The sequence below is a fragment of the Poecile atricapillus genome, chromosome 2 (assembly GCF_030490865.1).
Source record: "Poecile atricapillus isolate bPoeAtr1 chromosome 2, bPoeAtr1.hap1, whole genome shotgun sequence".
Lineage (NCBI taxonomy): Eukaryota > Metazoa > Chordata > Aves > Passeriformes > Paridae > Poecile > Poecile atricapillus.
The window spans coordinates 112801038-113377753 of record NC_081250.1 but is presented as its reverse complement, the minus strand read 5'-3'; the positions used below and the strand labels follow the sequence as shown (position 1 = coordinate 113377753).

Genomic DNA, 576716 nt, shown 5'->3' with positions numbered 1-576716 from the left:
CTCCATTTTTCATAATAGCAGATGCTGAGAGCTTCCTGACAAGTAGATGATGTAATTAAAGTTACATTTCTTCACCACTGCCTGTGATTTTGTACATAGTAGACATGCTCATTTTATACCACTGAACATTAAGTGTTATAATCTTTTCCAATGACATTTGTACTAAGCACATTAATATTAAAGGTCAATGTGCCTTTAAGTGGATCAATAAGAACCTGACAGTATAATATATAATCATAGTTTCTGATCATACAAGGTTTTGTAGGGCTTGATTATGTTGTCTTCCTCTATGTCATTCTTGTCCCATACAATAAAGAGTGCAGAAAGCAAGAGGAAGACAATTCTCAAAAGAGCAATTCAGAATTATTGTCATTGAGCTCCATGGAATGAATACATTGGACTTTCCTAGGATCTATAAGTATGTAGGCATCTGGAGCCATAGGGACAAAATAAATGCAATTCCTTTACTAAGGTATCAAAAAATGGCATTATCAGTAATAAAGGAGGAGGAAACCAGGGGAGTTCTCATTAAGTTTTACAAGTTTTTTTCTATAAATTACAATTGTTTTTCTCTAACCATGCAGATACTCAAAGTGACTGTGGAACGTCCATCATTAGAGATGCTCAAAACAGGATTCAAATAGACATTTAGGAATCTGATCTAAATTTAACATTATGTCTGACTTTGAAGTTGACCTTGGTTTGACAAGGGGATTGCTCCAGGATTTCTGCCCATCTGAATTAATCTGCAAGGCCATGATTCTAATAGCTTATATCTTGAAGACTTTTCTGTTAACAAATGCTATTGCAATGAACAGATCAAGGCCTCTTTTTCACACTCTGCTTTTTTTTCCACCATTATAATATCAAGGAAAGTATTGCCACTACCAAGTCTCACTCTATTTTGAGAATATATGAGATACAGAAGTATATTATGAGATACAAGTTATTTTGTATCTCATAACCAGAAGTTATGAGATACAAAATAACCTGAGCCTGTTGGTAAAAATAGTCTGGTTAGATTATGGCATTCTTTAACAGCTACAAGGTTTCCTTGACCACTCCTTCTCCTAGTTTGCAGTAATAGCCAAAATCAACTAAAAGTCTCTACCGGAATTTTTCTGCCACATCACATTTTGTGAATGATACCCTTCTGTCCTCTCATGTGTAGAACCATCAAATAAAGATTTGAAGGAAAACATAAGCAAAAAAAATCCTCACTTTGCAATGGCTGTATTTTGGAATTCTGTACAAACAAATTATCAAATTAACACTTTTTCACTGCCAAACTGAATAACCTTGAAATACGTTCACTGTTCCTTTGCAATTTTCCTTCTTTTCTGACTTTCAGTCCTACTTCAGTATGACTTAATTTTTAAATAAGATAGGAAGATTAAATATGCTAACCATTCCTTTGGTTTCCTTTTTTCTTTTCTGAAATACTGAATAGTCACAATATTATTTTAATCTCCTGGGCAACAGATAAAGACTTTTTTTTTTTTTTTAATCTTTAATTTAAAAGTAATTTAAAGCACCTCTGCCTTTCTAGAGGTGCCCTCTTCCCTACTTTTAAAGAAATAGGTCTTCCAACTAGTTATTAATATTTAAATGGGTTCACAAATCCAAAGTTCCCAACAACAATTTCATTTTGCAAAGATCTTCCTCTACCCCAAATCCTTTGTTTAGCACTTCTTAGTTGTAAAAACCACACAGCAGGAGTGTATCATCACTTCAATATTCCCTGATGACACCATAGTGTTTAGAGCCAGGCAGACTAGTATTAATATTGCTATTTAATTTGTATTTAGGTTCTGAAGATCTCATTTTTCTGAAGGAAAATAAAAAAAAAAGAAAGGAAAGGAAAGGAAAGGAAAGGAAAGGAAAGGAAAGGAAAGGAAAGGAAAGGAAAGGAAAGGAAAGGAAAGGAAAGGAAAGGAAAGGAAAGGAAAGGAAAGGAAAGGAAAGGAAAGGAAAGGAAAGGAAAGGAAAGGAAAGGAAAGGAAAGGAAAGGAAAGGAAAGGAAAGGAAAGGAAAGGAAAGGAAAGGAAAGGAAAGGAAAGGGAGAGAAGATATAAAACTGTTGAACCCTACTACATCAAGGCAATGAAGCAACTAGATTAGGTGATAATGGCAGGTAGAATGATAAGCAGATTACAATCAGGTAAAACCTTGGGATACTGAAACTAGCTTTGAAAGTTGTCATGTATGACTTATATGTTGCATGTATGGCATATATGTTGCAGGGTATCAAAAAGATCTGTCTGCAAGACAGTTACCATGTTGAATAATGCAATCTGCTCAAGTTCAGTTGCGTATAAATGTGGTGTTCTCAATCTGCATATAATTCAAATGACAACATTGATCATGTGTTTCATTTTGTGAAAGTCATATTCAATATATCTTATACAGAGAAGCCAGCAGCAGAAACATTTGCCCACTTATTTTTCATCCACTCTTCTGAGCTGTTATGTTGTATGACTGATAGACCTTACAGGGATCACATGGAGACATCAAGTTTAAAGTAGAAAATATCATTTTCTCAAAGCACTATCATCATTCATAGTCCATTATATGATACAGTACGAAGTAGAGCTCAACCTAGTGAAGGAAACCTACACAATCTAATTATCATTATTCCAAATGTTTCTGTCATTCTTGATAAAGAAAACCATAGAGACTTATAAAAATAATTTAATGAATTAATGATACCAGAAAATTACAAACTGAGCTAATAAAAATTGCTGTAGTGCTTTCATTCAGCTTTGTTGAAACCCTGAATGTCTGATGAACAAATTTTCAAATAAAACAGTCAGAATGAAAACTATATTCATAAATATGTATAAGAACACTGTTATATTTGCTATACTGCTAATGTCAGTTATGCAAAAATTAGAATTACTGTCAGCTTGTAACAGATAAATGCGGTTGTTAGGAACAACTATTAAATAGAAGAGAATTGTTAGAGATTATTATCCACTTGTTAAAGATGCTGTGGAAGTTTGAAGTATTCCCAAGGGTAATTTCTTCCTTTCCCTAAAAGGAGGTTTTCTCTTCTGTTTTTGTAGTCACTAAACCTAATTATTTCCATTCTAGGAATGGAAACTAGTTACACCCTAGAGCTAGTGCTATACTTAAGGCATACAATCAGTGACATTATCATTAGAGAAGATGCTCAGTTTTCCCACTGAGTTGAGTGATTCTGAAAATCCCTTCTGTTTCTGAAAAGCTGTTCTCTTTGTTGCAGTAGATACAGTAGGCACAGAGCTTCAGAACAGTTTTGAAAATTTTAGGCTGAAGTGTCAGAGGCTATAATCTTTCACACTGTATCAATGTTTCCTTCCCTTTCTGTGTTAGAAATTAATTAAATAATTAGAGATCAATCCCCATCTGAGCTCACTGAGCAACCAGAAGTGAAAAACTGTGTTTCAGTCACGGTATTTAACCTGGAATTCAGTTGCGTGGGGATACACCTGTGAAGTATGGGAGGAGAGGTAGCAGATTCACTTATGTTCATTCCATTGCTTCTCAATCAGGGCTAAGACATGCCCTAGCTATAAAAACCACAAAAAACATAGGTTTAAATCCATATTATTCATACTATACACATTTTATGCCTTTATTCAATCAACTCAAGCTTCTGATCCAGGTGTGGAAAGTAAATTGGTGTATTATAATTGGCACTGCTCTGTGACCAGGTGAAGAATACTGTGAATGAGACAATATTATTTTTCCTTGATAATCCTAATATCAGTCTGTGATGTGGCCAGTTTCAGTAGCAAAATCCTACAATGACTTGTCATTGTGGGTAAGGAGTAAATTCCTATTTCCTTTTCAAAACAAAGAGTAAACAAGAAAGTTTAGTGCCTCCTATTCTTGATTGAAATCCTTCCTGTCTTTCATTTTAGTGAGCCCTTTTGACTCCACATAACTTTTGATGTACCTGATTCCAGGTGTCATTTTTCACAGTGACTGCTAGGGAAGAGAAACACGCAGAAAGCACACTGTGGAAACATGTACAACCCACATGGCAGCAGCCTAGAAAAGGTTAATGAAAAGTTTAATTATCAATCCTTGATATGACAGAGACAATTAGAAGCAACTGCTGCAACAGGCTATAAAAGGAGAAGTCTCAGGAGGAGCTGTTGAGATTTTAAGCTATAATGAAAAAGTACTATGAGATGAAAATAGTCTGCTAAGTAAAGGAAGAAATCCATAGAATTCATGGAAGATAAGAGGCAGAAATATTCTCCTGACACTTATCTTGACAAGACACCTGAAGAAGAGTAAAGCCTTTGTTTTTAACTCCAAGAGATGTAGAAAGGATCTGGGGATAAAGACTGAAACTGACTGATAGCTATCTTGCATTTGTGAAAACCCTCACTAATTCTGTTATCTGAAAGAGAAAAGTCTGTTCCTTAGACAAATGAAAAGATCACAGATATATATCTATTGGAAAGGCTGTTATACCATACAGGAGGTGGCTGTAGCTCACTGCCATGTAAAAGCTGAGAACAGATCAAACATTAAAACTCCTATTGATAGCTGGCAAACATGTATTTACACTCAAAAACAGTAAGGTACTGACAAATATTTATTAGCTTATAATTAGACATTTTGACCAAAAGTTTTGTCCAGACAGACAAAAGTGAGTATTTATTGTTGACTGATGGGATGCTATTTTACCTGTTATCATTAAAAATATATTAAATATATTAATGTTTAATTTAATATAAATATATTAATTGCTGACTTCAAATATTGTTTAGTGGGCATGTGTAAGAATTTCAAACATTTTCTATATAGTCAAGACTAAAACCTAGTGTCCTGCACTGACTCTTATTTGGCTTGAAAGTGCATTTCTGGCACCTGGTCTTCATTTCTAATATACAGAAACTTTTCCAGTAACTTGTAAAACATTTTACAGAACTCTGATACAAAACATTTTGCAGACATTTAATAATAATGCATTATGAATGTATATATGAATGCAGGAATCTTAAAATGATTATATACAGTCTGCAAAGCTCTTAAACTTTTGTAGCCGTAAGTTACTGCAAATTTTCTAGATAAATTTTCTGAAGTGCCTGATGCTTTTATGAAGTATTTGAAATTAAACTAAAATTCAAATGAAATGTTTTAAGACACACAACCCTGAAACAGCAGACAGTGTTTTTCAACATGAAACACTGAAGTGTTTTAAATGAATCTTTAGCAGCAGGATACACGAAAATATACCTCTACTCATAGCATCTTATGCCCAGACACAATTATCCATAAATTAGATATTCACTAAGTATCATGTCCCTCTGGAAGCATGACATTAGAAAAGTTTATTTGTATTCTTATTCTGACCCTCAATGTGTTTTCAACTTCTAATTTCCTACTTTTATCCTGAAAATAGCAATAAATACAGTACCAGTAATACCAGAGTAATACCAGAACCAGACAATCCAAAATGCAACAGGGACTTTTGACCTGTTGCTTAATCTGGCAAATTTTCTGGATGATGAAGGGAAAGGGAGGATCTGTTTTTTGCCTTTTTTCCTGCAAAAGGCTACAATAGTTCTAATATATGTGTCTACTTCAATAATTGATCACTGTTAGTTATTCCCTGTATTTGGCCTTTCCTATCACCTGGACAAATCACTTTATAGTGATGTCACACAACTGTAAAGATTAAAAAACAATCAGGTAGTTCAAATATACTGAAGTGTATGGTATATAAGATGTCTTTCTTTTATAACTTAATGGGACCTATGAATACTTTTTGGTTGATATTTCATGGTAGACATTTAACATTAGTTCTGTTGTTTTTTTGGAACAAAAGTTAATCTAACTAGTCTGTGATCTCAGAAACCTTTCTAATGAATGTTACTAGACTTGTGCAGGCTTCAGCCTTCTGGCATCTCACCTGTCCTACCAAAGCTCCAAGGGAACTCCTCAAGGTTTGAAAGATTAAGCCAATTCTCAGAGCGACCTACAGAAAATTTTCTTCATCTAAACTTAAACTCATATACATTTATCGATAGTGTTACTGTCTGATACTCCAACACAGAAAGATGACTTAAGTCAAAAAACCTTACACTCACTGGCTCTCACTGTCAATTTTCAGTCCCTGCCAATAATCAGAACACTTTTCTTGGCACCTCTTTTAAGATATTTAAAAATAATATCTTCACTGTGTTTTCTCTGATTTCTATGTTGTGCTTCATGCTGAGACTCAGATTTTCGTATCATCAAACCTAAATATTTTTCTAAGTTTATGTACTCAAAAAGCATATTTTAGAAGCACATTCTGAGCATCAGTATGTTTATTATACTTATTCTCGCTTCTGCTAACTTTTGCAACCTATTTACTTATTATTTTACAACCAGAGAAAAACGAACACACACACTAATTTTGGAAGCTGTTTGTTGATGTTATTGGAAATAGAGTTATGGCTTCATCTGAAAAACATTAAAGAGTAATCTTAGAAACTTTTAAATACCTTTAATTCAGATCAAAATAATTACAAACAGTATAAAAAAATATATTTTGCCAAAACCTAATCAAAGAAGTAATAAAATTAAAATCAAATGGGATCCATTGAATAGTTTTTTATTTGACTTTAGTCGGGCCACTTGAGAAATTTATAAGTTTACCTTTGAAGCAATTACCTGATAATTCACATAGAACATTTCTTTTCTCTTCTTTGTTCTTGATTCCTCTATCTTTTGAAACATCTTTAATTAAAGCAAGTTAGCCACTGGGATCTTTATCTGAAATCACTTCTACTTATCTTATTTTGTTCAGAGATGTCACACAATTTAAGATTGTACTCAATAAATACAGCCTTGAGGCAGTAGCAGCTGTGCTTCTTTTTCACCTGTGCCTGCTTTTTGTAGAAATATCTGATTGTGTCTTTAATGTACCAAAACCTTAGTGAATCTAGGTTAAGTCCCAAGAGTCTGACAAGTATCAAGCTGCTTGCTGAATTTTGCAGTTGGTTGACTCTGTAAGAATTCAGGGTTATCAAAATAGAGAAAAGTGCATTTATGAGCACGTGGTGCTTCAAATTATCCTAAAAGGAATGTTTAAATCCTTTCTCACACTCTTCCTCTCCTTCTTGTGCTGACAAACCTGCACCTAAACATAATTATTAATGCCATCAACCACTTAGTATGTACTTACTTTGAATTACAGTTCTAAAAGATTCAAAATACAGAACCTCAGAGTTCAAATCTTGGGGCATCTGAGGATATATCATCAGACATTATAAATGTCATAAAATCTTTTTCTGATGTTAACTTTTCCACACACAGACTGGTAAAAATAACTAGATCTGGTTCATCACAGATGTCTTGGCAAGGCTGAGGCATATTAGTACACCCTCAACTTGTATTGTTCCCAGAGCTAGTGGAATTACCAGTTAACTGCCTTGCAAAAGAAAACTTTAATGATTATCACTTGCATGAGAACTATGTCACTATGTGAAACAAGTAAAGCCTCTGATGCCAAATTCTGATTTCTGTGATTTTATGCCTTACAAGATTTATACACTTGTATCATGATATCTGCTCCTTTCATAAATGCAAATGTGCATGTGAATGATGTGTGAGACACACCATCAGTCAGTTAAAGTTTACTTTTCTTTGTGCAACAGATCACTTTGCTACCAGTTACACTCTGACCTATGTGTAATACAACATTTTCTGGCCAAACACATTTCACTCAGCAAGCCACTGTCCTTGAAAAGTCAAGTATTCACTTGTTTCTTCCTCCATTAAAATAAATAAAGAATTCAAAAATGATGTAGTGTGATTCTCAAGTTAAAAACATTTAATTTGAGATGAAGTGTTCTAAAATTATTTTGAATCAAACTTCCTTTTTCCAGAAGAAAAAATAATTCTATCATAAAATCTATCTTTAGCAGAAGGTGAAGTTCTAAGGTAGAAGCAAATCTTGACTTTCTGCCAAAGAGAGGTAAAGCAATCTTTCTAAACACCTGTTTCATAAGTGTTTCACAATTTTCAACACTCTTAATAGTGCAAGAGGTGAAAACAATGTGAAATTTCATGATGCAGTAACTCAAAGGATATTTAAATTTTATTTTCTATTCTGTCTCCCTCATTAGTAATGATCCTGAATTCCAAAACCAATGCCTGCTAAACTTTAATATTCTGGAATTAAACATTCATTCATGTGATTGTTTTTTCTAAAGATGTTGCGGGGGGAGGGGGGTCCCAGGTGCTTACTGCAACTAATCAGAACAAAACAAATAAGTCAGAAACAAAACACATGGAAGAAATAAAAATTAATGGATACAGCACTGATGGTAACATTTCCCAATGTAAAAAATATTTATTATTTATAAAGAAACTGAGAATTAAAGCTAAAGAAGAATCATGAGTAAATTTCTATTTTTTGTTATCATGCATCCAGGACTTATGCATAAAAATATGTCAGAGCAGACATACACAAACAGAGATGCAACAATTAAAATATCAATAAAATAACATATACATATGTAAAAAATATATTATTTTTAATCCCTTCAAACAAATTGTAATGAAATATTTTTTTAGAAACATTAATAGGAATCTGAAACTGTTTTTCATGAAAAGAAAAATCTTGAAGACCTATTATTCCTGTCTCCTGCCTCTTCATATATCTATTGAATATATATATATGAATATATCTATATATTCATATATAATTTTATTGTGAGCTGTTATATGTGGCCAGCATGACATCTGTGCCTCAAGCATAGATTAATAACATACAGAGCATAAAAATTTTTGCATGAACATTGTCATTTTGAAATAACATTTTCAGGTGTTTGGTGGGTATTTTAGTGATTTTAATGTGGCAGTAATAGCATCTAATGACTCTACTTGCACATCCATAGTTTACTGTGAATAAAGAAGCTTAGTCCAACAGGTAAAAAGTTGTAAGCAGCAATCAGAAATGTTCAGGTGCCAGGACCTGTAAAAAAATTTTCCTTTCTTCCTCAGAAGAACTGGTATGATAGTAAGAACCCTGGCAATATACGAAGTCCTTTTCACCCCACATTGTGGTCTCACAGTCAGTACCACTCTGTAACATCCCTGAATGCAAATCTACCCTCAATGACAGGAAGTCTCCTTCACTGTCTTTTTTTACCTTTCCTTCTTCTGTTCTTACACTTGTGAAACTTTCTCAACAGCAATGAAATTGACATTGCCTCTGAGATTATCAGAATGGACTTGTAAGGATAATGAAGGCTGAACTTATCTATAGTGATGAGATCAAGGTCAGTGGAAATTGCTCTGTGGTTAGCATTCATGAAACATGGACTTTGGACCTTATATTCAAAGTACCCAACCCACTGAATTTGGCCATATTACTGACAGAATTTTTGGTGTTTCCTGTTTTTTCCTTTCCACTTCTTAAATTTTGTTTTGCTTTATTGATTGGTTTGCTTTTGATTTTTACTGGTTTTGTTTTCCTTAAGTAGTGTCCTTAGTGCTGTCTCAGTTTGATTTTCACTACCACATTAGGGAGGGAAGGAAGGGTATGAATTGTGCCAGGACAGAAGCTGATGCTGGAGATAGAACTGACAAGCTCAGTGTTATATGGGTGTTAAAAGTAGATGCCAGTCTTTGTAAAAATGTAATTAATTTTACTGAACATGTAATTAAGTCTGCATTCACTGGGATTTCTTTCCTTAATCAAAATAATGTATTGGCGGCTATTTAGCATATAAACATATTTATCCTCGTTCAATAGTCTGAACACTGTAAATTGAACATTGATGATTGCTATTTTATATGGAGAGGCACTTCTCTACACCTTTGATTTCTCAGTAAAATGTTTTGAATCATTCAGAAAGGTAGAAAGAACAATATCCCAATTACTGGATGGTAATTTACAAACAATTTTTCTGCTACAATAGAAAGTGCATTTTAAGACATTATAAACAAACATCTTGAACTTTTTCCAAGTGTACCTTGAGCAGTTAATTTTGAGTAGCAGACTTTTCTTCCAAAGAACAGAAAAATAAGTGGATGAGACAGAAAGAAGAACTATGAAGTATTATCAAACCATAGTGAAAAAAATTCCCCAAAACCCTACTTAAATTTCCTAATGAATATTAGACGTGATTGACTGGCAAGCACTAAGGGAACACTCAGTATTCCAAAGTTAACTTTATTGCCACAGTAACTTTGCAGTTGTGTCTTCTTTCTTACTGACCTTTCTTATGTATTCCTGACTAGAAATCAAATCACCTGGTGAAAGGAGGTAAACTTGGTCAAACAGGACCTGCCCTTCATAAACCCATAGTTTGGCCAGATCCCCTACTTAATAGGGGACAAAAGCCACCAAAAGAGCTGGCCTCTTCCAATCCATCCTTCATTTCAATACTGGAGAAAGCATTAAGAGACTAGATGTGAAAACTGTCTTTCTATGTACCTTTTTTCCCAGTCCATTACGTGAGACTCTAAGTTTACTTCACTAAAATATCTTTCCTAGTTCTTTATTATAAGGGATAGCTAACAACTGCCATTTCCACCATTTCCACACAGAACAGATGATGAGCAGAATGATGTCATAGGTAGAAACTGCAAGATCTCAGATATGGATGTTGATTTTTTTATAATATAATATCTCTATTATGAGAAATCCATATCAACTGCTGTGGTAGTGAACATTATAGAAAGCCATATTGGAAAACCGAACAGATCAATCCAAAGGGCTAGATTTTATTCCTTCTTTACTTAAGAGACTTCCATCTGCTGCTGCACAGTCTTGCTAAAACCTGAAAAAAAATAAAAAACCCAAGAAATTTTTTGTCAAATATGATCCAGACAGAGAAGACAAAAAAAAAGGGATAAAAGTCAACTTAATATCTTGTTTTCCTCTCTAACACTGCTGGTAAAAAAAGAACTTCCATTAAGGGCAGCCTTTAGGGATAAGTCTTGAGTATATAACCTGCATACAAAACACTTATGCATATTTATATCTGCTAATGAGAAAGTAAGTATTCTATTAAATTACATTCCTTTAAAATTTCTGAGTCTCATAGATTGCATATCTTAAAGTCGTAATTAGGATTTGTGATTAGCTGAGACATTTCAGAAGAGGTACTTGAGGAATCAGTAAAAAAGAAAAGATATATATCAAGATTCATTGAATAAAACACCTTGTTTGTATCACAGCCCGTCCACATACAGCAGTAGGGATGGGATACAAAAGGCAATAATGAAATGACTTTATAGCATTATTCCAAAAGTCTCAAAAACCAGAGCTCTCAAAGAACTGCTCTCTGTCTCTTTCTAGGGATATCTCATATTCTAAATATAAAAGGAGAATATATCATCTCCCAAGAAAGTGAGAATGGCCTGTGAGCCCTTACAGCATCTTCTGTATTTTAATGGATGATGCATCTTGGCATAAAGGTCGATGCTTTAAAGTGGAATTACTGAATTGAGAAGTCTCAAAAAAAAAACCTAATAAAGCCGATATCTATTTTTGCCTATTTGAAGTATATCAAGATAAATACATTCTATCCTTAATTAAAAGAAATCAAACTGGACTGTGTTGAACTGGAGCAGGTAATCAAACATGGTGCAAGTATTTTTAGGAATTGAGAGAAATTAATATTATATACATTCTTAGCAACAAATTAGGTTTTGTAAAATAACCATTTTAATTGCAATACTAAATTCTTAGTTTGTTGTTTTTGTTATTAGTGGGACTATATTAATCACCATTATGACCAGCACCAAAATATGGGAGTTTTATGTACAATATTAGTAAGATATGAAAAAACTTTCTTGCATGTTAGCACTGACCTAACTGAATTCGTATGCTTGATTTTGAAAATAAATAAAAATGTAGATAAGTATTAGTTGCAGAATAATCTAGCACAAATTTTGCTGTACTTTCATTTTTTCTTTGTTATTTGAAGAGATTAACATTTAAATAAATTTAGGAATCTACTTGTCATTTGACACATCATACTTATCCTATTTAATTATTTAGTAAAAGTTAATTTGGTAAAATTTAATCAAAATTTTGAGCAAATAATTGAGAGGAAAGAATGTAAACAAATTTACTTCTAAAGAAAGTGATAATTTGTGATCATTTCTGTATTGTCTTATTTGACTCAAAGTGAAAAAACACAACAGAATTTGGAAAAAGGGGAAAAATATATTTAAGATACTGAAACTGAAGATATAATCCTTCATTTTCATTAGTTTACACTGATGAGCTATGTATTTTAATTTCTTAATGTAGAGCTATTTAATCAGGATGAATAGAAATAGATATAGTAGGGACATTGCTCAGTTCCCTCAACGCAATCTATTTAATTTCTGGTTGTGTATTAACAGTGGGAAGTGTTATATTTTTTATTATTAAGTTTAAGGGTTTCTTTAATCGATAACAGGTCAGGGGTTTTTGAGGTATTTTTTAATACTTAAAACAAGTCACCTTCTTTGAAACTGGCAACATGTATAGAAAAGATCTATTGAAGTTTCTATGGAAGAAAACCCTTTTAGCAAAGTATATTAAAGAATATCCTGAGGATTTTGACTAACTTGGCTTACTGGAGAGAAAATCACTGCAAACCATTAGAAGGGATAAATGAATATTTCTAGAAAGGCAACCTTGCATCAGAACCCCAGTAAATGACTAGGCAAATTATGGTGAGCCTCAGCTCAGAAGGCAAGAGACCATCCTAATCCACCTATGCCAAAAATTGATCTATTATAAATTACTCCATAAATCATACATACACCAAAATAGAGACAACAGATGAAAATTATTTCTCCTTGGTCTAAAATAAGTTGTAAAAATTACAACTTAGATAAAGAGGTCACAGAATCTGCAGCCATTGTCTTAAATGTCCTAATAAGTTTCAATAACTTGGCAAGTTCCATGTCACACCAGGTAACCTTGTATGCCACTGGCTCCACTCCAGCTGAAGGCCACAGAAATCCTACTGGTTCATCTGGAGCTAACACAACTCTTTGCTCTTTAGAAGGTTTGGTATAATGAGGAAGGATTATTCCTGACTTTAGAGGAGGACTCTGAAACATAGAAATGTAAGTGATCCAGCTCTGATTTACACTTCTTGTGTTATTCCTTTTTAGTTCTAAGATAAGTGTCTTCTGTGAGTATTATTAATAATAATAATAACAATATTCATAATAACTTTAAAAGTTGTCTTCCACAATATTCTGCCAGGGACAAATAGAGATAATTATCCTACTGCTGCTCAAAGTTTCTTTTGTAGCTCAGAAAAGCTCTGCAACAGAGTTCTGTAAACAAAGCTGTTTTTATTCTGCCTTGGAAACACTGTTACCACTCTCTTAACATATTTCCTTTGTTCTGAATGGAATAAAGATAGTGTCACAGTTGTTCAGGAAAACAGATGGGACATGAAACTCTGAAAAGTGCTCTGGAAAGATTTTAAGCTATGTGAAATACAGCAGAGTTCAGAGAAGGAAAGTAGCAAAAAGTACCATATGCATGTTTTGGGACTGACTGTCATTCTTCCAGACTGAAATAGAAATCTCAGTAGATTGCTCCAAATATTGGTTATGTAATATAGCTTGGCTATAGGCAGCAGACTGAATTAAGACTATAGAATTTCTCTTGCCTCTTGAAATGAATAATAAAGTTAATAGAAAATGCATGTTCAAAACTGAGGTGCACATTGAACTTCACAAAGATATGAAAACTCAGACTCCAGACTTTTAAACTATGCTTCCCTTCTGGAAGCAAAAATGATAACAGGTAAATTATCCCTGTGTATCAGCTTCAAAAATGGGGATTGGCAGATCTGAGTCTGTTACACAGAATTAGGTATAAATTGCCTAAGATTACATGTTAGTTTTTTGAGAATGTGAGATGTAAATCCATTTCAGATTGACATAATAGCTCAGTGACAATTACCACTGGCTACATAGGAGCTATCATAAAATCGAGTAAAGACATCTGTTGAAGCAACCTGGTCATAAACAATCATCTGCTCTTTTCCAAAACAGGGGTGTGGAGGAGCTTTCCCTATATCTCTTTGCATATTTGCAACTAGAGTGTGTGTGGCTGAATTTCTCTTTACCTGGATATAGTTGAAGTTTTGGACTATAGCAAAGTGAATTCACATAAAGTCTATGGAAGTGTACATGCAATAATATATATAAGAATTACTAGTAATTTATAATTAATTAATTAATAGTATTTCTTTATTTATTCATTTATTCATTTATTTATTAATAGTAATTAATGGTATGCATAATGCAATGAGCTCTGTGTTCTACTATAAAAATAAAAAAATGTGAGTTTAGTTTTCTAATTTGATGCATTCTTATGCTACTGAAGCCACTCCAGGTAATAAGTGCTAGTGGGGATTTTATGAAGTTGAATATGTTAAGACCCTCTAATTAGCTCTGATTCAAAGTTCAGCAAAATAACTTTGGTAGCTACACCAAAAAACATACATACATAAAAAGAAATATTTTGTGCATTGGATGACATCTATTTCTGTGGGATACAACTGCAACAAACTATAGAGAATTTCTTAGCTCATCTTTTTTGCCTCTCACACTTAGGTATCATTGTTGAGGTTGTCCTTTCCTATTTCTGGGAGGCAGGACTGATGTCATGGGATTTGAGGAAATACAAGCATATTTGATTTTAAAAACTTTCATGAGCCCTTTACCTAATCACATAAATAAATAAAACATACAAATAAAGAACACAATAATAGTGGGTCTGTTTGGAAAATAATCTGTGGAACAAAATCTAATAGAAAAGGAAACAAAATACTAAACGTATGAAATACTCATACATTTCAGTCTAAACTCTACTTGGTTGAAAAATCTTGGAATTAAGTGAAAGGTAAAAAAGGTAAATGCTGACCACCTTTTTTTTAGCACATACCACCCCCAAACATCCACCCACACATCTATTAAAACATCTTTTCTCTTTTAAAAGTACAGAACGTGAGGGGACACATGAAATATTTTATAACTAAAGTGAAAATTATAAGAATTTTCTTTTTCATATTACTTAATTGTGGATCTTACAAACAACTTTATTTGCTTATAATAGTTTCATTTGTAAAACTCAATATTCTTTGTACAAAACTTCTAGTATTTCATTTTCAGGAAGTAAACAACATTTGAACAACTCTTACTAATGTGTATATCCAGTGGGCACTGGGACAATTTAAACTATTCCAAAATTTGTCCTAGATGAGTCATACCAGAGGAGCTCTTAGACCTGAAACTAGGCCAGAGGTCTTCTAGTAGCGGGAATTTCCGTCTGAATTTCTGTGAATTTCTGTGTGACACTTTTTACAGTACTAATTGTGGGGTATCTGAAAATATCGGTTATAATATTAGTACACAGAATTTTTCCTTGGTGCATAGAGAGTAAAATCCAGCTCATAGAAAGTTATGAGGTAGACCTGTTTTCTCAATACGTAGCTTTTCTAAGTAGAAAGACTGAGTGTGACTTTTTTAAGATAAAAAAAGAGACATTAACTAATACTTTCTCAGCACAGTTTTAGTAGACTAATCTTCTAAGGACACTTTTTGGAGAGGATCACTAGATCCATATGGAAATTATTAACTTCCCATGTATGACTCACATTAGGAACATTCAAAATTAGAAATGTTTTGTACTTATTGTATTACAAAATATTATTATATTTTTGCAATAGTTAAAGCCTGCTTTTTGACAAATGATTAGTTCACTTTGTGCACTTGCACTTAATCATCCATGTTACTGAATCAGCATGTTATTTGATTTATGGGAGGAAAATTAACCTGGATTTTAAAATTTAATTTTCCTGAATGTTGTCTTCAAGGCACTTGAGTGAAATGAGAATTTTCATTATTGTGTCTGGACAAAAAGAAGAGAAGCAGCTTTATGAGATTATTTCTTTCAGGATGCTGTCTTCATCTCTAAGTTAATTGACATTAAGTAGTGGTATTTACTACTTCTAAAGAGAGAAAAATCTGTTACACACACAGATAGACTTTAAAGGACTGCAGTGAGGATACATTTTAGGGGTAAAAGTTGAGACTAAACTTTCCTTTTGAAAAGTGCTCAAAGAATATAAGTTCAGTCAGTAATCATCCTTACAAAGACATCAAAGTCTCTGTAGGATATTTTTCTGTAATTAAGGCTAACTAATCTCTTACATATAGAGTAGTAAATGGTAAGAAGTGAAAAGGTAGCAAATGGTGATGCGTATGAATCCTGCAATTGGAGTCTTGGAGCTGGACTTGCATTTTGTACTGTTGCTTTTGAAGGATGGCCCAGTCAGTAGACTCGCCACATAATGTTTTTAGCAAAGTCCTCACTGAAACAGAAATTTTAATTTATATATTTATATATATTATTAAATTTATAATTTTTAAATTTGCTCCAATATTAATACATGCTTATTACTGCCTTATATCCACCTCAGTGAATGTTACCGTAGATTTCTCTTTTAACTGAAATGGAAATGTCTATGCCAGTGGGTAAAAAAACCTTCATGGACATGAAGCAATTTTATTTAAGTTAGGCTTAGCAAAACAGAAAATACATGAATATATTAAATCGTGTCTATCATGTGGCACCCCAGTTGTCTGAATCTGGTTCCTTTTCCACCCTAGGCTGAAGCTCCACCAGGGTATAAGCTGTATATTTTAAGAGTATAGCCCCCAATACCCTGTTAATGCTTATCAAGAGAAAAATAGCTGCTGAGAGCATGGTGGTGCTTTTTTTTTGGACTATCCAGCAGTGCCAAAACAAGTGTGACACTTGCTGCCCTGGGCTCTCAGCTCTAGCACCATCACAGTGATAATTTAAATGTAATTAGCAGATTTCCATATTGTTGTAATTTCGGCATTTATGGTTAGAAATGTCTGATAAAATATCACTAGGAAACAGAACATTAACTTGATAAACTGTACTGGCTAGTGCTACACAGTTTTAATCTAACCTGATGATCCTTTTTCTCCTTAACATTACTTGAACTTGTGAACTGAGCTTTCATAATTTCCACAGACACTTAGAAAAATAGGCTCTTTAACAAGATTATATTTCTCTTCACCAAATAAATACCTCAGGGTCCTTATTATGATCTCATTGTGAAGATAATAAAATATAAATCTGGTATAAAACCTTGTAGAATTAATTATATTTTATCCTTCTATTTAAAAGTCTAGAGTCGAGCTTTACTGAGAAGGAAAAGCTGACATAGCAAGGTACAAACTCCAGCTGATATAAAAAAAAAAGATCAAGATCCTCCCATTGGAAATTGGTCACACGCAAAAAAGTCCTAGAAGAACAATGTTTTAAGAATAATCAACAGCCTAGATAAACAGCATCTCTTTTTCTTGACATTTTCTCTTTCCATTAGCTTTTGCAACTAAATTTAACACAATTATTTATACATAAATAAATTGTTGTTTTTATATCAATAACAGATCTTCCACAAAAGGATCATATGCAACCACCATGGTGTTACTACTCGGTATTTCCCTCTGCAACCAGAACAAGCACAAGTAGATCAACTTCTGTCCAATATTTCTGGATCAGTGAATGACCTGTTGTTGTGTATTTTCCTTACAATGCTTCCATAACCTTTGCAAAGTGATATGCCATAGATCCTAAACTTGTTTGTGTATTTTGTCCCTGGTAAATAGTGACTGATAGAAAAACCGAGGATACTGAGTGAAGGAAACTTGAGATATCACATTTTCTGTTATTAAATCTATTGTTTTCTTATTTCTCATGAAGTTTTGTGGTTATTTATTACCTAGTTATCCCCTTTCATGTTATATAAGCATCATGGCATAGGCAATCTTTTCAATTCAGCTATTATGTTGCATTCAATAGTTATATGTGTTTCTTTTTAGTCATACTTTAAATTGGCTTCCACTTTGTGATGCTCTGATTAAAGTTGGTGCTTACACAGTGTTTTGATGGAAACAGTACAAACACAAATTCATAAAAAAAGGCTCTTTGAGCAGGCTGAGATCAGCAAGTAACAGCCATTAATACTTTCAGCTATCTGCGGGGTTCATTATTTTTCTCATGCAGTCTTAAGTCAAATATAGGTTAAATTATGTACTTTTGCAAAGGCATCTTTCATGCTATACGCTGAATACCCAGAAATCAACCACTTTATGGTGTTTTTATCTTGTCAAACTTCTCAGTGTGTTGTAAATAAGGGGTTTGTGACTGGTTTAATATGACATACAAATCTGTAAAATTCCAGGTGTATATATGTATCAAATGTATACAATCCATCATGTGTGTACATATATATATATATATATATATATATATATATATCTGAGGCAGAAAAAAGAAACTATCTGCAGAGCATGTCTTCTTAAATGCAAAACTGAGATCAAAAAACAAATGTAGCCCAAGTCCAAAAATTAGAGCACAAATTTTGGGGTTTATTAGATATTCTTCATCTGTGAAATGTGTTGGATGTATTGTTTCTCAATTATTCTTTAAAGAAAGAAATCACTTCACAAAACAGAAAAATTTCAAAGCTCCCAATACTGTCTAGCACACTTTCTTTCTAGCAAAGAAAGATCATAAAAAGATGGGAAAAGAAAAAGATCTTTTTATGTGCATTCTGTGATGTTGCTTGTCTGCTTGTAAATAATAAAAATAAAAATAAAAATAAAAAAAATTAAAAAAAAATTATTTTGGTCTGACAGTAATCTATACCTGCTATTATCTGCTAACATCTTTCTACCTCAGGAGAAATGTGCAGAGATTCCAGGTGGTAGAAAACTGCTCTGTCATTCTCTCAAGGTATAAAGTAGAAATGATGTTATTCAGTCCTACTTCTGGTCTACTGGAATCTCTCATTGTCCCACCAAATTTTAGTCATTACCAAGAATATAGAATACTAAAAATAATATTGGATTTGAAATCTTATGTAGTCACTCCTGATTAATATAGGAACATACTGTTCTTGCAAAAGAGGTAAAGTATTGAGAAATATAATATATTTTGTTTCAAAACAAAGGCATGCCACTACATCTCATCCAGAAAAAGGTCACTACATGACCAATTCAGCTTCTCAAACTTATGTTTTTCAGATAAGCATTTCACAAGTTTTGAGTGAGTGAAGGTCAGAATTGAGAAATCTGCAAAATGTGTAGGACCGAAACTCTGCAGATATCAGTAAAAAAAATGAGAACAAATGTTTTTCGCTCAGAGAGTGTAAATTCTATTGTTTTAATTAAAGAAATAAAAATCAATCCTTCATTGACTGTAATTAGAGTCTACCTTCAGGTTTAGAAAGGATATAAAGAAAAATAAACAATTATTTAGGCATTTTTCTACTTTAGAGCCACAACATTAATGTTAAAAAAAAAAAAAAAAAAACGAAAGGGAAAAGTTCACCTAAGGAAATATAGCTTGATCCCCATGGCAGCAGAGTCAGGAGACATACATGAAATTATAAATTTGTTTTTTGTGGGACCAAAATAAAATTAACAATAATACAAGTTATCAGTGAATCTACTTCATTTTGTGCTATCAGTCTTCTTAACTCTGTGCCATTACCCTAGAGAATGCCATCTTGTTCTTTTCTCTGTAATTTTAAGTCATTCTTACACTGTGAAGTGCTGTGACTCCTCTCTGCCCTTTTCACTTTGGGAACCCATGCTCTGCAAACCACAACTGCCTCAGTGCATGGTATGAAAGGATGAAAGGGAACTTGTGCCATTGCATCCAGGCTAGCTAAAGTGAGGCTCTGAGAGCATCAGTTGGTAGTTCCTTCATGCACCCTTTTCACTTTGTTTCATTGCCTTTCTGCAGAAATAGAAGCTAGCATTGGTGTAAAAAGAGTTTCCTTAGGAATTTCATCCTGTCTTTCAGGGAACTACTTTGCTTCAAAACCTGACTTTTACTGCAGGTCAAGGAGAGAAATCTCCAAGTGTCTACCAAGTTTATCTGAAAAGAACCTCACTTTCATCAGCAATTTCATTTCAGGTGTGTGTTTCCATGTCTTCCTAGATTTGCTTTCTTTTACATAGAAAGAATTTTGAAGAAAACAGTAAATAATAGTGTGGAGTCCAATGTCCAATGACACTTCCATAACACAAATATATTTTTTTACTTCTCTACTGGGAGCTAGATTTTAGCTGTATTTTAAGTTATTTGTTGATAATTATTACAGTCTGAGTGAGTACCCAAAAATCCAGATCAGTTTCTTCTCTTGCTTTATTAAAAATGTTAGGGGTTTAATTGCAGGTTGCATAGTTCAGAGGATCCCATTCCTTTTAAAGCTGAATCTTATTTGCAAAACCTGACAGTGCTCCAAACTTTATTGATGCTGATTCTCATCTTATTTTTCCTTTCTGAAAACTGTTAGTTTCCCTCTCCCATGTTTCTCTATGTTTCCTATGTTTCTCTGTCTTTCTTATGTTTCTCTATTTTCCTATCACAAATTTCAAGAAGAGCTTAGAGCTGCAGTTTCTGATGTACTGAAGCCTCACCAGTAAACCCAGCCCCTTCGGTAGTGACTGAATGACGGATTTAAGCATTTTAAGACCTAATACAAGTCCTCAATGTACAATTGTTTGCTTCTATGTTATTCTAGGAATTTCTAGAGGTTTCAAAGATAATTTGTTTCTGTGCCTGACCACATTTAGTAGGATTATTTATTATCCCCTCAAGAAGAAAACATCCTAATTACTTTTTCTTGTTGATTATTAAGTGGAAGGTAAATACTTGTAGACAATGTGATACTTAAAGCTGAGCTGCTGCTTAGTTCTCCCTATGCAAATGATATACTTGCAGACACTTCACCATAAAAGAAATTCATTATGATTGGAAATACCTGTTGTGAATTGTGATCAGATTGTGTTGCATCTATGAAACGTTAAGGCGCTTCTTTTACCTTGCAGTACATTTAATTTTTAATTTTGGTTGTTATACCATAAGCTTTGCCAACATTTTTTCCTTTACTAGTGGGTAACAATTTAAATCAGCCTGTTGAATAACTCACCTGTAGTTCTTAATACTTATTTTTGTCCACTCACATAATTACACTGTTATCTAGAGTTTAAGAGAACAGTGTGGCTTTTAATTAAAACTGTGTAGCATGATTACTATTTTGATTAAACCTGGTTTTGGAACCAGTCAGTTTGTCAGCATGAGCACAGCATGTGTTGTTTTCTACTAAAATCCTCATTAAGGTCACATCTGCTTTCCTCGATTCCCACATCAAAAATGACCTTGTGTTTACTTTGTTTTATGACCATAGAAATTCTCAGTGAAGAACCCTTCAAATCTGTTCACAATTCTGTCCCATGTCTCCTGAATATTTTCAAATTAGGGGCATAAAAATCACCTTAAGTCAAGATACAACTCATCCCAGAGCCTAAAGTCACTGTAGCACTGACATTATATACCACCTTTGCTTCTTGGGCCTGGCTAAAGGAAATTTCAATCAATAGTAAACTTTAAACTTTATCCTGCTTTTTGTGAGAGCATCAGGATGTAAAGAACAATGGGACAAAAACACCCTGCTGTTGTATCACATAAATCTCTTCTGTTACCCTTTAAAGGTTAGAAATTGCATAAAATGTAATATAAGTATCAGTGGTGTACTAATATACCCAAGAATGCACATTAACAGAAAACTTTTTGCTCATGCAACTCATTTATTTTTTTTTTTAATACATACCTGACTTCCATTATTCAGAAAAAATAGCTGGAAAAACCACAGACAGCAACCTTAAAGCAGCTTAAAAAACATTTTTGCACAGTTCTAATTCTCATCATGCCTTTCTAGTAGGATATATGTTTCATTAGTGGGGTCTGGGCTTTTGGGGTTTTTTTGAGCTGTTTTGGTTTGTTGGGTTTTTTTTAAATATCTATAGTCAACTAACAGACTCTCCAAGACTTTTGATTCCAAATATTATGCATTGAGCACACTCAAAGCAGGAGAAGTCTAGGAGCTGTTCAGTAGACTGGTTTGTTAATTTGCAATCAACTTTGGACTAACAAAGTAGTTATTAATTACTCCCTTAAGAGACCAGTCAAAGTCCTTTCATAGAACTTGAGTTCTGTTTGTCCAGACAACAACTTACCTTAAAATTTTTGAATAATTCTACCAGCAAGCTTGGTGACTTCCAGAAGACTAGAATTCCCCTTGTTTGGTTAATGGAAAAAATATAAAGCAAGGTCATATCAAGTGTTCCATCAAATAAAATAAATAAACATTTTTATGCTTATTATGCTACTGTACAAATATGAGAATTGAGTATGTTGAATTTTTTAACTAAAAATATGCCAGCAAAGATCACATCTAAATCTACTCTGAGTTAGATGGTATGTCAAATAACAAGTATAGTTCTATAGCACCTGGAATGCACATCCACAAAGGCTCAGACAAAAGAATGGGGTTGAACAGTACACTGATGATAAATATATTAAAGAGGATTGGGAAAGAATAAATGCTGTCATTTCAGAAAGTGTTTAAAGTACACCTTGAAGGCATACTTGCTTTAAATACATCGTAACAGTCAGTTTCTGGGGCATTTTATTCAAAAGCAGGTCTTCTGTGGCAATGAAGCCTAGGATGGAATAAAACATAAATTCCTTCAGAAAACATGAAGCTGTGCAGTAAAAGTATGCCAGAAGAGCATACCTGAAAAAAAGATCTTTGCTCCTACCCTGAGGAGTGCTGTGAATTCCGCAATAAAAATATTCAGTTGTTTGTTCACCTGTGAGCATTACACAGTCATCTCTTCCTTATGACATTGTGATCTCCTCTCAACAGTAAATTAAGGCATTTTTTGTCAAATAATACTCTACAATCTGACAGATCAGCACTGTATATCCAGCCAGGGCAGTGTAAGCAATTTGCATTTCAAAGTAACTCTCATAGTTGCTATGCTCATGGGGAATCTTCCTTATAAATCATTGTAGTAGATACCAATCATATGCAGTTTGCTACTGATATTTTAGACCAGCAATTTCAATTGTTACTGCAATTTTAAATATAAGCTTGGGGAAAATAGTAAGTACGAGGTATTTCTGCTATTTGAGAGCAGCTTTCTCTGGGGTAACACTGTCTTTATCCTTGAGAAGAATACATATTAAAATTAGCAACTAGACAGTGTAAGGAATTATTACAGTGGTGTTATTTTCAGTATATTCCCACAAAACTAGGGTTTGTTAAACAGAAACATTTTCATGAAAATATTTTGTAGTAGTACTACTGGTAGGAATATCAACTCAAGATATTTTTCAGTCTTCATTGGCAGAAGAAAAGACACCTATTCCACCGCTTCTAATCAATTCGCCAGGAACATCCAGATGATCACTAATCCAGATGAGTATTCTAATTCTCACACTATAAAGAGTATTTATCCACCTTAAATATTGGGAGTAAACAGTTATTATAGCTTAATTTTTCTCAAAAAACTCAGCTAAAAGAAAAAAACATAAAAAAACCCAAACCAACAAAGCAAACAAATACCAACCAACCAAACACAAAAAAACCCAAACCAACCAACCAACCAAAAAAAAGCCATAACCTCTAAAAGAACAAACTTACAACAAAATTTTTAAAGGAAACATTTTAAATGTGCTAAATTTAATGAAGATAGTTGATCATGATCTTTGGGATTAGATGTTTTTGTGAGTTATCCTCAAAGTCTTCTGTGCATAGTAATCTTATCTTCTCCCATGCTATCATCACTGAACCATTAGTAATATTTTCTGAGTTGATAATGAAGTAAATTCACTGGTAAAACAGGTGTAAATAAATTATTGTGTTAATATTTTTTTTGTTTATGAGTTGTACTTTTCAAGCTTATCTTTGTCAAGAGGTAATATTGTCTTGTCAAACTATGTGCTAACATGTCATAAAATACCTTTGCAATCCATTTTTCATTAAACAAATGAGGTATTTATGCAACTTTATGTGTATTTAAGTTGAGAATTTTTTATCACTTAACTTGAAGGACATTGCATCAAGTTAGGTCTGGAAGAAAGGCTTGATGAAATCATGTAAGAAGAGCTTTTATAATTTTTCATTATGGATTTCTTATTTTGTCTACACAGAATGGAGTATTTTCTGTCTTCAAGAGATCTTTGAGCAAAACTCAATGAAAAAAAAATCTAAAGATTATATTTTAAATGACAAAATTATCTAGCAGTAAACTTTTAAATTGACAGATTAACATCTTGAGACTAAAGACCTGGTCATTTCTAGATGAGACTTCATAAAGCATTGTGCTTTGAATGGATTTTACTAGAGCTGCAAAACGGTTGTTTGTCCTTTAAAAAATACTTACAAAAACTAAATGGGAAGAAATAAACATTATCAGAAGTTCAGAATAAAAAAATCATTAATTACCTCTTTTTAAGCTCCTATTTCTACTAGAAATCCCCTATCTGAAAATATAATTTATTAAAGGCATTATTAACTATGTCTTGCTTAATGACCCAAATATCATTGCTGCTGCTATGTCTATTTCTTAGCTGGAATCCAACAGAGAAAAAGAAAGAAAGCAGCAATGGCTTTAGCAAGGGCAGAGTAGAGGAGATGTTGCCAGGGAGACAGAGCAGGAAGCACTGAGGATGTTTACTTGGAAGTGCTGGAGTGAGCTATACACACGTAGACAGGTTACCTTAAGCACAGTATCCAAAACTATTCAGTAAAAGTGAACCTGCAGTTTTGTCTTTTTTGATAATTGCATGATTCCATTAAAGTCACACAAACTCAAATGTTAGCAAAGCTGAGTGCTGATATGGAAATCTGCTTTTCCATCAAACAAAATTCAGGAGGACAGAAAAATTTGCTTATTATTATACATTGTTCATGGAGTCACAGACTTGTAATAATTCAATCCCCTGTTCCATGTTAAGGGGTTATTCAGCCATAAAATGGAAAAGCATGGAAAATACATAAAGATCAATTATTGTAAAGCAATGCCTTTGTGCTGTTCAGTATTGAAATGTAAATGACTGAAGAGTTTACCAAATTTTTATTGATTTGCTTCATGAAGGAAACTTTGCAGATGAATAAGTTAGCTTTTGTGTAATGAAACTTGCCACTGACCTTCATCCAAAGAGATCTTTAGAAGATTATAACTAGATATATATTAAAGGAGCTCACCTCTCTATCTTTTGAAGTGCCATGAGAGAAAGAATGAAGAAATTGTTCTAGTGCTACATGATGCATAAATCTAATTTAATTCATAAAATGTAGTTAAGTTTACAGTGACATCATTGTAATGATTTTCAACTGAATAATAAAGTTTGAAAACCAGATTTATTTCTTACTTTACTGAAATAAATTTTGTAAACTGCATTTCAGCTGAGCAGATGGTGCACACTGAAAAATAATGTTGTACAAAATGGCAGGGTTGTTTAGCCTTGACAATTTAAAGTGAGTATGCAGTGGTTATGATTTTGACATGCTAACCAAAATCATCCATTTCAAAACTGACAACACTGAGCTGAAATGCATAGGAAATTGTAGGTCTGCTTCTGTTTTCATTTGTGCCCCATTTTAAACAGGAATAGGGTTTTACTTTTTAGAGTCGGTATTTAAATTTGATTACTTTTGGCACTTGCTGTCATGGAGGTAGCTTAATGTTGTCTGATTTGTTCACCTTCTCTGTCCACATACCATAAAACTTTCTGTTCTGTTCTCCATACCTGTCTGTATAAACCCTTTTGGTAGCACTACTGGTTCTAGTGCCTCCACCAAAATTTTTTTAATAATCCAGGGTATCAGTCTGTATTGCAGTGGTCTGATCAGACCCCAGTATGCCAATGCAAAGTCAGAATCCTCTTGGTATCCTTTACCATTTTTGAAATTCGTAATCCATCCCTTTGTTAACAAATCTTATGGATTCCTCTCACTGGTGTCTACTTATTGGATGCTGTTTTTTAATTTTGGCCTTGGGAGTGTTTGGAGGAAAAAGAAATTAAGTTTTTTGTGTTTGCATATAAGCCTATGATGGGAGTTTGGATGAGAAAGGATTTGTGTAGCTTTTCAAGATAAATTGTTGGTAGTAACCTTAGATGCAAAAGCTCTGCATGTCTGGGTTTCCCTTCTTTAAAGTTGTAAGAAAAATTTGCTTTACTATTTTAAGCAGAAGGGCCCCCTTCTTTACTAATGAAACTACAAGGCTGTAAGCAAGCTTGCCTTCCTAAAAGAATGAACGTCCCTATATTTGCAATTAGAATTCACTCATTCATATTGATTGAGATCAACTGAGATCAACAGATAAAGATGAAAGAATAATATACTAAACAAAGCAGATTTTTTCCCTCATCTACAAGGGTGTTTTTAATCATTAATAATCACACTGTATAGTAGACTAACACTTTCATGAAAGACTGAAATATGGCTAATTTGTAAAAGCAAAGAGGTTTGAGAATCTGAGGTGTCTCTTCAGATATCTATATTGAATACTTGAGCAACAGAAAAAAATCCTTTTCTTTTATCTGGCATATTAAACAATAAGATTGTAATGCATGTTCATCTTATTTCCAAGTAACAACCTGGCACTTTTGATTAAGTATTTTAATTTAAAAAAAAAAGAAAAAAAAACAGTAGAAATGTAATTAAATGAATGAGGGACATTCTGGAGATAACTAATACAGGATTTACATAATTTCCCAAACTGGTAACTTCATTTCTCTCTAAAATGAATTCTTGGGTTCAGATTTTTATTCACTAGTTCTGGGAGCTTTTACTCTGCTTCAGGTCCACACAAGTAGCACACCCAGGTAGGTACATGTTTTGAGAGGTAAAAGCATCTCCTTTGGGGCTGAGGTTTTACAGGGCTATATAGTACCATGTTGCTATCTGTGAATCTAATAAGAATACCATGTAAGGAATGTAATTTTACCTGGTTACAATAATAGTATTAGACAACTTGTCAGAGTTCATATTTTTTCATTATTTTGATGTCATAAAAGTCGTCCTTTCTTCCATCAGAGATTCCCAGCAGATGTGGATGAGGAAAAAGAGTCATCTTTCAGGTCTGTCATCACGCTACTCCCTGAGCAGATGCCAGTAAATTGGACTCTGAACACCTTAAATATCACTAGAGTTGCTTGAAAATGGGATGTAGTTTCTTGTTTTGTGGTGGTGGAATACAATAGTGTTGGTTAAAGCAAAAATGAAATGTCTTTCTTCAATGAAACTAGCATGAAAAGTATTATTTTAGGAAATTCCCATGAGTCAAATTTTGATTATCAAATTAGAACACAGTTTTCAACTCTCCTGATTTTATTGAGTATTTGATTGTGCAGAGATTTATACTTCTCTATCTGCCTCAGCTGCCAAAATTGGATTATTATCTCAGAAGGTAAGTTTTCTTCTTTGAAAAATAACTCCTGGATGACTGCTTGATTTGGGAAATAGCTTGACTAAAGTTAAATACTCAGGTCCTATGGGAAAGCAAAGAGAATCTAAGCCACTTACTCCCTATATCTAAAACCCATAAATAAATACACACTGTGTGAAAATTATTTTATTAATATTTTATAAACCTTTAACAGTGGGAGACCAGGAGGAGAAACAATGTTGCAAATTTAAAGTTGAAAACTGAATACATTTTTCTAAATCATCTCTAATTTAACTTGACTGACATGGAATAAAATACACAATAAATTAAAGAAATGTTCATGGTCTTTTTAGCAGAGGTACTACATTGGGGAATACCATTCCTAAAACTACTTTTCCTAATTCCTAAATTACTACTGTTTTAAGACACCAGTGAACTTAACATGGGTTGCTTACCTGGAGGCACATGTTTTTGTACCTTGTGCTAGATTGTATGGTTAGAAAATGCAAGAATTTCTATTAAGTGTACTTGAATTTCTGAATTCTTAGTGAATTTTAGGTCATTACTTAAACTGGTAAGGCTATATGCTGGCCTGATAAGAGTATTAAGCTTCAAAAAGAAGATTAGGGTGTGAGAAGATGGAGGAAACCAAATAAATATCCTGCCCCAGCTCCTCTCATGGCCATCACAGGAGAACCACTCAGTCTCCCCACATTCCCACCACCACTAGGCCTCTTCAGCCAAGTTTTCAGATTGAGATGTCTGACTCTTACAGGGTCACTAAAGCCATTAGGTGTGCAGACACTTGGGGATGGCATATATCTTGGGAGGGGTTGCTTAGCGAGGGAGCCAAAGGCAGGGAATCACAGAGGGAGCACAGTGTCTTGGGGACAAACAAGCATGGGAAAAGCAGGGCTTTGGTGACAAGAGGGACAGGTTACCTATAAGTGGGCTGCAGGTCAGGGTGTGATCACAGGGCGTACCAAGCTAGACTAGCCAGCAAACAGGTGGTCTGGGTGATGTCTTGAGAGGCTGACCTGGAGCAGAGGCTAGGACAGAGCTGGAGGAATAAAGTAGGCATTTATTAAAAGGCCCTCCAAGGATACACCTTGGGCAGTAGAGTCCAGCCATGGCTCTACCCAAGATGGACGATCAGTCACAAGTTTTCACACTTTTATAAGTTTTGGTCCATCTACATATTGGGGTTAACTGTCCAATTCCAGCTTCAGGTTATGAATTCCCATCCTCTCAGACTGCTCTCTTCAATTCACTGTTTATGCTTTTTGGTCCTGAAGCTGTAACGATGCCCTTGGTCGTCAGGCTGGAAAAGGATTGTTTTGTCTACCTACCCTATGAAGAGAACTTACTAACTTAATATAGAACTTAATATGAAGCCCAGAGTTAGACACTGCGGCAGCAGAGAATCTGAAAAATATGAAACTAAAACTTAAAGCATCATGGGAACCATGGGTGTTTATGGATGGGTCTCTAGGAATGCCACAACCAAAGGACCTGGCTGCTTGAGAGACCCGGAGGTGCAGGCAGTCTGCCAGTGAGACCATGGGAGCTGGGTGTCAGCTGAGAGCACTACGTGTGTGTTCATTTACAATGTGGTTCTGTACCAGCACCTGGACCTGGCTGTGACCTCGGGGGCTCATTCTTAGTTTCCAGCAGCTGGGGAGACTGAGATTCAGGTGTAACTTCTGCACAGCTTGCTGCAGTGTTTGAGGCCTGTGCTGGAGACAACTACACTTAACATGTGTGTGTTTATAGATATCCCAATAAGGGGATGTGTATGTGCAACGTGTACATAGATGTTTTTGTGTGCCTGTTCACTAGGTATAATGCTCAGCCTCACTACTCATTGGACCTGGGGACATGAAAATGCAACAGTCTCACCTCCATTAGACCACCTAACTGAAAGCTCCTAAAAGTATCCAGCTCACTTTTTACCTCTAAAAATCACCCTGTAGTTCTATTTGATTTGATCAGATTTTAATCACAGAAACAAACAGAATTTAAAGGTAGGATCAATTCCAACTTCACAAAAAATTTGGCCACTGGTGTCATCTGCATTTTACAAAGGCTCCTGAAATGTTCAATCTGATTTTCTCTGATGTATACACTTGTAACTGTTTTCAGACAAACTCCCAATGTTAAGTCAAGAAGATTTTTTTTCTATATGAAAACAAAAGTTGTATTTGATAATATTTCGGACTTTAGGAAAACCATAAAGGAGGAGAGAGATCATGGTAGTAGGATGTAGTTGCTGTTTCATTCACTTTTGCAAGCTGAGTTGCGTAATCATCTAATATAATCAGATTTTTTTCATATTTTTGTCTGTGTGTCTATCCTGAAATTAATTCAAAATATTCTAATAAAGAGGCTCAAATGAGGCACTTTACAATAATGTCATTCTCATAATAGACTCAAAATCTTTCTCAGTAATACAGCAAGACATCCATTAAACTGATTAACCTGGACTGATCTGCCCCTGAGCAGCACTGAATTGTTCCTGAGGCTTCCTGTTCTTCTGGAGGTGTTGGATCATTCAGACTCAGCAAATGTTAGTAATACACATCTGTCAAAGTAATTTTGCCAGTTTAAAATATCTTCTAGAATATACTTTTGCTATTACTGAGACAGAATGATGCCAGGTGGGTAACTGAGGGTTGAAGCAACTCCATTATAGAACTTGTAGCTGGAACAAATTCTGGGTTCTCAAATAGCAGAGATGCTAAAAGCAATATAATCTTCACTTGCAGTCCTGGTGACCATTTGGTTTGAATTCATGTACAGTGAATTGTTTGAAGCTCAGGACAAATTCCATGAGTGTCTACAAATGGTGTCTCCATATGCTTAGGTAAGATGAAGTTGCATAGACATAGATCCCTTTTATGATGTCTCAATTCATAAGTGGAATTAATCTGACATACATTTAAATATTTAATAATTACCTGAATGGAAAGTAAAAACAGCTGTAATCTATTTAAACTAGTGAATAACCACTATCACTGGTGTGTACCAGGATTAAGCATGGGGACAAAAATTTGTACTATCACATAAAACTAACAATCTAGAAATACAATATTATAAAATATTATCTGAGTGAAAGTAAATTCCTTTATACATTGGAAATTTTAGTCACATTAATTTAAAAGTGTACACCATTGGATAATAAACTTTTATCTCCCTTACTTCCTCATTCAAACAGTGTTGCACTTGATATTGAAATGGCAACAGGGTTTTGCTTCTCTATTTTCTGTCAGTGGTCCAAACATGAAGGCTGCTAACAGATTACACAGCCTTTACACTTCCTGCTCCTCAGGCTAGTGTTTCAATATTATTTAAAACTCAGAAAACAAGCCTCGCAGTGAATTGCAGAGTTAGTTCATATATCACGGTAGCAAAATTTTGGTACTGTTTCTCAGCTCATTACATGTTAAATTACTGACACTCATGGTTGTGGACTTCATGCTGGCATTTGACAACAAAAGAGGCTGGTTGCAGTCCAGGTGAGATAAGAGCTAGACAGTTGGTCCATTAATCAAGTGAACAATTTCAGCTTCACAGAATGCTAGCCTCAGATGGTCTAAATTGGCTTAGTCAGTGAAGCTCTGCTGCCTCACTCTGAGGCCATGACCCCCATTTTTTATCTGATTTGTTAGTTGAGACATCCAGTGGGTTAAGCTACGCAGGGAGAATATTTTATTTTAGTGCCAGACACCTGCAGTTGACTTCAAGTGATGACACAATTTTTTTACTTTGTTCACAAATGCCAGTATCCCTACGCTGGAAAAGCCTAATTTGTCTTGGAATGCTACATTATCTGTCCTATGTTTCTGGGATTGGGAAAAAAATCCTTTTGATTAAGGTGTGTCACCATAGGAGAGACCTGAAGGGATGGTGTTGTGACCCCTCTCTTTCCACCGCTATTGATATCTTCATTCAGATATTTACAAGTTTTTAAAAATCTAAGCTGTCTCTAGTCCAAGCCTCTATACATATAAATCAGTAGGTATTCACCCCATTTCCTACTAATAATTCTCTCTGAAACCAGTGCCTTTAAATTTAAATGTAAAGAGAATCAATAGGTAACAGAGAAATCTGTGAGAATACAGGGGCAACCACTTCATGTCCACATCCAGGAGCCTGCCTGCTCCCTGCCAGGTGGGCGATGAGCTTGGGAATCCTGCCCCAGCACACATTGCTACTCTTCCACCAGGGCAGAGCTGCCATGCCTAGGAGTGTTCAGGCACAGGAGGAGGTGCTAGCAGGGATAGAGAAGGATTTGGAAGGCTGCAAATGTCCTGCAAAGGAGGAAAAATGGCCAGCTGACCTGTGCCAAGCAGCTGCAAGGTTGGTACATTCATTTCCTGCTGATCGAGGAGAAAGTCAGCTGCCAAAACAGGCACTTGAATTTGCTGTGTGAAAAACTATGCCCATGAGGTCTCCTCCCGGACCCTCTCCACATGTCTGGAAACAGTATTAAAGCTTTTTGTTATTGTTCATTCTAAAAAGAAATATCAATATGAATTTCTTCTTTATTTAATAAAACAAACCCAAAATTATGAATGCGGTGTTTCCCATTTTTTAGTTTTTAGTGTGCCAAAAATAGCTATAATTCCCCCAGGGATGAGCATGACCAGCCATCATGTTAGACTGAGTTTTTACATCAAGTACAAAGCCTAATTTTTGTTTTTAAAATGAAAGGGTATTGTGACAGATATCGCTTTGGGGAAGCACTCTTGGGCTTTTCCTCCTAGAGTTACAACATGATATGGTGAAAAGGCATGTGATAAAGTAAAACAAGAATTTACATCAGTTTATTTTGTAAATGCTATTATTTGATATTTCATATCACATGGATAATTTTTGAATTTAGTGGAAATTAGAAGGACTAATGTAAGTTCTATCACTATAATTGAGATCCAAGGATATTAATGCAAACAAATATTCTTACCTGGGGTTTTCTATCTAAATATATTTCTCATGGTCACTGTGACAGATATCTGATCTATACTGATATATTGTGCTAATGGCCCATGAGGGGAAATATATCATTTAGAAAACTGAAATAGAGAGAGAACCAATCTGGCATCACGAACATCATAGTAACAAGGAAATAAATTGTGTCTCCAGGTTTCTACTCTGGTTTGTAATGGAGAACACAATTATTATCCAGACAGACTGCTGCAACTGTGATATCTGACAGACCAGTGAAGTACCTCAGAGAAGCCAATCTTAAATCTGAATGAGTCACATATTGCTGGTGGTAAGGACTATTTGCTGCTTTTTCACCAGTCATAATAGCAGAAATAATTGTACTGTTACCTATACAAAGCAAAAATTTTAAGATGTTGTTGTCAGCATGACAATCTTAATCCCTGAGTACAGTAATAAGCAATTACTGTTTTTATTAACTTCAGCCACGTCCAAATTTAAAACAAAATCCCAACAATAACACATTTTAGCTATGCTCTAAAACAGTTCAAAAAATTCCATTTATGTACCTTATTCTGTGCATAATGAAGTGGAGAAATACTGTTCTTTCTTGTCCAGTGCCAAACACCTGCAATCTATTAAATTGCAAGTGTATAGCTAAGCACCCTGTACACAAAGCTCTAAACAATATTCTACCTCCCATTAACCAATACAGATTGGTAAACTCTGCCATTTCTAGAGATTTGGATTAACAAATATCTGTCAACTTTCATTGTTTCAGAACTTATTCATATATATTCACATAAATTATCACTTGTTGAGAGGTAACACAACAAGAAATTCTATATTTTGTTACTCTTAACATAGTGGAGTTATGTATTTTTATTTGTATGATATGAACAGGAGTGTAACTCCATTTTTTCATACAGTATTCAATCATATAAATGATGGAATGAAAAATAAATTTTGCATATTGAACATTACTCATCAGCAGAACTTTTTAAGTATTAAATATGTGATATGGGCTATATAATCAGAGCACACAGCAGTTACATTACAAATAACCATAGCAAAAACTTTCAGAGATCTGAAAGACTATTTAATTTCAGAAGAACTACATCTTTTACTCATTATCTTACTCTGATTGTTAGGACTTTCCAGTGCATCCAGCAGTAAGAATCTGATCCTAGGACATCAGGGTAAGTTGTATACTTATAAGATACATTTTTTTAATATTCATCACTATGTGACAAATTCTGAAGCATCCTTGTTTAATTCACAAACTGATTTAATTTCTGTGTTTTCTTATAAAATGAAATCAGTTTTGAGATGTGAAAAATAATTATTTCAAATTAAGCCTAAAATGTACCTGGAGAGCTAGCAAAAGGCATATGCACATTCATGTCCTTCTGCAGTTTGATTTACGTGTGTATTCCTTAGCATAAAATGTTGGATCCATCAGCAAAAATTTCTTAAATATGGAAGTGTCTCACATATAATGATGATTTGACATATTGCTGATGCTAAGTCAATTAAATTGTCATAGATGAGTATTTTTACTGACAAATGCACTGAATTAGAAAGGTATTCACTTAATATTCTTCAGTAATTAAATCATATTAAGCATGAGGTGACTGTCCACCTGTGATAGAGGTCTTATTTATAAATATACTCAGAACCCAAAATGAAAATTTATAATTTTCACTAGTTAAATATGCATGTGTCTAACTTTAGCATCATTGTATTTTTCTTGATTATTTGCGTCACAAAGTGCATGTCTGGTGATGTTGATCAGACACTCTCTCAAGTATAATTAGAAAAAAAAGTTATTTTTACTGCTAGTTACATAGTCTTAAATAGTAATAATAATAATAATAATAATAATAATAATAATAATTTTAAATTGACCTTTGCTGATCAGAATGTCTTGTCATCTTGCTTTGTATAAACAGCATGTTCCAAATTTCAGTCACCTTTTCAGACCAAAACTCTAAAAAAACCCTGACTTTGATTAGAATCGGTAGGAGTCTCAGATAGAATGTTTTGGTCTACCAGTTTTAAAGATATGGGAAAGGTTAATACCTGTTTTCAGTGGTTACTACATAGCAGTGTGACAGAGAGCCATGAGAAGATGTAACAGAAATACCATCATAGCCAGAGGCAGTTTGTCAGGGGGACCAGGGCATAAGCCAGTTGCTCAGCTTGTTATTGAGAGAGAAAAAAATCTTCACTTTCTCAGCTTTTATGTCCTTGCTATGTCAAGTTCCTTGATAACTGAGGAATTTTCGGTGCCTTCAGGTAGGCCCTTGTATCTGTTTGGAATAACAGAGAGCAGAAGTTACTGTTGTGAATATACCTGGAGATGCTGGTTGCCAAATGCCATATTCTGATAGACTGATGGAATGCATCAGCTCACAGTGATGCACAGCTGTCACTTATATCCAAGTGTTTGGATGACAGTTTTCTTGCCTCTCATATTAGATAGATGTAGAGAGAGTGTTACCAGAAGTACTTTCATTAAGTATCCTGAGGCCTGGGTGAAAAGATGTTAATTTTATTACAAATGAACAAAACAGAAAAGTTGTCAAGAAATTATGAGCCTTTTTTGTTTTTTTCCCAAAATAGACAATCTGCAATTAAACATATAGATAGACAAACAAAAAAAGATGGCACACAGGAAGCAGCAGAACAGAGTCAATATGACTTAAGGATTACAATAGCCTTGATTTTATAAATAAATTTCCCCCAAATATAAGCTTTTGCTCAAGCCTCCTCAAACCCTTGCAGATAATATTTTAGAACCATTTCACAGTGAAGATTTGATTTTGCAGCCCTTTTGGAGCTAATATCTGAAAACACAATCCTTTCTAGAGTTTGTCTTAATTTCCTGAAGAACACGACAGTAGATGAAGCATAACCATCTGCGGTGAGCCATGAGATGGAGGGAAGATAAACTTCACAAGGTACTAACTCAGCCAGGCCTCACACATCTAAGAACCAAAATTACTATATTTACAGAAAATTTCAGAAAATGTAAAACTTTATTAAAGCATATTTCACTGTCTTTATTAAACAGCTTTCCTTTCTGTAGAATTTGAGTTTGAACTTGGCTCAGTTCTAGTTAATATTCAAGTGCAGCAGACAAATTCCTTAGGTCATGTGCAGGCTTTGTAACCTTGCTTTGGCTGACAATATATGTATATGTGTGCAAATAGCAGCCTGAACAAATGCATAGTGCATGTAGAGATAGTTACATATTTAGAAAGCCTTTGGCAAAGAGAAGAGGGAGAACAGGTCATAGTAAGGCAAAAAATTACTTTTTTGCATGCCTACTACCAGGGCAGTCTTGGACCTGCCCCTAAAGGAGACAAGAACACACCAGCTAAGTGCTTGTGTGATAAACTTGGAAAGAATAACTTACACAAACTAGTGGCTTGTGCATGCTTCTGAGAAACACTTATTCAGAACTACACTCTCAGGATTGCTAAGGATTCAAGTCTGCATCAGTGTGGGTAAGATGACTGTTTCACAATTAAAACTTTTTTTCATTTTTTATCAGAGATTAAGTTTTTCAACCTGGAACATTCCCAGGAGTGCAGTATCACATGATATGCTTCCAAAGACAAAGCTGTCCTTTCAGCAGAGCTATGCACTCCCTTCAGCAACAGTATTTTCTTATTTGAAAAGTAAATTAAAATGGTTCTATTTTTTAAACCTATATTTTTATTTAACAGCAGTTGTTTTGCTACAAAAGTCTTCTGAAAAGCTAACTAGGTTCCTTGTAAGCAGGAGAAATGTAGGCTGTGTGAACTACATATATATATGTAACTCCATTTTGTATATATAAAGTCTTCTTCAATTCTGTTAAATACCATAATATACCTCTCTATGTATGTTGGGCATCTTAAGAAAGGGAAAGCATGAGAGAAAAAATGCTAATGTCCCAGTAAAACATTTCAAACAAAGGCAAATTTCCCTTATTGCAGCAGTCTTTAGATAAATTTTATGCTCTATGTGCATTTTTTTTATTTCATATTAAAATAGAAGTATGCATATTTCATAGTCAAGTATTTATATTTTTACCAGCTGATGCTAATGCTAGCTAAGTAAAACATGCACAAATTCCTAAAAACTATTCCTAACCTGTGCAAGGTAAAATGAATGAGGCATTTTAAAACTGATGTAAGCTACTCAGACATGTTAATAGCTGGATGCAATTTACATGTAAATAAAATTCAATATCTGATATCAAATCTCAAACCATGCAGTCTTCTAACATCCAATACTAATTAAATTTATTAAAATGTAAACACAAGGGATGGAGAAGCTAGTTAGGCACTGCACTATAACTCCAACGTGCACTGCATATTTGACATTTTCCCTTCCAGACCTAAATCTTAACTGTAGTGGGTGACAAGAGCATAGTAATTAGTATTTTTTTTGTCCCACATAGAGTACAGCAATGACACTGGGAATGAGGTCTTGCCCAAGGCATATTCTTGGGATGGAAAAACCCAGAAATATTGCAGAAGAAAATAAAAACAGTATTTGAGCAGAAAAAAAATCAGGTTAGGAAAGACTTATCAATACATATTTATTATATAAAACAGCCATTTAGTTTAGAAGTTTCTCCATGGATCCATTATTATGCTCATCCAGTCGAATACATATATCTATCTATATATATGTGTATATATATGTATATGTGTATCTATGCAAACAGGTGCTTCCAAAATGCAGAAAGTAGTCATTTAGTCATTAAACTCTTCTTTCCAGTCCCAATATAAAACAGAAGCCAATTTTGCTGCACAATATCAAAATTCAGAAAGTAAATGCTCTTAAAATAACACATATATCACATTTAGTCAATCCTTGCTGTCCAAACTCAATTAATTATAGTTGCCAGCTGATACTTTTAAAATAAGTGCTAACAATGTGTTTATGAAAATGTTGTCATGTTACTTGCTCTTAATAAGTAAAGCACCACTTCTCACAGAGCTTTCACATACAGACTTTCACTGTGTGACTGCAAGAGCAAGAAAACACTGCTGCTGAGGAAATGTGTGCAAAATTTATTGAATGTTTCAGTTGTGTTAGATTTCATCAAGTGTGAAAGCAAAGCCAATGTTTTCAACCTCATCCTACACTCTTTCTTAAAACCTGTATCATTTAAATCTTTTAAAAAGTCATTAAAAAATGATTAGACAAAAATCTTTATACAGGCACCAAAATGCTCCCAAATAACTCTGCTGATATACAATTAAATCCCTTAGATAAAAGAAAGTCCACTAAATACTCTACTAGAGTTTTTTGTAAAGAAAACTTTCAAAAGTCTGCTCAAGAACCTTTCTGCAATCACAAAACAGATAAAGAACTTATTTGGTTCTTTCTCCTCTTTAAGTCATAACCTTTTGTTTATGTTACAGTCTTTCTATAACAGCTGACATGATGTCAGAATCACTACTGCAGGTAAAGCAAAATCAAACATTTGAAGAACTTCTAAGTAATTCTAGGAAAAGAAAAATATGAAAAACCCCACCACTTAAAGAGTTTTCTGGGTTTTGTGTCTGAGAAACCTTAGACTTTAGATACTTCTTGTTACAGTACAGACATTTTCAACCATGGAGAATGGATTTGCATTATCATTTGCACAGATTTGCGTATGCTTTCATTTATATTTTTGTGCACTTTTGGTGTTTACTCCAGATGGTATTTGCCTACATAATAATAACATATTTTTCAAGAATATTAAATATTGATAACTTCTGTGGCAACCAGCAGGTATTAAAACTTGCAGCTAATACATAGCAGAGAAAGCAAGAAAATCTTCTAGTTGGATGCATCTGAACCCATCAAGTAGACCTGAATTCAAAAAGGGAAACTGGTATGTAGATAAAGAAAGGTCTATAGAACTAAGCCATCATAACATTAAAATACTTTTCATTATACCATGTCTAAAAGTGTCCATTTATATGCAGATTGTATTGTGGAATTGTACACATCTAGCTGTCATAATGTTTTCTAATTTTGGTTTGGTTTTGGCCAGAAGATGGATTTTGAAGTTCTTCGATAATGTTAGTAGCTTAAAAATACTAAATGTACTTTTATTTTCTTGAAGAAATCTAACCTAAATCACATAAAAATCCTTAGTGCACTAGTTTGCATTTTAAGGATAGAAAAAGATGTTCAGACTAATATTGTGAAGTATTATCACATAGATCCAAAAGCAAAAGTCGTCTGTCCCTCCCACAGGATACAGTCCCACAAACTGCTCCAGCATGGGTACTTTCCATGTCATACAGTCCAGCAGGAAAGGTCCATCCCACAGTTTTCCACTGTGGGTCAGCTGTGGGTCACAGGTCCTTCCAGGAAACCTGTTCCTGCATGGTGTCCTCTCCTTGGCCCACAGCTCTCACTAGGATTCTGCTCCTCAGTGGGATCTCCACAGACTGCATCTTCCCTCAGGGCACATGAACCTTCTCTGGACCCGCTGCAGGCTGTGGCATGGACACCTTCTGCAATGGTCCTTCATGGGCTGCTTCAACTTACTTCATCATGACCTTCTCCACAAGCTGCAATGCCACCTGTAGCCACCTTCTCCCCTTCCTTCTTCATTGATCTTGGTGCCTGCTGAGTCATTTCTCTCACATTTTTCTCACCCCTCTCTCAAACAGCTTCTGCACAGTGCTTGTTGATAATGTTAGTAGCTTCACAATAAAAACTTTTTTTTTGCTTAAAGAGCACTAGCCTCAGTCACAGCAAACAGATTAGCATACTAACTTTTCTTGGACATATTTTCATTCTTAATTAACATACCCCTTGTTAAATATGTTACCGGAGGCATAACCAGCATCACTGATATATTGTCTTTAGACAGTGGTGGGTCTCTTTTGGAGCCAGCTGAAACTGGCTTTGTCTGGTATCTGTATTCTTGGTCTCTTCTCACAGAGGTCATGCTTGTAGCACCCTCCCTACAGAAAACTCCCCATGCTAATACACCCTCCATGGTGGTACATATGACTTTGAACCTACTGAGACAAAGGTGGGATCTGAAATAAAGTGTTTCATGCTCTGCATTCAGCCTCCAGAATGTTATGAGAAAAATTGTCACTGAGAAGCAACAGCAGCAGCTCTGCTTTGCACATGACCCTTCCAACATGCTGTAAGTTAGATATAAGAGCCTGTATCAGTCCTAGGATTTTGTGGATTTACAAGTAAGGACCTAACTAGAGGTGTTGGCTGAGCTGTACTGTGACTATGCTCTGATTTGAAAAAATAAGCTGGATTTTCCCATGCTTTGACCCTTTCCATGTCTGGAAAACAGGCATTTTAAACTGCTAGCATGTGCAGTTTTCATTCTTTCCTCTATAGTGTAACAGCAAAGAAGTGATTTTTAAGGATCTCTGCTCTTTACTGTGATGCTGAAATTCTCCTCCTTTCTTCCCTTTTGGAACTGCATCTTAGTCTGTAGGATTAGTTTATTTTTGTCTGGACTAGATCACATTGATTGTGTCCTTCAGGGAGTACATGCCAAATTTAATAATTTTCTCCAGCTTTGCTTAGGATTTGGAGATGGGAGCAATTTTTAATACTGATTCAATGTTATGCTTGGACACAAGCATATAAGTTAATCTCTTTCAAAACCTGTGAGAAAACAGTTTAAAAACTAGCAAAATGTAAAAGCAAAGACTACACATCTTACCAAATTAGAGCATGTTTCTACTCCTCTGGGAAAAAAAAAAAAAAAAAAAGAAGGAGAGAGTATTGTTTTAATTTTTGAACTAGCATTTTATTATTCTACTGGACCAAAAAAAAAAAAAAAAATCATTCAGTAAAACTCACCACTAAGAACACTGGGAAACATAAATGGAAATTAAATATTCAACCTGAAAATATTCTTCGTTTAAACATGTATAATAAAATTAATAATACTCATGAACTATTCCCTTCCCTTCCCTTCCCGCTACTCAATAAGAATAAGATATAATCAGTAAGTTCTGTGATTAATGATGCAAATAATTATGTAACAGTATCATTGATTAATTTTGTTCATGTTCAAATAATTAGTGAATATTATAAATGACGAAAAATTTTGAAATACTGAGGGAAAAATTTGAATTCGTGTATTATCCTGTACTCAATTCTTATTATACAATAAATCTAAATTATTGTACAAAAAAAAAAAAAATTTGTAAATATTTAATGATCTTAACCAGTCACTCTGAAATGAGTTTAACTTGTTCAGGCTTGCAGAGGGCATTAAAGTACAGTGGGAAAAGAGATTACACTTCTGTATTTGGGAGAAGTAATAATGCTAAGGGGCAGATTTTCCCCATACCAATCAGCTCTGGTTTATACTTCTGACACAGAACTCATACCCAGGAGCACAAGCATAGGCACAGATGAGCTACTCCGAACTTCATCTCTATTCATGGAAACCACTTCACCATTTTTTTATGAAAGAATCCTAGCAGACACACAGACCAAAGCACAGAGTGATTCCTTTCTTCTTTAGAAGGTTATAAAAGACCATAAATCTTTAATCTGACCTGCTGTAAAACACAGAGGAATAAAACTTAAGCAAGGTTCTCAGTTATAATGGCCATTGTTTATTTCTAAAAGGTTAGTTGCTATGACACACGTATTTATATAATTTAACAGAGTAAAGACTCTAACAGAAAATGTATTAATTTTAGAAAGACTTTAATTATTAGTTTTTAGGTAATTTTTAAGAGTGCCATGGAATTTCTTATGGGAGTGAAACACAGAACTCAATGACTTGGACCATGGGAGATTGAGAGCAAATGGGAGATGGTTGACATGGGACAAAGAATTGAAAAAGATACACCTTTCCCATAAAAATCTTTAATGGGTTCTAACACTAATCTGACTGAAATAGATAGATGGAGCAGCTCTTTCAAAACAACCAGATTAATGGAAATTTTTCTTATTACATATTGTCTGTGAACTTCAGAGGACTAGGTTTACTATTAATTCTATGTTGTCAGGGCATAGACTGAGAATCTTTGGAGTGTGGGTGAAGATGAACGAGTCATAAATGAAAGATTTCTCAAGCACAGAGGTTTAAAAAGACAAAATATTTTTCTTTTCCCTCACTGAAATGAATATGTTACATGTGACTCAGGTAAGTTTACCACAAAGGATATCTTCTAAGGAACATCCTGTTGCTAGTTTAATCTTGGTATAGAAATAATAGGATTCCTCATTATGGCTTTGCTTGATTAAGTTGACCACATAAAAAACACTATTTTCAAATGTTTTTTCAGCCATAGCTATTTTGTGCATCCTTAAATTCTTCAGAAATTACAATTTAGTTCCAAGGAGTCTTCTCTGTAGAATGGAGACCAAGAGTTGTTAGCATCTGTAGAATAAGCAATAGAGAACAGAGCTGGCAGACTTTTTTTATAACAATAATTAACAGCTCCCCAGGGTTCAGTCTGACAACATGTTATGTCAGTTTTTACTGACACTTGTCAGATGGCTATAATATTGCAGGAAACAAACTGGGTAAAGACCAACAAAAAACCCCATTATACTGCATGCATAACAAAATAAAATGAAGCTCTCTTATCCTGAATAAAGAAAAACTGGGTTGTCAAAGTAATGAATGCTTGATGGTAGAATCTCTAAAGTATGTTATGTCTTCTCACTTAAAGTCAATTTAGTTGTGGCACATTGTTAATACTCCTGTAGCACACCTTGCCAGCCCAATGCTTTATCTCTGCACAAAGCCAGCTGAGTGCTAAATTTTCAATAAACCCTTGTGGAGATAAACACACTTGAACAGAGACCAGCCCCAGTGTTCCAGAGTTTGCTTTGCCATTAATCTGCCACAGTGTAAATTCACTCCTAGGTAAACAGATGACCAGGAAAAATGTGTTTTTGCTGAGTGTTGAATATAGGAAATACTATTTTCTGTGAGACATTAAATGAAAAACAACTGTATAACACAAGTTATACAAATGTGTATCACGATCATAAAAAGCCCCTTAGCATTCCCTTACCTGGGTGTCATCTCCAAATTCTAATTAAACCAGTATTTTCTTTTTTTCATGGCATTTTACACACATTATCAGATATGGGAGTTGAGGTATCATTCCTATAAAATTTACTTTTTCCATCAATTTACTTTTTATATCAATTTACTTTTAACATTGATTTGAATCCAATTTACTAAATAAGTAGAATTTGGTAAAATATCCTTAACTAAGATTCAAACCACTAACCAGCTACTGCTTCATAATTTTACACCATTAAATAGGATCTAAAATATTTTCTTATCCCTATTTACAGGATTTTCTGAAGCCATTAACTTCAACTGATTGTGTTCTATACTCGTTAAAAAAAATATAATATTTCTTGCACACAAGTGAGAACCTTCTGTTTGACTAATGCTTGAATTAACCTATTTTGTCATTAAACTTTACTGTAGACATTAGAACTTGAAACTCTTTGACCTTTCTTCCAATTCATGGTGTCTATGCAAACAGGTATTTGTATGAATACTTTTCTTTTTCTATTTATCGCTGGAAGAAAATACTATTTATACATGGAATGAAAGAAATCCAAAGGAAGAAGTGAGACCATTTAAGATTCTTATTGTTACACATAAGATTAAATATCACTCTTTTCTTGCTTGTGGGAAGTTCAGTGTTAAGCAGGAAAGTGTTCTTATAATCTGACTGCTTATTTAATTACTTTTTAGATGACAAAATGAGTATCCAAAATATTGTTTAGTTACCACAACTTTATGAATTGCTCCTAAATACTTTTTCTGTAATGCTATTGATGACAAATTGTTCACAAGCAGATCTTCAATCTCTGTCTTAACCAGTTACATAATCTCTTGAAATTAAATTATTTCATTTACTATGAAGCATAAGTATGAAATGTGACTAAGAACTAAACATTAGAGATGAACACTGGAGGTTTTAAAAAGATAATTTCATTTGCTACCATTCAGCAGTAAAGAAGAAAAATAAAATCAAGTGGAAAAATAAGTCAAACTAATTTATTTCTGTATAAGACTGTCCACACCTTGGGCAATCAGTGACTCAGTATGAGAAGCTGAACATTGAGCAGGGAACTGAGTAATGAAGTGAGACAAAACAAAATGTCTCCAGGAAACTATTAGTTCGGCATATTGGCTTTGCAGTAGATAGTTACTATGTAAAATTTAAAATATGCAGTGAAGACATTTAATTTCCTCTCAAAGTTCATAAATTCTTTTTTTTTTTTTTTTTTTTAACCCCATACCAGTAACTCAGAACTCGAGGAAACCCCTCAACCTTTTGGCCAGCAGTATTCACTATCTAGTGTGTAGACACAGAGGCCTTCATCAAAATATCTGCTATAAAATTCGCTCAATAATCTCTTCTTAATTTCACTCTTGTCTTCTTGTTATTCAACAAACTTAAATCTTCCTGTTTCAAGATACTTTCTCATTCAATAATGTGATCAATTTGGAGAACAGTTTGAAAATAAGTGTTTAAAATCTTTTGTCTAAAGCGTAAGAAGTGTGATTTGAGGAGGAAGATTTCCAAACATCAACTATAAAGTCTAATATAGGGTAAGGGATTACAGTAAAAGAATAATGCCTCAGGTTAAAATCACATAATATCCTGATTCCTTCATTCCTTTTCTTCTGTAAATGGGAACTGTGTCAGGCCTTTCTCTATCACTTAACCATTTTGAAGAAAAATGAAAACAAACCCCAAATAATTCCTCTTATTCACTGAAAACTATGTGAGGTCTTCTGTTTAAGGAAGATTTTGAAATTACTTTTAGAGTGAATGAAGATGCATTAGATCCCTCCCAAAACCAACACATTGTATCATATCATATCATATCATATCATATCATATCATATCATATCATATCATATCATATCATATCATATCATATCATATCATATCATATCATGTATCATATCCCTAGTACTTAGTCATATAACATTCATTTTTTCCTAGGAGATTTCTAACTTTTGCCAATTTTTGTAGTTCTATGAGATCTTGATGCAGTCTAACACATCTGATGATCTCTGGGTCTGAAATTGCTAAGGTATTATGATTATTTGATTTTAAAAAATAATTGCCACATGAAAATCTCCTCACAGGCAGTGACAATACATGTGTAACTGAGAATGTGACACCATGACAATAGCATTTACCTATATAAATAAGGGTATAATTTTACTCTCAGTCTTCATTTCATGAAAGAACTGAACCATCTCATTTTCATTCTCTTTGCTCTTGAAAATGATAAGCTTATTTTCACCTTATGATGATTCTTTGTAGATAATTTTTAAATTATTGAAGTGGTTTAAATACATTCAATTCAGACTCAAGGACCATAAAAGAAATTAAAGAGGAGACTTTTTTTGCCATGACTTTCACATGCAATGTGAAAAGAGGTTGTGTGCTCCTGATGAGTGAAGCAATGGGCAGAGTCATTTGGTGTTAGAACCATTTCTGGCTTGTGCAAACCTCTTTTTCATAAAGAATGATTCAATTTTCGCTTTTTACCAAACACTTAAAGACTCTATCAATGTATTTTGGTTTTCATTGATAGAATATGAGGAAAAGTAACATCATATGGGAAAGGACATGAAGAACCTATATTATTAATGAGATCAACTATTTTCTGGATAGTTGGGCACATGACCTTCTTTTTTCTTCTGTTTTTTAACCACTAAAACGCCACTCTTTTGATATCTACCCTGAACACTGTAGCTGGAAACCTTATGTGGAATAATTTTCAATTCATATTTCCTGCTCTGAAGTCATTAATCATCTCAACATATCCATGTACTGAGGTACAACAGGATGCTAATTTAAAGGAATTTGAACCATACATGCTTAAAAAGCCTGGATTCAAACCTAAAAGGAATTTTGTAGGGCACTGGCCTTCACAGACTCTCAGTTGACAACGAAGTAGAATTTAAAAACCAAATGAAACATGCATTAATAGACACCTCTGTAAATGAGGCATCTTCAGGGCACCATACAGCAGATGCTATACAACTGGTAATTCCATAAAATTATGTGCAATCTTTAATTTAAAATATAAACAATCTACAATATATAATTTAAAGATTTAGGATGTTGATTATGCTTCATGATTAAATTTACTGACTTAACACACAACATTACTAACTCAAAATTTATGCCATCATAATAATAAGCAAGAAAATCTGAAGTCTTAAAAAGAGTCAGGCCTAAATAATTTTCAATAAACAATATATAACTCAATAGAAATACTTATTCTATTTTTTTTCTGCTATCATTGTAACATATTGTGTATTAAATTTCCACTAGACACAAAAAAATATTAGCAACATAGTTAGACCTTGACTTTCCTTAATTGTTGCCCGGGTTTCAACAGTATTTTGATAAATACCTTGTTTTATTTAATTATTTTTTTAGGTCAATAAATCTAATAAATTAACTTATAAAAATTCACCCATATATATTGACAAGGAAAAAAATAACATTATTCCAATACATATTTTTGTATATCTAAATTATAAATATTACAGCACTTTCTTTCTCTTTTCCTTATTTAAGTTTCCCTTAAACATGAAGTTTTATCAACTTGGATTAGAGCAATGAACATTTAATTTCCTGTCTCTGCTTGTGCAGTAGTTCAATTAACTGATAGCAGTGTGAGGTCTATTTAGATAGTAAAGAATCCAAGTTTGCATCCTGGATTGTGAGATGAAGTGCTGTGCTCCTGCAATATTTAGACACCTATGTATTAAGATCATAGCTGCACTCTAGATATGCTTAATATCTCAGATTTCCTTACCTGAGGTAGCTCAACAGTCACTTCTCAAAACTCTTCTTTCTTGAAATCAGTTTTCTGTCTCTCCAGGGATTCCACTACCCTAAAAATCAGACTTATAATGCTTTAGACCTCTTTTCAACTACATTGTGACATTTCAGTGATGTCTGAAACAAGTCCATACTGCTATTATAACAAACCCTTCCTCAAGAAAATGAAAAAAAGTATAACTTGAGTGCACTGTGCTAGTTTCTGCAGTTTTATCCTGGTCTTGTTAGCCAACAAATGGCAGAGGAATTTGACTTCAGAGGGAACTTGTGAACCAACCTACTTTTGCTACTACAAATAATAATATCATATAATGATTAAAATTAATTAGCATTTTCCAGATCTCCAGAGAATTTCTGCTCTGGCCAGTTTATAACTGCTGGTTTCCTTATCACATAAGTTCTTCATAAGTAATTCTTCCCACTTAAGAAAACCTCAGTCTTTCCCTCCAGCTATTTTTGTGAGCAGCAATAGTGTGCTCTGCCTAAAATTTTTTTGAAACTTAAACAGTAGTTCAAGTTTGATACTCTTGATACTTTACCATCATTAGTTTTCTGGCATGATGCATGTACAGCCTTCTACTCAATTCATGTTGGCTGTATTTACAGTACAACTATCAATTGTACTGTACAACTATACAGTGCAAGTATCTGTCCTGATACTTGTTTTGACTAACAGGAACCTATCTGCACAACAAAGGTACTGCATTACATAGAATCACAGAGTGATTTGGATTGGAAGGGAAAATCCCCCTGCCATGGGAAAGGAGCTCCTCACACTAGAGTATGTTGATTGGAGCCCCATCCAACGTGGCCTTGATTTTTTTTTTAATTGTTATTAGATATTATGAGTAGGATGAATTTGTTGAAGGTCTAGATTTTTTTTTTTTTTACTCCAAAAGACCTGATTCCATAAGAGGCCCAGCAACTTAATGCACAGTGTTGCTGTCTTGCTTCAGTTATTTATATGAGACTTTTCTTAGACATAATCTCCATATAATCCCCAGTATATTCCTTATGGAAAACATGAAACATAAATAATGATTGCTTCCTTTATTGTTCATTCCTGAACTGTCCAGTGTGTTCCAGCATACACAGTGCAATCAGAAAAAGAGCAAACCCCACAAAATATCTGTAAATGTAGAACTACAACCACAAACTAATGATGGAGAAACCATACCCAGCATGCTGGATTTGAGCACTCATACTCAGTGCTCAAATTCCACTCATTGCACACAGACAGAAGGTTTAATCTCCATTCATCAGGCATTCAAACTTCTGACTAGGAGGACCTTTGTATGTGTAAAGAATACAAGACAAGCAGGAGGAAACCCAAATTAAAGTACAGTGCAAGCTCTTTACTAACACTCTGGGAACATCACTGAGAAATATCAACATGTTGCCTTAGAATGGAAAACAGACTGTAACAGCAGATGGAAATGATGTAAATGGGAAAATGTAGGAAAGGAGCTGAGATTAAAAGTCATCCTATTACCATTTTTAAAAAAGAACAATTGACTTGTGTGACATTATGAAATGTCATATAACCAGCTGTGTTGAGAGTTTAGGGAAGATTACACATGAGATACTGCTTGCTTCAAACAATCTTCTTCTCCAACAGCACTGAAATCAACTAAAAATACTTATATATTTTTAGTGAAAGATTATAGACAAGTTCATATAAATGCATGCATTTATATAAAATTTTAATGAAATCCCGGTGAGCAATGTAGATCCATGGAAATCCTGTTGAATTCCTCTGCATCTGATTTCATGACATTGTTTGTAAAAATTCTTTAATATAACAAGCAGTGGCCTATTTTTGCTAAATTTTGCTTCAGGTTTTCTAATCATAATAAAATTGAAAACTCAGAGAATAATTTAAAAAAGAACACAAGTCACAATCTGGGGTCAACAAAGTCTATTGTACAGCAGCCTTTTAATAATAAATTATTAAAATAAATTTAATCAGTGGTAGTGATGAGGATATTAATGGGGAAAGAGAAATGTTGGAGCATCTTTGGAACTATTAGGTCACATCCAGTCAAATGGACAGACTTTCCTAGTTAGGAAAGCTAAAGACTCTGATCCTAACATGATTCCCATTAAAAAAAAAATAAAAATTATATGTTGTCATTTTACTTGTTGCAACCAAACTAATATAGGAATTCATTTAATTTATTTTGTTATAAACTCCCTTGGTAAATGTGGTTAAAAAAAATGAAAAAAATCTTAATTTCTCATTGATATGAATCTGAATTTTTAGGGGTTCTTTTGGGTTTTGTTTTTTGTTTTTGTTTTTGATTTTTAATTACTAACTAAGAAAATATTTTTTCTTTTATTATTTTCTCTGGGGGAAATTCAGAGTTTTGCTGTAGAAGTAAGATAGTGTAGACACAGACCACATCAGCTGTAATATTGTTATTGTTTGCGTTACCTGTCATAGAAGTCCTCTCCATGGATATTAGGGAGCACTTCTTTACTGGGAGGTTGGTTATAAAGTGGAACAGACTTCCTAGGAAGGTGATTGATGCACCAAGCCTGTCAGGGTTTAAGAGACAATAGGATAATATCCCAAATAATGTGCTTAAACTTTTGTTCAGCCCTATACGTTGGACTAGATGGTCATTGTTAAGTCTCGTATAATTTATATGTCCTCTCCTCTCCTTGAGTCTCCTTGAGTCTCCTCAAGTCTCCTCTCCTCTCTTGTTTTCTCCAACCTATGCAAATCTAAGAGCACAGACTAGACTTCTTTTTGGGCTTACACTGAATATGTCCATCTTTAAATATAAAAAAATAAATAAAAATACTATAGAATTTAAGCCATTATATAGTCAGAAAATGTTAAGTATTTGACAGAAAGTAGTTGAAATTACATAAATTAGTATCATTAAGTACACATATATAAATATGTAATATAATAAGTATACCTTTTATATCATGTAATCATTTAAATATTTGTTTCTCTTTAACTTGGAACTGATTAGCTTCCAATATTGGACAGAAAGCTCCTATTTAACTTTAAGCATTACATATGTAACCAGTACATACAAACTACCACTACTTAGCACATTCAGTTTTTGTATGTTAAATTAATCAGTTACCAAGATAAGCTAAAAGGGTCTGTAGATTTGTGGGAGATAGAATATTATAGTCAGGGAATGTTTTCCTTTGAAACAATGTAATTTTCATGGAAACCATTACATTTTAATTAAGAAAGAAGCAGAAGAACGCTGATGTTGTTCTCCTGCCCTGTGGAGTATACGACACACAGCTCAGCTCTGCAGCAATACATTTGGGACATGCAAATCTTTCCCCAGAGGGGAAAACAGAGAAGCTTGTATTCAGCTTCTAGTGTCCAGTAAATTCTGTTTTGGATTCGTGTGTTCCCTACTTTAATTTCTGAAATGATGTAAAAGAAAAATGCTATGTAATCTTCCAAGTCTAGATGTAATCATTAAATATAGTGAGCCACATGGAGTATTTATTTTTGCCCTCTTATAAAGGCATTTCTTAAATTCTACAGGCAGTGTGAGTGTAGGAAACACTGAAACTACTGAATTTTCCCTCTCTTTACTTGGAGGAGATTGTTCCAGGTGATATTAAAAGACTGAAAGACAACACAGTCATTGGTCACAGTCAGCACAGCTTTGTAAGAGGAAAGTCCTGTTTTAGCAAACCTGATTTCCTTTTATGACCAGGTAACCTACTTAGGTGATCAAAGGAAGTCTGTTGATGTAATCCTTTAGGATTTCAGTTGAGCTTTCTATACTGTCACTCACAGGTTCCTTCTGAACAAAACATCCAGCACAAAACTGGATAAACACAGCATGTGATGGGTGAGGAACTGGCTCACAGGCTGGTCACAAAGGGTTATAGGGAATGGGGTGACATCAAACTGGTGACCCGTCACTAGGGGTGTTCCACAAGGCTCCATTCTCAGCCTGTGCTCTTGAACATGCTCATCAAAGACTTGGATGCAGGACTGGAAGGGATAGTAACAAGTGCAGAGACAAAACTGGGAGGAGTTGTTGACTCTCTTAAGGGCAGGGAGACCCTGCAGAGAGATCTCAGCAAATCAAAGGACTGGGGAAACACCAATTGCATGACATTTAAAAATGGAAAAATGGAAATGTTGGATGTTGTACCTGGGATGGGGCAACCCTGGATGTATGCACAGACTGGAAAGTAAGAGTCTGGAGAGCAGCTCCACAGGAAGGGACCAGTGGCCCTGGCTGATGGCCCGTTGACCACGAGTCAGCAGTGTCCTGGCAGCCAAGAGAGCCTAGCCCCTAGTCCTGGGGGGCATCAAGCATTTGCCAGCCAGACAAGAGAGGGGATTGTCCCACCCTGCTCTGGTGTGGCCTCACCTCGAGTGCTGGGGGCAGTTTTTGGCACCACAATATAAGGATGTTATTAAACTGTTAGAGAGCGTCCAAAGGAGGGCAACAAAGATGAGGAAGGTCCTTGACAAAAAGTCATCTAAAGAGAGGTTGAGGTCATTTGGTGACCCCAAGCTCAGCCTGAAGAAGAGGAGACTGACAGAAATGCCTCATTGTAGTCTGAAACTTCTTCATGAAGAGGAGGGACAGAATCTGTTCTCTGTGGTGATCAGTGACAGGACCTGAGAAAATGGCCTGAAGATGTGTCAGGGGATGTTTAGATTGGATATTTGGAAAAGGTTCTTCACCCAATGGGTGGTTGGGCACAGAAGGAGGGTCCCCAGGGCAGTAGTCACAGCACTAAGCCTGACAGAGTTCAAGAAGCATTTGGACAACACTCTTGGGTACATGATATTATTGGAAATTGTACTGTGCAGAGCCAGGAGCCGGACTCAATGATCTTTATGGGTCCCTTCCAACTCAGTTTATTCTGTGTTTCTGTAATTCTGTGACACATTTTTATTACCACACTCATAAAGAAGTTTGTTCTTCATCAGTATTACTTGCTGCTCAGGTTTTGCTTTGATCATTTGCTGTCCAATTTGAATGTTATGTGAGGTGCAAAATTATGGCTGCTTTAGTCTGAGCTATCAATAGAGTTCCCTTAAAACACTTATTACAACTTAACAACACAAATAGATCTCACATATCTACAGTTAAACAGAGATGGGATTAAAAGCATTACCCAACATCCCAGCTCATTCGCCCCTGAGTACTGGAAGGATCTTTCTTGTGTATAATTGCATAGTTTCTTATCTCATGCTTTTATATCATGCAGCAAACAAATACTCCCTGAGGTGCCAGGAAGAGTGGTAGATGCCAAGATTCTTCGTGTTTTCAAAACATGGCATGTAAGTAGTGATATTATCAGATCCTTAGAAGTATTTGCTTATTAAACAAATCTCTGTACCTTCACAGCAGAATGTTTTGATACTTTCCTGTCAGCATAATATCAAAGATTATCATCTGACATGCCATGTCAGGTTCTTCTACCTGTCTTTCCTACTGCGCTTGAGCCAATGAGGTTTCATTTATATAAACATTTATATATTATTATAACATTTTATAAAAATATACACAGACAATTTTGCTGTGAAATTCATAGAATTAACTTCTAGGTTGCAGGTGACTATGATCAGATAAATTGCCTTGGAAAGATGCTCTGCTTCTTGTCAGTTATTGAGCTAGAATAAAAAGATAGGAAACCTGTATTCCTCCACTGTGCACATACAATTGAAGGAAATGCCTTCTTTTTAATGTCTTCCTGAGCAAAATTTTTGTTTTTCTTTTTTTTTCATTTTTCCTTTTTTTTCCTTTTTCATAAGATATAGACAGAACCCCTTAATTATTGGATGTAGATAAATTTTAATAAGAGGATATTAGGTAATTATAAAGTCACTCACCATGTCACTGAAAGAAAATAATTTTATGGATAAAATGCAGATTTAAAAGGGTGAGAAATACCCATATATTTTATATGTTAAGTTTTGCATTTTAATAAAAATAAATTATAAAGAGGGCTAAAAAGTAAAGGGGTCTTGCTATATCATCTATCAAAAGCTCAGAATTCAAGGATTTACAAAGAGATGGAAGTTCAATTTTAGTCTTTTTTTTTTAATTATTTGTTTTCATTGAAAATTCAAAGGATTATTTTGGCTTTCTCCAGTGTCAAGACAGAGAATCAGTTTTCCCTATTCCCTACATCTTGTTTCCCTTTGGAGTTGACTTTGCCTCTGAAGAAGTTGAAGGAAATCCAAAGGCTAGTTCATTACTACCACTCTATGCCAAAGTAGTTGATTCCTGAATGAGTACTTTGGCTTAGATCCCTCTCACAACACAACTGGTTTAATACTTGCACAGTATAACGCTTTATAAAGCTTCGTATAATTCCTTCACAAACTGTCGGTAAATGCACAGAAATTTTAAGCATAGGAAGTTAAAGTTTACAGAGTAAAACCAATTTTCCCCTGAAATAATTATGACATTAATTTAACTAAAATACATATTAAGAAGTTATTATTTAAGATTAGTAGAGTAATAACACAGTCAGAATAGCCAATAGAATTCCTGTTCAGTCTTACATTTTCTTTTGTGTAGAAAGTTAAGTAAATTCTTTCTCACTCCTCTACCATTTTCTTGGTTTTTACTTCTTTTCTTTTTTGGTGTGGGAAGTGTGTAAGAAAAAGGTAAATTGCTATTTGATAAAACAAACAAACAAAAGCATGAGATTTGAATATAAAAGGTCTCAGTTTTCTGAAATTCAAAGCACAACCAAAAATAATATTCTATCTGTGGTAATGCTATCAATCTAGACTGCAGTCTGTGGTAAGCTATTTTGTTTTGGTCCCTGATTTTGCTTAAATTAGTTAATCAAAAAGAAAATTCTCTGTATAGAGGTTATTTACTAAGAGCTATATTCATCCAAGAATGATTAACTTTCTACTTTTGAGTAAATAAAGAAGAATATCAGTTTGGTCTTCATTTTCAGAATTTTTTTTAATGTTGGTGTTACCAACATCATTTACATGTGTTTACACTGTGTTACTAGTAAAACAAACTGGCCTACTACATTAGTTTATTTGCCTTTCAGCAAAGTCAAATGCAGTCTGGATTTGAAAGTAACATCAAATTCAAAAGCAACATCTATAATTAACTGAAATAGTGTTTTCCCATCATTTACAAGCTACCCCAGATGTACAAAGTGAAAAATAAGGATCTTGTGTCATTTTGGAAGTAGATTTAACTTTGGTTGTGCACATATATGCATATGTAAGTCCTGTTTTTCTATTTCTCTATAGATATGGAGGGAAACGTATCTATACATATAGCCTGTATCTATCCATAAAGCCGTAAGCTTACATTTTCCCTGGAGCAGATAATATTGTTCTCAGTTCAACTGACCTAATTTTGCTTCAGCAGAGACGAGCCTCTTTGCAATTAGCACTGAGAAAAAGGTTTTTCAGAGATAAAATAGGCATCTAACTTGTTCTTTGAGTAGATGAAAAAAATGGTAGGGTACATTTTTTCTGTACTGAACTCCACTTGGGTTGATTTTCAGCATTGATCTCAGTAATTTTTTTATGAAGCCAGAAAACATGCCCTACTTTCCACTGTTTACATAGGGTAATAGCATTTCCAGCAAAAATGGTATCATGCTTCTGCACAGGGCAAATTTAACTTTGGCATAAATTGGCTGAAATCCATCAACCTTTAATATTTATGATTACCATCTCAGTGTAGCCCAGTGTTGTCAAACAGCAGATGGGGGAAATTAATTATTAAACTGAGCAATAAATAAAAACTGTAACTTTTATTAGTGTTCAAATTAACAGGAAGGATTAATCCTGCCATATGAACATTTGGATACCTGAGGGGAAAGAAGAATTTTCAATTAATATCACATTCCCTTGACATAACAATTTGAGAGAAGAAAGGGAGGAGGGATCTTCTAATTAATCAAATACAGTGGAACAGAATTATAAAGAGGGAGATTACTTTTTTTTTAATTTGTGCTTTGCTCTCCACAGTGGAGACCCTGCTTTCATACACATTGCTGTTCATGTTCCATTCTGAAGAGTTCTAGTCAATAAAATGTATTTTGTTTCTTGCAACTAACAAAAAATCTGTTATTTGCTTTGACAGAGTAAGTTAATATTCTTCTGAAAAAAAATATTTTTTATTTTCAGTCACAGAATACACCTTTGACTTCCTTCAACAGATGTCTTTGCCTCTGACATAGAAAAACCTCACCTGAGGAGGAAAGCTGAAGGTGCAGAAAGAAATTAAGACCCTTGAACCCAGAAACAGACTTCAACCCCAGCTGTGAACACTGACTGTAGCATTAGAAATGCTGTCCTGACATATTTATTGTTTTCTATCTGTCTGCAACCACGTTAAATTCAATCATTAAATATGGTTTGTGTTAACACTGGCTAACTGATATCCAAGGTGATACATTTTCTTTCCGGTTGTGAGTCAGAATGCAAAAGAACACTGGTAATAGCATAACAGAACTATTTAAAACTTTTTTTTATTATTTTTTTTTTTAATGCCAGTTAAACAACACACAACTTTGGAAAGAAAAATACCAGCTCTGTAAGTCATGAAATTATCAGTAGAGCAGAACAGACTCTCCTCCTCTTCTATTAGGTTGACACTGGATGAAATTGAAGAATTAACTAATTTCTCTGAAAAGCAGAAGGGAACAACTTTCCTTGTGCTTGACATGAATAATATAACATATGGTTAAAAATACAAAAATGGTTTCCATCATGATATTTATCAATGGTCTTTCAGCCTTATTTAGATAAAGGTATCCTACACTTACACATGCATGTATAGTAAGTTTTGAAAACATAACTTTAATAGTGAAAGAGTGCTGTTTCCATAAAGATATGTAAAGCACCTCCATTTGTCCAATATGCTAAGATACGATTATTCATATAGTGAAAATATTCCCAAAGAAACACTGTGGAGCAAAGGATCGGTAAAAAGAAAGTAAATACTTTCTTTTTCTTGACTAGAATTCAAAACTGTTTTGCCTGTCTGGTTGTTTTTTGGTTGTTTTTTTTTTTTTCTTTTTCTCTGAGATTACACACAGATTTTCATTATTTAAACACCATTTTACATTGTAAAATGGAACACTTTCCACACAGCATGGAACAGAGGAAAAGATCAAATGCTAAGTTCTTCCCACTGTGAGGCATTCTTGAAGGCTGAATTTCAACCTTCTGATCAGCTTAATGGAGGCATATGAGAGAAAGATTGAAAAGAGAGGTATTTGCGGGGCAATCTCTGAAACAAACAATTGAAAAAATTTGGGTTGCAGAAGTTAATTATTTTCGGTTTTTGCTCTATGTATGCTTACCATTTTTACTGACTTTTATTGTAAGCACAAATAATAACTCTTGCAAGCTCTAGAAGCTTGACTAGCTATAGATAAGGTTTAATTTTACTGTATTTGAAGAGTAGAAAGAATGAAATAGTGTTCAAACAAGGCCTCCCAGGAAAATATCTTTTTATTAGCAAGCTTGAGAGTGAAAGTAGAATTTAGCAAGAAGCATTATCTAAATTACTTTCAGCAGTTATTTGTACTGCACTGTTTACTACAGTACTTAGTGACTGCAGTTGATTGAGACTTAATTATGTTGCTAAAATAATTATAGCAATGACCCAAATCACAAGTATCTTGCACCTATTACTCGCTCTCATGTTCAGCACAGTCTGAAAATCAACTCCATTGTAGTTTAGCACTTCGTTATGAAAACCGGTAAGAAGGGCTAAGATCACCCTGAGAAAATGCCCAAAGATTACTGGTGATTCAAGATTTCAGGGCAATATCTTTTAATAATATATAATGGATGTAAAAAAAAAAATCTTTCTTTAAATGCATATTTGTCAAATAAATGATGTACAGAAATCTTCTTTAAACGTAAAAAATGGTAAACAGACATAAATTTAAACATCTGATGAGACTTGTTGAAAGACACTTGTCTTTCATTTTTTATTTACATTCAGAGTTTCTAGCAATAAGATTAAAAATAAACAGAAGAACAGTAACTTACTTTTACCTGCTAAAATTTGGCAAGAAACATTAATTGAGTGCATTAGGATTTTTTATTTTCTGGGACTTCTTGCCTTACCTCAGTCTGCATAGGGTGTAAAAGAGCAGACTATAACACATTTCATTCTCAAGGAGAAATAGAGTCCTTCACCATAACTGTAACTTTTTGCTTTATTTAATGAAAACAACAGCAAAAAGGATGCTGAATTTTTTTCTTTCTGACAACCTTTCTTTTCTTTGCCAAACACAAAAAATGCCATGAACTATCTGAAATGATCAGAAGCTGAATAATAGAGGCTGACTGTCTGAGTTACTCATAGATCTTCTGTTTCTTCAATAGTGATACAATAAATAAAACATACAGTGTGTCTGTGTATAACTGAAAGTCACACAGACCACTCCAAAGAAAGAGACCATCTGATTTCTTATCTTTTATAGAGAAATACCACCACTGCCATGTGCTTTTAATGGATCCCAGATTATGGCACCAGTGTTACACAGGCTCTTTAAAGCTGCACAGCCATCAAGTAGCCCATAATCAGCTGTCATTGAAAACAGTGGGAGCTCTAGGGCTCACAGGAGGATGGAGAAAGAACAGATGGACCCAGAGTGAGGGCAGCCAGTCACATAATGAACAGCTCTCTTGCCAGGCCATGTCCCAGGTTTTCAGCCATTGGACTATAATATTAATTTCTTCTATCCTCATGAGGTACACAAGTGGTCTGCCCAATAATTATGGTATGTCTCCCAGGCAAGCTGCCTCAGTACCTGCAAAAATAAAGCTTTCATGAGAAAAAGCTTCTCTTAATGTTTTGCTCCCAGCATAGAGCTGGACTCAAGGCACAAACTCTTAAATCACCTTTTTCTTGTAATTACACCGATTCCTCTTATGCCAGAGAATATGAGACCTGGACTATGGTGACTGGTTCAGTGTTCCTAGTCCCTGACAGTTTTTTATGCCATCTGCTGTTAACACACTGCACAAGAGCTGGTGAGCCACTGGCCATAGAGGTGTTTGGTGCTGAGATAAGTGGAGTTTTCCACAAGGTTTGATGCCATGGAAAATCAAGGTGGTGCCTTACAAAAATTATATTTGAGTAAGAACTCAATAAAGATAATAATAATAGTAAGGAGAAGAAGAAGAAGAAGAAGAAGAAGAAGAAGAAGAAGAAGAAGAAGAAGAAGAAGAAGAAGAAGAAGTTGTTATTTTAATGTTATTATATAATATTAGTATAATAATATAGTATTCATATTAGTATTATATAATTAGAGCAAGAGCTATAGAAAAAGAAAAGCAGCCGGGGGTCATAGAAGTTCAGATGACAAGGGTCAAATGTATATGTGTCAAACACCTATAGTTGGATAGCCATGGATTATGAACTGAGGATTGTTGGGAAGCACATGCTGGGAGAAAGAGCAGGATGTTGCTGGAGAAGGGGACCATAGGGAGGTAGGGAAGCATTTTTCTGGGACAAATGCCATTGTTCTGGCTCCTGGAGACAAGCACAACACAGCACAGTTCAAGTGCAAGAGTGAAGTCAAGAAGCAGGTATGGTCTGTTGAGCAAAGGCAAATACATTATGAGATATCAAGATGACCAAAGCCCCTAAAAGCACTCTGACCGTTTTCCAGAAATGTCTGTAAGAAGGAAGTGTGTATGATAACTAGCTTGCATAGAAAGTTGGTAATGTAGCTCAAGGGCAGAGGAAACTTGTCTATAAAAAAACCACACCCATGCAACACAGATGGCATCCTCAGGACCCTTAACTCCCTATCAGCTTGATGGACACTGGGTCTGGGAATGTGAATCCTTCTTTCTTCCTTTCTTCCTTTCTCCATCTTTTTCTAACACGTCTCTTCTCTCTCTGCTTTCACCCTATCTCTTATTCAAAACCCACTGCCATGTGCTTCTACTAGAAGGTAAGAATAGTTTATATCAATTTCATCCTTTTATACTAGGGATCTTAACTATGGCTACCAGCAAAATAACTCCTACCTGCCAGGGTGTCCCACACTAACTCACTTCACCTCCTGAAGAAATGTTGTCTGACACTTGTTCTATTTGTATTTATAATTATTCCACTGAATTTAGGAGAATAAGAGGTTCAGGGAAGGGAAGGAGAAAACTTGTGAGCCTCATGAAAGCAGAGGACAAACAAAGGTCTTAAAAGCAAACAAAAATTGATGACAAACTTCATGATAAGTAACGACATCAAAATATGTCCTCATTTAGAATATAGGACTAAATTCAGAGAAAATTAAAGTACAAATTTAATCTGTGAAATTATATATTTTGAAGGAAATTAATTTTTCACAACCTTTAATTCATGCTCTACCATTTACAGAGGCACTTCTGTGAATTTAATCTGAGGTTCTCAGATAACTGTACAGAAATTGTTACTGACAGTTACCTGTTCATTAGTGTAATGCTCAGTCTCATTCCCAAAGAGCATTTTTTTTCTAAGTGAAAAAGAAAATATTTTTCAAGGTGGCAATGTCTCCTGCATAAACAGCATTTGATTACCATTTTTTCATGATACTTAGGGAAGAAAAAAACATCCCACATAATTTTTTTCTAAACCTTTACAACTTGTTTGTATATATTCATAGATAAAAATGCTTGTCTTTAAAAAAAACGGAGCAAATACACTATTTGCACACTGTTGGTATGATCCCAGTAGTTATAGATTTAATCTATTGAGGACCAGTTTGTAACCAATCATCTGAAACAGTCTTGAGGCAGAATGAAAAGCTTGTGCTTTAATTTCCCCCAGTTTAACACAGAAGATTATCTTCCACTGCATTTACTCAGGGAATGTGGTTGTTAGATAGATACATGCTGATGCTCACAGCTCTATGAGGAAATTGAACATGAGGTTGCCAAGTTACACTTTTTCAAAATCTTGGGCTTGAACAGTGCTTGATAACTACAGGCTACTTTGTTAAAGTTTGCTTCATAAATGATACAGCAGTACAGACAGGCTGTTTCAATTTAAACTATCCCAATACCCTCGAAGAGAGTTGTTTTTCACCTATTCCAGCAACATGAGCAACTGTTGTTGATATCATAGTAACATTCAGAATATTAGGGCATTGCCTTGTATGAACAAACTGCTTGGGCAGTATGCACTACAAAATGTCAATATAAAAATAACCTTCCCCCTTTTTCTACCCAAGGTTTCACACTGAGCTAATAGTTTAATTTACACTTTTTCTTGTCCAGGGTAAATCAGAAATAAATTCATTTACGGAACATACTTTTTTGAGGAGACGTCTCACTAAAATCAGACTAAAATAGATAAAAGCTATTGATTTTCTATTTCAATTGCAAATACTGAGGTAAATATTTTTAATGCGTATATTTTTTAGCTACCAAAACTCTTCAGACAACTTTGTAAGACTATCACTGGATTAATAAATATGTGCAACCAGAATAAAAGATTATTTTTTGTGCATCTTATTGCTCATGTTTAGATGTCTATGTCCTGCAGAATACTTACAAAACCATTTTACAGAAGACTAATTGCAGACTGGATTGATAAATCCCCACAGAATAAACTGTACTTTATGACCCTACAGACTCAGGCTCTCCTTGATTATGCTAGGACTCTGGTAACATACTTATTTCGTAGTTTTTGTCCCTATTATTTTTTGATGCTTTTAAATGGAGTTTTCTGCATTGTTTAATCCACTATATGCTTAATCCTTGTTATCCTCACTTTCCTCATTAGTTCAGCAGATTAGTAGCTTTACCAACACAGCTATCTCAATAAAGTGTTAATTTTCTTCTTCAGTGTTTTTCTTCAGCCTTCTCCTCCAATAAGTAATTAAAAAAAAAATAAAAATAAAGATATGTCAAGTATTAGAGAATTGTCAAGAAATCGGTCAACTGTTGCTTGTAAAAGAAAATATTTTGTAGAAACCAATGCTCAGACACCTTGGTTGAAGCAGTTTGCAAACAGCAAATGAGAGATGCTCCTTTTTGAATGAAGTTTAAACCGAGGCAGCTGCACGGAATACAAGCCACCAGATGGCAGCAGGAATGGCAGCCTCCCCTTGGGAAAGCAGAGGATGCACTTCAGGGAGAACTACCTGGTTAGGAACTCTTGTTTACCTTCACACACCAGTAAAACAGAGCAGTTGCTTGTAGCTCTTTGTCTGGGATTGTTCCTGCATGCTCCTGCTTACAGCAGAAGGAAATCCTAATGCTTTTTATTGGAAAACATGTAATGTGAATTGCTTTTTCAAAAAGTACCAGTCCCTTGAGATTATTGCTTTTACTGTATTTATCCTTCTTCTCTGAGACAGAAGGATCCTTAATATCTTATGATGACTTGGGCAATTTTTTTCTCATCATGTAAAATTAAAAAAAAATCCAAAATTAATTACATTTTCCCCCAGAATATGATAAGAACATGCAGAGTATCCTCTATTTTTATTTTTTTTGGCCTTTATTTTACTTAGAATTGCATGCTAAATTTTTTTCATAAATAAAACAGTTTTGTGCATCAGAGCTCGAAGAACCATGCTGGCCTCAACTTGGTTGTCAATAAGATGTAAGGGATTATGAAGTGCTAAAGGAAGGTCTTCACACTTCTTATCAGTCCTAGTTCTCTGTGTGTTTTCCCAGAGTTAATTTTTAATAAATCTGTTGTCCTGGTGTTGCCAAACTTCTTTATAGGAATCAAGGATCACTCTTGAACTATTCAGTTTTATATACTAGCCCTGTGAAGAGGCCTCAGAAATTACCTGGATTGTGCTTCTTCACAGACTCTGGGCAGACAATGACACGCTATTGAGTTGTTCAGCTTTAATGACTTGCATGTTAAGTGGTTACTTTCACTAACCTTGCAAAATGGGCCTTGAGTAAAGTAAGTGTTAGTTGAAAATACGACATGCATTTTCTGTAGTGTAGAGAAGTAAATTTATTTCTCTGAAAGTACACGTAATCTTGAGAGGTACTGTGATGTTTTAGTATGCTAATTTAAATTGAGTTGCACAGATGAAACCGCTTTTAATTTTTTTTTCCTGCTAGACATATTTAATTACTTGAATTTTCTTTCTTATTTGTTTACCTAGAGTATGGTAGAAGTATTACCTAGTGTTTAAAGGACAGCTGTCATTGACACTGAAAAGAAAGTGGAAAGCTAAATTTTTTCCTCTTCTCTCTAACAATGTGATCCTTTGGCATTGTGATTTCTTGGGATATCTTCTCTTCCTCCACATTTAAAAAAAAATTAAAAGAAATATCCTAAATACAAAAACTTCATTTTTAGTGTATTCCAATGAAATCTTTACCTTAATTGCTCAAAAAATTCATAGACTGGACAAACCGTGAAAAGTGCCCACACTGCCAAAGAGACCATGAGCCATTTCAGAAGTGACACACTCAGAAGAAACTTGTACTCAAGTTTTCAGCACTCAGCTCCCTTTTGCACTTTGATTATTTACTTTAATTTGCATGGCACAGCCTGTGCTGATTGACTTAAGCACAAACAGTTGTTCTGAGACCCCATGAGCAACACAAGCCTCTGTAAGATAGGAAAGTGAGAGAGACATCATCAAAATGCATTCCCCTCACACAAAAATGGACAATTCCTGACTAATGGCACATTCTGACTCGCTTCAACTGCAATTTAGTGTATTGTGCACTGCAACAGTAAAAGCTCCCTACATTTGTTACCACTGTGCAATGGGTTTAGTAAAAAATTTTATTCCCTTCCCTTCCCTTCCCTTCCCTTCCCTTCCCTTCCCTTCCCTTCCCTTCCCTTCCCTTCCCTTCCCTTCCCTTCCCTTCCCTTCCCTTCCCTTCCCTTCCCTTCCCTTCCCTTCCCTTCCCTTCCCTTCCCTTCCCTTCCCTTCCCTTCCCTTCCCTTCCCTTCCCTTCCCTTCCCTTCCCTTCCCTTCCCTTCCCTTCCCTTCCCTTCCCTTCCCTTCCCTTCCCTTCCCTTCCCTTCCCTTCCCTTCCCTTCCCTTCCCTTCCCTTCCCTTCCCTTCCCTTCCCTTCCCTTCCCTTCCCTTCCCTTCCCTTCCCTTCCCTTCCCTAAAAAAAAACCAAAAAAACTCCACTTGCTCTGCATTCAGAAATATCTTGACTATCAAAAAAATGGTACTTGGACACAAGTAGGAAAAAATATTTTTCTCTTTTTTTTCTTAGAAATTAGGGTAGAGATTGTGGGGAAAAAAGGAAAACTGAAGGGGAAATAATGAAACTGCATGATGACTCTTGGCTCAGGACAGAGACCTGTAATTGGTGACCAAAAGTAATCATGATCGCAGACAATACAGCACGAGAGCAGATCAAGACAGATCTCTTCTTTCATTTTGTAAAGAGACCCAGCTGAATTTTGGGACATCTATTTCAGCCCTCTTGTGCTAGGAGTGCTAGGAGTTGGTGGAATACTGTCTCTATTTAATTCGTAACTCAAATAGTCTCCCCCTGCAAAATATGAGGTATTCTTTATATATATACATTTATGAAAAGTCATTTACTGACAGCTTTCCCTCCCCCTCCCCTTTCAATATTGTGCTACTCAATTTATTAAATCCTGCAGTGGAGAAACTGTCCACTTATTTTTGATGTCTTTGTTTTTGCATTTAATGAGGGTAGCTGCTAGATGTCATTCATTCTTATTTGATATTATGACACTTACTGATAGGTTTCAACAGAAATGTGTACTCTACCGAGTAGAAGGACCCAGTTACAACACACTGTTCACCTGTCATGGCTCACTGTTGCCATTTAAATAAAACTGACCTATGTATTAATGGAGCCATAACCTCTGCTTTAGTGTAAACTGTGTCTCAGACAAAAATAGAGGTGGAAAAAGGGAATATACTCTGCAGCACAAAAGGTGAAATGCTACTGTAGAAGGTAATACTTTAGCAAAATGTTTAGAGCTTGACAGAGCATCAAAGTACTTGCTGAAATTATGGTTTTATATTGAGCTGGAGATTTTCAGGACAGTGTAAGTACATATGTATAGATGCCTTAGGTCAGATTAAAGATCCATCTTTCCCAGAATCCTCCTTCTGAATGGGGTCAGCACTGCTTAAGGAAAACCTCCTTTTAACAGCAGAGAAATGAAAAATCCTTGCAATTTGCAGCTTAGGGACTGCCTCAGCCAAAAGATCTGTTTTTAATAGCAGTTTCTAGGGTAATTTTCCCGTGCATTTATCTAATCTTTTATGAACCTATTTATGTTTTGGACTGCAAATATCTTGGCAAGGACTTCAGCTGTTGACTGCTTTCTGTTTGAAAAAAAATATCTTTTATGTGTTTCCAGCATGCTGTCTGACCCTTTCATTTGCTGTGCTCTTTTATGGTTAGAAGAATAATTCTCTATTTGTTTTCATCCCACTGCGTAAACCCTCCCTAATGCCATCTTCCAGTTATTTCTTTTCTGAGATGTGGTGTCATAGTCTATTCAGTGTCTCCTAGTACTGCTGTCACCTCAGCCCCTCAACCATCATTTCTAACCCTTTTCACCATTTGAAGTAGAGGGACAGAATACAAATACTCAAGACTGGATATAATCTAAATGTATACAACAATGTAAGGATGTTTTCCCTTTTATTCGTGTATGAAGTAATTCCTACCACTCATACTCTTTTAACTGAAGCTGATTATTCATATCCAATGTTTCTCATCAAACTAGTCACAAGACTTGCAAGATATTCTTAAAGGAACAGCACCAGCTTGTTTATAGCTCATTTTTAGCATGTGTATCTACTATGTACAATTTTTTGTCTACTTTATGCAGATTTTTTTAAAAATTTGCCTTTCACTACTCTGTCATTCAGATGATCCACTGAACTGCATGACAGTAGTAGCATTTTAGTTGGAAATGTTTAAGTAAACTGAATGTATGCTTGGACATAGCTGAAAATATAATCAAGGTAGGGTTTGCATTAAGAAATATTTTTTTCATTGAGCAATTGATATATTTGGAAAAATGGAGTAATTACTGTGATGAGCAACACACTAGTTCTGACAGGCAGAGAAATAATCAAGCCAATCCAAAATCAGACTGGGAACATTAACCTGAGAATTATGTTGATCCATTATACCCTTTGTTGGTAGAAAATTATCTAGTAATAACATGGCATAATGGGATATAAGCAAGCAAAAAGATGACAATTTCAGCAGGGGTGTGGAAAAAAGCTTTGTGTTTGTCAGAGAATGAAATTTTAGCAGCATATGAGAAACTGGACTTGTGATGTCTTCAGCCTCAGCATCTTTTACATTGTATTTTAACACTTAACATGTGTTAAATGCCTTTCATTTTAAGAACAATGTTTTTAACATTTAATAGAATTTTACTCCTCATTTTATCTACTGAGGCTGCCCTGCAGATCTCCCTTAAAGATTCAGATTTTGAGGTTTGAGTTAGAAGGCATAGCTGTTGTATGAAAACCAGTGTTTAATTGTTCTTTGTGTGCTTCTGTCCTTAATAAGACGTTTTCTGGGAGAATGTGCAAGTGGCAGGATTCCCCTACTAGTTTTCATGGATCCTACATAAGCATATTATTCATTTTTAGAAATGTGAATTTGCACAAAGACACTTAACCAGTGAAATTGCTGTGTACCACAATAATTTCTTACATAAACCTGCAGAACTTAGACGTACAGTTAGTAGTAAAAAGTAATCATAAAAAATACCTCTCCATTTTTGACATCTCACCTCTGGTTGTCAAGGAGATACTAACCCCTGTCTCTGTTGTGGAGAGGCTTGATGCTTTTCTCAATTTATACACAGCTGCTTACTTGACCTGACTGTCCAGACATGTTGAAAGTTAGTGGGCCTGAAAATTGCTCACTTTTGTAACTGTACAGCTGGATCAGCTGGTTCCTTAGAAAGATGCTTATTACCACCTTGGTCTTTCTAACTGCAGTAATACTATTAAATGTTTGATTTGCCATTTGTTTGGATATTTTTCAAACACAGCATAAAAAGAATCAAAACCTAGAAATTTAAAATGGAAACCCTGAAAAAACTTCAAATGGGTAGTCCTGATATCAAAATATCATACCTTAAGTATGCTGTGTGTTTAAATGGAGTCCAAATACCAAAAAAAATTTAATCATATTAACCTTGCCTGGGAAAAAAAAAAAAAAAAAAAGAGAGAGGAGAGAGGAAGTGATAATGCCCAGTTTGCTGCTCACAGAATGACACATCTGAATATATAAAAAAATTAAAAATGAAAAAAATTTAAAAAGGAAAAAATAACGAAGACAGAGCAGGTCTATCCAAGTATTTGCTATTTAGGGGAGTGCATGATGAAGCATAATTTATTTTGAGAATGTAGAAACTGACTTTCATGTGAACACTGGTCTAAATGCTTCATCTCACCTTGTAATTTTCAATATTTCTAAACAATTAAAGACCTTGTGATATTGATTTTCTTATCATGAACTCAGCCAAGAGAACTCAACTTCCTACTTCCATGAGAATAAGCATTTAGCATACTAGCAGTGAAGTCACACTAACTCAAAAGAGTAGAATTAAGGCAAACCTATAGAAACAGTACCCACTCAGTTTTCTTAGGTGTGGAAAGTTTTTAATTCTCAACAATGCAAATGGCAGTTTAGAGAGCTTAGAACTGCACAGGAAGAAATCATGAGTTTCCTTAAAAGGTGGATGATTGTAGATTTGGAATGAGGAAATAATATAAGCTACATTAGAAGGAATGTTATTTCTATAGTTTGTAATATATTTACACTAGCAATTCAATTAAGTTAAAACTGCACTATCTTAAAGTAATATTTGATGATCTTACAGTTGCTTTCTCACAGGCTCCTACATACATTGAATCATTGTATTTCAGTTCTGAAATAGAAACAGCCCTAAAATAGAGATATTTTGCACAAAGATGGAAAAATAAAATGTGGGCAAATCGATGATATTGATTTAAATGGTTCCATCAAAACAAAACTCATGCCCTGTCTAGATACATGGAAAGAAGTTTTGTAGGAGTTGGTCCTCTGGATTCAGAGTTGGGGTGTCTTTCAGGATAAGGACAGATGGAAGGACACTGAAAATTCTTCACAGGCTGACCAGAGCATGGCATCAGGCCCATATGAATAAAGAGTTATTCACTGCTTGATTTGTTTCCATTTGTCTGTTTCATTGCTGATATTTGGATAGGTGGCATGATGTTGCCGATAGCTAAGTGTTCCCTCTCAGTGAAAGGAAAGATTAAGTGTTCCCTCTCAGCAAAAAAACAGATCTAAGGATAGTATTAAAGGATTCAAAGACATACCCACCAGCTAGAGACTCTCAGAGCTACATTTGAGATAAAATGTGTCATATACCAGCTTTTGTTCAAGATTCTGCCCTCCTTTTAAAATTAAGATGCAGAGCAGAAGGTTATTTCATTCAAGTAAGAGAAAGGTAATAAATACAGCCCCCCTGAATATAAAATACTCTTCTAAATATATAACTTTCTTTTATGTCAACTCCACACACACTGATGCAAACACTTAGTGCTAGGTTTGAGCTATATTATACTGTAAAAAAGGAACTTAAATGTATGGGTTTTTTTTTCCCTAAAGACGATTGCAATTATTGAAGGATGAATACTAAAAACAAATTGAAAATGCTAAAGTGGTGATATAAGTTTAAAAAGATGTGTGGAGATTATATATACATATATAGATGGAAAAGTTTCAGGAGACCTTTTTCTGCTATATAGTATACTATATAATAGTATACTATTAACAGTATATTACTGTTAATATGCTATATATTTATCCTATAAATAATGGCTAAAGAGAGGTCCAAAAGGTTTGAAAAACTTCCATAGTTTACTTTCATAGTTTATTGCCATGATGTAAAAAGGCAGCCATTGTTTTAGGGTGACAAAATTCAATGCTTTAATATATCCACTAAATATAGTTTAAAAACTAATTACTAACTAGGAATTTAAACAGCACAGTAAAAGCAAGCCAAATGCAGTGTGGATTTGTGGGTTTGGGTTTGCTGGTATTTTACAACTGTGTTGATAAAAGAAGCAGAAAAAAACCCCAAAACACCAAGTGATTCACTATGAGGTTTTTTGTCTGTCATTATATTTTTGACAGGTCTGTCTCATTTCTGTATACAATATTTGTAGTTCCCACCCAGTCTTCTGATTATCTGCCCAGCAATCTAGAATGTTAAACAATCCTAGGAAATAAAGTACAGCTTTTCTGCAGGGTAAGCAAAACATTTTTATTCCAAATAATGGACAATAAAATTTTATGAAAGAAAATTGTTTAAAAAGACACCTGAATGACTCCAGTTTTCAGCTGACAAAAAAGCTTTCAACATGTTTCTGATGAATTTAAAACTGTGTCAGAAAATTAAATTTCTGATGCAATGTCAATAAATGGCTTATACTAAGAGTCACACAATGCTTTTGTTAAAAATGGGTTAGTCATTAACATAATAAGCATAATGATCATTTGATATACAGTCAGTGAAAGATAATTACTAACTGTTTCAAATAATTGATCAGTTTTCAAGATCACTGAGTATCTCTGCACCTGTGGAAACTAACAAATAAATAGAAAATGTCAAAGTGTAAGATTTGTACAAGCTGGTAAGAAAGCTCAGTATTCTCTACTTGAGGAGCCTAAAAAAAAAGATTTCAAACGTGTTATCAGATTTCATCTGTGAGCAAGGAAATTAAATCAGTCATCATGCGATAATCATCAGGGCATTCCTTAACTGAAAACTGCCTGGAAAGGTAGACAAAGTTATTCTGGTCTATTTGACTGATGAAGTTGTAGAGACCTGAACAGAAAATCAATCAGCCTTCTCTTCTGGGTACAGTACAAATGATATAAATTTTGTTGAATAGCAAATCTAGGAAGAAATACTGTGAGCAGAATCCAAACTTTATTACAAACTTTGTGACTCATGAGGGCTTTGAATCTATGGGTGGAGATGGTCTGCATATGATGATGATCTTATGTAAATTTGATGATCTTATGTAAATTTTTATGATCTTATGTAAATTTAGCTGCCTGAAAAGTCATCGACATCTTCAAGTCCAAAACATGCATAGCCTCAGTCAAGGATGCTTACAAAATAAACTTGCAATTGCAAGCACTTGCTGTAGCAAATGCACTTAAATAGGGCAATCTCTCAACTGGACTCTCTTTAACATACATCATGGCTACCGAACAATCATATTAAAAGATAAATATAATTAGAACAACTTTGATGACCAAAACTGCTCAGTGATAATGTGGTAGTGTAATTCAGATGATGAAAGATGCCCTGTGAATTACTGTATGCAGGAGTCTCATGATGCAGATGAAATATCATAAAAGCTATCACAGTGTTAATCTTACAGCATATAACATAGGTCAGATCTATACTGAGGATCCAAGACCCATTCCAAACATCACAGCTCTGCTCTTTAATGCTGATAAATTCTGACGAAGCACTTGAGGTCATAAGTAACTTGAGTCCTGCACAGAGCATAAGAAAATGGGAAATCGGAACATTAAAAAGCAAGTGTTCAGTAATATGTAGTTTTACTCATGGGTTGTTCAGTATATTTTGAAATAGATGAACTCTCTAAGTAAAATAGCCAAGGGAAACAGGCAACAGTTTGCTCATTGCTTCCACTGGAATATTCTTCCAGAGTGCATAAGTGTATGCATTATCACTGAATGGCTTCTAACAAAAATCAGTTGAATGCAGTTAAAGCTTAAATCTCAATACCAGTTATAGAATGGATTCAAATCTTTGTTAGGATTGAGTCAGTTATCTCCTCAAGGAGTTTGATTAGCATAATTTTCCATTCGATTTCCAAGAATGTCAACTTCTGTACTCAAAATGCTGCATAATCTCTCTTCCTTTATTTTAACTCCATTATTGTTTCCAGAAATCTCATTCTGGATGGTTGCTGTCTCAGTGTAATGCATTTTTCTTTCTGAGACATCTTTATTTTTAAAATTTTCACATAGTCTTATCCTGGTTTACATTTCTATTTTCATTTCCTTTTGTGACAGTCACAGTCCCAATGGTCTCTGTAACCTTCCCACCTTATTGCTTTGCTCTTCTTTATTCGTGTTTCCTTCTGGCTTTTGAGAAGGTGTCTCCTTTAAACTCCTCCTTTAAACTTACTTTTTAGCAATTTTTTTGTTTGCTTTGGGGTGTGAGGATTTTTGGTTTGTTGAGATGAGGAACAAGGGATGGAACCACCTTGCTTTGAAATGATTTATTGCTCAAATAGCCAGATAAGATATCAGTCTCAAGGCATGAGGTTTAGAAGAGCAGCAATCAGCCATAGCTCAAGGAAGACAGGAGTTTCTTCTTTGCATGGCAATATATAACATTCTAGCCCAACAGGCAGCTGACATGAAGCTTATTTTCACTTATTAACCTATCACCTTTACTGAATTTTGCTGCACTGCATCTCTCTCTCTTAGCCACTAAGCTTACAGGTCACACAGCTTTATTATAGTTTCTAGGTCTCTAACCTACTCTATAAGTCACACTATTACAGTTTAAACCTCAAACTATTTTGCCCAATATAATTTCTTACCTACTCTAGGCATATTCTTACTTTATAATTATAGGGATATAAGTTTATAATTTCTCTACCCAGTGTCTGTGTACCTTCATCACTGCATAAAACCAAGTTCTTTCCAAGGCTGCAGATTGAATCCTTCAGCATGTGTGGAAGTTTCTATTTTTTGCATTCCAGCATTGGAATTGTGACATCTAGTATTATGGTTTTTTGTTTGTTTTATTGGAGGAATTGTGGGGTTTTGAGTTTTTTTGTTTGGGTTCTTCTTCATTTGGTTTTTTGAGGTTTTTTTTGTTTGTTTGGATTTTTTTGGTTTGTTGTTGCAGTTGTTGTTTTGGGGATTTTTGTAGAAGTTATTTTCATCTCTGATAATTTTACTGGGAGCATCATTGTATTACTATACTTTACTAATTCAGTAAAGTGTTGGGATGCCCACTTTCTTTGTGTAATGTCAGGTCATTACTATTTCAACCAAATAAAAGCAATAAAATGTATTTTTTAAGTACCTGAAATCAACTAATGGTCTTCTTTAATTTCATTTTATTTCTTTGATATAGATGACTGAGTTTATTAATGGTAGAGGATTGTTTTCCCTTATAACATGCTAATTTATGTTGCTATTAGAATAAATAGGCTGATGAATACTTTAGTCTGATGATACATTAGTCTGATGAATATCTAATCATCTTGTTCAGCACTTAGGTGTTGCTTTACAGCAACATAAGTCTTATCGTTTGAATCTACAGAGCAAAGCTAGACCAGCTGCCAAATTTAAGGTTGTAAGGCTACCTGGACTAGGATCTTTTAATATAACTCCACTAATTAGCTGTGGGTTCTCAAAACAAAATCACAGTGCTAAGAAATAAATATTTACTGATCTTGCTGTGTCTTACTAATGTAAAAACTGAAATTGTTGCTTGTTCAATGCTAATGCAACAATTTTCTTCTGTTTTTTCCCCCTTGAGGTGATCAGGTGGATGAAAAACAGACTTGGAAGTGGACACCTAAATAACTAGGCATGGCCAGGCATAAGAATTAACAATTCACAATGTACATCAAGCAATTTCCAGTCATTTTGATGTTACCTAGATCTAAACTGATAAAGATGAAAAGTTGTGTACTTCAGAATCATCCCTAGGCACTTACGATTCAGGCTTACACAAACAGCCTTGTAGTAGCAAATTTCAGGAATATTAAATAATTCACATTTATGTTCATGCCGTTATTCTGTTACACAACTGCAAAAACAGAGAGGTACTATTTTAAACTTTAAGTGTTTAAGGGAGTTTATATAAAGCTTTTCATACATGCAGGTAGTCCATATTTAGATGAGTTTTTCTTCATAGCCTGCTGTCATCCAGGCAGTAGAGAAAGTCAGTGCCTGTGATGTTAAGTTAAATGAACTTAGAGTGCCCTGTGTTAAATATCTGCTTGACATTAGCTGAAAAATCTAAAAAAATAGGCAAAAATAAGATTTTATTTTATGATATTTATTGGTCTATATTTTAATTTAATATTTGGACTGACGTATTTATTTTCTTTTTAGATTAATTATTGAAGAGCACTAATTTACTCCTTACTGCCAACACTACAAGATTTTTGTCTTTGTTTAATTTTCTTGGAGAAAAACTATCTTTTTAGATAAATTAAAGAGGATTTTCACTTCAGGTCTCACAGTCACTCACACATTATTATAAAGTTATGAACAGGCTTTCTAACTATAGTGCTAATATACCAACAGCCATTTCATTAGGTTTTAATAATACAATAATTTAGAAATGCAATATTTATTGTTTTACAGGAGACACACTATTAAAAATGTTTCATGTATGTACTTTCAAATTTTTGGATCAAATTGAAGCATTCTTTTAGATGTATAACTTCTCACACTGAAGTCTGAAGGAGTATTTCAAAGGATATTTTCTTTGAAAGATAATTGTGCACACACCCTCTGTTTCCTTATTTTCCCCTCTCTAAGTCAAGCTGATAAAAAGCAGAGGAATGCTACAGTTGAAGCTATATTTGAAGAAAAAATGAAAAAAGTATAGCAATTTCCCTGTTAAAAACTCCCAGAACCTCAGGAGACTTATTTTCACTCACACAGTGCAGCAATGACACTCTGCCCAAGAACACTTGGAGACATTTTCCCTACAAATTTATTCTTTTTTGTAGTTTCATTTGATGTAAAATAACAATAATCTGGCCTGTAAGTATGTGTTTCCTCAATGTGAATGGAAAACAGCAGCAGCCATTACTGCTTATTTTAGAGAAAAACTAGCATTTTATAGCCTTTTCCAGCAGATTGATCTTCTTTCTCCTTTAATTCAGCAGGAAAATTGGCTTCTGTTCCCTATGAAAAAAAATAGATACACTACTTGGGTTAGCCTAGTAATAAAAGCAAAGTGCTACTTATATTTTTGTCTTTAATGCATCTCTTTATTTAAGAAATATTAATTTTTTTAAGAACCATGTAATAAGGGGAAATAGGAATCAGTACAGTATACTGGAAGAGGAGGATATGAAGATAATTTTTGAGATATATATAGAGAGAAGAGAGAAACTGAACCCTAGAAAAATGACTAGTACAAAAATAGCAGCAGATGTCAATCATCAAAAACTAATTAGCACAAAGAGTGTTTTTCATATGCACACATATTCCTTAAAACTTCTTACATCACGTTTACTATACATGCCACACGAGCTCTGATGGCGGAAAATATCCTGTATTTATTAAAAAAAATATAATATAATCTTACAAAACCATGCTGATTTAGACCCTTTGCAAAACAAGACCCAAAATCTCTATAAATTTAATCAATCTGTCTGACCACTGCAGACATTCAACTAGTCAATAACAATTTGTTTGGTGAACACACAACAGGCAAAGTTCAATTGTAGCTATGCATTTAGTTACAACTGTTACACAGATTACGGTCTGGCTCAGTGCATGTTCACAGATCTGCCACCTTTTAATAAGAATCCATTTGTGTTATTGCTTATTGCCTTCCTTGTTTGAAAAAGAGTCTTCTAAAAATAACAAGTAGCTTGTAGAAGGCCTCCTGTGGTGTCAGTATCAGTAACTGAACTCAGCTGTAATGACAACAATATGGGATCAAAGACAAAACTATCTCAGAAATTAAGGCAACACCTACATGTCACTATTCTGTCAAGTCAAAGACTTTAAAATTCAAATACATGAGTGAAAAATAAATATTTTGAAAATTTATCACCACTTTAGAATGACAGAATGGTTGGGGTTGAAAGGGACCTCTGGAGGTCATCTAGTCTAACCTCACTGTTAAAGCAGGTTGCACAGGCTCATGTCTGGAGGGGTTTTGAGTAGCCTGTTGCAGTGCTCTGTCACACTCAAAATAAATATGTTTGTCCTCCTATTTAGAGAGAACTTCCTCTGTTTCAGTTTGTACTTGTTGTTAATTTTCCTGTCACTGGGCACCGCTTAAAAGATTCTGCTCCTATCCTATTGATTCTGTTCCCATCCTACTGACAGCTGCCTTTAACGTACTTGTAGAAATTGATATGACTGATATGATCCCCTCCCAGTCTTCTCTTCTAAAGACTAAACAGACCCAGCTCTCTCAGCGTCTCCTCAAAAGAGAGATGCTTTAGTCCCCTCATTATCCTCATAGCTCTCTGGGATCCTCTCCAATCCCTTGTCTTGGTCATTACTAGCTCATAGTAACTTCTTGTCCATCAGGACCCCCATGTCTTCCTCCAAAGAGCTGCTTTGTACCTGTTCTGGTGTGGGGGGTTGTTCTCCTCAGGTTCAGGATCCTGCACTTCGTTGAACTTCATTAGATTCCTCTGCACCCTGCTCTCCAGCCTGTCCGGGTCTTGCTGGGTGGCAGCACTGCCTCCTGGTGCATCAGCTACTCCTCCAAGTCTCCGGTCATCAGTGACCTTGTTGAGGGCACATTTTGTCATTTCATCCAGATCATTGATAGCTAATTTGAAGACAACTACACCCAGTGCAATCCCCTGAGGAGCACCACTAGCTACAGGACTCCAGCTAGACTCTGCCCTGCTGGTCACAACCCTCTGAGTTCGGCCAATCAGCTGGTTCTCAATCCACTTCACCATCCTCTCATCTAACCCATGCTTCCTGAGTTTGCCTATGAGGATATTATGGGAGACAGTGTCAAAAGCCTTGCTGGACCCGAGCCTATACTGGTCTTGTCTCATGCACTCAACCAGTTTTGCCATCATAGAGGGTTATAGAATGGTCATGCATGATTTCTCCTTGAAAATCCAGGCTGACTACTCCTGATAATCATCTTTTGCTCCACACACTTAAAGGTGGCCTCCAAAATGATCTTCCCCATCACCTTTCCAGGAATGAAGGTGAGGCTGATTGGCCTGTACTTTCCTGTGTCCTCTTCCATGTCCTTTTTTAAAACTCTCGTGACACTGGCTTTCTCTGAAATCCTCATTCTTATTGTCCTTGATACCCTTTGATAGATTTAGTTCCAAATGGACCTTATCCTTCCTTGTCACCTCCTTGCACATTCCAACAGCATTCTTGTGTTACTCCCAAGCAACCTGTTCCTTTTTCCACATGCCATACACTTCCTTCTTCTGTTTGAATTTTGCATTTATTATAAGTAATACCATTGTTTAGAAATCAGACAGATGATACTGTTGTGTTGTGTTGTGATGCTAATAGAATTAAAATCTATTTTTATAGAGCCTTTTAAATACAGAGTATACTCAAGCAGAGAGGGAAAATTATTCCTTTTATATTTCACTTTTAATATAATTTATCCCTAACTTTGCTAATCACAAAGAATTTCTATAATCTTTATATTTTTAAATAACAGATAAAGAAGCAAGATAAACCTTCTGAAAGTGATGCAAGTGATATTTTCTGTTAATTTATTGTCCCTTGACTCTTATTTTCCATTCATTATCAATGAGATAGATATAACCAAGTGCTCAAGTAATGTCTGAAAATGGTTCTAAGAAACATTTTACTAATGAAAGTTTTTAGAAACTTGACCTGCATATTTTAATCCTAAATTCTCTTAATCTCTAAGCAAATGTGTGCTAATTCTTTATAATAAAATTACATCTTTTAACGGAGAAAATTAATTTGGCCCCAAGAAATCAGGAACTTATTCCAAATATATTTCTAATAAACTTATATATGAGTTGGAGTAGATTTAAAGCTCCTTCTGGACTGGAACAAAGGTAATGGAACAAAGTTATTTTTTCTGCACATTTATTTGTAGCAATTAAAAAAAATAAATACATCCCTGGACTTTAATAATGCTTTGATTGTATGGTCCAGATAAATTGGGGTTTTAGTTCTATACAAGTAAAAGGTATTTGTTTTGGATTTTATCGAATGGGATATAGTCTTAAACATCTTTAAATATATGATAGGATTGTGCACAGTGGAATGGGGAATCTCAAAAAATAGTTTTGAATACATGTTGTGTAAGAGAGTTAAGTGCTCTCTAAAGAGCTTTAACTTTTAAAGGCAATGGAATAATACAGAAATAAGATAAAGAAAGTAATGTTTCCATCAACTACTCTCCTGACAGTTTCTCTTTTCTTTCCCCTTAACTGAGATTAATTCTGCAACGTTACTGACACAGGATCTCAGAACTCGGTTTTGTGTGTTTCTATGTAGACACATAATTAGAGAAGTGCTGTTGCAACATGAACACATCTGTGATGTGAGTAGTCCAGAAAAGGATCACAAAGGTGGTAAAGGAACTGGAGCTTCTTTCACATTCTGTTTACAGCCTGGATGACAGAAAACCCAGAGGGAGCCTTTTGTATTTATAGATCTGATGGGAGGCACTGAAGAAGAGGGAACCAGACTTCTCAATAGCACTCATTGACAGGACAAGAGGCAACAGATACAAATTAAGACACAAAACACCATCTGAACAAAAGGTATGTGAGAGAAACTAGACACTGGAAAAGATTTCCCAGGGAGGTTTACAGTCTCTGCCTCTGGAGGTATTAAATATTTCACTACACAGGGCTCTGGGCAATCTGTTCTAGCTGATTCTGCATGAGCATGGAGTGCGAGGTATCAGGGAAGATTCATGGGGAAGGCTAGATGACTTCAAAAAGTACCTTCCAACCTCAATGTTATTTTGTTATTCTGTTATTCTCTAAGAACAGTTTTCCAATATTTTTCTTTAGAGACAAAATGACTTACTTAAAATGATGTCGTGAAACTCTGTCAAGATCTCTCCTAAATTCAAGATAGATGACATCCACTGGTTATTCCCTGTGCATGGGGTGTGCTGCCCTGTCACAGAAGGAAATGAAATTGGTTTGACATATGTTGCTTTTGATAAATCCTTCTTGTCTCCTACTCATTTCCTTTCTTTCCAGTGACACACAATTAGGTTTTTTATCATTTGTAGTAGTACTGAGTGTTGGTGGGCCTATAATTCCTCCTTTTCCTGTCTTCAAATAAAGAAATAAATGTCCATCCATTTCCTCTCTTCAAATAAAGAAAAGTTCTTCCATTCTCCTGGGACCTGATCTATGTGAGATCTCAAAGATATCCCACAAGGCTTATAAGAACTCAGAAGCTATTTCTGCATATCCTGGGATGGGATTTTTACAGACGTCTTCATTTAAAAGCATCTTATCCAAGCACTCACTATGCTTATATAATCCTCTTTACTGAAGGCTGAGCTCTTCAACTTTTAATGGGGGATTTTATTCGATAACTCAATTGATCCAAACTGATAATTTTATTAAGGATCAATGAAAAAAAGATCATTAAGCTTCCTTCATATCACCATTAGAGATTATACCATTCTTACTAATTTATAAATATGAACATCTGAGCAGTTCACTTTTCCTCTATATTTCCATTATGTACATTCACATTTGACCTCTTTTCTGCCACAATTATCTTACTTCTTGAATATGTTCTTTCTCTCAAGTTAAAGAAGTCATGGTTTAGTCCAGTTCATCACCTACCCACTGCCTATTTTTCTTCTGCATTAATAGGGTGTGCACTTGTGACCTCAGTATCCTTTCTCTAAGAACCTGCCAGTTCTCTTTTCCCTTTTGAAAAGATTTTCAGCTGAGAGGCTGCCAACTTTTAAAATTTATTGAAGTTTGTCTTCCTCAAATCTATTGATTTTAATCTTTCTGGTTTTACTTCTTCTTTTCTTAAAGAATACAATATCTGATATTTCATAATCACTTTTGCTCAGGTTCCATTGTCTGGGTCTCTGTTGCTAGTTAGGGCCTACCCTGAGTATTTTACTTATCATTAACTAGGTGCTGAAATTATACATGTCTACATGTGTGTGTGCTGAGAGAGATAATCCTAATTTTATAATGAGTCAGGATGCAGTGTTGTCATAACATGACTAATTATTGAAAACATTTACATTAAAAGCATTGTCAAATGGTTTATGCAATTAATTCCTGACCTACCTCACTCTAGATAATTGTCACATGTGAGTCATATTGATTGTCAGTGCCTCACTAAAGTTTTACCATATTTCTGCTTTTGACTTCAGTATAATGTTGTGAGAGATCCTAAAGCAAAGCCTACAGTAGTCTCCTTAGCCAGAAAATAAATTGTCTAAAATTAACAATGGTTGTAAATATCCACCACCTTGTTATCTGTAAAGGATCATCCATATAGTCTCTCCAAAGCAACAATGCTATGCCATTATCCAGAAAAGTTAATGGGAAGATTTATCACATTTTATTTTATTTTATTGTTGCTTTGAAAACTGGCAATACATGGTCATTGTCTCATTAACAGACAGTAACACAGCTAAACTATTGGCAGTTTCTCCCAAAAGTATGCACACTTCCAGAAAAACAAAGTAAATCCCAAATTCTCTAGCTATCTGGCAATATTTGTGTGACCTTCTTCACTTCAGAAAAGTGACACACTGATCCAATCTATGTTTTTTGGAGATGGCAATATCCAGAAGATGGAAAAAAAATGAGCTGTTGAGCTATTGGTGTGCAACACAGGCAGATCACTGGTAAGCCTGACAAAGTTTCTGATGGAGCCAGGTGCACAGCCAGGTATTCACGATGCAAGAATTTCCTCTGACATCCATCTAGAGGGTAGGTCTAGACAGTGAAAACTGCAAAGCTGCAGGGAAAAGGAAGTAAAGATCTGTATTTCCCTCTTGAATGATGGAACTGTGTTCTCAGCAGTGATCTGTCTCTGCATATGAAGAAAATATTATTACAATTAGTGGTTATATTATTAGAAGAAAAAATATTTTGGTTCCCTTCATTCTCTTCTTCCTTGACTGACAGCACCTTATCTGAGATCAGTAAGATATCATTGCAGTTAATCACCCAGTTCAACATGCATGGAGAATCATGACTTTTATTGGAATTATTAGAATACTTACTGCCTTTTCATTTAAATACAAGGCTCTGATAATTAGAAATCCAGTACTCAGTATTTAAAAAGACCCTGAACTTCCTTGGAGGTCAATTGAACCATCTACATGGTATATCTCAAAGGGATGACTTCTAAGTATTGAAGTCCAGATAGGTTTATGCACTATACATACAAGTTGTGGAAAACAGTTTCCAGTTCTCTATAGTCACATAAGTTCAGAATAGAAGTGGGATTTTAGATGTTATGTCTTCCATATTTTCTGATTTGCTGTGACACTTTGTTAAATATATGAAGATTTCTTTATTTCTATTTAGCTCTCTATTTCTAAGAGCAAAATTCTCCCATCTAGCATACAGAAAACCTGACATTACACACAGATTTAGTAATTCCACAAGAGAATGCACAGATATTAATTCAAACAGTTGACAATCTTGAACTTGTTGGAGATAAATAACTCTTTCCAGCAATTCATTTTTAGACACTCCATTATTGTAGTAGAAAACAATAACATTCTATATGACATTCTGGGAATGTTATATTACATGCACTTGTTCCAAAGAATAATTAGCTATTTGAAATGTTCCTCATCTGGCATTTGTTTGTCTTTCATCAGGGACACTAATAAGATAAATGTCATTTAGGTGTTTGCACAATATTTGCATAAAAGATTATTGGTGTGTTTTTAAGTATTTTAGTTTTGGCTGTTACAAATAGTAAGCTCACAATTTGTTGGCCCCATGTACAACCCAAACAAGGCCTCATGGATTAAATTACTTCACCTCATAGCTTAATGATAGCTAGGACTAACTAACTGTGGACTTGCTGAGCCAAAACAAGAACTGAATGAAGAAATACATTGTTTGTATGACTTCCTGATAGCCTGGAACATTTACATGTCCAGTAAATTGTATGACCTGAATCAAAGTCCTGTGTCTGCCCAGGGACATCAGAACTTATATCCCTAATTTACTTAGTGAAGGCCTTTAAACTTTAAGATGAAAAAACTGAACATTTTGTTTCAAGGCTGATGTTGTGGTAAGCAGGAAAAATGATGTAGCCAGAGAGAAATAATAAAACCCATACAAAAAACAATATGATTACAGCTGCACTCCTAGTATTTTTACTCAAAATGAGATATGCAGCTTTCAGATGTGGTTCCAGGACTTGTTGGTTGTTTTGTAGCTGCCTCCTGTAGCATCATATGACTCACTCAGGATCCACACAAAGGAAACTGGCTTTGCTTTCTCCCATCATGCAATCACTTTTTCTTTCCTTCCTCCAGCCCTGTGATATGCCTAGATGTGACCATGCTCGAGGAACTAGGAAACTCCAAAGGGCACCTATGTCCAGAACAATGACAAGCCCACTGAAAGATAGGTACCTTGACAGTTCTTACATGTAGCTGTTAAGCACACATATTTCTGATTCTATTATTCCTTTGTTTGAGCTGAGAGGTAGAGCAGACAGGGGATGTAATTTTTTACCAGTCTTCTCAGCTCTGCTGCGCAGCAGAAGGATTTTTGCCCATTAGATATATGGAACATCATGCTCATCAGATAATTCAGTTAAAATGTTGAGATCGAATGGGTAATGCTGAAAACCATTGTTTACTTTTTTTAGTATATTTGACAATGAAAGATGCTTTGTGAATAAGGAATGTAATTACTGCTAATGTATTTCAGGGGTGTGGAAAGTACTTGTCAAAGAGAAAAAATTGTTATGATATAAGACATTTCACCGATAACTTCACTTTTGTTGTTGAAGAGCACAACAATGAAATAAACTATCGTAAAATACAATTTTCCAGGGATTTTACTTTTCTGTCTCAGCTTCACTGACTGAGAATTGCATTTCATTTTCAAAGAACGAGCAATTTCTTACATTATACAATTTTTGCCCTTGGAAACTGTCAGTTGCAATATCCAGGATAAAAAAATCTAATTTTAATACCCAGAGAGCATGCAAGAACATGTTTTTATATATGGACTAAAATGAGGATGCCACCTGGATAGCAGTGAATATATAGACTATATCAATCCTATAACATATTATCATTTGTTAGGGCTGAGAAAAGATTTTAAAAAATACTATTTCTTCTACTATAAAAATCTACAATTTCTACAAACAGGTACAGAAAGAGCTTTATGGTGTATCCTCAATTAAGTGCACTCTTCTACTCATAAATAAAATAAACTAATTGAACATAAATGATTGCTTACTTGCTAGAGTTTTTGAGAAGCATCTGAAGGGTTCTAATCCTTGTTTAATTGCTGTTAACAGCTTGCCCGTAACTTTTTGTTAAGTAAGTGCTGGAAAAAAAGATGAATTGATTTCACAAGCCTAACCCATGTATGCCACGTGTATGGAATTTTCCACATGTCAAACTGGAAATTATCAGACCAACATAAGAGGGAAGTTAAACTCTGCTTGTCCAAGTGTGAAAGCCATTTAACACACAGTCGCACTGCACAGCAGTCTATATTAGGAGAGCAACTTGACACAGCAACTAGGTTTTACCAAGACCATAATTTTATGCTAATTCAAGGAATAAAAAAATCTGCCTCTGGGGAAAATTGTCAAGAGCCTTTTATGGATCAAATTTGTTCAGAGTCCCACTTTGGTACTCATGGAGCTCACTGACAAACTTACTTAACAGGTATTTCAAGTGGATCTACCAAATGAAATGCTGTTCTTTCTGATGTTCAAAATGTACAGGGATACTGTGTGCTGCAGAAAAATATCAGGAAAAGCCAGCACTGCTGAATCACACACTTGAACCCTGCATTATTTTATTGTGTATTACCCTTTCCACGTATTTCTTCACTAACTTTCATCTGCCTAACTGTGCTGGTCATTCTGACAATTTTGGTTTCATCTACTTCATCTCCTTGGATGATAATGGATATCTGGGAGACCTAATGGCTGCTTGAAGGTCAGCAAAGTAATGTACTGGGGTGGGGGTGTGCATAGAGCAGTTCATGGGGATGGAAAGCTCAAAAGGAGACTTTTGTTCTGCCAAAAAACACAAAGAAAATTAGCAGGAACTGAGTCCTGTTCAGCAAGTCACTGGCCAAATATGAATGCCCAGAGCTTTTGCATAAAGATATCTGCTTGATGGATTAGGAATGGAATAGAAGCAACCCTATAGCATATTGCAATAGTATATCTAAATAAGTAATCTCCTTAGCTATGACTGTGCAAGTGGTTTACATGGTAGTGAACAAAACTGCAGAATACTAGGAGATACTTTGTTCTTCAAATCATGAAATTAAAAGCAGTTTGTCTAGGTCCAGTTCAGGTGAACACTCTCAATCATATTTGGTTTATAGTCCTATTGTCACAAAGACCTTTTCTTGCTCTCCTTAGTCAGGATTATCTTCTGAATATTATTCTGGGGTCATAATTATGATTTGCCTACCTTTATAAAATTGATTTCTTTGCTTGCTTCTACCATACTTGCATAACTACTACACAAACAGCTTTCTTTCCCGCTATCAAATTTACCTGATCTTTCTGCTTTCTTTTTGTTTCTACGGAAACAGAGATGATCTTTAAGGAGACAGAAAGAAATGCAATAGATAACAAAGCTGATCTTCAAGAACAGACATCTAGAGATATTCTAGTTTTGTCTAAGAATTCCCAGATTCCTATTGCCTAAGACACATATTTTCTCTACATAGTCCTGAAAGGTCTTCTTTTTGTGCCCTTCTATTCATACAGGAATTAACATGGCAACATAGAGAGTCACAACCTAATTAGGCAATGACATGCTTTCATCTGACTAAATAACAATATGAAAACTTTATGCTTCAACCTTATTCACATGTTCCTACTACATATAAAAGAAGAGCCCAGGGAACTTCAGTTAGGTGCTGAGGCAGCCAAGAGTTGAGCACCAGATTATTGATTGCTGCAACTCTGGAAGATCAGTTTGATAAAAGTGCTCTAATGCCAGAGCTTCCAAACATGAAGTTACCAACTTAATTTCTCCACACAAATTTATTTAATGCTGTTTTTTAAGTTCAATTCCTGTTCTCTTATTACTTTGAGCACGGACCTGCTAGACCTTTCTTTCTGTAACATACCTTGATTTATTTTCAGTGGAAACTAGGACATCAGGTAGGGAGAAGGTGGGAACAGATGGGGAAAGGTGATGCATCTTGACCCGTCCCATTATGGAGTCTGGATATAATTACCTACACTTGAAACCTGGTATGTTTTCCTGGAAGCTGTGAAGCCCTGCTGAGTTTTACAGCTTGAATATGGACTAAAATTTCCAGGATCCTGAGGTTTTGTGAAGAACAGGGATGTGTTTACCCTCCAAATGCTCAAACCAAAATGTTTCCTAGTAGGTCTAAATTAGACAATTTTGTGACACTAACATTCATACCCTGGAAGTACGGTTGCTCTGCCATTTTTATTATTCCAATGTGCAGAATTATCAGGATTCAAGACTGTATTTCATGAAGATATTCAAATCTGTATGTTCTTATTGTGCTCTCTAATGGCAATAAAGGATGGTACTAATTGCAGGCCCTTCTTGAATTGTTCTCTTTAGTGCCTTCTCAGTTTTCTATTTCCACACCAGATGCTCATGAAGTGGCTGCTGATAGTTTAAAAGTTAAAAAATATTAATGTTAGATTTTCTTGATAAATCAGCATATAATTTTTAGTAATTCCAAACATGTTAAAGAAATAAACACCAAAAAAAACCCAGAAAATACAAAAAAAATTATGCCCCCCCAGCAATAAATGAGACCTCTCTTATATATTGTTCTTGATAGGAATTATTTCAGGTAAATTGTTCCTAATTCAAAATTTTTTGTCAGTCAGTAAAAAATTAAAACATTGGGATAAGGCAGGAGAATGATCAAGATATGGAAAAGGCTTTTCTAATGATATACAGCTATAAGGGAAATCAAGGGAATTTGGGGATTTGTGGTCAGAACCCTTGTATATATTAGCAAAGAAGAAAGAAATGCCTTCTGGGCAGTAAAACTGCTAGCAGGGAATTTAAAAAAAAGAGAATATTCTGTTTGGAAGGGTGTTCCCTAAACAATTCTTAAGGGCTAATTTTGAATATCACAGCAGACGGCTAAGCAAAAAATGCAGAATGCAGTTAAAAAAATTAGCAAAATGAATAGGTCAGAGAATTATACAGGCAAAATTTTAACAGCTACAGGAATATATGGTAAGACTTCATATATACTTTTAGCTTTTCATACAGTTCTGCTACATTAGACAAGATTCAGAGGATACACTTTTCAGAAATGTAGTCAGAATAATTAATATCAGGGAAAACAGTGCATCTTATTAAATTATTTGTTCATCTTGTCACCCCAGGCCAATTTCTTCAATTTTCTTCGCACCTAAAGCCAATGAACTGCTGTTACCTGGCTCACTGTCACCTTCTGGTGTCCTGCCCTAAGCATGTTAGATGGATGTAAAGTCACTGAGAGTTCGTCTCTGCTTCTCTGTTTCTTTTCTGTGAAAATCTCAACCCTTAAAGCAGACAACATATGATTAAACTTTTTGGGGGAAGCCTCTCCCATGACAATTATCTGTGCTCACTTTTTTCCCCAGCACTTAGAAGGATTACCCAATAAGTTGTAGCTGGGCACATGCAGTCAAGATGTCACTTGCTGAGCAGTACTTTCTGTTAGGCTTCACCCCACGGCAGTAAAACAGTGCTGTTTAGGAAATGAAGCTGTCTGCACAGATGATGCCTCTTCTGCTGTAGCTGTGGAATGAAATGGCACATATGAGATAACCTTGCTGGCAAAGAAAGAATGGTCTTATCTTTGAAGGAAATGAATTATGAGTGAAGAACTGGTTTTTTTCTGCCTTTGATAGCTTTCTTTCAAGGCCACTGAAACCTATGCAGCCCTTTCTTGTATTAAGAGCAAGGTCTTTTTTGGGTTTCTAAAATTAGGTCAGAGTGGCTTGTTTACACATTTACTAAATGTGCGTACTTGGGACTGATGTGAGAGAGTTCTGCCCTGAGCACTTGCAGTTGTGGAAATTATTAAATTGTCCTGAAAGACTGACACCCAATGAGAGTGGACAACTTTCATTTCTAATCACCCTGTCTTCAGTCTGATGTCTGCAAATGTGCAGTTCCTAGTGGTCTTTCAGTATCTTATGAAAACAAATGGGTTATTATTTTAGCAGTATTCAGGTATTATAGTAATGGGTAACATTGGAAACCTCAGGAGATTTATTAATTCTCTCTTCAGAGTGGATTTTAAGAGCATGCAGTAAATAAGATGTGAACTAGACTTTGAATGATGAATAGAAAAGAAAATATCAAATAGCTAGCTGTTCATTAATCACTGTTCATTTTGTGCTTTGATTAAGACAGGAGACCTCTGTACAAAAGCAATGAGTGAAAATATAATTAAATAGAGTAGCATTTAAGTGTGATTAGTACTACAATATCAATACTGGTCTTTTGACGAGAGGGTTTTTTTGGAGTCTGGAAGTTTAATTTTCCTTATTTTTAAAGTATGGAAACTTGTGATTACTACCTATGAATGTAATGAGGAAGAATGAAAAAGCTGAAAATACATGTAAGTAATATGTATTAGAGAAAATAAATTGGGAGATTTTGCTCTGTCTTACACTTTATAGAGATAGGACTGATCAACAAGATCTCAATGAACCAAATCATGTCTTCTTTTAAAAGTCTGAACAATGAATAATTGCACAACAGGATGAGACAGAACATAACCACCAAGAATGTATCAAGTTTCAAAGGTAAATTGGACATTGATGTAGGTTCAGTAGTATATAATGTTTCATATTTGAGTGTTAGATCCTATCTCAAAAAGGGATTAAAAGTATACTTGTCTGATACTTGATTCATAAAGCAGCAATGTTAAGATGTCAAAATAGTTGTGCCTCCCTTTGGAAAACATGCCGTCAACAGATACTATGTGAACTTTTGGGGACAATTCCATTGTTAACTGATTTAATTTTTAATTTACATTGCAATAAATTACCTTTATCTTCATATATTTGTGAAATACATTTTCTATCTTCTTTTTTTCCTGCTCTATTATCTGTTTAATACTGACATGGTAAAGGAATGTTCTGTGAGGATTCTTCACAGGTGGTTAAGTTATTTAACTCAGTTAAAAACCTTAAAACTGAGCACCCTTTAATAAAAAATAAATGTTTTATTTGGAACATCATCTGGAGCACCAGACTTGTCCTGATTTTGTGACTTATGTTGCAGATTCTGTGACTATTTTTCAGATTCATATAAAACATGTTCCTTTATACTTATTCTGTGTTTAAAGCTTATCATTTATAAAGAGTGGTATTAACATGAGCATTCAAATTGACACAAAAATTGATGTTCAGTTGTTGCAAGTAGTCACGGAAATTTTGCAGAAGTTGAGATCTAGAGTATACACATCTTCAAACCTATCAAGAATGTAATATTTTCCATTAATAGTATCACCATAATTCCATTAAACATCTTAAACATATCAGTTAAAGTCCTCACTAATGGAGCTGCCACAGTGCTTTTCACATATGGTCTGCAGCTCAGATATTCAGGAAACTGGTAAATGTCATTGCATCCTTAAGGCTGATATAATTTTGACAACAGGAAAGTGCATCTATTCTTAATGCAGAGCATTAATTAAAGCACATTGCAGAAAAGGGGGAAAAAAATATATTTACACACTCGTGTCCACCCTTTTTTATTTCACAGCTCAAACATTTGAGATTTGCTGCCTTAGCTGCTTTGATTTAAGGTGGCATAAATGAAGAAGATGTGGTTTAGTTCCCAGGCAAAGGGGTTTAGGAATAGATGGGGGAAAGAAGCAATACAATTTATTAATTAATGAAGTATACTAATGAATAAATGTTCTCCTAGAGCAAAAGCAGACAGAACCTGCCTTTCTACCTGTCAGTCACTCTAAGTGAGCTTGGAATCTATACTAACCACACTTAACTGCTTTTCAATCTGCCTTGGAGAGGTGAGGAAAATAGATAGTGATTGGACATATTGCATTCCCATTGCTCAGTATTTATCTGCTAGTTGCAGGTAACTTCAAAAAAGGCTTTGAATTGCAGAGTGCCAGAAGATTATTTTGTCTGCTTCAACATTTTGGCATTTGTGACACTATGGCTCTGCCATGGAAAGGGAAAGTGTCCATGGGCTGCTGCTGCCAAAAGACATTCTCGTTTAGCACTCCCACTCTTGCTGCCCCTGGGGACTGGTAACAGCAGCGCCCTCCCTATAAGAGTTTATGAGAGCTCTAGCTTATTGTGGGCGCCATAAAAATTTAAAAACCATCTACTGTGTAAAAGCCTAATTTCCCTAGCCCATTAGTTTTATTTTTATTTTTTATGTCTATGTTTTTTCCACAAACCACTGTGTACCTCTCCTCCAGAAAGTAAGTAGAAATTAAGAAAAAATCCTGCATGAAAGTAGTGGAGTTCATAGCCTCTGAACAAAGCATGCAAAGTTATGTCAGAATTACTAGCACACTTTTCACTTATACATCGATTTATTTCTTAGTCGTGTTCATTTAAAGTTTCAATTATGAGAACTTTGATAATCACTTGAATAACTATTCCCATTCAAGTTTGCTTTGAACACACAAAAAACAGTCAAGTTAAGTCAATGATAGCTTGAAGCTTTTAATTTGCTCCTGAGATTTCAAGACACTTGAGATATTAATTTAGCCACAAGCCTGCTGTGATGTTAGAGCTGCTCTTAGCCATTCTCAGATGAAAATACCTGCAACACACCATAAGACAATAGCATGTGTAGGTGATTTAGGTACTGGCTCTCTTTCCACACTACACTTCCAAAAGGCATAATGGCCTTCTTTAGGTACTGGAAGGCTGCTCTAAGGTCTTCCCAGGGTCTTCGCCAGGCTCCAGCTCTCTCAATCTCTCTTCATAGGAGAGATGCTCTATCCATCTTGGTGACCCTCCTCTGGACTCAGCCCAAAAGGTAGTCTTGGGCAGCTGTTGAGCTGTTGAGCTCTTAAATTATTGCATGTTTTTAACAACTTAGCAAGAGAAGATATACAGTAGAGTTGCTAATAACATATTAATATGATTACAAATATCATAAAATCATTTTGTACTCTGAGAAAAACTAATGTGATTGAATTTTGCTTCATATTTCCAGTGAATTTACTTATCTCCCTAGATGAGTAATTAAAATACTGTGATAATCTTCCAATGGGACCAGGGGAAAAAAATTGTTTATAAAGTTTACTGTGATTGCATTATTGTTACATCATATCCCTAATCTGGTAAGATAGCACACTTATCAGAGCCATCTATGGTGTTATTTATCTTCTGTCTCAATGGGATAGAAGACTTTCCTGAAACTACTCCCAGACAGATGACATAGGCTGTTCCATCTTCCAGAAGAGTGAAACAGACCCTTCCAATTTGATATATCCAGGTGCATTTAATGTTTTGTGCCCCTTAAGCAGCAGGAGAGACAAAACTCAAACTTATATAATTCCCTATAAGAAAGGTCTGACCCAATGTTTCCATAAGAGGAGAGATACTGTGAGCCTTGACAGTAGCAGTCACATTTGAAATGCAAAACGGACAAGGCAGGCACAGGTTTACTGCAGACACATTAAAATATCAGTAGACAGGGATAAATTAAACTAATGCCTTGGTTCTAATTAAGCCTTTGATTTCTGAGGTGATTTTCTGTTAATACACAGGAAAAGGTCTCCAAGGCTACATCTATCCTACTAAATTAAACATGTGCAATATTGTCTTCTGGAATTGAGACAAGCTGGCATTGAGTACCCCTCACGCATATCACTATACTCTTTCTCTCTCCAGAACAGGATGATGACATTCTGTCTCCTTGTGGTGAATGGCCCCGATCAGTGCACACTCTGTAATCCCACCTGGAACTGCTTTGGAGGCAGCCTGGGCTAAGTGTGTTCCAAGGACCATTTTAATCAATCATTTAACAATGTAAGTAGGACATAACAATTGAGCAGTGAAAATTGTTCAGTCCCAGTGCCCAGGAATATTCACTAGCATCACTTTGCTTACATCGCCAGCATCACTTTTTACTAAGAAATTATGTCGGCTGAATACCCTGCCATCTATACTAGATACCTGCTTTATATCACCTCTTAACAAATGTCTAGAAAACCAGAGGCATTTATTCTAAGTACTGAAAACTTGAAGAGAATTTAATTCCCTTGAAGTCATAAGAAATGACATGTTCTCTTTTTACCAAGGAGATGTGACGATATATGAAGTCACATCAACTATTATGTTTGCTTATATTTTGACATAACATTTTGATATAACATTTTGATATAGCATATGTGTGCATTTTGATATAATGTGTATATCAAATGTATAATCATGAAATTCTACTGTCTAGATCTGGTGATATTTTTCTTAAAAAAATTACAAAAAGAAAGAAAGAAAAAGAGAAACAAGTAATTTTAGAGGACCGTCTTTATAAATTGGCAAACTGTCATGGAGTTACTTTACCTTTAAGAAAGTTAAAGTTGCTGGGGACTGCCGGGAGTTTTTTTCTCATGACCAATTATCGGTCATTGCTGAGAATTGACAGCAGTTTTAGCCATTGAAAAGTAAGATCAACTTGCGAACCCCACCTTAAAGAAAAAAACCAGAACTCTGTAGTTCTCTTTGTGGCTTGGCTGTAAAAAGTAGCAGACCTCCGGCTGGCCTCCGGTTCCCTGCGCAGGCCATGCGGCCTGGGTGGGGGGCCGGGCTGGGCCTGCCGTTCTCCCGGCAGGGAGATGGGGGCCTGGGGGGGCTTGCCCCGGGCTAAGCCGGGCCAGGCCGGTTCCTGGCTTAGCTGCAGGTTTTGCTGTGATAGAATTTACCAGAAAACTGCCGAGTAAAGAAGAAGAAGAGCTCTAAGCCTGCTGCAAGCAGAGACAGTGACTATGCTTTCCAGAGCAGCTATGAGGAACTTTTCTATCGCAGACAGCTCCAGCTCCTGTTCAGCAGAGATCACCGAACCATCTACAAAAGCTTGGGCAGGATTTTAACTCTTTCTTATCCAGATGAGACTTGCAGATTAATCTTTTCATCCAGAGAGAGAAAAGGAGAGTGATCAACATGAAAAGAGACTTTATAAACTACTAGTGGCAAGAAAGAAAAGAAACTTCAAGAAAGGTAGAGAATTAAGAAGATGCTTTAATTAAGCTGAAATATCTTTCTGTTAAAACTATGGGGATGGACAATGAAGTCCTGAAAAGAACTCCTTTAATTCATGATAGAGTATGGGGAGGAATAGAGTGTTCAAAGTGTAAATTTGAGTAAAAAGTAGAGTAATTGTGGTATAGTGAAGTGCTGGGAGATTTGAAGCCTTGAGAGGCAATGAGAAAACTGTTTTCTAGTGAAGCTCACAAAAACAGATGAAGAATACCTTTTTGCCTTTGACTAACTTATCCTTAAAAATGCTATCCTCAAACTCATGGCCCATAACACATTTCAAAGTGATGTGGAATGGGAGGGGTGAGCTTTGATAACAGCAGCTCTGAGCAGCTGATATCAGAGAAACGAGAAACTATAACAAAAATAGTTTTCTTGTGAAAAACTCCATAAATTAACAGAAAGGAACTTCTGTTTCTTTACAGAAACTGATGGAAAGACTGTAAAGAGAATTGAGATTATTTAAACCATCAAAATTCTAAAGTTTTTGTCTCTGTTGTCATATGAACAAAAGAATGGTAGGCAGTGAGAAATGAAAAAGTTTTTCTAAAGGTGTATTCTGGTGTTCTTATTCTTGTAGTTTGTCAATAAACTTTCTTTACTCCTTTTAAGTTTTATGCCTGGTTTGCTCTTATTTTAATCCATATCTCACAGCAAGACATAAATAATTCTTTTTTCCCCTTTTTGTTAATTACTGGTTCAAAACCACGACAAAAACTCATTTTTATTGTTATAAAAGTGGTGCTCTGGCATTTTCTGGCAATAATCAACTTACAAGTAATTTTTATTCCTATGTTACCAATATGTGATCCCATGATATACTTAGCTAGTTAAATTGATTTTCTCCCAAAACAAAATCCAATTGATTTGAGGTTTATGATCCTACATATTTTTTTCATGTTGGAGCTGAGTTCCTTAGTTTGAGAACCTGTCTTTTGGGATCAACTTTTGTAGCCTTGGTGAAGCAGACTATAGAAATTTTCTTGCTCACTTACATAGTTTGCCAAAGACCATAGTAAAACATGGCAATAGCTTTCATACCAGGTTGTTACTATATATGCTCTTCCATATATCCATATATCTAAAACCATGGTAAGATAAGAGGCTGTACTACAATAAGATTTATCAGTATTCTACAACAAGTGTTCATTAATAACGTTAGAGGTTTACTTGACAACATCCACACCACCGAGCAATAGAGGCAGAAGAGAATAACTGTTTTTTACATAATGGTAGCCTTGCATCCCCAGCTCAGGGAGCATTTATTTTTGGCGGAGAAGCAGCAGATTAATATATTACTGCAGTTTTGGTGGTTTCAAAATATACAATTATACTTTATGAGGAGAAAGGAAAGATCCAAACTCTTCTTTCAACTACTCCTCGTATTTCCCCTTATATGAGATAGCAACCCATCCTGACTGTTAAGGGAGATACTGCCACATGCTAAACAAAGTTTTAGGATCTTGTCCTATAACTGCTATCCTTGTTTGACTCTCACTGACCTCTAAAAGATTGATGAACTATTACATTTTTGAGATCACATGTAAGACTAAAATAAATCTTTACAAATAATTTTGAATTTTGGCCCCGGTTCTGATGTCTACAATGACAATTTATACAGATTGCTGAGCAGATGCAGAGAGTTATTGATTTCTGCTGGACTCATCAATGCATTGTTGCTGCTGTGGCTCACCTAGAGCTACTCTGAAATAATTGGATAATTCTGTAAACTGACCTAGTGGTTTCTATACAGATACTTTGACTTAAGTGCCTCTTGGAATTGTCTTCCCTGGGTCAAGCAGAAAATAGATGACTCATGATAGCCTGCAAAAGGGTCATTAAGAGATAATGTCAGAACTATTACATCTGATGCCTCTGGCCTCTGCCAGCTTATGGAATTGGTTTAGCCTGAGGGGGTATAAAAGTCTGCCAACAAAAACAAAACAATGAAGACGCCTTTGTGTTATTCAAAGGAACAATGTCTGCGGCTATGACTTGATATCCAGACTGTGGATGCATACAGATGCATACAGAAATTTAGTAGTGTGAGTGGAATAGTTTCTGCCTTCTCATAACCTATTGTGCCATGCAATGACCAGGGACAGTAATCTTCAATTACTGTAATTTGGAAGGTCATGAAATTAGAAAATTGTCATATAAATTTTTTTTTTTAACTTGCAGCCCCTACCTTTTATAAAGCATTTTGGTAATATCATAATAAAAACACTTTTGTTTGATAATAATGTTGGATTTGGGATGAAATTATTTGCCTTTAGATTTGCTAACATCTAGGAAATTGCCATCTTCCCACAGAGTAAGAACTTCCCTGGCTAACACGATCTCTTTGTGTTGCCTAAAATTTTCTATTTCCTATTTGCCTTCTAAGCATTTTCCTGATTAATTTATCTTCTGCTCCACTGTAAGCTACAATATCAAGGAGTCAGCTGAGCTACCTGAGAAGGGAAAAAAAGGCTGTAAGGAAAAACTATGGGAATACTTACTCCATAATGTACATCAAACCTTTTATTGTCATTATGTGGCCATACTTCTGGCATCACATATTTACAGAAATAATGTGAACATCAGCTTGGAGTACTCATGAAAAGAATGACCTGAAAAAATCTGAATTTTGGGCCCATTAGGTCATATATTTACAATGTTAGGAAACATTTGAGGCAGTGGTCAACAGTAATGTCAGACATAAAATAAGGCCAGAATTAGTTTGCACTTTAAAAAATTACTGTCATCAAATAATTAGGGACAAGGACATTAAAATTTTTTTTCTGGAGTAAGACCAAAGCTCAGTCAAGGGACCTCGGGGTCCTGGTTGGTGGCAAGCTAAATATGAGCCAGCAGTGCCCTGGCAGCCAGGAGAGCCAACCTTGTTCTGGGGGCATTAGGCACAGCATGGCCAGCTGGGCATGGGAGGGGATTGTCCTGCTCTGCTATGCACTGGGGCAGCCTCACCTCAAATGCTGGGGGTGGTTTTGGGCACCGCAATGTAAGAAAGAAATTGAACTCCTGAGAGGAAGAGGAAGGGCAGACACTGATCTCTTCTCTGTGGCAAGCAGTGACAGCACCTGAGGCAACGACCTGCAGTTGTGTTAACAAAACGTTTATTTTTAATTGTGACCATCACAGAGCTGTTTTAAAAATAAAGGGAAAAGTTGTTTTTAGTGTTTTAAAGTGAATAAAGTTTTTTATGCTATGGCTTTTGCCAGATGTTAGAAAAAAATGGTATTTAGTTTCTTTCTTCTTGAGTAATTTTCTTCATGAAAAATGCGGAGGCCATTATCTGAAACAGGTCTGGGAACTCTTTAATTCTGTTGTCTCAAAGATACTTGACAGATCAATTCTAAACATGTGAATAGTATTAAGTAGAGGATTTTAGACTATAATCCTAGGCACATTATCAACGTACTAGCTATAAAGGCTTTTTGGTTTGCAGCATGTTTCCAGTCACAATGGTTATCTGTTCCAGAATCCTTGGGTATTAAACTGTTGAAAAGAACAAGGCATTAGGAAAGAACAACAATGACACTAAAACAAACAACCCAGTGCTAAAAGAGGTTCATGCTCCAGGTAGAGTCACTGCTGAAAAATATTAACAAATGGTGTCATCAGTTTAAATAGCTGTAGGGAAATACTTTAATGAAAATATCATACCTTAAGTACTAAGGCCCAGGGGCGATTTGAGAGAGCACACACAAACCAGAGACATTGCCTGGAGAGATTCTGATAGCATGAGATTTGCAGCTTTTTTTTTTTTTTTTAAGGAACCTTAGGACCTTCATCTGGCCATTCAGTACTGGAATTAAGCAGATCATAAGAAAGCACACAGCTCTTGGATTAAAGCGTCTCAAATTTCCTTCGACAACCCACATACATTTTTCTGATTACATGTTCACACAAAATTTAATAACTGTAACAATGCAAGCATTAGAAATAAGGTGAAGAACAATAATTTTGTGGCTTCATTTGGTCTCAGGTTGTCACACATGGCCTCAGAATACTTTACCCTTAGAAAACTTCACATACAAGACAATACTTTGCAGGGTTCATTCAACATAGATAAATACATCTGTAATCTGAGGGGAAAAATTACTTAGCATATACAAAAAGTATCATAGCTCATAAAAGAAAATGCAGTCCCATTGACAATATTTTTATGTATTGTGTAAATTTTAAAAAATCAAGAATTATGATTTATAATTTTACAGAGAGCATCAATCATTTTATCTGTTTGTACTGAAACACACTCTATCTTCCCCCTTGCCACCTCCACTTCCTTTTGTAAGCACTATTCAGAATGTGTAATTAAACCAATCTAAGCTGAATGTAGCATATTTTCAAAAAAGTGAATGGAAATACTGAAACTACTGAAGCCATTTCATAAAACTTGTGGGAGAACAGAATTGGGAGCTAACAGATATATGAGGGAAAAATGTGGAAGAATCATGAAAGCAATATAATAAATAATATTATTCTAATTATAACATTGCTATATAAGAAAACACAGAATACTTTATTCAAGTCACATAGACAGGAATCACATAAAATAGTATGAATTTTAATCATATTTAAAGCTTAGCATTAAACAGCAAAGAATTTATTAAAAGATTCTCTTCTGCTCCTCTCATTCATCAATTGAATGAAGACTACTGATGTTCCTAAGCTCAGGGTTAAGCACTATCTACCATACACCTGGGGAATCATAAAAATAACTTTGTAATTAGAAAAAAAAATGGATATTATACTCTTTTATTTGTTAATCCTCTCACCTGGGGCATGGCAGTTCAGAAAAGATGTCCTCCTGAACTAGCCTGACACTGATTTCCTCTCATCTTTACTTGGTGTTGTGAGACCAGTGTTTTTTTCCCATAAAAATAATGGAAGACAGAAGCCTCCCTCACTGAGATTAGAAAGGATCAGTTTAACACAGGTTGTTTTGTGAAGGACAGAGTAACAGGCCTGCCTTCCTCTGAGCAGCTTGTACCCATGGACTACAGGCTTATCATGAGCCTGCTCATGGGCTGCAAATCCTCTCAGCAGCCAACTGGCAAGGGGTGAAAGACCACTTTAAACAGTCATCTATCTTCTTTGCAATACAGCCACCACACTGTATGTGATTTAAGTTTCGCCAAATTTATGTTTACTATGAGGCAGTCTGACATTTTATGTATCAGGAGTTGGTTTTTTTTCCCTATAGGAACAGCTTATAACTCATAGTTTAAAGGTAACACTGAATATGTATATAAACTTAAAATCTAATCCTGTTCATTAAAACAAATGGGTTTTTGCACAAGCTTTCAATAGCTTAGATAACTCCCTGACCCCTGGCTGAAGTTGATATTTGCAAATAACTTTTTTTCATTTTGTACTAATTTGCACTTCTCTTTTTAAAAGTCCTTGAAGCTGATCACAGAGAAGTCAAAATAAATGGACTCACAGTATTTAATTTATATACAGGAAAAAAAAAGGAAACTCCATTGATTCACTGAACTTCACCTTTTGTATTTAAAAAGAAAACAGAACAACAAAAAAAACCCCACCCACTGAAGATTTAAAATTCTTTATAGTGTTATTTGTGTTCCAAGAGCTCTGCTTACATAAAGTGAGAATGGGTTTGAAATATGTGATTTCTGTGGACCAAACAAAAAGAGGTATATAGAATACAGTGTTAGTTTTGTCATTGGAGTTCTGTGCCAACCAAGGCTGCTGAAATATAATTCAACTGCAGGGGTTAAAAAAAAAAACACTCAGAAATAAATTTTCTGATTGCAAAGATGGAACAAAACTTGATAAATTCTGATAAATTTTACCTCTGGAAGACCATAAAGAAAAGGTTTCCTATGAACCTTTCATTCTTTCTCCTTTGCCCTTTTCAGGGCTTTTTATTTCCTTCTATTTAGTCATGGCTGGAAGTCAAAAGATGTGGAAAGGGTAGAACTGGCATATAAATCCTCTAACCTGCCTCCAAGAAACAGAATTTGCATCCAAATATGCATCTTTACCCTGGCAGCCTTTGGAGCTGTCTCACAGAAAGCTAACTCTTAAAATGATGGCTCATTTCTAGATCCCTCCCCTTCCCCATAACATAGGGGAAAAAAAAAAGAAAAAGAAAAAGAAAAAGTCCTAGTTTATGTTCTGGGTGATAAATGGAGCTGTTCCTATACCCCATCCTCATTACTGATGAGCTGAGAGCTGATCACAAGACTGGAAGAGCAAGTAGCTTCATGATATACTAGCTTTGCACAGGATGCCTGTGAGTCACCAGTGTGATGTAGTCACAGAAATAACTCATGCTACCAGTCACAGTCCCTGCAGACAATGACAAATATTATGGCCATAGGGCAGGACATAAGGGAGACCGTATCTGGACCATGGCATAAGGTGCAGAACTAGTCACAGTCTGGGAAAATTTGGAAGGTAAAATTTGGAAGTGATTTAGAGTAAGGCTGCATCCCATTAGGATGGTATGGACACAAGCCAGGGAGCCTGATTAGCGAATGTCTGCACTGAGCAATGAAGAAGAGCAGTGCTGAAAGCCCTGAGCTGCCATGGACTTTATCTGCTCTAGAAGCAGTACATCACAGTGTGGTGCTGATGGGCTGTATTTATTATCTCAAAATGCATTAAAGTGGATGAACTGCTTCTGGCCCTGAGCTGGTGTTGCTGCAGCACAACAGGTAGACAGATCAGCTGGAGTCAGCAATAGCTCAGGACTCTGCACCAAATTTCACTGCACTGCATCGACATCTTCTGTGTGAGCTTGGCTTGTGCATTCAGGCACAAGGAAAGCTGTCAGGGCATATGATTGCTTGCTATAAATATATCAAAGAGAGGAGGGGAAATGGGGGACTGACACTAGGGCTGGGAAAAAAAAAATATTTAAACTAGAGGATAACACTGGCACGAAGTCAAATAGATAGAAACTAGTTACAAATAGGTTTAGGCTGGAAATTGGAAGACAGCTTCAAACCATCAGAGCAGTGAGATTCCAGAAGGCTTTCCAACTAGAGGAAGAGGGCCAAAAAGCCTAATTACTGTTAAAAGTAAGTTTAAACATTTGTGAAAGTGGTTATATGACATTGCTGCCTGAGGAGATTGGATAAGATTCAGTAGCTCAGGCAGTTCTTTCTAAATTCATATTCCTCTGAACACTTTCCTGCCATCTCATGAGCCCCTTGGTCCTTCTTAGAAGTCACAAGGTTGCCCTAATCTCAGACAGCTCAGATCTCTCTAATACTTCAACACTGGTGCCCTCAAACTTTCTGTCAGGGAAGAGTTGTGCATGCCCATGTGAAGCTGCTTGCGGCCACACGAACTGCCCAGACATGAGTTCTCATTGTGCTTTTCAGTTTCCATCTTAAGTACAGATGGAGCTCTTGCTTCTTGTGAAATGATGAAAGACCTCATCTTCACACTTCTTTCAAATATTTGTCTTCTGGTGTGAAGAGAACCTAAGTTATTTGTGATCTTGCCCTGACAGGAGTCTGCTGCACTTGGTGGGGCTGCAGTGCAAAGACCACTATCTTGCTTCCTTGCCTCAGTTAAGGGGTTTGACTTTTCTGTGACCTTTTGTTTCCCCTCACTGGACTCTTGAAGCAAAATAAGAAAAAGAATAGAGACATCTAGCTAAAAGGATTTTGTATCTGTTCAAAAGAGAAAGGTTAGAGTTTGGATCTGTCTGCATAAGAACTTTCCCTGTAGTTTCATCCCTCTACTTGCAGCTCATGGTACTTGATGGAACTCTTTTTTTTTCCTTAAACTTTTTTTAAAGCCTCTGTTTCTAGAGACAGATTCACATGACAATCTCAGCACCTAGTAAAAATCTTTCTCATCCTCCACCCTGCAGCAAAAAAAAAAAAAAAAACCAACAAAAAAACAAGTCTTGAAAACTTTCAGGTTGTACCTTATGTAATCCAGAAAAACAAAAACACTACTACCTTCTATGCTCACAATTCTGCAAAGCCAAACCAGGGAGCATGGAGTGGCAGTGCTCCCACACACCCTCTTCCGGCTGCTGCTGAGTCTATGCTGTGTACTTTAGGAAAAAGAATAAACCTCTGATTATAGCCTCAAGTCTTAAAGATCTCCAGACTGCTGAGGAAGCATTTTCAGGCTGGTAAAATTTTGCTCTCACAGTGTTAAGGAGTCCTGATCCAGGTCTGGTTGAAATCTGTGCTGTACATGGCTGGGAAAAAGTCCTGCTCTGTGGTGAGAAGAGTGTGCATGCAAAGTACACAAGGCACATAGCAAACAAATGCCAGTACTTGCTGTAGGGTGAAATCCTTCACTTTTCTGAACAAATACATAGCAATGACAACCATAGCACTACAGAGAATAAATTATTTTGCTTTTGTATAGAAAATTAAAAGTATATAATTTTCAGTTTATAAAGAGGATTGTGTTTGAAGAATACTTAAAAAAATACCACTACTTGATAGGTAAATGTAAGAATAACTTCTGTCAAAATCCTGAAAAATAAACACTAGACAACTACAAATTTATCTTGAAAAGACACAAATATTATAGTTTGTCAACTGCTATTGGTCAGATGCACAGATAAATATATCATAATTAATCTCAAATGTTGCAAGAATAAATTGTTGTAGGGCTTGGATTAAAAGTAAACTAGTTATACTAGTAAAAAACATGAATTTAAAGAATCTTATTCAAGGACATTATCTTAGGAAATTTTGATTACGAGAGTTTTCGTTTGAGGCCAAATCTGTGGGGAAGACATAAAAGATGTGAGATTTAAAATGTTAATTCAGAAGAAGATAGGTATTTCCAGAATAAACAAACATTTCAGTCCTATGTGAGTCCATGCTCTTAATACAGTTCATATTACATGTACATAAAATAGTTTGTAGTTAATGGGCAAAAGGAAATGGTGTCTATAAGAGAATTACTGTATATTTGTAATATACCTACTTCCAAGGTATTCCTTACTGTAATATTCTATGTTTCTCTTCACCTCTTTTTTTTAAAGACTTCACTCCTCTCATTTTTTCTGCCCTTTCACTTAAATGTGCTGTAAAAACAAACTTGAGACAAAGGAACCTAACTGATGTGGCAGAGTAGTATGTTTGCTAACCCACAGCCGCCTAATCACTTCAGGGAATGAGGGCTGAGAATTTTTTTTTACACAAAGTATTCATCACACTTAAAATTACTTCATATTTTTCCCTTCTCTTCAAGATGCTGAAAGGGCTCTGGTCACCAAAGATTTCCTTGGGTACAGAGCTGAGGAAGCCAACCCCTGCCTCAGGGCCAGGGTACTTTTGGAAGGGCTGAGACAGAAAGGTGACAGCAGCACTGTTGTAAGGGAGCTTACCTGGCTTTCCCACGCTGGGAGCACAAAAAAGACATCAAAAATGTGCATGTGATATGTGCATTGCAGACTCCCACCCTAAATTGCTGAAAAGGTACAAAGGTGCCTAAATAAAAGCAGGGACTCTCCATCTTCCAACATCTCTTCCCTCAGTCAGGGAAAAAGACAATAAAAATTAAACACATCCAAGTTGGTTTTGCTCTAGTAGTTGCAGCATTGTTTGAAAGCTGTTTGGTTTCAAAGATATACTAAAAATACCTTCAGGCACTGCAATATTGGGCCTAAGTTGATTCCAACCATCTAAGAACTTAAATGTCAATGGTAAAATAATCTGATGTCAGGGTGATAGTTGTAGGTTGAGCTTCAAAGCCAGGGGAGAGTGGGATATTTCCAAAATCATAGTCAGGCATTAAGTAGATTACAGACTTTGTAGAAATGGTCACACTAGTAAGGAATTATCATTATTTCTATTAAATAAACAGTTGTTGGGAAATAACTTTACCACCCCAGGTTCTCTAAATATTTTCTTGATTTCCCAGGGTTGCCTTTCAACAATATAAAACTCATACACTGTATGACTGAATGCAAAAGATTAGTTAAAAAAGTATTTATTTTCTATTTTTTCTGCTATGTTCCATTACAAAAAGAAGCATAACGAAAACAAAACAGAAGATAGCATTTTATTAGTGGTACATTAATGAGCTTAAACAACTAGGTGACTTATGCTTGTCACAAATACATATTACAAACAATCACAAAACCTTAACTAAAAATGAAATAAATAATTTGAATAGCTTTTCTTAATCTTTTTAATATTTATAAAATATATAGCACTTTCTATTACATTTTTTCAGTCATTTTAATCCATAACAAAGTAAAATTTATGACATAGATTGCAAATATGCTAAAGGGATAAGAATAATTAAAAAAACCCCTAAGTTCCTGGAGGTATGAAATAATAAATCTGTTAATGTTTATCAATTTATTATCATATATCCAGATTGTGCATACCCTGCAAAAATAGCCATTTCTTCAACTAATATACATATGTTTCTTTATAGTATTGTAAGTTTTTAAATATAAAGCTTCATGAATGTATGTTTCTGTTTTACAGTTGTGCCTAATATGTAACTTTCATTAATATATACTGAATATATTCCATTAGTATATACTAATATATAGACACACGCACACACCCCCCACACACACACACATATATACACACAGCATTATATATTAGTATATACTGAATAGCAAAATAATTTCTATAACAGATAGCTGGGATTCCTGCGGAAAAAGTTGGTGAAAGTGGAAGGCAGGTTTACCACAGCGTGGAAAAAACTGACAAGGAAATGTAAATGAAAGCATTTGTTTTACATTGTTCAATATATTTCAATAGATTATGCAATGTACTGTAATAATATACAGAATCTGAAAAGAAATTTCTTATCATTCTACTATTCCAATGTTTTTTTTCTTTATGATTCCAAGAGGATATGAACCACTGTCTCTGCTAAACTTCCTGAAAATTGAGCCAAGCAAATAGAAATGTGTTGACACTATAGAACTTACTCCAGAAAAAAAAAATAATTCCACTTAACAGCCCTCCAAGTCAGGAAAGCACTTAAGCACAGATATGACTTTATTTTCTATAACCTGAAAGTTAATCCCACACTCAAGCACTCTTATGCTCTTGCCAGAATGCTTAACACTGTCCCCTGGCCATGTACAAGGCTTAGAGGCTCCATTATGTAGCTAAGTACAGTTTTGCATCTCTCTGAGCAATGGGATTGAGGGAACATGGAAGTGTGCTTGGGGACCCCAGAGCCAATATTCAGGTGTGTGTTTGTGGCAGATCGGGAGAAAGATGAAGCAAGGAAGAGGGCTAACCAGCATGCAGTAGCCTGCTTGCAGCCAATACTGTCCTGGTGTGGTGAGGGGAAAAGTGATGCAGAATAACCTGCCTGGGCAGCATCAGCTGCAATTTTCAGCTTCATTCCGCCCCTTGCAGCAGCACAGCATCCCCCTTCAGGCACTAAGCTCCAGGGGGCTACACTGTGAAGCTCAGCTTTTTAACATTTTTCCAAGGTGCACAAACAGCAGCCGCCACAGCCACAGAAATGGCTGGCACCAGGACCTGGCAGTCCTGCTGATAGCATCTCAGAGGGTTCTTCCCTCTGGACTCATTTCAGCTGGGCCACATGGTCTGAAAGCCCATCAGCACCAGGAACTGGGATGTTCGCTTAGTGAAATCCTGAAAGAAACAGGTCATGTGCTTGAAGATTGCTCTGTCATAAGAAGAATTGCATGGGTGGCTGTAGGCAGGAGCCTGGCTTAAAAACCACATTACTGATAAAATAAAAACACTAAAATAGAAGCATCTCTAGTTCCTTAGAGAAACACTGAGACACATACATGCGCACCTTCAGAAATCTTAAACTATATTCCCACCTTGTGTTTCCCTTTTGAAATGCCTGAAGTGCAACCTCAGGCATTTGACACAGGTACTTAAATTTTGGGAACTTGAGTGAGTCTTTCATGTTTCCACCATACTGAACCAATCAGAGATGTGAGTCTTAAGCTCAGACTAATAATTGCCTGAGACACAGCTTTTTAAAATCAGCTTTAACCTTTTTCAGACACTAGATTTTTTCAGAGGCCAAAGCACCACATAAAGAAATAGAAAGTGAAATGCAAGTGCTTTCAATGTTAATAAAATTTCCAAAAGCTTTCTTGGAATTTATAAGAAAGAATGAAAGCTGATCTGAATTTCTATGGGCAACAGTTGTAGATTTTCAAGACCTCAAGCCTTTTTTAACATTTTGTCTGATACAAGAAACTTAAGGCATTGAATAAACCAAATCATATTTGAAGTAACAGGCTGCGGTGTTGACAACCACACATGTTTAACCATGCACTTTGAGGTGTTCTGGTAAGTCTCTGCATTTAAAATAAATAAATATAATTTTGTGGAATCAAGAACTAATTTAGAGAACAAGATTTTTCATGATTATTTTCTCAAAGCATATTGGTATTGTATATTATTGGTTTGCATTCTTAAGAATTCTAGTTTGAATAGAAAAAACTATAAATGACTGGTTTAAAAAAATAGCCCACTTACAACTAGCTCTTCTCCACAAAGTTCCTGATGCACTTAATTAATATAATAAAATGGCCAACTGCCAAAAATACTCTGATTTTTATTTCAAAGGCGCCTTTGTGCTACTGGAATGCAAAGCTCTTTTGAAAATCTGTTATTTTTAAAAAAAAAAATATGTATAAAATGAAACATACTCATTTACTGATGAAATCAAGAATACATGTATTCAAATTGGTAACACTTCCATAATAAAACTATGCTAACAATATAACCTAACATATGATTAGCTCTGTGAAGATCACATAATCCAAAATTCCCATCAAAAAGCAAACCAAATCAACCCAAATATATTTAGTTTTACTTAAGAGTAATTTTTGGTATACTACATAACATCACTTCAATAGGCATAGTACTATAAAGAATTTTCTTTATTAAACGTACTTGAAAATATCATGACATAAAGAGAACAAATTACATATTATTCTATGGACTGGTTTGTTTACTCTTGTTAAAATATTTGCCTTCACTTGCATACAGATTTTTAGCAAAAGCTGATGGCTCATTATAGTTCTGTTTTTTCACTGTTGGTGGGCTGTGTTGACTTAAAAAGCACTTGTATTCATTATATGTTATGTGTGAAATGACAGGCTGCAACATGAAGGCTGAGTTTTGACATATGCATATGGAGTTCACTATGCTTTAAATGTAGGTATTTAAAAGCAAAATGTAGCCATTTAATATGTTTGTAAATTTTATCTTGGTATTTTAAGATTTGTTATAACACAGAATTTAAAATTTTGCCTCTTTGGTTCAAGACTGAATTTCTGACCAAGTTGTTCTACAAGGGCAAGGTTGGATGCAGAGTCACCTCTCAATATTCTGTGAGGTCACTGCACAACTGCCTGCTGTATTTACAAATCAACACTGACCTGCAGTCAAAGCTATGACATCTTACATTCTTTCAATAACACTTTTTGTCTTGAAAACAAAAGTATTGATGAAGCCCCAACAGTTTACCTCCTTAGAAAAACAACAACAACAAAAAAAAAACCAAAACAATTTACAGGCTAATGTGTTTCTCAAATGTTCTGTATTTAATGAGCAGTTTCAAAAGCCTCAGTGATGAATGCAGATGTTCTACAGACAGAATTCTTGACAGAGACCTTCCAAATACGCAGGCAGAGTCCCAAAAATTCATGTCATTAATTCCATTCTGCACAATGTGAATTTTTGTTTAAATTCTTTGTGGGGGCTTTCATGTAATGGAATTCCTTCACCTACAGAAATTTGCAATGACATACTTTGTGCTGGTCTGGGTAAATGTTTTGCCACATATGTCTCTTAAGCACCCCTCAGATTCAGTGATGCAACTGCACATCTCATGAACAGTTGAAGGAAAAACATCCAACCGGCAGTTGACCATTTTCAGATTCTCCTATTGCCAGCAGAGGTGGTAGCACATGGCCACACTGTTGTGACAGCTGAGTGCCACAGCAATGCACTGAAATGGAGGAGATTATTTGGGAGCACTGAGAACTGTCATTAAAAGATACCAGGCTTCTCTTTTCAGCGCTGTCAATGCTCTGACAAAATTTGTGTTTCCAGTATATGCTTTCTAGACAAGGGCAGTGCCTGAGTTACCATTGTTAAACCTCTTAAACTGTTATAGCTTTAGATTCAAAATATCTGGTGTTTGTGTCCCAAGCTCGAGATCCTATGGACAGCCATGGTAGCTTTATCTGTGGTTCAGATGTGACTTCCTTATTTAGGGACAATTCATATAAAAAAGTTCATGATGATGTCTATGAAAATGCTGGATTTTGATGCCACTTAGACTATTTAATTGCTGGATTGGTACATCGTTCCACTGAATTTAGGATGGAAAATAAATGTGTAGCCCTTGGAGGTGTACTATTAGGAAGTATGTGTGTACCAGAAGACATTTGAAAGTGATAAAAAAGTTCCCCTCCCCCAAATATTTTCAGATTATTTGGAACTAGTATAAAATTAGATCAGCTATACTTCAAAACAATGTTACTCTCACACATGTAAATCCAAATATTTCTAACGCAAAGCAAAAAAAAAGAGACATGATTTGCTCCTACATTTCAGTCACCTTTTGTCCCTGCCTTGCATTTTGAATTGTTCCCGTTGGGATGAGCTCTCCTCTGGCTTCACTTTTGAAGTATTAGTTATCTTAACTCATAGAGAAGGATGTGATAGAATTAGTCTTTCTGCTAAACAAGGAAGATGGTGGCCCTATCTCCTAAGTTCTACTAACAACTCTAAGTGGATGGGGAAAAAAAAAGGTAGTTTTGATTTCAATACAATAAATAGAAACCCCAAAATCTACTACTGAAAATGTGTACCTTTTTTCCATCATCTTCACTGGTGTTTGTCTAAGCTCAAAAGTAAATTATATTGCAAAATTACAATTAAACAAAGTTATTCATTTTAAATTTAAAAGTCCTTTATATTTCATCATTAAATGATACTCTGAAAAGAGTACTTGATCCAGAGCGATGTAATGGTCTTAAAAAACAAAGAAATTATGCATTATATGTATATATGTATAATGTATTCTTCAGAGCTTATTCAAGTTATTCCTGTCTTTTACTATCAATATATATATATATAACTTATTAAGAAGTCAAAGGGTAAAATAATTTTTCAAGCATAATGTAAAATGTCAATTTGTTGAGAGTTTAAATGGAACACAAGTTCTACCTATGATGTGAAATCACGGTTAACCATGGAAACAGTGTTAGGTGGGTTGCCTGAAACAATTTCAAAATCTTGTGGACAAAGACTATTAGATTCACAGTATTTAATTCTTAACAAAAAAAAAAAAAAGAGGGAATAAATAGATGACACACTATTTTTTGTACTTGCACTTAATTTAAAATCAAAATTAAATTCATATGCCATTATTTTTACTTGAAGAAGAGAGACTTATCCATGAAAAAGTTTTTTTTTTTCTTTTTGTGGCTTGTTTGTTTTGTTTTGTTTTGTTTTTAAGGTATCAGACCAGTATGGCTATATGTTTGCTGTTGTTACTGTCAGGTGAAGAGAAAAAAATGGAAAAAGTAGCATGACTCCATGTACGAACACAAATATGGATTTACAACAGTGCTTAAAGTGCTTTCTTATTTGAGGAGGTACTTACACAAATGTCTTTTCATGCTTATCTCCTTTGTCACCATGTACTATATGCTTGCTCTCATTTATAATATAATGATAGGGCATTATGTTCATACTCAGAGTTTAGTATATTGTCATAAAAACATCTGAAAAGAGGAAAATGACAATTCTATTTGTGTATTATTACAGCAATTTGAAAATTTTATTAAATACTCAAGTGCTTCATTTCGCCATTTATTCCTTTGCTTCCAATGTTGCTTAAAGCACTATGTAAGTACAAATAGATAATACTAAAAGCATATCCATCCTATTCTGGGGTTTAGACTAGGATTATTTACTGATGTCTTGCAGAACCAAGATGAAATTAGGATCCCACGTGACCATTTATCTGCTGATGCTGTAAGATGTCTTGCCTCCAGGATTGTTTTCCACATACATGGTTCACCAAAGGTCTAAATCTTATGAATATTTATACATTTTTATGTCTTGTTAAGTGGCAGTGCTGTCATGGGGGATGTCAAGTAGTGTACTTTAATTTGCTAGTACCAGAAGTTGTGGGAGCAGAAGAAGCTGTGGCTTGGCTGCCTACATACAAAGGGTCCAAACAAGCCACTTTGGCTGCAAAGAATGAGTGAATACAGTGAAGGACTGCAAACAGGTTAGAAAACTCCAGCTCCTGGAAGTGGAAAAAAAAAAAAAGAAAAAAAAAAGATTAAACATGAAATAGAAGAACATCCCACAAACATATAACCAGGAATGAACCACTATTGCAGCAGCAACAATTTTAATAGCTTGATGTAATTCGGATAATTACAGATAATTGTACCTTACAATTCTTCATTATAGGGACCTAGACATAGAAAATGGAACATACTGTAAAAAATTGCTTGAAGGCTAAGAGGGACAAATTTCTGGATTAAGTTCCTCCATAGAAATATGAGATCCTACTAGCTAAAGGCAAAAGAAAGTGACACTATATTATTTTTATTTTGCCCCAGGTCAATATAAATCTGGCACTTTTGCAGGTTAATTTAGATAGAAACTTTATGGCTACACTGCAAGAGTCTGCACACCTCTGGACTACTACCATTTAACCAATGTACCCATGAAAATTAATAATGGTGAGGTCCACATTAATTACATTTGTCCATCACACCTCCTCACACTATTAATTGGCTAATAAATCACACTATTAAACAGCTATTTCCTTATGCGATTCTTTAAAATATATATTAAAAAAAGAGGACATATTTTCAAAATGTGCTACTATCACATAGTGGTAATTGAGATCTGTTATTGGGCCAAAAAAAAGGAATATATTCTATGTTTTAAATTTATTAGGAATATTATACGAATTCCTTTTTCTTCTGCTTTAATTTACATTTCTTTATAGCCCCCTCAACGTGTGATTAAACTAGCTGGGACTTTGTTAGACACCACTACAGAGGAAACAAATAAAAACTACATTTTCTTACATATATAAATGGACTCCTTTGTGTCTAATTGACTTTATCTAATCAATTTTTTTTACCTTATCTTCAGTTTTTGAAGCTGGTATTTAATCAATAAATATCTGCTGTACTTGAAAACAATTACTGAGGTACTTCAATACATATAAAAGTAATACAGAGTTTACATCTTTCTGCTTTGATTCACTCCCCATACAGATTTTTTCACTGCAATGTGAAGCCAATAATTGATATCTGTGGTATATTCTACTTGTCTTACTCTCTACTATTGATATTTTCAAGCTATGTAGTGCCAGGTTTTTGCTCTTTATCTGTTCTAGGAGAATATTGAAAATGTTGTAAATTCTACAAAACCTCCTAAACCTCTCAAAATGACATCAAACTGCAATTTTCTGCCTCTTGAGATTTCCTGGGGGACATTGCTTTGTGGAATACATGCAGACATTCACAAATCCCTCATGGGTGAGGGACACAGTGTGAAAGCAGACAGCTGGATGAGCAGAATGTGCAGTGATGTACTGAATGGGTGAAACTTTGCTCAGGTTTCCTACGGCCTCAGCAGATATCCTTCAGACATGCTCAGAAATAAACTGATAATATCCCATGAGGTTCTTTAAACTCCCCTTATGACCAATTCTCAGTAAAGAAGATAAAATTTATGCCAAATTTCACAAACCTGCCAGCTATGTCTATGTAAAAAAAAAAAAAAAAAAAAAATCCATTGACAGACATTTTCAGTTTAAACCCAAAGGGAAGGGCAATTTTATCACTATGTCAAAGTGGATTTTTTCCTCCCTCCAATTTCAAAATAAGAAAATGTATTATAAATAAGAAAACAATGAGCATTCAAAGATGAGGAAACAAAGATTTATGGAAGCTATTTCAGAATAACAACTATGAATTGGAATTAAGTTACTTAATGAAGTTAACTTAATTTCATTAATATATTTATTTACCCTTTTAATACTACAAAAAAACAGCTGAAGCCTAAGATAAGGGAATAAATATTTAGTGGAACCATGAAATATTTTTTAATACCAGTTGCATGTATTATCTGTAGAGTGACTACATTTCCCCCTATGTCTCAACAAGATAGCCATATTAAAACAAATGTTACAGTTTGAGAATTGTTCAAGTCAATTAGGTAACGCTACATTACAAAGCTGAACATTGTTACTATCATAATTACAGCTACTGGACAGTGAATTTTTACAGTGCATGAGTGTAATTATTACCAAGAGTTATCACAGGTGTTTCTGCAATAGTAACACGTCAGGAATATTCTCTGCTCAATTTAACATCAGGGGAAATGGGTGAGGCAACAGAACAGCCTCTGAAGGTCCCATTTGATAACTATTATCAACAGTAATGACAACATGAAAGCTACCTTGATTGCAAAAAAGAGCAGTAATAGGTCAGCAAACGCTTGGTTATTAGTTGCGACGAAACACTATTCCTATTTCAAGGAATGCCCTCATATGAGGACATGCATTTTTAACTGGAAATGAAAGCGATGTGAAGTGCAGTAGGCTGACTGGTATGCCTGATTAATGGCTGCAACTCAGTTCCCAGAAGCCTGATTGATGGGAATAGGATCTATCAGGAACAACACTTTTCAGGCAGGCTAGCCTAAACACAAGAAATCTTAACAAACATATATGACTTCATGTAGAGCTGCTGACAGACAAAACATCATGCCCTCACTTCTGCTGGGAACTTGCACTTTTAGGTGCTTCCAGGTTTGCACTACTTCCAGCGGACATAGGGGAGCCCACAGGCTCTTGTGCACCCCCAGCCACCCTGGTTGTTTCTCTACACACTTTGTCCTCAGCCACACTTTTGTCTGAATACACTTTCCCCTAGGCAGGGTCATGTGTATTGCACACAGTCCAGATAAAGTTTCAAGCGGACAAACAGACCAGCCCTAAGACACCTGAAAAAACATGCAGTTAAACCATTGAAGTTGATACCAGTAAGGAAAGTCACATGCTCTGAATCCGCCAAAAAGGAAAGAAATACTAATTTAAGCCACACCTACTTGCCCATGCACAAATACACAATTTACTATTATTACAATTTCCAGACTGCTGCCTGTACACCTCAGCTAAGACCCTACTCTCCCAGGAATATCAATGTACCCTCTGGTCTTCAGGTTGTCTTTCTAAGCTATCTCTTGACTAAACTTCTCTCACCCTACATTGCTGTCATTATACCAGACACTTCCAGATTATTAACCTGAACATATTCAGTTCCTGCTGAGGACAATGTAAACAGACAAAAAGGCATGTGAGAAAGATGCAACCATTGAGAAGGTCAGAAGCACATTGGAATTCTAGTAGCCTTTCACAAAGGAAGTCTGGGTTGAAAAGACAGAGAAGGAAAGAGAAAACAGTTTTCCCAAAAAAAGCCAACAAACAAACCCCGGAAATCTCTTATTGCATTGTATTATACATATATTGTACAACTACATAAATGATACAATTACAAAGTCCAGTAATTGTATGTTTTGAAGTACCCACGGTATATTTTTAAAAAGTCTTTTCTTTCATCCATATATAAACTGCTGATATGAGAAGATATTTGTTCATCAAAAGCGGAGTTACATGGTCTCTCTATACTTGCATAGAATCTGATCTAAAATATATATTTAGACAAATAATTAATATGCAAGACATGGGGAAACTATAAACTGAATCACACAAACCAACACAAGTCAGAAACCTGAACTCAACAATTCAGTAGCTGCAACTGAGCAATCATTCTATAAAAATCTTAAGGATGTATACTTATAACCCATTTAAAGATGATATTCTAAATGTGAAGAGCACTGTGATGCTCAAAGAAAAACCCTCAAGGCTAAGAGCAAGAATTAATTTAAAATTGCATTTTGGAGAACAGATGAGCAGAAATGTCAGTCTGGAAAATGATGCAAGCACCCATCAAGTCACCTTGAAACAGTAGAAAGTGGGTACTTTGTTCATAGTAATGTGATCAGTAGTCATTCAGGATATTTAGATTAGATGTTATACAAGATAATTTCAAGCAAAATTAATTGGAATTAATTAATACTAAGGTAATTAATTAATAATGAGGTTAATGTGAAATCCTTGAAGTTTTACTTCTTCCTTTGCTGATACTACATCTGTGCCTTCTTTGATTTTCCATATGCAAGTAGATGAAGACAATTGATAACCTTCATCTTGATAAACTTCTTTTTGTACCCACTTCAGTTCTGTACTGCTCAGTTTAGGAGTTCAACCAATCTGTGAACAAAAGTTCACCTGATGCAGCACAGCAGTGTGGCCTTGACTGAGTTTTCTGAGAGAACTGTTATGCTGCAAGTTGGGGGAGGTGAAAGCACAGACTGAAGTGTAGCATTTGAGTCATACGTGTTTTACCAAGGACAGAGATCCTCAGTTTCCAGTTTGGTGAAAATTCAATAATGTAATAAGATGATGATTTTTATACACATCACTTACTCCTGTGTTTGGAGACATAAGTTTATATCTAGAAACTGGAACTCTTGAAGATTTAAGGTACTCTTATTTGTCAGAAAAATCTAATACTTAGGTGAAATTGAAGATCACAGCACTCTGAGTTTATTACAGTCCCCAGACTATGTATCACCTCTGGAAGCTGCTGTGATACTATTGAGACACTCATTAATCTAGAACTAAACAAAGAGGCGAACAGAAAAGTAACTAGATAGGAAGGTCTAAGTGAATCCCTCTTGAGCCTTACATATGCAGAGAAAGCTTTGCCCTTCTGTGCTTAGTTTCTTTTTTACCCAAGCCAAACAGCTCAGTAAGAACAAATACAGGGACACATTGGCTACACATTCTGTCAAACTCACAGGTCTATTTTTTAGCTCCCACTCATAAAAGAAATTTGTCTCTCTGAGCAAACTTGTGCAATATCTCCTGCTGAGTGACAGCTGAGAAATAACCTACAGATTGGAATGTCTAAGGGGGTATCAGTGATTAATATTGCCCTTAAGTGGTTCTCTTGTCAGAAACCTCTTAGACCTTACCATAGATACCTTTTAAGTTAGGTGTTTGCTTTAAGGCACCCTGCCATAGACCCCCTGGTGCAACCTATGGTAATTATTATTCAGATTTTTAGACTGGAACTATAAGGAATAAATCCATAAGGAAACACTTCCTTTATTCTACACTATATATCTTTATAGTAACATGATTTAAGTCAGAGAGAAGCCAAACAAAAGCATAAGCACAATGTCTCTACATAAAAAAAAAAAAAAGGCAGTATTTGAAATGCATAAATACCTAAAATTATTTTAAAGCTGAAAAGAACTATACTGGGAAATAAGTTAAACAGTAATTAAATCCATAGAACACGCTGTATGTCTCAAAGCATGCCATATTGAATTTTTTAAGTCAGGCATGAAGCACACTATAAAAAAATTTGACAATATTATAGAAATATTAGTTTTCAATGTCAGTGAAGGACTTTCTTTCTCATAGGAATATAAACGCTGGTGGAAAGTGTTTTTATCAAAAACATAACAAAAAACCCAAACCAAACCAAAAACCAACAACGAACCTAACTGATGAATGTATGTAGTACTGGACTTTATCCCAAAATGTATTTTCCTTAGATTTTTCAAACATTAACACTGATATCTCTGCATATGCCACCAGAATACAGAGGAGATTCTGGGCAATTATGAAGATAGTATGCATAAAATTTATACTGCCGATGCATACCCAAGCAATGTATATCTACAATTTGGAATGCATTTCTAGAAAAATAACAAATTAATTTTTTGATCAAAATTCAATAGCTGAGCATTTTGACAGTCTTGATTCTGCAGATCATGAATAAATGTTCTAAAGGTAAAGGGTATTATCACATAGGTTCAACATGCCCTATCACATATATCTGGGAAAGCATGAGGTACACAAAATGTTCTGCATTATAAATGAAGGAAGACAGGAAGAATTTGGATTTTGGTAACTCAAATTTTTCTGTGAAGCTATTATACAGAATCATAGAATCATTTAGGTTAGAAAGGACATTTATTGAGTCCAGCGGTTAATCCAGCACTGCCAAATCCACTAGTAAACCACGTTCCCAAGTGCCACATCTCCATATCTACACCATCCCACTTGGGATGGTGATTCTGCCACTTCCCTGAGCAGCCTGTTCCAATGACTGACAGCCCTCCTGGTGAAGATATTTTTCCTAGTATCCGACCTATATCTCGCCTGGAGCAAATTGAGGCCATTTCATCTTGTCTGATTGCTTGTTACTTAGGAGAACAGGCTGACCCCACCTGGCTACTATCTCCTTTCAGGCAGTTGTAGAGAGCAACGAGATTCCTCCTGAGCCTCCTTTTCTCCAGGCTAGACAACCCCATCTCCATCAGTTGCTCGTCATCAGGCTTGTGTTTCAGACTCCAGCTCTATTGCTCTTTTCTGGACTTGCTCCACTACCTTAATGTCTTTCTTTTAGTGAGCGGCCCAAAACTGAACACAGTTTGTGGTGTCTGGAAAGTTACCTGCTATGCCCTGCTTCCACATTGCTGCTTGGGAATAAAGGAAGAGCCCCAATACATGGGTGCAATGGCTCCTTAAATTTATTTTTCTTTCTCTACTGAGTCCTCCTTTCACTACATTCTGATTATTCCCCGTGTATTATAACTCAGGAAAGAAATAATAGAATCATAAAGAAAATGTTACAGCAGTGGGTCTCCAGGCCAGCTGCAAAACAGAGCTGCATCTAACAGGTGATGATAGTTGTTGCATGAATATTCATTGCAGCCTTTAACAGATGTTTTACAAAATTTCCATCCTCTGATTTCAAATGAAGTCTGCATACAGTATTCATGAAATTTGGCATTAAAAATATTTCTGAAAATCTGATTAACATTTCCTAATGACTCAACAGTTCCGCAAATAGCTATCCCTCTAACTCAGGAAAGTAAAGCAAAAAAATAGAGGCTAGACTGTTCCCCCTCCCCTTATGATGAATAGTGTTTTAAATCTATGAAAGGTTTAAAGGATACAGAAGGGGGTTATCCACAAAGTTGTGAGCCAAACAATGTTGAAAATATATGACCTGAGAACCTTCACATTCATTTTACAGACACATTTATCTGCATTTCTTAGACTAAGCAACATGCATATGTACACAAATCAGAATGGATAGTAGTGCTCATTATAAATGCTACAGCACCTTCCAAAGAGAATATAACCTGACATCTTTGCATATAGTTTATGTGCATTGATCACCACAAAAATGAATTAAAATTAACAGATTTTTATTTCCAAATTGAGTAATGTGAAATTTTAAATTTATAGTAAAGAGCAGCAACCAGGGAGCATGACAGCATATTAATAAGCATGATAGCAGTTTGTAGAATACTCTGGCTTCATAAAGTGTAAGGTAGCATTTCTATCTTAATAAAAGTTTGGCACAATTTTCTAGAACTCAATTTGAGTGGAAATAGCAATAGATACAAAAAAGGCACCACTAAGGCTTATATATGTCTAACATACTTATGTATTTCTAAGTTATTTATATGACAGGTATAATTTAAAACATTTTAAATTTTAATTTAATTTAAAATTTAATTTATTATAATTTAAAACATTTTTTTAAAAAACAACATATTTTTTCCAAATCTATATTTTGTTCTTTGGTTTTATTTTTTTAATGTAGTTCAGTATGAAAAATATATTCTTGTTTTACCAGTTAAAAAAACAAACAAATAAAAATAAAATAAAAACCTGCTAAATTTCCAAAGACCCCAACAGTGCACCATTCTTGGAATTCTATTTATTTTTCTTAGTGCTAAAATCATGTGTAAATATGACAGCAATAGCAGCAGATATTAGAAAAATAATGATAACTTTAATCTCTCATCTGTACATAAGTACAGAATAAAAGTTTTCAATCACTTTCTTAAGAGAAAATGATCCTCATGACATTAGGTTAACTGTATTGTCTAATTAGAGCTGAAAAAAACTTCTGTACTACTAAAAATAACTCTGAAGGAAATCAGAAATAAGGAAATATTTATCTTTGAGGTGCAGTGGAACGCAAAGGTATCAAAACCATGGTGTCCACATTTTATTGCTGTTGATTTAATGGGAACTCTTACATACCTTCATTTTAGTGAGTAAAAACACTCAAAATCAAATAAATAGCTGCTGGGTAGAAAATAATTAACATCAACCATAAAGAGCCATGGATGAAGAAGCTTAATGTAACTACTGGCATTTAAACACATAACTATCCCCAAAACAATGCATTTTTTTCTTTACATATTCTATAATGCTCTACATGTTTAGTACTTATAGACAATTTATTTAACCATTTACTTTTTTCTCATGGAACCATTTTGTTATGATATTCATTCATCATCTGGTCTCTGACATGGTCAGGAAAAACAGTATAGTAAATGCCTTAAAAGCAAAGCTTAGACATTAACAAGAAAATTGTTTTTATCCTTACAGTAAAATTTGGATTCTAGTCAAAAAAGATCTTTGACCCAGACACGCAGGCAGTTCCAACCATCACAGACCTGGGGAGATCACTTTTCACACTGGGACAGTAAATGTTCTTATTCTCAAATGACATAAATTGAAATAATCTTAAATCTCTCATGACTACTGTTTTCATTAATTAACACTTCAATCAAAAGCACAACTGGAAATACAACTTTTCTGATTTTGCATTAGACACAGACAGTAAGCTTCTGTCTTGTTGGGAACTATGTATTTAATGCACACGGGTTTTTTTTCTCTGAGAAATAAAAACAGATTTTCAACCTTTGCTGAGTTTTTCTCCCAGGATGATTTAAGGATATACTTTGCACCATTTCTTCATGATACAATTACAGGGGGAAAAACAGGGTACTCAAGCTTTCAGATAGCTTTATCACAATGACAAAGAGTTGGAAAACATGCCTAAACCCATATATCCCATAAATCCTGTATTTTATTATTTTTAGATCTAATTACAACTTTCAAGAGATTTTTAACTAGATAAAAATAATTTGTTCAGTTTTCTTCAAGTTCATTGCTTTTCTTTGCATTCCTTGTGAATCATTCTAATATTTCCAAGTAACTTAGTCTATTATATTCCCCCACTCCCCTAGCTGCTTTGAAAATTGTATATTGCCTTTATACAAACAATATATTGTTTTTACCTTTGCTTCGATTTGTTTAGTATCTTGGTTTTGGAACAAAAATTTGATTTTGCTCTTCCCATCATCTGAAGAACCTTTGAGCTGAGAAAACTTGTACCTCCAAAGCACAGCCTAAAGGGAAAAAAACACCAAACAAAGCAAAATATAAAAAATCATACACAAGCAAGTCAATGTCGTTATCATTGAAAATTGTATTAGAAATACCTGATCTCCTCCCAAGGAAAGTTTTAACATCTTTAGGGTACATAACTAAATAAATGTAGCATTCTGTGGTCAGATGTTCCTTTAATCATATATATACATTATATTTTGGCAGTGCTTGAATAACACCTGTCAGAGTACATTTGTGAAATTTACCCTGAAATTCCTTTATTTATATTTAATACTGATTAAACAAAAAAGAAAAGGACTTTTGTCCTGGTGATCTGTGGATTCCCTACTCTGTCTGAAGTGTTGATCTGACATACAAGCCCCTTCTTTCTATACTAAAAAATATCTAAAATTAACATAAAGGGCATATTATACTAAAATATATAAATTATATTTTTTTAAAAATAGACATACTAAAATGTCTATTTTTAAAGGATAAAATAACAAAAGAAAGCTCTTTAATTAGGACATATTTTGAGTTTCTTTATGACAGCTCTAGTGAGGAATTTGAGCAAATAATTCTAACTGTATCAGTGGCCTTTCAAGTAATTATGAATTGCATTGTGTCTTGTTGAAAAAGACATAATGCTTTACAAAATAAATATGCAATTAGTAAAATTTACAGCTGTCTAGAAAGGCATCTCTTTTGAAGTACATCTAGTGTGGATTTATGTAGAAAAAAACAATTTTAAACTACTTGGCTTAAAAATAGAAAAGAACTATTTTTGTTGTCTTTTCAACCTCACTTGAAGACATTTAAATTTTGGATTGTTAAAACTTTTCATTGTGATTCCAATAGTATTCCACATAATTAGGTCATCATCACTTACATTGTGCCACGACTTTGATGAACACTAATTTCACAGGCATCAGACAACACAGAACCTTAAGGCAACCCTTTTGTCTAAGGGTTTGTAAATTGCTTCCTCTCAGTGGTGTAGGATGACACTTCCATCTGTGCCCTTAGTCTTTATCTATGAATGATTTACTATCTACTGGGAATTAAACAGAATATGGGGGAGGTCAAATTTTTAGCTGTCCTAAATCTATGTGGGCCCCTCTGCTTCAGGATGTGTTGATCCCTTTATGTCAATGACTGGCAAAAACCTGCCCTGCACCAAGCTGGATAAAGTTTGTTGTGTTTGTCTTAGCAACCTGACAAGAAAAGAAGCCTCAGTGACAGTATTTTAACTGTGCACTATACATAAAACAAGTGCTAGAATTTTTCTCCAAAATTTTCTCTATATAGTTGTCCCTTACAGATAAAAAAAAAAAAAGAACCCTAGTCTTAGCACCACTTTCATTCTCTGTCTGTATGTGACAGGTGAGCTCCTATTTGCCATAAACAGGGTTAAGGACATTCTGTTTCACATAAGTTAGAGGAGTTTGGCAGTTTATGTGAAAATGTATCCTACTTGTTTCAAATGTTGTCCTCCTGAGCCCACCAGTCTGTGCTACAGAAAATAGAATAGATTCCCTCGTTTCTACGTGTGTGAAATTCCTTTGACATTGTTCAAAGATGTTTATTTATATTGTACAAATAGTGAGGTTAAAACAAAACAAAGCAAAATAATCCAGTATATAACATCATTCAGGTGGTTATATTCCTACCTGCTTTGTAAACTCTTTTTTTTTTACAGATCTACAATTTCAACAAATCTTGTCAGAAGATCGAGACCATTGCCTTTCTGCAGGGACAGCAAATCTACTTAAGCATGTCATTTCCTGGATGAGAAATGTAAAGGGCAGTGATTCTCTCTTTATCTCTGGAGAAAACAATCAAAGCAATGAGCTATCATCTTTCTCTTCTCTGATGATATATGGAGAGGCCAAGAGAGAGATGTAGCATTAACAAGGACCTTTAGATGTGCAGGCAAAATCCCAGGGTACCTGGCCTTATTCCCAGTCAGATTAAGTTTGAATGAAGATGAAGGATGTATTGAGCTGAGGTACTTTGACATTTCCATGCAGTTTTGCCATGCACTTCATTCCCATTCAGAGGAAAAAGAATGACAGTAACACCAAACCACAGGCATGACTCAGGAGCACACTTCAATTTATACATAACATTTGTTTTGGAGTCTCCTATTTAGCAAGGGTTCTTACTTAACACTGCAAAATCAGGTATATAGTGTGGAGAGAACTAATCCCAACAAAACTGCACTTCAACATAATATTTTAAAACAAGCTCCTAGAACTGACAGTCTCTGCAGAGACAATTAAATACTCTTCATCTGAAGTGTAAGGAGTAGAAATGCTATTGACAATGTATGAAATGATTCCCATATGAAAGAATTATCTGCTCCTTTTGAGTGGTCTTCAACAAATTGCACACACCTTCCCTCAAAGTTGTCCACTTGAGGGAACAGTCATTTGCAAAAATAAGAATAGGGAAACGTGAGCCTGAACTTACTAAGTCAGGAATACAAAGTATTTAAAGCTAATCACCCTGGCTACTTCTTTTTCTAGAGAATCTCTGAATAATAAATACCACATCCTGGTTTAAAATGGGGAGAACTGGTTCATTATGGCAGACTGTGGATGTGTGTCTACTTCAATATACTATAATTAAACATATATTATTATACATTAAAAGTGTAACAGATAGCTTAAACCACTTAAACTAGATGTTTGAATTCTAGATAGAAAAAAATGGGTAAATTAGTCAATCATATGCCCAGTAAGACGCATTTAAATCCTTTCTCCTACCAAAGACACTGAAGTGCTGTCCTGTGTAGCCAGAACTGCATAACTGCATGTGTAGCACCTGTATAAGGGTTGCAGAATGTTGTGACCACAGTCACATAGCTCTTAAAGTACCTTGGTGGGGGGTCACTGGAGTAATTCCTCTGGCTGCATATGTTCTGAGTGTGCTTCTTCTTTTAATTTTCACTGCTGCAAAATGCATATGCAGTGAACAGGGACCAGACCTCTCTTTTTTCAATGACTACTTCATAGTGACAAAGTAATAAAGGAGAGACTGGACCCACTCACCTAAGCACCAGTTTCACACAGATGTGTGAAAACTCATGAATTAACACGAGAGTGAGAGTTTCATGTGTTATCTTTCATGATCCTGTGGGCTGACTTCAGTGTTACAGTGTTCACTTTGGTGACCCTTCTAAATTCTAATTTTAAAAGCTCATTCTCCTGCATTAGGCATAGGTATCCTTACTGATCTACCTCATTGTCAGTGTTGTTATTTTTTCATGTTTTTGAATATCAGAGTTCCTCAGAATCATTTGTTGAATGATTGCCTCAGAAAGTTAACACAGGCTGTTATAATTTTGTACAAATATATATACATATGTATACATATTGACTTTTAACCAATAAGCACATTTGTAAAACATGCTGGCTTTTTTGAAAATTGTCAAACACCTAAATGTGTGTCACATAAAATATTTCTAAATTAGTTTTCAGGAATTATGAAATATAAGCAGAAGTACATACTGGTTTGAAGGTGCAGTGGTATTGAGCTCAACACTTATAGGGCTACTTTTAGCTGACAAAACCAGCCTCAGCAATTAATTACTTCCCTCAGTAATTGTGCATAGCCTGCATCACTGAGGATATTTTACAGGTCTATATACAGTATCTATAGAAAGAAATAAGTTTTTGTTTGCCCTAAAATAGATTTGACAGATGGACCAGGTGTCAATTCCTTTTAAAGCACAAATTGCATCTGAATTAAAAAAGATTCTCTTGTAGACAGTGGCATCAGCTACTCATGAGGATCCTAACACGCCTTTCAATGGCACACGTCTTTATGATGCCTTGATGGAAGATGAAGAGAACTCAGTATACACTATTTATTGCCTTTGAAAATTGAACTCTCATTTAATGAGATAGAATTTAGGAATAATGGTAAGCAGCCCAATTCAGCAAGTGGGGACCAAGTCATACACTGAAAATACCATCAGTGCCACAATTTGCATACTCCCAGTGTGATCACAGAAAATCTGACATAATTATTCCATGCCTTGAAAAATGCACTGTAAGAAGACAAACTCTTTGAACAAATACAGTATGTATCAAAAACAAAATTTAAAACAACCAATAAGATATAAATCCTTTTCCCAATTATTATTCATATATTGCTTAGGCTGCTTTTTTGCATTTTACACCATTTAATAAAATTAACTTCAAAGAATACCAGAATGCAATGCAAACAAATAAACTTCAGACAAGCTGACAAATTAGATTTAAGACTCCTCTTGAGATGCTATTAAATTATTGTAATAACAAATCATCAAAAAGCAAAATCCTGTATTCACTGAAATTAACAGGATTCTTTTTTCCTGTGACGTATCTGGGACCAAGATTTTTCACCAATAATTTTTAATGAGAAATATTTTATTTATAAGTAATCATCTAGGACTCATTTGTGCTAGTCTTTGCAAACAAATTACTGCCTATTATCTTCCACTAGTGTTATCCTGCTATAATTAAAATAGGATGCTCTCTGCCTGCATATTTTTATTTTATAGTTGGTACATAAATGCAACATATAAATGACACATGAAAGAAAAGCTTTTTTTTTTTTTTTTACTTTTATACCTCAAACACAGTCACACAAATGAAGAAAATCATATGGTGTCTATTCTTAGCAATAGTGCTAGATCTAGAGCACATATATTCTATAAGGCACCTTAGAAAATACTTTCACATTTATATTATATGTCAGTTTGCTACTCATTCCCAGAATCTTGGACTAACCCACATGCAATTTTGGTGAGATGACATCAAACAAAATCACTTTCCATCTAGGTAATGACATCAGAAATATGAAAATACATCATAACTATAACTATTTTTGTTTAGGTTATGACTAGGAATATTCATTAGAGCTTTTGTTTTGTTTTGGGTCAAAGAGTTTGTTCGAATCCCAAATAGAGACCAGATTATCAAACAAATACAGAATAGGTGACTGTATTTTTACTTATCATGCTCTAAGGAATATTCATAAAAATGTGAATGTCTGACTAGCCCACGGCTCTGGGATGGATACATCATTTAGGATACAGAGGGAATTCTTTCCTATTCATTGTCACTAGGGAGGAAAATCTGTATTTTGACAACATAAGAATCTCCAGCCAGAACATATTTAATTTGTGTCTGGTGGATTCAACAATTAACTACCTTCAATTTATTATTTAATAGTTTTGTCTATTCTGTAGTCGAAATATACACTGTGAACCAAATCTCTTCTTGTAGAAAGACTATTTACACTTCATAAACTCGAGCAATAGTGTTTGCACCACATACTACAATGGCATCATTTCACCTGCCAGTGAAGCCACATGAGGAGCAGAAGAGGTCATTTGGAGGAGAAGAAACTAGGGGAAGACCTCATCATCAAGTTAGTCTACAACTTCCTTGTGAGGGAAAGAGGAGGGGCAGACACTGATCTCTTTGCTGTGGTGATCAGTGACAGTGAGGGAATGGCCTGAAGTTGTGTCAGGGGAGGTCTAGGTTGGACATTAAAAACAGGTTCCTCACCCTGAGGGTGGTTGAGCACTGGAGCAGGCTCCCCAGGAAAGTGGTCACAGCCAAGCCAGACAGAGCTCAAGTTGTGTAGTGCTCTCAGGCACAGAGTGTGATTCGTGGGGCTCTACTGTTCACGACCAGGAGCTGGACTTTGATGATTCTTATGTGTCCCTTCCAACTCAGGATATCCTATGATTTTGTGAAATACGTCTTGTATACAAGATCTATATATACATAGATATGTATATATATGTATATGTCATATACATGATCTATGGAAATCATACGCATATTGTCATTCCACTGACACAAATAATACAGGTTTTATTATGTAAAAGAAGTTTGGACTTCAGTAGGATGCTTGGCAAACACCTGTCTGTCAGTGTTTTATAATGATTAGACAGCTGCATCCCAGACCACCTGTAAATGGTGGAGTAAACAAAGAAACCATCTTTATTAAGGAAAGACTGTCAGAGATCACTTTTCAAGTTCTAGTTTCATCAAATCCCTTTGTTGTCTTTTCCATCACACCTCCAAAAATCTATAGCTGTACTTTTCCAACACTGCCTCCTTTTTTCTTGAAACTCTGAATGATTTGATTATTCTTCCTTTTAGATTTTTAAGGCATTTTTTTTTATATGTGATAAATGTTACAGAACTATGCTAAACTTCAATGGGCATCTTTCAAGCTCATGCTGTTTGTCATCTGACTAAAATACATGATACTCCTACAAGTCAAACTAAATCAAGAGCAGAAGCCCTCTAGCTCCTTGTTTCTAAGAATAAAAGTAATTGAGTCTTCAGGCACTTGGGATACACCTTAATTTGTCTGTTTGTCTCATAGCTAATTGAGAAAGATTTCATTCTTGCCAAGTGACACTTTGTCCAGCGTTATAGCAGCGGTAGGGAACTGAGTAGGATTAAGATCTTGTTCATGCTCAGTTCTGCTGTGTTACTGATCTCTGGAGAATGTCTTACTACTAAAGAATTATGGTCCAAGGCAATTTACTTTGTGAGCTGCTGCAGCTTTATAACTGTAAAGGGAAAGACAGGGGAGGACACAGAGGATAAAGAACAAAAATGAGACAAAGGAAAAAAGCATGAAAGTCAGCCTTTATAAAATAACTGTTCTTGTCCATTACTGAAATTATATAGAATGCTAAAAGACTACAGTGCATTTGCTTGGTACTGATGGACAACCTAACAACATTTGTTTCTAGCCACAGAACATAAAACTGTATGAAGCATGCATGATGGCTTATATTAAAGTTACAGTAGGTATTTGTTCACAATTTCAACTTTGAGGCATGGAATAAATATTTTTTCACAAGAGTTACATCATTAAATCACCATCTTCCAGTGAGCCTGGTTTCTTTCTGCCTTTCCTAGTACTGGACTTGGAATATCAAGAAGGTTTTTATATGCTGTATATGTATTAGTTGCATAAAGAGACAGACAAGATATGTATCCCTAGAAAACATGGCAGACCATTCCTAAAGAAATTAAGAGAAATACTGAGCTGTGTGATTTAGTAGTTTTCTTGTACGGAAACTAAATTAAAGATATTTGCAATGCTATTTGTTGTTCATGGTGTATTCTCTTTTTTTGGAGAAATGCTCAATGTTTCTGTAAGAGAACACAGGACAGGTACACTGATGTTTGTTGATAGGCACCTTGTGGGCCATTATGGAGCCTTTTCTTACTCTATTCTAGCACCACCATATAATTCAGCAGCACCTTTATTTATTTTCAATCCTACAAGGGATAATTTTTTTCTCTTCTGACAAATACATATTCTTGACTTCTGTTTTAATGAGCAGTAAATATGATGGAGTACAGACACAGCACTTTGCTCAGGTAGGTATATGGCAATGTATATTCATACAAACACATACATATATTATTATTAGAATTGATGATGCAAATATGCACATTATAGGAAACTATTTTAATGAATATGTCAGTAAAACAGAAATATATATAATATACATATTTCCATGTGCATCCACCAATATATTTTTTATGGAAGCACATTAAGAATCAGCTATTGAATGGCATGTAAGTAGTTTTATACATTGGATCACTTTCAGAATCGTAGTTAGATTAACTTCTGTACATGCCTTGTTATTCTGTTTAATCTATCAGTCTCCATACTTAATAATTAATATTGTGGCTGCAAATCTTATTTATAAATGTTCATCATCATATCTATGTATATCCATACCTAACAGAAATTGCTCATAAAAGAGTTACATTTGTTAATTAAAATATTGATGTCTATATACTAGCTAATGTTAGACAAATTCAGGACATGAATGCTGGGATATAGTTGGGCAGGACTTGAAAAAAAAGTTTTTCCCAGTAAACACTGAAACACAATATTACAATAATGACCTAGGATAAAATTTGATATGCAACTTCTAAGAACTGCCACAGAACTTTTTGCATCTTTTTAGAATTTTCATATTTTAAAACTAAATGAATAAAACATTTAGCATATGGAACATCTGTAATGAAAAATTATGTCTGGAGTAGATGCTGTATGCTAAGACACCTTGTAGTGAAAGGAGTAACTAAGCAGAATCTGGAAAATGTGATTAAGGCAGAAATGAAAAGAAAATAGCTAATTGGCATTCATTCATTCATTCACAAAGATTAGTAAAATTCATTTTTCACAGAATGCCAGCAATGAAGAAAGAGGGAAGTTCAGTGAGGGGATTCTATTTGACATCCTGTACTTCAAATAAAGCAAATAAAATTTGTTAAAGCTGGTAGACATTTTTTGGAAGAAATCCCCTGTGGAAAAGATGCTTTGAGGAAACTCCTTATTAGAATTACGTTTCTGTGAATGCCAACACAGGAGACAGGTGGTTTTTTGACTCCAGGCTTATAAATACCACAAATGTAGGACTACACCACAAAAATAATCAAAATAAACATATGTCAGTATTGGCTTGGGCCAACACTTTGTGTCACCATTTCCTTTAATCCATAGATTGCTAATAAAAGATGACACGTTTCACTGGAGCTCTGGTTCTGGAAAGTGCTACAAAAGAACAAGGGCACAAAGATACTTGTCCCTACTTTTTAGGGTGCAAGGAGAAAGATTACTTCATGTCAAAAATTCTGTTTGGTAGTTTTCAAGCTACTTACCTGAGTTGAGAACTAATTTTCTGAAATGTTGGCCTAATCTGATTTAACCAGGTAGTCTTACAAACTGTTCATTCTCCTTTCAGGAAATTACAATGGCTTGTTATTAAGCATCATACCAAAATACTCTAAATGACAAACTACTGTTGACTTTATGTATAGTTATCAGTCAGAAAATTAATAGGAGAAAGCAGAGAATATGCAGCAGAAACAGCTATGATTTATGCCAACACTGTCATAATTACATCACAGTACAGATTTTTTCTGAATAACTCAGTTTAATACTTTGTGTATTCATATTTATCATAGGTCTGTGCAGACACAGAAACAATGCTTTTATCTAATTATGATGTTTGACTTGAAATACATTTATCACAGCCATCAGTTTTTAACCACTAATTTCAATTTACATAGTTAAGTATTATTTAAGGATTTAATGACAGCAAACAAGGAAACAAGCCTACACAGGGTTGTAAGGCTTTTCTCTGGAAACCATAAACATAATGAGAGCCATTACCCCCTATTCACTTGTTCATGAACACTAGGGGTGATTTGGGGTTTAGAACATTTGTGAAATTTTGACTGCAATTTGTCAGGCATGTTGAACAAAATCTGCTCTGTTACTCAAAATGAGAGAAGAAAGAATTTAAATGTCCTTGCATTACTTAAATAACTGGAACATTTTAATAACTGAATAACTGTTAAAATCATGAGTTAAATAACTTGGCTTCCTTCATTTCCGTTTATTAGCAATTATGCACTTACGAAGACAATCACAATCAATTAATCAGTAATTAAGAAAGAAAATTTAAAATACCATAAGCACAGTATTAAGGCTGACATTGCCTGAAGATTTATTGAAGATACCACTGTAACAAAATATAAGACAGGACTTCTCAGAAACTATTTTGTTTCCAAAACTTCTTCGTTTTTGAAGATTGTTGTGTTCTGGGAAACATGAAAATGTCATAAATAAATAGGAATACAAAAACATTTAATGATATTCAGCAGATTTCTCCTCCAGATACTTGTCCAAGACCTTCTGTGAATTCATTAAAATATCTTGCATCTGCAGGGTTATTTTCTGAGCTATTCTGAGAGAAATACAGAATTAATTGTTCAATCTGACACTGACCTCTGAAGTCTATGAAATCTGGCTTTAAGTTAATCTTTACATAAAAAAGAGTGGTTGAATTTGGTATGAGCAGCAGGTCATACCAGAAGAGAACATGTACAGGAGGAGGATCACTAAGATGATCAGAGGGTTGGAGCACCTCTTTCATGAATGCAGGCTTAAAGATTTGGGGCTGTTGAACCTGGAGAAGAGAGGCTCCAGGGAGAACTTGTTGCTGCTTTTCAATACCTAAAGAAGGTGCTTATAAGAATTGAGAAAGAGTTTCTATCAAGGCCTACAGTGCCAAGACAAGGGATAATGTTTTTAAAGTGGAAGAAGATAGAGTTCAGACTGGACATAAGAAAGAAATCTTATATGATCAGGGTGGTGAGACACTGGACCAGGATGCCCCAAGGAGCTGTGGAAACCCTGTCATTGGAAGTGAAAAGATAAGAGTTTGTACTGATTTTTCAAATAGAAATTGTAAAAAATCTTACAACTTATACAGAATTATATGTAACTATAGTTTTCATGAATGGTATGACATTTTAAATAATGTTTTTGTTTTTAATACTGAGTATGTTAATTCATGGGACACTTGCTAGAACTTTTGTATACCTTTAATTCACAAATGCACATGTAAATATTACTAAGATATGAATGATTTAATTAAAATCTTATTCATGTTTTCCTTGTCCTGAAAACCAGTTTCCATTTCACATTGTTTTTTCACATTTCTTTTTTGGAAAACAGATTTTGCATCATTAGGTGGAAAATAACATTTTTTTAGCTTGTGTCCAATAAAGGCCTAGTTTGCATTTCAGTATGTCCTGGGGTGACTTTATGATACTGGTATCCCCAATCGTCTGGTTTATGTTATATATTAAGCTCTGTACCTTTAAGACTGGCTCTGAGAGCAAAAGAGGGGGAAAAAGAAGCCGCAGTTTGTGTTAAAGAAAATATAACTCCCACACATCTCGCTCCTGGACTGTGTTGTCTGCAGCACAGACAGACAGCGGGACAGAGCTTCTCCCTAGCTTTTAGTTAGTTTTAGCTAGCTGAGGCAGAAGAATTCCCCGGACCTTTGGTTTTTTTTCCTTTTTCTTGGATCTGTGCAAGCCTGCTCTGGACTGAACACCCAGCTAAACCCCGGGAGCCCACGCCTGTGGCCCACCAGGGCCTGGGCCTCGGCACTTTTCCAGCGCTGGAGAGACTGATAAGAAACTGAGCAAGCCGAGCTACACACCACATGAAAAGGACTTTTCTTCCTAGATTTGCCATCCCATCGAACAGCAAGAAGTTTTATTATTTAATATTATTCAATTTTCTGTTAAATAAACAGCTTTTTCCACTTCTCTCCAAAGAAATTTTTTCCCTTTCCCGGACCGGTTGGTGGGGAGGGGCATTTCCCTGGGGAAATCCCCATCCAGAGTTTTCCTCCCTAATTTGCCCTAAACTAAGACATATACAGCTTTTGGCGCCCAGTGCGGGGCGAGAGAAAGTGGAAAAACCTGTACTGATTGTTGGTTGTATTTTTAGTTGTATTTATTCTGTATTAAGATAAAGCAGTCAGTAGCCATGTTGTTTGGATACATAATATCTCTCAGGGTGGAAGCCTTCATGTCGATCTGGTCCCTAGAATTTTTTGAGGTTTTAATACTTGTCTTTTCCCTCTTTCACAATAGAGGGGCATGGATTAAAATGGTTATTGTGCTGGGCTTGGTGATAATTATTTGTAGGAAGTTTATAGAACTACTGAAGTTTCTGTCAGGTATGTTTGGCTTATGGTTTCTTCGCCCGACCCTGCCTCCCAGTCCCAGTAGCACATTTTGGGAGTTTATTAGTAATTGTACCCAGTTTGTTAGAGGAAGAGCAGGGGATGAGGCTTTTCAGCCTTTTCTTTCCTTTTTCTCCTTTGAATCTGTTATGTCCCTCTTTGAGAATATCCAGTTTCCCCTGAGTGTTAAGGATACCACTTTCCTGGTCACTTTCCTGGTAGTTCAGCTGTTAAGCTTCCTCTATACGGCCTGTAACTTCTCTAGAGTGAGGGCTGAGATATCCAGAGGAGCCAATGAAACCCCTGTCCCAGAAGTAGGCTCAGGTGTGAAAAATCCTGAGTGGAGTAGAGAATGGGAAAGAATTGGCCGAACTCTGGAGGAATTTTCTGATTCCCCAGCCTGGGAATTTTCACGTGAACAAATTCAGAACCCAGATGAAGTAGGGAAATATCTGGAAGAGAATTGCTGTGATGATTATAAGAAGAAAAATTTCATTGCAATAAGCTGGGCCCTAGTGTATGCTTATCGCACGCTGCTAGATACTGTAAGGCAGGCAGATAAATCAGCAGCTACCCCAGTCACTCAGGCTGCAGCCAAGTCAGCAGCCAAACCAGACAGTGAGCCTAAGCCAGCAGCCAAACCAGACAGTGAGCCTAAGCCAGCAGCCAAACCAGACAGTGAGCCTAAGCCAGTGGCCACACCAGACAGTGAACCTAAGCCAGTGTCTGTTGCTCCTACCACGAGAGGTATGAAATTCAAAACCAAAACCGATCGGCCAGTAGATGATGATAATGGCGATGAGGGGGAAGGACCCTCAAGACCAGCAACTGATCAAAAATCAGAAGGCGCTGGTGAACCTTTCTCCCTGAAGGACCTTCGTGGCCTGAGAAAAGATTACACTCGACGACCTGATGAATCTATAATTAGTTGGTTAGTCCGTCTGTGGGATGCTGCAGGTGAAGCTACAGTTCTGGATGGCACTGAAGCGAGGCATCTGGGATCCCTGTCACATGATCCGGTTATCGATCAAGAAGTGATGAGGGGGGCTGACCCTTATAGTCTCTGGGAACGGGTCCTGAGAAGTGTGGCACAAAGATATCTGTGTGCAGACGATCTCTATATACAGCAAACTCGTTAGAAAACCATAGAACAAGGGATTCAGCACTTGAGAGAAATGGCAATAGTAGAGATTGTCTTCGTGAGTGACTTAAGTACTAGAAATCCAGATTTAGTGCCATGTACATCTGTGATGTGGCGAAAACTTGTTCGACTTGGGCCACAAGAATACGCTTCTGCTTTAGCAACAATGAAGCGGGATGACCGAGAGGAGACTGTGCTAGATATGGCGAAGAAACTTCGAACATATGCAGATACCGTGCATGGCCCCATGCAGGCAACAATTGCAGCTGTGAGAACAGATATGCAAAACCTCCAAGACAAAATGGAAGAGAATTTCAAGAAACTCAAGGAAGATCTTCTTCCAGTCTCGGCAGTACAGTCCAAGAGCCCCGGGACCCAACGCAGAAATTCCCCAGATAGAGAGAAAAAGCTACGAGCTGAGCTGTGGTTTTTCCTACGTGACTGTGGAAAAAACATGAAAAGATAGGATGGAAAATCTACTGGTGCTCTGGCACAACGAGTGCGTGAATTAGAAGACAGCAAGACTCAGGGGGGATACTCCACCAAAAAGAAAGCCGCTCCAGTAGCCTGTAGTCAAACTGACAAGTATGATGATGACATGTCTGATTCTCTTGAGGGAACCTCCAAGACATATACCCAAGAAAAGAAGGATAACCAGGCTTAGAGGGGCCCTGCCTCTAGCCAGGTAGAGGCTAAGGAAAACCGTGTCTTTTGGACTGTGTGGATTCGTTGGCCTGGCACATCTGAACCACAAAAATATGAGGCCTTGGTTGACACTGGTGCCCAGTGCACCCTAATCCCATCAAAATATGTAGGGGCAGAATCTGTTTCTATTGCTGGTGTGACAGGGAGATCACAGGACTTTACTTTAGTGGAAGCTGATGTGAGCCTGACTGGAAATGAGTGGAAGAAACACCCCATTGTAACTGGCCCAGAGGCCCCGTGCATTTTGGGCATAGACTACCTCCGAAGTGGGTATTTTAAGGACCCAAAGGGGCTTAAGTGGGCATTTGAGATAGCAGCTGTAGAGACAGAGGGTGTCCAGCAACTGAACACCTTGCCTGGACTGTCAGAGAACCCATCTGCAGTAGGACTCCTGAAAGTGGAAGAACAGCGAGTACCAATTGCCACCTCGACGGTGCACCGCCGACAATATAGAACAACTCGAGATGCTGTGATCCCCATCCACAAGATGATCCGAGAGCTGGAGAGCCAAGGGGTGGTCAGCAAAACCCACTCACCCTTCAACAGCCCCATCTGGCCTGTGCGTAAATCTGAAGGAGAATGGAAATTGACTGTGGACTATCGTGCATTGAATGAAGTAACTCCATCGCTGAGCGCTGCCGTGCCGGACATGCTAGAGCTCCAGTACGAGCTGGAGTCCAAAGCAGCAAAGTGGTATGCCACTATTAACATTGCTAATGCATTTTTCTCCATTCCCCTGGCAGCAGAATGTAGGCCTCAGTTTGCTTTCACGTGGAGGGGAGTGCAGTACACCTGGAACCGACTGCCCCAGGGGTGGAAGCACAGCCCCACCATCTGCCATGGACTGATCCAGGCTGCCCTGGAAAAGAGTGAGGCTCCGGAACATCTGCAGTACATTGATGACATCATTGTTTGGGGAAAGACGGCTGAAGAGGTCTTTAAGAAAGGAGAGAAAATCATCCAAGTTCTCCTGAAAGCCGGTTTTGCCATCAAGAAGAGCAAAGTTAAGGGACCAGCTCGTGAGATTCAGTTTCTGGGGGTAAAGTGGCAAGATGGACGGCGTCAGATCCCTACTAATGTCATCAACAAGATCACAGCAATGTCTCCACCAGCCAACAAGAAGGAAACACAAGCTTTCCTAGGTGCCATAGGTTTTTAGAGGATGCACATTCCTGAGTACAGTCAGATTGTGAGCCCTCTTTACCTAGTCACCCGCAAAAAGAACACTTTCCAGTGGGGCCCTGAACAACAACAAGCCTTTGCTCAGATTAAGCAGGAGATCGCTCATGCAGTAGCCCTTGGCCCAGTCAGGACAGGACCAGATGTGAAGAACGTGCTTTACTCTGCAGCCGGGAGCCATGGTCTGTCCTGGAGCCTGTGGCAGAAAGTGCCTGGGGAGACTCGAGGCCGACCACTGGGATTCTGGAGCCGAAGCTACAGAGAGTCCGAAGCCAACTACACTCCCACAGAGAAGGAAATCTTAGCTGCCTATGAAGGAGTTCAAGCTGCCTCAGAAGTGATTGGCACAGAAGCACAACTCCTCCTGGCACCCCGACTGCCAGTGCTGGGGTGGATGTTTAAAGGAAAGGTTCCCTCTACCCACCACGCCACCGACGCTACATGGAGCAAGTGGATCGCCCTCATCACGCAGCGCGCCCGTATTAGAAACCCAAATCGCCCTGGGATTTTGGAGATAATTACAAACTGGCCTGAAGGTGAAAACTTTGATCTCACTGATGAAGAGGAGCAGGAACAAGTGACACGGGCTGAAGAAGCTCCACCATATAACCAACTTCCAGCAGAAGAAACACGCTACGCTCTGTTCACTGATAGTTCCTGTCGCATCGTAAGGATGAACCGGAAGTGGAAAGCAGCCGTATGGAGCCCCACACGACAGGTCGCAGAGGCCACTGAAGGAGAAGGTGGATCAAGCCAACTTGCTGAACTCAAAGCTGTTCAACTGGCCCTGGACATTGCTGAAAGAGAGAAGTGGCCAAAACTCTATCTCTACACTGATTCATGGATAGTAGCCAATGCTCTGTGGGGATGGCTGGAAAGGTGGAAAAGGGCCAACTGGCAACGCAGAAGAAAGCCAATCTGGGCTGCTGATGAGTGGAAAGACATCGCCACCAGGGTAGAGAAACTGTCTGTGAGGATCCGTCATGTAGATGCCCATGTCCCCAAGAGTAGGGCTAATGAAGAGCACCGAAACAATGAGCAGGTAGATCAGGCTGCAAAGATAGAGGTGTCAAAGATAGACTTAAATTGGCAACACAAGAGAGAGCTGTTCCTAGCTCGATGGGCCCATGATGCCTCAGGCCATCAGGGTAGAGATGCCACCTATAAGTGGGCACGAGACCGAGGGGTGGATCTAACCATGGACAGTATTTCCCAGGTTATCCATGACTGTGAGACGTGTGCCACGATCAAGCAGGCCAAGCGGTTGAAGCCCCTCTGGTACGGTGAGCGGTGGTCCAGATACAAGTATGGGGAGGCCTGGCAGATTGACTACATCACACTGCCCCAAACCCGCCAAGGCAAGCGCTACGTGCTCACGATGGTAGAAGCCACCACTGGATAGTTAGAAACCTACCCTGTGCCTCATGCTACAGCCCGGAACACCATCCTGGGACTTGAGAAGCAGGTCCTTTGGAGGCATGGCACCCCTGAGAGGATTGAGTCAGACAATGGGACTCATTTCAAGAATAACCTTATAAACAGCTGGGCTAGGGAACATGGCATTGAGTGGGTGTACCATATCCCCTACCATGCACCTGCTGCAAGGAAAGTGGAGAGGTACAATGGACTGTTAAAGACTACCTTGAAAGCATTGGGTGGGGGATCTTTCAAAAATTAGGAGCAACATCTAGCAAAGGCCACCTGGATAGTTAACACCCGAGGTTCCACCAACCGAGCAGGCCCAGCCCAATCCGAGGCCCTGTATATAGTAGACGGAGACAAAGTCCCAGCGGTACATCTCAGAGGTTTGTTAGAAAAGACAGTTTGGATCAATTCTACTTCGAGTGCAAACAAACCCATTCGTGGGGTTGTTTTTGCTCAGGGACCGAGTTGCACATGGTGGATAATGCAGAAAGATGGAACAACACAATGTGTACCTCAGGGAGATCTGATAGTTGGGTGAAGATCGTGAATTAATTCCCTTGTCTGTATAATATATGTGTTGTAGAGTTAAAATATATATATATATTAATTTTGATAATAAGTTGACGATATGGGGATAAGGGGTGGAATGTCCTGGGGTGACTTTATGATACTGGTATCCCCAATCGTCTGGTTTATGTTATATATTAAGCTCTGTACCTTTAAGACTGGCTCTGAGAGCAAAAGAGGGGGAAAAAGAAGCCGCAGTTTGTGTTAAAGAAAATATAACTCCCACACATCTCGCTCCTGGACTGTGTTGTCTGCAGCACAGACAGACAGCGGGACAGAGCTTCTCCCTAGCTTTTAGTTAGTTTTAGCTAGCTGAGGCAGAAGAATTCCCCGGACCTTTGGTTTTTTTTCCTTTTTCTTGGATCTGTGCAAGCCTGCTCTGGACTGAACACCCAGCTAAACCCCGGGAGCCCACGCCTGTGGCCCACCAGGGCCTGGGCCTCGGCACTTTTCCAGCGCTGGAGAGACTGATAAGAAACTGAGCAAGCCGAGCTACACACCACATGAAAAGGACTTTTCTTCCTAGATTTGCCATCCCATCGAACAGCAAGAAGTTTTATTATTTAATATTATTCAATTTTCTGTTAAATAAACAGCTTTTTCCACTTCTCTCCAAAGAAATTTTTTCCCTTTCCCGGACCGGTTGGTGGGGAGGGGCATTTCCCTGGGGAAATCCCCATCCAGAGTTTTCCTCCCTAATTTGCCCTAAACTAAGACACAGTATATATGAGGTTAGCAATATTGTTGAAGAACATTGCCAGCATAGACACAATTTACACTTGTCATTATCATAATAAAGATATCTGAATAAATTTTTTGGCTAAGAGCATTACAGTCTTCACCTTTCCATAAAATGATGGAGACTAGGTAATGCTTTTCCTGTTTGAGCACCCACTAAAACATGGTTGACACACTTAGACATTTCACCTTATGGCTTGTTTGACAATTTAAATTGTAGCAGTCACTGGGCAACAGATTATGTTGCTTTCTATTGTTTCTTTTATTTTCTAACACAATTGCTGTCCTTATCTCACACTGCCTAATACCTGATTACCTAATGAAACAATGTCCTTTTATTTTATTCACAGTGTAATGCTTTATTCTAACAAACAATACTGTACATATAAGAAGTAATGGGTTCAAACTAAAAGGGTACATTTAGGTTAGGTATACAAAATAAATTCTTTACTATACTTTTTTATATATACATATATATATAAAAGCAGTTTCTCCCACCCTCAATAATATTATATATATGGAGGGAGAATATTATATATATAGTGGGAGAAACTGCTTTTTTTTTTTTTAGATACTGCATTTTAATTCTGTTATACTGATTTTTTTGTGTAATAGCTTCTAAACTGATAGTCACATTTCATTGATGAATTATACAAGACTGCTTTACAAAAAGAAACAAGGTAACATAAGTGCTTGAATTTAAAATTCATCACTGTGCAAACAAACAATGGAGTGGGAAGAATAAAAGTGTTCGGATTAGTGGAGTAGTGAAGGGGGAAGGGTTGACTTAAGACAGAGCATAGGAGCAAATTCTGCAGTCAAAAGAACATTTTCAGCAATTGGTGGTGGCAGTGTTGCAGCATCTCAAAGGAAAGTAGGTATTGAAGAGAAGTGGAACTCAGAAAAGGGAGTTTACTCATAAGAAAGATTCTACCGTTAACAGCAGTGTCAAGCAGTAAAGCCTGAGAACTTGCCAGCAATTAGTGCAAATGTCAACATATGACAGACTCAGTGTCACAATGATTTTACTGAGACTTGGATGTGCAATAATATAATATGAGAATTGATTCCATATTCCAATTTATCAATGCTTGATAAAGAAAACTCTTTCAGCAGTTGTACTGAGTTTTGTTACAGCTGAAAGGAAAAGCTGATGGGTGAGACGTATAGACTATGGTTGATTTATCTTTTACACATACTTGTACAATAATAGCCAAAATATAAACTAGGAATTGTGGAATTGCTGTAATAGCACACAATCCTTCCCACAAAACAAGAGAAGGGAATGGAAGATTATTTTCAAGTTCACAGGTGAGACTGAAATGAAGAAAATTATCTTTTCTCAAAACAAAGGACACACCAGCAAAACAATCCATCAAGCTGAAGCAGTGTGGGCTTTCATGTGAAATTAAAGAATAATGATCTGATGTTTGTTTCAGACAGGTATCATTATTGACTTTCCAATAACAAGCAGAATACTACTTCTCACATAATTAGAAACCACTCCTGAATTTAGACTAAAGCATGAGAGATTTGACAAGAGATGATCTGTTTCTATAACAAAGAGAAGGACATTTTAAGGATGTACTACTTGTCTCAAAATATTAGAAATAATGAGGAATAATAACAGTGTGATGGAAGAAATTCTTCAAACTTTACCTTTGTGGCAGCATCAAAACAGACAAAGCCCATGCTGAAGTCAATGGTAAGTCCCATAAGATGACTCTCTAAAACACAGGCATATGTCTTGCACTGTAAAAGAAAAATCAGAGAAGGTAGTTACCACAGAAGATATTTCTTAATTTTCTTTCTAGTACTACTGCTTCTGAGTCTTTATTCTAATGTTTATGTATCTCAAAATTATTATCAGAAATAAGTAATTTGTGTGTAAATACATCAATTTTTTTTTGTCAGTGTATTTCAAATAAAAGGATTTTTATAAGTGATGAAGTTGTCTAAGTCATATGAAAACAGGCTTTGCTTCCACTAGGGAAAAAATTAAAGAGGGTCAGAATTGCCTCAGTGGCTTACTAATAACATTTTCTAAAAGGAAAATTTTATTATTTTCAAACCTCCTTATTTTCTTTTCGTACCCAGTAACAAATTTTATGATTAATATATTCTTTTTATCTTTTCAAGGAAAAAAAAAAAGCCTATGTAAAGTATCTCTTTGGTACACCGTTTCTTGTGGTTTTCTGTAGTCCTAAATATCAGGGAAAAAGTTAGTATTCTGTACTATTTAGCAGCTAATGGAATTATCTGAAATAACTTTTTTTTGGTTCAGATGGTGGACCAATATATCTTAAAGCTTTCTATGAGAAACCTAGGACTTCTCAAAGACTTTATCATTGTATAGTTTTTAAATATATGCTTCTATTTATTTCCATAACATCACACTTAATACACACTCTGAGACATTTATAAGTGTAATTTTCAGCATCAAAACTACTGCTGAGCTGACTTCAGGTAAAAAATGACAGACTTGTCTTTTTCATCATAAAATATGTAAAAAAAAAAAAATTTAAACATTTCCAAATCAGATGGAAGTTCTTTAAAGAAATTATGCATTTTTTATAGACATTTTATCCTCCAGGTTAAATGAAATACAGATATATTCATCAAATATTGCTGTAGCCACTAAATTTATGAAATGAGAACAAAGATTTCCATATGTCAGCAAAATCAAAATATAAATTGCAAACATGGGAACGATGTGGGTTAAGAATTGTAAGTATTACAGAAGAACCCATGATTATTTCTGGCATTTTGATTATCAAGGATAAATCACATGTCTTTACTTATATATTCTTTGGGTGGGCTCTTTGGATTCTAGATGGTCTTCCTCAGAACACAAGAAGCTAACAGCTTCTAAATAGAAAATGCAGTGAAGGAAAATTGAAAACTTCATACTTAGTGTTTATATTAACAAACAAAAGTGGCTTTTTCTTTTTTTTTCTTTGATCAGCTACACCATAAGACTGTTATGAATGTGTAAAATTTGATTGTAAATCAGTGTTGATAAAGAAGAGGATATTGCCTTTTGTACTATCTCATTAGCAGAAGAAAAAAGTGTAAAGTGATATATTTCACAGTTACTCAAAGTTAATTAAGTCACATATGCAAAAATTTTCAAGTTTAGCAGCAAAGCAAAAAATGTACGGTTTTGTAGAATTACCTCGCCAACATCTTAGAGATGCAAATTACATTTTAATTTGTAAACGTTTAAGATCTGGAACAGACTTAGAGCCTTTACTGGAAATTAAATTTGGCAAGGAAAATGTGTATCATATTTAAAGTACGTATTGTCATCTAAAGTTATCTAACCTCCCACCCCAACACGAGAGGCCAACCTACAGTGTGCACTGCAGCACCGTGCTGAGCTGGCACAGCTCCTCTGCTTGAGCCCAGCACCGCTCCTGCTTAATTAGCCTCACTGGGAACTCGGGATTTATGAGAAACAGGACACATCAGTCTTGGTTCAAAGCTGCACTGAAAAAGCAGCCTGATTTCAAGTCTGAAGGGTATTTCTACAAAAGGCAGTGCACAGTTTGTGGAGGAATATAATCTAGTTCAGCTCAGTGTAGTTATTTGCAGGAAGAAATTGCAGGTCACCAGTAGCAGCTGAACATTTAGTTACTTTTTACTTATATAAAAGACCACTCCACGCCCTCAGACTATGATGTTCAAAACAATTTAGAGAACAAAAAACGTGAAAACAACAAAAAGATTTCTGGATTGTGTGAATTTAGTTTTCCTGGAGAAGAATATCCCTTGATTTTTGTAGGTGGTGTATCCACTTGCACATGATTCTGGTGACAGGTAAGAGTAGGGAAGTGAACTTTCAGACACTAGATAACTCTCATATTACTTTTCTCATCTTTATTTTCTTTAAATTGCCTTTTAATTAAGATATTTGGAGAAAACAGGCAAATTGTTATCAAGATACGAGGTAATTTAAAATTTCTTATGCATTTAACATTTTTAAACTTTAAAAGTTACTATGAATAATATATACTATGGATGTTTGGCTTTGGTTGCTGATTTCTCACAAGAACTCAAGAAAACCTCATCAGTTATGAACCATCCCCTTCCCAAAAGAAGCAGAACACATTTCAGCAGTCACTTGCTGTTCTTCCATGGAATACAGAATTTTAACTTTGGCTTATTAATAATTCAATGGGTCAGGCAGAGGCTGAAGGAGACAGAAGTTCTTCCTTAGAAACTATTTCTTCAACACACATAGTTTAAATTATGGAAAAAACAATATATTCTGACTTCACATAAGCCATCTCTGAAGCTGAAACAAAGTAAACTCTAAATCTAAGACTTAATTCAGACTTTTAAACTCAGATTCAACTTCAATGAAAACATATGTTAAGGTAGTGCAACATAAAACAGCTTACATAATAATCCTTACATTAGAGAACAAAAAACTGCAATGCAAGCAAGGACAGCAAGAAAAAAATCATGATGGAAGAGGTGAAAATATTAGCTTAAAGTATCAGGAACACAAAGGGAATGTAACATCCATATATAATTGCACGTCATTATGCAAGTTATAGTAGTCTCAGGTTCTTCATGCAACAATGCTGTGAGAAAGTAAGGAAAAAGGATTTTCATTTTGACTAATTTTTTTTTAATAGGTAATTATGAAAATGTATTAACACCACTTACTACATTACAAAACTAATTAAAGAGTGATTGTAACACACCAAAATGACACCACTGTATCATTGTACCATATTATTGCTAAATTATTATCAATTTGACTATGCCTCCTCTAATACATCTTTTCTAAGAAAAACCAACTGTTTAATTTTTGGTTTAGATATACCTCTGGCAGAAGCTATGAATAAGGTTGAAACAGAATTCATTATTTATTTATGGTAATGTATTTTAAAAATATTTGAATTTGTTATATATTCTTTGTAATTAGATTAGAATTGGCTCCTGATTAACCTCTTCTGGAGATTATAGCCATTGAGTAAGAGTTACTGCTTATGATTATGGAGTAGCACACAATGCAGTTGAATAATTTTAAATGATAGTTTTGAACTGAAGTTATAGTTTCAAAATTATATTATTTTATTGTAAGACAAACCTACTGGATTAGCATTCACATTAAATATGAATATTCATATCAACATGAATGCATAAACCAAAATTTCAGTAAGGATGTACAGTTGATATCTTAATTTGGAACCTGTCACCTTTTTTATTCTAACAGAGCAATGAAAGAATTTGTTGGAAATAAATTATACCACCAGGTTTTATCTGCATCTGCAGGTTGGTAGATGAAAGCAGTAATGGTTACTGAAAGAAATATCAAGAGGCCAAACCAAATTATGTTAAAAATATTCATTTTTTTTTCCAAATCAAGATACAGAAAATAAAGAAAAACATGCAAAATAAAAAGTGTGATATTAAAATAAAAGTGTGACAATAATATTCTATCATGAGAAGCCTGTTTGTCCACTTTCACAAACATATTATAATCAATCAATCAATCAATCAAACAATCAATCAGGAAATCATTACTTTGAATTCTTAATTGCTACACTGAACATCAGGATAGACAAAAAAAAGGTGAAAAGACTAAGATGAATCTGAGGTTAAGATTATAAAGGAAATTATTTTTGAGAAGCATGATGGCAATTTTCAATAAATGTAGCTCTAAAACCCAAAAGAAAAATCTAAACTAGGAATGCTACAATATGAATTAACCTGAAAGTAGAAAAAATATGATGAGGTGGCTTCTGAGTTAAAAGCTATTCCAAAAAAATTGCCATATATTCTTTTACTGATGGCACAGCAGTGCTTCTATGAAGTATGTTGCAGGGAATTATATAAGAAAGACAAAAACTCTTGAATATTTAGTGGCAGAGGACAAGTATTATTGCAAGTTTTACACAGGAAACCTAGACTTGGATTTCCTAGCATGCAAGTACAGCTTAAAATTTTTATAAAAAGTAACAGCATATATGAATTTAAAAGATGAAGCTGAACCTCCCCTGACTCCTCATGCAACAAAGGTACAGCGCATTAAAACTGACAGCAGTGTAGTTTTTGCAAATTGGATCTTCATTAGTATAGACCAATTCAGTCCATCTGCATGTGGTGGTTCACAGGTCAGAAAAGGGCTAATATATAACTAACTAACACTTTGTCTGAATAAAAACATGTCAGTGCTTGCATTCCCAGGAGGACACAGACAATGTGTGAGCCAATACTTGCACAGGCTAATATGCTAATATGGCTTGGGTAGGTGTGTATAACTCCTGCCAACACCAACTAAAGCTGTTCTAACCACATGTATATTTCATTATTAGAAAATCAATATTACAATTTGGATTAGGTGAATTATAATTGTGGTTCTCCTTTTTTAAGACAAAAGTCATGACTTTTGGGTCGTGTGAGAAGAAGTTATCTTTAAACTGTGATATGTAATTTTGCTATAAAAAGTCACTAGTAATCTGTATTTGAATGTTGTCCATCTCTGCACTGTCATCTGACAGTAAATACACAAGGAAAAGAAATAAGTGAAGAAAGAATAATGTGTCTGAGGTACAATTTTTTTCTTGTTTGTATCCCATAAGTACTTCACTCAATATACTCTCATTCCTGGCATTACAAGGACAACTTAATTCCTGCAAGGTTCTCTTGTGTTATTCAGTAACAAAGAAAGGTAGCATGTAAGCCAGTAAGAATATCTAAACAGCTGGATTTTGTCCTTGATCCACAGATTATTTTTCCTTGTCTGTCTGTGAATTTCAGTTAACAAATATGTATCACATTGTCATAATAACTCAAAGATTGTATTTCAGGTGACCTCTTCTGAAGGCTGGATTGCAAAATGTTTGGGAACAGCAAAAGCACTTACATAAAAGAATAATAACTTGAGAGCTGCAGAAGGTCATAAAATTTCTTCAATTATATCATTATTTCATATCAGCCTAATTTGTTTATGTACCAAAAGATGATCACCAAGGCAGTTGTTCTCACCTGTATCCGTTCAACTTCTAAAAAAGTTGCTGTTTGGAAGGCTTTTTCCCATAGTGTTAGGTCAGACTCTAGTTCCACAGAAAAGTAAAGATCTTCTCCAGATTCTGACTGGACACTGAAGCAATGTTTCCGACGGTCCAGGAGATCACTGTCCTGATGAAAACCTGAAGTTATATAATCTGGCATACATCAATTAATATTTTTAATTGCAAACATTTATGCCTCAAACCCAGCATTTTTAAGTGGCATCTTAAATAACATGAGTAACCACAGTAACTGAGGAACTGAAAGTCAGGGGTTTGGTCTAAACATTGACATTTCAATGAATTTTAAATTGATGCCTATATTCAGAATGGCACAGAACAGCATATCTCAGGCAGTAATTTTAAGTATTTTAACAAATCACTTCTTAAAATGTAATATATTTATATCATCTATATCTATATCTATATCTATATCTATATATCTATATCTATATCTATATCTATATCTATATCTATCTATATCACTTATACCTATATATATATCTACATATATATCAGCTATACACTTTTATATTAGATACATTCTATGAAAGTTTTCCACTTTCTATTCACATGAGGAACACAAATATCAGCTTCTCTGACCTATTTGACTTACACACCCTGCTCTGGAAGGCTGGTCAAAGGAATATATTTATTTTAAGTATGAAAAGTCCTTATGTTCTATTTTCTTTATAGAGGCTAGAGAAAACAAGTTCATCTTTCTGGTGACTTACAAAATCCAACATACAATTAGTCTTTAAATGGATACTGATGGTAGAGACTATAGTGGCTGCCCATGGCTAGGTTGCTGGCTTTGGTCCTGAAGGAGAAAATAACTTTTGGCTTTACTTTCAACATAACATCACACAATGGATATCAGGCTATAAATATTAAAAAAATTAAAGATTAATGGCATTTTTAATTGGTACTAAACCAAAGAATAAACAAGTTAATCAGGAAAAAAATTCATTAAAATGTTTTCAATTATTTTTCTTAAATTTATTTATGTAATATAAAGGATGTTTCATGCTAAAATTCTGGCATGTAATTTGTTCTTGTGAAAAATAGGTTTGCAGAAACAGGTTTAATTAATTTAGTCCCTGCTACATCAAGGAAGCTTCTACAAGTCATAAGCTCACCAGCTGTCCTTGCCAATACATCTGGAGATTTGGGTATAAGTAGCCTGCATGCAATTTCAACAAAGCTACCCCATAGCAAAGGGCAGAGTTAAGTTCAGTAAAGGAGACTCACGGGACAGTATTGCCTTCTGGTTATACACAACTTGAATAGACTGAGGGGAGCACAACCAGCTGGTACAAGCTGGAAGAGCAGCTTACATTGCTCAAGTCAGCTCTCCCTGGGGCAGAGAAACAGGAACCTAAAGCTGATTGAGAACAAAATACATAAAAAAGGAACCTGTTTGAAACTATCATTCCCAGGTATAGAAGCAGGCCATGGGAGAGCAAGCACTACTTTCCCCTTTCTCTTCATTCAGTAGAAATATGACAGAACTGTTCAAGAAAGTCAGTACAGCATACATTCATGAATGCTTCTGGTTGAAGCCTGCTTTACAATTTCTAGATGAATTGGCTATGGAGGCATCATGCCCTCTCTTTGCAATCACCATGACAAAAACAAGTTGCTAGGATTTTAAAATGACCAGTCACTGTGGAAAAATCTCCTAACGTACTTCCATCAAGTGTTAAGCTAAAGTAGCTCTACAGTGTTAAGTCATGTACGAAAAAATCAGCATGAACATGTTTGATCTTAAAAGTCAGCATTTCCAAAAAAAAGAAATAATCTTCTTCCAGATTTTTCTTCCAAATATTCACATGGATGTGTAGTTGAACCAGTTAGGTGTAGCTAAATAAGTCTATGTCCTATCAGAAACACCTTTCGTCTCTTTTTTGGTATTTTTTTTTCCCCTTTTTTTTCTCCTTTTTGTTCAGGCCCTTCTTTTAAAACTGAAGTGTCAATTCTGTTCACAGTATGTCCTGACCAGAATTCAAAAGAGAGGTTATAATATCCAGGTTGCTGCTAATGACATCTATGCTCCACTGCACACACAGCCAAAGCACGCAGAGCAGCAGCACCGTGACAAATGTTTAACCTTGTGGATATGTGTAGTAACAAAACACAGCATTATAGAGTGGTTTGGGTTGGAAGGGACCTTAGAGATCATCCAGCTCCAACTCCTTATGGCCATAGGCAGTGAAACCTTTCACCTGATCAGGTTACTCAGAGCCCATCCAGTCTGGCCTTGAACACTTCCAGGGATGGGACATCTGTAAATTCTCTGGGCAACTTGTTCCAATGCCTCACTACCCCCACAACAAAGAATTTCTTCCTAACATCTAATCTAAAACTACTCTCTTCTAGTTTGAAGCCATTCTGCCTTGTTTTGTCACTACATGCTCTTGAAAAAAGCCCCTCTCCTTTTTTCTTATAGCATTTCCTTAGATACTGAAAGGCCACAATAAGTTCACCCTGAAGCCTTCTCTCTTCCAGGCTGAACAACCTCAACTCTAGATGAGCAAAAGCACTGGAAAACCCTCACTCCTCCAGGGTAGAAAAGCTACTTTTAGAATAACAGCACTTCTTGTCTAACAGATCTTAAATCGGGTTTTGAACTCCCTGTGCTTCCAGAGCTAAACCTGACTGAATGGGCCTGTTGGGCCACACCCCAAAGGACCTGTCCAGCATGCAGGACTCATGTGTAAGTTACATATATTTCCTGGGGAAGATTTTAGTTCTTCATAGCTACAACCAAAGGAGAAACTAAAAATATTTTGAACTCATCTTTACCTACTTTTGACAAGAGTTAGTAGAGAGTAAGTAATTATTAGTAATGCAGGCTCTTAAAGCTTTTCTGAAACATGATTATGTGTGATCACAGGAATCATTTGCTTTAAAATAACTGGAGTAATAACCCATTTTCAAATGGGAGAAAGCTTAGTGCATAGTTCAGTTCCAGAATTCATATCTCTATTTAGCTGGGCACAGCTAAGGTTTGATGCTTTTAAATTACTCCTTTAGACTCTTCCAGTCTTTCAGGCCTTTTTTGTCTCTTTTTGAGAAGAATATGCTGTCTAGGAAAAAGAGAAGAGTTATTGTGTAGACTGTGGAAAAAAAAAAAGAAGTTTTACTGAGATTGATCTCTGCTAAAAAGTGTTTTAAAAATGCAAAAATCTCTGGAAGCTTTGAAGTGGTTAAATAAAAACCTATGTATTTTATTATCAACATTGATAGTAATAATTGCACTAGATTTTACTAAGCATTAAATCAAACCTAGAAGATGAAAAAAGAGCTAAATGTGATCTGCAATAATTATCCCTGGTTTTGTATGAAGATGAGAGCATGCTTTGTATTAGGAAAGACCTAATTAGTACTAGGTAGCATTTCCCCTCAGTGTTTTGCATATAAAAAGTTTAGAATATTTCAACTACTGCATTATATTGTGACAAACAACATGCATAACAGACTAATTTATTATTGGACTTTCTGTGAAGTTCCTATTCAGAATGAAAACAAAATTCAACATCTCCCCAGAAATAATAATTTAGCCAAATAATAATTTCAATTTGTGATTAGCTTTAATGTATATACTTGTGATTTTGATATCAGCACCTGTAGTTAGGTCCATGATAAGAGAAGTGTAAGTAAAATACATTTAAATGATGTATTTTAGCTTTTCTAAAATTGCTAACATACATATGAAGTATTCCTTTCCTAATTAGTGATATTCCATCCTGCTCATAAAAATAGTTATGTGCAAGGTTCCCTTTAGTACTGCTTCTGCAACTTTTTATGCTTTTTCTGCAAGACCTTTAGTTTTGCATCTCTTCTCAAGCATTAAAAATCTGTATTCTAGGTTTATAGAATGTAATAATTTGTACAGTAGATTACTAGACAAAACAATATGTAGGTAAAGCTAAAATATAGCTTTCCAAATGTCCTTATAAAGGCAGGAATTTAAAGTGGGTTTTTTGGGGTTTTTGTTTGTTTGTTTGTTTTTGTTTTATTTTGTTTTGTTTTAGGAATACGATGAGATTTGTCCAAAAGTCCAAAAATTTAAAAAAACCCCAACTTGTCAGGAGTCTGAAAACCAGCTCTGGATGAAGCAGGAATCTTCATTAATTACCTTTTATCAAACCACTACTTCAACTAAAATATAAATGTTATTCTACTCATTTAAGAATCTGCTATGACCCTGTATTATTATGCTCATTTACTAGTCAGTGATGGACATGAGCCAATTTCATGTTGATTTTTTAAGCACTCTTTTATGCTGATAATGATTAGTTGTACTGTTTGCCCTGATGTTCTTGTTGTGATTTATTAAAACTCTCTGAAGAGAAAAGCACACAAAACTTTTAGCAGTTTGCTAATTCTCACTAGAGGGAATGTAGTCCTACTGAAAGATGGGCTGTGACAAAAGACATTGGCTAACTCCCAGCTTCAGGGTAATCCAGCATCTCTGCTGACAGGACAGTATGACTCCTGCTTGCCTAATTAATAATGATATCCATGTTAAGTGAGAGTAATAAATTTGTCCATGGGAACTAAGCATGGCTCATTAGGCAGGTCCTTCCAAATCAAGGCAGAATGCTTCTTTATCACTAAATAGTGACTTTGCCTTCTCTTCTGCAGGAGTAATCTCTTCTCTTTTGAAAGACTCTTTCCAGAAGCAGCACTACTTCTTTTTTATTATTTGTGTTGTTTCATTTTAAGCATGATAAGTACATTAAATAATCATATTTTGGCTATTATTTAAATCTGCTAAATTGCAAGAGCCCCTCACCTCTTGCGAGGGTCAATGAGAGCTGAGTTCTATTCTACAAAGCTCTCTGCAACAGAAAACAAAACTATATTTGCCACCTTCATGCTCATGGCATGATTTTCACTCAGGAGGTGCTCAAGAATTTTCTGGAAGTCTGATTTACCTATGAATCTAAATGTAATATATAGAGCAGCCTATATATTTTGCCATGGAAATGTAAATGTTAGTGACACTGTCGAGCAGTTTTTGATATGAACAATTAATGTAAAATGTTCAAAACCATCCTACACCGACAAAATAGACCTTAACTTTCAAGAAAATTCTATTTCAGCTATTAAAACGAGGTAAGTACTCATATCTCTCACATTAATTATAACAGTTCTTCAAAATACGTGACTGAGAAAACAAGCAAAACCCGTTTCCTTTGTTGACTAGTTTAGACAGTTCTGCCAAAAGAAATCTGTCCTATCATAAACAAGATTCAAACCTAGCACCTAAATTCCCTGAAGATAAAAAGCATTTTCTTGTGCAATAACTCCAAAGCAACTGTAAAAATGAATCACACCATGCCTTTACACTTGCTGGCATCAGTGCCCTGATTGTTTTACTGTTTGTGTCTCCTTTCACCTATCAATTTTGGCTACATAAACATACACCCTTCTTTCTAAGGACATATAATGATCTACTTCTTCAGCTGGAATTTTGGGAACACTTTGCTTGAGCACCACCATTAGTTGCTATGGTGATGGTTCTCATAGCATTTACAGGCAGCAGGGAACAGATTCACTCCAGAGCGAAAAACAGATACAGCTTCTCCAACATATCCTCATTACTCAAGTAATAAATGAAAAATATCTATGCAAGCATGTGTTTGTACATAGCTAATCTTATTTGGACCCTTCTGAATTTTGTTGTTAAAAAGTATAAAAAAAAATTGAAATTGCAGGTGTATATATACACATATTTAAGTAAACATAGAATTGCAGCCAAATTAAAACTGGACATATTATATTTTGATGTTCAGATTTTACAAAAAGTACATTTACTCAAAGGGAAAGCTGTTTATAATTGCAGGATAAATTTTACTTTCAATTAAACTTCCATTAGAAAGATCTGTCTGATGGCTGGAGAGAAATAGAAAGGTTCATTCCCTGTATTCCATTAGGGTCAGCAGTAAGCTTGGATCACTTTCCTATTCTGCCTGATTAAAAGACAGAATAGGAAAAGGCAGAGTCTTGAAGACCCTCATCTGAATCAGAGCAAGAATCTGAAAAGAGGTTTCCTCTGAGTCAGTGCCATGATTGTGTCTATTTCTTAATGAACTCTACTGAGAAACTTGTTTATTTTTTTGCCATATGAGGAAAATTTTCAAAATGTACATAAAATTGACTAATCTTTCGAAGAAATAAATTATTCTAATACTTTCCAGAGAGGTGGTTATTTTCTGTTACAGAGAAATCAGAGATGAATATAATTACAAACAGATACTAAAAAATGTGCTGATCATCTCTTTGGAGAGCTACTAAAGTTTTTTACCTCTCCAGACTTTGAGATATTATTTACTGGAAATTAAGTTTAAGAACAGATCCCATAAGAATAAATATAATGATAATAGATAGCAATGCTAGAGCAGTCCTATCTTTTCATTCTGACCCCTTTTTAAAGTAGTTTCTCAAATTTAAATAATTGCAGCTGATTTTTTTTTTTTTCCCATATTAGTTGTCTGCCTGAGGAGAATATTGTTGCATTTTATATTATGGTTAAAACAGCTAAATCAGTTCTGTAAAATAAATTTGAAAAAGGAATTAAATTGGATTGTCTCAGTTAAAAAGAAAGAAATAAACAAAGAAGTATTGACCCCCAAATCTGCTTTTTGGGATGCTTTGGGACTTCTGTTCCTTGGACTAGCAATGGCTGATTCAGGGACAGGGACACTTTTGCTGCCCTTGGGAAGAAAAGTTAAGATCTACCAAAAAAACTTACTTGTTCTGGGCAAAATTTGACTGTTACCATTTTGAAGATTTCATACTGAGCATGCTGCATCCCCATGGCATACAGGAAGAGAACCTTCCCTGTATTTCCTGCTGTGAGGAGTTGTTGTCCTACTGGACATAATATGTGAGAACAGCATACTCTGCATTTCCTTGAATTGTCTATGCACGTCTTCAGTAAGAGAAAAATCATCTGACTCAACAGTAGAAGTGGACAAAAGAATTACACAGAAGAAAAGTTGTTTTCATTCTCACTTTTGTCAGTTTTTCCCCCCAAGTTTAGATGTCTTTAGATGTTTTAAAGGCAGGAAAAGATCTTTTAGAGGTCTTCCTCATGAAGGACAAAAACATTGGAAGGAAAAGCATTAAACTTGATTTAATAAAATTTGGAAAATTACCCACCAAACTGCTTATTTATTCTAATAAAAGAATTATCCCTTTGCCTGCATACTCTTTCTTATTTAGCTTCCTTTCTTTTTTGGACAGAATTTCTTACTCAATTAGCTTGTCAATACATTATGTCAAGAAGAGAGTACATTAGCGTAGCACAGTAAAAAGCATTTGTGTTGAACATCAGTATGTCAGAAAATTTGTATAAGCAAATGTGTAAAAAATTTTATTTTACATGTACTTGCTAATAGTGCTAAGAAAAAAATTAAAAAGGGACTGTGGTAAAAAAGGTCCTATCATAAAACAAGAAGATAAAGATTTTTTTAGAAATTAATATTTTTGGTTTCACTTCTGGCTCTGGCTGTTGAGAGTAATCAACATTTAGTCCTCCACTGAGAAGAGAATGCACCAAATGAAGTTTTGAATAGTAGCCCCTGAGACGGGAATGATGTATTTCATATAAGGATTGGGACACAGTTCCGGTGAAAAATACAAAATTATCACTGGTGCATGAATTCCTTGAGTCACAAATTATTTGTGCAGTAAAACTGCAGCATCTCAAGCTAACTTTAAGTATTGCAATAGCCAGAAATAAAGAAAGGAAAAACAACAAATAATTAAAGTCCATGACCATAAAATAAGAGAAAATTGATAAATTAGAGAAGAATGTTACACAAAAATCTACTATAATTGAAAAGGCAGAGTATATTAGTTAATACAATTGTGAATCACTCCAATCTTTAGAAATGCTCTGATTAGATTAAGTCAATGGAGGGAAACTTCTCAATCTGCAGATAAATCTCAAGTATCTTGGATTTAAGATATATACTTGTCTTTGCCAAGTATCCTTAACAGTATTTATATTTCACACCTCACCTCTGCTCTTTATCAGCATTCCCTTTGCTTTACATTAAAAGTTAATTTGGCTTTGCTTTTCAAGGATGTCGCAACAGCGCTGTCAGTCTCATAACCAGACAGGCAACAGAATAAAAATTCTGAAACAGAGAGTTTGCAGAAGTCATTTAAAAATTTATTTTCTGTATCTGTTATTCTTTTTGTTTTCCTCTGTGTGTTTATCTTGTTATTTCTTCCAGGAAGAAGGATCAGACTCTAAGACTGGCAGCCCCAGTCCAACTCATGTAATTTATTTTTCAGCCAAAATGTGACAGTTTATATCAATATTACATAAGAAATGTCAGAAAAAGGCAAGGGTGTGTGTGGGGGGGAAGTTAATAAAAAGTGAGAAATCTCTCTAAAGTTAATGGGAAACATGAAAAGCCTTACTTAATAAGTTTACATTTCAAATATTGTTTATCCTTCCTTTCTGAACCAAACACAAAAATGAACGAGCCTTTATACAGTGGTAGTTGTCATGCATGTAGTAACACTGCCTCTTTGCTTTCAGAGAAGACTCAGATGGTGCTACAGAGCTATGGCAGCAACACCTTTAACACACAGGGCCCATTAAATTTATCCAGAGTAACATGAATTAGGGTTTATAGAACTATGTACATGTGGAGGAGAAACAAACTGAAATCACATACAGAATCACAGGAAACATGAATGATCTGGCCAGAGACACAGCCACCTAGTGCCTATCTCTATGCATGGTAGGAGCAGCTACACACCAGCTCACACCTAAAAAGACCCAGTGGTGGAAATTTGATGGCCTTTCAGGAGCTCTGTTTCATTGCAGAATTTTTCTTTATGGCCTAACTGAAGCCAGCCTAGTGCTAGCTTTGATACCAGTAAACATGGGGATATTTATGAGTATTACTATTTTTTTTATCTTAGAAGACAACTATAATTCTATTTATAGGGGAAACAGACCCTCTTTTCTGTGGAAACATTAGATACTCTTAAATGTAGGACAGAAGGCAAACCAAAGACTGAAAATTACTTCAATTGCTTTCAACTCATATATTCAACAGTTCAGCATTTTTTCCAAGAACCAGCACCTGGCTAAACCGCAGCTGAAAATCTAACATTCTTTGGAGGCAGCATTAGCCTATTCATAAAAGGGATTCATTACTTCTGCCTCTTAAGCATTCTGAGTGCGAAGTGTTTTAGTGGAATCACATCAGGATGCAAGTCTCACCATTGAGCAATCCATATGAATGATAGACCTCAAAATATGTTCTCTACCTGCATTTAATATGTTTATGTCTCTATTGGCATTATTTTTAAAATTTATCTGAATACATTAACGTTGTCAGTAGTTTCCCATCCTTTTTATATCATCCTTTTCCCACACTTGACTTACTGGAAATGGACAGCATAATTACAGGCAATTTAAGTGGCAAAAATTAACATAACTACATTTGAGGATTTTACACATACTAACAGCTAAAATAAGGAAGGAATCACAAGTCTTCTGAGACACCAAGTTGGTCCTGATTAAAATAGAAAGAAAATTATAGCTGCACTGATGTGAATGGTACTAACTATAAACACCAATGATTCACTACCCTGACATGTTGCCAGCATAGAATGCCTTCCACAGTTATCCTCACATTTCATTTCAGAGCTGATCTGACAATTGAATATGTTTCCTGTTTTATATTGAATAAAGTATGCTCTAACTGTGAAACTCCAAATATTTTTGCATGACACTGAAGATAGGAGGTAGGTGACTGAACTATAGAAAGCATTTTCTCATGATTAAATGGAGATTTTTAGATGAGCTGGAGAGCAAGAGTTACTGAAGCAAAAAGAAAAGAGAAGTGCAATTTCTTATGTTACTCTTCATAATTTAACTGAAAAAATGTAACAAACTTTCTTCTATTCCATATACGGAAAAATTGTTTTAATATTTAAACTATTCACAAATTTATCTAAGGTACTTAAATCTTGTTAAGTTATACGCACTTACACATGCACACACTCTCAAAACACATATGTTAAAATTGTATATCAAGAGGTATAAAAAGGTATATAAAAAGACATACAGTTAAATCAGCTTTGAAATACTGAAAAGGATAAGGCCACCTGCCTTTCTGCAGTGACAGGATTACCTGCTTTTCTAGAATACTGAATATTTTTCAATTGCAAGATAAAAATTAATTGGCTGTTAGCAGGGCTTTACTCCCCAAAATAAAGTATAAAGTAAAACAAGCTTCTGGGAGAATAAATTAGAATTATTTATTGATAGCAAATTCTTCCAGCAGTTCTTTTGAAAATGACTCATAGATATATTTTCATGTCAAAAGTGGTATCATTACATTATCTTGCCTGACAAATTTCTTAACACAGATCACAGATTTTTCATCCACATGCTTGTGTCACTCTCCCATTGGCATCAGTCTGAATAAACTTGTGTTGGGAAAAAAAAAAAGAGAGTGCCTTAAATGCTATCAACTTTTTACTGGTACCTTTAGGTGACTAATCAGCACAGCTTTTACAGTTCCTACCTTCTTTGCCATTTTAACTTGACTGACTTTGATTTCTACTAATTTTCTTTTTACCTGCTTAATTTTAGGCTTAAGGAGTTCTTCAGTGCCTTTTCTCTCTGCTTCCACCCCTTAATCAACAGATCTATTGAATTTTTAATCAATTATTTCATATATTTACCAGTTTATGCCCCCAGGTAAGTTATTTCCACCTCTATAAATGCTCCTTTTACATCAAACAAAGCCCACTGCTGTTTGTCATTATTTCACAATGAATAATTTAAACCAATTAAATAAAAATGGGATTTTTGTACTCAGCTTGCTTTACTTAGGTTTCATGTCAAAAATTATTATTTCAACCTCAAAATCTTGGCAATGAAGAGCTTCATATTTATGTGATAAGTATTTTTGTTAGTTTGTAAACTTTATACAGAACTTTTTTTATATTACGTTTTTTTATGGTAGTGTATGAAAGTGGTTTTGAGAGTTCGGGGTTTTTTTAATTTTTATTTATTTACCATATAAAATTGTAAATACTGAATTAGAGGCTCAATGATATTTTGCCGAATTTTTGTCAATAAAACTATTTTTCACACAGTGAAAAGACTGCTTTTTAAAGTGCATTTTCATGTTTCAAATTTTAAGGGTCTTCCTGGTTATTTAGGAGGTCCTAATCAAATTAGAATACAGACTCAATGCCTTGCTTTCTCTTCCTTTTCTTTGTAATCTGATACAGAAAATAAAAGAAAAAAGTATACAGTTACAATAAAATAGATTTATTTGATGAGTAATAAATATGAATCCACTAGCTATAAACCACATAATAATCTCTGATATCTCTGAATAAGGTACAGAACATCCTGCCTTGTAGCTGGAGACTAAGGCCACTGTGACAATTGAAAATGGCATCCCAATCTTCTATATTTTTTGTGAAAGGAATCAGTCTTTGGAATGGGTGCTGTTGGAGTCTGGAATACAGAATGTGTGCCCTTGTTTCTGATACTTAGTTATAAGATCTAGAAAAACACTGAATTTCATATAATATGAAATTCATGAGCATGTTTTCATAGTGATACATGAAAACAAATGTTAAAAGTAGATGAAAAAAGCTAAAAGTGTAAGTGTGTAGATTAGAAAGTTTTTTAAATCACTGGGTGAAAAAGTTAGTTTAGTGAACAGGAGACAAGATGGAGGATATAGGGTGTTGTCCCTTGTCCTTCTTCTTTCTTCTTCATGTTCTTCTCCTAGAGGTTTTTGGGTAATAGTAAGTGATTGGGTAGAAAATGCCGCAGTGCAGCACACAGGTGATGGGTCATTGGGTCATTAAGAAAAATAATATATGTGTTTATTGTTAATTGGGTAAAAATAGGTATAAAGATAAAAGAACTGCGTATTTCAGGACCATTTTGTGCATCAGACACGAAGTGTGCCACAAGGCCTTGTTTGTACCATCAGAAGAAAGAAATGTACCAAATTGCAAAGATTAACCTTGTGTAGCCAGCCTGGAGAGACCTGTTAAGTTTTGTGATCACCTGTTAATAAACATGAAAAACAAGATTCTAACGAGCTCGGGAGTTTTCTTCTAATCAGAAGAACTGAGATAAGCAGAGCTCCCCACGAGGGAGGATCCCAAAAGAATTCAGTCCAAAGGAGGCTGAGAAATCCAAGAATAAAAAGAAAAATACAGAAGAGATGCAGCAGAAACAGAGAAACAGAAAAAAATACTTTTTAGAGAAAAGTTACAGATGCTAGATGAAAAAGAACACTAAACACATGCAAGTAAATATAAAGAAAACATAGGTCATGGTAGAAGATAAGTTTTGGGTTTTGTTTAACATCTTTCGACTATATACTTTTCCTGAAACTTAAATCAGTTCAGTACTTTGTAGTAGACAAAGTATTGTGTGTAGCCATTAATATTTGTTTACTGTTTCAATATTTTTATTGTTACCAGAAGAGGAATTATTCTCTTATCCTGAAACACTAAAATATTAATGAGCATTCAGTAGGATCTGGTAGTTCATTTTCTCCACTGTAGTGCTTCTCTCATGAAGAGAAACTTAGAGAAATCTCTCAAACTAAGGAAAATTACAACTCTATTTAAAAAGAGAAACTTGGTACAGTAAATCTCTCTAATCTAGACTGTTTAAATTCATCAGAATTTTAGTTACAATTAAGTGGGAAATGGAGAAAAAATACATACAGACGTGTTAAGTCCTGTCCCTGTGGCACAAGGGACAGTCATTGAAATTGCCAATATACACAGGAGAAAATACCAGCTGCCTTGAGTGACAGCTGCATCCTAATGAATATAACTCTAAATGTGGACGATTATTTTAAATATCTCATTCAAATGCAAGCAAGCCATGTAATAGAGATACACTTTGCTTAGTAAATTATGTGGTAACACTTAACTCTAAAGCACTACTCACTCAGCTAACTCATACAAAGGTTAGCACAGCCTACTTGCAATTCCTTCTACTTGAATTGAATATTAGCCAGAAAAACTGTGTCATTCACCAAGCCAAATAGATTTATAACAAAAGTAGCATTTGAGGTACTATAAAAGGGAAAAAGTTTGAAGGTAATCACAAAACCCCACAGTAACTTTTCTTTTTTTTTTTTTTTTTATGTGGCATCTTGTTCAGCAATATCCATAGGGCTTGTTCAAATGGGTCCAAAAGCCAGTCATTTCTTAAATGGAGACTTTTAAGATGCTGGCATAAAAGTTGAACAAACCTTGAGTTTCTACAGATGTTCAATATAGTAGTGTAATGGGAAGCTGTTTTTCTTGGTTTTATTTGCTTTTATATTTAGTGAAACCATAGCTAAGTTCTATAGCACCTGCTGTAGAAAACTAGAACATGGTGAAGATTAATGCTCCAATGTCAGAAGCTGCAATTCCACTGCAATGATTTTTCCACTTCCAGTTTCTATTATTTACAGGTTTTTGTCAGCTAAAGAACTTGCTTGGAACATTTCAGCATTTTATAAGCGTGGCCATATTTACAGACAATAAATGAATAACTGAATATCAATAAAGTGGTAAAGAAACATATCAATTATATTCTTCTATTACTTATGCTGGAATTGCTTCTCTGTTAATATAGACTGAGGCTGGAAAATCTTCCCAGATAGTTTGAAGGGCTGGATGATAAAAAAACCCCAGCATATTTGTACTTTTTTATGTGCTTCTACACAACAGTGCCAGGAAGGCACTGGTTTAGGTTTTACTGCTTTGTGAACTGTCTCCTTGGCTGTAATAACTTCTGCTACATGGTTGAGAAATTAAAAAAAAAAAGAACAAAAAACCAATGTATTGGTATACAAGAATAGGAGACATAGAAAAAAGAGAGGAAAAGAAAAATGGCTAAAATTGCAAGTGACTTAAGAAGAGCATCAACATACCCAAATGGCTAAAAGAAGTACCTTGAAATTACAGAAAATCATATGGCATGTATTCCATAAATTTCTATTCAAAAAGTATAAAAAAGTCTTTGGATAAGTCATAAGGAGAAGTCACCCTAGCTCCAAAGTACTCAGTTCTCTGACAAAGGGCTACCTTGACACTTACTGCATTAAGCCCAAGGCCTGAAGCAATCAGAGGTTACCAAAGAGAATGGGGAAATAAAACGTGCATGTAAGAAGTGGCATTTTTCAACCTTTCCAAAGGCTGACTGTGTTCTTAGAGCATTGTTAATTGACACCCTCAGTGCAATGCCTTCACTGAGTGAACAACTTGTCCTTTTACTCAGCTCCCAACATGAGCACTTCTAAGGAGCCAATATTTGCACGCACTCAGTAACTGAAGGACATACCACAGTGATGGGATGTGTTGCATTTGGGATGTTCTACTCCTTGATATGACTCCAGACCTCACAGCCAACAGAGTGGCAAAAGTAAACTTTTCACTTCTCTGTTCAGATTGATAAGAAGGTGGATTTTTTCAGACTATATATTTGGTTTTGTGGTTGGGTTTTTTTTTGTTTTTTTTTTTCTATTGAAGTCTCAAGTGCAAAAAGTTTCTGAATTTTATTGAGCCATTCCAACTTTAAGCTGCCTCCCTAAGGAAAATGTAGCGCACCTATGTGACCTACAAAACTTGAGAAATGTACCATTTATGTCAGCAAAAGGTCTTTCCAGTGGGAAAATTTTTTTAAAAGCATAGTATTTTCATATTTCTTGTTAACACTAGTCTGTCTCTGCCTAGATAAAACTAGAGAAATGTTAAAATTATCTTTTACATAATTTGGCCCCCAAACCCCCCAAAACCAACATAAACCAGAAAGCACTTCAAATGAATAGAAGAAGGCATCTCTTTTCCTTCTCATTTATGAAATTTTGAATATCTGTATTTCACTGTTTTTAAAACAGAGAGAAGACCACATAAAATAATTCTGATTTAATTCACAATTAAAAATTAAAAACTATGTACAATAATAGTCTTATTTAATTTGTTACTCATAATTTTAACTTTCTAAACATGTATCATTATCTCTTTGCTTTTATTACACTTCAGGAAGACTGAAGAAAATGGAAAAAATAGGACAAAACTTTTCAAAATAGTACTGCATATTTCAAAGATTCTGCTCTCAGTCCTAGTGAAATCATACATTGCAGCTGCTATTAGTTCCATCAACATATTTGAAAGCAACCAAACTGATCACTGTTTCTTTAGGTCCTCAGTTAGGAAAAGAAATGCTACACTAGTTAAATGTGACATTAAAGTGGAGCTGTAAACCCCATACAGCATTATGGAGAAACAGGTAGTTTTCTAGTCAAAATCAGTTTATTTCCAATTTTTCCATGCCTTCTAGTTTGATTCTGTATCTACTGACATCAGGACTTCTGATATTTCACTTTAAAGGGAAAAAAATAGATCTCTTTTTGCAAGGTAGTTAGTGTTATGCTTTTGTCTGTCAAAGTGGTAATTTACTTTATACTTTCTTATCATACCTTGAGAATTTTGCACATTATCTCATAAACTGAAAATGTTTTCTCAGCTCGTGTCCAATCCCAGGTTGTGACCTTTAAAAAACAAACAAAACACAAAATAAACAGAAAAAAAAAGTTATTTTTGTTGGTTTCAAGAATTAAGTTTATTAAGAAAAAAAAAAAATCCCTAAACTATTTACATTGATTAAAATAAATTCAGAAAGGCCAAGCACTGCCTCAAAGGAACAACTAGCAGGGACCAGACTGTTCCATCCAGGCAATGCTTAGGAGAAATCTTCCCTGTCCTTACAATGCAGCTCCTTTGCATGCAGACTGCTCTCTGCAAAACGAAACTTCCCCTGGGAACTTGCAGGGGTTGCAGTGAGATCCTGAGAGGATACAGCCCTTGAATTCATCTCACAGAGCCAGGGCCCTGTCTACTAGAAAACATGTTTCTCACCACTTTCCTCCTTGTAACTGCATGCCACTATTTGCTCCCAGCCACCTACAGTGTTTGCAAGTTCACAAAACCAGTCTCCAACCTTGGAATGTCCCAAACACTTACCCCACACGCCTTGAAATCCAGGGGGAAAAAAACAAAGCATGAAACAACAGAGGCAGATATTCACTTTCTTTTTTCTTACCAAGATTAATCTACTCCTAAATTCTAACAAACTAAGATTTGAAGAATAGATTGTTTCCTCTTTTTTCTTTCCTCTTTTTTTGGGATTTCACAACTGTTTTTAACTGTTTATTTTTTAACATTTTAGGCAACTGTTTTATACAGAAAAAATGCATATATAAAATAATTAAATTAAATCATGGAAGAGTAGTTGTTAAGACTTAAATGAGACAGAAAAGGGTAGATGAATATACTCAGTAAAGGAAGAGTTAAGGCAATATCAGAACAGTGTACAAAATTTCCAAAGAAAATGCAAGCAGAAAACAGGAGAATATCTAAAGTTTCAAGATACAGAAGAAGGCACAAACTAGAATGAAATTTAGGTTATGAATGAAAGAATAACCATCTTAATGGTAAGACACTTTGGACAGTGGCCCATATCCAAAGGAAGACAGCTGTATCATTAAATTTATTAGGCACAATGAAGAGGTTGATGAAAACATATGTTACTGCTTCTACAAGATTCAAGATGAACTTTTTGAAAAATGTTTAATAAAAGAGTTCCAGAGCCCAAGGAACAAAATATTCTATGAGGTCAATTTATCTCTTATCTAAACAGAAAATAATCATTAATAGATCAAAATTATTTTGATGTTGTATGAGAAAATTCTATCCCTAACTCATTTTTAGTTATAAACATTACTGTAATGGAAAGTCCTTTAGGGGAAGCACAGACAGGAAGGAAAAGTTCAAAAATACAGTGGCATAGTTACTCTTCTATTAGGATTTTCTTTATTCGAAGTCATTGTCAAATGCAGTCTTCACTATCTTATTGAACTGAGGGCAGTAAACCGCAAAGCTACTCTTTCTCCTATGGACAAAAAGATAAATTTCTCACCATGAACAGAAAAATGGGGAGAGCAGCCTTGCTACAGCCCCACTGAGCCCACAACACCCAGTCACACCAGGTGAAGTCATATTGTGCTATGAGGAAAAGTCATTACTGTTGCTCCTGAAGAACAAAGTCATTTGGAGCTATGCTTAAAAATTTACAATAGGCTCCATACTTTGGGGGAAAATATAAGTGCTTCCTCTTCTGCCCTGGTTTCCTGTTTTTGCTTGTACCTGTAAAGGGACTTCTTTCCAGATCAAACCAAAACTCTTTCTGTGTTAAGATATGTGCAAAGCAAAAGCAACTGTAGAATTAAGACGTCCAGAGAAATTGCTGCAGCAGTCACTTTTGATGTTTTAATTTAAAATATTGAGTAGCAAAAGAAAGGATGTTAGTGGCTCTTTCTCGAGTAAATTTCCAATTATAAATTGGACAAAATTGAAACCTACCAGACTTGATACAATTAATATTTCTAAAGGAAATGTATCAGGAAATAATAGAAAAAATAATACTATAGAAGTAATTGTTTTTAAAAGTTTCAAAATACAAATAAGAAACACTAGGATTGCTCTTTTATCTGAAGTAGAAGTACTATTGATCAAACAGATAAAAAAAGAGGCAGGGGGAGGCTGTTGATAGACATCATTTAAACATGTGTTTCCCTAATGTGTTAGATTTTAGCAGAGACTGGGGAAATACTTTTGTTTGATTTTCTGGTTTAGAAAGTTTACAGGACATCTCTTTTCTGACATCTCAGAAAACAACTTTGTCCAAGCAGTTTATACTGCACATGTAATTAAAACAGTTTTTATTTTAACTACACTTTATGCATCTCTAAAAAAGAAGCTGTGAAACTGTCATTGAAACTTTGTTCATAATATTTTATAACCCCTGGAAGAAACAAACCTGCAGAATAGCAAACATAACTATATGTGTAAAAAGTTTGCATATAGAAAACAGGAATTTAGATGTGTGGAATTATATACATTACATTTTAGAACTTGATGACCTTTAAGGTCCCTTCTAACCCAAACATTCCAAGTCTTTAAGGCATCTCTGTAGGAATTCTTCCTCTGTCCTAAAAAAAGCACGGTTATCATTCTGCTTCCCTTCTACTCCATGAAGAGAAAATATTTTTCTCTGCATTTGAACAGTTTTTCTATTTTAGATTGGGAACCAGAATCTGGCAATACAAATTCATTTTGTGCTTGCAGCTGAGCTGAAACAAGAGCTACAAAAATCAGAGGATGGATTTCTTGCCTTATACAATAGCAGCTTGCCAAAATTTTCCTTACATCACCATGTGAGCATGTTCCTTTCACATCCATTAATCACTGCCCATCAGATATTTACCCTCTACAAGTATACTGTTCTTATAAATTCATGATTCTTCAGTAAAGAGGCTTGTGATCTCTTCCATAGTTCTTAAAAAAGAATAATCTTCCTGTTTTGTATTGAACAGGATTTCTCATAATTGATTCTGATTCTGTCTAGTACCCAGAATGGAGTTGGTTTTACTTGACAGGCAGCAAATGCTCAAGTAGGTCAGGCAAAGACAGGAGAGCTGGTTTTGAATTAAGGTGCTTGTTAGCATAATCTGACATTTTAATCTGATCCTGAAAAATATCCACCAAAAAAAGCCAAGCTTCCATTAATAGACCTGAGAGAGCCCATTGAACCCATGAAGTTTTCAGCTCATACTTACTTCCATTCCCCATGCCTTTCACATGTTTTTAAACGTTTTGCTAAACAAACACCAATAGTTACTGATGATCAATCTACAGATTTGCAAGATGGCTTTGAACTACCTCAGGAAGAGGTTGCCCCAAGAGGTAGTAGATGCCCCATATCTGAAAGCATTGAAGACCAGGTTAGACAGGCTCTGAGAAACCTGCTCCACTTGGAGATGTCCCTGCTTGCTGTAGGGAGGTTGGACTAGATGACCTTTAAAGTTCCCTTTCCACTCCAACTATTCGATGATTCTGTTTCAGGCAGGAAGGAGCTACAGCCTGGATCTGACAAACACAGGGTTTAGCAGCAGTCAGAAAGGTCACCCGAAAAACAGGAAAAATTAATCCACTTGACTCTTCCTGCTGCAGGTATGGGACTGCGACTGTCTCCTTAGCAACTGGCTTAAAAGTTAGCTAGAGGATTTTTACTGCAGCTTAGATGTACCGTAGCATTGTAAGAAAGTGAATTACTGAATATAAGATGAATGTTAAAATTTTACCCAGTGTTTCCAGTGAGATTCCAATTCAGATATTTAACTTAAACATTCTCATTTGATTCCCTACCTTCCTTTTAGTGCTCTTAAGCAGCAAAAACTTACATTCAGGATGGAATCTAAATAGAAATATATTGCTATTTCCACAGCGTGTGAAAAGCTTTGATGTTTTCCCAAATCTCAGAAGTTTCACTAGAATGATTGTTCAGTTTAAATCTAACCATCTTGCTTTGGGCCTGTTCTGTCTGCCATGGGAAAATTAAAAGCTCCCTTTTAACATGAGCAGATTTCTCTTTTATTTTTATGTGTTCATTCAAGTGGGGGAAAATAAATTCTTGCTAGATACCAAATCATCTGATGAAGAGCTGTTTTCTATCACTTCTATACCACACCCCCTGGAACTTTTCAATGCTGTTAGTTGCAGTCCTGCTAGCACAATGAGAGATATCTCATTGTGAAAGACTTGTACACATTACATGACAATATTTTATTCAATAACATTTATTCCCACTAAACATGAGGAGCATACTTACTGGAGGTGCTATAAATTTATACAGGGAAGATCCCCTCAGTGCTAGAAACTTTGGTGTGTACATTCGGTCCTGAAGGGAGTCTTGTTCCCGTTCTTCCGTCCAGCCCATGTAGACTATCTGACAAAAAAATCAACAGTGTTGAGAATTTCTCAGAAATTTTGTTGTGTTGCAATTATTTCACCTGCCTAAACTGATGTCTGTCACATTTAACATAGCTGCAAACCTTGAACCCCAGACACAATACGGTACACTGGCAGTTTATATAAAGGAAAATGCAACAACATGATAAGAAATACTTATTGTACTAGCAACAACAAAAAACCTAAACCACATACTCCAGGGGTGTTAAAGGTGTGTTCTTCATATTTGCTGACTGATCATGTCAGTGAAATTTAATGCAAGTGAACTCAGGAATCCTGTGTCAATCAACTGCTATGCAACATAGATGCTCACATGCAAGTTCACAGTTACGCATTAAACAATATGATCTTGCAAATTTCAGTTCCAATTTTTGTCAATTAATTTTTTTTTTACTCTCTGAAAATCTCTTGTGTATGAGTTTTGAACCTTTTGCTTAGAAATAGGAGATTAGCAGACTGTTTTCAGTCACTATTTTGAATAGACTTCATCTACAGCTGAGAAGTAACCAGCATGCTGTAGATGTAGCTCTTACCACTACCTGCAGATCTTCTGACACACATGCTTGAACTAGAACTTATTCCAACTCACAGTAAGATGTTATTTCCTACCTATCCTATTAAGTCTGAGTTATTTAAATGAAATCCTTAAAGAGTAGAATAATATGAGTCACCACTATGACAATTTCTGGAGAACCACTGAATAGGGAGTAGACATCATGGAACATTTGATTTATAACCATGCCATTAGTAATAAAATACAGTGTGCACAGGTACACTACTGCTATGAAAAATAGTTCAACCCATATTTCATACAGTGCTGCTAATGGGATAGATCTATTTTTAAATGTCTCTGTGAAAATGATTTCTACACTAACAAAGCAAATATGGGACATTCTCTGTCTTAAATGTCAGTAATAATCATGTAAGGAAAATGGTAATAATTATGTAAGGAAAAGGTAGAAAAGTCAATAAGTCAGTAAGTGCACCAATGGTATGAATGTGCCTAAAATTAATGTTTTTACTGCATGTTTTATCCTCCCAGATTTTGAATGCTGTGTACTTTTTGAAAAGGAATTTACACTAGATTTTTTCTTTACTTTTGGGCACAGAATTTTTAGCAACATTTCTTCATGGAATATGCATTAAAAGAAATAGTGGGTCTATTGTTTTTCTTTTTCTCTCTCCTTCATTTTTTTAAGGGGATGGGGGAGATTGTATTTTTTTTTTTAATTGTAACACACTGGAAATTATTGGCTTTTTCAAAATCCCCTTGTATGAAATCAACACTACTAGTGTCTTTCACAGTTTATTGGATATTTTATGGTCTATAACCAGAGACAGGGAGAAGGTCCATTTTTCTCATACTACAGTGACACCTCAGTATTTAACTATTTTGTCAATATCAAACACTAAAACTGTCATATAGTCTCAGGTTCAATGAAGAACATGTGTTGAAATATCTGCTCATTTGGTGACTAAACATGTTTATAAAAGTCAAAAAGAAGACAGGTCTGTACCACAATATTCAACCATCAAAAAGAGTGCTAAACACTGTGTTGTTATGCAATAACTAAAAAGCCATGTTCTGTGAAATCTCATTAGTTCCTGAATGAAGAACTATTCAGAAGGAAAAAGAAACACAAACAAATAATTGACTGGTAAAGTAAGAAAAGTTTTTAATTATTTCAATTCAATATTAATTCAAATTTCTTTCATTTCTGCTTTTTCATATGCTATCCATAAATAAGATCCTCATCCCTCTGACTTGATTGCAGTCTCTAGATCTCAGTGACCGAGGTGGGTTACACAGAACAGGTATTTAAGTATGAACCAATTGTACTACCATGTGCAGAATTTTGGCACATTTTTCTGTCTATAACTGGAAGAAAATGCATGATCTCTAATTTCCAGGGATTGAGACATCTATGCTTCAAAATTAATTCAATTGAATTCATTTGGTTTCATCTTGATTTTTTTCATTAAAATTGGACACACAGTAAGATATCATCTTGCCTGATGATATTTAATATCACTGTAACACTGTATGTAATCCCTCCTTAGTGTGTTTGTCTTTCATATTTCTACACCTACTATTCATCAAGATAACAGGATACAGTCATCCATGCTGTGCAGATGTATTGATATTCCACATTTGATTGACTCAATACTAAAGTAGCCATGAAATTTAAGGTAATTGGTCCCTTAGATACTTCTCCCTTGCTTCTGTAGATCATGAGGAAAAATTAGATTGATTTTCCAGACAACCTGCTGTGCCAAAAGTTTTATTAACAGAAAAGCATTTCTCCTGCAGACTCAATACCTACTCTTCAACACAGAGAGGAACTGTCAAGCAAAGGCTGTATGATTATAATTAGGAACATACACAAATTTGTTTGAGTACATGTGCATATACACATGTGTGGATTAAAATAGTGCAGGCTATATTCTGGAAAACAAGGCAAAACGAAACAAATACTTCTCAGCTCTTTTAATAGATAACTCTGAGAACTATGATAAATTTTAAGTTCCTAAAGTGATCTCAGTTTATCTAAACATACTAAATGGGTGAAATTAAATATTGTAATTGCAATGAAGGTGAGAAACTGTTGAAAATTTTCACTTCTGAGGTAAAATAGGTGACATTTTTGAAACATTTCTGCTACTGGGACACCTTCTGACTTCTAAAAAAGCTTTGACCTATAAGAACTTAGAGAAACTCATTTACTGGAAAGGCATTGTAACTTAAAAAATTAATAATTCATGCTTATATATGAACTGAAATATTGGATGAACATGATATATGTCTTAAGAGCTCTGGACCATATCTCAGTGTAACTGCACATGTGGACTTGGAACATATGGCACCCCATGAAATTCCAGAAATTCTAGAAATTTAATTTCTGAAAAAAAAATGCTTAGAGGATCAGATACATGATGAATGGATATAAATGTTAATCATAGACAGTGCATAGCATGCTCCTCTATAAGTTCAAAAATCTAGTTAGTTTTTAATCTTATCATTTTTTTTGAGTCCCTATAAAACTGTTGATTGTTATCAACAAATGTGGCAGAGGTGGTGAAAACAGATTTTATTTCTGATTCACGTTCCACTTGAAATATAATTTTTTCAATCCTGGTTTCTAACTTACTTCAAGCAGCTCATTCTTCAAAATCAAATGGTGACACAAATTAGTTAACTTAGAGGCTGCTGATTCAGTAACAAAGATTCAATAAGTCATTATGGTTTATGAGTTAAATCATGGATAGTTTAAAAAAATCTATATTGAAATGATAAATGAAACAGGACAATTTCTTCAGTCAAAAATCCATAATCTTGTAATTTAATATGTTCTTAAATCACACAGACATCCTAATCAAGAAAGATAAATTGCCATATTTAATATCAGTCCAATATATTGCTAAAAAAATGACTTAAATAGCCTTGACTATCAGAGAGACTTTTCAGAGTTTTTACACAGATTTCATTATATTGTAGGAAGACTAAATAGTAAAACAAAAATACAAGAAAATTTGTGAGGCAATTCAAAGATCAGAACAGATGCACTGACAGCTTTTTATCTTGCAAGTCTGATACACTCACTATGTGAAACTGTGCTGTAGGGCAACAGGATGTACATGGAATCAGAAGACAAATAAATATGTCAGACAACATAGAGGGAAGTAATGAGCAATGAAAAACGCAGATAACACTCTCTACCCTGGTTTTAATATAAATTTCTCTGTACTTTTAAAAATCATTTTCTGTGTTGTCTAAAAATTCATGGTAGTCAATTGCTAGCTGAAAAACACTAAAAAACACAATGGAAACGTGGGAAAAAATGGAAGAAAAAGGGTGGTCATAATGCAATCATTGGAAAAACTAGTTCTGCTTAGGAATTAGCTTAGGAAAAGGCTTAGGATTTTTACACTGAGTAAAAGAAAATGTTCAAAGTCAACTAACCACACAGAATTTTGAATGGATGCTAGAAAATTTTTTCCCTATTATAAATTCAGTTAAAATGTCTCCTATCCTATTTTTCCTATTTTAGGTTTGTAAAAAGCCTGATAGACTTTACATAGTTTTTTTATAATTTGGGTGAAATATTTTTTTCTTCTTCATTAAAAAAAAAGTCCACTAAAACTTTAGAGCTATCACTAACAGCTCTAATGATAGCCTTCATATTTTTGAACCATTTAACTACAGACAGACTATTCAATCTGAGATTGCACATGGATTGCGTCTCACATCTTACTTTTCTTCTGTGTAAGAACTCGTATTGTCTTCTTGCTACCAGACCAAGGCTGAGAATAGGTTTTTCCATTTGGCTTTGTCTTGTTCTATTTTTCAAATGACCACACAAAAATTGAGGAAATATTATCAGGTCTTAAAGTGTCAGAGAAAACAGAAAATATTTCTTCATTACGGAAGATGATTTTTTTGCTTTAAAATGAAAACTGGTATCAAAGACTGAAACCAGAGTATATTTGCTTTCTTAACAAACAAAATCAGAATCAGAGCAAATAGAGATGCTTACAGTAATAAAACTTGCCTGGACCTACACAGAGCTCTGTCCAAAATTAACACTGCTGTTTGAGAAACCTTCAGGCAATTTATGTTACATCCAACAGCATCCCATGAGAAAACTTTGGACATTCCCAATGAGACTTACCAGATCTTTCTATAAATCAGGATTATATTGACCTATTGTTGCCTTTACTCCCTCCACAGGTTTGAAAAATGGTGGCTACATGTAGATACAGGATAGTTTTCCAAACAGGTAAAGAACTATGTATTGCTTTTCCAGGTTTCTTCTTCTTGTTATAATCTACTAATCCAGAGAAACATTTTGTCTCACCCATCCGTTTTTTCATCCAGTGCTACATATTAATAGACACAGCTTATTTCAAAACACTCATTTTACTTATTTAAGACTTCTAAGTAGCTGTTTATTGAAATAAATTCTTCTAACGACAAAGTCAATTTGCACCTTAATTGGGCAACTGTTTGCCTTTGTCAAAATGTCAACATTAGAAGTTGGGATTTTTTGCCTCTCTTAAATTATTCAAGTCCATGCACAATTACGCGTATTTAAAATTCATTACAATTTGAATTTGTTCATTTTAATAGAGGTGATTAGCATTTAGAAAGCACAGACTTTTTCCAAGAAAGACCTTATGCAGCTGTTATTACAAAGATGGATTTGGATGCAAACTGCAGTATTAGATACCAATCTATACTAATTTCGGGAGTGTGTGAAATTATGAGTAGGAATCGGTACAAAAATAGCTCACGCTAGTCCTGTCTTCCAGGATATTGACTGGGTAATTAAAAAAAGATAAAAAATGAGCTAGAGTAGCTAGCCAGCATGTGGTAAACTCCCCAGAAATGCACCAGGGATATGTACATTTTATACAGCATTAAGCATTTTCCTGCTAAATAGATATGGTAGCTAGAATATGAAAAAAATATTGTGTTATCTAAAGTAATCTGCCTTCCTCACTTGAATGAGCCTTCTCTTTCTTGTAGACTTCTCTTCTTCCACCACATAACTCACCTTCCAAGCAATTTAGCATATCCCTGAGCAGATTCAATTGATTACCACATTTACCACTGAGGAGACTCAGCCCTGATGACATCAGATGCATTTTACAGCTGACCTGGCAGGCTTCAGATCTCCTCTGCTACTCTCCACAGAGCAGCTCTCAGAAAACACTTTGAAAATGTGCAGGTCTCACATATTTCCTGACTAAAAATTACTACATATTAGGCTGTCATCATTCCCCCCTCCTTTTAATATTGTGTAACTGCAACCAACAGGGTTCTGCTTTATTGTTTAGAAAAAAAAAAAAAATAAAAAAAATCTCTGATATATGGTCATAATTGAATTCCTACCTGCTCATTTTTTAGCTACTGAATTTAGGAAGACACAAGAAAGGCTGCAAATTTTAATCCGGGATGAAATTTCTGGGAAATTTTGAGGGTTTAAAATAGATAACAGTGAAATACAGCAAGCTCAGCACTCAGGTGACAAGAAAGTAAACATCATTTATTTTAAAGCCTAGTAGCTTGACTGGGTTTAGGACTTATCTTTTGATTAATGGCATTTTTTTTTCGTCTTCTAAATGTACACAGCATGTATTTTTCATGCCCTAAAACAAAAATAGGTCAAACAAAATTATTTCAAATAATCAAGCTGGAGGGCATGACCTCTTCTCTATGATGAACAACATATCACAATCCATCTTGTTCACCTCAGGGTGAAAGATGAAATGAATCATCTACTGAAAGATGCTGAATGAAGAAAAAGATCAGAATATTACAAATCACCAGACAGTGTCTTTCAGATTTTTGATGGTGCCACTGAGCAAACAACTGACATATTTTTCTTTTTTAAGTACCAGGGCAAATTAAATATTTACAGAAACATTTAATAACATATTTAACTTTTCCTAGGAGTACCTTTAGATTAGATTTCAGTGACTGGTGACAGATAATTTTTTATTTTCTTTTTCTGTTTCTCTGAAAAAGACTGGTAAGCAGAACTTGGACAGGACTAGTGCAATTTAGGCTATGTGGCTGTCTCTGTGAGATCATACTGCTCATGTAGCTGCCTTGCTCACATCCTGAGCTTACTGAACTCAGTCCAAAGGAGATGGTAACAATACACATGGAAAAACCCCAAATGACTGAGCATACAGAAAATACAGATGATGGGGAATAGGTTGTGTGAAATGAATTTTAGTAATAAATGTTTTGAGTTTGCATAATAGCAGAATTACATTTCTACAGAATTAGATGTTTACACTTCAAAGTGCTCACAAAGGCAGAATAAACCTGCAAATAATCGATGTATACTTAAAGCTGTCTTTAAAGTCTCTGGTGTTGCTGTCTGCACAGTAAGATAAGCATACATGAGAACAATCCTTTTTTTGGTATTAATGACTTCACAAGATTTGACTTAGAAATATTTTTATACCTTTGTGAGAACAAAGCTTGAAAATTATTAGTTCACATATATATGTAAGTATACAAAAGCCTTTTTTGACTTACAATATTTTATTTAAATACTGCATGGAATCAACACCAAAATTCAACAGAATAAAGCAATTCATAGGTACTTCTTTTAATTTTCATTCCAATAATTTAAATGGCAACTGAAGCTATTAATGCTTGCAAAATTTCTTTGACTATTTCTACTAAGGAACAATTATTTTCAATCCTATCTGATTATCAAAATAAAAAGACTTCTGCAAGCTGAAACTGTATGTAAGAATTTCTCAGGGTTCTCGGAGAACACAATTACTACTTATAAACTACTAGAATAATAAAAATAAATAAAATCTCAAAAAATTGAAAAGTTTTAGACCAGCATTACATTGCCTTTCAGAAACACAATATTTTTTTCAAGCACTCAATGCATGTATATGAAAGAAGAAAAAAGTCATCAAGAGGTGAAATCGCATTTTCAAAAGTACAATCGGTTTTCTGAATAAATCCACTGGTTTTCAGGTTTCATAATCCATGTTCAGTTAATGAAATATTTTGAAAAAAAGAGAGAATGACTGAAGAAGTAGACATGGGTTGGTTTGTTTTTTTTTCCTTACCAACAACATTATTTTGCTTTGAGAAAGAAGGTCTAGGAAAGGTCAACTGGTAGGTAGGTAAGTTTTTTTTGTAATGAAAAACCAATTTATGCAAGTTCAAGGAAAGCTGCTAATTTTTAAGCGCTCACAGCACCAGGGGAATGACTCCACTATTACAACAAAGTAAACCATTACCTGAACACAAGTTTCACATTAACAGAAATGCAAATAATAAAGCAGTTTAATTAGAGTCAATTAAAAAGCCACAATATCATAGAATCCTTCAATGACTAATGGCTACTGCAATCAGAAACACGATGGTAAGTGATGCATGGCACTGTAGGTGTGTGGTGCAGTCAGTATTTACAACTGCTAATGGGGACAGCTGTTGCTTTTAAGCAAAGTTAGTCCTTGAATTTTCTTATTTAATATTTAACTTCTTGGTTATTTTATCTCGAGCAATCAGTGTATAGAGGCAAAGCAACAAAGAAGTCTTTCTAGTGGAAGATTAGTGAGAAAAAACTGAAGGCCACACAGTTCTCCTATAGAATTTAGAAACCTGCAGATGAGAAATTTTGCTGCATCTGCACAATGTCTTGGCCAAATCAATGTTAACATTGCCTAACTAACAGGGAAGAAAAAACATAAAACCAATAGGTGGTATAAATTTTTAATCAAATCAATAAAGAATACTCCCTAAAGTAAATTTATCTTTTATTAGCTATGGAAAATAATCTTTTGTCTAATGATTTCAGAGTTTTCAAGATCATTAAGCAATAGGTCTAATTAAGCTTAATTTCAAAATAGAAAATTAAAATAATTCTTCTTGATTTATATAAAATGAACAATGCAGTAAAACTTCAGTATATACTTCAGTTCAAATAATATAATGTAATAAGAAATTGTAACTTAATCCATAAATTTAACATATACAGATAACAGAAGTAATTATTTTTTTATTAAAAAAAATTAACACCGCTTATACAGTTCCTTTAATTCAACATGTATTTCAAATATATATATATATAAAAGAAATTAAGACTACTTTTGAAAAAAAATAACAGCTGAACAGGTTAAACCTGTATTTAAACAAACTGGTCCCAAAGATCTTCTACTACAGCTGAATAGAGATAATATTATGGCTCACTGATTTCTCTTTCATCTGCCTTCAGAATCTGAACTTTCAATCACAAAAGCCTAAAAAATAAGCTGTTTTTATAAAAAAACAAATAAATACTCTGCAGTTAAAATCCAGAGTAGATACTTTGATAGATCTAGAGATTTACTCAGTATGTTGGTTTCATAATAATATGCTAAATAATTTATGTAGCAAAGCACCACTGATGTATTTTAGTATTTTTAAAATACTCTATTACTTCTGCTGGTGAGAGATGCTATGAAATCCCCATTCTTAAATATAGTCACAAACTGATGGGGGAAAGTCTAGAGCAATCTGATTTATGTAGGCCATCCTCTGAGCAGGATTCTGACCAGATGACCTAAAAAAACTCATCCAATATAAATTATTCTGAGAGTCTTTGACCCCAAAGCAGCCATATCTGTCTTGGAATCTATTTTAAAGTAGCCTTGACTTAATGCTCTAAGCAAAACAGCTTCAGCATTGTTTTTATTATAGTTTCACATTATTTCATTATTATATACAAATCCTATGTGATAGTTCACATTTCATAATCCATCTGTGGCTGCCTAGGATTTTTCTAAATGTCCCCACTTTTTATCTACCCTAATTTTCAGAGGGGCAGTGTATCAAGTTTCTCACTGGAGATTTCATCCTTAAAATACACTCTCTAAAGTAATTTTTAGTACAGATTGCTTGCAGGTAAAGTACCCTTGAGATTGAAGACATTGCTCACAAGCAGCAATGAAAGATGATTCCTATCAACCCTTCTCAATTGCAAACAGGTGGAGAAAAGGTTATGATTTGTGAAGGACCCTGATACCCTATAGAGAATGAAGAGGAAGGGAAAAAGGAGTTGGGAAGTCAGATGAGACAATAATAAAGTTGCTAGTAAAGGACCAAAGTAATGATATGCAACTTATTCTTACACATTATTAAAGTAAATAAAATTCTTCTTGGATTATGAAGAAAAAAGGAACAATGAAGTTAATCCAAAATGACTTTAAATATCAGTTTGCAAACAGTGGTATTAAAATACAAATATGCTGAGAAAGAGAAGCAGAATGCTGAAAGAGTGAGGCAAAGTAGAGGATAACTACTGCTAAAATACTCCCATTGCAAGCTAAAAAAAATCTTAGGGGATGATTAGATGAAGAATACAATATTCAGTATGTTCTCCATGCTATTATTTTCATGCTTCTTTCCATATCTTATCTTAACAAGATGGGTTTTTGGTTTTGTTATAATATAGACAGTTTTCATTCTCCTGGTGTTTAGATTGACCCTAGGCTATCCTGAGGATTCTATAGCTGGTCATATGCCAATATTTTTCATTGGAAAAGCTCAGTACAAGTGAGACTCATTTTGCAGTATCAGAGCTTTCTTCCACTCATGTAATTTTTTGTTTTTAACACAGTGTCCCACTACCATGAGAAATCGAGGGATGTAACCCAGAAAATTAGGACTGCCTCCTGAATGAAGCCCAAATTTCAGCGTAAGATATTGAGGCTCTTTATCCACAGAGTTCTACAGAGGAACAAGCAAGTGTCTTTCTTTCACCCATAGAAAGATAACATAAAAACTCCTCTGAGAGTGCCATCCATCTGATTCAAGAAGAGATCCTGGCAGAATAATTCAAGGCCCTGTGAAGTGCAAACCATGACCTGCAAGAACATTATTTAACAATTGATGGATGTAAACTCATGATTAATACTTAGCCAGAAGTCATTCCTCTCACAGAGAGCATCTTCACTTTCAAGCTTTTTTTTTGCAGTCTCAGAGGTCTGAATGCTATTTGCATAATAGGATCAGATCCTCTTCTTTCCCACTGTCTGGGTTTGGTTTTGAACAGCAGCCTACTTCAGCAGGAGGGGAAGAAGAGGCGGCTGCATTATTCCACCTACTGCCATCAGGGCAGGCATGTGGGAGCAATGGGCTGGAGTGATGAGTGACTATTGCTTCTAGTAAGCAAGTGCTGCAAACAGTAGGCTGTTAAACAAATAATGGGAAGCAGCAGGACTTCTGGATGTATATTTGCAGAAAGCAGCTAGAAACTGTACACTACTGTATCTTGATCCTGGTGGACTTTGTGGGTACTCTTGAGTTGGCTCGGGTGACTCTGGTCACTCAGCACTTACACTCTACCAAAGCCATCAAGGTGGAGACCTGTTTTAGAGCAAGAAGCCCAGGCACAGAATTGCCTACCTATTTACACCTCCTCAGACCTTCAGACCTGCACATTCTATATAAGTAGACTTGGTTTTTTACTGTTTGTCTGTTTTCCAGCCCAGCACTGCTGAGAGATACTCCAACAAGAAAAAATGTTTCTTATTTAATGAATAAATAAATAAATAATTTTGTCAGTTGTCAGCTCCTGAGTATAGTTTCTTGACCTGACACTGGTAAATCTCTATTTGCTGTGTCATAAAATATGACAGACTTACCAAGTTTTACTTCCAAAAACACTAAGATTGAAAGCAAATATTTTCTAATATGCTAATAACAGATATTATATAAGAGATATTCCTCACTGAACATTATCTTCTTACCAGGACATATAACTCTTTGAAAAGACAAAAAAAGTGTTGTAATACTATGTATTTCTAGGAGATGTTTCTGCATTTGCAATTAGCTACATTTTTAAAACATTTTTTTTACAGTATTCTTTCACACATATTCAGTGATCAATACTTTTCAGTGTTAATTTTTCCTTCTTCATTTGTAGGTAACCTATAAATTGTCAATTGCTTCGTACTGTTATATACATTAACTATTTTATGAAATTCATGTAGCAACTCTGTCACTGGTCCTATGGACTATTATTGAGATGAGAGAGAAAAGACAAATGATCACCTGCAGTCCACAGAGCTCTGTTTAACCACTGTTCTTAGAAGCTCAAGAGAATAAATATTTTTCCTATCAGAAATTATGATTTGAAACACCAATCATCTGCACAGATGTAAAATAAGTAATGAGAAAAATGAAATGTTATTCACTTATCCTCTTGAAGTAAACTGTAATTAAATATACTTTATTTATGCCTTTTTGAGTCCCACGTGGTCCTCCAATAGAAAATCTATAGTTAAAGTATGCTTCATTGATTCCAATTAATTTCTTCAGATGACACAATTCCCCAAGGAATTATGTGTGTATAGATTTACTGAACACCTTCCTTCTAAATATTATTCTGAGAACTTTTACACTCACTTGATGCAAAAAAGAGACATTAAAATAAAGCATTGTAACTTTTTTTTTTTTTTCCTAGCCTCAGCCTACAATGGAAGATACAAGAAGATCAGACAGAACTAATTTATATCTGGTAAGCTGCAGGTATTAACAATTTCTTATTTAAGGTGAGGCTAGAGGCAAAAAAATTTTCCCCTATATAAATCTTCTTAAGTATAACTGGAGGGGGGGAGGGGGGGAAGAAGGGGAAAGAAAAGTAAAGAAAGACCTCTTTATTTTGTGGTTATCATAGACTATGCTGAGTTGGAAAAGACCCACCAGGATCATCAAGTCCAGCTCCTGGCCCTGCACAGAACACCCCTAAGAATAGCATCATGAGCCTGACAGCATTGTCCAAATGCTTCTTGAACTCAGACAGGCTCAGGATGGTGGCTCTGTTTCTCACATTTTCTTATTCTCTCTCTTGGTTACCACTTTTCAGGAACTTCTACAGGATATATGCATCATTAAGGCATCCATTTCCAATCAAGAATGCTGAAAACTGTTTCCTGTCCTCCTGCTTTGTTGGCCTTTTTTGGACAGTAGCTATCTCATCTAATGAAAAGGTACATGAAAAAGATGAAAACATTCATTCTAATAGAATAAAAGGTCCTTTCTTGGTATAATGTTTGCTATTTTTTTCCAGTCTTAGACATCATAAATATCCAAGCCCTGCAGAAAATCTGTCTTTTAAATTGCAGGCATCCCTTCCACTGTCCTCTTTATGTTACATATCCCATTTCTTGGGTAAAGGGCAATATATCAGATCCAAACACGTTCAGAGACTTAAAGTGGGATTGAGTCATGTCATGCGTATAAATAGAAGACAGGGTTAAATGACCCAATAAAAGCAATGCCTTTGACTGTTACCTAAACTCAGTGGCTTCTCACTGTCTGACCTCATCATAGATACAGAATTATGCTTCTGAGGAGAACAAGTATTTGTTCATGTCATACTGTTATGACAGAACAGGAAGCAATTATTCATTTCATTACATCTGCTAGGGCGTTCTGATTCAGAACACCTCAGGATGCATTCAGACAGGATCAACTTTTATTAAGATATTAAGATCACCCTGTTGCAAAAGGTAGCAGCTGAAGGGAAAGCTTATTATTGTAACCTAGAAATTACAGTACTCACAAAGTCAGCATGTCAGACCTGCATCTTTCATCTTCTAATTTAACTAGAAACCTAAAAGTTGAGGTATATGACTCCTGTTGAAGCTGTGGCATTGTACAGAAAGACACACATGACCTGTGGGATCAGAAAGAGCCTGAATTCACACCCAAGAGTGTACAAACAAGGTTAGGGATCTGCTAAGAGTACCTTAATCTCAAAAGCAGTAGATCAGGCTGTCCACTTATCAGTTAAATACATTTAAGCCATATTTGCCATCCAAAGATAGGCATAAATATATAATTTTTTTAATACAAACGCATTTGTTTATTTATATATTTATCTGCTTACTTGTTTAGAGCGCTAATGTACAGTAACTGTAACTTCTTCCCAAACCCAAAAGTAACTATTTTTTTGTCTACTTATCAATTTATTGTGTAGCTGTGGGACATGCCTGTTAATTTCACTCAATTTGAAAGGTCTAGAATTGAGCAAGGCATGTAGAACCCCCTCATTCACCTGTCCTATTTAAACTTTTAGTGGAGATACAATTCACCCCTGTATTGACTAAAGTATGAACACACAGCCAACACAGATCTGGTCATTGAATTTTGTCAGGAAACACAACCCTTACTGAAAGGAATTTTCAGGAAGAGATGCTAAAATTGCAGATGGGGACAGAAAAAGGTAATACTTGTTACACTAATGAGTTAGTACTAGAAAAACAAAATACAAGAAAATAAATGAGAAAAATATGTAAATGAGGATGAAATTCTACTTGAGGCAAAATTGAATTTGCTGGACATGCAGAAATTATTTGATGCACAGCTGGAGAGTTATATTTTGAGATTTAAATAAAAACTTGATCTAATCACTCTTTTGTATCATTTACATTTCCAGCAGGTGTCCAAATTACTTCCATCCTCTCATCTCATGAGCTATAAGGTATGCAGCCCTAGGACAGAAGCACTGCTATCCAATAACTGCATCAAGTGACTCACAACATGAATCTAGCTCATCAGGTAATCGACTAGCTTCAGGAAGCTGTCTGACCTTCCTCTCAAAAGTCAACATGGTTTCCTCAGCCTAAAATCTTTAACAATCTACCGTGTGTATTGCCCTTCTAAAATTTTTTTTATGCTCTGAAGTTCAAAAACTATTCTAGATTACAATGTAAAAGGAAGAAAAATCTTTTATTGGCCACAAGAAGCATAGTTTTTATAACAGAGGCTGCCTCAGAAGCATCTAAAACAATTACAGAAACTGCTCAGGGAAAAACATTTCATGTCAACCACAGAAAATTTTCAATATAGATAGAAATATATAGAAAGAGATATTCAGCTTATTTTACAGAAAGCTCAATAAAGTATCAATAAGCAACATAAGCCTTTCAAGGGTGTATGTTATGTAGCAATAATCCATGCTGAGTACCATGATGGCTGACAATGGCAGGGAATTAGCTCAACACAATTTACACCCTATTGTGCACTTCTGCTTAATTTAACAGCAAGAACTCAGCTTCCCCTGTTGGTTTCTATAATCATTTAACAATGGAAGCTTCATTCCAGAGATTTTCCTTCAAAATAAACCTGATCAAATCCTGACTGTGACAACAGATGGTGACAGAGCAGATGTATCATTGGATCTGAAAGTTCAGTAACTGTCAGTCAAGAGCTGCAGGATGGCTACTTTGAGGTACCACAGAACAGAATATTGGAAAATAATTAATTCAACAGACATGCAAAATTAGGAAGAAAAAAAAAGAAAAAAAGGAAATAAAATACACTAAGGAGAGGGAACAAAATCACTGCTCTTAATGTACTTCTAGAACTGACTTGATTTCTTTTGAGGACATGTCAGATTTCAGAAAAACTCTCTGTTTAATCACTGCATTTTCAAATTACCAAAACAATAGCAATGGAGCCTATTACTCTGCAATTAGTAATAAAAAAAGAAAGGTATGTGTTGTATTTCATACAGGTGTTTATCAGTAGAACAGATGTTGTCGTATCAGTCCTATCAATTCACCTGAGGGATAGAATTCACATTTTCAGATGCAACAGAGATGCATCACATCTGCAGCAAAGCACTCTGGCTTGATTGACAGACAATACAGCCACCATGACATTTGTGTGTACTCACTTTTATATAGTTCATATAAGTTTGGTTTTATTAAATAAACTCACCGGATCAAACTTTTAGAATTTTAAATAATATTTAAATAAGATTTTAAATAAGATTTTTCTAACTGTAGAACTTTAATAAAAACTGCACAACACCCTATTAAAGAGGAATATGAGGTGATGCAGCATAGCTGATCTGGTACATCTGTGTATAGTTTTTTTTATTACATTGTATAAGAAATAAAATCAAACGAGCATAGTCACATATATGTGTGAATGCCATCAGATGTATCCTATCACTCCATTCTTGGCCATCAAGAATGTAAAATGTCTGCAAAAAAAACAGGGCTCTTGACTGCACAGTGATACCCCAGTTTCTGGCCTTAGTGTGGCATCAGTTAATTATGCCATGATCTTGATTTAAAACTGAATTAAAGACAGTTAAACACTCCTTCAAATTCTCACATGATTCTTGTTATAAACTGTCAACTTTGAATAGACCAGCTACCAATTCCTTTCCCATAAAACAGGAAAATTCTAGAGTGACACATTATCCTGAAAAGCCAAAATTATTTAACGAAAATTTCCTATCTTCTGGAGATATAAGTATTACAAAAATTCTCATGCAACATGTAGAAAGAAGAGAAATAGTGTTCAATGAAAAGGATTATAGCATTCCTCTCCACTATACTTTTCTTGTGAATTCACTGTATGAAAAGTGGAGGGTAACAGTCCTTGTATTCATCCTAACAAAGATGAAACACACAATATAGGAAAAAAAATTTAAAATACACTGCTCTGATGTGATATTTTTATCTGTTTCAAGTGAAACCTTGAGATTTGACTGTTTCCCATGTAGTAGAGAAGCAAGTGTCCATTTATTACATTTATGAACATGTACGTGAACATAGCCATAATCCATGAAATGAAAAATCTACTCCTAGAATTTGCCACATGCGATACCTGTTTTGTACCACTGCCTTGTTGAGTGAAATAAGTTAAAATGGGAGTCAGAAAGTTATGACTTTCCCAGCTGCAATTTACCAATTGTTACGAAGCGACAGGAAGAGGTGAACTGCAGGCCAGCCTAAGATTTAGATTTAAGCCTAGAATTCCACTGTGTACCTAAGCCAGATGTTGTCAATTCATCCTCCTGGCACGGCAACCAGTAAAAGCCAAATCCCAGTGAATCCCAAATAGCAAATGAGAGTTATAATGTGTAGTAAAATCTCTAGTAGCTGGAGGCTACATTTGGTTTCTCACCCTGAGAAGGATCAGAAGGCTTTATAAGGACTGTCTTAATGTTCATTTCTCTAGATGCCATCAGGTCGATTTCCAGCCGAGATCAGCACATTTGCAAATCCATGGTGGAAAATGAAAAGATTCGGAATTGAAAAGGAATGGGCAGTGCTTGTCCTCATTACACCACCACAGTTTACTGACTGTTATTTGGAAAGCGTTAGCAGGGAGTCAGTGCTGCCTTTCAAAACTCACCTGCCTAATGATGGCTCTCGCAGGAGCTGACATTTGCTGTAATCAGTGTAACAGCTCAGCAGAGGTCAGGAGTTCCAAGAAAAGGAAACATGCCCATGTTTCCACTCCCATCTTGGCTGATCAACTAGAGAAGCCTCTGGCTGAAGCACTGAAATATTCCATTCTTTCTGACTGTCTGCTATGAAGTCTATATAATTTTTTCTCTGAATTTATGGAAATTTTGTCTACAACATCATAATTTTTAGTGCATATTTGAAATATGCAGTACATTTTGAGTCCAAAATTACTTTTTTCTCAGCTACTTGCTATTATATTCTTAAATGTGACTATTTACATCCAATACATACAGTTCCGATATAGAAAACACAACTAATTTTCTGTTTTTTACCATTTCAAGTGTTCCTTTTGTCACTGTTAACTCAGAGAGGAAACTTTATTTCCCTCCTGTCCCACAATCTTCTTCAAAAATATGTTTTTTGCCTGTGGGGTCTTCCAGCATTTTTTGCATCATCTTTCCACCATTATTAAATGTGCTACCACCATTCTGAGAACTTCTTCTTGTTTCATGCTGTCCACATAATAACCACCTTCTTATCAATACTCATCATATTTGATCTTTAAATTTTAATTAATGTATCTTATCTTTCTAACGATTTTCCAGACAAAGCTACTTTCACAATTACTGAGTTAAAGGAAAGCTGCCACATTATGTGCAGACAAGAAGTCTTTTCTAATTACTTTTATCTTTTTAGCTTGCTGCAACACTGAGATGTTTGGATAACACTACTGGAGTTGCAGCATCTTAGACACACCTATGCAGGTACATTTTTTTTCATCACTGCAATGCTAACAGGTCTTTCTGTGCTCCTATTGTCTTCTCCATATCAAGAATATTTTCATGAAGGAATCCTAAGGGTTGGTTCCTGGATTCCAGTTTGACAACTGCCTTCCCTCTTTACTTAACTAATTAAAATACACATATACATATATATAAATTCTAAGTGAAAATAACCTTCAATTACTCTACTAGTGCTCATTAAAAAACCCCGTGGGTATTTTTTAAGTGAAATTAAATATGCACCCCTCTTTTTTAAAAAAAGCATAATAGGATGAAGACAGCTTTCAAGCTCATGATGTGCTTGCAGAAAGAAGTTAAAACTAGCTGTTCAACCTCTTAGACTAAAATTAATTTTATTTAAAAGAAATCAAGGTGGCAAGAGTATTTGAGATGATATTTTAATTTTTAGATAAAATATGTGTTTATATAACAAGTAAAAATCCTGTTTCTTCCCTGTATACCATGCTAACATTTGCTGCACATAAAGACAGAAATTAATCTTACATTTGTGTAGCCTTTTCCAGCTCTACTCAAAAATATTATTTAATTATTTCACTTAAATATGGTGATTTTTTCCTAACTTCTTTTATGGTAAAAAACTGCAACCCTCTCTACATAAGGTAAGCCCAAAAGGAAATCTGTTTTTGAATTCCATAAAATGTCAGACATCCACAGATAAAGAAACCTTTTTCTTCTCCAGTATTTGACAGGCAACAAGATCTTACCAGTCTCACTGCCCATCAAATCAGCCTCGCTTTCCAGTTTGACCTTTTGACTGAGTTTCTTGAAGTGCTCCATAGTAATTCCCTTGGAGTATAATGATTGGTGTTGATGAGAGAAGAATGCATTATAATTGCAGGCTGTCCTAACAGATAACATTGCCAAAAAGCTACTAAAGTCAGGAAAGGCATTTTTGCTTTCCACAAGAGTTCTAATGAGGAATAAAATGCCTTGTTGACCCTGTGTGCTGAGAGTTCCATAACAGCAGAGATCCCTGAATTATATGTTAGAGTGATGGGACATTATAACTGTTGTTTATAATTTTTTTTGTCTTTATTTTTTACAGTAATAAAAGCAAAGAGGTAAGTTCAGGGTGAATCATAGCAGTGAAAAGGGATACAGCTGACTGCTTTTTGTTCACTAGCCAGTATCTTCTTCCTTCTTTTGAGATAGGAGCATATCTTTGCACTCTCTGCATTTAATGTTATATGAAAAATATTAAAATTCCAAAAAGCAAACGTTAACTTGGCTTATTGTAGCTTTATACTTACACATATAGTTATTATTGCTAATATTAGTAGTATTATACTATTTTCATTAATTTTTTACATTTGTGGATTTTCTCAAGAAGAAAACAGAAAATAAAATAGAAGCATCTCCCTCCTTTGTGGTTTATACCACAAATTCCATATAAATAAAGTTGGACTAGAGAAAGGCAACTGAGAAATACGTTGAGTAACTGAAGATTTGGTGTACGGAAGATGAAAACACTTTTCTTCCTCAAATCTGTCCTTTTGAAGGTGAGCTTACAGGTCAGTCCAATATATATTTCTCTCCTTCTACTAGGAAGCAGTTTTTTTCCTTCTTATGAATCAGGTTACTCTGTTTCCCCTTAACACATTTCTTAAAAGGAGATTATATAATGTCATTATATAATTAATAGTTGTCATACACAACATATACTTAATTAACTGTACAGTGTACTGAGTTTTATCCTGGTAATTTTTATTCATACTTCGATTACATAGTTGTGCAAATATTAATTTGTTATGCCTTCATTTGTCAATAGAAAAAAAGAAACAAACAAAAAAACACCAAAAAAACCCCACACCAAAAGACCATACATTTTTAGAATTCTGTAACACTGATTTATTCTGCCTAATTCTGTAGATGATAATGATAACATTCCCCTTTTATAGTAAAATTGGTAAGACACAATCTGAAGAAAAGTATATATACCTGCATCAAATTGGTTAATTTGAAAAGATTAGGTATACTCTTACTTTGATGAAACAATCCAATTCCCTTTGAGTTGAGAAATTAAAAATGCCAAGGTACTCTCTAAAGAAAATCTACTGAGAATTCTTCAGGTTGAATAATGAATAGCTACCACACAATTAAAGAGGGTTCAAGTCAGAATTAGTATTATAAATTTAAAAAACCACCAAATGTTATTTTTCTTACCTGCTGGTTTACGGGAAAATTCCTGTTGATTTTTTTAATCTATAAAAATGAATAAAGAAATAGATTAATATTCAGTCACTAGAAGGAAAAACAAAACCAAAAAAAAAATAAATTGTATTTTAGACACATATATTACACTCTCCCATCCAAATTATGCTTGCAAAATAGAAAATACCTTTGGCAAGCTCAATTGAACAGTGGGATATTTCTGTGGTCACTTTGTGGTTCATTCTGCTGTTTAGAATCCAGGAGAGGTGCATGCACTATATCTTTTTCTTTTTTTTTTTTTTTTTCTTATTAGAAATAAAATAAACTAGAATATTTAACTCTAAATATAATTATTTCAGAGCAACTTACTGCCCACCACCAAAGTCATTAAACTCAAAGCAAGTTCCTTTCCTTAAGGAATGATGAAGATTTGGGCTGAAACAGCTTTGGAAACATCCCTTTTATCCTAGGAGCAAAATCAAGTATGCAAAATCAGTTCTGATAATTGTTCGATTTTTTCTTAAAACATTCAACAATATGCCTAGGTGAAAAGTAAAGAGAAAACTAGTCTGTGACACCTAATTCATGATGAGCTTCTATTTAGCCCTGAAGTTCATGGACTCCGTCTGAACAAACATTGCCAGCTTTATGACTCAGAAGTGTCCAATACAAAGAGAATTATGTGTAGAGCATACCCATTCCTACCATTACTAGAAGAAAAATGTTGTTTTTTAAGCATAAGTTCTGAAAGTCTTTGACAACCTAGAAAATCTAAAATGTGCATTCATGACAGATACCTAATACCTAGAATAAAAACATTTTTAAATTAAAGATATTACCAGCTAGGTATCTATATAGAATGTATCTGAATTATCTGGAAATCCCTGAAACCACAGTATAACATTAAACTGCTTCAACCAACCTGCAACATGTTTTTAGAAGAAAAGAAGAATCACCATTGAATTTCCTCCAGGGTTTACAATATTGTCCCTAAACAACTACATGCAGAGATGTGAGTGGCAATGTGTTTTGCAGACTTCAGAACCAGGCTGCAATGGCAAGCTCTTTGAATTCTTTGAATTCCTCATGCAAAATCGGAGCAAGTTTGTCGCTGACATCCTACAGTTTTGCTATCAAAGGATAATTCCCACTGTCAAGAATATGCTGGCAAGCAGTTTTCAAATGTATCCTGCATCAAAAGTGTCAGAAGAACATCTCTAGCCTTCTTGCATGTGCATCAGCCTCAGCTTCTTCCTTTCCTCAATGTTAGTTAAGGAGAAGCATTAGAGGAACACGGACATTCAATGGATACAGAAAGAGTATAAAATTAATCTATACAAGATACCAATTAACTTATGTGATTTTTTTAAAATAAAAAGCAGATAAACCCCACATTTTTGACATAAAAATGTTTTGAAGACTTCTGGGATTTATTCCTAAACCAAATATTAATTACTCCAGCATGCTAAATCCCTGTTTGTGCTAGTAGAAACTATTAAAGTCCTTGTCAAAACCATGTATTTTCTTCTAAGCAAAGGCTATACCCAATAGCCTGAAAATTTAAAGTTCTGAAAGAACAATGTTAAGAAAAAGAAATTTTACTTTTCCAAGCAAAATACTGAAAATATCTACTTAGCAGCAAGTTACATATTAAATAATTTAGGATTGTTTTTGTTTATTCCAAATACAGAGATTACTTTGTTTTCTTTAACAAAGTACATTAGGTGCATTGCGTACTGTTAATGTTCTTCTGAAATGTAAATATATATTTGAAACATCATTTTATGATTCAAAAATTTCCAGCTCATTTTCTGAAGTACAATCTAAGCATCTACATTACATGGTTGTTTTAACTGCTGTTATTTTAACTGAAACAACTATGTTTATCTTTCAGGTAAAATGGTGATTTCTTGAAATGCATTATTTTTATTTCTTTTACAGAAACCTGAAAACTGCATTATAGTTGTTCAAGTCTATCTGAAACTAAAAATTGTTAAGTATGATTAATTTTAGAAACAGCTACATGTTTATCATTCACGTGCATAAATATTAGACATTAAGAATAAAAATGTTCTACAATTAGGCAGCATGTATATGTTCTTCCCAGCATGTTACAACGTACATTGAGTAAAATTTAATTTCCAGATCTAAAATATTTGGTAATTAAAACCTAATAGTAAACATTTTCCAGAAATGAAAAGAGAAAAAAAAAATCATCTCTGTTACTGGTTATCTAAAAGAGAAATGTTGCTTCAGTCTTCCATAACTCTGCTTAACCCATTGTAATACTTTGTGTTATTGAGCACAATTATAGCACACAGCACTATGTAACTGATGCAATTAAATAAAATTAAATTTGTTTTCATCACAGGACACCAGTACAATACACTGCAAATATACAAGAATGTAATATTTCTAAATAAAACACACCAGCAAGATAATACACTAAAAAAAAAGAGGCATTCTGAGAATATTCTTTAGAAAGATGTGTTTATACAGAGCAATTAAAAATCAGGAATGGGACAAAAGGAGACAGAAGAAGAAGCAGCTAGAAAACAAACCCTTCTCTGAACACAATGTAGGCTGATTTGAAGCTAGCAAGAACTACTTGTTTCCACTTCAAGCATAACAAAACAGGTGCTGAGGGATGATATTCTATTCTGATACAATTTCCATGAACGCAAATTAAGAAAAAAAAACAAACTAAGAACACCACAGAGAAAGTAATTTGGGAACTGATGATCAATTCAAGGTGGAAGGAGGAAGGGGGAGGCAAAAAGAAGGTCTCTACAGTATCTGGCATCTGGCAATCAAATAGGTTAGTGGTGATAATACATGACCAATAATGGAATCATAGAAATATAGAATGGTTTAGATTAGAAGCAATATTAAAGATCATCTATCTCCAACCCCTACCATGGTCAGGGACACCTTTTACTAGATGAGGTTTTTCAGAGTTCCATCCAGAGTTCTGGTTTTGAAAACTTTTAGGGATGGGAAGAATATATTTTAGTGAAAGCTCTCAAAGAAGATTAGTTCAAAGCATAACTGATTGTTTATGGTACAAATACATTTTACTAGATATGTTCCAAAAATTCATCTCACAGTGTGTTTGGACATCATAGACATGGAGAATACTGGGCAGGGAGATGATATGAAGTGGAACATAATGAAAAATGTCTCATGGCCAAATTCAGTCATTTTTGTGCACTAAATGTTGCAACCACAGATGGATATTTTCACAGTGATGGCTGTGACTGCTCTGCAGAGGAAACAAACAAGAACATGGAACACAGCACTTCTCAGCAGGTACACAAATGAGCAGGCCTTGGCTTCAGGTGAGCACAATGATTGCAAATGTTTGGGGCTTTTTAAATTTTATTATTTAAAAGTCTTCATGCCAGAGAAGCAGAAATGCAGAATACTGTTCCGTACTATTACCTTTTTTGCAAGAATTGTAGCCTATCGTTGCCCTCTGCTGAAATGCAGCTGATTAAGCTCATAAAAGCTGGGTTTTAAATTTTCACATTCAGTTAAAGCTGAATTGAATTGTTCACTCTGCTGAGATATACTGTTTCAGACCCTCTTGGGGCAAATAGCACAGCAATAAATATTTGCAGTTTCTATATGAGGATTTTAAAATGTAATTTGAAAACTACTGTTTATTTGGGGGGTTTGACCTTTCTTACCTATTTATATTAATGAAATTTGCTATTTCAATTTTATCATAGGATCCCCATGAGATGATAAGGATATCTTTCAATGAGCACCAAGGACCCTTAAGAGTAGTAAGATCAAGAGATATCAGGTTTCTCCAATCCTTAAAAATTTAAATAGAAGCAATCAGATGCTTGAAAACTCCACGTGGACCACACTTGCTTTGATCCTGTTTCATAATAAACTATACTGTAAATTAGATTCAAAATTCTAAAGGGATAATGGGAAAGATGATTAATAGACAATTAAGATTCAGGTAATACATCTCGTCCTCTGCATGAAAGAATAACAGAGAAGCTGTTAGTTGTTAGGGCAGAGATCCTGACAGATACTATTCCCTTGGAGTACCTATGGGAGCAGCCAAGACTGAAGGGCAACATTTGAAACAAACAGGCACCAGTGCATTTTGATGACTTAGGCAGTAAATAAGATACTCCCAAACTTTCACATATGATTTGACCTCCCATTTTCTTGCAGTCCATAGATATATAATTTTGACAGTCACAGTAATTTTCCAACTTAAAAAGAACCTTTTATTATTTTTATCTATGCTATGTTGAAATTTATGTGGATTTCCCTGAACAATTTAGACTCTGTATCCTTCTCTATCAATTGTTTGCATTACACAACTGCTGACTCACATTCATTAACAGCTAATTAAAATAGAATAGCTTGAAAAGAATGTAAATTCCTTACATAGTTCTTCATCTCATGCATAGAGACGAACACAAGTAGCAATACAGTTTGTGCCATTGGGATGTTAAGTGATTCCAAACAGGAAGCCAGATCATTAAGATTTGGAAGAAAACATGAGTCCATTCTGTGACAATCTTATGTTAATGAATAAGAAAGAGTACATAACACTTGAAATTACTAGTTGGCTAGTCTTACTTTCCATCCTTGCTAGGGTTTGTTTACTCAATGGGATAGGTAAGTTGTGGTAAGATTTTTTGTTGTCCAAGAGTATATGTGCATTGAAAGAATCAGAGAAGATTTGAAAGAAGTATGCAACAGCCCCCACAAAACACATCATATATTGGTGAATGCATTCAAATATATGTATAATTTCTATAGAACAAATATAGAAATTCTTGATGCTGATTTTACAAGCTGCAGTAGACTTTAGAGTTCACACTAAAAATCCATATAAGCCAAGTTATGCAAAATGATCAGTCAGTATGTTCTGGAAAATATGGTAGCATAGGAAACATTTAATTCACATCTCTTTCTTGACCTACCAGTGATGGCACCACTCTCTGTGGTGTGATGATCACATTTTACCAGCTGAATGGTTCAAAGGATAAAAGACTTCCATAATTCACTTATAATTCACTTCCATAATTTCTAGCATTTTCATGTCCTAGTTGGATTTTTCTCAAGACTAGACACACTGGATTGCAAACACACTCAGCCTGAAGGAACTCAGCATCATCTTCCTTGAAGGAAGAAAGGGAAAGTCTCCAGAATATGCAAACAGTTACAGAGAGGAGAGGCTTGATTCAACACTGAATAATGCATAAGCACAAGCATGACCTCTGCTTTCGAGTCTGTTCCTATAGATACCTGCAGGCTGAGTCATCCTCACTATGGTTCCTAGATGAGAACAAAAGTGAGAACCAAGATGATATGTTTCAGCTTATATAATCAATGTTATAAAATCTCTCTTGGGAGCCAAAAAAATTACAAAAAGAGATCAAATATTTGTAAAGTTTATATACAAAGAGGACACTGTAGACATTATTCAGGAAGTCCCTAATCAGCTGTCTGAAGAAGCCCTAAAGTAGCAGATGGCTGGAAAGACAAAAGGAAATGTAACTATTCCTTTTTTTATCACCAGGCACATGACTAGATGGATCTTTATTTTGGTACAGTATAACAGTTCTCATGGATCATCCTAATCCATATGGAAAATCCTATATGGAAACTTCCATATAGAAATAGAAGAAGAAAGGCCTGAGATAGTCTTGAGGTCTCACCTGGAAAGCAGAACTCTACAAAGTTCCTTTTAAATTCTACTGACTGCCTTTGTATTAGCCAGCACTACAAAACAGGCAGAGAGCTTCCATGTTTTAGTGAGTTCCAATAAATGCAGGTATTTAATAAATACTTTTGGGGACACTAAAATGTGGCTACTAAAAGTCAGGAGTGCACCTCCAAAAACAGAAGCAGATGAATGCAAATCATTCCTAAGTGAGATGTTGAACTTTTGAAAGAAAATATTTGTATATTGACAGTTATTATTTATTTCGGACACGTAAAAGCACTATCAAAACACAAATAGCCATCTGAAATGTGATCACAAACCTGCATATTATCAAACCTTTCTCACTCAAAGGGATTCAGTGTTCCATTTAATACTACAAGCACAGAAGTAATGGATCGGTATCAGAAAGAAATACCAGATTTGTGCCTATTACACAGTGGAAGCCCTAAGGACAAAAGCACAAAACCTGCTCTTCAAATATCTGTGAAGTTCCAATAAAAGGCCTGCAATTAATTTTACTTAAATTAAAATTTTCTTTTTTAAAAAGTGTTGTGCTTTTTTGTACTTGACAGATGAATGGTGTCACTTAATCCTGAAATATTTAACAGCCATTCTTAAAACTGGATGTTACCTTAATGACAATGCTGCTGTTGTGCCTCTTTAAAGAAGATACATGTGCTACAAACACAGTTTTATAACAGTGAATCTCCATAAAAAAAATACCAACAGCAGAATGCATACTATTAGAGACACTGAAAACAAATTAAATCCAGTGCCTGAAGAAGCTATTATGGTTCCATCTGAAAGTAAGAAACATATGTCTCTGTATTGAAGATGTATTAGAAGGACTATGAACAATAAAAATTGAAAAGATATGAAAAAAGCCTGACCCAGAAGGAGACACCGGAATCCTTGTTTCAGATAATGAAATGCAACTGGATAATTGTGACATATCATAATAATAGTTGTCCACTGGAGTATGATTACTGCAGTACCAACACATGAAGAGTAAAAAACTGGTGTTACTTATCACTACAGAGTAAGGAAGTCATGTCATTTTTCCAGCAGAAACGAAATTTAAACTGTTAAACTAAAATATTAAAAATTCATCTATATGTTTCCCCTAGTTGAAAATACCAGATTTCATTACCTCTTGATTTTTCAAGGCAATTAAATAATATAGACAAGACCAACTTCAATTTTCCTTTTCACTTGCCATTTCATTACAACTTAACATTTAGACAATATAATGCCCACTGTATAGTATTTACTTTAAGAATTTTTCACAGAATGACAAAGGAACAGGGAAAAAACTTTAATAGCATCCACAGTTTTTCTTATCCTAGTATTTCTGAATGCAAGTTGCAAGCACTGATACAAATTTGCTCATTCTATGACAATATAAAAGAACAGCAACATATGGCTGAAAAGCAAGTCAATCGATCCAAGCTGTTTGTCGAACCCATTTGTAAAGTCCTGCCATGATGAGTCTCTTAATGCCTCATAAGTCAATCTATTAGCAAATACACCTCTACTTAGCATTGGAAGTTCTCCTTATATTGAGCCAGACTCCTTCCAGTTGCAGTTTAATCCCTTTGCTTCTTATGTAATCCATCACAGAACCAAAGAAGAAACTGCTTGCCCTTTGTGTAGTTTTTCTTAAGCTGAAACATTCTTCTTCTTTTCAGTCAAAGCCAGTTCAATTTCACTCTGTATTTTCTTGCAAGTTCATGCTATTGTCAAAGAAGCCAGAGCTTACTTTGGTAGGCTACTTTTGCATATGGGCACTGAGTGACACTCATTTTTCCTGAATGACCAGGAGAGCTGACTAGCACATTACAACAGCTCTGATCCCCTCAGCCTTCCTCCAAGAGTCTTGCAGTCACTTTTTATCTGCTTAGTGACACTGAAATCAGTCATGCCTGCATGAATGAGCAGTCCCAGCTAATTGTCATTTGACTAGATGGCTTTGGCAATATCCCTCAGATTTAAGCTCTTGGTAGACAGAAGACTTCCCACAATATTAGGTCCAGACACTAGAGCAAAGTTTTCATCACACACAGGAATGAGTCACTCATGACCAACCAATACATCTTTTCCTCATGGGAAGAATGATCTTTAATCTCACAGCTTTTTCAGCTTGCCAGGCTTCCGTTTTATTTTTAATCCACTCTGTCATTAGGCTTGAAGCTTCAGCTCCTGTGGGCAGCATTTTAATTCATCACTGCCTGAGAAGGGATCATTTTCCTGTGAAGAAAATCTGGAAGTTGAAATGTCTTGTTAGCTAGGTTTTCCTCATTCACAGTAGGTGCTATTGTAGATCTTCCTGGCTTATTACCAATCACCTTCTCCACACCCCCATTCCAGATTTCACTCTGTCAGCTTTCCTTTGCAATTTCTCTACCTACTTCTTAAGCGATTTCACCAGCACATACGTTACAGCTGAGGCATCTTCCTCCCTCCTCAGCCTTCTTTGGGAAGGGAGCTGCAAACCATAACTCCTACAAATTCAGTTTAGGATTCTGATTTAGACATCTATAGTTTTGGTTCCTATCTGAAGTTTCCACTTGAAATGTTAGCAAGTATTGGAAGAAAAAAATATGTCACAAGTCAAGTTACATTTTCATCAGAGGTTTGCTCTGTATATTATGTTTGCTGAAGCTCATCACTCTCCTTGTATTCCTTCCCTCTAAAAGTCCTATCCACAGCTTTTGAGCCACTTCTTTACTGAGTCAAATGACTCCTTACCTTTTAGGTCCCTCTTTCCAACCTGGTCTTTTCATTCTGTCTGGACTGAAATAGAATAAAGCAGTTTGTTGAAGACTGCAACTAAACCTATTTTGTTCATTTGTCCTCAGTCTATAGACAGTCTACTGACCTTTCTCATGAAGAATTCACAGTTTGACAAGTTTACACTGTTTCAGGATTCCTCAGTTTTTTTTACAGATAACATTTGCAGTTCACAGTCCAGCATTTAATAGGACAAAATGGGTAGTAAAATAACAGAAGAAATGAGGAATTTTATACCATCGCATCATGTACAATTATACATAACATGAGACAACTGTCTTGACAGTACCTATAGAAATGTAGCCAGTGATTTTTAAAATACATTTAATACTTACACCACAACATACCAGTCTAAATTAATTCCTGCTGTCAAAATTCATTACATTGGCCAGTTGCCAGTAGCATAGACAAATGCCTTTACCTGAGGCAACAAAGCTAAAGAGTTTTTCTGTAGTATTTATAGGTATTATATCATCCACTCCATAATCAACACATTCATTTACTTTAGTTTGAGTGGATTAAAAATAAAATTATAGAAACACCTTGTCTTTGCAATATTATGTCACATTTCACTTCTTCTGTCTAAGAGAATTACACTATTGTATTGTCTTGAAGCTCTCAGGAATAACAGCAATATTTATGAGACAATTTGGCTGACAGCACCAGATAAACTGCTTATAAGCTAAAAAATCACTTGTTATTACATTACTTAGATAATTTTCTTGACATAATGTGAAATAGCTGTTGAGAATTAGGTTCACATGATAATAAACTTGGTAGTAACACAATTGCTAAATTTTATATTACAAAAGAAATTTCATATGTCACTGTAAGATTGGTATAAACCCCTGAGTTTTTCAGTACCTATTTCTGCTGGAAGCTCCCCATTCATCTGTATAACTGATCATTTTAAATTTTACTTGAAACATTACAAAATTACTTTGTAGTGGTTGTATATTTAAAAGACATGTCCTCATATTTTATAAAATAGACCCTGCTCCTCCTCCTGACACAGAACAGGCCTCACTCTACTCTGTATTCAGATTAATCATGGACTCACTCTAGCACTGTATTCAGTTATACCCTGAGCTGACTTTTAATGAGAAAGTCTTTTGCAATAAAGCTTCCAGATTGTCATAAATAGGAAAGATTGGACTCTCCTTAACCTTCTTTCTCTTAATAAGCTGCTGATCCATTAACTTAAAAAGTCTTGAATTTCATTCCCTTCTAAGAAATACAGCTCTCTCTACTGATCTCCAATTTCACCTCACGACTAAGAATCCATTATAAAATAGAAAGCAAAAATCTCTGTAAATATGGGTTTCCTCAAGTATCTTTTGGTGTTTCTGAAAAAGGAACGCTCAAACACTGAACAATATATAAGTGTAAAGAGCTGTGTGTCAGCGGGACCATGGATGAAAGGTAGGCCAAGGCTTAGAAGACGTCAAGGGAGAAAAAAGAGTAGGGTGAAGGTTTTTGGACAGATGAATTAATTTTCAAGCTCAGACTTTTTTTCCTTCTTCTTTGAGAAGTGTGTTAAAGAACCATTTAATTTTAACAATATTGTTAAATTGACACTAATAGTAGGTGGCGTAGTTTTCTTGGTTTTGATACGATCTTGTAATCCTTAAATAGGGAGAGGTGTAATAGTTAAGATCAGTGGGATTTTCTCCAACCCTTCATAAACATCCAATTTATTGGCAATAAAAATGGCTAAGACAGGCACTGAGGATGTTAAAAGCAAATTTATAGATGACTTTTTCTTTAGTGTGCATTTTGGACAGATTTCAGAACAGCAACTCCCTGTCTAATTGCATTTCAGCAGTAAAGGAGATTGTTTAGTCAAAAGTATAGATTTTTGCTCTATTAGTATTTCTTGTAGTTCAAATATGACTTAGAGAGGGTCCATAGAAGGGCCACAAAGACAATCAAAGGACTGGAAAGTTTGCCATAATAAATAAAGGCTAAAAGTACTGGGATTGTTCAGCCTTGAAAACAGAGGGGTTAGGGGAGACCTTATTACTATATATTACCAGTATTTAAAAGGTGACTACAAAGAAGATGGAGACTCCCTTTTTACAAGGAAGTCATGGGGAAAACACAGGGGCAGTGAACACCAGATACTCCCATGGAGATCCCAATTAAACACAACAGGAAAATTTTTGACAAGAACAGTCATTGGAATAACTTCCCCAGGGAAGTGGTGGACTCCTCAACTTTGGATACTTTTAAGATTCACAGGAATGGGATTCTGGGCATCTTGTCTAGACTGTGCCTTTGCCAAGAAAGACTAGATCAGATGATCCTTGAGGTCCCCTTCTAACCTGATAATCTAAGATTTTATAATGTCATAAGCTAATAAATACAAATAATATTATCCCACATTTTCAAGATACCAAGATGTGTACATTTCTCTGAGTTTCAACATTATAAGCAGTATCAGAGGAAGAATCATCCTCATGACACTTAAATTACTGGAATCAATTAAAAAAATATTCTTTCTTTTTCCACAATGTCTTCTCTCATTATTTTAGTTATGTTCTAGCTGTCTATTATGGACTTTATCTTTCCTGAAAGAAAAAGGCATGTACACACTTGCTGAGAAAATTACTCCAGCTCTATAGTTAAAAGAAAAATGAGGAAACAAATTATTCAACAAAGGTATAATGATGAAGATAATGGCATAAGTGGAACATAAAAGCTGTCATTTAAAAGTGAAATGCATATATCAAGCTGTAACAAAAACAGATGCTGCGTAGTAAGTAAAATTGTATGTGATTACATTATTATATATTGCCACAATGAGAAAATTAACTGCATAAACTTGACATTATTACAAAAACACTTAAAATAGTATTATATATAAAAATGGTGTGTTATTTTAAAAAATTAGAACTGAAAAAAACAGCTAAATATCTGAATTACTATGACTATTACATTGTCATGCCTATTCATAAAGCTGTGAGAGCATCAGCTCAAAGCCCAAGAAGAAGAGAATCCCAAAGATATATGAAGGCGGCAATTCCATCAAATACAGAATAAGTCTTTCACTCTGAGTACTAACTGCTCTTAGCAGGAATTAGGCGGATTTTAAAACACTCATTACAATTTGCAGAAGGTTTAGTTTCGAGTTGGTCAGAACTGGAAAACATACAGCTATATGAAGTGAGTTTTTACTCTGAAACCATATGCACTGGTTGTTCTGTGCCACATAAAATTTATAGCTTCTACTTTACTGCTATTTATTTCATCTAGAAATTTCCTATACTTAGCAAATGGATTTAGAACAGAAGCTCAATCTCTTGTAGGTTTTAAGTAATGAGGGTGTATTTGGAATGAATATATCTAAAATGCTTCTCAATAATGTATACCTAATACCCTCTCTGATTTCTAAGATGATCTGACTTTATTCAAGATTGTGTCACACTTATTAATGGTGACAATAATTTGTTTACAACTGACCTTTTGAGTAAATTCTGATCAAAAAGAGCATTCAATACCTTTTTTTCTTGTCACTATGCCAATAAGTTTATTTTCAAAATGGAGTCAGCCTACCCTCTTCTTCTCCTTTCTATCAATGGTATATGTCAAAATTATTTGCACTCTTACTGCTTGCCAGATGAGATCTCATCTTGTCCTATCGTTTCTGGTTCTATGTAGACAAGGGATACTTCCCAAGCCCACTCTTAATTACAAATTCTACTGCACTACTGATTTCCTCTGTTTTGGGATACTAAAGAGTTAATCATTTAGCCATGACACTTCCTTTTATTTCCAGTGGACCAGTAAAACAAGCATCTTACAGAAAATATGGCTATCTAGTGAATTTTGATTATAAAAGTATTCATATGTGAAAATGTAAAAGAAGTTATTTAGCACTGGTAACACTATATGAATTGGTAGACTCCCTTGTGCTCAATAGGAAATACTAATGAAATAACAGGAGTAAACACAGAGATAGAGACAATACAGAGAATACAAAGAGCTAGTAAGAAGCTGATGAAAGGCTGATAAAAAGATTGGCACTGTTGAAAATAATCCCTTTATTAATATGAACTTTTCTAATCTTCTAGTGCTTGGGATAGAAGATGCGACATGTGAAAAAAAAAATAAAAAAAAACAACAACAAAAAAAACTCCACAAAAACAAACAAACAAACCCAACAAAATCTTTTTTCAAGCTGAAAGGGTAACATTTCTGGAGCTAAGGGGTTGTCTATTCAAATCTAAAGGGGAAAAAAAGGCATGCCTCAGAGTTTGACAACATAAACCCAACATGGCCAGTGAAGCTACACAGACCAGGAATGAGGCAAGTTTGTTTCTTTGTTATTTGCTGATGACCTGGTAAAGATGCAAACTGCCTCCTAAGTCACCCCAATGTAATGACTGTGTTGTATTATAACCAGAAGTAAGTAGGAAGTTTCCATGAGTCTATTTTTAAATGGGTTTTAAAAAAATGTAAGCATAAAACAAACAAGATGTGATTTATTTTGGTTTGGTCTATGAACTTACAAAGGTAAAGTGAAGTGGATTTTGGATCAGAAACTAAATAGAGGTGAGATTTCTATAATTGCTTTAAGCTAGGTTTGGCATACAATCTATTCAGCTATGTAAATGGAAAATTAATTTACTGGCAGAGCCATCTGCAAGCCTGGATGTTCTAGAGTTCTACTTCCTATTTGAACAACAGGGACTACTCTTTTTTTTAGTCACATTGCATACTCCATTTTCCTGACTGCTGCTTATTGTATTTTTGAGATGAAAATGCTGTTTATGGTTGCTGTTTCGTAAATGAATGAACTAATAGCCATACTGCTGCAGCAAGAGTAGTTAGCTTAATTAAGGTGCAGACACATTGCTAAATAGTCTGGAGAGGTATACTGACTATCTCGTTAAGCACATGACTTTAAAAATAATCTGTTTAAAACAGCTTGTCAACAGCCTCTTAGGACTTGGCCCGCTATAACATTTTAAAATATAGTTTATGTTTATACAGCAATATAAAGATACATTTATGTTAATTTGGTGCAAAAGGAAATAATTCTGATATCAAACATGCATACACACTGTGATTCATAAATTATTTAAAGAGAAACTGGAAAGGAATGTTAGCTCCACAACTCTATAGGGGTTATGTCAGCCTAAGGACATGTTTCTTCCTGTGAAACACTCTATTTATGATGTTAAAAACAGAAACCCTTTAAAATTAATATTTCTATAGTTACAAAATGGGAAAAATATTTAAACAGAATGAACATACTATTTAAATATAAGTTTGAGAAGCCACCTGTGGGGTTTTTTTGCCTGGGCATAGAACAAAATAATTGGTAAAAATAATATATTCACTCCCTCTAGCATCTTTATCACAGAAAAATATGTACAGGTGAAAACCCAAACATCGATATCATTGGTCACTTGTATTTAATTTAATAAATATAAAGCTAAGGCCCTTCATATCTTTTTGTTTCATATTTGACTTGTTTCATACATGATTTTTTTTCATATTTGTAGTTGCATTTCCATAACTTTTCTTTTAATAAAAGCTTCATGACTTTCTTTGCAGATATCTGAAGTATCTCACTGAGAAATGAGAAAACTCATTTCAACACCTCAGAACTCTTCATGGAAGTGTCTAATAACATTAATACACAAAATGGGATCTGAAACAGTAGAACAAGTATCTGAATGTCAGGTCTTTTTGTGTCTTTGGCAGAACTTTTCTTTGTGAAGGGTTCTTATTAAAATTATATTCACAATCCTGTGGACATTTACTAATAAAATGCACCTTACTAAATGTTTTGAGCATTAAACTTTGCATTTTTTTTTTTTTTTTTTTTATATTCTAGGGAGAGTTTAGGTTATTCAATCATTTTGTTTCCACAATGTTTTTATTAACTCCCTCCTTCTCCATGAACGGGAACCCTCAGTTTATCTTTTTCATAATGCATACATGAGAAGAGAAACATTTTTTTCCTTTCTGAACAAAATAGTAAAGCAGAGCAATGGATGCTAGAAGTTCTTCTAAATCTACGCAGCTGCTGTAGGCTGGTATTCCAGTGAAGAAATATTAAACAAATATATATTTAAGAATACCCAGGAAAAATTGTATCTTCCCTATGCAATAATAAAGCTATAAAAAGGCTACAATTTTCCCCTGGTACATCTGCACCTGGGAAGGGAAATCAGCAGCCCAATTAATGGGAATGATAAGAGGAAAAGAAAAGCAACAAATATTTTTATTTACACCCTTTATTCAGCAATGAATGAGTCCATTGCTCATGCAGACCGAAACATTTTGCATCAATCTGACTTCCCCAAAGCTATTTTTTTCACACAAATTAAGCCACAAATTAAGAAGTCTCAGGACTCCAAAATGGTATGGAACACTTCCTATGAGGTGAGAAAATCTCAAGAAGCATGGATTTTAATTTCTTCTCGAAACCTGAGAGACATTCTCATTAGTTTTTTTAAAACTTCTGGGAATTGCAAAGGAAGACAGAAGAAGGGAAAGAAGGCTTATCTGAGTACAACATTCACAAATACAGAAAATCCCCAGCTGCTAAGTTCAAGACGCCTACATGAGACCTGTTTTTGCTGATCTTCCTCTTTCATGGAAAACTTGGCTGCAGAAATTTGTGTGGACTTTCCACGTCCTGCTTGTGTACCCACACTATGTACCCAGCCTTTCAGTTGTGCTAAAACAACTGTTTGTGGGACTGCACTGTTTATAAAATCAGAGAACTAAGTTGGGTTAAAAAATCTGCAAAAATAAAATCTACGCTGCAGTATAGGGAGTGAATGTCCAATTTGGTCACGGTGGGTAATATCAGAGTACCCACACAGGATATAGGAGATACTGTACTCAGGCTGCAGGAGGAAAGTATTTATCTGCTGCACTTGGGCAATAATCCTGCTGGATGAATCCCACCAGACAGTATGGATGAGCCTCCTGTCTCCTGTCAACAGCACTGGCAAGAAGTTTACATGTGGCTCTGTGGGTAGCACAGAGAAGAGCCTCTGGAAGGAGAAGCACAGCCTCAGCCCTGTGCTGTCCCCAGAGATTCTCTGGCCAGCAGTGAGGCAGATGGCATCAGGCTGCAGGCTGAGTAGCACGGAGAGCTCCTGTCTCTCACGTCAGGGTGACTTTACCAACCTGTAGGCTATTATGCAAAAGTGCACTCTTGCCATTTCCTATTAGAAGTGGGAGAGGTAAGTATTTAATTCAAGGAGATGGAATTTCCCTCTGGAGATATCTGCAGTCTTTATATGGTTAATGGAATAGAAGTAACTGCCTATGTTAGGAGGATGAGCTCACTTCCTTCAAGTCTTAAAGACATTTTTAATATCCCTTTTTTATACTGGGAGATTGGGTGGAGAGGATGTTGCTTTTTAGGGACAAAGAACTACCATTTCTGTCATATTACTTAGTTCAGCTAAAGCAGAAAATAATTATAAAAAGAGAAGTCTAGTTCCTTGACAGTCAGATACCAGAGAGGAGGAACTGCTGAAACTCCTTTAACAATGTTAAATTGACTGAATTATGTGAGAAGCACCAGCATGTTGACACACCACAGGAAATTTTTCATCCTTTTTATTACTTTACAAAATTGCTTTAGGAAATAAACACAGTGAAAACAATATTTTCTCCTAGGCAGGTAACAGATTTTTCCCTGGAGTAAACAGTACTTGTGTGTTTGTTTACCACAAACATATAAACATTTTTGGAATTTGGACATATACTATTTTACTCTGTTTTTTTATTAAGATTTGTCATCTGTACAATCAGGAAACTAATGAAAAATGCAAATATATCACATCTACATAGATTCATTGTACATATCTAAATCTATCTCTGAACAATGTGATCTATTATTTGAATGGTCAGTGGATAACGGGAACAGTGGGCTAAACAAACAATTTTTACTGTTTGTGTGATTTCAATGCATCACACTGGAAGAGAGGTAGAACATCTGTCAGTAATTAGAAATACAACTTAGGTTTGCCTTCTGACTTTTAAGAAGTAGCTTTATGAATAAAATTGGAATTTTCATGTTGATAAGCTAAATTGTGTATCTACATTGACCTTACATCACCTTTCTGCTAATACAGCTAAAAGTAAGTATAAGGATTAATCCCCCAGTTGCATTTTATGTTCTATTTTATGACACTGAACCATTAAATAGTCACAGGTGAGAAGGGCAGGCATTCTTTAGCTGCCTGCTTGCCTCCTTTCCAGTAATATTTTATTATTTATTCATTCCGTGTATCTAAAAATTAGTGACTGCCTTTCCTATCACAGGTCTCATATAAAAATAGAATTTAGGATCCTGTTGTGTACTCTTTAGCACATAAAGTGCTTTCTTGACAAACCACCCAAACATAACTGATAATTGGCTCATAAAAAAAGCAAAATTAGGGAATAAGAATTACATGATTACATGCATCAAATATAAAAATGTATATTCATTTTAATATTCAACAAATATATGTGATTAATAGCTTCTGAGACATTATTTCATATAGTGAAGGATTGCAGGCTTTATTTCAGAAAGAGACAGAGCAACAAGAATTTATTTAATACAATTTGTATAATTTAGGCAAAAGCTTTATCAAGTGATTTCATAAATGCAGTAAAAATATTTCCCTTTGATTTACTGTACTACAGTTCCTGATCGGTATCATTAGGAAATGCCTTTTTATAGCCTGCAAAATTGTTAAAAAACTGTAAACAATTAGAAGAAAAAGAAGAAAAGAAGAAACCTTCACACACTCATTATAAACTGTCCAAAAAGTTAGTAGTTTTCAAAGGAAATTAACAGCTTTTCAGCATAGTAAGTCAGAGAGTAGCATGCCCTGGGAAATGAGAATGAAACAAGGTGCTTCATTCTCAGTTTTTCAAGCCTGACTTCATGACCTCAATGACAGCCTGAAACAAGTTTTGGATGTAATGATGTCATTCTCTGAAATAAACAAACTGGAGAGAAAAGAACAACAAAAAACCTGCAATCATGTTGGTGTCCACAAGGGTGATCAACACAGATAGGATTTCAGACACTTCAGACTTCCCCACACTCAGTCACTCAGCTATCCCAGGTATTTTTAGGAGATAAAGAACTTGTCACAGTTTCATACCTTTTGTTTGTAGAGAAACGGCAAGCCCCAAGTATTTAAGGCTCGTTTCCTCTGCAGCTTAGTGATCATTTGCTGTTTTGCCTATCTGGGCTTATCTGCTCTAACCTCTAAAACCTGTCCTGGAATGGCTGGAATCCCTCTCTTCTACCCCACACCTCTGCCTCTTCCTCTGACTGCATTCTTTTCTGCAGGCAAATATAAGCTGTGCACTACTTGAATTCACTTGCTCTCTGTGGCACTTTATGAAGCAAGAAAACCAAATGGAGAAAGTGCTTTCAACACATTAGGCTGCTAATAACGTATACCCTGAGGTGGTTTATAGCTTTTTGAGTGCATTTAAAATTCTTTCATTCTTTTTATCTTTTAATTCTCTTGTTGTGGAAGAAAGGCAAAACTCCTGACATAGCCACCTCTTAAAAATATATTTTAAAAGTAAGAGAAATGGATGTCAAAACAAGATAACATTGCTTTAAATATGAATAATTGTATTGGTGTTTGTTGTGCATTTTTTAAGATAGCAAAGAGGAGGAATACAAAAAGAGAGCTTATTATTTCCCAGCCTCCCACTTCCCAGTTGCTATTTTATCAACAGCAGTTTGTGATTCAACAGCGCTTTTAAAACATACTCAATGAAAATAAACCAATTGTGGAATACTGGACATTTTACTGCACAACAAAAACTAGGTTACAGTCGCTACAGAAGTCTCCAGCTGCTACTGAAAGGGCAGCTTGGCATTTTGGCATGAAAGGGCAACTCATAATGAGTCCTTTCTTCTTCCATGTGTTACCTCTCTGCAAACCCCCAAATGGCTTACCTGTATTCCCAGTCAGACTACAATTTCATTTATTCTGGTCATCATTGTTTTTGCCACTTAAAATCAATCAAGAGTTGTTGTTTGGTATTGGGTTTGTTTCCCTAAGTGACAGGCTTCTTGTTGCTTTTTGCCAGGGTGGAATGTTGAGACCAAGTGTGACATTCCTCCAAAGTGTCCTATAACTAAAGAGATCTTTATTTTTATTATAATGTGTTAACTTAAGCCTTCAGTAATAATAGAATGAGGGAGGAGAAAGAGTCTCAGAGCTTCACATAAATCTTCAGAGAATAAAGAACATATTGAATATTGATGTTTTGCTTTAATTTAAATACTATTATAATATTGACGTTTTGCTTTAAATTAAATAGTAGCACCAGGCTAACATTTAATTTGACTCCATACTAAAGTGGATGAATCAAAGTGCAGGGAGTCTTTACTGAGTGAGAACATCATATATAAAACTCATAAAATATTCTCTCTGGAAGAATGTTTGGTTTGTTTGTTTGTTTAAAATTAACATTAAAAAGTAAATTTAAAAAGAAGGGCTTTTTATTGTGTTGTTTCTAGGGACATTATTTGTCTTTAATTGTATTGTAGAGTTCTATATAATACTAATACAGATGTTTTTATTTTTATCAGATATTACTGAGCACTGCAAAAGTCGTGTACTCGAATACAGCAAAACAAAAAAGACATTATTAAAAATAGCATGAATAATTGTAACATTTTGGAGAAGCACAGAAAGAAAATTTAATTTATTTTGAAAACCTATCATGAATACTTGAAGTCTACACTGTATATTCCAAAGCAATACTGCAAGACTGCATGTCTTTATGATGAGTGCCGTCACCATAATCAGTGTGTCATAACAAACACTCCAACTATGAAGACAGAAGTTTCTTGTCACAAATTTCCCAGATAATTCAGAAATAAATATTTTTAAGAAATATTTATCAAAGAAATATTCATTCCTTGCACTCTTTTCCTACTTGCCTCATTGTCCTTTAGACTCAGGTACATTATAGAAATGCAGATGAAACTGGAGAAACAGCAATACAGTTTGGCAAGACTTAAATTCCTTTGCAGCGAAATCCGTACATTTAAGAGGGTATAAAATGATCCACAATTATTTAAGCAAGATACAAACAAAAAGTTTGTAAAATAAGACACACCTCAAATTGCCAAAAATATAAGTAAATATCAGACAAGGCCATATGTAAGACTGGATAAAAGTGACCTGGAAACAAATGTGTTTTTAATTGTGCAGTTCATAAGAGCCTACATTAAAAAAAAAAAGTGAGGAAAATCAGGGGTGATTTATGTTATGTAATCCTGATGCTGCACTGACTAAAGTTATTCATGTAGCTCAACATTCCTTAAGAGAATCATACATGGAGGAAAATGGCAGCAGTATGTTACATGTGTATCAAGTTCTGGTTTTTAAATTTTCCAAGAGAGACCTCAATATCAGTACTGGAATGACTATCTGTGTCATCTTCCCTTTACAAGGTTGAGAATGGAATGCAGAACGAAACTCAAAGTGTCAAAACACTGTGGCCACCTGAATGGCTAATACTGCCTAAAAAAGTGTGGAATGTATATTTACTTAATAATGTCTAAGTATTTTATCTGAGTATTTGTGTCTTGGGAAATCTAAATCATGTATGTAAAAATATTCTATTAGCAATACTTTATAGACTTCCTATAATTCCCTCTTTTTTTGGCCTTCATTTTATATTGCCTTCAACTTTCAAATTACTGTCAGTATTTGATTTTTGCTCTACTACACAATCTAACGTAAGAGGTTTGATACTAATGCTGGTATTTTTTGATTTTCTTCAAACACGCATAGCTGAGTAACCAAAAAAAGATAAATTTTATTGTAATACACAGATCACAGGACATTTAAGAGCATATAATCCCTGAAAACTCAAAAAATTACTAACATTAGAGCATTCTAATGATTAGCCATTGTATTGTAATTAAAAAACTAAAATATGAGTTTATTTCATGTGAGTGATATTGATTTATTCATGTAATATAACATTCCACAGTATGTTTTAACTGGTGGTAGCATCCACTGGAAAAAAATGAAACATGTTTTACTAATTTCTTTCAATAAATTACTGACACTGATTGTAGTCCTGTGATATTTTATTCTTCCTACAAGTAGAACAGGTTGTATTAATCAGTTCTTTTCTCCTGTTTTACTTTTTGTCTCCTCTTCTACCTAGTTACTCAAAGTATCCCAGTACCCAAATTTCAGCATTGTAAAGGTAAGGTATTATCATTTTCTTCTTTTCTACTGAAAGTGAAACAATGTTGTTTGTTTTTTTTTCTCTTAGCAGCAGTTTCTTTCACTAGGCACTACTTTTTTAAGCATACCATTTCAACTCTGTTCAAAACAAAGGCTTAGGTTCTGGAAAACACACCCATTGGGCCAATACTCAGTTTGTAGACCTCTTAATCCTAGGTTTCATGCTATTGCTATGCTTCTATCATAAACTGTTTGCCTCATTAATTTCACAAATGTGTTATTTTACCCAGAAAAATTCAGTATAATGGGATAAAGTCAAGTTACTGTGAACTAAATCTTGTAATAACTTGTGGATTCTCAATATAATCTTAAAACTTTTTGCCATCTGAAGTTTAGAAACTTTACCTCAGCTGCCTGTCATTTCTGTCTGATGAAGTTCATGTTGTTTCTTTGCTGTCAAGTGCTGGCTTCAAGGTAAAAAGCATAAATGTGTAACTGTTGCAGTGTCTTTCACAGAAATTATGGAAGAAAAAAGGGTAAAGAAATATTGTTGCCCTCACTATTGAAAAATCTGCCACAGAGAAAGCAACAGACAAGTGACAAATACCGAATTGTGAGGATAAATCCCCAAAGGTTCTATGAAGCTGTATCCTAGAAGTTGCTAACTCAAATGTATTTTTTTATTATTTTTTTATTAAAAAAACCCCAAAATGTCTGACATTCACTGTATTAAAGCCATTAAAAAAATTTGCCTTTAAGTTTCCTGACAATTGCAGTGCAAAAATTAGGGATGTATTGGCAGCTGGTAGTTCTTTATGGAGCACATGATTTTGGATTATTTTCTTAGATTCTTCCAGAGTGTAATTTCTTTAAAAGCTACATGACCAATTAGATACTGTCATCCTAAAATTATTTAATAAAAGAGATGTTAAAGACTATAAATCAGTATCAATTACCACCCAAATTAATAAGATTTAAAAGTTCATGGATAAGCAAATAGTTCATAGCTGAATTGAAGAACTGAATTGAAAATTCCTACTTGGAGCATTAGCAAGAAAAGAAGCAGCAGCTTGCTCCCTTTTTAAATGTCTTTGGTCAGCCATCCAAATTGGCAACAAAAAGATGTAGAACCTCATCAGTTCAGAGAGGAATTAGAGTTCCCAAGCCCAGATTCAATTTAGCATATTCAGATTTCAGCACATGAACTTCAGTATTGGGATTGCTTAGACTAAACCTCAGATTTAATATAACCCTTCTGGTTTTTGAGGCCATTGATAAAACTGGTTGTTTTTTAGCACAGATCCAATTCAAGTGACTCAAGTTGGAGAGGAATCCATCTTCAGAAATGAATGATCCTCTTCAATTACAGTGTGATATAAAGTCACTTCCAACAGTGCATTTATAAAGTATGCATATTGGTTGCATTCCAGTATACAAGCCCATTCGTGTTGTGTAATTTTAATGTATTCCGCCTCATACAAGAGTGTGTTTCTTGGGACCTAAAGAAATTAAAAGTAGCAGTATCACTCTCAGTATCCTTAAAACACTGGAGAATGCTTGTGTTGACCTCCTGAAAATGAAGAAAAAGAGTGTATACCTGAGGTTTGTCTCTTAAAGAAAATCTGAAATTCAGTAAACTACATCAGTCAGCACATGGATTTTTTTCATCTCTTCTTAATAGGGAGAACATAATTTTCTATATCTCTGCATTAAAATTTTAACTGTCTTTTTGCATAATAATATGAGTTCTAGCTCATATTTTACATTGATTGGTGGTCTAAGCACTGCAGGAAAAAATGTGCTTGCTTGCAGACATCATCTTCCAGACTTCATTCAGTTAGCAACATTGTCTTTTAAAAATGGTGATCATGTCAAGGCATTTTGGTTTTGCTTCTACTTCTGCATTTCTGTTATCTCCTTGGAAGATACTGGTTATATTGCTGATACTGCAATTCGGTCACATCATGTTTGTGTCAGATATGGACAAGTTAGATCATGAGAGAAGAGTTCTTTGACAGTATCTTTACAAAAAAAATAATTGATTATAGGTTCAACAAGGTATTTTGGAGCCAGGGACCCATATTAACAACTAGTAGATACATATGGAAATGTAGGAATTGTCGGCATTTTTGAAGTTTTAACCTTCAGAAAATTTTTTTCAGCCAGTTTGTGTGTGAAAAAGTGAAATAATTCAGATTTTCTGACTGAGACTAGTATGCTGCCTTCTTTCTTTTTTTTTTTTTTTTTATGTTTTTACAAAAATATCCAGGCATTTCTTCAGGAGATTTATTCCAAGAAACTCGCTTTCGCCCCTCAAAGACACCAGTGACAGGATATCAGGATATATATCTACCTCCTTAGGTGTCAAGTTTGAACTCACCACCCTAGGGTCCTCTACCAGTCAAAGGAAAGACAGACATGTCCTGAGGGATTTGATTTCATTACAAAATGGATGTCAACAGTAAATAATAAGATTCACTCTGGACTTTCAGCTTTAAGACATCTAAAGTTAGGCAAGAGAAGTCCCACCAAAATCTACAGAGCCCAGATTTGATACAAGAGTAAAGGAAATGCTTTAATAAACAATCTAGCTGTTAGTCTTTTTTTTCTGATTCTTTGTTTCCTTCTTTTTCAAAAGGTAGATAGATATGAGAAACATCATGTAAATAAATATTTCTATGAGTTGCATGGTATTTAAATGAAACAAATTATATTCTTTAACCTCTAGAGAAGAATGAGAAGTGAATTGAAACTAAAAATTGGTCAATTTACCCAAAGAATTAAATAAATTCTTTAACTCTCTTTGTTTCTTTGGCACTGGGTAACACAGTAAGGGTGAATGACTGTGAGTAAATGCCTCTCTCAGATAGGAAAAATGCTAACATCAACAGTATGTGCATGTCAATAACCATCTTGTAAAGAAAGAAACTACAGAGACCTCTAATCACATCTAATCATTCTTCTGTTCAACACTTTGGGTTTTTTCCCCGCTCTGTGTTCCTAAGGTTTCTTATATTCACTTATCACGTATGCTGTCAAATAACTAATTCTTTCTGGCAACTGACAATTTAAAAGAAAAGTATGTTACAGGAAGGAGAGTGTCATTGTTTTCCATAAATTCATAAGAGCTATGAACAAATAGGACAATTCTAAAAATAGACTCATGGATAACTATCACAAGCCCTAATTCTCACAGCTACTTTACAGGATGTCTTTGGGATAAAGTAAGTACAAAGATTGACATAAGGGCTGGATACTTTAGGCTATTTACCTCTTATAAAACATTAGATAAATTCTTCCTCTATTTTCTGGAAACTAGTGTAGAATTATAAACTGTACTCAGAAAAAAATTCATGTAATAACGTTGCATTGCCAAATTTCAAGTTGCCAAATTTCAAGTTATGCTAAGTAATTATAATTATAGTCTCATCAGAGCTGAAGTGCTTCAAAACACCTGTAAAATTTGGGTGCCTCTGTCTATTGTTACAAGCAAAAAACTCCACTGATTCAAGCAGCAAGAACCACTAGTAGACTGAAGCAGAGATGGAAAGAGAAAAAAACCCAGAAGCCTCAATTGTCAGGATGCCTAGTGAGACAAGCAAGGTTCTACATAGCAACAGCATTTTAAGGATGAATAAATAGCCATAAAGTTCGCTGGTACTGCATGGAAGCTTGCAGATGGCAGATGAATTCATGTCTGTCATGTTTTTATAATACAATGACTTTTACATATTGCTGCCAGATGGAACACAGTTTTGCATCTTGATTATAAATCTTCATAAAATACAACTTCCTTCAATGTGTTCCCTATATTTGAGACAAAAGCAAATTCAGAGACATTTGGGAAGCTAAAGCAGATTTAAGGAAATATAAATTAAATCCTCAAGGGCTTCCTTGTTATAACTCAAAATAATGGAGTTCCCCATGTGTTCTCTGTTTTTGAGGAAAACCAGGGAAGGTATCATGCATGTTATTGAATGATATGAATGAACTACATGTTCATTTTTAAATGTAAACACACCCCAGGCAGGTCCAGAAGACCTCTCAATTGAACTTAGTATTTACTAAAGCTTTTACATAACATTTATTCCAGCTTCAATAAAAAGTGGTATCTATGCCACAAGCTCAAATGGTAAGAATGCAGTTCATAAAGAATACATGCATTTAATCACTGCTGATAATGAACATTTGTAATCTACAACACAGAAGCACCTTGCCTTTCCCATCATGATAAATTATACCTAGACAGACCTAAATTCTAATTCAGACCTGGTTATACCACTTTCTGTAGAGATGTACTATGAAGAAAGTACAGAATTTTTGTATTTCAAATGTGTTCCTGCATCACACATGGCTTCCTCCTGTGTGTCTGGTCTTTGCTTCTAATCCTAATTGGTATTGCTAAGAAGTGAATAACTCTGATAGCGATGAAGTGAACTATATGACTGTAGGGAAGAATATTTTCCCATTCAATGACTTCTCACAGAGTCTGATTTGACGACAAACCTGAGTTGACTTTTCTCAGACAGCCTCAAGCATTGTTTATATGCAGATAATTCTGTGTGTGAACCCATTAGGCTTTTATGACAGTTACAATCAAATATGATTGGGAAACCTTCTGGCTTACTTGAATCCGTACTTACATTGTGCTTTGTGAGGTTGGAAATGTTACTTGCTATTGCTTGTAGCCAGTCAATACAGTCTTCAGCAGAAAGACACTGAATTATTCCACTGCAAACCCCATCCACAGCAATTACTTGGAACGCATTTTGCCTATAGACATATCATAACAGATCAGGTCAGAAGAAAATTTTATCAGTTCTAGCATATCATTTTAACAATACTTGTAGAAATGCTTTTCTTTCAATTACAATGAAGGTCAGCCAGTAAACACCAATAAAATTCTGGTTTTCCTGTTTTATAAATACTTGACATATTAAAAAAATCATGCTAAAAGCTCAACTCAGACAATATTAAGCTTCCATAAGGCTATAAAAATATTCCATAGACCAGCTCTACATATCCTTGACCATCAGGCTGTACAACTTCAGATGCTGACCAAATGAAAGAGCTGATGCATATCTAAGACTTGATATTTTAATACAGCAGGCTAAAGAGAAGGAAAGTACATTGTAAACCATAGGCAATAATTTGGTAAATTAAGTGAATACCAGCATCTTTCTCTCAACACCTTTGTTTTATTTTTATTATACAGTGTCTAAACACAGTTGCATTACTGTCTGGAGCAGCCCCTTATTGGTTGCTCAAGCTTATAAAATTTTTTTCTCTTCTAAACTACCAATTGAAAACTTGGAGAAGTCAAAATTGATCAGGTAGCATTAATGATTTTTCCAATTGCATTTCTGAATACAGGATCATTAACAAAATACACTCCTACCTCTGCCTCTACCCCCAGCACCAATCCAGGCACATGTACATAAATCTATAACGCATTATAGACTGATTTTCCACTAGCAGGCACTGAGCAATTATAGAACAAGAGAAAATTTTTCAGATGCTAAAGCAGTAACTGACCTAATTTCTTCAGTAAATAGCCTTTCTTGCTAAAAGCTCTTGTAAGGCTCACAGGTCTTCAAAACCAAAAAACGTCAATAATAATGCGTATCCCAGATTAGGAGATTACTGAATATGCAGAGAATACCAAGTTCCACTGCTGACTTTTGCTACAAACCCAACTGTTAATGATCAATTCATAGTTTAAGTACATTATTCAGATTCTTTGAGAATGGCTCAAGCAAAGTGCCTGTTATCTTTAGGGTGAAACTGAGTGTCACTAATGACAGTTTCTGGCATCTGAAGACAGATATCAATTTTGAAAAGCTGGTTTTTTTGGGTCTTTTACCTCTTAAAATTTTATCCTATCTATAGAGAATGTAAGGTTAATATTTATCTTCACTCCATCCATGTTGAGAACAGACTGTTTCTTCACTCAGGAGAAGCAAAAAAAATGAGCTAGAGCCATGCTTTTGCTTTGACTGTCCTAGCACGAGAACCAGCTTTTGCAGGATCATGAGGCTTATATTGACACCATCTCGTAGGGTTCTGTGGTTTATTTAAACCCACCTGTTTAGTTGTCCTTCCCAGGGGTAGTGATTTTTCTTTAAATTCACAAAAACACCAACCAAGACAGACTTCTTTCAGAGACTCATTTTCACAACAATTCTGGTAAAGTTTTGAGGAAGGTTTATTAAAAAAAGTCTTCAGGTAATGTTGCTAGTATTTATTTATTCTATCCTTTATTTTAGATGTATATAAATATAAATAGCAATTTTTTCCAGAATAAATTTCTAAATCCTCACAGGAAGATCATAGCATGGACTTAAAATTGTTGATCTCTTTTAGAAAAGTAGCACTAATTTCAAGACTTGCTTTGTTTCTGCACAATCTGTCATAAATCAGAGCAGGGATCCAAGAGATCTATTAATGTGCAACATTAATAGAAGTACAAAAAGCTTAGTATGTTCCAGATTCAATCCTCAAACAGAAATTTCCCTTACCTACAAACACAGTGAACCTGGTGCATTTTGGGGTATCAGATTGTTCCTGCTGTTCCTAGGAATTTGATCTGTGCAAGTAAAAATCATTCATCCATACTATCATTACCCAAGTATCAATACCAAGTACCAATAGTATGATACATGGTCACCTAATAAATTACTTTTGAATGTGTCTTAGAAGTAGATAGCCTTAGATAACCGTAATAGTATTTTCTTGAAGAAGTCTATCAGCCCAAGTCCATAATACCATGCAGACCAGAAAACATAATGTATTAAATAGATGTTTTGTACTAAATGTAACAAATAGTAGATTAATCACTTTATAATACAGAAACAAAATTGACAATGGATAAACACTTATTTATCTAAATGTTTCATGTTCTGGGCCTTCTGGACCACAAAACCCATATTTGAAGCTAATAAGCTTTGCATGATTAACCTGAGTCTCTTCTAGAATTCTGTAGGAATACCCTCCAGAATTTATGTATCTCAGCCATTCCACTGGAAAAGCTACAACATGACTATGAGATTTAATATTGTATATGAGAACAATATATTTCCATATAAAACTCTGAAATACAAAAAGTTGTTAGGCTTTACATAATGAAAACAGGCTTGTAAATGCTAACCATGGAAAATGTAATGAATTAGCTTTCATTTCATGTTGCTTCCTTATATTAGTTTTAATAGCCTTTCTTTTATGTTGATGTTTCTGGAAGTCTCTTATAAAAAGTATCTACCTTTCTCTCATAACAAATTCTGAGAGGAAGCAACATTTAAAAACGTTTACAGTAATTTAAAATAAGCTGTGTAGCTAGCAACATAAAATGTTGGTTCTGTGCTTTAAGAAAAACCCACTTCCTCTCATACTCATCCTGCATTTCTGGGTTTTTTTAAGACTTACTTCTTCATGTTAGACAGAATAGAAGGACATGAGGAAAAAATTATCAGAGTAGTTTTTCAAGGTTTGAGTACAAGTTCAGGTATTTTGTTTCATATTAATACACTTTTACTTTCTAGAAATTCAAATCTCAGGAATATCATTACTACCTAAGACACTTCCTTTGTTATGTACAAGTTTTATAATATGAACATTAAGCTTTTTTTTTATTGATGCAGATGACTGAATTTTAAAACTCTAGATCTATGTACAGCTGCTTATGTGCTAATTCTCCATATAAGCAGTTCTATTTAATTCAATACCTTATCTGAAGTATACAGTATAACAGATCTCAGATTTGACTGCTATGATTTTGGGTGCTTCTGTCTTTAAGATAGAACTGAAGGCTTTCACAGAATTTAGTAAAACACCTCCTGCCTCTCTGGTGACTTTATCCTGCTCCAGTTCAGCGCAGCCAAGAAGCCTTTGTAGCCTTTGGTTTACACCTTGCCTCCCTGGGGCCAGCCATTGCTCCTCAACAGACCAAGGTTCATGCAGCCAAGTAAATATGATCCTGCTCTTACTGGTCAAAAGCTGCTGGCTGGCTTTAGCTCCACAACGATCTACAACAACTATTGCCTCACCTGCATTAATCTCAGCTCTGTGAATAGGAGAAATGGCTTGCAGACCTAGGAAATGTGATTCTAAGAAACAACAGCTCTAAGAACCAGCTGAGGCAGTGGACAACTTTTGTGCAACTTCCAAATGTTTACTGAGTACTAATAAGAAATAAAATTAACTCCACAAAAATGCCAAACAGATTCTCTTCCCCCAGTTTCTCGGGGTTTCATAAATCCACTTATAGGGGATTGATTAGAAGAATAAATTATGGAGTAAGCTGCTCTGTACCAGTACACAGCTTTCCTACAGATAATGTCTTTACATACTAGAGCTCACAGGAGTATTTCAGTATGAGAAGTTCAGTCTTACACAGACGATGAATCCATACAATAGCTAGACATTTAAAACTTTTAACAAGTATGGTCTTATATACTTGTCTTGTTGGATTTTGTAGTTGCTTTCATTTCTATTTCATTGCTTTACAAATAGTAATCATTACAGAATATTTTTGTCTTCCCTCTTAATTTCTTCTGATTTATTAGGATCATATTAAATTAAACAATGTCAAGTTCTTGGACTGTATTGGGTCTTTCTGAGATGAATTTTAATTTCCCCACAGCAGTCCTCACAGTGTTGTGCTTTGAATTGGTAGCTAGAAAGATACTGATTACAAAATAAAGTTTAGGCTACCGCTAAGCAGCACAGGCACAGCATTAAAGCTGTTGCTCCAGCATTCTCTCCTCACCAATAGGCTGGGGAAACAAAACCTTGGGAGGGCAAATAGCCAGGACAGCTGACCCAAGCTGTCTATACCATATGACATCTGCTCAAGCTAGGGAAAAGGAAGTGAGGGAGGGCACATTAATTATGACACTTGTCTTCCAGAGCAACTACTACATGTACCAAAGCCCTACTTCCCAGGACGTGACTGAACATCAACTGCTGATGGGAAGTTGAGAACAAATATTTTGGGTTTTTTGCTTCCATGTGTGGCCTTTGCTTTTGCTTTATTAAGCTGCCTTTATCTTCACTCACCAGATTATTTCCATACTATTTCTTTCCCCTCCATCCTGTTGAAAAGGGGAGGGATAGAGAAGCTTGGTTGACACGGCAGCCAGTCATGGTCAACGCATCACAATGATGCAACAAAGTTAAACCTGACTCTGAGCTTTGGACAGCTATCCCAGTGATTGTAACAAATTGGCAATGTTAACACATGCAAAGCAAAACACAGGAAAAAATAATTTTAGCTATATGGAAGCAACAACAAAAAAGTCCCTACTGTAGCTATAAACAGAAAGCAAAGAAGTACAAGATCTGGGAGATACTTATGAGCTCAGGCTCTTGCTTATGGTCCTTGTCTGAGTATGCCTGCAGCTACTCCTGTGCCTGGACATGTATCCCACTGATTTGGACTTCTAGGCTGGCCTCCCAGCCTAAACTGAGTCCCATCTGACCATGATGGACTCCTCTGAAGACTGTCCCTAAGCCTTCTCTGTCCCTCCATGGGAAGCAGAGGGATAGGATCTTTGCCTGCATAGACAATGCTTTGTCCAGCCTCACTGCCACCCTCTCTCTTGGCTTATCTTCCCCATAGGGCAGCCAGTCCTTGCTGCTCTCAAAAAAGATTATTTCACCCAATGTAGGCATCAGATGATGTATTTAACACAAACACAAGGAAATACATTTTGAAAATATTATCAGCAGAGCTCAGTGCCATAATGCGTTGTAAAAATCAACAGCATAAAAAATAAGCAACTTAGAAAGAAGCTTTTGAGGACAGGTGCATTAGCAGCTATTAAATATGATGATGTGTGTTTCATCTCAAACTGCAAAATGTGCTGAGCCCTAGATGCAAGTAGAAAGATCACCCATCATCTCCCTACATACCTGGTCCCAGCTGATGTCAGAGGAGAATATGAGCCAAGGTGGACCTAGAAGGACCTTTATGAAAGCTCCTATATTTCATGTCTCTGTCAGCTGCTATGGAAATAATAATGCAATTTCTCCAACAAGGCAACTCCCTAGGGCATGCATCTGTCAACCAAGAAGTCAAGTTTCAACCTTCAGAACTTTTTTACCTGCACAAATCTGATCCTGGAAGGTATTGGGAAAATCGTGAATGAAGAAGTGGAATTAATCGAAGATCACACCACCTTTTCTCCCACCTAAGTCCTGGGGATGCTGGCCATGAGGAACATGATAATGTATCCTGAAAAACATTAAAAGGTCCTTCTCAGTTTTGAACATCATTGTAAGTACTCAGCAGATTTGGAAAGAACGAGATAGACTTCAAAGACTCTATATTTAATTTGGGAGTGTTCCATTTTTCCTAAATCATTTGTCATTAGTTATTAGTGAGCACTGCAAAGATTCTGAATAGGATCTCTAAATTACTCACAATACAACTATAATTCAGTTGTTTCCTGTGGATCTGTACACATTTACATACATATCTTCTCTAATGATATCACCTCAAAACATGGTAATTGGGAATGAAATTTAACATGTGATGAAAATTGTCAAAATTGTCAAAACTACATGCTTGTGATGAATAATTTTACCTACTTACAGAAGACATGGCTTATATTAAGACTGAACTTTATCATGTTTATGATCATATCTAAAAGAATGAGTATATAAATATCTAGAGTCTAATTTGACCAGGATTTTTCAAGAATATAGATTTGCATGAGAAATGTTTATAAAAAGTTAAATTATCAACATCTGTTTCTAAAAATACAACCCCTCTTTCTTTATAAAATGCTTTATAAAGTAGTGCTAATGATGATATTAATTTTCTGAAAGACCTCGATTCTTCAAAGTGCCTTCTTATAGCAACAAAGGACGAGGAAAAAGCAGAGGTATTTAATGCCTTCTTTACTACAGTCTTCAATAGTAAGACCAGTTATTTGCCTGGTAGCAAAACTCTGAGCTGGGAGACAGGGATTAGGAGCTGAGTGAAACCACCATAATCCCAGGGGAAGTGGTCAGTGATCTGCTTCAGCAGTTAGGCACACACAGGTCTACGTGGCCAGATGGGATCCACTGAAGAATAGTGAAGAAAGTGCTCAGGGAGTCACTTTCCATCATTTACCAGCAGTCCTGACTAACCAGCAGGGTCTCAGTTGACAGGAAATTGGCAAATATGATGCCCATCTACAAGACAGGCAAGAAGGAGGATCTGGGGAACTACAGGCTTGTCAGTCTGACCTTGGACAGGTCATGGAGCAGATCACTGTGAGTGCCATCCCACACCACATACAGGACAACTGGATCTGGGGAACAACAGGCTTGTCAGCCTGACCTGGAGTAGGTCATGGAGCAGATCACTGTGAGTGCCATCCCACACCACATACAGGACAACCAGGGAATCAGGTCAGCCAGCACAGGATTATGTAAGGCACATCTGGCCTGACCAGCCTGATCCCCATTTATGACCAGATGACCAATCTAGTGGACAAGGGAAAGGCTGTCACCTGGACTTTAGTAAAGCCCTTGGAACAGCATTTTCCTGGAGAAACTGGCTGCTCATGGCTTCAATGGGTGCACAGTTCACTGTGTAAAAATCTGGCTAGCTGGATGGGCCCAGAGAGTGGTGGTGAATGGAGATACATGCAGCTGGTGGACAGTCATGACTGGTGCTGTCTAGGGCTCAGTGCTGGGGCCAGCACTATTTAATATTTAATATTTATGATCTGGAAGAGGGGATGAAGTGCACTCTGAGCTGACAGATGACTTCAAGTTTGGGTAGGAGTGTTGGTAGATCTGCTGTAGGGTAGGAAGACACTGCACAGGGGTCTGGACAGGCTGAATAAACAGACTGAGGCCAATTGTCTGAGATTCACATAAAAAAGTTCCAGGTCCTGCACTTTGGTCACAACAGCCTCAGGCAGCACCACAGGCTGGGGGCAGAGTGGCTGGAAACCTGCACAATGAGAAAGGACATGGGGGTGCTGGTTAACAGCAGCTGAATGTGAGCCAGCCGTGCCCTGGTGGCCAAGAAGGCCAATGGTATCCTTGCCTGGATCAGCAATAGTGTGGCCAGCAGGAGCAGGGCAGTCGGTGATTGTCCCTCTGTACTGAGCACCGGTGAGACCTCACCTTGAGCGCCATGTTCAGTTTTGTGCCCTTCACTCCAACAAGGACATTGAGGTGTTGGGGCATGTCCAGAAAAGGGTCTGGATGGAAAAGAGTCTCTGAGGAGCAGCTGAGGGAGGTTGTTTAGCCTGGAGAAAGGAAGGCTCAGGGGAGACCTTATTGCTCTCCACCATTACTTGAAATGAGGCCGTAGCCAGGTGGGGCTTGGCCTCTTCTCCCAAGTAACAAGTGACAGTATATCAATATATAAGTAAAATTAAACCTTTTGATTTACATTCTTTTTAAACTCAAACTTCATATTTTTTCTTACTGGTAACTTCTATAAGATAAATATTACAAAAATTAGGTATACCTTCTATTTTTCTAGAGTGTGCATGTTGCATAAGATCTATGGAATTATAAAGCTTTACAAATTTGAACTTTACCATTACATATATGTTCATATATCTTTTATGTATATGAAACAAAATATCACAGTAAATATCACGTTAGCTGAGCAGCAGGATTTTCATAGTTACTTCACTTATTTAAAACACTGAATCTCTGGTGAAAAATTCCATAGATTCGATAAAAATAAATAAATTATTGGCTAGGAAGACTACACTGGGTTGTTGTTTTGAACATCTTGAATTTTTAATGTTTTCTATCTGCTTTTGGGAACCTTTCTTCACCTGTGATTAAACTTGGGGAAAAGATGAAATGCAAGTAAAGTTCAGATACAAACTGTAGGCCTAGATATGGCTACAAGAAAAATGTTAACCCTATCTTTAGACTACATAACACTGTAAACTGTTGACAAAAGACCAAAACCAGTCTTTTCTATTTCAAGTTCTGAGTCAGAAGTCTCCTTCATATGAATCAACAAGACTATAAGTTAGGAAACAAGACTATGGCTGTAAGTCACAGAATCCTGGAATGTGAGTTGGACAGGACCCACAAGGTTCATCATGTCCAACTCTTGGTCCTGCACAGGACATCCCCAATAATCCCACAGTGTTTCTGAGAGTTTTTTTCAAACTCTTCTTGCCCTCTGTCAGGCTGATGCTGTGACCACTTCCCTGGGAAGCCTGTCCCAGTACTCAACCATCCTCTAAACAAAGAACCTTTTTCTAACATCCAACCTAAACCTTGCAGACACAACATTCCCCTGGGCCCTGTCACTGGTACCCACACAGAAGAGATCAGGGTCTACCTCTCTTCTCCTCACCAGGAAGTTGTAATTGCCATGAGGTCTCCCCTCAGTCTCCTCTTCTCGAGGCTGAACAGACCAAGTGACCTCAGCCTCTCCTCATACAGCTTCTCCTCCAGACCCTTCACCATCTTCGTTGACCTCCTTTGGAGCTCTCTAAAAGCTTTGTATTTGTTTTATACTGTGGTGCCCAGACCTGCTCCCAGCTTTCGAGGTAAGGCTGCCCCAGTGCAGAGCAGAGTGGGACAATCCCCTCCTTTGCCCAGATGGCCATGCTGTGCCTGATGCCCCCTAGGACATACTTGGCCCTCCTGGCTTCCAGGGCACTGCTGGCTCATGTTCAACTTGCCGTGGACCAGGACCCCCAGGTGCCTTTCTGTGACATTGCTTACCAGCTTCTCATTCCCCACTCTGTGTGTGCATCCAGGGTTGCCTTCTCCCAGGTGCAGAATCCAGCTCTTGCCCTTGTTAACATTCTTATTGTTGGTGGCTGCTCAACCCTCAAACTTAGCAAGGTCTCTGTAAAGCCTCTCTGTCTTTGAGGGAGTTAAAAGTTCCTCCAAATTTTTGTATCAACTACGAACTTATTTAGTATTCCTTTGAGTCCTGAACCTGTCACTGATCAAAATATTGATGATCACAGGGTGTGAGATACAGCCATGCAGAACCCCACTAGTGACCATGAACCAGCCTAAACTCACTCTGCTCACTATAACTCTTTGTGTCTAACCATGAGCCAGTTGCTCACCGATCACATTTACACAGCTGACAGAACTCCTTCTAGAAAATATTCCGAGAAAATAGAAGAGCTGTGGCATAAAAGTTGTGCGTAACTTAGGAATTCATATTGAGGGCTCCTTTGGTTTTATGAAGAACTCTGTTCCCATGACAAGGGGACATATAAGAACCACATCTTGGTCTTTGCTAGAAAATTTAATTTAGGGTGAATTATAGACTCATGATACCAGATAATATTATTTAAATTGAAGGAAGAACACTTGGTTTCAGTTAATTATTTCAGTTAATTATTTCTATTTGAGCTATTTCTAGTTCAAATGGAAACTAGAGCTCATTTGATAAGCTTTGACACTTGCAAAAAAAAATTCACAAATAAAAGCATGTTTTTATCATAAAAGCAAAATTAGAATTAAGCAGCTAGTTGAATAAATCAGCCTAGGATCTACTGCCACAGCATTTTCACATACATACATTCATATCTATATAGATACATGAGAAAGGTCTGCTTTTGTTGATGCTGTACAAATTACATCTATTTTTATTGTTATTTGATATAAATTTTATTGATGTTATCTATTTATATCTTCCACTTCCTAAAATTTGTATATTTCTGAAGGGTTTTCCAGATGATAATTGTGTTTAAATCTGTGGTACTGATATTTAAATCTGTGGGCTGCTATTTAAAACCTTTAATAGAAAAACATGAAAGTACAATAAAACAAGGTGAAATTTAGAAGTGGCTGCTCAGCATGGCTTACATTTCAGGTTTTTAAATATTTTTTTTTAAATTATGATCTATACTGGTTTATTTATTCTGTGCTTTTTCTATTTTCATCTGTCACAAAGCCAAATACTCAACAAAAACCCTCAAGCTATATAAAATAAAGGAAATAAAATAAAGAAAATTTTGAATTTTCTGGCTAAAAAAAAATTTAAAGTCCCTTGTTGCACTTCAAAGGCATCTTTTAGTAAATATCTGATCAGACATCTGTAGCATTTTATCCCAGAGACATTCTGTTCCATAGCGTTATCCCACTTCAGGTAAGATTTTAAGTACACATTACCAGAAGTAAAACACTCTCACCTTAAAAATAGTCACCTAATCATCTTTTGCCAAAAACTTTAGATAATGCATGCAATATTAGTAATGGAAAATATTCTCAAAAACTTTTCTTCCTTTTTTATAAATAGATATATTTTAATTCCTATGCAGAGAAAAAAATGTAGAGGGAAAACCTTTTGCAAAATCCCTACTGCCCATGTAAACAGCAATCACATGTATCAAGGTATAATCTCAGCTGTAATAATTTGTGACAGTTTAATTCCCAGCCATAATTTCTGGCTATTTTTTTTTTTCCTTCTACAGAACTGTCTGTCTCCAGAGTTAGCTAGAGCTCCTCCCAGTTAATGTCCTTTATTTGTACTTCCAATTAGTTATTATACTATAAATATTCCTCTGTTTAATTTCATTGAGGAGATTCAAGCTCTTACCGTGTTGTTGGGGTGGTAGTTGAGATGCAAACCACTGTCACAGAGGGGAGAAGATGTGCCACTGCTTTGGTCACTGGGGGCACCTAAGACAAATACAAACACAAAATCACAAGAAAATTCTTCATTCATCTATGATGACATAATTCAAATTTGTATGTGTATGTATGCATTCTCCCCACACCCTAATAACTTCTATCATATACAGCATCAATTTACTTTCTCCATTCAGCCAGTATCAGTCTTCTGGCTTGAGTGGAATGTCTTTGTAAGCTAAATAGAAGCTCAAGAACAACTTTCCCAGTGCTCTGATTAAAAAAGAAAGTTAGTGTCTGTTTGACAAGAAAAATCACACATTTCTTTCAAATTTGATAATAAAAGAGAAGTGTGTACCATCTCTATTGGTTTTTACTTGAAGGAACTCAAAACAGATAACCATTTTGTTACTCTCAGTGGAGTTTACCGTTCTGAATGTTCTTGTAATGGTTTAAGAAATTACAGTGCTACACCTCAAGAGTGACATGATATGATCCAAGCAAATGCACATTCCTGTGCATCACTCAGACTATTCTGTGGTACCACAGCCTTTCCTAAAAGCGACAGAGGTACTGGGACACATTATTATTTAAGAATACGATGTTCTTATTTTTTCTTCTTTTATTTAAAGTTAATACATAGACAAGAGAAAACAACAATATTCCATCAAATGTTTGTATACAATGCTATTTTATTATTTAGATTATTTAAATCCTGCTAATTTAAAATCAAAGGCTAGAAGTATTGAAATCAAATATTTATTGTTTTCTTGCTTAAAACTTGAGTAATTTAGTTCACTCTCTTAGGGAGCAAAAAGCAGAAGGAAAGCAGAGGTTGCAAAAGGCACAGGCTGATATACAAATATGCTTAGATATGCTGCAATTGTCTATAATTATGCATCCACACTTACAATTTAATATAATTAAAGGAAGACAGCTGTCTCCATACGACTCTCATGGGTCTAGTTCACTACAACTCAGTTTGGACTAAAACAAAATACTTACCATTCCAGAGTAATTTATTCTTAGGTAGACAGACATCTCCACCAAAGCCTCTGAATTTTAAACAGCAAAATTAAGTCTTCTAAATATATACACAAAATCTCATTTTCACATTTACTAGAAAAAATTCCCTGGGACTAAAATACTAGCTGATGTTGGCCGAAAAATTGATTTTAAATACCCTGCATGAGGATGTGAGCTATTGTAAACTAATGTAATTTTAATGTTTTTACTGCAACTTTAGTGACTCACACCAGCCAAATGCCTGGTTATCTGTTTTTCAACCATAGATAGCAATTTTTCTCTTGAGGTCAATGTTAACACAAGCCCTGGCAAATGGAGCAACTCATATTTAGGCAGTAAGGATGATTGTAAAAGCTGCTGTCAATCACTCTTAATGCATGGTAGTTTCAGAAGCTGCAAGTGTTCATGGGTATTGAATTGAGGGTTCTTTTGGCCAAGTAATAAAGGCTTACATGCACAGTCTTCATTCAGTGGCAGTTTGAGAAAAGCAGGTGCTCTTTTCAGAAAGGACACAGTTAGGGTCACCTCTTCCCCTGCGTTGCGAAGGACCTGTACCTGGAAAAGAAATACAGGCAGACACCTTGAAATAAATTTATGACCAAAATGCAGTAGGAAATGTAAGCATCACCATACAGCTTTCCCATAGCAGAATATAACTGCTTAGCAGATGATTGCAATTACATTTTTTTGAGAGGAAACCGAGACATAAAACTAGCTATGCACTTGTCAATTGTGTTTCTAGCCACACATGCAGTTAGTGTGGTGAGGGGGGCATTAGCCTCTTATATGAGTACTGGCTTTGACCTGTGCTATTGAAGAACTTGCTCCATTCAGCTATGTAATTCCTTCTTTCAGGTGTGGAATCATCCTCCCTAGCATGTGTTTATTTTAAAAAAATAAATAAATATTTTCGTTTTCGTAAATAGTCTTTTCTTATAAATCCTCAACCGAAGCAACAGTAGTTTCCACAGCTGTGCCATAATCCTATGAGCAAGTCTTTCCAACACTCAGAGTTAAATTTAGCTTAAGCACTACAGCATGGATGAGAGACCTAATCTTCATCACAGACATAGAGGCAGAGAACCTATTTTAAGCCTTAAATCTTAGATAAGCACAGGCTTAGGTCTTGCCAAAGGGCAGCTTGCATTTTGGACATAGAATGAGCAAAGCACCTATCCAGCTGTGAATACTCAGCCTTCCTGTGCTCTCCTATAGTTTCCCCTTTGGCTTTTGTTCATCTTTAGCTTTTTTGGGGTACAGCTGCAGACACACCAAACATACAGCAGAGTGAAGGACTCCAGGCACCTCCCAAGAGTAGCTGTAAGGAGGCACAAAAGCAACTAAGCAAAATACTGTATTAAATAGCTGAGGAGGAACATCTGAATTGGCTTATAACATAGCCAAGAAGAATCAGATCTGTTTCAGAGAACAACCATTTCCTGTTCTAGCCCTATAACTTCAAAACTCTTCAAGGGTTGATTTAATTTGGGCTTACAATAACAGAAGATTGCACCATGCCTCTCTTTGAGTGACTGTGTTCTTAGTGTGCAGAGAGTCAGCTCACAGGCAGCCACATTCAGAGAGCTGCTACACAGTGAGACATTAGGCAAACATTTTAAACCAGCGCATATCTGCTCACTTTCTCCTGCGTAGCTGGATAACACACAGGTAACCCTTCCATCATTCTGCTGCTTGTGAGAAAGCCTTGTAAAAAATTTATGAACTATTGCTATTCTTTAATTATGCCTGTCAATAACCTACTCAACAGATTTATTTATATGCATATGTATCACTATATTGGGATGCTTTCACATGGAATCACTGCATTATGCTGTTAACTTAAAGTAATTCTTCGGGAAAAAATGTCAACTTTGCCTTGGAACACCGTATTTCCTACTCCATGCTGGTTGCCACAGAGGACTGACAATATGATGACAGAATATTTAATTCAGTAACTGAAATTTCAGGGTCTTTATTGTTTAAAATAGCACAGCGGTTGCCAATGCACATTTTGCAGTTTAGTATGTATTTATATGTATGTGCGCAAATAAACACAGAAACATCAAAACAGATTTAATTAACTTCATGCCAAAAGCTTCATCTGTAACACAGAATCATAGCATCATTTAGGTTGAAACACCTAAAATTTGTAAGTAGCAATTATTTCCTAGAAAGATGACTTGTGCAGAAAAGCAGACCAAGACTCCAAAGTCCTGAATTCAACCAGAGAAAACATCCTATATTCTCAGCCTCCATAGAAAATTCATTCTTTTCCTCTCTTATGTAGCAGTCACACAGTTCAGAGTAGTCAGAGCCAAAGCAGAAATTTACAGGTATGTACTCTATTGTTTCGACAGACTAGAAAAAGTTCAGGAAAATACAGCTACTTTCTGCTGTTAAAAAAAAAAAAAAAAAAAAAAAAAAAGTATTTCTTTTTGCTCAGGAACAGAGAATAAATAAGTGAAGAAGTTACAGCATGACTATGTTTAATTTATAAAGTCACCTTTTAAGATAAGAACAAGTGGATATCATCTGTGAAAGAAGCTGAGACAGTAACTGCCCTAAATCGTTCTTCCAAGAGTCTACATGATTTCACTTGATAATATATTGCTTTGTAAAGCCTGTAATAGGCCATTAGTAGCCTACTGTGACCTTTTTCTCTGACCTCTCTCTCCCTCAAACCTCTTTATCTCACAGGATGAAAACTTTAAGCTGGAACACATTTTAGTTGAAATCAGCAATACTTGTATCAGTGAACTGTATTTTGGAGTGTTTGAAGCAAATAATCCAGAATTTTGACATGCAGAATAAAGACTAAAGAGAGATAAAAGATTAAAAGAGAAAACTACTAGGTAATGATTACAACAAAGAGCAGATGAGTTATTGATCCCATTTTGCTTACTTTCTAGTTATTAACAAAGCCATTCTGGGAAATAAGGTTAGGTGAAGAAAATTAGAATTTTAATTACTTCATTGTATTCTTCTAGCTTTCAGTTGAAAGCTTTACTGTTATTTCACATTCTTTGTTTTTACTTTACATAAGAAATGAACAATCAAATTACTAAAGATAATGCTAGCCATGAATAACAGTCTGTATCAGTACTGAATTTAAATTAGGGCCTCATTCCCACTGTGTTTAAATGGTTAACAAAATTCAATATTTCTGAAACATAGCTATATAAGTAAATAGATTTTCCATTCATTACTGCTAAAAGAGAAGCCATTTCTAAATATGCATAAAATAAAAATATTTAAAACATTTTGCAATCCTGGTCACTGGCAAGTTGAACATGAGTCAGCAGTGCCCTGGAAGCCAGGAGGGCCAACTCTGTATCCTGGGCACAGCATTTTCAGACAGGCAAGGGATGGGATTGTCCCGCTCTGCTCTGCACTGGGGCAGCCTCACCTGGAGTGCTGGGGGCACTGGAGAACACACAATTTAAAAATGACATCAAGCTATTAGAGAGTGTCTAAATGAGAGCCATGAGGCTCATGAAGGGTCTGGAGGTAAAATTGTAGCTGAGGTCACTTGGTGTGTTCAGCCTGAAGGTGAGGAGACTGAGGGGAGACCTCACTGCGGTCTTCAACACCCTCAGGACAGGAAGAGGAGGGGCAGGTACCAATCGCTCAATTCCCAAGACCAGTGACAGAACTCGAGGAAACAGCTGAAACTGAGTCAGGGGAGGTTTAGTTTTGATATCAGGAAAAGGTTTTACACGCAGACAGTGGCTGAACACTGGAACAGGTTCCCCAGGGAAGTGGTCACAGCCCCTAGCCCGACAGCATTCAAGAAACATTTGGACAACACCCTGAGGCACATAGTGTGACTCTTGGGGTGTCTTGCACAGGAGCTGGACTTGATGTTCTTGATGGGTCCCTTCCAACTGTTTATCATATATGAAGTGTTTGGTGAAGGTGAGAAAAATTCCCAGTGCTAAATCCAGGGAATATTTGTATGACAAAAACTTAGCTCAGTAGTAGATAAAACATTTCCAATTTCTAACTAGGTTATATATTCCCATTGTATGCCATGGAGAAACTCCAGTCAGAAGAGATCTGTCAATTTCTAAAGCAATGCATCTTAAATTGAAGAAAATGCATGACCAGACACCATTAAAAGATTTGCTTATTGTTTGTATCATTAAAAGGTAATGAGCTGTTTTATTTTCAGAGGCTATACAGATCATTCAAGATGCATGTTTTTGGGGGTTTTTGTTAATATTTTTGAAATATTCTATGAAGCCTTAGATTTTAGGCATATGAATTTACCTAAGTCAAGTTTTAATTTTTCTAGTTAAAAATTAATAATAGTAACACTTAGTATGTTGATATAGAAGTTTTATGGATTAAATAATGGAAAGCTATTTAGTACTGCTGTTCTTACTTTATTTAGCTTTATTTCTTAATTTCAGCTAATGAGTAATACCAGCTATTCATTTGTTGGTACTCAGCATCTAACAAAGCCATCCCTGTAAAAGGAAGAAGCCATGACACTGAAAAATATTAACATCTCCTCATCAACACTATTGATATATATATAAAATTCCTGCTGCTGTTTTAAAAATCATACATATATATATATATATTTAATTCAGAATGAGTTCATGTGGAGAGACCTACACAAACAGAAACATTAAATATTGGCAATAAACTTTCTTATGCAAAGTATAATGTTACTACCAGTGGGACCAAGAATTAATTTACTTCTACCACAAATATCCTTACATCAAGTTAGGATGTTCATGAATGAAGTGAGATAAGCAAAAAACCCAGTAGCTGTGTGAATTGTTGACATTAAAAGAGTCAGTGTTTCTGGAGCAACTGTGACTATATTTCTATGCATTTACTGTAATGACTGTTATTTGGGGGTTATTTGAAAAAGTAAATTCTATGGTAATGTGTGATATTGCTGAAGAAAATATCTGCATAGTAACAGCACTAATCTGAATTTTTAATAATGTCTACAATGATATTGCCTTTTAATTTTATTTTAAATTCCCAGTTCAAGAAAACATTTGAGCATATGCTGAAGTCTCTTTCAATATATTCAGGAAAGCAATGAAGCATGTAGTCCCTCTGACTTCAATAAGTATTCTTTCCTGAATAAGACTATAAATCCCCTCTCAAATTACCAGTGAAATTTACCCACCTATAAAGTGGTAAGGATTTAAAACAGAGCACTTATTTAGATCCCAAGATCTATATTCGCTTGAATTGGAGCAAGTTTCACTCTTCATTTTTTAATGAAAAAATAAATTTATTGGTAAATACCTTGATCTTTATAAACATTGGAAAAACAGAACAAAAAAAAAGGGTAGAAGACCCCTTTCTAGCCACTCTACAGTTACACAATGCACGAGTCAATCAGCAGATAACACAGCACACATTCTAACACAATCACACAGAGGTCAAAAGCTACAAGGTTTCATGCACACAACTGCCTTGAATTAGAGCTTATTTTAAAAATCTACTGCTTTATTTAGTAAAAGCCATATAGTTAATACAGAATTCTTATGGACACATTAGTGCATAGTGAGTTTTTAATTCCTATTATCTAATAATTATCACAATATTTGCCAACAATTGAAGTGAATCAAGAAATATAATATCAAGAGGTATCAAAGCTTTTTTTCCTTCAGAAAATTTCTATTTCCAATACACTTCTATTTTATGGCAGAAATTCCTACTCAGACTGCACAACTAAAAGTACACTTCAGACTATAGTCTGACACTATCACAATTGTACGTGTTAAGTTTTAGCTGTCTGGCTCCAAAACACGTTAGATATTTAGACTCAAATTCAAATTCACACTGGAACTGGGGCTTGTCACTATAGGACACGGAATGATTCACATGGACATGGTTCAATGTATGATAGGGAAAAGGAGGATTTTATTTTTGTGGCTCCAGTATTTATAGATTCTCAGCAACAACCAGGGATTGTATAGTTAGGTTACCATCTTCCCAATCACACTGGTCATGTGAAACGTCCATCAAAAGAGGCTTCTTGGAAAGAATGTATAAACATCTGTGTTTATAGTTACTTTCCAGGGAAAGTGGCTAAAAATTATGAAAACAAGATTAGAAAGTTTAATTTTCAAGGTGACAGGGACTATCTCAAGCAAGGGGACAGGTGCACTTTCCAAGAACACAGGAAGACATGCCCTTGTATTCTGAGCTCTCTTCTGCTTCTGTTTCCTGCTACTAGCACTGTTTTGAAAAAGTGCAGGGGGATGCAGTAACATAAGGACCTACAGCAAAGACACCCTCTAGTGCCCACCACTAAGGAATTATTCTGAAAAGTGCAGATAGAGGTTAATGGACCTGCAAGATGACACAGCAATGGAACTGAAGCAGTGCTTGCTTAGTGAATGCGCCAGCTACTAAGGCACTACACAAAGGGTCATTTCAGAGCAACATACACAGAGATTCAGGGTTTCATGCTTTTCAACAAGTCCCATCAGGCTGGCCACTTAGAAGGAAAATTACTCTTGATCCCAGCTGACAGCATGTGTTTAAGCTAGACCATTAGGTTGTTTCTCAGATGTACAGCATTATACCAGTCATCTTGTAGATATATTCAGGCTTCCTTCATTGATCCTTGCTCTATCTGTTTTCACAGCTTTATGGGCTTTAGTTACAGAAGTACCAGAACATGCAACCTCGAGACTGCTGTATAAAGCATTAGCAGAAAACTAAGTGATCCTTCTTTAAAAATAGATCTCATCATCTTTCAAGCCTACATGCCAAGTAGGCCACTTATATTAGCTAGCACTGAGAGACACATGCAGAATTTCCTTCACAGAAATGACTAAAATAATCAGATGCAAGCGATATGAATTAGCGTAATGAGGAGTTAGGAGAAATAGATTAATTTAATAAAAAATTATTGAAAACATAATTAATCTACAAAATAAAAAACATCCACCAAACAAAGAAGATCAAATATAGATCACAGAGAGGACATAGACTCTCTTTTTATTCCAAGATAAAAAGTTACTACTGTTTCTTCAGTGATCTATTTAAGATCAAGTTGGGAAAAAAAGAATATGGTTTCAAATTTTAAGTCTAACATTTGTGGAATGAAGCGCTTCCAACTCTGTCTAAAAGATCTGACAGCACCTTTCTGGAAATCTTTAGCCTTTCTTATGCTCCACAATCAACATGAAAATGTTTATTACTCTTTCAGTCAGAATACAGGGCAACTAATTATTGCTTAGGTGTGTGTTTATATTTTGAAAAGTAATATAAGAATGCCTTAGCAAAAAGTATCAATGCAAACAAAAAAAAAATATTAAAAGAAAAGTCTGCAGCATTTTCCTGTTTTTCTTTAATCTTAGTATTAATATCACACATAAAGATATTCTATAATTTGCATTCTTAAGTTATGTACCCTAATTTTGAATTCTGTTTCACTGAAAGCTGCATGTACTGGTCATCACAGTTCATATTAAATAATTAGAAAGCCATTACTCCAAATCAAGGAGTTGGAACTTCAAAAAATGCCATGTTTTCCAAAACTGAGAGCACACGCTGGAGGCCATGACTCGTAGGTCATATGGGACATCACGGGTCCTTGAACTGAAACATTTCATACCATATTCTGAAATATGAAAAGTATCAACTCCTTAAATAGATTCCAACTATAATACATTATTTACCATGATCTGCCAGTATATTCTTTGACTCATCACAGCTGGCAGTTGATTCTAATGCAAATGTGCATTTTAATATCAAACAATGGGTCCTGTTAATGATTCTCAACCTATGGACTACTATTGGTGTGGGCCTGTGGTCCATAGAAGAAATACACAAAGAAGCATTTAATGGCCATTCAGCTATACATGATAGGCAGCTATTCAGGACAAGTAAATACCTATGAAAACACCAAAAAAAGCCCAAAAAGAACTAGAAGACTTCAAGCCAAACTCTTTCCAAGCTTTATGAGCTTTTTCGGTGTATCTATTTGTAGTGGGTACATGCCAGAGTTCAGGGCTGCCTATCTTTGTTTTCACATTATGTACTCCATAAATGGCTCTACTTCTCCAGGATTATTCAGCTACAGTAAATGAACTTGGTAGTTCCACAGTTTTCCAGAGTTCTCCACTTTAAACACTCACAGATGTTCCACTTTTTAAATGTGATTATGTATTCGGCTGCTGGGCACCTTCTCTCTGTCAAAGCTAATTCATGAACACATATTTTTGAATTAGATATGTAATGGCTTCCAAAGCAACTGGCTAAGAGGAAACAAGACAAATCTCTTAAAAACACTGAAAATGACAGAAATACCAATAGAATTTCTCACAGTGCAGTTGAAATTAAACAGCATGTAATTTACAATTTTTTTCATGTTAAATAGGAAACTTGAATACTTTTGGACAATAAAAAACTTCAAGGCAGTTTTCTAACTGTATATTACAACTCTATGAGACTTATAAAATCCCCACTTTTATTTAGGCAGCCTACTCAACTCCACCATTAGTCAAATGTTATAATCCATAATCCCAATTCTGATTTCAATTCGTTTGATTTACATGTATGTTTCATCTTCACATACAACACACTTTCATTACAATTGTAGATATGTCAGTAAACTCATCAGTATAACTCATAATAATAATAATAATAATAATTAAGTAATAGCACCTACTGACTTCTACACAGCTTTGCACAGGCTTGCACAGCTTTGTGTGTACAGTGGTGTGCACAGCCACTATGATGAATGATAGGCTTTCTCATCAATCTACAGAGGATTTCTTATTTAAGATACAAGGTTTTTTGACTTCATCATAATTGGAAAGCAACCATGATGGTTGCTTTGCTGACAATGTGGTTTGGGTTTTTTTTTTCCTTTCAATTAGTTATGGAGCAATCGATATCTGTAGCACCTGTAACATGTTTTAAACAGGCTCCAGAGATTTTGCACGTTTACCTTCAAAGATGTATGACATTAAAATTAAAAGATTTTTTATTTTCTTTTCATCAGGCCATATTTTAATACAGAGATAATATGCAGAAATTCTTCCTACTCATATCTGCACAAAACCCTTGTGGAATCAATTTTTATTACTCATACAAATAGGATAATTGCATTGGATTCTAGTCCAATATAATATAGAGTGTTGAGAATAAGCCAGAACTGTAATTTACTAATTATTTGTAGGCTACCAACCAGTCCTTGGTGGTGCAATTCTCTAAAAAGAGTTTCAGATAGTAAGATATCAATAAAACCATCTTTAAATGAAAGAAGAGAAATTTAATAAGACACATTCTCTTGGACTTAAAACAGAAGAAGACTATTTAAGGTATGTATAATGTACACAAACTAAATATCCCTTCCCATATAATATACGCCAATTAAATTTCCCAAACATCTGTTTAAGCCAGCTTTTGATTACTATCCATCAATCTGCAAAAAAAAATGACAGACTGTATGGGAATAGGACTTTCTGGAGCTAAGAGCTGCCCCAAAAAGACAGACTCTGTGTAGTATACAGGCCAGAGCTTCAATAATTAAATTACTAATAAATGAAATGTGAAAACCAGCACAACTGGTAATAATATCAGAATCTGTTATGTAGAATATTAAGATTTTGCTTGTGGCCTGCAAGAGCTGTAGCATACAATGTATGCTATAAATTCAGTGACTATTCTAGAAAAAAATAGAGTGTATAATGCACGATCTATCAAACAGTGTAAGAGAAAACAACATAATCCAGCACATAATCATGAGCTGAACTGAAGAAAAACATTGTACATAATCTCTCAAAACCAAAAGCCATATCTTAGTGATTATCCAGGCAAACCTTAGAAGAATGACCTAGCACTTATGACTCTCCACTCCCTATACAAAAGTCACATAAAATAAAAAATATAGCAAAATATTAAAGACATTACCCATGTTACATAAAGAGAAATAATCAGCAATATTTACAGAATAAAACACTATTTTCCATTTATCTGCATGATTCCTAGACTTATCCAGTTACAACTGGAACAAAGATCACTAGAAACCCTCTTATGAATGGGTATGTATTTTTATTTTTCTGGAAGACATACCAAAAAAAAAAGCTTCATACATAAGTTTGGCCTTTTCAAAAACTTTTTTTTCTTTTTTTTTTTTTTTTTTAAAGTAAAGGTAAAAATCAAAATAAAGTAAAAAGTAGAAATGTTTTTTTCCTAATAAACTGTGACAGAAACTAGACAATAACTTGGAATGAAGGTCTCCAAATTTTTCAGGTAATGTATACTCCTCAACAGGAAGAAATAATTCTAATAAAATTATTCATTTAAAGATTTTGGAGTTCTTTCTTTTCATAGTTGATCATAATGCACTTTTTTTTCTTAATCTAGTAATGATGACTGGTTTGAGTTTTCTAACCTTGATTACTAATAAAACAACAAATCTCCTTAATAATCTATGAAATACAGAAGAATCTCCTGCTCTTTTAGTAATTTTGTTCCCACAATTCAAATTTACCAGAAAAGAAAGTGTTCCCCTGGTTGAATTCTATATGAAATTTCTAAGACAGTAAAATTTTTATGTGTGCAATTTTTGAAAGGTTCATTAGTAGTGTTCAAAATTCATACACATTACCAGACTGTATAACCTGCCAGCTTTTGCTCCTGCTCCAAATGCTTGAAGAGTGGAAAACATCCAGTTAACACAGCATTTTTTAAGTAAAGTCTTAAATTTTAAGACATATTATGAACAGACATATGTCTATGATTGTTGAAAACAATACAAGTGTTGCATGGCTTGAACATTTTGCCTGTGACTGTGCAGAGCTCTAAGTCTAGGGGAATAAAGAAAGATCATTCCCAGAAACAAGAGTTTGCTCACACTAATCCCATTGCAAGGCTGGGTTCAAACATGCAGCAAGTAGTAAATTTCACATTTACATATTCAATATAAAATTTGCTGTTGGCAAATATGACCTTAACACTTACTTTTCATGAATGGTCACACTAATCAAGCACCAGAATATAAATGCTCATGAAAAATGAATAAAAAGTGGTCCTAAAGAGTTTGAAATAAAATTCTAATTCTATATTTGAATAAATATTATCATACAAACCTGTTCCTATTTGTTCAGTTTTAAATGTTATCAACTTCAATATGACAAAAAAAAAAAATCTTGGACAAATTTATATTTGAAGTAATATTTTAGATCAATATAAGCAGTTAATTCTGCTAAGCTTCTTGGCTGCTCAGGATCTACTCTCTGAGAAAGATATTTTAGTATTTCAGGGAAAGTGCACAGTGGAAAAAGTTCTCATCTGAGAAAACATAAGAATTCTGTGATTCTGTAACATACTTTCATGCCAGTTAATGCAGTGGCAGTTTTTATGCTCCAGATTAATTGTACTGCATCTGGTTGAAGTTGAGAAAATTAATTTGTTGTTCAAAAATAAAAAAGAAAATCCCCAACTCAATAAAATAGGTAAATTCATAATTTTATGCAAATACATATGTATTCTGCTGAACTGGGATCCAATATAATTATAATTTGAAAATTTCAGAAATCATATTGCCTTAACATTTTTAAGATCATTTTCATCAGTGTCTAAATTTTAGAGATCTTGGCAAAGCTAGATTTGGAGGCACTCATGCTGTATTTTAATTAACTGGAGAACATTTATAGATATTTTGGAAACAAAAAAGATTAGCATATAATTCCAAAGAAGTAAAAAAGATAATTTGTATTTCAGCATAATGACAAAAAAGTGCTGAGTTACAGTTTTAATCAGTTTATAGCATGAGGCCTTTGTAACTTTCAAAATTAAGCATAAATCTGATATATTAATCAAAACTGATTAGGCTTCTTATCCAATTGCAACCCTTATTTTACCTTTTCTTATTTTCTTAATTAAGCAATAACACCACAGAAATCTATTCTTGCCAGCAGTTAATTACCATTTGAGACTACAAAATCTTATGAAAACAATAATTTATAGACTATTATATAGAGTGAATGTGCTTTCTGAAACAAAATTTGCAGCATCAACAATAAAAGAAAACCAGAATGATTTGTATAATTCTATTACATTGCTGCTAGGTTATTATGCCAGAATATTACAAATTAATCCAAAAAGTATAGGCCTCACTTTTAGAAAGTCCAAGCCTTTCAAACCTTAATGATTCTATTTTTACAATTTTCTCTGTTCTCTCATTTTCTATAAAAATTCAGAAAATAAGAAAAACACTGTTGATACTACATAACTACATGATATCTAATAAACATTAAATACAGATGCTTTGACTGAACAAAGCATGCCCCCATTAAGACAGCACTTTCCTGTTGAGATATAAAGATCCTAGCATACTAAAATCCTTAGTTGTAAAAGTAAAATTAAAAATTTGAAGTCTTAATGCTTTCAATTTCTTAAGCTCCCAGTGTTTTAATTGGAAAAAAACAAAACAAAACAAAACAAAACAACTTTGTTTCAAAGATTTGTTGTTGCCATTGTTGTGCAGGTGATTCGCTTTACCCTAAAACCCCACCTATTCATTGATGGAAAGACGCTTTAAACAATCTGCGAAAACTTGTAATCTTCCATGGTGATTGATAAAATATTTTGTCAGTTAGCATTCATTATTATAAACTTTAGCTCTCATCAACATTTCTCTGAAATCACTGATTCAGAAGTGCAGAGGGGATTTTGAATATGCTTTATATTCGACCTCCCATGTAAACATGACTGAACAGAAGATGTCAAAATAAACTCGTGACGTCTGAGAAATGGTGGAGATTTTGTGAAACATGCCTGTCTATCCATTTTCTACATAAGTACATCATACTCAGAAGGCAGTATAAGAAGGGAAGGCTTTCAGAAAATCTAGAAACATCCTCATTACTTCCTACTGCAAGCCAGTGCTTAAATATGGGAATTTTTTGATTGTAGAACAGTCCCTTGAACATACCTTTTAACAGGTCAGTGCAATTAAAATCTTTTAAATGCTCTCAATCACTACTGGCTTGACAAGGGCAAGTGAAGTGGAATAGAGCCATGAACATTTTCTAGATCATATTTAAAGATATATGTCATTATCTTGGTAATGCCAATTCAGCCTGAGGAGTGACACTTTCCCATTTTGCTCAGAAAAGTATTAACAGCACAGGGAGGTAACTCTTGCAGGTCTCCACTCAAAAATCTAGAGAACATGTAACTGTTGTAACTTTTACTGAAGAACTTCTTCCCTCAGTAACCAAACCTGCACAGAAATTCTTCTTGTGACCTGTGATAGTCTTATTACTACAAAAAATTTTGCTGGCCACAGTCTTCCAAAACAGCTAACAAGAAACAGGTAGTACCAAACTGAACTTGTATAACAACATCAGTACTATCAGGGCAAAAGAAAAAGGAAAAAACATCCAGAAATAGGCCCAGTTCTGACAAACAGATACCAAAACACCAGTACCATACTGTACCATACTAGTGGCTGAGAAGTATGGGGTGGGCCATCTGGAAACCTCCATGTATCTGGCTGGAACAGGCCAACACTGGATACTATTGAAAAATTATATAGAGTCCATTCTCCTTTCCTCTTCCTCCTCCACCGAACAAACTGTCAAAAGATAAAGACCCAATGTAGAGAAAAAAAAGACCTAAAAATATGTACAGGTGTTAGATAACCCGTGGATTAGAGGTTTTTTTCCTGGCACCCGCTTGATTTTACTATAGTCAGAAGCAATGACATTTCTGAATTAAAGCAGGTATTTTAACTGCTGGAAAGTTGTCAGAAGATGATGTGTGTGCATATTTACACTTTCTTGAGCACACCTCCTACTTGTGACTCCTCTTGGCTAGTTAAATGAGTTCACCTGCTCTGTTCTTCCCACTGCTCTCTAAGGTCCACATCAAGCCATCAGATATACAGAGGCTGACTTTTGGAGGTGAACATTTGCTTTCAGTCTATATCACACAGTTGTTACCTATTTAAAAAAAAAACATAACTGATGCTAGTTGGACAGTAGTTTCTAGTCCTTATGAATAAATGAAATCTTCTAAATAGTGACCAGAGAAGATAATTTCCATGCCCACAAGAGTTTTCATTCTTCCTACATTAAGTAGGAATGTTTTGTGTCTGTTTACTTCTTCTGCCTTTTGAAGGCTGTGGCCAGAAAGGAAAACACTGGGTTCCTGACCTAATGTCTAATTGCAGTGCAGCTCCACAACTGGGAGATGCTGTGCAGAATGAAATATTTCAAAAAGTCTTTTGGAGGGTAAAGTGCACACATGTACAAATAAACATGAAAATATTTATATTTCCTTCCCAAGGAAGCAGAGAAACCTGAGCCTTTACAGTAATGTAAACAAGGTCACAAACAAAGCATATTTGATGGTACACACTTTAAATCCACTCCTCAACTGTTTCCTTTCTTTGCAGCTCAGGCTTTCAGAATTAATAGACCTGTATGACAAAGGAGGAACCAAGGGCAGTTATTTGAAGGATGCTGTGCCATAACTGGTGATTCAATCTTTCACTCTATCCCACTAAACCCTAATGGATTTTTGCTTTGAGGACTGTAGCTATGTAATAAGGAAATAACAATATTAATCATGTAGGCTTGGTATTAGCCATGACAGCATGTTCTACTCCCTTCTATTAAAACTCAGCAGTAATGATGAGTAGTTTTAAAAAATGAAATCTTAATAAAATAACTAATAGATCTACAGGTATCTTGAGAAAAATAAATGAAAATATAAACTAGGAAGACTAGCAACATATTAACATAATTTAAATGTCTAACATCATAGTAATTGAATAAATTCAAGTTTTTACTGAGTTTGGCACAATTAAAAAATCATTTATACACTGAAAAAACATAGCTAAAACCAGATTAGAAAAGCACATATTAAGAACACTGTTCCAGGATATATCCAGATTCCAGGAAATTCCACTGCACAGCTGAAAACAGTATGCTATTTACAGCTGCAAGGCTCTTTTCAACTTGATGGACACTTATTTCAAATTGGTGTTGAAATATATGACAAATCATTATTAGCTCAAATTTCATGAGCATTAGAATATTCAATAACTGGTATTTTCATCAGTTATGCCAGGTTACTAAAGGTGACATCAGTTTACTATTATTTTATAATAAAACTATTATTATTGTTAGTAGTAGTAGTAGTACTCAAGTCTTAGATAGAAAACAGCAGCTGTATAGAAAGAGTAAAAGTATTGGACTTCCAGAAAGTTTACATTTCACTTTTAAATTCAGAAGTTAGATTGATTGTAGTCTTAGAAGCACTGACTGTGCAGCTTCCACATTTAAAGTTGCCATTCTGTCTAGAGGAGAAAGGATTAAATGGCTGTGCTGTGAGTTATAAAGCACAGGATCTCTGCAACATGAGAAAGTGGCAATCTGTGTTTGCAGGTTGTTGTTGTCACTTCATGAAACTCCAAAATATTAATGAAGGGGTACTTTTCTATAGCAGATTCAGAAGTACTTCACAGAATTCAGGGAGCTAAATCTGATAATAGTTTAGGTCTCTGATTCATAGTTAAAGAAACAAAGATAGGATAAAAACATAATTTACCAAAAGACACATCTGCAAAGTCAAGATGGAGTGAGATTTCACATCATTTGGTTTCCAGTTCTGTCTTAAAAATACAATATGCTCATTCTTCTGCTTAAAAACATTTACCAAAACATTGCCAAAACTATTCATAAGGAGTTTTAAAAATCAGTTTGAATGAAGCCATAGTTTTAAAGAGAAAGGCCAGAGTAAAATGTGCATTAGCTGCAGATGAATGCAATTAAACAACAACAATCTCTACACTATTTTCATATAACATAAATGACTCACGGAGAGTCAGCAGTTACAACCCTGTTATGAATGGTGAAAAAAGGGGGAAGCAAAAGATTCAGTGCAGTGCATGAGGGCATCTCACATCAGATCATTCTGCTGGAAAAAAATGGTGTCTTGTTCAAAATGCAATCACTGGCTGAATTGAACCACGGTGTTACATATGGTAGTTACCTTTACATAAAATCCACCAAAGCCTGAATATCTATTCTGTCTTTATAGCTACCTGCCACTACATGAGCTCTTCCTGTTACTTTTCAAGGATTGCCCAAAAGCCACATTAACCAACACATGTGAGATATCAGTTTTCATTTGAAACATTCCCTGAATGTTCCCCAAAAAGAAGAAATAAGAAATTACTTCACATCATTTAATTTCTTCCATTTCCTAAGAGAAAAAAACAGATGCTAATATCCAAAGAGATATGTAACTATAGTTATTGATACTACCTGAGATGTTTTATTCACAACATTAAGAACAGAGACAACCTTAAACATATCAGCCTTCATTCAAATGGGATTCTACCTTGGCTCTAGACAATTTGGTGCACTACAGCCCTGAACAGTAGATCCAACACAGGTTTTTTTTGTAGCATCCAACTGAACTGACATACCGTCCTACTCATAGCCTCTCCCTCTCTTCCAAAATCTTGTCCATTTTTAGTGATGTGGCTAGACTCAGAATCACCAAAAACATCCATACAACAGTATTATGTTGGTGCTTGTCTATCCATCTTTATGTTTGGACAATTAATGGAGGTAAAATCTAGAAATACATTAATTTTCAGCCTTAAGAATAATCATATCTATTTTGGTGGATAACCACATCCACCAGGTGTGTGGATTGACAAGTCATACATGGTTGGACCTTATTAATTAGACAAAAGCCGAAACTCATAGGTCTGTCTGTAAACAATCCCAATTTCAGCCTTCCGAAATTCTTGTTGCAAAATTTAAAGGAGAGTCTACTGAAAAAGGAATAATTAAAACATCCTGAGTAAAAAGAGCACAAAGTTGTGTATTTAAACAGATATAATGGACTTTTTCTACATGTAACTTCATATTGCGGAAGTTCATTTTGGGGGGAAACTGCCAGTTTGAGAGATGCTGAGAGGCATTTTTTAAGATAATTGCTAGTTTATTTTTTTTTCTGCAGCTTCCTCCAGTATTCACCAGAGAGAGAATGTCTTTACCTTACCACATGAGAGCACTAAGACTGAAGCAATGTTATGCCGTACTCATTTGGGGCTCTTTACAACCCAAGAGAAACAACAAGCTGACAGTCAGTCTTTGATAGAAACTCATCATGGGCTTTCATGGTATGAACAATATTTTCACCTTCTACAAGCAGAAAACTATACTCAAGATTAAGTGATTCACCTAAAGTTAAAAAAAAATCACAAAGGAACTATGCAAAGGCTTCCAGTAAAGTGCTCTAAGAACTGACTAAACCTACCTATCTAGCCCTATGAGAGTGTATTAGTCCATCTATCATTCTATCTGTCTATCTATCTATCTATCTATCTATCTATCTATCTATCTATCTATCCTAGTGTATCAAAAGTAATGAAAGACACTAAAGACAACAAAGTGCCCACAACGTTAAATAAGATCATTGGGGAAAGATTCTCCTTGCTATGAAAGATGCCATGAGTTTGATAAAAATACCTAATTTTGGAACTCAAAACATTTTATATACCTAGTATGGTTATCAGTAAAGCAAGATGAAATACCAGGGTCGACTAATCATCAGTTTCATACAATAGGCTGCAGTGATTATGCCACAGATTTTTTCACTGCAGAGCTATGAAGATATGACATATGATTAAGAAGTTTCCACAAGCAGAAACATGTTTTGCATGTAGGAAAAGAACAAATGTTAATCGGAGTTACACTGCAGATACAAGTCTGAATTTTCTACAGGTATCTTCAGCATTACCCACTGAAAAAAATTACAAACTGGTTTACAATGAATATTTTCTAAGACATTAAGACAACCCAAACACTAACATATCCTTAGAGAACATTGTACCTGCTAAGCCTTAATTAGGTACAGAAAAAAATCAGAACGAAACAAAGCAACAAGTTCAGATGTCTTGCAGAGCCATTTCAAAAATACCTAGATGCAATAAGGATTGAAAATTAAGTTTCAACTCCTGTTCAACTCCCTGCTGCAAGCAAATAGGCTCCACACGCTTCTTATTTTCTCTATATTGCCTTGAGATTAGAGCTAGAGATCCTGTATTTGATAAAGACCCCACAGGACAGAAGTCCTAGAACAAGTCAATCTACAAAGGATGTGCTGCAGACCCGTGACTCCTGCTGGCAACCAGCTGATGAATTTGCTCTTACTGATGACTAAGCCTAAACCCCCAGCTTACCACACAATGGAGAACCACCATATATTACCACTATAGTAGCTTTACAACAAATTTACTCCATAAACACAAAGCATATAACAGTGAATGTTTCGGAAAAAAAAGGGATTATCAGAGTTCATTTACTCTGGCTTTTTGTTAATTTATATTATATATTTATGACTCTTACACATATTTTATTTTATAAAATGTCATATGGACATTTGATCCTATTTAAGTATTAGTCAATATTTGCTATTAAATATTTTAAAAATATTCTGAATTAAAATGAGGATTTAATTTTAAATTTATTTGCTTCTTAAATTCCCAAACCATTTGCAAATACATAAATGCACATTCAAAACTGGCAAGATGCCATTTTTTTTATTCATAGAGAATTATCTACAAGGAGTTTAAAAAGCGGATTATGTTAGATAAACAAGGTATAAATCAAATTTTAACATTGTAACACTTGCTACTTTATGTCAATCCCCCCTTTCACCTTTTCCAGATTCTCTTTTCTTACTGTGAGTGGGTTTCAACCTTATCAGAAATACCCAACAGATTAATGTATCATTTTGAGGGTTAAGAGAATGCCTCAGAAAAATAAAATCTTGATGTCCTTATTATTTTTTAACACGTATTCAAGGGTACAGTTTTAGTAATATCTTTCTCACGTTTTGTAATTCCAACATTTAAATTTCAACATTTAAATCCCACTGAGATTACATATTAATGCATATAAAACAAATCAACTCCAGCAAACTTATAAAATATTTACAACCTGATCAGTGTTGCACAGACAGAACTTAAAAGCAATATAAATACGACTATTAGCTAGTATATACAGAAGGGGGTAAGGTTAAGGGTCTGAAGAATGAAGCAGGATTTGCAGTACAGATTTCCAAAAGGAAACAAGAGTGCAAAAGCACTCTGAAGAACAGTGCAGTGATCTAAGCTTTCAGCCTGCACTAAACTTGTTCATCAGAACTTAACCTGTATTAAATCCTGCCTTCTATACCTGAACAGCACATGTTCAATGATCTGTCATATAGCAGAATGCTGGATGACACAAAAAGAGCGACCTTAAACTGGCAAAGATTAAGAAAGATAAACTTTCAAATATATCACTACAATTTTGTTTTAAAAATACAGGTACAAATGCTATGGAGCTAAACAGAATTTAAAGGCAATTTCTTTGGTAATATTCTAATTTCTGGCATTGTTTATTGAAATAAAGAGTTTTCTGCTTCTGAAAGTATTAAAAAGCATCAAAAAGTCAAATATGATGAAGGTACATGATGCATTTAACAAAGCTGATTCACCAGTGGAACCAGCCTATTACAGACCACTCAAAAATTTCTTCTCTAGAAGAAATCTCCTTAATAAAATTTTATTCTATACCCAAAATGATAGCGTCTTAACTAAAGGAGACGAACACCCTCATAAGGAACAGCCAGAGGATGAGTGGCAGATGAATAGTTTTCTCTAACTTTTTAAATAGGATTAAAAGTAACCAAACAACAAATCTCCAACATAGTGCAAATTACAGCTGTTGAAATTAAAATGACCCCACACAGCCAGAAAGGTGTAGCACTGCTGATATTTGACAGCTATTAGCTGGAAGAAGAAATTATGGAGTATGTACAGCTCAAACCTTCATAATAAAACAATCACCTTTAATATAGAAAAGCTTATCTGAGAAGAGCAACTAGACAGATTTAGGAAGAAAAGATTGCACTTTGTTGCTTGTCGTGTTAGAAGGTACAGTCATATTTATTTAGGAATAACAATAAGACAGCTGACACCACTGCATTACTATCACTGTACACTATCATTTCAGCAACTACAAGAGACAAAAAGTAGACTAAAAAACAGAAAAGCTCACCACTTCTTCATGCCTGCATTTTCTCACATTAATTCCATTAATCTGTTATTAAAAAGATAAAGAGAAGACTTACTCTACATTTCATAAGCATAGATTTCATTTCACTTTTACAGAAAAATACAGACAAAATAACCTGCAGTTTTACTCACCTGTAGAATTGCATCTCCTATAAAGAGCAAACCTGAAAGTTCCGCTGAAAACAGAAAGCATATTTTTCACTCACTTTGTACAAAACATCCAACATTTTGTGTACATGAATTCTTATTTAATTTAATGCTTTTGCATTATCTTTTAAAATTTCAAACAAAAACATGATAAAAAGCCCAACATACAACTTCCAAATAAATTACTTGCATTTTCTTTTTTAAACCCAAAATACTGGTGTAGCAGTGTTACAACAAAAGAGGCAATTCAGCCCAAGCACACGACAATGAAACTTCATCCATCAGTCACTAGCACCTTTCAGGCCATTCTGGTAAGGTGTGGCATATTTTTTCTGAATAGAAAATGACTGCAATTCTAGGTCCTATTTGCCTGTGAGAGATAACTTCTTACAGAGAGAAAAGCAACAGGGAGACTCCAGAGCTACTTATGAATAACAAATTTAAATTTTAAGCTTTTACTGAAGATAAAAGACTCATTAGATCCTGCATATTTGATAAACTCTGCTAAATACCAGGGACTATAAATAATGGGTAACAGTTACATACACTGAAGAGCTAGAAAATAAATATATTGTAAAAAATTCACCAGCCCAACTGAATGTGATTTTTAAAACAAAGCTGCATCACAAAGACATTTATAAAACCTAATTCTACACTTCCAATTTTTCAACACTTTGCTCTATTTCAGAGCTATTTCATTCAAATACACTTTATAAGTATACCAGAAATAAAACAAAGATTATTTAAATGTCTATAAAGGCATTAATAACCCCCAACATGAGAACAAAGGGATATTAACAGATTACTTGTGATTATTACTTATGGTATTCCATATTATCACAGAAGATACTGTCTGGAAAAAGCTAGTATCGGACTTGATCCAAAAACTAAACTTTTTTACAAGAGCTGTAAAACTAATCAATAGCGACATAAATTATGATACTCAGGTCCATGCTTGAAGGAATGGTCCTATGAGCTATATTTAACAATGGATGGTTAAATTTTTGCAGAACAGACATTCTGATTTATTTTCAGGCATAGGCTTTGGGTCAAACAGCATTTTCTCTAGTCCAGGAACACAGCATAACACTTTCAACATCTCAAGACAGCAGTCTCCTACAAAGGACATGTCCCTCAAAACTAGCTCTCTAAAAATCCACAGTGTTTTTAATGAAATCAGTAATGAAGATTATATCCCAGCTAGGTATTGGGGCTAGAAACAATGCAACAGCTACTGCAGCAAAAAAATTATTACAGAAATAAAATTGCACTTCTATGTGCTCAATTAAACTTAAGTGTATCTTTCTTAGTCTTCCTGCAGTGCTTAATATAATTTTAATAGTTACTGCATGTAAAATATGCCACATATTTATGTATTAGTTACATGTATACTGAAAACAATGTAGTCAGAAGTATAACTTCTTAAGGTTAACCTTATTGCCTTCCTTAGGGGCTCATTCCATGCTACTCCTTATTCTCCTTAAATCCAGCTTTCACATCTGCCTTTCAGGGTTGGCTTTTGGCTCTCAATATGCTGAATCTTCCATACCTCTCTTTATATGAGGGGGTGAATGCAAGACTTTTTTTTTTATGCTGGCACATTTTAGTTGAGAAGAAGCTGAGTTCTAGAATTATTGCATTAGTGATGGAGAGAAATGTCCCCAAGTTTGTTTTTCTGGCTTTACACATGTACATATAAACATAACAAAGATATTAAGTAACCCATATTAGTACTGGTTCATAACCTTCCTCAAAACTGTGCACATCTTGAGCTGTTTAACTATTATCCATGTATCATTCCAATAATTTCAAAATGTTGCCAGTTAAAAAAAATACTGAAATTCAGCACCAGCTCTGCTATTATTAAAAATAAGTATGGTCAAGATTTTATGCCTCAATACTACCTGACTAACCAGGTTAAAAAGTCATGCATTCCCCTGCTGTGTTACCATGATTTAAGAGCCAAACATTTCATCTGCTACATCTTCCACAAAATAACTACTGGCAAGTCAAAGCCACTAAATCATTGCCTTTTGTTAAATTTGTTAATCATTTTCATTCTATCAATACCTTCCTATTTCTCAAATTAAAAATAATGCTTTACAATAATCTTTCCTAAATATATATATATATACACATTGAAGACTTTAAAAACTATTCTAAATATCCATTCTGTACTTTTCTGGAAAAAGTTTCTGAGGAAGAGAGAGATCATAAAGACATGGGAGAGAAAGAGTTTGACAATAGTATTTGTTTAACACTGTCTAAAGAATCTCAAGATTTATTATATCTTTCTTTAAAGGGTACATTAATGTAATTAGTGCAATAAGCTGATAACTGATACCCACCTCTTTGTTCTTTGGAAATCTTAGAAATGACCACTGGAATATTATGTTCTGCTCCACCCTGAAAACAAAATAAATTACAATCTTCATCAGTCACTAAAAATATCTTTTTGCTTAGATTTTACCCTTTCTTTAAATGTAGTTTTTAGACACTGACCAAATAACTCTGATTCTGCACTTCCTCTTTTTTTAATGAATATTTGGTTGTGATTAATCCCCTATTGTCTCACATAAGGAAGTTCTCAGTTGCCATCATTAGCTCACTAAGTGAATTCAGAACTCTATCAGACTTGAAGAAAAAGGACATCAGTTTCTGTGAATTCTGAAGAGCCTATTGGATGAAATGTGTCTCATAAAAGTAGAATGAACATCCAACAATGGCAACCACACTGCGACCACTTAGTTTTCATGCTGGTAAGAAGGATGTAAATAAAAGCACAAGTAAGAAGGTTTGCACTTTTCATCTCAAAAGCAGCCTTTATTTGTTTCTGTCTGTCACACAAGCACAAAGAGTGAGGAAAGCAGTGGCATAAGCAACAAGGAACAGAAAAAGAAACATTAAGAAATGGAACAGTGGGTGTTCAATAAACAGGGAAAAATAAAGGAAAACCAGATGATAGCTTCAACAGTTCAACAACAATTCAATGGTGTTGCTTCATTCAATTTGTCCTGTTGGGACTGGAAACATTTATGGTGCTTATGAACAAAGTAATAAAAATAAATCTTAAATGAAAAGGAAATTCAAAGGAAGGTAAAGGCAAATATACAGAGAGACACAAATGCTTTTTCCTCTGCCAAGAGCATCAAAGCATACCCCCAACAGCAAGCTGTACAAATTCAGGTCACTAGAAACCAATGTCTGCCACACTGCTGTTTTGCCTAGGAATCCTGGTTAAGTGTTTGCTTACTCTTCAGCAAACAAATTTACTTTGGAAATTATGGCTTTTTTAGGTCCAGGCATCCAGTGCCAAGTTGTGAAAAGGACTGACATATGTATTTCAATCCCTAAGGAACGGCATACATCCCTTCTTCATACAATATCAAAGTGTTTGAAACTGAGCAGACCCCTGCACTCAACACCTCTTTCTGTAATGGAATAAAGATCAATTTCCTGTGAAACCACAAAATGTAAATAGGATAAATGTTCCTTTTGCTAGTGGCTATCAATGCAAATGGCCCTAAAAACACTGAGTTAATAGGGATCTTAGTAATATTACAACAATTATATGTAGAAAATACACGGGTAAAGTTCTACTGGCATTGCATGAGATGAGTGTTGACAAGCATGGAACATATTGGTATTTCTAGCACAGGCTGAGTATTGACTCCACAAAAACCAGAGGCTACCATCATTTCAGTTAGGCTGAGAGATGTATTCAGGCTAAATAAATTGTAGTATTATAGTTTGTTGAGTATCTTTCAGCAGTTTTCACCAGAAGAGCAGCAACAGTAAAAGTTGGATCCACTGCAGATAATGAGTTCAAGCTCACTAAATTTATGAGTTTTAACCTATACCCTCCAAATTTTCTAGTCATGTGCAAATATAATTTCATCAAAATTTTTCAAACAAACAGAAAAAATAGCTGTGTCTCCTTCTTCCTAAGCTTCCAATGTTACACATATGTTGCACTATCCAGGATATTTAAAGCCCAGCAAAGAAGTGTAAGGTTTGAAACGGCCTCCCTGACTCCTTAGACCAGAGGTCAATTAAAGTCAGAAATTATTTTTATTACTAAGCCAGCCTGCAATGCACACAACATGCTTATTCCTCTCTCATTGTATTGAATCTACCTAAATACATTTACACTACAGATCTGAGGAAGCTTTCAGTAGTGTCCTACTGGAGAGAATTACCTCCTGTCATTGTACTTGAGTCTGACCTGTATGAAGGCTTCTTTTTAAATTAGTAAAAGGATGTAGTGCCTGCTGTTCTAAGAAACAAAAAATCAAACTGGAAACAGCAAATAGTTGACCAGGTATCGATACCTAGTCACTGTCAGCAATTTGTAGCAAACTGTATATATTCTGCCAACATCTTGTTGAATCCTGCTTCAGCTTAACACTCCAGCCTTGCATCCTGCATTCTCCATACTTGAGAATACTTCTCCATACTACATTGTCCTGAAGAGGAAAAAGTGTATACATGTCTAATATCTGTTTTTTCAGGGGATATTCTTCTGAAGAAACCTCTTGGAACAGAAGCAACTTTTCCATTGCTTTAAGTTTTCTCTTCCTCTAGTAGATACATGTAGTTACAACCTCAGACCAAAGGATGGACAGAAATACATCAAATAGTGGTAATGAAAACTTAATGGCTCAGACCTCTACAAGACTCTAACAATTATCTTTGTCAAGTAAATTTTCTTTGTCCTGTTTCCTTAAGCAGGGATAAGCCTGGAATAACAGCAGCTGCCCACCTGTGGAGATGATCCTGCTAGAAGAGGCAAAGGAAGCTCTAATCACTGGCAGCTGTTTGAAGGTCACTGGATGTTGGCTACCACTGCTGAGAGGTCACCCACACCTCTTTTCAAAGTGTCACATGATACACTCCCTAAGATTTTTTCTTATCCCAGGTTTTATGTCCAAAAGTTTTTTTTCAGAAGTTTTTGACATATGAAAAATAGGGCAATTGAAAGCAGTAACTTTAATTGACAAAGGCTGGGGGTTTTTTTTTGATTCTAAGTATAACAAGGAAATTAATTTCTTATTTTCTTAAAAAAAGAGTTTATAAATGATCAGACCAATTGTTGGACTTCACCATCATCAGGGTTAGACAATGTAGGGGACTATGACTTCATACTAAAAGAAAGCATTTCCATTAGCAAAAACAGCTTTAAGGTCTATGTACACTGAATTTTTTGATTGAATTATATTGGAACGTCAAATTGAATCTCAGAAGATCTGTGATGCTGTTCACCATTTTAAAAGAATTATCAAAACAGAGGCAGGATAATGGCAGTGCACCGAGTCCTGGTGGCCAGAAGTCAGACTGTAACCAAAAACCTCAATTTGTTTAATGAACTATCAATTTTGCTGCCTATTTCTTCAGGAACACTACACTCCAATTATTGAAAAACAGGATGTTCTTTCAGAAATCATACACTGAGCAGCATCTTTTGTCAAGGCTCTGCATCTCAAGCATGTCAGAGATGTGATAAATGACTGAAATATTACACTTCTCAAATTCTACATCTACGTTCGTGGTTATTCCTTTACACACAAACATTTAACAGGAAGCTTCAGAAAAGAGAAAATAATTCCTTCAGAAGAGTGTAAACCAGAGCAGGTCTGCTTGAAATTCAACCACAGTTTCACCATTAACCTCAGCTAAGACATATAGCCAAACACCAGGTTTTCAAAACCTATGAGAGTGGATTATAACCTATTTATTCAAGGGCTAAAATTTAGGTCCTGAACAAAAGACAACCTTTTATCAGTTTTATTTTTAAGCAGTTATCTGAATCTCTGATTTTTACAAATATAGTTGGAATACCCAGTTTATAAGAGACGAGAAGAGTTCTCTCACAGACAAGTTAAAAAAATAATTACTTTAATTTTGGAATTATTAACAATTTGTCCTCTGCTCTTCAGAAAAAAGAATAATTCCAAGAGCTCAAAATACTTGCAGTGGGATAAGACATTTTCAAAATTTATTCAAGAGAAAGTTGAAAGGTTTCATGAGAGATTTCTGATGGTAAATGGATGTTTTAAGTCAGCAGAAAAAAAAAAAAAATGCAATAATGCCCCAGACCTGATTGCCAAAATTAAGCAAATTCATAACAAAGCCCAAGCAAGTATTCTAAAGGGAGTATCATTAATCACTCTACTGCTGTAATTAACACCTCAGATAAACAGCATCCTCTGACATACAGCACAGCCAGAAAGCAAGTCCCCAAATAACCCCTATTTTTAATTAGTCTGGCAGTAGTAAGATAGCAGAAACTATTGTAGTTTGAGGGGCTATGGAAGTTACTGACACAAGGAGGAGAGGTCTCAGTCCTTCTCACTCATTCAGGATAACTTCTATTTTCTGGCACAATCTCAAAATAATTATATTCCTATTTAAAATTAATAACAAATATAAGTTCTTTATTAAAGTTCAGGAATCTTAAAAAACAAAACAAAAACATAGCAGCAAACTTTTATTCATCTGCAAGAAGCAAACCATGATTGAACAACACATTTTAAACAGAAAACTGGTACTTTTCAGAGTATTTGAATCTGATATATCAGTTCATGCCATAAATTAGTCCACTTCAGTAAGTCTTCAAAAACTTTAGTTTGCCTACTAAAGTAAAAATTAAAAATTACTGCAAGTTCCCATTCTAAGTTGTTTCTTACACTAGTTTAAAATTATAATAATAGATTATTTAATTTTTTTTTTATTGTATTGGCTATCCAGCTGCTTGTTGATATTTGTGAGAATGTAGAACTAGTAAGAAAGATCCCACATAGATAGATTTTTTAGAAAAAAAATAATTTTAAAGTAATAAATCATGCTACCTGAAACACATATACAGAACATCCTGGACCATGGAATTAACATTGTCATTTTCATTATCTAATCTATGCCATCCAAGCAAGTTTGAGTTTCCCTTTTCTAAAGAGAACTGTCCTCTTAATGACATTTTTGATGGGATTTCATCATCTGATTGCTGGTTATTTCAAAAAATTAAAAATTTTCTATTCAAACCTGACTTTGTACCTTCACCTTTCCAATACTTTGGTTAATTTTGATGAAAACATCTGTGATAGAAAATAATCCTAGAAAATAAATATCTCACTCAAAAAAGTTAAGAGTAACTTTACTAATTTAAAAAAGATAATTGAACATTCACTATTTAATTTATATTTCTAAATTATAATTTATTTTATGAAATGTATATAATACTTAAAAAATGTGATCTTGAGATTGTCAGCGATGCTAATTCTAAATGATAACTCCTTGTGAAGCACATGTAAAATCAAGTTTATTGACTCTTGAGATTTGCTCTCCAATTATCTAAAGTCCTTTAACCAGTTATTTCTTAGCAGCATCTAAATAAAAGCTCATTTACCCACGTACTTGATTTTACACTGGCATTCATTACTTCATCATTATTCAGTGCACTGTAACCCATAATGATACCAGAGGAAAAAAAAACTTGAGTGTTTTTGACCAAACTGATGAGAAGCTTTGGTGACAAAATAGCAATTAGTTTTCCTTGAACAGAGATCTTCATGGGTCAACAAGATAACAGCAAGCACACTAAGACATTTTTAAAAATTAAAAATTCAATTCAGTCATATTCTTATCAATGACAACAAATGCACATTAATCCTTTTTATGAGTCACTTATAAGGTCAGTATTAGCAGATGTTCATAGCAAAACCTATATTTTCTCTTTATATGCATAATTTAGGCCTCCTTGCATTTAAGTGAAACACACTTCACTTTTTCCATTGCCATCTTGAGACTGAGAACTGCTGTTTAGAAGATAAAATTAATCTTGTGTTGACACACAGATTCAAAGCTAATGTAAGGTTTTCAAAATCATAGATTACAATGACAAAAATTATTAACCCTTCCTCTCTCTCCTAAAAAGAATCACCAACACTTGTATGCATTCTTAAATCCTACTGACAAAAGCAAAAACATGGTAACATGATAAATTACTGTCTGGGCTTGATCTGCAGAAAAAATAAACAATATGAGCACACAATTACACTTTCTGTCCCACTAATGAATTGCAGTGGATTAATGTGATATTCTTTGTAGCAGAATTGATGATGAACTTACTGGCTGTTCCATGTGCCTGCCACTATAATTTAGCATTCATTAATAACTATTTAAATTAGAGAGAAGCTCAACATGAGTACAGTCTATACAGTTGAAAACATTTCTCAACTCTTATATCAAATCTTATTACAGAGTTGGTCAGCTTGAGTTTTAAGGGAATGATTGCCTTCCATTCCATAGGGCAGCATAGTTCTGGTTGCCTGCTGTTACAGTATCTAACATACAAGAATATGTTTCCTGTCTTGTTTAGTCCTCCAAAATAGTTTGCACTCATTAACAGTAACACTGATTATATATTATACATATTATATATATGACACACTTTGGGTAAATATGCAATAAATAGACAAAAAAAACCATCTTACCTTTATACTTAACCCAAATCCTCCTATGGTCTGTCTTCTAATTGTTACTGTTCTTTCCTGGAAAAAATAAATCAATTTTTGCCAGATTTAATGTCTTCTACCAGAACAACTATATTCATACTTCAATATTGAAGTTTTTTCAACATTGATTTTTGTTGTTTTAATGAAGTTCTGAGTTTCAAAAATGAAAATCCCATGAAATCTATGCTCCACAGGAGAAAGACAAAATCTGGAAGAAGAGATCCTGTCTCAAAAAAAAACCCATTAAAACATTTTGTTCAATTCACACCATCCTAGCAAGTACTGCAATGCATAAAAACAAGAACTTTAGAGCGGCACAATTATGGCACAACACACACATTTCAGAGGTTAAGGCCTTGACTAGTCCTAAATTGGTCCCACACATAGGCTGATCACTATTTGTGCATTCCTGCAGTGCATTTCCCAATTCAGCTTCATCTGAAAGGAAAACAACTTGTGCATACCGAGGCCACTCACTGATCTTGACCTAAGACTAATAAGTGCACACATTGCATGAATTCATTTCAAAGCACAGTAACAATCCAAATTAAAAATAAATAAATAAATAAATAAAATAAACCAGAAGCACCAGAAGCTAATACAAAAACAGCCACTGCGGATCTCAGAGCAATAGCTTAAAAATCGTGACCTATAACCTACAGTTATTAAAAGCAGCCTATCTTTTTAATTTAATTCTATTTTCAATATATTTTATATTATATTAATTTGATTTTATATTCCTTGTCTAAAAATTTTCTTCTATGAAAAGACTACTGTCTGTCTCTCAGATATGATCATTTACAAAAGAGACTTTTTTTGTTTTATTCCTAGTCTGTCTGTTGATTTTATAACCACAGACCATTTAGAATTAATACATTTAGGTAGCGGCAAAATAACTTAGCAGCAGATATACCATATATCCAGATCCAAAAATATCAATTTCATAGATTCTGAATGTCTTGTACATGTGGTCTAGATTTTATTTAATTACCTATATATCTATCACATGGCATAAGTCTGCATGTATGTTACATTTAACTGTATTTATTTCAGCACAATCAGCATAGATTGCCAGTGTCAGTCAGATTTGAAGAGATCAGGAGGAATGCAACAGTGACAGAAAGGATGAAATATATACAGAAGTATTTTTTTATTCCTTTATTTACAGAGTAAAATTAAGGTGCTACCACATAAAAGTTTTGGAAAACTGTTATTGCAGAAATTTGGTGAAAATCAAGTCACCTTGGCTTTTTTTTTTCATGTTTGTGACAAATAGGAATTGTGTAACTGTGGAAAGAGCAAGAGTAAACTCATCCAATATTTTGGACTGAGAATCAAAATGGGTTGCTGAAAATGAGACTACCATTTATTCATTTAGGCTAATGTTTGCAAAATGTGAAATGCTTGCAAATATTTATTATAAGAAAAAGGTACATGTTTTTCTGTTAAATAGCCAAACACTTCAATTTTTATTTTTAACATAAACCTCTAAATAGGAACTTGGATAATGCAGTTCCCATAAATTGGGTTCAGGCCACAAACTGGACTGAGAAAATCTTTTGTCTGTCACAGTATCAGAAGTAGTTAATGGTGCTGACAATGTATTCAGGATAAACCAATATAAGTTACAGTCTGATGTGTGGTCTATGCTGAGTTTACATAAATGAACAGAAAGCACTCAGCTGAGGTTCCACTGGGAGCTGTATTTTTCCTGTTAACTTCATCTTGTTTCCACCTCCAGCTTGTGTTGAACAGGGAGTCAAGAACAGGAACCTGACTTGTATACTCTAGTCATCATATTCTGGTATTTTTTGTTACACATGCTCAAATCAAATTGAACACACTCGTGCTGAGATGACATTGAAAAATAACAACCTTTCACTAAACTGGCTTGAACTGGCTAGTGTTACATCAACCGTGAATGGAATAAAGGATAACACACAGATTAAATTTCAAACAAAGCAATACTCTCAGTGAAAAACATGTAACTTCATAAAATTTGTAGTTCATGATATGTCAGTAGTCACTGTAATTACTGGAATTTGAACATATTTTAAGCTGAAGCTACATTTTAAAAAAAATCTAATTAGAAAACTATACTGCAGAATATTTCTGTCTTTATTGTCTTTCTTAGCCCAACACAAACACAAGTACCCATAAAAAAAGAGTCAATAAAATGTATTTTTTGGTTTTCACTCAAGCAAAGGCAGACTCAAGATAGTCCTGAAAACTCCTGATCCAGGGACTTCTGTGAGTTTGCCAGTGCTATCTGAAAGAAAACTAGGAACATTTCACATTGGAGTTCAGCATTACTTTTTTATGTGAAAAAAAAATGCATGCCAGCATAGAAAATTTCTAAATAGAAAAAACTGTATAGAAGCAAGGAAGGAAACCAGAAAAACTTCAAGACACTTTTTCAGCACAACATAACTTATCAGAGGGTTTTGTCTACTATTTTTTTCTAGTTTTATTTCTGTCTCCATTGAAAGCTGATATTAAAAAATTTTGGGACTGGAGAGTTACTGAACTGAATTTCACTTCAAAAACATATTGGAAACTACATGCACTTGAGCAATGTGTTATGTGCAGTGAAGGTATTACACTGTATTTAATCTAGGCTAATTCAACACACCTCTCAGTCTTACAATAAAAAAAAGATAATTTGCTTAACTGCAGAGTTACATTTTCTTTACATCATTAGGTAACAAAACAAACATGCAAATGACCTTCAAAAGTACAAATCAGAATTATATACAAGTTATATATTTCTTTAGTAAACCATCAACAACCCCTTAGTCTACACTTCCAAACCCCACATAAACTTTATAATGAAACAGCTTTTCCAAAACAGTTAGAAGCATCTGACATTTTACACAGCAGATTTTGGATTGGGATCAAGCCCCAGCTCTAATCAGCTATTGGTCAAGGCAAGTTTATTTTTGTAATCAGTAAAGAAAAAATAAACACATTCAATCCTGGTGGGTCAAAGAAGGTGTCCAAATTAGCTGTTAATCAACTTCATCAAGTATAGAGGTAGGATGTCAAATTTAACTTGAGAAAGATGAATCCTTCCCTTTTGACTTGCATCTTTATTTTAATGGTAGATACTTGTTTTGAAATGCTTTGGCAGAAAACTCCTTTGTCCAAGTAAGTTTTACTTTTTGATTTGCACATGACTTATTTTATGTAATGCTCAAAAACCCCAAACCAAGCTTAATTTTCAGTGCCATTTTCAACCCAGGTGAATGGAATATACATTGTCTGCAAAGCACTATATTGTAATGTATTTTTATTATAATGATTAATGCACTAAAGAAGTTTAACCAGCAATCTGAAGCAAATTAATTTTTTCTGATGCCTTTAATTAGCATTTCAAATGAACAATGACAATAATAAAATTCTTTTCTCTGGTCTAATAGCTTTAAGTTCTTAAAACGATTTACAACTATTCATTAATAAAACACAGTAAGATCTCTGGAAGGAATAAAAAAATGTACAAGTGAATAAGTGCTCTAAGTATCCTGATTGACTATTTGTAGTGTTCAAGTTAAAATTACTGATGTTCCATTGATTCACTATTAATATTTTTATGCTTTCCTCTCTTTTTGCAGCACACGATATGATTGAATTTGCAAACTCCAAAAGCAACTTCATCTCCAAATTTACAAAATAAAACTTGGTTCAGATGAAAAGATACTTAGTTCAGTGAGCTTGTAGTTCCATTTTCACATTTGTTATCTACATTATACCAAGCAGAGGGAAGGTTAGAGCTCCTAAGACCCTTAAAAGCAAGATTCAGAGTAGTGTTCATGCTGTTTCCTGGAATGGAACAAAAGTGGTCATCATTTTATTGAAAAACATGAAGCTGCTGCCATATTTTCAGCATTTTCCATGCCTCTCAGAAAATTGACTGGAAAAGACAGTGTAGAGTTTTGCTAAAAAAATAAAATTATCTTCCTCAGAGCTATGCAGTGAAACAGAAACAATGTTTTTGAGGCTTTCATTAAAGATGTACTGAAATTTCTCCTTAAAATCCACCTGATCTTCTGGGGAACATAAATGTCATCATAAGTGAGATCAGAAGTGAAGAATGACAATGTGAGCACAGAACAACAGTAAATAGGGAGGAAAGGAAAACAGAGAATCCCAGGCAATAATTAACTATTTATATTTAGTCAAGAATTAATGTTAATTTTTAATTTACATTTTGGAGCAGAGTAAAAATTAAAGTATTTCATACTGACTGGCATGTGATGTAAAAGAAAGTTTATAATTGATTGACTCTTAAAAAGAATATTTAGTTAGCAATCTTTTCAAGCTATCTGTCTTGTACAATATAAATCAGTCATCTAATGGCATCCAATAATCTAATAATGTTTCTATGTGTCTCTATGAAAGAAGTCAAATACATGTTGAACAAAAGGATGAAGAAGCTTCAAAAATCTTCACAAAACTGAAATAACAGCATGTGAAACTTAAATATACCATTTCTCAACCTTTTTCCCAGTGTGTGGTTATTCATCTGGTGAGTGTGGATATTCATCTTACAAGAGTAAAGGTATGAAGAATTAGTTTGTCTGGGTACAGACAGAAAACAAGACCTCTCTTTTCTGAGGATAGAACTGAGACCAAGGTATTTTATGTATGGAAGAACATGACAAAGAGCTGAAAGGTTTGCAGCACAAAACAGGAGGCGGGAAAAAAGGAATAAACATGGAGAGGACTCTACAATAGCACAGGGACATGGAAACATAGGAGGAAAAAAAGGGGGAAAATATTAGAACAAAAATTTTAAAATGTAATAGTATAAAGATAAAATAAATATGTTGGTGGCAACTTCATGGATCAACCTGTTGACATTTGATAACATAATATATTCAAGGCCACACTCTCATATAGCTTACCAGCTATTAGTAATCCTACTACCTTTTGAAATAAGAAAATATTATGTGAATTTTTAAAATTTTATTCAATTATTGCATACATTTTCAAGGTTTTAAATCCTCTTTTTGGTAATGCCTTGCTCTTTCTTAGTGACATTTCTTTGGATTAATTTACATAGGCAAGCTTTATACTCATTCCGAGTGTAAAGGACACAGGACACAGGTCAGTCACATTTCCAATTTGAATTAATAGTGTTAACAAGGTTTGCCAGCAAACTTGCTCATCTGCTAACAACTTCCATCATGTGGCATTTGAAGCTTTTCTCATTATTTCAGTTCCTCATGCAACTGGAGGAGGTTGGCAGTAAGGGAGGGCCTGTTTGACTGGAAATCTCCCTTCCTCTGCAGCTGTGCTGGAGACTGAGGATGTCAAACCACAGCGGTGTCATGTAGGCTGTTAACAGTGACTACAATAAAAACAAAAGCTCTCAACCCATCTCTTGTTCTTACTTCAAAATATTCCCGGTCCTGCAGCCTACTCTTGGAAGATGAAAGATCCACCTAAATACCTACTTACAAAATTTCTACTCATGCAATTGATTTATTTCAGAAATACTGCATTTCTTAATATGGAAATAAAAGAGAAAACTATAAACCCATGGTCAGGATCTGAACTCCCACCAGGTTTCGCAATAAAAATTCTCCGTAGTTTCCAGCTACTGTCTTATATTATACACTGCTACTGACCAATGTTTTGGGTTCTCTTTTTTCTGATTTGCATTATTTTTCTTTCTTGTGGAGGAAAAGGCTTTTTCCAATGAGGAAAAGTTATTATTTTCTTTCAAATCTGGCATTATAAATGACATTTTTAACCTCAGCTGATTGCTTTGCTTTTTACTTTTAAGTAGCTGGAGAAAAATAAGCTGCCTTAGGCTTTGCCTAAATAATCATATTTACATCTGTCAGGTTGTCACTTTAAAGCTGTCCAGATTGGCAGGGGGAAGAAAGTTACCCCCATCTGATAGATACTTGACGACTTCAGTGAAAAAAATGGATTCACTCCACTGAATAGCTGACAGATACCAACAAGATAAAAAAAACCCCAAAAGATTCTTATTTTGTGAAAGTAACAAGAATGGAAAGTGCTTGAAAGGTGACCTATCTGTGCACATATTTGCAATTCTCTCCAAGATAGGGAGTTTCATCTTGGCATGGTTTATAATATTCAGCCACACATCAGAATCAAAATCGTAAATAAAGACAATAGAGAAAATAAGTCAAAACTATTATTTTAAGCTTTTATTTTTTATTCTATTTCTATTAATTAAAATTGCTAATGCTAATTATCAAATAATTAGTGTTGTTTTATCAACACTAAAATATATGGCAAGAAAATTCATACTTTTTAAAAGAGAACGATCCAACGTAACAAATATAAACTAAATCTCAGGAAACCTCAAAAAACTAAATATTCAAGCAAAGAAAATGTAATAACTTCATGTCACTTCCCAGGCATGTCATCATTAAGTGATGTGTTCTGAATTTAAATTTATTCTTAAAAATTAATAATAACTGTATTATTGAAATTTAAAAATCAAGAAAACCATTCTATTGTGTAAAGATTTTAATTTAAAATACTTTTTTATATGAAACTAAAAAAATAAACAATCTCTAACAACTAATTTTGTTAATATTTTATGGGCTTTGTATATATTTATGAATCTTTCAGGACTTGATTTCACAATAGCATAAGGACAACTCTAAAAGTGAAATATCATATTTTTTTTCGTTTACAGTAAAAAAAAAAAAAAAATGACTGTGTGGTTACCAATATCAGAAAACAGATCTGGCTGCAGTGCAAAAATGTGAAACAGTGTTACATTCTGGCCCTGGTAAAGGTGTTTATTGATAGTTTTTTTCTTTATTGTAAAACCAATTACAGTCCATAGGCTACATTTAGACACTATTGTATCAACCTCAGTTAAACGCTTGGACAAATGCCATGCTGCTTTGAGAGCTCTTGCTCTACCAATTTAAAAAAAAAAAGCCCCTTTCATTCCCTTTTTATTAGTATTGAGTTATGACTGACCTTCAGAAAAATTTCCCCCAAAGATCCTTAATTAAAAAAATCAAACCACTAAAAGAACTTATTAATGTTTAATGAATTAATCCGTTTACTGCACAGCAACATAGAAATAAATTACTTGAAAGAAATGTGACTCATCCGTATGTTACTATCAGGTGAGTTAGCAGTATTTTGTAAAATCTATGACCCTTTAAAAGCACATTTAAGAAAATTTTGTAAATATGCAAACTATCCCGGTAGCTAACAATTTGCCAGCTGCTTGCAGTTTATTTTGATTCCTTTAGAAAAAAGAGTAGCTGATTGAAATCATCCAGCCTGTCAGATGGTACATTGTCATATCCTTACTTTGTGGATCTCACATGCACATAGATTCTATGTGTAGAAAAAAATCTGAGTAAAATTAATAAACAAAATTTATTAAAGAAAATTCACAGCTTCCTAGACAGATAAACTACTTATCTTGACATAGCACAATAAGCTTTTTCCTTCAATTTCAGATGTTCATGAAAGGTGATAGAAACTGTGAGGATTAACTCTAAAATAAAAATATTGATTCTGGAATGGCAAATTTCAAAATCTTTCCTAGGAACAAATCTACTTCAGATATGCCATACCTTAGGCTATCTCCTCTCCCATCACAGCTGTCACCAAGTTCAGCATTAGGCTATCCTGGCTAGTCCAGGCTATTCACACGTATAGCGTGACAAAAAGCATGGGAGCTGCCTCACTGCACATTTTTATATGGAACATCATACAGCAACCTTTAGTGAGCATAATTTCAAGTAACTCAAGAAATATGCTCAAAAGAATATATGAAGATATTATCTAATTCTTCCATCAATAGTGATGAGGTTCCTACATGGCCTAGTTCAGCTGTTTTCGGGACACTTCGTAGCTGCTCTGGGAGAAAAAGGTGTACCTGACCTAATGGACAGCAGTCTTATCTTCCAACATGAGCTACTCCAACTGAGGCATACACTTCCCATGATATAAAGCCTCTCTACAGGCAAGGATTTGATTTGTATTAGTAACAACACTTCCTTCTACACTTTGAGTTTCACAATGTGTTCTCATCCCATTTTCGGTCATTTGCACTGGAACTCAGCTATACACTGGCTATCTGCTAGCAGCATGATACTGAACCTGCTATATTTCTTTGTCTTGGAAAGCAAGACTTTCTTATTGCACACAAAAATAAATATATTTAATACTTATTGATGCAACTGATGCTCAGATTTAGATGTACTTTATGATCATTTGAATGATGGTTGATGCCTTATGGAATTGCTATAGGTACAAGGGCTGCATGACCCTCATTAACGCTTATTCCTTTTTCAGCCCACTAAAGAAAGAGATGCTTTATTTTTATTTTTATTTTTTTTTTTGGTGTATAAAACTATTTTGCTATAATCTTTTATGCATTTTATTTTCTCACTTCAAACTGTATACAACGAAAGAAGAAACAATGCTTTTTTCCACCTCTTTAGTTTTGGAAACTAGAACTGTTTAACACCAAAAGGAAGTGTTCCAAATTAAGAACTAGGTCCTTATCCCACACACTCACATTAAACAGCACTTCATTCCTAAGGAGACATTGATTTTATTTAGATTATTCTGCAGGATGCAGATCTGGATGCTGCTGGAACGTTAAGTGCCTGTTTAAAGTCTGTCCTACACAGAGGAGCATGCAAATTGATTCAGACTCAACAGACAGAAGAGATACTGTTCTGAACTACAAACACAGCCTTTCGTTCCATACCAGTGCAGCAGTGATACAACAAAACCTTATAATCAAATTACTTAAAGATTATTTTTTTAAACAGATTAAAATTTACTTTTACTGTAGCTACTTGTCTTTAAAATTTAACAATATTACTGTTCCTCAATTACAAATTTTATATTTATGCTTAAAGAGTTTATTCTCTGAGGTATTCAATGTCAGTTATTAATGAAAACCTTTGCTTTGTAGAATTCAGGTGAAAGAAAGATAAATGCAGTCAGTTATCTAGAATGACAGAAAGAACAAAATAAAATCAACCAAATGAAGTAAAGCATAAGAAAAACAAACAAACAAATTAAACCTAATAAATCAGGAATAAAACTGAGGGAAAATAGAAAAAAAAAAAAAAAAAAAAAAAAAAGGTAAGCCTGTGGGATTTATGTTATTATAGTACACAATCAAGGCACATGATTCCAGATTATTCAAATTACCTGTGACAAAAGGACAGTTACCTCTCTGTGAAATGCCAATCATCCTTAGTTGGAATGAATTTATTGCTAACAAACCTAGTCTTAAACCCAAAGGAAATCCTGGTAAAGTGTTCAAAAGTCACTCCTCTAACAATGACACTTCCAGGAAAAAGAAACTTTGCATCAACACAGTAATATCAATAAGTTAGTGAGTTATGCATTGAATATGCAAATAACATGGGAATGTTTAACAGGGGAAGCAAATAATCCATTATTTTCTACAGAGCCTTTGCAAATCTAAGGAGAGGAAAACTGTAAGAGAAAGCCTTGCTGTAAAAAGGGGAAAAAAATTAATATGCATTTCATGAAGACATTTAAATAACAAGTTCAGCAGGATATTACAGATATTGCACAGAATAATGAAAGTCATATTTCTGAGTGATAAAATCTTTTAATAAATAATGTCAGAATAGTGTTGGTGGAATAATGGTGCCACAGTGTATGTTGCTAATTGAACAACTACAGCTTGAGCTTTAATTCATAACTTCTTTCTATCCTGACTACTGGATGTCCTGTCTATTGAGGAACAGAGGAACCTGATTGGTAAAAGGAGCATCTATATTCCATATAAAGTATACAGGCCTGTATTAGCAAACTGCATTTTTTCAGCATGAAACAGTCAGAATCTAAGGTCAGATTTGTCATGCAAATAAACCCAGACTCTGTGGAGACTGAAGGCAATGTGTGCCTCTTGTTTCAGAGAAAAGCTCTGAAGAATTCACCTTGAGATATTCATAATCATGAGAAGGATAATTTGATACATTTTTTCATTAATCTTTCACACTCTTTGCACTGTTAACATTTTAGCAATTTATTTTTCATTTGTGCTTTGCATCTTTTTTATTGTACTTATGTTTAGAGATGCAAGTATGTGGCAACTGCAGCAATTAAATAATAAAACACAGAAGAGCATTAACAAAACATTTTTATAAACAGATATCACACTACTATGCCTCATAAGATTTAACACAAAATTCTATGATTATCTAACTTTTCTCAAAGGGAGACCAGAAGGTTTATGATAGTTTCACATAAATCTTAAAAATATCTCTACAAAATATAATTACAGCATCTATAAAAATGTCTCTAGAAATGGATTCTAAATGTTTTCTATTATTTTTGTACCTATCTCCTAATATTAAATAAAAACTTTGCATTACAATAGCTCTAAACCCCACAATCTTATTCCATATAAAATTTTACAGATCTTCTAAATAATTGTCGTTTCTCATGCACAAAATTCAACACGATGCTTAAATAAGGAATCTGACACATCATGTAAAAGCAGTAACACATAAACCCCCATATCCCAGCGTTCCATCTCTGCTAACATGATACGCTGTTGAAGCTAGTGACCCTCACAGCACTGCTGAAGCCTAGTGCTGGGCTACCACAGGAAGGACCCCAAGCAGCAGAGGATAAAAGGTAACTCCTCTACCAGCAAAGCCCTGCCATAAGTATCTTAAGTATCTTAAGTATCTTATCAACTCCACAGACAACACTCAGACACTTAAGTACACTGAGGTATCTGCATGCCCTGCAAAAACCACTGCTTGTGTCATTCCTCCCACATTCAGTGGCTCCAAAACCCAAGGGTGAGTGAAGAGAAACAGTACTGCAGTCATGCATAAAACTTATTATCTTATTGCTGCTTTTTAGATGAGTATTGCTAATATTTATTCACAAAAGAAACATTTAAATACACTTAGTGTTAACAGTATAAAATGAAATACCAGTCCATGGGAGCAAATGCATACAGATGTGTGTATGCAACCCCACGCACATACACACAGCACTTTTTCTTTGTAAAAAACATCTTAAAGAAGAAATAAAAACTACTTACACCAGAATAGAAAGGCTCACCAGACACACAGATCACATCCTGCTCCTGGATCATCAAAATATCTTTGGCTAAGTGCAGTCGCACTTTGAAAGGCTCCTGATTACCATCCTGCAGCAAACAAACCCCTGTCTTTGTCTTTAAGGAGGGAATAAAGAAAAAAAAAAAATTCAGTTAGCTCTTAGAATTGTTAGAAGTGATGATTGAATAAGAATACTTGATAGATAGGTACAGTCATCATAAATAAAACTATTTTCAATTATCACTGTGTTTAGACTATTAGAGAAACAAATGTTACTGTAGTAAACAGTAAAGGCTGTTTTTGTAATAACAGATTTTACAATAATAAGGTGCTGTTTCACCCATGATCATTTTGTGAAACTCTTTCCAAATTGCTTCAAATCAACTGTGCTCTTATGTTCTGTCTTTTCATTAAATTATGACACCCCATATGACACAAAATAAAAGCTGATCCTCCACATACTACACCATTTTTGACACAGAAACATACACAATGACACCTCCAAAATAGCCAGATGTGAGTACCAACAGCTACATTAACCCAGTTGTGGGCTATTTATTCCTTGTCTGTGGATACAACATTTTATTCAATTTTTTAATGTTCCTTTTTAAATGAGAATTCTGAGCTAAGAATAAGAGAAAATAAAAAAAAAATACTAAACTCCCTGTAGTAACATAGGTCTTGCTCCATTTCTGTATTTTACATTTATGGCTAAAGATCAGGAATTCTGTAGGATTCTTCAATATATAAAAATTACTTTTCAGCAATTAACAGTGCCTTTGCAGTAGTACCTACTTGTACTATCTTTTAGAACATTATACATGAGAGGGTGAGCACTGAAAAAGTTGGCACATGGAAGTACCATCAGTATTGAATTTTTCCTGAAGGTTATGTTGAAAATAGCACTCTTGGTAACACTTTGTCAATGGACAAAATTCCCACTGGTAAAGCATTTTTTTTGTATGAGAAATCTGAGTACAAACAATCTAAAAACAGCCTTGCAAGTAGTTTACCAGCATAAGTATTTGCATAGATAGATAGAAATATATAGAGATATAGAGATATAGATATATACACGTGTCTCAGAAGAAAATTCACATATAAAAAGTATTGAAAACCTCTGACTCATCAGTGCCAATAATACAACTTTTACTGTCTTCATAGAGGTCAGATTTCAATCCACCAACTGTAAAAAGTTGGCTAAAGAGGAGATAAAGAATAGAAAAGTATTTCTCTGAACTTTAAGTGCCAAGGTTGACCTGGCTGAATCTGAGGGCTCTTTCTCAGACAAGAGTTTAAAAGAGGATTTGGAAGATCTCCCCATAATGTGCTCTTACATCCATAGCATGGAGAGAACAAACACAAATATGGAACTGACAGTAGGCCACCGGCAAAAGAGAAGTTTAAATCTCTCTCACAAGGCTTTAAAAGAGGTGGAAAGGTCGAGGACAATCTTTAAATAGCTTTATTCAATGTTCTCCACTGACAAACTGTTCTGTCACTTCTGCTCCATACTCAACACTCAAACTTTGGAAACTGTTTTTTTCTTGGATGCCAGGAGCAAATGAGTATAACTGAGCCATGAATTTGAAAGTGGCGCTGACATTGCTTGTATTCTTTTTGATCTAGGTAAGAAGAAGGAAAAAAGGAAGAGCTCCATGCATTGAACTCACTGAGGTCAGTTGAATCTCTGGTCAACAGTCATCGCACACCATTTTTCTAAAATTAAGTGTTTGGGTTTTTGGGTTTTTTTTTTTTTTTTTTTTTGTGAACAAGGTAAGAGAGAAATGTGCACAGATAAAATGAATGGATCACAGAAGGAGTTAGGTTTTCAGTAACACTGAAAAATTCTTCCATATCATACATAAAACGCTACAATATCAAAATGAAGAGTGGTTATGTCCTTGGAACTTTACACACTAAGATGCATCCTCTCTCCTTGGAGTGGAGAAGTGACAGTGGAAGTTGAACAATGTGGATTGTAAATAATTACGGTCAAACAAAAGGGCTAACAAAGGGCTAACACTTAGATAATGCCTTTCTTCTGCAGAAAAGTTTGCAACATGCCTTTCCTCCTCCCTGGATAACTGGCAGTAGAATAAATTCTTCCTCTCATACACTGGGTATAGTAACTCTGCAATCTTACATGATTGCACATTTCTGATTTAGTCAGTAACCTTATAAAATCTCTAGAGTCTTTCTGCAAAAGCTGAGGGGCTACATGTAGGAATTAGAGGCAACCACAGCAGGAACAATTAGACATTAGAATAAAATTAAAATTCAAGTCAGTTTCTAAATGCATATGAGCTGAGCTTATTCAGCCTGAACAAGGAAATCAAGCTTGGGAACAGCAAAATATTTTGGCCCTTGGAAAGATTGATCACACACACTCAGGGACCTTATTTACGTCAGACATTCTAAAATGTAATGAACCACTTTACTGTTGTTGGGTTTTATGAAAGCTAGTGTACAATACAGTTCAAAATTAAATCTTCAATTATACTACCTCCTTCTCTCTCCTATCTGACAGCTGCATTAACAACCATGTTAAGTAGAAGAATGTAGTTGAGTTTCATTAGGTAATTTCAAAAGAAGACCTTGAGAACAAGGACTGGAATTTAATTGTTTAATTTTTGTCTGTTGAAACCACTTTCTTGCTCCTTTCATCCACCTCCTTCAAAGTATTTCACAAACTAAGTAAAATAAAGATATGAGCTCCTGTTCCAGAGCTGGAAATTAGGAAAGACAATCTGTATATATACTTTCCTGTAAACTGCTGTTTTATTCATGTGGCCCCAGAAAACTTTTTCTGATCAGCTGTATAGCCTACAGCCCTGCCCTCTCTCATATTTGAAGAGCTTAGATGGTGTGCATGTGTGTGTGCATGTGTGTGAGAGGTGTGGGAGTGGAGAGCTATGGCTGATATATGCTTTTGTTCCTGATACCAATATCTAAGACATTCCATGTGAGGCTGTGCTAAAACTTTTCCTTTTAAGCCTTCCCCATGTCACTGGCAGAGGGTTGAGCCCTGCTCCTGTCTTACAGCAATAAGACACAAACAGCACATTGGCTGAGCTGCTGGGCCATGCAAGGCATCCTCTGGTGCTCAAATGTGTGATACACTGCATCACCTCACAGCAAACATGCAGAGAGAAGCAGAGCTCAGCTGATAACAGTTTGTTAAGGCAATAAACCTTGACTGAGCCCAAATCACCAAGAACATCATCATATTTATGGAGTTGGGCTCCTGTGCTGCAAAGATGGGAAGAAAACAGTGTTTCAAGTTGCACATTTTTATGAAGCAGAGCAGGTGTGTTTAGGAATGCATATAGAAGCATTGTAAAGAGGTGAAAAAGAAAGTTTCCATATGAGAGAGGAGCCTGTGGCTTCAAGCAAAAGCAGTGTTGAAGGAAGGTAGTGGTACCTAAGTAACAGGTGCAGTGAATGTTGCACCCACACAAGGCTGCGTCTGTCATCTCATTCAATACGGTTTTAAGCTGACCTAGATGAGAATATTAATGTGGCAAGAGCTGATGTCCTGGAAACTGCTTACAGTTCCTGAGCTAATATAATTACAAGAGGGGCTGAAAACTGATCTCCTTTTGCTTTGACACACCAGTCCGTGGTGAACTTTCTGCTTCAGGTCACTATCAGAGAACACTATAGGTGGGCAAAGCCCTTAAGGCAGACTACTTTCCAGAGAATATGGTCAAACTCTGATCATTATTAGCAACAATGCAGTCAAAAAAGACCACTTAAAAATTATACCCTGACTTACAGCACAATGTCCATAGGGACCGTGTAAAAGACCTGGCCTAAAGATTCCTTTCCTAAAAGGAATTTAGAAGTTCTTACATACCAAACACACATTCCACATTTGTTAAATGGCCTTCACAAATATTTAAGGATTCATTTCAGAGGAAATACACATGAAAGCTACAGTTTCTACATTTATACTAGCAGCAGAGTATCTACAAAACACATATCAAAATAAATACTGCAGGAGAAACATCATTAAAGTTACCTGTTGATTTAGAAGTCAATTTACTGCAGAATTTCCAAAATAAATATTTTTTTAAAGTTCATCTGGCCTATAAAAGTCTGCTAGCAGATTTTCTGGGTGTTTTTTTATTGGTTTGGTCTTTTTTTTTCAATTATGGCTTTTTTGTTGGTTTTTTTTTTTTTTTTGTCATTTATGACAAGGAAAAAAAATTCTAAAACATTTCCTTTGTTTTTTTTTTCTCAAAGAGAGTTTCTCAGTCTTTAAGGCAATTTTAAATACTCATAATTAGTTTTCAAGACATGGCTATATCTTCTCCTTCATTTATGTCTTTGGCCCTACAGTAATAAAACAATATATTTAGCTTTGATTCTCATAGTTTTAAGTCAGTAGGAAGACTTCAACAAATATCCCAGAATAGTTTAGTCCACAAACAAGTTGAAGAAAGAAAGAGGAAAAAAAAAAAATCTCGGCACATTTTCTATACAAGGTGACCTGGATTTTTAGTTTTCACTTTGACTATTATGTCCTAAAATAAAGTAAGCCTCTGCAATTTGGTTTCAAGCCCTGAAATTTATTTCTACTATCAAGAACATGATAGCAGTAAGGAGAATGGCTTACAAAACTGCCTTAAATGTGTACCTAACTCCTTCAGATTAATATCTACCCTTTTGGATGCTTGTTCGAACTGAGGCTGACCTCTGAGTATTTGGAGATATGCCTGTCACTGCTTCATAATCGTAAGTATAATAATAAAAAAGGAAATTGAATCAGAGGTTTAAGGAGGTAATGGCATTGGATTTAAGGAGCTAATAGCAATGGATTCAAGAGGAAGGAATATGTGTCAGAACCATATATGGGATGTTTTTTAAACAGTCCAGTTACACATTCTGTGGAGGTATTGCTAGCTTAAGTGAAAAGCACTTATATTGTCAAAAATTGGAATGCAGCCCAGACACACAAGGATATGTTCAGCTTGTCATTCAGAGCCTCTTCAATCAGATACCAACATTTTCCAATCCCAGGGACAGCAAGTCCATTCCTGCATATGAATTATACTCCAGTCTGAAAGTACTGCAGAAAAATTCTGGATTTGGACTTGAACTTATTTTAATTTGATTTGTCAGGTATTTTCCAGGTAAGCATTTATTGTGGTACTCTTTCTAAGTGATTTTATTGAAAGAATGAATTCTTATAGAGAAAGTACTTGCTTCATACATAAATTAAACATTTGGAAAAAAATACGTGTTTACATAAATATGTATATATATGAGCTTCTTGTTAAGCTAAGATACTTTTTTGGAGTGAATTTTTTATTTTTCTGACACTGTAAGGATGCCACAGTCATGTCTGAATTGCCAATGAGTTTAGTGTGACTATGGAGTTGAACACAAGAGGTAAGGTAATATAAAATTGAAGGCTATTGTGAGAACATGTATTTTTCTTCAAATTTACTGCACCTATTACATTACATTCTAACAGATATTGTAAATTACCAGTCATTTTCCATCATGTGATTTTGAGATTAAATCATGAGTTGAAGCTCCATTTAAGAAAAATCCCAGACACCCATGGTATTAGAAATCCCGCTTTTAATTTAACGGGATTTATAAAGAAAGGAAAACAGCAGCTTATTCTGAAATGTGTAAATCAAAAAATGGTATAAAGCTGATCAGAAATAGACCATAAAAGTATATAACAATATTTTGGGAATAAATTCACAAGAAAGTTAAATATGGCTTAAAATTTAAAACACGTTTTGTTGCAGGAAAGTTCGTTCCCCCTCACTACCCCCAGCTAGATGTTGAAATAGAGGTCACTACACCTTTGAATAACAGAACATATCAAATTATAAAGCTTGTGAAGTCTACAAGAATATTTATAGAATTCATAAAGCAGAGGACAAACAGTTTACCAATTCAAATTAATCCTTCAAAGAAAAAATGGACACTACTGTGAAAAAAAAAGAATAGAGTGTTAGCAGGAAAATGAACGCAGTATTTATTAACTTGAATAAGTCTGATGTTATATTAGATGGGGGGAAAAGCCCAGCTATTAGAAGAATGAGATTTCAAAAAGTTAGAAAGCTACTAATGCAGCTTGTTCATAAAGTACAAGGAAAATATTAACTTAAAAAGAAAAAAATAGCAGGGGAAAATGTTCTGATGCATTATAATCATCCCAAGTCTTCAGCTTCAACAGAAGGATACTTTCACTGCAGAGGACAGTTTTATGTCAGAGACTGAGGTTATCTTCCAAGAGATAGCTTTCAGAATATAGAACAAGGTCAAGTGAGTACAGGAGAGCGTTTTAAGAACCCAGTGACTCTGTGATTTATACTCTTGTAAAGTTCAAAAAGCTTGGGATAAAGGGTAAGAGAGGAGCTGGATAGTCTTATGGTTTAGAAATTGTTAAATAGCAGGACAGACAAAATGGATATATTTGCTGATCACTGAGGGAAAAAAGTATGGAATACTGAATAACGAAATATGAAACAGTGAAAAAAAATCCCACAAGCAGAAAGCAGAGAAGCCAAAACCACACAAACACAAAAAAAAAAAAAAATAAAAAAAGAAGTTAAAAAGTCACCTCTTTAGATAACACATAGTTTCCCTTAAAAAAATAAGTGTATGTGTGTAAGGTCTCCATTGTCTAGCATGGAAGTTATTTTTTTGCAGAATAAAACTACTTTAAGGTACCTTGAAAGGTAAGACAGCTTGAAGATAAGATGCTTGGGGGAGAAAATAATCATTAGGATCCTAGAAATCATTTTGAGATTGAAAACAAACTCTACCCGTCTACATATCTGTGTTTAATCTCACATTATAATAACCCTCACTGCTCCAATCAGATCTGCTGTAGGAACTTAGGCACAAAGTGCACATGCAGATACCTGTAAGGAGACAAGACCATTTCAGTGCCCAAACCTCAAACCAAATCTCACTAGTAGACACTAGAAGAAATTAGGGATGCATGAAAGCATCAGTACTATGAAAGAACTAAGGTTCCCTCAGAGACCTCCAGTGCACTAGAGCAGCAGCTAATTAGAATGAAAAGTCATTTAAGGAAAAATAAAAAATTAGTATGTCATGGACACCACGAAAAACATGCTTTAGCCTGAGTACATCTATGTGAAAAATTTTTGCTTTATGCTAATTGAAACTCAGCTCAAACCATTTACTGTCATTACTAAGGATGGAAGTACCAACAAGAATCTGAGCTGCATTCACCAGTTTGGGAGAGCAAGCTCAGTTCTTCTGCAGTGTAGTGGCTACAGCACTAGGATATGCAGATGAAAGGAAACAAAAAGGGGAGGAGGAAGATAAAATAGTCAAGATGCTTCATAAAAGATGCCATCATTAAAAACTTAGCAACTATTCTGGCATAGAGATATTTTTCCCACATATGTAGCATGACTGAGAATTTGATACAATAAGGGATGAAGCCTGAAAGTTTTAAATGTATTGACTAGAGAACCAATTAAACAAAAATACCTGGTGCAAAGTCTACAGCTACTTTACCTTTCATACCAATAGCTGAAACAAATAAAACATCAGCAAAATGTTTGTGGCTTGAAGTGACTAAACTAGTGTCAAAGATGTGATAAGATGGAATAGAGCCACAAGCTAATTAAGGATGTACTGGCACCATGGTCTTTTTTTAATCCACTACCACCACTTGGATAAGAAGCTCAAGTAACAGATGAAATTTTGGTGACAAATCTGGCAAACTTTAAGGTATGAAGAAAATTTTATTAAAATTTAAATAGGTGAAAGATATATATTGTGACTTGAAATACCTGATCGGATTACACCTTATATTGACCTCACATGAAATATTTTATTAAGTAATTAATTAATACTTGGATGGACGATATTTAAAGTCCATCCCTGCACAGTTCCATCAGTCAAAGCTCAAAGGACTACAGGGCCACGACAACAGGTGGGAACCCAAATTAGGGACTCAGAAAGGGACACCCAGTCTGGGTCCCCTGCCAGGGCTGTCCTAGAACATCTTCAGCTCCAGTGTCTGAGTGTGAAACCCATAATGGTAAGAAAATGCCATAACACCTCTTGGAGTAAGTGGAGGTCAGTGCCTGGGAGCATGGACACACAATGGAATGCAGTTTTGGATTGCACAGGACCCGTTACGGGATGCTTAGGGGAGGAAACAAAGGCAGGGGAAGGGATTCAGTGCTTTGTGGTGGGGAATGAGTACCTGAAAATAGAGACTTAAGGTGGAAAAAATGGGACTGGTCACATGCAGTTTTCTAGTCAGTGTGTTTGTCAGGCCATGACCCAAGCCCAACTTAGATTGGGAGACTGGAGACTGGGATTCAGGGATAGCTGCTGGGCACACTGGGAAAACTCTAAACCGCACTGCTGGAGGCACTCACAACGTGAGCGAGTGAGATATATGCAGCTACATATACATATACTCTAATAAGTGGACTTCAATCCTGCTCAGCCAGAGAGGGGAACAGGATGAGCGCATTGGTGCTGTTTGTGAGTGCTCTGTGTGCTGCTATTGGATCTGTGTAGCCCATCATGTACATTAAAAATATATATGGATACATGCAGTGTGTATGTGTGCTCTGCCTCCATATGCCTACTGGGGATACATCTTCACTCTCATGACTCTTCTGGGCACATGGAGCTGCAGCAGCCTCCCCTCTCTTGGGCTTTCAGATCTAGTTCATTGTATTTTCCCTCAAACGAAAATGAAAACAGATGATGCATTACAATCATAGCGCTAAGGTTTTAGTTAAAAATGACACTATGTGCAAGCATAAGGCTGATTATTATTTATTTAGACACAGGCATTTGATGAAAGTAGGTTGATAATCTGTATTTTATTAACTTCTTTTTGGGAGGAAAGAGATGGACCATAATCTTGGAAGTGACACCACTGATTCTGTGGTACAAACCCCATTTTACATAAAACATACAAACTGGGGTTGAATCCACCTCATTTAATTTTATTTAAATGTCAGTTAAAGGATCTTCTTTGCCATTTCCAGATTGTGGAGTTTTTTTAGGATGGGTTGAATCATCCTCTCCTTCCCCTGTCTACCATGGAAGCTCCACAAATCAGCTGATTTTTAAAGAACTAAATTTGAAATGAATGCCCCCATTAGAAAATGGATATGGAATGAAACAGATCTGTCTGTACAGTACTTGTGCTGTAAAGGCTAAGACAAGACACATATGCCAAGTCATCTTTCTGTGGCTGCTCTTGTCATTATATCTGCTGGACACAGAGTGAAGTTAATTGCCCCTAAAGAGTCTATAGAGTTTAAAGAATAACATAAAAAACTATGAAAATAATACTTATCTTCCTCTTTACCTGAATAAGTGCATTAAAAAATAAATAAATAATGATAATGATAATAATAATGATAATAATAATGATAATAATAATAATAATAGTACCAAAATGCCCTAATAACATGCTTTAACTCTTAGTCAGCCATGAAGCAGTTAGGAGGTGGGACTACATGATCATTGCAGGCTTCTTCCAACTGAAAATATTCTATTTGAAAAGCTAAACCTCGAGATTAATAAGAATGCTTTCTTCCATGTCAATAATTTGGGATACACTGCTATAGAATTTACACCATGCATCTTCTGAGGTATTAAAGCCTGATATATACCATCCTGGAAAAACATCACAGTATTCCTTCCCAAAGGCACGGTTCATTTTAATATTACTTTTTCACCCTACTACTCCTTTCAGATGCTGTCATGATTAAGCGTTTATTCTTATTTTCTCTTCTCCCCTAATTTATTCCAACTGATTCTCAAGTCACAATTGGTTTTAGCTGCAGTTAGTTCTTGATTTTAGTGCTTTTCCAATCCCTTCACTTGTATTTTTTCATGGGATCATGGTCTTAAAGTTCTAGCCAGTTTTCTTGTTTCCAGTCCTACCTTCCTAAACGCTGTTTGTGGTTTTTAGTTTACAGGTAATTGTCATTATTTTTAATTATAATAAGGCTTTAAAATCATTACATAATTTGCTGTAAATTGTTCTCACTGTGTCTCAATTGCTGAAGTTGTTAAAATCACATTAAAACAATTGTTCATAGACAATCACTGAGTAAATAAGATGCCCTTGCTAATGTCTACAAATACATTTTATTTGCTTTCTTTAGGGCAAATTAGTATAAACACAGAAAGCACTTCCCTCATCTCTAGTGGAGGGAGACTGAAGTACTTTGCATTGACATTACAAAACTAATTCTAGGCAAAAATTACTCTCTTACCTCACTAAATCTGAATGGAATTGCTTTTCATTTTGGTCATCTTCACAGTTTCCCTTCTCCCCACCCACCTTCCTCCCATACCTCTACATTTCCCCCTTGATTCTGCTGAGCAGCACCAGATTCCTGACTCCACTGATGTTTTTCTTCATGCACAGGCTTTCAGATATAAACAATTCAAGAAGACCAAAGCTCACACAAAATGTAGCTGCCTGCAATTACATTGTGCCTAAAGAGGTAAATGGGAACAGAGGCGAGATCTAGGGACAAATACACTTGAGCAAATTCTTTCATCTTTTACTACAAAGTCCATCTGCCACCATGAACTGATCAGCTGAATAACATTGACTATAGAATTCCTAAAACTTCAGGGGGAAATAAAAAAAGGGGGGAAAAAAAGGTGTCTTGCATGTAAAAAAGATTAAAAAAAAAAAATCTGATCCTACCTCTTCACAGGCGGTCCTGAAATCCATGTGCTATGACACAGCAAGTGATATTTGTCTAAAATGGAGAGAAAAATTTCATTAGAATGAAAAAATATAGCAAAACATAAAAGATATCTGTCTGAGAAGCAATTGCTCCTCTCTTTGCTAGGTCCAGTTATAGCCATTGGTTAAAAGGAAAAATGATCAAAGTTGCCACAGGATTAGAAAGATGTTAGAAGTTGTTCCTGTTCTTATAAAGTACACAACCTGGTTTCACTGAATATAATCAAAGGAAGCTTGTTGTGTTCCACCACTTCCTCCCTTTCACAGGACATTCAGACATATTTTTCTTATTGCAAGTGTAAATTTCTTTATTTTTGTGTTTTCCAATTTTTGTTTCATAAGTAAGAGCATACTCAAGTAACAAAAACAGAGACAATTAAGTGTTGCTCTTCAGAACATTCTCCTCTCTTTTTAAAAAAACTTTTTTTCTTTTCTTCCCTAATTAAAAACCATCACTCACTGGTATCTTTTGTCTCACATTTTATTAATGTACCTAATCTCTCCACGGAAGCTGCTGTCATTTAACAGTGTGCCTACTTTGCAGAAATATTTATGAGTTGAAAAACAAATGTTAGAAAAGTCAGGAGTATGAGTGAGTGCTGGCAAAATGTCACACTAAATCCTGCGATTATTACTTTGCCTGGCCTTTACTTAAAGTGTGTTCATTGCTGTGGACACTTATGCATTCATTTATTTATGTGGTAAAGCCACTGGGACAGGATGTTAGCAGAGGCTACGAAGTGTCCTGCTGCTGGGTCCGCAATAGAACCACTCATGCACCAGTCAGTAACATTTTCAGGAAATACAAAACAGTCCTGGGCAAAACAGAAGTTTCATTCATTGTTATTTTGCATTAATTATGTGTTTGCCATTATTTGTATAGGTATAGTACTTGATCAACACAAAATTTGCATCACTAGCCTAAGTTTAAAATAAAATTTAAAATTCCTCACATAGTACAAAAATTTAAGTCATAATACTTACAATTAAACTTCTTAATAATAATAAAATGTTTTCATTAAGTGTCTTGATTTATTTTGCTGCCCTGAATGCAGTTTTATTGAACAGCACAGATATAAGGTTAATGTTCTCTAGTTATTGAGCTCTGCCTGGTTCACAGCCTGTGCTCTAGACTAACTTCTAGCATAGATAGCCTAGGTTGGCTAGGTTACAATTCCGAAATTTTAAAAAGGACCCATCAACATTCCTTCCTTATCAGCTTTACATGAGCACCAAGATCCAATAATGAACTGGATCTGTAATTCTGCTATCAAAAATGCTCATAAAATCAAGGTCACTATTACTGTTTCAAAGCTTTTCTCTCTGGTGGGTCAGTCATTGTGTTACAAAGTATGTTTCCTTGTAATCTTTATGAACTCTTGGATCAGCTGAGTAAACTGAAGTCGAAAAGAGACTTTACCCACCTCGGCCAAATATTCTGAGGACTTCTTAGCCTCCTAGAACTATAAGAGCATGCATCTTTGAAAAATAAACTGTAGTAATGAACAGTGCTCTCCCTTCTTGGGCCCTGGTTATGGCAGGTCACTAATTCCTACTGCAAAGTTTATTCTTTTGTGTTATGTTCTGCTTTAATAAAAGCTCTGCAAAGTTTCAGTTTTGGTTACTTTGGGTCCACAGTCAATGACAGTTCCACTTTCTTTCTGTTTTAGCTTATCTAAACCTTATCTAAACCTGTGCATTTCTATAACTCAGTATGACTCCGTTTTTATTCTTTGTTTTTAGATATAATACATTTATTTACTTATTTCAGAAATACTTTTATTATCACAGGGAAAAAAAGAATTGTTACTAATAAAATATTGTCTAAAATGTAAAGCTGAAGCTACATAATTCTCAACACAAAATAAAACTCCTTGCAGAGAGTTTATGTGTTTCTCAGGCAGGCAACATCTCAGTTACTAATCTTTGCAATACAGCTGCCACTGCTTCTGCTCCCCTCTATTTCCTACAGATTCTCATCTGCAGCTGCACAGAGAATGTAAGCCCATTATCAGTGTTCTTTTTCTGACTATCAGCAATTTTATAACACTTGATATTTTACAAACAGCACACAGAAGGTTTGATTACAAAGTGCAGTACCCCATAAATCATCTCAGAAATGTCATTGTTTCCAGCATTTATACCCCAAATAAACACTCTAGATAATTAAATTACAGGAATATATATCATGCATCATACAGAAATGTTATATCTTATGGTGGTAAAAGCCCCAGTGATTGCTAATTGTATCCTCCTGTAATACATGAAAAAAGACAGAAAATATAAACCTAAGTAATTGCAAAAATAAAACATTTACAAAATTATAAATTGTGAAACCCACTGCTTACAGATATCCGTGATAAGCTTCTTGCTAATCTCTGCAACCCCATCTCCAAACCACAGCCACTTTCACCTGAGCAACTTTCCAGCTCTCATAGGAGCTTCCTTCAGCCTATTTTTTTTTTTTTTTTGCCCCTCCCCACCATTAGGCTGCTCTGGGACAAACGGTGCTTCAGAATGTGATAAAGGAGCTGCCTGTGGCTTTGAATTCAGGAGGTGGAGAGGAAACAGCTCCAGGACAGAGCCTGGTTTGCAGAGGGAGCTATGAACAGCATGTAAGAGAAACAGAAAAAAGAAAAAAAAAAAAAAAGAAACTAAGGTTCCAAAAGCAGTTTGCCTTTCTCTAAAGGGGCTGGGAACCACTGTAATCAGAGATATGTAAACAAGCAAGCTTTGAAAAGTTACTTGCTGTCCTTTCAACTTGACTTGCAATCTGCATCTCCTCCAAAACTGAGTTATCAGACCTATTTAGCTCACCCCTGCTGATGCATGTAAAAGGAACAGTGTGTGACAGACAGGTTGAGAAGAGACTTTGACACACCCTTGGCAGAAAAAGCAGTTATTCAATACTGAAGAAACATTTACCAAGCAGTATTTTTATGGTGTTTGTGTTCTAAAGGGAAATCAATGGCTAAAACATAATGGCAAAGATGAAGGCTATGGCAGCCCTCAGAGACAAAGCTTCATTTAGGATAATGCACTGAGCACTTCAGCTATGCTCTGATCTTTTTACAACAAATCACGTCATATTCCAGTGGTATAATAGATGTAATTTCACAAAGTAATTCCATGACTGAATACTCCAGTATACAAGAACGAAATAAGATACCAAACAAAAAGAAAATTTCTTGTGTGTACAAATCAAGAAGACACACTTTGTGAAGTGTAGGAAATACCACAAGCCAAATGAAGTACTACTGATAGTAGGAAACACTTGATTCTTAGCATTACTGGTGCAAAGTAAGAATACAATACTGTATGCACAAACAAGTGTATGGAAAAATATTGCATTATCAAGTGCAGTTTCATTTAGCATATGATATCATTGCATACCTCTTGTATATGTCTTACTTGATGGAGAAAAATCACAAGAAATTCTTACTTTCTGAGAAATGTCTGAAATGCTAATGGGGAAAGAGACTACAACCATATTTCAAAGGCACAAATCACTGATCAGCAACTATTTATGATAATAGCTTACTACTAATGTTTGCCTCTTGAAATCCTGCCTCCATTCTTGCCAAAATATTTTGGGCTCTACATTGTAAAAATGCCTGAAAAAAATCATACCTGTCATTTTTGTGTGTGTTAGGAAATTAAACATACATACATATGTAACTCTGCAAAGCCCTTTTTTTTTAGGCAATAATTAAAACTAAACCCCAAACATTCTCTATTATAAATAGGAAAGTAGATTTAGGAATTATTCTTACATGTAGGATAGCTAGTACTCTGTGCTCTACAGGGAATAAAAATATTTCTGGAAAAAGAGAAACATTACTTCAAAACCAAATTCCATTAATGCATATTCGTTCCATCCAGCTTGCCACAAGGTGTTTGGTACTGGAAGAATGGTCAGAGGCATGCAGACACCACAGTAAATCAAAGGAGCAGTTGACTAACTGCAGATTAATAAACCCTCATTCAGTTATTGCTTTCCAGCATACTTGAATTATATTTTGTTTGACCAATGAGTTACTTATGTTCAGTTAACATAATGATTTTTAGTAATTTACATATTGGATTCATTTGCTGAAAAATTTCTCAGCAAGTTGGCATCAGTCTCTAGATTCAAGCCTCATACCTCCTCACAAAGTTCAATACAGGAAGGGGGATCTGTATATCCATTGCACAGAATTACAGCTTTAATAAATCAGTGTAAGAAGAAGGATGCTCACAAAGCTGGAGGACCCTAAACTGTATGTACCTCAATCTACCTGATAAGTGCAAGGACTGAGATGAACTTTGGAATCGGCAAATCTGTGCAGTTCTATGGCAGGGAGGAAAATAATTACCTGACAAAGCTTTTTAACAAAATGTCCAGCTCTTAGCAAAGCTCGTGCTTCAAAAGAATTGAAGTTGGCAATTAGTAGCTAACATAGTTTTTAATGTTTCATTCATTTTACCTTGGTTAAAACCAGTATGGTATTTATCTGCCAGTCATAATTTATTATTTTAGTGGCAAGCCTATTTAATACACAAGCCAAATTAATGATTCACTCTATAAACAACAATTTTTCCATCTTCAGTGATCCAGAAAGCAGTATTAACTGAGTGAATGCATCTTGTTTGTTTATTCAATGTTGTTTGCATTAACAACTACTTAGTGTCCCCCAGAACAAACACCCACAAAATGACCTAACGAGTCACCCAGCCTGTTCTGGCTTGGCAAAAGAAAACTATTGCAAATGGCAAAAACAAAACAAAACCCAAAACCCCCCAAAAAACAGAACAACACACAATCTTTCAGAAAGAAAAGCAGCATTAGAGGAGAATAATCTGAAAACAATTATATTAAATGGCAATGGGCTGTCGCTGCATGTCTTTATGTGAAATGCATTATGGAAAACTGGAGCATGAAAGTTTGGCTCTGGGTCAAAGTCTGGAAGGCTGTTAGGCAAAAAAATAAATCTTTTGTCTGGTTTCTCACTTTTCCAATGTTACCCTTTGGTGATTCAGTAGATGTGTCTAAATACAATTATGTACATGATTTCAAAGACGATAGTGCACGTCAGAGCCCAAGCTTGTACTGAATGTCTCCTTATTCTTCACTGCTCTGGAGGCTGCATGAACTGTGACATGATTTAGACAATTTCTCAGTTTTGCCTAAATAAAAGTGCCTTTTGTCAGAGATAAAAAGAAGTTCTTCTCTGACTACTTGGCACTGCAGTCTGGATTTTCCTTCCATTATCTCTCAACACAAAATTTTCATATAGAGGACATACTGGCACTACTCTGCCAAGGCAATTGTTTCACACTCAAATGTAAATTTCATGCCTCTGGCATTATGCCTAATGCCAATAATTCAGTGAGACTTTCCACATTATAGTACATCTTTTGATTTAACTTAAGTTAAAAGAAACAAGCCAAAACCATTTTATCAGTGTCCTAAAGGAGGTTAGAAAATAAATTAATGGTTGTAAAAACTTGAGAAGTACTTATCTGAGATTTTTAGATCCTTTATAAACACCTGACAAATATATTTATACTTGCATATATCAGGATGTGTCACATCCAGAGCTAATAGTAGTTCTTAATGAAAAAATAACCATTCACTGAGAAATTTTAAAAATCTGTATAACCTCCTTAAAAAAAATCAAAATAATAATATACAATGAATAATGATAATTGAAACCAGATTAAATGAAGAAAGGACATGATATCAGACTTATTACAGATTATTGAATTAAAAGAATATGAATGTATTTTATGCCCAGTTTACAACAGCATAAAAAAGCACATATTTCCAATTCCATAACCAAACCAATATTTGATTACGACCTTTCCCTATTTTGATGGGATTGAAATTAGTTGACTAAGGTCAACACATTTGTAGACTGTTTTATCATTAGGTTTTATGAAATGATTCCTACCATTGAAAAGAATATTCCTATTTTATATTCACAAAATCAAAAAACTGTCTATTTTACATTACCAACCTAGGTATCACAACATAACACATTTGTAATGGCACTAGACCTTATCAGTCCTTCCCACTGAGATGGCAACAGAAATCACAGCAGCCCACTAAAATAAGTGGCATAATTAATCTTTCAGTGAATATTTTCATATTGTTATTTGGAGTTTGTTTTCTATTTAGAAATTGCCACCATCACAAATTTTGCAACTACAGTCAGTTTCTTTGCTAAAATAGAATTGGGCTATCAGACGTAAGAAGGTTTGAGGAATATGACTGGAAGCTACCAGATGGTAAAGAAGATGGGCACAGAGGCAGTTTAGGAGCCTATAGAAGAAAACTGAGTCAGTGCAAGCTGGAAAAAACAGAAGAAACCAGGTACTTATTTTTGGTAAACAGCACTCCTGGCAGAGGCATTGAATTCAAATGTCTTCACTCTGGTATCAGAATCACCTAGGTAAAACACCAGAGAACAAAAAAAACCCTGGAGGTTGTAAGAGCAAAACCACGGATTTCTTATTTAAAGTGCGTTCCTATTTAAGGCATCTCCATGTTGCACTGCTGCTTAGACAAACTGCTGTTTGCTGTGACAGGTCATTGATCCTTGAATGCTGCTGATTTCCTCCACTACTTTTTTTTTCGTTCCATTTTATAAAATATGAACTTACAGGTTTCCCATAAATAATCAAATCAATAACAAAAAAAAATTAAATCGATTATTAGAAATATTTAAAGCAATGTGTTTAACTGACAATTTGAGGGATTTAGAATTAAGTCTGAACTGCAGCTTAGCTTCTACTACCAGGTCCTGTAATCAACAGCAATATTCCTGTCTGAGAATTCCTATTACAACAAGCATGAATCCAATTCGAGTGGTCACCAATAAAACCTATGCATTGGTTTTATCATCCCTGGGACAGCATAGCTACAACAGAGAGAAAGACCAAGGTTTATTGCAGTTGCTGCTAGTTTTGCCTTATCTGAAAAGTCGCTTATAAAGGCTACCGGTAAAAAAAAAACACTTCCTCAGGTTAAGGTAAAAAGCCCAAGCAAATAAACAAGCAAACCAAAAAAAACCAAAAAAACCTAAACCAAAACAAAAAACCCCAGTAACTTATTTCAAAGGGTTGCCAGCAAAGGAAGAAGGAATAATGCAGTGCATGAACTAGGAAATTCTAGTTAATAGAGATACCATGATCATTGTTTCTACAGCCTTCATGACATTTCACTTTTTTTTCTTTTTTTTTTTTTTTAGAGCAAATCTTTCTGTATAGAAGAATTTAGTACTTATAGAAAACAAACACCAACAACTTGGCTCAAAATTAATCAACATAATTAGATCTTCCACTTGAGTTTTTGTATGATTGCAGCAAAAGCCTCTTTAACTACTCTGGAATCCAGAAAGCAGGCATTAGTAGCAACACTGTTGTAATATCATCAAGTCAAGTTTATTTACTGTCAAACTATTCCTGCAGTAGTACATTGTCAAAATGTATAAAAAGGGAATTTGAGGTATGCAAAATATGCCACATAGGAAAACACAGCACTGAAAGCACTGTATAGTTAAAGTTAAGTAGCCAGTGAGAAATACTCTACAGCTAATTAGGAAATATCCCTGTGAGAGCAGCACCCCTCACTGAAAATCCTTTTTTATGGCAGTGATTTAAAATGGGATTGTGAAATGGTCATCCCAGCTGTCCATACATCCCTATCCTGGCAGGGTGTTAATCCTGCTATAAGGCTATCACAGTAAGTCAGAAAAAAACACTAATGATGGTGTGCGCCACTTTTAGAAGCAGAGGTTGATTCAGACATGCAATGGCTACTGGTAAACTATGCTGGTCCAAGAACACTGAGTTGCCACACCATGAAACCTGTGAAGGGCACACATGGGTGGATAGCTGTAAGTAGTACCCCTTTTTAATGGGTCACATTGTGGGAATTACTCATTTTAGTTATCACATTTTCTATATAATTTTATATGTAATTTTAACTACTGTTCAGATTTTACTTAATTCATTCTTGAGCTCACTGAAAGCAAAGATGACGAGCATTGAAAATCAGAAAGATGTTTCTTTGTAAAATCCTAGACACATCCATGATGCAAGGTAATTGTAATAAAGGTGGGACTAATACCACTAATTTCTTCTATGATTGTCTTTCACATCTCACTAAACGTAGATGAAAAAATATAATGAGAATGTGAACTATACAGTCAAACTATACAGACTGGAAGATGTTGAAGTCATGATGAAAAGGTTTTACCACAAGTAAAGTGAAAAGAATGGGGAAGGGAATCTAAAACTTTGTAGGTCAGCAGAAAGGAGTTAGGGTACATCAAACTGAGGAAGTTTTTTCTTCCTTGGGAACACTGAGGGTTGAGGAAGAAGAAGACAACCTTCAACACAGTGAATGTGAAGGTTTGTGAAGTCACCATAGAAAACTTGATTCTAGGGAAATGCCAGACCCAAAATCAGACCCAAATCCCACAGGCATGGTAGTATTACGCCAGTTGTTCTTCATAGAATTAAGCAATTCTAATTAAAAATTAAGCAAAAGTAATTAAGCAATGCCAGCAAATTCATTGTTCTTGTTCTTAAGCTGCTAGTACAGACTCTTCTATGGATTTAGTCCATGACAAGTAATACTCTCCAAAACAACAGGCTACATGACTCAGAAATTAGTAAAAGGGTGACTTTTAATAGTTTTCTCACAGCCACTCTACTGCATAGGAAAAGACAGTTAAAAAACATGGATGTAGGTTGTTTTATACAATTACCTCAATGACAGAAGACAGTTTTATTGATAATGATGAACATGACCTAGGAACTTCATATTTTGGAAACTCACAAGAAGCAGCAGAACGTAACTAGCTCAAATGACAGCTCTGAAGTGTCTACCCCTGAGAGTATCAGATGCCTCATTATAGGTTACTTTTTACGTGAACTTTTTTTAAAAGTGGATTCCAGTGGAAAATTTGGATTGTGAATGTGTAACTGAAAGAGTCATACTGCATACGCAATGATGACTTAAATATTTATACCTTTATTTAATTCAAGTATTTTCCAATGTTTAACCTATGTGAAAGACTTTAAGCATAAGTCTTGAAATCAAAAGGAACTGAAATTTCAAAAATTCCAATTATATCACCAAAATTCACCAGTGTAGTAGACGAATATCTATATTGGTGCACTAAACAGTACGAAAGGACTTCTCCACTTCAGACACAGTCACTAAAGCAAAGCAGGAGTTTTGCTCTTCCTTTCTACTTTCCAAGCCTTTCAGACAAGAGACTAGGGGAGAGGACAGACTTCAGGTCACAATTTCTTTGTTAACTTTAAAATCTATTTCAGGGAATGGAAAGGTTATAGTTTAAAGACTCCATCCCCTCATCCTGTGGGGAACTAGTGGAAGCTATAGGGCTCTTTTTCAGTATACATTTTACCCCAAAGTAATGGAAATAGGAACAAAATTTGAGAGAGAGTGAGACTTCATTAATAAAACTAACACCGCAACACAGTGCCAGTCCAACAAGACTGATGAAAGAGGAAAAAGTATTTAACAGGAGGAGAAAAACATGATAGAAGAGGAAAGAGATAGTTAATAAGAAAACCAAAGAAAGAAAAAAATGTGAAAGAGGAGTAAATGGAAACATATTTTAAAACTAATTTCATTTCCCCATTACATATATTTATTTGCTAAGATAATTTTTTTTTTACTTTTTTTCATCAGTAGTATTCCATATGCTAATTATGACTGTTAAGCTGAAGTAAAGTACTTTAGGCATATGGAAGAACCTATTCTTTACATATTGTTTTCTTTTCTCCCTCTCTCCTTCCTCCTAGCAGATTTAGGTAACAAAAGATAGAAACTGGAAAAAGAGAAGTATATGTAAATCTTACGAATAAGCTCCTGATAAGTAATAATATCGAGGAAAGAGGGTCAGAGATGCATTAAGAAATAATTCCCTGCATTTTCAGTCACATGGCTATGCTAACTGGGCTTTATTTTAGAAATCTTTACACAAGATTACCAGAACTATCAAAGTTCATTGCTTGTGACATGCCTACTGAAAACAAATCACTTCAATGCAGTTTTGGGTACCATCTAAATCACAATTGCTTGAAAGCATCCTTTATCATTTTAGAAATATTAAAATGAAAGACAGACATGTAAAGAGAACAAGCTCCGTACAGAAGTCCAGTGACACACTAAATTAAGAGAAATTTGGTCAATGTTACCACAAGACACTGAAGCAGGAAATGAATATGGGTGTTGTGGGGCTGTAAGGCATGTTTGAGGAGCTGAGATTTGGCAAACCTGTCACAAAGGAATGATTAAGGCAGGAAGTTCAGCTAAATTAAGATCATGCAGTAGAACAAAATACTATTTTTAGAATCTGTTGACGACCACATAGCCCAGGGAAAAGACTAGCCTCTTGCTTTCAGGGTAAGTGACAGCAATGCCACCAGGGTAAACTACAAGGACATACTGAGAGTAAAGGCAGAAAAGTTAAATCTGAGACATATACATGACAATGAGAAATGATGGCTTAGCACTTGTTCTGTAAACTTAATTTCAAGGACTCTGCTACTCAAGAACCCAAAGGGTATATTCTTTTGCTAATTAACAAATACACCCAAGTAAAAAATGGTCTTTAGAAATCCTGGTATCATGCAGCTTTATCTGAGCTTGAAATTTTATCAGGAAAAAACAATTGTGAAGTATAATATACTGACTTGAGAAGGAATCTTTTTTGATGGTTCTAACTTCAAAAGTGTTTTCTAATGCTTGCCTGTGATACTTGATCATATTTTTTAATTCTTCATAAAGCATAGCTGACTGATCCTGATTTTAGAGTAGGTGAAAACTAGAATGCTAAAGAAGATATTAGAGAGTGTTTCACCCTTCGGGAAATGTTTCACTTTTGAAAATTAAGATTTTGTGTGTGTGTGTTGCTGATATTACCTCTCCTAGCAACAGCACAACTTCCAGGTTTTTGCATTTCCTCATGGTTTTACAGCCATCAAATCCTGCCTAAAAAATGGTTTTCTCCACGTTCTTGTGTGTAATCTTCCGGCTGTTAAAACTAGTCAGGTTCTTTTTTTTTTTTTTTTTTTTCCTGAATACTAACTGCCTTCTGTAAAAACAGTAGCATTTTCAAAAAACAGTTTTAACAATCATTAAAAGTGAATCTATAAAATATCATGAGAGTCTGACAGTACTACTGTGAGAACTTGTAACCTACCACTTGAACATGAGCATAATTTGGGAAAGATGATAAGAAAGAAGATAGTAGTAAATATCCACCAAGGTTCACAGTTATTTTAGATTCTTACAATGTGGTGGAAGAAACTGAAAAAAGTTTTTATATCTGTAAAAACCATGGGAGAAAAAGCTTTCATGATTACTTTTTAATAGTACAAAAGAAAAACAAAATCATCCTTAAGACATGAAGTCTCATGGTCTCTCCTCCGAATTTTTAAAGAGACTGTCTTAGGGGAAAACCAACTGATAAACAATCTGCTGCCACAATTGTGGCATCATGTTTGAGAATACAGTATGTGCCACCTTCTTAATCTTGGTGTACATAAGCTTCTTGTAAAACAGTGATTCCTTCACTTTCAAAAACAAACCCCTCACTATGTGATGGGGTCATGAACCTGATCATGCTCATCCCTGCAGGGATTGGGATAATGGCCTGCACAAAGTCTGAGACAACCAAGAACCCAAGCTTTTTCCTTTACGGACCATCATTTAAATTCAACTTAAAACAATTAAAGGAGGAAGGGAAGCGTCTCTGTAGTTTTGAACATACTTCAACATTCTCTAGCGAAACCCCCTGAACAGCCTATAAAAAATTGCCTATCTAGATTTCTTTTTAAGGAATAAATCTTGTAATCCCAATTTATATGATCTGGGATCTACAGAATATATTTCTTTTAAATTTCCCATTTACTAGGCTGGGCATTTCCCTTTCTGGATTCTCCCTCCATTCCCAATGCACCTGGCTGGTTATGGCGAAGTGAGGTCATATGAACACACATATGAACATCTTATTTGAAGAAGGGTTCATCAAAGGATTTAGAATACTGTTTGACAATTACTACATCCTGCTACTGAACTCATCCATTAATAAGAAACACAATATCTAGAAAATTTTCTTCAACACATTATTTATTATATACATAAATGGAAGCGCTTCTTAACCACTGTGAACAGACTAATCCTGCTCAAGGTTTGAGAGTAGAGTTATGTATAAGATTTTTAAAGAGGACCCTAGCACAGCAGTGAACCTTTCAAAAATGGTTTAAGATTTGCCAATCCAATAACTTTCTTAAGAACAGGGCAGGAAGACAAAACTTGCATTTTCAGACCTTCCTCAACAGAAGAGAAACAGAGTTTATGTGCTCTCTTAAGTCTCCAGATTACATTCAGCTAAACAATACTCCTGTTCAAGTGGGATGAAGACAATGTCTGTGCCTTGGTTTTGTGGCATCTTTCTATATGGGTATGAATAATAATGTAAAAAAAAAAAACGCAAAAAAAAACCAAAACCCGATAGTGGTATAGTATCAGCGTACACAGTAGATTTCCATGTTTGGCCTAAGAACTATCCCATCATTATAAAGTCCAAATAACAGGCTAAAATTTCCAGACAGAGTTCCAACATCGTGGGATTTTTTCAGTCTCTTTCAGTGTATTTGACAACATTCAGCTGCCTTAGGAATTCTTTTTTCCCTGGACTAGTTGCCTGTAAAACTTCAAGATACCAACCCTGCAGGAGCCACTGCAAAAACACATTACACTGTCCAGCTTATCAAATCACCTTCACTTCCTGTGCATATCTCCCACCACTCCATCTAGAAGCCTGCTCTGATATGGCTTTGGAACATTTTTCCCCATTTCCTGGGGAAGCAAGTGTGTTCACCCAACACCACTTCTGCACAACAATAAGTCAGGTAGGTTGTGGTTAAACAAAAACATAGGAGGAATATAAGTAACTTCTGTTCTCAGAGCTTTTTAAATGTAAAATACCTCCTCGTGCTTTTAAGACGAGAATTCAGCAAAGATCCCTTCCCTTCCCTTCCCTTCCCTTCCCTTCCCTTCCCTTCCCTTCCCTTCCCTTCCCTTCCCTTCCCTTCCCTTCCCTTCCCTTCCCTTCCCTTCCCTTCCCTTCCCTTCCCTTCCCTTCCCTTCCCTTCCCTTCCCTTCCCTTCCCTTCCCTTCCCTTCCCTTCCCTTCCCTTCCCTTCCCTTCCCTTCCCTTCCCTTCCCTTCCCTTCCCTTCCCTTCCCTTCCCTTCCCTTCCCTCCCTCCTAGAATTTTTCATTTTTACAGTTAGGAAGAAATTTCTACCTTGCTGAACTGAGGCTTCATATCTATTAAGACTGAAGGTGAATTTTCTTATTCCTATGTGTAAAAAATTATGATGCTAGAATTATTTTGGGATTATCTAACTTCCAGAAGTAACAGATTCAGTGAGGCTCCTTGAATTAATGGTAATAGCTGATTTGCATTTTTGAACATATAATAAAAAAAGCAGTGTTACCTATGCATAATATAAAGATATCAGATGGCATCTTTGTAGAATAACAATAAACCTTTGAAATTTAAGTAATCTGAAATAGCCCACATGAACAGCAACAAATAATACCCCTGACATACACAGTTATAATCATTACTTAGAAGTCTCATGGAGGAAACTTTAATATTTACAATCTGCATTGTATAACTCAGTTTGTCCTGAACCACACTGATACAAAAAAAATTTAAAAAAATTGTATTTCAAAATTTAAATTTAACTTTAAAAAAAATTTTCATCTAGAGACTACTTCCTATACATTCCTTTCTTCTGTTGCTGTTTTGTAGCCTTATTTTACCCTTTATTTTAAGGCTTATGGATGACAGAAAAAAAATAAAAGGTGACTTTCAGGTCAGAGATACTTTACGAGCCTCTACTGCTGGGGTGAGATTATTTGCAGTGACTGCAGGAATTTTCAGTCGTTGGTAAAAGACCACATGCTTCAAAACTGTAATTCCTTTGGACTTCATTGAAGTTTATCATGTGGCATCTCCTTTATGACCGCCTTTGCTCAGCTTCCATTTTCAGCAGAAGCCATTCAAAAAAACCCCAAAAACCTACACAACAAGAACAAAAATTCAACATACTTCTTGAATTAGTTTTTCACCCAATATATGTGGACCACAACGAAGCAGCAACTAATCTGTATGTTAGGTGAAAATTAGCTGCATTTTCTATGTGATGTTTGACTTTTCAATTCACTGGGGGAAAGTCATGACTTTCACTATATTGCATAGAGCTGAGAATACCAAGAAGTTGATAATTAATAATAAATACATAACATATCTGCTCTCATTTATCATTTCCACTTCTAATCTTTTGCTTGTGACGTCTTACCATGTCCACAACCCCATTATTATCCTTATTAGTATTTTTAATGTTTTATGTCTCACGCCTTATCTTTTTACAAATTATATTAGGCCTTGGTTTTAATTTATGCTGGAGTTCCTCCCAAACTCAATTTCCATCTATTTATATTTGAAAGTTTTGTAAGAAAGCTGGAAGTGGCATACTTGGTAAGGCTCAACAGAATCCATTCTTAGGTTACACTATTGGAAATTTCCTAATGTATGTACACAAATATTAAAAAATTTGGACTGAAAGAATTTGCTATATGACTAGCTTCAAATCCCATACCTTTCTCCTTTCTAAATTCTAAAGATGAGGTATCACATTTATCATCTTTATGAAAATTGCAGGTCATGTAAATTAGTATTCCCAAAGACCCGCCTGAACATTTTTTCTTCTTCCTCTTAATATTTCAGATAAAATAATCATTTTCCAACAAAAGGTAGTTCAAAACCAGAAAACAAAATGACACTAGAATAATACTGCATAGCCTCTTTCCCAAACCCTAGAGAAACAAAAAATATTGACTCTATTAATTTATGTACTTACAGAGTGATGCAAGCTAACTTGGACCAAATATAAGTTGGAAGAATTTTTAAAACTTCCCTGTAAAGTGCTGAAAAGTTCTGCTATGGAAAGGCAGGAAACTCCACAAAAGTTTAAGTGATACATCATAATCTGCTTTGTATCATGGAAAGGAAGATGTTTCTCTATATGCAGCTCATTTGATGGATGAGATGTGTCCAGGATGAAACCTATTACTCATAGATTTTTTTATTTAATATGACATAATTTCCTTAATTAATGCACACTTGCCATATATTAGTGCTATTTGAATTTAGGCAATTCTCCAAATTAATTTTCTACAATCTTTTTTTTTTTTTTTAAAAAGAATGCAGGTAATTCTCAGCAGCTGACCTCTTACTCTCACAAAGCATGCAGAAAGCTGACTGTGATTTAAAAAATGCAACAGGTTTGAGAAATTGCTCTCATGCTTTTTAAGTCAGAAACACACTGAGGCTTCAATGCTACTATACTCTGTGTTCTGCAATCCCACAGGTAGTTCCATTCAGAGACACTGTTTTAAAACATAGAACAAAAGGTCTCAGAAATGTGTCCTACTTTGAGATTAAAATTCAGAGGGCCATTAAATTAAAGCATTGACTAATACTCCTTCTTTTTCTCTCCACTGCCTCTCCTTTCACATTTCATGAAACCATGTCAGGACTAGCCTGCTGAAGCAGAATTAGAATTCCTGGGAGAAGATCTGAACCGTTGAAATGTTAAACATGTCAGTGTGAGAGAGATCCACACTTCTGCTCTACAGCAATAAGTAGTACAAGGTCTAACTGTCTCTTCTCGATCCTTGGGTGAAAAGAACAATTGATGTCAGTCACATTCAGCAGGTACCTACTTACTGTATCTTACCCTGCCAATCCAGACAGAAATCAGGTGCTGCAAGACCATTCATAGTCTCTGAAAGTGCAAAGATGGGTATAGTACAAAAATTGAATGAAACGTATACAGCCCTTGTATATTAAAAGCCTTTTGAGAAAGTCATTAAGAGACATCATGGAGTTTTCTTCAGCCAATTATGGAAAAAATAGAGAAAAGGCCAATATATATAATTTAACACAGAAATCATTCTATTATTTAAAACATTTTTGCAAGTGGCTACTGTGGAGTTCAGTCAGTGATGAGCTCTAATGCCAGTTAATGTGCAGTAAAGAATATCCTCCTTTATCTGTTCACTCTTCCTTCACTAAATAAATTCCAAATCGTTAAATAGAAACACCTATCTGCATGTAACGTTTAGCTTCAAAATCCCAGTTCCAAAAGGCCTGAATGGCTGGTGCAGAAGTATCTCAGGATATAGTTGCACTGAATAACATTAGAATGAACAATGCATTTTGACGCATATCAGAAACAGATAATGTAGATAATTTGCTGCTTCTTTCAACGTCCTATTGTTAACTCACAGTCATCTAACCAACAGCAAAAGGCCACCAGCTCTGCCACAGTCAGACAAATATCCCATTTAAGATTAGCAATAATCTATTTGCTTTCATCTGTTGTAGATAAAAGGGGATAAGTAAAGAAAATTAAACGCAGCAGGATTTCGTTCAGGTTCAGCCCACTTTTTCAGCCACAAAAAGCCATTAATTCAGCTGGGTTTTAATAAAAACCTTGGGGTGAGATCATTGTCACAAGACACAGATGTGTTGGCCCTCCTTTGGCTCTCACTAACTCCTCAGCACATGGACAACGCAGCAAAATGGGTGATCCAGAGCTTGAAACAAGGCTGTGCAACCCCAACAACCACCACTTCTTGACACTCTCAAACTCATACAGAGGATGTTCAAAGTCATGGGAGTGGAAGAAAGGGGGTGTTTAAAGAGGGACAGAGGGGGCCACACCAAGACACTGCTGATATGTGCCACCAAGGCTGCCCCTTTCCTCTTGGCAGTGGAGGACATATTAACCCTACCTAAGCTGATGCATGAGGAGCATGCATGAGCTGGAAGACTCAACAGATGGATCCAGTTCATTTTGACTTGTAGGACCCAACCACAATGCATAACAAAGTATGTTTGTACAGTTTTCTTCTGGAATAAATTTCTTTATGCTGCCTGTAAGAAACTGTAAGCAGTTCGCTACTCTTCTTTACTCAATAAAACAAATAAATACTATTTAAATTGCACTTAGTAGTTACGAATCTTATTTACTTTTTTTTTTTGCTATGCTATACATCATTCAGCTTGCTACAAAATCATAATTTTAATAGTTCTTCCTTTAATTACGTGTATCATATATGCCATAAAATTTTATATATTGCTGCAGCAGGAATTATGGCTACAATTATGGAGGAAGACTCGGTGCCTTCAGCATAATATAAATGCTGCATAATAATTCCATTTTCCCTCCAAATGTTCACTCAGATTCATTTACACAAGCACATTGCCCTTTTCCTCACAGACACAGTCACCCTAGAGTGATAGATAATCACTTTTTACACTCAGTTTTGTGCAACTGATTGGGGTGAGGTTTTCTTACTGAGATGCAATGATTGTAATAACTGTTGCACAAGTGACTGGATGACAAGCTGTTCCTATGAAAACACTGACTTCTATGACTGCTGTTACAAAAACTTTGCATCAGCAACAGGAAGAAAAATGGTTTAACAAATGAAAACTTACATGAGGCAACTACAATATGCTGACCAATTTCACTGGGTAAGGGAAAATAATGACTGAGCATAGTAAAACCTCATAGTAAACCTCAGTGGAATATTGTTTTGCAAATATATGCTATATATTAAAGTTTTGTATCAAATACAGCAGTAAATATGAAAAATAAAGTTAATCTGTCTTTATAGCAATGTAGCTGAAAACATGGCCTCTTTTAAAGTTTTATACTGCAATGTCTAATACTGAATTTCAAAGGAGTGGGCAGATATTTCTTTTTACATTCTAATCTTCAAAAACAGTAAGATTTACTCTGAAAATGGAAAGGATTAGTTATATCTTAAGTATTAGAAGCTGTTCAATGCTTTGAAAGAATATTATTCTGGCAATGACTACATTTCATAATTTTCTGTCCATTTCATGAAATCAGATGGAATTAAACAGTGAAGACAAAATCTATAACCAAGTATCATATGCATATGAGAAAACCTACATAATTTACAAGTGGAAACTGTTAACTAACTTGCCCTATATTTTATTTCTCACTTTTGTCTTTTTATTAATTCTGCACAACTCTAACCAATTCCAAGAATCTTTTACTATCACTAACTATGCTTTATTTGTTCAGAGTTTTGAATATGAGATTTTGCCTCTGATGACTCGAGCAGAAATTTTCCCATTATCTTCAAGGACACTAAGGATTTCAGGTTTCTCATATTATTCTTGATTAACAAGAAGGTGTTGAGTCTAACTATAATTTCACACAGTGGAACCTCTAAAGCCATAGTAACTGACAGCACTAAGAAATCACCCCTGAAGTTCTGGTCCTGTAAAGACAGATCAGTGTTTTATACAATGGTACAGTCATGATATTAAAGCCCACAGTTTCACTTGTAGCAACATTGTAAGAACGTGCTACAGGGACCACTGTTGTGAGAACCTTCTGCATTTGTTCTTCACTGGGTGACCAACATTCCACTAGCATAAAAATTTACCTTCACAGAAAGCATATAAATCTAATTAATGTCTTTACTTAAATAATGGTCAGTCATGACACTTCTTTTTACTGTAATTGATGGGGCACCTGTTACAATCCATCAAAAGAACCCTGCTCACCAAAACACTTTAGCAAAAAGACTAAGTTCTGATTTCAAAACAAAATGTAATTCATTGTGATTCATGTAATGATGAAATGTAACAATATAAAACCAAAATTATTTAAATTTACCAACATTTTTTAATATACACAAATTAAAATTAAGTAATAGCAGAAAATAAATCTTCTCTTGTGAAGAAAAGAAACAGTATTTTGTATTTTTATGGCCACTAATGATTATTCAACTTCCCTAAAATGTTGTTTATAAGAGTTTGTTTTAATTTATTGGCTAACATATGCTTCTCTTTGGAGACTGAATGATTTCTACTTGGTTTTGAAATTCTTAGTCTACTTCAGTCACAAATTCAACACAAACTGAACTCATTAAAAAGATATTATCCCCATTTTTTAAGATTAAATACAAATTGAAAAGTGTTCAAGTGACCCTTACAAACTATGTTTTATCATCTTTACTATAACCTTCATTTTGGGGCCAAAACTAGGGAAATCTGTCAGACATGTTTGAACTATATTTATATGTTAATGTTAATGTTAAAAAAAAATATTTCTACCTGCCTTTCTACTTCAGTTTTGGAGGCCAAATAATTATGTTAGTTCAAGCAAATTTTGGATCAGCAAACAATACCTTAGAACTAACTCTCTTAAGCTTTTGTAACACTGTCATCATTGTCACTCTCTTTACTTCAGTAATAAGTAACAAAATCTTTAGGGGAGAAATGTATAGAAGTAATCAGAAGGCCTCAATCATAGCAGACAAAAAAGAAAGCTGTGGGGAACTGATAGGGAAAATGCTCTAAGTCTTAAAAAGAAAAAAGTAATTTTCTCACATTCCATCAGTCATATGATGATTATCCCATATTACATCCACCTTACATCACCATCCAAAGGCACCAAAGCAGTATCTCTTCACTTTTGGGCCATTATCTCCTTTGTATGAGGGCCTCCCTGTTCACCAAGCCTTTTTGTAGGTCAGTATAGGCACTTTGATGACACCAGCTACGTAATGATTTGATATATAAACTGTATATATCCTACCCCCTAAATAATAAAATACCCCCCTCTTGTTTACAGAAAGCTGCTTCTTAGCTGAAACCACATTCTTCCCAAATTTACAAGAAATTTTTTCTGCAAAGTATCCTTTTTGAAAGTACTTTAAGGTTTTTTCTCTTATTTTATTTTTCAGTAAGGAACAGATTGTACTTCAGGTGTGGGTCGTTTTTGTTTTTTTTTCTTTTTCAATAAACTATTAGTTAAGGCACAATTAGCCATTGCTACCACTTACAAGTAAGATGGTTATTAATTTCCTTCTGATTTCCCCAGTGAGCACCACTTTCCACAGGATAAGTTCATGACTGAATCTCTAGAGTATCTTCTAAACTTCTTAGTGTATGAGTAATACCTGACACCTCTTCACATTGCACTTTTGCAACTGCTTTTGATGGAGAAAGCTTTAACTAGGGCAAAAGCTCTAAAATACTGTAAACATTAAAAGTTTATCAACTTTATGTTATTATAATAATCTTTTAGCAGACATAAAAATAGTCGAGTGAGAGATGTTCAATCCCATTCATTCCATTCTAATATCATCAGAATTCATTGGGGTTTTCCTCAATGAATAAAAACCACAGCATAATATTCTTGATATTTATTTCTTATTCAGAATTTAATTTCCTGTCAGCCTTTTGTTTTTGCAAAGTGCTTCAAACCTTATTCACACTATATGAAACCAGCAGCTTTTGATATGACTTATGAAATACTAGCATTAATCTAATATTAATTTTTACTTTCATACAGTTCCCTGGAACTTTTAAAGCTCTGAACTAAAAATTTTGTTTTGTTTTGTTTTGTTTTATCTACACCCACAGGTGTTTCAGTTCTTGAACACAGCTCTCTGCCACTGCACACAATACATATTAATGCCATCACCACTAAGCAGAGGATGGTAATTCTGAGCTTTAGAACAGAACATACATACCAGGTTATCCACTGTAAAAGAAAATCACACAGAAAAAGCATGAAAATATGAAAGCAAATTTTAAAAGGCAGGTTTAGTCTAAATGAAATACAGTGCAACAGGATCAATTTCAGTAATGCCTCAATCTTGTGTCTAATGTATTATTAAGGTAGTCCTTGTCAGGGAAGGTAGAACATCCTCAGCACTGATCAATATTTGATAGGCTGCTGTGTCTGAAAGGTGTCCCACCAAAATCAGTGCAGTATCAAACAGGAACAGCAATCTGACAACATGTAAGAACAGCTAAATGAATGCCTGAAAGACAGACATGGAAGATGAGACATTCTGCATAAAGTAAGAGAGAACATAGCTCACATTTTTTTCCCAGGCATAAGCTTTTAAAGGTCTTAGAGACTTACTGAAAATGCTATCTCTGTTACCATGATTATATGTGCCTGGTTTGGAATACATTTATATATATAAATATATATAAAACCAATCTAGGTTTTTCAATAAGCTTGAAATGTCAAACAGAGAGGGTCTTTGCAGCTTAGCACAGTGGTCTGGGTTTCTAAATTCAAAAATATCAGAGCAACACAGATTCAAAACTCTAATGCTGGACTTAAGTTTGACTTTATTGAAAATCTCATCAAGTTAGTATATATCTCAACTATATTTTTTTTCTTTGAGAAATATTATAGCAATTTACCAAAAACAAGTTTGCCCTTACAGCAGAGTATATTTATCCATATGAGAAAGCACAGCAAATAAATAAAAATGTAAGATAAAGGGAGAAGCATTTTATGCATTAAAAGTTACTGGGGGTGCACTCCAACTCACACAATCACATCCATGATTAAGCCATCCATTCCACAAAAAAAGAATAAATATCCCTTATTGTTCCATGTATCAAAATCTCAGTAAATGGACAGTATTAAACACAATGCTGCACTGATCCTAAGAGACCAGGAAAGGTCAGGAGCTGCACTGCTTTGTTTCTTACCTTCAAAAGACTCTCACTGTATTTTTCACTTACTTATTTGTGAGAACGTACGAAGAACAAGCTTGGCCAGATTAGTACAGTGGTTTTGTGAGCACAGACATGAACACACACACAGTGTATTGTACAAACACAGCTGTCACTGCACTGTTGTGGCTTGGAGGTTTGGTTTGGTATGGGGGGTGTTGAAGTTGTGACCTTCAGAGTGATGCAATATCTGAAATATCATTGACAGTAATATTTGTTACTTTTTTTTGCAGATTATCTTTACTTCCGAAACTGATGTGTAATTCTGTCCCCCAACACAAGGTTCTAGTAAAGTTTCATTTTAATATCAGAAACAAGCCTCTTGGAGCAGCTGAAATAAGATTTATCTAGTGCACATTGTCAATGGAGGACAGCTTGAGATAACTACAATGAAGAAGCATTTGTTCCATCCAATCTGTTCAAGCACTACAAAAGCCTCCTGTGGACTACTGTTTATAGTTTTGGGTACAATACATCAAGGAAACAAACATGGAGCAGATGGAGACAGCTCAGTGGAAGGCAATAAAAATGATCAAACACACTAAATATGACCTATAGACTGAGAATTTAGCTCCATATAACCCAGAATAGATAAAAGGCAGCACATATACTTTTAAATACACACACATAAATACATATACACACACAAACATGTAGAACTAATTCATAGTGAGGATGACTTGAGTTACACATAAGAATTCTCCAGGAGCAGAAGCCACTGAGCAGTTCACAGAAATCAACTAAGGAAGCTATGAACTTCTGTTCTAAGAACATATTAACTAAAAGTATTCTAAGATTGGTTCAAATAAAGTTGATCTCATGCTCTTGGGGAGGATTGTGCAGGATGATCTCCCAAAGTTCATTCTGACCTGTTTTTCTAAATTACCATTTTTAAAAGCTAATTTTCATGTAAATTAAACTTCATCTTATATCCTTTTTATCTGCAGAAACCAAAACCAAATCCAGCATTATATTCACAAAAATACATCCATGGATACATTAATTTTATTGCAGATATTAATGCACTCTGTTTACAGGTTGTGCATGCAAATTTAGCATTTAAACCAGAACTGCACAAGAAAAACAAATCAGCTGTGCTCCAAAGTGTTGCTTTTATATAGAAATACCCAAGAAAAAATGAACTGGGAAGGTACAGAACATTTTGAAAAGCAATTTAAAAAATATTAATGCTTCGGCCACAAAAGCTACTGAAACTAGGTGCAGCCCAGACACCAGCTTCAAAACTGTTTCATTTCCTATAAGCAAACACACAGATGTGTGAAAATGACAAATTCAAGCTTTAATTTCTGTTCAGGTCATTTGGACTCGTTTGTTTAGGTTATTTATTACCAGTGGTGTTATGGACAATATTGAAAGTTGCCACTGACCACCTCTTTAAAGAAAACATAAAATTGCTTGTAATGAATATCAGACCTTCAGCATGTGCTTTGTATTTCTTCTTGGCAGGGATTCATTGATTTTTGCTTCGATTTATGTCCATTTTGTGCCCATTGTGACAAAGAACAGGAAAGTGCAGAGCAGCGATGAATGACTGCTATGTGCAATTTCTAATGGGTCATGTTTATATTTCTGTTGCTTCATTCACATAAAAAGGGAAAATAGCTACAAAAAGCAAGATTCAAATACATTTTTAAGGTATGGCATGCTTTTTTCAATGATAAACTATTTTATTAAACCTCTGCCTCATCTTTTGCTTAAGTGGTATTATAAAATGTACATTTAGCAAAAACTTTAGTCTTCATAATATTGGCAGGCTTCCACCAGTGCCATGATTTGGATGCACAAGGGTACTCAAGTACAAGTAGTTTGCTAGCTGCAAGATGTAAATGTTATCCAAAAGACTAAAATTCACCCTTGAAACAGGACTTTCACGGGGCATAGACATTGTGCTGACAGAATTTATCAGGGTTGAACTCCAGCAGAGATAATTCTTACTGTGATTCAGAAAAAATGCCATTACTGGAGCTGAAGAAGTTTTGCTGAGGAGCTGGCAATCATGCACTAGTAAAAAAAAAAAGTGCTGGAGGGAAAATGTGTATTATGTCAGAAAAAAGCCTGCTTCATATGACACTCCAAATGTACAAATTATTTATCACCAGTGTTTCATTAGTGATGATGATGAAATACTTTTTTGTTAAGATATACAGGAATTTTAATTCATGTTTACCATCATAAGTAGCTCTAATTTACTGATGTAGACAGAAAGTCCCCATAGCCTGCAACAGTCTGAAATGCTCAAAGGGAAAATAAGTCAAACCATAAAATTATGAAAATGGTATCTCTAATTATGATCTCCCCTGAAAACATTTAACCTTCAAAACCAGCATGCCTGGATTATTTCCACTCATGATCTTTTCTTAGAAAATTGCATCTATAGAAAAAGATAGTGATAACAAACAAAATTGCTCTGTTAAAAAATATTTTTTTTTTCCTAAATGACTGTCACTAAGACAAAGTCTATAATCATTGGCCAAATGATCAAAAGTACATCAAATTTTGTACTCTGAAGACAATATTTTAATTGAGAAAACTGGAGTGTAGAAATCCACTGAGGCATCATAAGCATCATAAGAGGGTTTTTAATATGCATCAAGCCAAGCACTATAATATCTTTGGCCAGTATGATGGATGAAGTGCTTCAAAACTGCAGAAGTCTAGAATTCTCTGGATCTGATATTACAATGAAGCAACTCTCAAGACAGGAATGAAAAACTTATGGCTGACATTTAAAAAGACTGAAAAGACAGGACCCATGCTGCAGAAGTTTAAAGAGCAGTGCAGCATGATGTGCGGCTCCATCTGTACATTTATAAATTAGTCCCAGTCCTCACAGGCCATGTCCAAAGTACACTTATTCTGTCATTGACCAAAATGCAAATTTTTTGTCATCAGGACCAAAATTTCATGGGTTTTTGCACACTTCATATCAAAATTTCTACTACTTCTTCTTCTTCTAATCACATAAGAAAGCAATACAGTAAACACACAGCTAAAAAGCTAAAAATACTAAAAATCTTGATAATGCTTGCTGTAAGTTCACACCCATTGGGGGAAAGAATTAAAAAAAAAAAAAAAGTAACCACTTCCTGTTTATTTCCTACGGCAAAACAGACCACAAAACAGACAAAAAATATTTTATAAAGGAAACAATTACTGGAGATGGTATATAGTTATCTAAGACATTTTAGTTGATTCAAATGTCAAAAACTGCCATCTTTCCTCACACAGGATCATATGCAAATACACTGAGCAACAGTTGGATTACATAAATTCAGCATTTTCTGCATTTTTTTTCTTGTATGAATGTATGAATGTCTCTGTGATAAATTTGATACATTCAGCAACTGGATGATCTGGAATCCTCGAGATCAGCAGGACTTGTCCATACACTTCTGATATCTGCTTGTTCTGCAAGTCTGTGCCTCCTTGAAATGCCTATCATGCTGCCTTGAACACTGTGACTGGGCAGTGCAAGCCTAGGGAACATGCAGTGCAGGAATCACTGCCATTTCCTGACACTCAGCAGTCCTTCAACAAGTACTACACAACTCAGGAGTTGTGACAGATCTGCAAAACTCAGAGAAGCTCCTCAGATGTTCCAAGGGGGCTGAGAAACCTCCCAAGAATTTTAGCCAGAATATATTTAGTCTTTAAAGCATGAAAACACTTAGTTAATCTTTCTGTAGGAAGGTAAAATGAAACACTGATAAATATGTCTCTCTAACACTGTTTAATTTTATTCTTCTGTTTAAGAAGACCTGGTCCTCCTATTGGGGCATGAAGCCATAAAAGAATGTTTATCCTTCCCTTGAGCATGGAAATTCTTCAAAGCAGTCGCACCGCCTCTGCCTGTGAAGGATGAAAACTGCTAGAGCACAATGGAAGTAATAATGAGTTCTCTGAAGTCAGACATGTCACGGTCACAGATGCAAGCTCTGCAATCTAATTTAAAAAAAAATAATTAATCTAGACAGTAGATTCCTGTTGAATTTTTCCACTGTCACCAGCTGTTTATTGTCATGCTACATTATGAATAAGTGAAAGATTTAAAAGGCTTCAGCATTTATTAAATTCCTAATTGGAATCAGAGATATTGAGATCTGAGTCTACTTCAAGTCATTTTCCCTGATAAACAAGCTCATCATAACATCCACAAAGAAGCCAGGCAATAAATATGTATAAGCATTTGCTGAAGCAGAAATCTGTTTCTCTCCACTCCATAGGAGTAAAAAGTTTTGGATAGTTTCTTTAGTCCTAATTGCAGCTAAATCAATAGAGCCGGAAGTAAGATGTCTGATCTGAGCCTGTACTGGTGGGCAGAGACAGATGTAAAACAGGAAAGAAATACCAAGTAGAAAAGTACTGTGAAGTGGTCATGTTTCACAAATTCAAGTAATTGGAAAAGTTAGAATTATTTTCAACATAGTGTGTATAAAAATTACTACTATGTCTCTATCTAACACATGCAGTAACTCATACACAAATAGAATCAAATAATAAGCCAGGTTGGAAGGGATCAATGAGAATCATCAAGTCCTGACCCTTCACAGGACAGTCCCATGAATCTGAGATAGTGCCTGAGAGTATTGTCCAAACACATTTAAACTCAGACAGGCTTGGTGCTGTGACCACTCCTCTGGGGAGCCTGCTTCAGTGCCCAGACACCCTCCGGGTGAAAAGCTTTTCCTGATATCCAACCTAAAAGTTCCCTGAAGCTCCTTCAGGCTTTTTCTGAGAGGAAAGAGATTGGTACTTGCCCCTCTTGTGGCTGTTGAAGACCACAATGAGGTCTCCCCTAAAGAAAAGAAACTGAAGAGAAATTTTCTTAACTGAGAAGGAAATAAAGGTGTATATTCCTGACTGAGAGCTTACAAAAAGCAGACAAAGTGAATTAGATATGCAGGCTCCATTGGACTTGTACTGTAACTAGGACTCTGACCAACAGTCTCCCTTACATCTTTCAAAAAATAAGGACATACGTGCCCTAAATATACTCTATACCAATATCCAGTATTATCAGACCTTCTTCAACAAGATTTGGGTGTTCACATATAGGAATACCCTTACAGTACAACAATCATCAGTGACATTTAAAGCTATGTTTTCCTTATTATTGAGTCAATATTTTGTTGTCAAGCAGCACACTAAGACCTTGGAAGCAGTATCTGCTGTCTCCCACTGTGATGACACTGCCAATTTACTTTACTACTCCACCACTCATGCACAGACTTCCTTCTTTGAACTCAACCAACTCCCCATACTATCTCCCTTTCTTAAGTACAGCTCAGACAAACAAAAGCAGGATTGAGAAAAGGAGATAAATAAGAAAATGACTCTGGCACTGTTTCAGGATGACCCTTTTGAGCAGCTGCCTGGATCTGAGATTCCATGTTCAGAAGTTGAAGGGTGAACGGGACTTTGACAGGCAAGGCAGAAAAAAATGGTGAGCACACTGCCAAGACATGAGACAAATTCATACCAGTGATGTAAAGAACAAAATGCTGCAGGTAAAACAAGTGGTAAATTCTGAGTTTCTAGATCTAGATAGCAACCTAGAGGCAAATAGGTGTGATCTGTTAGTTGAATACACAGACCCCTCTACAAGGAACCTTATCTTCTATGTAATTTTCAAGCTGTCATACTTAAGCTTATGATTTTTTTGCCCTTAGAGCTGAAAATATCCTCAGGGAAAACATTAGAATGAAAGCAAATTGAATTGCAACCATTTTAATATAAATCTGCTTCATTCAGTATTGTTCCCCCATTCAAATGACTCTTGGTTGATACAAAGCAATTCTAATATTGACTCTCAAGAAAAATGACAGGGCACTTAATACTGATAGGTCTGAATCCCACTATCTGTCTGACCGTAAAAAACCTTGGGGACACAACCCAGTATACCTAAATCCTACCAGGCTTCACTTTGCATACAGTTAATCGGGCTTAATTCTGAAATAGTCAGTCCAAGTAAAGTAAACTAGATTCTGTACATTTTCAGAGGTATCTGCTTTTTCTTCATGTTGCTTCCATGCAATGGGAAGCTTTAGCTTATCCTTTATAACTAGGAATTTCCATAAATTTAAAAAGAGAAAAAGAAAACTTTATGTATAGGAAAACAAAGAGGAACTCTTTCCCTCTGTCAGGCTGAATATTACAGATATTTTAGATATGTAGCTGAATAATTTAAAAGCAGTAGCAAGAATTACTATTAGTAGTACCATTAGTATTAATTATTACATGTACAGAAGTCTTAGAAGCTGAACCTTTCCCTTTTTCATTACAGCAGTTAAAGAGAAGGAGTCTATACATATTTGCTTAAGAATCTTGTACATAGGCATTCAAAAGTATACAAAAAGAAAGAAGACTGGGATAGCAGCATTTCCAGGGCATATGAAAAAGATGTTTATTGCCTTCCTGTGGTATAAACTGGATAAAATGAGCATCCCATCTATTTTTTTCTGAAGTGGAAATGGAGAGAGAAGTAGTGTTAAAGAGGAACTGACATGCTGACAATGAAGAGGTGAGGCAGCACTAATATTTACAGTCACAGTTTTAGTGTAGATGTATGGACCACAGCTTTTGATAGTGGTACAAATGCTGCTTTGTATTGATACACTATATCAGGTTCTTTCCAGACATTTAATCTCAGGAACAGTGACATAAAAAGCATGTGTGTTTTTATAGACACATTTTAAGACAAACACTATTAGTTTTTGATGAGCATCAATTAAAGTCATGGTATCATAAAATCATTTGGGTTGGAAAAGACTTCTAAGGTCATCTTTAACACAGCACTACCAAGTCCACCCGTAATCTACAGCCCTAAGTGCCCCTGGAAAGAAAATTGTATCTTAGGCTATGTCTGCTTGTGGGGTTACGCCAGCAATTTGGTAGTACCGGACAGCAGAGAATCTATAATCTAAGGCAAACATGGCCCAGCTACAGACAGGAGGACTTGTAACTGAGCTTTGCAGCACAACATCATGAGCAGAGTTATAGAGTTACCTGTCTAAAGAAGCTCATGCCAATCAATTTTACATTGTTAAACTGGCTCTTTATGAAAAATATATGGACGTGTTCTTATCCATGTATTACACTTCTGTTGTTTGATTATCTACTTTTATCCCACAAATAAGGAAAATAAAAAGATATGTTACTGGGTTTAGAACTGGATTCAGCTTCCTCTTCAATACAAACTTATATTGTGTTTTAAATGAAAACATTTAGATCTAATTTATAGAGATCTAATTTAAAGAGATCCAAAATACTTCCTCAGCTTACTCCAAACTCTGCCAGCAGAAGCAGGTAGAAGATACCAAATCTTCTGTCTGGGCAGTTCTTTCAGCACCTAAGTGTTTGCTCAAGTTTTAGGTTCTATTTTAAACAGGATGTGCAAACATCCTCTGAGTTCTTATACGTGACCTTTTTGGATCCAGCAAGTAGAGTTGCTTGCAAGACACAGTCAGACAGAATTTCTCAGAAAACAGCAGCCTGTGCAGACTCCATAGCTCAGGTAATATTACCGACACAGACAAGTTTTTATGACACAGCTGAAAAATCCACCTTGTATTGTGCAAAGCTCTTTTCCTTTTACTCACAAAAAAGACTTTATTACAAAAATCTATTGTCATTTCCAAACCATAACATATTTCAGTGGCAGAAAAAAAGTTACAATGTTTATTGCAAATTTTGGAGATTTCAGGCTAAGCAAGGTGCCCTTGAACTTGGTTTATATGGACAGAATGAAGTTTTTGAACAGATACAATGGATTGCAGCTAAGCCTTAATAGTCTTAGTTTTGCCTTTGCTAAAGAGAGCTTGTAGGAAAAGCTTAAAATGACTGTGGACATCTACAAATCCCAAAAGAAAGACATATTAGGCTTCAGTAAAGAAGTTGATAAGATCAAAAAAACCCATCTGGGCTAGGAAAATATTTTCTGATGTAATTAGTTGAAAGACAATGGACATTAATGAGAAGAATAATAACTTTTAAAGTAAAATACATCAGTATATGAATATAAAGGCAGTTCTAAAGCATCATGACAGTTGCATGGTAACAAGAGAGATTAAATGAGGTCTGAATACTGTGGGGCACAGGTAATTTAGAAAAATGAAAAAGAACAAAGCATGAAAAAATTGCTTTGCTACTATCTTCAAAAAAAGTAGTTTGATAAAGAATGTGAAAGAAACACAATTAATGGAGAATTATAATATCTTGATAATCAAGAAAAAAGATAACAGTAAACTATTATGGAAGATCCAAATAATTAGTCAATAATTAGTCAATACTTAGTCAATAATTAGTCAATAATTAACATAATACATGTTATGAAAAATTAATTTCAAACTGGAATATATTTATATGTATTAAAGATAAACCAGAGAAGAATATCAGATGACATAATAAAAAAATGCAGTACAAGAAATCTAAATTATGTAACATTAAGTAAAAGACCAAAAAAAAAAAAAAAAATTAAAAAAAATCAACCAAACAAAACACCAAAAAAAAACAAAAAAACAACCTTGAGTAAATTTTTTTTTCGGGGAAAAAGTTTGTAACAGGGATCTGAAATGAAGACCCATAAAATCAGCCATCATGACCTACTTGGACACATGAGGCTGTTTGACAAAAAAAACCAAACTTTAGGAAACAAGAAGCGCTAAACTACAGCCCAATAGATTCAGGAAATACTCCCTAAATAGCCATTACTATGTAGCATGTGGTTCTGAAGGAAAACAGATACATACAAACTAATTTTTCAGTGTAATTTCAATGTAAATTTTTGACAAAAATGATTGGCTTCAGTATTTCTAACTTTCTATCATGTACATAGTCACAGTAGGCTCAACTCTCCCTATGGTCAACAAAAAAAGACAGAAATAGGCAGCTCCCTCAGACCCTCAGAAATATCTTCTAGAGATGTTTCTTCCACCATCAAGAACACAGCTGTTTATTAATGGAGGGACATACTGGGTAAACAAAACATGGTAAATAAAATGGCTAAATAGACAAGACAAGATAGATCAAATTACATCTACTTACTCGCATTGGGAAAAGCAGAGGACAGGAAAGAAAAACACACTAATGATGTACAAGTAATTTCAACACGTGTCTCTCTGAGGGCCTGATGTACCATAGTGTTTGGAAGCATTTTCAGTTTGAAAACAGAATGTGTGAGACACTGTGGGGAATCTGCACATCTCTGAAGATGTGTGTGGGGATTCTATGAGTGCATAAATACGTCTAAGATGAGCAAATGTTTTCCTTGCTTTGAAAATTATTCTCTCCCCTTATAAGTCAGTAGCAATTTAATGGAAATTAAGTAATTCCTTTGCAAATAAACAACAGGAATATCAAGTAAATAATGAAATTACTTAATAGTAAACATCATTAGATCTGAATTTCCAAGAAATGCATGGGTATAATGTACAGATATGTATCCCATGCAAATACTGTAGGTATAATAATCTTTAAAACTTAATAAATGATTGTATATTGCAAAAGTAATAAATACTGGTAGAAAAAATCTGGAACTGATTATGAATGAAATACATTACAAAGTAGAACTATAGTAAAATCACTATTCTGATGAAATCCTACTATATTCTGTCTCACAGATATTAACATTCATACTTTAAAGAGGATTATCTGCGTTGCTTTGAAACACCACACATGATCTTCATATTTCCTAGTGAAAAAGGCTAACATAGGTAGGAAGCAGTACAGATGAAGGTCATTAGCATGGTTAAGAAAGTTAAAGATCTTAGCTCCTGGTAAAAGTTACAGAAAATTTTCTTCTAGTTGAGGAGATCTCAGCTAACATGAAAACGATTAAGAACAGACTAAAGCTACAGAAATGTCTGATTTGTAATGAACACAGGCTCAGGTGTTTAGAAGTCCACACTGAACCATGAAAACATAATAAAGTGGAGACAGGGTTCTATTACCCTGCAGTATGAGAGGAGGTATAGAGGGGACCTAATGTTAAAAAATTAACTTGACTCAAGTAAACACAAACCGTAGAAATTACATTCCTTTGACATATTCCAAATATGTATGTCCAAAGTAATAAATAATTAAAAATATTCCTGCCTCAAACTGCAAGGATAGACTAAATTATTTACAAATACCATTTGGAAATTATTGTCACAGTACTCTGGCAACATGGGAATCAAAACTGAAAACAAAAAGAACTTACATTTAAGCAGCATAATTCTTTAGTTTCAATTATCTTGCTTTTAGCTTATTTTTATTCAAGGCATATAAGTGTTTGCTTAAGTTAACCATGACCAAGAAAGACTTTTGTCTTCAGCCACTAAAAATTCCTCATAATGGAATACTACTATGTGCCAACTGGTTGCAGACATGCATTTTAAAATGTTTGACACTAAGGATATGTGATGGACACACCAACTTCTTTATTGTCAGTGGTGATCATCAACTTAATATTGTATCAAATCTGGATTCTGATCAGTTGGCCTCTTCTTCCCTTTGTTTATAATGCCATAGGCTGGCAATAAGTTCTCCTGCTTGAGATTTCACAGCCAGTGAGTGATGCTCGAGGTGATGGATTATCCCAGATATGCATCATGACCAGCTTTCAGTTCCTCAAGAAAGGCAGATGCTCCTTTCCCCCTCTCTTTCCCCTTTCGTTCTGAACCTGTATTTCCATGCAAAGAATATTTGGCTGTATGGGCCTCAAGGGAGAAGCAGGGATGGGAGGAGCAAAGTACATGTCAATACTGTACCCATGAAAAGGCAATTTGAAAAGGAGTCTCAGATACCAACTGAACTGACAGTGGAATTCAGCTGGTCCCCTGTGTTCAAAATCTTGTACTTAGATTTTAAATGGGATTGTTAACTGCTGCATTTTTATGGCTGGTATATTGAGAGAGATTAAAAAAAAAAAATCTTAAAAATTCAGTTGAAGCTCATCATTAGGACATACCCAAACCTATGACACACAAAGCCAAGACCTTAGCTTTAAGATACTAAATGTGGTAGACTGTTGCCTGTCTGCTACAAAATTTCAGAATTACAAAGTCCATATAGTTAGACTTTATCACTAGTGGTGCTGCATATTGAAAATACCAATAACAAAAGTGATGGAAACACACATTTCATGAAAAAAAATAAAAAAATTCTTATTTGTCCAGCAAATACAGACACAATTCTTAAAATACCCAGCTGTGGGTTTAATCATCTGGAAAGGATCCAAAGCACCCTATAAAGAAAGCAATTATTCTGCAAATAGGGTAGGTCTAACCACTTCCACCTGGCTGGTCCTCTCCATTTCCTAAGTACCTACCTCTACAGGGAGCCTACATCATGTAGGCAGCTACAAGGCGTAAGCTATGTCTACTTTCAGTATTGGTTCAGTGACTATTTTGAATAAATGAGATTCATCAAAAATGAAATGGTTTTCAAAGTGGCCTGTTATTTCTTTATTTCTACATATTAATTTAATTGAGGACGCCAAACCACTTTGAATGGAATGTCTGGAAAGATCCTCAAATAAAACATGCCAGTGCAGTCATTATGCCCTACTGATAACAAGTTAATTCAAATATCATTATTAAATACAGTTGCAATAAAAAAATTACATAACAAGTAAAATTCTTTATTTTTATTTTTTTCCTGCGATTTCATCAGCATAACTTTTTTCCTCTCCTGTAGCATAGTCCCATGTTATGGAATTACAAAAATGTTTTGCAATGTAGATTAACTTCTCTGGAAGGGTACTCTCTTTTATTAGCAACCACAGAAAGCTCTGCTGTCACTTTGCTGATAGACATATGCTACCAAAAGAAATAAGTCCTACACTTGACTCATGCACAGTCCATATGAATATCTAGCAGGCTAATATATACATATAACCAGCCAATCAGAACAGAAGTATCAGTGTTGTTTCAGGTTCATCTTCAGGTGTTTTATTAGCAGATTTTCATCACCATCTTTAACTAACAAGCATAGGCAAAGTTAGATCACCTCTGAGTACACTTCTCCTGCACAAAAATAAAAAAAAAAATCAGGATCCAAGGAAAACACAAAATGTAGCAGGAAAATGAGATGTTTAAATTAATCACAATATATTAACCCAAATGGGTAATAATAAACATTATGAGTAAGTACGGACATTTCTCATCCTTCTTTTAAGAACTGTTCAATGTCCAGACTAAATGCAAATATATTTCATTTTCCTACAGGTATGGTTTGAATTTTAAGTTTATACCTATAGATGGTGAAAGAGATACTCCAATTATACTTTTATTTGACAGGCACATCATTGAGTAAAAATTGATTCTCATTTTCCACATAGCACCATTAGCCTTTGAGTACAGTATTCATCTAAAGAAATGCCTTACTTCCATCTTTCAGCAGCCTTGCACTTGTGATGATAATTGACAAAACAATGAATCAAGCTGTATGTCTACCCTAAATTTTACATACACACACACACAAAAAAAATAGCTGAATCTGAATCTACCACTACACACGCACACAAATACAACACTCCTGCTCACCTGTCCAAGGCAGGTCTATACCAAGATACAAAGTCACCCCAAAAGAACATCTTAACATGTTCTTATGTTTAACAACATAGCACAGCCCTATCTTGAATTCAGTTTAAAAAACTTTTCAATACAGTCAGATTCTCATAGCAAGGCCAGATGAGCACACAGATATGTATATTAAGAAAATATCCAAGCTAAAAAATTCTACCCAAGTATAGCCATAATACAACTTGAAGACTATTTTGTTTCAGGAAATCTGTATTTGGTATAAATGATTAATTTTTTTATGACTACAAGGTTGCTAAAAACTATAAAATAAGGAAATAAAAAGTGTTTGTCTCTTTCAGGTCCCAGAGAATAAGAGGTGATAGGCATTTTTCTCACAATCACCTTAGCTTTAATTCAGACAAACCACAAAACAGTTGCTAGTCCTTTCACAATCCATTTTGAAGAATACAAAATATTTTAGGGCACAAGATAGGGAAAATTAACTGAAAACTTCTCCACATTGTCCAAAAGTTGCTTACAGAAATCCTATTCATCATCTCATCCTTAGGATTTTTATTCTACATGTCATATATTTCATTCATTACAGAGCTGAAGTCTACACAAGATTATCTTTGATCCAAGCAGTCCTAGACAGTCTCTGTTCTCTAAGGTACATTTGCTATTACAGGACAGGAACAAGGAGAGGACAACAGTTCAGATAATACAGTTAATATATGTGAATTATTCTTAGTAAGGGATGATATTTTTTATTTCATTAATTATTTTTCTTAAAACATAATTTAGTTTACAAAGGATGAACTAGTCAGAAAATGAAAGCCATATGATCACACTGGATTCAAAAAGCCATAAATCCTAGAATCATTTTGAAGGTATTGACTATTCTTGTTGCTAAGGCTGTTACTTAAGCCTGTTAATTAACTGCAAATATTTTGCTTGATTTAAAACTTTTAAAGTGCAGGATGTGTAAATATTTTCAGGGCTTTCTAAGTGCCTCTCTACCAGTTTATTCTGATGTAAATTACAAATGATTACAACAGAAACACTGTGTATGCACAAGGACTTATTATCTTCTCATCCAAGCAATTAAGTAGCAACATAAACATACACAGCAGTATATAAAACAAAACAGGCAACTATTTCTTCTGGAATATTATGCTTACTCATATACTTACTCTTTTACCCATGTGATAAAATCTAGTTTCTCAAAATGATAAGAACTTTCCTTTTATATTTTTAAAAAAATATTTACAATTTACCCAATGTCAAATAATGATCACGCTGAAAAAAAAAAATTAAAGATGACTATACAAGTAAATCTTTAAATATTTGACAAATTTATAATTGGAGGGTTGGTTTTTTGTTTTTTTTCTTATTAACTTATACCTATTCCTTTAAATGAGGAAGAATAATCAATTAAATCTATGCACAGGAACTTCTCAGCAATATTAGGCCTTTCATAATGGAGTGGCAGAGCTTGAATTTTTTTTTTCTTTAAGCCACTTTACTACCAAATGTACAAAGTAAGTAGGTTCCATCTTAGAGATGCATCATATGTCTATGCACACATTTATCTGGAAAGTGGTACTCCACCTTGTTTTTGTCTTAACTCAAGGTAAAACCTTTTCTGTCTATTACTGGACAGCATTTATTTTACTATTTTGGCCTTTTTCAAGACAGATGCAAAATTATATACTATAATCCAAAATAGACCCCAAAACAAAAAAAAACACATAAAATTCCTTTTTATTTCATTCAAGATTCAAAAATTTCTAAGGAGGATTACTTTTCATTCTTTCCAAACACAGCAAAGATGTCAGATTGCTGACTCAACTGCACATTTCTCAAACACAGCAGTGCAAAGCACCTCAAGCAATCAAGAAATCACTGACTACCAGAACCACCTTTGTCTTTTTGAACAGCATGGCCATTAAATCTGCTGATTTAGCAGGCCTGCTTGCAGCTTGTGGAAGGCAGTGTGTATCTTTCCTATGGGATGATGTGCACAAGAACTGCAGAAACAGATCTTATTACAACACACAGTTGAGTACTTTTGGCCCATGCTTCTAACACAAGACCCAGTACTTGAGGCAGGGAGAGTAGTTCTTAGTAGATACATTAACTGAACAGTGTCAAAAAACACTGGGAAAGCTGAAGATAATAGAAAAACATTTTGATGTTCTGTAATTCAACAAAATTTTTATATCATTATAAGCTAAACCAATTTAAACACAGACTCTGATAAATCTCCAGCAAATATAAATGCTCTCTTACCTTTCAAGATCACATAATAACATTCAATAAAGAGTCCAATTTGTGGTACAGAGATGGTGTACACGGCCAGAACCACTCTTTAACCTTACTGCAGACCATTATTTTCTACTGTGTAATTGATTATTTTTACACTAAATTCTCATTCTTTAATGTTAGAAAGAATTGAGGAGGAAAAAAAATATGCGTTGTAGAAACAGAACAGAGCTGTGACTTAGAAAATGTGCAAACATCTCTCAGTGGGATTTTGTCACCACGATCACAGCAGTATGCTGTAAATAGCTTCTCTTTAGCTGAGTTGCTCAGGCTTCAGAATGACATTATTAGTATTAAATGGAACCTTTAGAAACTAGCAATTTATGTTATAAATTCTCTGTTGTTTTCTTGAAGCTTTAAATGGAAAAGTGCAACTTATTTTAGAGTTTCTGTAAATAGGAAAAGTTTCATTGAGACTTTCAAATTATAGTCTTCAGAAGTCAAACAGAAGTGCTTGCGGCAGGCACAGTTTGAAATCTTAACCATTAATGGCAAGATATATTTTTACATTCACTCAGAATGTAAGATTTCAGAAGTTTTTAGAAAGGCTCTGAGGTGGAAAAGTTCAGCGTGTACGCATAGCTGATGAAGATTCATTTGGAGACATGAACATACCTGGGGTTAGCAAAAAAATGTATGTGATAAAGATGGTACATTAGGTCAGAGGTAGCTAAAAGTGAATTTCAGATTCTTCAGGGACATTCTCCTTTTAGTCAATAAAGGGCAAATGGCCATCCTCTTGTTCCATTTCTCTCTGCAGGCTTCAGTGAAGTTGACCATAAGGTAAGGTTGTACTTCATGACAAGGACACACAGGCTCCTGGCAAACTGCTGAAAAGACCTCTTATTTGTGATCTCCCTTGCATGCAACTATTTTTTCATCCTTTTCAAAAATTAAAGGCTTCTTGCAGAAGAAGTACTGTCACAGCATAGTCTTAAGTACTGATTGGCAAGTAACACTCTCCTACCTGCTCAATACCTCTATTATGGTCCACCAAGCTGGTCCAAGTGATTTGAAGAAAATCTGGTGAAGAATGAGCATCAAAACTTTTTAATTCTCCTCCTCCCCTCGTCCCCCAAAGAACAAGCCATCCCACAGGAAAAATTCCTTGAACTGAAAGATCATGGTAACAAATTACACTAAGGCCTTAGTTCAATTGACTGTAGAGTTTTTTGCTAAAGCTCAGTTTTCATATATTACTTTTAAAGTGATTTGTACTTGCTCTCAACTAAGAGATTTTCCCATTTATAAAACTCTTATCTGTTATTCACCTCATTATCCTCCCATGATACAGTTAAGAACTGCCTGGAGATATTGGGAATATTTGAGTACCTAGGAAACTCCCTAATACATATATAAAGATAAAAAGTAATTAAATATGAAGCTTGACCAGGCTACCTTATTAAATGTAAGTTCTAGAGTGTATAGTAACAAACTCAAGTTCTTTGCTGTCATCTTTATGTTGGGACCTCAAAAATGAGATTGAGAACAAATGAAGTTTCCTAAAGCACCAGATAAGGACTGAAATAAATTACTTTACCTTTCAAGAAAGAATAGTTCTTAAAAGAATTCCTTGGAGAACTGCAGCTTTTGCATATAATGCCAAATAAAGTTTTTGAGAGCATCAACATGGCCCAGAATATCAGGGAATGAAGGAAAATGGAGTGTAGTTTTTTGCTGACATAAAGAAACAGAGTAGGTATGCATTATAAAGAAAAATCTTCAAGCAGAAAACTCCTACTCCACTGCATGCATTTCTCCTTCTAGAGAGAAGACAGGAGAATAAACAATACATGATGTGACACAAAACTTAAAGACATACAATTTCCCACAATGCAATAAAGGAAAAAAAGAAAATTGAAAAGGTTGAAAAAAATCAGGTTTTCTGGGTTGGTTTGGTTCCCCCCTAATTCCAACTCACTTTCAGCTGTATTTCTATTTTTCAGCTAAAAACGAAAAGGGCATTTGTACACCTAGGAATTCACCTAGTTATTCTTATCATGGATATTACTTACCACCCTTATCCTGACTATGTTCTTAGCTACTCAACAAAAATAGGCTTTTCCTCAAGCTGCAATGATGTTGTGCTTTCTACAATATAAAAGATGCAAAGGCAAGCAAGTGAGCAAATCAACATCCATGATTTCACTGGAAGTTGAACTAAGAAAGTATTCAATAATTAGAAAGCAGGCTAAGAAACTACATACAATTTTCATAACTTATAAACCTCACTTCAAAAAGAAATTTATTGCAATTAGTGTTTGGGTTTTTTCTGTAGTAAAAGATGTTCATAAGAGTTTTACGAAATCAAACCACAAAATCTGGAAATACAAGATGCAATGTAAACCAACATAATATGAAGACTTTACAGCTATCCCATGCAAAGATTCCACTGTTTCCAATAGGTTTGTTTTATATGAGTATTAGAAAAACTACCACTACTAGCCTATGATCACATATCAGCAAATAAAAGAGCACTTTTGCCTGTGTTGAAAAACAATCCCTGGGCTGGAAAAAAGGTCAAGGGAACAGCAGATGCAAATAAAAGAAAAGGTCATTACCAGGCTAATAACATGAAAGGCAGGTATGGAGTAAAGCATAAACAAACAAGTTATAAAAGAGGAAGATCTCTGCCTAAGTAGCTTCTTGGAGACAAGGTCTATCTAGTTTGGGGGGATTTGTGAGGCTAGGCTGCAGTAAGAACACCACAGCTGTCAGTTACTGTACAGATGAAGTACAAGATGATGAACAATGAAGGATGATTTGCCGCATTCTGCACTTGTATATCTTGCTGACACATAAAATCTCCACTGCTATCATGTACACCAACCCATCACAGAAGGGCTGCAGTCACAGGAAAAGATATATACACCCAGTCATTATATAGGGCTATTTGCACATGACTCTACACTTTTCAGATCTTAATGTCTCTATATTTAAAACATTACAGACATCAAAGGAAAGGACAGGAAAATAAAGTTTTAAGGACTAAGTGTTTGCCGAGTCTTTTGTTGGTCCCTCCTTCAGGCACAGAAATAGAAAGACCTTGCAGAGGATCTGGTCAAAGGAGTTATAAAGAAGTAAACAAGGATCTCAAAATCAGATGATGAGGAGTTACATCCTAGGCATCAAGGAGAAAAGGATTAAGAGTTTAGGCCACACTGTCCTGATCCATGAATGGCTTAGATTGCCTATCTGAATGCAATGTGGAAGGTCCTGATCTATGAGAGCTGGATTTGGTTTAAAGGGGTGAATGCAGAATGAATTGGTTACTTAATAAGCAACTTCGACTGACTCAATAAATCAGACCTATATATTATGGAAAGGCCAGTCACTGACAGATCAATGCCATTTAACCCATCTTTATTTTCATTTCCACCTCTTCTGACAACATTTTGAAAGGAAGGACAAAAACAGACAAAAAAATTAAGCCTGCTTTTTCTCTGGGTTTTTTTAGAAACTTACAAGTCCTCAACAACATGTTCTTTGCAAAGAAAGAACTCTTTTTAAAGCAAATTAGGGCAACCAGTCCTATTCTCATATTTCTCCCCCAGACCAAAACAACATCCAGATGAACTGCCCTACCTCCATAGACATAATATTGATCCATTTTTTCAGGGGAATATCTAGGATGGAAATCATAGCCCAAACATCATTCCCACAAAAACCCTAATATCATATAATCATAGTATCATTAAAGTTAGAAAACCTTTAAATTCATGATATCCAACCACAGCCTAGCACTTCCAATTCTACTACTAAACCATATCCCTAAGTGGCACATCCACAGGCCTTTTAAATGACTCCAGAGACTGTGACTCACCCTGGGCTGAGTCACTGTTTCCTGTGGGGCAGCCTGTTCCGATGCTTGACAACCCCTTCGGTGAAGAAATTTTTCCTAATATCTAATCTTTACCTCCACTGGAACAACTTGAGAACATTTTCTTTGTCCTCTCACTTGGTACCTGGGAGAAGAGACTGACCACCACTTCACTACAGCCTCCTTTCAGGTGGTCGTAGAGAGCAATAAAGTCTCCCCTGAGCCTCCTTTTCTCCAGGCTAAACATCCCCAGCTCCCTCAGCTGCTCCTCATCAGACTTTTCTTCCAGACCCTTCACCAGCTCTGTCATCCTTCTCTGGACATGCTCCAGCATCTCAATGTTTTTCCTGAACTGAGAAGCCCAAAACTGGACACAGGATTCAAGATGTGGTCTCACCAATACCAAGCACAGGAGAATAATCACTGTTCTGGTCCCTCTGGCTACACTATTTCAGAAAAAGGCCAGGATGCCACTGGCACCAGCTGGGCACACCTCCCACAGGGGTACTCACTGGTGCTGGCTGATACTGGCAGAGCAGAGCACAGCCCACAGCTGGCACTAGGGCAGCAGTGTGTTCCCACCAGGAGCTCAGCCTGGGCAGCTCCATCAGTTATGGTATACACAGAGTTTAAACCAGGTCATGGCTTTCAGCCAGGGGGGTACCACTGCTTCCTGGTCAAGCTGGCAGCTTCCTCACCCTTCCTGTGCCCCAGCATTCAAACTGCCATGCCATGACCATGTCCTGTTTGTAGCCCTGGGTGTTGACATAGCTTAAGGACTTCCTATATATGTCTGGAGGACTTGGTCAATGTTGCTTGTGGCCTTGCCCAGGTCCCACCAACCGCTGTGGCACGGGCTGTGAGCTCCTGATGGCTGTCTCAGATCTTGAAGGACCTGGTGCCCAGCAAGTATTGATAGCTAGCCAGCTCGCTGGGCACTGACAATTCTATTTGGTTTATCTGAACAGTCAACATGAATGGGATTGTGCCTGAAAGTCCTGCCTTTACCCAATTGCTGATTTTTTTTGGCACTAATATATGTGTTGCTGGGACCACATTGTTTTATGAACCTGTTTCAGAAGCACAACTAATAAACCTGACAAGTTGCTTACAAGCTCTTATCATCTCCTGTAAAGTCATTCATTCATTTTGAGATGAATTCCCCTGAATAGTACTCCAGCTTGCACATGCTGGGCACATTCTGCTAGCAGTTACAAGCTCTCGAGAAGTCACACAAGCCACTAAGCTTCCTACTACTTCTTTCAAATTGCTCAGCTTTCCAACACATTACCTCAGCTTGCACTTGCCACAGCATGTACAGCTCCATGTGTGACTGCTTTATTTACTTTATATTTTGTTAGGCTCTGAATTTGAGCTCAGTATTTATTTCCAGATCAGATCTTCATTTTAATATTCCTTTGTGCCCTGAGTTTTGCCAGAGAGACTGGCATCAAAGATTGCTGCTGGAAGCCACTTGAACATAAAGTGCCCTGGCCCAGAAAGTGGGGTGAGTTTAACTCTGGTCATGAGAAATGAAAAACATCAGAACTGAAGAAAAAAATTTCTTAGTGATTTAGAGAAAGACCAGAAGAATGTTGCATGTGCAAGAAGAAATGGTAAACACCACTTTCAAGGTATTTAATCAGAGATGTAGAAGAACATGATTGGCAACGCCTTTGATTGCTTCTTTACAGCTGAGCAATGTCCAATGTTGTCCAGCATGAATATTACAGAATGCCATATAATTTTATTATAGTTATAATTTAGTATAAAAACTTTCTTTTTTCCTAGTATTTAACAACTATGGTTTCCTTGTGATACATTAATTAATAGCAACCAAGCAACTTAGGTATTAAAGCACAGCTTAAAATGTTTGCTTTTTCAGTAGTATTTGGCCTGGTACCAGTGCACGTATGGTAGAGAACTGAGCAGATTACAGAAGGTACATCAAAACTGTATTTACTTGTAGGATTGCTCTCCAGACATAGCAATCACAATGGGTAAAGACAGATTTAACCTGTGAACTATTAAAGGTAAACAGTCCAAGAAACTAGAGATTGCCAAAACAGCATCCAGCATTAACAGCTCATCTTGTACAATGCAAATGTAAAGCTGCATTTTCTTCCATGTTCAGTGCATTTAGGACTTCTTCAATGCACAATAAAACTGCAATATCTGGAACAGTAATTTTACATGTGTTCTCCTTAGATAAGATTTTTGACCACACATTGATATTTTCTTCACCAAACTTTCCTTGTAGCACATAAAATGAACTTTAAAGGATCTTTGTCTCCTGCTAAAATTTTTTCACAATCTACCTTTACCTACCTTCCAAAAATGTTGTGGCATTCATTCACAGTGGAATTTCAACACTTGCAGATGTGTCCACACGTCTGAGACACCTTAGACCATTTTTCAGGTAATACTCACAGAATCACAGTATCACAGCACTTTTATGGTTGGAAGGCACCTCTGGAGATCATCTAGTTCAATCCACCTGCCAAGGCAGGGTGACTCAGAGCAGGTTACACAGGAACTTGTCCAGTGGGTTTTGAACATCTCCAGAGACTGAAACTCTATGACCTGCTTGGACATCCTGTATTTGCCACCCTCAGTGTAAAGATGTTCTTCCTCATGCTGAGGTGAAACTTCTTGTGTTTTAATTTATGACCACTGTTCCTCATTCGGTTGATGGGTGCCACCAAAAAGGATCTGGCACCATCCCCTTGGCACCTGCTTTTCTATGCATTAGTGAAATCCCCTCTCAAAGTTTTCCAGACTGAACAGGCCCAGTTCACACAGTGTCTCATCATAAGAAAGATTCTCCTGTCCCTGCATCATCCTTGTGACTCTTCACTGAACCCTCTCCTTATCTTTGTTGTACTGAGGATCCCAGAACTGGACACAGCAGGGCTGAGGGAGCAGATCAACTCCCTTAACCTGCTGGCCACACTCTTTCCAATGCACCCCATGATACCACTGGCCCTCCAGGCCACAAGTTTTCAAAAAAGGTACTTGCGCACTAAAGTAGGTTTCTCATGCAGGACTACCTCAGGCTAGCTCCCCTCTGGATGCCTCAAGCATCTTGAGGTTCACTCTGCTAAATGGGCACATAACCATTATGCATCAAAACACTTTTATACAACTTTTGCAGCAGGACTGTAGATGACAAAACTAAAGCTGAAAGCTAAAATATAATTTTTTTTTCTGCTTTTTTTTCTTTGCTTTTAACACAATTAAAGTTATGTGAAAATCTGAGATACAACTGCAGAGAGGCCAGACCATTGTAACAACTAGGGATTAATTGTAAAGAATGAATGGCAGTCCTGAATAAAGAGAAAAGCAGTTAATTAGATACTTTTCTATAAACTCAATGATACAAAGAATTTGGGACTTAAATACTATCTGGGTTATGTTTGAAATGTTGAGATAACCAAGACCATTAAGTATTCAAAATAATGAACGATAACTTAATTTTGTAGAAACAGAAGTGATTAAACTGAAGGAACTCTGAATTTTGTATTGGCCCAAAATGTGGACTTTTTTTTTTTTTGTAACAGTGTAAATGTAGTGTTTTTAAAATCTCATTAAAATGGTTCTCAAATAAACAAGCATTCTGCTGCTGCACTGAGAATTCAAACATTCACATGTACTATTAAACTCATTAAAATTTTCTTACCAGATATGAAAAGCTTAGGTCCTGTACTCTCATTCCACTATACTTTATCATTAAATAATCTCAGTCTGATTGTGAAACCAACTACAGAGCCTTTCATTTATTAAAACAAATTTTAAAATCAAACTACTGATCAGTGAGAAGAAAATTGGATTTTTGGAATCCATAGTTTAAATAACCAAAAACTATACTATTAAAGGCAGTGCAAACATTTCCCTCACAACACATTGCATAATAATATTAAAACATTCAGATCTAATTTGTGAATGTTGTGGCTTTACACATACACATAGAAGATACTTGAATTTGCTCAGATGCTTTGATTTGAATATAATATTGCTGCTTCCATTTGGCTTATTTCTAAAGTCTTTCCTAAGGCAAATCATCCAGTGCAAGAGAGATTTCTTCATTCACTAGTATCTTTCTGGATGAATAGCTCCACTGATGAAGAGTACAAACTCTATTCCTAGATAAGGATTTTAAGATCCTTTAAAGAGGAGAAACAAAAGGTAGTGCATTTGTTTCTTACTGAAAAACAGAATATGAAACATAGAAATCCAAGTCATTACAGACATGACCTAGATGCTTGTACATAGAAAGATTTTGTCAGGCACCAAATTCCTTCCTAACTGCCTAAGCATTCAAGTTTTCATAAAAGAGGCTTACACACTAAATTATCTTTCACACGCATGACTATCTCAGGGTAGATCCTCTTCATACGCCTTAAGCATCTTGAAGCTCAGTCTGTAAGATGGCCACATATATGTGTCAAAGCTCTTATAAAACTTTTGCATCAGGTCTGTGAAATGCAGGTGGGGAAAGCTACAGCTGAGAGATCCAAAAGATCTCTCTGAAAAAAACTTTTTCTTCATAAAGTAATCAAAGTTACATGAAAGTTTGGGATAAAATTGCAGGGAGGCCAGACCATTGCATCTTGTTTGACTTTTTTTTTTTCAGTATCTACCAACACAGTTCTACAAGGAAGATAAAGAACTGAAGTAAAACCACGGTGAGAATGTCTACTATTCCCAAATTCTTTCTGATGTACAGGATAGGTCTAAAATCTAAACAAGTTTTAAAAAAACATGATCACTTAGAGAGAAAAAAAAAAAGTTGTTTTTTTTTTTTTAAGTCACCAGGATTTTATTTGCCATGGAGATCTTGCAGATGATGCTAGAAGACAATGCTTTAGAGAATCCTTGACATTCATCTATGACCAATCCCAGACTCTGCAAAATTTCTGCTACATACAATAGAAAGGTTTGCACCATTTTATGGCTCATGGACTCAAGAGGTCCTTTTCAGTGGTACAACCACTGAAAGTCATAACAACAAAATCCAAAGTTTACTTTGGGGATGAGAGAGCTCCATCTCTATTTATTTTACAACAGTATATTGAAGCTGTGATCTTTCCAGGAGTGTATATCACCTAGACAATGGACATAAGAACTTTGTGTGACCACTGGTTGCCACAAGAACTGCCAGCATTAGAGAAGCATGAGCCAAATATTATAGCATCCAGCATTTTAATCACTGAGAAACTTGTTGGCAAATGCTGCTCCAATAACACTAAATGGATAAAGTAGGTGCACAGCTAATTAAGCTGTACTGATTCTTACTTTTATATGTCCTAAATACATATTTTTACTAGATTCCGTTTTACTTGATAGGAGGCTGTTGAAGTTAATCACACAGGATAAGTTTAGCCATCTGCAATGAAGCCCCAAAGAAGTATCAGGAAATCTTCATTTTGGTTTTCATTAAGCTGTGGTAGAGAATTTGGCCTGAAGCCAGTCTTCTGTTACAGCTTTAAATTTGGCCCACAATCAACATCTGCAAACAAAACTTGCATCGCTTTTACAATACAATATTTAATAATTTAGTATTAAATTAAGCTATGCATTACTTGACAGATTCGGGCACATAAAATGAAAACTGAGGTTTTTTTGAACAGCCAAAAAGACAATAGAAAAAAACATGTACTACCTGGATATGACATAGTTCATTGTACTTTTCTCATGTACAGCTATTAATAATGAAAATAATTAAGAGGAAAGGGACATTCCAATCAAAACTATTCTACAGCCAGTGTTTATACAGATTATGCCCATGTGTGGAATACAAAATATTTTTGAGGAGGAACAGAAGACTGAAAAAAAATGCTATGCTAGGAATGCTCTGGTAAACTGAAACCAGCATAGAACACTCCTCTCTCAGCTATTTTAGCAGGAATAGGACATAAAGTAAATAAATAGTTTTTGCTCTGAAGTTTCTAAATATCTGAAATCCCTAAGAAATGCTGTTACTGTTGACAATAGTAGGGCCGATTTAACATTTTTGCAAATTCAGCCTAATTATAGGCCTGGAAAGCATGTTCAACCTACTCCCATTTTCCTTAAGATACGTCATTCTTTTCATTATGTTTGTGCCCACACTACTACAATCAAAAATGAAAATGTGTCAGTCTGTTTTTAATGGCCAAGACCTCCCAGAGATGCCAATAAACATTATTTAAATACCATACATAGAGACAGGTGAAGAAATGTGTAAGAAATGTGTAAAATTACCCTATTTTATAATTTCCTTCCTTCCTTCCTTCCTTCCTTCCTTCCTTCCTTCCTTCCTTCCTTCCTTCCTTCCTTCCTTCCTTCCTTCCTTCCTTCCTTCCTTCCTTCCGCCACTTCCGCCACTTCCGCCACTTCCGCCACTTCCGCCACTTCCGCCACTTCCGCCACTTCCTTCCGCCACTTCCGCCCGCCACTTCCTTCCTTCCTTCCTTCCTTCCTTCCTTCCTTCCTTCCTTCCTTCCTTCCTTCCTTCCTTCCTTCCTTCCTTCCTTCCTTCCTTCCTTCCTTCCTTCCTTCCTTCCTTCCTTCCTTCCTTCCTTCCTTCCTTCCTTCCTTCCTTCCTTCCTTCCTTCCTTCCTTCCTTCCTTCCTTCCTTCCTTCCTTCCTTCCTTCCTTCCTTCCTTCCTTCCTTCCTTCCTTCCTTCCTTCCTTCCTTCCTTCCTTCCTTCCTTCCTTCCTTCCTTCCTTCCTTCCTTCCTTCCTTCCTTCCATCCTTCCTTCCCCCATTCTAACATCATCATCATCATCCTTGTGAACAATACTTTATTTTCTTTCTTATATGTGATACTGAGAGTGTTGCATAGAGAACTGGAAATGTAATATATTTAGTATTTCTTTTACAAACAGACTAGCACATATAGTTTTGCTATACCAATTAAGTATAGCAGCTTGTTAACACAATGTTTTCACATAGGAAAAACTTTATAATCTAGCAGAAGATGTGGACTTACAATTTCTTAATGAATGGACTTGGAGTTTCCTTTAAATGGTGAATACAGAATGAACCTGCTCATGGGAAAAGAATGCTGTGTTTCTCTGTTATTGCTTCAGTCCAGAACTGTTACAGCAGCTGCCTTTGTGAAAGGCTTACAGCTGCATTAGAGCTCAAAACTGTATGATTAAAAGCCCAGCATTTAAGTTTTCACACAAAGCTGATAATCATAAGGATTTAGGCCTAGCAGCTTTAAAAAAAACTAATCTTCCATAGCTTGTGTACTGTTCTGGTCAATGTTTTTACATATGAGCATTTTAAGTAAATAACCTGATGTACAAATAATGCATAGACACAATAATTGTTTGAGTTAAGTTGGTGATTTTTAAAAGGTTTTTTCCTGCTTAGTTTAGCTGGATTCCTTCTCCCCTTATTTTATTAACCCCTCTCTGAAAAAGAGTATTGTACTGCTTGATTTTTAACAGAAAGCTTAACAAACATAATTTGGAAATATCTGAGATTAACTAGCTACTACTGCTTGATTTTTTTCCTTTAAATTTAATTCAATTATACTGGAACAACCATGAAAATCAATCCTATAAAAAAAAAAAATCTGAGCAAGAAAAATCATTAGAAAATATATCTCCCACTTATCTTCCTCCTAATTTATTATGTATTCAGAAAACATTAAAAATGTATTTTCATATGCATATTTTAAAGAAGTGTTCATTTAAGAGTTTTACCCAGATAGATTCTTTTCTCTTAACTTTACAACACCTGTGAATTAATCAAATTTAATGAAAATCTGAACTCATCAGTAGCTACTTCTTAGCATGTTTTTATTTCACAGATAGTAGTACATCTTTCTCTACCACCCTACATTCAGATATTGAGATATTGTCTGGCTTTTAATTACAGACTGAACAATAAAAAAATAAAAAGCAGTGTGTCCTCAAGGCTAAAGTGTCATTTTGGATTGAATTATCTATCTGGCATTTAATTTTCACTTTTGACACAAGTCACAGCTTTTGTCAGAAAGAATTTTTGTTTGGATGCTAGCTTTTTATACATCGTGAGAGAAAGCTGTCTGACGCATTCCCTTAACCCAAAAACATAGTCAGAAGCATTCTCATTGTGAGATGACTCAAGAAATCAGCTATTTAGAATGCATAAAGATCACACCAGAGGTTTCAGAAGTCTTTTTTTAAGCTCCTTTCTTCCTAAATAATCGTCATTTCTACAGATCTCTATTGCTGGATACATGGGAGGCTGCCATGATAAATCACGATAACGTTCCTAAAAATTACCTTTATAAGACACTTCAGAATAAATGAAAACAAAACAAATTTGCAGTAGGTGTGCACAAGAAGGTTCATTCTTGCTGCACATGCACATTACTTACAGATATTCTCCAACAAAGACACGTATTTTGCAATTTGCAGTACATTTTGAAACAAGGGACTTTTAAAAAAAATATTGAAGAGCAAACCAGAACATTAGCTGCTTTCTGCTACTGTTTAGTGAAGATTCAGCCCTAAGCATGTTTAAAAGAGAAAACTGAATCCATAGGATGACAGGATACCCTAGAGGATGCCTGAAGCTTGGGCACATTTAATCTCATAGTGCAGTGTTGTGCCACTCTAGGAAGTAGCCCAATAAACTCTTGTCTTGTTAACCATAGGATGTGTCTCCAAGAGAGTATGAGATAAAATATCACAGGGATAGCTCCTCCACAGTGGAGTCAGTGCTGCAGAGACAGAGACTTTACAGGACCTGCAGTAATTGGACAACAGATAATGGTTTTAAAGGAGTGTAGATTTAGATTACATATAAAGAAGGAATTCTGTACTGTGACGGTGGTGAGACAGTGGAACAGGTTTCCCAGAGAAGCTGAGGATGCGCCATCTCTGGAAGTGTTCAAAGCCAGCCTGGATGGGCCTTTGAGCAAATTGATGTCACTGACCAAGGCAGGGGGTTGGAGCTACATGAACTTTAAAGATCTCTTTCAACACAAACCATTCTGTAGTTCTATGATGCTATGCTTCAGACTGCATTAAGGAACAATATGGACTCCACCTTTAAACTTGACCTTTTTTGTTTCTGCCCAAGGCTTCCACAACATCTACTGAATGGCTAAATGTAGAATGGGATTTAACATGAACTGATGATTGAATTTAAAATACAAAATATAAATCCACTACAAGATATAAAAATAAAGACATATAAAAAACAAATAGATAATCACTGTGACTTGACTTTTTTCATACTGACGCCTAAAGGAAACTTACAGGACGCATGCCAAATTTAGATCCTAACCACTGAGTCTACTTTACTTTCATCAAGGAGACCTAAACCACTTCATTTCCCCTCCCGCCTTTTTAAGTTACTAACATTAAATTAGCAAAGCTTTTGGCATTTTCAAGGGATAGATCTTCCTAATGCTAATGGAACACCAAAAATTTGATCAAATTTTCCAAAACTGAGAGCTGGGAAGCTCAAGTTGGAAGCCAGTCCTGATACAGTGCCTAAAAAGAATCTTCAGGCTTTTCATGATGGGCTTGCTGACAGGCTTGCAAAAGCTTTCAAGATGGAAAACTCTGATAAATACTTTTTCCTGAATGTTTATTTACATTGTTTATGCAGAGCTGAGCTATTCTATTTCAAACTCTGAATAAATAGATCTTCTTCCAATTACTTTGACTTGAATTGGCTTCAGCTGACTTAGGGGGTTAATAGAAATGATATTGTTTAGCATTTATCATCATCATCATCATCATTAGCAATGCACGCTCCAGAGAACAGATGTGGTTTACTTCAGTCCTGTATACATTTAAGAAATAATGTTTTGATCCTAACCCAAACCCCAGTAATTTAATGAAAATAATGCAGTTGCCACTGATCAATAGATCTTAAATGGAGACAGGAAATTCTCCCTACAATAGAGACTAAACATGAAGAAACTGAATGCCAATTATTTCACATATATGATTGAGACACTAAGTGAATAGTGAAACGATAATAGATATATGTGACTGAGACTCTAAGTGAAAATTATAAGAGATATAATAATGCTTTCTTAGTGATACTCAATAGCAGCTCATTACTAGTGCTGCTACACTAATTCCAAAAAAAAACCCCCACTAATTATCCTACTAGAAAGAATCTAAACATTACTCAATACTACAAGGGAAACATACTCAAAAATATATAAAATCTTTATCATGTGTGCCAGGTCAGATCAGATGGTTACAGTATGCTGATGGGAGACAGCATGAAGTATATGAAGCACTTTTCTCACAGTTATCTAAGATAATTTATCATTAAAATTGTAAATGTTACATTAGAGAGTATATGGTACAAATACCCCGCTGGCTTGTTAAAAATAATGAAAACTAGGTAAGAAAACAGAAGGAATCTTCATATTTAAGAAAGTGGAAAAAAAAAAAAAAAAAAAAAAAAAAAAAAAAAAAAAAAAAAGGAGACATGCACCTGAATCTCTACACAGGATTTTCTTACACAAGGAGTAGGTGTGAGCTCAAGTGTAGGGTATGAAAATAGTCACTCTTCTCTCATCAAGGGATCCATTGTTTTTTCTTAAAAATAAAGGACAGGATAGCAAAATGGAGAATTTATGCTAAATCAATATTGATGGACAAACATATAGGTTGTTTTTTATTTTAAACAGCTTAACAAAACTAGGAGAATTCTGTTATGATTTCAGAACCAATCCTCAAAAATGCAAAAATGTTGGAACTGAGAGTGCTTGTTTCGACACAATGCAGTCTTTTGCCAGTGTTTTGTGACACAACTTGTAGTTATAAAGTTACATGCTTAGTCTTTGCAAGAAGAGTTCCTGAGGAATTGTAAACAAAGTCAAATCCTCCATAACATCAGTGATGCTGCTAGCCTTCCTAATAAATAAAAGACTTTAAATTCATCAGAATACATAACCACTAATGAGCATCTTACTGGTGAAGTGTAATCCTTTTTTTTTTTTCTTGCTCTTATGTGCAAGGACTCAAACAGACTGATAAGGCAAACAGAAAGAAAATTCAAATTACCACAATTGAAACACAATTAAAAAACCCCTCCAAACCCTCAAGTACATGTGTTGTTTCTTCAACTTCCTACACACACACACACAAAAAAAGAAAACACAAAGCCAAGCCTGTAAATTCTAGAATACATTTGAATTCTCATACTTACAAATGTATTGACAGCTAAACAATTAAAAATCAACACTTTTAGGAGGTAAAAATAAAAGGTAATTAGATTTCAGGATTTCTCCATGAGCAAACCCCAAGTTCTCACTTATGTTTTAATACATAAGTATGCAAGAATCCATGCATAACAATAAATTCATACACTTCTAGCAGCAGACTATCAGATGATACATAATTAATCTTTGATTGATTACTTTAATTTAGATATTGCAATTATTTTCACAGAGACTGTCACAAGCAGAAAGAGTTACAAAAGTTTTTTTCAGTATCGATTGCAACAATTCTATTTAAATCCAGCTTGGATTTATGCTCTTTCAACCTCTACTTTATCCAACCCTGACTAGTTTTATTTTATTTTATATTTCTTATGTCTGAATTTTTAGTCATGCTCCAAGTTAATTTCTGATTTCATTATTACAATTTGCTTTGTTATGGTACTCTCAAGTCTTGTTTGATCTTGCAGAATTTCCCAATCTGAGGCTCAAAGCAGATACTTGAATTTGGTCTCAGATATTATCTCAACACTTCTGTATCATGAAAGATTTCAACAGATCACTTTGAACAGATTTACAGGTACACACTGTATCAATAACTGTATAAATGAGTGCTACATAGCACAATTTAAGTGTCCACCTACATAGTAATGAATAAGTACAACATTTGCAGTAAAAAACTTCCCTAATATTCATTTTATAGATCTGAAAACACTGGATTTATAATGTCTTTTTACAGATTTTATTCTACATTTTGGCTATGCTTTTTCAATGAATATGTTCATTTCATCAGCAACTACACATCATTACCCAAATCTAATTCAAAATACTTGCCGTACCAGTATATGCTGCCAGACACATTTATTATGCCTTGCCTCACAGATGACACTCATTCATTCAGTTTCATCACCATTTCTGTATTTTCTCTATTAACTTGAGAAGTTTTATGAAGCTTTTGAGAAGCACAGATTACTGCTTGTCCTCTTGAAATCATTAATTCTTTGCAGCACTTTCTGTTTCCAGTAAACCACTCAAAACTGTTGCGAATATTCTTTTTTCTTCCTGGAAGCTGGAATATTCAGGTCAGCTTTCTAGGATTTTTGAACAGCTAGTTCAAATAGCAGCAAAAGCTGCTCATCCTCAAAGGCTTGCGTGCAAAGTCCTAACAATTGTGTAATACACTGAATTCAGAGTCTCAGGGTTTGCTGTGAGAGTCTGAGTCTGTGTGTAGGGAGAACAAAATGTTTAAAATAAAAGCGAATGGCATAGCACCAGACATAGCCACTATTGGGGTCCTGCAGGGCTCCATCCTTGGCCCAGCTGTTTTCAACATCTTCATTAACTACATGCATGCAGGACTTGAAGGAATACTAAGGAAGTTTGCAGAAGATGTTGAACTGAGAGGAGCTGTCAACACCGTCAAGGGCAGAGAGACACTGCAGAGAAATTAAGGGCACTTAACACTCAACAAATTAAGGGCAAGTGCAGGATTCTGCACCTGGGCAACCCTGGTTGTCAGAGTAGAATGGGGAGGAAGATGCTGAAGAGCAGTGCTGCAGAAAGGGACCTGGGGGTCCTGGTTGGTGGCAAGTTGAACGTGAGCCAGCAGTGCCCTGGCAGCCAGGAGAGCCATGCATCTCCTGGGGGGCATCAGGCACAGCATGGCCAGCTGGGCAAGGAAGGGGATTGTCCCACTCTGCTCACCTCGAGTGCTGGGGGCAGTTTTGGGTGCCACAATATAAAAAGACATTAAGCTCTTAGAGAGCATTCAGAGGAGGGCCATGAGGATGGTAAAGGGTCTGGAAGGGGAAGCCACATGAGGAGAGGCTGAGGTCACTTGGTTTAGCCTGGAGGAGATTGAGGTGAGACCTCATTGCTGTTTACAACTTTATTGAGAAAGGAAGAGGAGGGGCAGGTATCAATCTCTTCCTTCTCATAATTACTGACAGAACTTGAAGAAATGGCTTGAAGCTACTCAGGGGAAGTGACTAGTGAGCAGGGAAGTGGTCACAGCACTGGCCTGTCCGAGCTCAGGATGCATTTGGACAACACTCTCAGGCACATGGTGTCATGTTTGGGATTCCTGTGCAGGGCCAAGAGTTGGTCTTGATTATCCTGACGAGTCTCTTCTAACTCAGCTCATTTTATGGTTTATGATATTCACTATCCAGCATACATGAACACCTTTCTGTCCAGAAAGCTTGTTTGGTATTGTGGTAAACCAAGAGTAGAAAAACACACTAAATATTGCCAATACCACTTCCAAACTTCCATTTGTTTTCCAACATTAAAATTAACTTATGTAGAAAGTGATAACTAGTGCACTGTTGTAACAACTTTAAAAATTTTAAAGACAATGTTATTGAATAAAGAAATAAGACTCAAACTAATTAATATATTGGGTTCAAAATCATTTCATCAATATAGTAGTAAATTTTCTCAGAAAACATACCTCTTTTTGCTAATTAAACTACTTGAATACAAAAAAAATAGAACCAAAATACAATATATTCACCAACATGTTCACAATCACTTACCCCAACCATTAACGTATGGCAAGAGAGTATCACAGATTGCGTATTTGTAATTGCTTATAATACAAGTATGAAAGCACAGCTTAATGAAACTTATAAAACCCACTGAGATGGTTTATTTCGGTGGGTCACAATTTGCTAATGCAGCTCATTTTCACTTCACTTTTCAAAAAGGATTTGTTTTCTATAATTTTTACTTTACTCCAAATTAATTTGGGGCAGACTGTGACATATGCTCCTTTTCACAAGTAAGCACTTCTTCCCTTGCAACTCTTGTAGTGGTATAGACATATGGATCATGATAAAGCCAGTCACCTAGGTAATTTTTCAGCATCTTTCTTCTACCATTTTAGGAAAGAATATCTCAGATTTGTACATTAGCCACAGGAATCTTTAAATGACTTTTCAGAGGACACCAGATTCTCACAGCTTTTCTTGATTGTTTTATTTCAATTTTCAAATCAGTCTGTCTAATTAAGAACTGAAAAAGGTTTCCAACCTTTTCCACTCCAGAATGTAATTGTTCAAGCCATTCTATTTGCCTGTGCGTCTCATTTTCTTATGCTTCTCATACTCTGCAGCTGTTGATAGCTCTCATTTTCCTCCTTCACTAGTTTTTAACAGTTCACTAAGCATAAATTCTGCAGCTTGTTAATCCTGGGATTCATTTTCCTCCAACTCACCATCTTTTTACAGTGCTGTATCTTTACTTGGCTCCTGCCTTGCAACCTGAATTTCTTCCAAGGCTGCTGCTTCATGAAATTTTTTAGGTTTGTGTATTCTTTTCAGTTGGGCAGCTGCTGGAGAATGGCAGCCATTGTCCTCCAAGCATTTTCTAGCTTACACACTCAAGGTTCTTTTGCTCAGTCCAGTCACCTCAGGAGCTTAGCATAAGCCCAAAAGCTGTGAGTTTTCAAGGAGATTTTAGGTGAAAATTTAGTACATATGAAGAGACTTCTCCTAAAGATGTAAGAGGCACATCAAAAGGAATGAACTAAGTGGGAAATGCAGACAATGAGAGGAGCATTAAGTATATAAAGTGGAACAAAGTATGAGACCCCAGAGGAACATGGAAGGACCAAGATGTCAATAGAATGATTTTCTGCTTAAATAGCTCAGAAAGGATTCTATAAGCTTTGCTTCAGGAAACTTTAACCCAAATGGCTTCAATAAATCCATTGATTCAAAAGAAACCATATTATCTTGTAATATATTTAGTTTGCAGTTTTCTCTATCAGTGTACATGGAAAGAATCAGTAACTAGGCATTGGCAGTAGTCTTTTCTCAGAGTAAAACTTATTGCCTCAGAATAGTTGTCATTTACTTGATTGCCATAATCAACTGATACAAAACCCAAAACTTTTTTGTTTTCTTCTTTATTTCTGCACACCAAAGGTCAACTTTTATTTTCATTCTTCTCTATATCCCACATGCCTACACAACATCAGCTACTTCAAAAGATACAATTCTTTCCAGACACAAAAGAAGTGCAAAGTCCAAGTACTCGGACAATTCCTTTCTAACCCGTTAAGTTTAAAAAAAACCAAACAAAAAGAAAAAAAAAAGAAAAAAAAAAAGAAGCAAAACAAAACAAACAAGACTGCACCAATCAACCAACCAAACAAGAAATAAATATACAACAAATAAACAAATAAACAAAAACCCCATAAATAAAACACTGCATAGGTACATTAGGATTCATGCCTGACAAGCAGTTACTTACCAGACTAGTCCTTTTCATCCATCTGAGCTCAATTATCACGTGCAGGTTTCCAGTATATTGTTTTGATTTATTCTATTCATCTTTCCTAAGATTAAAGATGGATGGTATGGAAATAAGCATTACCCTCAGGTCTTCCCACAACAAGCCCTAGAGTGCAGCAATGTCTCAATTAAAGGTTGAAAAAGTCATTGTGACTAAACTTGCAGTAAAACTTGAGAATTTCTCACAAAAATGAAATGGCTCTGGTTTTCCTAGTACAGAAAAAGATTTGTACAACCAAAATTATAGGCATGATATTTATTCCTCTGTCTTGGCCACTATGTCCTAACACTTTTATATATATCCATTTCTCACACTTTTTTTTCTTGACTTCCTAAGGGAGACAGACACAGATTGGAAGCCTTTAGTTTATGAGATGCATTACAGCAGGGCACAAACATAATGGACATAGAGGGCTTTATGTTTTCACTTTCTACAAAGCACTTTTTTTTTTTCAAGGCAAGAGTTGCCAACATTCTTCCCCATTTTATTCTACTAACATAAGGCTTCCTGAAGTGGAATATATAAAACCTTACAACAGCATAAAAGAAAAATGTAATCTTTCTTTGTTATCAATAATAATAATAGTATGCTTATTTCAGCCTTTAACCATACACTTGTTTCCTTAATGAAACTGTTCAGTTTTTGAATGCTCACATTTCAGCCTTTGGCTTTCCCAGTATTCTCCATGAGATATGTCTGTTCACTTCCCACAGCTTTTCCTTTCACTCAAAATGTACTGCTTTAATCTGACACATTTGCCTTGCAACTAATCTTCCTAAGTTTTGCTTCTCTGCTGTGATTATGGCTCCCATTCTCCTTCTCTCTTCTAACCATTAATTTTAATTAATTAATCAGAATCTTGAATTGAAAAATAGAGTAGTCTCAGCATTGTAGGATATTTGACAGGGAAATGGGAATTCTTGATTTGCTCCATAGTCACCTGCTGCCCTTTTAGGTTGTTTTTAAATTAACAACATGGCTTATAGTATCTCTCCTTAAAAAAGTGTCTCTATCATAACCTTAGATAATCAAAAATAAAACAAAAACTCTACTATTAAATACACAGTAAAGACCAATAGAAATTAAGACCAGTTCTGTAGTCACTGTGGGTGAAAATTTGCAAGGCTGGAAGGAAATCCAACAAACCTTCTCCTCTACTGGAAAAACAGTAATTTGCTGATATAGATAATTGGGAACTACCAATTAAGTATATTGAGTATTGAGCATTGAGAATAGAAAAACTCTACAATGTTTAACATTTAGAAAATAGAACTTTGTACAGATAGTGGAATAGTCAAGTATTTTACATGTTTCTCAGTTATTTTAAAAGACATGCTTTTGAACTTAAACTGCATTTTCTGTATCAGATGCACTTAATAAGGCACACTGGCAGTATTTTATGACTATTTGATTTTTTCACATCTGAATTTACATTTTCCACATCTGAATCTTTTTTTTTTCTCCATAATTGATTAAAAAGTGCCTTAATATTATACTAGACACTACAAAGTATTATGCCACTTATAGAAAAATGCTTGAACAAAAAAGGAATCAAATTAATGTCAATTTAAAAACGTAATTGAACAATGTATGACTGGGGCATGACTGATCAAACTATAACTCTTGTGAAGACTGAAGGAAGCTCAGAGTGACAGCTAAGAACACACCATGGTTTGACCTGGAAATTAATATAGTGTTTGAGATGTCAGAATGGGAAGACAGCTCCTACAATGTGTGGTCATGTAAAAATTATCCTTAAGGAATGCTAACAGAAGTGAAAAGATGTATGGCATGTGTTTTCTATTACTCCTTAAAACTACCTCAGGTCATAAGGATTACAACCTTTAAAATTAAATTTTCAGAAAACAATTATAAAGAGGACAAAAGAGGAAATGAACAGCAGAAAAACTGTAGCTTCTGGAAAGCTGATGGCCTTAAGACTGGCCTAACATGGAAAAGATACCAAGGTGCCTGTCTGTAATGATGGGAAATAAAAGAAAAATACTTTCCTGGAAAAAAAAAAAGACCGTGTGCAATGTTATGCTGGAGAGAAAGACTCAAGAGACCTCCATTTCTTTCAATTAATCCTTCAGCTCACAGATATAATTTCAGGTTTTCTGGACAGAATCTCAGTCAACAGACTCCTGCTAATAGGCAAACCTCTTTCAGATACAGGGGAGGCAGCACTACAGATACAACTGAGATTCAAAATTTAGCACACTGTCTACAGCCCTAATTAACTGCAAAAGTTGGATAATGTCCAGAGCTGCAGTCCTTAGCTTAAAAGTCTGCCTATAACAGAAGGATCTGTATTAAATCCAAGTTAACCCAGAATACAATTATAATTCAGAGCACTTGCACTCATTTTAACACAGAGAATACAGCAGACAGAAAATGTAGTGGGTCTTTTTGGATATCCCTTGTTTTTTTCCAATGGAAAATTTCAGCTATAAAAAATGTCATTCTTTCTAAGAGTGAAACTGATAAAATTATTTCCCTCATGCTAAAAGCATGTTCTTAGAAATTGAGATAATGTATTATAACACCCAGGAACACAGGGAACCAATCAGTAAATTGGGTTCTACATCAGAACCTTAAATAAAAATGCCTTATTTCTTTAGGCATTTACATAGGAAATGGGCATGCCTTAATTTTAGTAGAAATACACAGCACACAGACTTGTAAAACTTAGAATGATAGAATCATGGAATTGTTTGGACTGGAAAAGGCCTGTCATTGAGTCCAAGCACAAACCCAGGACTGCCAAATCTACCACTAAACCCTGTCCCCAGGTGCCACATCTACATGGATTTTAAACACCTGCAGAGATGGTGATTCACCCAGTTCCCTGGCCAGCAGGGACTGATGCAAATCAATCCAATGCTTGACATGAATAAATTCTATGAATAAATTCTTCCTAATATCCAATCTAAACCTCCCCTAGCACAACTTGAGGCCATTTTCTCTTGTTACCTGTTACCTGGGAGAAGAGACCACACTTAACCTGGCTACAGCCTCCTTTCAGGTACTTGTAGAGAGCAGTAAGGTCAGCATCTTAAGTCAGATCCAATGAGACACTTCAGTTTTCAACAGTTCATCATGAAATTAGAAGTTTTATCCACACAAAGAAAGATTAGAAAATGCATTAATTTTGCACAAGGAATCTTAGTGTTGCCATTTCTTAACTTTTTAGGCCCTGGTTTTCTTATTAATATTTTAAATGTATTTCTAGTTCCCATTATCTACATACATAACTATTCAGTGAAAAAAGGCAGATATTATAAAACTTTGTAATATCCATAATTCAAAGAAAGAAATAGTCTGTCCAAAATAAACCTCCTGAACAAAAGTTGTCAGAAAAATTATTTGTGATCAGAATTTAAAAATTTAGTCGTGAAACACTGTCCCAAAAGTCAGAAATTAATTACTTCAAAATGCAATCAAAGTACAGAAATATTTACAACAGGGAAAAATCCATCTTTAGAGAAAATTGTGGGTGTATTAAACAGATTTATTTAAAGATTTATTATTCTTGTGGATTTTCTTCTCCTTTGGAAAATATTTCTGTACACAAGATGCATCCAATAGCTACTACTGTCATTCCATTGTCATTTAATTACTTTATCTATAAAGATCTTTCATTGTGCATACACAAGATTATCGGTTTCTTTTACAGCCCATTAGTGTACCCCTGGTACTTTTGGTGAAACTAGATTAATTCAAAGGACAGCCTGTCAGCTGGGTAAGCAATTCACGCAGAGCCCAGACCTTTGCTGCACATCAATACACTGGTTTTCTATAACTTCAGGAGTCCGTGATTATGATTCTCAACAGATTCAATCAGAAGGGGTTCTGAAGAGGTTTTCATTTCAATTATGCATGCCTCATTATCATACCTTTAGTGAAGCAGAAAGTACATTACAAGGTGAGTCAAAAACAGTGAGATGAAAAGCACAAAGTGTAAATATCTTAGTAGGATTTCTAAATTTGTCTGAAATAATATTAGTTCATAGTAATATTAGCCACCTTTTATACAACACTGCATTTTTACATGGCCCTTTACAATCAGCTCTCAGAGCACCTTTCACAGGAAAACATACAGCTTCAGTAAAGATAGCATGAGTTTCTTACTGGGAAGACAAGTTAGATAGTATCCTGTGATTCAGGGGGACTGAAGGAGACCTGCTTTTCTGAGGTTGAAGTTAGGTGCTCAGAAAACAGGAAAGCCCATAGTGGAGAGGAAATGGGGCATTGTTATGAAAGACAGAATTGATGGAGATCAAATCTTAGGCTAACAGGGAGCTAAACAAGAGTGAAGAACTATATAATTAGGAGATATTTGAAGCATGACCCTGAGGTTCACAGATCAGGAACTACAGCAAGGTTTGGAAGGGATAGAAAAGAAACTGAAGGTAAAAACAGAATACAAAAGGATTTAAAGAGAGAACTGATGTGGTTAGAAGAATATAACTCTCAATATCAGAATTTTTGTTAGACTGGTACACTGAAAGGCAGAATGGGTAGATGAGCAGAGAGGAAAGAGGGGATGGATAGATATGAAGAGACTAACCGAATAAAAAAAAAAAAAAACAAAAAAAAACAAAAGAGGAGGAATACAACCAAGAAAGGAATGTAAAACTGATAACTCAGAAAGGCAGAAAGAGGGTGAGGAATGAGAGTCATGCACTACAATTAAGATGCCTGAGACAGCAGAAAATGTCTAAGGAAATGACAGAGAAATCAATGTTTAACAGGAAGAATGCATTTTTAAGAGCAAAATACAGGGAAGCCTCATTGCAGATATCTGAGAACATGGCTGACAGAGAAATCCTTCATTTACACACACGCAAAAAAACCAAAACAAAACACAAAGGCAAAGAGAAAGAATAAACTTACTATGTTAACAGAAAAAGGAAAAAAAAAAATCCTTTGCCTAATTTTTATGAGGTGAAAGCCATGGATAACATGCTTATGGGGAAAAAAAAAAAAATGAAAGGATATATGAAATTTAAATACCTAATATATCAGAATGATAAAAAGTGCAAAGTGAAGAAAGGAAAGAGCAAGAGAGGAAGTGAGGAAAAAAATATAGATTAAGGGATCATGAAGATGAAAATTATGGGTAATAGTAAAGAGATTAAAGTAAAGGCTAGGAGAGGTTATAAAAGACAGAGGAGGAGGAAAGAATCTTTCTGGGTATCAAATTTAAACTGTAAAATTTTAAAAGATTACTCATCACATTTATATCATGAAAGCATTGATGGATGAGGCCTTGAGGAACCTGGTGTAGAGAAGGTGTCCCTGCCCATGGGAGAGGGCCTGGAATTAGATGGTCATTAAAGATCCATTCCAACCCAAACCATTCTTTTGTTCTATGACTCTACTCCTAAGCTCTAAGACACCACTAACAAACCAAATCTATCAGTAAATGGGTGTGCTGTTGCATAACAGCCAAATATTAATTAAATGGAAGAATAAAGACATAATAGCAGAATATGCACTGAAAAAAGCACTAAAAGTAAGTGCTGCAGACACCCTTCTTCTGCTGCACAAAGGAAAATAATTGAAAACTCAATATATGTTTGAAAAATGTGAACTGTACAAGCTAAGCACAACAGCAAACACCTACCTGTAACCTCTGCTAGATACATTTTAGAGTATCTTCAACAGGCTTAAGCAAAGGTCTGCTGGTTTCTGAATTCTTCTCCAGAACAAATGACTGACCTGAAGTATCTACATACAACAGATACTTGAAAAAATGGTAATATTGGTAATATTAATGAACCTTTTAATCCTATGGACTCTCAGTAATTTCAAACACATTTAGATGTCAGCTGGATAAGAGTCATGATGAATCAAAACATGACATAGCTCCCTCCCTAAGATGAATATAGTATTATCCTAAAACAGTGATAGATAAAATAGATAGATAGATAGATAGATAGATAGATAGATAGATAGATAGATGATAGATAGATAGATAGATAGATAGATAGATAGATAGATAGATAGATAGATAGATAGACAGAATAAATAAGGCACTTCTTCTAATAGGAATGAGCATAAGGACTTCAGAGAAAAATTAAAGGTGTTTGAAGAGCTTGTTTGCATGACAGAAAACAGTGTTCTTCCCACTGTCACAGCAACAGCAACAACAAAAAGTGCTGCAGTTTTCTATCAAAGGAAAAATTTTTAATTAATTATTTTAACTAGTGTCATAGTAAAAGCAGTGTTGGAAAAGTACTAATAAATCATAATACATATTAAATAAATCACAATACAAAACCTTCAATAAAATAAATCAAACCTTTAGAATGGGTGTACATAAGACAAAAAAAATCTGTGTCTATTTAAAATTAATTATGTAAATTCTCAGGTGTAGAATTTTGCTCAAAAGTTGTAGGAACAAAGTCACAAATTTTCAAAAATCAGTGATTTTTTAAAATTCTTTAGGTGGGATATTCATCAATTTGCCGTGTCAAGCAACTTTGGCACAAAATTTTCAAAATATGCTTTTGACCCTGTGAACATAATTCAGTTAATAGTTGTTAAATCTTTTTCATGGAATTTTTCGTTCAAAATACTCCATTGTGTACATTGACACTATCTTTATGTGTTTAAAAAAAAACAAAACAAAACAAAACAAGTTGCTAAATAAGTCCTCCACAGCAGCCAAAAGAGATTTCTTTATTAGATAGTGAAATGTTAGTGTACTTTCTTAATTACCACTGACAGTTTAGGAAGAACAAATATAGTATCCAATTTGCTTATGTGTTCATACATCTATTCAAAATAGTTCTGTTCAGTTCCAACAGTGTAATGGTGGATATATTTACCACATAAAATTATTTAGAGCAGTGGAATTCAAAAAGTAGGGCAAAATGCTTTTCATGTTCCCACAAAGTAATTGCAAGACAACTGAAAAACAAAGTGAACTTCTTGTTCCTCTATCATAACATGTTATTCTGAATTGGGCAGTAATCCTCAGTTAAAACTACGACAGCACTTCAAGGTCCATGGGTCTTTATAACTCTTTTAACTACAAGATATGAAATTAATTTCACATGTGTGAATTTCAATATAGTTTACACAGTCTTGAAAATAAGTATTCAAAAAATGTTACTGATATGGAGGCAATATCTAATCAAGGAACAAAGGAAGGAAGGAGAAAAAAAAAACACTTGGTATAAAATCTACACAATTATTAATTAGATTTAGACCAAGAAAATGTTTTGTCCTTACTACACTTGAGAAGCTTTATGTTTCTCATTAAAATAAATGCCCCCAAATCTTTCTAGAATACTAGAAATTATCGTCTCTAATTTGATGTTCAACAGTTCAGGGCTCTAATGGTCTCATGGTTTAACATGGTTTGTTTATTACAAGTAAGTAAATGGTGAAAGCTACACTGATGTTTAAACTCTTCATTTCTTATAAATCAAAGTAATGAAACCTTGACAGAGCTCCTGATGTGGTTAAATTTGAGGTTCAGTGTATTAATGTTTTTCTCAATAAATCATTTGAGTTTTATACCACTTGTATCATTTTAGTATAATGCAGAACCCATCTGTTTGGCTAAGCTTCTAAGGACTAATAAGCTCCACTGCATGTCTCTTGTGTTATTAATATTTACATGAAATCAAATTTTACTTATTAGAAGTACCCTGTTTCCTGCTTCTAAGGACTATAGAGTTATCTAAACATTTGTCTTTGTGTACAATAGAAAACCATCAGAGAAGGAAAGGTGTACATCCCACATCTGTTACACACCAGGTAGTTTTACAAATTTCATCTTCAAAGATTTTTTTTTCCTCTCCTGTATCACTTATATCTACATCTACCTACCCAGTTTGGACTGGGTCTTTCCCTCAGTTCTGAGAGAATACATACCTATTTCACAGAAAGGATAAAACAGCAGTGGCTTGCACCACAAATCAAGACAGAACACAAAGGAATGTATAGTTACATGCTGCTCATCCCTTACCAGCCAGAAACCTGTCCATGATGCAAACTTCATGATCCTAATCGTGTAAGGAAAGGAAAAGCATGATCATCTTGAAGACCTCAGGGAAGACATAATGCTCATTTGCAACCTGTTTTCACTGAGAGTAGTCTTAGATGCAATTTATAGTACCATTAACCAAATAATTAACAAATGCTTTGACCTGAAAAAGTTCTTCAAAGACAGCATCCTCAATAAAGTCTGAAACTACTCATACTAAAGAGTAATTCTGAGAGACAGAGAAGAAGATATCCAAAATCTGAACTACTCTCAGATTCTTGGGATCCAAGGATTCTTAAAATAAAAGAAAAGAAAATCCTGAAGTTTTATAACTAGTATAAATGTAAAATTTTGTTACTCTTATTGTACTCCTTCTGGCCCTGTAAGATTTTGACATACACATATGAACCAATTGCTTTTTCAAGCATTTTTCACTCCTATAAGAGAAAGGCCCAGAGGAAAAAAACAGGAATCCAGTTTTCACTGATTTGATTTTCTTATTCTGTTTCTTAATCGCTAAATGTTGTGACCTCCAGCACACACAAGTATGAAAAGCAAGAAAATCCCAGGAAAAGTGAGGACTTCTTCAGGTTGGTTGTTTGAGTTATTTTTTGGATTTGGGGTGGAGTTTTTGGTGGTTTTGTTTTTTTGGTGGGTTTTTTGTCTGCTTGTTTGCTTTTTACTTTAGAAATGCCTAGATAGCCAAGGCAGTTAAATAGTCGAAGAAACATTGTATTGTGAAAACATAAAGTGTGTTTGTTGGATTCTGAAAGGAAATGCAGAAGAGGAAAAAGACATTTAGTAAATGAACATTGCTGCAAGCAGTGTATAAACTAAAACTGTACTGAGGGATTAACCTATATCTGCCCTCTTGCCTTAATAGAACTACTATTAACAAAACTATTATACAAACACCTTCAATTAATAGGGAGTCCACTAAAGTAAATAATCTGCTGATAAAATACAGGAAAATGTTTTTTCCTTACTTTGAAAGGAAAACCTTTGTTGATGTGTCACAAATGGTAAACAGATACAGCTGAAAAAATTTAGCTTCACCCCCAGAAGATCTCTGAGGATAATGAGAATTCATAGTACACAATTAACTGCAGGTAGTTAAAAACATAGAAATTTTTTCTCTTTAATATAATTTGAAACTAATATTTATAAAATAGTATACTGCTTTCATGTTTCTGAAACGACACTCAGGACACTGATTTTGTGCACACACAAGCCTCTCTTATTATCCACTGCATATTTTAGAAATAAACAAAATAACATCATGCTTAAAAGTCACCTCTGAGAGGGAAGGGAAGGGAAGGGAAGGGAAGGGAAGGGAAGGGAAGGGAAGGGAAGGGAAGGGAAGGGAAGGGAAGGGAAGGGAAGGGAAGGGAAGGGAAGGGAAGGGAAGGGAAGGGAAGGGAAGGGAAGGGAAGGGAAGGGAAGGGAAGGGAAGGGAAGGGAAGGGAAGGGAAGGGAAGGGAAGGGAAGGGAAGGGAAGGGAAGGGAAGGGAAGGGAAGGGAAGGGAAGGGAAGGGAAGGGAAGGGAAGGGAAGGGAAGGGAAGGGAAGGGAAGGGAAGGGAAGGGAAGGGAAGGGAAGGGAAGGGAAGGGAAGGGAAGGGAAGGGAAGGGAAGGGAAGGGAAGGGATACATTTAGACCTCCTTTACAGTATGGAACTCCACATCATAATATTTACATTAAAGCTAAAGTTTTCAGACAAAGCTTTGAATCAAATACCATAAAAGACTGCAGAATCAGTCACAAACTTACTGGTTGATTTGGTGGAAGGTGGACCCAAAAAGGGCCAAGTACCTCCCCACCAGCGCTATTGTATCAAACAAGCAGAAGCATTAAATACTGAAGTTTCATCTACAGAGCTTCTATAAGGTCTGTTCCCCACTCACAAATTACAAAATTAACAGCAGAAAGTGAGATGAGGTTGCAAGTATTTATGCAAAATTTTGAACTTATTAGTGATGGAAAACAGTTGTTTTCAAAATCTGAGGTTATAAGTGTTTATGGTTTTCTGTTTTCTTATAAAATGACACATCCTACTATACACTCAAAAAATTGCTTCTTTCTATGCTAAACATTGTAATACCTATTGTTCTACAGGTGGTCCCCTAAAGCAGGAATACAGAATGAGTTTTAAATACAACTGTCAGTTCCCATGGGGAAATGGCTTAACATTTTTGTTGTCTGGATCTATTACTTAAAATTACAATAAAAAGACAAGTGTTGGAAGGTCTCACCGGTTTACCTAAGCTCCTCTACAACAGAAGACAATAGTTGTTCCAGATGTCACATAGACTGTTAATAGCCATTCTCAATGGCTATTAACAGTCTATGTGACATCTGGAACAACTAATGTCTTGTAATGTCTTGTAAGTTCCTCTTCTGAATTCATCAGACCTCTCCCAGGCCTTTGCCTATTCTTTTTTTAATAAGATCCTGGACTTAATTCTGGGTGTTACTCCAAGGACTATCAATAGATTTGAGTAACTTGGCCTGTTCCAGGTATTGCAGTAGGTAACTGCTGGTGGTAAAAGCATGGAAACAGAGCCTTCAAAATGCACATCATTTGCTTCTGAACACAGAGAGCACTTCAGAGCACACAGTCTATGCTTAGCAAAAGAGAAAATCAACACACACAATTATTGATGCACTGATGTCCCTCTATCATCTCCCAGAAAGGAACTGCTGCACGGACAACTTAGAGTCTTGTTGGTTGTTGTAGGAAATGTACAGATAGGTCCTCTACCATTTGGGGATCTTCTTCCCCCATTTTGTCAGTAATCTGTTTTCCATGCTCTGAACATCCCAAGCTCCAGATGCTGCAAGGTCCAGCAAACAAAACCTACCAATTCTAACAGCTTTCAGGCATAAAATCTACTAATAATGGCATATTTTCTAATGTTGCTTTGGGGAAAAAAAAAAAGCATAATGCTTCCTTAAATCTGAGACTTCTTCTGGCTAAACAGTAAAACTGAGTGATACATTACACGTAATCTGAGTAAGAAATAAGACATACGCTTTCCCAACTTGTAAAGAATATCATACAGATCATTTAGCACTTTTGAACCCTACAGTTCCTAGGTCTTAATAGCATGTGGGATGGGAGAGAGGCAAGTGAATTATTAGACTAGCAAGCTGTTGTGTGTAAACCCCAGAAAGCAGCTAAACGACCACACAGCCTTGCTCTCTTCCACCCACAGTGGGATGAAGGAAGAGGAAAGGAAAAGCAAGAAAACTTGGGGATTAAACCTGTTTAATAAGTGAAACAGAAGTTTAAGAAGAGAGAAACAAAACAAAACAAGTGATGCAAATCTGATCATTAACCACTTCTCATGGACAGACTGCCAGCCTGTCCTAAGATGGACTAAAACCCTTTTTTCCTCTTTCTCTTGCTGAGCATGACACGATGGCATGAAATATCTCACTGGTTAGTTTGAGTCATCTGACCAGTAATGTGCCCTCCCAGTTCTTTCTCCCACTAATCTATTCACTGTGGAGACAAGGAGAGAAGACCTTGATGCTGTTCAGCAATAGCCAAAACACCAGTGTTCTATCAGTACCATTTGGTCATAAATCTAAAATACAGCACCATATCAAGTGCTGTGAAGAAAATTAACTCTGTCCCAGCCAGACTTGGTCCACTAGAGTTTTCTGAGGACACATAGCCAGAGATAAATGGAGAAAATAATATCTTATATCTTTGCACTCACCCCACTGCATTCTACTTCACAACAGAAGTTCCCGATACATGAACATTTTTGCTAACAAGTACCACTTTGTCAGTTTGATTTGTGATATTCTGTTATAAATTATATTGGTTTCATAATTCAGACTTGGCTTTTCTTAGTACTTTTATAAATCCTTCAACTCTAGGTCTGAAATCTAATTTGATTTGGCAAAATATTTATATAAAAATGTTCTAGGATAAAAGATCTTCATGCACACCAACTCAAACACTCCTCATACAATAAGTGAAGTCCTCCTCACAGTGAAGATACTCTACCTCGCTTTGTTCCTTAACTTTCAAAACAATATTTAAGCATGCATTTTGGTCAGTGACCTCAAAAGAGTAAGTTTCCTACCACCCCATACTCAGGGCCATATGAACACATGGCAACTCTACCTACACATGTTCATTCAATTTACTAGCAATCTACTACCAGCTCAAGAGAAAAAAAATTTTGCCTTTGACATTTCAGAAGAGGTTTCTGTATAATTGTCACAGAATTTTAAACTGATAGTAATTTAAATCTATTTTAAGCAAAAATTAACAGGCACAGAATATGTGGGATATCAGAGAAATACCTAGGGAACAGATGTACAAATAAAGGAATACAGTGTACATAAGGTGTCACTTCTCAGGGTTAAGCAGAAAATGAAGCATGGACTGACCTTTCACTTGGATCCACTTGGCCATCTAAATTAATTTAAACTAGATACAAGATCTATACAGTCCAATTTAATTTTATGAAGCAATTTTTCAAACTACATGCCAGTTACAATATACAAGATGGAAATTGTGTGATGAATCTTTCATTTTAGCAACTACTAACTAATTTGTCTGTCAACTCTGTTGCTAGTTGAAGTGTGTCTATTAATCTATTTGTGTTTGGATCAATTCCATTTTCCTAATTTTCTGGGCAGCTTTCACAGAGACTCCATATTTCATAAAAAGAACCTCCCACAGCACACACTTTCTTCTGTCTTCCCATATGTTGCATTTTCCTTCAAGATAGCTCTGGTCTAGTGCCCAAGGTTAACATGCTTCTGTCACAGACTAGTTGCACAACTAATGAATTCTTCTGGATCTATAGAGATAGAAAGCACCTGATTTACTCTTGTGAGCAGGAATTCCCTCATTCAGTAAGGAGCTTGTTAGGAGAAAGAGAAAATATTTTTTTTATTACTTTGAAGGTTTATTTTACACTATTTCTTAATGATTTTACATCAACGCCTTTGAAGCAATTAAAGCAAACAGTAAAATCAGGTTAATACAAATCTAATGTAAGCATAGGGTACATGTATGTTAACAAGAATGAGAACTCTGCGCATGACTAACCAGTTGAGTGCAGATCACTATTTTCTGTGGTATTTCAGATTTCATTACTAAAACAGGATGACCACAACTGACTCATTATGCTAAGTGTGTAGAATGGATGCTCAAGCAGGTTATTCCAATTGTCGCTTTTTTTTCCTTTGGGCTTTTTGAATGGAATACTGGATTTTTAAAGACTACTTTGTTGTTAGCAATACAGACTATTCCAGTAGACTATTGATCCTCAGGAACACAGTAGTCCTCATCTTCATAATTATTTTGGCTGCCATAAGATAGATTCGCATCATATTGTCTCTTTCACCACTGACACAATAGCACTAACACCTTTTATGATGAAGCAATTGATGATTAGTGCTAACTTGATGTAGGAGCCCCAAGCCACAGATGTATTATTTATGGAAAAGGAATAGCAGATATGTTTTGGAAACAGACTGTATTGAAGGTCACTAAAATTATGTTTTGCTGTGAATTCTGCTTGCAAGGGTTTTACAAGAAAAGCCTAGTGGGTGCTCAGCCATATAGGATAACAGGAATGTTGCCTTCTGCTCCCTTTGGTGGAGAGCTGGGAAGTTAGTGGAGAGACAGGAACTTCCACAGCACAGTCAAGCCCATCCAGATCTTGAGTGCTGTGGAGGATGCTCTCTCTCCTACTGCAGGGAAGCCCAGAGTAGTCAATAGACACACCACCCTCAAACTTTTAGCGTTAGAGAGGACTAATCCAGGCCTCAGTGTTTTGCTATCCTCTTTCATTCTCTCTGGATTAGAATTCTTGTTCTGTTGTATCACAGTTAATGGGTTTACCACAATGGATGGATCCACCCAAGAAAAGGTTCTGCAACTTCCTACACAGTTCTTGAAGGTGAGAGAAAATGAATGCTGAATTGTTTCTTCTCTGAATGGGTACATCAGTAAGAAGGACATGGAGGAAACCTTTCCTTATAACAGTGATACACTGAAACACTTTAAACAACACACTATTGGGAAATAAGTCAGAAAAGCCCAGGCTCTCCCATTATGAACCACCATAAGCATGGTCATCTCAGGGCACTGGGTTTTTTCTCTTTGTGGCAGGGACTCAAAGTAATTATCTTGACCATGGCTGTAAAGCACAGATAACTAGCCCATTAAAGCTGAAAGGAAAAACAAGTTGTTTGGAATGAATTATTAACTCAGCTGAAAATACAACCATATGCATTACTTGATTGGTAGTACAGTACGTGAGGCTCCCAGAAGGAATAAATGCAAACACAATATAATCAACCGCAGTTTTGTTACCGTATTTACAGCAAGGATGGTAGATTTTCACCATAATCTGTATCAGAGTCAGAAGGATACCTGATTTACTGCAGATTAAAAAACCTAGTGTGAGATAAGTAAAGTACACCAGGTATTTTCATATTTTTAGAATAACTTCGGTAAATGGAAATGTTAAAAGTTATGCTCAGATAAGACTTAAAGAAGCTGGCTAAGCAAATTGCTAAATTATGAAATTTTTAGATTATTTTCAAGGAACAACTGCTATCTGCATCACTAAATGATTCTCTAATATTAAACACACCTTTTATCTACATCAAGTAATGCAAGTAACTAGCAAATAATTCCTAAGAAAAACTAGTATCTTTACTCATCCAAAAATATTTTAAAATATTGAAAAGTGTATCAAGTTCTCCCCATCACTCATTGCTATAGAGAAAGGTTCTTGATTGACAGATTGAAGGACAAAAACTATCCTTTTCCACCACAAAATCTCTCTACAACAGAATATAATCATTGACTAAAACACTAACAGAAAAATGTTCAAAGTTTTAAACATTTTCTTTTATGACATGCTCTTTCTAGTCAAGGACATCATGACAAGTAAGTTAGAAAATGTCTCTTCTCCTCTTTCAGAGCAATTCACTACTGACAGTGGTCTGTCATTCCCATGAGCTTCCACTTTTTTCTTTCAGTCAGACAAACAAAATACCCAACTGCCATCTCAGCTGTTTTACTCCTCACCAGCAGGTTCCCTTCTGAAGATTTCAGTCATTTCTGTGACACTGCTGTCTCTCCCACTTAACAAACAAGTCACGCTTCCTCCTTGGAAGATGGAGTGATATTTTTATACTACAGTGATCAAAACAGACAAATGTACAATCAGTCTTTAATCAGAAGATAGTCAGCAGAACGATGGCAAGACAACTGATGTGGGGCTTTTATGGTGGAATTTACCTTGCGTGATTCAACACCTAACAGGTAGACATCTAGCCTTAGCTTCCCTTTCAGAGAAAGCTTCCCGAGTTCAGAGAAAAGCATCAGCATCTCCAAGAGTGATTCATTTCACATAGCTTAGATACATTCTGTAGAAGGAATCAAATCCTCTTTGACAACATCTTCTGGGTGTGACTGACAATGCCAGTTAGGATGCATTAGAAAGCAAGCATTGTTGTACCATTGTACAGCATGTACAGAATTAACAAAATCTTCATATACTAATGAGTGCTAAATAGCTGTACAGCAATTGTTCTGTGTGTGGTGGTATATATAGAGAGATAAATCTGTGTAATGTGCATATGCAACTATTCATATGTATCTTGAATATTCATATAAGGAAAACTTTGCATAAGAGAAATATATTTGGAGCAGGAAAATTGACTATTTTTTCAGTTTGGCTTGTTGCCTATTATTATATTAATTAGTAACGTGTTCTGGAAAAAGACACTAACCTTAATGTAAAGGCGTAATTTAGTCATAGCAGTTATTTTTCATAACCCTTAAGTACTTGAAGTTTGTTTTGTTTTGTTTATGTTGCAGGTTTTTTTCCTTTGCTTTGGGTTTTTTTCTTTCCTTTTCTGTTATTTTATGAAAGTAGATTCTTGTAAGGTTTGAACAATATTTCAGAAATATTTCATGTTCAGCAGTGGAAGTTATGACATAACGTTTCCTACCCTGACAACATAAATTTTGGCTTTATCATTTTCAAGTAATCCCAAGGATCCCACAAAGCTGAAAGATTCAGTATCCTAATGAAATTTAGACCATGTCTGATCCAAATAGCCACAAGTAAGGATCACATTGTATAACACAAACTTATCTGCCACAGATATATTCAAGCCACTGGGAGAAACTGTTGCCATGACATGAACCTAAAGAGACATAAAAAAATTAAGGTACTGAAATAGAGTGAAAGAAGAAGAGACTGGCCACAGAAGTTGTGAATTATTTCCTGCAGTATATAACCTGTAGAGCTGGTGCACAGTCTGGGGCTGATCAGAAATATGGGAACATGTGGCTCTCCTCAGTTCGGTTCTTAATAAGCAAATAAATAAAAATATAATTGCATGCTTTCCAATAATTCAAGACAAATGTTCAGTGTATTCATTTTTCTCCAGTTTGTTTACTATATTCCATGCTGTTTGCTTTGTAGAGAAGAATGAAAAGCAAACACAGAACAAAAAAATAAAGTATCAAAGCAAACAAGGATACCATACAAAGAAGCAATGCAAAATCAAATGAAAAATATGTAACAATAACATATTGCAAAAATAAGCATTTGGGGAATGCTCCTGCACAGAACTAGAATTTAGGTTCTCTCAACATCTCAGTAGCATTGTGAGGGTTTTTTAAAAAAAGTAATTAAGATGAGTTTTAATAATGTCTACCACATTTTACTGTGCACTGAGCTAGGCAGAAATTTATGCCATTTCTGAAATTTTGCAGCATTATGCCATAATTTCAGTTTTGATTCATGAAACACAAAAATATCTTCCAGATTATTAAACTAACTTATTTAAAAATTGTGTAGAAGTTCCAACTCCATTTGTCAATTTTCAACTGCATTTTAGAAAAAATGAGACTCAACTAAAATGTATCATCTAGATTACGACAGCATCTAACATGTGACATGCAATTTCTAAACCTACCAAAAGGTGATTCACAGAACAAAAGATTAAGTTCTAATCATACAGATGTGATATGAAAAAGCACACAAAAGAACAAAAACCCAAAAAAGTTTAGAATGGTAGAAGAGCTTTCAGTAGCACAGACTAAGCATTTGTTCACATATTGCTTTCTCTTATTTATTTTGGCTTTGAATTATACACATCATTTTCATCTCCATCTGTCCCAAAGCAACATTTGTTCCAGTTTTAATTTGTATTATTCTCTGTTTCCTTCATGTCATTAGCATTTTTTTTTCCATTAAGTACAAGAAGCCTGTACTTGAGTACAAGACCAGTACTGCCAGTATGGATTTTGAATTTGACACATCTTACAGGATGTAATGCTTCACATTCTCAATACAACTAAATGTCCATGAACATTTTAAAGGAGAAAATTATTTTCTGTAAAATGTTTGGGGTGCATATTGTTACAAATTTTCAAGGCCAAGGAGGAAGAAAACATGCCAATAGATATCCCTGGTGAAAGGAATATGGTTAACTGGGAAAAGAAACAAAGGGACGTGAGTCAAAGAAACAAAAAATATCTGCTGGATGTACTTGTAGATACACATCTAATATGTCATACAAATAAGTCAGAAATTAAAACATGATTGACAATGCTAGAACTCCATGTGAAGTGAAGAAAGCACAATCTGACTGATGGATTTATCTATTTATTAAATAAATAGAATTTATTTAATTCTAACTCTAAAATGAAATTCTGAACTATTGTTAGATTGGTCTAAGCAATGACATTGAATTCTATAGATACAGAAAAATTTCCAGATATAATTCAGATACTCTCATCAACTTCATTGTTAAACCTGACAACATTTAAGTGACAAGACTGTCTTAATTTAATCAAGTCATCAGAACCAATCCTGTCATTACTTGACGTATTTATCTTACAAATTTTTACAAGTAGCATAGTCAAGATCACACAGAAGCTGATATTTCAGGGAAAAAAAAAAAGTATTTTTTATATATTTCCACAATTTCATTTCACATGTAATAAAAACTGCAGTCTTAAAATTCTTTGAACTTAAGAAGTTCAATTTTTTCTGTACTATTTGACAAGCAACCTTCAAATTTTTGATATCACTGATGATTCTAATCATCTAGACTGGAAATACATGGTTTTCCTTAAATCCTAATGCTTAGGTTCAAAATTCCTACAGGATGCTATTTCACTGTATAACTAATATTAACTTTGAAATTAACATAGACATTAAACAGCCACTTTACAAGGAGTTCCAGATTCCCAGCTTCAATGTTGTAGACACCAATGATGGGATGTCTTTTTTTCCCTGTGAATGACACAGAAAGCCAAATGAATCTCAATTTGAGATTAAGATGAGCCAATATGACATGGTTTCACTGAACTTCAAAAATGCAGGTGTCCACTATAAATTCTAAAGTAAGAGACAACTCTCCAGCAGATGAATTAGACATACACTTCATAAGATGTCCAGAGGGATTACAATTTCAGAATAGCAGAAAGCTTAGCAGAAGAAATTCTGTCTGCAGTATAAACAGCAAGTTGCACACACTGATTCTGGTAACAGTTGATGAGTGACCAAGAAGAGCATTGTCAAGTATGTGATGGAAGTCCACGTGCTGAAGCCACAGTACTTCCCACAATCCCCAGCAGAACACAGAGCTGACAGGAGTTGTTTATGCTGGAATCCAATTCCCCAGTTTTACATGGAAGTAAGATAAACCACATGTTTTCATTGCAGAAGCTGGGCAGGCACCACCAGAAGACAATAAACAGCAACTACAAGATGAAAACACCAGGAGATTCTGGGCCCACTTCTGAGTCAAAACATTCTACATAATCTGTGATTTACGCTATCTTTTCCTGAAGAGTTTCTGAATTTTTAGAATACATAAGGGCACCTCTAGCTCAGGACTTCAACTTTTCAGTCGTTCCCTTTCTGCATGAAACATCAGCAGTCTTAAACCTCATTCTTCTTTTTCTCTGTTCTACAGAAATACAGTGTCCATGATTCATTTAAATCTTTATATTGTGTCTTTCATCATAGTAACCAAGATCTAATTCTGGGCTTTGTAAACTGAGATTTGGCTTAGATAAATAAATTCTGAAAATTCACAAGAACCAGATGGACCCGCACTATCACACTGAACAACTAAGCTCCTCTTGTCCATAAATGACAGCTGTGATCAGGCATTAGTTGTATTGACTTAAATGTTTCTTCTACTTATCTAACTTTATCAACAGCAGAAAAATTATATCTTAATTCTAATTCACCTTGTTTCAAATAATAATGCTGCTTCCTTTCATTGTGACAGTTTCAAAGCTGGCATAGCTGATCATCTACATTTCAAAACTTTCCATACACTAATGTTCTACCTAAAACTTCTTCTGATTATTAAATGTGCCACTTGTAGGGAAAAACTCTTTTCCACCTGCCAAGGAAAATCACTCTGCACCCAGCGGTAAGCAGAATTGACACAACAAATATGAGAGAGAGATTCCACAACACAAGCAAGTTTTAATTCCATTAATTCCTTTTGCGCCCTGAGGTATCATTTGTGATTCTAATGGCAAATGCAAACCAGACATTTATAAATGGCAAACAAAAAGGCCAAACCATTTATTGCATCTTGATTTATGGTATCACATTATTTTGCTTATACAATTTTAGCATAATCAGGAAACTTTCAGAAAACAGCACCAATTGCTCAAGCTTTATGCAGTGAAACACACATATAAAACAATTATGTAATTCCAATCTAATAGCTAGTGTATCATATTTATTAATTCTTTCAGAGTCTGTTTTCCTCTTCCACTGTTTTTATGCTTGGCTTTAAGAACATTTTAATTTCCTAAAGCTCAACTGAATTACTCAAATGCTTGATTTTAAGTACAGAATGTTTGTGAGATTAGTGTTCTAGCCTTATCTTTTCACACGCCATACAATGCATGGCATATGATGAAACATTCTAATATTGGTGAAGCCCTGGAGCAGTGGGCCTTTGCATCTCAGTCTTCATTCTGTGAATTGGTCATCAGGGAATTCATTCAAAGTGCTTCTTCTGTGGCATCAAATGCCTTCAGTGACTAAACTCTTTACTTGCTACCTCAAACCCTGAGATTTCTACTGTGCACAAGGTGCTAATCGTCTTAAAGTTCTGGCAACACAAGAGAAATGCATTTAAGTTATACACCTTCAGAGGAATGAACACAGTTTAAAAAGCTTAGGCATCTAAATCCATCACAACAAAAAAAACTAGAAAATAGCATTTCCTTTCTTTACAGTGCTGGTTTATTTATTTGTTCTTGAATTTCTTACTACTAAAAGATTATTTTTAAGGTAGCTTAAAGTTAGGAAGCTGAAAAAAAAACCTAAGTTGCTCCTCTCCTCTGCCAAAACATTTTGAAGCACTTTCTTTTTGTTATTTCCTGAATGAAAGTGGTTAGAATTCTGATCTAGCACATCTAAAGTTAAAGATAAAAAAGTTTAAATGTTTCTTCATATCTCCACTCACATCTATGCATTGGTTTGTGCTTGGTTTGTGTGAACAGAAAAGGACAAACAAAAAAGACTTTCCAACATTTGGAGAGAAAGAAGAGGAAAAGGGTAATTGCCAAGATTTTTATTGTAGCTTCTTTCTCTGACTACTAGCATATGTTGTTATGATTTTTTTAAAATCAATCAGACCTCATAAACAGAATAGAAATACTTTTGCTGTGTATACCTTAGTCTCAATTTACAGACAGCAATTATACTGTCAAGAACTTGCCATCCAAGTTTCCCATCTCTATGCAAACACTTTTCCAATTTTTATTAAAGATACCTTTTTTCCTTTTTTTTAGTTGAGTTAAAAGGAGTTCATAGACGTGAGAAATGTAAAGCAGTTCATGGATGGCTTCCAAATATTTCACTACAAAAAAAATTCTGCTAGTAATTGTTCTGAAATTTCTTTTTTCCCTCATTTTGGCACTCTGGAATAGAATAGAGCTGAATTCCTCAATGATTAACTTACTCCCCTTCACAAGAAATCATTAATTTACTAAACAACTTTAATTACTGTTTGGAGCTTACATTCAATCCAATTCAGCACAAACAAATATTTAGCAGTTCAAGATGTTCTTTATTTTAAGCACCTCTGTCTCTACACTTTAGCAGCCAGTTTGTGATAAATACAGACTATTGAATCAGGCTTTTGAGGGTAGAGGAGGGGAGAGAACAACCCAAAAAAACCCCAAACCAAACCAATTTCTTCTTAAAAAAATCTTTAATGAATGGATTAAACAAGTGAAATCAAGTTAAATCCTGTATTATGTCGCAAGAATACACTTGCATTAAACAAAATTAATTTCAGAAGTCATGAGTTTTATATTGCTAGTTGGTGTGGCTGAGATAACTCTTTTCCAGGACCACTGGATAAGACCTGCGGGTGAAGGCACACAAACCCACTTAGGCCCTACAGATGAGACCATGCAAAAACACAAACCTGAGCTCCCTCTCCTCTGTAAGCTACCTCTTACACCCACTGGAAATCCCTCCTAGCACAGGCTCAGGTGAGAAGGTTACAAAGAAGACAAAATCTCATGGTGTTCTTGAGAGTAGCTCATCTCTGCTTAGCTGATGGTGTTAGCTATCCTATGTATAAGGTCAATGGGAATTCTGTCACTGGGTTAAACCCTAATTCTACTGGAATCCTACTCTGTGAATTGTGAACTGTAATTGATGATGTTTTTAACTCTGCAGTCTTTCCAGGGAACAGCAAGAGGTGCAAAAATAACGGGTTTTTTTCCTTTTTTAATTTATATTCATAGGATTTATATGTTCCTCTTGCAACTTTATTGCTTGTTTTGATTTGAATATTAGTTATATTCCAGAAGAATTAATGGAATTATGAAATATCAACAGTTTCCAAGACTCATTTCCCTGAAGACATTGTTGAAAAAATTATTAAAAGTTGCAGAGCATAGGTAATATTCCTCTATTGAAACAATCTACAATGATTTAAAACACATTTCAGTCAGTCAAATATTATGGGGTAGAAAAATCTAATGGTCCAAATCCAAACCTGGCATGAAACCTGCCTAAGATGCATCAAATGATAGGAAGTCTCCACAGTCCTTACCTTTAACCTCCTTCACCTCAAGTAGTACTTTGTTTGCAGTAACAATAAGGACACAAAACAACAATTAATTTATAATGATTAAAACTTTCCTGGGTACAGAAAAAGAAAAGCCACAAAGCAAAGTCCTCAGGCAATTCTGCTTCAAACAATCTTTTTTCTTTTTTTTTTTTTTTTATGGCTTTAATATACTGTTCCTTATTCTTCCTTCCTGCCAACTTTCAGGTTCATTTGACATGGAATAAACCATTCTCTATAAATGTGACCAATCTTTACATTGCTTGGATTTACAAAAAAATTGAAGTTCTTAAAGATAGAAAATATAAAGGCCCATAATGGTTCACCTGCTGCACAATACCACCAATTAAACTTTGGTTTTTGAAACCAGGTGAATTTCTTTAAAATTCTCTGCTCGATGATAATGACAGAAAAAATAAATAATTAACGTCATTTTAATTTTTGTTTAATGTGATACAGTGAAATTCTACATTCCTTGCAATGTTCAGCCTCTGTGATTCTGGAAGCATTTAATTTGAGGACTCCGCAGTTACATGAACTCTGGTAAATTAAACGTGCTGAGCCTGTTCTGTGCCACTGAGAGCAAGTGCTTTGGCATGCATGCAAAAATCCCTTCTATTTCAGAACAGAGAAGCCTTATCTACATCAGTTATCAGAAACTGCCAGTGACCCACGTTAGGTCCTAAGTTGTCCCTAAATACTGTTTGAGAAAGTGTTAATTGTATAAGCCAAAGCATCTTAGGAAACATGCCAACAACTAAACTCTAGCCCTGTTTGCTACTATACATAGCCTGCAAGCCCAGCATCTTCTAAAGCACAAAGTAATAGCCCCTTAAACAATCTGGGATGTACTACATTGAGTCATCATAAAAATCACTTGTTAAAAAATCTGAAATATAAGGTATAAATTTAAACTCTTCTGTGCTTGGGAACTGCAAGTACTGCAATGATCTTTTGATAATGACATGCTTGCATTTAAGAGTTTTGTAATTATTTGATTTAAAGGCAATTGCTATATGGCATTATGTAGCAATTAATATGAATATTTTGATATTGAAGTAATAAGACCAACATAAAACATTTAAAAACCTGAAAGTTGCATTTTCTACCAGTACTTCTGTGAACTTAATTTCAACCTGGTTTGAGTTATTTTTTAACTTTTTCTCACACATGGAGTTATACACTACATGTTATTTACTGAAATCAAAGGTCCACAACAGTTTTGATATGCTATTAATAAAGAAAAAGAGCATCATTTGAAAAACAAACAGTAGCCTACAGAAAGTGATGATATCATGAAGGCATAGATTGTTTGTATTTGACACCACTTTCTATTGTAGTAAGAGCTGAACACAGTAGCAGTTGACTAAGGATCTATCCTTTGAACAACAAATGCCACAAATTCTGGCACCATAATCTCAAATATAATAGATGATCAAATAATTTCTAGCTTCTATCAAATTCTGCAAGAATATTGGGAAATTGGATTGCTCTTTCTAGATACTTTATTAAGAAATTCAGGTACCATCTATTCCAGAAGTATAGCTATGTGACAGATACAAAGGAAGAGTGAATGGAGATAGGGAAGGATTTTTTTTAAGCTTATGTGCAGGTTCATCATCAGTCAGTTCAGCAGTCTGTATTAATCTACATCCTCTGAATGTTTGATACAGTTTTCCATGGAGTTACATGTCAGATAAATAAAACAGCTTCCAAAAATAACTCACAATTAGTAAGTCCCTTTTTATAAAGGAAAATATTCAATACAGTAAATTTATATGAAATACACGGTAAATGGAACTAGGAAATTTCATGTGATTGGTATGCTTATCTTTCCTAGAAAATGTAACTGTTTAATGATTTACCTACCCATATTCTACCACAGGATAGAAGGCTATGGTGGCCTTGCTTTGGTTTCTGCTAGGGCTTTCAGGGTGCTGTTTTTGCTGTTGACCAAAGTCTTCACAGTGATTTTACGGAAAAATGGACTTTCATGTCACATCTCCCTGCTTACCCTACTGAAAACCATTTCTATTTCTGTCCCAGTGAGTCAAAGGCAGTTACCTCCATCTCCAGCTAACACATCTCTAGATCACAGAAGCTATTTCCCCTAAGCTATCCAACTACTAACATAGTTAGACTAAAATAACAACCATTGCTTTTAAGATGTTTTTGCTAGAAATTTGCTGTATTTAAAGAGGAAGACCATGTGTCTCAAAGCATGCTATTTCTTGCAATAGTACTTAGTGGTCTAACAAAAAAACTCATTTACATTAATATATGACATGAACTGAACTCTTCAGGCTATTAAAATGTGAACTAGACAATATTTCACAAAACATTTAGCTCACAAATTTTTCCCTGTTATTTATGAGCTCAGTCAAGCTAAGTGCTCAGTCAAGCTAAGCATTTCTGTATGTTCTACTCAGTATGTGTAACTCTTCACAATGGAAACCAATTCTTTCTTTCAGCTTCCTATTACAAGCTCACACTTAAAGCCTCATTTTAGGATTGTAAGTTGCATCACAGGCTGATTTCAGTCAAATACAGACCAGAGATCACACATTCTTCTTTTGCTCATTCACTTGGAGAACTAAGCCTTTTTATCCCATCTTTGTATGACAACTGGTTTCCAGTGACAATGCCTTTCCAGCAGTAAATAAACATACTGAAAGTAAACCCGAAAATCTGGAAAAGGAGATATTGCCTGAAGTGACACAAAATAAGCAGCAATTTGCTAAAATAACATGAAATTTTTCAAGTAAGAGCAGTTCAATTTAAATGTTCAAGGGGATTGAATCCACATTGCTTTCTATGGTCCATTCTTAAAACATAAGTTTAAGTTTACCTTTTCATTTAGATATATGACAGAACTTCACCAAAAAGTCTCATTTGCAGCAGGCATTAATTTCACATTACATACAGAATTTAAAAGTCATGTCTCTTTATGTTCTCAATTTTTCTAAGTTATAAGACATTTTAATGCAAGAAAATTCTAGATTAAAGTTTATCACACAGGTTCACCTTTCCATTCTCCATTCTTCTATCACAATGAAATACTTTTTAAACACAGAGCAGCTGGATGCCACAGTCATGAGTCATGACAAAAAATACAATAAAGAAAAGGATGTACAACGTACACAAAAAATTTTTTTCAATAATTATACTTCCTTGGTTAGCATTACGACTAAGATTTCTTCGCACAGGATTGGTTAATTTGGATGTAAACACATACATTATAGCTGCACTTCTTTTTCTTTTGTTTTTTGTTTTTAACTGGAAATAGTTCAAGCTTACCCAAATGTGGTGGATGGCAATAAAGTACAAAGAGTAAAGAGCTCCTTTTCCTATCAGCTACCAGAATACACCTCTACAGACATACACTAGAAACATGGCAAACCTTGAAAATATTGGCATAAAGAGAAGTAAGGCTGAGTTTTTCAACTCTTTTTCTCATGGTAGGAAAACCCTTTTCCTTTGATTGTAACAAGTGAAATACAGCACTTAAAATTTATCTGGCAGCTACTTGAATCCAAGATTAGGGAGGTCCTACCTCCAGTTAACTGAAAGCAAAGCAAGCTGAGATTGCATATGAACATAAAAAATATAAAAAATGGAAATCTGACAACCACCAAAGTCCTGAGTATTAGTTGGGTTTTTTTTCCATAGTTCTGTTATAGCAGGCAGCAATTCAACTCCATTGAAAGGAATGGAGTGAAAAATTTATTTTCAGATACTTGATGGAGTAATAGAATGATTAGAAGGAATATAAAGCTTGAAGTTTTATTATTATTATTATTGTTGAAGGAATGTTCAGAAATTGTAAATTAAAACCAGTCTTACAAAAATGTCTTACAACAGCTTTGAGCATCTAATTTTATATCTTGATACTCTAATTGTCTGATGAAGTCTAATGGGTGGTATTTTCTCCTCTCTTCCAAAAACAAGAGTTTCAAGGAACACAGGTTTTTTTTATAAAACACAGTACTTTATACAGGGGCAAACTTAAATTAAGCTCTTCTTTAAGTTTCCATGTGTAGGAATATAATGTATCCAAGATCACTTGTATCCAGTACCCAGAAATCTAAGAAACTTTCTGATTCGTGTTCCTATTTTCTTATTTAAGTGACAACACTGCAAAATGTAGGCTGGTTAAAACAGTTCCTGAGGGCAATATATTGAAAATAACATCCTGTTCCATATGGACAACTAGACAACCCACCCAAGCTGAAGTTTTTCAAATCTTAAATTTAGGAACAGAAGATTGACATTAGAAGTCTTGATCATCTAACTCAAGCATCTCTCAGTCTCAAAAAACTTTGGAAAAGCTGTTTGGTCCAAGAGGGTCGAGCATCAAAATGTGTTTTATATCCTCACAAAGCACATAACACACAGTATTTTTCCAAACTCCACAGTCCACTGTGATCCAAAATCCCTGGGACTGGGGGATTCTTTTTGGACTCCAGGGATTTTGTTTAGGATTTTTGTTGTTTTGTTGGTTTTTGGCTTTTTGGTTTTTAGATGGGATTCATGACAGCAGACTATGGCACAAACAACAGAATAAAATGAAAATATAATTACAAAAATGGCTAACCATGGAATTTAGGAGAGGGACCCTTCTGAATCACAGAATGGCACTTAGCAATGAGAGAGGCAAAAAAGCTTAACAAAGCTTATCACCACTAAAATTTTACTGTGGCCCACTGTGTACTTAACCTCTTCAGGGAGGATTAAAAAAAATAAAAGAATCATCACCCCAAACCAATATTATTTATCATATAAACAAGCAGTCTGGCTTTCAAGCAGTGTATTGTCCAGGACTGAGCACTTGCCAGACCAGATTATAGGATATAAGGCTGAAAGATCTCTCTTCAGCTACCGAGTATAAATTCCAGCAACTGCAAGCAGCCTCAGCACATAACCTTCTCTGTAAATGTATCAAGTTTCATTGTATGAGTAATCAAACTCCTTGTCTTCATTGCTTCTATTGCCATGATTTTTTTTGAAACATCACAATCTTCAACTTGCAAAAACAATGAGAAGAAACACTGACAATGGCAAGAAATTAATTCATATCATGGCTTTCTCTAATATTAAAACACATGGAAAATAACCTATGAAAATAATAAATGAATCTCTGTAAAAAAGAAATGAAATCATGAATATTCATGGTTTGGAATGGGTAACAATACTTTTGGAAATAATTAATACAGTTAATCACCTCAAAGGTTTGTTTGTTTTTTTTTAAAAGAAAGGGTGTTTCTAATAGATTGTTTATTATTCCTACCCTGTAAGAATTTATTTGTTTTTTAATCTTCACAGATGAAAATATCTGAAAAAAATTCATGCCATTTTAAGATGTTTTACTCTTAAATAAAGACTGGACACTCAGTCTAAGTTAACCAGCACAAGCATCTGAGAAAGTTTTATGTGAACACAAGAACAACTCCAAACAATCATACAACAACCAGGCAAAACCAAATTACGCAAGAGTCCTGCAATTTTCTTAATTAATAACTTCTAAGTTAAAGGTGAAGCTTTACATGTTCCTTGACTTCCACTGTTGGTCTTGGTACAGACTTCCCTGTCTGTAGCCCTCATCAATTAGAACAATTCTGTACTTGAAAAACTTCGTCCCTTTGCTCTCAAACATGGGGAACTTCCTAACAAATGGCACAGTCACAGGTAGGACCAGCCATGCCTCCTACGTGCCCTTGGTACACCAAACCTGGGAGGACAGCATGGGAGAAAACACTCTATTCAATTTAAAAAAAAAATAAAAAAAAATATATATATATATAGGAAATGCAGCTAGCTTAAAGTTATTAATACCTTTAACTGTTTTAATTTTACTGAACACACAAATGCCAAAACATAGAATTTTTAACAAGAAAGGTTATGACTTCAAATTTTTGCCTTTCATTCTATAATTCTTAACTGTTTCCAAAACAATTCCTATCATTGTGCCAGCAAAGGACATGAGTATTCAGCCAAGAAAAAGGCAAATGGAGCTGAGAGTAAGATTTGATTCAACAGGTGGATTCAGTGGTTTATATCCATATCAGCACAGCGGTACTACAATCCTGCACATAAAATAAGGATAATATTTTTGTTTTGCACTAAAAAAAAATATTTTCAGAAAAAGGAAACATGCTAGAAATGTTCCAAGTATGATAGGGCTCAAAAGTATGAGAATCAGAGTTGTGCCTCTTCTCTCATAAATGCACAGTATTATAACCCAGAACTGATGCAATACCATATACCAGATCCTCATCAGTCACAATCCTTTGAAAAAAATTGGCTGTCAGACCAACCAGATCTTAGAAGGAAAAAGATATATAAGAATTTGGACTTAAAAAGTTGTGATATCATTATAACATTTTACTTCAGAAAGATCTCTTGCACACACCCCAAGACCCCCACTCCCAATTTTTAAGTTTTGTTTATATTTTTCCCTTTGCAAGAGTAGCATTCAGTCATAACTTTCAAAGTTGTTAAACATATAGCTTCACTACATCAAAAATTTCTAATTAGTTTATGTGAGGCTTAATTTTGAGAGGAGCTTAATTACAAAACTATGTTGCATTAGACTCGTTCATATTTCAAACACGTTAGTAATCTGAGTTGCATTACATAAATGATCTTTAAAACAACCACTTTTTAGAAGTGACTGTCTTCAGGACTGATGCAAGGAAAGACATGTCTAAGCAATCTTCCAGCAGATTTCACAGATGGCTCACAAGGCTGTCACAAGGCACAAAGGAAGAAAGTTGCTTATTTCTTTATAGAGATACAAATACAAAGCACAATCCAGATTTAAGGCTAAAAGCTGTTTATTTACCAATAACTCTTCCAAATCTTACTCTGGCTCACTAATATTTCTTACATCAAAGTGAATTAACAAAACTAAAAATTAATAGGCTGCAAGGAAATAAGTGTATTTTATGCTGATTTGATGTCAGGTACTGCCATACAAAAATACAGAACACGTGCTCTACAAGTGCAACTTTCTATGCACTTCTCTATGCAGGCTATAACAGAGATTGGTTGGTTAGTACAAGCAAACTCAGGAAATCAACACTGAGAAGTCACAGGATACACTGGTTATAACATTTCAGGAAAAAATGCATGGTTTTTCAAAAGGTAACTAAGGCTTAATGTTGTAGATCAAATTCTGAGAGCCAGAACCATCATCAGGTTGTGCTCTATCACTGTGCTGTGAATCACACCCAAATACAAATGTATATATATCTTTTTTAAAGTCTACCATACTTATCATAATAGACACTTTCCCTGGTCTATAAGGCAAACTAGGGCTTTTTCCAGTATTTGCTTCTTTATTATGGAAAACAGCAAAAGGAAATAAGGCCTAATGGATTATACTGGCATTTTTTAGTAACCTTCACATGAACCAATCCTTCTCTCAGCCTTCCCATTGCATTGGGAAAAATAACAACCCATGAAAAAATACTAGATAAAAGAAAATTTAAAATCAGGGTACATTTTTTCCCTTCAGCTTCTTAAGACTCCACTAACCTGGCTGCAAGCATCTGGCACCAAGCAAGTGGCATATGTAAGTTGTTTACAGACTTTGTGTATCTCAGAAATAGAAAGCCTAGGGCTCTTGTCAAAAAGTTTCAATTTGCTCTAAAACACTGTTCTTCTACGACATCAGTCCCTGAGACTCTCTTTTTGGTCAGCAATTTTCTTTAAACAATTTTTTATAGCATCTCAAGTAAGGCTTGCAGAAGGAAATCACAGTGGTTAAGTGTCACACTGAAATCCAGAGACAGTGCCCAAGAGACATTAGAAAGCATTAGCCAATAGTCTGGTCTTGACTCATATATCAATCTTACTACACATAATGAGTCTTTTGCTGTTTTCTTCTTGGGAACACAATCTTTATTTTTTCTAGACAGACATAAGATCAGACAGGTATTAATTTTTTTGTTGTGTTCTATGTTAAGAGCTACTATTAGAGAATAGTCTTATAGAAGCTTCATTACAAGAAGCCTTTACAACAAAAAACAAATCATACAAGTTTTCATTCTCCTAGACAGTTGCTTAATTACCCAATCCAGTCTCATAACTTACAAATGTATTGAGAAATTACTTGAAACTGTGGCATTTAATACAGCATAATAATTTAACTTCATGGGGTCTATATACGGCTGAATGCACTATGGGAGTCTTTCAAGTCTCTGCCCCTCAGAGATTCTTGTGATATATTAAACAAATAGATGAGCAAAAAATTACCTTTTTGTTATGTAAAACAATGTTGTAATGAACTTCACAGCCAATTCTAATACCCCACTGTACTTTCTAGAGCTCTCAAATCAGAAATAGAGAAAATTTCTCCTAGGTGGTTCTTTTCCACACAGACTCATTACATACCCTTTTATTTTGTGATACAGCAATGCATTATTGCCTCTATGGCTGACATAATTATAGGTAAATGTATTCAATAAGTGGTATCTTCTTCCCTGCCCAGATCTTTCCTCCCACACTGTCTATGGATATAGACAAGTCTTTTTTTTTCCTTTCTCTGTATCATCAACTGTACTATTTTCATCCAATACATATATTTGTGTGTGAAATGCATATTAGTTTTATATATTCAGGTAAGTTCAAGGAAGCTCAAGAACAAATTAACAATATCTAAAACCAACCCCAAACAACAAAGCAAACATAGTATTATGAGTCTTTTGAGATTCAACCATCATTAAACTCAAGAGGCTGATATTTCTTTAATTACTACACCTTAAGAAGTTATTTTTAGGTTTTGTGCATTGCAGTCTACTGCTGTTAATATGACAACCATAATAAAATAATTATCTTATTTCCTTTAGCAGTGTGATCACTGGACAGCTGCTATAGCTATTCCCATGGTGGTGTTTGAAGAAAAACATATTTACCTTCCTTCACATATAAAGGCAGTAGCAACAGAAGATGTCAGCTTCAATATGTAGTGCGCTACTATGTCTACTGCCTTATGCCTTTAATGTATTTCCCAGTAGCTTGTAAATTTTTAAAAATCAGTCTTTAAATAGGTTTCTAGATTAATTAGGGGAGATTTTTTAACCATCACTCAGGATTTACTGCTCATCTGGACTGTGGACAGCAAGGTAAGTCACTGATATTCTATCATCACCTTTTATCTTCTTAATGTTTACCATCATATGTAAAATTATATGGAATTAGCTGTACAACCACAAAACAAGGTTTTGTGGAAGGATTCTTCACATTTTTACATCAATTTTGGAAGGCATTCAGATCTCTGTCTAGTATAAGCCTATATTACATTATTTTATTCAGAGCAAGCCAAATTTCTTCTACAGACTTGTTACTTTAAAAGTGACAGAAATCACTAAGTATGGTTTAATGTTGGACAGTTTGGAGACCTCAAACATTTCCTTTATTATCTAGCTTCCAGTTACATATTTTGTCAAGTTTTAATTTTCCAACGGAAAGTCAGTCTCTCTCTACTAATAAGTAGTTACAATAGAAGTAAATACTGAGAGATAATACTTTTCTATATCCATTTCATGACAACCAGATATAAATACTTCAGAAGCAATGTTGTGATCTGCTATTCTAATTAAAAGAGACTGTCACTTTTCCTCCTCTGATCAGTAGGAGTAAAGATGCCTGTGCAAATAATGTATGTGATATGAAGATAAAACATGTTCAGAAGAAAAATTCTATCTAGAGGGCAGATGATCTGAAGTAGCCAAGTAAAAGTTCTGATACTGCCACTGAAGATCTACACTAAAACTGAAAACAAGAAAAAAAAATCAGAATCCCAAGGAATAGCATTAGCCTTAACTGACTCTTACTGTGGAACCTATTTCCTTCATTAGAATTTCTGGAAACTTTAAAAGATTTTAAGGTAACACAAAAATATAATTCTGTGACATGGCTTGAGGATGCAGAGCAGCCTGCCTTGAAAACACAGCATCTACTCCCTGCCTGAAAACATGTGCTTTTCATCTCAGTTTGGCTATTACAGGTTAAAGAGAGGAAATGAAGGAGGATTACCATTTTACAAGATTCAAAATGCATCACTCTTCTTATCACTGTGCAGGCTACTCAAGCTTTTTGATTACCATCTTTCCCTTACCCATCCTTATGTCCTTCTGTTTTGGTTTTTGTTTGATAGTTTGTTTTGGGGTTTTTTTGGGTTTCTTTTTTGTTGTTGTTTAAAAGAAATAGAGATTACTTGGCTTTGTGTCTTCCATGTGACTGCTGAGTTCAGGACCACAGGCACCACACTAACAACTGACCAGAACTAAGCACCCTCTTGTCCATAAAAGCTTATCAGGTATCATAGTAGTTTAAAAAATAGTAGTTTAAAAAATGATGTGTCACTTCTGGCTTTCTAGACTAAAGTTACTTGTGTGAGTTAGAAGGAAAAACAGGAACTCCATATTCTCTTTGACGTACTTATCTCTTATTTTTTTTTCCCCCTAGGTATAAGCATGTAACCAGAAACAAGTGCACTGTATCTCAACCAACGTTTTCAAATATGAGGCCAGAATCTTCAACACCACTTGGAAGATATGAAACTTCCCTTATTAAAGTAACTACAGCTAGAATTAGGTATCTGGGGGTTTTCCCAAGCAAAGAAATAGCATGTTGAAACATAGAGTTCTCAGGAAACTCTGAAAAAGGATGATGCAAAACTTAACAGCCAGGTGAATTTCAATTAATTTGTAACTTTTTTCCCTTTTTGAAATCCCTTTCCTGAAAATAAACATGCAGTTATATTCCTAAAAATCCCACTTATTCCACGGGTTTATTACAACTGAAGATGATTAAGCTTGACTGAGCATTTCAGATTCAAACTGCTTCGCACTCTTCTCTGTTTTTAATAAAAAACTCTCCGTGATTTTGGATGATAAGCAGCCAGCACATCTGTAGGCTATGCCTATTTGACAAGCTTTAGTCTGTCTTTGCTTGGGGTCAAGCATGACAAATTTCCAGGGAGATAACACTTGTCACATCTTAAGGCCATCCAGACAGTAATCATGTCTGCTGCTTGCAGAAACAACATCTGCCAGTGCCACAAACAAGAGCTCTTGATTCACACAATCTCTAGCTGAGCTCCCAGCTCATTAGGGACCCAACTGCTGCCTCTTACACGGAAAAAACACACCTGTCATTGAACGAGCAAAGTGCCTCACTCTCTGCTGCAGCCTTGAACAGAGCGTCTCCTGCTGAGCCTGAGCTTCACAGGATCAAGCGCCTCTTCACTCACAGAAGATCTTGTCAGACTGTGTCTCAGCATTACCTGCTAAGTGGGAAGATTTTCAGCTGTGAAGCTTTCACACACACTCCGCTAAACCCCCAGGTGCAGTGGTTCTTCTTCAGGCAGGATCAGGCAGGATCCCGGAGCCCACACTGTGGGCATAGGGCTCCCTCTGCAAAGCCCTCCAGCACTCCTCAGCTCCTTTGGGCACCTTGCCTAGGAAGATATTCTGGAGCCACAGCATCAACTTAACATTTACCATGCACTAATGTTTCCTCAAGGCCCCCAGACTTATCCAACTGCATAAGGTTATACACTTGGCAGGATCATATAGGAACATTTAAGTCTCTATTCCTTCTTACTCATTCAAAGGCATCTGTCCCCATCCTGCCTTAAGGTTAGAAACTGTTGTAGTATGGAAAAGGACCTAGAAAAACCTGGCAGTTAAAAATAACAAGTTCACCTTTAGAATGCTTGATATGAAATTACTTATCTTTTAAAACAAATAATGTGTTAGTTAGAGGTGAGATTTCACTCAGGGAAAACTTCAAAGATAGTACTTTTCATAGGATTGACATCTGAAAGGCTATCAATCTAATTTTCCTTTTAAATAATCCTAACCAAACATCAGTTTAGAATTACAAAATAAGAAAAATAGTCTTTGAAGGAAAAAAAAAAAATTATGTCAAACTTTTTGACAAAATTAATTAAAAAAAAGAAAACTTGGAAAAAAATTTAGCAATTTTACATGGCTCAAAAAATTAATATGCCAAATATATTCAGGGATTTGAGTTGCCTAATCTTTAAAACATGAGAAAAGTACCACTGACATCTTGGGATAAAATCTCCAGTAGATATTACGAGATGCCAGAAGGTAAACTAAGAGACTAACAATACAGGAAAAATACCTGAGATAATCTTTGCAGAGGTAAATTCTATGTCTGGAACTGATGTTAATATAACACATCAAATAATCTGCTTTGCCTGTAGGCACTATATCCCTTCTGGTTTCCTTCTTTCTTACACAGAGACAAAGAAGACTGCACAGCACAAGGAGTTTCAGTCCTGAGATGTGCTTTCCACTTCCTACTGCTACACAAGCTTCCCATGTGATCTGCAGAAAACCCTTTTTATCTCTTTCCAGTAAGGCAACACCTGTGAACTATAACTTAGGATAAGTATACACTGATAGAATTGCCAAAGTATTGCTGTACGAACAAAAAAAATTTCATTTGTTTTAATAAAAAATATTTATTTGGTAGTAGAAGTCAAAATAGTTCTTTGCATATTTACATACACTGTGAAGTGAGCCCAGATCTCTGTAAATTTGACATTTGCTCAACAAATGGGAAGGACTTTATTTATCCATTTCTGGAATAACAGCTGGATGAAGTTGCAGCAATTTTTTCTACAGGGGCAAATCTATGCAAGAAAAAAAGAGAAATCCGTAATTTAAAATCTAAAATTGTGTTGAACAGATGCTATGACTTCAGCTGTGAGATGCTTGCATTTAACTTCCAAGTTTTGTTTTTCTTTTGCTTTTTTTTCAGAGCATTAAATATAAATGCTGAAAAATATTTATATACAAATAATAGTATCATAGCTCAAGAAACAGCTTTATTTTCATATTCTTCTTTTACTACCATGCTTATTATTTTTTTAATACAAATCAGAAGTTTGGCTTCTAAACAACAAAAACAGTATTTCATAAAGCACTTCTCAATCACTAAGCTCCACTTGGCTGAAGGAACCATGAAAGCACCAGAAATTAATGAGCATGGTGGACCACAATCCAAGCTCCCAGAGGCAAGATAAAATAACTGAGTATTGAAATGAGTTTCTAGTGGCATATCATAGGGTACTCAGTATAGATGTAAACACAAAAATTTCACTTTCTTGGGGTGCTGTATGTGTAGCATAGATGCATGATCTCCACTCACAGCATTTTAACACACTTCATCTCATTCTAGGGAGCTTGAGCGCTCTGATGTATAAAAGATTAAACACCCTCAGCCAACATTTGGCAACATTATATTAGTTTCAGACTACAGACTCATGAAGAGGTGGTTGTTTTTTAACATCCTTTTTGATTTTTTTATAATAAAAGAGAGATATAAATTCTTTGAAAATCACCATGATAAAATATCTTAAACACAATTATTTGCCTCTAGAAATTACTCATTATATATGAAGATGAGTACCAGCAAGTGTAAAAGCAGAAAATACCTGGTGTCCTTCATTAGAAAAGACACTATTATTTACAGTCACTTTTTCTTTCCCACAAAGATTCATATTTTTTATTTTTCTTCTTTTAAACAAATAAGAGTAATATACAGCTATGATGAAGATTTGGTTGATAAATCTGGAAATAAATGTATTTTTGAAAGTTTTCTCTCTTTGTTGGAAAAAGAGCAGGAACACCTTTGGGAATGAGTTGTTATTAATAACAATGTCATATTATTGTTGACTTTAGAAGTCACATTCTTTTAGCTGGATCTTATTATAAACTTCCAGCTGTTCAATACAGTTAGCAGAGAAAAGCATTAGTTTGAGAAGCAGCAGGAAGCCAGTGCCAGCAGCAGCAGCAGTTGCCACATGCCGTGAGGAGGGTGAGGCTTGCAAGGCCCCTGGGCAAGGCTGAGGGCTAGTTTTAGTAGGGCCTTGAGCAACCTGGTCTAGAGGAGAGTGCCCCTGCCCATGGCAGAAAGACTAGATGGTCTTTAAAGGTCTCCTCCAACCCAAACTATTCTCTGATTCAATGACAAAGAAAATCAAGAGCAAAAATGGTTTTCATTAATAAACCAGTAACCTACTATTAAAAGACCATTGGATATTCTTCAGCAGCACAAGACAGGAAGTTGTTCAAATAGTTAATTAGTCAACACTACATTTAGTTTCTTAGTAATTTTTTATATCCTTTTAAGAGGATCAATAGGTAAATTCAGTATGCTGAAACTCACGTGTGGTATTTAGTTATTAGCTTTGGGTAAGTACTCAGCAGTAGCAACAGGCTTTAAATGCTATTGATATTGTAATTGGAAACTGCAGAATTAGTCTGGTAAGAATCAGGTTTAGCATTGTAAAGCCACTATAGAATTCTGCACTACACTGCAATAATATCACAGTTCCTCACAGATACCTGAGAATGTTGTGAATTGTAAATACCACAGTCTAAGAAGGCACATTTAGAAAAAACTTGCTACTTTCTAATTGTATTTAAGAAGAAAAACCATGTATAAATCATATCTAGAACATAAAGTTTTCTTAAGACCTCTCACCTCTAATTGTCCAAATCACTTCACCTAAAGCTAACCCTGCTGCTCTGTTATTATAATTTCCTGGTATCCTGAAAGAATTTATAAAATCTTAATGAATTAAGGTGTGAATCCCCTCCTATGAAATCTTCCAGTGAATTCAGTAAGATACACCACATTCAACTCCTTTGTAACTGAGCTCTGTTCAGTTTATCTAACTTCACCAAAGAATTTCTAAAACAAGGAAATACCAGCTAACTATGAACATCTGTGGCCTTACAGAAACACAAAATGAGCACGATGGCTTTTTCTAACCTTACAGTGTGGGAGATCACAGTGTATCAAAAAGCCTCTAATACTTTGAGGACACTGGAGATTAAAGATAGAAATTAAGCCTGGGTAGAATCTTAATAATACCAACCAAATAATTTCCAGATTTCAAAATGGATTTGGGGAGAAGATTGTTTTGTGTGATTGTTTTACAAATAACCATATTACTGTCATGTCCGTGAATCCCAATTATGCAGCTAATTAATTGTAATTAATTCATTCATTGTAATTACCTGTAATTGTAAAAGCAACTCAATCCCCTGAAGTTTCTTACTCATTAGTTCCCACATAACATGGTTCTGTAAGACTCTTTTCCCTTGGCAGTCTGATGATCAGATTACCATAACACCATTATGGAATCAGGCTGAGGAGAGCTATTGTCTTTGTCTGAAAGGAACACCATAACATCCTCAAAATTCACTTTTTTTCTCTTGAAAACTGTAATATGCATTTATGACCGTATGTATCTGGAAGTACAGTGAAACTGTAAATCCAAATAATTATATTACAAAGTTACTGTATGTATCTTCTATCTAGCATGGGGAAAAACAAAAGAGAAAAATAACTTCAAAAACTGAAGTAGAAATTAATATTAAAATAATGAAGAGCTAAGTGCATAAAACACCTATCCACACTCAAAGAGGAAAGTTTATCAATATAAAGCGATTCATATGGAATCTGCACTCCTTACATGAAATATATTTTCAAGATTTTTTTTCTTTTAAACAAAACTGGCAGGATTTTTAGTGCTTCATTAAACTGAAAAATGGGGATTGTTGTCCAGGACAATAGGCACAGAAAAATATGAGAAGCTAAAGCATAGTTCTGTTAATAGGAAAGAAACCAGTTACTCCCTACAATCTTTTCTAAAACAGAAGAACTTCCTAGAAAAGGATCTTTTTTTCACATTTTGTTTTCCTTAGCACTGCTCCCACAAATTCTTCAAATAGCAGTTCCAATGCTGGCAACATCTACCTCCCTACAAAGTAGCACTTTCTCACCTCCTGGAGGAGAAGGAACAATGAAACACAACCCACCAAGCATACTGTCTTGCAGCTAGGTCGAAGAGACAGCAAACAGGTAAAATAATTAGCATTTAGGCAAACAAAATATGATTGTTTACAAAATCATAATCTTTTCTTTCAATCAGAAGGTTTAGAAATTAGGATGACTTTTCAAAAGCCTGTCACTTCTAAGATCAGTTATGCACAGAAAAATTCCTAAGTATTGTTCCTACTTGTCCTTTCATACAGCACATTTAGGTGCCTCCAGGTCCACAACTGGGCAGAAGAACAGATGCACTCCCACAGCTGGGCTCCCCTCTGGAACAAACTCTCTCCAGCCACCACTGAGGCAGTGAAATACTAATGATTTATTTTATCAGCTTGGTTGCTCCAGTATTCATTGTGCACAGCATGTTTTCACACAGGTTGCAAAGGTCACAGGGATGGAAGGGAGCCACTGTGAGATCAAGTCCAGCCTCTTATTATCCCAAACACCACCTCAAAAACCTGAGCTTTTCACAGAATCACAGAATATTCTGAGTTGGAAGGGATGCACAAGGATCATTGACTCCAACTTCTGGCCCTGACCATTCCCAAGAGTCACACCATGTGCCCCAGACTACTGTACGAACACATCTTGAACTGTCCTTTGTTCCTTCCCTCATTAAAAAAATGTTTCAGAACTGCACTCTCCCACCCTTTTTTTCTTCCTAAGTTTTCAATAAATCTTTTCTTGTACCAAAACTGGCTTGTTTAAACCCTGCTTCTCTGCAGTTATTTGATATATTTTTAAACATAGCTTCTACCCAAGTGCTGAATAGCGAACCCAGTAAGCAGCTCCTGACTGACCGACACACAGAGACCTATACTTGAGAGAGCTGTACTTGACACAGGTACACCAAAAAAAGCTCAGTGCCTGTGGCTCAGAGCTGACCCAAGACAGCACAGCCAGTGGACATGGCTGGGAGAGGACAGAGCTGCCCAACCCTGACTGGCCCCACACAGGCACCCTCAGGCAGGGAATCCCGCAGAGCACTCTGACTGATGGCAGGAACAGCCTCTTGGGTCTCCTTTTATCAAACACCCCTTTCCCTGCCCTGGGAGTTTTCTCTTGCCTCGCTTTTATCTGCCTGTATCTTGTTTTCTGTATATTAGTGAACAGAATTGGGAAGATGAGACTGATGTGCTGGACTAACATGCAGTCAAGCATGCCCTGGCACTGAATATAACTGCATAGAAAGCAGCAGGTACTCAAGGGCTTTGTTGTTTCTGTAATTCCCCTCCTAATTACCCTCACTGCTTAAATACCTTCCAGTTCTCCCATTCCAGCTTTCAGTTTAAACAGGGGAGACTTTAGTTGCACCAGAGGAGGTTCAGATTGGACAGTAAGAAAAATTTCTCCACCCAAAGGGTTACTAAGCATTGGAACAGGCTGCCCAGGGAAGTGGTTGAGTCACCATCCTTAAAGGCATTTTAGAGATGTGCAGATGTGGCAGTTAGGGACATCATCTAATGGTGGACTCGGCAGTGTTACACGTAAAGGTAGACTCAATTGTCTTAAAGGTCTTCCACCTGTGTGATTTTGACTGTGTGATTTAGTCCACTATGATTAACAGTTTCTAAAGTTAGTAAAAAACACTAGTAAAGTTTCAGTTGCCTCAGGGTTTTAGTTTTTGTTTAAATCATACCCTCCCCAGTTTTCATGGACCTCTAAGTTATTTCAAAAATCCTGTCTCAAAGATACCTTTGCATCTCTCCTTGTTGTCAGGTAATCAGAAATGAGGAGCTAAAGCAGAAATTCAGATGTACATATCAGAATCTGAAACTAACATTCCTTTTAATTCAGCTCTATTGTTCATTCTTAATCTTTGTAAAGCTCCATTGACCCAGGTTCACAATGACTTTTTTCTGTAATTTTTGTCTCCTGCTCAATGAAGTGAGTTAACCCCTCTATTCATTTACCAAATTAATAGTTTTATATTAAGGACCATATCTCCTGAATATAGTTTTGGCAATTCCATTATATTTATGCACTTTATCTGTGTTGCATCATTGCTTTTCTTAAATTTTATGGATTAGTCTTGTAAAAGTAATAACTTGAGCATATATCTCTTCATCAAAAAGTATAAACAAAGTAAAATAGGACTCCCTAGTTCTTTAAGTGTTCAAAAAGGCATTTCCATTATTATTCTTTTCTATCATTAATACAGTAATATTGAATTCCTAAGGGGAAAGTGAAATGCTGAATCAGATTCTTAATAACAGATACAACGTGCACAGACAGCTACCCTGTATCATAGGCTTATGTAGGCACACTTACAAAAAGAAAAAGGCTTCAATCTTAGCAGACTTTGCACCAACTGTTGATTTTAACTAAATGTAACATGCAATTTCTTTCCTTTCATCATATTAAATAGTAAATGGTCTGAGATTTCTCCTCATGATTCCCCCTGACCAAAGGTCACATGTCAGCACGTTACACTTGGTTTGAGATATGTGTCTTCCTACATGGCCTATTTAACTGTGACTTGTCAATACCATTATCTTGTCCTTTTTACTCAAATTTCATTTCTTTATATCATATGCTGTCTGGGTAGTACTGGTATGCAGGATCTGAGAAACTCATGGCACTGAGACATACACCTTATAAGAACACTCCTGCCTCTTCAGTCCACCTCTCCTCATCAGCTGGAATCAGTTTCACAGACGATTGCCATCAGCATCACAGTTGTGCATATGTTGACCTTTGCTGGCAGTCCAAGTGAGTTTGAATCTGTGACATTATTTGTAATAATGTCTCCAACTCAACCTGCAGAAAAATGAGTTTCTGCGTCTACTAACTCAGTTTGCCACTTCAACAGAATACCTCCAATATATCTTCTGTCTTCCTTTGTCATCACAGCATCTTCCAGCAGGGTTCCTGAAGATCACCCCCTGCAGGATCCCTGCTTCTGTGTCTCTCATTTCTCAGGGACTCTCAGTTCCTAACATCAAAGACTCATTTATCTACTTCAAGTGAAACACAGAAGAGAAACTTAGACCTGTTTAATTCTCCAGGACCCAGATTCAACATACACACAGGCTGGCAACTCAAATAAGCACTCACATGACATTTTCCCACAGACCATGCTTCCTTCACTTCTTATTTCAACAAAGGAGTTTTTGTTATTTTTTTGCTCCCCTGCAGCTTTTGAAGAATAAAATCTTGTTGCATTTCTCTTACTGATGCCTTAAGTTTTAGCTTTCATATTTTTCAGTTTCTGTACTGTCTAGGTGTGTAGTTTTGAGCTTCATGTTAAGTGCTGGTGAGCTCTCTTCACAGAGTAGGTTGCCCGAACAATTCCTTTTCTACCTTGATACCAAGGACAATCGTTACAAGTTTCAGGCCCAAAGCAAAAGCAAGGGTGGACTGAAGAGAGAAAACACAAAGGATGGGACTTCATAACCTGAAGCTTTATTTGGACAATTAACCCTGATGTGCAGATTGACCAAAACTTATAAAAATGTGAGACCTTGTGACCAGTCATCCATTTTGTGACCATTTTTAGGTTCATCTTGGGTGTAGCTCTGGCCAGGCTCCTGTACTGCCCAAGGTGGATACTTTAAGGCTTTTCAATAATTACCTACTTTATTCTTAACTCTTGTCTAGCCTTTGTTCTAGGTCAGCCTTCTCAAGGCATCACCAGTACCTGCTCAGACACCTGAGGACACATCTTTTGAAATCTTTGCAATGCCTAATGCCAAACATGTTTTATACAATCTCAGCTAACTGTTGAGACTGTATTACATGTTTGTTCTAACCACAAAAATATCAGAAACATTTTCAATGCCTTCTGTGCTCCTATGTAGCATGTTTGGTTACTAACTCAAAGTAAATCAAGAGTGATTTAATTTCAAGAATTGTATTTGCTACAGAGATAATGCTTACCCAGTCACCAAAGGCAAGACTTATTTTCTTAGAAAACTATCACAAAATAACTGACTTAAAAATAATAACATTTACTTTCCTCGGCGGTACATTTTAAACCCAAAGATTTATATATTTGTCAAAAAGAGGGCATTAAAGAAGCCAAAATGTCTTGAATGTAAACACAGAGCAACCTTTCAAGCTTTTTATATGTGTTTTTTTTTGTTTTGTTTTGTTTTGTTTTGTTTTCCTTCCCCTTTTTTTCCTTTTTCGACAGTCATACAAATGCTGAAAGGGAGGATCTGGAGGATTAGTAAACCTATACTCAAAGCTGGGACAGCTATGATGTCAGATGCAACTTCAATGTAAACTAATTTGCTTGAAGCCTTCTTGAGTCAAGTTTTGAATACCTCTTAGCATGAAGATTCCAGACCTCCACTCAAGTAAGTAAAAGCAAAACCACTTCCACTTATACTATCATAACACACGCACATGTCAGATATCAGAAAATATTTTCATATTGAGTTTTACCAATAAAGAAAAATATAAACCACGTTTCTAAAAAAAAAAAAGAATTTGCTTTCCTGATACCACATTTAGGAAGTGGAAAATATTCCTCAAATTTACATGCATTGGTCTTCAGAGAAGAAATTAACTACTGCAAAGTGAAATTCAGTGTGTGTGGATTAATTGTAGACCTTGTATAAATACAGGAGATGAGCTATGTAATTCATGTAATCTTAAATTTTGAAATTGTCTTTTTCATAGTTTTGAGAAAAAAAACAAAAATTCATCTGGATTCTCGTTTGTATATTAAAGAATAGACTGTTATGCAGGCTACATAGAAGCTCACAACTATATCCACTCACATGCTCATATGTATATATTAATGTATTAATTTTTCATCAGGATAAACTAGCAAATACAGAGTTTACTGGAATCTTGCATTTAGTACTAAAAGGAAAGGAATTATTTAAAGGGACATGAGTGCCATACAAAATGGCAGCTATTCTAAAATGTAACTTGAAAATTCAGCTACTTTTGCACTTTGAGTTATAGAAATTGACAAGTGATCACTTCTGGGTTGTCAAGACTGAAAAATCATTCATTTACAGAAGCATGTAATGGGTTTTGCCCCAATTTTCAGTTGTCTATAAAGAATGAAATATCATAAAAGAATATGGGAGGTATAAAGAGCACATTGCTACTAAGATGTCCAATTCTGCCCAAGTAGCATAAAACCAAAAATACATTGCTATCTGTCAGGTCTTTCTTGTTTTAGATGAAATGAGTTGTGAGTTTCACTCATTAACACATTAATAACCACTCTGAAATAACCACTATCCTCTGGCTCTCTTGAGCCTGCATTCCAGCAAGTAATCTTGATTCATTGCCACAAACACACTCATCTGACTCATTTATTTTTTCCAGAGTTATCCAGAAACACAAACTAATTGCAATGAAAAAATTCAAGGAAGAATTCTAGGCATGCCAGAAATTCATGACATTGAACAGTTTTTCGAAAACAAATTAAATTATACTTTAAATTTTCAACTTTTTGACAAAATTGAAATATTCTATACACTGACTTTTGACCCATGTTACCTTTCTATAAACATTGAAAAGACAGAGCAGAGCTGGTTTCCTGATGGCCTAGAAAACTTCCACAAACTGCCAATTTGCTATCAAAACTGAATATATAATCATGGGAAAGCTATTCCAAGAAGAAATCCATAAAATTTAGGAGAAATGTAAAAGTTGTACTTATGATGACCTTGATACCAGTTTTGCCCATACTCCAACAAAAATCAGATTTGACAAATGGAAAGAACCTTGATCTGTAGTCAAACACACTTTGATACCTGTTTTGAAAAGAACTGGTTATCGCAGAGACAGAGAAAATATTTTGATTAAGAACTAAGAATAAAATCTGCGAATAAAACAGAGATTCTTTTATTCAGAGATGAATTTATTTTAAAATAAAAGGCAAGGGACTCACCTAATTGCAAAATGTTGGCAAAATAACATCTTCTCACAGAGGAGGAAAAAAAAAAAACAACACAAATATTTTTAATCTGGACTGTGAGGCTCAAACAGTTGCCTCAAACAGCTTTTCAAAGTGTTCATGTAGCTCAAATGAATTTGGAAAAAAAAAAATATTTATTTACAAAGCTGGTCCTCTGAAAAATGTGAAGTGTTAATTTAGAGTCCTCAAAATAGATATTAAAAACATCAGTTGACACAGCTGACAATTACAACTACATTTGTATCTATGAATCAGTAAATCCCAAAACTCAGACAAATCTCCTGGGCAGTCCAAATCTCTTTCTTTTTTCTAAATTCTTATCTTCCTTTGCACCTTGGGACTACAAATTAAAATCTTAAATACAAAATAACAGCTGTTTTCATTCCACTTTCAGCTTTAGTGGGATCTGGAGAAAACAAAAGGCCTGTGAGGCAGCCTGCTATATACAGATCTTCATCTGAGGCTGGCTAACTCAGAATATTTTGTTACTTTGGATTAACACAGAAGAATTCAAAACTTCTTTGAGACTAAATGATTTCCAGGTTTCAACTCTAGAGTGCCATCTACAATATTAGGTTTTGATACTTTTATTTTGTAACTGTTTCTATGAAGAGCATGCAGGGTATAAAGCGCTGAGGTGAGTTATTTCAGTCTACCACCACTACTTCCACTGTAATTTTCTTTCAGCATCCTAGTACAGTCTTTCTTTTCCAGGCATTTTATGCAGTTATGTGCACATTCATCTGAGAATCTGTGTCAAGCCACAGTTTTAAGGATATGTGATTTAGCTCACATCTATGTTATCTACATAAATATGGGTAATTCACAAAAGATTCCCATTAGTAATTTTAGACTCCCACTTGCATTCACAGCATCAAACATCCCTCTACTGAAAGCAGAAATTTCCATTTCCCCAAAAGACTGAAGACAGCCCAGCGATACTCAGTAAAGAGCAAAATTTCTTTATCATCTGTACCCTTGAAATACACCAGAGACAACAGTGAAAGGCAGTGAAAGAAGAACATCTGCATCACAAAATCTTTTTGTCCATCTGTAGATAGTCATTCATTTTCATAACCAAATTCTTCAACTTCACCAGGCTTGAAAGTTTAAGGGAGCTTTTTTAACCAGCACATTCAATCAGTTTAAAGTGACAAAAGAGAAGCAAAATTTTACAAGGTGAACATTATCCCAAGACACACTGAGACTTTTCTTTTAATTTATTCTTGCTTCCAATAGTCCATCTTGCCAATATTTCATTATAATGCAGTTTATCTCAGCCTTTTAATACAGATGCTAAGGAAAAATGTGAAGAGAGATTTCAAAAGCAGTTACAAAACTGACAAACAAAAACATCCACACAGTGTCTTCAGAAATAGTGCAACACAATGCCTGAAAATCACTCTTCTTTTCTTTAACCTTGACAAATCCCTCAAAGCCAAAAAGCCTTCAGGACCACACCAGAACAAAACAAAGAAAATCTAACTGTAGTAAATACTTGGATTCTTTGGGGGTAAGATTTTAAAACAGCCCAGTAAAAAGTGGGACATGAATGCCTTGTCAGACAAGCGCCTCAAGATGAAATTATTTAGATTTGCTCTTGAATGAAGAACAAAGAAGGCTACATATTTTATTAAAAATCAAAAACCAACAAGAAAACAAGAACAAAAAAATACACCCCTTGACACAGAACCACTGAAAACAGATGAGGGACTCAAGGAAAGATATTAAAGAATAGAATCTGTATTTGTGTTTAATTTGAATGCTTATCTGTTTCCATGCAGCTGGATATGAGGCTGTGAGAACAACTGAAGCTGAACCACACCAAGCATTTCAGAACTGAAGCAGCATTTCTATTTCTCTTGTTGTAATGCTCTCTCTCCTCTAAACCCCAACACTTCACATTGGAAAAGCAACAGACATGATTAATTTACAAAACTACCAAAAAATGTGCTGTCTTACTCTTTTTCCTAGTCAAGTACTTGGTTTTCAGAAACATTTTTATGTAAAACACATTGAGACACAAGGACAATGAAAAGATAGGAAGGCAGGATATGCAGGCACCAGCGATTAGCCAAGGTATTTTTGTTCTTTTGTTTGTGACATTTTCAAGGAATCTTGAGAGCAGCACACATCAGGTACCCACAATTCAAAGGTGAAACAAGATTACAGGAGATACCTACAGCTATCTGTACAGTAAAACAGAGAGACAGTAGTTCTTCCAAAGGTCAAATCTAACCAGGAAGCCTGATCAGAAATTTAAATTTGAGTGTGAAAAACAAAGTTAGAATTTTCATCCCTTGGAGTTTCTATGACAACTCCTTTTTCACCTCAGCTCCCTGCTACTAGCACAATCACTGGCAGCACTTTTAACCTCATCTGGGTCATGGGTAATAGGCATAAGCTCAGCAGTTTTGTTCTTCTGGTCTTGCCAGGAACCAGGGAGCACAGACCCAGCTATGTGGTGACAGCTGTTCCATGTTCTTTTCTATCAGGGCTAAAGATTTGCATCATTAACTGCCCTGGAAATTACACAGCTCAGTCAGTGGAAAAAAAGTACGCCAATAATTCATCCTGATACACAAGAATGGTCAAAACTCACAGAATATATTCTTTAAAATCTGATTTAATATGAAGACAAAGAACAATCATGTTGTAACTGTTTATGGAAAGACACTTAGAACTTCTGTAGTGAGTAAAAACATAAAAGCAGCTTAGTTGTGGATAAACACCAGTTCAGCATTTACATTCACTATGGCAACCTACTGCCTCCCTCCTGGACATGTGCTGCTTCTGTATCTACATGGCTTGTGCTATGGCTCCAGAGACATGAACTGAGGAAACTGAAGACTTCTCTGAAATCACTGTCCTACCTCATGAGTCACAGCACAAAGCTTGGTGACTTGGCAATGTTATTAGCTATGTAATACCTAACCTTCACCAGCTCCCTGCTTATCTTCTGTGTGTTTGAACAGCAGCTGCCAACATCTACTATCATACTACTGCCAGTATAGAGTACTACGATGATGAGGGAATTCACACTCTGATCATTACTATGGTTACTAAATGCTACAACAGAAAGATTTTAATGGAATTTACTGTGTTCATATTGTTAAATTCTCCATAGTGATGCAGAGAATGCTTAGTGATAATTACTAGAAGTAATTTTTTTAAGTCTTTTGGGTTTTCTTTATTCATTTTGCTTGGTCCTAATCTCCATTAGTTTATAAAAAGTAGACCTAGAACATGGAATTGAAACAAGTTTTCTAGCTGTCCCATACCCAAGAGTTACAGTATCATTTATTCCTTGCCTGGTATCCTAAGCATTTTTCCTAAGCAAGGAATAAATAATTACATGGCTGTGGCTCCAGAGGCGTATCCTGAGAGGGCTTCTCTGAACTCACTGCCACACGTAATGCCAAACCTGGTGACCTAAAATTACTTATGCCTTGCTTAGTACCCCACCACCAGAAATTTGCAGCACAGACTACGCTAACTTAAATCAGACAGTCTAAACTAAAACTACTTTATTCTGTGTGCTACAATTAACATTCAGATTTCAAGGGAACATGAACAGTTTTGTTAAAATGCTCTGTTTAAAGAGTTAAAACAAAACAAGAATATTTTAACTTGGAAACCGTTGGATTTAGCTTTTTCTGTTTATACAACAGTTTGAAATTAAAGGTTGACAACAAATTTCTTTTTTATTCTAACCAACCCATTGGTTAAAAAAATTATGTCTGACATTCCATCTAACTGAGATGAGAAAAACCTTCAAAGCCTGCAAATTATTAAAGCAGGAAAACCCTTTCAACACCAGGAACATCTGAAGAGAGTTCTGTCAAAAAATGAGTAGCATCACATCTTGATTAACATGTTCTTTTGAAAGAAAAGAGAGCCTCTCAACAAAAGGCATTCACAGTCTTTTTTAATTAGATTTGCCAAATGCAACAGGTCACTGCAGGAAGGGTTCTGAGCACTCCTTCCTTTATTATAAGCATGCCCTAAAATAGTATTTCAGGTTAGCAAGAACACCATGATACCATGGATAAAGAGCAAAATGGCTCACCTGAGTATGAACTACTTCCTCTCCTGTCTGCATTTGCAGAAAAATAGAATTCAGATTTTACCTGGTGGAGGAAAGGAACCCGTCTAAAAGGAAGGGAATACATAAAAGTCTATTTCCAAAGTAACCAACATAAATCAAAAAGAAAATAAACTCCATCTGTAATGAGGTGAACCCAACAAGAGAGGACTATTCACATTTTTAAGGTAGGTGAAGTACTGCTCCCTTGCGTTTTCATTCATGTTTTCTTTTCTTTTGAGCAGGTTATATGATTGCCATTTTTAAACTGAATCTTCCATGTGTCACAAAAGCCTACCAAATAATCAAAAAGAGATTTTCTTCAGACCCCCGCATCTATGCTCTCTGAGGAAACAGGCTGTGTTTAACAGCACTGGAAAAATCTCTTCTCAAAAGCTATCTACATATAAAACAAAACAAAATTTTTTGTTGAAGGAATTTTTGGTGCCTAAAAGGATGCCTAGGTTTGTATCTGAGCTTTGGTTTATTCATGAACAGAAAACCAGACAGGAGATGCTGCTCACACAAGAGACTAGACACCACCACTGAGGTCACTGCCAGGGTCAGTGGGCTGTTGAGCACACTCACCACCTCAGCAGGAGCCAAGTACCTGCCTGGAGAGGGAATGAGGCCACAGCAGGTTGGGATTTGAGGCAGGTTTACAGAGGTGCATGAGTGGGTGAGATGGGTAAATAGTGAATGGCATACAACTGTAAATCCACTGGATGTGTTGCTGAAGGAGATCAGCTGGTGGAAAGAGAGACAACATAAAGCCTCGTTATATTTAACACCAGTCTTGGTATAAATATTGCAGCTTTTCTGTTTATACTCAAAGCCATTCTGTAAATATCACACACTTACTAGTTTAAAAAAAAAATCAGCAAGGACAAATCTCAGTGCAATATATGCAGCAGTACTGAAGCAATGAGCATCTAGTTTACATACTTTATTAGATGGACACTCAAGCTCCTTCAAGGATCCTGATAGTTCCAAATTTTTTACATTCTTACAGAATGCTTCTGCATGCTATACAGTACAATGGAAAAGGCGCACAAAAAACTTACATGGTCCTTGATCACATCAGGGCAATGTCATGTTCAGTCTAACATTTTCTGTTGTAGCACACACATGTATCAGTTGAGGCCCACATTAACACTAAGGTTTCTCCCTATAAAGCCCCTGTACAGCACATATGTGCCACACTCCAGCTTACCCATGTTGGTGCTAACAAACCTTCGAACACTTCATGGCAAATGATGCACGTGCACCCTTCTGCCTCTAAGACTTTTCACTGCTCACTCCATACTTGATATTCAGACTCCAAGTCCCCTAAAAACCCGAAGGACTGAATATATGTAAAGAAAATATGTTATCCTAGAAGGAAACAAAATGTGTCGTTCACAGTCCTCCTACAGTCATTCAACTGTGCTTTGGTGATGACGGCCATATGTTATGTGGCTTCTTGCACAGGAGCACTTCAAATATTTTCCACTGTTTACTTCAATAATTATTAAATATGACTATCCTTGGATAATTACAGAACATATCCACAGTTTTCACCATACTGTCTTAGGCGTCTACTTCATTTTAGCCTAATTGGAGCAAAACTGTTCCCTATCTTCAGAAATAGCAGCAGAATTTTAAGAATAGCTCTACTACTGCATTCCCATGCAATTTTGTTGTGACTTGTGGAACCAGCATTTTATTTCCCATGTGCTTTGATGCCATCATTAAATACTGCCTCTACTCTTTTTGATTGAACTTTCTGAAATTTTGGTGTTCAATCATTTGACTTGGTGTCACAGTTACTTTAGCTGTTGCTTTATCTATTTTGCATACACTGTCCTGGTGGGTGGACCTTGATTGGACACCATCTGGACTCCAAGCCGGCCTACCACTCCCCTTCCCAGATGGACAGGAGAGAGAAAATAAGATGGAAAACAACTCATAGTTTGAGATAAAGCAATTTACTAAAAAGAGAGCAAAAATTTTTTGTGTGTATAAGCAAAGAGGAAAGAAAAGTTTATTCTCTACTTCCCATCAGCAAGTGATGTTCAGATACTTCCCAGGAAGCAGGGCTTTAGCATGCAGAATGGTTGCTTCAGAAAGCAGACATTGTAAATAACAAATACTCCCCCATTTATTTTTCCTCTCTTAGCTTTTATATCATTTGAGCTGATGTCATATGGTAAGCAATATCCCTTTGGTTAATTTGGGGTCAGCTGGCCTGGTTGTGTCCCCTCCAAGGATCTTGCCCACCCTCAGTCCCTTGATCTGGGGAAAGGGCCTGGGGGTGAATGTTGAGACACATCACTGATGCTGTGCCAGTGCTGTTCAGCAGTGGCCAAAACACTGGGTGTTATCAACACCTTTCTAGCAACCAGTGCAAAGCACAGCACTGTGAGGGCCGCTGTGGGAAAATGAACACCTCAGCCAGACCCAATACAACCATCTTCAAAAGTTTGTTTGCTGTGGGAAAGAAATACCTGGGCAGCCAGACAGAAATAGCCAGACTATGTGGATAAACATCTTCAGCCCACCATCCATGCTCATGTCTCCATTCTGGATAATAAGGTAAGGCTTCCCACTCTCTCTGAACATTCAGGAACATCATTGTACCAACTTAACCAAAGTACTTCGGTAACTCAGCTGCAACCAGAGGTCATATGAGGGAGCCCTGTGAGAAGGGCCTTGAAGACTGACTTTTAGCATGGCAAGGGAAAATAGTTGCAGTTAGTAAAATATCTTTCATACCTTATCATTTTACTTTCATCAGATGAGGAATTAGAGGTGCACTAGCTAAATATTGATCCCATATTTCTGTCACAGTTCAGAGCTACAAACAAACACTCTAATCTAAACAGTCAAGCTAAAGCATGCCTGGTAACACAGACACAATGAAAGCTGACATTTTGCATCTGAAAAATCATGATCATTATTCAAAAAGCCTTTGCCATCTCTTACTGGCAAGATTTTTTGTCCTTTTTACTTTCTGCTTCCCCTCCAGACTATCATATAAGATCCCCACATCAGAATTCAGAACAGGAAATCATGACATTGTACCACTTTTCGGTATCACTTGTGACTGACAAGGGCTTTAGAACCAGCCTCTCCTACCAGTCCAGAGAAGCAGCAGCTTTCACCTCTATAAATGATTTATCTCTCCCTTACTGCTCCAGAAAGCGCTAACTATGGCCAGAAGACCCCAGGGCCTAGTTAGCCTGTTAGAAATAGGCTCAAGCTCTGGCTTGCCTTAGGGGCCGGCCTTGGAGCAGGATCCTCACACGCCTTTGATGGGAGCTCGGGGCGCAGCAGGCAGGCTGGCGGGAGCAGCAGCGCACGGGAGCCAGGGCTTGGGCAGGTTCCCAGCCCATCTGGTCTCACTCCCAAGGTCCTGCAGGCAGCTTGAAGCTCACTGGCAGGCCATGCTGCTTTGCTCTCCAGGGAACAATCAAATAATTTATTCACTATCTGGAACCAGAGTGAAAACACTCTTCCTGCACCTTCTCCCTCCAAAGCACACTACAGACTGTCTTGGGCTGTACCAAAAATAAAACAAGAGGTAGAGCTGGAGACAAAGCTCCTAAGGGAAATGCAAATTGCCTGGCCCCGTAAAGAAAACTGCCTCTATCCATATTGAGAGGTGTGTGTCTAGTATTTTCACTTAAAAATCAAACACCACAGCTGTCCCAAAGAATTCTGAGGATGCAAGAGACATATCTCTGCAGGGTTATTTTGGGGGGATGACTCAATCCCCATGAGTAGCACAGAAAAGGATGGTGGCTGAGTGATTATGTAAGCTTTAGATGTTTCCTCATGACTGTTAGTAAAACTACCTGAGGTCTGACATCAATTAAAACCAATGTGATGGTGAAGATAGCACTAACAGCCTCATAATAGAAACCAAATTCTGTACAGCATTTTATTCATTTTATAGGAAGCAGAGAAGAGCCTAAGCTTCCTGAACTGGAGTTCTCAATGGCTCTACACCTGCCCAGAGCATAGACTTTTAAAGGTACTCCAAGGGTGGTGAGCTTCCTCAGTCAAATAGGAAACAAAGAAGAAAAAAATACTTCAAGTAATGATTCTATTATTAAAGCTATACTAGAGTTGCATATTTTTCTTCCACCATTTAAACAAGTCAGTCATTTCTAAATATAGAGTCATTGTGAACAAGACTAATCTCCATAGCCCCAGAAGCATTTCTGCAGCCAGAAACAATAACATAATTATTTTAATTGCAGTGTCTTTAAGACTTAATCTCTAATAATGTGATAGCCAGCTGTTTCCATAATCTATCTCACTTAAAGAAATTGAATTGGTCACAAACAGCTGGTCCTTAACAGCACCCACACAATGTGATGGCACACTTTAAGGTCACAACATTCAAACTATGGAACTGTGATATGTGGATAGCAATCTTTATCTCTCTTTCTCAGTGCAATACAGATCCAACTGAAGGCAGATAAGGCACATTTAGAGACTATGTAATTGAGATTAATTCACTTCTTTAATGTAAAATAATCATTATCTGATAAACAATAAAGTTTTAACATACAGTGTCTGTACACTGAAGCCAAATAGATTCAAATAAAAAAAATAAGACTATATATGTTGAACTCTGAAACTGTCATCTTATCAAGAATGCAATACAGTCTTCATTCTAAATCTTGGAAGCAAGATTTGGTGTCCTTCCAGAAGGAGCACTCCTTACTGATCTGCCATTACTTGTTTGATGCAGGAATTATTGGCTAAAAATGCTATCAAACTGTCAAGCTGAAGCAAAGCAAAATACCCAATAGTGATCCTTGCAGTTATTAAGATGTCTGAAAAAAGCATCAGTAATTATGTTGTTACGGTATATTAAAAAATAATGTCTATTTAATGGGGAAATTACTAATAATATTTTTTACTCTTTAAGTGTAAGAGACTCTTCACTGATCTATTGACACTTAAGTAACAGTAGACATTCTTCCCTTAAGAACAAATTGCATACCATAAATCAATCCTTTACAGATTGAATAGCTGTTCGTGTTTCATATCTGACTCCAGTTTCAGACTAGCAAGTATAGTGTGCCCAAAATTTTCACTAAAGACAACAAAAAGGAAGGGTGTTTCAGTGAAATCCACAATGATGCTGGATCACATTCTGATCATAGATTTAGCTTATCTGGAGTCTTGCGGGTCTTGGGACTTCCAGTCTCTAATGATTTAGGCGGGGAGAGAGTTAATTTTCTACACAGTGGCTGCTATGGGGCTATGCTTTGGATTTGTGCTCAAAACAGTGCTGCTAACACAGAGATGTTTTTGTTACTGCTGAGAAGCCCTTGCACAGCCTCAAGGTCTTTTTGTACTGCTTTCACTGCCCCACCAGTGAGGAGGCAGCAAGTGCACAAAGATAGAGTCAGATCCCACTAAAAAAAAAAAAAAAAACAACAAAAAAAACCAAGAAATGGGAAAAAAATCATAAATTCATTAAAACAAATTTTGTAAAATACATAGATTTCTATGGCTATTGTTTATACACTGGCAAGTGTGAAAGCATCTTCCAGAAAGGAGCAATTATAATGCAAAAGCACTATTAATCTGATTAAGAAAACTGGTTCAATGATAAAAAGGCAACACTACATATGTATCAGGAACTTTAAAAAAAAATAAGGAAAAAACCACTAATATAAAAGGTTTGCTTACATTTTATCATGATATAAAGCCTATCAGACTGTGGACAAGTCTCAGTATGGGTGTTTAATGTCTGCATTTCCTCACTCTCTTCTTTTTTCTCCCCATAAGACATGATTTATGAGACAGACTTCACATACACTGCCTACATCATGGAAGCTGGTCTACTACCACAACAGACGCTTTAAGTAAAGCAAGCAGAATTTCTGTTTAACCAAATGGATAAAAATATATTTTCTCTTAATCCTTAATTGATCATGCAGGTTGCCAGAAACTATACAATTGAGAAAATACTTGTTTCAGAAGCTTCACAAATATTTATAAAGGCATATTTCACCCTTGAAATTCAATTTAATAAACACCCTCCTATTAATAGCTGTACCAGGATTTCTATCTATAATACCTACTCTAAAATATTTTTATAAATTATTCTCTTCTATAAACATAATCTTAAGGAATCAATTAATTTGTTTCACCTAATATAATCTGTACTACAGATAAAATGTTTAGTTTACCAGGAAATCCATTAATAGCAGAGGTGTACATTCAGCAGTACTAATTCATTACAAAAGATCTGAACACTGAAAATCCGTCACTGCCCTAAGAAAACTGAATGTGCACAATCTCTATGAAGGTAAATGGCAGCCCTTGGAGAGAGAAATACCCCTTAAGTTGTACTTTGGTACACAGTTCTGAAAAACACAGAAAATAAAACGTGATGAAGCAAAAGTTTGATATCAGAAGAACTTCCATTGTGTGGAAAATCCTGGGACAGCACATCAATGTTTGTTATTTTCAGCTCAGAAATCACAAAGCATTTTATCCTTGGAATCCATCATCAGGATGGTAGCATACAACAGTGTCATCAGCTAACAAAGTATTATTTATCTGAAATGAAAACAAACTGGACTGTGAAATAATACAGTTTGCACACACACAATCCAAATTTCATTAATTCGTATGCATATTTTAAACTATTCTGTATACACAAAAAGTGTGTACAGAATAGTTTTTCACTGATGCACTAACACCTGTACATTTCTGTTACCACCAAAAGGACAGATTCAGCACAGTGTTTTTCCCTCCTTTTGGAAACAAAGCACATAATCATATCTACAAGTGCTGAATAATGAAAGGATAAATTCCACTTTTTCATACTGATATAAATTGAAATATTAAACAGCTATGGAACTGGCAGCACAAGTGCATTAAAGAAAGCCTGCAAAAGCTGAAAATGAAGCCAAGAGAAAATTGAACTGAGGAACTGAAAGTATCTCTCATTTTGCAATGAGAAATGAGAGCCTTCAAGATACGTCTTCATGGTCCTATATTCTGAGAGACTCACCATTACTTAGAGGTAAGGATAACCCAATAGGCAGGGAGCAGCAGGCATTTTACTAGCTCTGTGTCACCTTTATATAAACCCAGAGACAGAGGCAAAATCCCAGAAATATAGAATTAATATTTCTGAAGCAAAAATGAGTTTTGGCCGTTTTTATACTAATTGATGGCTTGGAACACAAACATAGCTACTATAAACGGGATTTATCACGTTACTTGCAAAAAACAGCCATAGTCTAATCATTTCTTCAGTGTTTGTTTAGCACTTACCAAGAACAACCTTTTGACATAATATGTTAAGTGAAACAGAGAAAAAGAATGAAAAAGAGAGCTAAAAATTGTAACATGCAAGTGGTTAAGTATTTTAAAACAAAAAATGAATTTGGACAGTACCAACTGTCTAAAAATTTCAGGCACATATGGAAGATGAGACGAAAGCAATGTAGACACAAGAATCAAAGACCCATAGAATGGCTTGGGTTGGAAGAGATCTTAAACATAATTTAGTCCCAACATCCCCACAATGAGAAAGGACATCTCCCACTAGACCACATTGCTCAGAGCCTCATCCAGCCTGGCCTTGAACACTTCCAGGGATGGGAAACGTTCCATAACCTCTCTGGACAACCTGTTGCAGTGCCTCACCACCCTCACAGGGAATTTTTTCCTGATATCTAATCTAAACCCATTTTTTCAGTTTGAAGCCACTCCTCCTTGTCTTGTCACCAAATGCCCTTGTAAACAGTCTCCATCTTTCTTGTAGGCTTCCTTCAAATGCTGGAAGACTGCAATTAGGTCACTTCAAAGTCTTTTTTCCAAGCTGAACAATCTCAATTTTTTCAGCTTATCTTCACAGGAGAGGTTCTCCATCCCTCTCATCATACTGGTGTCCTCTTCTGGACTTGCTCCAACAGGTGCATGTCCTTCCTGTCCTGGGGACTCCAGAGCTGGATTCAGCAATCCAGGTCGGTAGCTCCCAGGGCCCTCTCTTCTACTCTTCTTAAAAGATGGCTACATCTTTTAAGATGTCCTTTTTCCAGTCACCTGGGACTTTGCCTGACTGTCACAACTTCTCAAATACCATGGACAGTGTCTTGGTAATTTATATTAGCCAATTTCCCTAGGGTTCTGGGATAAATCTCATTGGGTCCCTTATGTACATTCAGGTTCCTCAGGTAGTTATGAACCTGATTTTTATTTACAGTAGAAAGGACTTTTCTCCCCAAATCCCCATCCTGTTTCCCCATCCAAGAAGTCTAGAAAGAGACACTGCTATTGAAGCCTGAGGCAAAAAACTTGCTGGGTACCTCACACTTCTCATTTCATTGTTATAACTTTTCCAGCATTGTTTATTGCACGTACACCTTCTTTGACTGGTTTTCTTTGACATGTAGAAGTTCTTGTTAATTTTTGCATCCACCTTGCTAGGTTCAGTTCCAGCTTTGCCTTGGCCTTCCTCAACTTAGTTTACGGTGCCTATGTATTTGTTTCTTTCCCTTTAGTCTGACCAGCAGTTCCCTACTCATTAGTGCTGGTCTCTTGCCTTCCTTGCCCTATTTTTCTCTTCATTTCTGTGGAACAACTTAAAGATAGATCCCTCTGCCAAGACATTAATCTTGGGGCATTTTCAGTTTTGGCACGGATTTTACAGCCTATTTTTATCTTGCATTACCATCAATGACTGTAGAGAATGAGAAAGAGAATTAATATAACAGAGTCCTGCAATCCTCTTTGGGGTAGGGCAGTGAGCAGTGCCAGAAACATAGGAAAACTGCTGAAATAAAACCTTGAGTAGCCATGAACGCTTCCCTGGGCTAAAAATCTTTTGGATTAAGAACCTGAAGTCTAAGGAGCAAATGCAGCTGTTAAACTCTGAAGTCTACAACTTTTCTGGAGCCATTCTCCAAACCTTTTTAAATCTCTTTAATTACCTCAAGGGTGGGGGACAGGTCTTTTATAAAACTCTCTTGTTGAGAGAATGGAAACTAACAGGCATTTTCTGTACCTCCTAGACAGCCAGATCTCCTTTATTAAAAAATGAGCAATTTTGTCACTTTCACAATATCCTTTTAGTCCTGAGTGATGTGCCACATATGAGTCCATTCTAAAGATGGACTAAAATATCTTATATTTTCAAGATGTTTATGAAGGCAGACAACAAACTTGACAAGACAGAATAATAATTGTTTGAAGCCAGGTCATAATGAATAAAAGTAAACAGGTTGATAAAAACCTTAGAAAGCTTCATTAAAAGCCTGTATCCCTTTAGAATACTTTTTCTAAAAAAACCCTGCATTTAAAAAGAGCAGCCTAATTCTTTTTCAGTTCATAGAATGAGAAATGTAAGATGTAAGTCTAGTTAAAGCACATTATGCATATTTCAGATGACAAGTATTCCTTTCGAGAGCAGACTGACAGTTTCTCCTACCTGTGGTGTATGACCCTCACAAAAACAAATCAGGATATTCAATTACTTACGTCAGGTCCAAGGATAATGAGGTTTTAGTACAATTCTGTTCCATAAAATTTCATTAGTTACTGAGGTCATATCGATCTGTAATTAGATAACGTTTTGTCACATTTTATGGAGATTCTGCAGTTTCACTCAGGCCCTACCAATGAAGTGAACAATCCTCATTTTCTGCAGGCAGATACAGTCAAGAAAACACAAAGGATTCAGGATAAAAGAAACCAGAAAAAAACAACCACACAAACAAAAAATAAAAACCTCAAACCTTTCTCCAAGCTATAAACAGTGAGTTTTTGTTTAAATGCCTCCTCCTCCCATCACCAAAACGCTTATTGGTCTAGCAGGAAAACATGGGAATCTGCCTCTTCTCTAAAACTAAGGACAACTTCTATCTAAGCATGTTTTTTATGCCTAAACTGCACTGCCCTGGCCATCCTCAATATGGAAACTCTATCCTTTCCTCAGCACTATTTTCCTGCCTAGAATGAAAGAGATAGTTCCTACAGGTACTATACAAGCCCTTGTTTTTTAAGAAGAAATGATGCTTGAGTATAAGCAGGTGATTATAGGAAAGGGCAGATGGTAAATGCAGGCAGCAGCTGCCACTACTAGCAAAAAATCGTAGGGCAAGGTCACTTCAAGAACTATGGTCATTGCTAGAAATGGGTTTGGGGTGAAGTTTTTTCTGTGTCCTTGAAAGGAATATTGGACAGCATGGAACAACAGATATTTTAGCCTCTTCCTAGAATAGATCAGAATTCAATTACACACAAAGAAGTTATTTGTTAAGTGCAAAGTGAAAGAACAGTGCCATGCACACACAGAGAGTGCCACACTTGAGCACTAAAAAATTCCAACCAAGAGGCAAAGGATCAACTCTTTTCCTCCTGAGATGTCTGCATGGGAACTATGACAACAAACTTGTGGAGTCCATATTCAAGATGAAACTCCAGAAACAGCAGATATGTCTCAGATTCCAGCAGGACAACCTGATTTGCTTAAGGAGGAGTTATGCAAAGGCCACTGAAAACATTCATGCTCAGTGACATGCAGAGTGTCTCTTCATATAACTTTAAGCTGATTACCAAATTAACTGGGTTATAAAACTTGAGGGCAGCTGGATTTAGTAACAAAATGCCTAAAGGAATAGCAAGGTAGCCAGAGCACAGACATAAATGTCTTGTACTCCTTACATATTTATTTCTGCTGTGCAATTTCCATGCCACAATGTGCTTCAACTTGCTTTCTTTGAGTACATCATGAAAACAGCAAGCAACTGAGCTTGTGTCCTCCTTTCCCACGAGGTGTTCAGGGGGCTGAACAATTCATATGCCTCACAGTTAAAAACAACACAGTACCAAAACAAAGCCACTAATGAAATATTAAAGCACCAAAGCAAGCCTGACCATAAGCAGAGACAATGAGACACAAGGGTGTTTTTATCCATTCTTTCTCAGGGAAGGTAATGGACCAGTTATAACCAATATTGTTCTAAGGCCTATCCTATGTGGTGGGATTGTATACACACTCTAATTATTTTTTTTGTCACTAGTGCAAATTGCCTTTTTGTTAGGATAAATCTGCCAGATCTTTAGCGCTGGTCTCTTGTAAACTACAACATCTGTAAAAATAAACAGGAAAGTAAAAAAAGAAAAATTACATAGCTTCTTGCTTGAAAAGAACTGTAAACAAAACCACCATCAGACTACTCATGCACATCCCTACTGTATGGAAAGGAAAATAGTTTATTAAATTTATCAGGTTTTTTAGTGCAGTAAGGTATCAATTAGAGATCCATGGCTACAGCTACTGTATAATAGAATCAGTATTAAATTATATCAGTAAGTAATAGGTATTCCAGCACCAAAGGAGTATTGCTACATTGGAAAGAATGTAAAAAAAAAAAAAAAAGAAACAAAATGGAACTAAAGATACATTTGTATTAACTCCCAAGATTAAATTTAATTAATAATTAAATTCCCAAATCATAAATTAAAGCCACATTAGATAAAATGAAGACATAATCACAGAGATCTCTAAATCCTCATAACCCTCTAATAATCCTTTAAGTCTAAGGGCTTAAGTCAATAATTTACAAAGTTAAGGTTTCTATTTGGTATTTTTACCTTTGGATGTTTCATGCCATAGAAGTCTATTAGTGACTTTGCTGCATTTTCCATTTTATTATCTGTGATTAGCTGCTGCCAAGGATAGGACATTTTTCTAAATGGAACCTTAGCACTAATATTCTTGAGACAAAAAATTATCAAATATATTTAGGGAGCAATTAACTAGGAATGTGATCATGCGTGTGCCACATAAACCTATGTTGTGTATAGCTACTAAGAACCATAGCTGCTTATTCCTTCAGTTTTTAAATGTATAAATTGCATTTAAATTTCTCTTTTAATGAGTTATGAAACCATGTGCAAATTTTTCCTGGTTTTGAGGGTGGCTTGTTTTTTGGTTGAGTTTTTTTAGGTTTTGGTTTTTTTGGGGTTGGTTTTTTTTTCAAAATAACTGTAATTCAGAAACTGTAAATTCAACAGAATGAAGGTACTGTCTACAAAATGTCTCTGCATCTCTTTTGAAGATGGACAAAACATAGAATTTTTTAAATTATTGCAATACTTCCCCATTCAAATATATGGAAGCACATAACAATCAGTTATCTTCAGAAGTGAATCATTCTGGCTTTGTTTGAGATGAGACAAAGAGAATAGCCTACAAAACAGAGACATGTAGCTCTATAGTTTACTCAATGGTTTTGAGACAGAGCCTGTGACTTTGAATTATTTTACCTAGTGTATGCATTTCAGTGCCTAATTGTGTGTGTGTAAGATTGAATTATTACATATTATTACCAGAAAGTTTGATTTGATTTAGAAATACTGTTTCTGGGAAAGTAGTAGTATTTTTTCCCCTAAACAGACAGAAAAAGGTGAATGCATCTGTACCAAGCACAGTGAGATAGTAGGTCTCTCAAAATTATATATAATTATTCAAGATACCACCTGTAGACCATTTTAAAATACACTGACATTATAAAGCAATTTCTGGTTTGGGGTTGTTGTTGTTTTTTGGTTTTTTCGTTTTTAAATACACATAATTGATCTCCATTACTTTTTGTTTTCTCCTGTATACTTACAAAACTCATGTAAAAAGAAAAAAAAAAAGCCCTTGTGCATTATACACAGCAAGACCCTGCTACACACCACAGACAGCAATCATAGCTATCCACAAGATTACTGTGGATTTTCAGAAAGCAAAACAGATAAATTCTGAAAATGTTATGGGTTGATTTCCCAAACTTCATAAAATAGACTCACTGTGCAACCCAACAGAAAAATAATTGGAAAAGCAACATGGGGTGAAGTTATCATCACTGAGTATGAAAGCAATGCAATAATGGCTTTGCCTGTGTCTAAACCAGAAATCTTCATCCGTCACTGAAATCCACACAGACTTAGACAGCTACAGAAACAGAGTTCAGAAGTAACTGGAGACAGTTCCAGATAAGGCAGCTGTTCCTATTTTGCCTTGTTTTTCAGTTCTCACAAATTAACAACTTACTATAAAGGGATTAAAATCATAATACTCAGTATTTAGTATGGAAACCTATATATTCCAGTCAGTTTCTGGCATTTTTCTTTCCTATACAATAAGCAAGGTCCTGCTTTAACTTCCTACCCAACGGTTACCTCAAAGATTGCTGGTTTGAAATACTTGTGGTAATAATAACTAATAGATGCCACAGTATTAAGTTGATTTGCCAGATCAGAAATAACTTTTTCAACTATCCATCTCTTTCAAAGATGGACCTTCTGCTCAGGGTACATCTCTACCTCTGGGTAACCAAAGTGCCACTCCCTGTTTTAGAGGCGTGAAACTGCACTGTGAGATCCAGTCTTTCATGAAAGTGAAAACCAGGAGAAAGCACAGACCGAAACGCCCACCAAAAGGTACAGATAAAAGGTACTGCTGCACCCCATTTAGACTGCAGAAAATTATTTGCATGTGTATTCACAACAGTGGGACCAACAAGAACACAATGCTCACTACACAAGCACCGCATTCATTTTAGCTCCACTGACTTGCCTAACAACAGTAGGGGATGAAAATGCTCCAGAAGTTCATCTTAAACACTGTAGTTTTTTCACAGTGGGACAGCTTCTAATCCTAAATGTTGTCAGATTATTTCTCTCCTGCCCACAATAAATTACTTCTCTTTTGGAATCTGTATACTTCACTGCTATTGTGATCTTGCCAAGAGCATAAGTGAATTTCAGCTGTCCCTAATTCTTTGAGATCCTACACATTCACTGTGTGTTCACGAAAATCTTATTATACCATAAAAGATGGGTTACAATGCACATGTAAACTGTGGTGCAGAAGCACTCTACAGAGCACTAAGTAACCCTGGTACCTGCATTACACCTTATAGCTCCTTCCCTGCTTTATGCATAGAAGTCTTCAAAGGGAATCATAACACATGAGAAAAATGCAGCATGTACCTGGAACTTGTCCCAACACACAGCTAGGTAATAACACCCAGGAGTGTATCCCAAGGTATGAGAGATGGGTACCACTCCTAGGTATAGCAATTTAGACACAGGAACAATGAAATCCTGGTAGGTTTAAGTGTACATCTAAGCTTACAAGTAATTTTCTAAGACAGTATCTTTTTGGACTAGGAGGCATAGCAAAAATAAGCTGCCAACTGCTTCTCCTCTAGCCTAAGGGACCAGAGATTATTCCTACCCTCTACTTTAATGTCTTACCCTTTCCAAGAACTAAGTTACTGTTCAGCACATCTCTTAGTGTTTGAGGAATTTTCAATTATATTAAGGTGACATAAGATCTGTTAGGGTTTTGGGCTTTTTTTTCCCCATATAGTATTGTGTCCTGATGACAGGTAGACTTATCTGAACAAACAAGCATTTTGAAGAGGGAATATAATTAATGATAGAACATTCTGTTATATTACAATGGATTCAGAGGTAGCCCTGAAAATACTCCCAGTACTTTTCTTACTCATGTGAAAATAGAAGAGGAAAATACTGCTGAATTAGCTCATTGTAAAGATGTGTGTTTCTGGAAGCCAAGATCTGCAAAGTTGCCAGCACTGAAGAAGGAACACAGGTCTCCTGCTCCAGAAAGGCTGGTCACCCAGACCTAAAGTCTCATAATGCAGATATATCCCAGTTTTTTTCCCCTATGATTATAAACAAAGAAAACCAACCAATTAAGAAACCAAGCACTCTGTGGATATTGCAGAAGAGAAGCAATGAAAAAGAGATAGTGTGTTATTTCTACAGCGGTTTTCACTTAGAACACAATACTACAGTATTGTAGAGAAGACTGAAAAATTTGAACTATAACTCTTCAGTTCTACACTTCTGTTGATTTCCGTGCTTGTAAAAGAAGATGGTGGTTTTTATTTTGTTTTTAACCAAGAGATGCTCACCTACTATCTGTCATGTCCCATGAACAATTAATATTACACAGACCACAGACAGTGTTAAAGCGTTGGGTTTTTCTTAAGAATTACCCACAAATAATAAAAGGGCAGTGGAGCTGACAAAGATGTTGAGAGCATTTCAAGCAAAAATTAAATGATATAACAGCATACAGAGACATTGGTTTCTATAAGATACAAGCCACCACAATTACACTTATTAGCAGCTTGCTAATAAAATTATTTTGACTATTTTATTTTATTTCTTTCCCTCTGGCAAGTAACCCATTACTAAAGACTATGAGCTGGAAGTACCTTCTTCCATATCATATTAGGCAAACTTGTTTGGAAATACTGTCTTCTATCCTGGTCAAAAGACATTGCATTTAGTTTCTCTGAAGGAGCATGGATTCACACATTATCAGGAACTCCAAGGGCAGAGTTCTCCAAGAACATCAGAAAGGACTAGACTTCCAATGCATTGCCCTCCAAGGTTGCTCAGGCAGTATCTGGATGATGAATAACAGGTTCTGGTAACATGGAGCCAGGCTTGTTTGAATTACATGACTGCTGATTTAATAAAACACCATGACTATCACACAGTTTTAAGAACAGAAAGATCACTATCCTCTGTAGGAATGATCTGCTAACACAGGTTTCATGACATGCTGATAAAAGACCCCCTAACAAGAACCCTTAACAAGAACCTAACAAGATTCCTTAAAAAGCACAGAAAAAAACCCACAGTAATTTATACATCAGCTGAGAGGGGATGGGGGACAGGCACTGTGTCCAAAACACAACAACACAACACAAGAGAAGTACGCATTCTGAAGTATTGTTAATACCATATTGATAAGTTAATTCTCCTTTCTGCTCATTCTGTCCTATTTGATTCCCCAATCTTCAGCATTTAGTAGTCCACAATTTCAATATGTTCTTTTGCCATTACTTGGGTAATCATAGTTCAAGAGCAGCAATGAAAAAAACAGAGGTCACCAAATGTTCTCCACCAAAGTAGAAAGTCTCCAAGATGAGTAAAGCATTGAAGAACATGACATAATAAACATGGTTAAAGCATTTTGGCTTATTCAGCCTACATAACAAACAGCTTCTAATACTTAAAATCAGTTGATAGTGCAGATAGAAGCACACTATATATAAGAATCAACAATGACACAACCAGAAGCAACAGGCAGAAACAAAAACAGTGGAAATACCAACCTCATAATATTATTATAATACTAATATTAATATTAATAGTAATAGTAATAGTAATACTAATTATTAGTATTGTTGTTGTTGTTGTTATCATTATCATCATCATTATTTTTAAAAAAACACCCCACACTGGGAAGGTCAATGTTTTATGGAAACCTTCTTGTCCAGCCATCCAGGAGACACTCGAAGGTCAATGTTCTATGGAAACCTTCTTGTCCAGCCATCCAGGAGACACTCAAAGGTCAATGTTTTATGGAAACCTTCTTGTCCAGCCATCCAGGAGACACTCTGGCAGTCACACTCAGACCACCTGAGCTGGGATCAAGACCCCTTCATACTGAGCAGCCTTCAGTGACCTGACAGGTGCCCTGCATAGCTCCCTACACACCCCACACTCAAACGTTCAGACAACGTTTTCCATGGAAGAGTTTCAGTTGTCTGGATGCTTAAAACACTTTAATCATGGTGCAATAACAAAATAACAGTTCAAGCTGGGTGCTTCTGAGCAGGAACCCTCAAAAAAGGAAACCCCAGGCTTTTATAACCTCACAGTATAAGCGCACCAAAGTCTGGAGCCATCAGCTCCCGCCGTGTTCCCTGAGTACGTGAACCCCTGGCTGGGCCACAGCTCCCTGTGCCCTTCATTCTGCAAAGAGCTGTCACTTCATGGCCTCTCGCCTGGGGCTCTCAACACCCAGAGCTCAACCTGCAGCTCCCAGCACAGCTGCTTACAGAGACACTGGCACAGAACGTATTCCTCAACAACTTAACATTGGAAACAGTCTGCCAGACAAGTGGTGCAATCTGCCACACTGGAGATATTCAAGGCTCAGTTTGACAGGGCTGTTGATAGACTAATCTCAAGCCCTGCTTTCAACAGAAAGTTGGACCATATGATCTTCAGAGCTGTCTTCCCACCTAGACTTTTTTCATTATTCCACACAGCTAAAATACTGAATTTTATTATGCATGATTCTGCCTTTAAAAAATGGCTCCAAGAAAGCTGTCATACTCCTGAGCCCTTTTTAATTCTACCTACATTCCACAAAAGTCTGTTTTCCACTCCTTTGAACAGTCAGAAGCCACTAATCAATCAGACCACATGAAATAGTAATGCATGTAGGGTATACACATATATGTGTTACAGACACTCTAAATTTGGCGCTAATGTAAAAAACACATTCTCTCTAAGGGACTTCCTACTGTGTCCAAGTTTCCTGAACAACTCATCATGCCTCCCTAACTTGGCACCAGCATCTTTCACCACATTGCTTTGATCAGTTGTAGCAGCTGTCCCCTGCATGCTCTGTTTCATTTGTGCTGGGGACAGACCTGCAAGGAGAAGCCCTACCAAGTGCAGGACCAGCAATGGAAGTTTCAGTATCTCCTCTCAGACCTTGAACACTGAATAGGTTCCAGTATGCACAAGAGGAGAGTGAAGGATCAGAAACACAGAAGAAAACAAGGGGGAGATGTAGCCTAAGGGATATGATGGAGTACAGAGCCAGCCATCCCCATCTGTCAGTGCTCATCAAGGACAATATGAGGACTCCAGGCAAAGCTGAGGAACTACAACTAGATCCTCTTACAGCTCCTGCCCTGCTATTTTACAGACAGACATCACATAATCTGAAATCATTCACAGGATAACAGCCATTAAATAGCAGCTCAACTAGCTACCTAGCATGGGGATGTATTAAACCTTTCAACACTGTGATCCAGAGTAAAAGTTATTACAGGATTTGTGTAATTCCCAAATTACTCAAAAGAGTAAAATTTGTCCACTTGGAGATAGGCAAGAAAGAAGCAAAAAGAAGCAATTATTTTCAGAAATGTCCTATGATATTACAAAGTACCCCCTAAATAAACCTTTTATGAGGCATTAACCAATTTAAAACTTACACATAATAATCTCTGTACAAACTATTTTTTTAAAGTGCAAATAGTGACATAGCTCTGTAATTCTAAATAAAAATGTCATTAGCTAAATTCAAAAGAAAGTTTAAACACTGAACAACTATTTTAAGAACGACACTTGATTATGGAAGCTTAACTATGTTTATGTGGCTTTAATGTTTTGCAACTGTACCTCAAGCCTATGGCATTGATATTTTTCATAAACACAATACTGGACCTGCCAAAGCAATGAGTTTCTGCAAACTGTCAATTTCATAAAAAAAATCCCAAACCAATACTTCTTGATTCATACAGAAACATGCATGATTTTGTAAGAGTGCGAAGGGAAAAGCAAGCCCTTTATTCCCACACAAAAGACATAAGCCACAAATTTTCAGCTGCTAACAGTATTCCAGTTATAATGACTCAGAATAGGTAGTTCTCAACATACTTCAGTACAGCTTGGTAAACATATTTACAGAACCTGAACCTGTTTGCAAAGTAATTGAAAAGGCTTTTATGTACAGTTTACACTTGCAACTCGGAGTATTTTTTTAATGAGTGTATTAGTGAGATGTGCAAGGCAGACCTGGTTGAAAACAAATCATGAGAGAAATTAACAGCCCAGCTGTTAATTACCACAAGGGAAAATACACAGAAAAATCAAAACTATTTTATAAGATCAAATAGAATTCAATATAAAGTCTGCCATCCAGAAATGTCATTTCCATTTTAAAATACAAATTTCTTAAATATTATCAAACTTTGCTAGGAGAAATTATAAGCCTTTCCAAAACGTGCAAGTGGATGTAGCCTCTCTCATGTAGTCAATCAAACTTTGATGGGTATTGTGCTGAATGCGTGTGTTAAAAGTGATTTTTTATTTGATAACAGATGATCAGTTAAACTTACAGACAGGAAAAACTACATATTTTTAGTAAATATTGCTGCAATGCCTTGATAAATGTATAGAAGCTATTTTTATATATTTGTATGTTTAATACAAATTAACACTTCAAATATATATTTTTTTCAAGACAATACCACAGTAATGGATAAAAAAGAACAAATCTCTATCAAGTTCTTCACTCTTTTTTTTCCTGCTCAATAGCTCTTTTAAATTATTCCTTGATAAATTCTAGTATCCTAGAATAGTATATATACTATTCTATATACTATATATTCTTTCCTATATGCTAGAAAGCTTTTTCTTCTTACATGTCGAGAAAACTCATCACACAGTAAAAGAAATCATAGCACAGTACAGACAGTATTTTCCTATCTGAAGTAAGAGGTGTTTGCCTGAGTTCCTGAAAAGTGTGATTGTCCTACTTATTACATTTCCCATGACAGAACCAAAACTTAGCTCTGAGAAACACAGCAATACTTAGAATCACAGAATCATTAAGGTTGGGAAAGACCTTGAAGATCATGGAGTCAAACTATAAACCAAACAGCATTGTGTTCACCATTACATCCAGATCTCCCAAGTGCCATATCCACATGCCTTCTGAATAATACATCCATGGATGGTGATTCCACTTCCCCGGGCAACATGTTCAAACGCTTCACAAACCTTTTGGTGTATAAAGTTTTCCTAATATCTAAGCTCCACTGGTGCAACTTGAGGCCATTTCATCTCATCCTATCACTTGTTACTCAGAAAACCAACCCTCACCTAGCTACAACTTCCTTTCAGGAACTTGTAGAGAGCGAGGTCCTTCCTGAGTCTCCTTTTCTTCAGGCTAAACAACCCCAACTCCCACAGCTGCTGTTCATCAGATTTGTACTCCAGACCTTTCCTGAGCTCTGTTGCCTTTCTCTGGACACTTTCCAGCCCCTCAATGTCCTTCTTGTAGTGAGGGGACCACAGCTGCACACAATATTCAAGGTGTGACCTCACCAGTGCTGAGTACAGGGGCACAATCAGTGCCCTGATCCTGCTGGCCACACTATTGCTGATCCAGGCCAGGATGCCATTGGCCTTTCTTGGCCACCTGGGCACACCTGGATCATGTTCAGCTGCTATTGACCAGCATCCCCAGGTCCTTTTCTGCTGGGCAGCTTTCCGCCCCAGTCCTATAGTGCTGCACAGGGTTGTTGTAACCCAAGTGCAGGACCCAGCACCTCAGAGTTGACAGACAAATTCTGGTAGTGAAGACTCCCTTTCAAATTTTCTAATCATCACTTACCAATGTTAAATGATTAGTACATCAACATCTGTCCAACAGGATGGTTTTCTGCAGTGTAGATCTGCATTGGCTGTACACATTCCACTAATTAATCACTTGTTAGCATTTATGTTTGAATAATCCTTCCTGTATTTATCAAATAATCTCTGCAAGCTTTTATTGTGGTTTTCAAGATATGTGATTTTGTTCTTTAATATTGCCTCTCTCTGAAAAGTGTGCATCAATATTTGGTTTTATTCAGTTCCAGAAACTATCTTGAACAATTTTTTTCTCCATAATAAAGATATGCCTTTTTTTCTCTCAAACAGGTCCACAGTACTAAAAGACTGTAAAGACTTCCTGCATGGTCAGTGAGAAAACCTGAGAGCTGGTTAAAAGCTAGTTTAGGCAAGTGACTTTGCATGATGTTTTTCTTCAAAACAGACCCCTCCCCACCCTGTTATGTTGCTCTTAAAGCTCTTTGAGCAGATTCTCCACTAACAGTTAATGAAAATTATTAACACAGTAGATCTAATTCATGCAATATTGGCAGTGTATTTCCATACAGAACTTCTTGTTACTAGTTTATAAAATGGAGTGCTATATGCACTCTTAATTCATGGAAATTCATGGAATTTGCAAATTATATAGGGTGTTTATATCTGGAAAGATATGTTGCCTACTGTAGGTTTAATTCACTGAATCTTCACAAATCTTTGGAATTAATTCTTAATATAAATTTGATATTACAGTGATTATATAATATGCATTTTCTTCAGTATTCTTTTCAACTGTGGTTGTTTTCAATGCTTTCCACTGTTGTTTTTTCCCATTAGCTTTGCACTTCATTTTCAGATCAATTAATCTGCACAAAAAACAGTAAGATCTCTCTTACTAAATGGCCTTTACACTTATACGTGACTTTGTACTCTTGAAATCTACTATTGAAAAGACTACTATCCAGTCAACTACTGTGCTGGTAGGAAAACCTGTTCCCTCTAAAATGCTGCAGAACACAACAAGATTTAAACCTGCTCAAAGTGAGATCTTGTTTATGCGTTTTGCACAAAAGAAAAACAGGTTAAAAACAGGTGTTGAAACATTCAGTTCAAGCAAAAGAACATAAGAAAACTTCAATCCAGTGTGTCATCACAAATGAAGACTGTTTTTACTACAAAGTACTGTATGTGTATGTGTAAGAGGCTAATGATTAATACCTAAAAGTATTCTTTCTGCAATAATGCTGTTCCATCCCATTAGCAGGATCATTACTCATGAAACCAGCTCATCCTCAGGAAACATTCTACTGCAAACTACAAACTACTCATGTGCTTTTGACCTCAGTGGATGACTGTAATTGATTGCTGATGTGCTGGTAATACCTTGGCAGGAACGTGACTACTGTACAATAGCTTTTGTATTGCTGTTTCATGAAGCTTCAACATAAACTCAAATTTTGGTATCAGAGGTCTGTTACACTAGTTAGATCATTTTTTCCATGACATTTTAAAACTCCTGCAGCTTCTGAAATCCTGATGTACCCTACAAAACTGGAAGTCTGAGGCCCCTTCTTGCCTTTTAGACCCTAACCCATGATGTGCTTAATTTATCTTTCAAGAAGAAAAAAAAAAAAAAAGAGTTTTTTTAAAATTTTTATATTTTTTTCTGAGATTACTTGCAAAAAAAACAGATCTCCAGACTTTCAAAGAACTGATTATTGTGGGATCTATTCATATGACTAGTTATTAAGAAAAAAAGAATTGGAGTGAAAACACATAATTCTTATCCATTTTTATTTATTTACATTGCAGTAGCATGGATGAGTACATGCCATGCACTACAGCCATGTAGAAAACACATAGAAAATACATAAAACTTGTCTCCAAACAATTTAACAATGTATATGTGTCATTTGTGTTGATATCACTGAATTCTGCACACCTTGCAAATACACACAGCAGTAAGGTTAGATCAAGGGCTGAAAGACTTGATAAATAGCTAGTATTAAAGAACAAACAATATATTTCACAAGCAAAGCAGTAAAAAAATCCAGAAAAATAATTTTGAAGCTGTTTCCATGTACAGACCATATAATTTCTATTAGAAAAAAATCTACAGATTCATAGACTTCATATCTTACACACATTATCAAACTCAAATTATACTGAAAAGCTTTAGAGATTCTTTTTCTCTTACAGAATATGATGTTCTCACAGTCTGGGGATTGCAAAAAGAGTTTTGCTGAAGTTTTCAAATAATATTTCAAGTTTTAAACTTTTGAAAATGACATTTCCTGTGAAAGTGTTTCTACCTGAAAGTATTTAACCAAATTTGATCATCAAAACATAGCTGGCTGTGATATAAAGTCAGTCTAGACACCATATGCACCACAAGCACTGAAACTACTGAATCAATAAAAATAATAATACACTTAAATAGTGGCATTAGTTAATACAAATATTTAAATTATTAAAGGATTATAAATACCACCTACAAAAAATAATTTATGGATGCATAGTTTGGTAGCAATAAACCAAATACTTAAATTATTAAATTATGCAAATGTAATGGATAAATCTATAAATTAAATGTTCACCCTGACTACTTGCTAGGCAATCACTGTGCATGATGTGGTGTTTCTACAACTCCAGATATCGCAAAGAAAACAGGAACATATAAATTTAGAAACGGTGTCAACACCTAAAATCATAACACAACGTTAATACATGTCAGTAGAATAAAAATGGAAATCCTAAACAGAGTGATGAATAGTTGCTGTAACACTGCCAAAAGACCAGAAGGGAGCTCACGCAAGAAGTTTACCAATGTAGGAGTGACTTTGCAAATATTTATTTAATATTAGTATAGCAGAGAATATATACTGATGTTTCTGTACAGCTCTGAGTATGCCTAGTGAATACTAAATGAGCAGATTTAAATCTGAAGCAGAAGGTTAACAAAATGTGTAGATTTATCATTTTAACTCAAAAAGCTTCATCACGGTCTTATGATATCTACCATGGTTATGACTGAGAACCTTGCAAGTATTGTGAATAGGTCATGATAATGATTCACCAAATGACTGAGAATAGCTACTGAGAATGATTCTAAAGAATACAACAGGCATGTGAGAAACTTTAATTTACCTTGTGCTTCATCTATCAGTAACAGTATTATTTTTAATTGGACTTTAGTACTTGTTCTCCCAGCCTAAATCAGTGTTTAGAAGGCACTTTTCTCTTTTAACAAGGACTATTATTCTACCACCCATTTCCTCTTAGGACTCTACAATTTGCAATGTGAACAAGACCAGTTGGAACCAACAGAAGTGCCAACAAGTCAGACCTAGTAACAGCAAGCAAGACCTTCTGATCTACCATTTTCATTTGAGTTACAATCACCAACCAATGTTTCACTAGAGGTTTCCTCTACACTTAACAACAAACACGGAATAAACTACTGTACTTGAACGGGTCACTTGAGATCTGTCCAAAGACTGATCCCTTAACATGGGTTCTCACTTAAAAATGTAGACTTGAATTCCAGGGAATAAAGGAAAGTTTTCTCCAGCAGATAGCAAACTAAGGAAATTCTCTCAGGCTTCAGTCACCCTCCAGAGGCAGGAAACTTCCAACCTGAACATTATGAGGTTACCACAAGTTAGCTATGAAAGGCTTCAGTGAAAAGCCTCCAAGCCCACAAGCTACGGGCTTCAGCTGTGTACCAAAGACCTATGCCAGAAGAAAAGCCAAACAACCCCCAAAAAACAAAAAGTAAAATTTGTTCAGAGAAAAGCATATTGAATCATAAATATGAAAGGTACTTGTAGCCTATTTTACTGAATCTAATTTTGGATTATGATGCAGAACATAACAAGACGCCGTGCACCTAAATTATCTTCTCCTTTGGAGAGTTAAATGCAGCATACAACAGAAGCAGGAAAGTTTGTATTTCAAAAATTGATCACAAAGCTATTCCTCAGTAATGATAATATTTAATAAAGACTGAGGTTCAGTGAACCTAAATTGATATAATTGCTTTCTTTCATAAAAGTGAGACCCAAGAACAAGAAAAGCTAGATAACAAAGCTATAAGAATCGAACTACAATTCTAAACCATGAAAGGACCTAACAAGAACTCAAAGAATGTTTCTTAAAATTCAAAGAGCATAGAAATTTGAAAATTATTACTACTTGGTACTTGCTGTACAATTTATTATATTTTCTGTGCCAAGAATAATAGCAGGTTAATTATGTTTAAATAGTTTTATTGTTACATTATTTTACTTGTAAATACATATTTTGATACATATTTAAACTGTATTCATAGAGGCATCTACATAGAGAGAAGTGCATGCACAAACATATCTTTATTAAGCAAACACAGGGTTGAACAAAAATTCTAGACATAGTGTCAACACTACAGAAATCTCTCCATGGCTTCTGCTGCAAATTCTGCTTTTCTGAGACAGTCAAGCAAAGACAGCAAATACAGATATCTAACACATAAAACTAAGTATTATGTCAATTTCCATTACTCTCATAATGCAGTACCTGTATTGTTTTCCAATTCAGAAATAGAGGAAATATCAAAATACTCCCATCTCTTCCTGTGGGGCACAGCTATAACAAGGTTATGTGTATGACCACTATAGCTGCCACTATAGCTGCAATATTTTAATCTGTTACATTCCTCAAAGTATTTAACAGTGAATGGCTTGTAAAACAGGGAAATTTTTTTTCCCTACTTAAAATCAGTCAAGAAAGTGAGGAACATGAATATCAAATCACTTGTACAGAATTACACTATTACACTGGTAACTAGTCAATGTAAAATAAATCTAGATAAATAAAAGGAAAATAAACTATAAATGCAGTAATCTCTATATCTGATAAGATCTAGAGTATGTTTCTATCTACTCACAGAACTCCAGAAAATCAGTATACAAATATAAATAAATTTACATGGGCTTGTAAAGCATATCTTCTCTTATGGAAATGAGGGAGTTATTATGACATTTTTTGTTTCTTGGTTGGCTGAGTTTTAGGAAAATTGTTCCTGGTGCCTTAATTGAAAGGAAGAGATGCTCCTCTCTTCCAGTCTCATTTCCTTGAGTCCTCCCACTCCAAATCAGTTTTGTCACTCATAACTGATTTTACAAGTCTTTACAAAACAATCTTTTTTTTCTCCATGTCCTCCTACCACGCTGGTGAACATAACAGTCTAACTTAAACCACCACCACAGGAACCCACAAACTCAAGTGAGCATCTTTCGCAGATACCACTTCAGGTCACTGCAAACACACTTAGCAACACACACAATTCTTATGTATTAAATTAAATAAAATGTAACTACAGAAAATGCATTATTAATATACCTTTTATTCAATATTTACTGATATTAGAACTTAATTATTAATTTTATTCATTTAATTTATGTTTAATACTAAAATATTTTACAAACACAGGCTTCTTTGGAGCCTGAGCATAGTCTTTTCATGAACCTATCTTAGGTTAAGAGCTCAGTAACAGTTATCTATCAGTAATTCAGTAGAAATTTTTTCACATTTAAGGCTAAATATATACCTCAATCTCCAGCCTGAAAGGACTTTGGAAATCCTCACTGAAAACCAAGTAATTAATTAACCAGTACAATTTCTTTAAAGAAAAGTGTCCTGTAGGCCCACTTGGAAAAAAGATCTTAATTTATAACGCTTAACAAAGTTAAAAACAGTCAATCTTACAGGCCAGGTTCCCAGTCCAAAAACAGGCCTGGCTCCAATAGCAGTTTCAACTATGTAACAAAACTCAGCTGGCACCTCAATGCAATTGAGGCTACTACTGCTAGCACCTGTGGTGGTGGAAGCAGGGCAGGCTGAGTGACCCTGGACACATCTCAGTCCTGCCACATCTCAGTCCTGATGGACACATCTCAGTCCCAATGGACACAACTCAGTCCTGACCCTGGACAGATCTCAGTCCCTATGGACATATCTCAGTCCTGCCTAAGGGTAGCACTTCCACCTGGGTACTCCAGTCTTGGCCCTGAACTTCTCTAAAGGCAAGAACTTTTTCTACTCATCACAAAGTCTCTGGGTAGGCATGAGCACAGGATGTCTGCTTTCCTGTTTTTCACCTGGGTATGTAGAACAGAACATTCAAAGAAATTACACTGCTGGGAAATAGTCAGAGGTTTTCTTGCATGGTGAGCCAAGACCACGGGATCTGTAAATTTCTTCATGCTTCACCAATACGTAAAATCATTCTGCTCTGTTTTTTTCTTCCTTATTTCCAGCTGCTAACCTTTACTAAAAAACTCCATAAACTAAAGACGTTCCTCAGGAGCCAGTTGCTCCAATTCCCCTGCAATATATTTGCCAAGTAAGGGCAGGTGGCCCAAACAGCAGTCTGGATGGAAATGTGATCAATCATACAAACATTTAGGAACCCCTGTGCCCACAAAATTGAATGGAGTTGGCAGGTGTGCGAGGGTACATTACATACCTTGTTCTATAAGACTGGGAGCACATAAAACCTATTAGTTACTGTCGTGGTTTTAAAGCAGTAACTAAAAAATTACTAGAAAACTTACTTATTTCTTGCTGTGAGATATGGATTAGAACAAGAGCAAAACAGGCTTAAAACTTAAAAGGAAATAAAGAGAGTTTATTAACAAAACTACAAGAATAAAAACACCAGAATAAACCTCCAGAAAACCCCTCTATCCCCCACTACTTAACCATTCTCTCGTTCACATGACAACATAGAGACAAAAAACTTTGGAACTTTGGTGTTTAAAACAGTCGCAATTCCTGCTAGAGTCTTTTTGTCAGCCTTTGTAGAGAAACAGAAGTCTTCTTCTGCTAATCTATGGAGTTTCTCACAAGAAAACTATTTCTGTTATAGCTTTCTATTTTTCTGATGCCAGCTGCCCGGAAATCCTGTCATCAGTTCACTCCTCCCATTTCACATCACTCTGAGATGTGTATGGGTCAATGAGTCTTAAAGATGTCATTTTTAAGGATGAGTTATTCAAAGGCAAAAGTTCTCTTCATCTGTCTCTGTGAGCTTCCCTGGAAATAGTTTTCTCATTGCCTCTCAAGGCCTCAAATCTTCAACTATTACTTTGCCTCACTCTGTTCCAGCACCACACTGTATTACAATTACTCCACCTTTTGCTCAAAATCCACACTTTGAACACTCCATTCCTCCCAATATACTCTGTCATGAATTAAAGGAGTTTTTTCAGAACACTATTGTCTATCTCCATAGCTTTAACAGAAAAATATTTCAGCTTATAAAGAATCTTCTTATTTTCTACCTCTTCTGAAGCTTAATTCTTTTTTTTACTGTCTCTGATAGTTTATAAAGTCTCTTTACATGTTGATTACTCTCTTTTTCTTTCTCTGGAAAAAAGGATTAACCTGCAAGTCTCATCTGGGTAATGAAAGAGTTAAAATCTTGCCCAGGCTTGTTTTGTGATCTCTGCTGGAGCAGGAGCTGGAGCTGTCTTCGATGGAAGACTCTTCATGGCTGCTCTGGAGAGTGTGGTCACTGTCTCAGCCCAATGCAGGCCAAGAGCTTTTTTCTTTCTTTACTTGGCAGTCTCTGGTGAATTCAGTCACAGCAAAAACTGCAGCCGAGCCAGGGACTGGCCTGGCCTGGCCAGAGCCCGGGGCAAGCCCCGCAGGCCCCATCTCCCGGCCGGGAGCCGCTGGGCCCAGCCCAGCCCCTGCCCCATGGGGCCGCATGGCCGGACAGGGAACGGGAGGCCAGCTGGAGCTCTGTTACCTTTCACAGCCAGGAAACAAAGAGACAAAGAAATTCCCAGGCTTAGGTCTTACGGTCGTGTTCACAGGTTGATCTCACTTTTCAATGGTTAAAACTGCTGTCAAATCTTAGAAATGAGCAGCTGTTGGCTAGGAGAAAAACTCCCATCAGCCACCAGCAATTTTAACTTCCTTAGGTGTTTCCCTTTGTTTTCTTAAATGCCAATCTATCACAGTTAACCATTGCAAAAACATGAAAGGATGTGGCCCACATGGACTTTGCGAGCGTAGCAACATCCAGGGGGAAGGAGACTAAATTTGTTTAGATAGCCTAGTCTGATTCTTCTGAGCCAATCATATGTTCAAAGAGCTAAAAAATATCAGTGTGAACAGTATTCTGTTACTCATTAATAGGAAGCAATCCATATTTGATTTTAAATTGCCATATGTCTTAGCATGCCCACTATAGGTGAAACACTGAAGAGGAAGCATGGGAAGTCCTTCAGCACCTTGTTTATGACAATATCCTTCCAGCACTCAACATGAACATGCACAGAGCAAGGGTTTCTGCTTGAGGTACTGTGTGCAAAACACAGGTAGCAAGTTTTCAGAGGTAATGAAGTTCAGAGAAGTTAGGGCTTCTGTCATCAGAATATTTCAGGAAATTTAATTTCTACCTAGAGTAGCACCAGAAATGTCACTGGCATTACTAAGGAGTGAGCAATTTACAAGTCAGGTAGACAGAACAGAGTTCTACTTTTTTCACAGTACTAGTAGCAATGGCACATCATCTGGCACAATCAAATTGAACCTGTCATGCATATATATGGGTGTTCATGCAAACTTAAAAAAAGTATTGTTTGGGATTTAGTTTTTTTTTAGTTTTGAAATTTTGGTTTTAATGGGACCTTACTGTTGGAAAAGATGCATGCATTCAAATTTGAGGGTTAAGCACCTTCCTTAATTAGGATTATCATTATTTAAGGAGACACAGATTGAAACATCTTTCCTAAACTTTAATTATACTGTATGATTCCTGCAAAGAACCTATTCATAGGCTGACAGATTAGATTGGAACACTGCCTGGTGGGTTTTGCTTGACATGGTGATACCTAGCAATTGGTTACTTAACCATGAGTGTGTCCTCCACACTTGCCAGTTTCCATTCTGTATTTCAGTCTGACTCAAATGTCCAATTGTTCCTGGTGCCATTCTTCTCCGGTTGCATTAAAACCTGACTTGTTTTTAAAACGTTTTAAGCTTGCTGTAAGTATAAGGACTTTGCTTTTCAAACAGGGAAAAAAAATATGGTTGAGTGTTCTCCCTTTTTGTTCTGTGTTTTGCACCTTTTTATTATGATACCCTTTCTAATACAGCATTTATTGATTTATTTTACAGACAACCTGTCTAATCACAGTTGTAATGACATTTAGCATCATATAAAATCCCCAAATAGTTGTGACACATGAAATCACAGTGTGCTTTAAAGAAGGGCTAATTAAGTGACAGCCTTTACAAATGAGGTAAAGAGATATCTTTCTAGTCTACTCACGCTCTAAATTTATCTTCAGGTATCAAACCCTAATCTGGTATGTTAGAACAGTTAAGCAGCACACTTTCAAGAAAACATACAGGAGTATTCACATCACCAAATATTAAGCATACTATATGCTTAAGCAGGATCATTACAGACTTTAAGCTTCTTTACAAAAGCAACAGAGAGATTTCTTCTGAGCTTATTAAGGATGAGTCTAATTTAGGTGCTCCAAATTGCTGCAGAAATCTACACTTACAATACACTGAGTCTGAGAGGAGGTCTTGATCTAGACATCTAAATACCCCCTGAAGTCACAATAAGTAATGGTATAAGAATACATGTATAGTGTTAACATTAAACACTATATATAAAAATTGTATATATACTATATACTCATGGTAGGAACCGTACAATTTCTCGAAGAAAGAACAAATTTAGCTAAGGGATAACCAATAAATTATGCTGCTTCTGAAACAGTAAAGCTTTCTCACCTGCCTTAACTTAAAACTGTGGATTAGATTTCCATCATTCTGAAGCTGAAAAACCCCAAGTACTGTCTTAATGCAATCCTAAAATCACATATAGTCCAGATGGTGCCTAACACAAAATGCCTAAAAATATGTTTTGGGTTTTGTATTTGACAGAGGAACTGCTTGTATTGTGTATTTTTCTCGATAAGCCAGTGAAAAGGGGACTGAGAATACTGTTCATTGATTTAACCTTTCAGACACCTGACTGGTGCTTGCAACTGTATTCCCAGCTGGTCTCTGGTAATGCTTATGGGATGCAAAGCTTACCGGTTACTTACAACACCTACAAATTTTCAAGTTCCTACTACTATGTTGAAAACAGGTACTGATTCTCACAGACTTTATTTCTGCTTGACTTCATTCTAGCAATAACATTGTAATTTTCAAAATAGCACTCCTTTATTTTCAAATGGGAAAAGGCTGAAAAAGGACCCTGGGAAACTGGAAACCAAACTCCTCCCTGTTCTGTTTGAGGCAGAACAAAACACTTTCTTAAAAAAACACTGTGAGATAAAGTATTCACCATGCTCCTCTTACCATGCTCCTCTTACATGTTGAATAGGAAAACGAACTATAAAATCAGTCAGACAGTTCTATTTCAAAAAAACCTGCAGATCTCTGATGAAGTTGAAAGCTGAAGTCAGCTGCAAGAATATTAGTCCTTATTGAGAAAAGCCAAGAGAAATTAGTTTTGCATTTAATTTTTTTTTAAAAAATGAATTAAAAATAAAGAAGTAGTAGCTTTATAATAAAAGTCTGGTTTTTTACAACATAAACTACATGAATGAGTAATAGAGCATTTTGACTACATTGCTAATAGTTCAAGGGCATGGACAATCCCTTCCATTATATATGTAATACAAAGTAAAAAATTATTTACATGGTTAAACATTTTTTTAATTTATTTTAATAGACAAGTTGTGTTACTCAGCATTTAAGGTATCTGTTGCACCATTAAAATCAAAACCCAACTAACACAGTACAAGTAAGATTTTCCTTTGAGGAAGGGTATGATCAGTAAGCATCTACCTCTTTATTGACTACTTCTTCCTCAGAGTTTTCTACATCATTAGGCTGTCAAAGCAGCAATTTATATTCTCTACTGATTAAATTGTAGCTACAGCCACTGAGCAAGATTCTTGCTCTGAACATAATAAAAATATATCAAAGGAAATCACAGATTGATTTTTATTTGTCAGTCCTACTGAATAATAAGTATTAGTTATCATCGTACTCTCAACAAACATGACAAGAAAAATACTATTCCACCAGGATAATTTTAAAATAAGCTTTAAGGCTTTTTAAGACAGTCTGTATGGCATTTTTTAATGTATGATTTATTTCAAAATATTTTTCGTTTCAGGAGAAAATATTTCACCAAACATTTGAGGTATACAACATATTCTCATGGAGTGGATGAGTCAGCAAAAATTACAGAAAGGTTTTCAGATCTGATCAAAACCCAAAGTAATCTTTCATCTGCAGAAACAGAGAATTTTAAAACCCTACTGAAGCATAAATAACAGTCAATAACCAATAATTGTACAACTCTAACTTATATCTATATTAATCTTATTAAATTCATTCACTATTCAGAGAACTGCCTGCAGAAACACGAAGCAAAGTGTTGTCACTCTGTGAGAGTTCACACTTCAAGTTTTCTCACAAAATACTGCAGCTAAGTCTTTCATACGTGACTTAAAAATCGTATTTATCTCTTTGTTTCATCATTGCATAGATGGCAGTAAATAAAAAATCCCCACCTTTACCTACTCTAATGGTATTTTATCACCATCATCTCTGTCTTTTTGGAGAAGATATCAATGCCACAGCTTTCCTGAAATATTTTATTTATGTACTATTGAATCATGCAACATAATCCAGCTATAAACTGAAACATTGCAAAAATCTCCTTTCAAAGCATAATCTTATCAATGGTTTTATGGTGTTTCATCACCCTTGAATCGCTGTGTTTTTCCCTAGCAAAGTACACATTGATTAATGTAAATGCTTCTCTGTAAACTTGTCCTTGATGGATCCTCCTTACATTCTGCAACAGTCAAAACATCTCCCTAAAGACTCTCAACTTTCTGCATTACAATCCAGCCCTAAGATTTTTCGGTCATTAGAAGCACCATATTCCTTAAATATGCAGAAAACTTTAGGTTTTGCTTCATCTCTATTTTGCAACACACATTTCAAGTAATATTATCCTCCTTTGAAGTATAATGTACTTTCAAAACAATTGCGTGCCAAACCAGTAAAGCTATGCTTGAACATAAAGCTCATCTTTCAGTAATTCTGCTGTTCTGCAGGGTAGAATGGGATAGGAAGTAGTTGCTGGGTGCAAGCTGCAAACAGTTTCTACATCTTGAAAAGCTTATTTGCAAAGTCAAGAAGAAAATGAAATGGTTTGAAGACATAAGCCCTTCAAGCACATATAGTGATGTACAGAACTATTGCAAAGCATGTGAAAAAATGAAGGTAGCAAAAGGGTCAGATTGGGCTTGGCCCTGTGCTTGTTTCAGGGACTAAGCAAAGCAATATGGACACAGGCCAGTCTGTAAGGCAGCAAATTAACACCCATTTTCACACATCGCAGTATCCATTTCCTTTCCTAATCAGAGAAGCTTTGCAGAATGAAGGTCATGGCTCCACCTTTCCTCTTTCCAATGCCCTCATGAAATTAAAAAATGCAAGTGAAATACCATTCAGTGCTGAAGCTTAAAGAGCACTTTCTTCTAACAGGTAAGATGACCTGCTCCACTATACTGGAGCAGAATAACTGAGATCTGGGAGGAGAGGCAAACATCCTTTTGTGTTACAGGGATGCTCAAAGCACTCCAATGATGAGTAAGAATTTTCAGTCAGAAATAAATTACCTTTCCCCTGATAATTCCAACACAGAAATCTTAAATATTCCATTTATTCCATTGATTGATGGGCATGAGCATGTTTATGCATTCACACAATGCTGAAATCAAATGTTTGCTACTCCACTGGAAGCATATTCAGGATTCACTGAAAGCAGGCAGCAGGCAACACAAAGTTATTCAGATGAGAACTGAGGTTATTCTTTCTTCTTGCCTTCCTGAAATAAAGATTAAGTTTCTATTTCATCTCATGGAAGCAGAAGGCCAATTTATTGCATTGTCATTCTGTGGAATACCACTGTAATAAAGAAATCAATAGCTTAAAGAAAAGTAGGGTTTTTAATAAACATGGTTGACCAACAAAGCCTTAATGACAACATATGCCATCCTAATTAAGCCCTTTCAGCAGCAATCAGAGCCATCCTTGACTGGGTTGGACTGATCAAATCATCTAATATAATAAATCAGTTTTATTACCCGAGATACAGCCACTGAATTGGTGTCAGACTTACGGAAAAATATTTCAGACATCATTTCTGAGCATGTTTACTTGGTCGGTTGTTGTGGTTCATTATTTAATTATGAGAAACAAATTACTTAATTAAATGTCCATAAGCTGACAGTTCCCAACAATTATTTCATGAAGGAGATGGAAGAAAATAATAGTCTGATGCAAAAGCTAAGGGCTACATACTAAATTGAAAAAGCAAAGACCTACATATTCAATTTTCAACAGAGAAGGTTAAGCTATATTTAAAAAATATCTATTAAATAAACAAGTTTTGAAGGCATAGAAATGTAATAGCTTCTGAACATTTATAATGTTCATAAATGTTCAGAATGTTCATAAATAACATTAAAATGTTATAGCTTCTGAACATTTAGTTATTCAAGTATTACAAATTACATCAAGAAGTACATTTCTGGGCGGGTTAAGTCCTACAGGAAGCAAAAACAAGTCACTCAAGAAAGAAATTTCTGCTGACTAATTAGTAAAGTCAACTTTAAAACCTACATGTACACAAAAATAGTTCATGCAGAGAAAGCTTCCTCTAGTCACTAAGAGACCCCATGCAGACCTCTGTGCCAGAGGTTTGCAAGACTTCAGAAAGTCAATCCTACAACTACTCTCTCTTTACATTTTTTCCACATAAAATCACCACTCAACTGAGCAACATTTTCAGCCAAAGCAAGACAGGACAGGCTTCAAAACAGCAGGAAACAAATCTCAAGAGCAGTTGAATAAGTGCTACCCAGGAAAAACTGAGCACTTCAGTTGATAACAAAAACTAAATCACTGAAGCCCCATCTGTTGGGAAATGCTTCAAAAATTTTACAGCAAATGGGAACTGACATTAAAATCAATTCATGACTATGAAGAACTCCGTTGGTGAATGGATGTATTTGATTTCTATTTCCTGAATTGGCATATTACTTTCAAGAGAATCTCTGAGCAAACTTGCTAGTCTCCATATACTCACCTGAAATGAGTCAAGTTATAGCTTTAGTCATTTACTGTAACTCAGAGCTCTTCTAAATGGTATTAGGCCATTTTTCCCTATGAAGCTCAATTCTGGAATAATTTTAGTTTTTGAAATGCTTAGATTTCAGAAGTATAGAGGGAAAAAACTACTATAACTGTACAGTACCATTAATTTTCAAAAAACTCTGGTTTTCAGCTTTTAATATGAGAATTTAAGTACAGAAATATGTTTCAAATGGAAAGTATACACTAAACTAAATATAGATACAAACCCATCTGTGTCACAGCAAACCAGAGCATCCACTTTTTTAATTCACCTGACTACAATATAGTCACATGCAGTAAATACCACAAGAGCCAACACTGAAACAGAGGCTAATTACTACTTGTGTGAGGTAATTGAAGTCAATATCTGTCAATATCTTAGAGAACAGGGAGCTGAGGCAGATTAACTATTAAATCAGTCAGTTAATTGCAAAAACCGGTTTTGCCTCCCTCATTAATGGGAACACACGTGTAGATGCTTGCTCCCAGTTTGTCCTCCTGCCTGCTGAGTGCTGCCAGACCTGTCCCGGTTCTCCCTGGCTCAGCCCCTCTGCAGGATTCTTCCTCACTGTGTCTATCTCTTAGCCTTTTATTCTCCAGACACTGACCCACTCTGTCCAGATTTTTCATTTTTGTTTCTAGCTGTAGCCTGCCTCACTATTTGTGCTAGGTTCCTGCAACTAAACCTGGGCTTTACTCTCTTTCATGGCGTTTTCTGTGTGAATGGAAGACGGGGAAGTTGAGGGAAGAAACTAATATCTGAAGTTAATCTAGCATAGACAAATAGAACTGTTTAGCTGCAATATTCAGTAGAAAACAGCAAAGGTGTTCAACAACACCGAACAAGTTGATTCATCCAAAGAAACCAGTAATTAAAAAGGAAAACCAAAAACTGTTCATGCAACAATAAAGGATTACTCAGAGATGTTTCAGCTCTCTGATTTGTCTTACTCAGACAATCTGACATAGACTTAACTCATTCTCTTCAGAAAATTAAAGTTCCCAATGTACTGAAGTTATGCTTCAGAGTTGTAGTATATTAAGCCACAGAAATACAGAATCTTAGGATCATTTATGTTGGAAAAGACCTTAACGGTCATCAGGTCCAACCATAAACCTAACACTGTCAAGTCCACCACTAAATCATGTCCCTAAGCACCATGTCTACACATCTTTGAAATACCTCCAGAGATGGTGACTCACCAGCTTCCCTGGGCAGCATGTTCCAATACTTCACAAACCTTTCAGTGAAGAAATTTTTTTCCTACTCTCCAATCTAAACCTCCCCTGGTGTATCTTGAGGCCATTTCCTTTTGTCCTATCACTTGTTACATGGACAAAGAGACCAACACTCACCTCGCTATAACCTGCTTTCAGGTTCCAGTTCACAAGTTTGCTTCTTCATAAGTAAATATTTATTGCCTTGGATTCCACTAGGTGTTCCAATGTCTTTTGGTTTAGCATTTTCAGCTTGCTCCGATATTTTAAAGACAGTGTTTACAGCAGCAGGCATCTTTACATACCAGAAATTCTACAGCATGTGTCCTATCGTTTGGTTATGGGGCAATAGTGCATATACAGAGTTCATGACTCTTTTAATCCTAAAATGTCTGCTTCCCAGTGCCAGATACTATCAGATATTTTCTAAAAATACCTGAAAAAGCAAGAAAAGGCATTTTGCTCTCACACTGAAAACTTGTCCATAACCTAGTAAAAATGAGGACAGACCAGTAAAACTGTCCACCTGTTCAATAAAGGATTAAAAGAGAAGGTTCAGAATGCATATCTCACTTCAAATATCACAAGTTGTACTTCTAATTTCTAGACAGTAAAACTATCAAAATAAGATTTTAGAATGTGCCAGTTCAAACTCATTTTCTTTAATAAAAAAATATTTATCTGAACTGCTCCATTCCCTAGAAAAAGTGTGCAAGAAGCATCCAAATGTTAACCACTTATAAAGAAGTCAACTTTATGTCCCATACCATACCAAATGCTTATAAAGTGCTTATAAAACAGGTCTATAAGATACAGCCATATTATGTATGCAAATATCACACAAGTAAAGGTAAATCAAATCTACCTTAGAATTCAAGAGTCAAATGTTACTTTTTCATCAAATGACATTTAGATCAGTATTTGTGCAGATTCACTATTTTATTTCACTGTTCCATTTACCCTGTGGCTCTGTGCCTTATTTCAGTAGTAGTAAATAATGCTGCAACTCATCTTATTGTAAATATATGAGAATTCCAATTCATCTGTTATTACCCTTTATCCTATTCACTGAATGCTGCAACACTCTGTGGAATAAAGGTATGTTGTGATATTGGACCATCTCACGATACGTAAAGACAAACTGAAGAACAAAAATATTTACTGGTTTTAGCACCTGAAGTTGCAATCTTAATAACTTTATCTTTTCTTTAAAATAAAAAAAAAAAAAAAAAAAAAGAGAGAAAGGATTAAAATACCCCCATCCACCAAAAATGCAGCTGATAAACCACTTCTTGCCCTATCCAAATCTTTCAACAACTAAAGTACAGGGTGCATGAACCCAGGTGTACTGTCAAAGCCCATCCACTAAGAAAATCACACATGTCCTTATTTCTGGCAAATGGAAATACAACTTTTGCTTCAGCAAACTTGATTCCTGGTACATAGACAAAAGAAATTGGAACGCAAGAGGTTTGTGAATAAGAACCATCATTTTTATTTGCTTTTTCCTACTAGTCAAAACACATAATCAACTTCTCAGGTGTCTGAAGCACTACTAATATACATTTCATAGCTGGATAAACATAAAAATGCCTACATAAACAAGAAAAAATATGAGCTGAAAGATGCTGCTGTCATCAGTAGAGCTAAGTCCCACCCAAAAGATAGATACAAGGTTTCTAAAAATTTTAATCTTTCAAAAACTAAAGAAATGCAAATTCACAAGGTTGACCATGCAATATATTTGAAGAAATTTTCAAGAAACACAAAAAAAATCTTGTTTGAAATGAGTAAAAAAGGTTATTTCTATTTCTTTTTAAAGTGTCACAGTGAAAAAAAAGTTTTGTTTTGGTTTTTTAATATCTGTGTCCTTTCTGGTGCTGTACTCAGATGAATACTGATTATTTACAAGCAAAGGGTCAAAAATCAAAGCAATAAATGCTTAAACAGAACACACTCCACCCTTTTTCTATGGAAAAACTATTAAAACAAATAGGAATATAAATATCTAATTTCAAAGTTTATTCTTGGTGTTGAGCTTCAAAGCTTAGAAAGCTCCAAACTCACAAAGTTGTGGAAAATATAAATATGCTATAATAATATTAGGAAGATTTATTTGGTAACTGAAATGCAATGGTAATTTTCTAGTTGAATACACATTATTTATGTGCACAGAGAATCTGTCTCCTGTGATTACTGGAATGTGGTCTCACAAGATGCCAGAGACACTGTGCCTTGCTCCATGGGTTTCTTGCCTGGAGATGATCTGAGTTCAACCCACACCACAAACCGTGCAGAGCGATGCTGTGAAAACGTGGATATCTGAACACAAGACCTGGGAACTTGTTCTTGGCTATGAATAAACACAAAATGAGGAACTTCAACAATGTTACCTGTAAACTGGACTAATAAAGTAAGAAGAAGGAAAATTCTCCCAGAAGGAAAATTCTGGGATCTGAAGACAGTCAAATTAAGCCACCTGGCATAGAAACAGAGGAAAACTGAGGAATTATAAAGGGGCTTGGGAGAAGTGGAGGTTGTACTGTAATTTTTTTTTTTTTTTTTTTTTTTTTTTTTTTTTGTCTTAAGATACATCTTCTGCTGGCATTAATTGCTAAGATGTTTGGACATTTATAAAGAGCTTGATTTATTAATATTGGCAAGATTTTCTGTATTGGCAGCTGTTGTACCTCCTTCAGTGTTACTCATAGAATTTCTTTTTTTTGCAAAGTGACCACTGAATGCTGAAGGAAAAATCTTAGAAGTGGACAGGTGTGGTGATCAGCTTCAGTGAGCAACCAGGGAGAGACCGCTCATGGAAGAATGAGGTTTATCTGAAACAGACTCGGAAAGTGGTTTCTCTGCAAGGACAGGAATGGCATCCTGTGACAAGGCATGCACAGGAGAACTACAGATGGCTAAGCTGGGTAAAACTTTTGTAAAAATGACAATAAAACACATTTTGTTTAAAAATGAAGTGTGGTTGCCAAGTTATAGGTACAAATTTAAAGGGAGGAAAACCAGAAATACAAAAGGCATAAGAGTGTGTCCAGGTACAGGTTTTGTGTTGAGAAAGAAACCTCTTGATATGCTAAAATATACATGCAGGAAAAATAATTTCAACATTTCATTTAATTCCTGAAGTTATCTGAGTTTCCAGAAGCGGCAAACATTTCCTCATATTCTACTTGGTTGTTGTCAAAGCTAACACATTTTTTAAAAGTCTCTATTTTTCAAAGGAGCTTTACCTTATCTTCTCTGCTAGACAAACTGACACATCACAAAACACTCTGTCACAAAGGACAAGCAGGAACACTCCTTGAACAGGTCTTGGGCACATTTTCTCTGGCTGAGTAGTGCACTCAAAACTCCAGCCTGTTTTTGCACTGTGTGAGCAGAGCAAGAGCTTTGGAGAGGAAATCTAAAGACAACACACTAATGAGATCTGGAAAGGCACAGCCATAAAAACCGCCTGGGTCAAATTACCACTCTGCATATGCCCAGTATAGCAAGGAAAACAGCAACAGTATTACTAAGGCAGCAGAACTTGGTGTACTCATTCGGCAATTCACTGCTGAGCTTATCAATGTCAATCAGATCATCCATGATCTTATGCTACATCCAGGCAACCTTATTCCACTCATTGTTAGACTTTCAGAGTGTTTTCCAGAAAAAAAGCTAAGAGGGGTTATCTTAACTTATGCATTCACTCACCAGCTAATATGGGGAAGAGAATCTATTTTAACCTCTGTTGGCTGACATGATGTGTCAATGCCACCAGTACAGCATGACAGCGCTGTGAGAGGCAGCAAATGATGCTCTTCTCAGAGAAGGGATAAACTACTACTTCAAAAGCAAAATATCTGAGAATAAAGGCCAACCTGACATGCAGGCTTTGCTAGTTTAAAACCTCTCTTAAGAATTACATTAATTCCTGTGCAGACAGCCTTCTGCAGACACAAGGCAGCTTAAGAGCCATTCAGTATGGGCATCACCATCACCATCACTGCTGCATAACACATCAGACAAGTTCGATTCAGCTTAATGAATGCAATGTTAAACCACATATTTCAGCATTTCAGCAGGTGTGAATTATATCCAGAATCAACTTCTGTTTTTTCCTTTTAGCTCTAAAATTAGGGAATTCAGCAATTCCAAAAGCCTGATCTTGATGAAGTCAAACCACAGACAGAAAATTCAGTTTAAGAGTCAGATAAAAGAAAAAAAAAAAAAAAAGTTATTGATGTGTATTATATGTAAAGACTGAGTAATGTAAAGGTGGTTGGGAGGACAATTGGCCTCTTTGTCACTCCACAGAATGTGAATTTCTATTTGCAACATGGAAATAAATCATCTCAAAATATCTCTCAGATACATCACAACTTACTCTTTTCACATTGCTTCATAGAGACCAAAATAACTGTGAAAATGTTCAAAGCAACAGATAAAGATTCCAAATACCTTTAAAATGGGCTGTAGGGAGTTCTGATTGAGACATTGAAGTATCAGGGACAAACATGAAACAGGTTACACTGCATAGTCTTTGTAGCAAACCGAGTTTCCAGACAGCTTCAATGGTAACCTCCCTCACTGACTGCACTCCAGCTCTTTCATGCTGCCTTCAAAACTTAAGGCTTCCTAACATTTCATCTGAGCTGATTCAACTTTGATTAGCTGGGATTCAAATCTCTTTTACTGAAAAACATGTAAAAGTGGAATGAACCCACTGATGCAATATCAACTCTGTCTCTTGGTCCATTTTTGTTCCTGAACATAAATATTTTGTGAAAGATCATAAATTGTCAAGATGAACATCTGAAAGAAGCCAGAGTCAAGCCTTCATTGCAATTTCTCTGCTAATAAATTATTTACAAGAACAGAATGTCAAATAGTACACAAAAAGACATTAGACAACTTATCATCTGTGCTTTACTTGGGTTGACGAGCAGTTTTGAAAGGACTACTTACAGTATAACCCGGAAATATGGTGAATAAAGTAAGAGCACGAAAAAGGGACTGTTAATTGTGAGTTGAGGATAATATTAGCTTAGTGTATAAAGAGACCACATGACTGTGACTGATTTATACCCAAACACTGTTCCTCCTTAAGCAACTATTGGTGCATACGAATGGATACAGGATTAAGGCCTTACGCTCAGCCACCTTGGTGAGGAAGGAAGCCAGGCAGGCAGCAGTGAAGCTGGGACCAGCAATGTGCCCTGACACTTCCCAGCTGTGCTGAGGCTGGCTGGATGCAGAGGGTGGCACAGCCAGCAGAGCCACTGCCAGCAAGAACAGCCCTGGCACCCCTGGTGTCCCCTCTCATTCCCACCGTGCGGCCAGGAACACAGCAGAGCAGCACATGCTGCTCTCCAGGTACAGCTGCTCCTGCCACCTCCAAACTCAGAGTAACACAGCCACCAGCACCACCACCTCCTCCACACACCAGCCCCTTCCTAAAAAATGCCTTTCTAGCTTTACTTCCCTTATCACACTTAACACTTGCTCTGACCTTTGTAACCACATAAGTCAACAACATCAAATCAGTTAAAAAAGTATTGTAATTAAGGGAACTGAATAAATAGGGCTGAAGCCCTCCTTGGGACATATTACAAGAGAGTGTAAAATAAAAACTAAACAAAATCCATTTTTAAGGTTCACAAGAGCAAAGCAGAGATTTAATGTTTATCAGAGTAGAAGATCTGTAGGAAAAGACCATCTGGTCACTAGCTGTGGCAAGGGGAATTTCTTCCACAGCGCTGTCTAAAGTTACTAAGGCCCATCACTTCATTAAGCAAATGAAGTCTAGCTTTTTGATTAAAAAAAAATAATAATAAAAATAAACCAGCTTACTAAGGCTGCAGTCAATAAAAGAAGACTTTCCTGCATGGCAGCATTCTCTCAGTTTGCCAGAAAAATCCTTGTCAGCTTCCAAAAGTTCACCAGACATCCACAACACAGGAGAAGAAGCAGGAACTTTGATCAAGGGAGTCTCTCAAGAGTGGAAGATTCTACTATTCATTGTCTCCTGACAATGAATAGTAGAGACACATAATTTTTTATTGTCTGAATAGTTCTATATGTTCTATCCTTTTATTCATAAAGCTACCACTGGAAATTATATCACAGTGCATTATACACTCCCTGTAGCAATGCTCTTGGCTTTAGACCCAATGAACTCAGTTTATCTTTTTTCATTGAGTTCTAAACTTATTAGACATAGCTCATTATTTTCATTTGTGATATAAACTTGTCTGACTTGTTCCCCAGCTTTAGAGTATCTATCAATTGACAGTATTTATCTGTCAACCTCTGGTAAAGGAAAGTTGATTTAGCATAACACTTTTCTGCTTGGTTGATGTGACCAGATTAAGTAATTTTATTTTTTTTCTGTCTACTAGAAAATAAGATTTTGAATATAAAGCATACATCCACTACAAGAGGATGAAAAATTTGAGAAAGTTAATATTATGAGCAAACAAGCTTACTCAAGTGAAGACATAAGAGAGATGGAAATCCACCACTGTGTTTTAGTACTGCACACGAATTTTAAAATAGTCATCTTGCTAAAAAAAATTATCTTTTAAATTGCATGCATGTGTCTACAAGATTTTCTGCATACTGATCCTGCTGTTTGTTCAGAACTAGCCTTTCAGATTAGCAGTCTTAGAATGTATGAAATGAGTGCATGTGACCACTTTCCTCACTTCATTCCGCTACAGATTTGCATTCAGTTCTTACACAGCACTTAAACAGCCAAGGTGAATTGCATATCTGTCAGATTTCTCTTTTGCTCTTTACCCCAAACTCTAATATATATTAAGGTACTTCCCGTCTTTGTAGGATATGAAAAGCCCTTGAAATACACGCTACACTGACATAGATGGTTTTGCACTTCCAAAAATGTCTGTGAACAAATGTTTTTCAGTACTCCTAAGTCCAATTCAGCCTAAAGCTCGCAGCTTTCTGGGAATCCATAGCATGCGTGCACCAATATTTTGCCAGGAACAAAATTTTACTAGAATTTATCACAGTGAAATTTTAGTCTTTTTATAGAAAATACACTCTGCTAGACAAAAACATTTCACACCTTTCATTTGAACAGAAACCAACAGACGCATTAAGCCAGTTTACAAATTGTGTCAATTTTGTCAGCAACGAGATGTTTTTCCCTCAGTTCTACGGGCAATTTGTTTAGCATGGTTTTAAAATGAACGTCTGAATGCTGCATTCAATTTTTAAGAACACTGCATGAGTATGGGAGGATCAGAGTAACTCCAGGAACTACTGCTCCCCAGAAATGCAGGGGGAAAAATAAATCTTGTTATAAAGTTCCTTGGAGGGCTAGGTATCTCATAAAAAAAAAGAAAAAAAGAAAAGAAAACCAAACCCAAACAATAAATACTCATTAGTGGAAAAAAAACTTCAATTCCAATCAGTAAATAAAATGTTTCAAAGTACAGTCCCCTGTCACTGCCACAGGAATGAAGGAGTATGAAGTGATTCTTCTTTTTGCAAGAGACAGAAATGTTTAGTTTTCTTTCAAAGACTGGAAATCTGGCATGGGAAAGAGACATATGTCATAGGAAAATAAAATGTTAATAAATATTTAAACACAAATAGGAGCTCTGGAATTTATCCCTGTGCATTTGAATCAGTTTGTTAGGGCTCCGCTGTGACTTTGGACATTTTGTTGGGAAGCTCTTTGTTCATAGCTTCTAAGCTCTAATTTGCTCTAATCTTTGTGATTGAATAATGATGAACTGCAGAGCCTGGAACTATGCAGAAGTAGCCTTTCATCCACGCAGCCAGTTTCTTTGCAAAATGCCTTCCACCACTGATCACTGTTTCTCTTAGGCCATTTGTTGAACACTAAAATAAATTTCACAGTCCCCCAGACATAATTTAAAAGGTAGTCAGAAAAATTAATGGAAACCTGTGTCTCACATGCCCATCTATGTTAATGAATTGCCTTTTCCAGTTGTATCATAATTACCATTTTGGCCAAAATAAGCTTTAACTACGACTCACAATATGTTTTCTATAAACACACAATTGTATTCTGAAATACAACACAGTGGGCCAAACATCCAGAGAGTAACAGAAAACCAAAGGACATGTTGGCATAGAGGCTTTTTAATTTGATTGCCTAGGAAAATGAAGTTTCTGCTATCATGCTGCACATATATACCCACACAAGGGTGAAGGGTAGGCAGCACTTGTATGTGTGAAGCCTTTATGTGTCTGCAGTCTCTTCCCCATACTCAATTGCAGCAAAATGTGTCATGCAATGAATGGTACTGACAGTGAAAGTTCCTAAAGGTTGTGTGCAAACACATTAGCTGGGTAACACAGCCTCCATAATTAATCCAACTGGCAATCAACACATCCACCAGGGATATGAGCTTTTATTCCTGATAGATAACCTACCACCTCAAAGTAAAGCAGAGACAAATTTTTCCTAATGGGCATCTGTTGAATACTAAGAAAGAAAAATACATATTTTAAGTGGTTTAATGTCTCATACCAGCAATTAATACACTTGCTTGCTGATTCATCTTGCAGAATGAGTAGCTGTCGAGGTGCTGTGGGAGAGACAGAATCAGTATGGGCAGTTCTCATCTCTCTACTTTAAAGGGATAACTCAGACTGCTACTACTATGCTATTTACTCAGTGCTTTCCATTCATCCTACATGCACATGCCTCATACATTAGAGGCCTTGCCAGAACATGAGTATTTAGTAAGATGGTGAAGTCATCCTAAAGCAAATGTTCATAACTGGTTTGACAGTGTTTTCTAGCTGGCTTCATTCTAGGTTATATCTTCCACTTCCATTCAAATTATTCCTATATTTCAGTTTTAGTTTAATTATTGTGATAACAGGAAAAAAGTAATGTCGTAACAAATTCATATACAGATTTGCCCATTTGCCCACACAGAAGTTTTGAAATTAAATACTAATATAGGAAAACATTTTTTTAAGTCAGAATTTGAGAAGCAGCATGGGCTACTTTCCCATCCATTCAGCTGTGGTTTTTTTAAACACAAAAAAAAAAATTGCAATTTATTTAGAGAATTTTTAGCTATCTAAATGATAACCCACTATTTCCTTTTACAGTGTTATAGTAGAAAAATAAAACATTTATTTATCATTTTTGGCTCTATTCACAGACAATGGTTTCAGAGAGATCCCTTCAATTGTCTATTATAGTACATGAATTCTAAGGCTCTCAAGTGCTTTTCCTTACAGTGTATTAGTTAAGACAGAGACCGCTAAATGAGCAAATATGACTTTATAATAAATTTAATTGATGTCAAGAACAGATTTAGGCAAATCTACTTTAAAGGCTCCTACAAATCAAATTATTTTCCAGCTTTGTGTAATGCTCTTCCAAAAAGTAATACATCAGAGAAAGTAGTGACCAAGTATAATTTGCTATGAGATCATGCGAAACATTCTGAGAAACCAAAACCACATGTAAATCAATATCTAACACACTATATTCATCCACTGTCTCTAACAACTGGAAATAAACCTTTATGTAACCATTCATTAATGAAGTTGCCAAGTACTAACCATGTGTGCACAAAGTGTGAATTTAAGCTAAGTGAGATAAATGAACCAAAAGATATTTATGCAACGTGCATAAATTTATGTGATGATTACAGAGTAAGTCCAATTCAGAGTTGCAGTTCGCAGTTAAGACCCTGCTCTATTCTGTAGAGTTGGCATTGCCAAACTGAAAAAAGTAGGTTCAAATTAAAACTTACAGTTTTGAAATTTTCTTAAACTTCAGTAGCAAAAATATTACACAGAGGAAAAGTTTGAGGTAAAATTCTACAGTACAGATAAGACAATTTGAAAAAAAATTGTAACAGAATGTTGTGTGAAGTTGCTCACACAGCTTCTGACCAGCTTAGAAACCACACCCACTCACCGCTCTTTAGTTAGAACAGGTTCACCACTCCTTTCTTCCAGCGCTACACTTGGTTGCTATGTTATTCTTGGACTACGACCTCTGAGGAAGAGAGTATGGAGTATAAGAAAAGACCAAGATCTGTTTTGCAAGGTGGAGGAAGGTCAGCTGTGCAGTCAGCGAGCACTGCCCACTCGTTGGAATGCTCATTGCCCACTCCAACATTTCATGAGCATGATGGTGACTCAAGAGGAGCCAGGGAACTCCAGAAACCATGTCTTCTTTTTGTGTCTCCCTACACCTCATCTTCACAGTGTGGATTCAAGAGCAAGACGTCCCTTCACTATTTCACTGCATTTTTTAATTCACTGTACATTCAAACTAGCACGTGTAATTTCTCTTGATCAAGCTGTTCATTCTTAAATCCTTTTCCTGTATTTTTAAACTCTTGGCAATTTGAATTTTCTGTTGCTAAACAAATGGAAACAGATCTAAGTCCACTGCCCCAAATGCTGAAGATTCCTCCATAAAGAAAACATGGATATCTTATCAAACTGAAAGTAAATTTCCAGGTAATCTGCCCTTGTCTGTTATGTACTGCCTAAAGGCAGATGTCTAAAAACATTCACATCAAGTATCTGTAATTTCATCAAAGAAATATATGTTAAGTAGTTTAAAATTAAGTAGTCAAGTGTAGTTATTGGAGCAAGAAACACTATTTTCATGCCCTGAGCCAGGATATATTAATACACAGCAATCTAGACAAATCTACAAACACTGGATATTATTATCGGATTAACAGGAGAGTAATGTGAAAAGGGGAATTTCCATTATTAAAAGAAATAGGCATTAAGATCTCACTGAATTATATAAAGCTATTCCTACAAAGCTATTGAAAATGATCCACTGAAAAAAACTTCTCATTTAGGCCTGAAATCAGTTCCAGATGGAAACCTTCTGCAAGCAACCTAGTAGAAGTTAAGATGACAACTGAATGTTATAAAGGCAGATTTTCAACTAGAGAGTTTTTGCTTTCATGAGGGACAGAAAAACACTATTGTGGAAATTTCAGGCAATTCAGACAGTGATGGGCCCGGTGGTAAGAACAAAAACCTCAGTAAGCTGCTAAAAACAGCACCTAATGCTTGGCTTTACTAAACAAAACCTTTGAAAACAAAAGAGATATTCAGTTTGATGTGAGGAAGGAAGAGCTAGCAGAGGCATGTAAAGAGAAGATTTAACAGGCCAGGAAGATGATCCTTACTTGTACTTCTGAATAGATTTGAGAAAGGGTATGCAGACTGAGAAAGATGATTTAAAAGAGGGTCAATCCCTGTACAAGCACAGGCCGCTCTCTACTTGGCATAGGTGTAACAGAAGCTGCAAGAAAATCCAGCCATGTAATGTGGCTGCTCTCATGATCAAAGATGATTTTATTACAAATTTTCAAATTCCAGGGCTATCAAGGCTGAAAATCACACAGTATATCATATTTGACACACATATGATATTTATCTGCTACAGACATTTATCTACTCTGCACACAAATATGTGTAAAACATGCAGTGTCCAAGCTGGAAGCCAATAAAGGATACAACAGAAATACTGTAACGTGGAAATCATAAGTAAAGCTCTAACTAGGGACCATCCTCAGAAGTATCAGAATGCGTTGTTCTCAAATTAACAATTTTGTCTTCCCTTCAGGGAAAACTGGCTGAAAAACAAAAATCATGCCTAATGGATATTTAAAAGAAATATATTCCCTGTATGTATGTATCACTAAAAAGACATAGGAACAAATGTTATTCCTTAAGTTTTTCAGATGAGTTGATAAGTCTTTCCTATCATGTAATTTCTATCATGATGCCACCTTTATCTCAAAGAGGTGCTGTATATGCTCACTGCTGTACATACAAACAACAAAGAAAATTCCCCATGCACCACTTCTTCCCTGAATTATGTCCTTTTATATCACTATATCACACCATTTTAGGATTATTATGCTGAAGATCTCACAGGCTTCCCAAAAGTAAGTCTCAGAACTATGAATCTCATAAATAACCACAACTAATCACAAGCTGTCCTGTAAGACAACAACCAAGAAGATGGCCAGGAAAAACCTACTGCAAACACAGGAGAAACTGACATGATGGGCTACAACATGCAACATGGGAGATAGGAAGAGACATCAGTAATGCCGTGAGGACAAACAGAGCCAAAGCTTTTTGGGGCAGAACACCCACCCCAAATGTGAGGTTTGCCACAAGGAACCACCTGCAGCATGTTCACCGACCTGCAGCAGAGATATCATCACCAAGTCTTTAACAGGAGCACTTCAGGGAGGCCTTACACACTGATTACCTACTCAGACAGAAGGGACCATCATACAATAATTTTACACTTCAAAAGCTGCCTTGAGTATTTCAGTAAATCAAAGGATTCCCAGACTGATTAAAACTGAGCATGCAATGGAAGAACATCCTCCCCATGGCTGAGGAAGGAGCTGATTCAGTCACACATTACGCTTGTCCTGCTCTTGCAAACACCTGCACTCTCCCAAGAAACTGTAGGCAGGCTGCTATGGAAATCAGCAATACAACTGCCATGAGAATTACCCCAAGAACAACTTCTCTAAGCAGAGAACAATACAGTGTCTCTTTTCCAGCACCTATAGATTGTGAGCAATAGTACCCTTCACTTTAGATATCTGCTGCATGTAACACACAAAGTTATTTTTATAAATTACTGCTTCATGGATTTTTACTTCCCATTATTTTAAAGTTTTAAACATCATTCTGAAGATTTGATTTGCAGACTCTAGAGGAATCCTTATTCTAAACTGAAGGCTGCCTAGATATGTGCTATTGGTACATACAGTTATTCCCAATCTAGAGCATTCACTATGCTAAATTTGCATAGTCTGAAACTAAAAAGCCACTGTCCCTAATCTTCACCCGAAATGGGCCCCAGTACTGTGAAAACAGCGGCTTGCATTAGACACCATCATTTTGATGTCTAGCATTACACTGTGGTAGTTAAATGAATGTTTCAGGTTGTTTATCATGATTTCTAAATAGAAGAAGTGCATTTCAGATGCATGGTGGTAAGCAAATATTTCAAATAAAAGATGGTACTTACGTAATTCAACCTTCTTTTCAAGCTAACAAAAAGCTTTGACAAACAGATGGGTTTTGACCACAGCTTTCAAACACACAGTGGGACAGTTTATACACTTATAAATACAGTTTACTACTATGAGGTGTGCTTTTTAAAGATGAAGGACTAGCTTTTCCCACAATAGCATCTCCAGCTACTTACACAGCATAAACTTGCAGAAAGTGACATTTAGCCGTAATTGCAGAACTTCAAAGCACTTCATGGGTTTTGCAAGCTCTTGAGCAGAGGTTTTTTCAGCATTTTAAATGCCTCCAGAGAGACATATTTTAAGTAGGAAGATATAAGATACTTCTTGCTATCCAGAAAAGACAATTCTATCGCCATAAAATGAGGAATGTAAGTTAAGGTGGTTCATTGCTTTTGAACTCAAGTAATATTGACACTTGATCCATGAAAGCAGCCTCCTTCTTATCTACTTTCTCTGAAGCAGAATTAGTATTTAGAAGTCACATAATCTTATTTTTATATTTTTAGAGTTGCCCTAGAGGTGCTTCCAGCTGTTTTTTCCAGATCTACCTGCTGGAAAGTAAGGTGCCCAGACAACTTTCATAAAGATACTAGATACTAGAATGAAATGAGGTTCATAACTTCACGTATTTTCCATTGACTTCTGAACACTATAGAGTCTATTTTAAAAACTGGCATGTACAGGAAGCCAAATTTATGGCAGAATTCATCTTAAGACAGAGGTACATACATTTTCATGTATTTCAGGGCAAAAAGAATGAGAAACCCTGAGAAATCCTGAGGCATCCATGATACCACTTTTGCATCTCTCCTGACATGAGGCAACACAAGAACCTCAATGATTTCCTTGTTGATTCTTGTGCACTTTGAGGCCAACCTCAGATAGCCAAAAAAAACAGAGCTTCTCAAGTACATCCAGAGAGGCACCTGCAGAAGGAAGCAGTCCATCTAGGGATGCAACTGAATTCTTGTACATGAGTTCCTGTATTAAATGTGGGGAATTCACAGAACTTTTGGAGAGCAATGACACAAATACAGCCTTACCCAGACATTTCTCATATGGAAAGGGAATACTTTTCTGGCAGAACTCTTCACAACTCTTCTGCTGGTATTTCAAGGATGCAATTCTGAGGATAACTGAACAATTGCAGTCTTGTAAATCACCTCTTTCCTCTCAAAAACAGAGACAGAAGCTCTCTCATCAAATATCTTGCTTCTGTCCTTCTTGCAGTACTCTCTGTGCTTTCTCTAGAAATGCAACTATTCACCTTTTCCTCTTTTCAAGGGTCATATATATCCTCTTTCTATCACAGCATAAAGAATGAAAAAGCAAGCCCACTACATTTTACTGCCTTCTTTCATGCAGTCTGGCTAGACCTTTATGACCCCAGCTACTTGTGATCTCAGGCTTACAGTTCCACAGCCATCAAAAACCTGTAGAGAAGGCATACAGATGTGTATACACATAGTGGTCAGTACTATCATGCAGTAACTAGCAGAGGAAATGTTATGTCTTTCAAAACTCCTTAGACTAAAAGGAAGATGATGGATAATGTTCTTGTAATTTTCCAAAAGGGAACTGATGCCCAAATATTTTATTTTTCACTTCCCAAAATGTTGAGGGCTTTTTCTGCAAAAATAACTTTTGCTGCAGTTAGACAAATACAGCTAATATATAATAGTAAAAAGTTAACAGTGAAACAAAACATCAAGTCTCATTTCAAAGAGCAAAAGTCATGGACTCAGTGCTGTAAACACAGGGTTTATAAAGAATTATATATTAATCTCAATAAAGAGTTGTACACAAATACACGAAAGCACAGCACAAAAAACTACAGAATCTTAGATCTGAGAAAACAATCAACTGGGCATAAGATGTATCACACGAGAGAATAATGCTTGAGATTAACTTTTGGATTTTCATTTCAGATAGAAGTATTGTAGCATCATAAAGAGGTTAAAAAAAGGCAGCAAGATGTACACGAAAGGGTAGGAGCATAATGAGAAATATCAAATCACTGTTAACAATGGATGCCTACATTAATCAAAGCATGCAATGAATACTCTACTCCACCTATCAAAAATCTGAAGGTTTAGAATTTTTCTAAATTAACAAGAAAACTTTACAAAAATAAATAGCATTAAAAGGATGGAGAATAATACAATGTATAATCACTGATCAGTAAGATCAGCTCTCCCTTTGGGGGTTAAATAAGTTATTTAATGTAGTGAAAAGGAAAGCTGATGAATAACACAGATTAATAAACTGAAATCTAAGCAATTTTAATTAAGACACCCCAAGGAACCAGCCCAGCCAACATCACAACTACATAAGACAATAAGTTGTGAAAAGGAGCATATGATGAACCATTACTACAAATGCTTAAGAATTAACTAGCTGAAAGACTAATGACACAGTGTAGAAAGAAATTATCTCCTCGTGCATTCAATTATCCAGGAAGGTCCTTTCTTATCTCAGTGAGCTTAGATAAAATGAGAGGTGATCATCATCAGATGCCGTCATGATTTCTACACACTTTGCTTGGAAATGCCTCTAGCACAGTTGCAGTATGCTTCCTCCAATAAAACTCCTTCACAAATGTCACTGTATTTTTCAGAGAAGTTGCTCCAGCTGAAAAAGCAGCAGAGTAGCTATTTTTTGCATTTAGTTTAATGGAGTTGTTTAGTTTAGGGATAAGGAATCCTGTCAGGAACTGCACCCCTGGAAGGGCCCTATCCTGCCCTATTCTTAATGTGTCAACTACACCTGCTCCTTGGCACTGTAAACCAAATTTGCTCTTGAATTCATTTCTCCAGCTGACTTTGAAAAGACTACTTCTGTGTTTTACCTTTTTATCTTTTACATTTTACCTTTACATTCTGCGTCATAAAGCTGTTGCATAAAAAAGTAAAACACATAACTCACAGAATGAGAATGAAGGCACTCCAGACATTAAAACCTGTAGAGACACAGATCTCACGCTGACTTTTACTCAAAACCCATCTTCAGTGAGGATCTCCACACGTGCATCAGTGCGTGTTTTGAAAACAACTGCATTGCACTGACAAAACTCTTACACTTCACCTAAATGTTTGCCATTTAATCACTAATTAAATGGTCCTGAGGAGAACTGTTTGTGCATTCTGCTGCATTCAGGGACATACAGCTGCAATACCAACTGGTAATGGATACAGGCAGACAGCTGTGAGTGATGAAACCTAGAGCAGCAAGACAACTGTAGAGCTGATGATTTTCCCCTCCTTCACTTGAAAAAAGTCTGATTAGCATAGATTAGTTCCCAAACCCTGTTTATAACACATATAAAATGATAGGAGGCAGAGCAAAGCTCTTTCAAGCATAATTCTAATGACTCTACTTACTTAGGGGTCAAAAGCAAGTCAAAGAAAATCAATGTCCATTTGTGTTGTTGAAGCTGAAGCATACAGTTCATTATTCAGAACTGTTAAAAGAGTCAATCAAAACATTTTGGCATATAGAGAAACTAGAAAAAGCTAGCTCGCATAATTATGAATGAAGATATATTTAGCATAGCAAATGCAAAACAGCAAATCATTTTAGAAACAATTCTGTAATTAAGAATCAGTGCTTTATATTAAGGCAAATATTACCAGTTACATTAAGTATGAATATCAAAATTTAAAGAGATTTTTAAATATTCTCAAATTCTTAGCATTATACCTGTTGAAATCAATGACATTTTTACATTAAATTCAATAAAAACAGCAAAATAGTCTTTACACCAAGAAAGAATCAGAGGATATGATTACTATCACTCATGATGGCCTGTCATTTGTACAAGACGATGAAATTCCATTTAGTTTTTGACAGAGAGCAGAAGAAATATGAATGTCATAAATAACACTCCCATTCTCACTTCTTTATGGTTAGCTGTTTTTTAAATAAATTTAATACAAAAGTGAAGGGGAAAAGGCATGTGTTTGGTTTTACTCAAACTGCTTTAATTCAAACTTAAATCTGAGTCTATTTGAATAATTTGACCAAAAGCAATATAAAATTTACTTAAGATATACCATTTCTAACATCTTCAACATGAAACCAAGTACACATTGAGAATGAACAAAAAATAACATAAAGCCAAAATTTAGAATAATCTGATGAAAAAATTGTTCCTCATCTGGTGTTATCTCAGAAGCTCCAAGCAAAGAGGACTTCAGAAGTGCTTGATGTTTATCAGCTTTAAAAGCATGCTTCTGAACCAAAATCTCAACCAACCAATGAATGAACACCCAATTCTAAGAGCCAGGAACAAACTTCATAGAGAAAAAAATTTAAAATTCATCCCTGTTCCAGATGAAAACCACCTGTGGAATTGAGCAATCAATCAATTGCACCCACAGCACCCTGAAGCCATGTTCTTTCACAGACACAGTATCCATGCCAGTACTAAAGCAGTAAAGCATCAGTGCCTTCACATCAACCACGTCTTACACAGGGATTTCAGTGGCTGTTGAAAAGCACCTTGTGTGCATCAGTGTGGGACTTTCATCCTACTCCAAGTTTTATTCCACACTGGGAACATCCACTGCCACCCTCTGTGCTCAGTTCCTGGCATGGGGGCCCTCCTGCTTTTCACAGTGGAACACACAGCACAGCTTTCACAAACCAACCATTCCTTGTCTCCAAAGTGCCTGAGTGGTACAGAAAACTGTGTCCAGCCGTATCATTTATCCATGTTCTGGCCTCGTGCAAAACTTAATCCCATTTTATAGATTATTTATTTATTTATTTATGGTAAATAAATAAATTACATATATTTATATATGTCAGTCAAAACTATTGCTACTCTCACATAAGTATCACAGTGACAACTTTTATGGTTTTGCCCAACATTACCAAAAATAAACCAGAGAATAGATCATAAAATTAATCTCATCCCAAACACTCTTCTTGATTAGTTTTCCTCTACTCATTACTTTAATAAATTGAAGTGAGCAAGTCCCCAGGAAACAACGCAGCCCTTGGCTGCTGCATCACCAGATTCATCACACAACAGAGTGTTCCACCTCTTTTGGCCAATTTGAGCTAATTACTGAAGATAAGGCTTAGATTCCCAGATGACAGTGACAGCCACAACTGAATTGTGCAGTGGAAAAAAGCTTTGTTTCCATATCACACAGCTCTTCTTCTTCGTAAGTGGTAGACACATCACTTACTAAATCTCTCAAGATGAATAATAATTTCCTCCTTGGATAATTAAATATATGTGTGAATTTCCCTGGATGTGTCTCCATTGCATTCCCTGGTGTTGATTATAGCTGTATCTTTGAGACATGACCTGTTTAGAGTTCTGGGTTTTTGGGGCTTTTTTTAATGTATGCTTTCTCTCTTTCCTTTGATCTGCAACAGGAATGCAGAAAATCCAGGCTGGCCACAACAACAATAAGGCTTTCTGACTCTTCCATTATGGCAGATGAAACTCTGAGCAAATACAGAAGTTTGTGTAATCATGCTGAGCCAGTGTCACAGCATACTGCCAGAGGTACGTGTTGATGTAGCAGAGTCACGTTAGGATTCAACCCAACCACATTCTGATTCTCTGTGGAAACATGAACTGAAAGCACAGCCATCTGAAGGGCCAAGAAACATGACACACTAAATGTGCGACCTGGTGATGACTACCAGACTTGGTGATGACTACCAGAAAGAAATATTGACAGCTCAGGCACAAGGACGCAAGAATGAAGAAATGGTACTTGAGCATTTCAGAGGGAAGAACTGAGAGCAGACTACAGCTCTTGTTTGTATGTCTTAATATTCAATCTAAAGTGAATAAATAGAAATTACACACTCAACTGGGCTGGGCTGACTAGAAAAATCACATTTAATTGTTGGTGGTTTTTAATTTTGCTTTCTGCCAGTTCATGGAAGCTATGCCCAAAAAGCATGACTGAGCAGACATGAAAAAATTAGGAAAAAAAAAATTAACTTCTGAGCATGCCCTGAAATTTCTGAATCAAGGTCAATAATCTTCTCTAGTAAACAAATTTACATAGAATTAATAAAAAAATGCATAATATAAAGTTGAATATAGTGTATTTCGGAAATCTTCAATTCAAATGATATAACCCAAGTCAGATACAGAACATTAAATAATATTCTAGAATTCCCTTTCAGTGAAGTGTGTGATGGCCACTCCTGAATTTTTAAAATTAAGAACTATAAAATTGTATATACATTGTAAAATAAAGTATCAATATGCAGGAAGGCTTTCTGACAAGTACCGAGTAAAAGATAAAATGTGTGAAGGTAAAGGAGGTTGATTAATATCTTAAAAGTGGATGTTTTTAATGGTGTCTTTAAAGACCTCAAGTCTTACCTTTCCCTTTCTTTCTGAGTTTCGAAGAAAAAGCAACATTTCTTTTTTTTCTCAGACCTTGTGAAAACTCAGTTCTTTAGTCATGTAAAAGAAGGAAAATCTGACTGTAAGTAAAAGTATAGAGCACCAGGTTCTTTAATTCAGTGATGGGGACCTTCATCAGGTTATCTCATAGCTATGGCACAAGACACTGCAAAAGCCAAATGATAAATCGTTAAATTATGTTTTCTTCCTCTCCAGGCAATGAGTATAGTATTTGATTAGTTTTAAGGGCTAAAAAGAAAGGAGTCTGCAATATGTATCAAAAGTGACAAAAGTAATGCAATTTTTAAACCCCATTTATTCATATAATCAGGCATAAGTACTTATGCTAATTGTGGGAACCTCGAATGTAATACATAGCCCAAATGAATTCCAGATCAGTGCATGCTTCAGTGTTTCATGCTCTCCCTTGCACATGCCTAGTGAAAGCCTGCCACTCTGCAACAGAGGAAGGAATTACTACAATAGAACCATAGGCAGACTTTGCCAAAAACTATACTTTTTTCAATGAGGCAGAATAAGTGTTGTATGAGGCAGCTGTATGTTTTAAGTAATGGATAGGTTTGCATCCCACTGTCTAGCAGTAGTTATTCTAATTGTGTTTCACAGCATCATCAGAGAGACAGAAATATGAACAAGCCATGAGAACATTCTCCATAAACTGCACTGAAACAAATTACACTCCCTTCAGCCAGTTTACCTTCCACCATTATGGGAAAAGATTAGTTTATATTTCAGCTATAAACTTGAGTCAGTTACATGTTCACCATACTGACATCCCAACATCTTTTAATCTTATCATGTCAATCTTGCATCTACGTAAAAATGTGTACTTCGGTGCATAAGAAAGATCTCTTGCTGCTTAAAACTCAAACTGCATTAACCTGGGAAGCCCTGAGATTGCCACACACGCCCACACATTCCTTTCAGTACAGGTCTCACTGATTAGAAAATCAAATATCCAAAACTCAGCAGACATTTCACACACAGTGGCATTTCTGCAGAAACATAAGTTTCCAACACTGCAACTTTTACTTTCATCACTATTAGCAAGTTATTTTTCCAAGTTATTTTTCCAAGTTATTTCCTACACACATACCATGCCCAGTGCCCCTGCTGAAGCTGCCACCTAAAATTGACTGAGCTCCTAGCGAAACATCAGAGCTTTGCTGTAAATCTATGTAAATACTTTTATTCTATGCTGCTTTCACATTAGAATACAACATGCATCAAGGTCACTGTAACAGATTGCAGTTTTCAGGCTCATAGAGAAGACATTGAGGAAATCAGTAAGAGCAAACTTAATTAAACAGTGTCTAAAGTTCTGCCTTCTCCCAAACCTGCCCAGAATTCACATCTCTATTCCCTGCATTTCAGAGTCAGGTCTTTTCACAGGTACGGGAAGGGAGGCAGCTTAGCTTAAACGCTATCACTGCTGAAAGGTGAAGAGAACTCGTTCTTTGCAGTGTGACAGGTCTGCTCTGAGCTCTCCGAGTTTTCAGCTAGAGATTACGGCCCCATGGGCCTCTTCCTTTGAAGTGGAGTTACTCTGAGAGCAGAATTAGTCCCCTGCCTGCAACCTGTCCTCTATACACTGAAATAAATTACAGTCAACTTTTCGTTTCATTGCCACGTCAAGTACAGCAATAAATATCCACAGGCTTAAAAGCAAACAAACAAGGCTGAACAAACCATAACCTCACAGCAAGAGCATCTCAAATAAAAACACTAGGCAGGGCACAAGAAAGTTATGGGCATAAAAATCAAAACTCTGGGTTCACTATCTGAAGCCGTAAGTGCGTATGAAAGGCTAACACGCACCTTGCCTCTCTCTCCCACAAGAAGCACCGATGGAAAGAAATTAAGGGACTCCTGTAATTTAGTACGAACTCAGCAAAGAGAAGGCATTTTACATCATGAGATGCCTGTAAGAAGGCACTATCTCTTACAGTTGCAGAAGTGGGAACACAGAGCTTCCTTCCCGACTATGCACCGGAGCACCGCACCAGCGGGATGCCCGCGGCGGACACCGGCGGAGTTGGAGCGGGGCTCCCCTGCAATCCCGGCCGCCAATCCCCCGCACCTCAACCCCCGAGAACTGCTGCTGGCGCCGCCGACCATCCTGCCTCCGAACTGGGAGCAAGCGACCAGCAGCTGCAAAAAAAAAAAAAAGTCACTGGAGACGAAGGGAACGCAGCGAAAAGGAAGCAAGCGCTTACTTGCCTATACAGCACCGCCGGACGACCTCCTCGCAGCCGTGAAGCGCTGTGCCGCTCGTCCTCCTCCCACCGCTCCGTGCTAGTTCCAAAATAATTCCTCCGGGCGCCGGCACATCCCCGGGCTCAGCGGAGGAGCGCAGGGAGCCCGGCCGCCTCGCCCCCCCGCCCGGTGCCCATGGTGTCAGCCACAGCCCCGGCAACTCGCGCTCCTTCCCGCCGGCGCTACCTCGGGGCGAGCCGCCGGCTAACACGGCATCGCACCCCGGCCGCCGCCGCCGCCGGCTCGAACTCCGCCGCCGCGCTGAGGGGGAGCGTGGGGCTCCCCGCGCCCTTCCCGGAGACGGAGCGGGGGCGCCGGGCGGGGGCGTGCGGGGAGCAGCGCCGCCCCTCCGCGGCGGCGAGCGGCCAGGCGAGGCGCGGCGAGGCGAGGGGAGGCGAGGCGGCGCGGCGCCGCCACCGCGGCCGCAGCCAGGCGCGGCGATGCCGGCCCCGCCCGGGACCCCCGCCCGCCCCTCCGCCGCTCCCGGGGCGCTCCGTAACGCCGCCCCGCTGCCGGCGCCAGCAGATCCGGTGACGCGCAGCCCTCCCCCGGGCCGGCCCCCGTGCCGGAGAGGGGCGAGCGGGCGGCGAGGCGGGAGCCGCTTCCCACGGGCAGCGGGAGCTGGGACCGCCGGGTGAGCGCGACCCCCGGGAACGCAGGGACGGCCGGACCGCCCGGGGAAGGCGGTCATTCCGCGGGCCGCGGGAGAGCCCGCTCGCCCAGAGCCCGCGGAGCCCTCACCGGTCCTAGGGAGCTGCGGCTGCCCGCTCACCCCGTGCCCGGCAGGAAAGTTATCCGCCCCCCTTCTGCCTCACTGAGCCTCCGCTTTTACTCAGCTGCCCGGGCTGCCCTTTCTTCCAGCTGTGTGACTGGGTTTCGGCTGGCAGCTCGCCAGAGGGAACGTACATCGACCCCCCCCCCCCCCATATTGGGAAGAAATTTGGTGCTGGTTGTATCACTTTGCCTGGCTGGCTTGTCGCGGCAGCTTGCCTTCTCCCCGCCCCGTCTCCCAGCCTCTAACCCAGAGCAGCGCTCTGCGGCGCCCACTGCCACCTGCGCACGGCCAGCGCCGCTTTTTCGGGCTGCCTCGGACAAGGGGAGAGCCCAAAGGGAGCGAATGGAGTGAGGGACAAGCTGCCCTGTGCCTCCCGAAAGCCCAGCGTGATCCTCGCCCTCCTGTGTCCGCACGCTGGTGCTTCCAGCAGCGCACATAGCGCCGTGCCGGCGATCGCCCGCAGGCATGGCTCTTCCCGTCGGACAGCGCTGCAACGCCACGCTCTAACGCAGCTATCAGTCACTTACACAGGCACACCCATATATATATATAAAACACATGTATATGTATGGACATGTATGAACACACCCCCATACGCACAGGCGGCCGCCGCAGGGAAGCGGCATCTCCCCGCGGACGGGGCCGCCAGAAGTCGACCTGCCACGGCGAAGGCAGGAGGAGAATTAACACAGCAGGAAAAAGCATTAGGAGAGAGCCCGAGGGGAGCCGCCGCCGGAGCCGCCCCTCGGCAGCGGGCTCCCCGCGGCGGTGCCGGCAGCCGGGCTCGCCGCCCGCCGGCGCTGCGGAGAGCTGAGGACAGGGAATCCCGCGGAGCTTCTGCGCCTCCTCGGTGTGGGGGAGAGCCCGGCCGTCGCGGGGCTTTTACTAAATCCGGAGTGAGGGGAGCAGCTATGGTGTCACCCGCATCCTCTGGGGCCCTTTCCAGTTCTTGGAAGCAGAGTTTCTCTGCAGTTAGGCTGAGGATGTCAGGGAGGGTGGTGGCAATTAAAAGTCCGCTAAAAAGAGATTGAGCTTTGCTTTTCTGTAGCTCCTCCGATAGCCTTTTTCCCTTCAACTTCTTTAGGCTTCTTATTATGAAAAGTGGTTTTCACGGGCATCTTACAATTAAGGACTTTTATTCAACCAAGCCGGCACATACAAAAATGCTTCTGTGCCTTATGCGCTCCTTTTATAAATATTACCTTGAATAATGTGCAGTGAGCTATTGATGGGGGAAAAGATTTAAAATGACAGCTTCACGCAAGCTAAATGCAAAGCTAAGAGAGTTGCTCTGAAGAATGAAGCTGTTGGGTTGATAAACGCATTAGAAAATGCAGTGATAAGTTTCATGCCTAATTGAACAGATTTGTACTTCAGTTCTCATCTTGAGATACAGATCTTTATCTTTCCTTGTTTCTTGGTATTGAATTGATGTCAGAGTTCTTAATAGCTACAAACTAACCAAGCTATTTGTCCTGTTGTGGTTCTATTGAAAGATTGAGTAAGTTGAACTGATGGTTCTCCTGGCAAGACTGAAAAAGTAGATTATTAAAACTATACATATATGAGGGCTGGGATGATTGAAATACATGTCTGAGAATTGAAATGAGTGAAATGTAATGAACCAAAAATTAATCAAAGACAGAAGTGGAACTGTAACCCTCTTTGTTCATGCCCCGCTGAGAAACTCAGCACCCAAGAGAGAAGTTTTTAAACAAAGTGGAAACAAATAATATTTTATAATCTTTTAATTATTTTGTCTAGAGTCAGTCCCACACTCAAATTTCAACAGGGAAAACTTTCTCAGTTTTCACTGTCAAGGTCACCTATGGATTAATCGGTACATATCGTGTTTCCCCATGTGTAAGAAGATCTGTCATCTTTCATGGAGACCTCCAGTTTCATTCTTTGTGTGATGATAAAGAATGGATAGCTCAAGCAAGAAAGAAAGTTTCGTTTCACAAAAGGAAGCAGTTATATTTTAATGCAATATCTTTCAAACTATTCCTACACGTATTAAAATACTTGTATGCTGTAAGTTTCATTACCACTAAGAATATGCTGAAGTCTACCAAACCAGGTGAAAAAAGTGTACAGTGTTTTTTATAATTATCAAACACATTGTGTAAAATAAGCGTGTGTTCCAGTTTTACACACAATTAGAAGGTTACATTTGTGTTGTATTTTTGCTTCAGGCAGCAAAAACACAACATAAAATTTTTACATATACAGAAATTAGATGTCAGATAAGCTTAAGATGTAGTCAACAATGTGAAGCAACATTTATAGTCAGAGCGGGTGAGCCAAAATTGTTTTTGGGTAGTATGGAGAATTAAGAAATTTCACAGAAGAAGCTGATGGTAGATTGGCTTCTGTTTTAGATTCTTCAGCTTCAGCAGACTGACACCACTCAAGTCACCAAGGATAGCATGACAAAGGAGGAACAGCATTAAAAAGGGAAGAAATAGAGGCAAAGCATGAAGATAAATTGTCATTGTTTAAAAATTGTGAGAATGAAAGGAAGAATTTTACTCACCAAAGAAGTGACACCCTTGTAAAGTAAAACTGTATTGACTACCTATCCACAGGAGATCATTTGTCTTCTCTTTGTAAAATTACTACAGCATCCAATTTTTTTTTTTTTTCTTCTGAAAGTATAGCTCACTTTTATTATGGGCAGGGATTCTGACATTTGGCAGTCAAACACTTGTGCATATGTCTGTCACACATAAGCCCCATTCTGCAAGTGCTGGGAAATAAAGATAGGAGAACTCAGCCTTTGTAAAAGTGCACAGGAAAAGAAACTACCAGGTGTAGTGGGCAAGTAACATGAATATATAAGAAAGATTTTAAGATGCTTTGGGAAATAGAGAGTGTTTTTTGTCCAACATCACTGCAACATTAGATTTTCCATTCCCGTTGCAGGTCCTACCACCTCTGGGAACACATCATGGCTGATGGGCTATCAATTGATTCTGTGAGAGTAGAATTAATCTATTTTCAATATCCACTTTTGGAAAAGACAGCAGTCAGAGTAGTAAATGTAACACCATCAAGGACAGGTGTCACACTTCATAGAAAGTAGATCACAGGATCATCTGTAAGCACCTTGCTACTTCCTATATCAGGGTGCAAAAGAGGAACGCATTCCTAATTTCTGATGATATTGTTTTGTTTTTCATTTCCATTCACAGACTGATAATAATCCACAAAACTATGTAAAAAAAAGTCTATGAACATATTCCCTCCTTTTTTCCAAACAATTAATCTAAACTAAGCTTCACAAAAATACTCCATTTAGCGGTTTCTGGCACCCTTATATAAAATAATGTGTCATTTGTCACCATGGCTTGTAATCTGAAAATATGACTGGGGAAATGATGGAAACCAAAATAGCCTTTTTCAGTCTGTAGGTGGCAAAAAAATTCTGCAGCTATATTCCATAATATTCCTTGCTGTCATGATTTTTTTCTCAAGAGCTCTTCTCAATCCACTTTAAACTTCACTGACATGGGCCCAAAGAGAGACATGGGGGTTTGTTCAGATTGTAACCAAATACAGTTATACATTAAAATCTCTCTTTTTACATGTAAACAGGATATTAGCAATTCCATAAATTCCATACGACTTTTTACTTTGAAATTCTGAGCTTTTCAAATCACCTCAAGGCTTGGAGAATTTAAACCCATGTACATTGAAATCTAACAGCAGAAAATCTCAAGCGAAACCGGGAAATTCATAGTCTTTATATCATTCATTAATCCTAAATTTTACACTCAGCCTGTATATCATGTTCAGTACTGTTATTATTTATAGTAGTCTAAAAATGGCTTGCATCTCATTAATGGGTATTTTTAACTAGGGGAGAATTTGGATAAATTTTTAACAAAGTATTGTAACTACTCTCAAGGAAATTATCAGCATTAATCTGCCTTATTAATTAATTTTTTAGAATCAACTATCACAAATTAAAAGAGACAAGTAACAAATCATAGGCCATAAATAGTAGGAGCTAAGAAAATTATCAGTTGTCTTTTTCTGTTTTATTTTCAACCAAGAAAAAGTATCTTTTCATTCTCACATTTATCCTATTTCTTCACCAAAAGGAGATAAAATTCTCCTATGTGCATTTAAAAATCAACTGTGCACATTGCAAAGTTTGAAAATGGTGTTTTGGGGTTTTTTTTTTCCATTTTGAATAAAAATAACTCATAAAAATATAATTTGAAAATAGCTAACATACATTCTGTAGGATTTATAAGTCTCCATAAGGAAACTAAAATATAAAATATTACTAAGGATGGGAAAGAATTTATTTCTCTTATCTTCACAATTTTTGAAATGTGAGTTAAAAGGTGAGACAGCGTAATTCAAATCTGGGATGTGGTCTTCAGATAATTTAATTGTTTAAAATAGTTTGAAATATATGTGGGTGCAGCTATAGTTTATAAAAAAGATTGGTATGTTCCTGGCATTAAAGATCATTTGTATATACTTCAGGCAATTTTTGTGGATGGAAGTCTCAGCTCCAGAGTTGAATCCACTTTGCAAAGTGTGGCTTAAGTACACAATTTCTCCCTTTACAGATAATCCCTTGCAGATGGGTATTAGGACTTGGTCTGCCCAGCATCTCCAGCCTGGCCCAGGGGTGTGCCTGTGGGAGGATGAAGAGAGCAAGGACTATTTAATCAGTAAATGCTTTCAAATGGCTCAGGTTTTTTTCACGTTCATTCGTAGCTCCCAAGGAGAAGAGATAAAAAGAAGCTGCTTCCACGGCTGCCAAAGAAGTGGAGGGGTGGTTCTGCCTATGGATGAATGAGGCAAGCCTTCACACTCTGGAGCTACCACAACATCCCTCCAAACCTTCAATAAAAAGGACAGCTGCTTCAGCTCAGATTTTTCTCCTCAGTTCCACAGCAGCAGTGTGGTGCTCTGTGAATGAATTCAGTGTTTGCTGTAAGTGCAAGAAATGGTATCCGTAGTGCAGAGAAGGGGGATGTAGGTGTCTCTTGGTGCGGGGAACGTGTTAGTGTATGTATGCTGAACTGTGCTGATACTCAGTACATATGAAAAAGTAAAAACCTGGCCTATTTGGAATGTCCTGTAAAAGCTAAATGGTTTTCTGTCACAATGCATGAGGGTTGTATGCATGACCTGCACCTAACCCTAGGGAAACCATCTGGGCTCTGTTAGCTGTACCATTTTCTGTTGTTTCTTGCAGAAACTGACTCCAGGTCAGAGCTGTGTGACTTCACTGCCAGATCCTTTGCTGCTGAATAAATAGGAATTGCTTTTCCATCAGTCTTGAAATTTTGGGGGTTTTCCTGCCTCTCCCAGACATGGATTAACAGCTCAACAGCTGTGAAATAGTTCCCAACATCACTGTGTGCTTCTCCCACCACTCTTGATGCCATCTGCTGAACACAGACGTGATTCTTACTCACACAGCTCCCAATAGTCCAGTCTTGTAGAGCTCTGTGATGCTGGTCTTTGCTCAGCCCTCATCTCATATTGCACAGCCTTTTATTCTCAGCATAGCCTGTCCCTGCCTTTAGGCCATCTTGGCTTAGCTGTCTGTCAAAAAGGACACTGCTGCCTGCGTATTTTTCCATGTTTTCCAGCGACCAAAATGGAGATAAAGGACAATAGAAGAAGTGTGATTAAAAGCATACTTTTGGTTTGGTTGTTGTTTTTCTTTTTAAGCAATCTACTTCTAGTCACAGTAAACTAATGTCAACTTCAGTGTTAGACAAATTATGTAACTAGCAGAGCTTTATATGAGTCCTATATCCATTCCTTGGAAGAAGCACACTTGGGGACTCCTCTGTCTTGATGTGCTGCTCCAGAATTGAAGCTGGGGGATTTGTAGGAGATGCATTGCAGGACACCTTCCTGCAGGATGTCAGGGTGCTGAAACCCTCGGTGGTCCCTGGGGACCATGCTGGTATAGTGACAAAGTCAGTTGCGAAGTCAGTCTGGGAAAAAAGACTCACAGATCAGGAGAGAGTGCCCTCAGGGTGCTTGTGAATGATTCAAACAGAAAATACAGTTCACATGTACTGCACCTCTTTACTTCTGAAGTAAATCTACTCCCGGACATCCTTTTCATGAAGGTTTTCTGTTCTGTAGATGTGTGTGCCAGATTATCTCTCATTACAAAAACATGAAGGCACCAAGCTGAAGCTTCAGTTCTGATACAGCATTTCCCAAGAGCTGTTGATTCCAAGGCAAAGCAAGCCATTATGCAATTCCAGCACTGTTTTGCTCACAGGAAAAACTACCCACAGCTTCTCATTCAGAAGTTATGATCAGGATTTTTTTTTAAATTAGTATAAGAAATGCACAGAATTTTTCTAATTTTTATACAGGGAAGAACATTTTGTCATGGTACCTTTGAAGTGTTCCTACTGAGAGGCATTCAGAAGCACTGAAACCTAGGAATGAATTTGGATTATCTACATCTACTTCTATTTTATGATAATAATCTGTCTTCCAAGTGTTATCTCTCTGTAAGTATTATATATTTTTAATATTTTTTTTTTGCACAAATATAATAAAGGATGTAATAAATGTCTTTTTTTTTTTTCAAGTTATAGGTGAGATCTGCTAAAACTAAGAATGCCATCTGCATCCTCTGAGTCCCATATCAGTGCTCTGGTCTTGCTACTAACATTATCTTCCCCTCTCCAGGAGGAAACTCCCCTGACCCAGGCAATTGCAGGAAAGCCTTTGTCACAATTACAGATGGGAAAGAAACAAAATTAATGTAGTATATACAAATTTAACCAATCATTTTAGCAATTCATTGTAAAAGGAGGAAAAATAAATGCAGAATTACAAAAAAAAAAATACAAAATATATTGCAGAATTATAAAATCTTGATACTGCATTTAATAGCCCATTTTCATAGAAACAACATAAAACCTATTTTCTGTCCTTGATGACATGGAATTTGTTCAGATGATCAACTTCTATCTGAATCTCAATTGCTGACTTTTGCAAATTTTCTGGGTTTGTGCCCAGTAGCTATTCATTAGCTCATAAAGCCATTTTTCTTTCTTCTGCTACAAATGTACGTGAAAAAATAATTTATTTATTCTCTTTTGTACATATTAAATTATTTTATTAGACTATGTTGTCATAAGAGAAGTTGACTGAGAAAAAAACACCTAAGTTTTATTTAAATAAACCAAATTAAATTATTTATTTATTTCAAAAGAGTAAATTTACTGTTAAGGATATTCTGAATCTGTTTCTCCCTTAGTAATACCTATCAAAAATGATCTGGTATTATCTGCAGATGTGATGAAAATAGCCATAATTTAATATGTACTCAAATATTAATTGCAGCTTGCTCATGATGAAAACAAACCACTTGTCAGTATGTAATAGGTGAACACTGTAGTTTTTATAGGTTAATTAGCCTTCAACATGGGTCTCAGCTTTTAAAAGAAAGAGAAGAGTAGGCATGCATCTCAAAGCATCTTATTTCTCATTGCATATTTTGCTTGGAGACTAAATATAAATGGGTCACAGATCTCTCACAAAGTTATCAAATCCTTAGGAAAACCCATCATGGGTAGGTTTGTATGGCTATGAAATAAATATGAATTCTTGTCTTTTTTTTCAAAGTGGGAGTAGTCAATGAGTTAGATTTTTATGCTTATTGTGAATGCTTTCTTCACTATTGTGAATGCTTTAAAGAAGTGTTAACTCTATCTTTTACTTAATTTTAAAGGAAAAGATTCAGTTAACATTTGGGGTTAACATTTGTTTCCCATTTTTGACTAATAACTTGTAAAAGAAACAAAAGTAAAACCAGAGAATTTGCATGAACTTTGATAAAAAGCTAGCAAAGTTTTAACTATATACAATGCATACATTTTAGAAATTAAATATTTTTGGAATTTTTAAGTTATGTAGGCCAAGAAATGGGGAGAAAGTTTGTTTTTATTTGGTAGAAAGTGCTGTGGTGTTGGTAAAATATCTCAAAATTTTCCAGAGAAATAAAAAATTCTGCCTTAACACCTCTCTTAACATTGGTGGAAAAGTTTATAATTTTTTCTTCTTTAATTCAGTATAGTGAATTTTTTTCCTATCAAGACAGAAATGGAAGTATTCTCTATTCTGATGATATCCCTTTCTTTTGATGCTTACTTCAAAACACAATTCTGTTAATCTGGGTTGGTACCACTGTTGCTTTCCACCAAAATGATAAATTTATAAATTTGATAAATGTTATTTTTTGATAAATTGGCTTTTTTGCAACAGAAGCATTACATTGAAACTGGCAAATACCTCCCCCTCAAAAAAAAAACAAAAAAAAAAAAAAAACCCCAAAAAAACCTACTAATTCTTTTTATAGAAAAAATCCATATACCAGTTTATGTACTGCTCATGCAAGGCATTATGACTGATTGACACCTGAAACCAAGATAGTATTGACGGGTGTTAATCTATATCAAAGCTTCTCTGTGCTGTTGTATCAAACTGAAGCCTGGAACAACCTCGTGCAGCAGATCCCATACAGGAGTTGATGTACAGTTGCCAATAGCCAAATAATTTGCTTTCAACACCTGTGCTGATTAGTTTTAGAGGCTTTACATTAGCATGCTGACTCTCTCTCTGCTGTGAGAAAAGATTGTTCACCTGAAGCTATTTCATGGAGAAAGAGACACATTTTGACAGACTGGAATACTGAGGAAAAAAAGGAGTCTAAGCTGAAATATGGCAGTTGTCATTATAAAGCTTATTTGTGATAAAAAGAGAGGGCTTCACATATGTAACCTATTCTTCATGTTGTTTCTGATGCATCAGGTGACAGGCACTGTCTGGTCTTTATGGTTCTCTTGTCTAAATTAAGGATTTTGCTTGTGGCTTCCTTTGGTCATGGAATGGTTTAATGCTCCTGCATCACAGAGGAAAAGCACTTAGGAGATACTCCACAGTCTCTTGTGATTAAGTACCCTATTAAAACTACAACCCAGACATGAAGATCCTGTAGAGAGACTCTGAAGGCTGACATTTGGAGTTAAAAAGTATCTTATAAAACCTCTTACATCTGTCTGGAAAACTCAGATTTATTCACGTTGACTGTCCTGAACTTGATCTTCTAGCCTGAGCAATAATCCAAGATCTTTCATGAAACTGCATTCCCCCAAGCCTCCTTAATATCACTAGCTCTTAGATAATGGGGCTTAAAGTCTTAAGACACCCCAAGATCTTTTAACCCTGAGCTATTTTTCAGGCTTCACTAAGCTGCATGCTGCTCAAATATTAACAGCTCAGATGCTGTGTTTAGGCTGTTTTCTTCCAATATTGTAGTCAGTGAATCTCTCCTGTCCACTGTTGCTCATTCAGAGTCTGAAAACATGAACACTTATTTACATATTCTATCCAGCTGTGTTTAAGTCTCCAAGAAGGAAAGAGTAATAGTACAATATAGAGCTCTTCACAGAACTGGGAATAATTATGGTAATTTTTTAATGGTGGATGGAGAGGGTCATGGGGAGCTTGTGCATGCATGCAACATACACATACAGGTCCCTGTATGTGTATGGGTATTAATCATGGCTCTACTATTCTGAATACAGCAAAATACTGTAGTTGCAAAAGGACTCTGAAGTACTGATTGCTAAATGGTTAGTGTTGTTCTCACCGTCTATAATTCACATGTAAATAATAAATAAAACCATTACTTCTTAAAAGAATTTACACAACATGAAGCATAAATATCCAATGATACCTGAATAAAACATTTCATAAGTGTTTCAATGCTGAAAGCACACACATCAATTATGTAATCTATATATTGTATGTCTATGCACAAATGTCTTCCAAAATATGAAAATTCCACGTAGTGGAAAGCTGGAGATCAGGCTGGAAATGCTGAGAATATGTGGACTTGTGATTTCAAAAGTTGTGTAAAAACAAATAAAAAAAAATCTAGGCTGATAACTCTTACGGGCACACTCTTTACCAACAATGAGCAACAATGAGAGTTGTGCTTGCAGGCTTACAGCAATTCTCAAGACTGATACTTCTCAAGTTATTAGCAGAATCAAAAAAAAAAAAAAAGGAAACAAAATTACTTCTTTTAAAACTTCCAATTACACTTTTTAAAGTATTTCTAACAACTGGTTTGTATTTATAAAATGGCTTTTAAAAGCAATATCTGTTCATCATGAGTGACATTGATGTGGTTCCATATAGGTGTGCCTTAGATGATAATTAATTCTTTGTGATTACAAACTGAATATTCATTTGGAATTGCAACTCAACATTATTTCTGTGAGTTCATAAATTAATCTCACTAAGTTCATCAACTCTGAAAAATTAAAATTGCTACATTTTCTCTTAGTCAGTTCTATGAAAGACTTTTATCAATTAGAAATTTTACTAAAAAAATCATCTTAGAGTTCCCTGTAGTAAAAATAGTACTCTTACAAACAATATGCAATGTGGTTTTTAGTGTTACAGCACTTAAGACTGAGTAAGGAAAAGAAACTTTGTTCCATGAATATTGAGAAATTGCTGCATTAATATTTTTTTGGCATGCTGAAAATTAAGAGGGGAAACTCATATTTACTTCTATGATTTTGATTCAAAGACTACTTGAGTCAATGGAAATTATTCTCCACTTATGCATAATTGCTTAATGGTCTGGATGAAGGAAGTATTGGTTTTCTTATCTATTTAGTTTGAGGATGAAAGACCTGGTCCCTCATTATCAGGAAGAGGGGCTTAACATGAAACCCTCACGATTTCTCTGACTTCCATGCAACAGGCCTCCTGTTTCAAGATCCCATTTTACAGTCAAAATGAACATTTCAAAAGAATTTCAACTAGCAGAAGAATCCACTTTTTATGGAGTGGTTGAAAACAAATCCCCAAACCTCAGAAGCTGCTGTGAAACAGAATTGTTGTCAGCTCTGCTATTACCCACAAAGGGCTTTGAATCAGACCCATTATCCTTTTAATCTCTTTATGTGTTTCCCATGAGCAGAGGACAAAAATGAAAACGGAAAGCTCTGTGCATCAGTGACCTAGATCAGACTGAGTTTGTAGCTAGAACAGTAAAATATCACTGTCCAAGTACTTCTGCCAACAAGTGCTGGGTTACAGGAAAAGGTATAGTACAAAAGGAAGAGGTGTGGAGTAAATTTTCTTTTTCTTATAGTCAAATGAACTTAAAATGTATATAAGATTTTATCTCTATTTAATGGCAAACTGCGAAGATCTGGAAGCACCGCTGCTACCTTCTAGTTCTCAATATTATTTCCTAAAAATTTACTGAAAACACTGTAAACAAAACCAAAATATTAGCCAGCTCTTCCTTGGAACTGCTTCTGAAAGGCATGAGTAACCTTCTCTCAGAAAGGGACAACATTAGTTATCCTCCAGCCAGGCTGGCAGCTGCTATAATCATTCCTGTAATTTAAAGGCCTGGTTTTCTGACTTCTGTGTGGGGAACACTGATAAGTATCTGTGGGTGGGTTACAGACAGAAGTCTAGCAATTTGTAACACTTTTTATTCCTCAAGTTCTGAAAGACATTTTTATGTCTTAGCTATACACGCATACCTAAACTGAGTCACTTGTGTTGGTGAATACAGCTGTTAGATTACCTGTTAGTTTTTGGCACACAAAGGAAAAACTGCAGCAATTCCTTAGGCTTAGATGATGAGATGCTCACTTTGTGAGTTCTGGAAACTATAGTAAGCACCAGTTTTTTATTAATGATGACCACTGTGCATTTATTAATTTGCTATTTGACAGGCACAGGGAAATTAATTCAAACAGCTATAGCAAGAATATATAGCATGAATGCTACTAGCATACTAGCTAGTAACAGTCATAACTGTTTTGTTATTCCATTTCAAAACCTTTAAAACAGTGATAGTACCAATATTCATCCCTTAGATAAAGGAGCTATACATGCAGATTACTCTAAAATCACATTTTAATGTTCTTTTTAATACACTATAAATGATCTGGCCTTTTTTCCTTCTTTCTTCAAAATATTAACAAAATTAAAGTTGTCCTGCTGTTTTGTCTAAAAGAGTAATTTTAATTCAGATGTCAGAAGTGATATCTGTTGTCCAACAAATGAGAGAAAAACCAATATATTCCATGTCTTTTTAGAAATAATTTGAATACCATTGAAGTCTCTGTAGATAAGGATTTTTTGTTTTGCAAAGTACAAAGAGATAATAAAACAAATGATTCAGTATCTCAGTATCTGTAGAAGATGAAATAGGAACAATAAATAAATAATATCACCAGGAGAAAAATGTTGGTTTTTTTTTTGATTATGCATTTTACCAACAGCTTTAAGCAATATGTGTGCTATCAGAACACATTCTTTTTCTAATGAGTAATATTGATGTCTGTCATTATAAAAGCCAGTCAAGTCACAGAGACAGACATGCACATGATTGCAGCTCTATATATAATTTTCATGCACATAGATGCAAAAGAAAAAAATCTATGAATTACACAGTAACCCTACACATGTATAAAACCTTTTTGGTCCTTGAAAAAAGTATTCAACATAATATTATTCTTAGAAGATGTCTGAATTGTCCTGAAGTTTCACTGAGAGAAAATAAGATGAACCAAACCCCCTGACTTTTTCTTTTACTGTCTTTTGGTTTAGCCTCATAAAATGGATGTTGCATTTGCAAGGTTTTACTGGCTCTATTTTTTTTTTAAAGAAAGAAAAATGTCTCTGCAGTAGTGCTGTCAGAGTCCTGTAGCAAGTGCACTTAGGCAATGTCTGAACAGCACAGCTGATGAGCATCTTTGCATGCCTGGAGTCCCAGCCCTCAGACACTGATCACAGATGTGATGCTGCTTCCCCTGGCCTGATCACCCACCCACTCCTTCTTACCCTTGGAGATGAGGACACAGGGGTGTAGGAGAAGGTGGTGTAATTCTGGGTGTGTCTCTGTGCCTCTGATATTATCTGGGGTCCTGCTGAGCCACTCTTGTCCTGCTGTCCATTCTTGGACAATCTCCTTAAGCCCATTGCGGTCACTGGGAATTTTTCAAGCAAACACCTATCTTGAATTCTCCTTATGACAGAAGTCAGACTAGAAGACATAGAAAGGAAATGTTCAACTGAAGACAAGTGGACTTACTTTAAACCACACATACTCAAATGGCCTTAGATTCCAAGAATTATCAGAGTGGTTTAAGACAAAGAATCTGTATTTGTTATGCCATATATATTAAATTTTATATTATTTTAGTAGCTCTTTTGATTTTGATAATTTACAACAAGCTAAAGCTTGGACTTGGGAAAAATGCTACACAGAAACTTGGAATATATAAGTCATACTGAAAAAAAACATTTAAGATTCATCAGATTACAAATTTCAAATGGAAGTCTGTTCATTAAAATGTTCTTAGTAACACAATGTTAATTTTCATACAATAGAGAAGGTTGTAGAATCATTGCTGAATGACAATTAGTAATTGATCTAGTTTCAAATCCCAGTGGTGCTCAGAATAGTCTGTAATGTTGCTTAATCTGTTAAAAATTGCCAAAAATAGTTTATTTGCAGGGTTTCCAAATGCCAGCAATACATACGCTATTTTCATCAAAACTCACACATCTTCTATCTGGATATATAATTAAAACTTGAAAGATAACTCCCAACCAGTGCAACATTCTTCTAGATTTAGGCCACATCATTCTAATCACTACTTGTTATATTTCATGTCTTTTTTGACCTGATTTGATAACTGACATACTGGGATCTCAAGCTATTACACTAGTACCTCATTCCATCTTTATTAGGGAATCAAATAACTAAATTGGAGAAAATGTTAAATCCATAAAAGTCTTTTTATTAATTTATTAGTTGTGCAAAATCTTCAACTCCTGTGACCACTCATGTTTAAGAATTTTAAAAAATAAACTATGGTCTTCTCTTTTAGGACAGGCCTCTGAACAAATTCAAGTGGAACACTATTAAAAAGGAACACAATCTGATGGATTAAAACTTCTCCAGTGCCACAGAGCAAGTTGGCTGAGCATGGCTTATGACTTTAATAATGTAACATATTCACTATTTTAATTTCAAATGCACTATTTTAATTTCAGGGAAGCCTTTTGTAGTAAGCAGCAGTCTCTAAATACTTACCCACAAGACTGCTTACAGCAGGCTGCCTAAATTATATGAGGATAGTCTGTGTCTTAGTGCACAGAAATACTCCTTTTATTAGTACAGCCAATTAAAACTGAGATACTGTATGACAGCTGTGAAAATTGTTAATAATTAGAATCCAGTAAACGACTGCTGTGTCATGATTCTGATCCCTGTACAGTCATCCTCACCTTGAGAGTATTTCAGATTAAATGTAAAGGAAGAAGAAAGAAGATTTGATTTGAATCCATTACCTCTGGGAAAATGATGGTGGAAGTAAGAACACAAATGGCATGTTTCTTCCTTTGGGCTTGTCAATAGCTGCATTACAGCCAACACTAGAACTGCCAGATAAATGTGTCATTAAGAATTCAACTTTGAGACAGGGAAGCTAAGTTTTTCTGCAGATGCTGAACAGCCAATACAATCCCAAAGAGAAGTAGATGACATTAGTTATAAATGTATATAAGCTTCTTTGCAACAAGGATGGAAGAAATCATATGAAGCCAGCTACCAAGTGGAGTGAGGTGGATGGGAAAGTGTAATTGTCTTTGGAATGAAAAGATAAGTCTTCCTGTAGAATTTTCCTCTTGTGGATTTTTATGAAGACCTACCAAGAGCTTGAAAATACAATCCTGCAAGTCCATCTCAACAGAAAGTTTTAAAGACATGTGACACCATTTCTGAACCATTGTTGCTTGCATCATTAAGGTAAGAAAACCAACCAAAATTTGTAGATTTGGAGCTACAGGGGTTGTTTCACTTTTAGTAAAAAAGGTGAACTATCATCAGAATTAAGTCTGATTTAAGTCTGATTTAAGTCCGATTTAAGCAAATTGTCACCTCATTTAAGGTACCAAATGATTCACTTTTGAAGTTGAATATAATTATCTCACATTCATGTCCCTGGAATTTCTGGCATGAAGTAAACCCAAAAATACATATACAAAGTTATGTTAAATATTCATAGGTGCCTACAATATGAAAAACCATTCCTTACAGCAATCTATCTTGCCAACCTCCTTTTAACTTTTTGCACAATATATACAGCTAGCAGATCATATCAGAGGTTGATAGCAAGACCAGTAAGAACTTTAATAGGAAGAAAAAAAAATCCCATTAAAAATGTAGGAGATAATATTATTTCCCAAAAAAGGTTAGGTGAGCAATAATTACTTGACAGTAAAAGCCAAATTACTTGCAACTGCAGCTATATTTCACATGTCTAACTTTGAAAACAAAATACCTCAGCAGTAGACTCTGTTAACATTGTAACTATTATCCATGAAAGGTTTGAATTTCTATTTTCACAAACAGAAATGACTTTACTATTCCCCAGACCATAAAAGCCCCCCTCCCATTTCTTTGCTCTGGGCTTATATTAAGAAGAGAACAAAAATAAACATGATTATACTATTGAACATAACCAATGATTTTTAAACAAAGTCCTTGAACATCCTCTTTGGAAGGACAAGCAACTATAATTAAAGCTAAGCAGAAAAGACTTTTTCTGAGTTTCCAAAATTGAAAACACGAGAAAAAAACTTTATTTTTCAAATTGCCCAAAGATGTGAAAAACCTTAGTACAAGACATAACATTTGATGCCCCACATTGCAGAGGGTAACCATAATTGCAAAGTGACTGAATATATTGAGGGGCTTTCTTGGAACAGAACTATGAGCTCAAATCTGGACAGCTTTGGATGTGATGGGAATGTGATATCAGGTGATCTGATAAACTGATGTTTTGTAAAAATAAAGCACTTAGAGATTTCAAAACCAAGTACTCTTCATTTTTCCCTTGACAGCTATGAAAATAGAGGGTTGTGAATGCACAGTGACTTTCACTCAATTATAAGAAACCAGTTTGTTGCTAGAGGATACAAAGTGTAGTGAGGTTTCCAAGAAATCATGCATAGCCACAGAGGTTTTGTTTTTTTTTTTTATAAGAAGCCTTTATTTCAGGGTTTCCTCATCCCTTAAATAAGGTGTTCCGATCCAGGTTACCCTGATTGGTAGAAGGAACAACACCTCCCTCATCCCATTGGTGGGACAAGAGAGAAAACACTCTCAGAACATCTGTGTCTGGTTTTGGGAAAGTAAAACCTTATTTACACAAATGATCCTGAGAGAGAACAGCTCCCAAAAGACTTTCCCTTGGGAAAAATCAGCCCGAGAGCTTGAAATTCTCTCAGGCTCAGAAATCCACACCAATGGAATGTCCACACCAGTTCATCGCGATGTTAGAAAGAACAGACTTAGTACCATGACAATTAGGCTGAAAAATAAATTTCTAGCTCATATCTACAGACATTACTGATCTGTGGAAAAGCATTTTATTCAGTTTCTCATCTAAAGCTGTAAAGGGATTTCCATACATATTTATTTAGCTATAAGAATCTTTTTTGTTCATTCCAGAAACTAGCAAATAGGACTACAAAAGGCATAACAGAGTGTTGTGCTACACCTGTCTTACTCCAGCAATCCAGCTGTTCTGGTGATAATGGATACTCAGTGTGGATGGAGCATGTGACTGCCAGGGTAGAAGGCAGTCTGCAGGATGCAGGTGCTCTCATCTCACTTCTGCCTACGATCCTCTCTGTGCCCAGGAGCCCACACAGTCACCAAGGAGGTTAGGATGAATATATCTCAAGATAGTATTGGCTTCCACAAAGAAAGATGAAATGATCCTGACAGCACTGAGGTGTAGAAGGCAGCATCTGAGCACAGGGTAGGTTATGGCTCATTCTCTGCATCTCTCTAATTTTATAAGCAGTTTTAAACTGTCATGGTAATGAGTCCCTGTGCAAGACGTTATCCTGGTCTGGGATATTGTATTTAGCTAAAGCATCTGGGTTGCACATGAAACATCAGTGTTTTCCAAAATGAAGGCATCGAATGAAATGTGTGAAAGGTGTGAAATACCACCTGGCCTTTCACAGACAACCCCTTTTGTTGCAAAAAGCAAATACTTTTGGTAACATATATATCTCTTTCTGGTAACATTATAATGATTTTCTTTGTATCAAAGGCTTTAGAGCATGAATGCTTGATCATCTGTGTAACATTCCATGTTACTGTCTGCTAACAATGCAAATAGCTCACTTCAACTGTGGGCCTCCAAACAAGTTAACAAAGACTCAAATTTTGGAAAACAGAGGTTTTTGGGGTTTTTCCCTCTCTCTCCAGAAACTTTTATGATTGCTTGTCACATACCTATGTTGCATTTTTATCATATGAGGATTTTGAAATTCTTTGACAAGAATGGATGTGATCTACTGCTGTGTATAGACGCTCAGATAAAAGAGAATCACTATGAGGGTAGTAAGTGTCCTGAAAATAGTCCTAAGCAAACAGATTGATTAGAAATTTTGACTTCTGCTAGCAAGCAAACAGGAAAGAGTTTGACTCATTGGTCTTAATTTTAGCACAAAGTCAGTCTATCCAGGAAAGGCAAGAAGAGCTTTTGTGTGTAGAAGGGATGCGTGAAATAGCACAATTAAAGCACTCTCTGAAGAATTGTGATATGAATATGCTGTGGTATGCAAGATATATATGTCAAGAATGAGAGCCAATCTGGGTGACAAGGTGAAGTAAGGTAATATACCATAGAACGCTGATATACCATAGAACGAAAATCTGAAAGTCAGTCTGATGAGTCAGTACTTAGGTATAGTCCAGATGAGCAAAAAGCAACCATGAGCACTGATAAAATATCGCATACCTCATTTTATTCCAATGTTTCTCATTTTTTAAATATGTACCACCTGCTTATATTTTTCTGATTAGTTTTTCTCCTTGGAGAAAATAATAAACCAATAATACTTATGATAATAACAATAATAATAACAATAGTAGCAACAGTATAAAGGAAAGGCAGGGGAAGAAAAAAAAAAATGAGACAAGTGATGCACAATAAATTAATTTGCCAACTGCTGCCTTATGCCTAGCCCATTCCCCAACAGCAATCATCCCCAGTAAGCTCCCCTCAGTTTATTTACTGAGCATGCCACTCCATGGTATAGAAAATCCTTCGTCCAATTAAGATCAGCTGTCTTGGCCATGTTCCCTCACAGCTTACCTTTTCACTGGCAGAGTAAGAGATTCTGAAAAGTCCTTGACTCAAGCAGTACTTAGAAACAACTAAAACTTCATTGTCTTATCAACATTATTCTCATATTAAATCTGAAACACAGAACCATAGCAGCTACCAAGAAAAAAATTAACTCTACCCCAGCCAATACCAGGACACCATTAATTTGGTAGCATATCAGAGTCTAAGAGCTCTGGAAGGACGTGGTCTTCTTCCAAGCTTCTTCATATTTTTACAGAATAGAGTAGTGCAATAGTTCCTTCTTTGTATTTTTATCAGTGTATTAATATCAGTGAACAGTGAGAAAAGGCACATTCTCTATCATCTGCCCTCTTTCCAACAGCCTATAATTTTCTTATCTCTCCAGCTCTTGTTTTTAGGTTCCAGTTCTGATACCTGAGCATTAGTTGACTCCTAAGCTATCTGTTGGTATCAAGCAGGAGATCCTACCAAAACAAAGCCTAGGCAGAGTTTTTTCGTGAAGGTACTTTCCACTTGGAAGTTGAGAAAACAAGTGACAGAAGACCAGTTGCTGTGGCTGTACTCTGTCCTCTCATACAGAGCCAGGAGAGTCCTCCAGGCTCCTGGTTCACAGCATAAACACTCCACTGCTTTGGAAGATAGCACAGAGCTTGGCACATTACAGATGAAAAAAAAAAGCCCACACAAATAAAGAAAACCGCATCTTAGGATAACAGTTGTACTCCTTCAAGCTCCTAGACGACCCTCTGCCAAGCTTTTCATAGTTCAAGTTCAGCTGCCAGTCCCCACAGATCCTGAGGATCTGCTCCTGAGATGGGTATGTATACATACACTTTATATATATGTATATATACACCTTAGGATGTGGCTTCAAAGGATAATCCACAATGTGCCCCAGTGGCCACCATAAAAGTATTATCAAAAGCATTGTAACTGATTATTTAGACCACAAACCAGTACATTTTACAACTCTGAGCCTCTTAAAGATATCATGTTAATGACAATGATGATATTAATAACAGTGATAATAATATATTGTAATATAATTATGGTACTAATTATATCAGTAGTAGTAGTAGTAATAATAATACTAGTACTATTGCCACTAATAAACAATATCTTGGTTTTCTTTCCCTTTATTTCTGAGCAAGATATACATAGTAGGCTGAAGAACCCCAAGCAGACTTAAGCTTTCATTTCAAAGAGTGTTTACTCTTCATGCAGGCTTTCCTATTCCACATATTTCACTACGACTGGAATAATGTATCTTTATGATCCAGGCCATTGAATCGTTTTCCTCAAAAAAACTTATTTTATTTACACATCTCACAGAGGCTGTTGAATATATGCTTATTCCTATTCAAACAACTCTGTGTTAATATAAATAAGAATATTAGGAACTTTAATAACATAAATTGTTCCTAGTACTTGATCCCCCAAGGTGACTATACAAATAGTGTTCATAATATCATTATTCAACTCCCCAGTTACATACTATTATCCAGCAGATGGTGTAGAGTTCATCATGAGTGTGGCTGGTGTTCCCTGAAATTTGCAGCTACCTCTTGCAGTCTACTACTCATGGAGTTGTTGGACAGCCCAGATTGGATGTGACCTCAAAAGATCATCTGCTCCAACCTTTCATTGGAAGAGGGGCTTAAATGAGATTCTCAAGTACCCTATCTTTTTATCGCGCTATTCATTATTCGCATTAATGCCCAATCATGCAGTATAAATCCTAAAAAAACAGAATTTTCTAAGCAGTTTTGGTTTCTGAGTCTTGGTTGCATCCCAGATTTTGAAATATATATTAATGTTTTGGTTTTGCTGTTGTTTGTTTAATTTTTAGCTTCAGATTATGAGAATGCCTTTGGATGGTTTGCCCTGATTATCATAGGTAAGCAATAGCTGCAGCTCAGAATGTGAGTCCTTGACTAACATAAGTATCTAGCCACTTCCACTTAATTTATATACCTAGAATTAGAGGTTACTTTGAAAACTTAAACCTTAAATCCTCAAAATTGTTTGGTTTTTTTCCTCAAATGCATTAGCATCAAACTCAATAGAGTACATCAACAACCCCTTTTAAAACATAAATTATTAAATGCTTCAGGTGAGTCAGTGTAATTCATTCTTATAACTGCAGCAAAGTCAAATTTTCAAAATACACCGAACATATTTTAATTGGACTCTTTATGGCAATGCTGGAGGCTTTGATAAAAATTCACAACTACAAGGCATAAATGACACTGATAAATTCACTGGGTGACAGGCTGAAATTAAGAACAGAGGTGAAATTTCAAAATGTGAAAGACTTCCAAATTTGTGTCTCTATCTAGCAATAAATCCATAGTTAAAAGTAACAAATAGTATTTCCAGGACTGATGCAAAAAGATATCATCTCTTCCCTCCATGGGTGAAGAAGAATATTCAAAAAACCAGAGAAGATATTAATTAGAATTATCAGCTCCATTGAATTAATTAAATGGTCAAGAACAGGAAATTTCCACATAATGCCTGCCAGATTCTGTGTCTATGGGACCTGATTTCTAATTCTCTTACAGGAATAAGTCCATGAAAGTAAATTGCTGAAATCGAATATGGTTGTTAATCTTATTCTCCTCAACCTTCCTTTGTCCTACACCTATAATCCTTTGAGAAATCAGGTATTTGGGGACTTGGAGTCAGAGTGCCATGAGATACATGTCTGGATGTCATAATCATATTTCACTACCAGAAAAAAAATTGCTTCCATGGGAAAAAGGAAGAGCTGTGACATCCTGCAAAATAAAAAAAGCAGCCATTTGTGGATTGCAGGGTACCAAGAAGGAAAGAAAAGCAACTTCTTAGAGCTTCCTTGTTTTCAAGCCAAAATAGAGCTAGACGAGCCTTTTGCTTAACTAAATATTAATGATGATATAAATATGTATTTTCACTGCTTGAATGATGAACAGGATGACATTAAAAAAATTTGCAATACTCTGAACAAAACTCTTGGGATGATAATTACATCTAGTACATTACCTCATAAAAAGCAATCCATTTGTGTAAGAGAATTAAACTCCAGTTTGAGAACTGTGTAGGTGTACACAAAATAACAAATAAAGAAGTATACTTCTGCTACTCTGTCAAAAAGCCTTAGTGGAAAAGTCCCATCAGAGGACATTTATTTTAGATATTTAAATTTTGAATTATTCCCAGATTTTCAGCCAACCATTAGAGTTCATTGGAGTGCTGAATGCTGCATATTCTGCATCAATTCACAAACATACCACTTGTAAATATTTATTAAAATCTCTAAAATACTTCTGGAGTTTCCACTTAAAAATCTATTGACAGCACAAATTCTTCAGAAGCATCAAGGTTTGGATGCAATAATGAGGAATTAAATATCAAGTAAGTGTAATTTAAGCAGCTGTTAAAGTGAATAAATTTTCTGTGTCCTCATAAAAATCTATCACTTAATTTCCTTTAGTCCAGCTAAGAATGAATTGTCAGACAAGTGCACAAATTTAAGCACTGTTGTAAATTAAAGTGTTCTTTTGAACTAGGACATTAAAATTACATGTTTCATCAGTGCCTACCCCTGAGTCATGACTGACATAAAAACTGTTCCCTATGGTGTGAGCTGTTCATGCCTTTAAGGACAGCCACAGCAGCTGCCAAGTTTTCTAGACATAACTACTATTATTTCTTATGATAATTTTAGGACAGACAGGCAACACATTTCCAAGTTTACCAAAAGAGTTTGTTCTAAGAGTAAAATTCATTTTTAAGATCTTTAGGTCATTGCCAAGCATAGCAGTACAAAAACCCTCTCCTACTCTCTCTTCATTTGAAAATGTTTTGATCATCATGAATTCTGGCAACTGGGATATTTAATAACCTGCAGACGAGATTAATGACTAATGAGTCTTAGTTCTGAAAATGCTTCAGGGTCATGCCAGATGAGGAACAAATGTCATACAGTGAGTATTCTTTTCACCAGTCATTAGGAACAAGAATTGGAACAACCTACTGAGAGAAGTAGTTGAGTCACTATCCCTGGAGATGTTAAAAGATGTGCAGATGTGGCACCTGGGGACATGGTTTAGGGGTGGACTTGGCAGTGCTGTGTTAATGGTTGCACTTGATGGTCTTAAAAGTCTTTTCTAACCTACATGATTCTATGACTCTATTACAATGTCATCACCCTATTTTCTTCTTATAACAGCTTGTCTGTGTAGAAATGTTTTTTAAGCTATGCCTATTATACACCTATGTTCATCTGAAGTAAACTCACAAAGTAAAAACACTAATCATAGTATTTCTTCTTCCAAAGCTAGCTTTTAAATTAATTCCCTGAAACAGATGTTTCCTGAATGATTCTTGACCTCAGAATGCATTAGGTTATTCAAAATAACTTCAGGACTACCACCAAATTCAAAGTTAAAATGTAGGAGTACTTTAAAAATTGTGATGTTATTGTCCAAATCACCCTTTTCATTATTAAAAATGCACGTTTATTTTTCTAGAAATATGAAAAAATGCAATGGTATTATAAGAGAAAGCAAAATCCAAAAATATCCAAGATCCTAATGCAGATAACAGGTAATTCTCTAAAAGTATATAAAAAGAAGATTGAATTCCATAGAAGTGCTACATTTTTGTTTCAAATTGTGCACTATAAAACATGTTCTTTGAAATAAATTGAATCTCCTCTCACCCTTAGCACTGCTTTTTCTCCCTTTAATTTGAATAGTATTTGCTTATCTTATTACTTTACAAAATTACAGCTTTGTTTTAATCAGTACTACAGTTAAAGATATAAAATCTGTCAAAACACCACGGAGTAGGTAATGGAGAGGAAAAGAACATTTCAAATGAACTTTCAATGACAATGGAATTTTCAAGATACCTTTAAACAACTCTAAAAAATGCTGCAAAAGATTTTTTGCTCATGTCATATTGACATATAACTTGATCAAAGTTGTGTATCTTTAAAATATGTGAAACAGTCACTCATTTTAAAATTACTCTGTGTGTCCTACATTTTGTTACATACCATTCCTTACATCCATTTTTCTTAAGTGCTTAAAAGAAGCTTCATGTATGATTTTATTGAATGCTATCTTCTTTCTTTTACTCTGCAGAAAAAATAATATCCACAGCTTTCTTATTGGCTTCATACCTTGTGTTCTAGTCCTACATTTTCTTATTCTCTAATATCAGTATTGACTTAAACAGCTTTCTTAACAACTAATCTACTGCTTTATGTTTTAAGTGAAAGGGAAGGGATTCAGTCCCCTATGTTCATTCTGCATGTAAGCTCACAGGGTGAACACCACCACTTAGGAAGAAATGTTTCTGAATTGTTGGAGGAAAAAAAAAAATCAATTTTTAATGCCACGTGCAACTGGGCAAAACTGGCATTTCATATTTGTTCAAAAGGGGATAGTTTTATACTATTTAATTTACTGTCTATAAATCATTATGGCAAAAGGTAAGTTAGCATTGTTAACCAAATGAAAAATTACAGTTTATGGTACACAAGAATAAAATACTGTTCTAAGAATGTCAAGTGCCTACTTTTTCAAGAGTGGAGAAAAAAGAACAGTAATAATATGTGCTTCCCTAGATATTCCTAGTACTCTACATTATGTTTTTATATGATAACTTTTGCATAGAAGACCTTTTGATGTTATTAAACCTCACAGATGCTAGGCATTGCTCCCATTCTCATTGCTCCCATAGGCATGCTGTGACTTGCAGTAGGGATGGAGAGATTTTTGTGTCAGTGGCTGCTTAGCCTCTTCTCTAGAGGAAATCAGTCTTCTTCTCAAGCAAAATTATTCCTCACAAATTTCTCTGCCTTGGTTCCCAAGGTATCTTTTAGTAAGATAGTAAGATACACCCTCATGGATTTGTGCTAATAACAGAAGAAATGCCATTACTATCAAATGCATAAGCATGAATTTTATCAAATCCAACTTCATCCACCCAACATGTAGGTACCTGATCTATCATAATAATGTAGATAAATTCACAGAGAGTGAGGCATCTCCAAAGGACAATTCATCTTATGCACTGTGAATACCTACCTAGGGATGAGAATAGTAGCACTGAAGAGGTTCATTTATCTCCATTGAAGGAATTCACATCACTAGCACAGATTAGGCAGCTAATTTTTGGATGGCTAATATTGGCTGAGATGATTCAACCCAGGTGATGAAGTAGCATTGTAGGTCACTGTGCAAGTCCTCTGTATTATGCAGTAGCTGTAACTCCCACTGATATTCCTGTATCTAATCAGCAACCATTTCCACTCTAATGTATCTGAGTAGGAAATACAGAATTAGAAATATCATCAGCTGAAGCCTTTCTTTTTCCTGAGTTTTTTGTTTGTCCTTGCTAAGCAGAAACTGGCTTTGTGTTTATATCATTCCTCTTCTTCTCATATCTTGAGCAGGTTCTACATTATCCATCTTTCTGTGCTAGAGTGAGTAATTATTCCAAATGTAATACAGCATGTCAGAATAGTCTGATAGCTCCCAGATGAAAGACCATATAGTTTCTTAGATGTACTCTTTGTGAGTCTTTGATGTATTATTTGTCCCAGCCTGCATGCTATAAAACTATAATCAAGGGACTGCATTTTGCTTTTCTTCTGGTTGGCAGTCAGATCTACAGCAGGTTAGTACATGATGGTCTTTAATTTTTAGCAAAATATTGCTATTCTGCACAACAGTAAAGTGATATGGATTGATCTGGAAAGAGCCCAATGACAATCAATATATTGTGCCAGAATGTCCTTTGTTTTACAGTGTCAATCAGCTCCTGTGTTATTTGTAGGGATTTGGGTTTTAAGGAAATTTAATGTTCAAATATTCCATGTTCAAGCGTCTTACATTCTGTGGAGAAGAACCATGAATTTGGGCAGGTGTCCTTGGAACAGAGATTTATTGCTTCATGGTTTCACCACTTCTCTGTGATTCAGGGTTTGGCTAATGTTGAGGTGCTTTTTCTAATTGCTTATTTTACTGGTCCCTTACAATTAGGCTTGAATAAACCACAAATCCAAAAGCCCCAGGGACACTGCACTACAAAAGCTGTGCCAAGTGGAGCATAGCACACCTTGTTTCTGTCATCACCCAGAGGCTGGGCATCTAAGCCTCGGCAAAAGCCTGATTTTGCAGCTTCCCTTAGGGTAAAGGTTATGATTAGGGGTAGGCTTGAAAAAAAAAAAAACACCAAAACTCAGGGCTCCAAGGATGCTGCAACTGCAAAAGGAATGCCAAGCAAAGGACAGCACTGCCCCAACATTGCTCCGTAAAAAAAATTTTGCCTTCAAGCCAACCATAGGCAGGGTACAACTGCCTTAGAAAAAGCCTGACTTTACTGCTCCCCTTAGGGTTAGGATTCCACTTGAGGTAAGGGTTCAGAAAACCACAAAGCCCAGAGCTCCAGGCACACTGCAGCTTTGAAAAGCATGCCAAGAGGAGCATGACACTGCCCAACACTGCTCTCTCCGCATCTTTCTGCTTTGCACCACTCTTGTGCTTTGCATCTCAGCAAATTGCTGCTTTTACTGCTCTGCCTTGTTTAAGGCTTAAGCTTGCGGTTAGGTTTGAGAAAACCATAAAGCCTAGACCTCCAGGGATGTTTGCAATCACAAAAGGCATTTAAAGGGGAGCACTTCATGTCATCCCATTACATTTGATTACAACCACTTCATTTCACAATTATCTTTTATTTCTTTAAACTGAATTTCATTTTATTAGAAGTCCACTGTAGTAAAGTAGTTTCACCTTTTTTGATACCCTCAAGATTTCATTTCCTTTCATGAAAGGAAGTGAAATCTTGCAATTTCAGAGTAGCAATTCAGGAAGGCTTGGTCCATTTCCCTGCGTGTCTTGCCATCCCATGCCATTTTATTGTTTTCACTTCTGGTTCAAAATTTTCTTTTCTTTTTTTTTAGCATTTCATTTAATCACTCTTTTCACCTGTCCATTCACTTAATTCTGTTCCCTGATTTCAGCATTTCAATAATTATGGCAAGTTTCAACCCTTTTCACCGTACCTCATCTAATCTCAATTCATTTTGTGACAGTCATTCCATTTCCAAATTTTCTATTTGTTTTCAGTTGCATTTTATTTGTTCATATCTTCTGTCCAGAGTGTTTGTTACACTTTGTTCTCTGATTTCAAGATTTCACTGGGGATCATTTGGGTAAGCTTTGGTCCATTTCCCTGCACTTCATGTCATCTCATTTGCTTTTATTATTTTCACTTTGACTGAGAACTTTCTCTTTTATTTTAGCATTTAATTTCTTTAGGTTCTTCCCTTCTTTCATCTCTTTGCTTAACTTCTTCCTGGATTTTAAAGTATCAGTGAGTATAATTTTGGCAGGTTTGTCTCCATTTAATTTAATAAAAACAATACTCCTCTAACAAAATATTTCTCCCTTCACACCATTCTTTTTGGCACATTCCTTGGGCTAGTAAAAAAAGCTGCTTCTACTGCTCTGTTTAGGATTAGGCATATGATTTGGTTTAGGGTTTAGAAAACCACAAAGCCCAGAGCTCCCGGCACACTGCAGCTGTGAAAGGCATGCCAAAGGCAGCACGGCACTGCCCCAACATTGCTCTCCCTATACCTTGCTCCTTGGCTTCAAATGTGGGCTGTGAACCTCTGTCTCAACAACAGTCTGATGTTCTTCATTGGTTATGGTTAGGGCTACGTTTAAGTTAGCTTAGAAACTCACAAATCTAGAGATGCTGGGAAAATGTCTACAAAAGGCATGAAAGGGGATCACAGCACTGCCCCAACATTGCTCCCTCTTGCTTCTTGGCACCAACCATAGGCTTACTACCACAGCCTCAGAAAAAGCCTGATTTTATTTCTTGCCATAGGGTTAGGCTGTACAAAGCCTTAAAGCCTAGAGCTCCAGGGACAGAGCGCAGCACTGGCCCAACATTGCTCCTGCAGTATCTTGCTTCTTGCCACCATCTGTGGGCTGGGCACCTGAGCCTCAGCAAAATCCTGATTTTACTGCTCCCCTTAGGGTTAGGTTTACGCTTCCGAAACTGAGTGGACACAGGAACAGCGCTTGTCATTTGCGTAGTCCTGTTTTGGTTTGCCTTTGCCTGTTAAACACAGATGTGAGTGTACAACAGTCTAAACACAAAAAGAGATCTGAAAATGATGGCTAGCCCAGGCTGAATTCTGCAGAGAAATTGTTGCACCATTTTCAATAGTAATTAAAGCTATTGGATTTTTTCACAATTTTTTTGTTACAGGAAAATTCTGCTCAGAATATATTATACAGCTGGCCAATGTTTCTTTAGTTCTGTTTTTTTTTTTCTTTAAGAGTGCTGAATCACTATTACAAAAATGGCAGCAGAAAGGAAGTGAATAACATTTCAAGATCATATTGATTTCTATGCAAAACCAAAGGAACTCTTATATTTTTTTCACGTATCCCAATAAGAAGAAAAAATACAATTAATATCTTAAGAAAAAATATACTTCAATTATTATCTGTGCAGAGAAGAAAAAATGGAGGTAAAGAAGAAAAAGCTTTTACTACCAAACATATTGTACAAAAATAATTGTTTTTATTTTCTTCAAGGACTAGCTGTTCACTCACAAAACAGACAACTATTTCACATACAGGAGCAAAATGCTGAAGGATCTCCATACATATTCACAGGAGCTAAGATTTAGCTTCTGATCGCAGGGGAAAAGCTACAAAACCCAGACTTGGGCACCTAAATTGAAAACTCTAAATTGTTCAGAAAAGGATTAATGGTCAGTTGGTTGCCACAGACACAAAATTTGTATTGTTATCTTAGTGTTTTACAAATAATCATTGGTTCTATTCTTATGGTGAAGATGAAATCATTGTAATTTCAAGTTTTTTATATTAATATCAGTATTTAATGGAGTCAATGATGCACTAAAAACTTCAGCAGTGATGCTGGAAGATTTTTGCCTTTGCGAGTGATAAAACGGTAGTGTCATGTGACTTGTGACTGGCTTCACTCAAGATTTTTCACATACACATTGATGGATTTTAATGGTCTATGGTAGACATCTTATTGTTCAGTTATTAATGGTATTCAAATTTACAATAAAGCCTAAGAGCCTAATGCAGAAGGGAGTCTACTGTGACAAACAGTTTACAAAATGGGAAGAGTAAACAGACTCTGACTGAGAGTTAGAAAGTTAATCCAACAGAGACTGCAGCACACACACAGAGTGAACAGCAGGATGACATTGTTTTCTTCTGTGAGTGTGTGGTTACTGTGAAAGAATAAATGAAAGCAGATTGGTGAATTAGGAAAGCCATGAAAGATTTTAGATTCTAGATGCATGAGCATCGTCCTCTTATACTGAGAAATGTTCCATGATTTATGCATATGGAAAATACATTATTTAAGGATTGTTGTTTATCATTAAGGGTGTTTATACTCTTGAGTTTCAGACTGGATGATGATACTGTTAATGAAAATCCCCAGAAACTTAGATAAGCCTGAGGATAAAAAATAGCCAATCCAACACTGCACATTGTCTCTTATTCTTACTTAAGAGGCAAGTCAAACAATCCATTAAAAGCCTTGAGCTTAGATCCAAGATTTACATATATTTAACAGATTGGAACAAAAAAATCAGGAATTTGTCACTGTAAATTCCAGGAATCTATACAGTTTGAGGATAATTAATACCTACTAGGTGAAATATGTAGACTTTTCTCATCCTTACGTTTTATCTTCAAAACTTTCACCCTAATAAGAATTATATTATAAAACTAGATTAACAATAGATTAATTATTCTGCCACAATCTGTGAAATCTCTCAGGTTTGCTTGGCAATTGGAAAGAGAGGGCATAGCCATTTGCTCTATGATTTTATGAACCAGATTTCTTACGAGCTCCTGTCATAGCTGTTGAAGTAATTGATGTCCTTTACCTGGTGGACTGGAGACCCCAAGTGGTCAGACTTCATTTTTTCTGTATATTTAAAGCCAAAATGAATATATTTCTGTAACTGCTTGTCATTGCAGGAGTCTATGAGGTGGATACCTAAGAGAAAAACAGCAAAGAACTGGAAGTTTAAGAAAGCATTTTATTTCCAAAAATAGATGCCGATAAATAGTATTTTAAAAATGAGGAAGAGGCGGGGGAAGAGTTACTATTGATACTTAAGTGCAAAAAAGTGCATGTAAAATGTCTGTTCTTCTACAGTTGTTTCTCACATTTATACTTTTCTCCAAATTGAAATGCACTGTTTTCAACCTTCTTTCATCCTCAAGGTTCTTACCCAAACCTACCCATTCATTCCAAGAGCTCGTGAAGGAGGAAGAAAAGCTGAGACTGAAACCATCAGAAATTGTAACTGGCAGAAAATGGCAGTTAACAAAAATAAAATTAAATTTAATGTTTTACTTTCTGTTAAAAATCAGTCAAATATTTCTGGGCTTACATTTGTTTAATTATACATAACTAGAAGATTTACTTTCACTTTTTTTTTTATTTTCAACTCCATTGTAAAATAGCTGAAATTTCTGGACTTAATATGTACAATAATACTATGTATTTTCAAAGCACAGTACACACACTGGTAATGACAGAGAAACGTATTGTTAACTTTTATTTTGCTTCACCTGTATTCTTATGAATAAAACTTCTGGATATAACAATTAAAAATCTTTGCAAGATTATCTAATGCAAAGTCTTAAAATTATGAGTTTCTTTAAATGGAAAACAGAAGCCAAATCTACCAAATTTCATTAAAATTTCTCAGCTTTTTCCTTCTTGCTACCCTTCTTTCCTGGCTATGAATGTCTCGTGTTGATCTAAGGCTGGCATTCATCTGCTGTTTCTCAAAATACTTCTAGTTCTCCAGCTCAAAGTTTTAAAACCTCGTAACAACATTAAAACACTCACTACATTCTAAGGCCAGTGTAAGATTTAAGGGGATTTTGGTGAAGCATAATTAGCATTACATTAAAATGAACTGTTTGTTGGATAAATTGTTTCAGTTTACATCATGATGAAAGAACATAATGTAAGCTTTTAGGTTTAAATTCTGCTATTTTTTTCCTAAATTCTATCAAAACTGGCAGGAGGTAGAACCCTAGCAGTTTTATTTTTCTATTATCTTCCATGGCAGCAAGACATGTGCAAAGGAAATGAAACATATTCAGCCAGAGCAGAATGCACTGCTACAGGATATCACTCCATGAAGACGTAATGCCAAATAAAAGCAGCAGTTATTAAATAATTTATCAATCTTATCACACAATGGGTGAATAGGAGTATCAGGCACAGTCTCAGGGCTCCCTGCTTTGGTTCCATCTCTAACACCTTCAGGCTCCTTTTTGAGGCTAATGATAACAAGACTGTATTTAGTTTCCAATTTTTATCTCTAAGAAGGACACCATTCCTAAAGCATAAAATGGTAGTGACTCTGTGGCATGTGTGCTTCTCATTCCAGGGTATGCTTCCTTGAACTGATGGTTAAAATTAACATATAAATTAATTGTTTTTTTGTTAAATGAATGCAAATTGATATTTTGACAACCATTCTAAGAATAATAAATGTATTATTTTCTCTTAGCCAGTAATATCTACCAATTGAGAGCATTCCCATCTCAAAATGTGAGCCCATGATTCTGACATTACTGATAAACTCATTTGTCAGTAATGTGCAGGTTGATCTGCTGAATTGTGTAGAGTAACTCACAAAGTGTATGAGCTGGGCACTGGTAGCAGTGTTCCATTAAAACTGAGCATTTGTTTTATATTGTCCTCTTTAATTTTTCTTTTCCTTGGGGTGGATAAAACATAATATAGTTGCCCTCAAGGCATAAATCTGACTCTGCACTTCTTCATATCAATTGACCTGGCTGTAAATACAAATCTGGTCTTACAGGTTTGGCAGTGGGAAAAAGATATATGAGTGCTGCTCAAAGCATTTTCCTTTGTCATACTGGGCAGATGGCTGACCTGAAATATCCTACTACAACTGACCTTCTACTCAGAAATAAACCTTTATTGATTCTCTATCTGAGTTACTAAAGCAGCTTCAAAACAATTTGAAAAACCTGTTACATTTTTCTCATAAAATTATGTTGACTTATCATTTATGAGCTGTGATTCCACAGATTTTTACAGAAAATACCAACAAGACTCTCTGGACACTCAGCCTTTGTTCTCCTTGCCTATCAGGGTGATATAGTGCACTCGAAGATGAAGATGAAGCTTATGACATCGTTATTTGTATCACAAAATTCAGAAATCACTGACTGTAACCTGGCTATAAACTGATGACTAAATCACCGGCTATAAACTCCTCATCAGGGATAGGCAAGGAAGGAGAGGCAGCAGATTATCCCTGTATATTCATGAAGGTGTCAATTGTCCAGAGCCTGATGATGGTTACAATAACATCGAGTGGTTATGGCAAGAACCAGGGGGAAGAACAACAAAGCAGATATCAGGGTGGGAGCCTGTTACCATTCCCAATGTAAGGAAATTCTGCAATATTCTTAAAAGCTGTGTGGAAACAATGCTGCTATAGCAAAGTAACTGGTTAAAATACTTATCATTTGTTTACATTAAGGGCTTTTATTGCCTAAGAACTTTAATGCACTAGTAATTGGAGAGTAGCCACCAAATCTTTTAGAGGAATAATTGTAACTCGTTTGAGAATAGTTCACATTAATTACAAACTAAATGCATAATGCTCATAATCCTGAGTAACATAGAAATTAACAGTAGAACCCTGCAAAGCTGTGTAAATTCTGAAGCTATTCATATTCTAAATCCATGCTGAAAGGGAACTTCATTAAGACAGTTGCATCTTATTTCCAGCTGCAGCTAAATTTTTAAATAACTGTACTAGAAAAAAAAGAATTTAAAGGCACCCACTTATGTAAGTTATGAACGTGAATAAAGGACAAATGCTTTACAGTGTACTACCCCCGTAAGCCTATCTCCATTTTTTCTGATGATTCACAGTGTCTCCAGGCAACAAAGTAAATGACAGCTTTTGAATGTATTTCCTGTTCTTTCTTCATCTGCATTTACAAACTCTTTTTTTTCTTCCTCCCAGAAGACTGGTTAGCCATTTTGGTAGCAGTTTTAAAACACCTCCATTTCATCAGTTTGATTCTTTTTAACAAAGAAGCCTACTCAGCCAAACTGGGATGCTATCTAAAGAGACTTTTCCTCTTGGATTCTTTCCAGCAGTTTTACTTGTCTCCTGTTGCAATTAAGAAATGCTTAGATTTGCCCATAGCTCTAACCTCTGATATGCTCACCTGCATATCTCTGTATCTCCTTCCTTGGTACCTTTGTATTTGTGTTGCCAACTATCCTTCAGACACATCTCTAGCTCCATTCCATGGAGTATGTGGATTCTCAGCCTATTGTGTACATAAAACTATTATATTCACTTCCACTTGTTTCTGTAATGTTGGTGATTAACTGCCAATTTAATAATGATCCCATTTAAACAGAACTTACAGAATTTTATGCTCAGTTATGGAATTTTATAAACTCAAGCCTATAAACAAAGTCAGGAAGATGATGCTGGTGAAATTCTTCTTTTTGATTGTCTACATATGGTATCCTTCAAGCTTCATTGTGCAGGGAACAGTATCACTATCTCCTGTCCTATTTATAAGAAAAAGAGACCTTTAAATTCTAATAGTCTCAAGAATAAGTTGGTTCTCTCACAGTACATTTATTCTATTTAATTTAATTTAATTTAATTGTTTTGAAATCCCATTTTATAGGGTCTTTCTCCTAACAATTACTTTTATGGATGATTCATGAGAATTGTGTGGCTTATCCCAGAATGTCTGCCCCTGGCAGTGTTCAGCACGTCAAGACATCAGATGCTAGTGAGAGACAAAATGGATACCCAGGAAAATGTAATTCTTTTGAATACTCTTTCATCACTTATGTTCTCTAAGTCCTGGAAAGGCATCAGTATCCAATTAATTCTTATTCTTTTAAAATCAAATAATTTCAAAATCAGTTTTTGGAAAGACAAGTGATTGCTCAATTATGCCTGTTATGTGTCTTCTGGCACTGACTTTCAGAAATAGGCCTAATTTATGGAAACACAGTGACTTCTGAACCTATGTGCTGAGTGACATAATTGACATATCAGAGGGACAGGCTGCCATCCAGAGGCATGTGGACATGCTCAGCAAGTGGGTCAATGGGAAGGTCATGAGGTTCAACAAGGCCAAGGTCCTGCATCTGGGTGGGGGCAATCCCCAGTACCAACACAGGCTGGGGGATGAGCAGATTGAAACCACTCCTGCTGAGAAAGACTTGGGGATTTTGGTGGAGGAGAAGCTGGAGATAAGCCTGCAATGTGCATTCACACAACTGAATAATGGTTCAAGGGGGAAAAGTTTGAATATTTTTCCTCAGCAGGCTTTCAGGTTGCACATGCATCTTATTGAGCATCATCTTGCTAGGCAAGGTGGGAAGAGTTTTTTCTTTGGTTAAGGAAAGTTAACAACTAATAAGGAGGTCTTATCAAAATGAAGATGTGTCACTTGAAGAGAGAAAAGAATGAAAAAAGTGGGAGAAAGAGGAGAAGAGAGGGAGTGGGAGACATTTTAAATTTAACCACACTGTAATAGATTAATGCAATGGGATTTTTAATATATTTATTCTTGTATTTCATAATTACTTTTCATGATACTGCCAATTGTGGATGATATAAATAAATATTCTCATTTGAATTTACTTTGTCTGACTGAAATTAATAGGGATTTCAAGTAACTGGATAATATCAAGGCTCTTTTCATCCAATGGCACAGTTATTTAGAGGACTGCATTACTGGGGAATCTGTCTCACTGCATCACATTGTTCAAAATAGACAAACAATATTGATGTTGACTGTTCACTACTGCCTGCCTGAAGAGATGATAGAGAACTGATATCACAAAAACAAAACAAAAACCCCCACATGACTGTGCTAAGTGGAGAAGCTCTTTTGACAATGGGGGAATGTCTCCAGAGTCACTTGAACCTAGAGATGCAGAAGTATAGGAGAGGAAAATACCAAGTTCTTTGGTTGCAGCTATAGATGGATAACCAGAAGACTCCCTCAGCAGAAAGACACAGTGAGAAAGCAGTTGAGCAAGGATTTGGAGAACTGAGGATGTGCCCAGCTTCGCTTTGCAACAATCCATATACCTTCAGTGAACATCAGGAGAAGTGGAAAAAATTCTGGATCCTGAAATACATCTGGATGTAGGGTATTGCCATATGCTCAGTCATCCATTACTTCCACGACAAAGATCTTTGCAGGCAATTTTACACTTCAGAGAAGAAGAGGGCATGCCAAGGAACACATTGTTGCCTCTTGGACTCATACACTTTTATGGATGTGGAGCAGATGAATGAAAAAGGACTGACCTTTAGTGTGGGCTTCTCCTCTATCATTGTTTGTGTTGGTTTTCACAACCTGTAGAATGGGCTCCTAAAGGCTGGTGAGAGCAACCAGGACCACCTGGAGCTGACATGAACTGTGGTCATGTTCTCACAAGCTCTTTGTTGCTTTTCTCCATGCTCAGAGAGACTGCAGAATTTTGTTTTGTGCTCTGGGACAAGTATGACCTGGATATGTTCTTATACAACTTAGACCTGGACCATGCCAACATCTGGCATGAATTCTCAGAGTGTAGGATGTTCCCTTTACTTTGCAAGAGGGTCACAGTGGTCCTGTTGAGGGAGAGCTGAGGCACAAATTCCTGGGTTCTCTCCACAGCACAAGACTCTAGTGAAGTCCATCTTCTGGTGTCCATGCTGGAAGATGTAATTCAGTCAGATCAGGCCTATGTGATTCTGTGACAGAGCACCTTTGATTTTTGTATTGGGTCAAATACTCAACAAGAAGAAAGCACTTCACATGGAACATAAATATACAATAGGGATACCTATATATTGATATTAATCCCTGTTTTATGGTATTCACTTGATGCACTATGAATGAGAGCAGAAGTCTAGGTAAAGTTCTTCAGCATCTTGGAACAAGACTGTTGTCTTGTTCATTAGTGAGAGTTTCAAGGCTGCCTCATGACCTGTTGTTTTTTATTTCCTTACTGGAAGAAGATTCCTGCTTATGAACTGTGTGAAAACTCAGATGAATTGATGGATGTAAAAAATTGTTAAGTCACCAATTTGATGGTCTCTTTCACCGGGAGAACAGGTCAAGAAATCTGACCTTGTGGCCCAGGACACTTATTCTCACGCACAACATCTAGCAGGTAGAGGCATACTGCTCTACCTGGGCATCTACACCTCTACAAACAACCCCTCCCCAGTTCCTAACTGGGACAAAAGGGAGGCAAGGTTGTCACAGCAGGTGTGAAGGTGGGCAGGTCTGCTGAGGGTCCATGACTTCAGGCAGGATGAACTCATTGTGATCCTCTCAGTCCTGCACATTTTCTGCTATTTCTTCAACAACCTGTGCCTTTTTCCCATGACCTGGACCTGGATTTTTTAAGGTCAGGGAAACACTGACTCCCTTCTTGACAGATGCATCCATGTACCATGTACTGAGAACAAGCTAGCAAGGCAGGATTTCCCTTCCCAGAGGCCATTCTGATTCTTTCTTTACGATCTGTATTTATCTATGTGCTCATTGATCTCATACTTTAATACTGGCTCTCCCATTTTAACCACAGATGAAAGACAGACTCAGTAAACCTCTCTAAAGCCCTGCATGGATGGGGCTTACAATGGGAATATTCCAGGCCCCTGACTCAGCATCAGGGGATAGGTTACACATTTTGGCTAGCAGGTCCGCAATTTCACATTTGAGTTCCTTCACAGCTCTTGGATGAATGGCTGCTAATCCTGGTGACTTACTGTCATCTAACTTACTCTGTGTAGTTAAATTCTTCCTTTATGCTTAGCTCAAATTGATACAGCTTCCCTAACCAATCTGCTACAAAAAAATGCAGCACCTGTTGGAAACTTTCCAACATCTTTAACAGTAAAAAAAAAAAATTATACAGAAAATAAATCTCATATTCTCTGCTGTGACTTTATCTTCAGATGCCACTTTCACACACTTTGTCATCAGATGGTCCAGCTGTTTCATGAGCTGACTTTCAGCTTCTAAGCTATTTAAACACCTTTTTATTATCCATTTGAGTATCTTTCCTAAATAATTTATGTTTTCTGTTAGTTCCTGTGTACATATTATATGCTGTGATTTTGCTGCTCTCCTCATTTGGACAACTATTCCGGTTTTTAATGTTAATCATTTCTATAGAGTAGCGTCTAAGTTTTCTGCTTAACTAAACAGTGCTTTTACTGGGTCATTATGTTGGGGTTTTTTTCTGAGAAATTTTCCTGGGCTTCCAATGCAGTATTTTCAAACAGCCACAAGGCTGCTTGCAGGCTTTTTGGAGTATTAATTTTGGGGGTATTCTTGCTAATAGCCTCATTTCTATGTAATTCCTTTTCCTGAAACTGAATCTCTGTTTTCAGAATTTGTTTGGCTTGTTCTTTCCTACTGAAATATTAAGCCTAATTTTATACCAACTGCAGTTATGGAGTGCTCTTCAACTAATACCATTTGAATTAGGCCCTGCATATTACTCAGGACCAAAGCCCAAAAGGCAGCTTTTCATAAGGGTGCTATGATTAGTTATTCTAGGAAGTGGACATTTGCCACATACAACAATAAGAGGCCTTATCTCTGCCTCTTGTCTTGAGGCAGCAATGACACAGTCTGTGTATGTATAGTGAAAATCTCATCCTGTTGCAACCTATTTTACATTTGCAGTATTACATATTAGCACTATGATCCTCCGCATTAAAAAGCCCAAAGTATTATCCTTGTATTACTTCTTTTTTTATTATTATTACTAGAGTGTCGGATTTCCACACAGGATTCTCCTTTTTTCTCTTGCTTTTCTCTTGTTTCTCTTTTCCCATTATATTTTTATGCTGTTAATTTTTTTTCTTCTTCACATAATTTTCCCTCACCTGTACATTTCATTCTTTCATCCTTCAAACCTTGTAGCCTGGCAACACGGTATCCTGTTAATTATTCTTTCACCAGACCTCTGAGATGTTTATAATGTCAGGGTTGCTGTTTGTAACAAAAAAAATTATATTTTAAAGGCTTCTAGAATTGTTGTAGAAGGCAGCTTTTGTTAGTTTTGCCCTTGGCTTAGCTTTCCCAGACTAGTCAGCTGACATTTTAGGGAAACTGACTCGCCTTCTCTATTTCTGCTCATTTCCCTTCTGGCCTTTTCAGAGGTATGATGCATATCATTCAGGTTATACTGCCAACTTGAATCAATCTGAACAAGGTGCTTGTCCATGCTTGTCAGCATTTTTCCAGTTTCTAGCTTAAATAATCTTGCATGACCTTCTTAATTTTCATAGGCAGCAGTCTGTCTCCACCTTGATCAGAATAAAATCTGTCTTATGGATTCCTTCTGTCTCAAGAAGCTTCTCAGTTCCTAATGTACTGAAATACCTGTCATTGCTGCACTGTGGTCTGTAACCTTGCTGCCATGCCTCATGCCAGTGCTCCTGGGAGCATTTTGGAGAAGGCCATAATGAAAATCCTAACTTCAGTCTTCTATTAGGCAGTCCAGTCACCCAGAATATCACCCATGTACTTCCCCAAGACACTGGTACTAACCCAAGTCTCCTATTTTCTCCCATGCACCCTCACATTGACACCAACTCTGAAGCATCTCAATAAATAAACATCAGCTGTGTACCTCTCCTTCTCTTTCAGCTATAATTTTTCAGCGGCTCTCAAAAGAACAGACCCAGTCTTCCCAAACCAAGAGCTTCTTGCACGGCATGCAGACTTACAGAGCCAGACCCACAGGTAGTTAATTTGCCTCTTACAGCAGTCTGTCATTATTAAACTATCAACAAATACACACAAGAATGTGTGGGCTGGAAAAGGGTGAATCAGGAGTTTTTCATAAATATAAAATGAGCACCAGCAGTCCGTGCTATTGGTGTGCTAGAAAATAATTTCAATTACCAATGTATCATAGGATAACTGAACCTTTAGATCAATTGGGGAGTTTATTATAGACGTACACAAATAAGAAAAACATGTAAGCAAGTGAGAAACCAATTTTACAAAGGTTGCATTGTAATACGTGTCTACATCATTAGATACAGATATTTATGCTAAAAATTACTTGGTTCCAAGCAGACTGAGTTTATACAAAATACAAATATTGCTTCTCAGTTCTCTGAATTCTTATTGTGTTCAAAGTACACAATAAGTGGACAGCTATGGGTAGTGATATCTCTTATCCATGTGCCAAAGGTGATCTTGACATGTGGTTTTTAGTATTTGATTTACTAATGGAATGAACCTACAAAATCAATTAAAGCATTTTATTTGCAGTACTTGGGTACAATACCTAATACACTTTGCCTACTGCACAACACAAGGATGACATTTAATTAATAAAAGAACTTTAGATGTTAATATAAAGATATGAATAGAATTAGATATAGTACAGGAAAAAGTTATTTACACCTATTCTGACTTGAATTAGATCCAAAATGAAAAACTAAAAGTTCATTCATTTTTAATTCATAGGAACTTTCAAATGTCATTAATTAGAAATATTTTATTTTTATCATTCTAATAAGCAATATTTAGCTTTTAAGTGGTTTATTTATTACTTAAATATTGGAAAAAAGTCAAATGAGGAGAAAGTGTCTAGAAGATCTGAATTCACATAACTTTGAAAAGCATTTCCAGTCCTTTTGAGATACAACTTAACAAAACAGAGATTCGAGGAGTAATTGAATGTAGAACTTTTTATGCATATATATAGACAGGAGATCAGCTGTTTGATTTAATAGTTATATATGCCAAATTTAATTATTTAATTTATTTTAAATTTTTGTTTTATTTTATCTCATGTAAAGAAGGCACATTTTTTGTATGTTGAATGTTAAGATGAAGCAAATAAAGGCCAAATTCTCTTACCAACTCAGCATTCACAATCTGGAAGAATTATTCTCAGGTGAGCAGTGTTTCAAAAATAGAAACTCCTGAATTTCTTAGTCAAGGTATGGCTGTGGATGTATTATAATTTTTTGTTGAATCAATTACAGCACACTGGTCCCTTCAGAATGTCATGATGAGAGATCTTCGCATTTAATTTTACAGGACAAAGCTGTAAGTCTAAATGGTGATCTTAATTACCATGCAGACCTATGCTGAAAGTGAAGATGGCTTCACCAGCCTGAAGTACAGGGGTATTAAGGTGAAACAGCCCCCAAGAAAGGACTTTTTGGTTGTGGCTACAGGGGAGAAACGAGAGGTGCAAGTCCAAAAGAAGCTGGTTTAGGACACAGAAGGCTGAGAACAGAAGTAGAAGGAAGTAATAACAACTAGAAGTATGGTGATGAGAAAGGCACAGTAAGAATCCCTGTTTACTACCAGCTACTGGAGGGCTCTCCTCCCATGGATACCCACAATTAATTGAATCCTGAATGACTTTTCACAATCCTGACATCCATTTCTCTGTCTTTTCACTGTGGATTAATTAGGATTAATTAATAAAACCTTTCTGATAGTCATGTTTTACAGTAAACTTCAAGTATTTGAACCACCTAGTGTAAAAGTAGCCATCTGTGATAAAGGCTACACTGTTCACTTTACCTGTGCAATGCTAGAGCTTCTTGCTAAAAGGCTCTTCAGCACTGATCACAAACTAAAGTTTGATGAATGTTTGTTTTCGTATGTTGGAATTCATGCTCTCCCCACACAGAATAACAAAATCAAAGGTTCACAACAGGTTTTGTGTTTTCTAAAGACAAAATGTTTTCAGGTGATAAAGTCGATGCTAAAAGCTCTTAATGGGGTTAATTTCCTAACATTAGAGTCAACAGGTGAGAGACAGGCTATACCAAAAAGCATCTTTTATTTCTGTGAGTGGTATCATGGTAGTTCACTCCCTCTTAAATTGCCTCCAAATTGCTTGTTGCATTCCTGGAAATGGTCTGCAATTTTCCATCAAAGGGAACTCATCCAGCTTAAATATTGCCCATGATCACCCTGCAGTATCTATTTACTTTATGTGTAAAATGTAAACGTGTAAATGTATATAATAATATAGTTTAATAAAAATGTGATTTACATTATCAAATACTCTTAAAAAATCTAAAGGTGTTGTGCTGCATTTTTCAAATTCAGAAGAAGTTTTTTTAGTCAGATTGATCTGTGCTGCCTTAAGAAGTCAGCACAATCCTTAAGGAAAACAAATTTTTAAGTAAGTATCTCTTGTAAAAATTTAGTGTTCAAATTGTGTCCTCAAATTCTGTTCAAAGTAGGATAGGAAGGAGTGATGTGAGTGTTTCTTTGGGTTCAGTTACAGCTTCATATTTCAAAGCAGAATTTTATGTTCACATTGCCATAATCAAAAGCATATTGAGAAAGAAGCAGCTGCTTGTTACTTGGACAAAAGTTCAGCAATTGTAGGAATTCTGTTTTCATACTACTTAGGTTATGGGTCACTTTTTGCTCTTTAACTGCTGTGTTGTTTGGGGGTTTTTCCCTCTTAGCTTTTTGCATTAATTTTGATATGGAGTAACAGTCTCTGCATTCAGGGCAAGAGGAAGGGCAAGAACCTTTATTTTGTGCCTCCAGCATTCTGAACAAATACATGCATGGAGTTTACATCTGAAGTTTTATAAATGGCATTCATAACAGATTGATGAGAAGGGATTCAACAGAAAACATATATTAATACCCTTCTGGATGGCTAGAAAGTCTGATTCTGAGTATTCCTGTGCCCTGTACCACACCCATGCATGCAAGATTATCAGTCTACCTGGCTACAGGCATCCTCTTCTATAAGGAAAAAATCCTAACATTCTATGTAAGAAAGCTAGGAAAACAGTTAAACCACTCATGAGTGAAGAACTCTCCGTTTTGTGAAACAGTTTGTTTAATTATTTATAAAGCATTACCTGTGCATAAACATACCTTTTACTATGCCTCTGCAAGCCATTTCTGTTCGTAATAAAAAGAAGAAAAAAAAAAAAAATAAAAGAATAATCACTCTTCAGAGATGCATATCATAATCAATGGTTTGATGGTTTTGGCTTCTGTCCTAACTTACACACCTCACTCTCCATCAAAGTCTGCACACCTTGTGGACCTAGAGTCTTGGGCACCCTTTTCTACCTGCCTTTTCATAATTGTATAATTAATAGCTGAATTTACTTAGACAAACTTAAAATATCTAAACAGTAGACATCCAGTCTACACGATTCATCTGATGTCCCCAGACAGACCAGAGGAACTGCCCTCTGAAAGAGTATATGTATTTCATTTGTCTAAATAAGTACCTAAGGCAACTAACCAGGTTCAGTGTAGTACAGTACTATACTATGTACAGTTTAGACAGCTAAATTTGTGAGGGGTCGTGTCCAGAGACTTGTCACATAATTTTTAATGCAGTTTTCTTTGGCTGGACAACTGTCATGCCACAGTAGAAAAAAACCAAAAAAATACAACAGGATGTTGTGAGAAACTGATTCAGATTGTTTCAACTTGGCTGTCTCAAAACCCTGAAACCATTCTCACTTCCAGCACTACATGAAGGTCACTTCCATTAGCATCCTAATTCTTTTCCAGAGGCTTAGTTTATTGTGAAGAGAATATTTATTAACCATTGCATTTTATCTAATCAATTCTGTTTTCAAAAACATTCTGATTTAGGTATGAGAATTTCCAGCAGATAACTTAAAGAAGACTGTGAACATCTGAAAAAGAGAAGGCTAAAGAGAAAAAAAAAAAAAAAAAATACAAAGTTGCAAGAATGTTGGTAATTTTAATGTGAATAGTGAGAAAAAAGTTTTAAGCAAAGCTACATGTCCTTCTGTCACTCTGGAATGTATGGACTTAAATTGCCATGGACATGTAAGAGACTGTCTATGAAGTTTAATACTTGCAGGGTCAAAGTTCTTCAGAAAATCAATTCCCATCTTGTAGAACAATCCTGGAGATGCCAGGTCTTAAAATTTGCTTCAAAAATTTAAAATAGAAAAGCACGGAAAAACTTTGCTTCTTTGCTTTTATCAATATCAAAGGATTTTCTGCCTTGCTGTTTATTTTTCAGCACCTGGTACCACAGAATAAATTCATCAGAGGGATATGGTGCCCTCAGATTTCCAGTGAATGAATCTGAGGAAATAATCTTTCTGTTTACTTTCTTCGGGCATCTTCTGATTTCACTAACCTTCTCCAATGGTTTCTAGAGAATGTGATTGTTATGAGAGTTTCCTTTCACTGAGAAGTTGGTTGAGTTACAACTAAGCAACAATAACCAGTAAAATGATGTGTATGGCAGAATTTTCAGAAAGTCCTTTACATCCAAATTAAAATATTTCCCCAGAGATACAAAGCAGCTAAACACAAAAAACAAACTCAACAATGTAGGACACACTCATGCAACGTAATTTCTGACCTATCGCAGACCTAACTTGCCTTAGTACACCAGAGAAATCTTAAATGTACAGTTCTTTATGTTAAGGTCACAGAAATTGTCATCAGAAAGTGTCAGGAGTTAAAATAACTTAAATTTTGAATGGTAATTAAATTACTACAATGCCAAAAAACTGGGAAACCAAACATCTCCTGTTGTGCAGCTGCCCTTCTACAGTATAGCAGCATCACAGATATTATAGAAACATGGAGCATGTTTCCTCTGATCAGCTTAAATAGAAATTGTCACATTTCAGGTTCTCAGACATGATTAAGTTAATGGTCTTACAGTGAATTATTATTTTTTTTGGAACAAAAGAAGGGTCATCAAAACTATAGATTCATCGCTACAGCAGATGTGTCGGGAAGACAAACCTTGTTTGTTTTATGTCTGCAGAATATTCTGAACATTTGAAAAAGGCATCTGTAAGGCCTCCATGCCCATTTTGTTGGCAAAGAAAGTAGAATCCAATATAACACCCAGGTCAGGCTCAGAATGCAGCTTAAGTTTCACTGACAAGGTTGTAGCAACAAGCTATATCCCTGAGGATGTTGCTTTCTTTTTTTTTTTTTCCCTTTCCTTACAGCTTATTGACTCATCATCTTGCTTGATCCATTCCCTTTCTGAAAAGGTTTGCAACTGCAGGGCAGTGACCACAACTGACCTTGGCTTACCCTGTCTCTGCACCACTGTGCTCCTGCTGCTATCATTCCTTATATTTCATTTCACAGTGCAGTGCAGAACTGTATTATATATATATCTATATTCACAAAAATTTAAAAAATTACATCAATGTATCAGAGATAATTTAAAATTAAAAAAAGAGAATTACACAACTTTTTATCAGCCAGAGAATTCACATAACAGATCACATGGAAAATGATTTAACAGTTGCTCTATTCAGAGCTTTGATGTCTCTAGTTGAACATCACATACTGTCAGGCAATAAACATCTAACCCAAATGTTATGTTTCTCTTTGAAGTACTTCACTGTTGTTTTGTTTTTTTGGTTTTTTTTTAACTGTTACCAAGCCTCTACCATTGATAGTTTTGAATAATCATTTACACAGAAATACCTTGTTTGCCCATTCTCTGTTTAAAGGGTATTAGCATGTTTTTTAATAAAAGACATGCCTGTTGCTTGTTTACAAATACAATTATTTTTTTCACTTTTCCAAACTTCATTATTTAGCACTGTGTACCAAATCAAGAAGACAAAAAAATTGCTTCTGTTACATGTAAATATGCACCTCCCTGAAGCACTTTTCAATTCTTAAGGAAGCTTTATGCTTAATAAGATATTAAGATTTACTATCAACCACACAATGATATAAAAGCAAAATGTTACGGGCTGATAGTAATTCATACAAATCTCCATTGTAAGTAGAACCCAAAGAATGCATCCATTAGTAATGATAAACATGCTATAACCACCACTTACTGCCTGCAAGATTCAGCTGTGAAAGCATATCTTTGATGAAGACTTATAACCAGGTGCATAAAAGAACTTCTGACCTGAACTCAGAGATCTTCAAGTCTGTATTAGCTAAGCCAACAGGAGGCATGAGTTACAGTCCAGCCTTCAGTTTAACATTCCTCTTACAGTGAGGATACTACCTAGTTAATTTCTAGTTTGATAATCCTTTGGGATTATCTTTATCATTCTTTTTTGATGCTCTGGATGCTACCAATTACCAAATACACTCTTTTAAGGAGAAGCTAGAGTTAGAAATCACTGGATTTCTGGTGTGCTCTGAGCACAGATGTGAACGCTGAAGTCACACAGACTTGAATGTGACAAGTGGTAAGGATGATTTCAGCCTGTTTAGGGTACCTCCCTTTGTGACTAAAGGATTTTCCATTGCTCATTCACAGTAAGGAGTCAGACCAAGAGCTGTAACACAAGCTTTATATTTATTTTTTTATTCTTTTTTTAATCAATTACATTGTCATTGAGAATGTGTAAAATATTCATGGTATTCTTAGATACTTTTTTGGGACAAAAAGTCTCCAAAGTACCTTGTGATGGCCCAAGAAGAAAATAAGCACAACAGTTAAAGAGTCCTGTGAATCATAACACATGATGGCAAGTCAATGATCATACAAATGTTTTAAAAGTATTCTTAGAAAAATGAAAAAAATTCCAATCCACTCTTCAAAAAATCTAATCCTGTTCAAGTTTTCCAGGAGAATAGGAAAAAAAAAAAAAAAGTATCCAAGGTTCAGCTGGGAATTTTACCTCCCAAGAAGGAGATATGGTTAATGATACTGCTTGCTTTTGGTTTTAAGTACATATAGTGTTTTTAATCTGTTCAGGCAGATTGGCAACCTGTTCTTCATGCCCATTTGTATTGGCTAGAACTATGGTACTACTTCAGATTTAGGTTCTGCATGCAGGATCCAGTGAAGATCACACCCGCTGGTCTTCACCTTTTACAAATTTTTCCAGATAATCCGTAACTTTATGGACAAACATATCTCAAAAAAGCTGTGTTGTTACATGGATGTCTGATCAATCTTATCTGCCTTTTCTACAAGATGTAAGAATGAAAGAAAAAAGTTTGCCATGAATGCTCTTTTTCCAAAAAGCATTTTTTCCTCTTCCACCAGTTATAAAACTTCCCATTTCATGATGTAGCTTCAGATGTTCTCACTATATCCAAACAGAGGGGAAATAAGAAATTCCCAGTACTAGGAGTGCTTGGAAGCATATATAAGATGTGTTGTACTTATTTACCACTTAGTTCCAATTGACACTTGAGTGTTTTTTTTTTTTTTAATCTTCCTACAGCAGTTTATTAGAACTCTTAAATGAATAAGGAGAAAATTTGAATATATTGGTTAAGCAAAAAGAATTCTAGAAATAGAAGTGAAATTTCTTCCCCCTATTTGTCAGAATATTTGCAGTTTCTCCTGATTAATTTCAGAGGAAAACTAGTAAAAGTTCATGACTGACATAAGATCATAAGTTTTATAAAGACATATTTAAAAAGGTCTAGCTAGACTGTTGCTAAGTTTCTGCAGAAAAATCTTTCAAGATTTTAATGTGACCACATTCAAACTGCAAAGTAGCACTGCTCTCTGCTGGTTGTTATAAAATTAAATTGCTGTTTGGAAGTTGCATAAAAGCTCCTCTATGTATTTGATTGACCCATCTTTAAATTATGTTTTTATCTGAATTAGGGAAGATAAACAAATGCTTATTCAGCTATAGAGCTAAAACATATCTGCATATCTCTCTGATAAATGAGCATTTCTCAGATAAGGCAATCTCAGCAAAGAATCACATTTGCAGAATTTTACATGTGAGAATCCCTCAGCCTCTGACATAAAATGGCTATCTCTTCTCATCTCTAATAAGTTGTCTGATCCTTTCTCCAGCTAGGCTTTCACATTTTTTTTTTAACATCTCTGCTCATAACAGGCTTCTTTTAAGAAGGGAAACAGAGATTCCATGAGTCCAGCTGAAATCTGCATGGACACAGAGTTCTTCTAGAAGAATCACAGAATCAGCAGTTTCTCCAAACAAAGAAATTTCCTGAGACCTCTGTTAGTGCACCTTGGGAAAGAAAAAGCAGGAGTCTTTATTCCCCTTGCTGTGGGTAGTGTTGCCCAGCTTCCAACTTTTCCTTTTATGTATCTTCCTGACAAATGGTGAGACTTCTTCCATGTTTGTGCAGAAATAGATTATGGTCCTTGTCAGTCATCTGCCTCCTCTTTCCTTGCCTCATCCAGAGGGCATTGAGACGGCCCTGAGGTCAATAAACAATCCATTAATATCAGATCTGGGCATTAGAGTGACATGATTTAGGCTCCTGAGACCTGTAATTTAAAGAAGGAATAGCCTTGAGAGGTGAACTTTTCCTGTTTTTCAGACTTGTTTTTTGGCTTTACAACCACAAAGACCAGTGATGCAATTGTACATTGGTCTGTGTCTCTGTCATTTACTTTCTTCTTTCTGGAAACATATCAGAACTTATTTTATGACAATATGAGCAATCTTATGAATCATCAGAGTTGGTCAAGCTTGCACAATTTCCCAGTTTAACTTTAGGGGATGTTGAAACTTGTCAAGGACTGTGCCATGTAAAAAGAGCAGGAAAACTGTACCCTAGTAAGAGACAATGAGAGAAATGTAAACCTCATTTGTTACTAGCTCTAAGTACAGTCTGTTAATGGATTCCCCTTTAATTGTGAGGAGCATTGATGTATTAACTTGCCAGGTCCAAATTTTACAAACACCTACATTCCCTTTGAGGGGGAAAAGGCAATGCTGTTATTCTAACGCAGCACTATTTGTAACAGAACTAAAAATCCTTATTTATCCTCTCTAATAAATGAAAAATATTGTTTTAATATCTGAAAAAGAGAAAAATATTCAGAAAACTAACAGCCTTTTCTTCCAAAAGCAATTTTATGTCTAAAGCAAAAAACATAACTAAGTCTAAAGTCTAAACCAAACTGAGAAATATTAATTGGTATACACTAAATTTTATACAGAGAGTGAGATTTTCAATGACACAAAGAACAGTCAGGTGCCTAATTCTATTTGTGTCTTCATAAATAATTGCAATCAACAATGAAAGTAAAGCTCTGATAAATGATGAACATAATCCAAAATCTTTCTGTCCTTTTAAACATGTAAAAATTGTTATCTTTCATACAGGAGGAGAATTTCTGACAATGTTAAGCAAACAAGTAAGCAAAGAACCCAACAATCCCTCTTTTCCAGGGTTGTTACAAAAGACAAGCAGTGACTTTTTAAACACTTTCTCAAACCTTGTTCACAAAAGCAACCGACAGTGACTTTGAAACTGGTGCATTGTGACTCATGTTACTCCTTGTATGAAACCTTGTAGTTCACTCACCTTGGCAGTTTATCACTCAGGATTTTTCGTTTGATGTTGCCTTCCAGTCCTCAGATAAATTTTGCTATTAAACCTTTTAGGATTGAAAAAATCCTAGTCCATGTGTACACAATCTCTAGAATGGTTTATTCCATTCTTAGATTAAGGCTGCAATTTGGTGTTGTGACTGCTTAAACAATTTAAAGCTTTTAACTAGTCTCTAACAAACCAGGAAATTTTTTGGATCTGTATCCAATGGATTGGATTGTATCCAATGTAGATTTCTTTCCTTTCTTTTAGTTTTTAATGAATATACAATCTTGAGCATAACCCAATTAAAGAAACATTTTCATATATCAAAGAGAAAAAAAAGCTTTGGCATGCCAAATTCTTAATCAATTTCTCAAGAAAACAGCTTTTTTTCTTCAGTGAATTTGGGAAAATGGTGGTCTGAATTCTTTTTATGTTTTAAATAAAATGTAGGAAAGAGTTGGTAACACAAGCTGAAAGCAAGCAGGTCTTATTTTTCCTAAAGGTTCACACATTTTCTTCCTCTTCATTTTCTCACCCACCTGTTTTTCTTTTTTCTCTTTTCCCTCCAGATCAATTCAACTCTTAACATGCCTCAGAGGAAAAAGTCTTGCACAAAAATATGCTTCACCTTAGGAGATCAAAGTTGTTTTACAGCTCATTTTTTTAAAGTCCCTTTTAATCTTAGTGGCATCAAGCTCATTAGAAACAACAACAAAAACAAGAAAAAAGAGAAATTCAAGCTAGGAACAGTAAATTAAAATGGAGCTTTGATATCTAGTAGAAATAAGCAATAGAAAAAAATATTGGTGCGGCAAAATTTGACCTGGAGAACTCATTATGTAAGAAGGATGGAAATCAAATTTTCAGTATCTCACTTCATCAGTACAAATCAGTACAAAAAAGTTATAGGACAAATCCTATGTGTTAGAGAAGAAACAATGGAGAAACCTGTAGTGTAAAGAACAAAGCAACTGGGCAAGGGTATAATCCTAAAAAAGGCATTTTAATGAATAAATCATTAAAGATTTGTCCAATTGCTACAATTATTACAAAAACCAACATATTAAAAATAGCATGCCATTAACAGTTGCAAAACAGCATATCATAAACATCATGCAGATATAAAAAAGAATATGTGAAGCTCATAAACAAATGCATAATCACCTTACTTCCTTTTCCAGTTAAATTTGGTTTACTTAAAAGTTTCAGCATTTAGAAGTTAATCCACTGATTCAATCTTCCTTAATGAGAAGAAAGGGCTAATTTCCTTTTCCATTTCCATTAAACTGCTGTCATGAGAACAAATCTGTCCTGTATCACTTTCAGTTTGTCTCATTCTCTTTCAAAAGATTGAAACTTTTGAATTTTAAAGCTCTGGAATGGCTCTAATAGACAAGAGTTTGCTGGGCACTTCAGCCTTCTAAATAATCTCTATTTTTGCTGCTTGTCCCATCTGATCTTTGTCACCAGCTGTGGGAGCTAGGCAACTGACATTCAGCTCTACAGCTCTATTTCATTGGGAAAGGCAGTGAGGACTGTCAGCTCATTCCTGTCTGGTGAAGGCTGCAGATGAAATGGACATTGATGCCTGAGACTCATTCCAGCCAGGCCCAGGCACTGTTACCATTCAGAAGAGCAGTGATGTTAGCTGCCTTGATGGATGGATAGGTTAAGTACTTAGCACTCAGACTTCATATTTTTGCTCCTTTGTTTGTTAGGAAGAGGATTTCTTGTAAAACTGTTGAGTGAAATATTGTTTCTGAATTCTGATTTATGATTCATCTCAGTATCCTGTGATAAGGTGTACTTCTGTTTAGTAAAGAAACAACAGTTGTTAGTTTTTCAGCTGCAGTTACTGCTATGTGAAGCATATTTTCCTCCTTCCAACATGAATTTTTAAAACCTGCTCCTGGAGCCTGTAGACCTTTGCCATCTATTTCACAAGGTCTAAAAGATGGCTGTTCTTTTGCATATCAAGGAGAATGTTTTACTCTACTGCCAACAGTTTCATTTCCAGTTCATTTCCAGATGCCTTTAAAGATGTTGCTTTTAGACTGCAATGTGCTAAACATTTTTGAACTTTAACTGTTTCCCTTACATGCAACTTTCAGCAGCTAAAATTATCTGAACCTGCTGATGCAAAGTGAAAACATTTCATGCTCCTGGCCTCCTTGCTCAAATACACCAGGTACACAGGAAACCTTGAACAGGAGACAGCAGCCAGCTTAGTTTTCTCCATGACAAAAATTCAGTCTATGCTTATTGTTTCTACTCTGATCAATAGAGTACAGACATGTTGAACAATAGAGCAAATTTAAAAATATGACATTTTTCTGTGCTCAGGTATGGGTGACAGAGAAGAGTGGATGAGAAAGTGGAGTTAAACTGTTAAACTGTTGCTACAGTACCACTGCCAAAATGGTCTTGTATTACTCACAGAGGAAGAGAAGTTTATTAGATGTAAACATATATCAGTCCAAGTGCTGAAATCCTAAATACAGTTATTACAACTAACCAATACCATTTGAAAAAGACCAATTTTTGTTTGTGTTATAGAAGTGTACTGTTATATCTTGATAGAATTTGAAGATCAGATCTGACACTTCTGGTTATATAGCATGACCTGATACACGGTGTAAACCAGAAAAATTTGTTGATTTGGACTACATCCTTAATTTTCAGTCATTTAATATTATAAACAAGTGTTAATGCCTGAGCAGCTAGAGTCTGTGTTTTTCTAGGCTTAGAACTACTGAATTCAGAATTGCTGAATGTGCATTTAATGTATTCTATGGCTATACACTACAGCAATCACCAATGAAAAGCCACTGCGAAATAGCAATTCTGATACCAAACCTCCACCAGCAAAAAATTAGCTGTGAATAAAAAATACTTTAACAGTAATTTTGTTTGGATAATGACTGCCTAAAGTTCGAGTGTAACTTTAAAAAAGAGGTTTTCACTGAATTTTTGTTCCCCATAGAGGACTAATAATTATAAAACAACTCAGAAATTGCCATTCTTAGGGAATTGTCCACAGGCAAAACAAAAAGCAAACTTTCTGAAATCTTCTCTTTCTACATATTTTTTATAATACCTTTGGTTTAAAGACAGAAAATTCTTACTGAAAACACACATCAAAGTTACACCAGTTTTTAGATGGTTCTGGCATGACATTATATGCAAAGATGGTAATTTGTCACTACAACTTTGATCTGATTCAGCCCAGAAGCTTGCATCTTCGATATGCATTAGCCTTGAAACGAATGTACAAGTTATTTTTATATAGTAAATGCCCTTCTGTTGCTATGGAAACCAGATGTTTGATAATTAAACTTGCGCTGTAAATAGTTGTGTGCTGTCATGTGAAAGAGTACTCTTCACAAGTTGCTGTACAGCCAAGTAGTTGAGCTTCTTGTCTATTGAAAAATTGGAAGTAAATGGGGTGAAATAGCTGCCTCTGAAAATGACTTTCAAAGGCAGCTACTTTGCTAGAGCATTCTAAATAACACTGGAAAATCTTTTCTGAATTTTGTGGCTATTCTGCAGGTCAGAAGCCATCATTGTGTTCCTTTTTCCAATTCTATTTGCCTATTATCTTCTACTCACAGATAAATGAACATGAACAACAACAAGGGAAATGTAAACATTTTCTGTAGCTAAGGCAGGCATCTGATTCACCCAAAGCAATCAGACCTGCCCGATCGAGAGCTCAAAAAATAGTTTTAACTTTTTGTTCTATTTAATAATACAGGTTATGTGAAGCTAAACCTGTGTATTCAGACTAGTGAATTTTCCTTACCGCACCCAATATCTTATATTTGAGGGCATGTGATTTCAGAGGGCTCAGAAGTCAGTAGCAAGAGAGTGAGTTTTGATATGGAATGTGGAAGTCTGCAGAGAAATTCCATTGTGCAGAATGAGCAGAACTGGTCAGTCTCTATGGAGGGAGGACAAGCAGTGTGCTCCTGCTGGGGGTCATGTGAGATAAGGCCCAGACAGGAAGAAGAACAGGTGGAGTGTATCTGACCATGAATTTTCATGTCTAATATAATGGTATAAGGACTTGAAATTTGTGCTTCTAGTATCAGCAAGGAAAAAAGTTCCATGTTGAGGAAAAAGGAGACCATAAGTAACAAGTAACAGGACTAATATTGATCTACAGCTCAACACAGAATCACAGAATCATAAAATGGTTTGGGTTGAAAAGGACCTTAGAGGTCATCTAATTGCAGCCTCCCTGTCATGACTGGGGCACATTTCATTTGACCATGTTGCTCAAAGTCCCATCCAACCTGGCCTTGAGCACTTCCAGGGATGGGGCTTTCACAACTTTTCTAGGCAACCTGTTGCAGTGCCTTGCCACCCACCATAAATATGACTTGTAACTATGAATTACTCAATAGCAAAATATTAAAATAACCTTTGATAATATTGCTTTTGCATTGAAAACAAGCAAGAGTATATGTGGTTTCAGCTTTTCACTGGTCAATGAAATTCTAATAAATGTTTTTCTTTTCTCTGACATTCTTCACCAAAATATTATTTTCCTGGAGTAATAGCGTTGCTTAATCCACACAAATTCAACAATCACTCAAAAGATTTACCAACCTCCTTATAATAAAAATGTTTTTCATTTTGAGTTTTAGGCTTTAAATCAGTTTTGAAGGTACACAACACAGTAATGTCATTGTGCAATAAAAGTAGGCTATTTCAGATTTTATTGCTAGTTTAATTTGGTGTGCCTGAGAGCAATTCCATTGTTGTCACACATGAAGTGAAAGTTGTACAGCAAGAAAACTTACTACTTGCTGAAATACTCAGTGTCAAGTAGTCTGTAAATATGAAAATACATTCACTCTACACAGTCAACTATTTTTCCTCTGAACAGCAGAAGGGGCATTGTTTGAAGGAATAGATCTTCAAAACTATAAATACAGCTTATGCTATGTATCTCACACTTGTATCACACGTTCTGCCCTGCTTTTTTCTCATTCTTCCATCAGAAGTATTTATTTGGTTTGGATTTTTATACATTTTAAAGGTAAATGATGAAGATTTTGTAAGAACATAGGAGAACTAAAGAATGTATAACATAATATATAACTTGCCTCCCCTCCAAAAAATCCCTTTTTGGGACAATTCAATTATCTTTTCCAGCAGGCAGCTTCAGACTGTTTTCTGCAACATTTGACAGAAGGCATGGAGCATAACTGACTTTTTAGCTTCATTATGAATTTCTCAAGTATTCCTCCTTGAGGTGTTATTTATTTGAAAAGCATCAGAACTGCACAGAGAATGATAGCTTTTAATACATGAGTGTTTCACATTAAGCACCATGCAAGTCATCAGAAAATATGAATCAAAGCATGTGCACTCAAACTGGAAGGACTGTTTGAATTTCTCTGTAGGAATCCTACATATATTATTTCCCAAACTTCTAAAACCTACAGTTCCTTGTTTTGTAGTCACAGGTTTATTAGTAGTAGTCCAGTTTTGAGACATTTTCTAAATGAAGTAATTTTTCCCATGGTAGAAGTACATCTCTTCTAACCCCAAACTTGTTCTCTCCAGCCTTGTCTCTAGGTTTAGCAAATAACTTAATTTCATTCAGAATACCCCTCTTTTCAAAATGACTTTTTTTGACAATATTTGAGTTTGTTTTGTTTAAGCACTGGACTGCCACAGTGTACAAGACAACAATATACCAAGTATAAGGTCATTTTTACCTGTAAACCCTTGAAAGCTTTCCCTATCACCAGAACTGTTTGAAATAAATACAAGCCATTTCCTAAAGCTGTCTTCCAAACAGAGTCAGAGTAAAACCTGACAGTAAATAAAAGACTGAGAAATGTACTTTTCCAGAGAATACAGTAGCAGATGGAACCTGGCTAGTGACCTCACTAAACTTTAAAAGTCATGAAAAAGTAATGTCTGAACATAAAGTAGAATTGAATTCTTCACAAAGAAAGAAAATAGGGGAGGGAAAGCAGATCAATGAATCTCATCTACTCAATAAAGTATAAAGAAAGGAAAGTGCTGGCTGCTATTTAATGCTACAGCCATTAAAGAACAGCAATTATAGTGGCCTGCTTCTCCCCACTCCATCACACAAATCTTACCACGGGAAAGATATTGCTTCCTCTCCCTACCACCATCATACACTCCATGTGGGAAAGAAACTAGGCTTCTCCTTTTCAACTGAAATTGCAAAACAAAGACATAAAGAAAACTTCAAAGGTGCTTGTAGAATAACAGTAGATCGATAACTCTATGATGTTACCTTCCACAAAAATTATTAGTGTTTTATGCAAGGACTGCCCACATCAAGCACATTTTCCTGACTTTGGTGACAGCTTGTGCATGTCTAGATGCGTGTGAGAGGCGCCTAGGTGGAAAATCAGGTGGGAAGCCTGCAGGCCTCTCACAGAATGCAGCATCTTCCTATGCTGGACAATTTCTGAGGAATGCCCTAGCTCTGCCTCTGGGTCTTTGGCAAATTTCACTTCCTGGATGGCTCTGGTCTCAACAATTGTTTGGCAGTGACAGAGAAGGAATCAAAAGCTTTTATGTGCCTTTTCCATTTTCCGAAATTCTTTGTCTTAATACTTCTCTAATTCTCACCCTCTCTACTTGGAGACTCAGTCATGTTATCCCACAGGGTCAGGTGTCCATGCCCTACTCGCCTGTGTCTGAAAGATGAGTGACTCCAGTGAGTGACTAGGTCTTGAGAGGCCTTCAGAAAGCCATGCATTTCTACATGAAGCTGCATCCCTCGTGCTTGTAAGCTGTATGTGTGGGACCAATTAAAGCAATTGCTTATTAAATTCAGCATGGGATGAATTTAACTGTTTCTGAGTTAGTCTTCCCAGCATAGACATAGATCATCTTCAAAGATAGTTCCAACAGTGGGATGACATGCAAAGGTGCGGAATTTCAAGAGTTGGGAACTGCTTCTGGTAAGAGACAGAAAGGTTCTCCAAGGTCTTTTGCTTCATGCTGCAGAACATTTCACAGGATGAATGGAAAGCATTGCTATTTAGCCATGTCCCAAAACAATCCAATGGGAAGCTTCCAGAAAATGTAAAAAAGAAAAACCCTGTCTTTCTAATAACAAACTAACTGCTTGCATTTAATAGAGCTCAGTGATAAAATACACATTGAAGCAGTCTGAAGGCTCCAACAAATAGGAGGTTGAGCATTGAAACAAAGGCTTAGGTGAGTTTTGTCTCTAACTTACCATCCATGGCTTCTAATTGCTACTTTAGGGTTTCAGGACTATAAATTTTTTGAAGTAAGAAAAGCAAAACTGTATTTTTTCCCCAGAGGCACTTGATGATATATGTGTCTCTGCATTAGAAAGAAGCACTAAATCCAAGTTCTACCTTCCTCCGAACATACAGGATCTCAATAATAAGATCTTCAGATCTCAGACACTCTCCCAGGCCTGCAGACTCATCCTCTCTCTCTGTCCCTCTTGTTGCAAATCATACCTCATCCCTGGAAACTAGGAATGTATGGTTCAAACAACAGAAAGGAAGAACTTACACAGAAGAAAGTCTGCTTGAGGGTTCTGGTGGTTATGCTCTTCTGGTGTAGCCAGGAGACTGGAAGGAGGATATCAGTCAGAAAATTCTGCCACTCTAAAATTTGTGTTTAGACAATAAACCTTTCAAAGAAGGTATTATCTCTTTATTATTGATCTCCATTTATGGCATTGGGGTTTACTGCCATCTATATAAAATAACAGATTATTTGTTACACTAAGTAGCAGTGAAATATTAGGCTTTTAATTCCAGATGATGTTATTATATACACTCTGAGCTGATAAATTAAAGCGGGATATGAGCAATTGATAATGCTAAGCTTTTCATTCGTCTTTTACCTATACAAGGCTGAAACGTTTAAAACCTGGAATTTATCACAGTAGAATCAGAGTGTTTAGTGATATGAATGGATTTTCCTAAATATGAACATTAAAAAAAATAATAATCTGAACAATGAATACAGGAAAAAACATGGAAGAGAAATAAGCAGACAATTTCTTTTCAAGACCTCTTTAGCTAATTCAATGTTTTGCTCAATTCCATTGCCAAAAATCAGTCAACAATCCTAAAAAATCAGTCAGAACCCAAATTTCAGTATCACTACTGCTGAGTGAAAAATATGCACAATCAAAACAGCAGTCCATTATAACACCAAGTTCTGTGAGTTTTCAGGTGTATTCTGGAGTGAGCTGAATGTTGTCATACATTTTTTGTTGTCCCAACAAACTGAAAAGCAATATTGCAAAACTCTAAAAAGGAGCCTTCTGTTTAACCAGTGTATTTGCTCATAAAATAAACTGGTTAACTTGAGTACCACACCTTAGAAAACACTGAATTCAGAAAACACACAATTTCAAATAATCTGAGATAAAGCATGATGACCTAGATTGTCTGTTCAGTTGCAAGAGTTTGAAAAAGAATGCAATATTACTTTAAACATGAAGGTAGTAGGAGACTAATTGTATTGTTCAATGCATGTCTCTGTCACCCCCATTGTTCAGTATAGCAAGCAGCTGGAGAGCGAATAGAAGTAACACCAGGTAGTTTGCTTAAATCTTTCCACATAAAAGTACTCTTTTAATGATGAAAAATGTGTTCATGCATTCATACAAACAGCATCTGTAATACAGTTCTTGATGGCTAGCTACATTCCCTCAGATTAGCTTTAATAGTTTACTGCTCCTTATGGTTATGTTTTTCTTTCCACCTTAAACATGAAAATCAATGTAAAATACAGCCTGGTTGATTGCCACCTGAAAATCTTTCTAAAAACACACTATTTATAATAGTTTTTAAAATTATTTTATAAACAGATGTAATATTTAATGAAAGATTCAGAGAGACTTTTTTACAGCCAACAAACTGAAAATTAATTCACCATGTTTACTGCACTCCTAGTTTTATAACCTCATCCATTATTTTATTATTGTTGTGTTAGGTAGTGACTTTTTATGATTATGCCACTTAGAAAATATAAATTTTCATTTATAATTGCAGAAGAGCATGAGAACAGCATGGTTTAGAATTGCAATTATTGCTGACCTTTTGGAAGGCGAACTGAATTCTTGTATTTTGTACAAGAGTGAAAATATCACACAAAATATATTTTTTGAAAGTTTCTATTGTTTTTATCTATTGAGAACTAAATTAAGGTTTGGATTTCATAAACAAGTCAAGCTCATGTGGCTAGCCTTTAACATTTTGAAAAAAGCTGCATATGCTTCATGATCTGATGAGGCCATTCATACTGTAGAAAAGCATAACAGACTCAGAGGAAACATATTCTTATCAATATGATGACATTTTCTGAAGTGAACACTTTGCCAGTCATAAAATAACCTCTATTTGTTTATATTGTTTGTTTGTTTGTTTTCACTTCTCTGGAAGTAATCCTCAAATTATGACTGCTTTTATGAGTTTGCAAACATTTGTACAATAATGATCTAAATTCTTCAAGTGAATGTTCATATAGAACATTAAAAATACCCAAACAACATGCAAATATTTCTTTACTAGAAGGTGCTAAATCCCACAAAAATATGACACTATTAATTTGCGAGTCAGAAGATATTAGATATCAAACAAAAGAAGAGAAGAATCAGAACAGAGACTCAATTGTCCCAATGTCGTAACTGCAGCATTGGTCAAGGATAGATACATAGGGAAATACACAAGAACAGCTTGTGCAATTCAGAGTCTTCTTTGACCCTAATATTGACACTTTTTGATATCTCATTTCTGGAGTTAAAGTAAGTTTCTCTCTTACTTTAGAGATAAAAAATAAATGAGATATAGGAGTAGTTTGTGCCAACATCTGTAGCTCAATGTCTTGATTTGACTTATCTGGTTACTAGTCAGTTAGTGAAATCTCAGAATGAATACCATGATTGTGTGGGTACAATCATATTGATTTTATACAAGAGCATTTTTCATGTAAATCAGACCTAGTTGGTTAATTATATATTAAAACTTTGAACTGTCTCTTTTCAATCAACAATACAATTTTCCCTTCTTCTAAACTATACTTAACTAAAACTTCACATAAAACACTTGTTGATTATATTAATAAATTTAATGTCTAAAATTTTAAGCACTGTTTCATTATTTTCTTTCTTTTTTCAAGCAAACTTTTATTAATTCTATCTTTAGGTGATCATCACTTATTTATTTACAGAAAAACCTACAGATCATTAAAACTGGGCTGCATTTTCCTAGATACTTGCAAAGTCAATTTTTTCTGTACTATAGCTTAGAGGATTCAGTAACATTTAAAAATAGTCTGCAATGGCATTAACTGTTAGAAAAAAAATATAATACACTACAGAGTATGACCAATAGTCATCTATTTTAAATATTTCCATAAATTAGGCAACATATAATGGCAGAAAGAACAGCTGTTTTCCAAGGAGATCTCTAATAGTTCATATTCACCATGTTTCTAAACCAAAAGGTACAAACCCAAAGCAAATGTAATCATTAGAAATCTATCTGTTTGGAAAGAAGATTATTTAAGCTATGAACAATTGCATTTACTCCACAATAAGATTATTTTCCATGCTTCATAGATATTTATTAGTTTTCAGTTCAGAAGAATGCACCTAACTAAAGAGTAAGACTGGTTTTATTAAAAGGAGACATATTAAAAAAGCAACATTTCAGTAGATTTCTGTTGGGTTTTCCTCTTTTTTAGATTTCCTGGTCCAATATCCTATTCAAACAAATCGAAAACACATGCTATATTCGAGTCATGTTGCTTCTTTATATAATTTCTGCTGGTGTACAAAGATTTGTATCATCAGTATTCTTTTGATCTGTCACAGACTGGAGGCATAATGCCTTGGAAAATGCACAATTCCTGCAGTTTATCCCTGCAGTCTTACCCAAGCAGACCTGCACACATTTTGCATGTGTTCCTAGTTAACCAGAAGCTACATCTGTAGGTGTAAAACACCCTTTTTCTTTGCAATGTTTACTAACATGATTCATAATCACAGTTTTCTTCAACTTATTGCAAGTGATTATACATATATGTGTATATATATGCAAATATATACATTTGTGTTAAGAGAATTAGAGATCAGTGTGATAGCAGTGTTTAAAAGACTGAAAACTTTGGCCTGCTTCAAACTTGGAAACAATATTAAATTGACATCCCTTGGCAATGCACATTGCTAACATTTAATTAATCCATTACTAATTATTTATATAAATATTCAAATAAATAGTTTTCAACAAGTTTGTCCTAAATTAGCTGTGAGTAAACAATATGATGGAGATGATGGCTATGGTTCCTTGATGGCTTCACTGTCCAAGTTCAAACTGGCTGGTGTTTAGAGGTCTGTGAGAAGAGATGATAGGATGAGACAGGGACTTATTTTTTCTCTTTTCTTTGCTCATGATTGTCATTTTACGTTCTCTGTTGAAAAAGGGAAATTCATATATCCTTTATATAGCTAAACCTACAATCACACCTCCAAAAAAATTGAATTATACACTCACAATTCATACTAGTCCATGTCTAAGTGATACAAGAATTTTTGCATTGTTGTCTATTTTTTTTCCTTGAAAAGGGCTAGGACTAAAAGATTGTTGAAGGGAATTTAACAATTGCCATACATATGTGGATCTTATTTCATGGCTGGCACCAATCTTTTGGAAACTGTGCTAAAAAAGAAAAAGAAAAAGGATTTTTTGAGTAGCTGGTAAAAACTGAGATGAACAGTTTGTTGCATACAAGCTAAAATAACACACTGGAAATTTAATTTACTTATTTAAAAAAAAACAAAACGACCACCTTAAAAAAAAAAAAGCCAAACCCCAAACTTATAACACTTAAACTGAATCCTCCCAAAACCATTTTGAAGTCAAGGAATTGTAAAACCATCCTTTCGCCATTTTTTTTTTTTTTTTGGTCAGAAGAATAAATTAGCTAAAAAGGATTCTGAATTTTTACTTAATTTATTGATCCTTAAACTTTTCAGGGAATTTATTTTGGTTGGATGAAAAAAAACTGAAACCAACAAGAAAGAGTCTGAAAGAAAAACGGAAGCTAAACCAAAATGATCGTGATAACACATAGGTGTGAGACAGATACGTATTTATCGCATCATGCATAATGAATGTGCATTGTGTTATGTGACTGAATTGTGAGTAGAATGCGTGAATTAGATGCACATATCCATATACAATATGAATTATATATAACTTATGTGCATATAGAAATATAAAAGGAGCTTCATGAAATTTCTGGCTAAGAATTACCCATGTGTGTTGTACTCCTATTTATAATACATCTGTTACACCAATTTGTCATGGCCAGCTATGATTTTCCTCATGGGTGAAAGGAAATGTCTTTTGAATACAAGATTCTTGCTACAAAAATTCCAGATGCTACTAGCTGCCTTGTCAAAAGCTGCTTAGTTTTTCTCAGAAATAACAATTCAGAGCCAGTTGTAAACCACTCTAATACATCCTGGCATTTTGTTCCCCAGCAGCAGGAAAGCAGGGAGTTAATGGGAGGACCAGCTGAGCAGAAAGCATATTTAACACTGCCCTTTCCTTATTTCAGCCACTTCACTATGGCAGGAGAAAGTGGGCTTTGTAGATTGCTTCCTCTGTAAAAAAACATTTGCCTTAATTTTAGTTTAACTTTGCAGATATCAACATCCTTAGTGGAAAGCAGAATCCTAAACTTGTTTTCCAGTCAAATTTCCTGCATAACTTTTTTTTTTTTTAAATATCAGATATTGAGCAGGCTTTTCAAAAATACTGAATAGCGAGAGACTGGAAGACTTCAGTAATAGGAATACAGCCTGGGGAAGGTACATAAATCTGTAGCCTTGCTGTGCATAAAATCGCTTTGGTAGCTCTGCATCTGGAAAGATGGGAGGTTTGATCAGTGCAGTTTGAAGGAATGCCATAAGCTAAACAAGCTAATCCTGCACCTTAATTACCAAGTCATGCTGCTTTTCTCCATGCAATCTTGTCATGAACTTTTTAAATGGATATAAAAGCAGTGGTGAGCTGGCCAATACGACATTAAATGGAATGAAGTTTCTTTTTATCCTCAAGAAAACATAGGGGTGATTCTATGAATCATCCCTATGGGCCCACACAGGCCACCTTCTGCTTCTATGGAATCTTAATGCCATAAATGTTTAATCCATATGTTTCCTTCATGATTCATCCCTGAGCAGCTCCATATGTCAGCACTGGTCAGACAAGGCTTTTGAAATGCACAAGCAGAGCTGGTGACTAGCAGACAAACACACATCAGTTCCACACTGTTATTTTTTTGTTATTGTCTGTTTATTCAGTTGGGCAGCAGAATAGCTTGGGAGACAACTGCTGAAGTTCTCTCATTGGTGACATTAAAATGGCCAAATTAAGGTTTATCTGGATCTATAATATGTCTGCCTTCCTGTACTCTTGTTGTAAGGCTGAGTATGAGCTAGTCCTCCTCCTTCTAGGACTCCTCAGCTATGCTCAACCTTCAGGAATTGGGCTAGCATGCTGCATCCAGCCCAGCTCTCCCACCTGAATGTCTCACTAGGAATAATTCAGGCTGAGCAGGTTCATTAGAATGCAACCTGTGAGTGGATGGTTAAGAGACTGACATCTTAAGGTTTACTGCAGAAGCAGGCCTCCCTACAAGGTAAACAAGGGCAATGATTCTGGTGTTGGTAGTCCTAAGAGAAGGGGCCAGTACATGAACAGTGTTCCAGGCATTCAGCTCTGTGAGGCTCTTGTGGAGAGCAAAGTAGGAAATCATTATTCTCAGTTTATAAGAAAAGCTCTGAACCATGCAGAGAGCGTATGAAGCAGTTCACAGTTCCTTCTGGCTTTATTAGTCAGAGGTATCTATTTTCATAGAGACATGAATAATTTCTATCCTGCATTTTCTACAAAACCCAGTTTATAAGGCTATACTGTGTCCAAGTGAAACAAAATACTTCTTGAGCTCAGGAAAATAGTACATGTATATACATCTGCAGTACTTTCCCAAGGAAATGAAGGCTTAAGGTTGGGACCAAATAAAGTGCCCTTATCTTTATATATATAGGTGTGCAGGCACAGGCATAGGGCTCACAAAAACATGCACTAACTTAGGAGAGACACAGGAACCTTTTACTGGCATGTGGGACGGTAAGTTAAATGTGTATTGAGTACCAACTACAGAAAAACTGACTAAAGAAAATGTGGGTCTTGATTCAGGTCTTGCTGTAACAAAACCAAGATTTTTTTTTTTTGCACCTAATAGAGTGAAAGCATATACAGTGTGAAAATTCACCCACCACTCATGAATATTCATTAGCATTCATATATGAAAGAAATCTGACCTATGTATATACAGGACTTTTCACACTTGTTCTAAAATTCCCTGACGACGAAATCTCACTTACTAGGTCCATGAGTGAGGAAAGCAAACATCAAATCACATTCTTATTCTTACTTATAGAGCTATCATATAATTTCTGTATTTTACAACCTTTTTTCAGTCCTTATCTCCACCCATATTTATAATAGTTTTTGACTTAAAATGAACTCTAATTGAACTACTGCTAAAAAGTTTGGATGAAGATTTACAGCACAGTTTGTACCAACTAAATGTATTTCTGCAGGTTAGCAAATTTTGCTTAGAGTTCTGTTTTAATAGAACAAATCCTTTTCATTCAAATTGATTGCATTAGAGCAGAGAAATACTAGCTCCCTGAGCAATTTTATGGTTAAAAGGAACTATTCACTCATCAAGCACATACATTCTTTTCTTGAAAACTTCATATTGAAGGCTCCTTTCATCTACCTACCAACATCTAAAGTGGAAGAAAATTTTTTGCATATCACTTAAGATTAGAATAAAAATACTTTATAGTTGAATAGACTGACAAATATTTTGCTGATTGACTAATTTTGTAGGTAGTGGAATATATTGATTGAACTATTCAAGAGATAACATGAACTGTTTTCAATGATTGGAGAATTTATTTTAAGCCAGTGTTCAATCAAGACTTAAAAATAAGCAGGGAAGAAGAGAAGCATTTCATAAAGCCTGTTACAGAGTTGTTTTGTCATTCTTCTACTACAAAAAGTCTTGGAAACCCATCTTTTGTGACTTGAAGCATGGGTTATCTTTTGCAAGAAACTAGATAAAATAGATAAACTAGATAAATAAATAAACATAAATATTGCAGTACATAGTTCTTAAGGAAAAATTATGGATGCTGATGAAGAAATATTTTTTTAGATCATCTTACATCTCCTTTTTTTTTTTTTCTTTATTTAAAAATCACACATCATCTACAGTGAGTAAGGAAGATAATACATCTGAGACTTGTCCATCTTAGATGTCACAGCTTCCAGAACAGTAAGAATGGCAAATGCAGTTGAAGATACTCAAATGGGAGAACACAATTTGGTTGCGTATTTTGGCTTCTAAATGAAAAATCACAAAGTGTATTGTCAGATTTTTCATAGTATTACTTCTTATGGAAAAGCTCTGGTTTGATATTAATGAATAATTTCAATACAATTCATCCAATGGTATCTTCCTTGTATGGGATGTAGTATCTTCATATTCTAATTTCTAAGTGAGAAAAGTGTAGAGACAGAAAAGCAGAAAGAGAAAATAAAATTATATTAACCACAGGTAGAAACTCAGACAGTCTCTAAGTAATCATCTCTCTATATGCTTCTGTTCAATTGATCTAATTCCTCTAATTTCACTATCATTAATTAAATTATTTCCAGAAAATATTGTATACTTCTGGGATATGTGAGGACATGATATTATTAAACTCACCTTATTTCCATTGAAGGACAGCTCAGGATGGAGCTGTGTTCATGGGTAGGCTATTATTTATTCATATATATGCATTTCTAGTTAAGACATGTTTGCTTCAGTGGACATGACAGAAAAAGGAAAAAAAGTCAAAGTACAAAAGTGAAATTTTGATACAAAGACAGGTGATAGTAAACATTTATTCTTAAATTGTGTTTCATTTCTAAGCCTTCTACCACTTATAAATTGTAGCTCTAAAAAAGATACTATTTTAATTTGAAAAAGATCGTGTGTTTTGAGCATTAACTAGTAATGTACCAAAAGTTCTTTCTTTGTATGTTCTTAAGTTCTTTCTTGACATTTCATTTCAAAATAAAAATGTCCTCTGAATTACATTGGCTTATAGTGTCACGGTATTTTTATATTATATATATACTTTGTAATATATATATATACTTTGTAATATACAGTATATATTACCCAACAGCTGGTTTTATAGAAGGTTATAGTATTGTTTTATGCTTAGATTTAGATAATTTGTGCATACTTTGCATTATCTCATTGTGACCAGGTAGACTTGTGGAATTCTATGTTTGAGGATGAACCTAGAAGAGATTAAAGGAGCCATCATGAAATAGCATTAAATGCTTCAAGAAACCCTCAATGTCATAAAAATACATACCAGAAGGATAAGGCTGATGTTTCAGAAGAAATTTTAAAATGTCTGAATTATTTTTGGCAAGCTTTGACGTATCAACTGCTGTCATTGTCAATTGAGGTCTTAATAATTTCAAGATAACAAAATTACAACAGTTACGGTGTTATGTAATATGCAAGGATGAAAACCTAGAAGATAAAATTGTTTTCCCATTCTGCTATACACTGTAGAGCTGGATATTCTCACAGTATAATAATATAACAGTAGCTATCAGTTCCACTTCAGTGCAACTTTAACACTCCCCTCATTTAGGTAGAGTTTGAGCTATTCAAGCACAAAGCTATTCAATGCCCATGAAAAAGTAACAACTGAGAAGTCCTCCATGAAACCTCAGCTTAACATATCCAAAATTTTATATAGCATTTTATGTAAAATAATTTGTAAGTTACAAAAATCCAAAGTTAGAAAAAAAACCCTCCAAAACCAAAATAACCCCAAAAATAGAAACAAAACAAAACAAAAATGAAACAAAATGAAAAATCAACAACAAAAAAAACAACAATAAACAAACAAAAAAAACACCACTGATGTTACTGTGTGAAGACTTCGTATAAAAGAAAACATCTTAAGTTCTAATCTGAAGGCTGACTTGGCACTTGCCTGCCTGTAAAACACTTTTGTCAGGTTCATCACCAAGAATCTGACAGGGGAACTGCAGTCACTCTACAAGACAGGAGGAGCTAAGGAAATAGCTGGAAACAGCTTATTTGATCACTAAATATCTACAAGCATATATGCTTGTCAAAATAGGTTGTTTCATATATAGTGTCAACTGTTCAACTAATAAAAGAAAAAGGAATTCAGAATTCAAATAGGAAATATGATGAGCTAAGACACAGAAGTATCAAGCTTGTGTCACTTGGCATGACAGAGCCTCGTAGCACTGTGTTGGGACACTGAGATTCCTGCCAGCAGGTCCTGTACTTGGATTCATCAATGTTCTGTTAGACAAGGGAGTCTGAGCAGAGTGCAGGCACTATCTCTCAGAGCACAGGCCATCAGTATTGTCTCCTGCTCCACTGCAGTGAGCTGAAATCTCACAATTACTCAGCTTTACAGTATTGCCCATGACCCTCCTTAGCATCTTGAGAGAGCCCAGGCTTTCACTTGTCCATTTCATCACTTTGCAATGAGGAAAATAAGTCTGGGTGCATAGGCCATGCAACATATTTGTTAATATAATATTATCCTGTATGTAAAACCTGTCCAGCTAGAAAATTAGGGAAACAAACTCTCTTCTTTAACTCATATTGAGGGTTTGGCTCCATTCATTTAGGAATGCAAACTTTCTTTAGGCTTGCGAAGTATCTTCCATTACCATGAACAAAAATAACATTGCTCAATACTTATAGAAAGACACTCCTGTATTATAATATTATTTGTAGTCAGGCCCAGTTCAGTCTACTTGGGTTCTCAGAAACTCCTGTAAATACTTTCCTTCCTGATAAGCCTCCTTTTGTCCTCAATGCCTGTATGTGAATAAAATGTATGCGTATAAAAGCCCATTTTCATTTAATGACACACCAAGACACATCCTGAGATAACTCTTACCCTGAGAAATAATGTTAACAAACTGGATTAAGGAGTGAATATTTTCAAGGGAGATCAAAGTTAAAATAGAGAGATCGGACATCCACAGTATCTCATTGAGAATTCAAAGGTTGTATGGATGAAATCACTACAGTCCCTAATAGATGCAGTGATTTAGGAAGCTTCTCTAACTTCTTAGGATTATTTATTGTAAAAAAAGACTAAATCTGAGGTTAAGCAAAGCCATTTTTTAAAGGGCATGGAGGTATTTTAATAAAGTGGTGGCAAAATAGAGGATGCAGAGCCAAGTGAAGGAGGAATAAAATAGAACAGCTCTTTGAAACAATAGAAAGTGCAGTAATTTTCCAGGGTTTGTCAGGTGTGAGGGGTCCAAATCCCTCTTAAAATTCATCTAATGCTCAGCATTGCCTCAGATATATCTGATGAAATTTGGCTAAAATTCAACCTCATTTATGGAGTCCTTCTATTATTTTTCCAACAAAATTAGAAGCTTGAAAATTTACAGAAATTTTCAAATAAATATTGCGACCACATTGGTTGCAATAAAAGATAATTTATCTTTATAATATTATCACATGTGTGATAGAACTGCTCTACTTATGCCTTATTTTTTATTTTTCCCTTTGCTACTGTCAGTAAAGGAATGAATAACAGAACAGGGGAGCAAAATTTTTAAAAATGGGACATTTCTCACTTTCTTGTTTTATTTAACAGAGGCCAATTAAAAAAAATGCAAGAAATGGACAAAGTAGTTTAAAGCCATTAACAATTATTTCAGCATAAATACGTGTTTGAAATGAAATTATTTTTAATATTTAACCAGTGAATTTTTTATTTTTTTTTAATTTTCAGTGCCTCAGTATGTTAGGCTGGGTGCACTGCTATGTTCTCTGGGAACTTGAAGATTCCTGTTCGAATTATAAGGTTCATGTGCAAACGTGAAGATTTCCATAACCTTGTGATTCAAAACTATGGAAATGTTATTTTTGAAATTTGGAATAACTAATAGCATTTGTGAAAATACTCTATTTAGTTTTTATTTTCTGAAAAAGCTAATCATTGAAATATACAGTTTTCTGAGTCGGAGTCTTAGTTATAATTTTGATCACCTGTGTCTAAGCAAGCATCAAACAAACACTTATGCCATAAAATCTGTCAAAGATAAAACAACTGAAGTAGCAGAAAATAGGGATCTAGGTCAAACTGACTCAAACAAAATGAATTTAGCTTTTTAAAAGAAAAATTTATATACTAAGGAACAGATTTCCTAATTGGCAGAATTAAGACTGAACCATTAAAATAACACATGTACAGTATGTAGACAATTTGACACAAACTGTCAATGCAATTTTTACTGCAAAAAGTGACAACATGACCTTGGATGTCTAAAGAAGGGGATAGCGGTTATTTGTATGTGGTATAAGTGAGACATATCAGAATAATATAGTTCTGTAGTCCATATTCTTTAAAAAAAGATGGAAAACCTGAAGAGAATACAGAAGAGAGTAACAAATATTACTTGTGGGATAGAAAATGTATTTCTGCAGATGACACCTACTTATCAAAAAAAATATGAAGAGGTGTGTTGACTGCAACATATAAAGACTTCAGAGAGCAGGTACTAAAAGTATCAGGTACTGTTCTGTCTGATGGAAAAAAAGGCATGACAAGAATGAGTGTTTAGAAGCTGATGGCTGATTCAAGTAGCAAATGTTGCACAAATTGCTAAAATGGTGCTTGGTCACTTATCAAAACAAAGTGTCACTGATAGCAGAGTTCTGAATTTTACTGAACTTTATGTCTTCAAGCCAAAACAGGATGCCTTCGTGGAATAATTGTCTCAGCCAAAACCAAGTTGTTTAGCTTGGTACAGCAAAACCAGCAGAAATGTAAACACAAGTAAAACTTCTTGGTTTTAAATTCTTAAAAATCTTTGGGATACCCCCTAAATGTTCTGGGGATTAATTCCCTGAGTTTCTCCATAAATAAAAATTTTAGTCTTATTATGATCTGGGACTATAAGTCTTCTTATAAATCTCCTGCAGATTCTACTCCTTTTATATATACTCTGAAGTTTATAGGAGTTTAGAAAATATTTTGAATATTCTGTTCCATTGACACAGAACTGAATGGAAAACAGTTTGTGTTCTGGCTGAACATATGGACACACTCCAACAGCTTAAAAACCCCAAACCTAGAAATCAAAAGACTCTGTAAAAAACACTGCAAATAAGATGCATGTCAGTTCAGTGAATTTGAAGTTGTCTCTGCATAATGATTATTCCAAAGTAATTCTGTTCTGAAACAACAGACTATTCTATTTAGATAATGAAAAACTACTTTGTTTTACTGGTATAAAATATAAATCATGGACAAGATGCTACATAGATCAGCACCAGTAACATGCATGTAGTTTTAAATCTAGTCTTTTAATATCATAACCCTCCCCCAAAAAAGATAATGATCTTTCCTCTTTGAAATTTGGATGAGTTCAGCATGTTACTGTAGGATCTTTCAATCTTAATGAAAATATTACATTCAACATAATTTTTTTCTGTTTCTCTATTCTGTTGTTTTTGCAAAAGTGTTAAAAGACATCAATGTCTTTGATTGAATTTAAGGGAATTGTTTAGACTAATCCCAGTGACCTTAAAATGAATTTTTCTCAAGAACAATAAAAACAGAAAAAAACCTCGATTCTTCAGATATTACATTTTTCCCCCATTAAAAGCACTCTTACCCACTACTGGTGTGAAAGCACATTTCAAAAAGTGTTAAAAGTGATTGATTCTATAATTCCTAGAGCATTAGCCTGATGCAATTATTTCTATTGTTCAAATAAGGTTATGACCGCCTTAAATCTTCATTTCCAGATATTATCTGACATGTTCCACTTGCAAACGGAAAAGCTTTTTCAGAGAGAGCTACTGTGAAGGTTTGAGAACCTGCCCAATTTAATGAATTTAATATATATTTTAAAATAATATTTTGCATCAAACTATAATCAATAATAGTCTAATCTAGTGCAAATGAAAGTGCTCAATACTGCATTGAAAGCCAGGTGCATAATGCTTTAAAGTAAAATTATGCTTATAAAATGAAGATAATTCAAGTTTTACTAATAATTTCATTGAAATTTAGGATCAATCTATCCACATGAACATTGTCCACAACAACACAATATGGAAACATAAACATATGGAAACATATTATGTTTCCATATAATAAATACATAATAAATGCTAATAATAAATTAATAATAAATTGCTAGGCAAATTAATAATAATTTGCCTAGCATAATAAATGCTAGGCAAACACTATCTATCTCTATTACTTATACTGTTGGTGATTGCTTCCACTGATATCACATCAATAAAATCACTTGAGAACCACGAGGACCTGCAAATCGTCTCCACACAATATATGAAGACTCTAGCTAAGCAGAAAAAATCCCCTCTTATAGTTCAAGGAAGTCAGGTGATATCCTTGATTGTTCATATCTGCTCAAGGTTGTTAAAAATTTGGTATTTTAGGAACGCATGAACACTGAAATAAAATTCAGCACCTGTTTTGTTAAAGGGGGAAAATTCAACAAGGAAATACAAAAATATTCTGATACAGTTTTAGTAGTTCAATTTTAAATTTATTTAGCTAATAAATAAAGTGGAGTCACACAGGATCTTTGCCATTCCAGGACTTTTCAACACTTCCATAAATCATCTGGAAAAAGGGAGGAAGAAGAAGTCTTTTGAGAAGACAAAAATTGTTGGTGATATTTAGTTATTCAAGGTAATAAAAATAAGGGCAACTGTACTGCAGAAGAAATAAAGTGATAATGAAATGGCAGATGAAATCAGTGTTGGTAAATGCACAGTGATGCACATGAGGAAAAAGCATCTCAATTTTACATATAAGGTGATGAGCTCTGAGATTACTTTTGCCACAAAGGAATGAAATCTTTAGAACTGACCTGTAATGAAAAGGTCAGTGTAAATTTCAGCTCAATACTCAGGAGCAGAAAAAAAAATAAAGGAAACATTTAAAAAAGGAAAAGAAAAACAATAAAATAAATATTATGTTGTTGTATGATATTGTATAAAGCTATCCTGGGTATTCTTTGCAATTTCTACTACCCCCACAACCATCGCAGAAAGGAAGCAGGAAAAAGTTAGAGACTTATAAAGGTTATTCAAATTGCAGAAAGAAACAGCTAGTAAGGGGTAAAATACTACCTGGTAAAGTCATATGTTACACTGAAAAAATAAAAAAGAAGGACTAATCCAATAAAGCCAAAGGAGGTCAAAGTAATGTAGCGAAAAAAGGAGTCACCAAACAAAACAGAAATTCTTCATAGCTCATAGCTAATCTGTGGAATTCTGACACAAGGATGTGCATGATAAAGCCTTTACAGGAGTCTAAAAAGAAGTGGGAGAAGTTTAAAGAAAACAAATCTATTATGAACTAGTAATCAAAGGTAGAATCTCTTGTGCAGGTAGTCCTTTGAATACAGTTTTGCTGAGAATTGGGAGACTAATAGAACCCATAAGAGCATTTTATCTGCTGCTTCTGGCACCTGAAGCAATGACAAAGTAGAAAAACTGAAAAAAAAAAAAAAAAAAGAGGAATAAAACATGTTTCAGATGCAAATGTATTGGTGCAATAAAAGACATGATTTTTTCCTGTCTGTTCTTAACTGGCCCTTACAGGCAGCTGAGCCCTGCACAGCCACTTGTTCACTCCCACTGCAGTGGGATGGTTGAGGGGAATGGGGGTTGTGGCGAGTTCCTCACGCCTTGTCTTCACAAGGTGCTCCAGTGTGGGTCACCTCCGCAGCACGCAGTCCTTCAGGAACAGGCTGCTCCAGGGTGGGTCACTCAGGGTGTCACAGGTCCTGGAGCAAACCTGATTCAGTGTGGGCTCTCTCCATGGGCCCACAGGTGCTGCCAGGAGCCTGCTCCAGCGCAGGCTTCCCATGGGGTCACAGCCTCCCTCAGGCATCCCCCTGCTCTGATGTGGAGTTGTCCTGCAGCACCTCCTTTCTTGCCTTCTTCACTGTCCTTGGTGTCTTCAGGGCTGTTTCTCTCACATTTTACCACTCCTGTCTAGAGCTGCAGTTTTAGGGGGTCTCTTTTAAACTCTGTTACCCCAGAGGCACCACTACGACTCCTGATGGGCTTGGCCTTGGGCCAGCAGTGGGTCCATTCTTGGGCCAGGTGGCATTGGCTCTGTAGACATGAGGAAAGCTGCTGGCAGTTTCTTGGCACTTGGTTTGCATCAGTGTGCATCAGTTTCCATCAGTTCCCTCCTCCCAGGTGCTTCAGACACTAAAAATGACTGAAAGTTTAACTTTTTTTCTGTCATGCTTGATGCTGGATTAGATATTCCCTTTGCCACTGTAACTTTGTGTCAGATCAGATACCGTTTGCTCTCATCCCTGACACGAAGCCTTCATGAGTTCCTATCCAATTCTCTTGTTGATTTGACATTTGTTTGACTGTGGGTCCCTTTGGGAGCTTTGGGAGTGTGTGTGCAGCACATCAGCAGTGAAGAAGCTGTGGTGCTCTGGAGGTGTCCTTGCTACATCCCATTTTCTGAGAAATGTAAACTGAATTAGGTACATAGCTCAAATTAAGTTGCAGTTGGTTTTATTTCTTTTGCTACTGAAAATCATCCTTTTCTCTTTTAAATGTTTAAATCAGCACAAGTATAGAAATAATACCTGTGAATCATAAATCAAATAAAATATAACTATCCAAAGCAAAACTTCTAAATACTTGGGGAGTTGGAAGTTGTGGTGCAGATAAGTGAGAAGATATTTACAAAATAAACGCTTATAAGCTATACAAATTTTCTAGTCATTTTGCTGGCAGGAACCATCATTTACTACTTATAATTTACATACAGCAGATGATAATTTTTTTTTTTTTTTTTTATTCAGGCACATAGATCTATAAAGCACAAAATCACAGTCTTGAAGACTGTTGAAGATGACACTGATACGTTGCTTTTGTGATATTGCATTTAACAAATTTGTGACAAAGTTAGCATCTCCTCCCAGAGTGCCTTTCCTGAATGTCTATTTGTAGTGTTTGCACTGCTCAGTTTCCATGCTAGAGAGCAAAGGTGATCTGTTATGTTCAGTATCAATCAATCAATCTTATTTATTCATCTTTATTTGCTTTGTTACCTATCAGAAGCTTGAGGACAGCAAGAAAATCAAAGCTAGATAGGATTTAATACAGTAGAGAAAATATATGAAGGCCATCAATATAGATGAGAGGAAAAGTAAACCCTGTGTTGGTGGCACTGAAGCCCAAAGAAAGATTCATGGGTAAATAAAAGCATGCAACTAGAATTTTATTTAGGGTGTATTTTAAGTGTGGTATTCAGAAAGATTTACCTGGAGATAATATATCTGTTTTTCTGTTGTAAAGAACCTGTTCTGTTCAAAAGAATTTTCCTGAAGGAAGATACCTAAACCAGACCAGGAATGCTTAACTATTGCAGGCAGACCTAAATGCCTATACCTATTAATCTTGACCACTTTTCCTGACAGGTCTTTAGTCACCCTTGTGATCATTTCCTAGTGTGTCAGCTTTACCTAACCACCCTGCAGCCTACAGGGACATAGCCAAAGTCCTCCAGCAGGCTGACAAAGGAAGGAGCTGTCAAGCCATGGCAGCTTCCCAAGGACACCAGGAGCTGCTGATGCTCTGCCTCAGCATCACTCCTGCTCTCTCCTCTGTCTCTTGCCTGTTTATGGTTGTGTCTTTGCAGAAACACCATCTTTCCACACTGTTGCAGAATAAATAGATGAATTTCTAAGGAACTGCTGAAACCTGAACAGCTACTGCTCCACCTCTCCTCATCCAGACATCACCTGAGCAGAACAACAAACTGTACCTAGGCAGAATAACTTGTTAGGTGTTAGTTAAGACTCTAAAGAATATTTCTCCAGTTTTTAACTCTTCATCTACATTACAATTTTAATGGCCTTAAAAACCTTAACCAGATGGAAAAAAATAAAATTATACACTGATCCACATTTATTAACAAAATAAAATATGATTGAATTAAGGCATTTTCTTCAACTTGATGATGGAAAAAAACCTATGGCTAGTGGAGCCAGCCAAAGGGCAAGGAAGGGCTTCCATGTGAGAACTTGAGACACTTTCTCGTCATTTTTACATTGCCCTAGCTCATATTGCAGCACAGAAAAAGATTCAGTATATAGCAAGAACAGGAATAAGGCAGCTCCACTTGTTGAGTTTGTCACCTGAGGTTGTTGGCAAACACAAATCAATGCTGACTTATCCCCGAGTGCTAACAGATACAAGGAAGCTCTCAGTGACCTTTTCAGTCATCCTTGACAGTTTTGCTGTGCACATCTTGGAATAGACTAGGGCTGTATTTCTAATTTAGACACAAGTGAAAATATGCCTACTTTGAAAAAAATCCCAAGTTTAAATATACAGCTTGTCAGAATAAAAATGGAAGACATTTCATTTGCTTAATTCTAAATACCAACACTAGGTATAGAAATTTCATTTTCATAAACTCACACTCATAATTGTATAATCCTTGCAAATAATATCAAGTGAACTTTGTGACAAGTAAACTCCTAAAGACACCACAAAGGGAGTGGGAAAAATGAGGAGGGGCAAAAAAACGCACAGAATGGAGTTTATCAAAGGAATGAGGTGTGAAACATTCAATCCAAAGTGAGAGGATTAAAATGAAGGTGTCTCTGGGCAAGTAGCCTAAAAAGGCAACTGTTTATGGATAGCTGGATACCTAACAAAAGAGTGAAAATTCCCTTGATTAATCTAGGTTTCCTAATGACAAAACCAGATTCAGACAGAGACTTTCAAACAACGTTAAAAGGAACTAGATGCTGAACCTTTAGAGGCATTCAGGCTTTTTAGAAAATCCAAATCATGGTGTGAACTGAGAGACTTGAAAGGAGATTTAACAGTGAAATACATAGAGAATAAAACAAAAAGTAGCTTTCAAAACTTTGAATGTTCCTTTGACACCAAAAGCAAGCTGTAGGTAGACTAAAACCACTTATTACCATAATGAAGTCTTGCCAGCATTGTCAGAAACTAAAAAAAAGTAAGTAACACACAACTAAAAGAAAGAAACACATCCCTCGCCAAGGGGTAGTGTGACCAGAGGTGATTTTTTAGTGATTTGAGATAATGACTGATAATTCTATTTGGCCAGAAAAAGCATAAAGGCAGAAAACAGGCTTCAACTGGAAAAATAGTCTTCCTGTTCTAAAGCTTTTCAATGGCTTAACAAGATTAAAGACTGAAATAACAGTTGCATAAACCTCAAATGTATTTCTGTAAATTGGCAATAGTTTCATTAGACATGTATGTAATCCTGAAGCTTTTATCAGGCATGAAGAAAAGCTGAAATAGAAAGATTTCTTAGATTTATAGATGAGAAAAAAAATCAGTGAATTGGGCACAATATATGATATGGAACTATAAAGATTATTGAATCCACTTTGATAAAGTATAATATTAATCTTCAGTATAACACTTTCAAAATCTAACAGGCATTGTTTCTAATATGGGGACAGTTACATTATATAAAAATATTGTTAGGTTAAATACTACAAGGACACTGTATACTAAATCTTACCTTTTGTTTTTGTCTCAGAGAGTAACATTATTTTTTAAAATAAATTGCATGGATTTCAAATCCTAGGGAGTGCCATTATTTTCTACTATGTTGCATAGATTTCAAATTCATCATAATTTGCTATGTTCTTTTCATCTGAATACCTGAACAAAAATGCAAACAAGTCTTACCTTGAAGAATTTTACTTTAATAAATGAATAAACAGACAAACAAGGAACAATTAATAGAATAAGGAAGGTCTCAAAAAAAAAACAACAAGCTAAACCAAACCAAATTAAACCCAAACCCAAGCACCATTCAGTTTCCCATTAACATTTCTCAGTGTGGTTATAATAAATGCAAATGCACTGTATGAATTTAGTTAAGTCTTAAAAAACTGCACTTCCCTCTTCTAGAAAGTTTAGTATTTTCATGGCATAACAGTTGCTGAAGGTGTCTGATAATTTCAACCATCACAGACATCATCCAGACATCATCACAGACAGGCCAGCCCTTAATACTTTAAAACTTAATTACCATTAAAAAGAATTAAGGTTTTAATTAGTTCTTCAGGAAGATGTGAAAATCTAGTCCTTTGATATGTAAACACAGAAGGAAGGTTTAATATCCCTGGCAGATACTATAATCAATAACAAGGTCCAGAACAAAAAAAAAAAAATAATCTTTTTTAAGAGCAAATTGCAGAAATTTTACATCTCTCAGATGCTGAGATATTTTTGTAAGTGATATTAAAGAATTTACAAATATATATTATACATTAATCAGTGGGGCTTTTTTGTGGTTTGGGTTTGGTTTTTTTTAATCTAAAGAGAAGAGAAAAAGGGATAACTTGTAAATGTTAAAAGAGAGCTTTGCCACTCTGTCAGAGGTCTATATGGAGAAACATGAGAAAAAACCCCAAAACAAACACAAAAGCTTTCCTATTGGATAATATCTGTGCTGTCTTGATCATCATCTGTGTAATTGCAATATTTCATGGTATTGTCCAAGAATATATCCCAACAGTGAGCTGGGAATATTCACCTCCATGCGAAACACTCTGGTTCTACTCCTTGGCTCTGCCACCTTACAAGGAATAAAATTTCAGCTTTAGTTAACATTTATGCATGAGGAGTAGAACATGGTATCGTTCAGTGAGGTTCTTTTGTTGTGGTGTCTTATTTGTGTGCATAGCATCACCAGAAAGTGCATCATGTAAATCATACAGTTCTTGACACAAAGTTTACACCTTTATTCATTTTAGTTTTCACAGCTTGAGATTTTTAGGTCTCCTGGAGTTAAAGTTTCTTTCAAAGTAACACTGCAGAAATGGTGGGCAAAACAAAACTCTCTTAGCTAAACCTCTTATGTCTCCTGTTTGCCACAAGTGGAGAGCATTGTGTACCTGAGATCTTCCTTCTATGTTGATGTCAGCGCAGAGGAAAAGGTGCTGTCAGCAGAAGCCTTCCAAATGTTTCATGTGAACCATGCAATCTAACTAAATCTTCTTAAAACCACAGTTATGTAATTTTATTTTGTTTTCTTTCAGAATTCCTTTGAGTCCTTCCAAATATCCTACAATTTTTTTACACTTTTTTTTTATTAAAACATATTGGCAAGAAGTTCCTGAATAATTCTTGACAGCCAGTTTTTAAAGAGCTGAGAAATTTAATGGTTTTATCTCCTCCACAAGCACTGAAATTATGTCAATAAGTAGTAGGGAAGTGAAGACAACCGATGCTGATGGGTTTGTACAGTGTTCTTCTGCCTAAAGAAACTTAATCAAACAGGCACTAATACAACTCGCCTGGTTTGAGCAAAAGGTTTTTGAGGAGCAATTCCAGGTGTCTATCCATTCATGGCACTGATTATTCCTCCCATGAAAGTTCAGATCAGGGAGAGATGTAAAATAGAATTTTAAGTTCATTTTCATTAAACTTTATTAAACTTCTCTTTTCTTTACTCGTAACCTATTAAAAGACAGTGTTGCAACCTTTGCCATGTGATAACTGACTCTGGACATGAGCAATTAGAACCCTATTCTCATTTACCAAAAACACTCTAAAATCCTGAGGACTTTTAGCATCACTTTTTTGCCATGATGTAAGAATGTTTGAGAATTCTATTTCAAATACTTTTGGTATATATCTTGGTCCTGTACAATTCCTGCCATAAGCTTATACTTTTTTCCCCTACAACTCCATATCAAAGAGAAACTGGCAAGTGTCAGTCTTACTATCAGTATAGCATCTGTTTTTTAGATTTGTACAACAGTGTAGATATACAAGAAAGGTAATTTTAATCTTTCTCCTACTAGAGCAGTCTCCTCTAGAATGATGGTCATCTTTGAAGCTGAAACTGACTTTTGTTAAATAAATTGTGAGGCTGGTATCATTAACACAGCACAGTGAACTGAGCCAATTTTAAGCTTTTTCAGATAATGATTCTCAATTTGCCATAGTTTTTTTCACAGGAAAGCCTTAAGCATATGAGGTGGGTGCCATGAAAGTTCATGATCTTTGGTCAAACAGTGAAAAATAAGACCTTGAAACTTTTAGTTGCAGAAGGATGTAGGAGATGTGGAAAAGCATTCCCTTATAATGCTGACAGGTTTTATCAACTTAAATGCCACATTAGTGTATTTTATGTGTGTTGCCTTGAATATACTGCCAGATTTTATGGATCTATTATCTGTTTTCAAGGCATGCAAACATCAAGTTAATCATTTAGCCATCTTACGCTATCAGTCACAAGTTAGTGACAACCAGAGTTCTAACGTACATATCTGCAGAGGTTCACTCTATCTGCAGTGTCAAGTGAGTCATACAATAATGGTTGGACTTCTAAGTACTTTCTACTGGAGTCTAAGCATTAAATCAACTGACAGTGACCTTGCTGTAAGAGCTCTATTGTTGACATGCATATGTATTTGAAGAACACTGTGTCCTCTTTCTAGCACTGAGGATTTGGAACATGTACAACTTTTTTTAAATTAAATGTTTGAAGCCAGTGCGGATTAAAACCATATAAGCACATAAGCAATAACAACTATTCCATTTCAAAATTAGAAGTCAATAAAAAGAGACAAATTAATTACACGATTTCAGATGCAAATTATTGAAATGACCATGAATCTATGTCAAGGTTTAATCCCAGCTGGCAGCTAAGCACCACATAGCCACTCACTCCTCCACTAGTGGGATGGTGGAGAGAATTAGAAGTGTAAAAGTGGGAAAACCCAATGGGTAGGTGGGTGTTCAGACATGTCCAGGAAAGGAGTGCTCCATCACATGTAACAGTGACTTGGAAAGACAAATGAGATCACTCTCCATGTTGCCCTCCTCCCCTTTTCTTCTCCCAGCTCAATATGCTGAGCATGACAAATGGTGAGGGGTATCCCTGTGGTCCATTGGGGTCAGCTGTCCCAGCTGTGTCCCTTCCCAGCTCTTTCTGCATTCCCAGCCCACACACTTGTGGGATGGTTTGAGGAGAAGAAAAGACCTTGGCTCTGTGCAAGTCCTGCTCATCAATGACATCAATGTCCCTATGTTATCAACATTTCCAGCACAAACCCAAAGGACAAACCCAGACCAGCTACTCTGAAGAAAATTAACTCTACCCCAGCCCAAGCCAACACAATGCAGCACATTAGGCTGTTTGACTGATTGCTATCAGAATCTCAAATTCTAGCCTTGCCACTAGCACCAATTTACATCCTATAACTCCACCCACAAATTTTAAAATTCGGAATTTGATTTTGTGTTAATGGGCTGACCCATTTCATGTTAACACTTTCAATATTTAATTTATTTCAGTGACATATGGTTCTCTAACATCATTGTAAAGAGTGTTAGAGAACCGATTTTACCTACAGACATTTTAAAGAACTCTTCAAGTCAAAACCTAGTCAAAGTTCTGAAGAGAGTAATAAAAATGAAAAGACTTTAATTTAGTTTTTAGAAGGGTCATAAGACAAAATTTGAAAGCTTCATAAGATTTTTTTTTTGTTTAATTTTGAAGCAATTAAAATACTACCAAAAAAAAAAATCATATGGAAAGACAAGAATCAAAGTATAATTTAAAAAGAAAAAGAAAAAGGGAAATCAAGGGAAAATATGAATTTTCCATTAGTTTCCAGTAACCTAAGGGTTGTTATAATGCAGAGAACACAGAACCACCTGTTTCATTGATTTTCTTTCACTGAGTAGCATTAACAATGCTATCCCTTTAGGCCAAATCACCAACATGCCCAGAACTTCAAGTTATCTGCGCTAAGGTCCATGGACACTTAGAGGGTCTTGACTCAGGACAGCCCTTTGAAAATATTAGTCAATAAAACTTGACATTCATTCATTAATTTTATTTTACAAAAGCGTTGGTTGACATATACTGAACTTCTTTTTCCTAAGTATCTCAACCTGGCATAAAATTGCCCACCTGAGTATTTTATAAGTAAAAATATTGATGAAACACTTGTATGCCCTTCTGACTTTTCTTCCTTAAACATCAGCTTTTCAAAAAAAGTACAGTGAAAAGCAATTTTTTTTTCCTTTTTGTTTACATGATATTCATGGGAAAAAGAACATTAATGTCTGCCAAAGTTTTGAGAAGGTACAGAAGGCATTGGATACTGTGACCAAACACTTGAAGTTTGCAAGTTCTTGGAGAGTTACAAATCCTCAGATTGTACTTATTAATTTACTATTTCTGAAAATGGCATCTTAGTTTGCCTCGATGGTACTGTTAGAAATTGAATCACATTGCGTTGAAACAAGTATTCAGATTCAGATTTAAAATGCACTGGGTTGTCACAGTTTTTTTTATTCCTTTGGTAAATGTCCTTTCTGAATACAGACAGCTCCCACAAATCTCCTGGAATCTGTGGGATATTTAAATCTAGGCATTTGACTCACTGAATAGATTCATCTAATCCCCAAAGCAACACACATATGGATGCAGTAACCCCTGTGCTAATTTGCTCAAATGCTCTGTAGGCTCACCAACAGTGCCAATGTCTCTCATTTAAATCAAATAAAATACCAGTGTGTTTCTTAGGAGAGATATTTGTAGTGCTTAAGCAACAAAATAAATCATGACTGAAAAGCTATTTTGCTTGCTGTTCCCCAGAATTAACTTGGAATAACTCCTGGATTCAAAGGGCATTTGGGAATCACCAGTGCTCTAGTGATTCTATCTGAAACCTGTACCCCTTGTCATTTTAGACAATCATAAACGAAAAAGATGATCTTTAGAAAAAAAAGATGCTTTCTCAGGAGAGCACCATATGCTGTTATTCCTCCTTTTCTCTTCCAGTATTCCCTATTTCTTTGCCATGAGTTTTTCTGACACAACACTCCTCCACAGCAGAAAAGGGTGGGGGGAGAAAGTGGGGAAGAAATATGGTATAAAGAGCAAAACTAGTTTCCTTAGTCACGTTCTTTCATCAAAACATTTCTACTTTCACTGTGTTCTGCTATTATACCACAGCAAGTTTGTCCAAAGCAACTTTCTACACTTTCCTGGCAAAACAAATAACATATAGAGTCCAAAAATGGTAACATCACTGGGGGACAAGAGGAAGAATTTAAATTATAAACAAGCTGCATATAAGAACAATTAATTTCATAATCCATATTTAGATTTCCACTGAGCATTTATTACTTTTATTGCTTTAGTTAGTATATGATTTATTTTTTTGTTGGACTATAAAGATATTTCTGTATTTATACATTTAAAGGTACTGCAGGTCACATAGCAGAAGTTATCCATTTGAGAATTTCAGTAATAAATATTAATTACTTTCACATTTTGCATCCCTTCCTCTTTTTTCTTTCCTGGCTTATCTGATTTATCCTTTATCACTACAGCAACAAAAGGCCTAAAGATAGCTATGTATAGATATAACTATTGAAGGAAATAACATTTAATAATTTGCTAATAATTAGTGATTATTGATATGTACTGACATAGTTCAGTTTGAGGCAATAATCCTTTTTGATCTTCAGGCTCAGAAAAATCAAAAGCTCAAAGGTATCAGTGGTGTGTGTGCTGGTAAGTGAGGATATCAATCATGTGTCAAGACAGGGCAAATAAGAAAGAGTACACGGTGTCCCCTGGTAGGGCTAAGCAGGTACTTCCATATGCAACACTATTACACCTAAAAGTAGCTCTCAAAAAGGCCAAGAGAAATTTGTCAAAGAATAATTAAATTGTGCAGTTCAGCTCTAAAAAGTACTTGGAGTATTCCAAGGGCACCAACAAATGTATTTTCAGGGATTCAGAGATGTATCTGCATCCTACAAGATCATGGGAAAAAATCTTTCACTGGTACAACAAAGTGAAAGAGGATTAGTGTATATTTTCTTGATAGGAAAGCCAGCTTTTACCCACTGCAGTTAATTGCAAGATAGAGGTAATGAGTTAGCAGGCGTGTTGCAAATGCAAAAGACATTTTTCATTTCATAAGTGAATATGAAGATCTATGGAAACAATAAAATTCATGTTTAGCTACTCATATTTTAACTCCAAGTTCTGTTTCCCTAGATGCATATTTATATTTTAGATTGTTTTTTAAAAGAAAACTACTCAGTAAATGCTACATTTCAGTGATGGCACATGTTCATTGGTAAGTGCATGATAAAGCAGCCTGCAATATGGAAAAACTGAGTTTAAGCCTCCTAAAATGGCCTATGTTTTCATTTGCTTTGAGATCACCTGGGTAAACGTTGGCATTTTACTTTAAAAAGACTCAATTTTTTGTAAGAATGTAAAACAACACTTGAATTGAGAGCATGTCTTAATTGCTTATTGCACTTGGATCCTCATTTACCAATAGCACTGGCTCTCCACAACAAGATGTGTTTTTCATTACATCACTGCCGCAGTCCTTGTGAGGTTGAATCAATCTCTCTTAAAAGACCCCAGTTTGCTTTGCCCTTGCACCAAGCTGTCCAGGAACACAAAATTTCTGTGATGTAGGATAGACATGTCATCATGTATTAAATGGCCCAGGCTGAGTGACCAGCCAGGGTAGTGTCATGCTCAAGAAGCTATACCTATTTCAGGCTGTAGTTATCTCACCTCTGGCCAGTCTGAGATGATCACATAAGCCAGCCTGGATTTGTTTATAAAAGATAAATTTGATACTGGTAAATTTGTGTCCTTCCCATTATCATAAAAGAGGTTACCAGAGTCACCTGTAATTCAGGCTGGACAACAGTCATGTTTCTAATATCCTGCTTTTCAGTTACCTCTGCCCACCTTCTGTGAATGATGTTAGCCCACATAAAACAAATCTTAAAATATGTATTTCAAAATGATCAAGGAGTTTTGTGTTTTGAATTACGGGACCGTGGAACTGTCCCTTTAAACAAAGTTCCATTTAACAATCCGACCAGACCAAGCTGTGTGGGGTCTGGGGGAATCCAGTTTCACACATAATCAATGCAAACTTGCTATAATTTGACAGAAAGAAAAGGTCAGAAAACTGTATTCTCAATAAGGATTTTCAAACATCTTGACCTGTCTTGTTTTCACCAAATTGAAAATTCCTGAATCCCTGGGTTTAAATTATTTATTACAGGGTTAGAGTGGCAAACTTTGAGTTGCCTTGAAAAGTTTCTGAACTCTGTCTTAAAATAAAGAAAAAATCAGAAAAATACTTTTTTATGGGTAGCCAAGAGAGGGCTGGTCCCCACATGAACTGTGGGCACAAATCTTAATCATGCTGTGTCCATAACACAGCTGGTAGAACACTTGAGGTGTCTACAAAAAAAAACCCCAATTAAATTTCAAGACTGACTAACACTGTGCCATAGGTGGGTCAATTTGCACCAACACCTTAAAATGAGAATGAGAAGGAAGAAATGAAAAATCTTATTAAAAGTTGGGGTGCAAGACGAGGAAATAGAGGACAATTTAGATTTGGTAAGGAAAAGATAATTATAGGGGACAAGTTGGGGTTACCTACACAATTAAGAGACACTGACACCAGAAAAGCAATAACTGAATGAGAAGTGAGAGAAAATACATAGTCAGTGAAGAGCAAAGGATAGAGACCATAGCTTAGGTAAGAAGCTTGAGAGATTTACTCAGAAACAACTTTGGGTTTAGGATGGAGTTGTGACAGATATTTACACTGTCAGTTTGGAGATTATGGTTGATGGAGTGAGATAAGAAGAGGTGAAGAGCAAGGACAAGTTAAAAAAGTTTTTTAGGAGAGGTGGAACAGAAGGGTGCAGTGAAAAGTTTGTCTCACAGAAGTATTTTGTGATCAAGACTTAGGAGTCCTCAGTAGGAGCAATGGTTTTCCCAACCATAATCCCCATCATTCTTTGTCTAGCAGTAACTTTTGCTGTCCAACATAAGTATGCAATTTTTGCAAATATTGGTGTATCAGAGAATGAGTATCTATACTACTAGTCACTACTCTGTCACCTGAGGTGAGAGAAGACTTGTAGCAGTGGATAAAAAATCATCAATCTGTGCTCAGGGTCCATCTGTGTTTCAGTATGTCACAAGATTACATGCACTGTCTTTTTCTTCTAGTTAGCTTTCCTTAAAGTCAAGAATCTATGTAATGCTCAAACACTGCATTCTAACAACACTGAGTAGACAATTTAGTCAAGAAAATGAGCTTTTAGGTGAAGTGGTCACATATGTCTACAAGATCAAATTCACTATGTGACATGGACTCACCTTGGAAGATGAATCAAAATCCTTTATAACAAATATTGTTGTCTGAGGAACTTAATTTGAATCCTCAGATTAAAAAGTCAAATAAGTAGGCAAGAAAAATATATTCTGGGGAGGTAAAAAAGACCCCTATGGAAAAAAATAAATGCTTAAGAATTTTAAACATCCAGAGAGCATAATGTCTGATTTTGTAAGAAAATTGTGTTAAATCATTAAAATTACTTTTTCCAGGGCCAACATTAAAAGAATAGCAGTGTAGACAGAAATAATTAACTATTTTGTAGGTTTTCACATAGTCACACAGTGTTTGAGACTGAAAGGGACTTCTGGATGTCATTGGGCTCAGCCCTGCTCAACCAGTGCCACGTAGAGTTTGTTGTCCAGGGCCATGTCCAGATGTCTTTGGGATATCTCCTAGGATAGAGAACTCACAGCCTCTTGCTGAAACATGTGCCAGGGCTCAGTCACCCTCACAGTAAAGCAGAGTTTCCTGATGTTCCATGGTCATTGCCATGCCACAGAGATGTGTCACCAACTCCTGGTACTACCCTTGGTGATGCTGAGAACGTACCACGAAGAGAAGAGTACTGATGATGGCCATGTCACAGAGGGGTTGGTGAGAGAGATAGCCCAAGCTGTGTATAAAAAGGGCTACACCAGCCAAGGCTGACAGGTCAGTATGCATGTGAAAAAAGGCAGGGAGAAGTGACCAGTGAGGCAGGCTGCTACTCTCTTCTTCTCTGTATTATGCCTGGATAGGGGCGTGACCAGCTCAAAGTATCCTCCTGTCCTCTACCTCCTCAAAAACTCATTGTGATAGAGGACAGTGTTCTAAAAAGACAAACAAAACGTCCCTGTCACTATCATGCAGGGGACTAGAAGTTCCCCACAGCCATGAGCAAGGAGAGATTCACAAACTTTTTTATGGGAAGCCAAGAGAGGGCTGGGCCCCACATGAACTGTGGGCACAAACCTTAGTCATGCTGTGTCCATAACACAGCTGGTAGAACACCTGAGGTGTCTGAATCACAGGGAAGTCAATGGTTAGCCCAATATGAGTATTTCATGCCTGTCTGAGAGATCTGGGATGGTCATCCTTGGCCTGAGAGTGAGAAAATCTGCAAAGTGAGGCAAGGTTTGCTTGTGGTGACAGAGAGTATCAGCTCTGGATGTTGATTTGCCTCCTGCATGTGACAGCATCAACTATGTGAGCAGCTCATGACATTCTCATGATCTCCCCTTCTGCCAGTCAGATGGAGAGTGTTGTAGCTTTGTACTAGGATATTGCCCTAAATCTAAGGAAGGACAATAATCCCAGCATGTGCCATGTCATGGTCCTGTAAGCAGCAGGATTGTCCCCAGAATGTGGTCAAGGGGAACTCTGCACTTCCTTCCTAACCTGCCATCATCTCACAGGAAACTGGAAGACCCCTCACAGCTGTGTAGAGTCCCACCAACCAGCATGTCTGTACCTTGTCAAAGTCTCCCTTACAACTGAAAGATTACTGTAGGTGTGGGAAAATGGAAATTTATTAATACCCACTGCTCAACTCTAAGGACATATTTCCACTTCTCACCTATTGTCTTCATAAAATTTCAAAGTATAGCTTTAGAGGTTGCCTCTGCATGTATGTCAGAAATTAATTTCTCTGTGAAAAGCTCTCTACACCTAAATAATGTCTAGAATCTATTTTGGTGGTCTACATTACTCTGAGGTATGGGCTTGGTTTTTTTGAAATAATGGAAATTCTAAGCAAAATGGCTCAATTGAAATACTTTTTTGAAAGAAATAATTTTTTCATTTTGAAGATCAAAAAGGCCCCAGAGGTATGACAAACAGTCTTGATAGTCACATGGAAAGTACTGCATTTTGAAAATGTCATTGCCAATTCAATTCAATGTCAAGTTTAGTTTCATTTTAACTTTCTTTTTATTTTCATGTCTTGAAAGCAAACATAAAACACTATATAAAACTTACTAAAAATATCATTGGTCTTTTTATCTTTGTCAGTTTTACATTCTACACTTTCTTCTTGTCCAATACAAGTCTCAAATACCCAATCAGCACAACTGCTGAGAACTACACTACTGCCTGCAATAGCACTCAACAGACACAGTGCTAGAATACATAAAGTGCTAAAGTGCTCATTTTGCAGAGTATATCAGAAACTGTGTACAGCATTGAAAATCATAAATATATCAAACATTTTTTACACTGATGCATTTCTCCTGTTGTAAATCACATCATAAAAGCCCCTTATGAGAAGAGATAATAAAGATAAATAATGGTTTTGAAATGCTTAGATATCAGAGTAATGATCCATGTGGACAGATTTAATAATGTTGTTTTACAGACAGGTTTTTCACCCCACAATAAAATAGAATAAAATAAAATAGAAAATAGAAAAAGGGAAAAAAAAGGAAAACAAAGTAATGTAGGCATGTAGGAGCCATGAAATATCTATTCATTAACAGCACTCTATCTAGTTTGCAGTCTGAGGCATAAATCTTCTTTTCTGGGCATGAGGAAGAAGGGACACAAATGTCAACTACTTGGTATATCATAACATATAACCAGCGTAAACAGGGGAAGACGCAAGGCACTACCTAAGACTGCACAAATATGCTTAATTTCAGTGTTCTCTGTCTTCTTGGAACTTGACTCCTACTACACTGATTTCAAACTGCTTATTTTTCAAGGTATAGAGATTGATGCTATCTCTGTCTTCATTCTCTGTCCTCATTCTCTGTCTGCTCCTACATAACCGGTTCTTTTCCGCGAATGATGAATTCTCAATTTTCAGGCAAAGCCAAACAAGTGCAACTTACAGCAATGCTCTGAGACCATCCTTTAACAGCAGTCACTTCATTTCTCTCTGAGACCTTACAGTTGTTCACCAGCCTTTTCCATAGCTCATTGCTCCTTTTCTGCATCTTGTGCTTGCCACACATCTAAGATGAAGATAGTCTTGCTGCTCATAAAACACTGAGAAACAGCACACAATCAAAGGAGTGTTTATCCTGCTACAAACAAGTTTCTAAACTTTGACTCTATCAGTTTCTTTACACTTTCTCTAGCAAGAAATGAAGAGTAATAGCTCTCTTCTCCCTAGGACAATACATGGCTACAGAGGATGGAAAACACCATCTCCAATCTCAATTTAAAAAGTGCAATTCAAGAGAGGTTTTCAGTTATAAGAAACATAACTTCAGTAATGATCTGTCAAATGAAGTTGGGATCACCTTAAAAAGCAAAATTATTTGTTTATGTCTGCAAGAAAAAAAAGTAATTAAAGAATCATACTTTAAACACACAATTAATTTTTATTATATATCATTATAAGTAGGAATAAGAATATTGAGACCTACAGAAGAAAAAAACAAACAAAACTGTGACAGATTTTTAATAAGAAAAATTAATACAATCAGCTGAATTTCTAATTTGCATGATTGTATATTCCTCATAAAAGCTGTAGGGCTTCCTGTAAAAGAAAATCTCTCCTGCAATATGTATAGTTTTCTAGTTAAGTCATCCTGCTCTTCTTGAATGACTACATGAGATGACAGTACAGTACATAGAACTTATAATTCAGATGTTGCCTCTTATGAAGGACTGTTGTGTCCTTCAAGAAAGAGACTGTTGGAGGAGCTTGCGTTCAGCCAATGACATTTTAAAGAATGCAGTATGGCCTTAACAGAAATGACCAGAGCCCTCCTAGGGATGCTGGGAATCTGCTGGAAGCTGCAACCCATGACTGAATTCACAATTGCAATGCTAATAAATCTCTTCTTACCAGAGGGCTAGCTAAAATCCTGTTCTGTAAGAAGTGGTATCCACAGAAATACTTAAGACAGGAATTACATAAAAAGGGAGGTTTGAGGAAGATAATGTTGGTAGTGAGAAAGCAGGAGTATGTAAAGCCATTTGAAAGGCAAAATCCACTAAACACACTTCACACCTTTAATCACGGATGGAATTTAAGAAAGAGGAAGCAAAGAGATGAACTACTGAGTTATTTTTATACATAAAGCAATTGTAACAGTGTGAAACTAAGTCTAGCTGAGACAGCAAAGTATGTTTTTTCCAAAACCATGAAACTTCTGAAAGAGACATCACTTAATGTTGCAACAGAGGTGTTCTTTTGTAGAAGTTTATAATTATCTAAAATTCATGAGTCTTATCTGTAATTATAAAACTCATTGTGAGACATAGATTTCAATCCAAGATGGAATGAATTCTGGGATATGCAAATTTTGATTGAGAAAGAGCTCCAAAACAACAGCTTCAGACTGTGAAGTGCTACAGCAATAATGGAAAAGGACAAAATAAGCAATAGTAAAAGGAACACCTGTAGTGAGAAGAATTAAGAAGGAATAGTAGAATAGAAAATTGAAATTTAAAAAAAGAAAACCCCTGACAACAAAAAACACAGGAAAATAAAAGTATTCCCAAAATTCTAAGTCAGAGGAACTGCCCATGAATATACTCCTGAACAGGCAGTGAGCAAATGAGATGGCAAAGCAGGCACTGAGTCACGTACAAAGATTTTCTTATGCTTTGTATAAATTATGTATCATGTGAAATAAAACTTGCTACATATTGAAGGGAGATGGAGAACAAGCTAGGCTTCTGGCAGCATTGTTGGAAATGAAAGAATAGAAGGAGCTGGAAAACAGATGTGTCATGTACTTAAACAGGCCACAAGTAGTTCCTGAAGTGGGAAATGTTCTTCTCAAGATCTTTTTCAAATTATTCTATTGTAATAATTATACTTTCCCCCCTTTCCCCCTTTTTTAAAATAGATTTTGTTTTTGAGAGAAAGGAAACCAAACTAGAAGGCTGAATAGAATCTTTTCTTCACAAATTTAATGTCTGCATATTTTTCCTCAAATTGCTGCAAAGATGGAGCTGTGTTCTTTCATTTCTTCTGCCAAATCTTTTGGAAAGAAGGATTAAAAGCAAAATTCAGTATTTGTAAAATCTAAATGCTAAGAAATAAGGACAACAAGTAGGTCTTCTCAGGTATAATGAATCACTGTGAATCAGTGGCACAAAACACTTTTTGGAATGAGCAGCATAATGGGCTACGAACAAAAGAATTCCAGTAGCTGCTAATTTTGCTTCCAAAACTCATTGTTTCAGCCTCTCAAGAAAATGTTAATTGCTATGAGAGCAATTCAAAGATACATTCAAACTCCTATTCTGCACTAAAAAAAAGAAAAAAATCATTAGAGCAGATGTAAGAAGAAGTTTCAGGTACTTCCAAGTAAATGATTACTTGCTGTACTGCCTAAGCATGATGTAGCTTAACGTAGAATAGCTAAGTGAATTCAGTAGAATTGGAGAAAAAAATTTAAAAAAGCAAACCATACTGACCTGGCCAGTTTGAGGAAACCTCATCCTAAAGCATAATGTCAGGTTCCCAAGTCACAGTAGAAAGACAAGAGTAAATAATTACCAATAACTGTGTTTGTTGTCTATCTGCTCAGTACAAAAATATTCCAAAGACAAGGAAAAACTTTGGATTTTGGGAATCTTGTCTGTAGATTTTCGTACTCAGTAGACAACAGTAGATATAGAAATGAGGAAAAAATGGCATTATGTATAAAGTCTTTTCAAGATCCAAGATTTTTAGAGCAAATGTTATTTTAAGCATGATACAAGAGGTCCCCCAAGAACCTGCTTCTGAAATTGCATATTTCAGAATGTGTTCAGGAAGATTTTAGTGCCAAGGGAATGTAAGAAATCAAGATAAAGAAAATTCAGAATTAGATGAAGAATAAAATAAACTAAAACCATATATATATATATATACATACATATAAAAGTATACCAATTCTTTAAATTTTATGAGACTGAAAAAAATTTCCCAGTTCTACTGTAGTCCCTACTGAACTCTATGGGAGGATAAAATCAGAAAACACAGGCACAAATTTCATGCACAACTGAGATCACAAGGTAGTCCCACATCTCCAGGAGGAATAGAGCACTTTTGTTTAAGTCTTCTATTTTCCTTTTCCATAACTGCAGGGGCCTGCAGTTTCAGTTCATGTACAAAATCTGGCTGATTTATACAAGTTAAAGATAATCTGTCCTTTTTGGTTTTTGGTTGTGAGTCCTGTTCTCCACTGGGACATCCAGAGGTTCCTTATAACCTGCAAAACAACTATTCAGTATATATATATATTTTTTTTTTTTCCAAATAAAGATCTGGAAACCAAGAATATTTGCAGTTTTGATAAAGCTGAAACACATCAAATTTCTTTCAGTATATTTGCTGTTAGAACATACAAAATGCCCATTTTTTAGGCAGAGTATTTCAGTGTGCAAGAAAAAGAATGATTATTGTTTTTCCATAATAGGAATAATTTTCTTGTAGATTGTACCTGACTGCTAGGCAGGTGCCAAGAAAGATATTTTATTCTTGGTGTCCAGCCTGTATAGAGTTGATGCTTATTGAAGTAAAGGTTTTGGTAAGAGCTCAGACTCATTAATCTTTTTTCTGCTGGGCTGATTATAGCCATAAAGGCTGTAATACTCAGGGTCCTCTTGCCCTTGTTGTTAATTTCAACCAGCAGAGTGAATGGACTCAAAACTGTAAGGGAAAAGATACCTGGAGACACCGACAGGAGGAGAAAGCACAATTGCGTAAGCCTTAGCTCCCTGTCTTTAGGGAGACACATTTAAAAGCATCTCTTGACTGAGGGAATTTCAACAGGAAAGATTTATTTATGGATAATAACTAGTTGGGTTTGTTATCTTTTTACTGCATGAGGTTTGCTGATTACTACTGGAATATTCCAGTGAGGAAATTTTGCTCACATGAATAAAAACTTGTTGGACCAAAGTCTAAGAAAGCATGTGAATTCCTTCAGGTAAACCAATATTATCAACATCAACACCACTGTCCTGAGGCAGAGCTTACTTGCTGCTTAACATTTCTGAATCTGTTGTGCAACAGGCTCTCACAACATGACTCTGCCCAGATGTTCAACATTACTCAGTTGGAGCAAGCAGCATGCACCCTGCACAGGAAATTCTTGCACACACAGATCTGACCTACTTGAACATTATATAATATTATAAACATTGAAGATTGTCACAGGCATCACTGGACAAAGCCTCTAAGAGTATGGCTATGAGAGTCCCTGGCTAATATATTTTTTTCCATTTTCACATGAAAATATTTCTAAAGGCCTAACTCAAATGGAGCTATGATCAGCTTTCTGTTACATATGTATATTTTTTGTCAAATCTGTGGCAAAGAACACAAGGACCAGAATGCTGGGGAATAGCTATCACAGCTTTGTTCAAAATACAGTCTAAGCACTTAGCAGAGTTTGTTGTATGATACAAATTGGTGTAAGAAATATAATTTTATATACATTACTTCATAGATGCAGGCTCCAAAACATTGCTAAAGTACTACATAGAAAAACCTAACAAAGAGTATCAAGCTCATAAGCAAGGTGTTTTACAGGATAATATTTTTATAAATATTTATATATTTTTATAAATATTTCAATATTTTTTATACTTGATTTTGAGTCATTGCAAAGAGTCATTCAGTTTAGATTATTAAGTCTCAACTGCAACTAAGTTTTCCAAAGCTTCATTTTTGTTGCTTTTATTTGTACCATATTCAGATGCCTCACTGCTGATTAAGACATCAAAATATTAAAAAATATACATTTGTGAAGTATCTTAGTACTTTGAGGGTTCCTGACATTCTTTGCCAGGGCTGAAAATCCTGCTACAGTTCCAAGCCAGATGTTGACATGAATTCTTGAGATATTTAGGAGAGAGTTGAGATATTCAGGAGAGAGTTTATATAATCCACCTGCATCAGAACGAGTGGATGGTTTTATCAGTTAGAGCAGGGCATATAATTGATAAAATTTTGTCAACTATTGAGGTGGTACAGTGTCAGGGAAAGATTAGAGCAGTAGGTGCTTCAAATTATTACAGTAAGTAGGATGTTAAACCAAGTCAATTAAAGTTAAGAATTGAACCATTACATCATTTTCCCCCCACAGATAATAGCAAATATGCTGATATCTCCCATAGACATTTGTACAGGTATGAGTAAGAATGCTATTAGACATGTCTTTGAACATGAAGCAATCCTGAGATTTCAAAAAATATTTGGGACTGAACTAAGTAATTGAATAAGGCATTTGATGTAATTTTGTAAACCAGAAAAAAAAAAAATGTACAAAGCAAGAATTTAAATTAGCAGAAGTTCAGAGGAGTTTTTCTGTTGGAGCATTTCTTTTAAAGTGAGATAATTGTTTGTTCTTTTCTTTTTCAGAAATACTGTCAATTTCAAAATAATCAAGGAGGAAAAGACCAAAGACTAAAGGTAACAAAAGAATGTGTATCTTTATACATTACAAAAGAAAAGAAATCCTATTTTCTTTGGTGATAAGCAAGAAAGAAATACAGCAATTCAGGCCCCAAATTCTCCCTGTCCTGTTCCTCATATTGATATTTTTTTTGCTCTTGAAATTTCAACTACCCTTTTTAGGACAGAGGCCTCTTTTTAAGTATAATCTGTAGCAAAAAATAAGTACATTTAATTAAAAAAGGAAAAACCCTAAACCTCCCCGCTCCCACAAGATTGTTCTCATTCTCCTCAATGGAACTTTTTAAAAAAAAATAGTTTTTGAAAATTTCCTATGGAGATAAAACACTCTAAGTATGTTCCTATATGTCTAGGACCTGGTACATGTGAACAACAAGGGAAGAGATAACAGAAAAGATTTTTCAAATATTTTACATCAACTCTGAACTTGCATTAGAAATCTGGAATTAGACATGGGATCTGTGTATAAATAACTCAGGAATATAAATGAATTTACTTCTTCACTTCTAGTCAAAATCAAAAATATATTAGAATTAGCAGAAAATCGAAGAAAATATTAAGTCAACAAGATAGGAAGTGTCTTACCATGCTAAAAAGGGAAAAATGGGATGACTACACTTTCAAAAATATAAATATTTCTGATTTTTTACTCCTCAAAATTTCTTCCTCTTAAAATATTCCTGTGTTACATCAACAGAAGAATCTGAGATGAGATGAGAAAAGCCAGAATTAGCTACTTTCAGATGTGTTTGGTTTCTATGCCTGTTTTCAAATTTTCAGAAAGGTAAACTAAATAAGACTCAAGAGAAGTAAAGAAGCAGATGTTCACTTTAAAGATAAACCTCCACCAGACAATAGGAATTCAAAAACACTTTCACAAAAGTGTCTGTATAATTGCTATCCACAGCTTCATGTAGAAATCCTAATGGAAGAATAAGGTTCAGCAAATAAACTCTCCTGTCTCAAGTCACAAATAGCAGATATGTAGACAGAAGTGTAAAATACAAATGAGCAATACTCCCCTTCTGCATCCAGTTGTCTGTCTCAATTAGAACATAAATCATGTAATGACTGTGCTAAACAGGTTTTGGTGAATTTTTCCTTCCACTTGTCCAGTTCATTCTGAAACCACCTAAGATACAACCTGAGAAAGAGTCCAGTCCAGTCATGATTCTTTTCACAAACTCCAGAGAAAAACAGACAATATTAAAAAATACTAAAAAATGCCAAATAATGACCAATCAAAACAGGGAAAACTCAAACCAGAATTCTCTAGGCTGATGAACTAATTGCCTCAACTTGCATTTAGCACATTAGCAAAATTATAAAAAAGAATAAGCACACATTTATATTTAATAGAGCATTTAATAGTACACTTACTGACTGGCCTTCTGCATTAATTAAATTTGAGTGACTTCATTATCTTTGTGAAAAAACTACATTAGCCAGGAATACATAACAGCACAACACAGGATTGCTGTTTCCACTACAGAAAACTCAGCTAGGAATGTATTACATTTTCTTTTCAGACCTATACTTTCTACTTAGCAAATTATAAACAAAAATTATAAAAAAGCAAATTATGAACAATACATGTGTTCTGATTATTGAGTAATATCTTTCTCTTTGCAAAGATAAAGATTTTCCCAACTGGCAGTGACTGAAACTGAAGGCAAAATAGGAAAATAAGAAAGTAAGCTTGTTCCCACAAGACCAATGTTTTGTTTTACACCTTTGGCAGCAAATGTTGACTTCTCATAAATAACACATTATTTCTAAATTCTGCTTTATGAGAAAATAAAATGCATACAGAAAAAAAAATCAGCAAAACCCTGTATTTAAAAAAATAAAGTGGTTTTATACCTGAGCATGTCAGATGCAGTAAAAAAACCCCAATTTTTAAAGATTTTAATTATATTTGCAATATATTGATAAAAGTGAATTTTAGCAATAACAGGATTTTTATATGTGACACATTGTAATGTAGAAATACTTGTGGAAGTGAGTCTTTTGGCAAAATTGCAATCTAAGGGGCACTAGATAACAGAAAAAGAACCACTCAGTAAACTGTCAGTGTGGCATAGTAATTAATTTAGAGACCATTAATATCAGAAACACAATTATATTAGAGAGCCCATGTTAGAATTTAATTGAGTACCATTCACTGGCTAAGTTCATGGTATTATCCATAAAGTATTTAGCATTGTTATGCATTGACTAATGTTATGAACTATCTGATTCAATAGTATCTATTAAATTCCAGTAAAGAAGAACAAATTTCTTTCAATCTTGCCATAAATTAATTCTATTATATTTTGCTCAAGCTTTTAAGCTGTGGATATATAATAAACTATAACTGAAATAAATACTAAAACATCCATATTTTTACTGTCAGGAATTTTGAATACTTTGTAATCTTTGAAAAATCAGCCAAAGAATTGTAACTACTTTGCAGGTTTTCTGATTAGTTTCTCAATGAAGTTTCTCTTCCACAGGATTCCCCAAAGATATTGACAAATGCCCAGATGTTGGAATCACATCTCAGAAAAAGACTTTGTATGAAAACTGTCACTATCAGTAATGATGGAGATAAGGAAGCTCGTTAGAAATCATGACACATTCTTGGGGTAAAATACTTTCATAGAGTAATAGACTGATTTGCATTGGAAGGGACTTTAAAGAGCATCTAGTTCCAGCTCCCTGACATGGCAGGGACTCCTTCCACTAGACCAGGGTGCCCAAAGCCCCAGCCAACCTGGCTTGCATCTACAGCTGCTCTGGGCAACCTGTTCCAATGCCTCATGACCCTCACATATATAGCTAAACACACATATACATAGAAAATACACATGTGAACATAGAAAATAGACATGTTTTTCCTCCTCCTTCACTCAAACAAGAGAAAGAGAATCAGATAATGAGACTTTCTATATTAAAATAAGTAAGTTAGCCTAGTATTAAAAAAGAAAAATAAAACATTAAAAAGAGGACTGAGGGGAACAGCTTCTAAGAAAGTAAAGAAAATCATGAATGATAAATCCTTTTTGAAATGCATTGGAAAAATGTCTAGCAGAGCAGAGTCTAGAGAGTCAAAGTACAAAGAAAATATTCAAAAGAGGTAATATACACTAGAATATTAAGTGAAATATGTTTTCCTTGTTTGCTCTGCTGTAATTTAGAGATATTCCCATACCAGAAGCTTTTATTTCCAGGCAAGATGCTGAACAGATCTTTATCAGATTGAAATGTAAATAGAAAAGTCTTTAAAGCAAACTTATAAGATGACCAGCAGCAAATCACTAGGCCTATTCTGTAAAGAGTTTTTGACAAGCTCGGAAAATGAAATAGTTCTTGTGGCATGTAAAATTCATACTAAAAATGTTTTGGAGCAAACGGACTGCAAAGTGAGTAATGGGGCACAGTCCATCACCAAATGTGTTGAAATCTAATGCATATACCTTAACCAGATTAAATTTAAAAGCCAGACACAAAAGACTTTCTGTTGATGAAGCTCTTCAACCCAAATCACCAGAGAGTGCAAAAGCTCTGCTCATGCTCACAGTGTTTTTTGAAATACATTGGGTATCGACTGGGGCAGAAGCAAAACTGTAGACTAGATGAGTCTTCTTTGGACCCAACACATGTGGGCTTGGCTTTAAATTTATTTATTTTTGCTATTTAAGGAATTTTTTCTAGCTTAAAGATATTAGTCACAGAGCACTACTGCAGAGGAAATATGCTTATTTCTATTCCATTATAATGTCCCAAGTAAGAGTTACCTTCTGTCTACACGACAGACTGTAACAAAGTCATCCCTGAAATGATCTTGACAATAGAATGAGAAAGAAAAGTACATCCTGCAGTGATCTTACCAAGCCTGTATCAAGTATAACACAGCACTACACATTGAACATAATCTCTTATAAGGCATGTAATTCCTACTGTTAAGAATCTCTAAAAATTTGCAGCTAAACTCTTAATAAAATGTTGAACTTCTAACAGATGTTCGAAGACATTTGCAAGATTTATTTTTAAAAGCCACATAATTACAATGGAGACAATTTAATTAGAGACTCAAAGATGTTCTGTAATTGAACCCTGCAGCACAATCTTCCTTCCAAGAGAAAAGAAGCTTACTTTGCTTGACAGAGACGAACCAGTGTAAAAAGGTAAAACCATCCATGGAAGCAAAGCCTTGGAGGTAGTTGTTTGTTGCCTAGAACAAATAATTGTATTTGAAACCAAATTTATTTTCACCTTTGTGCAGGCTTGGAGCAGCTTATCAATGCAGCTTTCTCTGAATGTTCAGTACTGATTCAATGTACACTCAACAATTCTCATGTAACACATAAGATGAAGACTGGACTGTTAATAACATATCTGTGGGCATTCATTTGTAAGTATGTTTGCAGCCTCAAGATGAAAATTAAAGTTTGAGTCCAAATCCAGGAAACAAGAAGGAGGACAAAAAGCTTCTTTGGCATCCTTCCCTAAAGCCCGTATTTCCCAAATAAAATACATATCAGAAACAGGATGCTCAGTAGATTTTTTTTTGTCTCCTAAGCAAAAGTTCTAGCTCTCTTTTACCTGTGTGTAGGTACATGTGAGAGGCTGAGGAAATGCTGAAAAAAGGAAGAAAAATTAAACATACACTGTGACAAATTGATAAAAATAAATGTCCCTGGACATGAAGCAATACAGAAGAGTAAAACCTGCTTCTTTGATTTGGCACTATTCAAAAAACAACCTATTTCCCACACAAACTTTAATTTCTTTTTTTTTTTTAATGATGAGAATTATCTTAGAAACCTGAGCAATATCTCTTGAGCTTAGGTTTCAAGCTGTATAAAATTTGATGTCATTTGCTCATCTTCAAGCAGTTTTGCAAAACTGGTCTAAGTTTTTGCAACAAACAAACTAAAAGATGGCAAACAGAAAAATTAAATACATATTTACCTGTTCAGCTACCTTGTAAAGTCCAGTTATTATATGAAATATGATCCCTCTTAAAAATCATCTGGATTTAGTTCATACTGCAGTGAAAGTGAAAACTAGCATAACTTAAAGAAGTAAAAATAGAGATACAGTAAAAGTTTTATGAGGTTTAGATCACAATGTTTTCTTAGAAATGAAATCCAAGGAAAAATATTCAGAAAATTAAATTCACAGTACTTTTAGGTGCACTGATGGATGAATTTTTTTTTTATCAAATATATTTATTATGTTCAACAAAATGAATGTTTTTAAGTGTAGGGTGATGCCACTGTCACCTGTTTCCAAATTTAACATTGAAAGTTCCAAATTAAAAAAATTCAGTAAAATAATCTGAAGTTTTAGTTTCATTTTGATAAACAAAGAAATTTTGAGATGAGAGGTTACATAGAGCCAAAACTGGACAGAAGTACAGAGGACAAGAAAGAGGAAAGAAGATGTTAGAGAAAGGACTAGGTTCTTGAGTGCTCATAAAGCCAATCTGATGGCAAGGTTCTGCATCTGATCTTAATCAGTATGATGACAAGCAAAGGGGAAAACGTGATATAAAGAAATAAATAAAGCCCCCCTAACCATCACAAGTGTAAATGGGAAGTCTTCTAACCTCCTACAGAGAAAAAAAAAATTGTTATCAAAGTGAATTTCTGAAGGAAACAAGAAAAAGAGGGGAGAAATTTTTGACAGTTTTTGATTAGTGGAGCTGTTAAGCAATATAGATATAAGATTTATTTCTTTTCCAGGGAGACAACAACACTTTAGAGATATTGTAACTGTATAATGCAGAAAATTGCATCCACTTAAAGAGATGACTGGTTCTAAAAGTTTGAAGTGCATATCTGCAAAGTTCAGAAAATAAGTGGAAGTTTTCAGTATGAGACTGCTGTCAATTAGAGAGAAAGACATGAGTTTGATCTCTAATTGCTGGTGGATCTTTGGACACAAGCAGTATATCAGGACTTCCTCGCAGATTTTGACCTTCAACATCTATACTTATTCATACTTGTCAGAAAATTAAATTAACCACTGAAAATAGCTTCTCTGATCATTGTTATTTCAGCAAAGCAGGTCAGCAGCCTGTCAGTTCTCTCATGTAACTTTCTTGTTACAATTCTAATCCATCAAGGTAACTTCAAGGGTAGTTTCAAAATATTTTTCCCCAAGGTAGCATTAGGTTGACACTTACAACAAAAGCTCAGCATTCTCAAGTCCTTTCCATCCCTTGTCATGAACAGATGGCACAATAAAGATAGAACCATTTCCTTACTCTCCAAACTTGGAGCAAGTGGAATTCATTAAGAAAACCAAAATTGACACTATAAATATTTCTGAAGCTGTTTTTGTTTTAGTACATAACAAGTACAGTAGCAGCAATATGTTTGCTGGCTTCTGGCACTATGTATTGGGTTTGTGTGGTCCAGTTTTGGTAGCAGGGGGGCTACAGGGGTGGCTTCTGTGAGAGGCTGCCAGAAACTTCCCCTGTGTCTGTCAGAGCCAGTGTCGGCCAGCTCCAGGATGGACCCGCTGCTGGCCAAGGCTGAGCCCATCAGTGATGGTAGTAGCACCCCTGTGATAAAATACAAGGAAGAAAAGTTGTTGCACAGAAGTAATTACACTCAAAGAATAGTGGGATGAGAATATGGGAGAGGAACAACTGTGAGGAGACACCATGGTCACCAGAGAAGGAGGGACAGGAGGTGCTTCAGGCACTGGAGCTGAGGTTCCCCTACAGCCCATGGTGCAGCCCATGGTGAGGCAGCTGTGCCCCTGCAGCCCATGGAGCATCACAGGGATGCAGAGATCCAGCTGCAGTCTGTGGAGAAAGGATACCCACACCAGAGCAGGTGGATGCCTGAGAGGAGGTTGGGATGGGTGGTAAGCTCATGCTGGAGCTGGGTCCTGGCAGGGTCCTGCAGAACTACAGAGAGAGGTGCCCACCCTGGAGCAGGTTTCCTATCAGGACTTGTGACCCCCGCCAGGGGTTCAACACTAGAGAAGACTGTTCTTGAAGGACTGCAGCCTATGGAAGAGTGACCCACTTTGGAGCTGTTTCTGAAGAACCATTGTCCATAGGATGGATTCATACTGGAGAAGTTTGTAGGGGACTGTCTCCTGTGGGAGAGACCCCATGCTGGAGGAGGGGAACAACAATTCCTCTCCCAGAGAAACAGCAGAAACAACCTGTAATGAACTGACCATTCCCTGTCTCCCTGCACCACTGCAAGGGAGAACCTGGCAAGAAGGGGGCACTGCGGGGAGGGTGTTTTTAGGATTTGGTTTACTTCTTATTATCCTGATCTAATTTTGGTTCGTAACCAGTTATTATCCTCAAGTCAAGTCTGTTTTGCCCGTTCTAGTAATTCATGAATGATCTCTCCCTGTCCTTCTATCAACTCATGAGCCTTTCATTCTATTTTTTCTCCCCTGTCCATTTGCAGAGGGGAGTGATACAGCAGCTTTGGTGGGTGCCTGGCATGCAGCCCATACTAATGTCATCAATAAGTAATTGAAATTTAAAATAACTCAAAATATTATAAATAAAACATTTTTACCATTCTTGTGTCATCTCAAAAGCTGCAAATTCTTTTTCTTAACTGGAAGAGAGTCCTAAAAAGCCCAGATGGCATTTGCATCACGACATAGTAGGCACAATAAATATTGAAAAATAGATGGGTAGTACAGTCTGGAGTGTAAGGCACCCCAACCAATATCAGTGCACCTCTTTTTGTAGCTGTAAGTTGAAGTTTTTTAGAAGTTAAAATTCATTCCTTGTAGGGTGTGCTTTAAGTTGACTTTTACTCCCTCTGGAACCTCCATGAGGCAGAGCGCAGCAGTGTCTCTGTTTTCTAATCCTACTGTTCTACTCAACACAGCAAAAAATGGTCACCCCCACACAGGACACCCACTGGTTTTTGCTCTCTATGACTAAAAACACACATTAGGCATCCCCTGCACATTAGGAAGGACCCCTTCTCTGTCAGGGTCACACACAGTGCTGGTGTGTGTCTTGCTCCCCACCTACCCTTTTAAGACATGGCCAGAGCTGGATCCACAGCTTAGCAAAGCCTAAATCCAGACTGCCTAGAAGACTCCTGAATGCTCTAAAAATAACTGATTTAACTTCTGTGTCTCCCTAGAACTACTAGACTCTTCCTAACAAGAATATTTTGTCACTAGTCAAGAGAAAAATTTGCTTTCTGAGTGCAAGACTAATTAATTAACCTACCTAGAAATTAAGGACCATAAAACCTCATCACTTCCAGGGCATAACATCTCCCTTTCCTCTTTCCTTTTTCCAGTTTAATTTACTGAAATATTAGAAAAGAAAACCCTTACTTTTAGAATTGGATACAATATTTGGATTTACATTTTTTACAGTGTCGTGGTTTTAAACCAGTAATTAACAAAACGGGAAAAAAGAATTACTTATTTCTTGCTGTGAGATATGGATTAAAACAAGAGCAAACCAGGTATAAAATTTAAAAGGAATAAAGAAAGTTTATTGACAAACTACAAGAATAAGAACACCAGAATAAACTTCCAGAAGAACCTTTTCATTTCTTACTGCCTACCATTCTTTTGTTCACATGACAACAGAGACAAAAACTTGAGAACTTTGATGGTTTAAACAGTCTCAATTCTTTCTACAGTCTTTTCATCAGTCTCTGTAGAGAAACAGAAGTTCCTTTCTGTTAATTTATGGAGTTTCTCACAAGAAAACTATTTTTGTTATAGTTTTCCATTTCCCTGATATCAGCTGCCCAGAGCTGCTGTTATCAAAGCCCACCCCTCCCATTCCACATCACTCTGAAATGTGTTATGGGTCATGAGTTTGAGGATAGCATTTTTAAGGATAAGTTACTCAAAGGCAAAAAGTATTCATCTGTTTCTGTGAGCTTCACTAGAAAACAGTTTTCTCATTGCCTCTCAAGGCTTCAAATCTCCCAGCACTTCACTATACCACAATTACTCTACTTTTTACTCAAATTTACACTTTGAACACTCTATTCCTCCCCATACTCCATCACGAATTAAAGGAGTTCTTTTCAGGACTTCATTGTCCATCCCCATAGTTTTAACAGAAAGATATTTCAGCTTAATTAAAGCATCTTCTTAATTCTCTACCTTTCTTGGAAGTTTCTTTTTCTTTCTTGCCACTAGTAGTTTATAAAGTTTCTTTTCATGTTGATCACTCTTCTTTTCTCTCTCTGGATAAAAAGATTAATCCGCAAGTCTCATCTGGATAAGAAAGAGTTAAAATCTTGCCCAAGCTTTTGTAGATGGTTCGGTGATCTCTGCTGAACAGGAGCTGGAGCTGTCTGCGATGAAAAGTTCCTCATAGCTGCTCAGGAAAGCATGGTCACCGTCTCTGCTTGCAGCAGGCTCAGAGCTCCTCTCCTTCTTTACTCGGCAGTTTCTGGTAAATTCCATCACAGCAAAACCTGCAGCCAAGCCAGGAACCGGCCTGGCCCGGCTTGGCTCGGGGCAAGCTCCCGCAGGCCCCATCTCCCGGCCGGGAGAACGGCAGGCCCAGCCCAGCCCCCGCCCGGCCGCATGGCCTGGGCAGGGAACCGGAGGCCAGCCGGAGCTCTGGTACCTTTCACAGCCAAGAAACAAAGAGAACAAGAGAGTTCTGGTTTTTTACTTTAAGGTGGGGTTCACAAGTTGATTCCACTTTTCAATGGGTAAAACTGCTGTCAATTCTCAGCAATGACCGATAATTGGTCAGGAGAAAGACTCCAGGCAGTCCCCAGCAACTCCAACTTTCCTTAAAGGTAAAGTAACTCCATGACATACAAAAAAGCATAAAACCCTACAAACATATAGGTAATATACTTTTACACCACTTGAAGTATTTCTGAAAGGGGAATGGTAAACAGATGTTGAGCATTATGTGATCCAAAAAAGTGATGGTTTCTCTCCACCTAGTAACTGAGACACCTCAATATTCAACTTCAGCTGAGACAGTGAGTTGAAAAATAAACCCAACATAGAAAATGCTTTTTTTCCTTGCTCTTTAAGAGGAAAAGGAGTATGCAGCTGTTAACAGTGAATTATGGGATAAAAATAATAAATAGGGCTGAGCTCACTAAAGGAAATATCACACCAATTACTCTGCATTCAAAAATCCCCTGAATTATGCAGTGCAAAATCCTTGCATACAAGAATATGCTTACATGCAACCACCTGGTCATTATACACTGCTTTGTTTCTTTTGTGATAAAACTTCAAGTAGAGAGGATGCTGAAGAGAAAAAAATAAATTAAAAAGAAAAGAAACAAAAAAAATAAAACGTTGCTACCATACAAGAAAAATAATAACTAGATGGGAGGAATATTTTTTATTTTTTTTCTCAATAGAAAATGAAAACCCTAGAATAAAACAATTAGAATATGAAAATAATAATATTTTATCTTTTTTGAAGAAAGGGTAAAACATAAATTAGATCTTTTTTAAAAAAGGAGTAACTTGGATTATGGAAAACTACTATAACAACTCTCAAAGTCATGGTCACTAGGAAAAAAAATCACCCAGATTAATGAAGGATATTTGATAACTTTGCATTTCAAAGAAAGGTTACACCATATATTATATTGATGCTCTTACAAAGAATATCCTTCCATCGAGAATAGCTCCTATATTAATATTTATGATATGCATATTGGCTTTTTGAATTGGCTGCAGTTTGCTGTCCCATAAAATATTTTAGAAATGCTACATATCTGAAATTACCCTGTAACTCCATCAATGATATTAAGACAGCTTTAGGGTTTGCCTCAAAACTTGGTGGCTTGAGGGCAGTCTTTGATTTTAATAAAGAAACCTATGCAAAGAGCAAGCTGTCAATTTAGCTATAAGTAGGTCAGAGCTAAACTAGGACACTTTTTCTTTGGGCCAAATCACAAATCAGAGGAAAAAGGCTAAGCTAAAAGGGTTTTACTAAAAATGCCAATCAGTACTTATACAGCCAAGGATATGAATCAGCCAGTGGCTTTTACAGAGCAAAGAAATGGCTGCCCATGAGTATTTGGAATCACTTACGGGAGCAGAGCCATTGAAAATGTCCAGTTCCTGCAAGGGAAGGTTATGCATGGGTGGAGCTAGAGACATTTTATTTTCCTGTAAATTGCAAAAGAAGGGGAAAGGAACAAAATTTAAGAATTGCCACACTATATGATACATTAAATTATTTAGTGTTGCTTTATTATTTTTTGTCAATCATCTTTGCATAAAAGAAAGGATTGAATGCTGTAGGATACATACCTATAGGCATATATACATCTATACATAAATATATATGCTTCCACATTTCTTATTCAGTTGTACGAGAATTCTCCCCCTAAACACCAACAGTCACACTGTAGCATAACCTGAATCAACAGCCTGAAGACTTCAGTGCCATCACTGAATAACTAAGCATGTTTCTGAACATCATTTGACGTCCTTTTTTTTTGACAAACAGGCATTTTTATGACACAAATCTCCATTCTTTGGGTCATCATCCACACTGCATTATTTAGCAACCACCCAGGTGTCTTAAAATCTCCCTCAGAATCAGGATCTTAAAATAATACACACCTCATGTGTAAAAGAATCCGCTCTCAAAAGCGTATTTAGTATAAAAACAAAATAAGACATGAAAAAACATCATAGAAATAAAGCAAAACAAAAAAGAGAAAAAAAAATAAAAGCCAGGTCAGTCTTTTGTTATCTGAAGTTATCTGAAATTTTAATTTAAATCAAATAAACACATCAACAGTATGTGCTAGGATAGAAGTCATGTTTGATTTACATATCAGATCTTGCATAAAGCTAAATGCCTCATAGAAAATCCTTAACATCCTCTTTGTCCTGACTCTATCAGAGCTGGAAGACAAGGAGTATGATGGAGACTGATTCTCTGCCCCTTAGCACAGTGTGCTTCTCACACCCGCTAAGACTTCTTAGCACAGTATCTTCCCTTCTCATGTCCATTTAACTACATCTCCACTGCTAACACTGGGAAATCAGTGGTCAGATTCAATTTAGTGTGTAAGAGAGGGAGCTATCTTATGGAATTGTTCCCTCCAGTACACCTGCAGTCAAGTGCTTTAAAGCTTTGCTCAGATCAGTAAATTAGAATTGCAGAGAACACTTCCTGCCACTGGGACTTGATCACCCTTAGTGTTAAGTTTTTAGGATTGCCCCATGTGCAGTTTTTATCCAGATGAGCTAGCACTCTTCAAGAGATCCCTTATAGGTTTTATCAGGAATAAGTTTAGAAAAGTCACTGTGTTTAGATAGCAAAACAGGATATCATCACAGACCAGGAGTCAGGCTATTCTGTCAGCAGGCTTTAGGGTCACTGAAAACCATTTGTGTCCACACCATTAAACAGAACTGCAGAAAAATATGCGAGTAGGGTAGACTAGACTTGATTAGAATATTTCAGGTGGAAGGGACCTAAACCATCAATCTGGTCCATCTGTCATACCTTTCAGGGATGACCAAAAGTTAAAGAAAGTTGTTAAGGGCATTACCCAAAGGCCTTTATAACCCTGACAGTCTTCGGGTGTTGACCACCACTCCAGGGAGCCTGGAGAGTAAGTTACCATCCTCTCAGTAAAGAAATTTAAAGTCTGAACCTCCCTTAATGAAGTTTTGTACTGTTCCCACATGTTCCCTCCCTGGATACCAGGGAGATCAGCAGCTCCCTTACAAGCTCTCCTCCTGAGGAAACTGTAGGGAACAATGAAGTTGTTACAAACAGAAGTGGATCTATAAAGAGAAACTATCAGTGAAGACTGAACTTTCACACTAAAGCTTCATATAAATATTAATCTTTTGAAAAAGAGGAAAAAAAAAATTTCTAATTCCTATATAGGGGTAATACACTTGCAATTCTGACTGATGTGCCCTTGGATATGTTGTTAAACAAGAAATGGTTGAGTATATTTGGTGGTCCCTCAAGAATATACAATGTTGCTTGATTTTCTGTCAATAGGACAATACCTCTGTAGAAATCATCTCAGAAAAACAAAGACCATGGTCTTTGTACAAAACTTTGTGTTAGATGACCAAAATTCAAATAACCAAGTTTTTTTTAAAGATCATTTTAATAATAATCAAGCCTACAGTCAGTTAATTAAAAAAGAGCATTCTTAAGATAACAATCTCTGCTTAAACAAACCTACCAGTGGGAACAATGTGTTATCAAATCCAAACAACCTATAGGATCAAAGAAATTGAACCTTAACTTTTTAGTGCAAATTTATCACAAATAGCTGCTTTGCTAGATATACAAATGTAAGAGTAAAATACTACTGTGGAATAAGATATGCAAAATTTGACACAAATAGGTGTCATTAAAAAAAAAAAAGATAAGAAAATAGAAAAAAAACCAGTTCAGTTGCGCAGGAAAAGGTGTTTTGACAAAATTATCAGCCATATTATTCTAAAAGTTTACATCAGGAACTTCTTCCAGCCCCAGATACTCTAGTTATTAAGCCAGGTAGTAGAAAGTTGCTATGAAGTTTTGGTAGACTAGTTGTTTTCTAAATAGATAGCCAACCCAGACAATGTTAAGAACTTGAAAACAATTTAGGAAAATAAGATATAATATGCTACTGTATTAGAATTTGTGCAAAAGCACAACTACAGTCAAAAATTTGAAAGTTCGTATTTATTTAATTCTTATCACAGAATCACAGAATCACTAGGATGGAACAGGTTTTTAAGATCATTGAGTCCAACCCATGCCCTAACACCTCAACTAGACCATGGCATTGAGTGCCAGTCTTTCTAAACACATCCAGGGATGGTGACTCCACCACCTCCCCGGGCAGGCCATACAAGTACTTTATCACTCTTTCTGTGAAAAACGTTTTCCTAATATTCAACCTATATTTCCCCTGGCCCAGCTTAGGACTGTGTCTCTCATTCTGTCAGTTATTGCCTGGGAGAAGAGACCAAGCCCCACCTGCCTACAGCCACCTTTCAGGGAGTTGTAGAGAGTGATAAGGTCACCCCTGGGTCTCCTTTTCTTCAGGCTCAACAACTCCAGCTCCCCCAGTCATTCCTCACAGGGTTTGTGTTCCCAGCCCCTCACCAGCCTTGTTGCCTCCTCTGGACGCGCTCAAGGGTCTCAACGCGTTTCCCAAACTGAGGGCCCAGAACTGGACACAGCACTCCAGGTGTGGCCTCACCAGTGCCCAGTACAGGGGGAGAATGACCTCCCTGTTCCTGCTGGCCACACTATTCCTGATCCAGGCCAGGGGCCATTGGCCTTCTTGGCCACCAGGGCACACTGCTGGCTCATGTCCAGCTGCTGTCACCAGTACCCCCAGGTCCCTTTCCATCTGCGCACTGTCCAGCCACACTGTCCCCAGCCTGTGGCACTGCAGGGGGTTGTTGTGCCCAAAATGCAGGACTTGGACTTATTAAACTTCATCCTGTTGGACTTTGCCCATCCATCCAACCATTCCAGGTCTCTCTGCAGAGCCCTCCTACCTTCCAACAGATCAACACATGCTCCCAGCTTAGTGTTGTCTGCAAATTTACTAATGAAGGACTCAATACCCTCATCCATATAGAAATTAAATATAGAAGCTACAAGTTTAAACTTGAATATTTAAAGACTCATACATTTCTTGAAATACTTTTTGAGGGTCTTTAATCTACCACCCAGGACAAAGCATGGATAATATTCTGAACCTAAGTTTGCCCATCCTCTGTCCTCACTCATTTCAGCTGGATTAATGGTATTCCTATTAATTGATTCCCAGAATTTCTAATCCTTGCTTTCTCCCAAGCTCTGCTAGAAAAAAATCTTATGCTCCAGTTATTCTATCCCTCGAATATGACACCTTTCCATTGCATGTACAAATTACAAAAAGATTACCTTCCTGATGGTAAGTGGCTAATTATTCCTTAAATTTCTTCTGCAGTAGGAAGGAACACTTCACTCCTAAGAACAGACTTTTTGCTTGTTCTTCCATTTTGCATTGTTCACATCCTTGATCAGTCCAGCTACTGCACTAAATCCATGTTATATTCTTTGCTCTAATGTTTGTATTCCTCTCTGTCCAGGAAGTCTGGAAGTTTACGAATGCAGACTATGTTATAAGTTATGGATTAGATACCATATTTAAAGAAACAATGACTAAATACATTTTTTCTATCAAATTATGATATAGTTTAAGACAGAAAATCTTCTAGGTATTATTATTAAATATAGATGTGCTCTCTCATTCCATCATATCTGAATTCATTTCTCAGTTATAGATTTAGTATAATTTTTGCTGCATTTTCTTACAGGCTTCTTACATGTCTTGTTACTCAAGCAGTGTAGGTGTTTTTAGAAATAGCAGCAAAAAACCCACATAAAATACAGTTCCCCAATAGAGTTTTTATTGCTCAGGATTTATTTTACTGTAATTGACATCTGATCCTTTCTTTAGCATTTATAAAAAGCATCACAGGAAAGTTCCTGATGAAACTGAAGAAGTTTCCTCTGCACCAACATTCTCTAGGAAGTCTCACTTGGACAGAACTATCATTCTGAGTTGCACACACCTACTGAGATATGTGTGTTTACAATACCTTCCTTTCTTAACATCTCTCTTCAATTTTTGTTCTATCCACTTGGCTGTTTTTGTAGTTTAAAAGTTATTCGTTCAGACCCACTGTAGCAACAGAGATCTCATTTCCAAAACTATACATGATTATAGCAGAAAAAATGAAGATGCTTACTGTTTATTTAAACTCATCCCTGTTGTCATCTGTTCCCCTCAGCAGTCAGTTGGGCAATGAAATATTAATTGTTTTATAATTCCTGTCAAAAATTCTCTCACAAATTACCTGTCACTATCTTAAAAGTAATGTCTGACAGATGATAAACATTAAGACTTATTTGGTTTACTTGAAATTCCATAGATGGGATTTTAATTCCAGAAGTAATTTGATAGTTTCTTAGTTGATTGCATGGCTGTTGAGTTTACAAATTACTGCTTGCAGCTGTTTTTGCAGTTCTTCCTCAGGGTTAAGCTGTTCAGAAGGAAACTATCACATTTTAATTAAATCTAATAGGAAATAGAACAAAACTGAGTTGTGGAGTTTTTTTGGTGAGGGAAAAGTTTAAAAATATTTATATTTCAAGAATTATTTAGAAATTTGTTCATTCAATAAGTCCATTTCTTGCATATTTATTGCAATTTTACTTTCAAAGTGCACTTCACACCTTAATCGGGATTTGTACAATGATTGAGAAACTCCTTACAAGAAGTTTTAACATTTTAAAGTAGTCATAGACTTGTCTTTTAAAGAGACCGCAGTAAGAGGAAATTTTTCTGGAGACAGCTAACAGCATGGGTCTCAATCAGGCTGTGATTGGGAGAACTCGGAATAAAAACATAGACCTTCTAAAGCCACACAATCTTAGCAACATTTTAGGAAAACATATTTATTCTTCAGAGCTTTATTATCAGACAATACCTCTCAGATACAAAGGACTATTAGGTTATGCAACCAACCATCCCAAGGTTTATGCCCTAATTGATCCCCTTCTGACTACAAAGATAGCCTAAGTTAGAGTGATTCCTTACACGTTTTGACATTGTCAACACACTGATACTCCCACTCACATGTTATTACACACTCTATTATTAATACAATGGATATTTTCATAATACAGAGAGACAGAATCACCAAGACTTTAGGACAGAGAAGTGCTGGGAAGCTTTGTACTTTCAGGGGATTTTACATACAGATATTAGGGCAAAACATATCTTTAGTTCTTTTTTATTTGACTTCCTCCCTGATAAATTATATTCTAACCACCAAACAATTCATCGACTTACCACAAAAATTATCCAATTCCTGGAATTCTTCACCACAGCTGAATTTTTTGTCATGAACACAAATCTCCCTCTTCCATTCCCGTGACATCTTTTTTTTGGTTCTGATGGTTCCCTCTGAAGTGTTGCAATGCTCTGACTGCTGACCATTGTACATCAAGGTGCTGATGACCACCCAGCAGTTGCTGGGAGAACCTCTGGCTGCACTGCCCGTGGTCCTCAGGCTGTGTTGGGCACTCCACAGCCCCTGTCTTCAGGATGAGCTTGGCCAGTCTTTACAAAAGGAGCCTGCAGGCTGCTCCCACATGGTAGAGATGACTACACCACCTTGGTATCCTTGCTTTTATCTAAAAGAGCATCAAGAAGTTCTTATACAAACACCCTTTCTGCCTGACAGTAGAAGTGATGAACTGAGTGATTTTCTTGTAAGAAAATGCAGTAATAGGTCAAATAATCAAAATTGGATCATGCTTTTTATGGATGGGGTCTGCATGGTGTGTTGTGCCCTCATAGTTAAACCATTCAAAGATGCATTATTCAGAGTTATCAGTATCTAAGATGTAAAATTAGCCATACTTTTCTTTCTCTGTAGCATTAGCTCATAACTCCACCATTTTGAATGATAGTTTACAGAGTCTTTTCTTACTTGCATCAAAAGGAGCCAGCACCTCCTGGTGCAAAACACATCCAAAATACCTACTATTCCACAAGAATCACAAGGTACATAGAACCTGAAAGGCTTCTCAGGAGCCAGCTACATACAAAAAATTTGAGTATAATTCCTGCAGACATGTGTGGATGTTATCTTGATATTTCCAGACCACTTATACCTGCTGCTTGTTTGAAAAATAACATTTTTTTCCTTATAGATGTCAGTGGAAATTCTAGAGAAAAAAAATATATATTAAATAGACCTTTTTTTTTAATTGTAGGTTGCATGCTGTTTGTATTGTACTCATGGTTTAACCTAGTATTAAGAAGCAATATTAATCAAGTTAATTTAAATGATCTTGATATTTACTGTACTTAATTTCTGGTAACATAGAGCCATTATATTCAGAAACTGATTGATATGTTCCCTTCACACTTCTGTCAACAGGCATGTTTAAAAGCTCATTATTGATTGCACTTAGCACAAGGGAAAAACATCATGCAGTGGCATGGTTTTTTGCCCAGTCATGCTGAAAAGCACGTCCTATTTATGTCACCTTAGAAACTTGGAAGGTGAAAAGATGTGGATTTTTCAGATCCAAAACTTTTCAGAGCGATAACTCCTTTTCAACAAATCCACCATCAGAACAAAGGGCACATATTTTTTCCTGCCAACTCATCTATGTGGTTCATAAATCCCTATATGAGCCACATATATGGATTACATGAATCCCAGATCTTTGTAATTTTTAAAAAATGTAATGTTGGGTTAAGAGAGAGAAAGAATGTGGGCTCCTGGTCTAACCTGGGATGGAAAGATGAGATGAAAGACTAATTTCTATTTTGATTGTTTTTCCCTCAGAGAATGAGAAAAGGAGACTACCCATCCTTTAACTTTTACACTTCACACTTTGCAGGCTAAATTTAACAGTCAGATCCTTCAGAAGATCATTTTCTAAAAATATCCACATCTTTGTCTTTTTCTATCTCCTTTTTCGAATTGCATCCATTTTCTTACCTTCCTTTTAGAACCCAGATTTCCAGGATTCCTCATTTTCTTTCAAGCCTCTTCATTTTGGAGACACAGAGGTTATTAGCTGATCATTTCTGCATGTCCTGGTAAAGACAGCAAGATCATCCTCAGTTGCTTTACTTAGATTATCCACAGAGTCTAAGGAAATAAAAAATTCTCCCAAGTATACCTATATCAGTTTCGCAAAATACCTTACTGAAATGAGATTTAGACAGAAGTAGAGCATTCTGTTCACAAATTTTAGGCTATGTCCTAAGCACGCTGAAATGCCTGTTTCAACAGTAATATTGGTTTTTAACAGCAATCTCCTCAGAAAGACTTGAAGTTTATTAAAAATATTTATTTTAAAATTCCATTTCCAGTCTTCTATAAATGTGTTCCTGTGTGTTTTCAGTTAAAGATTGGTTTGCCCTTACGGGGCATACAAAATACAAAGTATCATACATTCTAACTTTAATTAAATAAAAAAGAACATATTAAACGTTAAGTGTAAGAGCATTTGCAAAACTACTGTTCAGAAAAGTCTAGGATGGCAACAGCTGCAAAGTACTGTTTCTACAGAGTTTAGCCCATAAAAATAATTTTCACAAGGCAGAGGTAATTTTTACTTGAAATTAACAGGAACAGAAAGACCAGAAGTCAACTACAAAAATGGTACTGAACCACAGGACTAAAACAGACATCCTGTCCTGCCACATAAATTCATCACTGTTGAAGAAATTGAACAGGTGTTGTTTTTTCTTTCATGAATTTATGCCCAGGAACTAAGACAGGAGACAGCTGGAATATTTATTTATCTGTTTCTCTGGAAAGAGATTTTACAACAATATCAGAAATGCATGGAATATCTAACAGTCCTAGTGAAAAAGGTTACTATCACATTTCCAGATCAGTGATTTCTAAAGCCAGAGCCTGAAATGACTGAACATACTGTGCTACATATAGGTAAGGATTTGCATATAAAGGACTTTGCATAATTTCTTACTGAGTTTTCAAATTTTGTGCCATAATTCATTCCATACTATCAGCTATAAAGCTTAATTATTAAAATGGTGACTGTTTTAACCTAAATTGACAATTACCTGCAGTGAAAAATCTTGCACTTTTAATATTTCAGCTAAAAAAGTGTCTGAGCTATTTAAATTATTTCTTCTTGTAATCCAAAAAGAATTTCCTCTCTTTCCATATAATGATTGAGGCAAATATAATAAAAGTTAACAAAGCGGCAAATTATAACCAACTTCAATGCCAGCATAGGTTGCACGCTTTCAAAAGAATTAATTATTTCCCATTGCTTTTTTTTACTTACTGTGGAAACATTAAATAAGCTTTTAAATGCAGTCTTTGAAACTGTCAGACTGTCACAGAATCTCCATTTATAGCCTTGGCATTTCTTCTCGTCTAAAGGACACAGATATTCTTAAGAAAGTCTAGGCTACACCTAGACTCAACACATGCCTCTCCATCACCCCAAGGCAAACCAGCCTGGGATTAGTTTAGATTGTTATAGATTTCACTGAAACTCTTGACTTAAAGCTGTGAGACTAAAAATAGTTAACCACTTTGGCTCTCCAAGCACTCTGTTGTGTATTTGGCCAGGGTGAAATATAAATGCTGACTTAAGTCTTCCTCAAAAAATCACTGGAGAAAGAAAAGTCAGAAACCATTCTTCCATTCAAGCATTACCCAGTTCCACCTGGGCATTCAGAGCACTATTCTTGCCCAGCAGCTGTAGAAACACCTGAACTCTTGCAGCAGTTTGTACCCAGAAGTAGAACATAATTTTTTACATGTACTGCATGACTTAACCAGCCTCAATAGGTGTAACCTAACTCACTCTGAGTACAAATCATACATATTTTTTTTAATCTTCACATGTTGATTTTGAAAAATGCAAGACTATATTTTTTATTAGCTACTTTTTTTTATAATAAGGTCCCTTCCCTTAAATGTAGTAACAGTTTTAGAGGTATTCTTAGTAACTCTTCATAAGGTCACTTATACCATAGCTGAAATTAAGACCCAATCTCTAAACTGCAAACCAGTAAAGTCTTATGTCATGTTGGCTGAGAACTAAATATTTAATACATTTCCTGAAATATTATTCTCAAAGAGCTGTGTCACTGGATATTCCACGTTATTGTGAGCTTCATTCAACTGAGTAATGACTCACCTGGAATTACATGTTCATATACAAGAAACTTTTGCCAACAAACCAACCAGACTCATGAAGTGTGCCACCAAGTAAAACGTTTTTAATTGTATAATAGTGATTTTTCAGTACAGCTGCAGGGCAAGACAAAAATGTAAAATTAAGGAGGGTTCACACTGCCTTTTATATGAACTTTCGAGTGACAAATCAAGAATTTATAACAAAGGAATATGAAATGCAGGTGTAAAGGACAATGTTCATTATTGGTCTGACATCAGAGTTGTATTTTAGTGGCATTTCTCCCCACAAATTAAGAGCTAGAATAGAAGACACTCATCTTTAGGCTGATTTTTCAGTGAAAAATGCAGGCAATCACAAAGGACAGTAGGTCACATCCCACAGCTGCAGTACTCTGCAAGTGATAGGAAGGCATCTCTGCAAGCTCCACTCATCAGAACAGGGGTGGGTACATTTTGTCTCTGTAGCACCTCTGGTGACTGTAAGGTCCACAGGAATTTTTCAAAGGTAGAAATATTTTGTATGTTCTTGACCACTGCCTTATGGCTTTATTTATCTCAGAGCCAGACTTTGGCAAGCAGTTAATAAGTAGAGAAAGACCTGTAAAGTGGAGTCTACTGATTCCATTCAGAGTCCCAGTCAGTAGTCTGATGACATCTTTCCAAAGCGATTGTTAATGTTACTCATAGATAAATCCAAGAGTTGTCATGAGAACATCATAAAAGATTTGTTCAAGTCAGTTTCACAAGTCATTAGCTATCAGCTGAAATTCCCATTTCCCTAAGTCAAATTTAGGCCATTAAATCATACTGCTTTCAACTGAAAAAGTTGACAAAAATAGCCCTCCAAAGAAGAAGCACACTCTTACATTTTCATTCATTTACATCCTTGCACTTAACCTTCCAAACTAAATAGAACCCAGAATACTTTGGAAGGTGAATCTGTAATTTCTTCCCCTGAAAGGAAAGCTTTCACTGAGAAAGTATGGCTTATAAATCTACTTTATTTTTAATATGTACCACAGCCTTTCTGTGCCCTGAAGGTTTACATGCATAGAACCATTAGCAATGGTTAAAAAAAATTTCAAGTAAATACACCCCACAAGTGTGAGAAAATATGAAAAATCATTTATATGAAATACTATGTGATTTTTTTCATCTATGAGATAAAAACATCAACTGGAACTGCAGGTTTTTAAAATTTTGTTCATTTATTCTTCACAAGGCATAAAACATTGAGCAAAAGCACACAGCCATGTCCCCAAGAGGAATTAAGACACTTGGCAGGTATTTGAGTCATTCACACACACAGATAATTTAGTCAGTTTTCCAGTGTATTAAAATCAGTTAAAATAACCCACTATTCTATTTACTTAGAAGGAAATGGTTTATCATTCTGTTCTCTATGTAGGTACACAGGACAAAAGGGACAGTCACTTGAGCTGGTTTTTTTTGGTACTAGTGAGGCAGAAATGGGCAGCTCACCAATGCAGAAAATTAGGGAAGGAAATGTTGTGACAGGTGTGGAAGAAATGCAAGACACAAGCAACAAAGCTGGCCAGGAGAGACTACAAGTATTGATGGGAACATGTCAGGGACCTTTTTAAGCAGATAGGAAGATGGGAAAGTAGAGTTCAGCAGGTCACAAAATTATGCAGAATTTGAATTCTGAAATCATAACCACTTGGGAGACATTTAAGGTAATACTTGGTAAGGTTTAAAGCCAGCAGCAAGGAACAAAAAAACGAAAGAACATGTTTTCTTTTTTAATGTACAGTGTATAGAGAGTTGTTTATTCAGTATAGCCACCCACTGTATAGTACTTTACATGTAAAGCAAAGCTATTTCAAAATCCACAAGAAGGGCACATTGCAGGAATTTAAGCTGGACATCGGAAAGTAGTTCAGTATTATAGTCAGAAGGGAGGAAAAGTAGAATAAGAAATCTAGAAATGTTGTATGGAGTGAAAACCAGCATATTTTCCAAGGGAGTATTTCTAACTATCTGAGAAGAGTGTGAGGAGTGAATTAAAGATGACTCCTAGGATCTAAGGTGTCAGATTTATTAAAACAAGCACCACTCTTAAAATTGGGAGGGTTGAGAAACAAATCTACCCTCACATTGCTATTAAAGCATACCAGAAAACTTACTGAAATAAAAAATAAAATAAAAAATAAAATAAAATATAAATCACCCCAGAAATAACAACAACAACAACAACAACAACCAAACCAGAGGACTACTGAGAACAAGATAAACTTGCAAAGGGGACAAACTTTGGAAACGCCATCACCAAAGACATACAAATACCTACTGCCTGTAGTCTGTATGGATGATAACAAACATGGCATTATACTAAATATGAAAAGACTGTCTTACCAAAAGAATGAACAAAAGTTCCTGTTCCCTTGTTCCATATACATTCTGACTCTGAAATGCTAAGATTCAGTTATAAGACTGATACGCACATATATCAAGAGCCTAAACATTTGCATAATGTGAAGACACTAAAATAAAATTAATGCTGTGCAATGGTGTTCTTTTGTGCAGGTAGTCAAAGGCTTTGAGATCACAAGCTAAAATAATGAAATTGATGTGGAATGTGTATCTCCTGCAACAAAATTTTTCTCAACCACAAAGTGAGGATCAGAAAGACAGACTGTATATTCTTTTATTTATAAATCCAGCAAAATGCCAAGGTTTACTTGTTACAACTGTTGAAGTTTAGGTAGCAGCAAAGACATCTTTTATTGAAGGATGTTGGTCTAGGTGCAGCCTAGTTAACTATTTCAGCAGTTATAATAAAATAGTTAACAGATAAAAGCATATATAGTTTTGGAAGACCATTAGAAAGACTTTAAGTCTCATCTGTAAAATTCTTACAGAGATATAATTGTTTTTATTAAAAGATACACTGAAATAACTGAGAGGTGAGTCAGAAAAGCAGCTCTTGGCTCATACATGTTAGGAATTACATCTCTGTTGGGAATAATGCTGTATTGAAAGCTGTGGCTAATCCTGTGAAAGCACCACTTCATTATCAACACAAGTAACATTAATTGTAGAGATTTAGGAAGTTGAAAAATAAGAAAAGCAGAAAGAACCAGAAAATTACAAAGTTTCCTTACTGCTATAATCTCATGGCTCAATCTTAAAAAATTAAACATCAAGATAGGAATTGACTCATTGAAACATCACTATTTTTCTTTCTTTTAGAGGTATTTATTGTCCAAAGAGATCCTTGGAGTAAAAAAATTGCATTTTCTATGCAAGGACCTGCAAACATTTCCCATATTACTACGGATGGGTAACAGTAGTTGGTAAGATTTTACTCCATGGTTTATCCAGAGGAATCCTCTCATTTGTCAATGTCAGCTCCTCTGTAAATCACAGCTAAGTTTAAATCAACTGTAGTCTTAAAAGACAGCAATAAACATTTCCCTTAGGCAGATTAATTCATTTTAGGCTAAAAATCTGCATCTTTGCATTGTTATCTGTGCACAGATGTAGGCTTTTGCAGCCTTTGAAAACCACTGGAGCTCTTCAAATTAGTGAAAATAGAAGGGCAAAGATTGATGGCAAGCAGATGCATATGAAAGAAATTATCCACCAGCAAAAGAATATTTGACACCTCCAAAAGCCTGGAATTATATTTAAATATAAAGACTGACCAAATACTATTTTCCATGTAAGACTTAATTTCTTTTTTTAATGATGTTTCAAAAATATTAGAACAAACATGTAAATAAAGTTCAAGAGCAAGGGATGTATTTGAATTTAACAAGTGGATAGAAAGCATTTGGGCACCATAATAAAGCATTCAGCAAAACTGTTCACAGAGCTCTTAATTAAGAATTTTTTTCTAAGCCCTGGTGTCAAATATTCTAACATTTAGATATTAAAGAGATTAAAGATAGAAGCAACAGTGCTTATTCAGAGCAGAGAAGTGTAGGCAAAGAAATTAGAAGAAAATGGGTTAAAAATAAAATATGTGTAATTACACCTTCTCAGCTATTTCTTTTTGAAAGCACTCCACCTTAGAGAAGATAAAATTTAGCAGTGAGTCACGTCATACAATTCTGTTCCAGAATAATTTGTTTTTAAAAAGGGGAAGTAGTGATTTGGTATTAGGAACTAAAAATAATTTGGGGAAAAAAACTCTATTTTATCAGCTATAAAAAAACCTCAAGCTTATGGAATCTTAAATTCATTATGGGAAAGTACGATAGATTAAAGGTGTGACTGAAAACTGACCTATGATCACCCAGGCAAGCTGCTGGATATCTTCCACAACAAAATGTTGGCTGTTCTTCATGTTTTACATGAAAGAGTTGCTATGGAAAAACATCTAGATTGCTATTTATTTGCTAGAACAAAGACCAATGATCTAGTAAGGCACAGTTGTGATAGTACATCATTACTAACAAAACTAGTAAAGTTTTTCTTTACTCAAAAATGTGATGGACAAGAAGTTACACACAAACAGTAAGGGAGTCAGAGTTTAAGAAATTTTTCTAATGAAAAGAAAGGTAAATGCCTTTATATAATAGGTGTCAAAATGTATATAAATAAATTGTTGCTTTTTAACCATGAAAAGCTATCTTATGGAGAATGACAACTATAATGCCTTAAGCTACCATAATTGATGGTCAAATGTTTTTGTCACTGCTTTCATAATGTGATGAATTTTGTTTATACCAAGAAACAAATAAAAGTATTGCATGACAGCAGCAGACATATGAGCGAGCAAAGAGAAAGTATGGAGACAACTGCAGCAGTTCAACCTTCAAATCTTACATACTCTAGTTGCAAATTAGTATTTTCACAGTGTTATTTGCTTATAAATTTTAATTTTATTTTTATTTTATAAATTTAGGGGATACAGAAAGGGAGGTATTTGGTTATGGTCTTCATTTTAGAATTATGGAGAGAAGGAATGGAAGAAATGCAATTTGTACACTCTTATGCATCTTTAACCAGAGTACTACTCTGTTCAGTGTTAAAGAAACAAAGGAAAAAATTGGTTGCATTGTCAGAATTATGAACAATGGAAAGAAGAATTTCAGAGAAGTGCCTTTAAAACTTACTGATGTAGGAGACATCAGAAAAATTAGAAGGTGTCCTTCTTCTAATTCTTCATTTTAATAGCATACAACAACTTGTATTGAATGAATTCTCAGGCATAACATGGTTTGTTATACCTAATACAATCCCTTATATCGACCACATCATCTCCTTATCTCCTAATGCTAAAATAGGTGAAGCAGGTAACACATCCTGATATAGTTATTATCCTTACAATAGCTTCACTGAAATTGCAAAAGGCAATACTTGCATTACTTGTGTCCTCACCTTACAAATTAAATTGCACACATATTTTCAAACAGAAGACTTGGATCTACTGATTTGTGAATAATCACAGAATACTTTTCAACAATTAATAATTAATATCACTTCATGGACCACTGCTCACCTGTGATTCTTCCCAGGATGAAAAATTGAAATGGTTATATGGAGATTATTTGATGTCCCTTTTCTTCTTTTTGTTTTTAGGGTTTTTTTGATTGTTTTGAATAATAATCTAATGATTAACTGCAATAGTTCATTAGAAATCTCAAGGTACTACATTCCCTGTAGCAAATTTTTGCAGCTCTTTTTAAAAATGTTGATATTTTATGACAAACAGAAGGCACAGGGAGAGATTCCGTAACAAATAAAAATTCTCAGGAATCTTGAATGAAAATTTTTGGCACAAGCTCAGTTGAACATGTTGCTTTGTTTTTTTTCCAAAGCAGACACAGTTCTGTGAAAGTCACTAGCTCATCCAAGGATTGTACAACATAGAAACAGCAGTCAGACCTGGTAAAATCTGGGAAGAAGCCTGAAACATTCATCAAATCTCAGATATGTGCCACACTGAAAACAGGACATTTTTAGAAATCTGTATTGGTTGTTCCCTCTCTCAGAAGCAGAATCCCCACTATTCTGAGCATTTCTGTGACAGACCTCATTGGCATTATACTAGGGATGCCACAAACCTTTGCTTGAAAATAGCCAGACTCTCCTATTGTTTCAGAGACATACATTCAGTGTTCCAAATTAATTTCCCATTTAAAAAGAAAAACATCCTGATTTCATAGAAAAATACCATGGCCTATTTTATAACAGAAGTAGGGAATGCTAATGTTTAAATACATATTCTGTATTATTTCATGAAGGGACTGAGAAAACATTTATTCTTATTCACACATAAATGATTTTAAACTTTCCAGAGACATAAATCTGAAATAAATTGTTACAAATTTGTAGATTATTGCAAGCAATCCATAAAGATATAGGGTTATCATAAATGGATTTAAGTCAATTTAAGAAAAATATTACACATAAATAATAGTGTATAGTTTGTCTACAAACATTAGAATTTCAAGGTTTTGCCCTACCAATATCATTATCAAAGACTAGATGGCCTAGCATCTAGACAGATGTTAATTCTTTGCTGATGCTAAATGTACCTGAGCAACTGAAACTTTATACATAATGTTATCATGTGCTCACCTTACAACATCCTATTTATCTTTCACATATTCTTTTACATAATATTTTATTACTGTAGTAAAGTAACTTTCAAATACACCTTTAGAAGGCCACTGAAACAAAATTTCTTGAAAAATTTGTTAAAATCTTAATCCTTAAATACAAACAAATAATTTCAAATACTATTTATTGCAGCTTACATGTCATTATTTTGTACATTTTCCCTGATATAATGCTACATATTTTGGATGAAAATAATATTATTTAAAGTCTACTTCTGTTTTGCAATCAACTTAAGAGCAATTGCATTTTCTGTGAGTGGCATGGTACTCCTTACAAGATTTCTCAATACAAATAGGTTAATTTCAGAGAAGCTGAGTCAAAAATTTGTTGGAAATCATTGCTTTAGCAATCACAAGATTGCAAATTTTTAAATTTTTTACCAAAAGCTTTTTATCAGGATCAAAAATGTTTCCCAAGATTGGAATGCTTTTCTTCCATTTGAGAGTTCTGGGTATGATAGTACCTGTGTAGAAGTTGGCACGTGCATTACAAAATTGGAGCTGATTTTCAGCCTTTGATACCGAAGCACAGAATATTCTGTGTCGGATACAACTCATGAGGATCATTGAGTCCAGCTCTTAAGATCTTAAGGTCCCTGTATGGGGGTCAAACCTGCAGTTAGAAAAATTTTATTCATTTTTCCATTTCTTATGAGTACATGAACACTGGTGTACAATTTCCGTGAATGCAATAGTCATGCTGGATACTTTGCAACTGGTGTGGATGCTCTCAGTCTCCTCTTTACCTTGTCACATTCTGTATAAATAACTAGATATGCCTTAATGCAGAGGTGATAACCTATTTCTACCCTCTTGCATTTACCAGCAACAAGGATATAGGATCCTTCTTTATAACAATAACTTTACCTGAATTATTTAATTCATGGCAAAATACTAATCAGGGAAGAGAGCAAGAGAAGGGCATGGCAGAATTCTTTGTTGCTTAGCAGTTGACTTCACTGATACCTGAGATAAAAGACCTTGTTTAATTTCACAGCTCCACCTCAAGTTATTCAAGATAATTTTTAAATAATGACATTTTTAGAAGTCTAAAACAGTCACTACCAACCCTTCAAATTACTTGGTAATTTAAGTCTCCCTCAAAACCTAGTATATTTTTGCTATTTATAGAAAGAGGGAAGAAGATAACTTTTTTCCGATTAATTTTTAAGAGTGTGACAAGTAGCATCCCTCAGGGGTCTGTATTGGGACCAGTGTTATTTAATATCCTCATTAATTACATAGATGAAGGGATGGAGGGCACCCTCAGCAAATTTGCAGCTGACAGAGCTGAAGGATAGGATGCCATCCAGATGGACCTGGACAAGCTCAGGAAGTGGGCCTGCGGGAACCCCACGAGGTTTAACAAGGCCGAGCACAAGGTGCTACACCTGGGTTGGGACCACAGCACCAATGCAGGCTGGGGAGGCACAGATGGAGAGCAGCCCTGCTGAGAAAGACTTGGGGGTGGTGTGGGATGAGAGGCTGGACATGATCTGCCAACGTGTGCTCACATAAAGCCAGCTGTACCCTGGGCTGCAACCAAAGCAATGTGGCCATGGCAAGGCAGGGGATTCTGCCAGCCCGTTTCACTCTGGTCAGACCCCACTGCAGTGCTGAGTCCAGCTCTGGGTCCCCAGCACAGGAAGGATGGAAAGGACATTGATCTGATGGAGCAAGTCCAGAGGAGGCCACAATCAGAGGGATGGAGCACCTTTCCTACAGAGAAAGGCTGAGAGAATTGGCTTTGTTCAGCCTGGAGAAGAGAAGCTTTGGGGTGACCCAATTGCAGCCTTCCAGCACCTGAAGGGAGCCTACAAGTGAGTGTGTGCTCCATGGTCTAAAGACAGGATGCCTTGCAGAGGCAACATGAGGAGAAAGGATGTGTTTTCTGATGAAGAGCACATTGGTCTCCTCAGGGAAATTAATAGAAACTTGAAGGAAGAGATTGGTATCATGAAGAGCACTTTTAAAATCTTTCAGAAATAATAGCCTTCTTAGGGTGCTCATTTTGTTTTGCTGTGTATAGAGATAGTTTATACAATCATTTTATTGTGGATATTTCAAATAAGAGCAGATGGCTCAAAGACTCATTCTCAGGCCTGTATTTCCTTTAGGCTAGCATGTAGGATATGTGCTCAAGCGGTGATTGAAGTACACTGAGTCACCTCTTGTTGAACCAGTACCTTTCTTGATGGGGAGGTGGGAGGGGAAAGAGGTGAGTGCATTCAGTTTTCACATACAAGTGAGGATTTTCTTTGTTGTAAAGTACCAAAAAGAAGGATTTTCAGTTTCAATGGATGTCAGTTCCTTGCAAGGGAGATTCAAAGTTATTGAAGACAGCTTCAAGTTCCAGACTTCTGCTGAAGGAGGAAGGGTCTCACATCTCCCAAGTACAAAAAAATTAGTCTCTTCTCTCTTCTGCTTGTTTATATACTTTTGAACTTAAATTACATAGCAATAATTTATATCAGAGCACTAGATGTGCTGTGTGCAAGCCGCTGCCCAGCGAGGAGTTTCCACTGAAGTCCTGGCAGGATACCATGCCTGGGGACAGGAATAAAGGTGACCAATGCCCCCGAAAATAAAATGGGATTATTAAGAATTTTAGTTTCTAAATTTTTGGATAATAAACCCCATCAATTCTTTTTTTTAATTAAGAATTCATACATTTATGGTGGCTTTTAATTTCTTGTTTCTCTCAGTGTCATTCAGGCTGATTAAGTAACACAGAATACCACTGTTAAGGGTTTTATTTGTTTCTGCACTTCTCTGCTTGCACAGGAACAGATATGGATATTTTCTTCTGGCAAACTGAAGGGTAGTTTAAAAAAAACTACTAAAAGAGAGCATTATTTCATTTTTTGGATGCTTTATACACTCTTTCTTGTGCAATGTGTTTACTGTGCTATCAAAAATAGAGCTGTTCTTTCACTTTGTCTGGTTCAACAAAATGCTATACTTGGAAGAATACAATTTTTAAAGACTGACAAGTTTTATTGAACAACTTCTAGACTGTGAGAGAAAGTCAATAAGATATAATAAGATGACAGCAATGTTGATAATATAACAAATCCTTTAATAAAAATAGCAAAGAAATGTAGACACAATATAAATTGAATATACTTTTCTGTGACACAGACATGTCTGGTGAATCTATTGAAAAAAAAAAAAAGAAGAAAAGAGTGCCATTCCAATACTCTGGAATCACAGGGAAAGTCTTCATATAATAGAGATACACCTCCTTGACAATGTTTTATAAGGATTCAAGGGCAATTTGCCTCTTGGTATTTTACAAAGTCATTATTGAACTCATACAGGATATTTGGGATAGGAAATCATGAGCAAATTTGCAATTTAAATGCTCTTTTATGATCCTGACCAGGCAGAAACAAGTACAGATGGTGACATTCAGACATGAGTTCATTTGTCACCAGTATAAAGCACAAAGCAGTTACTAAGTTTGGTTTCTTATAGCCATATTAGGAGAAGAAGACTGCTATTAGGGAAATCCCTCTTGAACAACTTGAACCAAAAAAGGGAAGGAGAGAAGATGTGAAATATCACTAATGTTTTATCTAAAGACTGACTGCAAAGAAAAGTGGTTATTTAGGCTGCTATCAGGAAAAAAAAGATTAGAAATTCCTAGTTAAAAGAAGCGACTGGCAAAATGTGAAAACCTTGTATAGCTTTGATTGCAGCTAAAGTTTAGCTAAACTTTACTATCAGTAAATTATGTTGTGTGCAGAATACCCAGAATTTAGCAAAGTGTAGATTACTCAGTGGTAAGTCATAATGAGAATGTGCAAAGTACATTTTATTATATATGTGTTCATATATGATAATGACACACTGACAAAGACCAGTAGTTTCTTTGATACTCATCGACTCCTTTTACCTACACACTTCCTAATTTTCCTTTTCCAACCTCCAGCAGCACAAACTTTGCCTTCTCTCAGGGCTGCAGTTCTGTGTTCCTGTCTTATTTGCAGGGATTTCTGTTTTTTTAAGGCAACCAATGGGTTTAGTTGCAATTATGATTAGCATCAGCCTGTGAAAATGAGTTGTAACTATTGCCTGGTTATCCCTTGAAAAATAAGGCATACTGGAGAAAATTACACCAAAAAAAAATATTAAAACAATAAAGAACTTTCCTTTCAAGATGTTTTTTCAGATGTGTAGCAGTTCTGTAGCAGGGGAAATACAGAGAGACAATTACCAATATAAAATCCTTGCTGTTATTTTCTTTAACTGCTAAAAGTCAATGTCATGAAAAAATTAATTTACCCATACTACCACATGGTTACAGCTTGAAGACAGAAGTTTAAATGAACAGATCATCATCCACTAATATGGAAAGGAAGTTTCTACTTAATGCTGCATGCAGCTGAGACTACAGAAAAGATTTAGGTAGAAAACTCATCTTTTTTCTACCTAGATTAAAATGAAGAGAGATATCACTAAACAGATATTTTGAAATAGCTAGAAGTAAGATTAAGTAATATCCAGCAGCAGATTTATGTTAATTTTCACTTATTCTGGTTTTAGAGACTTTCTTTCAAAGAGATGCTTATTTAGCACAGTTGATTTATACCACACAATACAAGGCTAAATTGAGAGTCAAGTTATAAATTAGCTAGTTTACAGGCAACCACAATAAACGTAATGGATTTAGAATGGCCTAATATATTCAAACAAATTATGTGTTTGATTAGATAACAGTAGCTGACCATTCTGCAGTTATTGTGTAGGATTTACAACTTTACTACTTTTTAGATTCTCAGAATCATCATTAACGACAGAAATTCCCTCTGAATCAGGTATTATTTTAATATAGACTACTATGACAATAATACATTTCTGGAGGTGGCTACCTCCTCATAGAGAAATAGTAACAGTAATTTTCCTGGTGATATCATCTTTTCCTGCTCACCCAGCCTCCATGCAGTAAAAACGCCCTTCTTGCTTTCATGTTCTGACTGCAGGGGTGTGAGATTCCCCACAGCACTCCATGCTCCCCGCAGCCTCACTATGTCTTGGAAGATTAAAAAAGATTCTGCATTTAAATGCCCATGCCCTTCTCTGTTCCTCAATAGAGGAAGAACTGACTCAGCCAGGGAAATGGTGATGTAACAGCCAATGATTAAATAACATCACATCACAGGAAAGCACTTATCCTTTCCTAATTATAGCCTGCCTGAATGACTTTACTCCTGATTCAGGCCTCAAGTATAATTCTACCTCCTGATAATAATGACATCTATTCATTTTTTACGTTAAAATTATTTGCTCGGGTTGGTCTGGGAATTAAGGAAAGGGAAAATTAGCTGAAAGAGATAATCTTATTATAACAAATTTGTTTTGTAACATGAAACCCCAAAACAACAGGTTTTGTATAACACAGCACTGAGGAACACAAGACTGAAGGCTCCTGCAGAAAAAGGAAGCTTTCTGACAAGGTGTTTGCACCCTTGGAGCTATTCTAATACAGGGACTTCTCCAAAGGCCATCATCTTCTAGACTTGCAATCACCATTTAAAAGCTTTGGCAGCCTTATCAGAAGAAGGACTTCCACAGAGTGGGGTGTTTAAAAGTCTGAGCATTACTGGCACCTGGGTGTGCATCAGGAAACCTACAGATGCAGAAAGTTCACCTCAAGGCTTTAGTTCTGACCTTCAAGGCTCCGCTGAGTTTTCTCCAAGGCAGCGCAGGTGAGTTGGAAAGCCACCAGCTGTAACCTGTGTGTGACTTCCCAGGAGTTATGGACCCAAACAGCCTCAGTCACGAAGCCACATGAAGTTAGTGGGAACAAACTGCTGCTGTCATTTCACTGCTTTCACATTACACATTTTCATTCTCTCTGCCAGCCGCAATGGTGCTCCTTTTTCCATCTGAGGAGCTCTTGGAGAGGTCTAGTCTAAGGCACCCAACTTATATCAGTTTTTATAAAACTCTCATAGGAAGTCACGTTCACAAGGATTTCTTACCACGTAAATTTATTTTCATTTTATTTTTATGTTAATACATAAACATAAAAATGTGTTTATTTTGGGGGTGTTTGCTCACATATTTGTTTCAGTCTTCATGGACGACTAATTTAGAACAAGAATAGTTCAAGGTAAAAAAATATGAAATGAAGTTTCTGATTTTAAATGGAAGCTTGAGATAACACCGAGAAACAAAGCAAATTAATATTACAGATGTTAGAATTGCAAATGACATAGAGGTGCTGTTAGATAAATAGTGCTGCTAATTCTTCACCAAGTGTTAGACACTGTAAATCATTAAGATATTTTTTCTCTAATAGAAGCAATTTCAGCTGGCTGATGATTTTTCTGTAGAATTAAAATAATTCCCTGCAATAGAAAAATTGCAGAAAGGACTTAATTTTCCAGCTACAGGGTTTTATGAAATAATTTATCTGGAAAAACATTAACTTTCTTAACATTCTTATCATGCTCCAAAGAATTCTTACACTATGGCTTCCTTTGTAAATCACCTCTTTGCCAGTAATTATTTCTAAGAACTCTTTGTAAAGTATTTACTCAATGCTAATTTGTAAAGTAGACTATTTAAAGACTATGCTGATATATTGACTGAGGAAAGTGTGAGAAAAACAATAGAGAATCAAGGCATCTAACCTAAATTTCGGAGTTTATATGGTTTTAAACCATGTTTCTTCTACAATTAAACCTAAGCAAATTTACTTTTTATATTAGCTTAGTAATGAATTGTTAAACCACAATAAAACCTTGCATGGACATCGTGATTCAAACTATATCTAGCTCATATCAATATGAATTAGTTTAATTCTAGTTGAAACCAATATGGTAAATCTTTCCTAAATATCCACAGGGTTTTAGAGGTTTTTAACAACATTACTTTAAAATGGCTTCTTGTCAAACCTACATGACTTTCAAATGCAAGTAAAGGTGCTTGAAACTCAGAGTAACCCTCTCACAGTGTTTCAGAGCTGTGAGATGAGATGAAATCAAATCATATACAAGATTTGCAGCCACAGGCAATCAAAAAACAAGGGAGAAATAATTGAGGCTGTAACAACATCAGCTTTGATACCAGTGTCTGCTGCCTTCCCAACAGGGTGGTGTAAGGAAGCCTGTGCAAGCAGAGAATCATCCCTAGTTCTCATAGCACTCAAATACCAGAATCCATTTTCTGCCATTCCTCCATCTTCCTTCCTTCACAGGAGGGAGAAAAGTATTCAAAAGCACTGAAAAAGCTAAGTTAATACACTCCCTAAGATACTGGGAAGCTTTAAAAAGCTTTTAGCTCTTCAGAAACACCACCAAGAAATCCATATAGGTCCATTTCAGGAAGGGCAGAGAGCAGATCAACAGATCATATGCAGTTGTTTGAGAGATACTTTAAAAAAAAAAAGGTAAAAAAGTAGTGATACACCAGTTCAAGAAAAGAGTAATACACTATGTCTAAGATGTTTTCAGGCACATTATATTCTACTGAAGTGTCAAGAATAAACATTAGCAGCTGGGCAGATGGAATTCATGCTGAGAGTAATGCAATGTCCAGAACAGTTATACCACAAAGAATAGTAGCTACCAAATTGCAACATGATATTTGCCTGTGCCCACAGCTCAGTGGGAGATACAAAGCAGCTGCTGCCGCTGTGATTATGCACCATTTAGAGCTCCTATTTAGTAGCTTTGCTCACAGAGCATTGCAGGATCTTCAGTGGACCCTTAATCAGCTGATTGCCAGATTTTCCAGTGCAAAGAAGGGTTGAGAAGCACTGCAGCATCTCACCCCCACATACACACCCTACACCACCCCACCTCTTCAAGTGTCCTGGCAAACTGGTTAGTTTGCCTTATGTCAGAGATCTTTGCTTAAAGTTTTTTCTGCATCACACCCACTCACGATCAGCTGAGTGGCACATAGGGGACCATATTTAGATTAGTGAATCTGGCCCTTAATTTCTAAATGTTGTCACTGATTTGGCTTTCTGTAAACCCATTGATATGCTGTAAACTAATAGAAAACTTCTGCACTTGCTACTTTGTAGTTTCAGGATTGTGCATAAAGAAGCAATTATTTAAAATATCAGCTCCTTTTAATAACTCTGGGCACACTTCTTTGAAAAGTTGTCTTTGTATTGTTTCTGATGAGATAGCTCTAAATTTAAGTCATCATACCTTTACACTTAACATTTGTCATAAAATAGCTCATCCACTGATGCACTGTGATTAGAGCGAGATAATATCGACAGTTCCTAGTCGTGAGTTTCAATGCAGAAGTTTACAAAGGTAAATAGAGGTTAATTACCCGAAGATTAGTTGAATAATCCCACTGTAATGAAAACTAATGTAAAAGGCTCAATAAAATCATGTTAAAGAATAGACTTCTAATGTTGAGTCATATACTGAACTAACCGAAAAGGGAATTTTGTTTCTTTTAAAGTGTCACATGTGGAACCTTCAAAAAAGAAAACGCGCATTACCAAAACTTAATAGCTCCCATTGTTCTCTTTCTTAGACTATCTTCAGGATACCTCAGTACAAACTGGGCATAGTTCTTCAAAAGAAGTGTTCACCATAGCTCATAACATGTTTACAACAAAATATTAGTTACTAGAGTAACATAATGTTAATAATAAAGTACATATAAATAGTATGGGTTACTTTCAAGAAATTAAAATTAGACTTTACTTTTAAATAGGATTTAAATTTTTTAAATTTTAAAATGGAAACTTATAGTTTCTACACTGATTAAATTAATTGGTGGTATGTTTTAGGGTTTTTAAACTTTTTTTTTTTGCTACTTTGATAACAATATTTTTATCCCAAGCAGATTAAATCATTAAGGCACGTCCTTCTGAATGCAGTATAACATTTCTTTTTCCATTTTGAAATTTAGCTGAGTAAGGAACTGTTCTAAGGCATCTTTATCCAATTTTTACATCTCTTTAAAAAAAACACACTCAAAGCCTGACTAAAACATTCTTTGCCTTGGCTACAAAAGTAACATCCTCTTAGAACTGTAGGATACTATTCCTCTCCCAGATGGACATATTTTAATTGTTACATGGAGAGCTTACATTGAAGTGTCTTTCTTTAAACAGACCACTCGGGCTTTTATCTAAATCCTTTGTGTGAGCCTCTGGAGAAGTGATTTTACAAAACTTATCCATGGTGTTTGAAATTATGAAAACTGTTGCACAGTTGGCATATGAAGACTAATAACAAAGTACCAACTCAGAATGTAAAAATTTCGGTTTCTATATTCATGAATACCTGCTCATAGAAAATGACGGTACAAAGTCAAGGAAAATGGTGTTATAAAGGAAAGGAGGTTTTAAATCAATTTGTTTGCTTGGGTTTTTTTCTTGTGTTTATAAGAGGCTGAACAGTACTATTTAAAACATGATAAGACTATTCAGTTTGGTTTGGTTTCTTGAATGAGATTTTATGAGTATTTTCAAAATATTCACTAGGAAATTTTTTTACATTCTGTATTTTAAATACCCTACTCAGGCTCCATAATTAGCCAGGAAATAATATACAATTGACTGGATTTTTAGTCTTAAGATACAGGAGATTAGGTTTAAGGTATCTCATTTATTGTCCTTTCTGAGGCCATAACATCAATAAGTTGCAATTCACACCCTCACAGCTGAATTCTAACTCTACCTGAGTTCTACTTCAAAACAAAGCAAATATCTAAACTTGCTTAACTTAAGCAAGGGATGCAGATAACTTAAACTATTCTTTTAGATTTTCCTCTAAATTATATTAAGAGCAATCATTTCATTATTAAAAATGATGAATATTAAAAATAATGCAGATCCTCTTCAGGACATCAATACATTTTAACTTAGGCTTTTTAAAAATCACTGCAACAAATCACAGTGTAATCAGTGACTTTAATTATTTGTTGCCTGTACTAAAGTATGCATTTGAAAAATGCAAATACGGTACTGCTTAGGTCAGTATAGTTAAGTTATGCTGGAGCCATTTTAAAAATTTTTCTGTCTATAGACTTACCCTGAGTATTTGGATGTGTGAATTAACAGAGTTATGATTATTTGGCTAATATGTTGCTGAATGAGCAGAAAGGAAAAGCCAAGCCAAGAATATTTACTGTCTTTCTAAAACTGCTGTTAAACAGCTTATCAAATATTTTGAGTGGGATTACTGCTTGTATAGTTAACACTGAACTTTTTTTAATAAGGAAACATTTGCAATACCAAGCAATTTTGTCTTTTTTCTCATTACAATAATTGCAAAAGAACTGGCATAGAAAATTACCTAATAGATTTCTACTTTTCTCTACACCTCCCAGAACATAACCATCTGCCTCCATCCACACCTCCCCCCTAAAAAAGCTACTAGTTACATTCCATGGTCACCTGTTAGCACTTTTTATGCTATAAAAATTGACTGAAAAGATCCAGAGATTCATAGTTAAGCCTTTATGTCTAAACAGAAATAGAAATGTACTTGAAACTGCCTTTGTCTGGATATCTAAAGAAAATAAATAAAAAAAAAAATAAAAAAATCACCTTTCCTCAGTAAAAAGTGACAATACATACAGGTTTTGGGTTATTCTTCTCATTGTTCTACATTATGACCCCAGACCACTAATGAAAGTAGCTAAGACAGCCTGGAAAGCAGGTCAATCAATAAGTCCTAAAGGAGGAATCTGAAGAATTGTGAGAAGTGGTAGAAGAAAAGTGTGTCAGCAGAGGCAAATGCCTTTCTACTGTTGTTATGCAATAAAGGACCACAAAAGTGGTCATTAAATCCAGGTAACAGAATTTACCACCTGAAGTGACAAACTTTAGCAATAATTTTCAAATGTAACTCTTTCTAAACAAGACTCTGTGCCTACTATTAAAATGCTGATGATGGGAAGCACAGTAGTGGTGGCTGTATTCTTTGTGACAGTCTTCCCTTCCAGTTTGAGTATGAATATACTTCTGCATTTACCACATTTAATTATTGCTTATAAAGAAATTAATAGAAGTACAGACTCACCAATTACCTTAGTATACCTGAACAAATTCTTATTTTTCTTTCTAATCCTCTCATCTTCAGTGTTAGATTGCCTTAAAACAGTAAGTGTATACTTCAGACATCAAAATTTATCTCCAACTTCTCATCAAATTAAAATTGCACACCATTTTTCAATCCATCAGTCTTTTGATTGACACAGATTGTTAGCTTTCACACAGTAAGACTTGAACACAAGCCAAATGCATATCATACATTCACTGACTTGGCAGGAACATGGCTGCACAGGCCAGTTTTGGGAGCTGTTAATCCAGCCCTGGCCCTCAGTGCCTAAATTTCCTTTTAACATCTGTTATTCAGCAATAAACGCACTGGACTGTGAAAAACAGGTTCATATTGTATGAATGTTCTTGAATCCTCTGTTTGGGAATTTGCATGTGGTGCATAGCTAAGTCCATGGCTGGAATCAGTTTCATCTGTTGAAGCAGATGAGTTGAAAAACACATTCAATGATATCAGCTGTTCCTTTTATACAGGTATGCAGATTACTTGGATTTCAACATCCTTTTAGAATAGCTCTGGCAAAATTCTCCCCCCCACACTTTTTTTTTAAACATATCTTTTGATTTGCAAAGAAAAAACATACAAGTTCTCATCTTTCTCAGAGCTGAAAAAAATAGTGTCACACATTAAAATGTTATGCAGCCCTGAAGAGATCATCCTATTTCCTTGAGCCAGTGAATCCTATCTAAATTTATGTTTCATATAAACTTTGCCAAATATCCCAGTCTGAACCTGAGTTTAATCACAAAGTTTTCAGCAGCTTTAGCAAGTATCTTGATTGCATTGTACCTACTAATTTGAAGCACAAAGAATATGCAAAACCAATGTATCTTTGTTTCCTAATGATACAAATCAACAAGCTGCTACCCTTGTAGCAGCTAAATTCTATAATTAGTAACTTAGAAATTTGTGTAAGAATTTTCAGGCTTGACTTGCAGAGCTGACTTTACAGAAAAGTTCTCCCTTTATTATTTACACAACAGAGCAGCACATCCCCCTCACACCATCAATTGCCGTCTCTTGGTAACAAGCACTACAAACTATCTAAAATTGCCAGCACCTTCTGGTTGGTTGGGGTTATATAGTTATAACTGAAGTACATGATACATTTGTTTTAGTTCTCTTTTCAGTATCTACCAACATGACTGAAATGAAATCGTGTTTTAACTTTTGAAAGCCAAATGTCTTTAAGTGTGAGTGTAATTTCTTCTTCCTTCAAACCCCCAGAGATTTGCTACTTAGGCTTAAGTCTAGATTTTGGTGCAGTTGTGGGACCTCAGGTCAGACAGCTGTGTGGAAAGAGCTGTGCAGAATGAGCCATGAGAAGCGAGGTCTGCCCTACCCTGCAGTTCTTGTTCCTTGTCCTGGCCAAGCTGTGCCACAGCACTGCTACAGACCTGTGTGGTACTCTCAAGGCCTGCTTTGGTCACCATGAGCAGGGGGGGACTGTGGGGACAGAGTTTGGCAGTCATGTCTCCATCCTTGTCTGCCTCATTGTCATCCTCAGCTGTTGATTGACCTTGATCTCTGTAAAATTCTGCCCTTGATGCAGCTTGGTGGAATTCTGCTGTGTCCTCAGACACAGGAGGATTGAGTCTTACCTTGATTGCATCCTTGAGGAAACATCTTTCAAATCTGTGTGGTTAGTTCTTATTAGCCTAAGCAAATAGTGTGGAAAGGTTAGCTTAGGACAGATAAAAAATTCACGAGAACATTATTTAATTTCTGTGTTCTCTCTCGTTCTCTTCCAGGGAGGTACATATTTATATTTTTTTTCCAAAGAAGGTCACTAGCATGAGAAACCCAAATTGCTGTTAGGTGTCCTTTCTTATTCCCTCAGTAGCAGGTGTATATAAGTGTATGTAGGTGAAATATTACAAATACTCCTCAGTGTATCTCTCCAATGGGCAGCATCAGCAGCATAATTATCCTGCAGCCTAACATCTACAAAACATCTCCTGTGACTTTGTTGGACCAAAGAGATGATGGCTATGGGGAAGTTTCAGCCTGAGAAGCTTGGGAAAGCCATACACATGCAGAAGTTCTGTCACATAAACTGTGCAGTTGTCCATTGTGGACAGCATTAACTGCTGTCCTGGTTTAGGGCAAATCTGGGAGAAAACCTCCAATGGAGCTCCCCCTGGGAAGCAAACCCATGTGGCCCTTTTCTGCCACCCCCCAACCGGTTCAGGGAGAGATTCCTCTGAGAGAAGTGGAAAAAACCTGTTTATTTCACAGGCACAGCACTACCCAGCACAAGAATGAACAATATCAAATTACAAAACCTCTCGCCATTCAGAAGAGATGACAAACTTCAGAGGGTCTCTTTCCTGTGGGTGTTTGCTCTGTTATCAGTCCCTTCGTCGCTGGAAAATGCCACTGCCCAGGTTGGGCTCCCGGTAGTCCACGGGTGCAAGCTCCCGGTGCTCCCCCGAGTCCCCAGTCCAGAGCAGGTTCGATTCGTTTCAGAAAAGGGACAGAAAACAGTCCAGGAAGACCTCTCTGCTCCGGCTAGTTGGAAAGCCAAGGCGATCTGTGTCTTGCTGTCTGTCTGTGCTGTAGTCAAAACTCCCGATGTGGGGGGGGAGCAAGTACAGTCTCTGATAACAGACTCGGTGCTTCTTTTCCACTCACTTTTAGTCTCAGATGGAATTTTAAGAATACAAAACCTGTGTCTGGGTTAGGTGGACGAATGGGGATATAATTTAACATCATAATCAACCCAGGACAACTGCATAGGGCTCTGACTCAGAGCAGGGAAGTCTAGTTTAGATGACCTTTATGATCACCTTTACTCACTGCTCTGCATTCCCTGGTATTAACTTATAGAACGCAGCCTGCAGTCTAATTCTTGTAAAACATCCCTGAGCAGAGGGATTTGGATGCTCTCTTTTCTTGAAATATAGTTTACCCATTGCAGACTGTATGTTGAATTATGCAAAATAAATGCCAAAAAGAGACAATAATAATGTAGAATGAGGATAGAATGCCAAAAGAAAATAATTTTCTTGAAAAGCAGTGTCACATATAATACTATAAGGTATTTTTCAGTAAACAATTGAAGGAAAAATAAGGAAAAAAGTCCTGAAATAAAAGAAACCCATTATATATTTCTACTGAAAACTAACATATGACCCAGAAGATACCTACATTTCTATTTGTTAGAAGCCATCTCCAAGTTTTATTTTGAGTTTTCGGTAATGAAACCTTAAGGTCTGACAAATGGTGAAGCTGAACATTTCTGTGAAATAGTTTGCCTTCAGAAAGTAACATGAGGGCTAAAGATAGTACATGATATGGATAGAACAAAAAAGATATAATAAAATTCTCTTATTTTTATTACAGCTGCTATACTGGTAAGTAACTTACTGCAGATAGGAAAGTGAAAGTCTCCCACAGAAGTAGAATAAACATTAAATTGATGGCACTGAACGATTCACGACCTCATTTTCTGTGATGTAGAAATCTGGACGTAAAGTCAAAATATAGATTACCTCCCTTGGAGAAGTTGCAGAGACAAGCCATTATGAGGAAATCCTTCCTAAAGGAGAAAAACATGGGGTTTGATAATGTGGGAATTCACAATATTCTGTAGGAAGTGAGATATATTTTTTTCCCAGACATTTCAGAACCGTTTAAATGTATGGCACAGACATTTTTCTCTCCACTGATCTTACCAGACTCTTTTTTTATTACCCCACAGGGGTAGTTTTCACTTAGTATGCACATAATTCCTACAAATTTTACAGGATTTATGCTCATGCATCAAAGATAGAAGAGATATCTTTGATCATATGTCTACATATTCTTAGCAGAGAGACTTAAAAAACAGGTAGAGGATAAGCTTTGCTAGCTCTGTAGTTTGTTCTCTGAATCCTAACTGTGGTAAGTTCTAAGACATTTACTGGGGGAAAAGATGAAACCACAGAAAAGGGAGAGAAAGACAGCTTAGTATCTTACAAGTAAGAATGAGATATTAACAGATTTCATTTGCTAACAGAATAAAACCTAGTTCCGAAACATTGTTTGTTTTCCTGAAGGTTTTATATTTTCAGCCATCTTTATCATAGTGTGTTTTTCTAATGGTTTTGGTTAACCTGAATATGCATTCCTTCATTAATATCAAATTTAAGAAAAATTTTGCATTATTTCCCTTATTGTACAAAATATACACACAAAATAATATAAAACATTTTTTCAGTTTACTGAAATACTGCTAATCTGCACTCAAGCAACTTTGATAATTCAGAACAAAAAGGAGTATTGTATATGACAGCTCTACATGCTATAATGTTTCAGGTATGTAACATTACTAAAAAAAAACTGGAATTTTTTTTTATATAAATAAATCATATGTACAAAAAAAAAACCTTAAAGGCTATTACTTATTACTATATTGTAGTAATAAGTTATAAGTACATTTTAGTTGATTCATGGCCAAAAGAATAAAGACTATAAAACAAAAACCTCGATGAGACAACTGTTCATGTGTATATATGTAGAATCTTACCCAAGGTGGTCAAGTAACAGTTAGAGTAGCTGCATTTATAGCAATATTAGAAGATGAATGGGGATCTAAGATGAAATCCAGAAATAAAGAGTTCCTGCCAAATAAGCAATTTCTAAGAAACATTTATGTCAAGGCAGTTCTAGTAAGGTTTTTGTTGCTTTCTTTTATTATAGGGAATATGGCCACCCCTTTTCCCCAAAAGCCCTTTTTACTCACTCTTCATTTAATTCACAGGCAATCAAACATTATCTGGTATCTGAGGTACTAGGCAAACAATCTGATCACTTCTGGCATTAGGAAAGATATTGTGAAAGGAATTTAATTTAAAATTATGAATTCATATGTTTTACTTTTTGAATTTGAGCTCCTGAAGTTCCACCACATACTGTTTTATGCTGATTTAGTAATTGACTTACATTATGTACCTGACAATCGGGGTTTTAACCTGCCATTTCTTCCAGTCACTAACAGGTCATTGTCACTAAAGAAATAAAAATTGAATTGAAGAATATCACATAATGAATAGACACAATTTATTAGTCAAGGATTTACTATTTACAGTGATTGATTAGGATAACTGTATGTTCACTTTCATGACTCAGACCTCTGGGACCAAGCAAATGGCTGGATTGGCTACTTTGCCTCATAGTCTAAGCTTCTAGATTGTCCTGAGTTAGGGAGGACTTGCTCAAAAGTAAAAAAAAAATTGAAACTGTGAGTTATTTATTTTCGTGCTAGTATTGTATTGTTTCTTTCTCTTTTATCTGCACTTTACTTACATCAGTGAGGAAGGGTTAATGCTTATTTCTGTATATGACTGCCAGATCTTGCAATTTAGAGTCAAGGCTGCAAAATAACCCAAATTAATGACTGTCAAGTCTCAAATTTAAAACCATTTTAAAAGTCTACAAATACAGTATCTATTGCTATCATCTGTTCTTGAGCAAAGTTTTACAAAAGCCACAGAGCTGGCTGACCCTGAAAGCTGACATCTTCAATATTAAATGTTATTACTTCAATGGCTGAAGAAAGTGAGGGGTGTTATTTACTAATGCTTTGCTTTTACAGGGGAAAGCTAAAGTGAATGAGCTAGGAAAACTGCTATCTGGACTCAAGAAATTGCAAAATTGTGCTTGTCAAATGATTAAATGGTGATCAAGCTTTGTCAAAGAATATGAGCTCATGTCATCATTCATTTCTTCCTACTTCCCATTTAACCCTATTTCTTGAGAAGAGCATTTCTGGAGCAACAAAACTGATTTGCCTATGTGATCTCTATGGAATTCCTAAAATAATCTGATAGGTTTAGAGTGACTTGCAGTAAATCAGTAAACAGCCTAGTTTAGTAAAGGGCCAAAGTAAGTAACATAATTAACACAAAATCATAAAATTTTCTTTCATATAAATAAATTGTGTGCAAAAAATCATAAAATCACTGTTTCTTTGAAAGTACAGTTTTGCCTTCTTTTTTTTTTTTTTTTTTTTTTTTTTTTTTTTTTTTTTGGTCAGGATAAGGAGCTTGATTACAATCAGGAAAGGCCAGACTAAAAGCTGCTAACTTGATGGTCATAATAATAAGGAGGGAAACAATTTTAGCACAGGCTTTTAGGTTCACCTATTCATTCTCATAAGAACTGATCAACATGAACAACAGGAAATGAAAATCCAAGTTGAAAGGGAACCTTTTTTGAAAGTACAATTCTTAGGTTCTTTAGTCCAACACATTTTAACACACAAGAAAAGGAATCAGTAGGATTTCAGTGGCAGGTTTTGTAATAATCAAGAGAAGTGTTTCTCTCTGTGAAGTATAACCATTTTAGTGAAAGATTTGCAGAACTACATTAGTTTTAAATAACCTCCAGGAAGGAAATCTAGTCAGTTTGGGGTATTTAAAAGTTTACTTTAGAATTGACAGTTATTTAAAACAGGTAATCTTCTGTAGAATACATAAACAATTTAAAAACATATATCATATTTTATCTAATAAGCAAACTTACAGATAAATGAGTCAAGGTTTTCAGCATTTTGCAGAGTACATGATATGAAAATATGCAATACACAAAGAGGTCAAAGTTACAAATTTTATGTGAAATTTGTCAAAAGCTTCTCCAGTTTTGAAACAACAGGGGTTTTTTATTAAAATAAAAATCAATATTTTATTTTCTATTGCTATGTAATATGTTTTAAAGGATTATTTTAATTGGCATGCTACAGGCTGCTGGTAGAGAGGGAGTCCAAGAACTTGTAATAGGAAGGGACTGGAAATGTGGTATTGCTTGGGTTTTCTCACAAAAGGCTTACAGATTGAAAATCTGATTTTGATTTACCACCACATTTTTACTAAAATGGAGACCAATCTTCCTTTCCAAACACTCCAGTGTCATATGATCTATGTGATATATTGTATTTTACAACAGGGCATGATTACTCTGTCAGTGGCTTCCAAACACTTAATTATTTGCGGAATCATTTCTTTTCAGAATGTTTAAAACCAAAGCTGTACTTAAACTTATGTCTTGGAGATTCATCATGCTTGGATAGATAAGCAATAAAATGAACTCTAAGGTGAGTATAATTTTGAAGATCTGAAATGTATAGCTATGATTTATAATTATCTTCTCTGTGTGTCACCCAAAGGGAGAAATTATTAGAAAAAAGGATACTGTAAAGTGGTTAATGTGGTTGGATTTTCAATGAACTTGATAAAAAATGCCTACATTTTTAGGTTTATAGTAGGATCAATGACAGCTAAGGTTTTTCTATTTAGTTAGCAATATCCTTTTTCAAAATTAAATCTAAATTCCACACTTTGTGGAAAAAAAATCCTTTCTTCAAGGATATTTAAAGGTGTCCTTGTTTTCACCTGCAAGGGTTTATGGAAGAAAAACCAATAGAAGAAGAACAGAAAGAATGTCAAGCTATTTTACACCACTGGATATATTAAATCACTCAAATTGATATCATCATCTGCTTTGTCAACATTCTACAAAGAATAGCCAAATTCTGGGAGAAACAGACACAGGGGTAGACATAAAGTAATCATACCAGCAATCCCACATTATAATAAAAAATATTGCTTAATATATTAATAATCTGCCTTTAAAAAAGAAAAATAAAAATCTCAAAAAAAAGGAGCTAGACCCAACCAAAAAAGTCTTCCAAATCAACAATCACCTAATAGCATTTGATATAAATTACTTAAACAGAGATGTTTCTCTGCAAGACTCAATTGAAGAAGCTGAAGGTGCTGAAGATAGAGCACCAAATGGGTGGAAAGTGAAAACTTAAATTTGAATTTCTCTAGAGCTACAAAGTTGGTTAAAAGTACAACATTTCTAGTGATTTGATCTTTATTTTTGCAGTTATTTGTTAAATTCCTTCCAAATAGATGTAAATTCGAGAAGCAAAAATCATGAGGATTTTTTATCCAGGGAAAGTATTTCTGTAATTATTTAAAAGAAAATATCCAGGTTTTCAATTTAACCTCGTGGTAAACAGGAACAATTTTACTATTTTATTTAGATTCATGTTAGATTGAATAAGTGGCAACCAGTTTCCCATACCCTATGTCAAGGAGCACTTTCCACAAAGGACCAGAGAACTACTTTCTTGCTCTTGTGGTCACTTGCTCTCTTGGGAAGTCTTCCTGTGCACAGCAAAGAAGCAGATGGAAGAAACTGAAATTTGTTGCAATTCAGTAGTCAGTAAAATTGGGAATAAACTCATGAGAAGAAACATAGAATGGTTTGGGTTGGAAAGGACCCTAAAGACCATCTAGTTCCAACCCCTCTGCCACGGACAGGGACAGCTTCCACTAGACCTGGTTTTTAAAGCCTCATCCAACCTGGCTGTGCACCCTGCCAGAGATGAGGCATCCTCAGCTTCTCTGGGCTACCTGTTTTGTGCCTCACACCCTCACAGTAATCACACACAAAAGAATAACATGGTTGGAAGGACTTATTTACAAAATCTTTTATTCCTGTTCTGTTTCACCTTGAGTTTTTGGAGGTACTTTGAGCTTCTTCAAAGTATTACTCATGCCTTTTACTGTTCTAATAAAACCCATATTTTGCAGGTAAGAGCTCTTCTCTCTGCAAAACCTGTTGTTTAAAAAAAGGGAAAATGGTAGGCTAAGCTTTTTCTACATGCTTTTTCCAAATGTCAAGGCACATTTTAATAGCATCCAGAACCAGAATGTTTGTTTCGTGTTTCCTTGTCTCCAGTGTACTTTTTCTGTTCTGTTTTTTAATTCTTTTGGAGTAAGACAAGTTTTATCCTTTCTGCCAAAGCTACTGTCCTGGTTTGAGTACCCTGATGTGTATTAACAGTCACACTCCAAAAAGCCAGAAGAGAATATTTTATACAGAAAAAAGGCGTCTTTTCAATGTTATCCTAAACATTATTTTATGAACTTTTAGATGTTTACATATGAGCAGATAAGATTATTTTTAATATATGTTCAAGAAAATATACTATAAAGGTAAAATTCAGAATCCTCTGGCTTAAGAAGTCAGGTATTTTTAACTATATAAATTTTTACCTGATTTTCTTTCTGTATCTGTCAGAATGCAGAAAAGACGAAATTTTCCCATCATAAGTCTATAGAGAAGAATGATGAAAGTCAAGTTAACATAAATCCTGTTTTTCCAAGTATGTAACTTACTAGTATGTTAATTTTTCTGAGAAGTCTGTGTGGGGAAGTCAAAAAGGAAGTGGGGATTTACAGTGGGGAAAGTGGGAAATGTCTGAATTGCTTCTAGAAGCAGTATTAGAAGATTGAAACAAAAGATGACTCTAGCAGAATGATTTCTTCTTTGCTGTAAACCCAGGAGAATTAAGTTTTCTTATGGAAAGAGATAAAATTAGTCATTAAGCCCTCAAATACCAATTGTATATTAGAAGCTGAGCAAGGATAGAGTTGAATGATTAATTTCTAAAGTTTTTATAGAATCAATGAAAGGACAAAGCAAGTTTAAATTTTATGAGATTAGGATTGGCTTGGATTATCTCATTAGAGGTAGCTGATGGTACTGGCAGGACTGCTTTAAACTGCCCCTGGTTACATCTACAGTGAGTTGATTATAGCTGTGCCAAATAGGACAAGCTTGTTCCTTGCTGAGCTCCATTAAATCCATATGGTCGTTCAGAGAGGCCTCAGCTGCAAATGTACCACTGTTCATAGTCTCAATCAGTGCTAGGGCTACCTTCAAGCTGTCTGCTCCTGGCACCAGCACTGACTGTTTTCCTAAAAGTTATATTGTTGAAATCATGTCATATAGCCAGGATATCAAGCTGAATTAACTTGGAGTGTGATCAAACTCAGAAGAAAGGCTTTACTCTGAGAGAGGGTGAGCAGGTAGAGGAGATTTGTCTTTATGTATTCTTCTCCCATCTAAAAAATATAATTTATTTCCTTAAAATATTGGTGGTAATAGTGTACATGCTGACAAAAATTACACTGGCAAAAAAAAAAAAAAAATAAAAAAAAAAATCCAGTTTTCTTAAAGCAAATGCAGGAAATAGAAAGCAGAACCCCCTCCAAGCTCTGGAAATTCTTGGATCCCACTGTCAAAAAAAGTATAAGACATTTCATGGTCTCCATCCTTTTGGTGCCTTCTGTACTGTCAAAGACACCTTTGGTACCACAGCTGAAGAATATATAAGCCTGGAGTCAAGGTTATGCAATTAGGAATCCATGCTGGTAATATATCACCTTTTATGTTCTTTTAGTATAAATTAGTATAATTTTAATAGTTTCTATTTCTGGAACTCAGACTCAGAATTCAGACATGAATAGCAATAAACTTTAAAAAGTCAACATTTATCTTTTTGATATCCAAAAAGAAAATAATTTAGAATATGAAGCTCCATGAAAATGGGATTAGATGGGAGTTAGCTTAAGTCTTAGGTCTTGAGAACAGATGGAGATGAGAGTGAAGTCCTTACTTGCACTATGCTTTTAAAATCCAATAAATGTCCTCAAGGACTTTGTTTTATAATAAATTTTGTAGAAGATACAGTACTTTATAATGAATTGCATTTTAAGGTGAGGTGCTTCAATTTTGCAAGAGTTGTATTTTAAAGGACATTCATATCCACAGGTAAAAGACCTACATTATTTTGCCTTTTTCAAAAAGGAGCTGAATATGCATTAGTACTTCATAACCCTGTATAAAGCTGTGGACAATTATTTCTTATAGCTAAATGGAAGAAACTCAGATAAATAGAATCAAAGAATCGTATAATTGTTTGGATTGGAGTGACCCTAAAGATCATCCATTTACAACATCGCAGTCTTGGGCAGGGACACCTTTCACCAGAATAAATTGCTCTGTGCCCTATCACATCTGGTCCTTTGATATATTCATTTTTAGGGGTTTTGGCAGCACATTACCAAAAATGGAACATAAAAGCAAACCAAAACAATAAAGTTTTCTTATCTATTTAAGTCAATATGTATTGTGATCATTATATCTGTTGCACATACAGTTAGGAGAGAATTACTTAATGAATATAATTAAAAGAAGTTAACAAGTTCCATGATTCATATTGGGTTAAAAGAAGATGAATTGTAATTGAAAACAAAATATAATTCATTTCATTGACAAGGATGTTCTCATTAAATGTATTTTATACTTAGCTGTTTGAAAAGCAGGGTATCTTTATTAAAGAACTTTGGAAACATTCATCATAACTTTGCCAAAGGTTTGTCTTTTCTATGACGTAAAGAATAAATATTTCTGCATATTCAAAAATGTAATGGTAAAAAAGATTATTTTTTTTTAAATATAATAGATCTAGATTTCGCACAAAACTTATCCATTTCATTTCTCAAGAATTCAAATACACAATTTTCAAAGCTACATTTGTCAACTGCAGGTAAACTGTCCACTGGAGCAATTTTAGTTGTTTGGATAATATTCCTCTTGTTCCACACATAGCTGTGTCAAGCAAGCAGTGACAAGCAAGTATAGGCACTAAAGAAGCTTGATCCAAATGTACATATTTATCCATATCTGTAGAGTTATGATATATATCCATTCTTCCATGCAATAGTGCTTCAGAGAAAACAGTTTTTAAATTAACTACTCAGAAAGAGTACTGTCATGATCTTATTCCTTTCTGGATAAGTATTAGGATGCAAACTTATTTCCACGACCGCGGCAGTCCTGTACATCATAAGGCTAGTGCTCAGTTATTCGTGACTTTACCAATCTTTCTCTCTTTTCAGTTTGCAAGCCTTAGACCATTTTATTCTCTCTTTTGTTAAATGAAGCTCAAAAAACCCACCCAAAACTTCACTCCCAGCTGACTGCTTTTCGGAGATGATGTAACATGTTGACGTTCATTTTCTAGATGGGTCCAAAGGCAGAGAAGGCACAGGTCTTTTACAATCTTCTAAAAGAAAGGAATTTAAGTATATTTTATTTTAGCATTTGCTGCCAAAATGTCTTTAAGGACATAGGCATAAGTGATTAGGTTAAAAGTCATTTCAGAGGACTCTATAAAAGGTTAAGCAATGATTTTATCTGCACAGCTGTAAGCATACAAAATTTCCAGATGCCCAACAAGATAAACAGGCTGTTATATGAAGAAAACAAGTGATGATGTACAGAAGGCTTTTCCCAGCATAGTACGCAGGTGTAGAATATATTCAACACTGGTTGGAGTTTTGCAAGTTTTCTTCTCAAACTCTACTTGGTCCACACAATATGACATTTCTTTCAGTCTTAGAACTCGTATTCTTAACAGTAAGCTCAAAAGATTAATTCTATTTTTTTTCAAACCCTAGTTGCAGCTTCACAGTGCCTGGAAAATGGAAATGTTTTCCTTAAATTATCCAGTATGCAGGAAAAAAAAAAAAATAGAACTATTTTTGGTTAATCTTTCCCCAGGAACATTTAATGCACGGGGCACCCTCATATAAGATGTTTGAGGAAACATGTTTTATAAGCAACTAATGCAGGCTGATCACAAGAATACCAGCACTGTCCAGCATCAACATGACTGAAATGGAAACTTAAAGAGAGCTATAGAAACTGATATGGTAACTTCAAAGATTTATGCAAATATTCAAAATAATATGACTCAGAATCAAAAAATTTGGAAAAGTGTTCTGAATGTGACATTCTGGAGCGAACTCAGAAAGAAATTCCATTGTCTTATGTGGAATAATTCCTTTTGTATGACAGAATGTGAAGGTCACTGTGACAGAAAGCTTTATAGCACAGTATTAGGTACATAATGTGTAACAATGCATACAAAATCCTGCCCTTCTTCACATTCATTCTGATTTAATTCTTTGGTACTAAATTTACATCTCTGATAACTAAAAAAAAAAATAAAAAATTAATATTCACACAGAGAGCATTTTGCACTGCATTTAGTAGAGCAAAGTTTTGCCTAGAAATTCAAGACTTGCATTGCAACAGAAACAGCAATCAGTTACTTTGCATTTAAACAAGTAATTATTAGGTAAAGAAAGGAGAAGACATTTTCATATTGGTATGTTATGTCAGGTATTTTATTCCCATGGAGTTAGTCAAAAGGTTTGGACACTTAAGAGTCTTCAGAAAACCTAAGTGCAACTGCAGATGAGACCAAAATTAAATCAGGTTTTAAAAATCAGTGATCCTGTTGTCCAGCTGACTATTTATTTACAATTATATTTCTAAAACACTCTTGGCCCCAAATCAAATTTGTTAGTGCCAAGGCTGGCACTACTGCTCACAGGTTATTACAATTAGATGAGACAACCTTATTTGAGGCACCCAAATTTAGGGAATAGCAATGTACTCTAAAATACACATTTCAATCAAGATACTTATATATGTGTATATTATATAGATATATGCAAATTACCTGTATTGTAATATAAGTTGTATACATATTACATCTATACAGTATCCAAAGTATTCACATCACAAGAAATATATAGTGCATGAAGTTATGTGCATTTAAACATTATAAATCATATATAAATAGAATAATGCATATATAAATCTGAAGGATATGCTATATGTACAAAAATAATGTGCTAGAAACTACATATAAAAATTATTTTTGCAGAAGCTGTGCTGGTTGTGTGAGGTAGAGTTAACACAGACATAGTCACCAAATAAACTACTTGTTTTCCACAAATTTTAGTTTTATTATACCAAAATAACCTGATCTTACATTGCATACTAATCAGTTTAATCCAGTTAAAATTCTCAGTCTTCTAGTCTGAATAGACAATGCTCATCAACACCTACATCTAAGAATGCAACAAACTTGAAAAAGGAGGAAGCAGCTGGCTCTGTCAAAATATCCGCTTTTAAAGTTCCATTTTTCATTCCCAGCTTCTTGTAATTCTTTCTCATTTCAATAAGGATTTATGAAAATAAGATACACATTTATTCTGCCTTATTTGCCCTTGATTTAATTCTTCAAGCAGAACATTTCTTGTGTGTTAATCTCTACCACTAAAGCATTTGTATAGTTCTGTGGTTTTGTCTTCCCAGAGTATTTGCGTAGTACCATTCAGTCCCTCCACATTTTTAAAGAGTGAGAAGATAGCACTTATACTTTTTCTGAAGAGTATAAAACCAAACCACTACTTCTTTTTTAAATTCATGTTAAATGGAATTTATATCAAAAGGTGAGACAACAAATAAAACAGTTCAGGATTTGAAATAGCTAAAAGGGGAATACATTTTCAGTTCTCTTCCCAGCTACATTTTATCTTATATAATGAATTCAAAATACAAAGAAACATATAATTGAATTAGCAGACCTTTAAATTTACTTTAGCCATTTATTGAGATTTCCTTGAATCACCTTATCAGAATGGCTCCAGGTTCAGTTCTCAGGCCATACCAGACTTCTCTTCATTAAAAACAAACAAACAAAATGCTCCCTTTCTTATATGCTGTATTTCAATTGTTTATAGAACCAGTCACACTGGAAACACATAATACTAACTTTTTAAAGTAAGTTCCTGATGCTGTTATTTTCTTATAAACATTAAAAGGCAGGAGTTTTAAAAGAAGGATAACCATAATGACTTAGAAAGTGCCCTCCTAGAATATAGGCTGCAGCAGCAACATAGAGATTATCTGCATGCTGTAAATAAATAATTAAAAACCTAAAACGGCTTTTATAGCTAAATCCCTGATGCAGAAAATATCAGCAGATGAAATTGTTCCCACATGTTATGTTAATGAGATTCACCTGTTAAGCAAATCCAACTGATTAATACCTGCTGGTTTTGAATAAAACACAGCTCTGATGATTAGCACAGCTCTTTTTTGTTCCTTAAAATTACCTTAAGGTACTGATATTGTAAGGCTTGAGGAGAGCTGGGAGCTTCCCAATATGTGGCACATGCAGTCTTTTGAATAAATTTTTAATCAAAAGATGAAGAGGAGAAAACCCTTCATATTTTTACCTTCTTCAGTAAAATCCTTATAGCATTTCATCACTATGAAGAGCTTGAAGATATGCTGCTTAATGCATTTATCATGCTGTCAGAATGATCTAGTTCACTTTTCCTCCCCGGCATTCAGCCTTATACTAGGCATTACGGACATTTTCCTTCGTTTCAAAGCCAGATATTTTACAGCCAGACACAGGTGTCTGAGGGAATCTAACTTTCAACAGAAGGTATGGGGGATCAGTGAGACATATGGAAAAACTGCATCCTGCAGAACATCTTTTGCATCTCAGCCAGTGCGTTATCCCAACAGGCTCAGGTGAAAGTACTTTATAGTAACAAGTGAGTGGGTAGGGAAGTAGGGTAGGCACTGGTGGATTAGTGGCAAATCCTCTTATCTGCTCAGCAGAGCAGAGCAATGTTTCTACTTCCACTAACAGGAAGCATTCTAATTGCAAACACAAGCTAGTTTATAATGCTGATATTACTGTGCACACATACATGCAGTTAGAGTATCCAATTTTGCCTCATTTTTATGACATGCTATAAACATGTCAATGTGATTTGAGTCGAGGCATTAACAGGTGGGGTATTTATTTTGGCCTATGGAAAAAGTTCTATTTTTTATGGATAGACTTGTACAATCATGTGAAAAATAAAGAAAATTCCCTTGTTTCGGAGGCAGTCCAGTTTCACATAATTAAAATTATGAGCCACTGCAAACATTTGCTTAGAGGATGACTAGAGGGATTGAATTTACCTTATAGTTGTAGCTCTCTTACACTGTTAAATTTAATGAAAATTTAATTTAACTAATTTGTATATAGTAATACAGTTATTATGAGGTACCTGGCTTTCTATTTTTTTAATTTTCTTTTCCTGAAAATTGGTCAGAGAACTCAATGTGGAAAAACTACCACATGTTGACCTCTGCTTTTTGTCTATACTCAGAATCTCTATTAATGTAGGTTTTAAGTTCTTGGAGTTAAAAAGAATTAAAAAATAAAGACAAAAATTACAAAAGTACCTCCTGTATATTCATTCAACTTCCCAAAATTTTCTTCTATCTTGCACTTTGTGTTGTAAAGACTCTATTAAACCGCGGCAATAACAATCAACAGGTAGTGAAGAAATATTAGGAGTTTCTGTGTGCTTCACACTCAGTTTCCCTTATCCTATTATTTTGCTTACAACAGATATAAATCTTGCTGTGTTTATACAACATAAAGTCAACTATCTTTTGTTAGGCATCTCTAAAAGATAAATTATTAGGTAGTAATATTCCCCTTTCCTTCCTTAAGCAGGTGGTTTGATTTTACTTTTTATTCATTATTCTTGATCTGTACAGAACATTCACAAAGGAAATTATGATTTTCATACAGGTAAAGAAAAATTTAAGTTTGCATGGAAGCATGGTAATCTCCAATACTCACTGGTGCTTGGGACTTGAATGTAGACAAAGCATCTATTCTATTTGTTCCAGGGTTACTTCTATTTTTCATTGTCAAATTTCCTCCATATAAACAGGACATTCCAGATCATCTGACGTATCTTCCCAGTAACATTACAAGACCAAATACACTCACAGATCTTTATTTGAGAACAAGATTGCACATGCAGTTTTATGACAATGTAAATATAATATACACTGCACTCTATTTGCATGATGTTCTTTCACATCTGTTCTCAGTTGTAGGCTATATGCAGAATTACAGGATAATTGGTCTGGCGTCTATCGAATAGACAGAAATGTGGTGTTGAAGAGCTTGCCTGCACATATTCAGTCCCTGATGAAAACCAAGAGACTGGAAGATCTGTTCCATGCATGTTTGCTGCACAAATGGACTTGTCCATACCATTGGTCCTGCTCATTCTGATTCTCATAGCATGTTAGTTCTCATAGCATGTTATTTTTATGATTATTTCAGGAAGAAGGTTTTCAAGTTATGACTTCAAGAGCTAGATGTTGACTTGCATGAACTGTGCCAGGAGAAGTAAGAAGTGGAACCTGAATGGATGTTTAAGTGGAAAGGTTTGGCTGGTTGATTGGATAAAAGTGGGCCATTGGATTTAAGAACCCACATATCCTGTCAGGAAACATCTGAGAAGGGAGAGATCACCAGTCACTTTTGTTCCTTCTCCAGTCTAAACTTGCTGAGCCCCCAGTCTGTTATCTTGATGCTGCACAGATGTTATAAGAAGACAATTAGAGAGCCACACAGCTCTCCAGCATTTTTTTTTTGTCTGGTCAAGAAATGATGAAGAAGGACTGAGAGTGAAATTCTGGATTCAGGTTTCCATTTTACATGGAAACATGGCAGCCTACTGAGTAGCAGTATCTGGAAGATGTACACCCCATGTCCTTCTATCTCCCTGTTGAGAGCAAGCAAACACCACAAAAGTGATCAATCTCCAACTGCAAGCCTTTCCCCTTGAAGCAATGCAACCATTGTGCCTGTCTATGAAACATACAATCTGCTTTTGAAGTTTTTGGGAAAATTGAATTTTACTGCTCTTCAGTTTAACAAAATGGATATCTGTGTATTGAGAAAAGTTTATTTTCATCAATAAGAAACTGCAGCTGTGAAACAGAAGCTGTCACAAGACATTGACCTGCTGCAACAGCACTACAAGTTTGTAATGAACACAGATCAAGATAATGGGAATATGAATGCAGACAGAATGACTGTTCAGGGAAATTTATTTTAAATTTAAAGTCTGATTTGTGCCATTATTCAGCATTCTAAGAAGAGGATAAAAAATATAACCAAAAAAATCTGAACAATTGGTTTGAACTAATTTTTTTTGTTGTCAGAAAGCATTATGTCATTTGTCTCCAGCAATAATTTCAGTAATTTGAAAACTATTTGCTGTATATCAAATCACTGTTTATCCATGCCACTTAGCAGACTGTAGTATTCTCATAAGGCTTTGAGCTATAAACTTAATGTTGTATAACTTATGGAACCACCTCTGAGTTGGCTATGGGACCTGAGGAATCCTATCCAGCTCATGTGTGGATGAACAAGTACAGACCAGTATACAAATGTATCCAATATTTGTACATATATGACATATGTACACACATATATATTCTCACTAATGGAGCTCCACCCTGCTCAGCCTAACTGGGGAGGAGGATGAGTAAATTGGTGCTTTCACTCTGCACGAGTGCCTTGTGCATCTGCCTGTCATCTCTGTGGCCAGCTAAGGTGTACAAGTTTATTTATGCATGCTGAATCTGTGTACGTGTCTGCCAGGAATGCATCTTCAGCCTTGCAACTGGTGAACCTGGGCACATGGAACTGTGGCAGACTCACCCCTCTCATTCTGTCAGGTCTGGTATGATGTATTTTCCACAAACAGTTAATTATATATAAATATGATTAATCTTTTATCAACACATACTGGCACCTATTGTACCAGAGAGAGTCTGAGCTATACAGCAAGTATTTTTTGGCAATGGCTATATCAGGAGCTTTTCAATCCCATTATCCCTGCTATTAGAGAGAAACATTAGCTTCAATGTGGAAAGCCTGCATTTTTTTCTTCCAAATAATATCTGTATGACAATGAAATTCATCAGCTCTCTGTAATTTTGCTCGGTCTGGGAATTTTAATATGTTATTGTGACAATTTTAGGTAGTTTGAATAAACAAATATTTGGGTAGAATACATAGTCAAAACAATTTTGGTTTCATGGTTGCAAGGTATAT

At 35.7% G+C, this 576716-nt stretch overlaps 1 protein-coding gene across 2 annotated transcripts; it reads right to left on the bottom strand.

Annotated features, from left to right (window-relative positions):
• Positions 1 to 105033: 105033 nt before the first annotated feature.
• On the bottom strand, positions 105034 to 427799 carry SNTG1 (syntrophin gamma 1). 2 transcript variants are annotated; one of them, XM_058832034.1, is made up of 18 exons: positions 427534 to 427799; positions 266308 to 266362; positions 255584 to 255718; positions 244501 to 244557; positions 238360 to 238417; positions 235997 to 236040; positions 235848 to 235889; positions 216234 to 216336; positions 214724 to 214806; positions 209286 to 209416; positions 203829 to 203958; positions 178504 to 178542; positions 158661 to 158777; positions 154411 to 154482; positions 138882 to 139034; positions 133539 to 133631; positions 114444 to 114554; positions 105034 to 105474 (listed from the first exon to the last, which is right to left on the bottom strand). In XM_058832034.1, exons 2-18 carry the CDS (start codon positions 266332 to 266334, stop codon positions 105316 to 105318), a joined length of 1554 nt encoding a protein of 517 aa, XP_058688017.1. In that variant the 5' UTR covers positions 266335 to 266362; positions 427534 to 427799; the 3' UTR covers positions 105034 to 105315. The 2 variants fall into 2 exon arrangements, with proteins under 2 accessions (XP_058688017.1, XP_058688016.1); XM_058832033.1 differs by lacking the exon at positions 427534 to 427799 and adding an exon at positions 268698 to 268767.
• Between the last annotated feature and the right edge of the window lie 148917 nt (positions 427800 to 576716).

What these genes read in the sequence shown, in the direction of transcription:
- SNTG1 (XM_058832034.1), bottom strand. Translation starts at nt 266,334, where the DNA reads ATGGATTTCAGGACCGCCTGTGAAGAG. An exon ending in AATGCAGGCATGAAGAAGTG is followed by an intron (nt 216,337 to 235,847) that starts GTGAGCTTTTCT and finishes TTTCTTTTCCAG; the next exon opens with GTACAGGTCCTTCGCAACGC. An exon ending in ACTACCACCCCAACAACACG is followed by an intron (nt 209,417 to 214,723) that starts GTAAGAGCTTGA and finishes AATGTTTTTCAG; the next exon opens with GATACATTATCATGTTCCTC.